This window comes from Mesoplodon densirostris, chromosome X, assembly GCF_025265405.1.
Source record: "Mesoplodon densirostris isolate mMesDen1 chromosome X, mMesDen1 primary haplotype, whole genome shotgun sequence".
In the NCBI taxonomy this organism is placed as follows: Eukaryota; Metazoa; Chordata; class Mammalia; order Artiodactyla; family Ziphiidae; genus Mesoplodon; species Mesoplodon densirostris.
In genome coordinates, this window is record NC_082681.1 from 121,095,501 (window position 1) to 121,601,553 (window position 506,053).

The following is a 506,053-nucleotide window of genomic DNA, read 5'->3' on the forward strand; positions in this document are numbered from 1 at the left end:
AAACCTTCCTGAACTGAAGCAAATTAAAAGGTCTCACACCTTTTAACCAGACAGAAGGGATAATATGTGCAATGGAGTATTCATCTTAAACAGCAAACATTTCAGTATAGCCAGGGCATTGAGTACAAAGAGGAGGGAAGTTAGAGAGGTAAGTATGAACCAGATAACGAAAGGCCTCATATACTATGCTGGGGAATTTCTCTCTGCAAAACAGGAAGCAAAATTCATGTATGAAGAGAGGGAAATGATCACTGGTATGGGGCTTAAAGAGAGTGGTAAGGGTTAGTAACAGCAATTACTGGAAATGAGAGTGGTCACATAAAAGGATTCCTAAGAGGCACCAAGGCTGTCCACTGCGGTGAGTCTCCATAAATTTGTAGTGGTATCATTCTATCATAGTTGTGTGGCTTTTTCCTCCCAAGTAGTGCTTGGAAACATAGACGTGGGGATGGAAAATGCAGATAACTGGAGTGTTTCAAGGTGGTGGTTTGATGTTGGGACGTATCAAAGGGCAATTCAAGGGGCTCTGCTTACAAGAGTCATTGAAGTCAAAGGCCATGGGCTTCAGTCAGGTAGAAGGTTCAGGGGATGTGAGAGCTCTGTGGTTTTTGAAGAACAAGTATATTGGGACTAAGGGAGAGAGAGGACTACAAGGATGAGGATTGAGTCCAAATAAATGGGGTTGGTAAACTTAAGGTTTTAGCCATGAAGCTGTATAAAGTGATGGATGTCTAGATTTTATAGAATGGGTACCTGGGAATGCGTGGATTAAGTAGAATAGAGGTAAAGTCATCTGGACCGAGGAAGTTAAGGAAACATGGTTTGGTCATGGGTGTTGGTTTCATCAGGATGATGGCAGTAATTCAGATGGAGAGGAAAACTAATGCAGTCAGTAGATGACAGTGACAAGGGAGGGTAGAAGGTCCACCAGATGGGGTGGACCCTGAAAGAGAAATCTTGCAAGGGGTAAAAAGAACATCAAAGTGTCAAGTGAGAAAGCTCCAAGAGTGAGGATATGCTACCTTTGGGGTGATGGATGGAGTGTGGGAGGAGAGAAATCAAAAGAGCAGGTAAAAATGAGTCAGTATTTTGAACTGCACGGTGGAGAGATGTTGGTACCATTAACCTATTTGGGAGGTACAGAGGGGAGGTTTTGTTTTCTGGGTACAAGCTTGATTTGAGGCCATGGGGAATAGTTAGAGATTGAGTAGGCAGGAGAGAGGCCACAGCCTTGCAGGGTCAGGTAGGCTGGCTCTGGAAGGGCTTTGAGGGACAAGCCAGGGGCTGAAAGGCTGAGGCTCATCTGCTCCGCTCATCTGCACAACGCTGGCAGATGGCAGGTTGCGCATGCGCCCTGGACAGAGAGGCAGAGGTGGGAACGGCCGGCAGAGGGCGCAGGCGCTCTGGCCGGAGCCTCCCGGGCGGGGCAACCCTAGCTGGGAAAGAGTTGAGAGCAGAGGTCAGTGGGAAAGCGGGCTCCGCGCTGGGCAGCGGGCAGTGGGCGCGGCTAGGACGGGGGGCGGGGCGAGGCGGTTCCGGAAGGAAGTGGTTCCGGGTCCCGCGGCCCAGCTGCGGGAGCTGTGGTGCGGCTCCTGTGGGAGGCGGCGGCCGTGTGAGGGGCGAGGCCTGCGGAGCCGGCGGCGGCGGCGGCGGCGGCGGCGGCGGCGGCGGCGGCGGCGGCGGCGGGGGCGGTGGCTGCGGGAACTTCCCGGTCGGGTGAGCAGCCCTGGGGGGCGGGCGGCGCGAGGAGGTCCCGGCCTGCGGGGAGGGCGTGTCCGTCGCCTGGGAGGGGCGGTTCTTGGGTGGCGGGTGGGGTGGCGGGTGGGGCGGCGGGGAGGATGCGGAGGCCCAGCTCGGGATCCCGGGGGACTGCTCCCCTGCCCCTGCCTCTGGCCACCGGACCGGTGCCTTATTTTAGACGTGGCGACCCGGGCACCTGCTGCCGAGGCCCCCGAACCTCGCCCATTGTTCGCAGGCTTTGGTCCCCGGCGATTTGGACTGTTTGTCATGGAGACGGGGGGAGGGTGGGGCGGTGTCCAGGGACGGTGCCCTTTTCCCAGAGGTGGCTCCGGACGCATCGCCTGCGGGACCCGAGCCGAGGAGCCCCCGCTTTGTCCTTCTCCGGAGGCTCTCCTGCCGCGCAGCGGCATCTTCTCCGGTAACGTCCAGAATGAGTAGTGAAGGCTGCTCTTTATCCTGCATTGTAAAGTAAAACTTGTCTTTTTAGAAACGTATACTGAAAATTGGCGCATCTCCTGTGCTTCTTTAGGGTGTATTAGGAAACTGGGCCGGCCACTGTCAGGATTGTCCTGTCGGTAGGTCGGGAGGAAAAGAAACGTGAGAGAAACTTATCCTCCCAAATATTTTCCTGCCGAGGTGCTTTTCGAGCTGCCTCTTAGGTGACTGCTTTTCTTTTCTGGAACAAAGTAAAAACTACAGGTAGAAATCAAGAAAGTCTCTCAGACTTCTGGCCAGGCAACCTTTTTAACGTTTTTCTGTATGCGAACTGGTACGAATGAAAGACGAATTTGAAAAGAAAAGGTTTTGATGTGGATTCGTGGTGAGAGCTTTATTTTTCAATGGTGTTTTAATGATAACGGTATAGAATGCTTTATTTTTTCATGTGGTATTTTTTAAAATGGCTGCTAAAATGTTCTTTTGAAAGCCCTGCCCTTGCACACCCTCCCCAGAAGCCTTTAAAATGTCTGATTAGAAACATTTAGTCATATTTATATACAAAATTTCTAAGTATGCAAAACCACGGTGAAGAAGGTACACTCTTTCACCATTCAAGTAACCATTGTGAATATGGTTACACTGGGGATGCCCCTCCAGTCTTTTTCTATGCAGAGACGAATGCGTGAATTTTTCTAAAGTGGATTCTTTTTGGTAACCATTTTTTTTTCCTGACTACATAGCATGCCATTATTTGGCTGCAGTAATTTATTTAGTCGGTTTTTTTATTCTCAGTTTTTCACTACTTAAACACATTGTTGGTGAATTGTAAAACCTGCACGTCCATGATTACTTCCTTAGTGTACATTCCTAGATGATAGAATTGTTGGGTTTTTTAATGTGAATTTCCCTCTGGAAAGGATGTGCTATTTTGCACTCCCACCAACAATCTGTGAGTGTCCTTTTCCCCACCCTAGCAAAAGGCAACATTTAAAGAATTTCTATAAGAACACTTCGGGGCCATTTATGTTCTTCTCCAACCAAATACAGGTATCCTTCTCTGGCTATCACCTCTCTTTTTTTTTTTTCCTTCTTATTTGTTGATGGCAATTTGGTTTCTCATCTTCTATTTCACCTTTACCAGTTTAGTAAAGAAGGGTTATCTAAGTGAGGCAAAGGCATTATAAAGTGAACAGATTTGAAGTCAGGGCTTCCTTGAATTCCAGTATATCTGATTACCTTGAACATGTCACTTACCTTTTCTAAGGGACTATTTCCTCAACTCTGAATTAGAGATTATAGTGCCTTTGCCTTACCTTTCTTACAGGGTGATTTTAAGGGTCAAATGAGACATTTATGGAGAGTATATTTAAACATACTTTGTCTCATTGCTAATTATTGCCATCTTGTAAAAATTTCAGAGCACATAAGCATCTTGATTTTTTAATGTAAATTTCTGAATTCAAAAAGCTGTTCTGTGATACCTTTTGCCCCCACTCTTTCACCCCTTAAATTTGAAGTATTATACTGCTGCCCTAGATTATATTGAAAATGATACCAGAGTTATGAAATTAGGTGAATGAATGAATCCACACATGTTGAAGGAGAAAATATTTAAAGGCACTATATATAAAGCTGAGGGGGACAGATAAAAAGCTAAATAAAACACAGACTTGGGATCATGATAAATAAAACATAGTCTTTGTGCCCTACAGGCTACAGAATATCCAGGCAGCTAGGGAGCATAAAAGCTGCTTTCCAAATTTAGATGGCAATTTTAGATGTGATGCAGGACATCAACTATTCTCAAGTGTGCTAAAGTCCAATTCTGCTGACCAAGCATCTACGCAAATGACCAGGCAGTCTCTTCAGAGTCATCCTTATGAAGGTAGGAGTTGCGAGGTGGGGAAGTGTGAGTATTGGAGTCTGAGAACCTGGATGCTGATTTTACGTCTTTCTCTTGGGGCAGGTTGGTTAACTTTTTTGAGGATTGGTTTCTTCACCTGTGAAATGGGGGTAATTCCAGCTTCCTCAAAGGCTTGTGAGGATTAAAGGCACGAGACAGTGTTTGCAAAACACTTAGTGAACTAGGAAGTACTGATACTCATGTGATCCTTCTTAGCTAGTGAAGACTGAGCTTCTCTAGTAAAGAAACTAGGACTCTTCCAACTTTGTATGGCTTGCCTCTAGCAGTCACTGGCACTCAGCAATGTTTGCCAAATTAACATAAAATGTGACCGCTGATAAAAATTCAGTCTGGACCTTTGAAGAAGGTAATATGTAAATGTGGAATATTGGGAGAGGTTGACTACATTATTTGGAGTTGATATTAGGAATCAAAGGAAACATTGAACTAATTGGACCTAGACTCATTCCTACTATGACTGTCATTCTACATTATGTCCCCAATGCCATGCACATAGTCTCTCCTTATCAACATTAAACCTGCTCAAGTTGCTCCCATTTCAAAACCTCTCCCCTAGACCCCTATCACCCTGCTGCAACCCACTTTCTCTCCTCCCATGCCAGACAAACTTGTTAGAAGGCGTTGGTATTAATTGGCTTTCTCAGTTTCCTTACCTTCCACTTAGTCCTCAAGCCATGTATTAACACTTTTCATTTCTTTTATTGGGTCTCTATGCAGCTGTTGCCATAAAAGTCTCCTTTCTTTTTTTTTCTTTTTTTTCTTTTTGCGGTATGCGGGCCTCTCACTGTTGTGGCCTCTCCCCTTGCGGAGGACAGGCTCCGGATGCGCAGGCCCAGCGGCCATGGCTCACGGGCCCAGCCGCTCCGCGGCATATGGGATCCCCCCAGATCGGGGCACGAACCCGTATCCCCTGCATCGGCAGGCGGACTCTCAACCACTGCGCCACCAGGGAAGCCCAAAAGTCTCCTTTCTTGAAACATCCTTCTATGCTCTGGGGTTCCCTCCTTCCTCAGAGGATGTTCTTTCTCAGTCTTCTTGGCTGGTTCATCTCCTTGAAAGGTTGATGTTTCTGTAGGCTTGATCCTTCTCACGATATACCAGCTCTGGAATAATTTATAGAGCATTGAGGCAATCTGATGTTTGAAGGTTTGGTAGAATTCCCCTGTGAAACGATCTGGGCCTGATGCTTTTTTATGGGATATTTCCTTAATAACTTTCTCTGTTTCTTTTATGGAAGTTGGTCTGTTTAAGCTTTTTAATGCAGTCAGTTTTAGTAATCTCTATGTTTCTAACAAACTATCCCTTACATCTGGGCTTTTAAATTTATTGGATATAATCTCTTACGATTCAAAATTTTTCTTCCATTTCAATGGTTATTTCCCCTTTGCTCTTTCTTATTTTGTGTATTTGTGCTTTCTCTCTTTTTTCCTAGGCAAGTTATATAAGTTATTTAGTGGTTTATCCATTTTAATTTTTCCAAAAACTACAGAATTTTGAATTATTACTTAGATCTATTTTTCTATTCTTTCTCTACTTTTGTTTTTATTGTTTCCTTCCTTGTGCTTTGTTATTTTTTAGTTTCTTTTTTTTACCTTGGAAATAAATTTATTTACTTTTATTCTTTCATTTTTATTGATAAATATGTTTAGTGCAATGAATTTTCCTTTGATCACTGCTTTAAATGCATCCTATAGCATCTGATATGTAGTGCTTTTATTGTCATTATTTCTTTAAAAATTTACCTTAGAGTATCCAGGAGTTGTTTAATAAGAGGTTTTAAAATTTCTAGGTGGAATTTCTCTTTTTTGTTTTTATTAGTAAATTCTAGTTTTATTGCATTATGATCAGAGAGTATTGCTTGTAATAGTTCTATTATGTGGAGGTTACTGATGTTTTCTTTGTGACCTAATATATGATTATTTTTGGTGATGTGGTGTGGGCACTTCAGAAAAGTATTCTCTAGTATCAGAGTGTAGAGTTTGATAAATATCCTTAAGATTTACCCTGTTGATTATGCGGTTTAGATCTTCTATCTCATTTTTGGCTTACCGAATCTGTCTAATATACCACCGAAAGTGGTATATGAAAGTCTCCTATTATTAGTGTTTCTATCTGTGTCTCCTTGCATCTGTTGTAGTTTTTGCTTCATAAAGGTGGTTGCAGTGTTATATTCATGTAAATATGTGTATTTTTATTTGTTCTCTCTTCATCGAGGATTGTGGCTTTTAGCATTAAAAAGTGTCTTTCTTTGGCATGATGAATGCTTTGGGGCTTGAATTGTGCTTTGCCTGATTCCAGGTTTGCCACCCCTGCTCTCTCTTTGTTTCCATTTGCCTTGTATAATTTGGCCATCCTTTTATTTTTAACTTTTCACAATCACTTTGTTTTAGATATGTTTTTTATACAACTCCTTGTTTTGTGAGCCAAATTGTACCTGTTTATTTTAGTAGATGAGTTAATAAGCCCACCACATTTATTGTTAGGACTGGTATATTTGGTCTATCGTAATATTTTATAATCATGTGTATTTTGTTATATTTGCTATTTCTTTTTGCTATGAGGTATAGTTTTTGCTCTTTTATTTTAAAAAGAGGAAGGTTTTTATTTTTGTTCTAATGGTTAACCTTTGTACTTACACCTTTTAAAATGCCCTTACTCCCCTGTTTATTTAACCTGTTCTGTGTCTGAGAGAAATACATTTCATCCGTGAAATCAAAGTAGAATAATGGTAGGCAACAGTGGGGTTCTGTATCCACTTCCAGCTCCTCCCTACTGAGGAACTGTGACAGCATCCAGCCGCTGTGGCTGGGAGAATAAGCCATGCCCTGCTCTCCTGAGGTCTGGCTTCCTCTGAACTGCTGATTGCCCTCTTGTTCTGTGGGCTCTAACTTGGTCCTGTTCTGTGCTGCCAGTGTGGCGTCTTGGTTGTAAGGGCTTTCCTGGGCAATTCTTTGCATTTGTAAATGCTGAACTCACATTTAGTATGGGATCTCTGTCAGTTGATTTTTCTTTTTTTTTGGTAACAGCTTTACTGAGATATAATTAACATACCACACAATTCACCCATTTAAAAGTCTACAATTCAGTGTTTTTTTAGTATATTCACAGAGTTGTGTAACCATCATCACAGTCTAGTTTTAGAACATATTCATCCCACCGAAAAGAAACCCTGTGCCCACTCCCCCCAATGCCCCCCTCCCCCCACCGCACCTAGGCAACCACCAATCTACTTTCTGTCTCTATGGATTTGCCTGTTCTGGACCTTTCATATAAAGCAATCATACAATATGTGGTCTTTTGCGACTAGCTTCTTTCCCTTAGCATAATGATTTCAAGGTTCATCCCTGTTTGACTGTGTGTCAGTACTTCATTCCTTTTTATGGCCAGATAATATTCCATTGTACAGGGATACTACATTTTGTTTATTCATTCATCTCTCAATGAACATTTGAGTTGTTTCTACATTTTGGCTCTTGTGAATAATGCTGTTAGGAGCATTTGTGTACAAGTTTTTATGCAGACATATATATTTTTTTCTTTTGGGTGTATACCTAGGATTTGAATTGCTGGGTCATATGGTAACTCTATGTTTAATTTTTTAAGGAACTGCCAGACTGTTTTCCAAAGTGGCTGCATCATTTCTTTTGAGTTTATTTTCCCTTGAGCACCTTGTAATTTATTCTTCACTTCTGAGATAATTTAGTCTTTTTCTCCCATTCTTTCCCCTTAGTTCGGTTAATTTTTTTTCTGTCATATCACTATGTTTTTTGGTATGTTTCTGTTCTTAGTTTTTAAACTTCTGATTCAAGGTGAGGTTTTTAAAATATATATTCCTAAATGCTTTTGGATATATTTAATTCTGTTTGAGTATACAGTTAGAGTTTTCTTCTGATTCATGTTTCTTTGGGGAGGAATTTTCCTCAGTTGAGAAATTCTCTTTTTCCACTTTCTTGTAAACACATGGGGATCATCAGACTAAAATTTTTGCAAATCTAATGAGTATGAAATGGTATCTCCTTGTTTTAATTTTATCTTCCTAGTAGGCAGTGTTGAATATCTTTTTGTATGTTTATTGGACAGTTATGTTTCCTCTTTGTTGAAAACTCTAAGGATAGAGTTGCCATTTATTGAGGTGGAACAGACCTTGGGAGGAGCAGATTTTGGAGGAAGGTCAGGAGTTTGCTCTTGGACATGTTTACAGCATCCAGTAGGCTTTTGGATGTGGAAGACTGCAACACAGAGGATAGGTGAGGACTGGAGATGTCAATTTGGGGGTTCTTAGTATATAGAGAGTATTTAAACCATGAGACTGAAGGAAAGTGCAGACTGGGAAGAGAGTGTAGACAATGAGAAGTCAAAGACTGAAGTCACTATTTAGAGGAAGACTGTGTTCACTATTTAGGGGTCAGGCTGATGAGGGGGGAGGTGAGGAAAAACCAGCAAAGGAGACAGAAAGCATTGTTAGAGGTAGGAGGAAAACCAGGAAAGTGTAGTATTCTGGAATCCAAGCGAAGAAAATGTTTCTGGGAGGAAGGTGTGATTGACCATCAAGTGCTGCTGGTAGATCCAGGAGAAGGAGGGAAAATAGCCATTGGATTTAGTAACATGGATTTCATTAGCGATCTTGACCGGAGCAGTTTGGTGGAGTGGAACGCTAGATTGGTGAGGGGCCAAGTAGAATGGGAGGAGAAGAATGGGAGAGAATGACTGTGGTATACAGCCAGCCCTTTGAGGAATTTGGTTGTAAATGGAGAGAGAGGTAGTAGGGTGACGGGAGGGATCTAATGGAGAGGGGGAAGTGATGTCATGGAAGAGGAGAATTGCTTTCAGCTGGGTGAGAGGATGTGTCCAGTGCTGTCCTGGTTGGGGTGGCCTTTTTTTGACACCAGCATCCCCTTCAGCATCCTCCTGGGAGTGGATGCCCCTGCTGTCCAGTCATCTTTCCATGTTCAAGGGCACACAAATTCACTCACTGCCCCTACACAGTTCACTCCGAAGGAGCAGTATAAATGAATTTCTCTTTTGTAATTGACATCTCCTTCTCCCCAGTCACAAACCCTGCTGGTGTTTCTGCCTTTTTTTTTTTTCCTCGCCCTCTCTGTCTTAAAGCTTCCTTTGATTAACTTTGCTAGTCACAAGTAAGTTAGTTTAAATCAGGGATCAGCAATCTTTTTTGTAAAGGACCAGATAGTAAATATTTTAGACTTTGTGGGCCACATAGTCTCTGTTGCATATTCTTCTTTTTAAACAGCACTTAAAAATGTAAAAACCGGGCCTCCCTGGTGGCGCAAGTGGTTGGGAGTCCGCCTGCCGATGCAGGGGATGCGGGTTCGTGCCCCGGTCTGGGAGGATCCCATATGCCGCGGGGCGGCTGGGCCCGTGAGCCATGGCCGCTGGGCCTGCGCGTCCGGAGCCTGCGCGTCCGGAGCCTGTGCTCCGCGACGGGGGAGGCCACAGCAGTGAGAGGCCCGCATACCGCAAAAAAAAAAAAAAAAAAAAAATGTAAAAACCATCTTAGCTTAGACTCTAGGGTTTAAATTAACTCTCCTCTCTTATGCATTAAGCCCCTGAGCTACTACTGTTCATTACTAGCTGATGCACCTAAAAAAGCAAATGCAAATAAACTTAACTTAAAAAAAAAAGCTTTATTGAGATATATTTTACAGGTTTCAAATATACAATTCAGTGATTTTTTGGTATGTTTGCAGAGTTGTGCAACCATCTCCGTAATATCTGCTCTAATCTTCCAGCACTTGCATCACCCCAAAACTAACTTTTTTACAGCTTTGAGGTGTAATTTATATGCAATAAAATTCACCCATTTTTGAGTGAATAGTTTGAATTTTTTTTCTTGTTAGTCATCCATTTTATGCACATCAGTGTATACATGTCAATCCCAATCTCCCAATTCATCCCACCACAACCCCCACCCTCCGCCGCTTTCCCCCCTTAGTGTCTATACGTTTTTTTCTCTATTTCGGTGTCTCAGTTTCTGCTCTGCAAACCAGTTCATCTGTACCATTTTCTAGGTTCCACATATATGCGTTAATATACGATATTTGTTTTTCTCTTTCTGACTTACTTCACTCTCTATGACAGTCTCTAGATGGATCCACATCTCTACAAATGAACCAATTTCGTTCCTTTTTATGGCTGAGTAATATTCCATTGTATATATGTACCACATCTTCTTTATCCATTCGTCTGTTGATGGGCATCTAGGTTGCTTCCATGACCTGGCTATTGTAAATATTGCTGCAATGAACATTGGGGTGCATGTGTCTTTTTGAATTATGGTTTTCTCTGGGTATATGCCCAGTAGTGGGATTGCTGGGTCATATAGTAATTCTATTTTTACTTCTTTAAGGAACCTCCATACTGTTCTCCATAGTGGCTATATCAATTTACGTTCCCACCAACAGTGCAAGAGGGTTCCCTTTTCTCCACACCCTCTCCAGCATTTGTTGTTTGTAGATTTTCTGATGATGCCCATTCTAACTGGTATGAGGTGATACTTCATTGTAGTTTTGATTTGCATTTCTCTGATAATTAGTGATGTTGAGCAACTTTTCATGTGCTTCTTGGCCATCTGTATGTCTTCTTTGGAGAAATGTCTATTTAGGTCTTCTGTCCATTTTTGGATTGGGTTGTTTGTTTTTTTAATATTGAGCTGCATGAGCTGTTTATATATTTTGGAGATTAATCCTTTGTCCGTTGATTCATTTGCAAATATTTTCTCCCATTCTGAGGGTTGTCTTTTCATCTTGTTTATGGTTTCCTTTGCTGTGCAAAAGCTTGGAAGTTTCATTAGGTCCCATTTGTTTATTTTTGTTTTTATTTCCATTACTCTAGGAGGTGGATCAAAAAAGATCTTGCTGTGATTTATGTCAAAGAGTGTTCTTCCTGTGTTTTCCTCTAAGGGTATTATAGTGTCCGGTCTTACATTTAGGTCTCTAATCCATTTTCAGTTTATTTTTGTGTATGGTGTTAGGGAGTGTTCTAATTTCATTCTTTTACATGTAGCTGTCCAGTTTTCCCAGCACCACTTATTGAAGAGACTGTCTTTTCTCCACTGGGTATCCTTGCCTCCTTTGTCATAGATTAGTTGACCATAGGTGTGTGGGTTTATCTCTGGGCTTTCTATCCTGTTCCATTGATCTATATGTCTGTTTTTGTGCCAGTACCATATTGTCTTGATTACTGTAGCTTTGTAGTATAGTGTGAAGTCAGGGAGTCTGATTCCTCCAGCTCCGTTTTTTTCCCTCAAGACTGCTTTGGCTATTCGGGGTCTTTTGTGTCTCCATACAAATTTTAAGATTTTTTTGTTCTAGTTCTTTAAAAAACGCCACTGGTAATTTGATAGGGATAACATTGAATCTGTAGATTGCTTTGGGTAGTATAGTCATTTTCACAATATTGATTCTTCCAATCCAAGAACACGGTATATCTCTCCATCTGTTGCTATCATCTTTAATTTCTTTCATTGGTGTCTTATAGTTTTCTGCATACAGGTCTTCTGTCTCCCTAGGAAGGTTTATTCCTAGGTATTTTATTCTTTTTGTTGCAATGGTAAATGGGAGTGTTTTCTTAATTTCTCTTTCAGATTTTTCATCATTAGTGTATAGGAATGCAAGAGATTGCTGTGCATTAATTTTGTATCCTGCAACTTTACCAAATTCATTGATTAGCTCTAGTAGTTTTCTTGTGGCATCTATAGGATTCTCTATGTATAGTATCATGTCATCTGCAAACAGTGACAGTTTTACTTCTTCTTTTCCTATTTTTATTCCTTTTATTTCTTTTTCTTCTCTGCCATGGCTAGGACTTCCAAAACTATGTTGAATAATAGTGGTGAGAGTGGACATCCTTGTCTTGTTCCTGATCTTAGAGGAAATGCTTTCAGTTTTTCACCATTGAGAATGATGTTTGCTGTGGGTTTGTCATACATGGCCTTTATTATATTGAAGTAGGTTCCCTCTATGCCCACTCTCTGGAGAGTTTTTATCATAAATGGGTGTTGAATTTTGTCAAACGCTTTTTCTGCATCTGTTGAGATGATCATATGGTTTTTCTCCTTCAGTTTTTTAATATGGTGTATCCCATTGATTTGCATATATTGAAGAATCCTTGCATCCCTGGGATAAATCCCACTTGATCATGGTGTATGATCCTTTTAATGTGTTGTTGGATTCTGTTTGCTAGTATTTTGTTGAGAATTTTTGCATCTATATTCATCAGTGATATTGGTCTGTAATTTTCCTTTTTTGTCGTATCTTTGTCTGGTTTTGGTATCAGGGTGATGGTGGCCTCATAGAATGAGTTTGGGTGTGTTCCTTCCTCTGCAATTTTTTGGAAGAGTTTGAGAAGGATAGGTGTTAGCTCTTCTCTAAATGTTTGATATAATTCACCTGTGAAGCCATCTGGTCCTGGACTTTTGTTTGTTGGAAGATTTTTAATCACAGTTTCCATTTCATTACTGTGATTGGTCTGTTCATATTTTCTGTTAGTTCCTGGTTCAGTCTTGGAAGGTTATACCTTTCTAAGAATTTGTCCATTTCTTCCAGGTTGTCCATTTTATTGGCATAGAGTTGCTTATAGTAGTCTCTTAGGATGCTTTGTATTTCTGCAGTGTCTGTTGTAACGTCTCCATTTTCGTTTCTAATTTTATTGATTTGAGCCCTCTCCCTCTTTTTCTTGATGAGTCTGACTAATGGTTTATCAATTTTGTTTATCTTTTCAAAGAACCAGGTTTTAGTTTTATTGATCTTTGCTATTGTTTTCTTTGTTTCTATTTCATTTATTTCTGCTCTGATCTTTATGATTTCTTTCCTTCTGCTCACTTTGGGTTTTGTTTGTTCTTCTTTCTCTAGTTCCTTTAGGTGTAAGGTTAGATTGTTTATTTGAGATTTTTCTTGTTTCTTGAGGTAGGCTTGTATAGCTATAAACTTCCCTCTTAGAACTGCTTTTGCTGCATCCCATAGGTTTTGGATCGCCGTGTTTTCATTGTCATTTGTCTCTCGGTATTTTTTGCTTTCCTCTTTGATTTCTTCAGTGAGCTCTTGGTTATATAGTAATGTATTGTTTAGCCTCCATGTGTTTTGTGTTTTTTATGTTTTTTTCCCTGTAATTGATTTCTAATCTCATAGCATTGTGGTCGGAAAAGATGCTTGATATGATTTCAATTTTCTTAAATTTACCAAGGCTTGATTTGTGACCCAAGATGTGATCTATCCTGGAGAATGTTCCGTGCACACTTGAGAAGAAAGTGTAATTTGCTGTTTTTGGTTGGAATGTCCTATAAATATCAATTAAATCTATCTAGTCTATTGTGTCATTTAAAGCTGTGTTTCCTTATTGATTTTCTGTTTGGATGATCTGTCCATTGGTGTAAGTGAGGTGTTAAAGACCCCCACTATTATTGTGTTACTGTCGATTTCCTCTCTTACAGCTCTTAGCAGTTACCTTATGTATTGAGGTGTTCCTGTGTTGGGTGCATATATATTTATAATTGTTATATCTTCTTGGATTGATCCCTTGATCATTATGTAGTGTCCTTCCTTGTCTCTTGTAACATTCTCTATTTTAAAGTCTATTTCATCTCATAGGTGTACTGCTACTCCAGCTTTCTTCTGATTTCCATTTGCATGGAATATCTTTTTCCATCCCCTCACTTTCAGTCTGTATATGTCCCTAGGTCTGAAGTGGGTCTCTTGTAGAGAGCAAATATATGGGTCTTGTCTTTGCATCCATTCCGCAAGCCTGTGTCTTTTGGTTGGAGCATTTAATCCATTCACGTTTAAGGTAGTTATTGATATGTATGCTCCTATGACCAATTTCTTAATTGTTCTGGGTTTGTTTTTGTAGCTGTTTTTCTTTTCTTGTGTTTCCGTAGAGAAGTTCCTTTAGCATTTGTTGTAGAACTGGTTTGGTGGTGCTGAATTCTCTTAGCTTTTGCTTGTCTGTAAAGCTTTTGATTTCTCCATCGAATCTGAGTGAGATCCTTGCCAGATAGAGTAATCTTGGTTGTAGGTTCTTCCCTTTCATCACTTTAAGTATATCATGCCACTCCCTTCTGGCTTGTAGAGTTTCTGCTGAGAAATCAGCTGTTAACCTTATGGGAGTTCCCTTGTATGTTATTTGTTGTTTTTCCCTTGCTGCTTTCAATAATTTTTCTTTGTCTTTGATTTTTGCCAGTTTGATTACTATGTGTCTCGGCGTGTTTCTCCTTGGGTTTATACTGTATGGGACTCTGTGCTTCCTGGACTTGGATGGCTATTTCCTTTCCCATGTTAGGGAAGTTTTCGACTGTAATCTCTTCAAGTATTTTCTTGGGTCCTTTCTCTCTCTCTTCTCCTTCTGGGACCCCTATAATGTGAATGTTGTTGTGTTTAATGTTGTCCCAGAGGTCTATTAGGCTGTCTTCATTTCTTTTTGTTCTTTTTTCTTTATTCTGTTCCACGGCAGTGAATTCCACCATTGTGTCTTCCAGGTCACTTATCCGTTCTTCTGCCTCAGTTATTCTGCTATTGATTCCTTCTAGTGTAGTTTTCATTTCAGTTATTGTATTGTTCATCTCTGTTTGTTCTTTAATTCTTCTGGTCTTTGTTAAACATTTCTCACATCTTCTCGACCTTTGCCTCCATTCTTTTTCCGCGGTCCCGGATCATCTTCACTATCATTATTCTGAATTCTTTTTCTGGAAGGTTGCCTATCTCCACTTCATTTAGTTGTTTTTCTGAGGTTTTATCTTGTTCCTTCATCTGGTACATAGCCCTCTGCCTTTTCATCTTGTCTACCTTTCTGTGAATGTGATTTTTGTTCCACAGGGTGCAGGATTGTAGCTCTTCTTGCTTGTGCTGTCTGCCCTCTGGTTGATGAGGCTATCTACTAGTTTGAATTTTAATAAAGATAATTTTAATATTAGCAGATGAAAATATTCTAAGTAATACTTTTTTTCTCACATAACCAGTAAATCTCACTTGTAAATATTTTCTCCCAAGTGACCTACACCTTTCCCTTTAAATCAGTAATTTTATAGTCCTGGTGCCAGCAGAATCCGCATCACCTGGGAACTTGCTAGAAGTGGGGCCCACCCCAAAAGAGAACCCAGCATTCTGTGTTGTAACCAGCCTTTCAGGTAATTCTGCCGTGCACTAAAGTTGGAGAACCACCACTCTAAGGTCTATCCCTGTGTGGAACTGCTGGGTTGTAGGATATGAGCGTGTTCAAGTTTAATGGGTACTGCCAACCCCTTCCAAAGTGGTTATACATGTGTATACTCACCTGCTTAGCAGTGTATGAGAGTCCCCATCTTTCCGCAGCCTCACCAATACTCTGGAATATGTAACTTCAGGGTTTTTTGTTTTTTTGTTTTTTTTCATTCTGACAGGTGTGGCATGGTTATGATCTGAATTGGTATTTACCCAATTACTATTGAGGTTGAACGTCTCAGATGTCCATAGGTCATTTGAGTTTTCTGTTCTGTAATGTGCTGTTTGGAGTCTTTTGCCTGTTGAAATAAATACAACTATATAAACAAATAATCACAATGTATTGAAATAATTGCAGAATAAACTCAGAATTCCCAAGAAGAAAGAAACTCAGGGGGAAAGAAAGAAAGTCAAAGAAAGAATTTCAGGGGAGATTATGGTCAAACAGTCCTGAAAGAATAGGGATTTGTCAGGCAGAGTGAGGGAAAGCCATCTATGTGATGTGAACAGAACAGCCTGATCAGGGAAAAGCAAGTAGTTTGCTGTGGTGGACGAATAGGATATGTGGAGGAAAAGACATTTATGAGGCTAGGAGAGAGGTAGGAAGTGACTAGATGTATGTATTTTAAATTTGTTTAATCTTTTATTGATTGTTGGGCATTTGGGTTATAACTAGTTTGGGTGGATTTTTTTCTTTCCTATTATAAATGAAGCTTATATAAACATCTTAGTATATATAGCTGCTTTTTTCTTATAAATTATTACCTTAGAATAATACATTTAAACTGAAATTGTTAGTTTAAAGGAAAGTAGGCATGATTAGTTTCATAATTTCTTACATATTTCAAGGTTACCTATCATTAGGGAAATGCAAATCAAAACTGTGGTGAGGAACCACTTCACCCCCACTAGGATAGGTATAATCGAAGAGACAGACAATAACAAATGTTAGTGGGGATGTGGAAAAATTGGAACCTTCATACATTGCTGGTGGGAATGTAAAATGATGTAGCTGCTTTGGAAAAGTTTGGCAGTCTCCCAAGAAGTTAAACATAGAGTTATTGTATGACCCAGCATTTCTACTCCTAGGTTTATACCCAAGAGAAATGAAAAACTGTGTCTACACAAAAACTTGTACACAAATGTTCATAGCAGCATTATTCATAATAACCAAAAAAATAGAAACAACCCAAATGTCCATTGAGAGATCAATGAATCTCAAAATGTGATGTACCCATACAATGGAATATTATTCAGCCGTAAAAAGGATAAAATACTGATACGTGGTAAAACCCTTGAAAACGTTATGCTAAGGGAAAGAAGCCAGTCACAAAGGATCACATATTTGTATGATTCCATTTATATGAAAGGTACAGAGTAGTTAAATACATAGGAACCAAAAGTAGATTAGTGGTTCTCAGAGGCTAATCTAAGGAGGAGAGGAATGGGGAGTGACTGCTAATGGCGTTTCTTTTAGAGGGGATGAAAATGTTCCAAAATTAGATTGTGGTAATGGTTATGCATCCCTGTGAATATACTAAAAACATTGAACTGTACACTTAAATAGGTGAGTTGTATGGTATGTGAATTGTATTTCAGTAAGTGTTTTTCAAAAAATAAAATTGATAAAAAAATTACCCTCTGGGAAAGATACACTTTTTCATCATCACTAACAGTATTTGGTGTCTCCCCCACAACCTTTGGGTTTATTATATTTGTTCAATTTAATAGGTGTATACCCAAAGCTTCTTTAATTAAATTATAAATTCCCTCAGTAGAATGTAAGCTCCAGAGGGCGGGAATTTTTGCCTGTTTCTCTTCACTGCTGTCTCCCCAGAACAGTGCCTGGCAAATAATAGGTACTCAGTAACATTTGTTAAATGAATACTTTTTTTTTTTTTTACCGTTTTTATTGGAGTATAATTGCTTTACAATGGTGTGTTAGTTTCTGCTTTATAAGGAAGTGAATCAGTTATACATATACATATATCCCCATATCTCTTCCCTCTTGCGTCTCCCTCCCTCCCACCCTCCCTATCCCACCCTTCTAGCTGGTCATAAAGCACCGAGCTGATCTCCCTGTGCTATGCAGCTGCTTCCCACTAGCTATCTATTTTACATTTTGTACTGTATATATGTCCATGTGTCCTCCCCGTGTCCTCAAGTCCATTTTCTAGTAGGTCTGCGTCTTTATTCCTGTCTTGCCCCTAGGTTCTTCATTACCTTTTTTTTTTTTTAGATTTCATATATATGTGTTAGCATACGGTATTTGTTTTTCTGTTTCTGACTTACTTCACTCTGTATGACAGACTCTGGGTCCATCCACCTCACTACAAATAACTCAATTTCGTTTCTTTTTATGGCTGAGTAATTTTCCATTGTATATATGTGCCACATCTCCTTTATCCATTCATCTGTTGATGGACACTTAGGTTGCTTCCATCTCCTGGCTATTGTAAATAGAGCTGCAATGAACATTTTTATATTTTTAGTTACTAAGAAAACACTTTCCCCTTTAGTGTCTTAATTTCATAGTACATCTGAACTAATTGTTCTTCCTAGCCTCACATTCTTTTGGAAAGAAGCAGTGTGTAACTAAATGAATTGAATTGAATGTACTTCTGGTGAGTGATCTAGTTCAAGTCCTTTGATCTTATATGCTATTACTTCCTTCTGAAATTTATTATAATAGTAGTTTGCAAATGTTTGACTATGAGGACTCCCTTTTCAAACTAATGTCCACATAGTTATAGTTGTACTTTTTGTATCAGTCAGTGGAAAAACTACATAGTGACAAGAAGCCATTTATATTTTAACAGTGGCCATAGTATCTTCAGAAATTTGCAAAATAGAGGTTCTAATATATGAGACATATACTTATTCATTCTATAGTCTGTATATGGTGGCTGTATGTATTATTCATGGGCCCATGGCAGTAATTTTGAAAGCCATCAGGGGTTTGGAGCCTTTAAGTTGGGCACTACTTAATTATAGTATCAAAACTGAGGAAGACTACTGAAATGTAAATAATAGTATGAAAGTTTATACCCAAATCATGTTATTTTTAATTCAGCTCCTAAACCTATCAGTTTCTTTTAAAGCCTGAAAAATATTTTAAAAATCAAGTTTATATGTCTTTTAAAATTTACTTATTTGACATTATTTGTTTTAGCAAAAAATCAGAAGCAAACTAAATGTCTAATCATGCTTAATTAAGTTTTGGTATATATATCTGATAGAAGTTAGGTGGCAATTGAGTATGATTATTAGGCATTGTAATTCTTATTATCCGACAGTTTTAAAAGTAGGATATATCATCAAGTATTCTTAAAGATGTTGACTGTGATTATATGAACGTAACTGCGATTATATGTACATAACCAACAGCGAAAGTTGGGAAGGGGTAGTAGTGGTTGTGCTCAGATAGAGGAATTCTGGGGAAGTTTTTCCTCTTTTTGAAACACTTATTTAGCAGTTGCTGTGTGCCAGGCAATATTCTAAGCTCTTTTCATGACTTAACTCAGGGATCATCAAACTACAACGCATTTGGGGCCCTTTGGGGCCTGTTTTTGTGTGGCCCGAATGGTTTTTATATTTTTTAAGCATTTTTTTAAAAGAAGAAGATAATGTGATAGGGACCTTATATGGCCTGCAAAACCTAAAATAGTTACTCTCTGGCCCTTTACAGAAAAAGCTTGCTGACCCTTGATCTAATTCATTTTATCCTTACAACATTCCAATAAGGTGGGTCCTATGAGGAAACTGAGGCACAGAGGGCTTAAATTACTTTTTGTCATTGGCATTCACTGTTTTTAGAGCGGGTTGCAGGCCCTTTCTACAAACTTGCTAATATTGTGTTTCTTTGCAGTGTAAAAAGTGGATAGTGGCTCACATGTCAAAGGATGGCACGGTCACGCTCTAGATCCCCCAGGTGGAGGCACAGGTGAGCACTCCTTAGTTTAGCAGCGTAAGCATGGGTTTGGGGTGTGCTTCGACTTTCAAATTCACCAGTATTGTTAAGAATCTATTTTAATAAGCTCGTGGACTTGGTTATTCACAGTAGCTACTTTATAGTGATGGACATTGTATTTCTAGATTCTAGGACCTGACAGCTTTCTTTAATTATGGCTGGCAGCTAGAATTAATCCATAATAAAAGAAATGCAATGGCCACAGCAAGGAAGACTGAGAAACACCTTTGAGAGTGTTATATATTTTGCATCAGTAAGTGGTTTAGAACTCTTCAGTGTTTATTCAGTTTAATTATTTTCATAATCAATATGTTTGAAGAAATTGGGAATTTCCTATGTCTTCTTCTTCATGGCAGAATAATAGAATTTTGAACAACTCAATTATAATTCAACTCTCCTCTTTGCTTGTTGGTAATATCAATAGTATATATAATTAGATTGGAACAATTTAACCAGTTTTTACTGTATACCTGCTATAGGCAGGTTCTGGGGCTACAAAGGCAAATTTGTGTACAGGGCCTCAGCAAGCACGCGGCCTGGCTGGGGAGATTGACACCATAGGCAACGATGATACTGTAGGAAAAGTGTTGTGCTACTGACTGGGACAAGGTATTCTGGATCCACAGGGAGGGAATAGTTTTGCTTTTGTGGAGCGGAAGGAGGGATACCAAGAAAGTCTTCAAAGAAGAGATGAGATTTTAGATGGCAATTTAAGGATGGGTAGAATTTCTTTTTTCTTTTTTTTTTTTGGCCTCGTCGTGCAGCTTGTGCACTCTTAGTTCCCCGACTAGGAACTGAACCCGGGCCCTTGGCAGTGGGAGTGCGGAGTCCTAACCACTGGACTGCCAGGGAATTCCCAATGATGGGTAGAATTTTTAAATGCAGAAAGAGAGAAGAAAAGTATTCCAGTTAAGGGGATGACAAGAGCAAAGGTGCAGAGCTGTGAAAGTGACTAGTACATTTTAGAACTTTAAAGAGGACCACAATTACATACACAAAAGACAGATCAGATTTTTCATGTTAATACGGCTTGGTCATGATGCTTGTTCATTATGGTTCTCCAATGACTAATCAATCATTTCTTCAACAGTTTTCATTTTGTAGTTCACAAGACCAAATTGTAATGGGGAGGAACTTCAGAGAGAAAAGGGAATGCAAAGAAGCAAATGGCTTGAACATGGAGGGCCTCACAGAGGTCATTTTGTTTCACCCTTTTGTGGTAGGCTCTGGTGAAGGGGCACAAAAGACCCTGCCAAGCTTAGTGCCTGATTTCTGGATGCCTTCTCAGGACTCTTTGTCACCAACTGTAAAGGGTCTGATATCTTACCCGACTTGCGAGCTAGCACATTAGTGTGTCACAAGGCACTTTTGGATCAGAGACAAAGGCCTTTATTACTCATATGCAGCAGGCGACTTGAGCTTCATGTTCCTGTGCTCCCCTTACCTCTAGTCCCCTGAGAGAGGGCGCTGCTGACATAGCTGAGGAACCCGAGCCCCATTAGGGACAGCAAGCAGCCCTGCCCAGCCTTTGCCTTGGAGGAGACATTGTCTTGTTATCCTGGACAGCAAGCACACTGGCCCTCTACCCCTTAGGGAAGCCCTATCCCCATCTTCCCAGGCAGTTTGCCTTGGAACAAAAGCTTAGGAGGCATGCAGCGCACAAGACATCCAAGGAGAATTGTCTCCCAACAGACTCTTTGGGTCTCTTTTGTCCCTTTAGGAGAACTGAAAATAATAGCCACCATTCCAGCAATCTCCTTCAGAAGAAAGGGGCTCTGTACAATAGAACCCTGAGATGAAATATAATATCATGCCGCTCTTTCACTTTGTCACAGCTTACCCTTCCCCCTCCCCATATCCTCAAGTCCATGCTCTAGTAGGTCTGTGTCTTTATTCCTGTCTTACCCCTAGGTTCTTCATGACATTTTTTTCCTTAAATTCCATATATATGTGTCAGCATACGGTATTTGTCTTTCTCTTTCTGACTTACTTCACTCTGTATGACAGACTCTAGGTCCATCCACCTCATTACAAATAGCTCAGTTTCGTTTCTTTTTATGGCTGAGTAATATTCCATTGTATATATGTGCCACATCTTCTTTATCCATTCATCCGATGATGGACACTTAGGTTGTTTCCATCTCCGGGCTATTGTAAATAGGGCTGCTATGAACATTTTGGTACATGTCTCTTTTTGAAATATGGTTTTCTCAGGGTATATGCCCAGTAGTGGGATTGCTGGGTCATATGGTAGTTCTATTTGTAGTTTTTTAAGGAACCTCCATACCGTTCTCCATAGTGGCTGTACCAATTCACATTCCCACCAGCAGTGCAAGAGTGTTCCCTTTTTTCCACACCCTCTCCAGCATTTATTGTTTCTAGATTTTTTGATGATGGCCATTCTGACTGGTGTGAGATGATATCTCATTGTAGTTTTGATTTGCATTTCTCTAATGAGTAAAGATGTTGAGCATCCTTTCATGTGTTTGTTGGCTGTCTGTATATCTTCTGTGGAGAAATGTCTATTTAGGTCTTCTGCCCATTTTTGGATTGGGTTGTTTGTTTTTTTGCTATTGAGCTGCATGCATGGACATATATACACTACCAAACGTAAGGTAGATAGCTAGTGGGAAGCAGCCGCATAGCACAGGGAGATCAGCTCGGTTCTTTGTGACTGCCTGGAGGGGTGGGATAGGGAGGGTGGGAGGGAGACGCAAAAGGGAGGGGATATGGGAACATATGTATATGTATAACCGATTAAATTTGTAAAATAAAAAAAAAAAAGAAATATAATATCAAAGCAGTATTCCATGTGAGGTAAGGATTAAAGTAAGAGATTAAGTTTTTCATCAGTCTGGAAGACCTCAGCCTCTGGCTGCCAGCTTTCCTCCTTAGCAGTGGAAGAGATGAAGTCTTCCAGGAAGTCCTCAGAGGCTCCAGTTGCTTCTTCCTGTGAAGAGGTGCAGCCAGCTGGATGACGGAGTTTCTACTTCAGCTAAATAATGCACTTGCCAGTACATCTAGCTTGGTGACTCTAAAGGGAGATATTGGCAAGTCCAGTGTATAAATCCCAGTATGTATGTGTGGAAGATAAATCAGCCTCCTTTCTCGTAGGGAGGACCCAGACATGTTACCAAAAGGAAAGGCTTTTACTCCTGGTTACTCCAACTCCGTGGCAGCTGCTGCAGAGGGGGCGATAACAAAAGCTGCAAAGGTAGCTGCCTCATTGGTTAGAAGACATTAAACCCTCAGGGAGGAAATTGGGAGATTGGACAGGTCAGATGGGAGGAAAGGTCCCCAGGTGCCAATTTGAACTTTGTTGTGTTCCAGATAGTGTCACTCCTCTCTCTTAACCTGAAGTCTGGGTAACTCAGGCTGTTTCCCCAGATGCTCCTGGGAGCCTTCCTCCTCAGCTGGAATGAAAGGCTCCATGTTGGCAATGCTGAGGTATTGGAGAAGGTAGTTACAGAAAGGATGTGCTGTCCCTGGAGAGCATTATAGCTGCATTAAAGCACACATTCACCAAAGTTACAAGCGCTGGTTCAACAGTACACCTTTCATTTTATATGTAAGGGGACAGGTCTGGGAAAGAAAACTTACTTATGTCAGTAGTATTTACGGAGGGACTAAGCATGAGGTCCACGTCTTAAGGCCCTCTTCCTCCCACCCCCTCCACTTGCTGTTTAAGGAGGTAGTTTTTGCTCCTTGATATAAACTTAGTAGAGAGAATAGACAATCAATTGGGGAAACTGTGGGGTCAGTTTTGGGTCTGAGTTTGGATTTATTGTGCATCATAAATTCTTGGAATCTAATTTAATTTCAGAGGTTATGTTCAGTTTTCCAGAGCCTCCTACATATTTACTTGTGTGAATCTAGCCCTCCTTCTGCTTATTTCTTACTTGACCATTGAACCTGATGTAAGCTTTTGTTGACTGGCCCTTTTGCCAGAGCTTTGCTGTCAGCAATCTTCCAAAATAGATCCTGCTGCGTACCTAAGCTGGTCCTCCTCCAACAGGATGGGTGTGCTCAGCTCATTTTGATAGGCACATGGGGTACATTAGTTCAGATGAAAAGAGCATGCTTGTTGAATCGGGTGGAAGCATAATCAGACTCCCAAGTGAACAATTTAGAATGCAAATATCGCAAATTGATGAATTTAATTTGAGTGGAAGAAGCAGGGAAAAGCAAATGTTTTTTTTTTTTTTTTTTTTTTTTTGCGGTACGCGGGCCTCTCACTGCTGTGGCCTCTCCCGTTGCGGAGCACACGCTCCGGACGTGCAGGCTCAGCGGCCATGGCTCACGGGGCCAGGCGCTCTGCGGCATGTGGGATCTTCCCGGACCTGGGCACGAATCCGTGTCCCCTGCATCGGCAGGCAGACTCTCAACCACTGTGCCACCAGGGAAGCCCGCAAATGTTTTATTTGGGTAAGTCATGTTAAGACAAACTTAGTCTATTGTCTTAGAATGGACTAAACTTTTCTGTATTTGTTTACTTAGGTCTTTATCACCAGTACCTAGAAATTCTGAACACTACAAGCAAAGACCTGAGCATTATGGCTATGAATATAGGAAGGATCCAAAAAGACCCGTCACTTGGAGAATGGACAATGAGAAACATGGACAGAGTAAACCAAGGGTTCCTTCTCGTGAAACTCTACATTACCGATCTTATGAACACAGATCATCTTCCCCAAACATAAGAAGAAACTCTTTAGAAAATTTTTATACTTATAAGCCTCCCCAAGTATATTTACCAGGAAGAGGGGATGATAGTAACCGAAGATCTCAGTATATGCCCAAATACTCAGAAGATGTACTCTACAAGGAGCACCAGAGGAATTGTTATCCCCAGAAAGTGCAAGGAAGGTATTTTCCTGATGACCACAGAGTTAGAGGAAGTGGAAAAGGAGGGAAACCACCTCTGAGGTCAATAGCAGATTCTTTTAGATTCGAAGGACAGTGGCATGGAGATGAATTGAGGCACCAGAGGATACAAGACGAAAAATATTCTCAGTCACTTAGAAGAGGCTCTGAAGATTTTGAGAAAAGGAGCTCTTTTCAGATGAGGTATAGGAAAACATTAAACCTGGGTAATTTGGTATAAAGACTCAAGTAAAAAAGTCTGTTTACTTTGTGGTTGAAGATAACCACCTTGAAAAGCTTTTGTCTAAAAAGATTAAAAGCATTGTAATGTAGTTTTGGTCTACTGGTAGTAGTGAAGTGTTTATTTTTAGAGTGAATCATGTTGATGGCTAGAATATTAAAAAAAGATGCTATTTTCCTAAGTGCCTTGTGCATCTATGAGTTGGCTTCAGGGATTATAGGTTAACTTGCCACTGTGCTCTGCATTTAAAGCCATGTTGCCCAACATTCCACACACATAAATTCTCACTTCTCTCTAGTGCAAGTGTAAACTGCTTTATGTCAACACAGGTATCCTGAGGATCGTGATTTCAGAAAATATGGACACACATCAAAAAGACCTCAAGACGTGGAGAGGTATGAAAACAGAGAGCCTGCCAGGAGCCCGCAGTGGAAGTCCAGGCATTTTCTCCCTTCTTACCAAGAGAAGAAAGATCAGTGGAACCTCGGACCCCAAACTCTTCGATACGCTCCGAGGGAATTCCCAGAGACCAGTTCAGCAGCCAGGGTATCCTGTGACTATCGCCACAAACATCGTAAGACCTCAGATGGGGACCAGGACTTTTATGATGGAAGAACTCAGAAGTACTCTAAGGAGGAAGATAGAAAATTCGGTTCTCAAAAAGGCCCTGTAAATAGAGAGTCCGATTGCTTTAATGCTGGAAGAGGGAGAGAGACTGAAGGTGGGCAAGTCAAAGAGCCTTTTAAGCCATCTAAGAAAGACTGCACTGCCTGCACTCATTCAAATAAAAGCGATGTTGGTTTGAGACCCTGTAATGACAAACGGAAGGACAAAATAAAGAAAGAAGGGTCTGGCAGAAAAGAGAGCAACTCTTCCCATAACCGACTTGATAAGAGTAAAAAACTTTCTGACTGGAAACCTTCATCTTCCGTTCTTAGGAAGGAATCACTTACAGTTAAAGTAGATGTGAAGAAAACATCCAGGTATTATCTTTGTTTTTTTCTTAATGGTATGCAATAACTGTTTCTGCCACCTTTATTTGAAACTTTGAAAATAGAATTAATGATGTGTTTAGAGTTTGAGCTGGGGGGCGGGGATTGCCTGGATTTTTCAAAAAAGCCCTCTAATGGGGATGAATCCTATGATTAGTAACATGGGGTGACGTCATGTCTGTTTGTTTCCACGTTTGTATCTCAAGATGCTTTTTGGGTGAAGGGCATTCTATCGAGTTGTTCCTCTTCGTGAATTTACATGTTTTTATGCTGCCAGATTTTCTATATCCACAGATAGGCTGGGTGGTGCTCAAGGAGACCTGTTCCTTGCTTAGTTTCTCAGAGCCTGTTGCCTGAAATTCAGAGAATTTTTGACCTGGAAGGGACCTTACTTAGCAGACCCTGATTTTATAGAGATTGAGGCAGTGAGAGATGAAGTGACTCATCTAAGTCCATGCCTGGGGCTCAAATTCACATGTCCCCTTGTGATTCAAGGAGGTGGATGACTTAATGTGGTTCTTGCTGCCGTCTCAAAAGGAGTGGTGCTCAACCGACTAGCTTCTCCTAGGTAGAGGAAATTAGGCTAGAGTCTAGAAAGAGGCCTATTTATAAGACATTTGGTTTAGCTCTTGATTGTTTAACAAAAAAGACTACTTTTGTAATAGGTTATATTCTCCTACAGTGGATTGCATGCTTTTTTCTATTATGAATATTACCTCTTTATGGATTCTGAGAATAAGGCACTGACACTTGGATGTGTCAGCTAAGTCTGTTTGTTACCTTAATACACTACCAGTATGTGAATTAAAAAGTGAAGGACCATGTTGATTTGGTGTATTTATGTTTACCATTGACTCATATCTGTATTTGAATCAAAAACTAGAGGGAACAAAATGTGATGGTGAGGGAGGTAAACCCACAGTCTTTTTTTTTAAACAAAATATATTTTGCTTCTTTCCTTAAAGTTAGATATGGCAGTCCCCCTCCCTGATATTTTTCTTACATTCATTGTACTTTCAAAAAATATTTTAAAATATACATATGTATATTTATATGTATGCAGAAAGAATTTATAAATATGATTATATTACAGAACGTCGGACAAATAGATGGGCAAGGGAAATCACCCATAATCCTACTATCCTAGGACAATTTTATTAATATTTTAGTACAGCTCCTTTTTTTTTTTTTTGCGGTACGTGGGCCTCTCACTGTTGTGGCCTCTCCCGTTGTGGAGCACAGGCTCCGGACGCGCAGGCTCAGCGGCCATGGCTCACGGGCCCAGCTGCTCCGCGGCATGTGGGATCTTCCCGGACCGGGGTGCGAACCCGTGTCCCCTGCATCGGCAGGCGGACTCTCAACCACTGCACCACCAGGGAAGCCCTACAGCTCCTTTTGTTATTTTTCTATGTATACCTGGTTGTCATAATGTTGTATTAATAATTTTGTATTCTATTTCATATAATATGTCTTAAGTCATTTTGTGCTATTATATTTCCTACTAGTTCTTAGTCTTAAGAGCACAAAAGCTGCTGTAAGCATCAAGTTTAAGGATGTTACCTTAAGGTTTTTTTCTTTCCAACATTATATTATGAAAATGTTCAAACATACAGAAAAGTTGAAAGAACTGTAGTCAATACCTATATAACCACGACCTAGAGTCTACAGTTAACATTTTACTCTACTTCTGTAATCACATATCTGTTCATCTATCATTCCATCTTATTCTTTTGCTGCATTTCAAAGTGAAATGCAGACATGAGTACATTCCCCTTTAAATATTTCAGTATTTAATATTTGTTTATAGTTTTTTTCCTTTTGAGGTAAAATTACATACAATCAAATCACAAAAATCCTGAATTTTTAAATGAAAGTAATAAATCTTTCTCTCTGATTATAATCATTAATTGATGAATGAGTTGTGGAAGAGTTTTGTGGGGTTGGATTTAGTTATGTGTAGACTGATGAAGTGTCCATAAAACAAAGGTAGTTAATACCCTCAATAGAGCCATGTTCTCAACTGCTAACATAAATTAGGTTTTCCTCTGCTTAACAAGATTAAAATAATCATAGAGTGCAGAGAGGTTATTTGTTGGTTAAAATCTAGAGAGGTTTTTGCACTTTTTTGGAAAGACTAAGATGGTTCATTTTATGCATTTGTTTACTTTCTTAGCTTTGGTCAAGTATTGATATATGTTCTTCCAGTTATTAATGCAGTTGAAAACATACGGTTATCACCTAGTGATTTTTCTAGATTCTAATTTGTATCTAGAATAGCAGTAGGTAGACACAAAGCCGATATTCTAGTGACCTACTTTGTCAGAAGCTGCGTTATCAGAGGTAGAAGTTACACAAGAGTCATAATTATATATTTCAGAATGAAGTTAGGGAGTCACAATATGAAGATCTGTACTAAGGTTGTTATGAACCCCAAACACTCACTGTTGTATACATCTGGAAGTCTTGGGGCAGGTGAAGGGAGTTTTGGTTTAATGTTGGGTGGAGTAGGTGAGAGACTGAACCTTGGTCAGGCTAGGAAGGAGGTGAGAGGGAGGAGGAGAGCCTGCCAGTCTCCGGAGAAGAGTAAGCTGGGGCAGGTGGACCTGGACCGAGGCTCCTTTGACTTCTCAGGTGCTGGGACTAGGCATCTAGGATGAGAAGGTTGGCTAGTGAAGTTGATGTTAGACTGAGTGCCTCAGCCACATTTGCATTTAATCCTTTATTTCTCACTGAAGAGATATAGAGAGGGCCTCCCTACCCCCCACCCGGTCTTTCCCCATACTGAAAGGGGGATGAGGTGGGTGATGAGCCCCAGAAGACACTGGAGCCCACATGCTCTGAGGAAACAACTGCTGCCTAGGCTGCAGAAGAGTGAAAAACCACAGCGAGCATTGAAGGAAGGTAGCTTAATCACACAAGTTTACCTTTGATGGGCATTTGGCTGGAGGCAAAATAAGCTGTGGGTGGAGATATTTTTGTGATACACATACCTGCTACCTTGCTGTTATGTATCACAAAAAAACTAAGGTTTTCTTCTCCCTAATATTTCTCATATACATTTTCTAAAATCAAAAATTAATTGAGAGAAGGTTCCCTTTCATTCCTATGTTTCACCCTAGCTTCTCTTAGTGTCTCTTAGGGGTCCTAGTATAGGGAGATAAACATTCTGTTTGATGTTGGGATGCATAGGTTTTTGTCTTCCAGTGGGTGACTGAGCAGCTCTGTGACATTGGGCAGGTCACCTGGCCATGACTTTGGGGCCCAAATTAACTGGTAGTTCTTCCTGGCTCTGTCAGTCTGCTTCAATTGGTCATATGTTGATAACTATTGAAGCTGGCTTGACAGGTTCATCATAGGCTCCTCTGAACTTTTGTATATATTTGAGATTTTCTATTATAAAAAATGAAAATTTTTAAATTTAAATTGGTCTAAACTAAGCAAAAAATTTTAAAGTAAGCTAAGAAAGTTAAAAAACAAAATTAAATTGGCCTCAGAATTTTAAGTCTGTCACCTTTTTAGCTGAAACTCACCACTTCATATTGTCCAAGTCCTTTTCCATTTTATCATGTATTCCTTCAGCGGGTATTTTTTGAGGACCTACCCTGTGAGACAATCTGTTAGGGTGCCCTGGGACTATGGATCCACATAGGATTAGGTTTCTTCTCCTCTGGTCTTATAGACCACGGGATGACATTGGTAATACCACGGCACAGTGGAGTGAATGTGTGAGGTGGTGTGCGACTCCACCATCCAAAGAATTGAGATTTACAGCTGCTAGGGTTCTTCATGATGATGTTTCAGGCTCTGAAGATAAATCCAAAAGAGAGCCCTGAGATGTGTCTTAAATAATAGCAGGACCACCAGAAAAAAATAATACCTCTTCATATGACAAAAATCAATCAGATGGATACATTTTGGCGTGTGGGTGTACACGTGTATGTATTTACTTATTTATTTACATCACTAACAGCCATATATCCAAAACTGCTCCAAGGTTATGAGGGGCTTACAGATATTCTTTAAAAAATTAAACTCCTCTAACAAGATGGTCTTAAGTGCCTATTTTTAACTTCTCAGAGGAAAAGCTTTTTTCATGCTCCCTGCTCTCAAACCAGCCCTGTCGAGACGACTCCCTGCCAAGGCAGAAACATGGACGAGTGATTATGCCACAGGTTGATGCCACTGATGTGGTTTCCTTGACTCATCAGAAAGAAGTTCATTAGAAGGCCCATATCCTTTCTCTCCTCCTAATTTGCTCCAAGCTTCTCACTGTGTATCTGATAACTAGTAAGAGACATTTAGTGAAATGTCTAGAAGCTAGAATGCTAGAAGCTAGAATGGCCCTGTAACAACCTCCACTAACAAGAGAATTACAAATGTTCTCTGTTTAAAGGGGTTTAATGGTACAAAAATCCTGTTCCATACCCAAATAACAGCTTTAAAAATTTTTTTACAGGAGAAAAATAAGATGTTTAAATGAAACTATAAAAATGATCTATCTATAAGGGGAAATCAGTTGGTAATGGTTTTTATTGCAGTCTCAGTTTCTCCCAAGATGAAACCAGCTGATAAAGGCTTCTAATTTTTCACCAGGTAATTAGTAAAATTTACTTGTAATTTTTTAATACTGGCATAACTCTCATCCCCACTCCAAGTCCAACTCTCAATTCATAGGAGTGCTGTGGTATACTCTGAAGCTACACTTAATTCCTGAAATTTTAGTGTTTAAACTCGTTATCAGTTAAAAAATGTACTCTAGAGACACCCTACAACAAGATTTTTAATAAAAAATATCAGTGATCATCCTTCGAGAAAATACACATGAAAATAGTATAACCTGAAATTTAGTCTTTTAAAAATAATTATACTTTTGCTATAAGGAAAAGTTTCTAGAAACTTTAGAATGCAAAATGTTCTAGGTATTTCCATTTATAGATTTAATCACCTCTTTGTTCATATTTTCCTTTTTATATTTCCCATGACATTACTGATCAACAAGTTAAGAATTTCACGAAATACCCCCAATACGAGTAGTTAAGCTGAAAAGATCAAATGTTCTCATTTGAGATGCGTTTTAGACAGTTTTAAAAATTAAGATATAGCCAACACCTGTATTCTAATACTACATCTACTTCCGGTCTGATTAAATCTTCCAGGTTCTCTGTTCCCTCCCACCACCCCACCCCGATTTTCCTTCTCTGTTTAAGGATATTTCCCCTGACATTCACTTGAGTGTTGTGCATAATAACTAAGAAAACATTAAAAAGCTAGCTACATTAAACCTTAATTTCCTCTTCTACACATTAAGATCCATCCACAAAACCAACTGCCTGGCAAAACAACAGTAACAAAAACCCAGCCACCAAAACTAATGGATAATCCCCTGCCCTCTGGAAGCTTATAATAGATAACAAAATCTGTATGACACATGTAAAGTTTTCCTTTCTCTGTTTTCTTCCAGCTAATAACTATCACAAAGCACTTTCCGAGTCATTAGTTTGCTCATGTCTTCCTAAGGACACATTTAGAATTTTTGGAGTTGAGGGAAAAGGATTAAGGAGACTGACACTCCCTTAATTCAGCATCTCATTACTTTTTTCACAAAAGTCCCCTAACTGGCTTTGTCAACCGCAACACCCTTCCAAGACACCTGATAGAAGGCAGTCTTCTGGCTGGCCAGAACTGAGCCTCCCACCCTCTCCCATCAGCTAATCCTGTCACATCAGGCTGGCAGTGTGGCGGTCTTACCTTCACACCTCCTCCCCTTCTATTTCCTTTCCCCAGACTGCTCAGATCACACAGCTCAAAGTTCCTGGGTGTGTTTTCTGCCTTTGTTAACCTATAAATGTAAAATGTCTTTCATTGCATCTCCACATGTCTAAAACACACCAATCTTCAAAGCCTAGCTCACACGTCAACTCCTGAAACTTGTTTTTCGGGAAGAGCCAAAAGCTATTCAGAGTTAACTGCAGAGGAGTAAGATGGGTATAAGCCAGTTAGTGCCATTTTGGGTCCAAAATGAGGAATAAATATAAATAATGAGGCATTTTCTTCTGTGACGCATAAACTGCCTCCAGATGAAGAATATGAGTAGTTTTAAGCAGGAGTAGCATTATTGGATTAAAGTAAACTTTCCCACTAAGACATTTGGAAGGATTATGTTCATAGGAATGCTTAACCTCTGGGATGAAAAGCAAAACAACCAAGACATCCATTGTCTCGATATCATGACACCGACCCATAGGGCTATTGCAAAGATTAAATGAGATAATGTTTGTAAGCTCTGAGCCCCTTCGTTTGGCATGAATAATTGTTAGTTATATGTCATAATCATGGCTTTATAATGGTACTTAAAGGTCAGGAAAGCTCTTAATGAAAGTTGTAAAGATTCAAAAAGCATTAAAATGGTAAGATGGTTGGGGTTATATAATAAATGGTAGTATTTCTTTAAGGATATATTTAGGGTAAACACTGTCATTGCTCCTAATGATCATAACTTTGATAACAGCTAAGACTATTTTCTGAGAGTTCAGAGAGACTTTGTAAGTGATTAAATTAATCTCAACAGAATTTGATTTCAAAATACTATTCTCAGCTTCTCATTATTGACATGGAGGTTTAAGGACCTTTATGAAGTCAGAGACGTTATTATGTTTGATATCAGCTTTTAAAGTATGGTAGTATTTCAAGATAGTGTAAGCTTGCTGGCTTTACAATTTTATGGACATTTGGGAGTAGAAAATAATGATTACTTTTTGCATATTGAGTGTCTTTAATGCCTTGCTGTATTTTTTGAAGTAAAAATTGTTTAGCTTAGAACTTTGAGGACTTTATTATTGAAGTGGCAGATATTTAATGATCTCTGATTTGAAAAGGAGAACTCAAAACCGTGTACCTATAGCTATTTTCTCCTACTCATTATTGTACATGTTTTATGGCATACAATTTAGTGCCTTAATTATAAGAAAAGATAAACATCTTTTTAGTTTTATAGCTATCTTGATTAACTTTTAAAGTTATTTTCTCAGTAAAATAGTCTCAAATTTAGTTAAACATTTACAAATTATTCTAGGGTTGCTTCTAGCTATTCCACAGAGAGACAGATGTCACATGATTTGGTTGCTGTTGGCAGGAAAAGTGAAAACTTTCATCCAGTGTTTGAACATCTTGACTCAACTCAGAATACTGAAAACAAACCTACAGGAGAATTTGCTCAGGAAATCATAACTATAATCCATCAAGTTAAAGGTTGGTATATTTCGCACATACATTAGGGATAACAAAAATAATGTACTGACTTTTCACAAGACATAGGTAAATATCTGTGATATTGTAGTAGTAATTAATATTTCATTATAAGTTAGATCATTAATTAGGAAATCTGTTGAAGAGAGTAGCACGTATTAATTCAAGCCTAGTTGTTCTTTATATGTAGTTCCAATAACTTGATACTTCAACTCATAGTAGATTACAAATTGAAAGTTACAAAGGAAGAGGTTGGCTGCTGCAAAAGACAGGTGTACTGAGAGCAGAAAGAAACAATAACTGATAACTGAATAGGAAGGAGGAAATAACAAAAACCAGATATGAAACTCAAGAAACTCAAGAAATCTGGAAGTATAGGTCATTTGGTCGTATTCTTAAAGCCCCTGAGGGCATTACTGGTACTTTGTGCCATAAGGCTGTTGCTAAGCGATCAATAGAAGATTCCAGTTTGATTTGTTACACATGATGACATCAGGACATTGCATAATAAATACTTCAGAGGTTTACATTGAGCTGTTGTGTTTTGCTTTTGCTTCTGGCCAGTTTCCATTAATTGGAAAATTTAGTCATGTAAAATAACTTTCCTTATTGATGCTGCATAAATAAGGCAGTTGTGGGTATTATAAACTGGGGTCTTTCGAGAATTTCAAAATTTATAATTTTATATTTCTTACTAGATAACTGTGTTAATCTTTTTTACCTTCATAAAACATATTTTGCAAATGAATTATTTTCTCTGCAGCCCTCAAACTAAGGCATATATTTACTTTAAAGCATGCAGTTTGAAACAGTTCACCTTCTCAGTTCCAGCCCCTCTTACCCAAAAGAAGTGTGATTCTTGGCAGACAGGGAGCTGGTATTGCAGAAAAATTCAGGAGATCGTCCCAGAACAGGAACAGTAAGCTAGGGAAAAGGATTGCTTTAGCATTCTCATGGGTCAAGTGTATTATCTTTCTCTTTATTCTGTTAAAAGCTTGTAGCATAGCCACTTTCAGAATGTCTTCATGAACTTCAGTTAATGTTAAAGTAAAATGGCATTAGGAGGCCTTCTGTGATATGTAAACATAACATTTAACATTTGTTCAGAATTGTTTTGATGTTTCAGGGTTGTTTTGGGATTTATTTTTTACTCTAGGTGAAGAGTAGAGCTCTATACCAGCTTTACTTCCTAGATGTAGGAAGATCTTACCTTGGAGAAGAAAGGTCCTCTCTTTGAGAAAGCCACTATCTTTTCCCCCCCGGCAAGTAAGCAGACATGTTAAATAGGAACAGAATCTTTGAGTTCATAAATCTGTTTACTGTTGCTTGGGCTTGGGAAAGGGTGTGAGCGCTACAAATTAGTCTGTGGAATAAGCTTAGGTCCCATATGTTTTCAAGAGAAAACAGGTTGGATGTTTTTTAATAGTCCCTTCTTCCTGTGCTTATTATATATAATCTTTTAAGTGGAATCAGTTTTACATTGAGATAAAACTTTTTTTCCCTTTTGCAGCAGATTATTTTCCATCACTTGGAATTACTCTACATGAGCGTTTCTCAAAAATGCAAGTTACACAAGCTGCAGATGTAAATGAATTTAAATTGAACTCAGATCCAGAAATTCACAGGTAATGAGTGATTATTGTATGCCCATTTAACTCATGGGTATGAGCCTCAGAACAGATTGTGGGAAGGTGCTGCCTGCCTCCTGGGCTTGCTGTAGACTCTAGAACTGCATTTCCTGCCTAAAAACAGGACTAACCCAAGCAGGTACTGGGCCAGTGCACTTTGATAGACTAGGTTGTATTGAAGCCATGACTAGCATTGTTTAAATGTGTAGGACTTTGAAAATATTTACCTACCTAACTTTGATTCTGCTGTGTCTATAGTAATTGCCTACTGAAGTTAACACTGGAAGATGAAAGACAGTTGTCGAGCCATTGAAATCATGGGTTGCTTCATGTGGTCAGAAATGGCTGTTCTGAGGGCAGCCGGATGAAAACCTATGTCTTCTGCTGGCACCTGTCCAAACAGGTGGCGCGCCCTGTCTTGTGAGCTGAGTTGAATCAATGTTAGAATGCGGTAGATCACCGGAGCCAGGTTTAAGGTTACACAGACTAGTGATTTGAGAACCACTGAGGCGTCACTGTGATGTTGTTTACAGGATATGTATGTCCTGGGAGACTGCCGTATAGGTGAAAAACCACCTGGTAGCAGATTTCTTTTTCTTCCTCCAAAACACACCAGCTTTATTTCAAAATCCATTCTGTAATAATGGAATCAAGGTATCAGTGTATAACATAATTATTTAATTGTAATATGCCTTTATTATTTTAGGAGAATAGATATGTCTTTGGCCGAACTTCAGAGTAAACAAACTATGGTATATGATTCACAGCAGGTAAGTGAATGTAATTTTTGATGAGAGGTTATCTTATTGTTGGTATACTAATGGGAAAGGGAACTGGTCATTGGGAGTATAAAAGGTAAGTTAAAGTGGGTGAGGAAGAATGATTGAGACCCAGGAATCTGAAATTTACAAAGCTCTCCAAGTGACTCTAGTTATCAAAAGGTTGCAGAGAGAACACTGGCAAAAGACAAAAATATGCCCTAGGAGAGACAATCCCTAAGGGTAACAGCTTTGTAAAATTGACATAGAATTATAGTGTTTAATGTTCATTCCAAAATTTCACACTGTAAAGCTTGCAGAAAGTATGTTTGATACCTGTTTTTTCCAAAGCAGTCATGTGGGATATATTTTTAAGTTGTATGTAGAATGAATGCAAAGGAACTTAGTTTCATTTGACACTGCTCTTCTGTTTACTGAAGATTGTGTGAAAGGTTCTATGGAATATGAACTAGAAAAATAATGGAAATAATACTGAATTTTTTTTATTGTTCCCACCCATACCACCTCCCTCCCCGCCATTTCTTTGCTAATTAGAAAAACTATCTTAACTAGCCCAGGGGGAAGAAAACTGGCTCTTGTTTTAGAAGAAATATATCAAGTTCTAAAAGAACTGCTAATTTATTCATTGTGAGTGAAGAGTTTTTATAGAGGAGAGATTTTAATACATTTGTGATAGAATATATAAATAATATTTTCACTTGTGAATGGTTACAGATTTATTGTTAGTTTATTGAATAAATGATACTTTCAGAAAATTTCTGCTCATCAAAGTACTGTAATAAACTTATAGGAAATTTGAGGATTTTTAAAAAATCACCTCTAATTCAACCACTTAAGACAAAATATTATTTGATCATCTTTCCTTGCAGTCTTATGTCTAGCACTTTAACATACACTATCACAGTACATGTAGTTTTGGATGCTTTATCTTTTTACTTAAACTATAGTAACATTCCTTTTATGTAAAATCTCTGAACTCCCAATGACCTTTTTATAATTGAGGCTTTGTAAGTTTTAATTAACTTTTTTCAGTAAGTGTTTTTCCATGGTTACTTCCACATAGTCTACATTATCATAATTTAAATGCTTGTACATTATTCCTATGACTTAAATTTACCATAAAGTTATTCTTCCCTTCTCCTTTAAATTTTTTTTCACACTTAAGTTACTTTCATTTTATGGTTATTTTTTAAATATCATATTTTGAATATACTTGGGTAGATAGACTTTTCTTTGGTATAGAGTCCCAGAAGTGGGATTCTTGGTTCAGTGTTATGAACTTTTCTGACTTTGTATTGTCAATTGTGTCTCAAAATATTTTTATCAGTTTACACTAGCATGAGCAGAATGAGTACAAGGTAACTTATTTAGGACTTTTACTTAAGGTTCTTGTTCGATGCGGTCTTTATGCAACTAACAGTAATGTGAATGGTTTGTCTTCTGTCAAAATTCCTCAGACTCTGGTCAAAATAATAGATCCAAATGACCTACGACATGACATTGAAAGAAGGAGAAAAGAACGGTTACAGAATGAAGATGAGCACATTTTTCACATAGCTAGTGCTGCAGAGAGGTAATCAGTAGATGAAAAACATCCTGTTATCAGACAGCTTTTGGTTTTAGCATATTTTCCAATTTTCTGTGTGTGATGTTAATTTTCACTTTAGTATAGGAATTTAATTCTTCAAATCCATTTTACATGTTTAAGTGAAATCTGTTAAAATGTTTCAAAGTTATTCAGTGGTCATCATATGCTATTTCATTGAAACAATAAAAATTATGGGGTAGGTGAGTATTTGAGGTCTTTGTAATCTAGAGGGAAGTGTAATAGCTTTTTTTAATATTAGCAGGAGCCAAGACCAGCAAATTTATGGACTGTTTGGCTCGAGCTGATTGAAACTCTGACACATTCTGCCCTTTAGATTCTGGTAGTCTTTGAATGTTGCAAAATTTCCTGAGGTCAGTGCCATCCTCTCTCAGAACTCTTTGTGGATGTCTGTCCGTGAAACAGAGGCAGGTGTTGTAGAAAATGCAGAAGAGACCTGAGTTTGAATCCCACTTCTGCCAGTTTACAAGCTGTTTGCTCTTGGGCAAACTTGCCTAGTTTCTGGAGCCTTTTCCTCTATAAAATGAGAATAACCAATTTATGTTGGACAGGTTAGAAATAGTAAATGGACTGGCACATGTGAAGTACTTATGCCATGAGTGGCAAATTGATTGTCAGTAGATCCTTGTTTTTCTTTCCCAACCCTGTACCTCTTTTTAGGGGCTCTGAGTATTCTAGATTGGTCCCAGTTTATCCCTAGTCCTGAGAAATATGTAGAACTCATGGCAACTCTAGGACCTCATATGATTATGAGACTTAATTTAATGGGAAAAAATTTCCAGTTCACTCAAGGGTCCTTAAACTATTTGGATCTCCCAGAAGGTGAGAATGTATGAATAGGAAGGACCAGTGCTAATTCTCTTTCCATAGTCCTTAGTTTCAAAAATTAAAATATTTGGGGCCTCCCTGGTGGCGCAGTGGTTGAGAGTCCGCCTGCCGATGCAGGGGATACGGGTTCGTGCCCCGGTCTGGGAGGATCCCATATGCCGCGGAGCGGCTGGGCCCATGAGCCATGGCCGCTGGGCCTGCGTGTCCGGAGCCTGTGCTCCGCAACGGGAGAGGCCACAACAGTGAGAGGCCCACATACCGCAAAAAGAAAAAAAAAAAATTAAAATATTTGACTAGACTTATAAGTCATGTCTATGGCTAACTAGGTCAAGATACATGGAGCTTGTTTAAAACTGGACCTGATACTGACAGTAAGTTTGGGACTAATTAAAAGATAGCAAAACCGTGTGCTGAGGCATATGAAACAATTGAAAATAGTTAAAATCTTGTCCCTTGGTGGGTGAGTCTCCAGTTTCCTAATATGACACGGCATGACTGTGCTCTTTAGTGACACAAGCTCTCAGTCATGCTTTTCTTGACTACTCAGCAAGTGTGAGAAACTCAGTGTACCAAGAAAAAGGTTTTTTAAAACAGATTTAAGATAACCAACATATTATAAAGACCATGTACGGCCTCAGAATATATCTTTACCCTTTGAGGTGATGAAGAGCTTGAGCAATGGAGTTAACACCTGAGTTCAACTCCTGGCTCTGTAGATACCTAGCTATGTGACTGACCTTGGGCAAGTTACTTAATCTCTGTTTTCTCAGCGTAAAATAGAGATAAGAAATATACTTACCTCACGGTAGTGGTGAAGATTAAGTAAAGTGATGCATGTAAACTACAGAGAAGTTGGTCAGCATTAAGTATTATTAATGTTAGCTTTGAGGATGACGTTGTAGGGTGCAAAAATGTCTTCCTGCAAGGTGTCTTTTTCTGGATCTGTTGAACTGTTTTATTCATATTGGATGGCTGGTGTGGCATGGTGGAGCCATGAGGTGTTTTTTTTTTAATTCAGATACTACTGACCATAAAATTCACTTTTTGAAAGTGAAGAATTCAGTAGTTTTTAGTATAATCACAAGTTGTGCAACTATCACCACTATCTAATTTCGAAACATTTTCATCATCCCAAAAAGAAACCCTGTGCAATTAGTTGTCACTCCCTATTTCTCCGTCCTCCCAGCCCCTGACAGCCACTAATCTACTTTCTGTCTGTATGGATTTGCCTATTCTTGACATATAATTGCAATCATATAACAGGTGGCCTTTTGTGACAGGCTTCTTTCATGTAGTATAATGTTTTTTATGTTCCTCCATGTTGTAGCATGAATATTCCTTTTATGGCTGAATAACATCCCACTGTGTGGATACACCACATTTTGTTTATCCATTCACCGGTTGATGGATATTTGGGCTGTTTCCACTCTTTGGCTATTGTGAATAATGGTGCTGTGAATATTTGTATGCAAGTTTTTGTGTGGATATATTTTTCACTTCTCTTCTGTATATACCTAGGATTGGAATTGCTGGTTCATGTGATAACTAAGTTTAACTTTTTGTTGAGCTGCCAGGCTATTTCCACAGTGGGTGCACCATTTTACATTCCCACCAGCAGTGTTTGAAGGTTCCATTTTTAACACATCCTCACCAGCAGTTGTTATTGTTCATCCTTTAAAAAAAATAATATGGAAGCTTTAATCTCTCACTTTATCCTAATTCAATTTCCTTGTTAACATAAGAAAAACATTTTATCTTAAAAATTCAATTTATCAAAATTGACCTCATTAATATTTTTGCATAAACCTTTTTAATCAAGTCAGTGTATAGATTTCCATAGATATTCAGAAGAAATGAAATATGAGGAAATTATAAATCATAGGATGTAGCTCTTTCCCTCCTGTGTGATTTTTTTTTTCCCCTTAAAAGTTGTATGCAGACTCTGTGTCTATGTTTGCTCACCATTGTATTCCTACTGCCTTGGGCTCAATTCATCTTTGTTGAATGAATGAAGACTTCCCAAAGGTGTAGACAGGACAGAAGATACTGAAATTGTAATGCATTTAGATCTTGATCACTTTTTATTCCCTGATACCTTAAAACCTTTCCCAAGCAAGCCTCACACCAGGGCATTCTGTCTTTTCTCTAAGACCCTGTTGTTCTCTATTTTTTCCCACTTTCGACCAGCCTCTTACCCTAAAGTCTCCATGTCTCCTCCTGACATACTGTTTCTCCCTCTTATCACCAGCATTACTAAGTTACCTACACCGTCATTGAGGTGCTGTGTTATACGGGCGTGGTATGTGTGTGATAAAGCAGCTTCAAAATAGTATCAGTAGACTTTAAGAGGACATCAAACTGCCTAGATTTTCTTTTTAGCTAGGCAAGTTATAGAAAACATCAGTTTTTATTTTTGCTGTTGTAACAATCTATAATCTACTGAACTAGAGTTAACTTTATAAAGATCATTTATTCATCTATTCAACAAATATGTATATATTAATGTCTATGTTCTAGTCAGTGTTCTAAACACTGACTTAGAACACTGAATTTGCACCATTTTAAGCATACAATTCATTGGCATTAAGTACATTCACAGTGTTGTGCAACCATCACCACTACCCACGTCCAGAATTTTTCATCTTCTCAAACAGAAATTCAGTACCAGTTAAACAGTAACTCCCAACCCCCAGCCCCTGATGCCTCTATTCTTTCCATCTCTATGAATTTGCCTGTTCTGAATACCTCATACATATATAAGTAGAATCATGCAATAATTGTCCTTTTCAGTCTGGCTTATTTCACGTGGCATAGTGTTTTCATCCATGTTGTATCATGTGTCAGTATTTCATTAACATAATTTATTCCTTTATAAGGCGGAATAATATTCCATTGTATGGATACACCACATTTTGTTTATCCATTTTTGTGTTGATGGACATGTGGGTTGTTTCCATATTTTGACTATTATGAATAATGCTGTTACGAACACCAGTGTTGTCATTTTTTTGATTATAGCCATCCTAGTGGGTTTTAAGTAGTTTCTTGTAGTTTTGATTTGCATTTCCCTGATGACTAATGGTATTGAGCATTTCTTCATGTGCTTTTTGTGTGTCTTCTTTGGAGAAATATCTATTCAAATCCTTTGCCATTTTTTAAATTGGATTATCATATTTTTATTATTGAGGTGTAAGAGTTCTTTATATATTCTGGGTACTACCCGTTCGTCAGATATATGCTTTGCAAAGAGAATTTTTTAGAGTCTATTGTTTTGTTTATAGAAGTAGTACATGCCAATGGTGAACATTTGGAAAAATACAGTAAAGTATAAAAACAAAAATATAAGGCATTCTTACTTTCACCAGTCAGGGATGATTACTGTTAATATTTAGTACATTTCATATCATTTATTTTTTCCAGGCATATATGTGTATATTTTAAACAAGTGAAATTATTCTCAGTATATGACTTCGCCCCCTACTCTTTTGACTTACTATCATATCATGAACATTTTGACAGAATGTGGGGTTTTTTAACATTTCAAAAAATCCTGAGTGGCTATTCTATGTCAGGTTCTGGGGTCAGAGCTGGGACCACAGAACGAACCACCCACAGTGCCTCCTGTGAAGGGATCGCACCTTGCTTGGTGAGAAGGTGCACCAGTAGTTACAAACACTTGTGAAGACCTCAAAGTGCCACATGTGCACATAGCAGGGACACCTAGTCCACCTCAGAGGGGTCTGGGAAAGCCTTCTTGGAACAGGTGCAAGTGGGGCTAAATCTTGAGGTTGATCTGAGTTGGAAGGAAATTATAGCAGAAGGCACCCAATGGGCCAGTGCGTAGAGGCAGGCGAGTTTGTGGTGTGTGCCGAGAGCTGCATGGAGCTGATGTTCCCGCAGCTCGGTGTGGGTGTTGCAGAGATTAGGATGGAGCAGCCAGCAAGGCGGCAAGGGCGTGCGCCGGAAGAGTCTTGGGGGTCAGTGAGGAGGAGTGTGGATTTGGTCCCCATGTCACTGGGGGTCCTGTGGGAGGAGTGTAGCAGGGCCGAGGCTGTGAGCCGTTTGTTCGCCACAGAGCAGGAAGGGTCTGAGGACCACTGTGGGAGAGGTGGGATGTGACAGGGAGAGGACCCCCCAAGGGCTGTGGGAATGAGGCCCCGGGGTTAGAGGAGAAAGAAGCCCAGGGAAGGAGCTCCCTCCCAGGTAGGGCTGGCCAGGAATAGCCCTTGGCGGCCTCTGGGCCTCACTACAACAGGAGAGGGGAGCCAGCAGTATCAGAGGCCCCAGCTCTGCCAGTGAGCAGGCCTGAGCCGCTCACCGGCCTCTTCTCTGGAGCTTTCACCACTGAGTCTCTTGGCAAGAGGGGCTGTCCCGTGCTGCCAAAGGCTCAAGAGCCGTGACTATCTTCCTTCAGGAAACATATGTTCTACATATGTATGGTTTCGGGGGTTACAGCCCTAGGAAGCCTGTCCTTGGACTTCAGATTAAGAACCCTGGTCCTAGGAATATGGTTTTCCTCCTATCGCTAACTGCCAACTTGGCTAAATAATGTTTTTTGATAAATGAGAGTTTTAGCCCCGGTAAATATTATTTGTAATTTTAGTAGTGATAGATCATTGAGATTTTTTTTTTTACTGTTGCGCTGCTTTAATTGTTTCCAAAGGATGTAATTTGATTTCTCTTGTTTATTTGTCAGATAAATGTAAACTAATAAAAGATTCTTATTTTTCTCTCTTTCATTTTATTAGGAGCAATCAGCATTCCAGTTTTTCAAGGTTGAAGAATACTCATGTTGATGGATTCCAAAAACCTACATGTTTGGTAAAATCAAATTTTAGAAAATTTATTCAGCAACCTTACTTGGTAAGATTGCAGTTCCAACTTTTTTATTTTTGTATGTTCCATTTTCCTTCTCACATGTATCTATAGGTACAGGGATCACCAATATTTTTCATGTTTGTAACTGTTCATTAAGTAAGTGTTATGATTCTGTTGTTCAGTGTTAAGATTCTGTTGAGGCTTATAGTTATTATGACCAAAGAAATGATCATCTCATTTGATTTATCAGGATTTTATTGCACTTATTATAGTACTAGCTTTCTTGAGTTTTTTTGAAACAACTTTATTAAGGTATATTTTACATACCATAAAATTCAACCATGTAAGGTATACAATTTAATGACTTTTTGTAAATTTACCAAGATGTGTAACCATCACCATAATCCAGTTTTAGGACATTTTCGTGACCCCTATTAGAACCCTCAGGGCTATTTATTTATTCCGTGTTCCCACCCACAGCTAACAACTAATCTACTTTCTGTTTCTAAAGATTTGCCTTTTCATAGGGCAGTTCACCGAGTGGCAGCTGGCTTCCATAAGAGCAAGTGACAGCTAGAAAGATGGAAGTCAGAGTCGATTTGTAACCTAATCTCAGAAGTGACATCCATACTTCCACCATACTCCATTTGTAAGAAGCAAGTCACTAGATACAGACCACACTCAAAGGAAGGGAATAGCATAAGGGCCTGGATACTGGATGATTGGGAGCCTGGTCAGAAGCCGCCTGGTACAGTCTTCCCACTGGCCCCCAGTGATTCACATCCCTTCATGTGCAAAATACACCCCCTCCCTCTCAAGGTCCCCCAAAGTCTCATCTCATTACATGTGTCTTTATGCACTTATTCAAATGTATAGGCTTAGCATAAACTCAAGATGACTACTAGGAAAGGGGTTTTATATGACTTTTCTTAAACTGGGGAGAGAAATAGAGGTGTGAAAGAGGAAGATTTGTGAGAAATACAGACTCCATAGCAAATGGAATAAATAGAAGGTTATAAGACTATTGATTTTGGAGAAAGAAACCATCTTCAAACTGGGCCCCATCGGGCTTCCCTGGTGTCGCAGTGGTTAAGAATCCGCCTGCCGATGCAGGGCACACGGGTTCAAGCTATGGTCTGGCAAGATCCCACATGCCGCAGAGCAACTAAGCCCGTGCGCCACAACTACTGAGCCTGCGCTGTAGAGCCCGTGAGCCACAACTACTGAGCTTGCGTGCCACAACTACTGAAGCCTACGCGCCTAGAGCCCGTGCTCCGCAATGAGAGAAGCCCCTGCAATGAGGAGCCTGCACACCTCAACGAAGAGTAGCCCCCGCTCGCTGCAACTACAGAAAGCCCGCATGCAGCAGTGAACGCCCAACGCAGCCCAAAATAAATAAAAATAAAAATAATCAAAAAACCAAAGGAAGCAACCACCACCTTTAGGGAAGAAAGCGTAGAGCTCTAGAAGCTTAGAGAAAGGCCGCTGTGAGCTGGGTGTGGACCTCCGAGGAGTGGGGGCTGCCCAGCTGGAGCTGGCTGTGTCAAAAAAAAAAAAAACAAAAAAAACTGGAGGGGGCCTCCCTGGTGGCGCAAGTGGTTGAGAGTCCGCCTGCCGATGCAGGGGATGCGGGTTCGTGCCCCGGTCTGGGAGGATCCCATATGCCGCGGAGCGGCTGGGCCCGTGGGCCATGGCCGCTGGGCCTGCGCGTCCGGAGCCTGTGCTCCGCAACGGGGGGGGGCCACAACAGTGAGAGGCCCGCATACCGCAAAAAAAAAAAAAAAAAAAAAAAAACTGGAGGCTGAACCAAAGGACCACTGCCAGGATGAAAAGCAGAAAAACAAACATACAGGAAGGAGCAACCCCGCCTCCTCTCTTCCAGCCTTCCAGTCTCCCTCCAGTGTCCCTGTGGGCGGGATCTAAGTGGGAGCTGGCTTCAAGGACTGACTCCCAGTCCAAACCCCAAGTCGAGTATAGAGTGTGAGTTGGGAGTCTGAGACAAAGCTTAGGTACTAAGCAGCACACATCCCATCGGGGTGCACTGGTAAATGGAATACACAGAGCAGCCCCCAGGAGCCCACCACCAATGATCCCGTCCCCTCACCTGATGATGAAGTGTGGCCCACATTAATGCTGACTGAAAAGATACTTCCTATTTGATCGAATGGCTTCCTGAATGGAGGAAAATCAGCCTGCGTGAATGCCCACAACGTGTAAATATTGTACCAATAATGTTATCATATGCATCCTAACATTTAATCTTTACAGAATAGTCTGTTCTGCTAGAACGCAACATAGGCATTCTTAAAAAAAAATTGGCCCCGTCTTTTCCGCTCCCATCAAAGGTTTCAGGTTCTTTGTAGTTACAGTCTTAATACTCTCCCTTCTGATACTTTCCTAGTCATGGCAGGAGCATCTACTCAAAGCAGGTAACTGATTCAGCAGCACCTGACTCCTATAGCATTGAGAATTTGTGTTCTCAGACAGTGGCAACTCTTTAGCAACTCCTAGTAATAATGGGTTTGTTTCTCTTCTGGATGCCTGAATAAATACTAGATTTACAGTCCATTTTCTAAAAGGCACCCATTGTGTTATACAGGAGTATGTATTTTGTTACACTTCTCACATTCATGAATTAAACCAACCCCTCACAAACTAGCATGGGTTACATGAAGGAAGATGTGTCTATGTTCATACAGCTAAGCTACATGCTACATGTTTTGTGTTCTTAATCCCAGGCATTTAAAACGTGTATTTTTTGGGGACTTCCCTGATGGTCCAGTGGTTAAGACTCTGTGCTTCCAGTGTAGGGGGAGTGGGTTTGATCCCTGGTCGGAGAACTAAGATCCCACGTGCCACACAGTGTGGCCAAAAACAAACAAACAAACAAAACCATGTATTTTTTGAATGGTAAAATGAACTTTTAAGAATAAAATTTAAAGTATATTAACCATACGAATACTTTTTTCATGCAGAATTATACTATGCAGAGAAAAGACGTCATTACTCACAAACCATTTGGAATTGAGGGAAACCATCAAAATACAAGAGGCTTTAGAAGAACTTTTAAGGTAGAGTGTTATTCTCCATCTAATTCTAGCTTTGGGTTTTTGCTTTGAACATAATGTTCTAAGTGTTAGTAAATTAAAAGCTCTTTTTGTTATATTTCAAATAGTAGCTTTAAATTAGTATTTCTGGATTATAGTTAACTGTAATCAGGTTAATGATGGCCCCTTTCCTCAGGACTTGATTTTCAAATAATTTTTTTATCAGTGGAACCCTTTTTCAAATATTACATAGAAACTCAAATACATAAAAGAGATCCAGATGGAGTGGCTCTAGGTGGAGAGGTGGGCAAGGTCCCAGACCTTCCCTTTATTTTTTTTATTTATTATTATTTTTTTACATCTTTATTGGAGTATAATTGCTTTACAATGGTGTGTTAGTTTCTGCTTTATAACCAAGTGAATCAGCCATACACATACATATGTTCCCATATCTCCTCCCTCTTGCGCCTCCCTCCCTCCCACCCTCCCTACCCCACCCATCCAGGTGGTCACAAAGCACCGAGCTGATCTCCCTGTGCTATGCACTGCTTCCCACTAGCTATCTATTTTATTTTATTTTATTTTTACATCTTTATTGGAGTATAATTCCTTTACAATGGTGTTTCTGCTTTATAACAAAGTGAATCAGTTATACATATACATATTTCCCCATATCCGCTCCCTCTTGCGCCTCCCTCCCTCCCACCCTCCCTACCCCACCCATCCAGGTGGTCACAGAGCACCGAGCTGATCTCCCTGTGCTATGCGGTTGCTTCCCACTAGCTATCTATTTTATGTTTGGTAGTGTATATATGTCCATGCCACTCTCTCGCTTTGTCACAGCTTACCCTTCCCCCTCCCCATATCCTCAAGTCCATTCTCTAGTAGGTCTGTGTCTTTATTCCTGTCTTACACCTAGGTTCTTCATGACATTTTTTTCTTAAATTCCATATATATGTGTTAGCATACGCTATTTGTCTTTCTCTTTCTGACTGACTTAACTCTGTATGACAGACTCTAGGTCCATCCACCTCATTACAAATAGCTCAATTTCGTTTCTTTTTATGGCTGAGTAATATTCCATTGTATATATGTGCCACATCTTCTTTATCCATTCATCCGATGATGGACAGTTAGGTTGTTTCCATCTCTGGGCTATTCTGAATAGAGCTGCAATGAACATTTTGGTACATGACTCTTTGAGTTACGGTTTTCTAAGGGTATATGCCCAGTAGTGGGATTGCTGGGTCATATGGTAGTTTTATTTGTAGTTTTTTAAGGAACCTCCATACTGTTCTCCATAGTGGCTGTACCAATTCACATTCCCACCAGCAATGCAAGAGTGTTCCCTTTTCTCCACACCCTCTCCAGCATTTATTGTTTGTAGATTTTTTGATGATGGCCATTCTGACTGGTGTGAGATGATATCTCATTGTAGTTTTGATTTGCATTTCTCTAATGATTAATGACGTTGAGCATTCTTTCATGTGTTTGTTGGCAATCTCTATATCTTCTTTGGAGAAATGTCTATTTAGGTCTTCTGCCCATTTTTGAATTGGGTTGTCTGTTTTTTTGTTATTGAGCTGCATGAGCTGCTTGTAAATGTTGGAGATTAATCCTTTGTCATTTGCTTTGCTTGCAAATATTTTCTCCCATTCTGAGAGTTGTCTTTTCGTCTTGTTTATGGTTTCCTTTGCTGTGCAAAAGCTTTGAAGTTTCATTAGGTCCCATTTGTTTATTTTTGTTTTCATTTCCATTTCTCTAGGAGGTGGGTCAAAAAGGATCTTGCTGTGATTTATGTTATAGAGTGTTCTGCCTATGTTTTCCTGTAAGAGTTTGATAGTTTCTGGCCTTACATTTAGGTCTTTAATCCATTTTGAGTTTATTTTTGTGTATGGTGTTAGGGAGTGTTCTAATCTCATACTTTTACATGTACCTGTCCAGTTTTCCCAGCACCATTTATTGAAGAGGCTGTCCTTTCTCCACTGTACATTCCTGCCTCCTTTATCAAAGATAAGGTGACCATTTGTGCGTGGGTTTATCTCTGGGCTTTCTATCCTGTTCCACTGATCTATATTTCTGTGTTTGTGCCAGTACCATACTGTCTTGATTACTGTAGCTTTGTAGTATAGACTGAAGTCAGGGAGCCTGATTCCTCCAGCTCTGTTTTTCGTTTTCAAGATTGATTTGGCTATTCGGGGTCTTTTGTGTTTCCATACAAATCTGAAATTCTTTGTTCTAGTTCTGTGAAAAATGCCCGTGGTAGTTTGATAGGGATTGCATTGAATCTGTAGATTGCTTCGGGTAGTAGAGTCATTATCACAATGTTGATTCTTCCAATCCAAGAGCATGGTATATCTCTCTATCTATTTGTATCATCTTTAATTTCTCTCATCAGTGTCTTATAATTTTCTGCATACAGGTCTTTTGTCTCCTTAGGTAGGTTTATTCCTAGATATTTTATTCTTTTTGTTGCAATGGTAAATGGGAGTGTTTTCTTGATTTCACTTTCAGATTTTTCATCATTAGTGTATAGGAATGCCAGAGATTTCTGTGCATTAATTTTGTATCCTGCTACTTTACCAAATTCATTGATTAGCTCTAGTAGTTTTCTGGTGGCATCTTTAGGATTCTCTATGTATAGTATCATGTCATCTGCAAACAGTGACAGCTTTACTTCTTCTTTTCCAATTTGGATTCCTTTTATTTCCTTTTCTTCTCTGATTGCTGTGGCTAAAACTTCCAAAACTATGTTGAATAATAGTGGTGAGAGTGGGCAACCTTGTCTTGTCCCTGATCTTAGTGGAAATGGTTTCAGTTTTTCACCATTGAGGACGATGTTGGCTGTGGGTTTGTCATATATGGCTTTTATTATGTTGAGGAAAGTTCCCTCTGTGCCTACTTTCTGCAGGGTTTTTATCATAAATGGCTGTTGAATTTTGTCAAAAGCTTTCTCTCTGTCTATTGAGATGAACATATGGTTTTTCTCCTTCACTTTGTTAATATGGTGTATCACGTTGATTGATTTGTGTATATTGAAGAATCCTTGCATTCCTGGAATAAACCCCACTTGATCATGGTGTATGATCCTTTTAATGTGCTGTTGCATTTTGTTTGCTAGTATTTTGTTGAGGATTTTTGCATCTATGTTCATCAGTGATATTGGCCTGTAGGTTTTTTTCTTTTTGACATCCTTGTCTGGTTTTGGTATCAGGGTGATGGTGGCCTCATAGAATGAGTTTGGGAGTGTTCCTCCCTCTGCTATATTTTGGAAGAGTTTGAGAGGATAGGTGTTAGCTCTTCTCTAAATGTTTGAAAGAATTCTCCTGTGAAGCCATCTGGTCCTGGGCTTTTGTTTGTTGGAAGATTTTGTATCACAGTTTCAATTTCAGTGCTTGTGATTGGTCTGTTCATATTTTCTATTTCTTCCTGATTCAGTCTTGGCAGGTTGTGCATTTCTAAGAATTTGTCCATTTCTTCCAGGTTGTCCATTTTATTGGCATAGAGTTGCTTGTAGTAATCTCTCATGATCTTTTGTATTTCTGTAGTGTCAGTTGTTACTTCTCCTTTTTCATTTCTAATTCTATGGATTTGAGTCTTCTCCCTTTTTTTCTTGATGAGTCTGGTTAATGGTTTATCAATTTTGTTTATCTTCTCAAAGAACCAGCTTTTAGTTTTATTGATCTTTGCTATCGTTTCCTTCATTTCTTTTTCATTTATTTCTGCTCTGATCTTTATGATTTCTTTCCTTCTGCTAACTTTGGGGGTTTTTTGTTCTTCTTTCTCTAATTGCTTTAGGTGCAAGGTTAGGTTGTTTATTCGAGATGTTTCCTGTTTCTTAAGGTAGGATTGTATTGCTATAAACTTCCCTCTTAGAACTGCTTTTGCTGCATCCCATAAGTTTTGGGTCATCATGTCTCCATTGTCATTTGTTTCTAGGTATTTTTTGATTTCCTCTTTGATTTCTTCAGTGATCACTTCGTTATTAAGTAGTGTATTGTTTAGCCTCCATGTGTTTGTATTTTTTACAGATCTTTTCCTGTAATTGATATCTAGTCTCATAGCGTTGTGGTTGGAAAAGATACCTGATACAATTTCAATTTTCTTAAATTTACCAAGGCTTGATTTGTGACCCAAGATATGATCTGTGCTGGAGAATGTTCCATGAGCACTTGAGAAAAATGTGTATTCTGTTGTGTTTGGATGGAATGTCCTATAAATATCAATTAAGTCCATCTTGTTTAATGTATCTTTTTTTTTTTTTTTTGTGGTACGTGGGCCTCTCACTGTTGTGGCCTCTCCGATTGTGGAGCACAGGCTCCGGACACACAGGCTCAGCGGCCATGGCTCACAGGCCCAGCCGCTCCGTGGCATGTGGGATCCTCCCGGACCGGGGCACGAACCCGTGTCCCCTGCATCGGCAGGCGGACTCAACCACCGCGCCACCAGGGAAGCCCCTAATGTATCATTTAAAGCTTGTGTTTCCTTATTTATTTTCATTTTGGATGATCTGTCCATTGGTGAAAGTGGGGCTGTAACGTCCCCTACTATGAATGTGTTACTGTCGATTTCCCCTTTTATGGCTGTTAGTATTTGCCTTATGTATTGAGGTACTCCTATGTTGGGTGCATATTTACAATTGTTATATCTTCTTCTTGGATCGATCCCTTGATCATTATGTAGTATCCTTCTTTGTCTCTTCTAATAGTCTTTATTTTAAAGTCTATTTTGTCTGGTATGAGAATTGCTACTCCAGCTTTCTTTTGGTTTCCATTTGCATGGAATATCTTTTTCCATCCCCTTACTTTCAGTCTGTATGTGTCCCTAGGTCTGAAGTGGTTCTCTGGTAGACAGCATATATATGGGTCTTGTTTTTGTACCCATTCAGCCAGTCTGTGTCTTTTGGTGGGATCATTTAATCCATTTACATTTAAGGTAATTTTCAATATGTGTGTTCCTGTTCCCATTTTCTTAATTGTTTTGCGTTTGTTATTGTAGGTCTTTTCCTTCTGTTGTGTTTCTTGCGTAGAGAAGTTCCTTTAGCATTTGTTGTAAAGCTGCTTTGGTGGTGCTGAACTCTCTCACCTTTTGCTTGTCTGTAAACATTTTAATTTCTCCATCAAATCTGAATGAGATCCTTGCTGAGTAGAGTAATCTTGGTTGTAGGTTTTTCTCCTTCATCACTTTAAATATGTCCTGCCAGTCCCTTCTGGCTTGCAGAGTTTCTGCTGAAAGATCAGCTGTTAACCTGATGGGGATTCCCTTGTGTGTTATTTGTTGTTTTTCCCTTGCTGCTTTTAATATGTTTTCTTTGTATTTAATTTTTGACACTTTGCTTAATATGTGTCTTGGCGTGTTTCTCCTTGGATTTATCTTGTATGGGACTCTCTGTGCTTCTTGGACTTGATTAACTATTTCCTTTCCCATATTAGGGAAGTTTTCAACTATAATCTCTTCAAATATTTTCTCAGTCCCTCTCTTTTTCTCTTCTTCTTCTGGAACCCCTATAATTCGAATGTTGGTGCGTTTAATGTTGTCCCAGAGGTCTCTGAGTCTGTCCTCAGTTCTTTTCATTCTTTTTTCTTTATTCTGCTCTGCAGTAGTTATTTCCACTATTTTATCTTCCACGTCACTTATCCGATCTTCTGCCTCACTTATTCTGCTATTGATCCCTTCTAAAGTATTTTTAATTTCATTTATTGTGTTGTTCATCGTTGCTTGTTTCATCTTTAGTTCTTCTAGGTCCTTGTTAAATGTTTCTTGCATTTTCTCTATTCTTTCCCCAAGATTTTGGATCATCTCTACTATCATTATTCTGAATTCTTTTTCAGGTACACTGCCTATTTCCTCTTCATTTGTTAGGTCTGGTGGGTTTTTACCTTGCTCCTTCATCTGCTGTGTGTTTTTCTGTCTTCTCATTTTGCTTATCTTACTGTGTTTGGGGTCTCCTTTTTGCAGCCTGCAGGTTCGTAGTTCCCGTTGTTTTTGGTGTCTGTCCCAGTGGCTAAGGTTGGTTCAGTGGGTTGTGTAGGCTTCCTGGTGGAGGGGACTATTGCCTGTGTTCTGGTGGATGAGGCTGGATCTTGTCTTTCTGGTGGGCAGGTCCACATCTGGTGGTGTGTTTTGGGGTGTCTGTGGACTTACTATGATTTTAGGCAGCCTCTCTGCTAATGGGTGGGGTTGTGTTCCTGTCTTGCTAGTTGTTTGGCATACGGTGTCCAGCACTGTAGCTTGCTGGTCATTGAGTGAAGCTGGGTGTTGGTGTTGAGATGGAGATCTCTGGGAGATGTTCGCCGTTTGATATTACGTGGAGCTGGGAGGTCTCTTGTGGACCAGTGTCCTGAACTTGGCTCTCCCACCTCAGAGGCACAGCACTGACTCCTGGCTGCAGCACCAAGAGCCTTTCATCCACACGGCTCAGAAGAGAAGGGAGAAAAAGTAGAAAGAAAGAGAGAAAGAGAGAAAGAAGGGAGAGAGGGAGGGAGGGATGGAAGGAAGGGGGAAAGAAAGAAAGGAAGAAGGAAGAGGATAAAATAAAATAAAATAAAGCAAGATAAGATAAAATAAAGTTATTAAAATAAAAATAATTATTAAGAAAAAAGTTTTTTAAAAAAAACAACAAAAAAATGGATGGATAGAACCCTAGGACAAATGGTGAAAACAAAGGTATACAGACAAAATCTCACACAGAAGCATACACATACACACTCACAAAAAGAGGAAAAGGGGAAAAAATCATAAATCTTGCTCTCAAAGTCCACCTCCTCAATTTGGGATGATTCGTTGTCTATTCATGTATTCCACAGATGCAGGGTACATGAAGTTGATTGTGGAGCTTTAATCCGCTGCTCCTGAGGCTGCTGGGAGAGATTTCCCTTTCTCTTCTTTGTTCGCACAGCTCCCGGGGCTCAGCTTTGTATTTGGCCCTGCCTCTGCGTGTAGGTCGCTGGAGGGCGTCTGTTCTTCGCTCACACAGGATGGGGTTAAAGGAGCAGCTGCTTCAGGGACTCTGGCTCACTCAGGCCGGGGGGAGGGAGGGCTGCGGATGCAGGGCGAGCCTGCGGCGGCAGAGGCCAGCGTGACGTTGCACCAGCCTGAGGTGCACCGTGCGTTCTCCTGGGGAAGTTGTCCCTGGATCCCGCGACCCTGTCAGTGGCGCGCTGCACAGGCTCCCTGGAAGGGAAGTGTGGATAGTGACCTGTGCTCGCACACAGGCTTCTTGGTGGCGGCAGCAGCAGCCTTAGCATCTCATGCCCGTCTCTGGGGTCCGCGCTGATAGCCGCGGCTCACACCCGTCTCTGGAGCTCCTTTAAGCAGCGCTCTTAATCCCCTCTCCTCGCGCACCAGGAAACAAAGAGGGAAGAAAAAGTCTCTTGCCTCTTTGGCAGGTCCAGACTTTTCTCCGGACTCCCTCCAGGCTAGCCGTGGCACACTAGCCCCTGCAGGCTGTGTTCATGCCGCCAACCCCAGTCCTCTCCCTGCGATCTGACGTCCGGAGCCCGAGCCTCAGCTCCCAGCCCCGCCTGCCCCGGCGGGTGAGCAGACAAGCCTCTCGGGCTGGTGAGTGCCGGTCGGCACTGATCCTCTGTGCGGGAATCTCTCCGCTTTGCCCTCTGCACCCCTGTTGCTGTGCTCTCCTCCGGGGCTCCGAATCTTTCCCCCTCCGCCACCCGCAGTCTCCACCCGCCCCAGACCTTCCCTTTAAGCCTGCCTCTTTACCTCTGAGATGTAAGCACATAGCTATAGAGCCTTCTCCAGGATTCAGTGATTGAAAAACCCTGCCCATAGACACACAACCCTCAGAGGCCTTCTGGATCATCAGAGAAAGACTCTGGTCCAACAAGCTTTGTTAAAGCATATTTCATCACATTCTAATTATTTGTACAGCTATGTCTGATGTCAGTGATACTTTTAATCAATGAACATGTTTGTTTTTGCAGAACACTTCATCCCCCAAACATATGGAATAAGAATTATAGTGCAAAATATTGTGTTTCTGTCTCCTTGCTGTCATAAATTGAGGTGCTTTTTAAATCCATTTTGACTGAATTTCGTGCTTATGATAGGTCCTTTTTTCATATTTTTCCACTCTACAGTGTCTCTTTCCCCTCCCCCCCAACAGAAAAGAAAAGAACCTGTTTGGGGGTTTTTAAAAAATATTTATTTATTTATTTATTTATTGTTAAACCTTTTTATTTATTATTTATATTTATTTATTTATTTTTGGCTGCCTTGGGTCTTTGTTGCTGCACGCAGGCTTTCTCTAGTTGCGGCAAGCGGGGGCTACTCTTCACTGCAGTGCACAGGGTGCGTGGGCTTCTCACTACGGTGGCTTCTCTTGAGAAGTACGGGCCCTAGGCGTGCAGGCTCAGTAGTTGTGGTTCGCAGGCTTCAGTAGTTGTGGCTTGCGGCCTCTAGAGTGCAGGCTCAGTAGTTGTGGTGCATGGGCTTAGTTGCTCCGCAGCATGTGGGATATTCCCAGACCAGGGCTCAAACGCATGTCCCCTGCTTTGGCAGCTGGATTCTTAACCATTGTGCCACCAGGGAAGCCCAAGAACCTGAGGTGTTTTTTTTGGTGAAAGTAGCAGGCAGTCTAGCTAGAGTAGTTAGCTCATTAGGAGGAAGTTAATATGAGCAGAAAGGTAGTATAAATGATCTCCAAACCGTAGACTTGGAGTGTACTTGAGTGATCTTCTGTTAATACTTTCGCTTCGTGAGTCAAAATTCTTGATGTCAAAAGATTTTTTTCAGGGAATTCCCTGGCCGTCTAGTGGTTAGGACTCTACCCTTTCACTGTGAGGGCCCCAGGTTCAATCCCTGGTCAGGGAACTAAGATCCCACAAGCTGCATGGTGGGGCCAAAAAAAAAAAAGATTTTTTTTTCAGTGGAAGTAACACAATTTGTAACCATTGCACAGGTAACATTTTTAGCCAGTGGTTCATGTACCTAAAAGCATGTGTGACATTAGGTTTTCAAAAATAGCTAGGGCCATAGACTGTATAAACATACTTTGGGACTTCCCTGGTAGTCCAGTGGGTAAGACTTCGCGCTCCCAACGCACAGGGCCTGGGTTCAATCTCTGGTCTGGGAACTAGATCCCACATGTATGCCGCAACTAAGAAGTCTGCATGCTGCAACTAAAACATGCCACAACAAAGATCCCACGTGTTGCAACTAAGACCCAGTGCAGCCAAATAAATAAATATTTTTTAAAAAAAAGTTTTATACCATCTTTTAATCTCTTAAGTAATGAGACATAAAATCAACTAAAAATGTAACGTCTATATAACTTAGAAACGGTGTAGGTGGGCATTCAGATTTAAGTGTTCCCTACATGTTGCACTTCTCATTGGTCAGATATAGTCAATTGTAGTAATTTTTCTAAGACTGTTATAAGATCTATTTCCTGTTACCCATTCTCCTTAAGGGAAAGGTCTTTAACATTAACTTATTTAAAAAATGTTTTTCAAAATATGTGCATTAATCTTTCCTTTTGACCAATCATTTAAAGCTGTGTAATGTTATATGGTTGTTTAGAAATTCACAATTCTTTATAGTAAAGTAGGGGGAAGAAATAATCCTTCCTAAGAAAAGGAGCTCTTTGATTAAAATTTACTTTTTACATAAATTGGACTAATTCAAAGCCAGATAGTAATCACCTTATTAGATATGTAAAAATGGACAATGTAAATCTCAAGATTAGCCCTGATGTATCAAGTTGGTGCAGATAGTTTTAACAAAATTATAGTGTCTCATTATAATTCTGTTTTACCTGAAATTGTTTGTAGCCTTAAGAAAATAATTGGAAAATAGGCCTGGCATAAATACTTTTTAATACACTTTTGTGTATCATTATGTATAGCATACCCATTTGTTAAATCATTGTGGAAAGAAGAATCTACTTAATTTTTATAATAACTCCTTTGTAAGATACCATTTGTACGTGTCCCACATGGGATACTCACAAATATTCATTGTCCTCTATGTCTATTGTAATATTGGGCAGTATGCAGGTCAGGAAATGTCTTGTTAAGTATAGCTCTTATCTTGAAAATATGTGCTGTAGTGGGATTTTTATGGTAAAGAAAGATTGACTCAAAAGTACTGACAAGAGGGACTTCCCTGGTGGTCTAGTGGCTAAGACTCCGTACTCCCAATGCAGGGGGCCGGGTTCGATCCTTGGTCAGGGAACTAGATCCTACATGCCACAGCTAAGATCTGGCACAGCCAAATAAATAAATAAATATATATTTTTAAAAAGGTACTAACAAGAGTAAAGTTAAGAGAGTTTTTGATTCTTCTTTTCAATTTTTTAAATTTATTTGGCTGTGTCGGGTCTTAGTTGCAGCATGTGGGATCTTTCATTGCAGCACACGGGCTCTTCCTTGTGGTGCATGGGCTTCTCTCTAGTTGTGGAGCATGGGCTCTAGAGCGCAGGCTCAGTAGTTGTGGCACGTGGGCTTGGTTGCCCCACGGCATGTGGAATCCTAGTTCCCCAACCAGGGATCGAACCCATGTCCCCTGCATTGGAAGGTGGATTCTTAACCACTGGACCACCAGGGAAGTCCCAAGAGAGTTTGTGATTTTTAAATAAATGTTGATACTTAATGTCTTCCCCCACCCAGTTGGGATTTGATATACTTCACTATGAATCAGAAGGATAATTCTGAGGTTTTTAAAGTTGTCTTTTTCTTAGTATGATAAATTTCAAGAATTTCAAATTTTAATTTAATAGTTTTAAAAATTCATTTATATGAAATATTTTTAAATTATTATTATACAAAATAAACTAGGAAGCTAGTTTGAGGAAAACATGCTTTATTACCATCATTAACCTTTTCCCTTTAAATATCTTTAGTACTTAGAATTAAGGGAAGCTCTAAGTTCCAGACCTTTTCCCCTTTTTTTTTTTTTTTTTTTTTGCGGTACGCGGGCCTCTCACTGTTGTGGCTTCTCCCGTTGTGGAGCACAGGCTCCAGACGCGCAGGCTCAGCGGCCATGGCTCACGGGCCCAGCCGCTCCGCAGCATGTGGGATCTTCCCGAACCGGGGCACGAACCCGTGTCCCCTGCATCGGCAGGCGGACTCTCAACTACTGCACCACCAGGGAAGCCCTCCCCTTTCTTATACTAATAAAATAGACTTGGAAGCTATAGTTTTAACATCTAATTTTTTTTTCCTTTACAGACCAACTTTAGAGGTGGCGCATTTCAGCCCCAGTATAAATCAGGCCTAGTACAGAAGAGCTTGTGCATTCAGGCTAAATATCAGCGTTTACGGTTTGCTGGTCCAAGCGGATTTATCACTAATACATTCAGAGAAAGATTACTGAGGAAAAAAAAGGTTAGTTGGATTATGATCATTTAAAAATATTGACTGACTTTTGAACTCCTAAAGTATCTATGTTTAATAGATAAATTCAGTTTGTAATGTAATTTTGACTTAAGAAACAACCTAGATATCAACGTTCTTACTGCATGATAATTGAAGAATGCCTTAGTATTATACCTCAAATACTTTGAATATGCTAGCTGTTTGAACTTTTTACTTTAGAATTTCTGTTGTATGGTTAATCTTTGAAATGGAAAATCAGGTAAAGACTTTTAGCTGATATATTTTAGCCTGATACAATGTGAATTTTCTAGGTACCAAAAATTATTTGAACTGACTACATAAAAAGGGTACATAATTACAAAATACACTAACTTTTCTTTTTTTCCCATTCATTTATGTTTTTTAATTGTGATAAAATACATATACCATAAAATTTGCCATTTTAACCATCTTTATACAATTCAGTGGCATTAATTACATTCACAGTGCTGTGCAACCGTCACTACTATATGCTAACTCTAACTATTAATAAAAAGTTTCATTACTTGATAGTTTGGATTGCATACTCTTTTAGTTGTGGATTGATTTTATTTAAATTCACCATGTTGGTATTTGAAAATGCAGCATAAATATCATATAAAAATAACGTCTGCAAATTATATATATATATATATATATATATATATATATTTTTTTTTTTTTTTTTTGCGGTATGCGGGCCTCTCACTGTTGTGGCCTCTCCCGTTGCGGAGCACAGGCTCTGGACGCGCAGGCTCAGCGGCCATGGCTCACGGGCCCAGCCGCTCCGCGGCATATGGGATCCTCCCGGACCGGGGCACGAACCCGTATCCCCTGCATCGGCAGGCGGACTCTCAACCACTGCGCCACCAGGGAGGCCCGCAAATTATATTTTAAATGAGAACAATAGCATTACTTCTGTTGAGGCATGTTTGTCAATTTTTGACTCATTTTTGTTAATAACTTGGGGCTAATATTTTCTTCTGAGTAGATGATGTATATCTAGTGTTGCTATCAAATAATCTAATTGTGGTTTTATACATTTTCTAACCTTCAGTGTTCCCATAAGTATTCATGCTTGTGAAGACTTTATGCTGAGCTTACTTAGTGATTTTAGTAAAACTTATTTTTCAAAAGATGGACCAGTAGAATGGAGTTGACAACTGATTTTTTTTGAAGTTTTAGCATTGAATAGAATATCTTCTGTAACTTCTCCCACCCCTTAATTTTAACTGAGTGCCTTAAAAGAGGTTTTTAATTTCACTGTGTATATCACTCTTGGTGTTAGGAAAGCTATCTCTTGTTTAAAAACATGAATGTAACTGGAGTCATTTTCCCCTCTCATACACCTCCCTATGTTGGACCAAGGTGCTGCTTCTCTTCCTGTCTCATGTGGCAAGTTTCTTTGCAGCAGATCTTCTAGGCATTCATCCCCAGTCACAGGTGGCAGCCTGGCTGTTCTCAAGGAAGCTGGTCATTGATCCCCACTCGAGGAGGAAGGGTGAGGCAAGCCTTTTCCTCAATTGCAAGGTTGGGTTTCAGGTACATACTGTGTGTTTTTCTTCTGTTAGCTCTGTGCTGAACTTTGATTGTTAGCTTCATTTAGCTCCATTTTTACCTCTGTTTTTTAGATGATTTGGGGCTCCTGAGTGCTTACTTGACTGTCTGCCTCAGCCTGCCGTTTCTATATTCTCATTGAACCTGCTCCATTTCCTCATCCTTTTCTTTGCCTCAGCTTGCCCCATTCCTGCTGGCCTCCCAGTTCTTCCAGACCACATTGCCTGCCAGCCTCACTTAACAACCAGTAGAAACCAGACATCAAGCCTTCATCTTAGGACATAACCAGTGTGTCCTAGAAAGAGCCACAACCTGCTATGGGTCTCCAGGCTTTAGGGCCTAGGCTTTTTGTATCATCTAGAATGTAGCAGTTCAGTTAGGGTCCTGGGCAGATCACAGCCTCGACTTCCTCTTGCCTTTTGCTGCCAACTGGGAGCTTTAGAAGTCGTCGCCACACACTAGATTTTTAAAGAACCAGTGTCTACTACTCTTTTTCTTGGGCCTACCATTCTGGATGTTGCTTCATAGATGTTCATGTTGTAGCTACTTTGACATGAGCTTTTCCAGCCTGGCTACTTGTCAGTACCTGCAAGCAAGGCATAGCCAGGCTTTGTATAGATTTGTGTTTGAACTAGGCCCACCTCTATGAGCATGGCGTGAAATCAGGCACCCTACTGTTAGCACCCTTCTGAACAGTTGGGCTCCACACTCTCCTAACCTTTAGGGAAAGGAATGAGGCATCACACCTGCTCTGTTTCTGCCAAGGTCTGAACTAAGGTACTTTTTTTTTCTTATTAGTTATCTATTTTATACATATTAGTGTATCCATGTCAATCCCAGTCTCCCAATTCATCCCACCACTCCCCCACCAGCACTTTCCCCCCTTGGTGTCCATACATTTGTTCTCTACATCTCTGTCTCTATTTCTGCCCTGCAAACCGTGAATTAGGTACTTACGGCTTACATGGCCTTAGAGCTGTCCTAGTAGTATTGTGCTACCCTGGAATCCCATTCCATATGTACAGACTGACAATTTAGACCTATTACTCCATTTTACCTTGGATTTCATGCCCTAAAGAAAAGAGGTGAAGGCCTGGAATCTTTGGTTTCTTCCAGTGTTGCTTCATCCCAAGATTTAGCATTGTGGGGGGGAACTTTGAAGGTCCTGCCCTGGAGAGAAGTCTCAGTCCAGGCAGTATCTGTACCCTGCTTTGGCTTTTTGTCCTACTAAGGACAAAAGTTCATTGTTTTCATTATTAGACCACCAACTAGATTAAGGATGCATGGTTAATTAATTAATCTAGGTGTCCTGGAACTTCTTGAACCTGAAATTAGATATGAACCTATGTATTTCCACATGCCTCAAAGTCCACCAGGAAAGTTTAGACTGGTCTTGTCTGGATTCCTCACTCCCCCACCATATTGAAATGTCTGGGCTGATCAGTCATGGCTTGAATTTCTTACAATGTTCATCTATAGTACAGTCTGTTTACTGTGCCATCAGACATGTGCTTCTTGTGTCCAGGGCCAAACAGCTTCCGGCAAGAGTTGGGGAGATCCTAGATGTGCTCCTGATATGTCCTCTTGTCCACTTACCAGAATAATCGTGGCCTCCCTAAAACTGAATTAGCTCCCCAGCTGCCTACAAAGTAGTAAGATTCCCAAGGAGTATTAGTAAAGTACAGAACTAAAATGCTTCCTCCTCATTCATCACGCACTTGTCATATTAACCCCGTTCTGGCACCCAAATTCCATTTTATTATGTTTCCTTTCTCTTGGATTCTGTGCTTGGGGTGGAAGATGAGGAGATGGGAGAAATGTCTATTACCCCCTGGAAAGAAGCTTGTCTTTTATCCACTGTCATTCACAAGCATATAGAAGGTTTTCAGAAACTCTTGAGGGTCTGACTATGGACCAGACTAGGATGGAGAACCTATTCAAAATTCATGAAGCCCCCGCTGGGAACATTGCCTCTGAAAAACTTTTAGCAATTTTGTGTTTGGTCAGGAAAACATGGAGTTCCTCAGCATCCTAGACTCTCCAGTAGTCCCCAGGTACCTGTCAGCTCGGTGCCTACCAGAGCTCTGCCCCTGGATAGAAAGGGGGGAAGGAGAGAGCAGAAGGACACTGTGAGAAGGAAGTTAGAGACCGGGATTCATGGCTTTTGGGGTTGAAAAAAACCATGAAAGTCATGGGGTACAAAGATAGAACAGGAACCAAGATCAGATGAATCAGCAAGAACCTGTTATACTGCTGCTGTGTCCCTCGAGCTGAAGGATGCTGGGGCACAAAAGAAGTGATTATTGTGATGGTTGCACAACTCTGTGAATACACTAAAAACCATTGAGTTGTACACTTTAAATGGGTGAACTGTATGGTATGTGAGTTATATCTCAGTAAAGCTGTTAAAGATAAAATCGCACTTGCTCTCCTCCCCAGACCACTGGGTCTCCTCAGGGTCTGTAGCTCTCACAGCTAGCCAGCCAAGCTAGAAACTTGTCGTACTAACCCTCCCAGTTTTCCTTCTGACTGCGATTGTCCCAGGTGTTCTTATTTGTGTCACTCATCCATTGCTCCATCCAATTCATTCATTTTAATAGCCACATATCATTCCACTCTATGGATGTCTTATTTATTTCAGTGCTTTTCAAACCTCTTTTGCTTACATACCCTAAAATTATGAAAAATTATCTACCTCCTTGTACATTTTTAGGTTGGTATCTAATACTTTTTAATCATAAGTTTAACTTCTTATAAAGGATAGAATTTCTGGCATATTGTAAATAGAGAGTCTTAAATAAAACTGTTACATCATTGTTTTAAATCTCTTCAGTGAACCTGCACACCACAGGAATTTGGTAACTAACATCCATTTTTTAAAGTACACAGATGAGCTCTTTTAACAAGTGGGAAATTTTACATCATTCCTTTTTTTGGCGTTGAATTTGGATTCCATTCTGTTTGCCCCATAGACTTTTATCTTTGAAAGTCTTTTATTGCTCACCAAATCAAATTTGACACATAATATTAATAGATTTCTGTGACTATTAGGTGTTAAATATTTCTCTGGACTGAATGACCATTACAGTTGATCAAAATAACGTAAATGTATTACAGATTTTGTTAAGTATTGATCAGACAAAAGTTTTATTGGAAATGCATTTCTCTTTTCAATTAGTTCAGGTATTCATAGATAAATATTACTTATTAGTAGTAGAATAATAGTGTTCAATTATCAATTCCATTTTTTCTTTTTATAAATGTAAGTCCTGAGAAACCTTGTTTATATGATTGTATAGATGGGAAAGAAAGAACTTTTATTATAGCAATGCCACTCCATTCTTTGGACTCACTCTAAATTATAGGCCAAAAAGTCACTTAGTGATCTATCCTCAAAAAGTATTTTGAATGTTCTTTTACTGACAGCTTGATTTTGTCCTCCTACAATTAAACGAAAGCAAAGAAATGGAAAGCATCCGACTTGCAGAAGTATGCTATTTATTACTAGCTGCTAGGGTTGGTTCACTTTCTTGGCACCGTCACCAGTATTTCCAATTTCCCCCTCTTTTGGTTGGGTCCCCAGGTAATGCAAAGTACTAAGATTCAGGATGAGAAGGTGTATCTTCCTAGTATAAAAGTGGGAGGTAGGGAATCAGCCTTAACCGATTGTACAGGCAGGTTATTTTGGAAAGCAAACATTGAGAATTTGAAGATCTGGAAATTGATTCCCTCCAAACTGTCTACCCACATACTCACTGGAAAGTCTTCATATACCCCTAAGGGTATGTGTAACCCAGTTTGATGATTACTGACTTACTTAACCAAGCGTCTGTTGATGACTTCAGGATAGTTTACAGGTTTTCATTATTTCCGTTAAACCACTGTGCACATTGACATTTTGGTACCTTGCCATAGCTCCCTTTTTACTCATTTTTGTTCTTACCAGAAGTACATGAAAGTTCCTGTTTACGTGCACCCTAGCCAGCACTCCACATTATTAATCTCTATTATCTGTTGTCAGTTTAATAGCAGGAGATAGTTCTCATTTGCCTTTCTTCAGTTATTAATGATGTGAACATATTTTTTATGTTATGTGTCATTTGTATTTCTTCCCTCAATTTCCTTAGTTCTATGTTTTACCAGTGTTTCTGTTGAGGGTTGGTACTTTTTCTTACTGATTTTTAAGAGCTCTTGATTTACTGAGGGTATTAACCTATCATATTTTGCTCCTGTTTATTTCATGTTAGTTGGCTGTTTATGGTGGCTTTTACATTACAGAACTTGTAAATTTTCATGAACCTGTCAAGTTAATCCTATATGGCTTTTAGATTTCATATCATGTTTATGCTTATAAAAATTCCTTACTGTGTTTCCTTTAAGTGGTTTTATGGTTACTTTTTTAACATATAAATACTTGTTCCTTTTAGAATTTCTTTTTACAATACAATATAAGGGCAGGATCTGATTTTTTTCCCAGTAGATTTTTCCCAGTCAATTTTTCTAACACTGCTTATTGAGTAATTTGTCCTTTCCGCACTGATTGAAAATGCCACCTTTACTGTATGCTACCTTCTTAGGTATTCCTGGTTTGTTTGGGGAATCTTCGGAGCCTCTAACCTGCTCCCTTGCCTCCTGTGATTTGCTTATTCTGTTCCTTCACTAGTAACACAGTTATTGTCCCAAAACACAGTCTGAGTCATATCACTCTTGTGCAGACACCTTCCAAGGATTCTGTTGCCTATAAAAAAAGAGACCAGACTTGTTAGCCAGGTCCAGCCCTAAGCTGCCTTTCTAACCATACTTTTCCATGCACCTTCTGTTTTTTGGAGCATAATATATGTTTTCATGTATTTTTTAAAATTTTATTTCTTTTATTTTGGGCTGCATTGGGTCTCCGTTGCTGCGTGCGGGTTTTCTTTAGTTGCGGTGAGCGGGGGCTACGGTTCATTGCGGTGCGTGGGCTTCTCATTGCGGTGGCTTCTCTTGTTGCAGAGCACGGGCTCTAGGTGCACAGGCTTCAGTAGTTGTGGCACACGGTCTCAGTAGCTGTGGCTCGCAGGCTCTAGAGCGCAGGCTCAGTAGTTGTGGCGCACGGGCTTAGTTGCTCCGCGGCATATGGGACCTTCCCAGACCAGGGCTCGAACCTGTGTACCCTGCATTGGCAGGCAGATTCTCAACCACTGCGCCGCCACGGAAGCCCGTTTTCATGTGTTTCTGTCTTTGTTGCTGACGTTCTCTTGGCTAGAAATAGCCTCCTGATCCTCATTCTTTTCTTATTAAACCCTGCTTTCCTTTTATGATCCACTATAAAGCCTTACCAAAGCCCCCTCTTTAGCTCTTGTTTCATTTGGTCTCTAACTGTTGCTGTTTACCTTCCTATTTCCCCAAATAGTTGATCATCTCCTTGAGGACAGAGGGTACCTCCTTAGCGTTATGTCTCCCCCATTACCTTTCATATAGTCTGTCTTTAAAAATGCTGTTGAATGGAATCTAATCTAATCATACACACACACACACACACACACACACACACACACATCCATAGCTCTGAAAAGTTAGTGAACAGCAGCAATGGTGTCAGGGCTCCCCAAGACCACCCCGGGTTCAGTGATTCGCTAGGAGGACTCAGAGGACTCAGCATGTGGTGGTGCTCGTAGCTGAGATGTCCCAGCGGAAGGCTGCACAACACAATCAGCACGGGGATTTGGCACACGGGTGAGTCCAGAGGACACCAGGTGCAGCTTTCCAAGAGTCCCCTCCCAGTGGAGTCACACAGGATGTGCCTGAGTCCCCCAGCAACGAGCTGTGACAACATGCGTGAAATGTTGCCAACCAGGGAGGCTCGTTAGAGACTCAGTGCCCAGTGCTGGTCACGTAGGCACCCCCTGCCAGGCACGTACCACATTCCAGACTCAGAGCAAGAAAGCAGGTGTTCAGCATAGACCATGTTGTTTGCACAATTTATGCACTCATCAGTGGTGGGAACCCTCCTGAAATCTAAGTTCTTAGATGCCAGCCAAGGGCCAACCTTATAATCAGGGCTTTCAAACCATAGCGGTCAGGTATGCTATATTAACTCTTTTCTGCACAGCCATATTTTTGAAGAGCTTATTTTCACAGATGATAAGTGCCTAAAGAGAGGTGGAAAGGATCAGTGTGTTAGAAATGGTCAGGGAATGTACACTAAGTACTGTGATTTCTACTCTCTTCACCAAAGAGGTAGGTTGTAAGCTGAGTCATGGAGAGCAGGACTTAGAATGGGCTACAGCCAAAGATCCATTTTTGGGAGTAGAATATGGAGTTGGGTAGAGACAGGGGTATGCAACTTATAGAGGACCTGGAAATCTGGGTAGAATATAGAGGATGTGATGTGGTGACAGTAGGACATCTTCCTAGACTGAGAAGGAGAAAGTGGTGTTTGAGGCTGATGGCTGGGTGAGCAGGTTCTGGGAGGAGGCGAGGTGCAGGAAGATAAACAAGGAAACATTTGACTCAAGTGTCAAGTTATGAAAACCTATAGGAGGGTGATGCTCGTATGTCTAGTTCAGCATTCTGCTTATAATAGGTTTTCAAATAACTGGGAGAATGCAGGGATCAATCCGAGAGATAGTGTAGAAGAAGCCATGTCAAGGGTGAATGTGATTCAGAATAATTCCACATTTTTATAAACAAGATATTTCAGTTGAAAAAGTTTTTCAGAATTATTATAGTTAGCGTTTCCTTTTACAATTGTTAGTAGGCAACAGATATTTTATTTGAAGATCAATGTAAATGATGTTTATATTATATAATGAGTAAAGAAATAGAATACAATGTATTCTGGCTCTGTTTAAAGGAATGATGTTGACAAAAATATATATGCGTGTATTTTGAACATTTCATTAACCAAAATAGAAAGAAGAATTTTCTATCAGTACTGTTTTTGTTTGGAATTAAACGTTTCCATACTAATATAAGTGCCAAAAAATAAATCAACTTTTAAATTTCTTTCAGTTTTAATAATGTAAGATCCTAGTAAAAGGTAAGGATATATGTATTAATAAGTTTTTTAATGTCCCAGAAAAACATGTCATTCTACCATTTTTGCTCTTTTATTAGTTGCATGGTCCTATGTCCAGTTTGTGGCTGGTAATTTAACAATTTGCATAGCATCACAGTATAGAATTCACATTTGTTATCCTTTAATCATAGTCTTACTGTTATTGTGAATTCCTTTTCCTGTGTTTATTGAAGCCATACATCTTCGTACATTGTAGGTAACCATCCAAAAGCAGGAAAGCTTTCCCCGCTCTAATAGCTTTCTCTGCTGTTACCAGTCATGCTAGAAGAGTCCATATAGTTTTAGAATTAGATACCATATGATGACAAAGATAAAGTACCCATTTGAGGTTGTGCATGTGTCACATCAGGCTCTGTTCTTGAGGGACTAAGGTTTAAGAGTCTTGATTTTTTGTCAGTGATGTCCCCAGTGAAACTCGCCCAAATAGCAGAATGCTGTTTTCATTAGCTTACTAATACCAGCCTATCAAGTGCCATATATATTTTTTGTCCTACTGACTTATCATTTGATATCTGCTTTGATGTGTTTCGTTGTTACTTTGTGTCTTTGGGAATCCATATAGCTTTGTGGGGATCTTGAGTGCAAGTGGTAATACATTAATTAAAATATTTTGAAAATTGCAATGTAAACAAAACTCTAGCTCAGATGTTTTAACCAATGCTTCTTTTGAAGTCTGTATTTCTTTTGTTTTCTCTCAATAGGAATATACAAACATTGCCCCAGCATTCTAATCTTGAATTGTTACAAATGGAAATGACACTACAGGATGGTATTTGGGAGCATCTTTTTGTCAAGAGTTAGAATTGGCAATAAAGCACTAATACTATAACTATCTTGATGAAATGACTTTATTTTTCCGTAGTGGAATGCTGCAACTTTTTTACACTTAACAACTGCTTTTAAATTACAGTATTCAATTTAAAAGTTGTATTAACTACAGCTTCTTTTGCAAAAAGTCTCAAAAGGGCATTATTTGTTGATGCATTTTTCTCTGAGCATGGTTTCATAGAGAACTGAGTTATATCCAGACGTTTCTATGTTGAAAGTTTTGCTTATGTAATAAAAACAAAAACAAAAGTACCTGAATTGTATAGTGTCTGTACATGAAAGAACTTTAAACAGTGGCCTTACATAGCAATTTTTATACCAGATTTTTTTTTCTGATGACATTTTGGCTTACAACTTGAAGTTTTCTTAAGCTTCTGAAGATCAAGGTCTATATAATTCATAATTTCATATTATGACATAAGAAGACGTAAGAAAAGGTGCTTCAAATTTTCCATCAGGTAGTTATGAGTGCACTGAATTTTTAGTAATTGGTTCATTCAGTTTTTTTCCACAACTATTTGCTCTTTTCCAACTTCAAAATGCTATTGTGGAAAATACATAAAGATTTTATAATCTGTATTCCATCTTACTTTCCCTCAGGGTAAGCTCATGCATATCATATTTTTAAAGGCTTTTAAAAAAAACTGACAGACAAAATCTCATATTCAGAAATTGTACTTTACTACTACAGCATTACACATTTTGCAAGCACATATTATAAAGTGTTTATTTTCAGTTCAGTTGTATTGAGTACCTACTATGTGTAAGATAACATTGGTAGGATTTTAAATGATATTTTAGGTCTCAATACCTTATTTCTTTATGTTTTCTGTGTTCTGCTTAATAGTACATATACATTCCCAATTAAACTTCTGTGAAATGTTTAATTATAATTAAATAAAATACTGTTGCTCCTTCTGCTTGAAGCAGTTACTTGCCAGTTTGTGAGAACATTATTTTAATTTCGTGTGAGAATTACAGCCCTTGGTAGGATCTGTTGATATTTAAACCACTGTTTTGCACTTACAAAGACAGAACTTTCTGCATCAAAATCTGGTAAGAACTTAACTTTTTCATGACTGGATCATGAAAAATCTTATTGCAAACGTTTAATTTTGTAAACATGCCTTTAAAAGATAGAGTAGCCATTTCCTTAGTGGGTCAGCAGTAAGGGGGCAAGACTGCTTGATGCATTAAAATCGGGTAATAAATTTAGATGGATGGCCTGTCTTATGCTGTGTACTGTCTCTATAGGTCAGGTTTTTTTTTTTTTTTTTTTTTTTTTTTAGTAGTACGCAGGCCTCTCACTGTTGTGGTCTCTCCCGTTGCGGAGCACAGGCTCCAGACGCGCAGGCTCAGCGGCCATGGCTCATGGGCCTAGCCACTCCGCGGCATGTGGGATCCTCCTGGACCGGGGCACGAACCCGTGTCCCCTGCATCGGCAGGCGGACTCTCAACCACTGCGCCACCAGGGAAGCCCAGTTTGGTTTTTTTTTTTACATTCTACTTATGGCAAGAAAAAAATGCATGCACACAGCAGTATGACAACTTTGTATTGTGTTAAGTACCCATAACATCTGCCTTAAATTTTAAAATAATTTATTTCATTTATTCCCATACTCTGAGGAACAGTTAAAATCCTCGAATAGTTCATCATTAGGTTAATGCATATTTATTGCACAGATTCTGTGCTAAAATTATAGCAATGAACAAGAGAACAAGACACATAGAGCCTGCCTTTTTGGTACGTACAGCCTGATAGGGAAAATGGACATTAAACATAGAAATGTAACTTGGGGACTTCCCTGGCAGTCCAGTGGTTAAGACTCTACACTCCCAATGCAGGGGATGCAGGTTTGATCCCTGGTAAGGGAACTAAGATCCCACATGGTGCTGGGCGCGGCATGGTGCGGCACGGCCAAAAAAAGAGAAAAAAAAGAAATGTAACTGAGTAAACAAAGTTGGTTCTGTAGCTCTATTTTTACTTATTGTAGCACTTAAGGGTAAAATGGTTGATTCAGTATTAATCATTCCACAACCGGTTTCCTATTTAGGCATATTTGAATATACTTTTGGTACTGTCTAAAAATGCAAAAAGCATGTTATTTGCAAAATACCTATTTGTAGCATGGATGTATTTAGAAAATATTGAGTGCATAAGATCTAATGGCTAAAAAGAAGGGCTTGCTTTATAATTTAAAGTATAAAATAAGGAGAGGGACCATGTCTGTCTCGTTCACCATAGCATTCCCAGCTGCCAGCATCCTACTTGACAAATGGTAGGAACTCATTAAACATTAGTTGCACGAATGAGTAACAAATAGACTATGTCTATTAGGAATTAAATATCTAATTTTTGTGTGGAGGTTGAACAAAAGGTTATCCATAGCACTTTTTATTGACTGGAAAGAATTTGAATTCTTGAATGCGTAAGACTTCAGAAGAAAAGTTATTTTGATAAGTCACATATCATTGCCTTCTCACCTTCCTCCTCTGTGTGGTAGGCCCTTCTCTGGCCCTGGAAGACAAAGGTAATAAGACACAGTTCCTGCTCTGAGACACCTAATTGACTGTTGGGGAAGAGGTTCACAAAAACAAAGAACTGCAACCTATAGTGTGAAGTGCTATACCAAGCGTAATATACTAAAGGTTGAGAGAGAAATTGGCATTCCTGGTTGAGCATCCCCTGGTCACATTTCTTTCTTATTGGTTTCACAGACCTCAAAGAGGCACTATTCCATTGGTGGTTTTGCTGGTTTTAAAATTTGATGGGTTGGGGGAAACTGGGTAAAGCATACATGGGATCTCCGGATTATTTCTTATAGCTACATGTAAATCTATAATTATGTCAATGTAAATTTCAGTTTTTAAAAAATCAGCCATAATCTTATCACAGATAAAACTACTATAAATATTTTGGAGGATACATTTTTTTCTATTGGAAAAAACTATTATATTTACATTATAATGATTTATGTAGATGCATCATATGGACCATCTTTTACCCTATAAATCCTACATTTTTCAGTAGTTTTTAGAAAAAGGATGGGGATACTTTCAGGTGGAAGGAAGCAGGAAGAGTAAAGCTGGATCAGAAACTCTCCCTTTCCATTATCTGGCAAACTCAATAAAGGGCAGCCACAGATTCGCCAGCAGCAACCAAACAAGGAAGCACGGAGAAGATGCCAATGCAGCAAGGTGAGGTGTGACTTGCAGCCCCCCTCCACCCCTTAAGTAGCACTGAGCGAAGAAACTGGAGTGATGTGGAGCCCTGGTATGTACAAAGGGACTAGTACGGTGACCAGGTCATACAGAGGAGAGTCAAGGAAAATCCTTGGGAAGGTGAGGGCTTTGCTTCTGTCTCAGGACTTCAGGGAAAGGGGAAAGATTCACCAGAACAAGGCGTTCTCTGGGTCGCAGAGCAGCCTGGGGAAGCCACAGCTCACAGGATAAGATACACCTTTTGGTCCAGTGAGCACCAGTTCTGGACACTTAATGGGAACCCAGACGAGAGAGGATACCAGGTTCCCCAACGAAGTCCCACCAAAAGGAATGGTTATTAGCTCTGAATCCGTTAAAGTACACAACTAAGGTTTTAAAACTGAGGAATCAGAGTTGTAGAATAGAATGTAAATGTTATAAATCATGACAAAAATGGAAGTACGTTAATCAGTCGGGACGTGGTGGGGGTGGGGTGAGGTGGGGTGGGGGAAAATGGGATGAATTCTAAGAACTAACCACCTCATCTTTCATGGGCAGGTGTCATGTCAAGTTATGGTGTCTAAGATTGTATTATATAAAATAGAAAAAAAACCTAGTGTCCAACCTTAAGTTTTTCAGTCTTTTTCTTGACCTTAATGCAGTGGTTCTCAAAGTATGGTTCCCCAACCAACAACATCAGCATCACTCATGAACTTGTTAGAAATGCAGATTCTTGGCCCCACCGCTGACCTACTGAATCAGAAGTTCGGGGGGTGGGGCCCAGCACAGTCTGGTTTTTTTTATACTGGATATTATGTATGTATGTGTGTATGTATGGCTGTGTTGGGTCTTTTGTTGCTGCACGCGGGTTTTTCCTGGTTGCAGTGAGCGGGGGCCACTCTTCGTTGCAGTGCTCAGGCCTCTCATTGCGGTAGCTTCTCTTATTGCTGGGCACAGGCTCCAGGCACGCGGGCCTCAGTAGTTGTGGTGTGTGGGCTCAGTAGTTGTGTCTCACGGGCTCTAGAGCGCAGACTCAGCAGTTGTGGCGCATGGCTTAGCTGTTCTGCGGCATGTGGGATCTTCCCGGACCAGGGCTCGAACCCATGTCCCCTGCATTGGCAGGCGGATTCTTAACCACTGCGCCACCGGGGAAGTCCCCAGAAGTCTGTTTTAACAAGCCCTCCAGGGGATTCAGATGCTCGCTCAAGAGTTTGAGAATCACTGGCTTACTTAGGTCTTTTAGGAACCAGTAGACCTTATGATGAAAAAATATTAATCTGAAGTTGAGCAGCACCTTCAGTTTCATTTCTCTTTTTTTTAATTATTTTTATTTTTTGTGGTATGTGGACCTCTCACTGTTGTGGCCTCTCCCGTTGCAGAGCGCAGGCTCTGGACGCGCAGGCTCAGCGGCCATGGCTCACGGGCCTAGCCGCTCCATGGCATGTGGGATCTTCCCGGACCGGGGCACGGACCCGTGTCCCCTGCATCGGCAGGCAGACTCTCAACCACTGCGCCACCAGGGAAGCCCTCTCATTTTTTTCTGTAGCATTCATATAAAGTTAACTAAAACTTTTAAAGATAAAGAGTATAGCAGTTTTCACCATCAGTAGTGTCTGTACATGAATAGAGAGGTCAGGACATATGCCCACCCACTGTTAACACAGACGGTTTTTTAAGTGGTGGGATTATGAGTGACTCTTTGTGCTTTTCTGTATTCTGGTTGAATATAATGAACATTGTATCATTTTTATAAAATAAAGCCATTTTTTTAAAAAAGTGGTAAGAATATCCTATCCATTGTATATCTGTTACTAAAAATTCGTGTAATCAAGCTTTACCTCCAAGGGCTACCTACTTCTCCTTAGTCCAGAGGGATTTTACTGCCTGTGTCCCTCCCACATCATCAAATGTGGATAAGCTTATTTATGTGTTGTGTTAACTTTTTAATAAAAATTATTGATTTCTAATAATTTATAATTACATATAATTTAAATTCACTAAAAATAGTATGTAAAAGGAAGAAAAATTCATTCATAATAATACTGCTCATATATATTTAGTATCAACTAACTTTTGCTATTTTTTATTAGTCTTTTTTTCTGAGCTTTATCTTTTTTAGTAGCTGAGATAATATTTTATTTATGTATATTCAACCTTTGCAGATAGTCACATACATGTTTAAAATGTGTTTGCAGTTTGTATGACATTCAAGTTTACGTATTTTAGAGGGCATGGGATAGAATCGTATTCTCAGAAAGCTAAAAATGTCTTCTATCTATCTATTTATTTATTTTTGGCTGCACTGGGTCTTTGTTGCTGCATGTGGGCTTTCTCTAGTTGTGGCGAGCAGGGGCTACTCTTCGTTGTAGTGCACAGGCTTCTCATTGCAGTGGCTTCTCTTGTTGCGGAGCATGGGCTCCAGGCGCGTGGGCTTCAGTAGTTGTGGCACACAGGCTCAGCAGTTGTGGCTCGTGGGCTTAGTTGCTCCACTGTATGTGGGATCTTCCCGGACCAGGGCTCGAACCCATGTTCCCTGCATTGGCAGGCGGATTCTTAACCACTATGCCACCAGGGAAGTCCCCGAAAAATGTCTTCTAAAACCCTGACTTATTAACGTTAAGAGAGCTTGTTTTTGCTGTATGTATCATTTAAGCTATTAAAAACTAGATTAAACTTTACAGGTAATTTTGTAAAATAAATTCTTACCTCAAATTTTAATCCCTTCTAATGACACTTAATATTTAGTAAAGAAGAAATTGACTCCAATGTTGTGAAGTTCTTGCTGATGACAATATTCTGCAAGGGATTGCGGAGAACACAGTGCGACTAATTTAATGGTCTCTTAACAACTATGGTGAAAAAATGTTGCCTAGAAGTTCCTCAAAAAGCTAAACATGGAATTACCATATGATGCAGCAATTCCACTCTTAAGCATGTATATACCCACAAGAATTAAAAGCAGGGACTTATAAACTTGTAGTTGCAGCATTATTCACAAAAGCTGAAAGGTGGAAACAACCCAAGTGTCCATCAACAGATGAATAGATAAACAAAATGTGGTCTATCCATACAATGGAATCTTATTCAGCCGTAAAAAGTAATAAAGTGCTGATATATGCTACTTTGTGCATGAGCCTTGGAAACATTATGCTAAGTGAATAAGCCAGTCACAGAAGGACAAATATTATATGATTCTACTTATATGAAATATCTAGAATAGATTGGAAATAATTTTCTTTCTATTTTAAAAGCATTTCTCCATTGCTTTGGCTCTTACTCCCGTATATGTGAAGTGTTTTTTAACCTCTGAGAGATTTAGAATTTTCTCTTTTTCTCTGATATTCTGAAAGTTATCATCGATGGGTCTTTTGAATGGGTCCTTTGTTTAGCTGAGCTCCTGTTGGGCCCCTTCTGCCTGGAGACTTAGATCCTTCCATTCTGTGATAATTTTCCCCATCCACCATCTCTATTTTCTGAAGCTCTGTCCAAACCTCCCAACCCTCAGGGCAGCACCTGGCTATCTGGGCTCTTTTTTCAATTGTTTACTCTTTTCATCACCTTTGCTTTGTTTTCATTCATTTTTGTCTGTCTTCCAGAGCCCCCAGCTGTTTCGGTGTTTGCTGAATTCAATTCTTTTCTCTTCCCTTCCTGGCCTTCTCCCCTGGACCTCTCTTCTCTGTCTCCTCTGAGGCCTCTCACCCTCTGTCTGCCCCCTTGTGCTGGTGATCCTGAGGGCCCATTCCCTGGCTCTCTTCTCTCCCTCCACATTTTTCTTGGATGATTTAATTTATATGCATGTCTTTTGATATCATGTGTTCATTAATGTTTTTTTAAAAAAGTTATCTCTACCCCTGACCTCTCTCCCCAAGCTCTACACACTTACTTCTATTTGTCATGTAGAAATTTCCACCTGAATGTCCTACAGCTATGTCAAACTCATCCTGTCTGAAACTGAAATGAACCCCAGAAGTGTTTTTCCTCTATTCATGATCTCGGTTAATAGCCCCTGGATTCACAGAGAAACTCAGAATCCAGGCAGTCCTCTCAGATGCTGCTTTCTCCAATTTTTGGGGAAAACAAATCTATCCTTGAATGACCAAGCCATTACTTGATCTCACCTTTATCCCATCTGATCTTTGTAAATACCCAGTGTGGTGTGCAAGCCAGGTGGGGGGTAACATTGCCACAACTTTGAGATTACCAGAGGTTAAATGACTTTGCCAAGCTTATGTAGTTACTGAGTGGTGGAACTGGCAGCCAAGCTTTCAGACTCAGACTCGTCTGTTCTGACCCTAAGAATAAGAGCTCACGGGCTTCTCTGGTGGCGCAGTGGTTAAGAATCCGCCTGCCAATGCAGGGGACATGGGTTCTAGCCCTGGTCCGGGAAGATCCCACACGCCGTGGAGCAACTCAGCCTGTGCGCCACAACTACTGAGCCCTCGTGCCACAACTACTGAAGCCCACGCGCCTAGAGCCCGTGTTCCACAACAGGAGCAGTCACTGCAATGAGAAGCTGGCACCGCAACGAAGAGTAGCCCCCGCTCACCGCAACTAGAGAAAGCCCGCGCGCAGCAACGAAGACACAACGCAGCCAAAAATCAAGAGCTCCCAAGTACTAAGCACTTACTCTGTGTCAAGCAATGTCCTAGCACTCTCCATGTATTAACTCATTTCATCTTCACAGAAAGACTGTGAGGTAGGTACTATTATTGTCTCCATTAGGAAACTGAGGCACAGAGGAGGTAAGTAATTTGCCCAACGTCACCAGCTAATAAGTGCCAGAGCTGGGATTCAGACCCAGGCAGAGTTTCTTTCTTAAAGTCAGGTGTACTAAGGTATGACTTATATACAGTAAAATTCACCTTTTTAAAAAAATTTTTTTGGCCATGCTGCACGCCATGTGGGATCCTAGTTCCCCAACCAGGGATCAACCCCCACCACCACCGCCCCCACATTGGAAGCACGGAGTCTTAACCACTGGACAGCCAGGGAAGTCCCTGAAATTCACCCTTTTAAGGCATACAGTTCAATAGTTTTGACAAACCTATACAGTCATTTAATCACCACCACAGTCAAAATATAAAATACTTTTATTGCCACCCGAAGTTCCTTTGTGCCCCTTTGTGGGCATTCTCCTCTCCCACCCCAAGCAAACATGGATGTGTTTTCTATCCCTATAATTCTACCTTTTCCAGAATGCCATATCAATGAAATCATGCAGTACGTGGCCTGTTGTGTCTGACTTATTTCAGTTAACATAATGCTTTTATGATTCATCCTTGTTGTTGTATATATCTCACTAATTCATTCCTTTTTATTGCTAAGTAGTATTACATTGTCTGGATGTACCATAATTTACTTATCCATTCGCTACTTGAGCATTTGTTCCTTCTACCTTTTGGCAATTACAGATTAAGTACAGGTCTTTACGTAAGCATATCTTTTTATTTCAATTGGGTAAATGCCTAGAAGTGAGATTGTCGGGTCAAATGGTAAGTATATGTTTAACTTGATAAGAAATGACCAAACTGTTTTTCTAAGTAGCTGTATCATTTTACACTCTCACCAGCAAAGTATGAGAGTTCCAGTGGCTCCACATCCTTGCCAGCCTGTCATTTTGTTTGTGTTTTTAGCCATTCTAGTAGGTGTGAAGTGGCATTATCACACATTTCAACCAATTGTCTCTCCATCTATCTAAAACTTTTTTATTTGGAAATACACTTACAGAAAAGTTGCAAGGATAATACAAGGAACATCATTTGAAATACAGTTGGGTTTTTTTTTTTCAATTTGCTTTCAGTTTTGACTTTTTCCCTTTTCACCCTTGTTCATTTGATTTGGTTTTTTGAATATATAGAATATTAACATACTCCCACAAATCAAAACCATACAGAAGAATACACTAAGAGAAGTGTCACTCCGTCCCATATTCCTTTAACAACGTTCCCTCCCAGTCCTTGTAGGTGACCAACTTCCAGCGTCTCCTGCCTGTGTTTTTGGGGACGACAAGCAGATACATGTATGTTTTCTTACTTCCCCTTTTTCCTTACGCGGAAGGAAGCATCTTTTATATCTTCTTTTGCACTTGGCTCTTTTCACTTAAGAAATCCTGGAAGTCACTCCCTGTCACTTTGTGAGGTTGTCCTCCTCCTCCTTTACAGCTGCAGTCCTCCACTTGTCTCTATGCCATTATTCAACCACACTCGTGTTCAGACATTTTGGTAGTCTCTGATATTTTGCAATTACAAATAATGCTGTAATCAATAACCTTGTGCATATTTATTTTCATCTTGTTAGAGGTGAATCTTCAGGGTAAATTGCAAGAAATGAGATTGTTGGGCGGAGCGGTAAACTGTATACGGAATATTCTTAGGTACTGCCCGCTCCACTCCACAGGAGTTGGACCAGTTGGAATTTCCCACAGCCTGGCCAGTGGAGTGTGTTGACAAGCTTCGAATTTTTGCCAGTCTGATCCATAAAAGTGCTATCTCAGTGTTGTTTTAATTTGCATTTCAACCAGAGATATTTTAATTAACTAATTAATTAGAAGTACAGTTGATTTACAATAATAGTTTCAGGTGTATAACATGGTGATTCAACATTTTTATAGATTGTACCCCATTTAAAGTTATTACAGAATAATGGCTCTGTTTCCGTGTTGTACAATATATCCTTGCTGCTTATTTATTTTATACATAGTAGTTTGTGTCTCTTAATACTCTACCCCTATCTCCATACTTCCTCTCTCCACTGGTAACCCCACTAGTTTGTTCTCTATGTCTGTGAGTCTGTTTCTGTTTTGTTTTGGTAGCTGGTATGATCTTCAGGTACTGAAACACATTTTACAGACTCCCAATTTGGTATTCTCTAGAAAACTCTCTGGAAATAGTTTTCATCCTTGAAAAATTTTAGCACACATGCCTCCCAAATGGACAGAGATGACTTCTGAGCCCTTGTACCAGTTTGTTTTTTTCAGTTTGGTCTCTTCCTGTTCATGTTTTAGCTGGTAGGGACTCTTCTAAAGCTTTCTTGCCCCACCTAATGGGCAAGGAAGGGACTCAAGCTGTTTTTTTGACTGCTGCCTGGAAACCAGTTGAGACTCAGAGCCCACTAAGATGTTCTAGCCTAGCAGACCTTAGCACAAAACAAGATTTGAAAGAGAACAAGATACGGAGATTTATAGTCATGGCTTCAACATACTCCTAGAGCATGGATAGCTAAACCATGTTTGGAGACTGTTAATAAAGGTTGTTGACATCTTTTCTTAGCTGTGCTAATTGCTACATGTGTAATCTTTGGTCACAGCTGTTGCTATAGTTAGTCTCTAGGGCCTCAGATGCTCATTTTAAAAGTTATTTATTTATGCAAAATGAAAATAACTTTTTTTCTGGTTATAAGAGTAACGCATGCTTGATGGGGGACAATATCCTAGAAAGTAGGAGAAGGCATAAAGAAGAAAATGAAAATTTATTGTATGTATTCCTACCACTCAGTGGTAACCAGAGTTAACAGTTTGGTCTCAGTCCTGTGGGCCTTTGGCACATATATACCCACTGTACATGAACACACACACTCACACACACTCACATTTTCCTACTCTCTGTCTCTGTCTCCCTACATAAACTCACACACATATGTACATACATACGTACATAACAAAAACACATTTTTCTACACATAATACACCCACACTTTTAAAAATAAAAATTAGATAGTAGTGAACTTACTATTTTGTCTTTTTTCACAACATACAGTGAACATCTTTTGCTATTCATCATAAAGCTCTATAGCATGATAGTTAATTGCCTCATAGTAGTCTTTATAGCTGTACCTTAAACCTTTTTATCATGAACATGTATTTGTTTATAGTTTTTCAGCATCATGAACAGTGTCTGTGAACATAAATTTCTGTACATATGACTAATTATTTCACTAGCATTAATTCCTAGAAGGAGAATTGTTGGGTCAAAGAGTGCATGTTTTAAAAAATGTTTTTAGGGAATTCCCAGGTGTCCTGTGGTTAGGACTTGGCGCTTCCATTGCAAGGGGCACGGGTTCCATCCCTGGTTGGAGAACTAAGATCCCGCCAGCCACGTGCCCCCCCAAAATTTTTTTTTAATTAAATAAACAGACGCATTGGGGTAAGCATAATAATGCCACTCCACCAAAGATGTCCACGTCCTCATCCCTGGAAAGTGTGACTATGTTACCTGGCAAAAGGAAATTTGCAGGTGTGATTAAGTTAATGATCTTGCACTGGGGAGATTGTTCTGGATTATCCAGGTGTTCTGGATTATCCTGGTGGGCCAATATAATCACAAGGGGTTTTATTAGCAGAACGGGGAGACAAGGTAGTTAACAGAAGGAGCTGTGATGATGGAAGCAGAGTTCAGAGAGATGTAATTGCTGTGACGGGAAAAGGGCCATGAACTCCGGAACGCCAGCAGCCTCGAGTCTCTAGAATTGGAAAAGTCAAGGAAATGGGTTCTCCCGTAGAGCCTCTGGAGGGAGTTCAGCCAGGCCAACACCTTGATTTCAGCCCAGTGACCCCCATTTTGGACTTCTGACTTCTGGAATGGTAAGATAATAAATTTGTGTTGCTTTAAGCCACTCTGTCCGTAATAATTGGTTACAGCGGGGACGGGAAAGGGCTCTACACACATTGTAAACAATTGTCCTAAATAAGGCTTCTCTTGCTTTGAGTGGACCCCTGCTTTCCTCCCTTGTATTCCTCAGTTCCATTCCCCAGGGGGATCCACTTTCAAATCTTATACCTCTGTCTTCTGGATTTACCTCCTTATATCTAAATAACATACGTGGGCTTCCCTGGTGGGGCAATGGCTAAGAATCCACCTGCCAATGCAGGGGACACGGGTTCGAGCCCTGGTCCGGGAAGAACCCACATGCCGCGGAGCAACTAAGCCCGTGTGCCGCAACTACTGAAGCCCGCCCACCTAGAGCCCATGCTCTGCAACAAGAGAAGCCACCGCAATGAGAAGCCCGCGCACCGCAACGAAGAGTAGCCCCCCTCGCAACTAGAGAAAGCCTGCGCACAGCAATGAAGACCCAATGCAGCCAAAAATAAATTAATAAATAACATGCCTATATTGCTATTTCTTGACATTAATTTTAGGCACTATCTATTGAGCTCCTTTTAGAATCACCTCGATTACTCTTCCCAACTTCCCACCCCAAAGTTGCCCACTATATTATTATCATATTTTTTGGTTAATCAATATATTAATTGCTTTACATTTTATGACCACATATTGTTTGTTAAATGAACCACATAGTTTATACTATAGATTGTTTTCCTTTTTTTTTTTTACAGCTTGTTTCTCCTGATGTTAATAACTGTTTTGACTTTCTTATTTGCTTAGTTCTTAGGCCTCATTCAAATCCTCTATTAGTTTCCTATTGCTGCTATATAATAAGGCCAGAAGTCTAAAATGAGTCTCACTGGGCTAAAATCAAGGTGTTGGCAGTGCTGCATTCCTTCTGGAAGCTCTAGGGGAAAAGCCATTCCCTTGTTTTTCCAGCTTTCAAAGGTTGCCTGCATTCCTCGGCCCCTTCCATCTTCCAAGTTGGTTACAGCTGGTCCCGTCTTTCTCACGCTGCACCACTCTGACTCTTTTTCTGCCTCCCTGTTGCATATTTAAGGACCTTTGTGATTACATTGGGCCCACCTGGATAATCCAGGCTCCGCCCCTTCCCAAGGTTGGCTGATGAGCAACGTTAATTCCATCTGCAACCTTAATTTCTCTTTTCCATCTAACCTAACATATTTACAGGTTCCGGGAATTAGGATGTGGGCATCTTTGGCGGGGGTGGGGGGGCATTATTCTCCCTACCACGTCGTCCACCAGATCTGCCAAAGGTTATGAATAACATGTTCCGCATAGTCAGTGAATTCAGAACTCCCTCCTCGAGTTCTCCATGTTGTTTCAGCTGAACCGATTGCCCTCTGGTCTTGCTACACAGCGTCATCCAGGGATCGTCCTGTCACTGCTCTCTTGGGTGGCACCCTTAGTTTCCTGGGTCTCGTGTCTTCCGTATTCTTAGTGTACTCCTTTCTCTGCTGGGGCACATCCTTCTGATGTTTCTGAAGGAAGAGTACATGGGAGGCATGCATTTGGAGTCCTCGCATGTCTGGAAATGTCATTCTTCCACTTTGATATTTGATTGATGGTTTGGTTGAGTGTAGAATTCTAGGTTGAGAGTCATTAACTCTCAGAATGTGGAAGGTATTGCTCTGTTATCTCCCAACTTCTAGAGACCTGATTGAGACGTCTCATACTATCCTGATCCCCAATCCCTTTGTTAAGCAACTTGCTTGTTCTCTCCGGAAGATTTTAGGATTTATCACTGGTATTCTGAATCTCGAGACTATGTCTTGGTGTGAATCTTTTTTTATTCGTTGTCTTGGACACCTGATGGGCCCCTTCCATGTGGAGACAATTGGCCTTCAGTTTAGGGACTTTTTTTTGTATTATTAATTTGATAATTTCAGTCCTTCCATTTATTTACTTTTTTCCTGGACTACATATAAGTTGGACATTTGACCTTCTGGAATGATCTTCTATATTTCCTATCCCTTCTGTTCTATTTTCTATTTCACTGTCTTTTCTTTTACCTCCTGGGAGATTTGCTTGACTTTATATAACAACTCTTTTATTCAGCTTTTTAAATTTTGGCTATAATATTTTGTATTCCAAGATCTTTCTCATCCTCTTGATTGCAACAACTTTGCCTCTTCTTCCCCCTCCTCCCCCCCACCTTTCTCTTTATCTCCCTCTTTCTCTCTCTCTCTTTCTATTTTTTATTTGTGTCCTATCCTTGTTTCATGGATACAATATCGTCTCTTCACGTTTTGAGAATCTTTTAGTGTTTGGTATTTTTTCCTCCTTATACTTATTTTATTTTATTAAAAACATTTTAATTGAGGTAACATTAGTTTATAATATAAGTTTCATGTGTACAACATTGTATTTCGACTTGTGTATACCCTACCACGTGCTCCATGGATCACCATACAGTTGACCCCCTTTACCCATTTCACTCTCTCCCCCTCCCACTCAGGTAACCACTACTCTGTTTTCTGTATCTAAGTGTTTGTTTTGGTTTAGGTTTAGTTCACTTATTTTGTTTTTCTTTTCTTTTTTTAGATTCCACATATCAGTTAAATCATACTGTATTTGTCTTCTCTGTCTTACTTCACTTAGCATAATACCCTCAAGGTCTCATCCATGTTGTCACAAATGGCAAGATTTCATTCTTTATTCTGGTTGAATAGTATTCCATTTTGTGTGTGTGTGTGTGTGTGTGTGTGTGTGTGTGTGTGTATACAGATACTGCATCTTCTTTATCCATTCATCTGTTGATGGGCACTTAGGTTGTTTCAACCTTTTAGTGTTTGGTTTTTGATGAAGTCTTCTTTTGTTCCCTGTATACTTATTTTTTTTCCCTTAGTTCCTTTTTTTGGTATGTATTTGTCGCTTTCCTTCACATGGAAATGTTTCTCAAATGTCTGGTGACCTTTGACCGTTGGTATTGAACACCAAGACACCTACAAGCCTTTTGGCCATCCTGTGAGCCTGGCAGGGGCTCTGGTGAGGGGTGATGGAGCAGTGTGTCAGTTGCGGCCTGGCAGGAAACAGATGCTGCACTTAAACTGGGCCATGGAGAAAGGTTTAATAAGGGATCATTTATGAAGATGTGGGCAGAGTTCAGGGGAAAGCAAAGATTAGATCAGTATGCTGTGGCCCAAAGGGCAGGAGGAGGGAGTCATGTTTGGAACTCCCTGAGGGTCTCCACACGGGAGGGCAGGGGTCAGGAGCTGTGGTCTTCAGCACAAGAACACAGCCAATCGGTGACACGGAAGGGAGGGTGTGAAGGGACTATATGCCCTGACTTTTCTCTCCTCCTGCCGTTCATCCCTGCCAGTGCCGTCCACTGGATGAACTTGACACAAAGCCATCCATACTTCCAGTGCCCAGAGTGGGCTGGAGGAGGACCGAGGCTGGAAGAGGAAGGCCTCCTGCACAGCCTGTATCAGTCTGGGTCTGTCAGGAGAACAGAAGCCACTCTGCATGTTTCAGGTATAAAAAGTCGAATGTAGAATTAGGGCCTTGCTTGGGGGTTGGAAGAGCTGGAGTGGGTGGTGAGGATAGAGGTTAGAGTTGCTGCCCAAAAGGTCAGAAGAGCTGACACTTGAGCGCCTTGGCCCAAAGCTCCAGAATTGCATGCTGCGGCAATTCTCAAGAATCTCTGAGAAGATTCTCCCACCAATCGCCCCAGTTTACAGTGGCAAAGTGTTCTCAAAAGCTTAACGGGAAGCCTCTGTGAATCCCATCCGCCCACGTGTCTGGTTTCCACAACCTCCAGGGAACTAGTGTTTGCTTTCATTTTCTTGCACGTCTGCATCCGGGGATCTTTCCTCTCGGCCCCCTTGGTTTTCTGGAGAAGGAGCCTCCCATTCCCCACCCGTGGCAGGGAGGAGCGCCAGGCTTGGTCACTAGGGTTCCAGGAACTGGATCCTGTCGGGGTTACTGTCTGGCGGGGCAGGGGCAGGGTCAGGAGAGGACCAAGGGTCCAGCCGCTCAGTGTGCAGACGGCGACACTCTCGCCTGAACTGCGCATCCAAAGTGCTCGCTTCCTGGGGTCCGCTGAAGACCTCTATTTGGCAGCTTCCTGCTAAGCCTGATACCCCTCCCAGGCTGCTGTTTGTTTGTTTGTTTTTTTTGTTTCGTTTTTCTTGCGGTACGCGGGCCTCTCACTGCTGTGGCCTCTCCCGTTGCGGAGCACAGGCTCCAGCCGCGCAGGCCCAGCAGCCATGGCTCACGGGCCCAGCCGCTCCGCGGCATGCGGGATCCTCCCGGACCGGGGCACGAACCCGCGTCCCCTGCATCGGCAGGCGGACGCTCAACCACTGCGCCACCAGGGAAGCCCCCAGGCTGCTGTTTGAACCCCACCAGCGCCTTGCAATGTCTAGTCCTGTGTTGTTTCCTCTCCTGTTCTCCTTGTGGGTGGAGTCCCTCTTTATTCCTTTATCATCATTTTCCTGGGATTTGAGAGGGAAAGATGGTGACACATATAGCCAGTGTGCTTGGACGAAACAGAAGCGTGTATTTCTTAAGACTGCTACAAATTGTCAAATTAGGTGCTCACTTTAAGGTCCTGTAATAATAATTTTGGAATGTTTATTTGTTCAATTATAGTCATTATTTATTCTAAGATATTCAAATAAAGAAAACTATGAAATCGTAAAAGTATAACAACCTTTAAAAGCAACGTTTTTTGTTACTAAAATGATGCTCATTAAAGAAAATCTGGAATAGTGCCAGACACTAGCTAAGCACTTTGCAGGCATTAGTTCATTATAGCCTCAGGCCAATCCATTTTCCAGGTGAGGAACCTGAGGCACAGAAAGGTCTAGAAAGCTCCCAAGACTGTGAGCCAGTTAGTCCCAGGTAAAGCCTGAATCGTTCATTCCCAGGCCAGTGGCTGCGCCCCCATCCTCTGCTGGTTCAGAAAATAGAAGGAAAAATGACCAAATACAGCCACGTGATTCCAAGATGGCCTTTTAACCTTTTGGAGCATTTGCTGCCATAGTTTTTAATGTATTTTCTAAGTTAAAAGGCAATTTTAAGTATAGGGTATGTGAAGATATGTATTCTGTGTTTTACCACTTGGTGTTATGTCATAAACATTTTGTATATATACAAATTTCATACCAAGCAAAACACTCTTAAGGATCCATTTACATTTTATATTAAGGCCACTGAATAGGAATTTTAAACCATGAAAAAAATTGGATTGCTTTGTTCAACTTCAGACAACTCTGTAGTTTCTAATGGGATCAGACAGCTGTCTTTACATTGCCAGACCTCCCTGCTGAGGGACATAGGGCATTTAACTTCTCTAAACTTGAGTCTCCTCACTTGTAGAACGGGGATAGTAACATCTTACACTGTGGTCAGGAGAATGTAAAAGAGGATAGAAGAGTATCAGAGCTCCCTGCTTCTCCATAAATGGTAGTGATTATCTTAAGGTAGATTTTCAAAAGATAGATAACACACTGTTTTTTTTTTTTTTTTTTTTTGTGGTACGCGGGCCTCTCACTGTTGTAGCCTCTCCCGTTGCGGAGCACAGGCTCCGGACACGCAGGCTCAGCGGCCATGGCGCACAGGCCCAGCCGCTCCGCGGCACGTGGGATCTTCCCGGACCGGGGCACGAACCCGTGTCCCCTGAATCGGCAGGCGGACTCTCAACCACTGCGCCACCAGGAAAGCCCGGTAACACACTGTTTTTGTGTAAGGTTGAACCTTTTTACTCCTTTATTTGGCCGCTGAGAAAAGGTCTGGTCTCTACTTGATAGGCTACTGGTGTTGTTTACAGTTAGGAAAGACTGAGGCGTATATAAAACTTCTCCAAAAATTTAATTATGAACACATGGCAATGTTCCTTTAAAGATTCCCTTTTGTTCAGGACATTTTCTGGGAAGCGACTGGTTAGATAGATGATCGTCCTTAGATCATGCGGAGGTGGTGGGGGGGGCGGGGGGGTGGGGAAGAATGTCAGGCTAAAGATCACTACACTTACGACCTGAGGTCAGCTGAGGGGGTGGGAGGCTGGGGAGGTAGCTAGTTTCCCCGAAAAGAGCTTTGCCTCATTAAAGAGCGTCAGAGAATTCCTTAAGCATTTTTATCAGGAATTCTAATTTATTCCCAGAAGGTTATGAAATATGTTCTCAAAAAGTTCTGTTCCAGACAGGTTTAATATTTCACAATCGAATTTATGAGAAAAGGAAAAGGTGTTTTGGGAATCCTCTAAGACAAAAGTCCTTCCTCCCCGAGGTTCTCATTTTCTATCATTAGAGCACCAAAGAGAGTCACAAACTAAAAAGAAAAATACAGTTAGAGTGTGTGGAAATCTTCATATATCTTAGTATCATTACACATTTAGAAAATGCCTGAAGGAATATTCCATCAGAAGTTAATAGTGATTATCAATTATCTCTGTAATAACCAATAATTGTGAACTTACGGAAGATTTTCACCTTCTATACTATATCTTTGTTTTATTAAAAATTTTTTTTTAATGAACAGTTATTACTTTTGTAATGATAATAAACACCAAATCCGTTTTCCCGGCTCAGATGTGTGTGTCGCTGGTAGCTCCCTTGAGACCCTTTTCAAGGATCAACCAGTTTGTCAGATGACCACACAGGTCATCTGGGCTCCAGGGAGCTGAGGTCCAGCGAGGTTCTCATACTTGAGCTGGATCATAATTCCCTGGAGGGTTGGTTCAAACTTGGATCACTGGGGCCCCCCCAGAGTTCCAGATTCAAAAGGCCTGGGGAGGGGTCCACAGTGTGCATTGCTAAGTTCCCATGTGCCGCTGTAGCAGCTGCTGCTCTGGGGACCACACTTTAAGGACCCCTGTAGCCCAGGGAAAAAAACTTCAACAGGGGACTCAAAGCCAAACAAACATGTACATAGACTCATTTGTCTTATTTTTTTAGATTCCACATATAAGTGATATAATATTTGTCTTTGTCTGACTTACTTCACTTATTATGATAATTTCTAGGTCCATTCATCTTGCTGCAAATGGCGTTATTTCATTTTTTATGGCTGAGTAGTATTCCATTCCATTATATATATATATATATATATATATATATATATTTTTTTTTTTTTTTTTTCTTCACATCTTCTTAAACCAGTTGTCTGTTGATGGGCACTTGGGTTGTTTCCATGTCTTGGCTATTGTAACTAGTGCTGCTATGAACATTAGGGTGCATGTATCTTTTTAAAATAAATTTATTTATTTATATTTATATAAATTTATTTATTTATTTATTTATTTTGGCTGCATTGGGTCTTCGTTGCTGCAGTGCGAGGGGGCTTCTCTTGTTGCAGAGCATGGGCTCTAAGTGTGCAGGCTTCAGTAGTTGTGGCACACGGGCTCAGTAGTTGTGGCTCGTGGGCTCTAGAGCGCAGGCTCTGTAGTTGTGGCGCACGGGCTTAGTTGCTCTGCGGCATGTGGGATCTTCCTGGATCAGGGCTCGAACCCATGTCCCCTGCATTGGCAGGCGGATTCTTAACCACTGCGCCACCAGGGAAGTCCCGCATTGTGTCTTTTCAAATTAGAGTTTTCATTTCCGGATATATGCCCAGGAGTGGGATTGCTGAATCATACAGTAGCTCTATCTTTAGTGTTTTGAGGAACCTCCATGCTGTTCTCCATAGTGGCTGCACCAATTTACATTCCAACTAACAGTGCAGTCCCTCCACACCCTCTCCAGCATATATTATTTGTGGACTTTTTGATGATGGCCATTTTGACCCATGTGAGGTGGTTCCTCATTGTGGTTTTGATTTGCATTTCTCTAATAATTAGCGATTATTTTTTTCATGTGCCGTCTGTATGTCTTCTTTGGAGAAATGTCTATTTAGGTCTTCTGCCCAGTTTTTTGTTTGTTTGTTTGTTTGTTTTTGTGGTACACGGGCCTCACACTGTTGTGGCCTCTCCCATTGCGGAGCACAGGCTCCGGACACGCAGGCTCAGCGGCCATGGCTCATGGGCCCAGCCGCTCCGCGGCATGTGGGATCTTCCCGGACCGGGGCACGAACCCATGTCCCCTCCATCGGCAGGCGGACTCTCAACCACTGCGCCACCAGGGAAGCCCTTCTGCCCGTTTTTTGATTGGGTTGTGTTTTTCAATATTGAGTTATGTGAGCTGTTTGTATATTTTGGAAATTTGCATCATTTGCAACTATTTTCACCCATTCCGTGGGTTGGCTTTTTGTTTTCTTGATGGTTTCCTTTGCTGTGCAAAAGCTTTTAAGTTTGATTAGGTCCCATTTGTTTATTTTTGCTTTTATTTCTTTTTGCCTTGGGAGACTGATCTAAGAAAATATTGCTACGATTTACATCAGAGAATGTTTTGCCTATGTTCTCTTCTGGGAGTTTTATGGTGTCATGTCTTAAATTTAGGTTTTTAAACCATTTTGAGTTTATTTTTGTAGATGGTGTGAGGGAGTGTTCTAATATCATTGATTTACATGAGGCTGTCCAGCCTGCCCAACACCACTTACAGAAACAGACTCAAAGATATAGAAAACAAACTTATGGTAACCAAAGGGGAAGGGGAGGGCGGGGAGGGATAAATTAGGAGTACGGGGTTAACAGATACAAACTACTATACATAAAATAGATAAACGACAAGGGTCTACTGTATAGCACAGAGAACTATATTCAGTACCTTGTAATAATCTATAATGGAAAATAATCTGAAAATATATATATATATAACTGAATCACTTTGCTGTATACCTGAAAGTAACCCAACATTGTAAACCAACTATACTTCAATAAAAAAGTAGAAACAAACAAACAGACAAAAAGCCAAACAAAGATGAACTTGATTTACTTCCCACTTTTGCCTCCGGCTGGCCTGTAATTATTTTTGAGGAGAGGAACTTGATTTGACTGGCTCTATATAACAAGAAGTTGTGCCAGAAAAGGGTTTCATGCTACCTTATTACAGGCAGACCTCAGAGATATTGCCGGTTGGGTTCCAGACCACAGCAATAAGGCAAATATCGCAATCAAATGAGTCACAGACATTTTTTGGTTTCCTAGTGCATATAAAACTTACGTTTACACTATACTGCAGTCTATTAAGTGTGCTATTGCATTATTGCTAAAAAATGCTAACCATCAGCCTCCAGCAAGTCCTAGTAACATCAAAGATCACCATAATAAATATAATAATAATGGAAAAGTTTCACATATTCTGAGAATTACACAGACATGACACAGAGACATGAAGTGAGCAAATGCTGTTGGGAATAGGGGGTAAATGGACTTGCTCGAGGCAGGGTTGCCACAGACCTTCAATTTGTAAGAAATGCAGTATCTGTGAAGCGCAATCAAGCAAAGTGCAATAAAACGAGGCACACCTGTAACTGGGCGCCTGGTTCAGAGGCTTTTCAATTAAGTCCTGTGGTGTCTGGGGCTTGAGGACCCATCTCGGTTGGCTGTGTTCACAACCTGGGGTGTGGCCGTGGCTCATCACCCTCAGCTCAGGTCACTGGCTGTGGTTTCTCTTGAATCCTGAAGAGGGGACACTGAGGGTGATGGGGTAGCGGTTTTTGCAATACTGATGTCCTGTTTGGGAAGTAATGTGGGGCTGTTAACGGAGGGGGCAAAACACAGGGAAAACCATCCCCACCAGGCCCCTCAAATGCAGTAACTCTCTCTTTTTTTATTGTGGTAAGATAAACATAAGATTTACCATTGCAACCATCTTTAAGTGCATAGTTCAGATGGAACAGTGTGAATGTAGTGTACATTCACATTGTTCCATCCATCTCTGGAACTTTCTCATCTTCCCAAACTGAAACCCTGCCCCCATTATCACTCTTTTATTTTATTTTATTTTATTTTATTTATTTATTTATTGGCCGCACCAAGTGACATGTGGGGATCTTAGTTCCCAGACCAGGGATCGAACCTGAGCCCCCTGCAGTGGAAGCAGAGTCTTAACCACTGGACCGCCAGGGAAGTCCCACTCTTTTCAAATATATAACAGCCTTTGTTGAGATATAGTTCACATACTATCAATTCACCTATTTTAAGGAATATAATCTAACAGTTTTCTAGTATCTTCCTAGAGTTGTGCAACTATGACCACAATCAATTTTAAAACATTTTTGTTACTCCCAAAGGAAACTCTGTACCCATTAGCAGTCACTCCCCAATTCCCCCAGTCCTCTCCCCCAGCCCCTCATCATCTTTCTGTCTCTTTAGATTTGCCTGTTCTGGACATTTCATGTTAACAGAATCACATGATTATGTGTCCTTTTATGTCTGGCTTCTTTCAATTAGCATCAGGTTTTCAAGGATTATCCATGCTGTAGCGTGGATCACTGCTTCATTCCCTTTTGTATTCACTCTTAAGAAGATTCAAATGTGAACTCAGTATCTCCTCCCCACCCCCAATGGCTTCCTCCTCCACTTGATTGATCTCTCCATCTACTCAGCTTCCAAACCAGCTAACAAAATCTTTCTTTCAAATCCTCCATCTGTGTTCCCTACCCTCTCTCCAAATCCACTGCCTCACCAGATCTGTCAAATGTGGTTCACAAACAACTCTAGACTGTGACCTCTCCTTGCAGTCAGTGTCAACGCCATCACATTTCTTGCCTTTAATATCTCTGGCTTGTCCACGGCCTCCTGTTTTCAGGCTCTCCTTCCTCCAGTCCCGCTTCTGCGGGCTGGTCAGTTACCTTCCTGAAATCGGTCGGCTTGGAAACCTGTGCTCCTCCCATGGCCGGCAGGGTCTTGTTCACACTGGGCCTGGCACAGAGACCTCCTCCAGTCAGACTTTTGGCCACACTCCCGCCCTTTCCACACAAGCTGCCTTGCAAGATCATCTGTTCCCCAGACTCTGAGCATTCTCACGCGTCCTTCCCTCTGTCTGGAGTGCTGGGGCTCCAATAGAACACCAGTCTGTGATGGGGCCTCTGAGCAATCCCTACTTTTAAATCTTCATTACTGGTAAGATCAAAAGCCCCCTATTGGTTTTTTTTTAAGTTTTTATTTTATATTGGAGTATAGTTGATTAACCATGTTGTGTTAGTTTCAGGTGTACAGCAAAGTGATTCAGTTATACATATACATGTATCTATTCTTTTTCAAATTCTTTTCCTATTTAGGTTGTTACATAATATTGAGCAGAGTTCCCTGTGCTATACAGTAGGTCCTTGTTGGTTATCTGTTTTAAATATAGCAGTGTGTACATGTCAATCCCAAACTCCCAGTTCATCCCTCCCTGCCCCCCACCCTTCCCCTCTGGTAACCATAAGGCCGTTTTCTAAATCTGAGAGTCTGTTTCAGTTTTGTAAATAAGTTCATTTATCTTTTTTTTTTTTTTTAGAATCCACATGTATTTGTTTTTCTCTGTCTGACTTACGTCACTCAGTATGACAATATCTAGGTCCATCCATGTTGCTGCAAATGGCATAAAGCCCCCTATTGTTGTTTAGCTCCTATTTTAAAAAATTGGCCTGTCGGGATGGTTTATTCTGATGTTAAACGCCAATTACTCTATTTAAAGTTGTGTATATTTATTACAATGCATATTTCACACACATGATCTTAATGTCCAATGCTTTTGGAAGTTTCTTGGGAATATCACTTGATTCACTTTTTAATTGTGAAAATGCCCTTCTTTGCACAGGACCCCTTGTAATCTTGCGGGGAAGGAGGCCAGGTAGAGTAGGTAGAAAATAGTAGAAACCATATTGCTTGTTAATCTCCTAGGACTGTTCTCCCAATTTCCTATTTTCTTAGACAAAGCAGTGCTGTGAAAAGGATGGAAAATGTTCTTGGCAAGTTAGTCTGTACACTGGGGCTCTTGTTGTGTGTTTTAGATGCAAGTTCCTCTGACTGATCAACTTTGAAGTCAGTTACTCAGGCATTCTTTGGATTTGTTAACAAGAACACCTGTTCCTGTTTTATGGTCTGGTGTGAGAGCACATTTCATCTCCTACTTACTTCCTTTGTGTTTTCCTTTACAAAGCAAGCCTTTCCTACAAACTTTGTAAAAATAATCATAGTTTAGTTTTGTAAACAATCTGCTTCTCTGAGTTGATTAGTAGCTGGTAAAACCAGTTTTCTCAGATGTATTGCGAAGGATTCAATGAAAAAGATAAAACGGGCAATGAGTGGGTCATTCTATGAGTGGTTATCAAGCGGAGTCAACCGGATAGAGCGAGAAGTTATCTCTGTGGCTTGATCTGGGCAGGTGATCTTTAACCCAGTATGCATGATGCAAAGGAAGGCGGGAAAAGCCTGCCTCAAAACTGTGAGCACGGAGCCTTGACCACTTGCTTAACATGCTGTCTGCAGGGTTTCTCCTTAAACTTGCACCCACCCATTTGAGAATTTGAGGGGCGTCGTGTCCACATTAAACATTACTGTGGTGTTCTCAGTGGTGATTTTCTCTTTCCCTCATTTCTTTCCATTTATTAATTGGAATTCCTCAGTAAGGAAGACTTGGCCCCTCTCCCTGACGTATTTACTTATTTAGTCAATTATTTATTTATATCCATAGAGACAGGACTTTTATTCTTTGGGTTATAATCCAATAAAACCGTTATTTATTTTGTTCCTTGGGTTGTTCCAGCTTTGACCTTTGGGAGCTCATTTGATGCCCTTTTGATGCCCTTTTGACTTGCCCCGTCATTTTTATTGATCACTTCCTATTTTCTGGCACCATGAGGTTTCTACATTTCTCCATAAAGCTCGTCAGAAGCACCAGATAATGACTGTGTTTTGTAAAGCACTCTGCATGTAATTTATATTAATGTAAAGATGATATTAAAGGTTATCAAAGCAAATTATCACTCATCACATGCAAATTACAGATGTCAAGTCCAAGAGGTAGAGCGTGACAGGCTGTGAGCGCTACACAGGCAGAGGCTCAATGCCTTCCACTGCACCCAAAATGTTATCCCCACTGAGTGACACAGTGGGGCCTTTTCATGTGATGGCATTTTTAAGTGTGACAGTTCAGCTACTCTCCATTCCCCCAAATGCCTCATCTACTCTGGTAGAAATGGGAGTTCAGTGGGACAAAGATGTGGTATTAAATACGATTGTATTTCTCTAGTCATATTCATGAGATGAATTCACGTAATTTGAAGTAGTGCACTAACTATTCTGCTAAAAAATACTTTTGTAAGAGGGAGGCAGGATGAGGAATTATACATCTACTCTTATCAGCATCTGGATGTGAATCTTGATTTTAACTTTCCTGTGCTAGTCAGCAAAAGTTTCTCAAAGGAGAAATGAAAGGACAATAGTAATAATTCAGAAGAACCAAACAATAAGTGGGGGGTGGTGGAGGGGAAAGAATGTCCATCTTTATAATTTAGAGCAATTCAAAATGAAAAAAGTCTATAGTGTTATGGATAGAACTGATACAACTTAGTTTACTTAAGGCATTAAAATGAGAGCACAGCTCAGGAATTTTCAAAAATATTGTCGCTGTCAGTTTTTCTTCTGTGATAAAATGACAAATTTGTCCCTGTAGGAAGCATATCAAGGAGTAGGGACACAGGACTCTGGGTCAAGAAGGAAAACATATGTTCTGAAATAGACCAGAGCCAAAACAGGACACAAAAGTTCAGGTCGTCTGTCTTTGCCAGTGTGAAGCTGGGAGAACAAGTAAAGAGGATTGTCTTCTCCAAGTAGGACAGAGCTGAATTAGATTAAGACAGGACATAAGACACGCTGCTGATGGTTTTTTTTGTTTGTTTGTTTTTTTGCCCTACAGCGTTCAGCCACCAGTTTGCTGTTTTAGGGTGGGGTTCAAGGAATAAAAGTCCCAGTGACAGTGGGCCTTAGCCAGGCTCTATGAGTTTCAGTGTTTGTCAGCTCTAAGATCATATCACAAGGTCTCATCGCCCTGATATGCAAGGCATGTAATGAGTGAGGTGCCATGGCGCCTGGAGCAAGTCTAGCTGAATATTCATGCGTGCCTTCAACGCTTCAGATTCTTCATTTCCATGTTCTTTAATCCCTTCCATGGGAGTCTGTCAGTGATGTCACTACCACCTTCTCAGGAGCTGTGTTGGATGGGTCTTCTGCCCCTTGATTAGTCTCTTGTTTAGATTGCTCTGACACACACACAGAGTATTTAGAAAGATGATGCGGGCCTCTCTGGTGGCGCAAGTGGTTGAGAGTCCGCCTGCCGATGCAGGGGATACGGGTTCGTGCCCCGGTCTGGGAGGATCCCATATGCCGCGGAGCGGCTGGGCCCGTGAGCCATGGCCGCTGAGCCTGCGCGTCCGGAGCCTGTGCTCCGCGACGGGGGAGGCCACAACAGTGAGAGGCCCGCATACCGCAAAAAAAAAAAAAAAAAAAAGAAAGATGATGCTACTAATCTCTTGTTGGTAAGACCCTGACTTTGAGGGTTTTTTTTTAAGCTAATGAAACAATTATAAGTACATCTTTCTGCAGAAATCCCAAGATGTAACCAATTTACAAGAGTTGCCCCAACATTATAGGTGAGGCATGGAGACAGCGTATATTGGGTAAGGGGTCAGCTTTTATTTGTCACTTGTGGATCCACTAACCTTCAGCCTCCTCCATTTTTCAGGGGCTAATAATTTAATTTCTTTAAAAAATTTAATTTCTTTATTGTCTTTATTTTCTCTCTTCCTGAATGTCTCCCATCTATTTCACTATCTCTTCCTACCACCAGATGGTGGAAAGGGAAAAGGAAATAACGAGACGGTAAATGAATGTGGTGGCTGTCAGAGTATGGTGAAAGGTGTGGTAGTTAATGGACCCCAAAAGGAGCTTGTGAGTTACCCGTGAATCACCACGAATTCCGTTTTCATTTTAGTGCCCACTCAAGGGTAGCCGGCCCAGGTCTGGGGGTCAATATGGCACAATGATGCCTGTTGGGGAGGAACTGCCTCAGTGGATTCCTGGGAACATGAGAGCCTGGGAACACTGCTGAGCAATAAACCCCACCTGACCCAGGCATTCGGGTGTGGGGTTAGGGGTCCCTATGAGGGTCGGTGTGGGGCAATGCAGCCCACCGGCTTCGCTTCTCTTTCTGCATCTCCATCCCACCACCTCCTACAAGCCGAACTCGCACCTGGCCTGCCATTCCCACGCTGCACTGAAGGGAAATAGCGTTTCTCTCCCTCCATGGGATGAACCCCTTCTCCTTCCCAACAGCCCCCTCTGTGAAGCCTTCTTCTGGGTTGCCTCGACACCCCCGGGTTACCTGTTATCACACTCAGCAGGTGTTCGACCCCTCACCTTCCCATGGTCTCTCCTCCCCCAGCCTGTCTTCCACCTCACGTCGCACCTTCGGGGTCGGCTCCTTCCATCTCCTTTCCCACGTGCCACTATACTCGGACGCGCCCTCCCCGCCGACCCTCCCTCCCCTCCCTCCCCTCCCTCCCCTCCTCTGGTCTCGAGGAGTCTCGCGGCATTTCCCGGGGCGTTAGACAAGCCGCCCAGGGTCGGGGGCGGCCTCGCGGAGCTGGGTCCCTCCCCACTGGGCGGCAAGGGGGGCGCCGGAGTGCAGCAGTCGCAGGGACACCCCGAGCGCCAGCCTCGCCCTTGAAGGCCCCGCCTCTCGAAAGTCCCCGCCCCTCAGGCCCCGCCCCCGCCCCGGCGGCCGCGCGTCCCCGGCAGGCGGAGCCGCAGGAGCATCGCGGCGGCGGCGGCGGCGAGGCGACGAGGAGGAGGGGAGAGCGGGCGGCGCGGCCGCGGCTGCCGGGCGCTGGGCTGGGCGGCTCTTTTTTTTTTTTTTTTTTTCGCAATTTCCACTGGCGGGGAGCAGGAAACCCGGCGCAGCCGGGCGCAGCGGGCCGCGATGCAGCAGCAGCAGGAGTCGCTCCGGGCCAGCAGCGGCAGTAGCAGCAGAGGCAGCAGCGGGCGGCGCTGAGCCGCCTCGGCCGCCGCTACTGAGGAAGAAGCCGGCCCAGACGCCGCCGCGTCCCTATCCCCGCGCCCACATCCCGGCTCCCCGATTCCCGCGCCCGGGTCCCGGCGCCCCGACCCCCGCGTCCGCCTCCGCTAACTTTCACGCTGCCTCGGCGGCCAGGCCCGGCTCGACGCCAATGGGTGAGTGGGGGGCTCCCGGGTGCCCACCTCAGCCTGGGGGCTGCGCGCCTGTCCCGGGACCGCGGAGCCGAGGAGGGCGCCCCGGGAGCAGGGCCCCAGCGGGTGACACCGCGGTGGGCACCCTGCCTGCGTCGCGTACCCCCTATTCACTCCCACTCGCGCCCGCGTCCCTGCCGAGCCCGAGCGGCGCCGACGGGAACCCCGCGGTGGCCTGGGCGGAGGATGGCGGGGGCCGGCCCGGGGCGGCTGGGGCTGAGGGATGCGGGGGGTGTGGTTGGCTTTTCGGGTGGGCGGGGAGAGTTTTGGCCATTTTTTCGCCCCCGGCGCGCCTTTCTCTGCGTTGGAGACGCAGGTACCAGGAGCTGGTGGGCTCCGGCCCTGCGCAGGGCTTGATGTGCCCGCCTGGCCTCGCCGCAGGGGAAGCCAGAATCGCGGGGTCTCGGAGGGGCCGGGGGCCTTTGCGGGGGGATGATGTGGGGGGGCGGGAAACGCCCCAGTACCCGGCCTGGCGTGCGGTCCTCGGGTCCGGAGCGCCTGACCCGCCTCCCTTAGCGTCCCTCTTCCTCCCGGCCCTGACCCCCTCTCTGCCAGCCTGCATTCCTCCAGCCTGGCAAGCTCTCCACTCGGTGATGCTCAAAGGCCACTTCCCACATCCTCTAAGTCTGCAGGCTTGGGGAACTGGAAACGGTGATTTAGTCCTTGATTTACTGGTCGAAGATCATTTCCAAGTAGGCAACTAACTGTTAGGCCCCCTGGGTCCCATCTGGTATAGACCCAGGAGTATTGGAGCCACGTTGCCTAGAGGACCTGGCACTTTATTGGGCAATGGACTTGAGAGTGCCAGGGCTAATGTTTGGCTCACCCAGGTAATATTCTTGCTGGCAGCCAGTCTGTTTTCATGCCTCTGGCAGATTACTTTAGGGTGTTTCTAGGCCAAGCATAGGAAGACTGTAGACTATAATAAATCATAATGAAGTGAGACCTTTCTGTGTTCAGGTCATAGGATTTAAGTAGGCGAGTCACAGTGATCAGCCAGCAGTCTTGGGAGGCTTGTGAAGACAGATGCACTGGAAGGGGGGACGTTTAACCCTGTCAGTTGTTGACAGGCAAAGTTCAAATCCCATTTGTGGTCATTTGCTATAAATGGTTTTCCTTTTCCAAAGTGGTGACGATCTGACGGCCTCTCAACTTCAATGTCACTTTTTTCTCAGTGCCCTTCTCTGATCCCTGCACCACTCCCAGTCTAAATCAGTTCCTTTCTGTTACCCTTTCTCCTTAAAAAGAAATTGGCAGTATTACATATTTATTTGAGTTTAACATTTCTGTCTCCTACTGTAAGCTCCATGACCATGGGGACATTACTGTGTTGCACTGTTTTGCTCAGCACTGTTTTCTTTGGTACCTGGCACAGAGCAGGCCCTAAATAAATATTCATTGAATCAGTGAATGAATGAGCGAATGAATGAGGAGGTAGGAAACCCTCCTACTCTGTGGAAGGCAAAACACTTAGCTTGGCACTTTTGTTTTGCTTTGGCACCTCATAAGATGATTTAGTTCATTAACAAAGTATATACTTTAAACATCACCCATTACTTTCACAACAGATTGGTTTCTCCTGAGGTAACCAAAAATGCTGTTTTGAACACCTTTCTTTTTGGGTGGGTCACCTAAAGGGTTGCACAAAAAAAAAAAAAAGATGTTAGATCCAAATGTCTTCTCCGGTGGCTGGACTCTGTTTTCTGTATCTCAGTGGGGAGAGGACGGAGTTCTGTTTAAGAAGAAACAGACCTGTTTATCATTCAAGTCTGAACTGTTTTCATTATCAAGAACCTCCTAGGAAAATTAGAAAGTGCTTCTGCAGTTTATAGTCGTTTCAGGCTTAATCTTTTTTACTGTAACCATTACAAAAGGGGGGGTGGAGGGCCGCCGAAAGTGATTTTCATTTATTTCAGGTGTTAAGAGTAAAATGGATGCTGTCATTTAGCTCATTAAAATGTTTAGAGTGGGATTTGAGATGCTGGTAGTAGTTTGGGGGCTAAAGATCACGTGCTGTTTTCTTAAGCATCTTCAGCTGTGTATTTGTGATGACGTACAGGTATTTAACAATTTATTCTGTATGTCTTCCAGTGGAGACACCTAACAGTGCTGTTTCTGAAGCAGGTGTGTGTGTACACACAGGCACACCCCCCTTCCACAGTCTCCCGTATCTCTTTGGTTTTCAGAAGATTTGTCCAGTTTATCAATTGAATATACTTCCATTCTTACCGGGTCTGATAAGGATTTTTCCCTTGATGGATAACACAGTAAAGCTGTATTACATAGTCTTTGATCTGAAAAACAACTGCAAAGTATCAAATCCCTAACACTGAAATGAAGCCAGTTAGCTGTGAAATGGCCTCTTACAAAAGCCCAGTCAGAATGTGCCATCTGAGTTTGTGGGGAGATGCCTTCAGTGCCAGATGCAGGGAAAGGGTCTTGTAATTACAACTGCACAAATATTATTACCACTGAAATTTGTGAGTCATGGAGGATCTGCAAGCCCAGTGAAGGATTTCCATTTAAAGAATTCCAGAGTAACAACAAAGTTTGGACTGTCGTTAGCACTGTATCGTATTGGTGGTGCTAGACTGCTTTGTGCTAAATCAGCTAAAGCTAAAATGAGTATAACATGTTTGCCTCCACAGACAGGCTCCAGTTAGAAATGGAAGAAAAGACTCCACCTTTATCAATCATGACCTTTACTTTACCCCCTTCCATCCATCATGGCTGGGGCAAAGCCTTGCTACCCTCCTGGTTGCACAGACCTTGCTTATTTCTTCTCGGATGGCTTCAGTTCTTTTTGTGTTACTGACATTGTCTGATTAACCTTCGTATTTGTAATTGTTGTTGGTTTTTTAAAAATATATTTATTTATTTTTGGCTGCGTTGGGTCTTCGTTGCTGCGAGTGGGCTTTCTCTAGTTGCAGCGAGTGGGGGCTACTCTTCGTTTCAGTGCGCAGGCTTCTCATTGTGGTGGCTTCTCTTGTTGCGGAGCGTGGGCTCTTAGGCGCGTGGGCTTCAGTAGTTGTGGCACACGGGCTCAGTAGTTGTGGCTTGCGGGCTCTAGAGCGCAGGCTCAGTAGTTGTGGTGCACGGGCTTAGTTGCTCCGCGGCACGTGGGATCTTCCCGGACCAGGGCTCGAACCCATGTCCCCTGAATTGGCAGGCGGATTCTTAACCACTGCACCACCAGGTAAGTCCCTGTAATTGTTTTTTTGTTTGTTTTTTGTTTTTGTTTTTTTGCGGTACGCGGGCCTCTCACTGCTGTGGCCTCTCCCGTTGCGGAGTCCGGACGCGCAGGCTCAGCAGCCATGGCTCACAGGCCCTGCACTCCGCGGCATGTGGGATCCTCCCGGACTGGGGCACGAACCCACGTCCCCTGCATCGGCAGGCGGACTCTCAACCACTGCGCCACCAGGGAAGCCCTGTAATTGTTTTAAAGTCGGTTGCACACAGTGGTCAGTATTCATCCATTTATCCATCTATCCGTCCAATATTTATTGACCTTCTGCTTTGTGCCCAGTGTTGTGCTAGCGGCAGGCGCACAGCACACACAGACCTGCCGGCTTGGGCTTCTCAGTCTAGTGGGAGAGGTAGGCTTGAGTGCAGTACTTACAACGATGTGTAATTATAAGCCCAGGTAGGTCTCCTGAAAGATTAGAGAGGGGGGATCTGACTTAGGCTGCAGAGGGGGAAGGACAGTGTCTTTGAGGCGACTGTGTTTGAGTTGAAATGTGCAAGTTGGCTAGGAGCCATCACCGCCCTCCATCTGCCCGCCCCCCCCCCTCAGGAGCACCTGCAATGGAGCAGCCGTGTGCCATGGGGACCCGCGGGGCATCACAGCGAGAGGGGGTCAGGAAGGACCACACGTAGCAGTGGGGCCTGTGTCTGGTGCTTTGGGGAGCGTTTAAGGAAGCTGGGTGTCGCTCTGGATTGAATGCTGTCAGGAAGCAGGGGTGAGTCCTGATCAGGCGTCTTAGTGTTCTCACCCGAGAAGCGGGGAAGACCACACAGAGGCTGGGATTGGTGAAGAAGCAGCAGTCACTTCTAGGAGCCAGGACCCAGGGACGATGGGGTGACTTTGGTGGTTTGGACAAGTTCCTGCTTTGTCCGAGTTCTGACCTGATTACGGAGTGGTCTTGTCAAGTACGTGATGAGTTGGGGCAGCGAGTAGGAGATGGTGGGGTGGGGAGAGTGGCTATCTAGGTATATTCGGGGGTGACTTCCTTAACATCGGCCAGCTCCAGTCTGGGGACTGTTGTTCAGCATTCAGAGAACGGACAACTCACACGCTGTACCCGGGATAGATCCAGAGGAACAGAACAAGCTGCTGAGAACCAAGAAGCAGCACGGCCCTTAATGGGAAAGATGCAGGGCAGCAAAGTACTGGAATCCTTTCAGTGTGAGAGAAGGAGGGTCTCTAATGCTGTGATTCTCAGAATGTGGTCCCCTGCTTAGCTGCTTCAGGCTCCCCAGATCCTGTTAGAGATACCAGTTCTCTGGCTCCAGTTCTACCCACTGAGTGGGCAACTCTGAGGGTGGAGCCCAGAAATCTGTGTATTCATGAGCCCTCCACAGGGTTCTGATGCATGGTCAAGGTCAAGTGTAGAACCTCATTGCCTTGCAGATGAGAAAGCTGAAGTCCAGAGGGCGCGGGTACATGGGCACTCTGGTCATAAAATAAGATGCTGTTATAAGTGACATAAGACCTCAGAGAAGGAGAAAAATGTGCTCCTAGTTCAGAACAAGCTTCTCCTGGAGTTACTACAACAGTTCAGTGTTGATTCATCCACGAATCCAGTCCAAGCCAGACCACCTCCAGCACCTGGGCATTAGTGACACTAGGTGGCCCATCTTGGTGTTAATCACTTGGAGTATCACACAGGTCTTTCCCATCATCCCTTTTTTCCCCTCCGTCATCTTTACAAGGGGCATTAAAAATATATTATTAGCATTATGAGGGTTTTTGATATTTGTTTGTGATTTTCTATACCTGGTTGCCTGTATTAGCTTCCAATTGCTGCTGTAACAAATTACCACAAACTTGGTGCCTAAAACACCACAGGTTTATTATCTTGAAGTTCTGGAGTTCAGAGTCCAACAAGGTTTCATCAGGCTAAGATCTAGATGTTGGCAGGACTGCCTTCCTTCTGGAGGCTTAGGGGAGAACCCCTTTTCTGTTTTTTTTTTTCCAGTTTCTAGAGTCTGCCCACATTGCTTGGCTCATGGCTCCCTTCCACCTCCCAAGCCAGCAATGGGCCAGTCAAGTCTCTCTCAGTGTATCACTCAGATACTGATTCTTCTGCCTCTCTCTTCCACATTTAAGGAGGGCATGAGCTGCATTTGTTTGGTCATTGTGTCCCTGTGCCTGGCTCGTGGTAAGCCTAAAATTAAGATTGGTTGAGTACATTACTATTCTTGACTTTCTAGCTAACTTCCCCCAGGTGTGTCCTAGACATCTCAAACAGAGCCTGCTGCAAACTGAGCTCAGCATTTCTCCTCCATAACACCCATCCTGACTCATTTATTCCCCATGTCCTTGTGGGTATTACCACCTTTCCTGTCATTTCCATCAGTATTCTGCTCATTGCCTTGCCTCTTCTTCCTTCCCCCTGCCCCTATATCAGCCCCTTCCAAAGGACAGTCAAGTCCCAAATGTTTCTGTAATTGACCCCATGCCTTTACTGTTCTGCAGATGCTTTCCCTCCTGAATGCCTTAGCAAAGGTTTCATGAAGCTGAGCAGTCACCCTTGCCTTTTTCTGTTCCATGCTTGTTCAGGCCTCTGAGCTTCTCCCATGTCATTCTCTTGATGGGGAATGGATTTCACTCTCTTCTCTGCCTTGTAGTGTCCATGTATTAGTTTCCTCTTCCTGCTTTAACAAATGACTACAAACCCAGTGGCTTAAAACAACATAAATTTATAATCTTACACTTCTGGGAGTCAGAGATCTAAAATGTGTTTTACTGGGATGATATCAAAGTGTTGGCAGGGATGTGTTTCCTTCTGGAGGCTCCAGGGGAGAAATCATTTCCTTGCCTTTTCCAGCTTCTAAAGGCAGCCTGCATTCCTTGGCTTGTGGCCTCATCACTCTAACCTCTGCTTCTGTCCTCACATCTCCTTCTCTCTTACTCTGACCCTCCTGCCTTCATTTTATGAGGACTGTTGTATTATACTGGGCCCACCCGGATAATCCAGGACACCCTCCCCATCTGAAGACCCTTAATCACATCTGCAAAGTCCCTTTTGCCCTGGAAGGTAGCATATTCACAGGTTCTGGGGACTAGTATGTGGACATTTTGCGGGTGAGTATTATTCGGCCTACCACACCCCTTATTCATCTTTTGAGGCCTGCTCCAAAGGTTTCTGTACAGCACTTCATCTTGTATTAAGTCTGTTCATCTCTGACTGGGTGTCCCCAACTACATTGCCCTGGCTCATTGCCTGGCATACGGTAAGTGCCATATGTTAATGAATGAATGAATAAATGAATAACCCTTTCACCCAAGTACAGTTGCTATTTGAAATTCTCTGAGGCTATTGGCTGCCAGGAGTGTGTGTGCACTTCTGTAAACTCCCCCAGGCAGAGCGTGACAACAAGGTCTGTTTGCTGACAGTTCACGGTGGCCTGCACTGCAGTGGGTGAGAAGGGTAGTGCTACATGTGTCACATGGCTTCAACAAAGAGCTACAAGTTTAAGATAGCAAATTCTCTCTGGCAGTGATTCTCAACCAGGGGCAATTCTGCTCCCCCCTCCCAGGGGGACATTTGGCAGTGTCTGGAGGTGGCAGCTGGTGGGGAAGGGGCAGCCTCCTGGCATCTGGTGGGCAGAGGCCAGGGACGCTGCTCCACATCCTGCGAGGCACAGGTAGCCCCACCACGGTTATCCGGCCCCGAGTGCTGGGGAAGCCTGCTCTGGGCGTTACACAGATGGTCAAAGCATCGTTTCCTTCCTTCATCCTCAGCTGCTCTGGAACATAAGGTTTTCCCCTGTGGCCACAGCCTTTGTTTTATGAATGAACCAAGAAGTCGCTGGAGAGCAGGACTCTTTGGCACTTCTTCACCATCACCGTTTTGTCCTTTGAGTAGAAAGTGTCTTAATACGGCTCTTGACCCCCTTCTGTCCATACCTGGGTCATGAAGTTGTTGAACTTGCTTCTTCCATGTGTGGCTCCCCTGATGTTTTGCCTTCCTAGTGGGATGTGTTTATATGCTGGGTGACGGATGATGAGTCCTTTTGCCACCCACGCATGGGTCCCTGGAACCGTAATGCTGGTAGGGCCCTTGGCAGTCATGGCCCACACCATCAGATGATGGAACTGAGACTCAGAGAGGCAAAGTGACACGAGCCCCCAGCTGCAGAACCCAGCTCCCTTTCAGTATGAGAGAACCAGCCACCTGTATAGGTGCTCAATAAATATCAGGCTCCCGCTTCCCCCCAGTGAGGTGCTTTCTACAGCCTGTTTCCCTGGTAAGTTTTTTTAAACAGCTTTACTGAGATATCACTCAGATATCATACAGTTCACCCATCTAAATTGTGCAATTCAGTGTTTTTTTGTATATCACATTTTTATTTTTAAATATTTATTTATTTTTGGCTGTGTTGGGTCTTTGTTGCTGCGCGCGGGCTTTTCTCTAGTTGTGGCGAGCGAGGGCTACTCTTCATGGCAGTGTGTGGGCTTCTCATTGCATTGGCTTCTCTTGTTGCAGAGCACGGGCTCTAGGCGGGCTTCAGTAGTTGCAGCATGTGGGCTCAGTAGTTGTGGCTCACAGGCTCTAGAGCGCAGGCTCAGTAGTTGTGGTGCACAGGCTTAGTTGCTCTGCTGCATGTGGGATCTTCCCCACATTCATTTTTAAAATTATGGTAAAACATACTAACAGAATTTGCCATTCTAACCATTTTTAAGTGCACAGCTTAGTGGCATGACGTACATTCCCAGTGTTGTGCGCCACTATGTATTTCGAAAACTTTTTCATCACCCTTCCCTGTCAGTTTCTAACTGGAAGGTTAGGACCCGTGTTCCCTGGAGGGGTTCCTGGACCACTCAGCCATTTTGGGGAACACATGGTAGAAGCCCAAGGATCCCAGTTAAGATTCCAAAGGAATACAGGAAAAGAGAAAGTATGGTTTTGTTGTTTTTTAATGGTTTTCGCTGATGTTTCCTTTGGGGGGGTACTTCATTTTTGCTCTGTGCCTCCACGCAGCTCCCTTGGTTCCATCCTTTTCATCCTGTGGGGGAATTCTGATTTTCTTTCTACATCCTGAAGCACTTGTGAGTTAGTTGCTTGGGCAACTCCCTTGGCAGTTACTGGGCTCCATTAAGAATATTTCAAATGTGGGAGAAAAGACTGCAGTGCCAAACTGGTCTCTAGAATCCACACGTGGAGACGTGACGGAGTGCCACGTTTCTCTGCTTCTGTTCCTTCAGCTGGCAAAGGTACACCGGCAACTGGTTGATGATGAGCGCTTGGTTTTCAACTTGATTGTTCTTTTATGGGTAAATATCTTACAGGCAGTCCTGTACATTAGGGGACACTTAAACAAAGCCAAATGGAGCTCGTGGACCTTACCTCACTAGTAAACTATGCTTACAGTTAGGCTCAGGAGGAAAAAACACTGATAACAACAACAACAAAAAAATCCTGGGATGTTTGTCCTTCCTGAATGGTATTCAGTTGGCAAGAAAAGCCCAGTAAAGGCCTCAGCTTATTTCCTTCCAGTGGCCCGGGAAGTGGTGGGGCCACTGCAGGAATCTGGTCTGTCCCCAGGCGCAGGGGACAGAGCGGCAAGATGAAGTGCTATCCAATTCATGCCGCTGGTTCTTCCTCAGTGTCTTGGATTAAACACTATAAATATTTTAGTGCTGATTAATTACTCATTTTGCATAACAAATCTAAGTCCTTAAGCACCCAAGTGCAGCATGTATAAACAGTTGAAAATACCAGCTCTTTAAACTTCAACTTCCTACCAGTCAGTGTTCAAACATCAGCCTTTGTGTTTTTGCCGGATTTTTCTGGACTCTTCTAGACTTGGAGGACTTGGGGCCCAGTTCTAGGTCTGGTCCTCTGGGGCTGCACCAGTTTTATCCATCGCACACCCACTCCCTGTGTGAAAAGTCTTTAATTAGTTTAGTGTCCTCTCTAATTATTCCAGCTAGTTCTCATTTTTGTGCCTGGGGCTAGAAGGGGGTGCTTGAACCTTGTTTTGGATGAGAGCTGGGAAAGTCTGCCCTGGCTTCTCTTTCCCTGCCCCACAGCCAGCTTCTCCATGGATCCCCATCTTCTGCGCCAGACCCTTCTGGATGCTACCTTTGGCTACCTTCTGCTTGAGTAGTTTCCGTGCTCACTTGGCGAAATTCACTGGTCATGAATAACTTTGTAAACGGGCTTTGCCTTTCTCCTATTTTGATCATTAAAAACACAAAAAATTAAAAAAAAAAACTCTTGACAACTTGAACAAAAGGGGACAGTTTTCACCATTTAACCAGTGATTTCTCAGTGGCCCTTTGTTCTCAATAAAATATTAGATGGAGCACAGGGGTGCCAACCCAAATACGTCTGTCAATTAGCTCATCAGTGGTACCTAAGGCAGGTTGGGCAACGTGTTTGTTAATTGACAGTGACCTTTTTTTTTTGGCTTAATTGCTGCCTTTGTCGGGAAAGAAATGAAAGTAATTAGCTTTGGGTGGGGGGTCGAGAGGGGAGAAGGCAGGTAGGTGTGTCACCAATTGAACCAATTTGAAAAGGGCTGCAGTTTGCCCTTTTTCATGTTTGTTGGGCAGAGACACTGCAGCTGCTTGCCGGAGAAGTGTTTAAATTGTTTATTAGAGTTAGTTTTTAGAATAGGTTATACATCCACATGACTCAAAATTCACAAGGTGAACAGTGATTACTAAAAAGTCTCCTTCCCATCCCAGTCCTCCGGCTATCCAGTGACCCTCCCCATATACTGTTGATATTTCTCGTGAATTCTTCCAGGGAGACTTGGTGCCTATACCAGCAGATAGGTATTTCTGTTATCCTCCCGCCCCCTCCATTTCACTTCTTGATTAATTGACGATGGGAGGACTTTCTAGCTGGTGATCTTTTCCCCTGGGGATGTGCGTAGGAACCCTGTGCCTGGGTTCTCGCCATCCGACTTTGATGGGGAGACAGGTGGATTGTGGAAGCGATCTCCAGGAAATTCTGATGTGCACTCCTGATCTCAACTGAGCTGGGTTCTGAACCGGTAGAAACTTGATCCTGGATCTTACACGATCTCGACCTGACTTCTGAACTGAGTTAGGAGATGTCTTCCCACTTTGATGTCGTGTGTGTAGTAAGGACTTTCTTCAAATGAGGAAGCCAAGCAGAGCCTGCTAACCTGCAAAAGGGGCTTGTTCTGGGGCCACGGGGCCTCTCATGCAGCCCAAAGACCCCAAGGAGTCCCAGAACCAGGGATGGGCCAGCTGCCCGGTGTGCCCTTCTGCCATCTCTCCTCCCTGCCCCTGTCCCCTTTCTTTTTTATTTTATCTTATTTATTTATTTATTTTTTGCGGTACGCGGGCCTCTCACTGTTGTGGCCTCTCCTGTTGCGGAGCACAGGCTCCGGACGTGCAGGCTCAGCGGCCATGGTTCACGGGCCCAGCCACTCCGCGGCATGTGGGATCTTCCCGGACCGGGGCACGAACCCGTGTCCCTTGCATCGGCAGGTGGATTCTCAACCACTGCGCCACCAGGGAAGCCCACTGTCCCCTTTCTTTGTGCAGTCATTCACGGGGCACGTGCCACAGTTCCAACCTCTTGTTCAGAGTTACTTGATTCGATCCCAGTTCCAGATTCCCATTAGGGTGACTCCGAGCCCCGTGGAGGGTGTCGCCCTCTGGAGACACACAAGTGGCTGCTGTTCTCCCACATCTGTGAGGCAAGGGACTGCCCGGTTCCAGTCCTGTGTCAGTGTTTAAGGAGGGCCTCCTCGGTGCCAGGTGAATGCTAGGTGCTGGGACAGTCCTGACCAGAACGCAGCCCTGCCCCTCGAGGATGGGGATGTCTGGGGGCCACTCTTGGGGCAGGTACTATACATGCGGATGCTTGAAAGCCATAAGCCAGCATACCTGAAGGTGCCCTGTACCCACTTTTCCTGGCTTTCTCTTGACAAAGGGGTGGTTGGTGTGAGGTGGTGCCTTTAAGGGTGATCCTTCAAGGGTGATCCGGCCACCTTTGGAGTTCCCCTCACAAGGCTCCCCTGAGGGGCGGCTCCTGGCCTTGCTGGGCGCCGATATGCTTCCGAGCGGGTCACGGCTGTTTTTACCCTTTGAGACCCTGAGTCGTGTGACTGAACTTGGTTTTTCCTTTTGAGTTGGCAGCACTTAAAAAAGTGTGGATGTGACTTTGGGGGCACTTGGAGGGTCCGATGCATTTGTGACAGGGGGCAGGGTGCATTTGTGACATTGTCTGGCTCTTTTAGGGAACCTGTGGGTTTTTAAATGGAGGAAAAGATGAAGACATTGTGAAAAACAGCCACCGCCTGGCCTGGTGAGTTAACCGCTGGAGCTGGGTGATGTCGGTGAAGGGGCAGGGGACTGTGGCTGCTGTGTCCGCTGTCTGCCTCTCTCCACCCTCCCGCCTTCTCTCTTTTTCTCCTCTTTCCCCCTCACCCTCTCTCTGTCCCCTCCCCCACCCCTCCCCACACCTTCTCTGTACCCCCACTTTCCATCTCTCCCCAATTTTCTCTTCCCTCCAACCTCTCTCCCCTCACTGTCCACCCACCCATGCCTGACCCTCCCTCCTGCTCTTTCTCTCTCCACTTCCCTTCGGCCCCCCTTTTTTGCCCCTCCCCCTTTCCTTCATTCTCTCTTTCTCACACCCTCCCCCCCTCTTCCCCACCCCTCCTCTCCCATCCCCATGTCTGTCCCCCTTCTCCTCCAGGTCCCTCTGTCCACACCTTCTCCCCTCCTCACCCCCTGCTTGCTCCTCCCCCTTCCTAAGTCCCTCCTCTTCCTCCTCTTTCTCCTCCCTCTCTTCCCACCCCTCCACCTCCCCATCCCCCTCTGTCCCCTCTCTCCCCCTCTCTCCCCCTCTTTCTTTCCCTCAAACCCTCTCTCTTCTCTCCCCTCCCCCATCTCTCCCTCCCCCAGCTCTCTCCCTTGAACAACCCCCTTCCCTCTCTGGTCTCTTGCCCCCCTCTGCCTACACTCTCTCCCTCAAGCCCCTTTCTCTCCTGAAATCCCCCCGTCTCACAGCCCTCCCATTTCTCCCTCTAAGCCCTGCCCACATGGTACTGCCCTTGCCTCAGCATCTTCAGCTGATAGCACCGCCTCCTTTGTGCTGCTGGAGCTGGGTGAAGCTCATGTATTCAGTGCAGTCTAAGGTCAAGATGGCCACATGAGGATGTGCGGGAAGGGCTTCTGCCCACCCCTCAGGGACCAGGTGACCAGCTCCCCGCCATTGAGGGCGACTGTCTTAAAGGATAACCTCTTCTCCCACGGTGGTGTAGAGGGCTCCATCCCTGACCGAGGGGAGGGGCAGGTTCTAGGACGGGTGTGTCTTATTCTAGTTCCAATATTCTCGAACCCTGAAAAAAAATTTGTTATAAATATATAGTGACTCTATAATAGAGTTTAGAAAATAGGAAGCAGGAAAATTTATTATTATTATTTTTTGCTGTATGCCTAGTTCTTCCCTTCCTATTACCCTCTAGATTCAATAAAATCCTCTTTAAATAATGTCTTCTGGTCCCAGCCACATGGCAGAGTATTAAGGGGAGGTCATGGTGGTGGCCATGTTGATGCCTAAGAGCCCTACAAAGTCAAAGAAGTCTGGAAGCAGGAGAATTTAAATCGAGCACTCATACAGTACCCCAATACAACCACTTTCATTTTATTTTGGTGTATGTCTTTTTAGATTTTTTACTATATACTTGAAGATAATATACTATATGGATAATATTAATATATGTAGTATATATAATTGTACATCCTGGGTTTTTTTTTTTTTTTACTTCATAGTCATCTCCAAAGCTAGTGTTTGTAGTAGCTGAATATGTGAGTTCCTGAATCTTAACTTATGTAACCATTTCCCTACCATTTGAGTATTTAGGTTGCTTCCATAATCTTGATATTATAAGTAAGGATGGCATGGACGCTATTTTCCTTTTTATCCTTTAAGGAAATCAGGTTGTAACCAGGGTGACATTCCACATCCATTCTTTGTTTCCGTAGCCTCCAAATGACTGGGATGGCCCCTGCTGATGAATATGATGGTAAGTCCATGAGAGTCATTACATGTGCATTGGCAGGGTACTTGCCATTCCTGTGTTTGCTTTCAGTTTTAGTTCAAGAAACTCTGCTCATATGGCTTATCATCCCTTCTATGCTGTGTGTGTGTGTGTGTGTGTGTGTGTGTACGTGTGTGAGTGACAGAGACAGGGAGAGGGGGGAGAGAGGGAGACATCTCTGAAGGAGACTGCTGGTGGGGCTTTCCTGTTCCACACTGCGTTCATATTCATCAGGCCATTCTGAGATGATTAATCCTGGTTCAGTGCTCAGGCATGAGAATAGGGAATACACAGTGAAAGGTAAAACCCTCAAGGACTTGGTTCCTTCTCTTCTCTTTCTTTCCCCCTTCCCTCCCTCCCTCCTTCCACTTCACACCCGGACTGACATTTTAAAGGGATTTTGTTTCCCAGAACCACAGGGAGAATTGTGTCCCAAAGGCGCTGTGTCCTCAATGAGACTTCACGTTTGGCTGGGATATGGGTCCAACTCCCATGCTGACGAGGGAAAGGTCGTGGCTGTAATAACCATCCTGTGATTTCCTAGCTTAGCTTTGTGTCATTGTCATACACTCCCCTGAAAAAATTGGGCTTTTGGCTTCAAAGGGCATCAGATAAGGGTGGCTAGAACCCAGGCTGGGAGAACAATCTCGAAGCCTGCCTTCTTGACGCATCAGTTTTGTTAATGCACAGCACTGTGTAAAGCATTCGTTCCTCAACCACCATGTGCATGTCAGATGCCTGCTTGTGTACCTGGCCAAAAAGGAGCTGAGTATTTATGATGCCCTTTCAAGGCCAAGTGTCTGTGAAAGTTCTAAACTTTATAATAACATGTGTTAGGAAACCTTGGTAGCTAAAGGGTACTGTATCCTTTCTCCCTTTGTTTCAGTTTCAAATTATGAACATAAGTGGCCTGCACTGGCAGGACAAACAAGACACTTGATTCAGTACTGCCGTATATTGGAATTCAGTTAGATTCTACAAGTCTTTATTGAGCGCCTGTTAGGTGTGAGATCTGATAACCAGAGGGACTTTGAGATATCTAAAGTTCCCCTCAATGACACATTTTCGCTAACTTTCATTTCCCTAGTCGGGTGGGAGATTGTGATGTGATCATTTCACGAACCACACGATGAAATAAGCAGTTAAACCAAAGGGTGTTTGTTTGAACAAGTTTTGTTTCTCCCCAAAGAAGGAAAGATATCCATTTGAGGAACACACATCAAGTTAGAAGACAACTCTCTGAGATAACAGTTGTTAGTCAATGTCTCTGTAACTCCCTCCTCACTGCAGGTCTAGAGAAACCAAAGAGGACAGTCTTTCTCAAATGAGTAAGGCTGAAGTTCCCTTCACCAGGGAAGTATTTACCAAGAAGCCCTCTTTTGCCTTGAACTTTAAAAATGTTTATTAGCTTTTATTTATTTATTTACTTAATTGCAGTAAAATATACATAACAGAAAATTTACCACTGAACTCTTTTTTTTTATTGTGGTAACATATATGGAACATAAAATTTACCATCTTAACCATTTTTAAGTGGACAGTTCAGTGGCATAAAGTACATTCACATTGTTGTACAGCCATCACCACCATCCATCCATAGAACTCTTGCCATCTGGCAAAGCAGAGACTCCGTATCCCTTAAACAGCAACTCCCCGTTTGCCTCTCCCCCCAGCCCTTGGCAACCAGCATTCTCCTTTCTGTCTCTATGAGCTTGACTACTCCAGGGACCTCATTTAAGTGGACTCATACAGTGTTTGTGCCTTTGTGTCTGGCTTATTTCACCTAGCGTGGTGTCTTCAAGGTTCATTCATGTTGTAGCGTGTGTCAGAATTTCATTCTTTTTTAATAACCTTAAACTTTTCAGTAATGATGCTTCTTGAAAAATAGGCACTTAACTAGATACAGACTCCTTTTGCTTTTAGGTCATTTGGAAGTATAAACCTGTAACAGATTCACAAATTAAGGATAAATTAACCCAATAAAGCTCAAATCAACACTAATAAGAGACACAATGACATGTTTCAGTGATGCTATTGTTGCTGATGAGGCGGCAAGGCACACATGCTGTGGTGCAGTCTTTTGAGTTCACTTGGTTCTCTCGTCTCTATTCGAACCAATGTGAGAATCCTTCCTTCACACAGTGCTCTCTGAGACCTTTTCACGGGGGTGCTGTGCATTGGAACCTGTTTTGAAAGCTGATAGGATATTTGATACACGCAGACCACATGTCCTGTGGACAGCATGAAGCATCAGTATAAAATACGTACTCATGCACCCATTCCTCAACATGTGCTCTGGCTCCGTCCTCTCCTCCTGCCTTCTCTGGAGGAGACAAGCATCAGGAGCCTTTTAAAAAATCATCTTGCCCTTCTTTTTAAGAAATAGTTTGATCATTTCCATATGTATCTCCTAAAAACATATTGTCTGGTTTTGCTTGGTTTTAGTTTTATATAACCGGCATCCAAACCTCACAGAGACTTGTGACTTGCTGTCTCTCATTTTGTACTTCATTTCTTTTCCCTGTCTGATCTTCCATTGTTTGAATGTGCCATTGTGTCTTTTTTCTTTCTCCTGATGATGGACTTTTGCATTGCTTCCCATTTTTGCTACTATGAATGGACGTCCTATCACCATGCTGGTCAATGTCTCCAGGCGCCCGTGTGAAATACGTTTTTGAAAGGTGTATGACAAGGAGTGATTTTGCTGGGTTGCAAGTTGCTGGATTTCCAAAGTGGTTGTACCAGCATGTTCCCAACAAAGGAGTGGACGAATAAACTAATGAATGAAGGAGAGAACGCTGTATTCATTGAAGGAGAGAGGATGTGAGCTTTAGAAGAGAATGCCTAATTGGTTTTCACAATGTGTGTTCCCAGAGTGTAAACATTTCTGCTGCTCCCATCCTGCCCAGCATTTGGTGTCCTCTGCCTCTGTCATCATGTCTCCTTTTCTGCCTCTTCAGCCTCCCTCTTCCGTCTTTTAAAGACCCTTGTGATTACACTGGGCTCACCCAGGTAATCCAGGATAATCTCCTCATCTCAAGATCCTCAACTTAATCGCATCTGTATAGTCCCTTTTACCAGGTTAGGTCACATACTCATAGGTTCTGGGAATTAAAATGTGGGCATATTGCGGGGGGGCAGTATTATGTCTACCATGGAGGAAGGGAAGCGTTCCATTTCTAAAAGGAGGAAGGCGATACTGGGAGATAATGATTAGTCTCTGCTGTATTATATGACTGCGTTTTTGCCCATCTCATGCCTGTGGATAGATTTTAAAAGTATTAAATTGTCAGAGCTGGCGAACTTGCTGAAGATGGGGCTTTGTTTTCTCATACTTTGTGGTTCTTGGGGTTCACATGTCTAAATAATCACAAAAGCAAACTTTTAAAAAAATATATTTATCTATTTATTTATTTATTTATTTACGGCTATGTTGGGTCGTCACTGCGGTGCGCGGGCTTCTCATTGCGGTGGCTTCTCTTGTTGTGGAGCATGAGCTCTAAGCCTAAGTGCATGGGTTTCAGTAGTTGCGGCATGTGGGCTCAGTAGTTGTGGCTCACGGGCTCTAGAGCGCAGGCTCAGTGGTTGTGGTGCACGGGCTTGGTTGCTCTGCGACACGTGGGATCTTCCCGGACCAGGGCTCAAACCCGTGTCCCCTGCATTGGCAGGCAGATTCTTCTTTTTTTTTTTTTTTTTTTGCGGTATGCGGGCCTCTCACTGTTGTGGCCTCTCCCGTTGCGGAGCACAGGCTCCGAACGCACAGGCTCAGCGGCCATGGCTCACGGGCCCAGCCGCGGAGCGGCATGTGGGATCTTCCCGGACTGGGGCACGAACCCGCGTCCCCTGCATCGGCAGGCGGACTCTCAACCACTGCGCCACCAGGGAAGCCCGCGGCAGGCAGATTCTTAACCACTGTGCCACCAGGGAAGTCCGACGCAAACTGTTTTTGAGGCCTACATCCTTTGTCACGAGTGAGTGTCCTCTGTGCATCTTCCATTGGCCACATTCCTTTCCTGAAGGCCATTTCCAAGTGCTGTTCTGCTTGTAGTTTCCTCGGAGAAGCTAACAGAGCCAGTGGCATCACTAGGATTAAATAAATGGTGAGTGTATTTATTGGCACAGAGTAGGGGCTCAAATGAGTTACAAATATATAACAACAAAAGGCCACGCTGGCACACTGCCAGAACCCCCTCATGTATAAAGACCCCGTCATCGTACATTTTATGCACACAGTAGGTGCACTGATCAAATACCTTCCCGGTACCTTTTGACCCTCCATCTCTCCATCTTGTGTGTTCATCTGCTTTCTGTGTGTGTGTGTGTGTGTGTGTGTGTGTGTGTGAGTGAGTGTGAGAGAGAGAGAGAGAGAGATACAGAGAGAAGCAGACAGAGACAAAAACATACACACACATACACTCAGATTTTTTTGGCATGTGCTATGAACTGAATGTTGAATGTTTTTGTTCCTATAAAATTCATATGTTAAAACCCTAAATCCCAAATGTGATGGTATTTGGAGGCAGGGCTTTTGGAAGGTTATTAGGTCATGGGGCTGAAACCCTCATAATGGGATTAGTGCCCTTGTAAGAAGAGACAGGAGAGAGCTTGCTTCCTCTCTCCCTCTCCCTCTCCCTCCCCCACCCACCTGTCTCCCACCCCTCCTTCCCCCCCACTCATCCCACCATATGAGGGAACCAGGAAGAGGGTTCTCACCAGAATCTGACATGCTGGCACCCTGATCTTGAAGCATAATCCTCCAGAACTGTAAGGAATACATGTTTGTTTAAGTCACCTAGCCTATGGTATTCTTGTTCTAGCACCCCAAACTGACTAAGACAGCATGGAGAGAAGGGGGAACCAGGAGAACTATGGTGGGATCTATTTGCCAGTCCCTGAATTTATTTCTTTGGTGGAAGACTGCGAATTTTTATATCACTGTTAAGAGATACACAGAAGTTTCGGAAAATAACCCAGTTTGAATCATCTGAAATGATAAAAGTCTTCTTCTGTCAGAATGTAGAAATAACATAAAAACAAATCAGTACTTATCTCTCCAGTGAATTCAGAGCATCTTAAAATGGTGTGCTGGACTCAGTTGTGTGGACTGAGAGCGGGGGCTGAGAACACTGGGCTTATGAGTAACAAGGGTGTGGGAAGGGTCTTTGCTGTGGGGGATGTCCTGGAAATTCAGTGTAGAAAATAATCTTAGGATCATTAGGGGCTGTGAGAGCCACACCAGCTGTCTCGAAGTGGCCCGAGGTGTTTTACAGATCTGGAACCACTCATGTTTGAGACTCAGATTGAGCTTTCACATAACATTTTATTTATTTATTTATTTATTTTTGGCTGCATTGGGTCTTCGGTGCTGCGCGCGGGCTTTCTCTAGTTGTGGCGAGTGGGGGCTACTCTTTGTTGCGGTGCGCGGGCTTCTCATTGCGGTGGCTTCTCTTGTTGCAGAGCATGGGCTCTAGGCTCGCGGGTTTCAGTAGTTGTGGTGCGCAGGCTTCAGTAGTTGTGGCTCGTGGGCTGTAGAGCACAGGCTCAGTAGTTGTGGCGCACGGGCTTAGCTGCTCCGCGGCATGTGGGATCTTCCTGGACCAGGGCTCGATCCCGTGTCCCCTGCATTGGCAGGCAGATTCTTAACCACTGCACCACCAGGGAAGTCCTCACATAACATTTTAGATCCCTGGCTGCTCTGAAATGCCAGGTCTTGTGGAAAGCTTGGCTGCAGTGGTGGCAGCTCTGTTCACATGGCGAGCATGTGGGTTCAGTTTGCCATGTTCTCTACCATGCCCTTTTGCCTCCCAGACATGAGCCAGGACTGACAGCCAGTTGGTAGAGATAATCAGGCTCGTGCCATTGTTTCCAGATCTCCTTACCCTCTTGGGTGCCCTCAGGGGACCATTGGGTGGGCCTTCAAACACCCCTAACCTCAAGAGTTTGAATTCTTTCGTGAAATTACAACCAGATTGTCTCTACTTGGTGGGGCTGAATCATTCTTACAGAGGGAGTTGCTGAAAATTTGCAGGTTACCAGGACTGTGTGAGCCTCTAGGTGGAACTGCTCTTTAATGATGGACCCCAGGTCACTCTCCTTTGAATGTCCCATCACACCCAGCAGTGTTGATATGTTGGTTTTCATCTGATACCCTTGGGCCCGCCATGTGTGTGCCTGGCCCACGAGTAAGAAATACCAGTAGTTGCCAATATCCAGGCTCTCCCCACTCACCTGAGATTTAATTTGAGCACCAAACACCACCAGTGTCTGCTGCAGTTTCTTTAGACCATTGTTGACATTGGCTGCTGACCCGTGTGTGTTGGCTCTTGGCTGAATGTGCCTTGGGAGCCGCTGTTTTAAAATAGATTGTCCTGTCAAGAGCACCCAGGTGGTGGACCTTCCGTGGTAGGAAAAGATATTTAAAGGCACAGCATGACTGGAGAGTTCTGAATCAATCCATTTAGGGTGGGATATAGAGAAGTAAAACCAGGGCCAGTTTGGAGAGTGCTGTGGGAAAGCAAGTTCCCATGCTTGTTGAGGAGGTGAGGGGCAGGTCGGGGGGGGGGGGGCAGGGGGGAGGGGTGGAGGGCGGAGCAGGGCCTCATCTGATTTCTCTGTTAGCTCAGCCCCTCTCAGCTGACAGCTTGTTTTAGGAATCTTCTTTGTTTTTTTTTTCTGCCATTGATTGCTTCCTTCTGATAACAGGGGGTGGGGGTGGGGTGTGTGCGCTAAGTCGATAATTTGCCAAATTTCTGTGTGCCGATTTTGGTATGTAAAGTAGGGAAAACGTTCTGTGGTGCTGACTTTGAAGTCTTCAAGTCTCATGGCCCCATGATACTTAGTCTGCTGGCTCCAACAGCGCCATCCTGGGCACCTTCCCATCACTTCCCTGCCCTCCTTGGGCTCTGCTAGGTCTTTGTCTGGTCCCTTCTGTCCATCTTGTCCCAGGCCCTGTCCTGGTAAATCTTGGCTCTCAGCCTGGAGCTGACAAGTTCTTGCTTAGGAGGTGGAAGGGAAGAGCATGCTGGGCTGGAATAATTCATGCACGCTGCCGTCATAAGCTCACTTCCCAGAGTTTGTAGTTATGAACGGGAAGAAACCGCCAATTGGGGATGAGTAATTTATTTTTGAGGAGAGATCATGAGACATCTTATTTATCTTCGCTTTACTTGGTCTGCTGGAAGACACAAGGAAATCCGATTTGTTGTAGCCAGACATCCTCCCCCTTCCCTTTCCTCCCTCCCTCCCCACCCCTAACTCGGATGTGAATGCTTCCGGGTGTGCAGGAGAAGAAGGGTCGCCGCTTGAGGAGAGGGCACAGGGCACGTGCTGGCTCAGGAAGCCCCACCAGGGACCACAAGGACCCCAGAAATCATGCTCTTAGACTGTAGTTCCTTCGGCGCCAAGGTAAAGACCATGGCCGTCTCCTCCACACTGGCACCCCTGCACCTGGCCTGGTGTCTCAGCCAGAATGAGCAGCAAAAGAAAAAATATTTGTTGAATGAGTATAAACAACGGATGATGTGTGACTCTCAAGCCAGAGTCTCATTTCCCCAAACTGGGCCGGAAATTGATCTTTAATGGTATCGCTTATTCACATCTCCTGCACACATTGCACGCCGGCAGGAGCCAGAGAGAGAGTCAGCGCCTCTCAGAGTCTTCCCTGACATTGGCCTGTCGTTTTGTAAGGTGTATTCACATGTTTGAAAGCATAGCTCTTTCGAAAGACCTCAAGAAATGGATCAGAATGATCTGTGACGCGGTCTCCGTAGAATTTTGCCAGCACAGCAGCACTTCTGCCCAGACCCCTTCGACTGCACACACAGGAATCTTCCTGTGGCTCTTGATCAGCCATTAGCGACATTTGTGTCACACTGAACTTGTCAAGAGAAGACCAGTGGTGGCTCCTGGTGTGGGGTGCGCTCTGTCATTAGGGCAGCTGGCAGGCTGGCTTGCTTTACTGCTCCTCCAAGGTTCCTTGCCCTGGGTCCACCACAGAAGAAATCTTCTCCTTGATCTTTCTCAGTTGTGGTCCGCATTCAGGCTTGCCACACTTCCGCCCGGGGACATGTTGAAGCGCATGCCTGTGCCCTGGGCTGTGCAAAGTAGAGCTGCGATAAGGGAGCCTGCAGGCTCATTTCTGCAGGGCTCTCATCCTGCATTTTAGGGAAGTGTCACCGGTCCCCTGTGCACCCTGAGCCGCTGGATGTTTTTCTTTGCTTCTCCTCTTGCTGGACTTTTTCGTTAGCCTGACCCCAGTCCCTGGTGTTTTGCTTCAGGATGCTTTTCTTCCTCTCTACGGAGTAATTGCTTAGAAAATGCCCTCCTGTCAAAAACATAAAGTCTCCAGTATCATAATTTGGTAGTGGAAATGCCTGTCATTTGGCTTAATAGTTTAACTGTGGTTAATGGGGACGAGATGGCAGCATGGTGGCCAGTCCCTGTGGAAGCCGATGGGGTCGAGCATGTGAACACTCATTGGGGGCCCAGCCCACTTTTGGCAGGCACTTTAATCTTTTAATGCTTTCATGCTTTGGAGAATTATAGGAGCCATATGCTGCTGCCCAGGTAACTGAGACTTGCTAAAAACAGAGCTTAAATGGCCTTACTATTCTGGCACTGGAAAGCATGCCTTTTTATTTTTAGGCCAGCCTTTGTTAACCCCAATTATCTTCAAGCCTGGGGAAGAAGAATCACTGAGCAAGACCATAGTCAGTTGGATGCTGTTAGAGTTTGAACCTTCATTCCCAGCCAGTTGGAAAGAGGATCCAAATCTATGGAAAGATAGAGTCTGACCGCCATGTGGCTCCCCTTCTTTACCCCCATCCTCTATTTGGGAGAATTCCGCTTGCGTTTAGGGTACTTGCTGCAGGAAAAATAGGCTGAAAAGAGTGAAATCTGGCTCAGTTTATAGCACTGGTCAAACCAAAAACCGGAACAGATTGGAATGCACCAGTTTCGAGGCCATCGGAGAACCACAGTGAGACTCACGCCCACACACTGTGGTATTGGGGTGGTCTCAAATGGAAATTGTCATCACTATACTTAGTTGCGAATTGATGAATTCAAAGATAGGTAAGAGTAGGCTTAACTTCCATTGCTCATTTCATAAGTAATAATCTCATTCTACTATCCCCATTCTTGCCCACCTTCAGTTACAGAAATAACTCTGAGTGGGTTTTCTTTTTAAAGATCTGTGTCAAGCAGATACCTCATAAAAATGGCACAGGCGAACCGTTCTATTTAGAATTGCCCTGTGACACAAAACCACGTGTGCTTGCCGTCCCCGGGCAGTGGTTTCTTTGGAGGGAAGGCCGAAGAGAATGGAGGCCAATGGCAGCCAGTGGCATGGAGCCAGACCTTCAGGAGAGGCAACTAGAAGTGCCGTGGACTTTGCATAGACAGGTTTACTTAGGTAAGAATCACATATTCATTAGGTCTGAAACAAGCTACTATTATGACATTTGATAACCAGTTGTATTCATTTCCTATTGCTGCCATAATAAATTTCCACAAAATTACTGGCTTAAAACAACCCAAATTTATTGTCTTACTGTTCTGTAGCTCAGAAGTCTGATGTGGCTCTCACTGGACTAAAATCAGTGTGTTTCCAGTTCCTTTCTGGGAACTCTAGGGAAAATTCCATTCCCTTGCCTTTTCCAGCATCTAGAGACTGCTCATCTTCCTTGGCTCATGGCCCCCTTCCTCCGTCTTCAAAGCCTGCAACAGTGGGTCCTGTCCCTCTCACATTGCATCACTCTCACCCTTTCTTTGCCCCCAACTTAGATTTCTAAGGAGCTTCAGGATTACATTAGGTCTACCTGGTTAATCCGGGCTAATGACTCTATTTTAAGGTCAGCTGATTAGCAACCTTAATTCCATCTGCAACTTTAATGTCCCTTTGCCGTGTATTCACAGGTTCTGGGGATAACCATGTGAGCATCTGGGGGAGGGTGGGCACTGCTCTGCCGACCACACTGGGGACATTGTTTTTCTTGATCTCCATGTCAGGTAGGGCCAAAGGGGCAGTCGTTTAGGTGGCAGTCTGTGTGGGAGACAGCTTCCATCTTTGCAGAATTTGAGGAAGTTGATAAGGAGGTTTCCCTCAGCCTGGCAGGCTGTGAAGTTTGTCAGATACCTTGTTTCTTTGTAGGCCCCTCCTGGAGTTTTGATGATCCCAGCTGGGTCTGTCACCGAGGGCTACCCTCCTAGGGCTGCTGGGGTCTGCGGTGGCGTTGAAGGAGAGCGGGGAGTCGGGATGTCTGGGAACAGCTGGGCTGAGCGGCAAGAGAGGAATGAGGAAGCAGGGGGACAGGGACAGGAAATGACAGACGAATTTGCCCCTTGGGAGGAAGAAAATAGAAGATGGGGTTGATTACATCTGGCCCCAAAGAAAACAAAAGCTTGGGCTTTTTTGTCGTGTGCTTTGTGATTGATTTCACTGTTGAGTCAACTTGGAGACCTGGGTCACGTTTTGGGCATCTAGTACACTCCAGCCCCGACAAGCCCGAGGGGTTTGGTGCGGACACTTGGTGGCCCAGGGGAGGCTTGTCACTGCCCAAACAGTGCTCTCTGGAGGGAGCAGCAGCCCAGCTCGAGACCCTGTCCCAGGAGGGCTCCGCTTTGGAGAGTGTAGACCCGGCCTGGCGCATGCTCACAGAATGGCAAATGTGTTCTCAGGAATCCTAAGAAATGATCTGTTGTGAACTGACCTAAACTGGTTTGACGTTTGAAGAATTGTCAGATTATTTTGGGAAACAGTTGATGGGAGCCTTGTGCGTTCTTTCCCACAGTCCCAGGACTGGGAGGTATGTGACAGGGAGAGCAAGTCTCAGACCAGTTTGGGCCACTCACACAGCCACTTGTTAGCAGGCAGGCACGGGGAGAGCCCTCCTTCTGTTCCTTAGGCTCGAGCTCTCTGGCCAAGTGAGAGACAGTCAAGGCAGATGTGATGGTGCTCCAGTGGGAGGATTCCACCAGCCCCCTGGGAGGGGACAGGGCCCTCCTTTCATGGCCGACCATGCGCCCTGACGGAGTCCTGGCTCCCTCCCCCGTGAAGTGGGTGGACTGCTGGTCTTCTTAGATTCTTCTCCGTGGTTCTTGCTAAGGTGGAGGTGCCAGCACAATGTTTCACTCCATCCAGAGAACAGGGAGATAATTGCTCGGTTCCATTATGCTAATAGACCAACTCCCATGCAGATGGACTCTGCTTAATCTTTCAAATGCTGCCCACCCATCCCCCCATCCTTGGAGTGTTCTTTTCTGATTTGGGTTCTTCACATAGGAACTGACCACCTTCAGGGTAAGGATTAATGACTGTACATCTGTATGTTACACTATCTATTTCTTTTAAAGGATAGATTGATTTAAAAAATTGTTTTTTACTTTTAATTTCCCTTTAGACTTAAGGAAAAGATACAAAAATAATATAGAGAGTTTCCATAGATCCCTCACTCAGCTTCCCCTAATGTTAACATCTTACATGATCGTAGTACTGGTATCAGAACCAGGAAATCAACATTGGTGTAATATTACTTACTAAGGATTTTATTTAATTTCACCAGTTTTCCACTAATGTCCTTTTTTGGTTCTAGGATCCTACTCAGGGTCCCATCTTGCACTGAGTTGTTATTTCTCCTTCGTGTCCTGTGATCTGTTGACAGTCCCTCAGTCTTCCCTTGTCTCTCTTGACCTTGACACTTTTGTTGAACGTCCCTCACATTGGATTTTCTCATGATTGGACTGAGGTCATGTATTTTTTTATGGTGGCAAAATATCTATAACATAATGGTTACCATTTCAACCATACACTCCAGTGGCATCAAGTACATCCATGATGTTGTGACACCATCGCCATTCTCTATTTCCAGAACTTTTTCATCATCCCAAACACAAACTAATTAAGCAGTTAGTCTCCATTACCCCTCCCCCCAGCCCCTGATAACCTCCCTTCTACTTTCTGTCTCTGTGATTTTGCCTGTTCTAGGTACCTCATATAAGTGGAATCATATAGTATTTGTCCATTTGTCATTGGCTTCTTTCACTTACCTGATGTCCTCTAGGGTCATCCATGTTGTAGCACGTGTCAGAACTTCATTCCTTTGTGTAGAGAGACTACATTTTGCTCATCCATTCATCCGTTCATGGACACTTGCTTCCACCTTTGGGTGTTGTGAATACTGCTGCTATAAACATGGGTGTATAAGTAATTGGTTCACATTTTCAAAAGGAATGTGGAGAAACTGAGAAAGATGCAGGCTGGAGCTGGCAGGAAAAGTTACTCTTCTGTTTCTCTCATCATGCCCTGTTGGATGAAGCCTTCCACAGAAGAAAGACAGATTGGGGTGGGGCGGGGCAGTGAGAGGGAGGGGTATTCAGAGATGGATGCCAGAAGGCTGAGGGGCCAGCAGGAGAGAGGGAGCCAGACTGTCATACTTGCCCAAAGGTGCCGCCACTGGGGGAAGGTCTAGAAGGTTCCAAGCAGGACCACTGGACAGAGTCAAAGGCCGAAGGGAAGGACCGGTGGAGGATGGGTCAAGACCATGATGTGGTGCAGTCGGGGCGGTTCATTCCTTACCACCCGGAGCCAGGCAGGAGGGAACAGGCGCGGGCCGGGCTGGAAATTAAGTCCACTTACTATCTCCTCTTGCTCTTTTTTGGATTTTTGTGACCATGTCTCCCAGTAAGAAATGTATTTTACATTGCAACCTGGTGCACACACTCATCCTTAGTTACGATTGAAATACTCATCTCACAGAAAACATTTACTTCGCTACGTGAAATGGACTCTGATATTTTTGATTCAGTACTGTTCCATTAAAAAAAAAAAAACCTATTGTGATTGCCCTTGGCTTGAAAACACAGTGCTATATGAAGGCCCACACGTGAAGTTCTTTGTGCCAGTTTGTTTTCCTTTTTCTATGGGTTCTGCCACCCCCACCCCATGAACACTGTAAACTATGTGATTGATCATGTTTCTCTTTTTGATTTGGCTCTTAGGAAACTCAAAGCCAAATTGGCTTGACCAAGCGGTAGGTCTCTATATGTTGTCATATATCATACCTACTGATACCTTAACTTTTCCTGGCTCTTCACATTTTAACTGTATTTATTCCGATCATAATTATTCAACATATTTTTGCTTTACTGCATGAATTCTTGGGACCTGCCACAACCTATGTGGAATGTGTTAGGATGTGATGATGGAATACCTAAGAAATCATTGAGAACTTTTGATCTTGAATGAGAAAAGCTTTGGAGCGAAGTCTGCCTCCTTAGAGACTTTTTTTCTGAAGCGAGGTCTGAACTTTATAATTTTCCTTTAGCTCTGTGACTCTCTGATTTATTTTTCTGGCCTTTGATTCTTTGTTTCAGATTATCTAGAAAGCATCTTCCCTCCCCCACCCCTTTTTTAAAAGGAATTTATTACCGTTGCAAAGGTGGAATTCGGGAAGTTTGGTATTGGTGTGTAGGAAAGATGTCATTTTATCTTTAAATAGGACTGTTTTAACTTTCACTCACATTTCTTAGAATGCCATTTGTTTCTGTAGACTTAAAAATTTTTTTTAATTTATTTATCTTTGGCTGTGTTGGGTCTTCACTGCTGCACACGGGCTTTCTCTAGTTGCGGCGAGCAGGGGCTGCTCTTCGTTGTGGTGCGTGGGCTTCTCATTGCGGTGGCTTCCCTTGTTGCGGAGCATGGGCTCTAGGTGCGTGAGCTTCAGTAGTTGTGGCTCGCGGGCTCAGTAGTCGTGGCTCGCCGGCTCTAGAGCGCAGACTCAGTAGTTGTGGCACACGGGCTTAGTTGCTCCGCAGCATGTGGGATCTTCCTGGACCAGGGCTCGAACCCGTGTCCCCTGCATTGGCAGGCGGATTCTTAACCACTGCGCCACTATGGAAGTCCCTGTAGACTTCTTTTAAAATAGATTTTTAACCTCCTCTTGAATGCAGTAAAGTATTATGAACATTTTCTTTCCCTTTTTAAAAAAAATGAAGTATAGTTGATTTACAACGTTGTGTTAGTTTCAGGTATACAGCACAGTGATTCAGATATATATATATATGTATATATACATATGTGTGTGTGTGTCTATTCATATTCTTTTCCCTTATAGGTTATTATAAAATACTGAGTAATTGAGTATAATTCCTTGTGCTCTACAGTAGGTCCTTGTTTGTATTTTTTTTAATCCCAGGAATGCCTCTTAATCAAGCACCCTGTGTCTGTAGAGATTCCCCAGCCTCAGCTCTGGTCCTCATCCCCCTTCTTGCTTGGCCGTCTAACTGCTTTCTCTGCCACCTGCAGCCTCTGCCCGTGGGTCCCGCTCCTGCCACAGGTATCTTCCGAGAACCCATGTGTATGGTTGTATCTCCCCTCTGCTCCCAAACCTCTGGTCCCTTCCCGGGCTTGCGGATCCTACGGTCTCTTGAGCTTGTATCAAGGCCAGAACCCACCTTGCCCCGTGGGTAGCACCGTCACTTTCACCGTGCTCCACCCCCCACACACCCCCATGCCCCAGGTCAGAAGGCTTTGGAAGGAGGATGAAACGAGCAGCCCATCGATGCACCTGGACTTCTCAAGAGGCAGTGAAGGCTAGGGAGGAAGAGTTTGGAGTTGAGTCAGTTATTGGATGAACTTTTCACTAAGCTGATGAGCATTGCCTGGCCTTCGTTTGAGATGATAAAAGGAAGTGAGGACTGTATGGGTGTGAAGTCACTATCGCCAAGAAGCGAAGTCTCGGGCTTTCTGGGACCAGTTTATCATTTCATTCTGAAAGAGCATAATTATTTTTTAGCTATGGGATCTACCTTAACATATTCAAAAGCAGGATTTTTTTTGGGGGGGGGGGCAATGTAGTTGATTGTGTATTTGAAATTCTTCATAAGATGTCTACTTTCTTTTCTCTTTGTTCTCAGTTATTGATTTAGAAGTAAACTAGAAGCATCTGCCGGGAACTGTCACTAACCCACTGTGAAGTTAATTTTATTTTGGTTACACGTAATTATTTCATGTTTGCTTCTGTGGGGAACAGCAGCAATAGATTTCATCTCCTTTTTTCCCCCTGAAAGCTTCCCTTTTACCTGTGCAAATCTTTCTCTCTCCATGTTCCCGTGGAATGATGGGGGAAACTCTGAATGCCAAAGTGGACATCTGCAGAGAGCCTGCTGAAGTCCTGCCACTGATGTCAAATAACTCATGGAATGTGCCAGTCTGATAAGTCACTGGTAGAATGAGGGTATTAAGCCATCTGTAGAAACGACTAGAAAAAAAAAAATCTGGCATAAGAGCTGACCATTAGAAAAAATACTTTATGGCACACAGTTTGATTAAGTTAGTACTTAGAAATTAATATTTGCACCGTCAGTGTACACACTTAAATGCCAAATGAGGAGTCCAGTTGTGATATGTGGCCCATCATTCAACATATACTCAAAGGCTTTGTCAGAAAATGTGTCTGTTCCTTCTGTGTGTACCACTATTGCCAGGTAGGGGTAAGTGTACATGAAAATATTTAATACCGGCTCCCTTCCTTTATAGGAACTTAAATCTGTTTTGGGGTGGCACGACATACAATTTATGAGATGAATTAAAATAACAGTCTAAGACAGGGGTTGGCAAACTATGACCTACAGGTGAAATCTGGCCTGCTGATTATTTTTGTAAATAGGGTTTTATTGGAACACAGCCGTGCCCATTCATTTCCGTGTTGTTCAAGGCTGCTTTCTTGCTGTAACGACACAGCTGGGTAGTTGGAACACCATATATGGCCCACAAAGCCTAAAATATTTACTATCTCACTCTTTAAGAAAAAGCTTACCAACCCCCAGTCTAAGACAATATTTCAAAAGATGTTCAAGGCAGTGTCTGATAGTTCGAAGTGATTTAGGTAGTTAACGCTGTAGTTAGTAAGTCTGAGAATATAGTGGTGGGTGTCCCAAGATGGGGCTTGAAGTTGACCTCAAGCCATGAAGATGGAGGGCGCTTTGTGATGCAAGGAATAAGAAGCAAGGTTCGTGGGTGAGAATGTACACCATGCCCTCTGGAGAAGAGTGGGTGGGGTGATGGGGAGCAGGACTATCCAGTTGGGGTTGGGCTTGGAGGCGGGGTGTAAATGTAGTTGAGCTTGTCAATGTCACACCTGTACCACGTGGTGGTGGCCTTTGAGTTTCCCCAAACATGTACTTTCTTTCAAAGACAACATTCACTTACACAATAGATACTGATTTCAGACCTGTGATGTGGTTGACCCCAGGGGGATGTTAGCATTCATGGAGGCTTATTTGTTTCATGTAGTGCTAGTTCTAGGTGTGTTGGAGAAATAACTGTCATTTCTAAGAGAGGTTTAACCTTGAGATCCCCTGAAAGCCACTAGGAGACTTGTATGGATAGGCAGTCTCCCATTCCATGGTGACAATGTTGTGGAGAGTCTTTTTTTTTTTTTTTTTTTTTTTTTTTGCGGTACGCAGGCCTCTCACTGTTGCGGCCTCTCCCATTGCGGAGCACAGGCTCCGGACGCTCAGGCTCAGCGGCCATGGCTCACGGGCCCAGCCGCTCTGCGGCATGTGGGATCTTCCCGGACCAGGGCATGAACCCTCGTCCCCTGCATCGGCAGGCGGACTCTCAACCACTGCGCCACCAGGGAAGCCCTGGAGAGTCTTTTGAGACGGGAATTCTGGAAAGGAATGTTGTGTAGAGGAGAGAGGTTGGGAGGGGAGAAGGAAGGAGGAGGATGCGCCCATCCTTGGCTACTTCCTTGTCTCTTGCTTTCCTTTAGAGCTTCAGTAGTGTCTGCCATTTTGTCTGGGTCTGTAAAACTCCCTGCACACGTCCTCACAGGGTGTGTGCTTTCAGCCTCTGGATCCCCAGCCCTATGCAGTTGGTGGGTTATCATAACCTTTCCAGCTGCCACCATCTCCCCTACTCTGTGACCACCCATCCCAGCCTGTATCCTGCCGTCTGGCAGCTGGTCGGCATCGAGCTCCCCCACTCCCCCTAGATCAGTAACTGGAGGCCACTAAGCTCAACTCTGAATCCTTTCTCTGCTCCCTGAGCAAGCCCCAGGGCGCCCATGCCATGCTTATCTCTGGCCCTGTCGTGGGCTCTGGAGAGGTGGCAGGGGTGAGGCAAGGGGCTGTTGCCCATTCTGCTGGGTCCTCACAGCCACCCACCAATGCTTCCATTGACCTCTCATCCACTCCTTTGTTTTCCTCTGTAAATTAACACACACACACACACACGCGCGCTACGCAAAAGAAAATTCCACGTGCATTTTGCACTGAGCTTATTCTATAGACTGTTTTCTCAAGTTCCTCAGATTCTCTTCTCACACCTGACTGTCACCAACAGATGACCTTGATTCCTATGTGAGGGAAGGTGTCAGCTCCCTCACGTACCCTCATCTTTATGTCTTTATATTGCTGTTGGAACACGTATCCCCCTTTATCCTCTTTTATCTAATGTCAGAGAAGGAAATAGCCTTGCTTCTTTTTTCATCCTTTCCTGACTTCTTTCCTGTGTTGGGCCCCTGACTCATACTCATGTTGTCCAGCCCAGTGCCCCCTTTCCCCCAGACTCTCAATAAATACGTACTGGATCAAAGAGCTGTTCTGTCCAAGAAAATGTCAGCTAAGGATTTATGCGGGCAGGCTGGCCTAATCTGGCCTGGTTTCACATTTGGGCATACTACCTGCATTCATGTGTGCCCTTTGGTGTCTTCATGTTATTATCTGTGCAGCCACAGTGTCTGGAGCTTACATCTCAGAAAATCTTCATTGACTGAAGAAATATGAGCAGGAACAGGGGCAAGAAGACAGGCTTTGAATTCAGACTGGCTGTGGCTTGGATATCAGCTCCCAACCATTGAACAGGTTATCTGATCTCTGTGGGAACCAGATTCTTCATAAATTTGGAACCACAATAGACACGTCATAGAGTGTGTGTCAGTTATTACTGCTGTGTGACAAATTATTCCAAACTCAGCACCTTCAAACAGCCATTTTATTATGCTCATGGATTTTGTGGGTCAAGAATTTGGACAGGACTTCCCTGGTGGCACAGTGGTTAAGAATCCTCCTGCCAGTGCAGGGGACATGGGTTCTAGCCCTGGTCCGGGAAGATCCCACATGTCGTGGAGCAACTAAGCCCGTGCGCCACAAGTACCGAGCCTGCAATTCTAGAGCCCGCGAGCCACAACTACTGAAGCCCACGCACCTAGAGCTCGTGTTCCGCAACAAGAGAAGCCACTGCAATGAGAAGCCCGCGCACTGCAGCGAAGAGTAGCCCCCACTCACTGCAACTAGAGAAAAGCCCACGCACGGTAACAAAGACCCAATGCAGCCAAAATTTAAGTAAATAAATTTAAAAAAAAAGAATTTGGACAAGGCATGGTGGGGATGGCTTGTCTTAGCTCCACAGCGTCTGAGGCCTCAGCTGGAAAGACTTGAAGACAGGGGGTGACTTGATAGCGGGAAAGCTGGCATCATCTGAAGCCTCTGACACTTACATGTTGGCCTGGGCTGGGGTGATTCAGCAAGTCAGTGGTGAATGCCTACGTGTAGACCCTCAGTATGAGTGGGCTTTCTTACAACATGGCTGTCTTTGGGGTATTCCAGCAAGTGGGTTGGAAATTGCATATTAGCCTTTTGTCACCCAGCCTCAGAAGTCACCCAGCATCACTTCCCTGCACTCTCCTGGTCAAAGTGCTCACAAGCCTGCCCAAATTCAAAGGCCCAGGGAGCGAGATTAGATTTCCCTTGTTGATGGCTGGAGCCACATCCTAGAAAAGCATGAGGGATGGGAAAGTCTTCTGCAGCCATCTTGGAAAATATAGTCTGCCACAGAGTGGTTGTTATAGTTAGATGATGTGATGAGGATAAAGGCAACTGGCACCACGAAATTAAGAGTATATTTTCATTCAGCAATTATTTATTATATTCCTACTGTATGCCAGGTGTTAGGCCAGCACTGGGTCTGTAGGGGCAAACACAGCAGTTGTGCTCTCTGCCCTCCTGTAGCTTTCACTGAGGGGACACGGGTGGCAATCCAGTGCGATTAGATCTGTGATAAGGACTTGGGATTCCATTTCTTTGAGGGAGAGGGACTGGTTGAGCGTCTGGATTTGTTTGTGTCATTTGAAGTGAGAATGAAGTGAATTTCCCCCGTGAATGCTGAGGATGGGTGCTCTGCCCGGCATTAATTATCCTGCTCGCTGCTGTCTTGTTGGTGGTACTTCTGCGGACCTGTAGTCTCGTAGCCATGAAAGATGCCTCAGAACTCATCAGGCCCAGGGTCTGCCAGCATCCCCTGACCCTGCCATTCAATGTAGACTTATGTTCCTCCTTCCTAAAAAGGGGTTTAGGAGAGTGGTGGAGGTGTGGAGTCACCTGGGGGACCGTCTTCAAAGTAGGTGTGCTCCTCCCCCCAATTCTGATGTGGCCCAGGCTGAGAGGAGAGGCGGGGGAGGCTGCACAGGTGATTCTGACCCCTGGGTAGGGAGTTCATATGGTATAGACCAGCACCTCTCAAATGACACTGTGTGTGTCACTCCCCTGGGGATCTCGTTACACTGCAGCTTCTGATTCAGTAGGGCTGGGTGAGGCCAGGGCCAGCAGGGGCGTGGATAGTACCAGCAAGGGACAGGCAGAGATGCCTACTGAGGACTGCCCCCGCCACACTAGGGCCACCTCGCAGAGAGAGTGAGTCGTCGAGGGCTAGGCAGGTGACCTACCACATTCCTGCCATGTTTCAGCACATTTCTTAAAGATGAGGACTCTGTCAAAAACCATAATCACGATATCACTTTTACACCTAAACAACCAAAACCACAGCCTTCCTTATACAAAACCAACTCAAGAAACCCAAAATCAGAATGTAAATTGGTATAACCACTATGGAAAACAGTATGGGGGGGTTCCTCAAAAGATTAAAGATAGAATTATCATATAATCCAGCAATCCTACTGCTGGGTATGTATCAGAAGGAAATGAAATCATTATCTCAAAGAGATATTTGCACCCCAATGTTCATTGCATCACTATTCACAATAGCCAAGGAAACGACTTACATGTCCATCGATGGATGAATGGGTAAAGAAAATGTGGTACGTATTGGGCTGGCCAAAAGGCTTGTTCAGTTTTTTCCGTAAGACGGCTCTAGTAGCACTTAGTTGTCTTTAACTTCATTCGAAACAGTTTTTTAGGTTGTTTGTGACAGCTGTCATATCAGCGTGCATTTAAAAAAAGACATCAAAATTGGTGAATTTTTATGTAGCCATTTTATTTTTTAAATTTATTTTAATTAATTAATTAATTTTTTAACATCTTTATTAGAGTATAATTGCTTTACAATGGTGTGTTAGTTTCTGCTTTATAACAAAGTGAATCAGTTATACATATGTTCCTATATCTCTTCCCTCTTGCGTCTCCCTCCCTCCCACCCTCCCTATCCCAGCCCTCTAGGTGGTCACAGAGTACCGAGCTGATCTCCCTGTGCTATGCGGCTGCTTCCCACTAGCTAGCTATTTTACGTTTGGTAGTGTATATACGTCCATGCCACTCTCTCACTTTGTCACAGCTTACCATTCCCCCTCCCCATATTCTCAAGTCCATTCTCTAGTAGGTCTGTGTCTTTATTCCCGTGTTGCCCCTAGGTTCTTCATGACCTTTTTTTTCCCCTTAGATTCCATATATATGTGTTAGCATACGGTATTTGTTTTTCTCTTTCTGACTTAACTTCACTCTGTAGGACAGACTCTAGGTCCATCCACCTCACTACAAATAACTCAGTTTTGTTTCTTTTTATGACTGAGTAATATTCCATTGTATATACGTGACACATCTTTATCCATTCATCTGTCGATGGACACTTAGATTGCTTCCATGTCCTATTGTAAATAGTGTTATTTAATATTTACAGCTATTGTAAATAGTGCTGCAATGAACACTGTGGTACATGACTCTTTTTGAATTATGGTTTTCTCAGGGTATATGCCCAATAGTGGGATTGCTGGGTCGTATGGTAGTTCTATTTGTAGTGTTTTAAGGAACCTCCATACTGTTCTCCATAGTGGCTGTATCAATTTACATTCCCAACAACAGTGTAAGAGGGTTCCCTTTTCTCCACACCCTCTCCAGCATTTATTGTTTGTAGATTTTTTGATGATGGCCATTCTGACTGGTGTGAGGTGATACCTCATTGTAGTTTTAATTTGCATTTCTCTGATGATTAGTGATGTTGAGCATTCTTTCACGTGTTTGTTGGCAATCTATATCTTCTTTGGAGAAATGTCTATTTAGATCTTCTGCCCATTTTTGGATTGGGTTGTTTGTTTTTTTGATATTGAGCTGCATGAGCTGCCTGTATATTTTGGAGATTAATCCTTTTTTAGTTGCTTCATTTGCAAATATTTTCTCCCATTCTGAGGGTTGTCTTTTCATCTTGTTTATGTTTTCCTTTGCTGTGCAGAAGCTTTTAAGTTTCATTAGGTCCCATCAGTTTATTTTTGTTTTTATTTCCATTTCTCTAGCAGGTGGGTCAAAAAGGATCTTGCTGTGATGTATGTCATAGAGTGTTCTGCCTATGTTTTCCTGTAAGAGTTTGATAGTGTCTGGCCTTACATTTAGGTCTTTAATCCATTTTGAGTTTATTTTTGTGTATGGCGTTAGGGAGTGTTCTAATTTCATTCTTTTACATGTAGCTGTCCAGTTTTCCCAGCACCACTTATTGAAGAGGCTGTCTTTTCTCCATTGTATATTCTTGCCTCCTTTATCAAAAAATAAGGTGACCAGTACCATACTGTCTTGATTACTGTAGCTTTGTAGTGTAGTCTGAAGTCAGGGAGCCTGATTCCTTCAGCTCCATTTTTCTTTCTCAAGATTGCTTTGGCTATTTGGGGTCTTTTGTGTTTCCATACAAATTGTGAAATTTTTTGTTCTAGTTCTGTGAAAAATGCCATTGGTATTTTGATAGGGATTGCATTGAATCTGTAGATTGCTTTGGGTAGTATAGTCATTTTCACAATATTGATTCTTCCAATCCAAGAACATGGTATATCTCTCCATCTGTTTGTATCATCTTTAATTTCTTTCATCAGTGTCTTATAGTTTTCTGTGAACACACTTTTTAAAATTTTTATTTTATTATTTTTTTATTGAAGTATAGTTGATTTACAGTGTTGTACCAATCTCTGCTGTACAGCAGTGACTCAGTTATACACATATATACATTCTCTTTTTAATATTCTTTTCCATTATGGTTTATCACAAGATATTGAATATAGTTCCCTGTGCTACACCGTAGGACCTTGTTGTTTATCCATTCTAAATGTAATAGTTTGCATCTACCAACCCCAAACTCCCAGTGCATCCCTCTCCCTCACCCCGTCCCCCTTGGCAACCACAAGTCTTAAAACACACTTTTGACGGTGCTTGTTGCTTATTGTATTAAGTAGTTGAAAGTATATCTTAACAAAGGAATTAGGATTAAGCATTGTACACCCTCCAAAGTAAACAGTTTACATCCCAGCTGCCTCAGGATTTCTCTTACAAAAGCATGTCTTGCAGGGAGAGAATCACAGTTTTGGTTACTGGAGGTATATTTTATAATTATTCACAGAGAATAAACTGTAGCACTAAAAAGGAAAAATACTTTTGGGTCAATTGTTTATTTAAAAATATCTGTAGATACTTAGTGCCCTTAATAACAAATTCAGGTACACACACACACACACACACACACACACACATGCACACTTTTAATGTCTTGTTGCCTTTATAAACCCCATCTTCCTTTTCAGGTGCATTGCTGTGTATAACATGGTTAGCTGAATCACTTGTGAAACTACTGATTACACCAGCTCAGGTTACACCAGCATTAAGATTTTTCTCTTCATCTTTTAGGTACAGTGTAGAACATTATTCTTCGCCTTGCACATTTAGAGCATTTTAACAATCTGGAAGTGTTTCAGCATGTATTTCTTAAAGATAAGGACTCTTCAAAACCATTATCACAGTATCATTTTTATACTTACAACAACTAACGATGTTTCCTTATCATCAGGCAGCCAGTTCAAATGTCCAATTATTACACATTGTTAAAATATTTCAAAAGGCATTTATTTGAATCTGGATTTGGAAGGTCTGAACTTTCTAATTGGTTGCTCGTCTCTGAGTCTCTTTTAATCTAGGTTCTCCCGTTCTTTTCTTTTTCCTTTGCAATTTTGCTGTTGTTGTTGTTGTTGAAGAAACTAAGTCGTGTTTGCTTGTGGAGTTTCCTACAGTCTGGATTTGGTTGACTGTACTTTCGGGAGCCAGTGAACATCTTCCTGGACCCCTGTCCTCCCTATAAACTGGCAGTAAATCCAGAGGTTGATCTGACTTAGGTTCCGTTCGTTGGCAAGTGCGCAGTATGGGAATGGTGCGTACTTCCCTCGTGAGGCTCTTGAAGCCTGGTTGTCTCCCTTTTTGTAATGTTAGCAGCCGTTAGTGACCATTGCCCATGTCCTTGATTACATTAGATGTTGCAAAATGTGGATTGTCTAATTCTCTCATTAGTTCTTCACTTAGTGGCCAGAATACTCCTGTAAAGAGAAGTTTCTTCTCATCAACAATTCGGTTATCCTGAATTCATATGGAAAAAGCAGGATAAATGTTTGGTTCTTTCCCTGAATTTACCACTTTTCAGAACAGGGAGTCGATTCCCTAGCCTTGATTTAAAAAAAAATCACTCTGCAACATAGATTCACATTAACATGTATCAATTTGAGACATGGAACCTATTTGATGTGTTTCAATCCACTGCAGTTATTCTTACTGATAGTCATATTGTCCCATTTGTGGCGAGTGGGAACCTTTTCTCATTCAGTTCTGAATTCTTTTGACATGACTCTGTTAGTCTTTGATGGCTTCCTTGCTTTGACAAGATGTTTCTTGTTTTTGACAAGATGTTTGTATGCCAAAACATTTCAGGCTTGTCACCTTTCCTGCCCAGACCTGGAATCAGCCATTTCTCCAAGGCTACCTGGCTTTTTTTAAAAAATGAAAAATAATATTTAGAGACAATGTAATTATTTCTGAAAAAAAATTACACATTGATTTACTCAGATCATCCTAGAAGTCTGTTGATGTGGGGATGTTGATCCTTTTAGTTTTCTTTATTTTTATTAACCTCATGTTTCAGTTTTGGGAAAGGTTTCCAAAGTTTTAAGCCTCAGTCCAGTTTATTTAGGTATTTTTTCTGTTTGTCCAACTTTAAATTATAACCTTCAAAGGAAAGAAAAGTGTTGGGTTTTAACTTTACTTCCATTTTTTTGTTATCTACGATGCATACTTACTAAGTGGTTTTCTGATATCGTGACAAAGTATAATTTAGTTGATTAAGAATGTTCTTGAAGTGTATACTTGACTAGCAACTTTCAATTCAAATTGTTGTCCTACTATTAAACGTGCCAATCAAAAAGACTTGGAAACTGTTGGTGGTTATAGTGTGGAAAGATTCACAATTACTGTATAATATCATGTATGAAACCATGAAATGTGCCAGCCCAAATAACCTACACATTATGGTGTTGCAAATGCTCTAGGTGTTATCTCCCACTTGGCTGTTGGGGAGTTCAAAGTAGTTATGCTTCTGACAGTTTGAAACTCTAGACTGCTTTGAAGAGCTGCTGTTTTGCTGTTATTTTCTGCTCTCAGCCCCGTGCCTTTGTCTTAGATCCCATCTTCTTGGATTCTCAGCTTCTTGTCAAAATACCCGGGTAAATTTCTCCCCACTCAACAACAAACATTTCTTGAGTGACTGATGGGGCCAGTCAGCTCAGCACTTGAGGGAGGAAGATACGTTGGGCAGTGCGACTTTTCTTTTAGGAGACCCACAGCTTCAGCTTTACACTTCCCTTCTGCCTTCCAGGGGCTCACAGTTTAGCAGGATTATTATACCTGGGGTATAAACGAAGCCTGAAGAGGGCCACTAACTCGGCAGCAAAGGTTCGCTGTAGTTTCCTGTCACCTCTCTGTCTACTTTCTCTCTTACCAGACAGTACATTTCTTGTTAACAGAAGGCCAGGCAGTGACTCAGCCCTCGCCCCCAACCCCCCCCCCCCGCCCCCGGGCAGACTGACCATGTTTTTCTCTGGAATCCTCTTCACTTCCCTCCTTTTGACCTTGTTCTCCACTCTTCTAAACATTCTTGCCTCTTAAAGCTGATTCAGCTTAGCTACACTGAAATCAACGGAAAGGCTTTTGCCTTTTTTATTTCACACGTGTCCAACTCTGAAGCCGGTTTCCCATCCGCCCCCATCATGTATTCTTTTACAGTTCTTACAAAGGATTTTGCACTTAGGGCTCTATAAATTAATATAAATTAATTTTTAATAAAGAAGTTCAAGCAGACCTTTTAGATACCTTATCCATAATTGTGTTTCAACAATCCATGTAGTGTCTGTTGAATAAAATTGGCTCCTGAAAAGAGTGGGTGTTGGGGGAAAAGCAGTATTTTCTGTTTTTTTTGGGGGGGTGCTACATTGGGTCTTTGTTGCTGTGCGCGGGCTTTCTCTAGTTGCGGCGCGTGGGTTTCTCATTGTCGTGGCTTCTCTTGTTGTGGAGCACGGGGTCTAGGCGCGCGGGCTTCAGTAGTTGCGGTACAGGGGCCCTAGAGTGCTCCGGCTTCAGTAGTTGTGGCATGTGGTCTCAATAGTTGTGGCACATGGGCTCTAGGGCCCCTGGCTTCAGTAGTTGTAGCACGTGGGCTCAGTAGTTGTGGCTCGCAGGCTCTAGAGCACAGGCTTAGTAGTTGTGGCTCACGGGCTTAGTTGCTCTGCAGCATGTGGGATCTTCCCGGACCAGGGATCGAACCTGTGTCCCCTGCATTGGCAGGTGGATTCTTAACCACTGAGCCACCAGGGAAGTCCCCAAAGCAATATTTTCTGAGTATTTTATTTTACGTAATCTCTAATTAAATTAATACATAGTACAATCAGACATTTGACTGTTTCACCTTCTCTTTTAAAGTTTGGTTGGCCCCAAACCTTTTGGATCTTCTCACTGGGGAAAATAGGGGATCACTCTGGAATCAGGCACCTATCTTTGGATCTCCTTTGAGTCTGAGAACCAGGCTGTCATCATAAAGTCAGGGAAAAAAATAGCATCTCTACTTATCCTCAAGCCATCTTATTACTTAAAACTGTTAAATATTTATAGAAAGCAACACTCATGTGCTTTCTCTCTTTTGCTTAAAAAAAGGTTCTGTTTTCTTTAAGTGGCTAAACCATTTTGATTTAACTGATTTTTTACAAAATTGGTTTTCTAAGGGGCAGTTTATTTTCCCCTCCATGTTATGCAGAGTCCTTCTTTGTACAGGCTTATCTAACTCTAATCAATTGTCTTTAGTCTTCACTTTTGTTTTTTAACCTGCAAAACCGTCTGCACACTTTCTCTGTTTCCTTTTTCATTTGAAGAGTCTTTTTCTGGCTAACTTATCCTCATCCAGTCTGTCTAATGCACGCTCTTAAGAGAGCTGTGCATGAGGTGTGCAAGGGTTAATTTTAGTCGGGAAGTGTTTAATAACTCATTGTTCTTAGCTCCTTGGGTGAGGCCCTGGTGAGTGTAGGCTTCCTAGCACAGGCTGTGAGGGACTTAACCCCCGGCTTTGTGAAACGCTTCCCCATTGAGGGAGCGGAGCGGCCCAGCCCAGCCCTGGCCCTGCATCCCGTTCTCAGCTTTCATCCAGTGCCCTTCTGCTGTCAGGGGCAGTGGTCCGGTGATGGCAGAGGTGGGGATGGAGTTGAGGCTGATGCCAGTAGCACTCAAGAGGCTTGGCCCACTGTGCCATACTTGTTCTGTGGCTGTCTGGTCATCCCGATCTTGGACCTTCTCTAGCCTTCTGGCCAAACAACTAGGCTCCCAGTGGCAACTGCATTTCATTGTGCTGAGTGATAAGCTCTGTTTTGGGGGGTCACACTTTCTCCGGACATGTACTCAGTCACCAACATTTACCGAGCACCTACTTTGTGCCAGGCGAGGGGTGGAGACACTCAGATATGCCCTTTAAGGGCTCCCATTCCAGGGGGCAGACAGGGAGGACGGGCACAGGGAAACCGTCACAGCACAGCATGATAAGGGCTGGTGGGACTAGTGGCTGTCGTTCGTGGAGCAGCTTCTGTGTACAGGAGTTTACAGGCATCGTCCCTTCTCCTTGCAGCTACCCAGTGGATAGATCATCTCCCAATTTTAAGCACAAAATGAGCTCAAGCAAGGTATCCGGGTTCATGTCACACGGCTAGTGAATGTCTCAGCTGGAATTCACTCCCGGGCCTCCCAGGCTCCAAAACCTGTGCTCTTTCTCTTCCACCTCACATCCTCTGTAAAGACACTTAGAGATGACAAGAGTGGGGGAGATGGGCTGGGAGGCCCGGGTTCCTTGGGCTGTTCTAGAAAGCAGTGTGACAGGAGTGGCCTTAGTGCTGGCTGTGGCAGCCGGTGGTGGGCCTTCGTTCATCTCACAGCTGGGTTTCTCCTTTCTCGTCTTGATTTCTCTCTTTCCCACTTCCCTGCTGATGCCCAGTTCTGGGAGCTGCTCCTGGCCCGCTATAGACAACAGTTTGCTGCCTCCTACCCAGGGAGAGAGTTCAGGCACAGTGGCTCTTTGTTCACTGAGGTCTGTGTTCTGAGCCTATCTTCCTTGGGGGAGCTAACACTCAGGGTTTGTTTGTTTGTTTGTTTTTTGCGGTACGCGGGCTTCTCACTGCTGCGGCCTCCCCCGTTGCGGGGCACAGGCTCCGGACACACAGGCCCAGCGGCCATGGCTCACGGGCCCAGCCTTTCCGCGGCATGTGGGATCTTCCTGGACTGGGGCACGAACCCATGTCCCCTGCATCGGCAGGCGGACTCTCAACCACTGCGCCACCAGGGAAGCCCTAACACTCAGTGTTTAAGTTTCAGGCCTTAGGAATGACCCCTTGTTGGCCTGGTGCCCCTTAGTGGTGTGTTTGTGAAGACACCAAAGGAAAACATGGCTGGTGTCAAGGTCAGCTTTGTTGGACTTGAAAGCCCTGCAGCGCCTGTGGTCCTCACCTGGGAAGTTCAGGTCCCCAAACCCTTAGCCCTGACACTACCGAGAAAGCATGAGGTGGTGAGAACTGGGCTTTGTGCAGACTTGTGTTGGGAAGAGCCTGGTTTTTTAAAAAGTCGATGCTTAGACTTCCCTGGTGGTCCAGTGGTTAAGATGCCGTGCTTCCACTGCAGGGGCAATGGGTTCGATCCCTAGTCGGGGAACTAAGGTCCCACATGCTGCCAGCAAGGCAAAAAAAAAAAAAAAAGTTGATGCTTGAGTGTATCCATTAGGGTTCTCTGGCCGTAAGCAACAGAAACCAACTCCCCTTTAACTAAAATAGGGAAGAGGATTTACTGGAAGGCTACGGGCTGGTTTACAGGGTGGAAGGAAAAGCTGGAGGATCAGGTCTGGGAAAGATGGCACCCAGGCAGCCCCGGGGATCACTGCCTCATCTGGGGGCCCTGCTGGGGGATTTGCCGCAACCAGTTCCAGTCTTTGTCACAGCTGCTGCTGTGCGACATAGTTGAGTCCTGTGCTGGTAGAGGGCAGGGCATGTTGATGGACAGTCCCATCAGACTGTATCTCATCAGGGAGGGGAAAGTCCCCCAAACGGCTTCCCCTCCCCCAGTGGAGAATGGTTTCTCCCTGGGACACAGACACAGGCAGCCACCTCGATGCGTGAATCTCTACAATCGTAAATTCCAAAATATACATTACACAAACTCTGTATTTTTAAAAGCTATATTGAGGTATAAAATTCTGCCCATTTTAAGTGTACAGTTCAATGATTTTAATAAATTTATAGCATTATGAAACTCTCACCAGAATTTAATTTTAGAACGTTTCCGTCCCCCCCAAAGACGTCTCGTAGCCATTTGCAGTCAGGCCCTGTTCCCACTCCAGCCCTAGGCAACCACTCATCTGTTTTCTGTTTCGTAGATTTGAACATAGGTTCCTGACCGGTGTAATTTTTTCCGGGTATCCTGCAAACTATGCTATGGGTGAAAGAAAGAAGGAAAAAAGGCCAACGGTGTGGAAGTCTGGACCTCATGGTCTCAGTTTTCCTTCCTTTTTGCTTTAGATTTTCCCTTCTCTCACCTGGACCGTAAGATGGGAGAGCTTAGTCCTAGTCTTGATGCTGCCGTTATTTAGCTCTGTGAGCCTCAGTCATGGAACCTTCCAGGCCTCAGTTCCTCATCTGTATAGATAAGAAAGGGTTTGACAATATGATAACTCATGTGCTTTCTGTCTCTAATGACCAGCAGTTGTGATCTTTTTTGGTGAAATCTTTCTTGGTGAAAAATTACATGTATCCATATAGCTGATTCACTTTTTGCTGTACAGCAGAAAATAACACCACACTGTAAAGCAACTATACTCCAATTTAAAAAAAAATCTACCCTGAAAGAAAAAAAGAAAAATTACTTCTTGATTGTATCTGCTCTCTTCAATCAGAGGGCTGGAATAAAACTTGATGCTGGGCAAGGGAGGTGGAATCCTGAAAGAAGAGAAGGGTTTTTCCCAGCAAGAGCTCATAGTCTGATTGGAATGAGCCGCCAGTGAACGCTCACGCATTGTGGTGAGCTCCCGGGAGAGATCAAGTTCAGTGCACAGAGGTGGGGAGAGGCCACAGAGCGGGGCCTCTGAAACGCCACCGCCACTGTGAGAAGTTTGCCCCCATGAGAAGCTGCTTGGCAGCTGGCTTAGCCAACCGACAGTTAAAACCACCCATTTCATCTTTGCGGGGAGGAGACATCCCAGCAGGTTTGAAGGCGGAGATGGGGAGGTTGAAGCATTCTGCATTTCGAGGCAGATCTCTTATCTCCTCTGGCTCTGCCTCTGTCTCTCTGTGCCCTCGGGTTAACTGTAGCTTTGGCTTTTGCAGCCATGGTAGCTGGAGCCGACTTGTGCAGGCAGGCAGCTGGAGGGTGGTATCTTCTGACAGGGAGACATCCTTAAGTTTTGTAATTTATGGTGTCTTTAAATATGGGATTTTGTTTACTGTTGACCTAATTACACCTCTGTTATATTTTATTTAGCTTAATGTTTTAATTTCGTGCTCATGCCCAGAGGTAGTTTCCCAACAGGTACTGTTAAAAAAAAATTGTAGGTCGGGTTTTATCCTTGCTGCAGCTATCTGCAGCTTCCTGAAGGCAAGGAAATGGGTTTTGGGGCCACACACTTTCTCATGGGCTCTTGTGAATATTTCGACTGTGTTTGTGCTGTGTGAGGTCTAGAGCTCCTGTCTGCCAAGTATTATCCTAAAGCATCTCTGTAAAATAGAAACATAATACGGGCTGCAGAAGTGATTTTAAATGTTCTAGTAGCCACATTCAGAAAGGGAGAAGAAACAAGCGAAATTAATTTGAATAATGCTTGAAATGAAATTGAAGAATTTCACCCAGCATATCTAAAATAGGATCATTTCAACATACAATCAATATAAAAATTAACAAGATATTTTACATTCTTTTTGTTTCCCTCATAAGTCTTTGCAACTTGCTGTGTATTTTACAGCATGTCTCAATTTGGACGAGCCAGGCTTCAAGTATTCAATAGCCACATGTGGCAGGTGACACTTTAGTGGACAGCAAAGTTCTAAACCTTTCAAAGGCTTACAAGGGACACAGGAAGAGCCCTTAGAAGGGGTAGGAGAGACATAGCCTCATGTTTTGTGAGCTCTTAATAAAGCCATACATAGGTTTCCTTCTCTTAGAGAAACCTGATATGTAAAAATTCTGCTTGACAGGAAAGGTAAAGCAGGAAGTGATTATTCATGTTACAAAAGAATTAACTGCAGGATCCTTTAAATAGCAAGCTCCCTTAGTGCACTGAAGATCTGACTCAATTTGCAAAAATGTGATTGACACTTGGCATTTTAGTAGCATCTTTGTTGGGCAGAGAACTGTCTGCCATTATAAAATGCAAATGCAAGCTGAACCGTCAGTTTCTCAAGGCTTTGTTGAGTACCTACTGTATGTCAAGGATGCTCGTAGGGGCCATGACAGAACTAAGGGAGATCTGTGCCCAGAAGCCATTTAGAGGGTCGCTGGGAGGGCGAGACACACATGCAGCCACCACAGTGTGGAATTGCCTCAATACCAGGGCCCACGGAGGCTTGGGGGCTGGATGAGCCAGGAAGGAGCTAGGCTGCAGGTAGGGCCCAGTTGGGCCCAGAAGGCAGGCAGAGTGCATGTGATGAAGTGTCCAGGAGTTTAAAGGAAGGGTACATCAGGAAAGACCAGCTCAATAGGATATTGGGAAGACTCGAAAATTATGCAGTTACGCTTTATATATCCCTGAGTCCCCAGTCCCTAATCCCCAGCCTTACTTCTAGCAGCCATCAGTTAAGCTGTGTTCTTCTTGGACTCCTCATAAGAGGGAGACGGAAGCAAACCCAGGATGTGCTTCTCTCCAGTTTGCAACAACAGGCAGCAGCTGTTTTTTTCTTAGGACCTATCTTCTTGAAGCAGATTCCTTTGCCCTCTTCCAGCTTTACCTTGATAGAGCCCACGTGCAGAATGCAGAAAATGAGACTTGCTGTTGAGGAAAGGAGAGGCAAGGTTGTGTGCTGGAAGTGGATGGGGTTCTGAGTTCCCCAAAGTACACAGGGTTTAAGGTCAGCGTCGAGATGGACCCTTGACCAGATTCCTCCCCCCGCTCCTTCAGGTAGGCCCCATGTGCTGCTTCCCCCCAACTCCACTTAGGGCTATTTTCTGTCCCCATCAGAAAAGCTATGAGCTTTCATCTCTAAGTACTAAAATAGGAGCAGCCTTGGGGAGCCTAGGTCAGTATTCCAAGCCTTTTCTTGTTAAAAAAAAAAACCCTGTTATTTAAAAAAATGACTATCTCCATACATATATTTATTTATAGATCATGTACATATATTGCTGCACTAGTTGATTAAGAAAACCCAAAAGAAGCTTCTAAATAATTATTATTACGTTTAATGAACTTATGAAAAACATAAGATTTACTATTATATGATTTTAGACATTGGTGAAAAATGGACATTTGTCTTCATGGCTCAGGTACATAGTTTTAAATATCTTGCTAAACCCAATAGTTCCATATTATAATTAGGTAACTTAAACCTATATCAAGGGTGGGAGAAAACCCATATTAAAAATTATCTTGATAACTCAGAGTGTTTTGTGCTGATTGGCTTGTCCTCGTGTTCACCCCCCACCATGGCTGACAAAGAGTTCCCACCCAGGGGCTGAAGTGGCAGCTCCACCATATTCTTGTTGACTTGGTCGTGTGTTGAGTATTATCTACAACCCCTACTTTCTTTACCCAGATCTTCTCAAGTCTCTTATCCGTTTAGTGAGGGTGATTTAGGCTCCACCCAGAGGCCTCCCAGCACTGCAGGGTGCCCCATGGAGCTGAAAGCTGGCGCTGGCCGCCGCCCTCGTCTAGGGGCACAGCTGCCCCTCGGAGCACCCCTGACTGCCTGACCTAGAGGCTGGATGAAGGAGCTGGTGTCATTCTGCAAATGGAACGTTAGAGAAGTTGAATTTTTCTCTTTTTAAAATGAAAACAAAATGAATAGATGTTTTCTTTTTTTTTCATCATGTTAACTAATTCCTGAAGTGAGTGCATCCCAGTTTGGAGGGCACTGGCTCAGAAAATAAGCTTAACTGCTTTGCTAAGCTTCAGGTTCTTTAATTGGGAAGATGGGCATCATAATACTGTGAGGATTAAGCGAGATAATGCAGGAAAAGTGTCTGGCACATAAACAGTGGTTACTGTAATCTCCCTTCCGATAGCAAAGCTTCAGTAGATCCATGTCTAGGTAATTTGAAGAAAGCTGCTTTTTAATCGACCTGGTTCTGATTGTTATGATGACTCATTTTAACTGCTGGGGTGAGAATATGATGCAAGAAAATTGGAGTGTTTCTGCCTTTGTACTTGTCAGGAACCAGGAGAAATCTGCAAAGGTTGCCTTGTTTATGCTCTTATGCTTCTCCTTTCTGTTGATAAGTGATGAAAATGGTTCACAACTCAACTTCAGCCTGGGCAGATTTCTGACAGCAGAGTCAGCCAGCTAATTTTGGATGAAAAAATAATCTCGGAAAGGAAATTCTGCTTTGAGTTACTTATGAACTGTCTGGGTTAGCTGACATTATGAGTGGACAATGTGAGCACACCAGTCTGGGTGGACGGGGTCGTTTGATATGGAAACACTTTGGGAGTTTATCCCTAATGGATATGCAAAGTGCATTTGACAAGGAGCCCCTCACCTACCAACCTTCTTCCTGGAAAACCTACCCCAACATATTGAATTTGTAAAAGTCATTTGTGCTTTTTTTGTCTCCTGTTGGAGAAATCTTTTTTTATATATACATTTATTTATTTTTTATTTTTGGCTGCGTTGGGTCTTCATTGCTGCATGCGGGCTTTCTCTAGTTGCGGCGAGTGAGGGCTACTCTTTGTTGTGGTGCACGGGCTTCTCATTGCGGTGGCTTCTCTTGTTGTGGAGCATGGGCTCTAGGCACGCAGGCTTCAGTAGTTGCAGCACGCAGGCTCAGTAGTTGTGGCACGCGGGCTTAGTTGCTCCGTGGCATGTGGGATCTTCCCGGACCAGGGCTCAAACCCGTGTTCCCTGCATTGGCAGGCAGATTCTTAACCACTGCGCCACCAAAGCCCCATTGGAGAAATCTTTGCCAAACCCAAGATCACTAAGATTTTCTCTTATGCTTTCTTATAAAAATGTTGCAGTTTTAGCTCTTACATTCAGGCCTACGATCCATTTTGAGTTCATTTTTGCATATGTGTTCTTTATAGAGCTCACTTAACTTTTCCACTTCCATTCTTTTACTATAATTTCTAAGTTGCTAATTCGCTGCTTGGGGTTACACCTAATTTTCACTACCCTTGTATTTATTCATTCTCCCTTTGTCCATCCGTCCGTCCGTCCATCCATTCATTCATATCAAGCTGCAAATAAAAAAGGAAAAGGACAGGAGATTGACTGAGGTGGGCATGAGGCGAGGCCCAAAGACTGCATGAGTTGTTTAATCCATGTATAGATAAACTAACCAGCCTCTGGATTGGTTGGCTCTGCTAATTTGCATCGGTACCAGAAGACCCGTCTGCCTCATGGGTTGCCTCCACCTATTACCAAGTATACAAAATCACCGTGGATTGGGAGAACAGTTTAAAATGGTATTGCTGCCTAAGAAGCCATCTGTCATGAAGGCAGTTGTGCCCGCAGGTGTGAGCGGTCTGAGTTGTTGGTTGGGCTGGCGGGGCCCTCTGTTATCGGCTGTGTTCACACGAGTTGTCGCTGAGAGGCGGGCGTTATCTCTGTAGGGTGGGAATGATCATCACCCACATTTTGCACAACTGAGGCCCAGAGAGGTTAGCATCACCTAGTCTTGGTGAAGGAGAGAGCATCTGAGAGCCAAACCTGCACCTGTAGTTATCTGCCACCTCTGCACCTGGGGAAATGATGCTGGACTCCGTCCGGGGGCGGGGTGGTGCACAAGTGTTGTTGGCCTTCTGTCATTGTGTGGTTTCCCCTCTGAAGCCCCTGCTGGCCCTGAGACCTGTAGGCCACTCTGCCTGTGCCTGACCGCAGACCAGCACTTTGTGGTTTCTGTGCTACAGGCCTCAGGTTAACCAAAGTCGGGCAACCGTGTGTGGCCCTGTTGTTTTAAGTATTGGTAGAGGGGAAGCCCCTTGAATATGACTTTCCTGGCCTTCCAGGGCTGCTGGGCTTTGGACTTCTCCAACATCTGATCTAAAGTGCTGTTTTGTTTTGTTCTTGTTTTTGTTTGGTCCCTGTTCCTTCCAGTGGAGGCCATAGTGGAGTTTGACTACCAGGCCCAGCACGACGATGAGCTGACGATCACCGTGGGTGAGATCATCACCAACATCAGGAAGGAGGATGGAGGCTGGTGGGAGGGACAGATCAATGGCAGGAGAGGTTTGTTCCCTGACAACTTTGTAAGAGTGAGTACAAAGCGAAACCCTTTTCCTGTCTCCTGTGTGGGTTCTACTGACCAAAGCTGTGGCGGCACTTGAGGAGGAATTTCATGGGACTCTTTAAGAGGATGAGTTGACAGCTTGACCTCTTGTATGCTGTCAAGAGGAGCACGTATAGCTTTGCCCTTGATATCGGGGGATACTTGTTTTGAAATCACTTTCTTAAGGCCCGGAACGTTCTCTTTCCAAACTGTGTATCACTTAGAAAATGCTGGAAAAATGTCAAGCTTGTCAAATTGTTTTATCTGTGGACTTTTTATATGCTTTGATAGTTTCAGAGACTCTTGCCCTTTACCATTCCATTCAAAATGGAGGTGAAACTCAGTTTTTTTTTTTTTTTTTTTTTTTTTTTTGCGGTACGCGGGCCTCTCACTGTTGTGGCCTCTCCCGTCGCGGAGCACAGGCTCCGGACGTGCAGGCCCGGCGGCCATGGCTCACGGGCCCAGCCGCTCCGCGGCATGCGGGATCCTCCCGTACCGGGGCACGAACCCGTGTCCCCTGCATCGGCAGGCGGACGCTCAACCACTGCGCCACCAGGGAAGCCCGAAACTCAGTTTTGACCACTTAAATCAAGTAGCAGTCAAACTAAATGCAGAATTCCAATTATGCCATGTTTCTACCTTTGTATCATATTGCTTTTTTGATAGGAGCAGTATTATTTTCCTTTTCCCCTTTATGGCCATGAAGCATTGAGTAAAATCTATTTTTTCAGTAAGGTTTTGAAAATTATGCTCTTTGCAGAAGGGTTAATTACAAAAATGTAACTCAGTCATGTTAAGAAATTTCATACCACACAGTTGTAAATAATAGTGGGAATTAGGTTAAAAAAAAAGGGGGGGTGGGTGGGAAATCACCTGCAGGCTGATCCCAGAGGGAAATACCAAGTGGGTCTAAAAAGTCCCTGGACTGTACCCTTCCTGCCCAGCGCTGGGCCAGATGGGCCTGTTCTTGGTGGGGAGATCTGCGTGCAGGAATCCCCGGGGCCCCTGCTGTAGTTCCGGTGGCACCAGACCATGCCTGAGACCTGGGGCCGTGGGGGGCAGGTGGTGTAGGGGACGCTGGGCCCAGAGAAGCAGGTGCCCCCCTTAAAGAGCCGTGTGGGCTACATGGGAGGGTTTTTTGGAAGGGGGTTGTTGAGGAAGAACAGTGATATGCTCCAGGCTTCACTCCCTGGGCCCTCTACCGGTACCCCGCCCCCCCACCCCCTGTCTAGAACAAATAGAAAGCCAGTTTCATCTTTCTTCAGGATCTTGCCTCAGAGGATCCTGCTAACTTTTTCCTTGTTCTTTCTTCTTGGTGTGCAGAAAGCTGGGGAGAGTTTTGTGGGTTACATGCTGATAAACCTTGCTTTCTGTGAACAGTCGTGGGAGGATAGACATTTTTTCTTGGACTACAGTTGAACCTGGCAGCCCTCTCTCTCCCATTTTAAGAGGAGGAAAGCCTCACATCTGGGTCCCCTTAGGTTGAGTCTACTGATGTGTAAATGAGGGTGAATTCTTTTGCCCTTCCAAACAAAATCCCCAATTTGGGGATGAGGACCATCCTTGAAGTTGAGTCATTCTGGGTTGGAAGGGGGACTTTTCTGGATAAAAGAGGCAAAGCTTTCAGTGAAGATGAAGGAGGAAGGAGTGAGAGGGGAGGACTGTGGGAAGGAGAAGGGACTCCAACTCCCGTTTAGAAGGTGGGCCCTGCTTTGGAAGCCTTTAATGTGTCCTGTTGGCTTATTCCAAACCACAAATCCACAGACTCTGAAACTTCGAGGTTGGCCTTTGCTCAGGGCCGGGGCACCATAAGTGTTTGTGGAGGCCAGGGCAGGGAGGGCAGCGCGGGAAGAGCCCCAGCAACGCCGGGGAACAGGAGCTCGTCACTGTGACCAGTGGGGTGATGTGCTTCACCGCCAGGACCTCTATCCAGCCTGCTCCATTTGCTCGGCCTTGGACTGGGCCAGCGTGGGCCACGGCAGCGGATCCTGCCCCACGGTGGCCCACGGGCTTTGTCTCAAGGGGAGGCTAGTGGGAGATGGCGGGCGGGAGGCCAGCAAGGTCAGGGGTTATCCCGCCGGCTCCCCGCTCTAGGCTTGCCTGGGTCTGGCTGTGTCCCTCCGCCAGATGGTGGCTGCTCCCATCAAGTCCCTTTCTTCTATACATTCCTTTCCCCTCGTCCCGGCAGGCCTGGGGCTCCCTTGTTTCTAGCCCTCAGCTGCCGCCCCGGAGCATCTCTCTACCTCACCTACTTTGTAAAAGTCTCTTTATTAATCCCACCTCAGATTACCTAACTCGAGTGTGCCATCTGGGTTTCTCCCCCCGCCCGAGCTCGACTACCTCATCAGGCTAGTCTGAGGATTAGAGGAGACAGTGCGTGGAAATCACTTAGCATGTGGCCGGCCACCTTCCGAGTGTGCCGCTGTCCCTGTGGTGAAGGAAGGGACCCTCTCCCCTGGCCTGAAAGCCATTGCCCTTGCCTAACACTTGTCTCACCTTGGCTAGAGCACCTCCAGGGAGGGGAAGTCTCATGCTTGGGAGGTGCTTGTTCCACCTGGGCCAGAGAGGATGTGGCAGGACCGGCTGGGGCTGTACCACTTGTGGCTGTTAGACTTGGCAGAAAAAGAAACTTCTCTTCTTTTGGATGGCTGAGTCTATCTTCAAGTCTTCACCCACTGGGAATGTTTTAGGCCTATTATTGAAAATCCAGTAGGTGGAGGCCGTAGAGTTTAACAATAAAGAACACTGCTGTAGAGACTTCTAGAAGCTGAAAATACATCTTTAGGTAATAATAATCATATTGGCATAAGTTCATAGTTTTGGAAGTGGGTTTACACATGCCTTATTTGGCTTAAGAATCATTTGTCCCCAGACTGAATTGGGTAATCTTGAGGCATCCCGTTGTTTATTTGTGTACCTTTATGCCAGTGTTACCACTGTCAGAGAGCTTACCTTAAGCATTTTCTTGATTCATTTATCGGATCCTTAATCAGTGTCCCAAATGAACGTGATCACCTAAAGTGTGGGGATTCAGTATCCACCCGCAACTCTGTATTGTCTCAATTCCTCAAAGGAAAAATACCAGGCAGTCGGGCCACCCCATTGTTAAGAAGATGCCTGGGCTTCGCCAGCTCTGGGGCTGAGATTTGTTGGCACCCGTAAATGTACCTAAGCAGGCCCCATAGCCTTTTGGGTTTGTTCCTCTTTTTCTTTTATTTAGTTAGTTCTTATTTAATTTATTTACTGTACATGTAGAAGAAGAATCTTTTAAAATCCCTCTTCCCTTTCTTCTCTATACCTCTCTCATCCACTTCTTTTAGAATACATTTTTCTTTATCCCTCCTCCTTAAAAAAATTTATTCATTTTCAGGTGCAATTTATATAGAGTAAAATGTTGAAGTCATAATTATTGGCTTGATAATTTTTTTAATGTAAGTGCGTGCTTCCGTAAGCATCATCCAGATCAATTTTATTTCTATCCCTCTAGGAAGTTCCATCATGCCTTTTCCCAGTCATTCCCCCTCTCATAGGTAATCTGTCATCATAGGTTAGTTTTGCCTGTACTGGAGTTTCATGTAAATGGAATAATACAATATGTGCTCTTTTATATATAGCTACTTTTGCACGACAGAATGTTGTTGTGTATAGCAGTACTTTGTTCTTGCTGTATAGTATCCCATTTTATGAATAAACTGTAATTTGTTTATCCACTCTCCTGTGGATGGACATTTGGGTTGTTTCCAGTTTGGGTATTTTATGGAGACAGGCACTCATTTCTCTTGTGTATATACGTGTAGGAGTGGAATTACTGCCCTCCCCCACTTTCAACTTATATGTTTTTCTCTGTTTAAATATGTGGCCTCTGTGGAGGAGGGGTGTCCCACCTGTGCTGGGGCCTCATTTGTGCCTGAATGTGCTGGTCTTTGCATGGTTGACCTTTGAGTATGACCGCTGAGGGGTCCTTAAGCACAGAACACAATGTCCCAGGGATCATTTGATTGTTGGGCCCATGAACTATCAAAGGCTCATTCTTAGATTGTTAAAAACATGCCAATAGAGAGCATGTGTCAGAGTTTTATTGAACTCATCTAATGAGAGAACTAGCATATGAACAAAACTGATTCAGTGATGATGTGAGGAACTGATTAAAAAGTCCATGGAAAGAGGAATGTTCAAAGAAGATCAAAATGAAAACAACATTGTAAATTCAACTATACTTCAATAAAATTTTTTAAAAAAGGACAAAGAAGATCAAAATGGGTTCATGTCTTAGAGGACAGTAAAGTCTTAACCTCTGGGGTTATCATCTCTACCAGAAAAGAAAAAGGGGCTATGGCGTACCTTGTTGTTTTCCTACATGTTATCCTCAGACTTTTATAGAGTTGTAAAATGTCCTAATAAAGAGTTGGTTAAATCAGGTTATGTTTTCAGAGGGAATCAGATGACCCTTCGTGGTGCGGGGGGCACACTTATTAGAAAATGGATCAGCATGACATTAAAAGTTCACGCGATGATCATTTTTTGCTTCATTTCCAAGTTTGGGGTATTTTTTTCTGCATAAACCACAATAGACCATAATATGGGATATAATAGTAGGAGGCACTAGGGATGAAATCCTCAAAGTCATTCATTTAAAAAAAAAAAAAAAAAGGCTGCTCTCCTGAGACCTGAAACTACCACCTAGAACAGAAGGACAGCCACCAATGAGAGGCAGATGTGGGCTCTTTCACAGGGGTTCATTTTCCCCAGGTTGGATTCACTGACCAGTGTCCCCCTTTCAGAACCTTACCTCAGAGACAGACAACAGTGGCCATGAGTCCAGCAAAGGATTTATTAGCAGACTTTTCCCTGAGTTCTCCTGACATGTATCCACAGACAGACAAAGGAATTTCAAAAGGCAGAGGCCTTGAACCCATGGCTTGGGCCACCATGCTCGGGTCTGCCTTCTTTGGGGGGCGACCTTTGGTGAGGGGCAGCGGGACCCAGGCTCTCGAGTAGAAAGCAGGAAGCTGCAGCAGGGGTTAAAAGAATGTGCTTGTTGATCTTTAAGTCGCTCTGTGCGCATAGCACGCACCGCAGCCACAGGCCCCTTTGTCGAAGGCCGAGGTGTGTTTACTTGTAGTTGCAGGTCTTCTGCTGAGTGTAACAGTTTTCAGCTCGGTTTCCTATTGCCTCAGCTTTCATCTCCTAGGTGTTTTAGATCTCTCTCTGGCATATCCAGAGCCTTTTTTGTATTTGTGTAAAGTGGCTGGTGAAAATGGTCATATTTTTCATCGATGAGGTGGAAGGTGAGGCTTTTGCCTATTTGCACCAGTGTGAGACAAAGCTCACGCTTACTTTGCTTGTCTTGATTTCAGAAGGAATCACAAATTTACTTCAACAAGTGGCATAACAGAGAGATTTCCAAGTTGCTCTCCTATACTCAGAGACCCTGAAGTAGATCTCTTGGATCCAATTTCACTTTGCTTTTTCACTCCAAGGGCCACTGATTTTGTGAAGTGTATGGGATATTGTCTTCAAGGTACTTGTCTCTCTTGGAAAGGTGGCACGAGTTTTCCAGGCGTGTTTCATAGCGTGCACAGCCTCCTCCTGCGCAAGACTCTCGCGGTGATGTGCTCGGGGGTGGGGTCTGCCGAACTCCTCAGGGAGCGTTTACCGGACTGGGCTTCGACGTGCTGGCGCCAGAGGCTGTGAGCACGAATGAGACGCCTGAAAAGGAACAAGGTATCATTACGAATGTAACTTCTTCCACAGGAGGACAGCGTTAGCTCCTGTGACCTGGCCTTTGGTCACACTTTACTCTGGGGCGCACATGTTAGACATTGTTCTGCAAATATGGTCCTGATTAAAATGCCACTTGTGAGGGTTTTGACTGGATTCATCAGGCAGCTCTGTTGGAACACGCTAAATGAACCTACAGTTATCTTTTGGCCCTGATTGCTGTGTTATTTTATGGAATAATAATGATAACATTCTCTTGCAGGCTTGCTGGCTGCCTGGCTTTGTATGCATTATGTGTAATCTGCTCTTGTCTGTCCGTGTATACGGACTAAAATTTGTTGAATACTTACGCCAGGCAGGAATGAGCCTAAGCCCTTCACATGCTTTATCTCATTAAGTCCTTTACACCACTCTATGGCATAGGTACCATTTTTTTTTATCATGCCCATTTTTTAGAAGAGATAACTGAGGCATCTTAAGGTTAAAAGACAAGCTATGAGGAGCAGAGAACTTTGGAACTCGAGCAGACTGGCGCTAGACCCTGAGCTCAAGCAGGCAGCATTAGCTGGGTGTCCAAATTGTCCTGATGGGGTTAAGCCCCTCACCATTATTACCCGCTGCATCCTACCTTCCCCGAGTGTCCTGTCAGTATTTTGCACATTTGTACCACTCGGAGAGAAGCCTCTGAGTTACTCTGCTAGTCTTTTATTTTTTTAATTTTATTTACTTTTACTTTTGGCTGCGTTGGGTCTTCATTGCTGCACACGGGCTTTCTCTAGTTGCGGCGAGTGGGGGCTACTCTTTGTTGCGGTGTGCGGGCTTCTCATTGCGGTGGCGTCTCTTGTGGAGCATGGGCTCAGCAGTTGTGGCACGCCGGCTCTAGAGTGCAGACTCGGTACTTGTGGCACACGGGCTTAGTTGCTCCGTAGCATGTAGGATCTTCCCGGACCAGGGCTCGAACCCGTGTCCCCTGCACTGGCAGGCGGATTCTTAACCACTGTGCCACCAGGGAAGCCCCTGCTAGTCTTGAGTTAATAAAAAATTACAAAGTTACTTTACAAGTGGCATCAAGTAGAGATTTCCAGGTTGCTATTCTATATTCAGAATCATGGTTGTGAACTTGTTTTCTGTATTTTAAAGGACTCTCTTCAGAAATCAGGTATTTCAACTCAAAAGAGCAATCTTTGCCTGGATTTATGGGCTGGTGCTGTTTTTCCTATGAATTCTGAAAGCAAGTCAATTCAGGAAAATATTTCATTTTACTCATTTGTAAGGAGGCTTGTTATTTTGTGGTGTTTAGGATATGCTTTTCAGAAGAATCTTGGTTGTCTTTTCAGTTGTGTGACTATCTAGTTGTTCCCCATCCATGGGACCCTTGCAAACAACCAGTTCCAACTCGAATTATTCTTTAAACTTTCAATATATAGTTTTCTTTTAGGGAACAAAATCTTAAAACTAACAACTGGAGCCTGTTAGATGCTGTTATAAAAAATGGTACTCCAGGAAGGGTCCGGAGTAATTAAAGACAAGTGTGTTGCCATTAAAAGCCACACCAGTTGGCAGATTCCTCAGGCTTTGTCACTTGCAGCGTGGGAAGTGTGTGTGTGTGTGGGGGGAGGGGTGTCTTGTGACTCAGGGAGAGCGGTCCTCTGACCGAGTTGATCTTGCTGATTATGCATAATGGAGTTTTATTTTCTTAATGACCGGATTATTGAATCTGAGCTTAGAAAGGGACTTTGGAATCATGTGTTTCAAACCCCAGCTTTCTAACAGGTCAAAATCTAAACCATGTAAGATGTTGCTGTGATCATTACTGGCCACTTAAACTTGTATAGTGTGGCGGTCCCACAGGGGACCCTAAACCAGTGAGTCTCCAGTCTGGCCCTGCTCCAGGCACACTACATCGTCAGAAGTTTGGAGTAGGGGCAGGAGTTGGTGTAGGGGCCTTGGAATATTTTTTAAAGTTCATGTGACTTGCTGCTTGATGAAGCTTGGGCACTCCTTTTGTACAATGGGACTGATGGGCAGTGTCATCCTCTTTAATATCTTTTCTCAAGCACATGGCTTGGTAGCCTGTGACCTGTAGTTCTACATTTGAAAATATTATGTTATTTCTAAAGTACGTTTATGAATATATAAGGAAACATAATCATGCTAGAAATTGTGAAAACAAAAATGTGTACCACAAATACAAAAACAACGTACCAATATGTAAACAGTGCTCTATGTGAGTCCATTAGAATTAATACATTCTGATTGCAGATACTCTGGATTAACTAAACACTGGACTAAACGCTGCCTTCTACCCAGTGGTAGTGAGGTGGGCAGAATTTCTAGCAATGGTCCCCAAGATTCCCCTATTTGAATCCCCAGAACCTGTGAATGTGATGAGCTATCATTCCAGTAATTGTGTTATGTTATATGGTGCAGTTGACTTTACAAAAGAGAGATATCCAGGTGGGCTTAATCACAGCACGTGAGCCATTAAAAGAAGAGAAATTTCTCTGCCTAGTGGCAGAAGAGGAAGTCAGAGAGATTGAAAGTGTGAGGAGGACTTGTGGCTTTGAAGATGGAGTGGTCATGTGAGAAGGCATACAGGCAACTTTATTGGAGCAGAGAGCAAACCTTGGCTAGCAGCCAGCAAGGAAACGGAAACCTCAGACCTCCTGCTTCAAAAATTGGATTCTGCCAACAACCTGAGTGAGCTTGGAAGTGGATTATCCTCCCAAGCCTCTAGATAAGAGTCCAGCCTGGTTGTGTGTGGCTTAAAATACAGATAGCAAACTGTATCTGGGGCAGTTTGCTCCTTCCCTACTGACATATTGTCAGTGGAGACCAAATGGGAAGTCTGGACTCTCACCCTCTGCCCTGGGCTCAGCAGTAGTAAGTGGCCCCCCTCACCCTCTCCACTAGATAGTGGGGAAGATCTTGCAGAGGAGGGAGCTGGAGAAAGGGATTCATTAAACCCATGTAGGAAATCTTGAGCAAAATCCTGACCAACACATACATGAATCTGACCAGAATTAATGTGCCAAAAAGTCTGAGAAAATAAACTACAGTGTGAAATGCCACCCAGGTTTTCAGAGTGACCTCTAGGTAACACACATGAAGAAGACCAGAATAGCCTTGCAAGGGCTCTGGAAACTAAACTGTCATTGGCATCACAGCCCACAAAAGTAGCCCAGGATCTATATGCTTAATCTAAATAGGGTCAGTGCCTGCTAAATTTAAATAGGATCCAGAGTCTTATAACATAATAGCTCAAATGCCCAGGATACAGTAAAAAAGAAAATCACTGGTCATACCAAGAACCAGGAAAATTGGAACTTAAATGAGAAGGCAATCAACAGATACCAACACTGGGAAGACTCAGATGTTGGAACTGTCTGACAAAAGTAACCATCAGAAAAATGCTTTAATGAGCAATTACAAACACTATTGAAACAAACAAATAATTAGAAAATCTCAGCAAAAATTAGAGATATTAAAAAAATGGAAATTATAGAACTGAAAAATAAATCACCATATTAAGTTCACTGGATGATCTTAATAATAGAGATGACAGAGGAAAGAATCAATGAAGTTGAAGACAGATCAATAAAATTTACCCTATCTGAACAGAGCCTCAGAGACCTTTGGTACAATAATATTAGGTCTAACATTTGTGTCATTGGAGTCCCAGAAGGAGAAGAGAAGACTATAGAAATAAAAAGTATTCGAAGAAATTATGGGTAAAAACTCTCCAAACTGGGCAAAAGGGATAAATCATCAGAATCAAGAAGCTGAGCAAAACCTAAACAGGATAAACCCAAAGAAATCTATGCCAAGACACATAATAATCAAAATTCTCAAAACTGCTGTGTCTTTAGACAAAGAAAAAACAGAGTGAGAAACAATGTATTACCCATAGCAGCAGAATTATTTGAATGACAGTGGATTTCTAATATGAAATCATGGAGTCTAGAAGGAAGTGCACAACATTTTCAAGCGCTGAACAAAAAGAACGTTCCACTCTGAGTTCTACATCTGGTGAAAATATCCTTCAGGAATAAAGAGAAAATAAAAACATTCTCAGATGAAGGAAAACAAAGAAAATTTGTCAACAGCAGACCCACCCTTAAATAATGGCTAAAGAAAGTTCTCTAAACAGAAAAGTAAATGATAACAGGAGGAGGCCTGGAACTCCAGAAAGAAAAAAAACAAAGCAAAACAAAAACAGTGGATGGTTAAAAATAGAAGTATGTTTAATAGGCTGTTTTTATCCTTATTAGCTTTTAAAATTATGTTTAATGGTTGAAGCATAAGTTATAATATCATCTGGTGTGATGTCAATATATGTAGAGATACTATATGAGAAAATTATGTTTAAAAAGTGGGGAGAGGGGACTTCCCTGGTGGTCTAGTAGTTAAGACTCTGCGCTCCCAATGCAGAGGGCCCGGGTTCGATCCCTGGTCAGGGAAGTAGATCCCACATGGCGCAACTGGGAGCCCGCTGCAGCCAAGGCCTGGCGCAGCCAAATAAATAATTAAGACCTGGCACAGCCAAATAAATAAATATTTTTTAAAAAGAATATTAAAAAGTGGGGAGAGGGACTTCCCTGGTCACACAGTGGTTAAGAATCCACCTGCCAATGCAGGGGACACGGGTTCAAGCCCTGGTCTGGGAAGATCCCACATGCTGCGGAGCAACTAAGCCCGTGTACCACAACTACTGAGCCCGCCTGCTGCAACTACTGAAGCCCACGTGCCTAGAGCCCGTGCTCCGCAACAAGAGAAGCCACCGTGGTGAGAAGCTCACGCACTGCAACAAAGAGTAGCCCCCACTCGCCACAGCTAGAGAAAGCCTGCATGCAGCAACGAAGACCCAAATGGAAGTAAGGTTTCTACACTTCACTTGAAATGGGAAAGCATTGATACCAGTAGTCTCTGGTAAGTTCCATATGTATATTGTAATAACTAAAAAAAAAAAACCCAAACCGCTAAAAAACTAAAAAATAAAAAAAGTATATAATGAGATATACTCAAAAAGTCTATAGATAAATGTACAAGTAACTCACAGGAAGGCAAGAAAAAGGGGAAAGAGGAATGATAAACAGGAAATAAAGAGAAAACAAATAATACAATGGCACACCTAAGCCCTAACATCAATAATTACTTTCAGTGTAAATGGTCTAAATATACCAATTGATAGAGATAACAGAATGGATAAAAAATGTGACTTAATCATGTGCTGTCTACAAGAAACTCACTTTGAATATATTGCTATAGGTGCATTAAAAGTAAAAGGGTGGAAAAAGCTATACCATGTAAACATTAATTTTTGAAAAAGCAGGAATGGCTATATATAATATCAGATAAAGTAGACTAGAGAGCAAAGAAAATTACCTGAGACAAAGAGGGACATTACACAATGATGAAAATGTCATTACACTAAGAAAACACAGCAATCCTAAATGTGTATGAACCAAACAACAGAGCTGCAAAGTACATGAAGCAAAAACTGATAGACCTGAAAGACAGACACATCTACAATAATAATAGTTGGGAACTTCAGCATCTCTCTCTCAGCATTTGAAAGAACTACTAAATAAGGTATCAGCAAGGATATAGAAGAACTGAACAACATTATCAACCAAGCAGTTCTAATTAATATTTATAGAACACTCCACTCAAAAAACAGCCTAAAACACATCTTTTTCAAGTACTCATGAAACATTTACCAAGTTAGACCATACCCTGGGTCGTAAAACTGACCTTAATTTATTTAAAGGAGTGGAAATAATACAGAGTATGTTCTCTGACCATAATGTAATCAAACTAGAAGCCGGCAACAGAAAGATAATAGGAAGATCTCCAAACACTTGGAAATCAAATAACACACTTCTGAATAATTCATAAGTCAAAGGGGAAGTCTCAAAGTAAATTTTAAAAAATACATCAAGGTGAATGAAAATGAAAACACAGCATATTAAAGTTTATGGGACACAGGTAAAGTAGTGCTGAGAGGAAATTTTATAGCACTACATGTTTAAGTCAGAACGGAGGAAAGATCTGAAATCAATAATCTAAGTTCCTACCTCAAGACACTAGAAAGGGAAAAGATCCCCTGCCCCCACCAAAGCAAGCAGAAGAAAGGAAATAATGAAGATAAGAGCAGGAATCATTAAAGTTGAACACAGAAAAACAACAGAGAAAATCAGTGAAAAAGCCAGTTCTTTAAAAAGATGAGTAAAATGGTTAAATCTTTGAGATGACTAAAAAAGATAAAAAAGAAGATACAAATTGCAATATTAAGAATAAAATGGGGCTATCACTACAGATCCTGCAGCTATTAAAAAGACAGAGAATACCACAAACAATTCTATACACATACATTTGACAATTTAGATGAAATGGACCAATTTCTTGAATATCACAAACTACCAAAACTCATCCAAGATGAAATAGGTAATCTCAGTAGTCCTATAACTGTTAAAGAAATTGAATTCATAATTTAAAAGCTTCCAAAAAAGAAATCTCCAAGACTAGAAGGTTTCTTTGGAGATGCCCACTAAACACTTAAAGAACAGGCAGCAATTCTACATAATCTTTTCCAGAAAATACAAGAGGAGAGAATGCCTTCTTGTTCATTTTATGAGGCCATTACAACTTGATACCAAAACCAGACAGACAGTACGAAAACCCAACAAACCAATATCCCTCAAGAGCATAGACACAAAAATCCTCAACAAAGTACTAGCAAGACAAATCCAGCAACATATAAAAAGAATTATGTACTATGACCAAGTGAGGTTTATTCTAGGTATGGAAGGCTGCTTCACTGTTTGAAAATCAATGAATGTAATCCACCATATCACCAGACTACAGGAGGAAAAAATAATCACATAATCCTATCAACTGATGCAAAAAAATCACTTGACAAAATTCGAGATTCATGATAAAAACTCTCAGCAAAGTAGGAATATAGGGGAATTTCCCTAGCTCGATAAAGAGCATCTGCAGTTAACATCATGCTAAAAGTGGTGAAAGACTGAATGCTTCCCCCGCCCCAGGAACAGGAACAAGGCAAGGATGTCTGTTCTCACTAGTCTTATTCAGCACAGTACTGGAGGTCCTAGTCAGCACAATGCTGAGAAAAGAAATAAAAGACATACAAATTGGAAAGGAAGAATAAAACTGTCCCTGTTTGCAGATGACATGATTCTCTATGTAGGAAATCCCAAAAATCTACAAAATAACTCCTGGAACTAATAAGTAAATTCAGCAAGTTCACAGGATACAAGGTCCACACACAAAAATTATTTCTCTATCCTAGAAATGAACATATGGAAACACAAATTAAAAGCACAATACCATTTATAATCAATCCTAAAACAATTGAAATACTTAGGTATAAATCTAACAAAACATGGACATGATGTGTGTGCTGAAGCTACAGAATGTTGATGAAGGTATTCAAAGGCGATCGAGATAAATGGAGAGGCAGATACCATATTCGTGAATTGGAAAAGTCAACAAGGTGAAGATGTTAGTTCTCCCCAAATCTATAGGTTTACTGTAGTTCCTGTCAAAGTCCCAGTAAAGTGTTTTTTTGTAGACTAGCTTGTTTTTCGATTTATATGGAAAATCAAAGGAATTAGAATAGGTAAAACAAGTTTGAAAAAGAAGAACAAAGTAGAAGGCGTCTATTCGATTTTATGACTTACTTTAATAGCTAAAGTAATTAAGACAGTGTGGTATTGGTGGAGGGATAGATACCGAGGTCAATGGAACAGAATAGAGAACCCAGAAATAGACCCACACAAATAGGCCCAACTGATCTTTGACAAAGGTACAAGAGCAATTCAATAAAGGAAAGATTCTTTTCATCTAATGGTACTGGGTCGGTTGAACAGCCAGAGGCAAAAAATGAACCTCTACCTAAACCTTACACCTTATAAAAATTATCTCAAAATGGATCATAGATTTAAATGTAAAACATAAAACTATAAAAGTTTGAGAATTAAACACAAGAGAAAATCTTTAGGACCTAGGCCTAGGTGAAGAGTTCTTAGACATCACACCGAAAGAACATTAAAGAAAAAAAAATCAGTCAGATTTCTTCTGTCAGAAGAAATTAAAAACTTCTGTGAAAAACCCTGTGAAGAGGATGAGAAGACAGGTTACAGACTGAGAGAAATATTTGCTAACCACATGTCTGACAAAAGACTTGTATTCAGAATAAATCAAGGACTCTCAAAATGCAATAGTAAGCAGTCAAAAAATCCGATTAAAAATGGTTAAAAGATGTGAACAGACGTTTCACCAAAGAGGATATACAGATGGAAGATATGCACATGGAAAGATGTTCAACATCATTAGCCATTAGAGAAATGAAAATTAAAATCAGAATGAGATAGTACTGTGTATTCTAATATCTATTAGAATGAGCACTAGAATGGTCGAAACAAAAAAATAGTAATGTCAAATGCTGGCAAGGGTATAGAGAAACTGGTTCTCTCAGACGCTGATGGTGGGAATGTAAAAGGGTTCACCCAGTCTGGAAGATAGTCTGGCAGCTTCTTATAAAACTAACTTTGCACTTGCCAAGTGACCCAGCAGTTGTATCCTTGGACACTCATCCCAGAGAAGTAAAAATTTACGTCTGCACAAAAACCTGTACAGGAATGTTCGTGGCAGCTTTATTTATAATAGCCCCGAATTGGAAGCAACTTGAATGTCCTTCAGTGGGTGAATGGTTAAACACACTCCATTGTTATACAGCAGAAACAAACACTACATTGTATAGCAATTATACTCCAATAAAGATGTTAAAAACAAAAAACACACTCCAGTCCATCCATTCAATGGAATACTACTCAGCAATAAAAAGGAATGAATACAGGCACCAACTTGGATGGATCACAAGGGCCTTGTGCTTTGGGAATAAAGCCAATCTCAAATGTTATATACTATATGATTCCATTTATATTACATTTTCCAAATGACAAAATTGCAGAGTTGGAGAACAGATTACTGGTTGCTGTGGGACAGTGACAGGGCGGGGAGAGGACTGGTGGAACTGTAAAAGGGTAGCACAAGGGAGTTACTTTGTGGAGATGGAACAGTTGTGTGTCTTGATTGTGATGGTGGTTATGCAAATCTATACGTTGGATCAAATTGCATAGAGTTGCACACACACACACACAAGTCAGGGCAGAAACTGATGAGAGCTGAGTAACATGCATAGTGTAGTTACCAGTATTGTACCCATGTCAGTTTCTTCGTTGTGATATTGTACTATAGTCATATAAGATACCATCACTGGAGGAAGCTGGGTGAAGGGTTCATGGGACTCTGTGCACTATTTTTGTAAGTTCCTGTGAGTAAATAATTATTTCAAAATAAAAAGTTAAAAAAATAATGCCACTGGGTTTCACCTTTGGTTGTACCTAAGTATCCACTGAGGAGCTTTATAAAATCCCGACATCCAGGCTGTACCCCAGACCCACCTGTATCTCTGCTCGTGAGTCCCAGCATTGGTATGCTTTAGGATTCCTAACTCTTGTTCTTGTTTTCCATTAAATTAAAAACAAACAGGGACTTCCCTGGTGGTCCAGTGGTTAAGACTTTGCCTTCCTATGCAGGGGGTGAGGGTTCCATCCGTGGTTGGGGAGCTAAGATCCCACATGCCTCGCGGCCAAAAAACCAAAAAACATAAAATGGAAGCAATATTGTAACAAATTCAGTAAAGACTTTAAAAATGGTCCACATTAAAAAAAAAAAACTTTAAATAAAAACAAACAGACAACCACTTTCCCATCCTCTTTTCCTTATGGCATAGTTCTCCAGCCTGTCCTGGGTGTTCCAGTCATCTCTTCCATGGTCAGATTCTGTCATCTGCATTGTGTTGTGTTGGGCATGGCTGGGATTTAGGGGAGCCCCGCCCACTGTGCAGGTACAAGGAGGTGTCACCATTTGACCTGTCTGTGGTTGGCCTGGAGAGCGGCAGAGCCAATGAGAGAAGCAGAACGGGAGGAGAGAAGAGTGGAAGAGGAAAGAAGTGGGTGCAGGCGAGAGGAGGTGGAGGGCCTCGGAGACAGTGCTGATGAAAGGGCCTGGGTGTAGGACACCGCCTGGCACGTCTCCTGGGGCAAACTCCTCCCGGGACTGCTCTGACGGCCGTCCTGCTTTTGCCTCACGTTGGGGCTCCAGTGATGATCTTGAAATACAAATCTGATCACATCCCTTTACCCAGGTACTGCACATACTTTAAAGATCCTTCCTTGGCCTTTCCCTTGGTTTAAGCTGGAGACTAAACTCTTGAACGTGGTCAGCCCATGGGCTGCCGACCCCCACCTTTCTTTCTGGCCTTGTCTCCCACCTCCCCTCCCTGCACCCCATTAATGTCTTCTCTGCCTGGGAAACCATCCTCCACCTCCTGACTCTTAAAAACACCCATTTTCTGTGAGTCTTTGTGGTGCGATATTTCACTCCTCAGTAGCACTTGTCACTCTTGGGATTTAAAATCTGTTTTTGTGGCTATTTGACGATGTTCCTCTTCCCTATTGGACTGAGGGTCCATGGCCTCTGTGCAGCATTGTGTCCTCGGTGCCTGGCGCTCAGCAGTGCTTTTCCGTATTTGTTGAATGGGTGACTATCTTTGTTGCTTGTTTCCCCACACTTGTGGTTATTGGGACCGTTGGAAACTTAGCCCTTACTCTTTGCACGGTGGTGGCAGTGGCCACTTAAGTAACCCGTGGTCTTAAGTTGTGACTTCCAGAAGCGATATGGCCTGAGGATTGCCAAAGGAACTGATCCTCCTGGCCCCTGGGAAGTGCAGCTGGGTCAAGTTCAGTGGTGGAGCTAGCAGTCAACGTGAAGATGGCATGCTGAGCAGCGGTCTCAGGCTTCCATGTTGAATTGATGCTTATGTTCTTTGTGTTTTTACCAGCTTAGACTTCATTGCCTGCTGACAAGATACCACATAGCCTTAAATTTGGGGGCTATAAGGATGTACGCAGTAATATAGAAAATATGTATGCTGTGAGTGAAAAAGCAGGGTACATAATTGTATATGTAGCATGTTACACAAACTACCAAACAGTGTGTATAGGGGGAAAAATGCTAAAATGTTAATAGTAGGGGTTTTGGTTTCTTTATTTCTCAGATTTTTAAAAGTTTATTTAAAATGGAAAAGTATGTATTTTGATCTGATTTGTTTACTTCTCCTCAGGGATTGAGGTGCATTCATCCTTCAGCTTCTTGTGATTGGGGTAGCTCCCAGGTGTATGTTACTTTTTCTAAATTGTTGTTTTTTAAATCCCCCTAGTCTTCCAAGAGAATATCAGGTTAATGAAAGCAGCAAATGAGCTGGGTTAATGGACCCCTCGCTATGTAACTTGGTTTGAATTTTTATCAGGTCTGTAGGTTTCTGAGTGTGCAGTGATAAAGCATCTTTATTTTATCACAGATGGTGACTCAGAGCACTGGTTTTGGGGTCAGAGCTGAGCTCTCCCACCTTGGGCAAGTTATTTAAGCTTTCTGAGTTTCTTTCATTCATTTATCAAATGTTTATTGCGTGCTTGCTGTGTTATAGGCACCAGGGAAGACACTGAATGAATCAGACAAAAATCCTTGCTCTTGTGTGACTTACATATAATGAATAAGTTATATAGTATTTGGAGGGGAAAAAAAGCAGGGGAGGGGGAATATGAATGTTGGGAATGGGATTGTAGTTTGTGATAGGGAGACCAGCAAAGGCCTCACTGAAAAGGTAACCTTTAAGTCAAGAGTTGAGGAAGTGAGGAGGGGAGCCCTGTGGGGATCTGTGGGAGAGCCTTTCAGGCAGAGGCAATAAGTAGCACATGCAAAGGCCCTGAGGAGGGAAAGTCCCTGGTGCATTGGAGAAACAAGAGACCACTGTGCTGGAGAGGAGACCACCAGGGGAGAGCAGCAGGGGATGGGCTTAGAGGTCACGGGGCCACTGTAAGCCCTGGGACTCTGAGTGAGATGGGGAGTTTTCACGGCAGCAGTGGAGTGATTTGGCCGGGGATGCTCTCACTGGTTCCTTCTGGCTGCAGTGTTGAGAACAGACTGCAAGGGCCAAGGGTGGAATCAGGGAGGGCAGTTTGGAGGCCAATGCAGGAATCCAGGGAAGATCAGAGGAGAAGTGGTCAGATTCTGGATATTTCTGAAGTTAGAGCCCCCAGGATTTGCTGAGAAGGCTGGATGTGTATTGTGAGAGAGGGAGAGAGGAGAGAAGGGTGACCCTAAGGTTTTTGTACTGAGCCCTGGGAAGCAGATTGAGGAGGTGAGTCTGGATTTCAAGGGGCAGGGCCAGGCTAGAGATAGGAATTTGGGGGTCCTTCAAAGCCCAGACTGGACAAGATCACCAGGGGCGAGAGTGTGGTCAGAGGAGAGAGGAGTCTTGGGTCCTCCAGTGTTGAAAGTGAAACCAGCATTGAGACTGACAGGGAGTGGTCAGAAGGGGAGGAGAAGAGCCAGGCAAGTGAATGTTCTGGAAGGTAGGAGGAGAAGGTGCTTCAGGTCAGGGGGAGAGAGTGGTCACTTGGGCCAGGGCCCTCTCTGCAGGTGGCTCCCAGCGTGGGGCGTGAATGGCAGGGGGGGTTCTCGGTGGGGGGAGGTGGCTGGGCCCAGATCGCTGCCCATGGCGAGCAGCGGAGCAGCCTCGGATGGTTCCTCTGCCTCTGAAGCAACTGCTTCTTCTTCTTCTTCTTCTTCTTCTTTTTATAATTTTTTTTTTGGCCGCGCTGCGCGGCATGCAGGATCTTAGTTTCCCAACCAGGGATCGAACCCACGCCCCCTGCAGCGGAAGCAAGGAGTCTTAACCACTAGACGGCCAGGGAGGTTCCTGAAGCAGCTTCCTCATCTGTGAAAGGAGACAGTACTCAGATCCTGGTAGAGTTTTTGTAAGGGCTGCAGTTATTTTCTCACGTGCCAGGTACTGGGGAGCTCTGGGAACACAAGGATGAATAAATAGTAATGTATGTTAAGTCCAGCTACACATTATTAATATTGTTATTAATAATGATGAGCACGTGGCATAAGGGGAGCTCAGGGTAGAGGCTTTCCTCCGCCACCCTTCCAGAGTGAGTCCAGGTTTGGGCATATAAATGAAAATTGCTACTATGCTTAACCGCAAAATATAACACTCTCCTATTATGTTCATGCATTTAAGTACAGAATGTCTCTAAGGTTTTAAAAAATCTGATCGGTAGTATTGGAGCTCTTAAACCATATTGTAAGAGTTAGAATTGAAAAAAAAATTAGGTTCACATGCCCGCCAAATGTACGAATTCTTCAGGCTGATAAATTTCGAGGTGAAAAAAAAGTTGGCGTCTCCAAAAACAGGGAGCAGAACATTCCAAGTTTATAACACAAAGTAAATTTGATGCATTGTATAAAATCTTTATTTAAGGAGCCCTTAAGGAATGTATGCCATCTTCCAAAGTTTATTGAAGAACATGAAATGGAATCAATGGTAGTCGTTTAAAATAAAAATGGTAATTTTTAGAATAAAAGTTTTCATATGTGAACAAGTTGCATGATAACTAAACTCCGTTTTAGATTTTCAACTCATCCATTCGACTTTTATTTGATGATGACCTTTTAAAAATATATATATATTTATTTATTTATTTTGGCTGCGTTGGGTCTTTTTTGCTGTGCGTGGGCTTTCTCTAGTTTCAGCGAGTGGGGGCTACTCTTTGTTGTGGTGCGCGGGACTCTCATTGTGGTGGCTTCTCTTGTTGCAGAGCATGGGCTATAGGTGTGCGGACTTCAGTAGTTCTGGCAGGCGGGCTCAGTAGTTGTGTCTCGAGGGCTCTAGAGCGCAGGCTCAGTAGTTGTAGCACACAGATTTAGTTGCTCTGCGGCATGTGGGATCTTCCCGGACCAGGGCTCGAACCCGTGTCCCCTGCATTGGCAGGCGGATTTATAACCACTACGTCACCAGGGAAGTCCTGATGATGACCTTTTAAAAATCATATTTTCATTTAAGGTTTCTTTATATATGTAAAAACATCTGTAGCATGGGTAATACTGAAAAGCTGATCTTCCCCCTTCCCCACAATACATTGTGTGCTGGAAGAGAGCCTGTTGTGCCCTTGTCTTTCTACTAAGTCATTTCATTCAGCCTCTTCTGCTGTGATCTGTGAGCCTGGTCACGTCAGCCACATTCAGCACGTCCTTACTGAGGTCTGTGCCCAGGACTCAGCGGGCTTTGACCTGGAGTAGTTTGTGCCCAGTGATCTAGAAGCCGGAGTCTGCATTTATTAGCCCCAAGACCTTGGGGAACCTATTTAATCCCTATGCCCAGGCATCCATTTATTTCCTCCTGTGAAAAATGGGAAGGCCACAATGGTATACCTCTTTGTTAGTGTCCTTGGAAGGATGCATGAGATCACACGTGTAGGGCAGCTCAGAGGAGTGTTTGATACTTATTAATCAGTTAACAAATATTAGCTATTAATAGAAGTATTCAACCACTCTGAGAGACTGGAAAAATACAGAGATGGTGTTTGTCAGTTGGATGCTGTGGGCAGCGGTGCTGAGCTGGAGGTAGGGGTGCAGGTTTTCTTTGTGGTGGGGGAAGTAGCAGCTCTGGAAGATGGAAGGGTGGGGGAGCTGTGCAGGGAGGGCCACAGTCTGCGATGCCCTTTGTCCCAGTCAGCCTGGCAGGGAGCTTCTGAGCCAAGGCTGCCCAACGGAGGAGCAGAAATGGGCAGAAACAGGCAGAAGTGGCCAGGCACTGACACTCCCCGCCTGCCCCCCAGGGCAGTGATTGGCAGGGGCTGCCGAGGGGAGCGCGACCTCAGCTTGAAAGCAACCTAGGATCTGGGGCAGATACTGAAGACACGAGGTCTGTCCTGAAGGGACATGTGGGCAGCACACCTCAAGGGCTGCCCAGGAGATGTTTCATTTCACTTTAGTTTCTTAACTCCCAAGGGGATTTGAAATAATGTGTTTCCCCCTGCTCCCAGGCTCAGGGGTAAATTTCATCATCTTTCTGCCACTGAGGAACATGAGACAAGAAGTTCCCGAGGGAGCTTCAGGGAGAGTAAAGGTGAAAATGTGAATGTCTCTTTAATATGTGGTCACCGCATACGTTAACACGAAAGCCACACACGGATGTATTTAGCTCCTTGTGGAATGAGGTGCATGGTGTTGGCCCCTTTTCGCCCTTCGCTGCCTGTTTTGCTCATCATGAAGGAAGGAGTGTTTTATTTATTGTCATCCTCCCTCTGGGACCACCAGGTTTTTCTCAAGAAAACCGACAGAGATGATATCCTGTGTCTGGGTGTCGGGGTGGAAAACAAAGCGGGCTGGCCTGCGTTTGTGAGCCGGGAGGTTGTCCGAGCCAAACCACATCCTGCCCCGGCTTTCTTGAGGCAGGTGGTCCCAGATGGAGGCCCAGAGCGAGGAGCCGTGGACCTCGCTCCCCCGAGAGACCTGGGATGCCGCTCCGTTCCCAGATGGTGTGGGGACACTCTGACCGCTGTCTCCTCTTACACCCAGCCTTTCTTCGAAGGAGGCAGGACAGCTCGTTGGTGGCCGTGCTGAAGCTCTCAGGGCTGTAATTTTCCTGGCTGTAGAACAAGGCCATGGTCAAGATCTGAGATAACTAGTTTCAGTACAGTGGGGGGCCAGGTTACAATGAAAAAGGACTGGTTTTTGCACATCATGGAAGAAAAAAATAAATTCAAATTGTATTTAAAAGATTTACCATAGATGTGCATTTTAGTCATGACTATAATAAACTATAATTGGCATTGATGTGTTAAAACGTGAATATGTTCTTAGCAAGGCTGTGTGTGTCTGGACAGCATCTCATTGTCTGCAACGTGATGCCAGCTGCTGAAGGCTTCGGTTACTCAGGATTTGTTTTCTGACCACATACGATTCATAGTAAAGAAACGGCATCCAAATCAATAGGTTGGCAGATTATGGGCAAAAGATACATGATGAGTGTTTAACACCATAATTATTATCAAGTTATAACTGCTAGACCTGTAGTCACACTGTAATATTGAGGCCTTCATGGGCACAAATAGAAAAGGGATCAGGTTTATTGCTGTCATTCTGTAACTGCTCACAGCTTGACTTGTATTCAATCTTTAACTATTCCTCTCAGTGGCAAAATCGTGAGTGTGTGCACAACTTTTTTCTCTCCAAATCTTGAAACTGGAATAATTGCCAACCTGACTACAAAAAAAGTACATCTTCCATATGGAAGTAGCTTCGGCTATTCTGTGTTAAATGAATAATTATGACATTAGGCTCTGGTGGCACATAATATGAATTTCGAAGCACATTTGAACCTGGAGCATGTCAGGTTTGTGTGTTTTCAAGTGTTGAGAAATTGCTTCTTTGTGCTTATTGATATTTTTTTCAGGGAACACTCTGTTATTTGGTTCAAAATGTCACATGACAGATGATCTCTTTGGTACATATAATCCGTGCAATTATAGTGTGAGCTTCTCCCGTCAGTGGTGGTTAAAAATCCATATACCTTTCTTTTACCTCTGATATTTTTAATTCAGTTTAACTCATCCTTTTATTAAAGCTTGAATTTGAATGGGTTCCATTAACAGGTTTTTTTTTAATTTATCTTTGTTTTTGGCTGCGTTGGGTCTTTGTTGTTGTGTGCGGGCTTTTCTCTAGCTGCGGCGAGCAGGGGCTTCTCTTGTTGCGGAGCACGGGCCCTAGGCGCACAGGCTTCAGTAGTTGTGGCCCTCGGGCTCAGTAGTTGTGGCTTGCGGGCTCTAGAGCACAGGCTCAGTAGTTGTGGCTTGCGGGCTCTAGAGCACAGGCTCAGTAGTTGTGGCACACGGGCTGAGTTGCTCCAGGACCTGTGGGATCTTCCCGGAGCAGGGCTCGAACCCGTGTCCCCTGCATTGGCAGGCAGATTCTTAACCACTGCGCCACCAGGGAAGCCCCATTAACAGGTATTTTAAGGTGACCGTCAGTCTAGGGTGCTGCCAACTGTCAGCCGAACATCATCCCCAGCCCTCGAGCTGGAGGTGCAATTTAATTTTGAGCCTGTGCAATGCAGGGATGTAGCTGATGTGTAAGCAGCTCTGGTAACGACATAGCACAGTTGACAAGCGATGGTTCTCAGGCAGGGGAAAGTGTGTTATTTAGCTGTCTAACTGGTTACCCTGATTCCAGTTCTACCTGGGGTACATCTAACAGAGCCACACATGGTAATTAAAGCTACAGATGCATCATTGGTGGAGTCATCCCATTTAAGGCTCATTACAGCCAAACTTAGGCCTGTCTTCATTCATTATAATAAAAGCCAAACGCATCCACCTTACTTAAAATATTTCCTTTTTTTCCTTTTAATTGGCATGTACAATTGAATACTAAAGCATAAAAAATAATTAAAAGTCACCCTCTTTGCTAATGCAACGTACCGTAGGGCCCTTCTTGGCCTGTGCCAGGCATTTGCCATTCCCAGACTGCGTGGTCATGCAGGCTCCTCTCAGCCCTGTAACCCATCATGGGGTCTGTTGTGATGGCAGAGATTGGTAGGTTATTCGTGTCTACCCACTTTTTCCCCAGAGTGGCTAGAATGGTTGTAGGTATAGAGAAGAAGTGTGTTAAATATTCATCTAGTTTAATTGAATTTAATATGCAATCCTTAAGATTAATCTGAAGTTTTGGAGTCATTAATGGTTCATTTTTTTCCATAGCATATAATTTACTTGCTATTATCTAAGATAGTGAATTATTTAAGTAAAAGGGAAAGTTCTTTGCATGAGATGGATCTTACCAAGCCATTGCTGCTTTCATTTATATGCGATTAATGGTTATATTAAATCAGGAATGCAGGTAAGGGGAGGTGTGGCAGTCTGAGATTTGCGATGTTAGCTTCCCACGTGTTGCCTGATATACTGCAGCCTGGGATCCAGCACTTGCTGAATGAATGACCTATGCTCCACAGGCACATGCATTAGTAACTTCAAATTTCCATGAATATGAATAATAATGGTTGGCTATCAGTTTAAAGGACAGTGAACCAATTAACATGTAATATTGTCATATACTTTGATTTATAAACATGCACAAATTGTTCTCTTTCAGGACATTAATTTTTCTATTTTAGTTTCTTCTGTTCTTTAACACTAAATTTTAATGATATTGGGGTGATTTATATATTTTCATGACAGTTTCTGAAGTGTTGCCAAAAATGATGGTTGTTTTTTAAAATTCAGGTGATTTCTATATATTGTTGAACAAGAACCAAATGTTGTATACATATCTCAGTCTATTTATACAATAGTGCTGTTTTCCACCGTGGCCACCCACACCTTGATCTTGAAATGTCACTGAACTATTAAAATAATAGAAGGGCACGAGAATATAAACAACATCTACCTACCCACCACCTAGTTTTATCAAATGTTACCATTTTGTCATACTTACTTTTGATTCTTTAAAAACCAGTAAAGAGACTTCTGATTTCAGCTCAGAGATGTAGAGAGCTGCAAAAACGTCCCTCCCATGCTTATTAAGAAAAAATCTGGACAGACTAGAAATTAATAGAGAACTGAGTTCGCAGAGCAGACGGCCATTTCAAAATCTGGAGAGAGAGGGGGGCACTTTCTGAGACACAAGACTTTTGTTTACTAGAGACAGAAGCCACCAGCTACCATAGCAGTAGGTAGAAAGATGAAGCTAAAGTTTTGACAGATTGCCGGAGGCTGAATGTGGGCTAGCTTGAGTGCGAAGCTCCTGGGGGCAGCACTGGGGTAGAAGGGGGTCCCACCCTTTTGCAGGCTTTCCTCCAGGAGCCGCACCTGGCTCTCACAGGGGAGACTGAGGAAAATCCAGAGAAAACTCATGGTGTGGGCTGGGGGTACTGGCTCAGGAGCCACTGAGAAATCCACTCAGACCCTTGTCCCTTAAGGAACAAAAGACTTATTCTGCAGGGGGAAGGACATGGTCTGAGGGCACTGGTGAAATGCCATTGCAGCTGGGGGAAGGAATTCCACTCAGCCCCAGCCCCCCACCTCACCTAAAAAAAGTCTTAATCTGCATGGAGAAGGGCGTCAAGGCTGTGGACTAAGAACGCTGGAGGGCACCCCCTGCAGCTGGGGAAAAGGGGCGGCGGGGCTCTGTCCCCGGAAGAGGGGCAGGAGCGCCTGTGAAGGCGAACCCTCACCTCCCAGACACAGGCCCCGGCCCCATGTGCACTCCAAAGACTGAGGCTTAGGATATTCGAGAACCCATTCTCCCCCCGCAGCATGCTAACACGCCTTCAGGAGTAACCACAGTGGATCATAGCAGGGAGAGCTGCTAGAGACAGGCTCTCTCTGGGGAGCAGTACAAAGGGAATCCCCAAAGCCAAGAGGGAGACCAAAAAAAAGAAGATCACTAGAGGAATTTGAAGTTTCTGATGTCCACAGGAACAACCCACGTCAGCATAGCCCAACTGTTGACTAGATTAACATAAATCCCCACACTAAGGGCTCATTGACCGCAGTAACTACTGCCTTATACAAAATGTCTGGCTTTCAACCAAAAAATTACAAGGCATGCCAGAAGGCAAGAAAATGCAGTCTGAAGAGACAAAGCAATCATCAGAACCAGACGCAGATATGACACAGCTGTTGAAACTATCAAACACATATATTACCCAGCTCTGTCCACTGAGTGCCTTTCGTGTGCCAGGTGCCATTTTAGGAATGTGCTTCACAAGGTCTGTGCCCTTAGAGAGCGTACATTCTAACAGAGGAAAGAGAGCCTAACTGCAGGCAAGCAAAAAAAACAACAAAAACAAACAAACAAACAAAAAAAACAAACCATAAACCATGAAACATGCAACAAAGAAATACAGGAGGGGGAAAGGATAGAGTGACTGACCCGTGGAGTGTGTGAGCTGTTTCAGCCAGAGTCATCAGAGAAGGCCTCTTGGGGGAGGTGACATTGTAGCTCACACCTGAGTGATGAGGAGGTTCCTGCCATTACTCGGCCCATCTAAGTCGAGAACAGCCAGTGCAAAGGCCCTGAGGCATGAACAAGCTTGGATCCCCTCAGCTTTAGAAGGTCACAGCACTAGGGAGATATTGCTGATGAGAGCGACCCTTGCAGCTGAGTCACTGTCAAGGCTAACCCAGGGAGGAAGTAGTGGGTGATTTCCCTCCTGCTCACATTCTTCTTCTCTTTTTTAAACACAGACAGTAATTACTCCTCTCCCCCCCCCCCCATTTTGAAGGACAGGAAGAGCCTATTTTACCTTTTTTATAACCACTTCAGGACCTGGCACAGAGTGAAAAGGAATGTGAATTTGCTGTTGTGAGAAGAGGCCTTATTATTTATCCAGTAAGGGTGTATTACTTACTCCTCTCCTAATTGTAGGGAATGTGCATTAACTCAGCTAATCTTCACCCCAACCCCAGCCCAGGTAGCGATTATTCCTGTATTACAGACAGAAAACTGAAGCCCACAGAAGTTACCTGACTTGATGGAGATTGCAGCTGTATTATAGGTCACCCTTGGTATCTGAACACCAGTAGCTCAACTTCGCCTGATTGCCTCATAAGAACCAACTGGAAGGATGGGTATTCTGAAAATGAGCCTCTGGCGGGGGTGATACTGTTTAATTCTTAGGGTAACTCAGTTTACGTTAAAGTGTTGGCTAGTGAAACTGCCCAAGGAAGTGGATTTAATAAATACACTGAATGATCTATCATTTATTCATTTGTTATGAGTGCTTAAAAACAGATGAAAATGGGTAGCTTAAACAGTTTCAACATCCCAATTCCCTCTGCTCTCTTACTACTACATATATTACTATGTAGTATTAATACTGTGAAGGCAGTTGTCTGGCATTTGCCTACCCAGAACGTTCTGGAAAGCAGGATTTGTGATCTCAATAAGTGTTATGTCATTGGTACCAGTCTGCTGTTTTGTAGAATGCATTTTTCACCTGCTCAAATGCTTTTCCTAATTTTTTCTATAATAATGCTTATCTACTGAGAATAAATGTCATAATATAAATAAACCATATTAAGTACACGATTTGAGGGGGAGAACTTTACATATTCATTGATTTCTTCCTTTCTGGTTTTTTTTTTTTTTTTTGCCATTAGAGGAAAGAAAAAAAAACTTTCCCGCAAGCACCTCTCTTGATACAACCAGAAGGTTGCTTGTGTTGGGTAATGAAACATTCGTTGAAGGAAGTGCAATCTGGGTGGAGTGTTCTCTAACCAGTAGTAATAATTGAGCACCTCCTGTGTACATAGTTCCCTTATCTGTACCATTTATGGTACTACATACTGGGAGGGAAAAACAACAAACTCTTATACAACATTTCTTTTTTTTTAACATCTTTATTGGAGTATAATTGCTTCACAATGGTGTGTTAGTTTCTGCTTTATAACAAAGTGAATCAGTTATATATATACATGTGTTCTCATATCTCTTCCCTCTTGCACCTCCCTCCCTCCCACCCTCCCTATCCCACCCCTCTAGGTGGTCACAAAGCACCAAGCTGATCTCCCTGTGCTATGCGGCTGCTTCCCACTAGCTATCTATTTTATGTTTGGTAGTGTATATATGTCCATGCCACTCTCGCTTCATCCCAGCTTACCCTTCCCCCTCCCCGTATCCTCAAGTCCATTCTCTAGTAGGTCTGCTCTTATACAGCATTTCCCATGGACCAGAGAGGTTAAGTAACTTGCCCAGGGGAGAACAAATAGTCAATGCCAGAGCTGAATTTGAACCTGTTGGTGGTTTAACTCGAGTTCATGCTCTCTCACTCCTGATTGTACTATGGTACAGGGGTACGGGATTGTCTGGGTGGCCTTAGCTACATTAAAACAACAACAACTGGACTTCCCTGGTAGTGCAGTGGTTAAGAATCCGCCTGCCAGTGCAGGGGACACGGGTTCGAGCCCTGGTCTGGGAAGATCCCACATGCCACAGAGCAACTAAGCCCGTGCACCACAACTACTGAGCCTGTGCTCTAGAGCCCGCGAGCCACAACTACTGAGCCCGCGAGCCATAATTACTGAGCCCACGTGCCACAACTCCTGAAGCCCATGCGCCTCGAGCCCGTGCTCCAAAACAAAGAGAAGTCACGGCAATGAGAAGCCCACGCACTGCAACGAAGAGTAGCCTCTGCTCGCCACAACTAGAGGAAGCCCGCGCGCAGCAGTGAAGACCTAACACAGCCAAAAATAAATAAATAAATTTTAAAACAACAACAACAATGTAGAGCTTAATTAGCATGAGGGGTACCGGGTACCATAATCTGTCAGGTTCTAACGACCTGCTAGAAATCTTTGCTGAGCTAGGTGTTAGGCTACTGAGAGATTTTTTTTTTAAATATACAGCTACATTCACTTGGAACCACGACTTCCTGTGAATGCCTTATGATGTTATTTGAACAAGAGAAATAAGCATATGAATTTTTAAAAAGTTTCTTGAAGTATATTGATTTTTAAGAATGGATGCAATTAATAGTTCTCATGAGTCCTAAGAACTATTCACCTTGGCGTGCTTTGGGTCCACTTAGAGCTCTTTAATACTCAAAGACTTTGCAGGTCCTGAGGCTGTGCCCGTGTAGGAGTCGAATGTGGCTGGTAGCTTTAAACATGTGCAGTAATGTAAGTGTTGACGCTGCCAGCACAAATGGAAAAATGTATTGCTTTTATTGAAAAAACAAGCTGTGTCTAGTCTTTTGACTCCCTTTACATTTAATCTAATAGTTTCTGGGAGGGTGGGAGGGAGGGAGCTGGATTTGGCCCTTTTGTCGTTCATCAGTAAGATCCTGACAAACTGTGGGATGTGAATTCTGATGGTGACCTCCCACTGCTGCTTCTCTCACCTGTGAGGGGGAAACAAACAAAACACAGCCTGGGAGATTGTGAAGCCAGGTGATGGTATAGCCCAAGCTTCTCAAACTCTGTCGTGCCTTCCAGCTTTCCGGATCCATCCTTTCCCATCTTGTTAAAATGCAGATTCGGATTCAGGGGGTCTAGGCTGGGTGAATGGGGGAAGGCCGAGATTGATGCTTCTTTTAGTAGCAAGGGTGTAGCTGAGCCTTTTCACCCAGCCCTCTATTTTGGGGCTGTCTTGATCCCCTGAATCACCTGGGGGAGTTTGAACACCATGGATTCCCAGTCCACACACCAAACTGATTGGATTAGAGTCAGAGGGGCTACGGCTAGGCAGGTGTTTAGGGAGGAAAAAAAAAGCTACTGAAGTGATTTCATAATAAATCTGTCACCTTTGTTTTTCTTTTGGCAGGGGAGAAGGGGGATAATGACAGCTTTGAAAACTTCACTGTTGGAATCAGATCGAAATATTTAAAGACAAACTATCTGTCATCCCAAGGGCTTCCTGTTTGATCTAAACTCCCTGAGAAAGCCCGCCCACCCCGGCCCGCCAAGGGAATTGACCAGTTCTTTAAGATTGTGCCCAGACTGGCTTAAATCAGGGAGCATAGAGAAAAAGGAGAGTACTTAATGGTTGGTTTGCTGACCTGCTTAGCATTAGATAATGTCTGTGAAGGCTCCTGGAGTGTGTCCAGGGAAGCTGGGACCCAAATATGGGAAAGAGGAGTCATGATTATGAGGTAGGAGTTGAAATTACCATTGTGAATATTTGAAGCGTTGTTTCAGCTCGTTCCTCGCTCCTGTGCTGGAGTTTCATTTCTGGTGGTGTTCCGAGAGCGAGAGCCAGGACACGCAGGGGGGCTGGGCCATATCTTTGTTGTGATGAAGCACCAACTCCACGGTGGGTTTCTGCAGGTTGTTCCTTTCACAGCGTGACTTTTTCTTTTTTTTTGAACACTGAGACTCTCCAGGAACTGGCTTTTTAACATTTCTTAAATTCTGCTATTAATCTTTTCCCCTGAGATCTGCAGGAAGATCGGACACCAGGTGGAGACCATCTTGCCGACATTCCTGCATCTATTGAGTCCCCTTTAAAATGTGTAGTCTTGCTTTAAAACCAAGTGTTTCCCATTCTTGTTGCGTTTGTGACTTTCGGTACCCCAGCTCCTTACTTTGTCTAAGGGTAAAAAAAAAAAAAAGGGACACTCCATAATCAGAAAACATAGTCGGACATTCCTGCCCTCCCTTTTCTTGAAAGCTTGTACACAGCGAGAGAGATGCTGTGCACTGGCACCATTACCTTCTGCATCAGGGAGCGTTTGAGCCGAGAAGCAGAAGTGCTCAGCATGGTTGGAGACACGGATTTCTTACAGCGTGGCATGTACATGTTGTGGGCACCTGTGTTCCTTGCTGAGCCTGAAGTCGCTCTAGGAAAGTGGGTGTGGGCGGGAGCCAGGACACGCGGGGCCTACCTCTGGCTCTCCCACCCCCAACGTCAGTGACACAAGGGACCTATAGGAGAAGCTGGTGTCCTTCCCCAAAGAGAAAGCTCAGACCAGTTCAGTGAGTGTCCATCAAGTGTCTGTCATGTCTGGAGTGCTGTTCTAGGCCCTGGAGTCTAGCCTGGTGGGAGAGAGAGGCCCAGAAACATACTTTTCCAACCCATTGTGACAAGCAGTCAGTCTGCTCAGGGAACCCAAAAGGAGGGGACCTAAGAGCCGGGGTATGATAGGAAGGATGAGATTGGGTGAAGAGGATAGCCAGAGCGAGCGAGGAAGCAGGTGCAGTGTGAGCAGAGGCAGAGGGGAAACAATTCGATGAGTTTCTGGAAGTGAGCCTCGCCAGCGAGTAAAATGGGAAGTGGGGAAAGTGAGGTCGGGAGGTGACAGGGATCTTGCGTCCCTTTGTAAGGAACTTGGATTCTACAGGGAATCAGGAAGCACTGAAGGAAGGATTTTAAGCATGGGCGTGCTGCCGTCAGGTGTGGATGGAGGAAAAGTCTCCTCAACCTGTGACTTCTCCTGAATGAGCATCTGCTCCCATGTAGCTTTTTTAAAAAATAAATTTATTTATTTATTATATTTATTTTTGGCTGCATTGGGTCTTCGTTGCTGCACGCGGGCTTTCTCTAGTTGCAGCGAGCGGGGGCTACTCTTCGTTGCAGTGCGCGGGCCTCTCATTGTGGTGGCTTCTCTTGTTGCGGAGCACGGGCTCTAGGCGCACGGGCTTCAGTAGTTGTGGCTTGTGGGCTCTAGAGTGCAGTCTCAGTAGTTGTGGCGCACGGGCTGAGTTTCTCCGCGGCATGTGGGATCTTCCCGGACCAAGGCTCGAACCCGTGTCCCCTGCGTTGGCAGGTGAATTCTTAACCACTGCGCCACCAGCGAAGTACCCCCCCTTTTTTTAAACAGCTCTATTGAGATCTAATTTATATATTGTAAAATTTACCCATTAGAACTGTCCCATTTAGTGGTTTTTAGTATATTTACAGAGTTGTGTAACCATCACCACAATCTAATTTTTGAACTTGTCCATCACCCCCAAAGGAAACCTTGTGCCCATTTGCAGTCACTCCCATTTCCACGCCCAGCCCTAGGCAACCACTCATCTTTGTAATTTCTCCCTTTTCTTTAACATTAAGTGGAATGTTTTCTGTGAGTGCTTTATTAACTTTAGAGGAGTCTCTTTTGCCAAATTACAAACTCTTGCTCTTGGCTCCGCAGACCGTTCCTGTCAGCAGTGCTTTAGATCACATGTAACAGAAACCTCTCTGGGACTGGACTAAACATGGATATTTGTTATCTCAGTAATCGGGAGGCTACAGGTAGGGTGGACCCTGAGGGCAGTGTGATCAGCTGCTTAATGTGACATCATAGACCTGTGTTCTTGCTGGCTCTCCACCGTGGTGTCGGTCTGGCAGTAGTTTCACCCAAGGGCTGGTTTCTCTGTGGTTGTCAGGCAGTTGTAGGATGGCATCCTTCGGCAGCGGGGCCCTCTGCTTCCTTGTTCATAGCTGGTATGTAGGAGGAGTCCTTTCCTGCCATCTGATTGGGTGAGCTTAGTTCCTGTTGCCCACCCTGAACCAATAATTGGCTTGCAATTGATTAGGCTGCCACTCTGGAGCTGGGAATGGGCTCTATGGGGGGATAGGTGGGCACCTGTGACCAAGAGTGGACTCTGCTGGGTAGGCTTGTGAGTAATGGTACCTGAGCATTTTTGAAGCTGACCCTAGCCTTACGTCTCTGTGAAAAGTGTCATCAATTCAAATCTAACCAGTTCAAGAGTTCATCACAGGGGCTTCCCTGGTGGCGCAGTGGTTGAGAGTCCGCCTGCCGATGCAGGGGATACGGGTTCGTGCCCCGGTCTGGGAAGATCCCACATGCCGCGGAGCAGCTGGGCCCGTGAGCCATGGCCGCTGAGCCTGCGCATACGGAGCCTGTGCTCTGCAACGGGAGTGGCCACAACAGTGAGAGGCCCGCATACCGCAAAAAAAAAAAAAAAAAAAAAAAAAAAAAGAGTTCATCACAGTCTGGTGGGGGAGTGCTCTGAAGTTTACCTTTGGATGATGTAATAGTATGGGCAATAGTGGGAATGGTGGTAACATTAACTTATCTGGGATATTAATGATTTAAGTCTCTTTAGAAAAACCTGTTTGCTTTAGGAGAGAAATGTTTAAATGTCACTAGTAGTAAATAATAGAACATCATTCTTATCTAGTTATTAAGTTACCCCTTGGAATCTCTCCTGGAGGAAAAAAAATAAAATCCTGTCCTGAATATGTCAGTTTTCGAGTTACTATATGAACTTGGAATTAACAAAAATTGACTTTCTTTCAAGTATAATTCACACTTCACTAAGCCAAATAGACATTCTGCCAGTTATCTGGACTTTATTAAACTTTGTATGTAGTAGAAAAATCAAGGTAGGCCTCTGCTTTGCACAGTCATTTATTTGATTATGAGCTGTGTTTTCAAGTCTATTTTGGAGTGAGGTTTGTCCTCATGTAAGTACTGAGCGTTTGCTGGTGCAGCTCTTAATGGTGAGAACGGATGTTGAAGAAAGCAAACACCATATGCCCTTTGTTTCCCGTGCATGTCCCCTCCTGGAGGCTGGGTGGAGTGTTTCAGCTGTCTCGAATAATCTCCATTTTGCTGTGACTGCAGACTTTGTGGTTCTCCAGCTCTCCTCTCTGATGTTAGTTACAACTTCTTCCTAATTAGGTGGCTCTTTTTTCCTCTTTCTCCCCAGGGTCATAAAGGTTCCACACTCTCAAGTGCCAGAGACTGGATTCATTTTGAAAAAAATGCATTTCACTCGATTTGTGACAGAAATAAGCGCAGAGGGAGGAAAAAAAAAAAACCCACCCAGTGTGAATGTGTAGCGGGAGGGGCGGGTGGGCTGGGTACGGGACAGGATGCTTAGAATAATTCTGCTGCCAAGTGAATCACAGAGACTTGCAGTTCTCTGCGAGCACGGAACACACTCCTGCCCAGAGTTCAGACACAGTCAGCCCGCTCTCACCATTTCATACTCCACGGTATGGAGCTTTCCGCAGCCAAAGCCCCGAGTACTGCCGATGCGTCTGAGATTGTAAGTAGGCCGTACATCTGTTTCGATTGTTATTATGTCTGCATCTTTTGTAGCCTGTTGCCCGACTGCTTCGTAGGCCGGGAGGGAGGCACGATGGGGAATTTGGTCCTGGCTCAGTCCTTCCGAGATGGTGAGCAACACCGTTTTCCATTTGGACCCGGGTGTTTCAGTTTTCTTGTTTGCGGAGGAAGGGAATTTCTTTCCCCAAGCCCTCCTCAGTGACAGAAGTGGCTTTTGGCTGAGGCCCTTTGGTAGCGGCACCTATAAAGATTTGGAACAGGCCTGTCATCTGGTGGGACGGCTCTTTCCTTCTCCTGACCGCTGTCAATGAGTTTTTTCCAGGGGACACGGCACACGAGACAACCCCAGTCAGCCAAGCCCACCCCTGAGTCCCCACGCCTGCAGGGCCCTTTCACGGGTGAAGTGTCCCTGTCAAGGGTTGGGAGTAGGTAACATTTCTGAGGCAGCTGACAGAGTTGGGAGGCTGGGATGAAGCCAGGTGTGGAATCCAGCTTTCCTGTGGTGGGAAGGAATAAGGGGACAGGAGGGGAGAATGACAGGGAGGCAGGACAGAAGGTTAGATCGGGGTCTTTTCGTACCACTGTCCTGTTGCTCGATGCCAGCCCAGGTGGCAGGCAAGGCTCAAATCCTCACTCAGCTAACTGGAGCCTGGGGCCACTAACAAAAATCTCTCCTGGTCTTAACTTTTCTCACTTGAAAATTGTGATCACTGCACTTCATGGGATTGCTGTATTATTTGGAGTGATGAGCGTGAAAGCACCTGGCACTTGGTCAGCACTCCCTAAGCGACGTATTTTGCCCTCCTTTACCCCTTCCCCTTCCTCAGTGGGATATTAGACCATCAGTGCAAGCAGTGTGCTGGGCTCTGAAATGCCACCCATGTTGCTGTCCCCAGCTTGTTTGGGGGCAGTCTTTGTGGCCGTCGAGTTCCCTTGGTTGGTGTCATAGGTTTATCTTGAGGTCGGCCAGTTGGCCTGGTTGCCCTTTTATTCATGGGTACATGACTCCCCAGAACAAGGAGGTCTCGGGGAGAAGGTGTGAGTGGGTCACGCTCATGTCTCACAGATCTGTTTGCCTTAGAGATCATGGGGACTGGGGAGGCTGTGCTATGAGTCCTAGATGGAGAGTGATCATTCAGAAGAGCCATTTCTGGTTCAGCTTTGAATTTCCAAGTTATCAATACCTATGTTCAGCCGGCGCAAGGGAGAAGAAAAAGAAAAGATAAACCTCAAAAAACACTGCTCAGCAATTTATCTGATTTCTGATTCAGAAGTAGGTGTAGAGCTACTTCGTGATGACTTTACATCCAGTTGTTTCAGTCATCCTGTTCATGGACTCAGGCAACCTCCATGCACATGGGTCAATTCCCAATTGCCTTCCCACCATTATGTGTGTTTGCTTGTTTAGGGGGTTTTTCTAGAGCCTGTCTTGTTAATTAGTTTTACCCTGTGCTTTATATTTGCTGACTGTGAGTTAATTGCTAATAATAGTGTTCCCTTGTCAGTTACAAGTTCTCCCACCCCTTTGCCCCCATTGAATTCCATGTATTTCATCTCATATTTAGGCTAAAACAGTTTGTCTCTAGCTGGCAAGACTCCTTAATAACTGTACTCATGAGCTATAACACAGTGGTAATTTTTATCGTTGATTTTGGAGACATTGTATCCTTTGTACATTTTGTTTTGTGTGCAATGATTTAAGAGTGCCTTTTTTTCCTTAACCAACATCAAAGTCATGTATCACAATGTACCAACCTTCAGTAGCTCTCTGTTGCTCTTCATTGGAATCCACCTTCTGGTCCACCGCCGGCTGTGCCTTGTATGTTCTGGCACGTGCCTATCTTTGCAGCCTCATTGCGGTCACCCTCCCACTTGGCCACTTCCTTCTACCATACCACCGCCCTGGCCACCCTAGCACCTGCTGAGCCCCTTCCTGCTGCTGGGCCCAGGCACTTGAGGTGCTTTCTCCTGGGAGCACCCTTTCTTTGGCTCTTGCTTGGCTGGCTCTTGTTCTGCTTTCAGGTGTTACTCAGAGAAGCCCTTCTGAGCCATCTTATCTAAAGAGACTTCCTCCATCTTAAGTTTCCTTCTCCCTTGCCGTCACATCACCACATCTATTTCTTGCAGGGCGCTTACATCACAGCCTGTAAATCCCTTGTTGCCTCATTGATTTACTTGGCACTTGCTGTCTCCTTCACTGGAATTTCAGCCCTGGTGCGGGCAGAGGCCATGTCTGTCTTATTCCACTGTATCCCCGGCGCCTAACTCAGTTCTAGACACATAGTAGATGCTCAACAAATATTGTTGAATGAATAGAGGCTTTGGATGACTGATACAGTGGAGGGCTTTTAAGTAGTGTGTGACTGCAAGTTGATAAAGTTAGTTCCCTCTTTTCTGTGCCAGACCCTCCCCACCCCACCCCATGTGCCTCCGTCACTGCTCTGGCACTTTGGGAGCACTCCAGACCCCAGGGCCCTATTTCCCTCTCCTGGCAAGCCCATGGCTGGTATCAGGAGTCACCCTCTAACTGTTTTAAGCATCACTTTTATTCTCAAAATGAAAACCACCTGTCTTCAAAGTGATTTGCGTAAAACAAATGCGTATTTCTTTAACAAGGCCTTCCTCCCCTTCTGCCTTTCCCCACCTCCTGCCAAGAATAATGGGAAAACACTCTTATCTTGGAAAGTGATTTTTCCCTCTGGTCACAATCCACAGCTGGATGATTTATCAGCCAGTGTGCTGGGCAATAGCTTCCCCACCCTGCCGCTCTCAAACAGTGATGATTTGTTCTCCTGAGAGGCTTGAAGGGGGTCCTGTGATGGGGGCTCGGCGTTGACACTGCCCATCTTTGTATATTTCCTTTAAACGTCCTTCCTACAGGTACGGAACCTAGCCCAGGGCACTATGTAAATGGCGGCAGGGGTGGGGATGGTGTTTAAGTGCTTTCTGGTGGACTGTTTGCCAGCTCATTGATTCCTTAACACCAACTCTGGGGAGTAAATAGTATTACCCCCATTTTAGAGGTGGTGAGATAGAGGCTCACAGAGGTTAGGTAGGTCATAACCAGCCAGGATCAGAGCCCAGGTCTCTCTGGCTTCCATATCCACGTATTATTTGTTGGTGCATTCAGTGTTCCTTAGGCTTTTTTTTTCTTTCCTCACTACGCGGCTTGCGGGATCATAGTTACCCGGCCAGGGATTGAACCCGGGCCCTCGGCAATGAAAGCGTGGAGTCCTAACCACTGGATGGCCAGGGAATTCCCTCTTAGGCTTTTTTTTTTAATATAAATTTATTTATTTATTTTTGGCTGTGTTGGGTCTTCGTTGCTGTGCCGTGGGCTTTTCTCTAGTGGCGGCAAGTGGGGGCCACTCTTCATTGCGGTGCTTGGGCTGCTCGTTGTGGTGGCTTCTCTTGTTGCAGAGCACGGGCTCTAGGCACGTGGGCTTCAGTAGTTACGGCACGCGGGCTCAGCACTTGTGGCTCGTGGGCTCTAGAGCGCAGGCTCAGTAGTTGTGGTGCACGGGCTGAGTTGCTCCGCGGCATGTGGGATCTTCCCGGACCAGGGCTCGAACCCGTGTCTCCTGCGTTGGCAGGCGGATTCTTAACTACTGCGCCACCAGGGAAGCCCCAAGGCTTTTTTTTTTTTTACTATGTCTTGCAGTTAAAAAACAATCTGGCAACTTAGCATACATGTGCACATACAGTACACATGTGCATATATGTACACATACATGTAGCTGCAAAACACTTCCTGAAGCAGTAGTTGCCTTCACTGTGTGTGATGCACTCTTTCATTCTCTGTTCTTTTCAAAGAATGCTGGTCAGCATATAGCAGGATTCCCTTCTTTTTAAAGGCTGAATAATATTTCATTGTATATATATGCCATGGTTTCTTTATCCATTCATCCATCAATGGATGGATGTTGTTTCCATACCTTGGTTGCCAGGGGCTGGGGGGAGAGGGAAATGGGAAGTTTCCATTCAGTGGGTATAAAGTTCCAGTTATGCAAGATGAATATGCTGTAAAGTTCTGCTGTGCAGCAGTACTGTGTTGTGCACTTCAGTTTTAAGAAGGTAGGCTCAAGTGAAGTGTTCTTACCCCCTCCTCACACACACACAAAATGCTGGTGAGGACCTTCTAAATTTTTTTTTTTGAACTCAACAGTTTTTATTTCACTCCTTTTTTTAAAAAAAATTTTTGGAGTATAGTCGCTTTACTGTGTTAGTTTACTGTGTTAGTTTCTACTATACAGCAAAGTGAATCAGCTATACATATACATATATCCCCTCATTTTTGGATTTCCCTCCCATTTAGGTCACCACAGAGCACTGAGTAGAGTTCCCTGTGCTATACAGTAGGTCCTCATTAATTATCTATTTTATACATAGAGTCAATAGTGTATAGATGTCAATCCCAATCTCCCAATTCATCCCACCCCCTCTTTCCCCCTTGGTATCCATACGTTTGTTCTCTACATAATACAAGCCACAGGCTGGGAGAAAATATTTTCAAAAACACATTGATAAAGGACTCGTGTCTAAAATATTAAAAAGAACACTTAAAACTTAGAAATAAGAATACATATATCCCAATTAAAAATAAAATATCTGAACAACACTTCACCTCTGCTTATGAGGTTACAGAGCAACCATAATTTTCATTCATTGCTTATGGGAGTGCAAAATGGTACAGCCACTTTGGAAGACAATTCGGCAGTTTCCTAAAAAGTTAACATACTCTTACAAAGTTAAATATATATGACTTAGCACTTATGCCCCTAGATATTTCCCCAACTGATTTGAAAACTTATGTTGACACAAAAACATGTACATGAATGTATAGTAACTTTATTCATAATAGCCAGAAACTGGAAAAATCCAAGATGCCCCTCAGTAGGTGAATAGATGAACAAACTATATTACATTCATTGGAATATTATTTAGCTATAGAAAGAAATTAGGTACTGAGCTATGAAAAGGCCTGGATGTATCTTTCATACATATTGCTAAGTGGAAAACGCCAGTATGAAAAGGCACAATAATGTATGACCCCACATTATAGGAAATTCTGGAAAAGGCAAAACTATAGAGGCAGTAAAAAGATCAGTGGTTCCTAGGGGTTTAGGGAATAGAAGGAGAGTTGACTAGCTGAAACACAGGTAATTTTTAGCGTGGTCAAAATATTCTGTATAATACTTGGATGCTGGATACATGACATGCATTTGTGAAAGCCCAGAGAAGTAAATAGTAACAAAGAACAAAGAGTAAATATTAATGTATGCAAATTTTAAAAATCATTTAAGTAGTTGGGTGATCCTAAGAAGGAATGCATACTGTGACGAGATAGTCTAGTTGTTTTATAATTGCATAAAACAGTCTTAGTGAAGGGGATGGGGGATAAGGCGTGGCCCTAAATGACTTTGGAAATGAGTAGAATCTGTAAGAGTAAAGGCAAAAGAAATTGCACATAAGTGCTGTACTTTAGTTGATGACGCTGCTTCCCCTGAGGGTACAGGTTAGAAATTCTGATACTGTTATACATGTGTACTGGAATTTAACAGTTAAGTAAATGAATGGCAGATGTGAGAGCCAAGTTTCTCACTGATTGGACGGGAGCTTATAGAAGTGAATAGGCTAGAATGATTCTTGTGGTTATGATTTATAGTTGAAGACATTAATTTGAACTCATGTTTAGCTGAAAATAGATTCAGATGATTTCATATATTAAGTATTTATAGATATATGTATATATACAGGTTAGTACACACATGTACTAACATGCTTCATGTTCTAGCAGCTGACAGGACCTAGAAGAAGTGAATATCCAGTAGCAAAAACACACCTAGCAGTCAGATTGAGGTTTCTAAAAGCATTCTCTAGCAAAGTAACCAAGGCTCCTTGGAAAAATGATTCCAGGACTGAAGCAGGAAATATACAAGATGAGACAGAGCATCTTGTGGTGCCAGAAAGTGATTTTTTAAAAATCTCCATTGCTGGAGGTATGTCAGAGGGACAAATTAGCCACCTGAAGAGGTCCCAGTGGCCAAAGCTGAAATACTTTGAGTAACAAAATAAATTAGTATTGGATTAAAACCTAAAGTATAAAGTAAATTTCCATGAGTCCATATTGATATAAAGAAGATTGAGTAAGTAAATAAATGGGGCAAATAAACAAATACCCCTTGCAAAAGAATTCCAAATAATTTATGTAGATACTTTGACCTCAAGGAGAGAGAGCCTAAATCCCCATTCCTTAAGTCTAGGTTATGCATAATGACTTCCTTTTAAATTATGGAAGAAAGGAGACAAGAATAACTTCATAGTGGAGAAATCTGACAACCACTATCTCAGTCAGGTGATGGAAGTCAATATCAATGTCATGTTGATAATATGTACCCTTGACATGATGTGTTGACTATGGCACTTTACCTCTGCAGCCTTCTGCCCAAAATACATGACTCAATCTAACCACTGGGAAAACATCAGACAAATCCCCAAAGAGGAAGTGATACAAAATACATAACCATTACCCCTTAAAACTTTCAGGGTCATCAAAAACAAGGAAGGTCTGAAAAACGATCACAGAGAGAAGTATCCTAAAGAGATATGACACTAAATATAACGTGGACCTTCTAAATTGATTGCATGACCCACTAATTGATGGCAACCGGAACTCTTTTGGAAACAGCTTGACAAACACGAGTGTAGGTGATATGTAATATATGCTTACTTTACATAGAGCTTTACATGATGTAAGCTACTTTCTAAAATGTCTGTGGAAGTATAACATACATATATAAAATGCACATGAGAGTAAGCTTGTTGAAGTTTTGCAAACTGAACATATCTGTGTAACCATCAAATCAAAACACACACCACTGATTTAAGCTTCTTTGAATCGAGACAGGCAGGCATGGAGTACATCAGAAACAGATATGCCCACGATTTGTTCTGAATTATGCACATCCAGCTTACTTGATAGAATTTTTCTTTTTAGATCGATATTTTGTGTTTCCAGTGATGGGGCCTGACTGGTATTTTAGATCTACCACCCACCCAAGGAATGGAACAAGGCTTCCGTAAGGGCTGTCAGAAGTGGGCAGAAAAGGAGGCTGGCTGAGCATGGGCCTGGCAAAATATGAACAACGAGGAGGAGGGGGAAAGGGCCAGGCCCCGAAGTTGGATATGGAAGCATTCAGGTGTGAGGATTTATGGTGATAGTAATTGAGACCAATTTTACTGAAATTTGGGGGAGGGGTGTGAATGGGAAGGAGGGAAGGGAACTTGTGATTAGAGTCCCAGGCCCCTAGAAGCCAATGAACTTTTGTGTGAAATAAGGAACGTCTACCTCTCATGGTGGGTATTGACTTTTTTTTTTTTTTTTTTGCGGTACGCGGGCCTCTCACTGTTGTGGCCTCTCCCGCTGCGGAGCACAGGCTCCGGACGCGCAGACTCAGCGGCTATGGCTCACGGGCCCAGCCGCTCCGCGGCATGTGGGATCTTCCCAGACCGGGGCACGAACCCACATCCCCTGCATTGGCAGGTGGACTCTCAACCACTGCGCCACCAGGGAAGCCCTGGTACTGACTTTTAGAGAGAATTGTTTTAGCATAGTGAAGCAAACTGCTTATTTCTTGGCGAAAGACATAAATGCATCTCAATACAAACGCAAGCTAGAGTAACTCAGCTTTCATAATATGTGTGTTCTGCAAGGCTGTCTAGGTGGACAAATTGTACATAGTTCGTTGTAATGGGATGTCCGCAGAAATGAAAGAGAGCATTTACTGGGCTTTTAAACATTACATGCTGTTACAAAATTTGAGTAGTCAATGCCCTTGGTGAAATGCAGTGATAGCGGATTTTGTCAAACTGCAGCAGCTTCCTTGAATTAGGGACTTTGGGATAATAATAAAATCCTTTAGTCATTGTGGACTAGATAAGCTCTTGACCTTTGGTGCTCACTGTGGGTTGGTGCTTAATTCTGCATGTGTCATGACTGTGTTTGTGCAAGAAGAGTCCTGGGACTGTAACACACACACACTGTGGCCCAAGAGGAGGCACCCCGCTGGGGATAGGGAGTGGCTGTATTGGGGCTTCCCTGGTGGCACAGTGGTTATGAATCTGCCTGCCAATGCAGGGGACATGGGTTCGAGCCCTGGTCCAGGAAGATCCCACATGCCGCAGAGCAGCTAAGCCCGTGCGCCACAACTACTGAGCTTGCGCTCTAGAGCCTGCAAGCCACAACTACTGAAGCCCGTGTGTCTAGAGCCCGTGCTCCGCAACAAGAGAAGCCACTGCCATGAGAAGTCTGTACACCGCAGTGAAGAGTAGCCCCTGCTCACCGCAACTAGAGAAAGCCCGGGCACAGCAACGGAGACCCAATGCAGTCAAAAATAAATAAATAAATAAATAAATTTTTAAAAAGGAAGGAATTACTGTTCCTTTCTTGGAGCCGAGCGTCATGCCAGGGCACTAAGTACTTGCTGGATGAATGGAGGGAGAAAGGAAAAAAAATCATAGCTAGCATTTACTAGTGTGTACTATGTGCTTTGCCTCTTTGATCTGATCTAGTCATCAGAACAAGCCTTTGAGGTAGACACTGTGAATATGCTTACCTTGAGAGTGAGCTTATGTCCCTGTTTGCCAGGGGACTGTCCTGGTGTTTGCCTGTTGTCCTAGCATTGACATCGATAGCGTCCTTTTCATTCCAAAATGTCCTGGTTCAGATGATAAATTCTTTTTAAAAATTTATGTATTTTATTTATATACATTATTTATCTTTGGCTGCGTTGGGTCTTTGTTGCTGCACGCAGGCTTTCTCTAGTTGCGGCGAGCAGGGGCTACTCTTCGTTGAGGTGCGTGGGATTCTCATTGTGGTGGCTTCTCTCGTTGTGGAGCACGGGCTCTAGGTGTGTGGGCTTCAGTAGTTGTGGCACTCGGGCTCAGTAGTTGTGGCTCGCGGGCTCTAGAGTGCAGGCTCAGTAGTTGTGGCACACGGGCTTAGTTGCTCTGCGGCATGTGGGATCTTCCTGGACCAGGGCTCGAACCTGTGTCCCCTGCGTTGGCAGGTGGATTCTTCACCACTGCGCCACCAGCGAAGTCCTGATAAATTCTTTCACTCTGAAACTTCAGATCTTGTCATTTGATCACTAAGTTCTACTGCTTCACAATTTAGGTCAAGGAACATGTAGTACAAAAACAGCATTCTTGATGTTTTCCAGTCCCTGTCTTTAGTGAAAATCACCGCCGTGATGTGTGACTAAGGGCAGTAGGAGTGTGCTAGGCGAAGACCCATTGAAATCCTCTGTGTGAGCTCATTGCTGAATCTAGATGATGAGTAGCCCGGAGTGATAATACTGGTCACAAATGCCTGGTGCTTTATTATTTACAAAACCCTTTCTCCTACTGTATTGTGTTGAAACTTCTTGTTGGCCCTGTGGCGTGGGTGGTGGTATTTCCATTTTCGGAAGGAGGATGCAAGGTCAGCAGGCCGATGTGGTCACCTGCCTGAGGCTTTACAGCCAGAAACGGAGCTGATCCCAGATTTGATGCAGATATTCTGCCTCCATCAGCATTTTCTACCCTGCCAGCCACGCCTTATGCAGCTATTCGACGGTGCTGTGGGGTTTTTTTAATTTTATTTTTTTTAAATTGAAGTTTAGTTGATTTACAGTGGTGTGCCAATCTCTGCTGTACAGCAAAGTGACTCAGTTATATACATATAGACATTCTTCTTTTCAGATTCTTTTCCATTATGGTTTATCACAGGATATTGAGTATAGTTCCCTGTGCCGTACAGTAGGACCTTGTTGTTTATCCATCCTACATATACTAGTTTACACCTCGAGGGTGCTGCTTATGGAGCATTAGGACGTCACCTGGAGATTCATTAACCCCAACACAGGATTTCACAACCTCGACACTGTTGACATTTTTGGCTATTTAAGCCTGTTGTGGGGCTGTCCTATGCACTGTAGGATGTTTAGTGGTATCTCTGACCTCTACCCACTAGATGCCAATAGCACACACCTCCTTTCCTCCCCCAGTTGTGACAGTGAAAAATGTCTTCAGGCAGTGTCAAATGTACCCTGCGACACAATTGCCCCTGGTTAGACCTGTCATTTCCCTCTCTCTCTAGTTTCTAAAGCATCAGAAAAACTATTGAAAGCCCCACAAAGGGGCAGAAAAGAGGACAAGCAACACATTTCATGTGGAATTCGCTTCTACAAAAGAACATTGCGTTCTTATCCCGAGGAAGGATAAGATAGCCAGCATTTTTTAAAGTCAAAAATCACAGGGCTTCCCTGGTGGTGCAGTGGTTGAGAATCTGCCTGCTAATGCAGGGGACACGGGTTCGAGCCCTGGTCTGGGAAGATCCCACATGCCGCGGAGCAACTAGGCCCGTGAGCCACAACTACTGAGCCTTGCAAGCGTCTGGAGCCTGTGCTCCGCAACAAGAGAGGCCGCAATAGTGAGAGGCCCGCGCACCGTGATGAAGAGTGGCCCCCGCTTGCCACAACTAGAGAAAGCCCTCGCACAGAAACGAAGACCCAACACAGCAAAATAAATAAATTAATTAATAAACTACTACCCCCAACATATAAAAAAATCACACAATTAAAAATGTTTTGTAATAGAAAAGTTAGAATAGAGATCAGCTGAAATATGCACATACAAAATCTCCTGTAATCCAACTGCCCAGAGATAACTATTGATACAGTTCACATTATGCTTTCGCTCCTTCTAACCTTTTCCAACACAAGTGTATAAATATGTGTATCATTTTTCAAATAGGGCTGTGCCACAAATGCTGTTATAATCACTGCAGATATCTTTCTATATCTATGATATAGAGCTGCAGAGCATTTCATTGTATGGCTACAGTATAATTTATTCACTCAGCCTCCTTTTGTGTACATTTGTTTTGTATCTACTTTTGCTTTTGCTGTTACATGCAGAGCTCTGTTGAGGATTCATATGTGTGCATCTAAGCCTTTCACAGCTTTTTTTTTCCTTATAGAAATAAGGAAATTTTAGCATCTACTGAACAAGGTATCCAAGTCATAATGTGCTGGATTGTATTTTGATTATATTACGTACTTTTGCCCCTTAAAATTATGGAAAGTGCATTGATAAAATTTTGATTATGCACTCAGCTTGCAGAATGGAGTGTGGAAAGTTCTTTGGTTTTCTGATTAAATGATGATTAATGAGAAACCATTTAGGTTTCAGGCCTTGCTCAGGAAAACCACTCTTAACTCAGGCTACTTCCTGAGTAGGGATTGCAGCCCATTGACAATCAGTGAGTCTTCCTTTAACACTCTGTTCACTACTGAGAGTAATTTAGGGCTATGTTCTCATGAATTCTCATTGCTCAAGTATTTTTCTTATACGTGTTTAAAATGAAAAAAAAAAACCTCATGGTAAAAACACTGAAGCAGTACAGAAGAGCTTAAATATTCCCTACTTTACTCCCCCCTTGTTTTTTTTAATTCCCTAGATATTTTTAATGCAACTACAAACAATAAAAACATACAAAAATTTTTTTTAAACCCCACAAACTAGACGGTATGCAAGGTCTGATCCAATTGGCTTTTTTCAGTTAAAGTTTCCTTCTATGTCTGCACCTTATTCTGTATAATTAGTGCCCTATTTGGGGTTGTTTCAGGCCTTTCTTTTTCATCTGCAGCAAAGCACCCTATTTATGTGAGTCCACCTGTAGGATAAATGCCTAGCAGTGTAGTTGTTGGGTTAAGAGTCTGTCCTTAGAATTTTCATAGATACTGCTAATTGCCCTTCTACCAATCGTGTATATATATATATATATATATATGCACACACACACACACATACATACATACATACATACATACATACACACATACATACATACATATCCTGGCTTGCTTCCAGCAGGCATTTTTTTTTCTGCCTGGCATAAACTATGGATTAATAAACCCTGTGGTTGAACCTCATCTATGGGAAGGGCCATAATTGGTTAGGAGGAGCCCACAGTCTCCCTAGTGACCATTCTAGGGATTGACTCCTGGCCTTGGGGGAGCCAAGGGGGAGATTTATTTACTGGCTTTCTCCTGGAATTGGTCTGGAACTGGCTTTTACTTTTGTCAACCTTGGAGTAAGAAGTACATGTGTAAAGCTGGGAGGCGATACCCAGGTAGGTGACTTTCTGGTGATGTTTGATGGAGCGTCTCAATTAGAATTGAGGTGGTTAGAAATGGACCTTTGTTACTAAAGAGGTTGCGATATTTACTTCTCAGTGAGTCTCTGAAATAGAAGAGCATGTCATTTAGCATTTGGTATGTACTAAATGTAACATGTCAATATAATAAACGTAGCTGTAATGTGATACAATCATTTCATAACCATTTTCACTCCCCTTACCTTTTCTGTAAAGTCTTCTCTGAGGTTTCTCCCTTCTCCGTCTTTGTCCACTCCATGTTGATAATTTTTTGTACTGTCCTTTTAAGAAACTGATAATTATGGTCAGTGCTGCATTTTGGACCTTTTGTCGTTTTGTTATCTTATTTGTGACCAGCTTTGTCTCCCTAATCAAATGTTCACCAACCTTTGGTTTCTAGTCCTCATCGCCCTAGCACAGTGTTTGGCATATACGTATTTGGGTTGGCTGCTCACTTCAGAATCCTCCTTATTTTATGGGGTCTCTGGGCTTGGTAAAAGAGGGCCATCCCTGGACGGCCCCCCTTTGGGCCCCAGGACGGTGATCATTAAGGTCTCTGTTGCCTCACTCTTAAGGGCCTTGCTTTCCTGCCCAAGGGAGGGCACAGCAAGATGCCATCTTTTATTGATTTTGTATTTGAAGCTGCGGAGGCTGGCCAATGTTTGAAAGTGGTTCCATGACCCCTGGTGGGCGCAGCAGCTGCCACAGCCCTGGGTAACAGTGTGAGGGACCTGTATTTTCTGAGAAGTCGGGGGGCTTTCTGATGGGCACTTCAAATGTTCACTCACTGCAGTCTTGGCCAGGATTTTTTGAGTCAGCCTGTGGTGAGCCACCCCGAGGCTGAGATACAGAGAGGAAAGCAGGGCTGAGGAAACTGACTTCTCCTGTCAGTGAGCCTGAAATTGGGGCAACTCTTGGTGTGTACCCCCTTTTCCAGTGCTGTAGCTAATGCTCGGAGATGACCTAGGAACTTGGGGCATGGGGGCCCTGCCCTGAAGGTGGAAGCTGATGTCTGTTTAGGTTTGGCCTCCAGCGGGGCTCCTTGGGCTCTCCTCTGCCTTCTCCTCATCCCTCCAGGGCTTACACCCGGGGCCCTGCTGATACTGCTCTCCAGGGAGCTTCCAGAGGCATGGCCTAGACCTCAGCAGGGAGTCTTAAGAAAGAAACAAGTGGGAGAATTTTATTTTTCTTACTGTTCAAGTAATAGATTTTCTTTTATAGCAAATAAAGAGAACCTTTTAAAGGCAGACAGTGTGATCCAAGGAAAATGGCCTTTGGAGCCAAATGGTTCTGGGATGGAATGTGGGCTCTGTGACTTTTTCCTTAAGGAGCTGTTATGAGCTGAATTGTACACCCACCCCAAATTCATATGAGGCTAGTCTAACTGGTGTCCTTGTAAGAGAAGGGGCCTAGGATACGGAGAGACACCAGGGATGCGCACACCAAGCAAAGACCATGTGAGGACGCAGAGAGACGGTGGCCGCCTGCAAGCCAAGGAGAGAGGCCTCTGATGAAACCAAACCTGCTGACACCTTGATTTTGGACTTCTAGTCTCCAGAACTGTGAGAAATAAATTTCTGTTGTTTAACCCCCCAGTCTGTGGTATTTGTTACGACAGCCCTAGCAAATGAATATAGGTCCTTTTAGCAAGTCAGCTCCTCCAATTTTGCTTCCCCCATCACTAAGGAGAGGACCACAACACCTGCCTTTCAGAGTCTATGTGAGGGACAGACATAATCCTGGCTTAGAGCAGGTACTCACAAATGGTGCCAGTGATTTAATAGTATAATGATAGAAACCACCGCCCTGTCCCCCACCTAGGTTTTCTGGCTTCAGCCTGATTTGAGAATTTTTTTCCTTTCTTTCTTTCTTTTTTTTTTTTTTTTACTTTCCTTTTAAGTGCTTTTCAAACAGGGTTGCAAAGAACTCCTGGGATCAGAGGAAGTGGGTACTTCATGGGTTTAACAAGCAATGAAATATTTTCTTCTGATTAATCCTTTTCATCCTTTTAATCTCCTAACATACTGGGGTTCCAGGTACAATTTTATTTAGGACAAGGATTCTGCTGCTAAAATTAATTGAAAGCACCTTTGGGTGTGGTATAAATATTTCCTGTACCTAATATCCTCTGTATTAGTTTGCTAAGGCTGCCGTCACAAAGTACCACCAACTAGGGGTACTTAAACAACAGAAATGTATTGTCTCACGGTTCTGGAGCCTGGAAATCCAAGATTGTGGAGTGGGTAGGGTTGATTTCTTCTGAAGTTCTGAGGGAGAATCTGTTCCAGGCCTCTCTCCTAGCTTCTGGGGGGTTTGCTGGTGATCTTTGATGTTCCTTGGCTTGTAGATACATCACCTTGATCTCTGCCTTCATCCTCGCATGGTGTTCTCTCTGCATGTACATCTCCATTTCCAAATTTCTCCTTTTTGTAAAGATGTCAGTCATACGGATCAAGGCCCACTCAGATGACCTCATCTTAACTTGATCGTCTGCAAAGACCCTATTTCCAAATAAGGTCACATTCACAGGTATTGGAGAGTAGGACCTTAAACGTCTTCTGGAGGATATAATTCAAGCCATAACAGCAATGAATCTGGAACCCAATTTGCCATCTGTGTCCCTCTGCCTGCAGCTGGCAGCTTCCCAGGAGAAGTGTCCTCGCCTGGTCTACAGCTTCCATTCGTCTTGCAGGTTTTAGCTCAGAAGTCACCTCCTCAAAGAGCTCTTCTGCAGCTACTCTCAGTATAGATTGATTGAATGAATGAAATAGATTACGGAGTAAAATTGAAATGTGACTGAGACTTATGCCGATATTTTGCCCTAAAAGTGTTAGGGAGCTTCTCTCTACCCCCCATAAATGTTACTTGTAGCTTTCTTGTATATCTTGGCTGTGTCCCCACTACAGATGCTATTTAAGTATCATTTTGTGCCTGTGAATTGAGATGTCGGGCACCTCCCAAATGTCATGATGTTTCCTATTCTGTGTGCAGAACATGCCAGGAGGACTCAGTCTGTTGGATTTTATTTTTTTTTTGCAGTGAATTACAACTTAATTATGATTTTACACTAATTCACAGAGCAAAACTGGCTAGAACCCTTCTCTGAAAGACCTCTCAGGTCTAGAAAACCTACGAATTATGAGTAAGGGAAGCATTTACTGATTCCAGTGAATCGGTTTGTGTTTATTGAGTATGCTCTATTTGCTAAAACCTTGCTAGGTGCTGTGCAGACAGTAGGTAGTATAGATAATAGTTATGGCCTCCAGCACCACACAATTCATTTGCATCAAACCTTCAAAAAATAAACAACAATCCACGCAAAGTTGAATGAGGATGTGTAGTGTAGAAATTAAGAAGAAACGAGTGCTCACCGTGGGCCAGAGGGTAAAGAAAGGCCTTGTGGACAAGCTTAGCTTAAGCGTAGGCTACATCTGGAACAGGTAAAGATCCGAGGAGAAGAGGAAAAGTACTAGTCCAGAATAACAGTAATGCACCGTGGAGGTATATAATAGTCCCAGTGTATATTGAGCGACTTTGTTTTAATAAAATTAATTTTGTTCATAGCATAGGTGTGATCTGGTTTATAATAGGAAAATATTGGGAACAACTAAGCTTCCCATCAACTTGGGAAGAATAAATTGTAGTACATCTCCATACTATATGGGGTACTCCACAGCCAGAAAAAAGAATGAGAACACTTTTTACTGACATGGAAAGACCTCCCAAATATACTGTTAAGTGAGAAAAGCAAGTTTCGGGAGAGGATGAGTCATATACTAACCTATGATACTTGGTTAAAGAAACTGGAAGATATGCAAGAAACTAATTACAATTAGGAGCAGTAGTGGTAACCTGGGGTAGTGGGAGCTAGATTGTGTGTCTGTTCGTGTGTGTGTGTGTTTTATTTTAGAGATTTGAATGATATCAGTGTATCCTATTCAAAAGGGTAAAACGAAAGCTAGGCGTGCCGACGGCAGTGTCAGCTCACACTGTTGCTACTCTGAAATTGATTGCAACGTCTCGGGGGCTTTGCCTTGCTGGGACAGAATGAATGAAGATTACCAGCTACACTAGGCATCTAAGGGATAATAAGCCCTTGCATTTGCTCAGACAAGGAAATTCTCTTAACCAGGTCTTCACTTTTATGGGTTATCACTGGAAATGTTTCACATGTGCACTAGAGTAGAGGGAATAGTATAATGACCCTCTTTGTACCCATCGTCCAGTTCCAGCAATCAGCAGCGGCCGGCCAATCTCATGTCATTGGTTCTCCCTCCTCCTTACTCTCCCCCTCCACCCCGACCGTGATTCTTTTGAAGGCAGCACCTTTCTCGTTGTTTTATTTAGAATTATGACTCAGACCTCACGGATCCCACCATGACCCCAGACATGCAGAGAAAATTGGATGCTTGAGGTGGAAAAAATTGTCTTTAACTGAATTTGGCTCATCTCCTTAGGTGCAGTTTTTAAAAATTATGGTGAAATACACATAACGTAGAAGTTATCATCTTAATCATTTTTAGAGGTACGGTTCCGTGGTGTCAAGCGTATTCACATTGCTGTGCAGCTGATCTCCAGAACTCTTTCATCTGGCAGAACTGAAACTCTAGCCATTAAAGAACAACTCCCCGTTCCTCCTCCCACCAGCCCCTGGCAACCACCATTCTACCTTCTATCTCTCTGAATCTAACTACACTAGGTACCTTATATAAGTGGAATCATACTGTATTTGTACTGTGGTAACTGGCTTATTTCACTTAGCAGAATGTCCTCAGGGTTCATCTGTACTGGAGCATGTGTCAGAATTTCCTTCGTTTTTAAGGGTGAAGAATATTTCATTGTAGGGATAGACCACATTTTTGTGTATTCATTCATCTGTCAGTGGACTCTGGGGTTTACTTTATGCCCCCATTTAGAATATAGTGTTTTGTGGCTCATAATAATTTCATGCCACAGCACCATGATCTTCCAGTTAAGAGAATAATCCTGAGCAGTTTGAGAATTTTTATGCCAAAAACTTGACCTGCAAAGACCAGCAAACTTTCCCTTCTGCTCTTGGGACTGAGGGCACCTTTTTTTCTTAAAGCTCTGGTATTGAATTTTGTCTCTCATTAGACTAGCTTATGAATTTAGAGAGAGCGGGACAGAGGGTGGGGAGGTATCTCCCTTTGCCTGGTACCTGGCGCTGTGCTTGGTGCTGGTTGGGTGCTCATGAAATGTTTGTTACAGAATGAACCATACTTTGGACAAGTCACATAACCATATCTGTGTATTTAGGGAGTTGAACCAGATGAATTCTAAGGCTCCTTTTAGTTCTAGCACTGTTTGAGTCCATTATTAAATCTCATGCTGAAAACTTCAGACTTTGGAAGACTGGAGAGTGGGGATGGGGGAGAGGGATTTTGGGGTAGATACGTTTTCAGTGCCCCTTGAATTTTACCCCAGAGGCAGTCACCTACAAATAGAACCACCCCAGGATAGAGTGTTTCTTAAAATAACGTTTTGGATTTGAGATTTCCTCTTTGTGTGGTGATAACATTCTTCGAATAACAAAAAGCCACCAGCTAAACAGTTATTTTGAGTTTAGCTTAATTGTGTACCACGTTTCTTAGATATACAAGAATAGAAAACAAACCTACTCTTCACATCATCATCTTTTCAAAGAATCTCAGAGTAAGTTGTAGTTATAATTTTACCATGAGAGGAAGTCAAGGGAATAGCAACTAAGGAAAATGAAGCTTCCAGAATCAGAGATCAAAAAGCTGGTAAAGGGTTTCCCTGGTGGCGCAGTGGTTGAGAGTCCACCTGCCGATGCAGGGGACACGGGTTCGTGCCCTGGTCCGGGAAGATCCCACATGCCGTGGAGTGGCTGGGCCCGTGAGCCATGGCCGCTGAGCCTGCACGTCCGGAGCCTGTGCTCCGCAATGGGAGAGGCCACGACAGTGAGAGGCCCGCATACCGCAAAAACAAAAAAGCTGGTAAAAAACTACGGAGGGAGATGTGATTTGAGTATTGAATCTTGTTGATTTTCTGAACTATGTGCTGGTTTCTGCATTTTTGTTTTAAGCCCGGTTTCCAAAAGTCTCTTGCTGGCAACCAGATGGTCGTCAGATAATTGATATATGTTCATTTTAAGCCCATTTGGGGGAACAGTGGCCTGGATTTTCCAGTAGGAAGATTTAGTAATTCTGTTGGTCTTTGAATGCCAGCAGGGTTTTTTTGGAAGTTGAGTTCTCTAATGTCTTGGAAGTAATCCATGGAAAATTGGAACCAATGAATTGATTGCATGATGTACTTGGGATAGAAAGTTAAGGATATGGATACAGTTATCTTAGTTACAAATGTCCAGCTTTAGAAGTGGTAAAATTTGTAAAATTAGATGAGAATTTTTTTTTTAGTGTTTACAGTTTTTGCCCATTTGTTTCCCAAAACTTGAGTTAATGAATATGAATAGACATCTAAAATACATTCATCTGATTTTATTCCCCATTTTCAGAGAGTTGTTCGGAGTTCTGGGGTCTGTTATTCTATCATCCTAATGAATGCTTTTCAAAGAAAAATTCTTTAAAAAATAGTGGGGTTTGCAATGAGAAAAAGGGTCGTGAGTCAAGATGCTTAACTTAATTACATCTTCAGGTCCTGGGAATGAGGATGTAGACATATCTTTTGGGGGGACAGTCACCATTCAACCCAAGCACCAAGCTTGGAGCACCAAGCCAGGATGGGGCCTTTGCAGGAATCATACTGTGGGCCTCAAGAAGCAAGCAGAGAAAGAAACCCTTCTTTGGCAATACTTTAAAGCAGCTCCTGTTCATATTTAGGTATTTAATTATTATTATCATTTTTATTGTGGTAAATAGTACATAATACAGAGTTTACCATTTCAGTCATTTTAGGTGTACAGTTCCGTAGCATTAAATATATTAACATTGTTCTGCAACCATCACCATGATCCATCTCTAAACCTTTTTCATCTTCCCAAACTGAAACTCTGTACCCATTAAACATGAACACCCCACTTACCCTCCCCTCAAATTATTATTATTTTAAAATTCTTTCAGTTTTTTTAGATGTGATCATTTAAAAAAATCTGGTCATTTAAAAAAACTTAAAAATGATTTTATTGAGGCATATTTTACATATCATATAATTCGCTCATTTAAAATATACATTTCAATGATTTTTAGTAAATGTACACAGCTGTACAACCATCACCATAAAATGCTTTAGAATATTTTCACCACCCCAACGAGACCCTTCATGCTCATTTATAGTTCTCTTTCCCACCCCCCAGTCCCACTGCCTACTGTCTGTCTCTATAGATCAGCCTTTTCTGGACGTTTCATGTAGAGTTTCACTGAAAACTTAAAAAAATACATTTTTTTCTGAGTGTAAAATGTGGAGAAATACAATCCCATCACCTGGGAGCTCATTAGAAATGCAGAATCTCAGGCTCCACGCTAGACCTATTGAATCAGAATCTGCATTTTAAGAAGATCTCCAGGGGATCGTTATGCCATTTAGATTTATAGAAGCCCTGAAACATGGTATTTACTATATTGATCCTTTGTTCCCTTAGTGTATTAGGAGAATTTCCCCAAAATCATTAAATCTCTTCTGAGAACATTTTAGTCCCATTGTAAGAATATACCACAGTCTGTTTAACCAGCCACTTCAGGGAAGACATCAGGTTTCCCATCTTTTTTGCCACTGAAAATAAAACTATGGTGGCCATCTTTGTATGTAAATCTTTGTGTATAGTTTCACATCCACTGTGCCAGTAATTCTATTTCTTGGAATTTGTCCTAAGGCAATCATTATAGATATACTGCTAAAATTTAGAAAGTGTGTATAAGTGCTGATTGGTGTAGTTGGTCATTTAATGCACCATTTTCCTGGAAACTGGACCTCAAGCCAAGCAGATAATGGGAAATCTGGACCCCAGTGTCTGATGTTAGAGCACCTTGCTAACTCTCACCTCCATCTTCTTGAATTCAGCTTCACTGTTGAATGAGATGAGTGAATGAAAATGTCACCGAAAGGTGAAGTACAGGTTGTTACTAAGCAGCAGTGAAATAGAAAGTGGCAAAAAACTGGACTTGTGTGTACTAACTTCCTCTTTTGTTAGAATCCTATCCTCCGTAAGCTTACAACCTCCATTGGTCAGTTCTTCCCTTGCAAGGAGCCCAACATGTCACTCCTGGAAGCCCCTGCTGCCTGTATAGTCCGTAGCTCACTACTCCTCCAGGATGGGAGGTCATGGTCACGGGAGTGACGGTCTCTTCCTCAGAATGTACTAGGCTTTCAATTAAGTTTTCCCACTTGTCACAAGGATCGTAGTCTCTTAAATATTTACTGGTCTCCCTCGTTCCTGGGTCCTTGGGAAGTAAGTGAGGAGATCAGGCCTCGCATATCTGCCTCTTATCTGCCCTCTTGCCAGGGTCATTAGACCGAGGAGGAATTGGATGCTTCTAAGAGGGGGAGTCAGAATTTTGCCGTTTCCTCTTCTGTACTGCCATGTGCTTTGAGCTTTCCATGGCTGTAATATTTCCTGGCAAGAACCAGTTTTTTTCCTGGCAGGTAGCGGGTAGAGAGGAGCACGCTATGAAAGTGCTCATTCCTGCAAGTTCAGATCCAGCTCACCACTTCGGAGGCTCTTGGACCTCCTGTAACCTTGCGGTGCGGGCAACCTTCTTATTCTCCTGGACAGTGGTTCTCACACCAGCGTGGGTGTCAGCACCTTTGGGAGGGCTTGGTGGAACATAGACTGCTATAGGCCCCACCCCTGTGACTTCTGATTTAGGAGGTCCTGGGTGAGGCCAGAGAATCTGCATTTCTGACAGGTTCCCGGGGGATGCCGCTGGTTTGGAAGTCCCCTTCTAGAGCCACTGCTCGGGGCCTCCCTTCTTCCCCGGCGATCACTTCCAAGTTGGTGAAACAAGACGCTGGAGGCCCTGTGTTTTTAAGCCTCCTGCAGCCGAGGATCCCATCCAGAGGTCCAGGTGCAGCGCCTTGCTGTGGGAGTGCTTGCTCGCTGGGTTGGTGAAATTTGGCTAATGAGTGAGGCTTTAGATAGGCCCTTCTGAGTATAAGGAACATCAGCTCATTCAAGTTGCTTCACGTAGCTGGACTGGGGTCACTGAGTCGTTTAGGGAAGTAGGGGACTCGGGGGATATGAACAGGAGCCCCAGGTCCTTAGGGCCTTGAGGGAACTTGATCCAGAAAGCCAGCAGGTGCGGGGCCCTTGCATTTCCCTTCACGCGGGGCTGAGCTGAACATTACAACCTTTCAGCCCCAGCTCTTTCTCTTGACTTCCTCTCCCCCAGCGTAGGATTTTTGCCTCAGCTAGGGCAGGGCGGCTTCTCCTGGAAGGGCCCCGGTGGCAGCAGGGTCTTTCCCCACACAGCCCCAGCCCGCTGGTGGTGGAAGCTACGGCCCTTAGCCAAATGGGGAGGGGATGGGCTGTGGGGCCTCGAGGGCTTAGCTTTTCCATTTACCCCGAAAGGCTTGAGGACAATTACTGGCTTAGGGGAGATGGAGGGCATCAGTCATCTCTTGATGGGCCTTTGCAGCCTTGGTGGTGGCCGTGTGCTGTTTCAGTACAGGTTTGGGTGGCAGGTGGTTGGCACTTTGGTATAAGTCAGGGGTACATTAAAATAGTCATGATGGCAAGGGCTCCTGTGACAACTAATAGAGGGGTTGGCTCAAAGGGCCCGGCTGTTAAGCTAGATTTACACCTAACTCTATTGTCCGTCAGCCCAGGGCCCTCACTGCCTCGTGGCCACGTCAGGCCCCCGCCTACCCTTATTCTTTCTGGGAGTGTGTGCTCCACAGAGTTGCGTCTGTGAGGTGGTGTTTTCCCTTCTCCCCCAGCATCTTCTTTTTTTTTTTTTTTCTTTTTGCGGTATGTGGACCTCTCACTGTTGTGGCCTCTCCCGTTGCGGAGCACAGGCTCCGGACGCGCAGGCCCAGCGGCCATGGCTCACGGGCCCAGCCGCCCCGCAGCATATGGGATCCTCCCAGACCGGGGCACGAACCCGCATCCCCTGCATCGGCAGGCGGACTCTCAACCACTGCGCCACCAGGGAGGCCCTGCATCTTCTTTTTTATAAATTTTTTTTTTTAATTTTTGGCTGTGTTAGGTCTTCGTTTCTGTGCGCAGGCTTTTTCTAGTTGCAGTGAGCGGGGGCTACTCTTCGTTGCGGTGTGCGGGCCTCTCATTGCAGTGGCTTCTCTTGTTGCGGAGCATGGGCTCTAGGCACGCAGGCTTCAGTAGTTGTGGCCCGTGGGCTCTAGAGCGCAGGCTCAGTAGTTGTGGTGCACGGGCTTAGTTGCTCCATGGCACGTGGGATCTTCCCGGGCCAGGGATCGAACCTGTGTCCCCTGAATTGGCAGGTGGGTTTTTAACCACTGCGCTACCAGGGAAGCCCCCCAGCATCTTCTTGCTAGGCCACCTGAGCAGGGATCTGCAGGCCCAGGTCAGAAAACATTTCTGTATCAGACTCCCTCCAACAGCAGGGGGATTCCAGCTCCCACCCTGAGGAAGTGTGACCGGTTATAAGTGTGTGGTATTTTGAGAGTTCTGACTTTAGATCATTTTGAAGAAAGTGTCTTCTGAGGTCTTCATTTTCTGTAAACTGAACGGAAACAGCTAAATCAGTCCTTTTCGGGGGGATGAATTCTTGGGCCGCTCTGTCTCATCCTTTGGGCTGATCATGTTGCTGCTAAATATCAGCTGAGCCCCGCGAGGACACTGTGGGGGAAGGACACCGTCTTGTTGCTGCCAGTGTGCAAGGGGTAAATTAGGCTGCGGTGCTTGAGAGTGAAATTATTAAATATCGATGGGGGATAATAAATGTGAGGGAGCTTGCAAATCTTTTGATATTATAGCTGTTTCAGTGAAAACACAGCTGCTAAGATACTTTCCTAGCTATAATTGAGAACGTAATTTTCTTTAAGGCCATTTAAGCCAGGTCTTCAGTGCCTTTGGGTCATTAAGAAGCACAGATCAGGGTGAGTGAGTCTCTGGAAAAGGTGAGTAAATGTGGAGGAGAGGTGCCTAAACCACAGAACGGCACCATCAAGGGCCCAGGTGTTCCGAGCAGACCAAGGACTGATTTGTTGCGTGGTTTATTAATGGACCAGAATCAACACTTGACTAATACAGCTAATTCTTCTGTTTGGAGTTAATTGCACTAAATTTCCCCCAGTAATGAGGATTTCGAGTAAGCACGCATGTCGGTTTAAGATACAGTGCTAATATTTCATGAGCAGCATTGAATGGGGCATGATGTTTAAGTCAGTAGTTGAAAATGTGAGGTGAAACTTTCCCCAAAAGACTTATAGGCTGAATAAGAGCAGTTAATTGGAAGAAAATCAAGCCTAACCAATATTTCAATCGTTGAGAAGCCAAGTGAATGTGAAAGAAAAGAAACCCTTCTCTGGTTCCGTGACGTTGTCCCTTTCCTGGCATATGGCGGAGCTTCTGCCAGTGGCGTGGTGCTTTACCTCAGCCAGGCTGACAGGAACGGAGGGAGCCTGGCTGGGCACTGGCTTCAGGCTTTCGGGGAGGGGAGTGGGGGAAGAGCTGTTCAGCTGTCGGCTTTCCTCACCGCCCCCTCCTTCAGAAGCCCGGGTGGAGCACCGCTCAGACGGCCTCTTGGCAGGTCTGGTGTGTTTTGAGGTCTAGCTTTGCAAAGTAGGATGGCCTCTGCAATTATTACTTTTTTCTAGCCAGGACCTTTCTGGATTTCTCTAGAATTTGAGAAGATAGCTTTTAAAATGTAAAGTTGAAGATTCGTTTTTGGAGGTTTTAAACATTTTCTCAGTTTATTGGGGAAAACAGTATGAACTAGAATTTCCTCAGGTTTAAGAGTTAACAAGTTAGCATCTCTGAAGATTACCAAAAGGGTATACGCTGAAAATTTTTTTCACTTTGCTCAAATGGTTGTTTATAAAAGTTAGGATGTAAAAACCAAACCACACACTACAGAGTAGGAAATCAAGCACTTTTATTTATAGCAGAAAATGGGAAAAAGATAACATCAGGGTCAAACCCCTTAAAAAGACAATAAAAAAAGACCGTACAGTTAGGACTATGGGGATATGTTTTTTGATCCATGAGGACCATTTGACTTTGGCGACAGTGACTGATTTCCCAGGATTCTGCCTCTTCAAGTCATGTAGGCTTTGCGAATGCTGACGAACAGCTGCTAACTCTGTTTTGTACAGAAGAATAGCACTGGGTGACAGGGTGTTCCCAGGACATAAGCCGCTCCCCAAAGCCACATGCCTTTCACATGGCAGTGCCATCAGCTGGGGCCTGGGGAGGAAACGCCGGTCCAGACCCTCCCTGGATGTTCATTTAGCTGTTCTGAAAATGATGGTTCGCATAGATGTGTGTGTGCGCACGCACAGGACTGCGAATTGCTTGGTGAAATTTGCATTTGAGTTCAGAGATAGGAGCTGACATCTGTGAAAGCAGCAGGCAAAAGAAGACGAGTGAATGTGGATGACTCAGATATGCACCTGACCCTGTGGCTTTACAGTTAGAGAAAAGAAAAATACATTTTCTGCTCAATTTGAATAATTGGAAATGAGGTAGAATTCCAAGGAGTGAGTTGTGATCTAGGACAAAGGACCCCCTAGAATGAGTGGCAACTTGGTAAGCTAGAGGTGGAGAGAGGAAGGAAACACAGCTATTAAGGTTACCTTCATGATGGATCGCCTCTGGGGCCTGAAGGATCTCTTCTTCTGGGTGTCTCTGCTCTTTGTGTATCTGTGTGTGTGTGTGTGTGTGTGTGTCTGTCTGTCTGTCTATATTTCTCTTTATACATGTCTGTGTCTGTATGTCTGTGCCTGTTTGTGTCTATCTGTGTGTGTCTGTGTGTGTCCATCTGTACGTGTCTGTGTCCATCTCTATGTGTGTGACTGTCTGTGGGTCTGTGTCTGTCTGTATGTCTCTGCCTCTGTGTGTCTGTGTGTGGGTCTCTCTCTCTCTTCTGGAGTAAATAGGCTGCTCCAGGAACTCTTGTCAGGCAGAGTGAGCTGGGCTGAGTCGAAGCCACATCTGATTTCTGACCAGTGCAAAAAATGCTACAAGCAGACAAAAATAGGTGTGCCACAAAGCCCCACCCGGTGAGCAGGTTTCCTCATGGTCATGTGGCACCTGTCATGGGGGTGGGGGGGAAGGTGAGGAGGAGGAGAGAGCTGGAAGTTTCGGAATTGTGTGTAATTTGGAGCTCACACCCCCCTGCCCCACCCTTTCCCTGACAAACCACCCTGCACTTCTCATTTTGCATTGCTTTCACCCTCACCCATCTCCATGGGTTATTCCCAGAATTCTGAATGCTTTCTTTGACTTTCTCTTCTGCAGAAACTATTCCTCCTGGGAGTCATTATTACAGCTCCCATTAATTTTCATGTTCAGTGTTCAGTGTTGCAAAGGAGAGGAAATGAGGGAGTGTGGGTGGTGACTCAGGAAGCTGAGAAAATATCCCTTATTATGTCTAGAATTTTCCCCTTGAAAATTTAAAAACTGGCCCCGAGCTGTTCTGGCCTGAGTTTTCTGATTGCTATCTTTCCTTTGACCTCTCTCCTTCCATTTTTTCCCCCTTGCTTCTGCCTTGACGGTCCCAAGGCTTCCCAAAGCTGTTAGAGGTGACTGGGAACCCCCTTTATTGAACGATTGCTCTTCAGCTATTTGAGTTCACCACTAGCAATGGATTTCTCCTAACATCGCTCTCGGAAGCAGAAGGGACTCTCTTATTGTCGGTAATAACCTTGAGTGTTAAAAAGGACACTGTCATCAAAAATAATTTGAGTAACTTTCCTGAGCTATTTTCCCTCTTTTTCTCTTCCACTTTAATCAGTGTTTTGAATTTCTTTAATTTTTTTTACCACCAACACAGGTATTTTCTTTCTTAATGTACATATTTAAAATTTATAAAATGAAGAAAGGAACGTGAGATGTAAATAATCTTCATCCCACCTTCTAGAGATAACCATGGTTGAGAGTTCACCTTCTCACTTTCCAGTCATTTGTCTTAAACATGGATAAGTATTATTTTTCTACAAAAATGGGATCATACTGTAGGTGGTATTCTGCAGCCAGTTTTTTAAAAAAGGTTTTAACTGTGGTAAGATACACATAACAAAATTGTGACCAGTTTTTTAAAGTATTCAAAACTATTAATATTTTTATTTTTAGAATAAATAAAACAACTAAAATAAAACAAATGCTTAGCAAAGGAAAAAAATTAAAAGTAGTGCACTAAAAAGATACACTCTTAAAAGAAATAACGTCATTTTACCTGGATACCAAGTCTTCACTGTAACCGATTTCTAAGTTTAACATAGTATCACTTCATTTTCTACAACACTGGTAATGTTTTGCAAGCTTTTTGAAGTTGCAGAACCCTCTCTTCAAAGGCAAGTCAGATGGAAGCAGAGCCGTACCATTGAGGCAGGGGTGGGGAACCCAGGCCGATCCTCTCAAGGTCACGGTCCATGGTTACCCTCCCCATAGCCTTTGAGGGGTCCTAGGCATCCCGACTACTCTCAGTAGTCAACTTTGAAAACACAAAGCCCTACCTCATTGTGTCCCAATTGTTAATATCTTAGATTGCTCTAATTTTTTCATAAAGAGCAAATTGTGATCCTTTAAATCCACCTTTGAGCACATCTGCAAATACTTCCCTTGGATGAGTGTCTGTAAGTCGAGTTACTGGGTTTAGAGCATGAGTGGTTTTTGCTTCGTTTTTTTCCCCAAGACATATGATCCCTGTTGCCAACTGGTCTTCGCCAAAGTGTGCCAACTTGGACTGCCACCAGTAGCATAGGAGAAGGCTCCATTCCCCATTCCCTGGTTAGAATCTCCCTTACAAATTCAGTGTCTCCTGCAGTGTATCTCATTGTTTGATATTTGCATCTCTGGTTACTACTAAGTTGATATTTTCATATGTCTGTTGACCATATGTAGTTCTTCTCTGGTGAACTGTTATTCATAACTTCTGCCCATTTTAACATTTAGATGTTTGTCCATGAATCCCAGGGTCAGAAACTTTGGTCTATACTGTATGTTTACATTTTAAGTGGGTGAGGAGGATTGTGGGCTGAGATTATTTTCATAGTTGGATTTCAACCTAAGAACTTCGAAAGGATAACATTCTGGATTTTGATCTCTGATTATATGATATTGTATGTCTTATCTGCCGTTTAGAAATGCTTCATAATATCGATTAGAGAGAAGATTAAAGCCAATGGCTGCCTTGTTTGGAGACTTTCCTAGGGGTTTTGTTTATCTTTATTACTCCATGCTCACGTTAGAATGTGAGAGTTCAATCTTTTGACTTATTACAAGCACACACTGTATTAAACATCTTCTACTTGAGAAAGACATGAAGTGCCCCATGTGCATTTTGGCATTTATGTCATGAGTAACGTCAGCCTTACAATAGCACCGTGGCTTTGGGTGTTTTTGCCTAGAAAGTAGTTAAGGCTTTTGTTTCCTTCTGTTTGTTTGCCAAGTGATGGTAAATCAATAATAATATTGATTTGAAAGGGAGCAAAAACATGCAGTGATTATTTGCAATGAAAACAAATTATAAATAGAGTGGAGAGCCTCTTTTTACTTAACAAGAGGTTTATCTATTTTCAAGATAGGAAACTTTACATGGATCTTACTAATTAACAAACTCTGTACTGAACTTGGGCCGACAGGAAAACAAGATGTAAAATGCTGAGTTCTCTCTGACATTTCAACCCGAATCCTTCAACAGTCACATCTAGGCTTTTGTGGATGTTGAAAGTGTCTGAAATAATTAATGTTGTACTCCTGCATTGACTCATAAATCAGGCCATGGGATTACTCATCAGAAAATGCAGCACTGGGTATCAGTCTTGGAACACTTTGGCTTCATTTTAATCTTCCTATTGTGAACATCTATTTCATGTTGAAAATTCAGCATATTCTGTTTCTTCCGAACATAGACACCACAAATAAGTATTTTGTATGTTTATGTTTCTTTGCCTTCAAGGAGAACACAGTTCTTTGCTCATATCGTCCGAGCTCTAAGACAGATGCCAGCCAAAATTGTTCCGTGCGTCTGGGAATGCCCATGATACATGCTATTTGGTTATGGGGCTGAGTCAGTTACGTTGGATGGATTTTAGCCTCACTCTGAGCGATTACTGGGGTCATGGATAACATGTATTGAGTTCAGATCTCTCATTTATAAGGTGGGGGTATGAATTATAAAATGATGCTGTTAATTTTGGTTGAACCCTACGTATTACCGTGTGCTTTTTTCCCCTCCAACATATCATGGAGCCTTAAAACAGAGTCACCAGCATGCCCTTTGTGTATTGAACCTTTTGGCGGTGCCTTTTATTATTGAGCTGGCATGGTTATAGCTGATTGGCCCAAATGGACGGAGAACAACAAGATGGCTCAGGAGGATAATAAATCCTGCAGTTCTCTGCATCTGTGTTTGTGGCTGGGTAAAAATCTCATAAATTGCAACCATGTGGCATGTGTGTTTTATGTGTCTATGTGTTTCATGTTTGATTGCAGTCAGTTGGAAAATTGATAAAAGTACGATGCATTGTTATCGACACGTCTCCTACGTGTGACCGAAAACCACACGGCTCATTTGTTGGGCTCCCCAGCGTGCCCTGGGTTCAGAGCAAATTAACCTCCACGGAGGAAATACCGAGCTCTGCTGGAACCGAAGCTAAGTTTCTCTTATCAGTGGTGGGGGCAGAGAGAAGGTTGATCATGAGAGGACAAGGGCAAGTTGAGAAATTGTTCAACATCTCAGGCAGTTAATTATTGCAGCTTCCCAGCATATATGAAAGGAGAAACGAGAATAACTGCAACAGAGATTATTTTCCTTCATTGTTGCATCCACCTGCTATTTACTGTGAACACTCCAGGGAGAAGAGCTGCCAAGCAGAGGCGAGCTTTAAAAACCCAGAGTCTCAAGCATGCTGTGCCTGCCTTTCTGGTGTTGAGGGATGAGGGTGGGGCAGGGCTGTCAACAAATTTTTAGATCAATTTTTAAGCTTTAAGGACAGATTTTATAAATATGAGCTGCTGCCGATCCTTTTAAAAAAATCCCTTTCTACTCTAAAAATAGTTTGCTGGGAGAAAGTTTGTGAGTTGTTTATTAAAGAGAGACTCAGAAATTCAGCTGTTTCCTAATAAATAAGTAAATTAAAAAGTATATATACATATACATATATATGTGTATCAATCACCGTGTAGCTCCTGTCTGAAAGCAGATGTGGCTTCTTGGGAAAGAAACAAGATTTCTGGGATGTTAATGCCAATGTAAGAATGTGGAAGAAAGTTCAGAATTTTCCCTTTTGGCCTCCCTTTTCAGACCCTCTAAATCCTACTCATTTCTTATCACCAAATTGGTATGTTATCCCTTTTGGGAAGGCATTTCATTCTCCCCAGGCAGAATGAATGGCCCCAGCTTCTATTCTTACCCGTACCCTTACTCTCCTGTAGCACTTTGTATTGTTTTATAATAACCTCTAACATTTACCGGGCATTGTTCTAAGCTCAGTTCATGTATTATTTTATTTAGTTGTCGTAACAACCCTTGAGTTATATACTGCCATTATTCTCATTTAAAAGATGAGATAGGCTGAATAATGGCTCCCGGAAGACATTTACATTCTAATCCCCAGAACCTGTGAATATGTTACCTTATGTGGCAAAAGGGACTTTGCAACTATGATTAAGTGAAGGCTCTTAAGATAGGGAGATTAAAATCACCAGGGTTCTTATAGAGGGAGGCATAAAGGTACCAAAAGTAAAAATAGATAAATTGGACTATATAAAAATTAAAAACATCTGTGCATCAAAGAACACAATCAACGGAGTGAAAATAAAATGAAATGGGAGAAAAGATTTGCAAATCATATGTCTGGTAAGGGGTTAATATCCAGAATAATAAAGAACTTTTATAACTCAGCAACCGCAACCCCCTCCCCCCCAAATAGCCTGATTAAAAATGGACAAAGGACCTGAATGGACATTTTTCCAAAGAGGATTTACAGTTGGTCAATAAGCATATGAAAAGATGCTTGACACCACTAATCATTAGGGAAATGCATATCAAAACCACAGTGAAATCACCTCACACCCATTAGAATGACTGCTATACAAAAAAGTAACAAGAACCAGTGAGGATGTGGAAAAATTGGAACCCTTGTGTACTGTCAGTGGAAATGTAAAATGGTGCAGTAAATGTGGAAAACAGTATGGCGGTTCCTCAAAAAATTAAAAATAGAATTACCGTATGATCCAGCAATTCTACTTCTGGGTGTACATCCAAAATTATTGAAAGCAGGGTCTCAAAAACATACTGTATACCCATGTTCATAGTAACATTATTCACAATAGCCAAAAGGTGAAAGCAACTCAAATGTCCATCAGTGGATATGTGAATAAACAAAATGTGGTATATCCATACAATGGAATACTATTCAGAAGAAGACACATGCTACAATGTGGTTGAACCCTGAGGACATTATGCTAAGTGAAGTAAACCAGTCACAAAAAGATAAATACTGTATGATTTCATTTATATGAGGTATCTAAAGTAGTCAAACTCCTAAAGACAGAAAGTAGAACAGTGGTTACCAGGAGCTGGGGGGAGGGAAGAGTGGGGAGTTGTTGTTTAGTGGGTACAGAGTTTCAGTTTTGCAAGATGAAAAAGTTCTGGAGACTGGTTGCACACCATGTGAACTTACTTAACACTACTGAACTGTACACTTAGAAATGGTTAAGGTGGTAAATTTTGTTATGTGTAATTGACCACAACTAAAATTTTAGAAAACAGAGGGAAGTGGGAGGATCAGTGTCTGTGACGATAGAAGCAGAGATCAGAAAGAAAGAGCTTTGACAATTCTACATTGCTGGCCTTGAAGGTGGAGGAAGGGGCTATAAGCCAAGGAATGCAGGCAACCCCTAGAAGCTGGGAAAGGCACGGAAACCATCTCCCCTAGAGCTTCCAGAAGGAACTCGGCCCTGCCGGCACTTCGATTTTAGCCCAGTGAGACAATTTCTGGACTTTTGACCTCCAGAACTTTAAGAGAATAAATCCACTTTGTTGGTAAGAAAATAGTATGAGGACTATTCTGTTCAGGGAGGTTAGTACCTCGTTTGAGGTCACCCGGTGATTAAGAGCTGGTGTGAATGCCCACTCCACTTGGGGTTCCAGCCTTGCTAGGTGGTGAGGCCCTGGAGATCAGGGGCCATCTTGAACCCCACTGCATGATGAAGGGCCTGGCACATAGTTGGGACTTAATAACCTTGGCAAAAGGATTTAAAAGTGATGTTGCATGCCCTTTCTTCTATTCTTCTGTTACTGTGTCCTGAATGCCATAGAGTTAAATCTAGGACACCACAGGAAAAGAAAGTCAAATGGATGGTAAGCATATGAAGAGCTGATCAACCTTATTTTTACTAACTAAAGAAATGTAAATTAAATATCATTTCTCTTAACACACTGGCAAACATTAAGAAGTTTAAAGATACCCAGTATGGAGAAACCAGCACTCTTTCATGCTGTTGGTGGGAGTGTAATTGAGACAAACTGTTTGGAGGCCAATTTTAATTTATCTGTTAAAAGTATGGGCCTCCCTGGTGGCGCAGTGGTTGAGAGTCCGCCTGCCGATGCAGGGGATACGGGTTCGTGCCCCGGTCTGGGAGGATCCCATATGCCGCGGAGCGGCTGGGCCCGTGAGCCATGGCCGCTGGGCCTGCGCGTCCGGAGCCTGTGCTCCGCAACGGGAGAGGCCACAACAGTGAGAGGCCCGCATACCGCAAAAAGAAAAAAAAAAAAAAAAAGAAAAAAAAAAAGTAAGGGTGCACCAAATGTTTGACCCAGAGCTTTCACTTTTTGGGAATTTGTCCCTAATTACACTTGTGTATGTGTGCAAAGTTACAGACACAGTGATGCTTGACGTAGTGTTGTTTGTAATTGCTGAAGACGAGAGACAACTACATGGTTTTATGTGGGTTATATCCTGGAGGAAAGAGGACTGTCTTCAGCCCCAGGTTCAAATAAGTTATCCATTTAACCAGCCAAAGATACAGAAACTTAGCAGAAGGGGGATGTCCTCAGGGCAGGAGCAGGTGAGGTATATATTGACGTGAGGTGTATATTTTATGCTCCAGTCTCTACCTGCTGAGCCCCCATGGCATACGTGGCAGTGGAGATTCTGCCAGACCTTAGAAACAGCCGAAGTTTCATGTGCCACAAGTCTTTTTCTCCATCAGTGTGCCAGAGAGCCAGCGGTGACAGTGGGTGTACTTCCATTTATGGTATGGTGACAAACACGTGGCTCCCCATGCGTCCATCTGGGGGAGTGGAAGGCAGAGGCAGTGTCCGCATGTCCCCAGGGAGGTGTCTGCCCTCTGATTTCCCACCCTCCCATTTCCCCAGGTTCCCCTTGCTCCCAGCTCTGATTTAGCACCCTTTAATCTGGGTGTTTCTGATTGGTCAGACTTCCATGTTCTGTAATCTCCTTTCCCTCACAGCCGGATCATCCACTCTGATACTGGTATACTCCAGAGTTGGATCCCTTGCTGCTTCAGCAAAGGAAACACTGCATATTGTATGAGCCCATTTGTGTTAAAAACAAGTAGGGATGCACCTGGGGACACACACACACACACACACACACACACACACAGACTACTCATTAATGGTTCCTAGGGGAGGAGGAATGAGATTTTTCAAGGGAATGGGTATACCTTTACCTTTTGCTTTATACCCTCTTTTACTGTTTGATTTATTTTGGGGGGACAAGCATGTATGCCTCTAAAATTGTTAACTTTTTAATCAAAGTTATGGTATATATAATGTATATGTATAATATTTGTGTATAATATATACGTGTATGTGTGTGTGTGTATATGCTTTAAAACTCCTATTTGGGTAAACAGCAGCTCCTTGTCCCTTCTCATGTCCTTGTCTTACTTTTAACAGACAATCACTTTTCAGTTCGAGCTGTTGTTTCTAGTATTTGCTGCTCTACTTCTAAATAATGGGCAAGTGCTGCTATCTCTTGCTTTGTCACTTATAGGACATTATCTGTTACCTATGATGGTAGTTGAAGAATTTAGCTCTTTCACCACCACCCCCATATGCCATCCTCCTTGTATGCGCTCATATCGTAGGTTTTGGTTTAATCTCTATTTAATGTTTTCATTACTATAGCGATGTTGACATTTATTGAAGCGTGAATATACTGTAATTAATTTCCTTATATAACTTGTCATTTTCCCTAGAGATAATAATTTTGTTTGTTTGTTGAGTTGTCCTAGGATATCCAACTCTTCTCCTACCTCTCTCCCCCACCGCCTCACTCCATCCCTGTACTCCCCCCTCCTCCCCTCCCCTGCCTGGAAAAGTACCAGTGCCTTCCAGCTGAACTGGTCACTCTTGAAGCTACTGCCTGGTGGTCAGCCAGGAAATCCCCATCACCTCTCCCTCATTACTGCCTACCCTGGGTCCTGGGTCCTTCTCTCTCTCATTTTACTCACTTGATTTGGTAGAACACACTTCCTAATAGCTTTCTGAGAGAGAGCGCATGGAAGTACATTAAAAAAAATTTTTTTTATTTGATTTATTTTTGGCTGTGTTGGGTCTTCGTTGCTGTGCGTGGGCTTTCTCTAATTGCAGCCAGCGGGGGCTACTCTTCGTTGCGGTGTGCGGGCTTCTCATTGCATTGGCTTCTCTTGTTGCGGAGCACAGGCTTAGGCACACGGGCTTCAGTAGTTGTGGCACGTGGGCTCAGTAGTTGCAGCGTGCAGGCTCTAGGGCACAGGCTCAGTAGTTGTGGTGCGTGGGCTCAGTAGCCGTGGCACATGGGCTTAGTTGCTCCGCGGCATGTGGGATCTTCCTGGACCACGAATCGAACCTCTGTCCCCTGCATTGGCAGGCAGATTCTTAACCACTGCACCAGCAGGGAAGTCCTGGAAATACATTTTTGAAACTTCTGCCAGACCAGCCGCACTTAGGAGTTGTTATACTAGGAAGTTTTTCCCTTTTAATACTCATCACCCCTCAGTACCTGGCCCTGTACAGGTTGGTGGGTGGAGTTCCCTCTCCTGCTGATAATCAGAGCCTGACAACCTTGGGACCCAGAGGCTGTGCCTTTATCCACAAGATCTCATTTGGTCTTCAGAATATTTTAATCTCCCATTTGACAGCTAACAAAAGTGAGGCACCAAACATCACGCCCTCAGCAGTGTCAGAGCCAGAACTTGAACTGAAGTGTCAGCTTCCTGAGCCAGTGCCGCTACCTTTCCAAGCCCAGCTGCTCCTTAATGGAAAGAGAAATATCAGTAGTGGGGCCTGAGTGCCAAATGCGTGGTCATGGCTGTACAGTGAGTCTAATTATGAGTGCCCGCCTGTTTCTCATTGCTGATGACTTCGGCCCTAGTTAGCCATCCTTTGCTAGAAGTATCTTCCAGTCTTACTGACTGTGTGTGCCATGTGCACATGTGCGCTTGCATGTGCGTGCGTGCGTCTGTGCGTGTGTGTGGGGGGGTGGGTGGGAGAGAGAGAGACTGATTTATAGTTATGCTTCTAACTCCTTGTGATAATTAAAATGCTCCACCTATCATTCCTGTAAGCTTGGTATGATTATTTTTATTACTACAGTATCTGTTTCCAAGAAATGTAAGAATTTCACCCCCCTCTTCCCACTCCTTTTGTAATATGAAATGCCTCATTACTTAGCAGTTTTCTGCTGATTGTACAGTTTAGCATTTGATCTTTTTGTTAACCAGTCAGGTGACCACACACAGGGTAATTAGATTAACCTGCCCCTCCTCCTCTTTACTGAAACAACATAAAATCTGGTATTCTGTTGGCACATGCTTTCCTTAGATTAATGATCTTGGAGTTACTGCGTGGAAATTTGCATAGCTCCCTACAGCTCTGAGAAATGAGAATGCCCAGCTGTCTAAAAGCTTTAATCAGGAAATGAGCAAGAAATGACATTGTTTTGTCACAGGCTTGGGATAATGTATTCTTGACAATCGAGTGATCCTGGATGGAAATGTGTGTAAACAATCTTTCAACAACCAGTAAACAGGTGCTTTTTTGTTGGTAAAAATTCAAGGATTTCTTTACTCGGGAGTGGCTTTCAAATCGTTGGCTCTCACACTAGTCCCTTCTGGAAGTTTACTCTATGGTCATTTTCCTTGTCTCTCCTCTTTTAAATGGCAGTTTATAGAAGTCGACCTTTTGGAGCAAGGGAAGGGCAGCATTAGGAATGTACACGGTTTGTGGGCGGAGCTGTAACTGTCAGGCTTGGCTACAGGACTGCCCAGTAGTCAGTCCTCACCCAGCACTCCCCCTCTTAAAAATTGAATAAATTTGATGTGTAACATTGTGTAAGTTTAATGTGTACAACGTGTTACTTTGATACATTTGTGTATTGTAATATGGTGGCCAGTGTAGCGATATTTATCACATTATATAATTATAGTACAGTATTATTGTCTGTATTCATTATACTATGGATTAGGTCTCTATGGCTTATTTACTTCTCATTACAAATTTGTACCCTTAAACACTGTCACTCTTATCACCACCCCCTATCCCCTGGCAAGCATCATTTTACTCTCTGTTTTTTATAGGTTTAACTTTTTTAGTTTTATTTTTTAATTTATTTTTTATTGAAGTATAGTTAATTTACAATATAATGTTAATTTCTGCTGCATAGCAAAATGACTCAGTTATACACATATGTACATTCTTTATATGTTCTTTTCCGTTACGGTTTATCCCAGGAGAGTGAATATAGTTCCCTGTGCTTTACAGTAGGACCTTGTTGAATTTTTAGATTCCACATATAAGTGATATCATACAGTATTTGTCTTTGTCTGAATTATCTCTCTTAGCATCATGTGCTCAAGGTCTATCCATCTTGTTGCAACTGGCAGGATATCTTCCTTTCTCATGGCTGAATAATATTCCATTGTGTATATGCACCACATAGTTTTTATCCATTCATCTACTAATGGGCATTTCGGTTGTTTCTGTAATCTTGGCTATTGTGAATAATGCTGTGATAAATATGGGAGTGAATATATCTCTTGAAATCCTGTTTTCATTTCCTTTGGGTATATGTCCAGAAGTAGAATTGCTGAATCATATGGTAGATCTATTTTTAATTTTTTGAGGAACCTCCATATTGTTTTCCATAGTGGTTGGACCAACTTTAGATTCTCACCAACAGTGTATGAGAGTTCCCTCTTTACCACATCCTCGCCAGCACCTGTTGGCCCTTGTCTTCTTGATGTTAGCCATTTTGACAGGTGTGAGGTGGTATCTCATTGTGGTTTTGATTTGTATTTCCCCTATGTTAAGCATCTTTTCATGTGTCTATTGGCCATTTTGTTGTCCTCTTTGGAGATATGTCTATTTAGTTCTTCTGCCCATTTTAAAATCAGATTCTTTTTTTGAGTTGACTGAGTTCTTTATATATTTTGGAGATTAACCCCTTATCTGATATATGATTTGCAGAATTTTTCTCCCATTATGTAGGGTGTCTTTTGATTTTTTTAATTGTTCCTTTTGTGTTGCAGAAACTTTTGAGTGGTAGTCCCATTTTTTTCTTTAGTTGTTTGTACCCAAATTATTGCCAAGACCAGTATTGATGATTTTCTTCCCTACATTTTCTTTTAGGAGTTTTATGGTATCAGGTCTTATGTTTAAGACTTACTTCACTAATATGATAATCTCTAGGTCCTTCCATGTTGCTGCAAATGGCATTATTTCATTCTTTTTTATGAGTGAGTAATATTCCATTGTGTGTGTGTGTGTGTGTGTGTACACACACACACACACACAATGGAATATTGTAGATATGGTAGAGAAGAGACGGTGTATATCTTACACCATATATACCATATCTTCTTTATCCATTCATCTGTTGATGGACATTTAGGTTGCTTCCATGTCTTGGCTATTGTAAACAGTGCTGCTATGAACATTGGGGTGCAGGTATCTTATTGAATTAGAGTTATGCCCAGCAGTGGGATTTCAGGATCATATGGTAACTCTATTTTTAGTTTTTTAAGGAACCTCCATACTGTTCTCCATAGTGGCTGCACCAATTTACATTACCACCAAGAGCATAGGAGGATTCCTTTTTCTCCATACCCTCTCCAGGCATTTGTTATTTGTAGACTTTTTACTGATGGCCATTCTGACTGGTATGAGGTGATACCTCATTGTAGTTTTGACCTGCATTTCTCAAATAATTAGCGATACTGAGAATCTTTTTTAAAATTAATTAATTAATTTTTGGCTGCGTTGGGTCTTTGTTGCTGCACAGGCTTTCTCTAGTTGCGGTGAGGGGGGGCTACTCTTCCTTGTGGTGCGCAGGCTTCTCATTGCGGTGGCTCCTCTTGTTGCAGAGCACAGTCTCTAGGCATACGGGCTTCAGTAGTTGTAGTTCACGGACTCTAGAGTGCAGGCTCAGTAGTTGTGGCACACGGGCTTAGTTGCTCCATGGCATGTGGGATCTTCCTGGACCAGGGCTCGAACCCATGTCCCTTGCATTGGCAGGTGGATTCTTAACCACTGTGCCACCAGGGAAGTCCCTATTGAGAATCTTTTCATGTGCCTGTTGATCATCTGTATGTCTTCTTTGGAGAAATGTCTATTTAGGTCTTCTGCCCAGTTTTAGATTGGGTTGTTTACTTTTTTGATATTAAGGTGTATGATCTGTTTTTTTTTTTTTTTTTTTTTTGTGGTATGCGGGCCTCTCACTGTTGTGGCCTCCCCCGTCGCGGAGCACAGGCTCCGGACGCGCAGGCTCCGGACGCGCAGGCTCAGCGGCCATGGCTCACGGGCCCAGCCGCTCCGCGGCATATGGGATCCTCCCAGACCGGGGCACGAACCCGTATCCCCTGCATCGGCAGGCGGACTCTCAACCACTTGCGCCACCAGGGAGGCCCTATGATCTGTTTTTATATGTTGGAAATTAATCCCTTGTCAGTAACATCGTTTGCAAATATTTTCTCCCAGTCCATAGGTTGTCTTTTCGTTTTGTTTATAGTTTCCTTCGCTGTCCAAAAGATTTTAAGTTTAATTCATTCTCGTTTGTTTATTTTTGTTTTTATTTCCATTACTCTAGGAAACTTTACTGAATTCATTGATGAGCTCTAGTAGTTTTCTGGTAGTGTCTTTAGGATTTTCTATGTACAGCATCATGTTATCTGCAAACAGTGCCAGTTTTACTTCTTTTCCAATTTGGATTCCTTTTATTTCTTTTTCTTCTCTAATTGCTGTGGCTAGGACTTCCAAAACCATGTTGAATAAAAGTGGTGAGAGTGGGCATCTTGTTCCTGATCTTAGAGGAAATGCTTTCAGCTTTTCACCATTGAGTATGATGTTAGCTGTAGGTTTCTCATTTATGGCCTTTATTATGTTGAGGTATGTTCCCTCTATGCCCACTTTCTGAAGAGTTTTCAATCATAAATGGATGTTGAATTTTATCAAGAGCTTTTTCTGCATCTATTGAGATGATATGGTTTTGCTCTTCAGTTTGTTAATGTGGTGTATCACATAGATTGATTTGTGGATACTGAAAAATTCTTGCATCCCTGGGATAAATCCCACTTGATCATGGTGTATGATCCTTTATGTGTATTTTTGGAGTCAGTTTGCTAGTACTTTGTTGAGGATTTTTGCATCTTTGTTCATCAGTGATATTGACCTGTAATTTTCTTTCTTTGTGTGTGTGATATCTTTGTCTGGTTTTGGTATCACTGTGATGGTGGCTTCATAGAATGAGTTCAGAAGTCTTCCTTCCTCTGCAATTGTTTGCAATAGTTTAGGAAGGATAGGTTTTAACTCTTCTCTAAATGTTTGGTAGAATTCACCTGTGAAGCCATCTGGTCCTGGACTTTTGCTTGTTGGGAGTTTTAAAATTACTGATTCAATTTCAGTACTGGTAAGTGGTCTGTTCAGATTTTCTATTTCTTCCTGGTTCAGTCTTGGGAGATCATACCTTTCTAAGAATTTGACCATTTCTTCTAGGTTATCCATTTTATTGGCATATAGTTGCTCGAAGTAGTCTCTTATGATCCTTTTAATTTCTGTGACATTGGTTGTAACTTCTTTTTCATTTCTTATGTTATTGATTTGTGCCCTTTCCCTTTTTTTTTTCTTGATGAGTCTGGCTAAAGGTTATCAATTTTCTTTATCTTTTCAGAGAACCAGCTTTTAGTTTCATTGTTCTTTTCTATTGTTTTTAAACTCTCTATTTCATTTATTTTTGTTCTGATCTTTATGATTTCTTTCCTTCTACTAACTTTGGGTTTTGTTTGTTCTTCTTTCTCCAGTTGCTGTAGGGATAAGTTTAGGCTGTTTATTGGAGATTTTTGTTGTTTATGAGGTAAGCTTGTTTTGCTATAAACTTCCCTCTTAGAACTGCTTTTGCTGTGTCCCATAGAGTTTGGATCATTGTGTTTTCATTTTCATTTGTCTCTACGTATTTTTTTGAATCCCTCTTTGATTTCTTCAGTGATCCATTGGTTGTTTAGTAGCATATTGTTTAGCCTCCACATGTTTGTGTTTTTTGCAGTTTTTTTCTTGTAGTTGATTTCTAGCCTCATAGCATTATGGTCTGAAAAGACGCTTTTTTGCTGATAAAAGCATGCTGTTTTTGCTGATATGATTTCAGTTTTCTTAAATTTACCAAGGCTTGCTTTGTGGCCCAGCATGTGATCTATCCTGGAGAATGTTCCATGTGCACTTGAAAATAATGTGTATTCTGCTGCTTTAGGATGGAATACTCTATAAATATGAATTAAGTCCATATGGTCTAATGTGTCATTGAAGGCCTGTGTTTCCTTATTGATTTTCTCTGGACCATTATCTACCATCCTTCTTTGTCTCTTGTAACAGTCTTTATTTTATTTTATTTTATTTTATTTTATTTTTTTGCTGTACGCGGGCCTCTCACTGCTGTGGCCTCTCCCGTTGCGGAGCACAGGCTCCGGACACACAGGCTCCGCGGCCATGGCTCGCGGGCCCAGCCGCTCCGCGGCATGTGGGATCCTCCGGGATCGGGGCACGAACCCGTGTCCCCTGCATCGGCAGGCGGACTCTCAACCACTGCGCCACCAGGGAAGCCCAACAGTCTTTATTTTAAAGTCTGTTTTGTCTGATACAAATATTGCTACTCCAGCTTTCTTTTGACTTCTATTTGCATGCGATATCTTTTTCCGTCCCCTCACTTCAGCCTGTATGTGTCTCTAGATCTGAAGTGAGCCTCTTGTAGGCAGCAAATATATGGGTCTTGTTTTTGTATCCATTCAGCCAGTCTGTGTCTTTTGGTTGGAGCAATTAGGCCATTTACTTTTTTTTTTTTTTTTTATAAGTCGGGAAAAGTCACTCTATTACTTTCAGTCTTTACTCATCCATCAAATGATGGCACTGAGCTGAATGATGTCTAAGGCCTGCTTTGCTCTAAAATTCTAACATATTACTGGCTTTTAAAAATATTCCTTGCTTATGAGGTCAAATCAACCAGATTTTGGTATTGTGTAGTCTATGCTATTTTCTTTGAAAACAATCTGAATTCTTACAACACCCAATCAAGGAAGGGGAAACATTACTGTTTTCCTTTCCCTGAAAGGTTTGCAGCAATGTAGGCCATTTACTTTTAAGGTAATTATCAATATGTATGTTCCTATTGCCATTTTGTTAATTGTTTTGGATTTGTTTTTGTAGGTCTTTTTCCCCCTCTTTTTTTTTTGTTCTCTTCCCTTGTGACTTGATGACTATCTTTACTGTTATATTTGGATTCCTTTTTCTTTTTTGTGTGCACATCTTTTATAGATTTTTGTTTTGCAGTTACCATGAGGTTTTTGTATAGGAGTCTATATTTTTATGCACTAGTTTTCAGTTGTTGATCTCTTAATTTCTGAGACCTTTTAGATACCCTGCATTTGTACTCTCCTCCCCTCATGATTACTATTTTTGATTTTATATTTTACATATAATTGTTCTGTGTATCCCTTAACTGCTTATTGTGGATACACATGATTTTACTACTTTTGTCTTTTAAACTCCCTACTAGCTTTTTGTGTGGATAATATCCTACCTTTATTGTTTGTTTGCCTTTACCAGTGAACTTTTCCATTTTGTAATTTTCTTGTTTCTAGTTGTGGCCTTTTCTTTTCTGCCTAGAGAAGTTCCTTTAGCATTTGTTGTAAAGCTGGTTTGGTGGTGCTATATTCTTTTAGCTTTTGCTTGTCTGTAAAGCTTTTGATTTCTCCATCAAATCTGAATGAGAGCCTTGCTGGGTAGAGTATTCTTGGTTGTAGGTTTTTCTCTTTCATCACTTTAAGTATATTGTGCCACTTCCTTCTGGTCTGCAGAATTTCTGCTGAAAAATCAGCTGATAGCCTTGTGGGAGTTCCCTTGTATGTTATTTCTTGCTTTCCCTTGTTGCTTTTAATATTCTCTCTTTATCTTTAATGTTTGTTATTTTGATTACAATGTGTCGTGGTGTATTCCTTGGTAGGTTAATCCTGTATGGGACTCTGTGCTTCCTGGCCTTGGGTGACTGTTTCCTTCTCCAGGTTATGGACGTTTTCAGCTATTATCTCTTCAGATATTTTCTCAGGCCCTTTCTCTCTCTCTTATCCTTGTGGGACCCCTATAATGTGAATATTAGTGCGCTTGATATTGTCTCAGAGGTGTCTTAAACTGTCCTCATTCTTTTCATTCGTTTTTTCTATTTCCTGTTCACCAGCTGTGATTTCCACCACTCTTTCTTCTAGCTCACTGATCTGTTCTTCTGCCTCATTTAATCTGCTATTGATTCCTTCTAGTGTATTTTTCATTTTAGTTTTTGTATTCTTTAATTCTGTTTGGTTTTTCTTTATATTTTGTAATTCTTTGTTAAAAACTTCTAATTTCTTGCTCTGTGCATCCATTCTCCTCCCGAGTTCTTTGATCATCTTTACGATCATTACTCTGAAGTCTTTCTCAGGTAGATTGCCTTGTATTTTTCCATTAGATTATTAGTCTTAGAAGTGGTTGTGACTGTAAAAATTAACATTCAGCTAGATGCATGTACTGTTTTCATTTATATCTGACACACAGTAGGTACTCAAATAATGGTTAAAAGAATGATAGAGCTAATGATAGTGGCTAACATTTATTGAGTGCCTGCTGGCCAAGATTTATTGAGTGTCTGGGGATGAAAGATGAGTGAGACCTATTTCTTACCCCTGAAGCACTTACAGAGTAGCTGAGAGAGAGACTTTTGGACTCATACAGTGGTCAGTGCTGTGGCCGGGAATCCAACAAAGGGCCACAGATTCACAGGCTCTTAATCATCATCAAAGCTGTTAAAAAGATGACAGAAAAAAAAGATGGAAGAAATGGCTGTTGGACCTTGGATGTCCCTTCTTTTTTTCTTCAAGAGTGAGCTGTTTACCTAGCAAAACACCCAATAATTTATGTGTTTCAGATAGTACTGCTTCATGGAGTAGGTATGATGCTCTCAGAAACATTTAAAATTTTTTCTTGAAGAGATTGATGGAGAAAGTGCCCACTCCTTGGGGAGCTCAATTTGACATTGTTTAATTAACCTTTTTGAGTATAATTAACCAATCCCAAACTGTTTAACTCTTGTAACTTGAACTCTGGGCACCAAAGCAGAATGTATTCTCCCCATGATAAAACTACAAGAAAGATTTAATATCGCCTCTTTATATGCATTTTATATGTCTTTGTCGGTTGTTGTCATGCCACTAATTATAATTATATTTCTATAATATTGAATTTTGAATGAAATAATTGAAAAAACAATTGATTATTGGGCCTGGCATGATTTCTCCCACATCTTAACTTTCCTGTGTTCCCTTCTTGATGGAATATATGGACTGAAGAGCTTTCTTTAAAGCTTTGTATCTGTTCATATATACTGCTCTCACTGTGACTGGTTATGTTGGGATCTTTCAAATTAGCAGTGGAAATGATATAATCAAATTATATTAGGTGGCAGTGTCAACTTATCCCTTGTTTGCAGAAAAAGTGGCAGTTAATAGTCTAATGATTGGGAAATACTAAACACATTTTAATTATTAATTTTTAAGTCAGTTAAAATTTTGTATAGCTAACACAGGCACATGGTACCAATTAAAAGGGGCAAAATATGTTTTCCCTGTCTCTCAGCCACCCTGTTTCTCCCTCTGAAGGCAGCCTCAGTTATCACTTTGTTGTTGTGTATTACACAATGAGGCATGCATACAAACTCACACAAATGCTTGCATACATTATTAGGCTTTTTATGTAGTAACACGTCTCGGTGTATATTCTTATTGGCACTTATGGACCAGCCTCATTCTTGGAGAGAGTTGCATGGTGTGGATTCATGGAACCAGTTCTCTACTGACACACGTTTACATTCTTTCAGTCTTTTGCTAAGTTAAGCAATGCTGTAACCATTAATTTTGTACATATGCCACTTTGCACATGTGCAAGTGTATTTGCAGTTTAAATTCCTAGAAATGGAAATACTGAGTCAAAAGGTGTAGGCATTTAAAATTTTGATAGATAATTGCCACATTGCTTCCCACAGAGGTTGTACCAATTTATACATCAGTTTATACTCTCAGTGGAAAGTATGAGTGGGTATCTTTCTCTACATCATTGCCAACATTATATTACCAATTTTTTTGATTGTTGCCGATATAACAGATAAAAATTATATCTTGCATATCAGTAGGGCTAAGAAATCCACTGGGTATCAGAGAGGTCCACTGAGAAACTTTATGATATTTAATATCAAGAAAAGAAGGTATCTCATAATTAAGAAGTTATTTACATCCCTCTCTATGTAGACTGTCAGCTTCTGGAGAGTTTTGTGCTTGCTGTTCTCTGTATCTCTCATACTTATTCTCTGTGTGAGTACCAGTTGTATGCCAGGCACTGTGCTACGTGCTGTGTAAACATTCTAACACAGAAGGTGTAAATGCTACAATTTTCATTTAAGAAAATAGCCAAAAGGATTCAGGGTTGTTCTGTGTAGTGAGTACTGCACAGATATGGTCAGATGAATCCCACTGTAATTTGCATTTCTCTTATGAGCGTGGTTAAGCATCTTTTCATGTGTTTGAATCATTTTTTTTCTATGAATTGTCATTTGCTATTTTTTGTTGGGTTATTGATCTCTTTGTTGATACTTTGTGGAAAGAGGCCTGTCTTTATAACAAGCAATATTCTCACACTTTGACTTTTGTCTTTCTTGATAAACTTTTTTTTCTATGTTGTATTTATAGTTTTCTGTAATTCATCAACCCTTTCTTTTGTGGCTTCTGGATTCTGTGTCAGTGTCAAAGAGTCTTTCCCACTCTAAGATTGTAAAATCTTTCTCTCATGTTTTCTTCTAGTGTTTTTAAGGTTTACTTTTTAAATGAGTAAGTTTATTTTGAATATCTAATATTCAGAGTCTAAAAAGAAATGGTATTGCTTGTTTAAAAAAATGAGGCACTGTGTGAATTTTTTTTTTTTTTTTTTTTTTTTTTTTTTGCGGTACACGGGCCTCTCACTGCTGTGGCCTCTCCTGCTGCGGAACACAGGCTCCGGACGTGCAGGCTCAGTGGCCATGGCTCACGGGCCTAGCCGCTCCACGGCATGTGGGATCTTCCCAGACCAGGGCACGAACTCGTGTCTCCTGCATTGGCAGGCGGACTCTCAACCACTGCGCCACCAGGGAAGCCCTGAATTTTCTTACTCTATCTTCTTCCTACCACTCTTAAGCCAGATCTGTATCCTCTTAGGTGAGAAGTTGATTGTGATCCAGTGAGCACCAGTTGTATCATTGTAGAGATGATACAGATTTCCATGTTGTCATAGCTTTGGGCTGAATTGAAAATACTCCCCCTTGCCTGTAGATAGCTATCTTGCCCATAACACTCTGTGAAATTGGCCATTCATTTGACAAATATTTATTAAGTGCTCACTAAAGCATGAACAAACAGTTGGTTAGTATTGATACCCTTTGATCCAATGGTAATAATCTAGCTGTTTAGCCGGGCATGGGCATATATAAAGGCATTGACTGTCATGCAGGTAATTGTGTCTTACATCAGGAGGCTATGTCATCTCTTTGGAACATGAAGGTAGCCGGTCTTATATTTGTCCAGAATCTAGCACTGGCTGAGCTCTTTGCAGCATTCATTCCCATCCTGCAGGTCAAGAGCCTCTTGCCTGGACTTGTGCTATTGGTGATTCTTGGGAGATAATACTACAAATATATGATAGTGTAGATAATGCAGTTGAAGATTTACATAGAGACATAACAATGGGTATCCTGTTACTTTAAAAATTAGTTTTTGAGCTGAAAATATCTTAGGTGTCTTTATGATGATATGTCAGAGCACTTTTCTAAGTGGCAATGAAATTTGGAAATGTAAGAAAGCCATTGTGATATGAGACATCAATGTGGTTTCACTATGTACTTTTTCAGGGGAAGTTATGAAATATTTCAAGCATTGGAGAAAGAAACTGAATAACAAATACCAGTGTGCTCACCACTCTGCTTTATCATATCCTCATATTTTGCCATATTTACTTCAGGTATTTTATTTAAATTTTCTTTACAATTGTTTCCAATGAACTTGGCGCATTTTGTGGTTCAGCAGCATGGGTATTTCAAAAAATATTGTGGGGCTTCCCTGGTGGCGCAGTGGTTGAGAGTCCGCCTGCCGATGCAGGGGACACGGGTTCGTGCCCCGGTCCTGGAAGATCCCACATGCCGTGGAACGACTAGGCCCGTGAGCCATGGCCACTGAGCCTGCGTGTCCGGAGCCTGTGCTCTGCAACGGGAGAGGCCACAACAGTGAGAGGCCCGTGTACCACAAAAAAAAAAAAAATTGTGATAATGAGATGTATTTTTTTAAAGAAATGGAGTCTTACAGATAGAGCTGAAGCTCCCTCGGTGTCTACTATTACTTTCCGGATACTTGCCGTGCCTTCCCAGGTGTTTTGAGACTAACTAGCCTATTGTGAAGCGAGCCAAATGCTGGGAAAGCAGTCTCTGCGAGCAGGGAATGTTCATGGGGTGGCTGCTTCTTAAACTTGCCCTTTGTGTGCAGAGCGGGCAGAAAGATATCATGCATGTGTGTGGCGGGGATGGGCGTGGCGCTGTGCTCTTCCAGGATTCTGTATCTATTCAAAACTCTCTTGATCAGTAGATTTGGGGTAAGGGTTTGTTTTTAGTGACTTCCTTTTATCTCCTGCCAATGGTAATTTTGCAGAAAGATTTTCCATGAACTAGTGTAGGGGTCACTGGTACTAGTGATCCCATACCCACATCTAGCTCTAAAGGAAACCTTACCCTTCAGAAAGAAACAGACCATGCTTGAGGGCAGGCTGACAAACGATGCCTCTTTTCCCTGCCCTGCGTCAGCCCTGAGCTTTAGGGGACCCTGCCCAGCCTCACTCTAATGCTGAGGGAAGCCCGGGACCAGCATTTCTGGCTGGTCAGGGCAGCACCGAGCTCCCCTGGTATTAATGGCACCAGCCTGCTCTGTGTGCCTGTATTCTTGGTGGCAGGAGAGAAGGAATTATTGTGAGATGTGAGGAAAGCAGCTGAGGTGGAGAGGAGGGGCGGCTTGGAGGGAGCCGAGCCACTCAGCTGATTGTGTCAATTAGATGAGATGCCCCTTGGTTCACCTACTTGGTAGGGTGCATCTGGCATGTTCTGACCATTTATCCCCTTAATATTGATCCCAGAAGGCTTTCCACCCACTGAGATGAATATTAAAACACCCAAGCACTAGCTTTTCTGGTTTTTGACCTCCTAGGATGAAGTATTAGCACATTTTGATTGAAAAGAATCTGTATTCTTCTGGTTTACGCATTTATGTTGTTCTTTTTACATTGAAATAGCATACAGTGAAGTGCAGAGATCTTAGAAATACAGCTCAGTGAATTTTTAGGTGTTTGTACACCTGTGCAAACCATCACCCAGACCAAACTGTAGAACATTTCATCCTCCCAGCAGGTTGTCTTGTACCCCTCCCAGTCAGTATCTTCCCAAGGGTAACTGCTATTCTGAGATCGCTCACTATTGATTAGTTCTGCCTGTTGTTAAACTTCACATAAATGGAATTGTACAGTGTGTGATGTCTTGGGTCTGGCTTCTTTCACTCAGCATTCTGACTGTGAACATTCATCTGTGTTATTAGGTGTAGATCTCTTTTTTTTTTGTAGCACTTACTATTTAGTGATGACGTTAATAATGACAATAAGTAATCAACTTGTATACTACTCTCCAATTCACTCTTTAATCCTGAAGACACCTCTATGATGGTGCCAAAGCATTTAGCATTAGACTTCTTTTAGGGATGACAAAAGAGCTGCTTAGAGGCTTTCACTATTGCCCGCAAGGTCACCCACCTGATAAATGATGATGCCGGGACTAGTTCTGGTTTTTTGACTCACAGCAGCGTTCTTTCCATCCACTGTGATACCTCTGTCTTAACTTGTGTCAAGGTTGGTAGAAAACATAAAGGACGAGAGGAGGGAGGGGCCCCCCCAACCAGACCTTCACTGATGTTTTACTGTGTAGTATTTTGGTTAGTTGAAAGAAGTTAAGGTTCAACTGAGCCAACCCTCTAGCACCTGTATAGTATGTAATGGATGGGGGAGGGAGAGGCAAAGAGGTAGCTGACTGGGCTTGGCTACCAGCCACATCCAGGCAATTCCGCTTATCAGAAAACAGACAATGCTAGTTTAGCTCCAGTTGTGTACAAATTATGCCTTTGCCCAGTGAGGCTGCTGTTTGCAGGCTGCTAAATGTGTCACAGAGAATTTTTGCTAGAGTGGCATTATTGGGGCTTCTTGGCCTCCAGATGTGGGTAAGCCATCTCAGACTCTGATCAGCACACTGCTTTGGGAAACAGAAATGGTGTGAATTCCCTTCTCCTTTCACTCGGGGGGTCCTTGCAACAACAGCTTGAGTGTCATTGGAGCATCGATAGTTTATTGATGGCCTCAGTTTTACTGTACAAGCCGAGTTTCCATTGTTAAGGCATTAGATTTGAGATAAACTGGGTTTCCTTTACCTCCTAAAGAGGTTTGCTGATACCCCGACTATTCTGTTGTGTTTTAAAGCAAGTAGAATCATTGCTGATTTATATATGTGGGCAGGTATGAATTTCTGTAAGCCCCTGTGGCCCACAATTCTGGTCCAGGGTGTAGTCTCTACCACTGAGATAGTAGGATCCATGTTCTTAACAAATGGTTAAAAGTCTAGGCCTTGTGGTCAGAAAGCTGAGACTGAGGGCTGGGGGCAAGGAATGCTTATACCCAGGAAGTCTGTAGAGTCCCATGACCTGGATCAGAACCTCGGAGAGCTCCAGGTACAGGGATGCTGGCAGCTGTAGGCAGGCAGGAGTTACTGCACTGCCAAGTCCACCCTCTTTTGCAGCAAAGAGCTTTTTTGTGTGGATGATAGGGTATTCAAGGATTTCAGCCTTTGTACTGGTGGGCTTATGGATAAAGCAATAAATTAGATTCTTTAGATGTGGAGGAAAGTGAAATTTTCCACTGGAGCCACCAGTGGGGTGATTTTGGCTGTCCCTGCTATAGCCATGACACTGGTTCTTCCTGGGAGGTGAGGTGTAAGCAGGAGAGCTCTGCCTAGAAGGCCCGCAGCTGGGTCCCACGGCCTGCCCTGCCCCCTGCAAGCCTTGTAGCCTTTTGATGATCTTGCATCCTCTCTGAGTCTCATGATTCTTGTCTGCAAAAATATATCAGTCTAGAAAAATCAGGATTTCTTTCAGTAACAAAATGATAGTGTTATAGTGAGGAGAAGCGAAAAAAGATCTGTTAAAGCACTTTAATGTATATAAGCCCTTGCCAGTGTAAGGTTGTGTCATTACCGGCCTTGTCACCTATTTTTGGAGCCTACCAATAGGAGTCCATGACATCAGATGTCTGTGGACATCAGGGTGTCCAAACAATGCACTCCTACCTTGCATTTGCATAGTAATTGGTACCCTGGGGTCAGCATGTATGTCAGATAGTTTAAGCCAGAAGTGAGTACACAGGGACATGTGGCTTGCTGTGCAATTTGAAAACTTTGAAGGAAAGAGCTTGCCCTGTGGTCTTTTGGAAGTAACTGGAGGGTTTCAGTAGGAAAGTGACAAGAGCAGACAATTGTTTTAGGAAAGTGTCCCTTGAGATAGTGTGGAGGTTGAGAGGGGAAGGGAGGGACTGGAGGCAGGCAGGACTTGGGGGGAAGAGTGGTTAAGAGATGAGCTCTGAAGCTAGACAGGTTGAGTTCCAATTCTGGCGCCTACTTGTTTGACCTCGGACAGGTTTCCTTAGCTCTCTGTGACTTGGCGTGTGCATCTGTGAATAGGGCTGTTATGCAGGTTAAAAGTTGCAGTCCAGGTGCAGCTCTTAGAGGAAGCTTTGGCACATGGCAAGCTCTCAAATGTAAGCTGGTATTCATGTGTATTTTTTACTGTGGTAAAAATATATCTATAACATAAAATTTGCCATTTTAACCATTTAAAAGTACAATTCAGTGGCATTAATTACATTCACAGTGTTGTGCAACCATCACCACTGTCTGTTTCCAAAACTTTTCATCACCCCAAACAGAAACTCCATAACCATTAAACATTAACTCTCATCCCCCCATCCCCTTACTCCCTGGTAACCTCTAGTCAATTTCTGCCTCTATGATTTTGCCTATTCTAGGTGCCTCATATACGTGGAATAAGACAATATTTGTCCTTTTGTGTCTGGCTTATTTCACTTAGCATGATGTTTTCTAGGTTCATTCGTGTTGTAGCGTTATCAAAATTTTATTCCTTTTTAAGGCTGAACAATATTCTATTGTATGTATATACCACATCTTGTTTATCTGTTCATCTGTTGATGGACACTTGGGTTGTTTCTACTTTTTGGCTATTGTGAATAATGCTGCAGTAAATGTTGGCATACAAGTATCTGTTTAGGTCCTGCTTTCAACACTTTGGGGTATATACCTGGGAGTGGAATTGCTGGGTCATACAGTAATTCTGTGTTTAACTTTTTGAGGAACCATCATGCTGTTTTCCACAGTGACTGCACCATTTTACATTCCCACCAGCAATGTACAGGGGTTCCAATTTCCCCACGTCCTCATCAACACTTGTTTTCCTTTAGAAAACAAAAAACAAAAAAACCTAGCCATCTTAGTGGGAATGAAGTGGTATATCGTTGCAGTTTTGATTTACATTTCCCTAGTGAATAATGATTTGAGCATCTTGGCATGTGCTTATTGGCCATTTGTATATTTTCTTTGGAGAAATGTCTATTCAGGTTCCTTGCCTGGTATTCATGTTTTTAAGGCAGCTTGGGAGGAAGGAGAGAAACAGATTGAGGAAGTAGATAGAGCACAACTGGGTGGCTGGTTAGATATGAAGGTTAACACTGAGTTTTCCAGCCTGGGTAAGTGGGTTGATGATGGGCTGTCAAGCAAGATAGCTCCCGTCTCTCCCAGAGAAGGGGCCGGTTGGAGGGACGATGTTGGGTTTGGGTGGGACTGCGTTGAGCCTGGTGTACCTGGGTGTTGGGCAGATGGAGAGTCTTTAGGATGCACCGCCATGCCTACATGTCTGATTGGTTTCTTTGGAAAAATGCAGGGCATATTTTAAGTTTTCTCCTCCCTGTTTGAATCTAACAAGCAACTTAAGAAATTCGGTCATCATGAGGCTTACGTATCTGGCAAATGGGAACAATCATTGGGGGGACAACAGAATCTGAAACTTATGAACCAACCTCTCTCCTGTTGCTGGTTTCTCAGCCCTTAAGCACCTGCATGATGAGATCAGTCCTTCAAAGCTCACGGGTTGCTGCTCTGAAGCCTTGGGTGTGAACATTCTTGACAACCATAGCTTCTTAGGCCTTCTCCAGTGACCACCCCAGTCTGTCAAACATCTGCACCCCCTCACCCCTGCCTAACTGCATCGTGGTTAGTGCTAAGCAAGTGCTTACCATGTCACCTGCAACCCACTGAATTTCTCTGAATTACTCCTTGGCAAAATTGGATGTTGTATCACTGCGTTATGTTGTGTCTAGGTGGGAAATTTGTGTTTGCACAGTCATACCCACCCTACAGTGGAGAGTGATGTTTGAGCAACTGCTCTACCCCCAAAGAAGCAACCATTGGGGAATGAGGCCCCATGGTGCCTTGTTTACTTCTAGAGCCATAGCAGGCTGGCAGCCATCACTAAGAAAGCATCCTTTCATGCGGCTCAGGCTGGCAATGTTTGCAGATTGTCCCCTGATGCCATCTGCCTGTGAGGCTGCAGAAACCCCCAGCAAGTGCTGTTCTAGCAGGTGCCGGGGCTGCTGCGGTGGGAGTGCGTGTACATACACACGCATGCACACCGCTTTGTGCTGGGTTGGCCTGGGGCGCCAGCTGAAACTCTCAACCCAGCAGAGCACCAACCGCAGTTGCTGGTTTCCGGTGAGGCCCTCATGAGGGAGAGAGGGCGAGGCTGTTGTGAACAGAGCCAGCAATCGGGGAATTGGATACGGTAACTAACGCTCGGGTGTGTAGGAAGCTGCCAGGCGGTGGCTATGTTTTGACAAGCTTTTGTTCTGTTTTTTCCACCTCTGCCCAGGCCAAATTGTGGCCTCCCACCAAATTTTCCATCTCCATGTTCATTCATAGAAGGACCCATGTCCAGTTCTTATCCCAGGCTCTTTCTAGAGAACACATCTCTCGTCTCTGAGCCCTTCCTGCCACCCAGCCGTGCTTTGGCTCCAGCCCCTTAGCTTTCTCTTCTTCCCAAGTCAGTGTGATCATGGATGCAGACAAGCCCAGAACCCCCCCGCCCAGATCTGCACTTTGTGAGTTACTATCATTTCCGGCTATTAATGCTTTTGAAAAAAATTATGTAAATTATTCAAATATCAATAATTTGAAATAATTGTATCAGGCATCAGGTTTTTAAAATCCAGATCTTAATGGAGCTTTGATAAGAGACCACCTAGTGTAAACTTTTTCTGTAAAGGGCCAGGTAGTTTTGGCTTGGATGTCTGTTCCAACTACTCAGCTCTGCCGTTGTAGCATCAAAGCAGCCATAGGAAATACCTAAACGAAATGAAGGGGATTGTGTTATAATGAAACTTTATTTACAAAAACATGTGGTGGGCTTAGTTTGCCGACCCCTGGCTTAGAATGATAGTCTTTATTTTATTTTATTATCTTTTATATTTTTCTCTCTCAGGGATTAAAAAGCCAGAGGAACTTGGTAACTGTTAATGAACTTAAATCATCTTCCTTTGGGTTTAGCATAATTGTGAGCACAATGGTGATTTGGGAATATACTTCTTTAAACCCCTGTTGGGAAGAATAGAAACCAGAAGGCCTTTGAGGGGCGAGTCTGCTTGGCCAAAGATTGTCATTGTTCAAAAAACAGAACAGGCTGTCATTTGGAGCTGTATGGTGGCCTTTTTGATCCCTTGGAAAGACCATAGTCACAAAAGGTTGCATTGTATTGGACATTATTACATTTTATAGGACCAGGTGCTTGTCTAATAAATGTAAGGGAAACAAACTACAACATATAGAAAATGGTGTTTTTAAAACGTTTTGCTGACAGGGAGACCGGCTCAGTGCTTTGTGACCACCTAGAGGGGTGGGATGGGGAGGGTGGGAGGGAGAGGCAAGAGGGAGGGGATATGGGGATATATGTATATGTATAACTGATTCACTTTGTTATACAGCAGAAACTAACACACCATTTTAAAGCAATTATACTCCAATAAAGATGTTAAAAAAATAAAATAAAATGTTATGCTGAGTTGAGGTCACTATAGTTCATTTCCAGAAAGCTGAAGCTTAACATAGTCAGAGACATTCTAAAATGTTAAACTACAATCCTGTTTTCCTTTTCTCTGTCCTCACAGGAAATAAAGAAAGAGATGAAGAAAGACCCTCTCTCCAGCAAAGCTCCAGAAAAGCCCATGCATGAAGTGTCCAGTGGAAATGCGTTGCTGTCTTCTGAGACAATTCTAAGAACCAACAAGAGAGGTATGGCAAAGAAGAAAGAGCCCCTCCCCCCACACAAACCCAAACTGGCAACTTCTGGGTGAACTGTATCAAATTTTGCATTGCTGGAAAATTGAATGGCATTTGCCCTTTTGGTTTTGATTTTAGTATAAATTTTGGGTGCATACACACTCACACACACAGCAAGTAACGATACAATAACTATACTAAAGGAAACTAATAAACAAAATTTTCTTGACAGTGGGAAAGTAGACTAAATTTGTAAACGATGATTTTTCTAGGACTTTAGCTTTCACTTTCATATCTATTTTTTTGGCTGAAATGTGACTTCAGAGAACACTATGGTGCCAGCTGAGCCGGGCACGTCTGGCCATGCTCTCTTTTTAGTGTAAGGGCAGGCTTTAGCAGGGTCTTTCTCTCTCTAACCGCTGGGCTCCGCCTTGTCTCTCTTGGTTTAGGAGGCAGTATTTACAGAGATATAGCTCATCCATCCATCTGTCTAACCAGGAAACCTTTCACCATCTTGTTTCCCCCTTCTGAGGCCTCAAGGCAGATTTTTCAGGTATCAGCTTGTTGGAGTTTTGTTTTCTCCCCTGTCTGCCCTTTGTGACATTGTTGTATGAAATGGTAGGAGAGATTCTATAAGATGGCAGAGACAACCCGACTCAATTCTATACTAAGATGGAAACTGGATTGCCTCAGTTTCTCCTGAGCCCACCCTCCCCATGGACCAGGCCGGGTGCACACTAAGCATGCCCGAGGTAGATTAGCTTTCAGCTGCAGGCTTTTCAGGGGCTTATTACTTCCTTAAAGAGAAACATAGAGCTGTTCAAAAGCAGGAGCCGGAAATGTATTAGCAAAGAGTTCCATTAAAAAGAAAAAAAAAGACAAGTTTACATAACCATGGGGAAGAACAGCTAATCTTTCATCAAATTTAGACTGCGTAAGAATTTGTCCAATAAACTGTCCATTGATCATACTGCTTGAGACTTCAGCTTTGTGTCTCTCTTCCTTCCTGCTTCTTCCTCTACCCCCTCCAGCTGCCCTGGGTTACATTTCCTTTTTTGAATTATTCAGATGAAATATTGGCTGGAGGCCCACACTGTTTAGCAGCTATAGGATTTTCTTTCTTTTCTTGTTTTTTTTTTTTAAACCCCATCCTGCCAGTGGAGGGGATTTCCCATTTTAAGAACTTAGGCCTACCTAGCTCTAAAACTATAGTCATCTCCCAGAGCACCTCCTGCATTCTTGCAAATAGGTTCCAGAACTCCTGAGGCCTGCCCTCATTGGACTTGGAGAGCTAGAGTTCCCTTGCTGATCTGAGCCTCTCCCATTTCTCCTGATGCTCCTTGGGTCAGTGGGCCGAGGAATGGCATACACGTAGACCAGTGGCAAGGCCTCTCTGGCCAGCCTTGTTTTTGTAAAGCAAATAAGAGAATTAAGGTAATTCATTAATTTAACAAGATAAGGGATTAATTAAGTTAAGGAGTTAAGGTGATTATCCAGGTAAGTTCAACAAAATTACCTGAGAGCTTTAAATCAATGAAGGAATCGAACTTTTTAGATAATTGTCTCTTTACAATGAAAAATCTGACCTTTGAGGTCCCCTACAGAATTATTCATTAACCAGAAAATGGCATTAAAGGGACCAGCTTACTGACTTAATGTTTTCTTTCTAAGCCTCCACCTTAGGCCTACAGCCTGATTATGACCAACTTTTTACTCTTAGGTCATAATCTGCCAATGGCTCTGAGACGATAGCACATGGGGGCATCCTGTGAATATGAAACACGTAACAGACCATCTTCATTCTGTCCCAGGCTTCGTACTGACCCCCGGGTCACCTGGGCCACACATAAATTTCCAGTTGAAGGGAAGAATTGTGTACCAGGGCCAGTGCCGTCTTTGGCCCCGCCCCCACCCACCAGAGCTAACAATATCCTACTGCTCCTTATAATAAACAGCAGGCTGGATTGATTGGCCTTGTCAGGCCACATAAATAGTTCATTGTGCTGAGCTCAAAAGCTACATTTTTTTCCCACCCCAAATCAATGAAAAACCACTTTTTTCCCCCTTAAAACAAGGATCAGAGGCTAAATCTGTGGGATGATTCTAGTTACTTGTAAACACGTCTGTCCAACCAATTTTTCAAGTTTTATGAGTTATCATAAATGACCAAAGCCTCCTCCTTCCCTTTGTTTCCATCAGGCTTTGTCCCTAGAAATCTCTTGGATGTTTTTGTCTGTTGCTGTTGTTATGGAGGGAAGTTGCTTTCAGAGTTTAGTAACAGGCTAATTTGATTCACTAACATGGGATTTTCTTATAGTATATGAGTCCACCTTGTGATTCAGCCTTGGACCCTGTGTGAATTTAGTAGAATTAACACAGGTTCTTTTTCTTCATCTTTATCAAAGTTGAGATGACTGTCCACTTTATATGGGCCATATCATTTGATGCAGGCTTAGCAATGGTTTAATAAAGAAAGATTGAAGTCTATTTCTATGAAAAGTCTGAAATTGAACCATTTCATTATGTCCTGAACTTGAGGTACACTGAGCTGAAGAAGGTTGCCCAATTGTGTCCAGTGATTTTTGCGTTGGGGACGTGCCTCACTTTGCAGCAGGGGTGAATGGGTTGTAGTAGCTCACAGTGTGGGATGAGCTCGCCCTCCCCAGGCACCTGCATAAGGTCAAAAGATATTCTACATTTGAAGGAAGCTATTCATAGCCTTGAGAAAAGGCCAGGACCATGGAAACATTAGTTTGGGGACCGATTAGTTTCAGTTTTCAGCTTTAACCTTTGCAAATCTCTACAGAGTTGATTTAGGGAGGTACTGGAATGACTCCACAGGCTTTTTATTTGAGAAAAAAGATGTGACTGAAATTGAGAGAGAGAGAGAGAGAGAGAGCAGATCATCCAGTTGGCTTGGCAGCCATCAGCTATATATTGCAGACATTAGCACTGTTAAGGAGAGTTATGTCTGCTCTCACCCTTGGCCACTTCTCTGGGCTTTACCCAAGTCACAGTGAAGGAGCTTCCTGGTTAAGACAAGCTTTCCCCAAGGCTTAAGAGGTCATTTTAAAATTTAAACTTGCAGCATGGATGTTATATATCCTAAAGTTATCCCAGACTCCAGAATGTTGACAAATTGCAGCCAGAAAATCTAAAATTTTTTCTTAGAGCCAGAAGTCATTCTCATGAACCAGAAAGAAGAAGGTTGTCTGTTTCCTTCTGAGAATGATTTATTCTTTTGTTTCTTCTATCATTGAACCCATATAAGAGAGTGATGGGCCCTTCTAGATTGGAACTTTGCTATATGGAAGATTTTTTTAAGATATTCATACCTTGAGTTTCAAACCAAAATTGAACAGAATAGGTACTTTAGCAGTTAACAGCAAATACAATAAATATATCCTTAAAAATGAGCAAGGAGGATTTTGTTCATTTGAATATGGACTCTTTTCTACTTGAAGTAAAATGGAATAAAAAAATCTTTTGGTTTCATCCTTATAAGGGTTTCCCAATCAACTTTATCTATGTGATAGGTTAAGTGTCCAGGCTGGAATCAATACCCTGCTGGCCTGTGTGAGGATCAGCTTCTATTTCAGGGCTGTAGTTTCCCAGTTTTTGCACTGTTAGCAGACCTCATGGGGAAGCTGCCTCTCTCTGAACCCCTCCTGCTGCCTATAATTTTGGACACTGTTCCTTACTCACTTTGGGGTGGGTACTAACAGACATTCAATTACACATGTTTACTGTGTGCCTACTATGGCCCTGGCCCTGTGCTTGGTGCTGGGGCAGATAGAAAAACTAGAAAACACCAGCTAGTCCTGCCTCTAAGCAGTTCCAATCTATTGTATCACTTGGGAAATGTTGAGAAAGTGCTGCACATTCCTTATATCTTTTTCCTGGCAAGGTGGGGATATGTCTCTTATTTACTTCTGTCATTCTGAATGTGAAGCCACTCCGCGTGTTTCTGGTTGGCTTTATATGTCCTTGTTTCTATTTCCAGTTTATCATGAATTCAGTGTTTGGTAAGTCTCTATTGTATTTTGCACATTTATTATTCTTTGCTACTATTATTATTGTTGTTGTTATGCTCTCCTGATATACAATGTATTTTATAATCATCTTTTTAAGTCGCTCTGCTACTCTGGCATCTGCCTTCTGAAAGACAATCTGCTTTTACCATCTTTATTTAAGGTTTGTTATGCATTTGCATTTTACTGCCCCTTCCAGAGATTAGTGCTGAAAGATCTGATGGCTTAAAGGATATTATTTGTAACAGGTAAAGCACTGACGCTACGAGATAAGATTCAAGTTGAGATGGGGGAGAGTTGCTCTCTAAGTTGGTATGTGGATATGACTGTGATTGTAGAACATGACTCTTTGAGGCTCATTTCTCATGTGTTTAGTCCTTCAGACAGGTTTAATTCAAAAGTTTTCCTTGACAGAGAGGCCAACAGCTGCTCTGCCTCTGGTGACACATTGTTGCTTTAAAAGTTAGTGCAGAAATTCTCCAGAATTCATTTTGTGTGTTGGTGGGTGATACATACATGCCCCTCAACATAATATGGGCCTAGTGTTTGCGCACAGAAGCGCTCTCCATTTTGGTCTGCTGCCTGTAGCTGTCAGAAGAATTTTACCTACTGTTTATCTTTCTTTCTCTCATAGTTTCAGCACTTGTCATTCAATCCCTAAACACATCCGGCCATAGTGACCTCCCTCCCTTGACTGTACTGAAGGGTAAACATTTGTTCGAGCTTTCATATCTTTAGCATTTACTTAGCAACTTGGAATAATATCCTTGAGGTATCCATTGGCCTGTTCATCAGAACGTGGGTGAGTGTGTGCGTGTGTACATAAGTGTGCACATGCTGCCATGGCACTCTTGTGTTGGCTCAGAGACAGTGGCATGGATCGTGATGGCTGTGGGCTCTTTTTTTGAAATGAAACTGTAAACAAAGGATGGAAAAAGTATGTCCCTGATAAAGAGAATGTCAACCACTTTGGTTTTCTAGTGCTTTGTTGTTAAAGGTGGATGTGAGATCTGGGAATTTGTTTCTAGAAACAAGACTTTTTTCCTTTCAAATTTCTTTTTGGAGAAGCAAATGTGAGTTACCTCCAGTTAACTAGGAATCGGAAAATGTGGTGTGTTGGGTCAGATTTTTCTTCAAGTTTCCAAATCATCTGTCATTTTTACCTAGATTGCTGGCTTTTATGGACAGATAGAAGAGTAAGAGTAAAGAGAAGACATTACTATTGTGTGGAAGCTCTTGGCTATCTCCTGAGCTATTCTTTCCCATGGGAAGATAAAAATAAAGCCTGCCATCTGGCAGTGAACGTGGATGAATATCATATATAGTTATTCAATAATATATATGCCTGTGTGAATGTATCTGTATGTGCATTTATGGTTTTTTGGGGGGGGGGGTTTGCACCCGTGGGCCTTCATTCTTGAAAGTTTGAGAGTAAAGGGGCCATAAAGAGGTCTTGTACAGTAAATGATCCTTGTCTGCATTTCTGTTTTATTAGGAGCCTGTGTTAGGACCAGTAATTGATGTTAGAGTATGTTGCCCTTGTCCATTTTCTTATCTGAGTAGTACTGCCTGTTGGGCTTAGGGGTGGTTGTGAAATGGGTGGAAAGAAGCCGTTCTAGAGGGACGTTGCTTTCATATTTTTTCTATAATTTTTAGTGTGTGGGTCATTGACAAAATTGTTTTTAGAATTTTTCTTCTATTATGTTTATCTCATTTTAATCTCTGTGTCTTAGTAGTAAGGTACTAACAGTGGAGTCATGAGTTTCGCATGGAATAATGATTTAGACTTCCACCCAAGTCCACCCAGAGGACCATCCCTGAAGTGGTTTTGTGATGGTGGCTCCACCTGGTGGCTCTCCTAGGAAACTCCTCCTCCTCCCCACCTGTTCTTTCTCCGGGGCAGAATCTTAGGCAGGATGCCTTTGGTTCCTCTGATTTAGTGTTCTCAGTCCATGAAATTCCATCTCAGACCTACGGCCTCTCACATTATACACATGTTCTCTTTAGCTCCTTTCCTTTCTCTTCTAACGTTTGCTCCTTGAACTCATAGAATCTGTTTCTCCATCCTTGTTCCATCTGTTTTACCCCTACTGACCAGGATCATTGTTGATAAGCATAAAAAAAAAAGACTCCTATAGGCACGACTCTAGGTATAGATATTAATTTGGACACAATAAAGAATTACACTAAAATCCATGTTGGTAAGCCATGGTCTCCTCCTTAATAGCTCCAAGTACCCCGAACTACTTCTTCACTTCTTGTTGAACGCAGTTTTCCTCAAAGGAGCAGTATTTTATTACTGATGTTGTTTTCAGTTGTCAGCAGGTGGTGAAATAAAGAGCCAATTGACTTTGCTGGCTTCATTATCGTTTGTCACTTCTCTACAGGATGCCCCTTCCTGCTTAGGCACGGGCTGCCCCCCTGCCCCCCTCTGGGTATACCACCCAGCATAAGTGTTCTTGATAAATAAATTTGTTTCTTCTTTAATTTCATTGTTTAAATTTTTCTTTACTTGATGACATTGCAGATGTGCCTTGTTTTAGCTGCATTATGGGTTAGTCTGGGAACTTAATCACCACTTATGACTTTGTTTCTATGGGAAAAAGATTTGGAGTTCTAAACACTGTGCATAGTGCATAACCCACTTGTAAATCTGACTTGATTTTTTATTTTGTTTTTATATTGCTGGCATAAAGCCTTAGGTACCTTTTAAAAGTCAGAGAGTCCATATAAGTTCGGATAACTGAAGTTTTCTCATGTCGTAGAGGAGTTTACGATTCACATGGTGCAGAATGCTGGAATTGTACAAGCTCTGTGCAATACACCAGGCTCCAAGGATAGCTCTGGGTTCAGCCACATTGCACCATTGTACGCAGTGCTTATTTTCACAAGTCCTGAGTTGGACCTTGGTGTGCCCAAGTTTGTATGTATAAGGCATGTTGTAATAAAAGAGGGTACTGTTGTATATTTCCATCTATTGGAGAGGAGACGATGCAACAAGCTCAGATAGATGTTGGCCAGCATTTCCCAGCACATGTTGTGCAGAATTGTAGCCCTATAAAATATTCCACAAAAGGGGGAGAAAGAGATAAGGACATAAAGAGAGAGAGAAAATTGGCTGTCTGGACAAATAACTTTTGGGTACAGCTGCACGCACTAGCACCCTCTTAGAGACTAACAAATGAATTAGCATCTTGCAGGCTGTTAGATGTCCTATGTAAGGAAACCTGCTTCTCTTTGACCACCGAACCACGTTTTACTGAAGACTAGTTAGGACTCTGCTTTGGGGTATGCTGGGCTTTAAAATGCCGAGCAAGGAGCTGTCTAAGCATGTCCAAGATCATCTTCAGAGTCTACCTTGCACAGGTAATGTTAGAGTGAGTGAGCATAGATGGTGGTGCTGGCACTGCAAGAAATGACTGATGATGCTTCTCAAGCCCATGGCCGTGAAAAAACAAGTTAGATGATGCTACGAGAATATTCCCAAAATCTAAAACTTGAGAGCCAGTCTTTTTGGTAGTTTTTCAAGTGACAAGCTGAAAGAGATTTTTTACCTTGATCGTTTTTTGGGTCCTTGTATCTAGGAGTGTCCCCCTGGGCTGGGCTTTGGCAGGAAAAGTGGGCTGAGTGGGTGGACCCAGTGAACTGCCAGGCCAGGTCCGCCTGGGACTTGAGTCAGGCCAGAACCTGGGAATCCAGGGGCGGATTTTATAATGATGACAGAATGGTGGTCCCCTGTAGTCAAAACATTCCCATTTCCTTCTCTATCTGCTTTGATAGAAATGCAGGGAATCTTAGCTTTTCCTGATACCATTAAAGCCTGATTCGACATGGAGAAGAGCTTTGTTCATTCTCTCCCCTTCCTCATGAAAGAGGCGGCCATTTTGAGTTCAGGTGATGAACCCACCCGTGGGGCTATGAGGACAAGCCATGTAGCCTGATGTTTCAGAGTTCTGGAATCATAGAATTCCTGAGGTGGCTGAGGTCCCTGATAGTGACCCAGCCTTTGGCCTGATACAGGGACCCATGGAGTTTCTGCCCAGGGGACCTGAAAGGACACGCCTGTGGTCTGGGGGACTGACCTTTGCTAAGGCCCACGTGGGCTTCTCCTTTTCAAAGGGGGGAAGTGTTCTCAGAAGAGAGCTGGTAGGTTAATTGAAAATAGTTAATTAGAGGTATTGTACTGGGACAGTAGCTGTCCTCACTTGTGGAGAAAGCCCTGGAAAGGGGGCCTTTTCTTCTGAAGTTTCCTTATTCTCTTTTAATTACACAGATTGGTCCTACTGGTCTGTCATCACAGCCTGGTCCCCCCATGTCACCTGCACGCTCAGCTTAGTCTTTGGACTTGCGGCTTTTGGTGCTTGTGAAGCTCTGGGACTGTTACGCCCTGAGCAATGAGAACGTTTCATGGCCCATCTTCCTAACCCACTGTCAAGCTGACAGCAGGCCCAGTTACAGTGCTAGGTGGGCCACCGTTTTGCCCCCACCTAGAAAGGGAAAGAAAGAACAGCTTAAAGCTTCCCCTGGGTGTGTGTGTGTGTGTGTGCATGTGGCAGGGGAAGCACATTAGAAGAGGACTAAACTGCTTGTTCCATTAGTGTTTCTCTGGAGACCTGAATAAGCTCAGTGGCAGCAGGGCCTTGTTGCAGGAAAAATGGCTGTAGGCAGAGTCCAGACCCCCCTTCCGCTACACCCCCAAAGCTTCTGTGGGACTTAGAGCAACTCTCATACTCTGTTTCTAATCTGTAAAATAAGGAGATTACTCTTGTTAATTTCCTAGGGAAATTGTGAGGATAAAAATTAGGAAAGAGAATAAATTTAGGGGCAGAGGGTGGTAATAGATTGAAGTAGGGTGGGGAGTCACTCCCTGAATATAGTAGTAGTTGTTATTAAAAATGATAAACTGCTAGTAAGGCCCCAGAGTGTTGGGAAGAAATTATTGATATATGGAAACGAATAAAGTGTTGTTTCCATGAAGCAACCAGTGATCAGATAGATGTGCACGGAGCATTCTCCAGGATAGACTATATGCTAGGCTATAAAAGAAGTCTCAGTAATTTTAAAAGGATTAAAATCATGCAAAGTATGTTCTCCGGCCACAGTGGAATGAAATTAGAAATCAACAACAGAAGGACATTTGGGAAATTCACAAATATATGGAAATTAAACAACATACTCGTAAATAACCAGTGGGTCAAAGAAGAGTCCACAAGGGAAATTTTAAAATACTTGGAGGGACTTCCCTGGTGGTCCAGTGGTAAAGAATCTGCCTTACAATGCAGGGGACGTGGGTTCGATCCCTGGTCAGGGAACTAAGATCCCATATGCCATGGGGCAACTAAGCCCACATGCCACAACTACTGAGCTCACGGACTTCAGCTAGAGCCTGCGTACCACAAAACTACAGGGCCCTCGCGCTCTGGAACCCATGCGCCACAACTAGAGAAGAGAAAACCCACACGCCACAACTAGAGAGAAGCCCACGTGCCTCAGTGAAAGATCCTGCATGCCTCAACGAAGATCCCGCGTGCCGCAGCTAAGACCCGATGCAGCCTAAAATAAATAAATAAATAATAAATAAATCTTTTTTAAAAAGGAAAAGAAAAAAATAAAATACTTTGAAATGAGTGAAAATGAAAACACAACATTTGAAAATTTATTGAATGCAGCTAAAGCAATGCTTTGAGTGAAGTTTATAGCTGCAAATGCCTATATTCACAAAGAAAACAGATCTCAGATCAATAGCCTAACTTATTTTCCCAGCTTTATTGAGATATAATTGACATATAACACTGTGTAATTTTAAGGGGTACAACATAATGGTTTGATATACATATATATTGTGAAATGATTATCACAATAAGGTTACTTAACACATCCTTCACCTCACATCATTACCTTTTTTTTTTTTGGTTGTGGTGTTGGTGAGAACATGTAAGATTTGTCTTTCTGTGATTTATTTCACTTAGCCTAATGCCCTCAAGGTTCATTCATGTTGTCCTTATTTTTTATGGCTGAATACTGTTCCTCTGTGTGTGCACGTGTGTGCATGTGCATGTGTGTGCATGTGTTTGTATCACATTTTTAAAATCCATTCTTCCATCAGTGTAAACTTAGGTTGTTTCTGTCGTGAATAATGCTGCAGTGAACATCGGGGTGCAGATATCTCTTTGACACAGTGATTTAATTTCCTTTGGATATATACTAGAAGTGGGATTGTCAATAGCCTAACTTTTTACCTTAAGAAATTAGAAAAAAGAAGGGCAAACTAAACTCAAAGCAAGCAGAAAGAAGGAAATAATAAAGATCAGCGTGGAAATAAAAGAAATAGAGAATAGAAAAACAGTATAAAAAAATCACTGAAACCAGAAGTTTCAGTTGGCTCTTTGAAATGGTCAATGAAACTGATAAAGTTTAGCTACGCTGATCAAGAAAAAAGGAGAGAAGACTTAAACTACTAATACGAGGAACTAAAAAAGGGACATCGCTGTTCATCTTAGAGAAATTAAAAGAATTATAAGGGAATACTATGAATAACTTATACACTGCTGGTGGGAATGTAAAATGGTACCTCTGCTTTGGAAAACAGTGTAGCATTTCCTCAAAGTTTTAAGTATAGTTACCATATGACCCAGCATATCACACCCAAGAAGAATGAAAACATATGTCCACACACAAACTTGTACACAAATGTTCATAGCAACATTATCCCTAATAGCCAAAAAATGGAAACTACCCAGGTGCCCATCAACTGATGAATGGATGAACAAAATGTGGTTTAATCCATACAATGGAATATTATTTGGTGATAAAAAAGAATGAAGTACTGATACATATTACAACATGGACGGGCCTTGAAAACACCATGCTAAATGAAGGAAGATACAAAAGATTTCATAGTACATGATTCCATTTATATGAATGTCCAGAATAGACAAATCCCTAGAGATGGAAAGTAGATTAGTGTTTGCCCAGAGCTGGGTGTGGGGATGGAAAGTGACTGCTAATGGGCGTAAGGTTTCTTTTTGGGGCGACAGAAATGTTCTAAAATTAGATTGTTGTCGTGGTCGCACAATTCTGTAAGTACATAAAAACCATTGAATTGTACACTTAAAATGGGTGAATTTTATGGTATATAAATTATATCTTGGTAAAGCTGTTTAAAACAAAAAAGATTACCACACAAATTAGTGTTAAAATGCAGCATCTGGTTGTGCCTATCTGTCTGTCCATCTCTTTCTCTTTTCCGTCCTCTGCCATTACCCCCTCCCAGCTGAGGGACAAGATGTGTCATTCCATTTATTCAAGTCTCTACAAATTATATATTTCTCAGTGAAGCTTTATTTTTTCCTCATCCAATCAGTTGCCTAGGAGATAGTGAGTCTGAGGGATCAAAAAGACACTGTTTTGCTAGAGATGACCTAAATATTAGGTAATCGATTTGAGAAGGGTAGAGAACTGACAGTGGCATTCTATTGTTCATTTCTCAAGGAAAAAAAAGGAAAAAAGGTTTCCTGTAAATCAAAAGCCAAACTTCTTATATTCTAAGTTCTGTGCTTCATAGACAGAGCCTTTGCTGGAAAGGAAAGAATCCATTTATGGTTCCAGTTTTTCTTGCCGTTGTCAGTAACTCTGCGTTGGCCATTTTTGCTCCTAAATCTTTATCTGCAGCTCTGATGATTTCTTTAGCAAAGATTCTTAGATGTGGAATCACTGGACAAAAGCATGTATATATTTTATGGGACTTTAAGTTGTTATCACATCGATTTCTTGAAGGCTTACCCCACCACCAGAAGTGGAGAGAGTGCTTATTAGTGTTTTTAGCTGGAATTTCTTTGATTAATAGGGTGCTTGAACATATTTTTTCTCTGTTGTTTGTTGGTATTCTTGGCTCTTACATTGAGATCTGTGTATTTTTATTTTTATTACTGATTAGTGTGTTATTCCTTTGTCATTCACGGCAGATTGTGCTTCCCGGTTTGTGGGCTTTTCATTTTATTTACAATTGGTTTTGATGTACAGAAATAGTACATTGTTATGCAGATTCGTATATTGATGTTTCTTTGGAGATTTTCTCTGAATAAATTCTCACCTAATTTTTTGTCTCCTTTTATACTGGCTTCATTTTTTACTTCCAATTTTTAATTGATATGGAATTTTGATATACAGTATGAGGTTAGTGTGCAAATTGACTTTTATTTTGCAGTAGCCACTTTTCCAGGACCATTTATTAAATAATCCAGCCCCCATTACTTTTTGATACATCGTTTATCATATAAATCCTTTTGGACTTTCAATTCTATACCATTAATTTGTCTAACCATTCTTGTATCAATATAGTTAACTGTGGTGGCCTTATAATACGTTTTAATATATGGTATGGGTTTTGTTTTTTAGATAATCAAACTTTATCTATTTATTTGTTCATTAATTCAAAAATATTATTGAGTGCCAGTTTGTGCTAACCATTATGTTAAGTGGTGTGATACAGTGGTGAGTAGAGCAATAGTAGACACCCTCCCTCCCCTCCTTCAATTCTTTTTTTTTTTTTTTTGGAAGACCACAACAGAAGCAACAATGATTGCAGTTACCAAACACGAAACACACTCATACTATGTCATAATATTGACATTCAGTCCAGTAATCCTCCACTGTACAGCTCCTTTACTTTGCGGTGAAAATTGATTTGTATACTTTTTGCCTCTGAGTCCTTGTGGGATTTTTTTTTTATTCAAACAGAAAGTCACAAAAATTATAATCATCCTCATCAGTTCACTCAGTCCCATGTAATTAATTTTTTTTCATCTTGATCTTTTGTTAGCACTTTTATGAATTCATCAGTTTTCCATTAGAGTTCTGAAAATGCTTATTCATTCAGTTCAGCAGTATAGTCAGTTACCAGAAACGAGGACTTGTCAGTCATTTCCATGAATTCCTTGAAGATGAAACCCTTTTATAGGAACATTTTTGCAAAACCATCAGAGTACACCCAGAACTCTCTATAAATGACAAAAGACTTAAAAATGACCACGGTTAAAGATTTGATGAAAGTTCATAATAATGCATTGACAAGGAAATTTAGTTATTTCTGAGATATACATTTTAAAGTAATAACTAGAATTATGACTTATAACATTATACCAGAACATAAAAGATTTTTAGAAATTTCATGTAATGTCTGAAACATTTATATTAACATATTTCCACACAAATAACCCAAAGAAAGTTTAGTATTAGTTGTTTTGTTTGTTTGTTTGTTTTTATACTGCAGGTTCTTATTAGTCATCAGTTTTATACACATCAGTGTATACATGTCAATCCCAATCGCCCAATTCATCACACCACCATCCCCACCCCACTGCGGTTTTCCCCCCTTGGTGTCCATACATTTGTTCTCTACATCTCTATCTCAACTTCTGCCCTGCAAACCGGTTCATCCATACCATTTTTCTAGGTTCCACATACATGCGTTTATGTACAATATTTGTTTTCCTCTTTCTGACTTACTTCACTCTGTATGACAGTCGCTAGATCCATCCACGTCTCAACAAATGACTCAATTTCGTTCCTTTTTATGGCTGAGAAATATTCATTGTATATAGGTACCACAACTTCTTTATCCATTCATCTGTCGATGGGCATTTAGATTGCTTCTGTGACCTGGCTATTGTAAATAGTGCTGCAATGAACACTGGGATGCATGTGTCTTTTTGAACTATGGTTTTCTCTGGGTATATGCCCAGTAGTGGGATTGCTGGGTCATATGGTAATTCTCTTTTTAGTTTTTTAAGGAACCTCCATACTTTTCTCCATAGTGGCTGTATCAGTGTACATTCCCACCAACACTGCAAGAGGGTTCCCTTTTCTCCACACCCTCTCCAGCATTTGCTGTTTGTAGATTTTCTGATGATGCCCATTCTAACTGGTGTGAGGTGATACCTCATTGTAGTTTTGATTTGCATTTCTCTAATAATTAGTGATGTTGAGCAGCTCTTCATGTGCTTCTTGGCCATCTGTATGTCTTCTTTGGAGAAATGTCTATTTAGGTCTTCTGCCCATTTTTGGATTGGGTTGTTTGTTTCTTTAATATTGAGCTACATGAGCTGTTTATATATTTTGGAGGTTAATCCTTTGTCCGTTGATTCATTTGCAAATATTTTCTCCCATTCTGAGGGTTGTCTTTTTGTCTTGTTTATGGTTTCCTTTCCTGTGCAAAAGCTTGGAAGTTTCATTAGGTCCCATTTGTTTATTTTTGTTTTTATTTCCATTACTGTAGGAGGTGGATCAAAAGAGATCTTGCTGTGATTTATGTCAAAGAGTGTTCTTCCTATGTTTTCCTCTAAGAGTTTTATAGTATCCGGTCTTACATTTAGGTCTTTAATCCATTTTGAGTTTATTTTTGTGTATGGTGTTAGGAAGTGTTCTAATTTCATTCTTTTACATGTAGCTGTCCAGTTTTCCCAGCCCACTAATTGAAGAGACTGTCTTTTCTCCATTGTATATCCTTGCCTCCTTTGTCATAGATTAGTTGACCATAGGTGTGTGGGTTTATCTCTGGGCTTTCTATCTTGTTCCATTGATCTATGTTTCTGTTTTTGTGCCAGTAACATATTGTCTTGATTACTGTAGCTTTGTAGTATAGTCTGAAGTCAGGGAGTCTGATTCCTCCAGCTCGGTTTTTTTCCCTCAAAACTGCTTTGGCTATTCGGGGTCTTTTGTGTCTCCATACAAATTTTAAGATGATTTGTTCTAGTTCTGGAAAAAATGCCATTGGTAATTTGATAGGGATAACATTGAATCTGTAGATTGCTTTGGGTAGTATAGTCATTTTCACAATATTGATTCTTCTAATCCAAGAACATGGTATATCTCTCCATCTGTTGGTATCATCTTTAATTTCTTTCAACAGTGTCTTATAGTTTTCTGCATACAGGTCTTTTATCTCCTTAGGTAGGTTTATTCCTAGGTATTTTATTCTGTTTGATGCAATGGCAAATGGGAGTATTTCCATAATTTCTCTTTCAGATTTTTCATCATTAGTGTATAGGAATGCAAGAGATTTCTGTGCATTAATTTTGTATCCTGCAACTTTACCAAATTCATTGTTTAGCTCTAGTAGTTTTCTGGTGGCATCTTTAGGATTCTCTATGTATAGAATCATGTCATCTGCAGACAGTGACCATTTTACTTCTTCTTTTCCAATTTGTATTCCTTTTAGTTCTTTTTCTTCTCTGATTGCCGTGGCTAGGCAATGTTGAATAATACAACTGTTGTTGTATGTTGAATACACAACTATGTTGAATAATAGTGGTGAGAGTAGACATCCTTGTCTTGTTCCTGATCTTAGAGGAAATGCTTTCAGCTTTTCACCATTGAGAATGATGTTTGCTGTGGGTTTGTCGTATATGGCCTTTATTATGTTGAGGTAGGTTTCCTCTATGCCCACTTCCTGGAGAGTTTTTATCATAAATGGGTGTTGAATTTTGTCAAAAGCTTTTTCTGCAGCTACTGAGATGATCATATGTTTTTGTTTTTTTTTTGTGGTACTAGGGCCTCTCACTGTTGTGGCCTCTCCCGTTGCGGAGCACAGGCTCCGGACGCGCAGGCTCAGCGGCCATGGCTCACGGGCCCAGCCGCTCCGTGGCATGTGGGATCTTCCCAGACCGGGGCACGAACCCGTGTCCCCTGCATCGGCAGGCGGACTCTCAACCACTGCGCCACCAGGGAAGCCCGATCATATGGTTTTTATTCTTCAATTTGTTAATATGGTACATCACATTGATTGATTTGCGTATATTGAAGAATCCTTGCATCCCTGGGATAAATCCCACTTGATCATGGTGTATGATCCTTTTAATGTGTTGTTAGATTCTGTTTGCTAGTATTTTGTTGAGGATTTTTACATCTATATTCATCAGTGATATTGGTCTGTAATTTTCTTTTTTTGTAGTATCTTTGTCTGGTTTTGGTATCAGGGTGATGGTGGCCTCATAGAATGAGTTTGGGTGTGTTCCTTCCTCTGCAATTTTTTGGAAGAGTTTGAGAAGGATGGGTGTTAGCTCTTCTCTTAATGTTTGATAGAATTCACCTGTGAAGCCATCTGGTCCTGGACTTTTGTTTGTTGGAAGATTTTTAATCACAGTTTCCATTTCATTCCTTGTGATTGGTCTGTTCATATTTTCTGTTTCTTCCTGATTCAGTCTTGGAAGGTTATACCATTCTAAGAATTTGTCCATTTCTTCCAGGTTGTCCATTTTATTGGCATAGAGTTGCTTGTAGTAGTCTCTTAGGATGCTTTGTATTTCTGCGGTGTCTGTTGTAACTTCTCCTTTTTCATTTCTAATTTTATTGATTTGAGTCCTCTCCCTACTTTTCTTGATGAGTCTGGCTAATGGTTTATCAATTTTGTTTATCTTCTCAAAGAACCAGCTTTTAGTTTGATTGATCTTTGCTATTGTTTTCTTTGTTTCTGTTTCATTTATTTCTGCTCTGATCTTTATGATTTCTTTCCTTCTGCTAACTTTGTGTTTTGTTTGTTCTTTCTCTAGTTCCTTTAGGTGTAAGGTTAGATTGTTTATTTGAGATTTTTCTTGTTTCTTGAGGTAGGCTTGTATAGCTATAAACTTCGCTCTTAGAACTGCTTTTGCTGCATCCCATAGGTTTTGGATCGTCGTGTTTTCATTGTCATTTGTCTCTCGGTATTTTTTGATTTCCTCTTTGATTTCTTCAGTGAGCTCTTGGTTATTTAGTAACGTATTGTTTAGCCTTCATGTGTTTGTGTTTTTTACATTTTTTTCCCTGTAATTGATTTCTAATCTCATAGCGCTGTGGTCAGAAAAGATGCTTGATATGATTTCAATTTTCTTAAATTTACTGAGGCTTGACTTGTGACCCAAGATGTGATCTATCCTGGAGAATGTTCCGTGCGCACTTGAGAAGAAAATGCAATCTGGTGTTTTTAGATGGAATGTCCTATAGATATCAATTAAATCTATCTGGTGTATTGTGTCATTTAAAGCTTCTGTTTCCTTATTTTTTTTTATTGTGGATGGTCTGTCCATTGATGTAAGTGAGGTGTTAAAGTCCCCCACTATCATTGTGTTCCTGTCGATTTCCTCTTTTATAGCTGATAGCAGTTGCCTTATGTATTGGGGTGCTCCTATGTTGGGTGCATATATATTTATAATTTTTATATCTTCTTCTTGGATTGATCCCTTGATCATTATGTAGTGTCCTTCCTTGTCTCTTGCAACATTCTTTATTTTAAAGTCTATTTTATCTGATATGAGTGTTGCTACTCCAGCTTCCTTTTGATTTCCATTTGCATGGGATATCTTTTTCCATCCCCTCACTTTCAGTCTGTATGTGTCCCTAGGTCTGAAGTGGGTCTCTTGTAGGCAGCATATATATGGGTCATGTTTTTGTATCCATTCAGCAAGCTTGTGTCTTTTGGTTGGAGCATTTAATCCATTCACTTTTAAGGTAATTATCAATATGTGTGTTCCTATGACCATTTTCTTAATTGTTTAGGGTTTATTTTTGTAGGTCCTTTTCTTCTCTTGTGTTTCCCACTTAGAGAAGTTCCTTTAGCATTTGTTGTAGAGCTGGTTTGGTGGTGCTGAATTCTCTTAGCTTTTGCTTGTCTGTAAAGCTTTTGATTTCTCCATCGAATCTGAATGAGATCCTTGCCGGGTAGAGTAATCTTGGTTGTAGGTTCTTCCCTTTCATCACTTAAGTATATCATGCCACTCCCTTCTGGCTTGTTAACCTTATGGGGGTTCCCTTGTATGTTATTTGTTGTTTTTCCCTTGCTGCTTTTAATAATTTTTCTTTGTCTTTAATTTTTGCCCATTTTTTTACTATGTGTCTCAGCGTGTTTCTCCTTGGGTTTATCCTGTATGGGACTCTGTGAGCTTCCTGGACTTGGGTGGCTATTTCCTTTCCCATGTTAGGGAAGTTTTCGACTATTATCTCTTCAAATATTTTCTCTGGTCCTTTCTCTCTCCTCCTTCTGGGACGCCTATAATGCGAATGTTGTTGCATTTAATGTTGTCCCAGAGGTCTCTTAGGCTGTCTTCATTTCTTTTTGTTCTTTTTTCTTTATTCTTTTCCGCAGCAGTGAATTCCACCATTGTGTCTTCCAGGTCACTTATCCGTTCTTCTGCCTCAGTTATTCTGCTATTGATTCCTTCTAGTGTAGTTTTCATTTCAGTTATCGTATTGTTCATCTCTGTTTGTTTGTTCTTTAATTCTTCTAGGTCTTTGTTAAACATTTCTTGCATCTTCTCGATCTTTGCCTCCATTCTTTTTCCGAGGTCCTGGGTCATCTTCACTATCATTATTCTGAATTCTTTTTCTGGAATGTTGCCTATCTCCACTTCATTTAGTTTTTTTTCTGGGGTTTTATCTTGTTCCTTCATCTGATACATAGCCCTTTGACTTTTCATCTTGTCTGTCTTTCTGTGAATGTGGTTTTTGTTCCACAGGCTGCAGGATTGTAGTTTTTCTTGCTTCTTCTGTCTGCCCTCTGGTGGATGAGGCTATCTAAGAGGCTTGTGTAAGTTTCCTGATGGGAGGGACTGGTGGTGGGTAGAGCTGACTGTTGCCCTGGTGAGCAGAGCTCAGTAAAACTTTAATCTTCTTCTCTGCTGATGGGTGGGGCTGGGTTCCCTCTCTGTTGTTGTTTGGCCTGAGGCAACCCAACACTGGAGCCTACCTGGGCTCTTTGGTGGGGCTAATGACAGACTCTGGGAGGGCTCACACCAAGGAGTACTTCCCAGAACTTCTGCTGCCAGTGTCCTTGTCCCCGCTGTGAAACAGAGCCACCCCCCGCCTCTGCAGGAGACCCTCCAACACTAGCAGGTAGGTCTGGTTCAGTCTGCCCCAGGGTCACTGCTCCTTCCCCTGGGTCCTGATGTGCACACTACTTTGTGTGTGCCCTCCAAGAGTGGAAGCTCTGTTTCCCCCAGTCCTGTCAAAGTCCTGCAATCAATTCCCACTAGGCTTCAAAGTCTGATTCTCTAGGAATTCCTCCTCCCGTTGCCGGACCCCCAGGTTGGGAAGCCTGACGTGGGGCTCAGAACCTTCACTCCAGTAGGTGGACTTCTGTGGTATAAGTGTTCGCCAGTCTGTGAGTCACCCACCGACCAGTTATGGGATTTGATTTTACTGTGATTGCACCCCTCCTACCGTCTCATTGTGGCTTCTCCTTTGTCTCTGGATGTGGGATATCTTTTTTGGTGAGTTCCAGTGTCTTCCTGTCGATGGTTGTCCAGCAGCTAGTTGTGATTCTGGTGTTCTCGCAAGAGGGAGTGAGAGCACATCCTTCTACTACGCCATCTTGGTTCCTCCTCTGTGGTATGGCTTTTGTCCTTCCTGTTATCACTCTTCATTTTCAAAAATGTTTTAGCTGCTCTCACTTGTTTATTCTGAAATCATGTTATCAAGTTAAAAATTCCATTGGTATTTGGATTTGAATTACATAAAAGTATGTCAGTTTAGAAAGAACTGACATTTTCCTGACTTTTTTGTTTAAAAGTTTTGTATTGTGTCATATAAATTGTCTATATACAGGTGCATAAGTGAAACTCTTTTCTCCTCCTCACCCCTTTACCCCAAATGTCACAGGGGTCCAATTCTTGCAAATATATCACCACATTAAAACATATATCCCCTTCTGAATTCTAAACAGCTGATTCTAGTGATTCACTGACATATGGGATATTACTGTTTAATCAAGTTATGGTTTTATTTGTGCTGCCTTGCTTACTCCTTATAATTCTTTTCCTATATAGATTGTGGTTATTGTTGGCTTTTGTAAATAGGATTGTTTCCCCTTCATATTTTTTTCTTATTGCCAATCCACAGAAGAATTTAACTTTGGAATATTTCTGTCATAATAGCCATTTGTGGAATACTCTTGTTAATTAAAAAAATGTTCCCCTTTGATATAGGAGAATTGCTAGTACTTATTAGAAGGTGGATGAGTAGAAATTACAAAATCCTATATTTGAACAAATGACATTTTTTTCTTTCTTTTTTTTTCTATTGGGGTATAGTTGTTTTACAATGTTGTGTTAGTTTCTACTGTACAGCGAAGTGGAGTTCCCTGTGCTATACAGCAGATTCTTATTAGTTATCCATTTTATACATATTAATATATATATGTCAATCCCAATCTCCCAATTTATCCCACCACCACCCCCGCTTTCCCCCCCTTGGTGTCCATACGTTTGTTCTCTACATCTGTGTCTCTATTTCTGCCTTGCAAACCAGTTCATCTGTACCATTTTTCTAGGTTCCACATATATGCGTTAATATACGATATTTGTTTTTCTCTTTCTGACTTAATTCACTCTGTATGACAGTCTGGGTCCATCCACGTCTCTACGAATGACCTGATTTCGTTCCTTTTTATGGCTGAGTAATATTCCATTGCATATATGTACCACATCCTCTTTATCCATTCGTCTGTCGATGGACAGAACAAATGACATTTTATAAACAAAAATTCCTTGATTTCTTTTTTTCAGTAAGATTAATTTATTTGATTTCCTCTCATTAGTTTTATTTATTTTATTTTTTAAAATTTTATTGGAGTATAGTTGATTTAAAAATTCCTTGGCTTTCATAGAGCTTTACAGTTTACATAGAGAGAGAGACTGAATGACTCATTCACTTCTTAGAATTACCCTGTGAAGGGTGGTGAGAGAAGCATCATTATCAGTCCATTTTAAATATAAAGAAACTGAGGTGGGGAGAGGTGAGAAATGATTTGCTCAAGGCACCAATAGAGGCAGACACCGAAGGTCTCTTGCTGCCTTCATCTCACAGAAATATATGCAGTAATACAAGTAATAGTGTCAGAAAAGCCTTAGTGAGTGGCTGATCTTTAATGATTATTTTTGGGCACTTGTGACTGTTGACTGCATTTCATTCTATAGTACACTTACAGTCTTCTTCTTCCGTGTGTTTGTGTGTTGTGTGTGTGTGTGTGTGTGTGTGTGTGTGTGTTTAGATTTTGATTTTCTTTCCTAGATTGTAAACTCCTTGAAGGACGAAGCCACACTGTATTCATCTTGGAACCAACTTTAATTATTGGATGAAAGTACACTTGACCCTTGAACAATGTGGGTTTGAACTGTGCGGTCCACATAATATACAGATATCTTTCAACAGTAAATACTGCAGTACCACATGGTCCATGGTTGGTTAAATCCGTGGATGTGGAGGCGCCGTGGTTACAGAGGACCGACTATAAATTATACTCAGATTAACCCACACATCGTTCAAAGGTCAACTGTATGTAGTTCTCAAACACCCCGACGTTTCTGGAAAATGAAATACCAGAAGAAAAACTATCAGAGGGAGAACAAGCTTATTAAGTTATATATTTAGGGAGAAACTGTTGAAATTCTGTGATTCAGAGAAATTGTGTTTGGTGACTGAGTACTGAGGAGAGAGGAGACTTACTAAGTATCTGGTTTGGAAAGTGGATTATGAGAATAAGGACTGCATTTAGCTCTAGGCCTGATAATGGGCCATTAGTAGAGAGTGAGACAGCAAAATACATTTCCAGAGGAGGAAATTTGAACCAGATCTTGAGTAACAAGATTGAAAGTAGAATTAAGTTATAAGGGTAAGTGTGTTTGTGTGAAGGCTCCTAAATGTTTCATGTTTCCTAGTATAACATGAGATGAAATATATCCGGGGTATGAGAAGGTTTAGATTTTATGTCATCGTTTTAATCTCTGTTTGATTTTACACCCTTCCCCAAGGTTTTCTAAATGCGACTGTATAGGGTTCAGTTTATTTTATGTTCAACAGTGTATCCACTCTTCCCTCCTTTCTGGACTTCTTCCTCTCTGATATTTGAGTGTTCAGCATCACCGTCGGCAGAGCCAGGGAGAGAAAGTGAAGATACTCATCAAAAGAGATGGTTGGATTATGTGATTATATGTTAATTTTGCTTGTGTGGAACCCCATATCTATTAGGCATTACCAGTGATTAGTATCATGTTTTCAGTTTAAGTAAAATCTGTCTGTGTAACCACCTCTTGTTGGCTCGTTGAAGGTGCTGGAACTTTGGAGCAGGGAGCCCTCTTCCCCACTCCCCCTTGGATGGGTTCTTCAGTATTGTCGTTGCTTGCAAAGGAAAATCGGATTTCCCAAGGTTTTGTTATTGAGTTTTCCCCTGATTTCTTTTAACCCTTTTTTCTAGATCCTGGTATTTGACAGAGTAAAGCGCGCGCGCGCGCGCGCACACACACACACACACACACACACACACACAAAAGAACTATTGTGAATAGTTCTCTTTTTTAAAAAATGTTGTTTAGGAAAAAAATGATACCAGTCGTTTTAAGTTTAACTTTTAAAAAGCTTTAAAGCAACTCTTTGATAATATCATTGGAAGTAGTTTGTTTCTTTTGAAGAAATTAGCTTCCTTTGTAATTTACTTTTGTCTAAATCATTAAGATAAAAAGTAAGACACTTGGGCTTCCCTGGTGGCGCAGTGGTTGAGAGTCCGCCTGCCGATGCAGGGTACACGGGTTCGTGCCCCGGTCCGGGAGGATCCCACGTGCCGTGGAGCGGCTGGGCCCATGAGCCATGGCCACTGAGCCTGCGCGTCCAGAGCCTGTGCTCCGCAACGGGAGAGGCCACAACAGTGAGAGGCCCGCATACCGCAAAAAAAAAAAAAAAAAAAAAAAAAAGTAAGACACTTGAAGTTATATAGGAAGAGAAAAAGTAACTAAGTTGCCAATGTGTCTGACGTTGTGTGGACAGGGACTAGCAAACCCAGATGAGCCAGGAGTGGAAATTCTGATTCTATTTTGTACGTATCTGTACACTTCAAAACATACTTCACACTTGCCTCCTAAGCTTGGGCTCTATAGCCCTGACCTTCTTGCACAGAATTTGTGTGCAATTCACAGTTGTGCTTAAGAGCCTCCTTCCCACCTTCTCTCTTTCCTTTCTTCCTTCCCTGTCGCCCTGGCTCCCTGTCCGTCCTCCCTCTGTGATGTCTTACTCGTTAAGCTCCATCCCATTCTGGAACTAGGCCCTGGGGTGTGCATATATCTGCGTATATTAAGTGTGTGTCACCAGCTCTTATTTATATTTGTGGAGGCTTGACTGGAATAACATGGATCATTGAAATCCACGTTAGACCCGCAGAAACCCTTTTGCAGTTTATTAGAAAGGCTTATGTAGGATGCTATTTCACTTTTCTCATTCCTTGCTGATCATCTCAGGTGGAGGTGTTAATAAATTAAAAAATGACCAATCTAAGCAGCAGGAAGGAAGAGAGGAAGAGAGGCAAGCCTCAGTTGGGTGGTTCCGCAGGGTCAATCTCTCCCTCTGCTTACATCTTCATAAATTATGAACTGTATCGATCTGTTCATATTGACGTATGGACTCATTCTATCAAAAGCCCAAGTTGAAGTGGAAAATGGAAAGTGATCATTTATTAGAGCTGAGGAGTGTCAGCTTTGTATTGAAACCAAACCAAACCAAACCAGACAGATTCTGACAGCCTCCCTTTCAGCCTTTAGATTGCATATTGCCAGAGGCAGATTGGGCCTGGGTAACCAGCAAGACTTGATAACAGTTGACAAATATCCTATCCATTTTCAGTGGCTTAGAACTTGACTGTGAGTTCATTGAGGCTGGAAAACCATTTGTGTGCCTTTTTCTCCCTTATACTTCTGCCCAGGATGCGTCAGAGACCTTCATTTGAGGACTTATGAGACATTCGGATAGTTCACAGCTCTCACAGCCATTAGCAATCTTGGGAAGGTCATTTCACCTTTGAAGCATCAGTTTCTTCCTCTGCAGATTGGAAGGTTGATTGAGAAGTTTTCAGTTTTTTTAAATCTGGGGACCCTTTCTAAAAGTTTTTGAGTCTTTGGATGACAGATTTCCATATCTGTGTTAGCACATAACTAGGTCTTCAGATTAGGGTCATGGTACTGTTTATATATAGCCCTGTGAAACATTTTAACCTGTGTGCCCTCATTTTGGCTGTTAAGCCCTTTGGAATGTTAAAAAGCTAAAGGATCCCACTCTTCTCTTTGCAAACGCTATCCAGGGTCCCCAGGAAGGAATATTGGGATCCATTCTACGTATTCTCCACAGCCCATTCGAGCTCCTATGGCCAACAAATGTTTGTTGGATGAATCAGGTTCCCACATGCCCTATCAGAAATTTCTGGAGAGCTTTAGAGGATTTTGGTTCTTTACTGAGAAAGCCCCATGGTGGTTTTATTGGGTAATGAATTTAAAACAGTGTTTCTGCCTTTGGTAAGTCACTTGTTCTTGCCCACTGTACGGCAGTGCGGGTTCTTTACTCAGCTTGATTGTGCAGGGTTGAATGGGTGGTGAGATGTGTATTCATTTTGCGTTCACATTAGCATGTTTCAGAATCCTACCTCCCGCAAAAGCCTTTTTTGTATTATCTCCACTTTTATTTCAGTAGGTGTGGGATAAAATCATTCATGGCAAATTGGGTTAAATTGCAAACTGTGGGTACCAATTCCATTCCCCCAACTTGGTTAGATGATGCCTGAAGACTGCTAGCTAAGTGATGTAGGTCCTTTAGCCTGTTTCATATATCAAAATAAGGTTTTAATAAAGATATGTAAAATCAGCTCAAGAAGGGACTTGAACAGGTATTTATACACCTATGTTCATAGCAGCATTATTCACTATAGGCAAAAGGTGGGAGCAACCCAAGTGTCTGTCAGTGGATGAATGGATAAACAAAAGTGCTCCATCCATGCAGTGGAATATTATTCAGCCTTAAAAAGGAAGAAATTCTGATATATGCTACAACATGGATGAATCTTGAGAACATTATGCTAACTGAAAGAAGCCAGTCATAAAAGGACAAATACTGTATGATCCCACTTGAATGAGGTCCCTAGAGTACTCAAATTCATAGAGACAGAAAGTAGAGTGGTGGTTACCAGTGGCTGGAGGGAGTGGGGAGATGGGGAGTTTTGTTTAATGGATATGGAATTTTAGTTTGGGAAGATGAAAGAAGCTCTGGAGATGACTAGTGGTGATGGTTGGACAATAATGTGAATGTGCTTAATACCAGTGAACTGTACCCTTAAAAGTGATTAGAGTGGTAAATTTTATGTTATATATGTTTTACCACAATTTTAAAAAAGAATCAAGAATGATATGGCAAATACTCAACACCCTTCTACCTACCGTCAGCTAAGAAGTTTTTAAAATTAATAATTACCATTGACATGTCCTATATGTTACCCGACCTCAACTGAATTGTTTGTTTTTTGAGGAGTGAAGGCTGACTCGGGTGATAGAATTCTGGGACAGGAAAACCTTCCTTCTGCTTTGTTTTCCACTTGCATTTGTTAGCTAAAGACAAACATACTAAACAAGTAGGAAATTAGTAACCTTTTCCTGGCCTTTAAAATTAGTGCTTCTAGAAACTTCTAAAAAGAAATCTTTCTAGAAACTTCTTTTACCCTTTGGGGCTGGATGAATATGGAGAAACAGTCAAGGGAAATAACACTTAACTTACCAGGATAGAAGAATGATAGTGTATTTGCAGCCTTTATCTTTCCTGAGTGTGTGTGTGTGTGTGTGTGTGTGTGTGTGTGTGTGTGTGTGTGGTGTTTTTTTAATTAGAAAATGAATTTATTAAATATAAGGCCAGAGGTTGAAGCCACTGACAGATAATATGCAACATCACTGTGGGGAAAGGGGCTTCTTTAGTGAAAGACCTCTGCCACCACTGACGCTCAGAACTGGATGTCAGAAATTCCATTCCTGCCCCCTCCGAGGAGTGCAGTGATGGTGGCGTGGGAGATGAAGGTGAGGATGCAGTGAGGAAAGAGGCAGGGTGCTGCTGAGGAGGGTAGGTTTGAGAAGGGAAGCAGAGGAGGAGACTCAAATCTTTCAGAAGCAGCCACAGCCCAGCCCTGTGGGGGGCCTCCTAGGACTTCAGCATCTCAGGGGAGCACAGTAGCCCAGCTCTCCTGGGGCCTGGTGCAGCCATCGCAGGTGCTGATGCAGTCCTCCTTATCCAGGAAGTTGTTCTGCTTCCTTCTGCATCTGCCGTAAGCAAAGGTCTTGCAGAGCCTGGAGCTGGCGTTGTAGAAGTACCTGAAGAACAGGGCCCTGCAGGGACCCATGTAGGGAGGCTCCGGGCAGAAGGTAGGCTGCGGTCCTTAGGCAGGGGTGCTGGTTTCATCCCTCTGGGTGCCAGCCGCCAGGATGCCCAGGAGGACAAGCAGGGAAGCAGAGAGGCAGAGCCGGCTCATCTTCATGGCCTTGCAGGAGGGCTTCTGAGTGTGTGTATTTTACACATTTTTTTGAGGACCTATTCTGTGCCGGGCATTGTTGTATCAGTTACCTCTTGCCACAGTAATGCTGCATAACAAATAACCATAAAACCTCAGTGGCAAACAACAGGAAGCGTTTATGGCTTCTGAATCTGGGATCAACTGGGAGCTACCTGGGTAGTCTTTATGGTTTTGACTGGGCTTCCTCACGTGTCTGGAGGGCCGCTAGTGTTTGGTTCGGCTTCAGCTGCAGGCCTTCGGCACCTCGGCCCTGCTCTGTGTGTCTTGCATGCTCCAGCAGGCTAGCTTGAGCACGTGAATATGGCAATGGTGGAGGTGCAACAGAGCAAGTGGGAACATCCGAGTTCCCTTGAGGCCTGGGCTCCCAACTGGCACATTGCTACCTCCACTTCACTTTGTTTTCTAAACCAAGTCACATCGGGTGGGGAAATCCACCCTGTCTTTAAGACTCCCTCCTCCATGCTGCCCTGCCTGACTGCACAGCACTTTAGATTACTGCCGCTTTCTGAAAACACTTGTTTTACCTTCTGTGTCTTTACCCCTCTCACCCCTGCTCTCCCTCTTTCTCTGTTATATTTTGCCAACTCCTCAAGTGTAAGCTAGTTTTATGGTTCTGTCTTTGGCATCTTTGATTCTGTCTACTCATTCCTGGGCTCAGCCACTGCCACAAAGCACACAAGCCCCCAAACCTGACCTCTGGGCCGGACCTCCCTCCTTGCTTCCCTCACGCTCACCTCCACTCTCAGCCACCCTGTGCTGGTTACTGGTCTCGTGGCTGCAAGTCACAGACACCCTGGTTTCACCTGGCATAGGTTGTAAGGAAATGTCCGTCTTGTACAACAGGAAGTCCAGAGGCAGAGCAGACTCCCTGGGGCCCAGGTTCCTTCTCCCTCCACCCTGCTTCTCACTGAGTTGGCTTTGTGTTGTGGCCAGCAAATAGGGCAGTGGGCATCCCTGGTTATACCTAGTTGGGGGAGGACAGGGGCTTCTCTTCTTTGAGATGCCCAGGGCAGACCCATCTCTGTCTCTCACTGTGCCACCCTGGCTTAGGGCTGCCCACCCATCCCTGGCTGGACCTAGCCCGGGGTTCGGTTGTCTGCCATGGAGTCCCCAGCTGTCCCCACGTGGCCGAGCCTCAGATTCTCCTGCCTGTCAGACTCCCACTCCTGCTTGCTTCTGTATTTTCATTGGCAGCATCATCCCAGCCTTCAGTTCTTCCCATCAACACTTCATTTTGTTTTTGAGATTATTACTAAAGGCTTGTTCAGGGCTGGGCTCTGGGCTAACCTCTCATAATCTACAAGGCGGCCAGCTCGGCTGCTGCTCACAGGAGTCTAGGACTTGAGAACCCAGGAGTCCCGGGCAGCAGGGGCAGTGGGGACAGTGGGATCAGGGTGAAGAGAGCATTGTGCTCTGGGTGCCACGCGGTCCCATGGCGGTGGTGCTGGGGGCACTTAGCCCTGCCTCACAGGTCGTCAGGGAAGGCGTCTGACAGGGGCTTGCTTCTAAGCTGACAATGCAAACTGAGCAGTGTTTCTTGCTCTTCCTTAAAAGAAAAATCATCCCTGGTCTCTGATTTGGACCCTGACCTCTCCTTTCTGTAGACCAGAGGTTGGCAAATCCCAGCCCATGGGCCACATCTGGTACTACCTATTTTGGGAAATAAAGTTTTATCGGCACATGGCCATGCCCCTTCATTTACATACGGTCTGTGGCTGCTTTTGTGCTACAGCCACAGAGTTAATTGGTTGCCACAGAGACTGTGTGGCCTGCAAAGCCGAAAATATTTGCTCTGGCCCTTTACAGAACAAGTTTGCAAAGCCCTGCTGTAGACGGATAGGAAAACTCAATTCCTGCCCTCCAGGAAGTTTCATCTTTCAAAAGGAGACCTACTTAGGTATAGTATATAGAAAACTTGATCATGAAGCCTGTTGACGTAAAGGTATTTAAGTGCTGGGCTTCCCTGGTGGCGCAGTGGTTAGGAATCCGCCTGCCAGTGCAGGGGACACGGATTCGAGCCCTGGTCCAGGAAGATCCCACATGCCGCGGAGCAACTAAGCCCATGCGCCACAACTACTGAGCCTGTGCTCAGGAGCCTGCGAGCCACAACTACTGAAGCCTGTGCGCCTAGAGCCCGTGCTCCACAACAAGAGAAGCCACCGCAAGGAGAAGCCTGCACAACGCAATGAAGAGTAGCCCCTGCTCGTCACAACTAGAGAAAGCCCGCGCGCAGCGACGAAGACCCAACACAGCCAAAAATAAGTAAATAATTAAATTTATTTAAAAACAACAGATATTTAAGTGCTGAGGCAAGCGGTGCAGGCAAAAATCAGCATTGTTGCAGGAATCCATGCGCACTTATTTCTCTCTACTTCTCTCCCTCTGCTCTTCCTTTCTCTATTCTACAAATGAATCTACATTCGTTTTCTTGCCTCCAAATTTCTAGATTGACACCTTCTAGATTTACAGTTTCAAAATTTACACTTTTCATGACGCTCAGTTCCCTCCAGGTGGAGAGTAAAGGTGCAGATCGGTGTGGAAAATGAAAAGTCTGAGTGTGAGATACCATTTTTTAAAATGTACCTTTGTGGGGCTTCCCTGGTGGCGCAGTGGTTGAGAGTCCGCCTGCCGATGCAGGGGACACGGGTTCGTGCCCCGGTCCGGGAAGATCCCACATGCCGCGGAGTGGCTGGGCCCATGAGCCATGGCTGCTGAGCCTGCGCGTCCGGAGCCTGTGCTCCGCAATGGGAGAGGCCACAACACTGAGAGGCCCGCGTACCGCCAAAAAAATAAATTAATAAATAAAATAAAATAAAATGTACCTTTGCTACTCTCCCACATTTCCAAGGAAAGTAGGACTTGCTTCAATAAAGGAGAAAAACCTTTATTTGCCTTGAACAAAGAGATAACTATGTGTCTCAGTAAACTGTTTGTTTAGGGGAAGAAAATTATCTTTAAAAACCTTTCCTTACAGGTAGCCCAGTCCCTTTATCTGCACTGCTCATTTGCCTAGAAACCCATCCTTTCTGAATGACACTCCTCCAGAGGGGCATTGGCAACAAAACTAGAACAAAACAAAACTAGTAGCCCCTAGAGGAAGCCCACAGTAACATGTTTTGTTCTGATCACAACAAAATCGCCTGCTCTGACGTAGAGAATGGACTTGAGGACACGGGGAAGAGGGGAAGGGTAAGCTGGGATGAAGTGAGAGAGTGGCATGGACATATATACACTACCAAACGTAAAATAGATAGCTAGTGGGAAGCAGCCGCATAGCACAGAGGGATCAGCTCAGTGCTTTGTGACCACCTAGAGGGGTGGGATAGGGAAGGTGGGATGGAGATGCAAGAGGGAGGGGATATGGGGATATATGTATATGTATAGCTGATTCACTTTGTTATACAGCAGAAACTAACACACCATTGTAAAGCAATTATACTCCAATAAAGATGTTAAAAAAAAATCGCCTGCTCTGTAAGGCAGCTTTTATGCTATAGTGTTGTATAGACCTCACTGCTCTTTTCTTAAAATTTAAGTTGTACATTTTATTTTAGATTCACTCTAAGTTTTCTTTGTTAGACTTATTATAAAAATAATACATGCTCAGTGTGAAAAATTAGTAAAGGAATGTCATGGTAACAAAAGTCAAAAAGTAACTTAAAATCCCTTTCCTCATTCATATTCCCCAGAGGAGACCTGGCTCGTGGTTAACTCCTCAGAAGATCTCACCCATGTCTATTGGGATGAACCATAAGAAATTGCAGAGATTTGACCACAGAAGTGTCAATTTCACATGGTACGACCTAATCTAAGCACATAGTGATACAGGCATATCAGTATTTTAAAAAAATACAGATAGCATCATGCTGTTTATAGTGTATTGCAATTCGTGATGTTAGGTTGAGGAGAATCTTGGAACTCTTGGCGTAGCGGTTCGTTTAGAGCAGTGCCACTGTTTAATAGTCCACCTGTAGATACACCGTGACTTGACTAACTAGTCCCCTAATTGAAGGACGTTTAGGATGATTCTGGCTTTTCACTCTTCTGAACAATGTAGCACTGAGCATTATGCATATATCTTTGTACATTTCATGTAAGTTACCTGGCGCATAGCTTCCTAAAAGTGGAATTGCTCTTTTCTGGATTTTAATTTTTTTTTTTTAAGAACTGGTCAGATGCCTCTGGTCTCAGTCGGACTTGCTGACCTTAGGGTCCTTCATCCTCCAGTGATACCGCAAAGATGGGACCTCGGTGGAAGCCAGGCAACGCATCCAGGCAAATCGTGTGCAGTTATAAACATTGGCACAAACTTCCCTCCCTTCATGAAACATTCGTGCACTGACTGCCCAGCAGGCACTGGGGACATGCACGCAAAGAAGACAGTGCAGCTGACTAGGGCTGGGAGGAAGAGGTGTATCTGGAGCTCTGTGGGTGCACGGAAGCCCAAGTGACCTCTTTATCCTGGGGCGGCAGAGGGACCTTGTGATGCTTTCCATAACTTTACTGGTTTGAAAAAGGAGAGAAACGCAGGGCTTGGTTGGAGGGGGGACATTGAGGCGGTGGCAGGTGGCAGCCTGCAAATTAGCTGCGCTGGCCTTCGTGGAAGGGAGCAATGGGCATTGAGCTCAGCTGAGCCAAGGTGCCAGATGACAGAGCAGGGCTCTCGCCAGCCACTGACCCGGGTAATAAGAGGGCACTTGGCCAGCAGCCTCCTGAACACTGCCACACGGCTGTTCGTGGATCAGGACCTGTCAAGTTGCCCAGTGTGGTTCTTCTTTTTTTTTTAATGTATTTATTTTATTTTTGGTTGCGTTGGGTCTTTGTTGCTGCACGCAGGCTTTCTCTAGTTGCGGTGAGCGGGGGCTACTCTTCGTTGTGGTGCACGGGCTTCTCATTGCGGTGGCTTCTCTTGTTGCGGAGCACGGGCTCTAGGCGTGTAGGCTCCAGCAGTTGTGGCTCGTGGGCTCTAGAGCTCAGGCTCAGTAGTTGTGGCACATGGACTTAGCTGCTCCACGGCATGTGGGATCTTCCTGGACCAGGGCTCGAACCCGTGTCCCCTGCATTGGCAGGAGGATTCGTAACCACTGTGCCACCAGGGAAGCCCACCCAGTGTGGTTCTTCTGTCATGATGTGCTGCTCCAAAGCCTGTGAAACATTATGGCAGACAGAGTCCAAATGTCACGTTTACTGCTTTATTTTATGTGTGTGTGTGTGTGTGTAATTCCCCCTTGCACGTTTGAGTTTCCTTGCAAACCATAATCTTGAGAGCAGGGATTAGAAGTTCTTAACTTTTTTAAAAATTGCTTGAGAACCTGTTTGCCAGTCTGGTGAAGCCTATGGACCCCTTCTCAGAATAATGTTTGTAAATGAATAAAATAAAATACATAGGATTACAAATGAATACAGTTATACTGAAATACAGGTATCAAAATATTGCAAAAACTTAAGCAATACATATTCCTTTATTCATGCATTAAATAGCAAGATCCAGCAGTGAGTCTAGAAGCAATCATAATTTTGAAGTAGGGATGAGGGTAAATGATATTTCAAGGTAGCTGCAATGACCATGATGTGAACTGAAAATCTCTCTCCACATAATAGGGAATAAATAAAATCCACGGGTGCTGCTAACCCCAGTGTGGCCTGTTGTCTATATGCAGAGTGGAAAGCAAGACCAGGTTTCAGATAGAGGGAAGTGACAATAAAGATGTAATTTTCTTCCCATCTGTGTTGAGACCCCCTGAAATCTACCCACAAACCTCAGTTAAGAATCTCTGCTTTTAGATACAGAAGAAGGAATTGGAATGAAAACCCCCACTTGCATCAAGAAAATTTATAAAATCTTACACTTCCCCCCTCTTTATTCTGATAGGGGTGAGAAAGGAAACTATATTAAAAATGAGTCAGAATTTAGCAAACATTTTGATTACCTGCAATAAAGATCTTTCCCCTACTTCTTAAAGAGAAAGATAGTGGAATTTTCTGTCATTCTCTACATCTCCCAGGGCCATTTTTTGGTACTGATTTTGAGACCTGGGATACTCCAGATTTGTTTATGGTGGGTATTTTCCCCTGAGAATTCTCTAGGCAAGAGAGGTGGACCCCAGATGAGGGTTTCTGGAATTTCCTAGACCCTCGTTTCTGTTCTTAATACGCACGTGCACGTGCATGCTCCCCATCACTCACTCTCCCCTCATCTTGTTCCCTCTGCCTCCCCGCTTCACTGTAAAAGTTAGGGGTCTGATAGGTCCATTTGTCAGCAACAAAGTTTGAGGAGGCCTTTAAAAATAGAGACGTTAGAGGGAGTGTGTTGGATAGAAAGGAGAAATCTTGTTTATGCTCAACAAATCACTTATATTTAGAATTTTCCTTCAGTTTTCCCTTTGAAATTCTGTATTATTTCACTTGAATGACTGCATGGAGCATTTAAAAGTAGATCAAACAAAACTCTATAAATAATGTTGAATTCTTTTGGGCATTTTGCCCAAATCAGCCTTGCTAAAGCAGAGAAAAGCAGTGTGCTTTTTGTATCAGATTTTCTCCTCTGAACATCCAGACTCCCTCCCCCAGAGAGATGGCGGCCTGGGCTGGGGCAGTCAAGCCAGGGATGCTTTGGAGAAGTGTCCCCCAGTGTGGTCTGCTGTGGGTCTGGTCATTTGGATTAAGGACTGTGCTGAAAGACCAAACCAAACCCTGGGACCAGCCTAAGGAGAGGGGAAAACCAGGAGGACGTTTAGAGACGCCACTGAGTTTGTTTTCCAGTGTGATTCTTTTATCTCACTCTGTTGGGAAGGGAAGGTTGGCAAAAAGAAAATTGGTTGAACTGGTATAAATAATGCACAAGGCTGCCTTTTAGCATATTTGTTCATGTAAAGACAAGTGGAAAAAAGGGCAGGAGTCAGGTGGCAGCAAGCCCTTCTGTAAAGTAGGTCTGCCCTCATCATTCTAATCTTATACATGAGAAAAACTGAGGCCGAGAGCTCAAGTGGGCTGCACGGTGTGGTCGCAGAGCTGGGGCCACTGGGTTATCTGTCTTTTTGGTGTTGTGAGGCCCAGGATTTTCTTTATGTGCCTTAATGCTATCGTTTTGAACCACATGTCCATGAGCTGGAAAATCAGAGTTCGTGTTTCCTTTAAGACAGCTAATTTACACCAGTTCTATGAGTCAGTTTGAGGTGGAGGCCGTTGTGTTTGGAGGAGTTTTTCATGCCCCTGGCGCCCATATTGTATTATGTGGCTTCTATGGAAATATCAAGTGACAGCGTTAACATTGAAAATATCCATGTGTAGCTCCTCTTAGCAGAAACTCAGCTTGTTAAATGGATGGCCCCTTTCTGTATTTCGCTTGCAGTAGAAACTTGACTTTTTTTTTTTGGTCGTGTGTTAATTGGCTGACTTTAAGACTGCTTTCAGTGGCTTCTTTAAACCAGGCATTAGACTCTGAAGTTTCTAGGACTGAGGGAAGAGCAGGGATTTGCGTCCCTCCCTCTGTTTCTAGATACCTGGCACCTGGGCTCACAGATTGATGGCGAGTGGGCATTCGTGATGGGACAGCATCCTCAGAACCGTCGTGAGGCGCACGTGGGTGTTGGTAGATGAGTTGCATTTGTTGAAAAAGGTGTGCACGAAAGCGCTGAGAGGTGTCAGAGCTGAAGGCGTGGAGAAAAACATACACTGACACTCAGAGATATTTCAAATACAGTGGGATGCAGGCGGTGCTAGAGAAAAGCAATGGTTGTTAGAGGAAACCAGAGAGGGGGCCCCAACGGCAGAGAGTGTATGTGTGTGCGTGCCCTTCCATACCATCTTCTGTGCCTACACAAGTGTGTCCGTGCACACACGCTCTCCTTCTCTCATTCATTTAATTGTATTAGGCCCTAACATATCACTTGAATGTTGAATGAATCCATTTATTCATTAATAAGCATTTGTTGAATGCATACTCTTGATAGGTTCTGGATAATAGGAGTAAATGAAAGAGTCTCCGGTGGGAGTTAAGGAGGGAGGGAGGTGGTGTGTGTGTGTGTGCGCGTGCGCGCGCGCATGCGAGCGTGCATGCGTTTGCAATGTGGGGATCATATACATATTATGTGATTTGGTCTTTTTACTTAATGTACGATGGGCACCTTTTACACATCAGTACACATAGAGCTGCTTGCCCGGTTTAATTGGCTGCTGAGTTTCCCATGGCCTGGATAAACCATGATTAATGGAGCCATGCCTTCGCAGTGGACTTTCAGGATGTTTCCTGTGTGGGTCTCTGTGTGTGTATGCATTTGCTATTAGAAGAAAGGCTGCCCTGAACATGCTTACACATATATTTCTTCCTACTTGAAACAAGTATTTTCTGTCTTAAAGAGGACTAAATTTAAAATCAAATATACGTCATTTCTTGTTGGCGTCTAGCCCTGCTCTACTGTTACGTAAAATTGACAGTGGACCATAAATTTGGAAGAAGAGAGCAGTTAGGAGTATCTCAGGCACTGTTTAGTATCAGAGATGCGTCGGGCTACAGTGTTAGTGGAGAACGAGACACCTTCAGCACAGCAGCAAGACTACAGGGGCCACCATCTTCCCACCCCTGCAATAGGGCAGGGTGGCATTGGCTTTTTTTTTTTTTTTTTTTTTGCGGTACGCGGGCTTCTCACTGTTGTGGCCTCTCCCGTTGCGGAGCACAGGCTCCGGACGCACAGGCTCAGCGGCCATGGCTCACGGGCCCAGCCGCTCCGCGGCATGTGGGATCTTCCCGGACCGGGGCACGAACCTGCGTCCCCTGCATCGGCAGGCGGACTCTCAACCACTGCGCCACCAGGGAAGCCCGGATTTTTTTTTTTTAATTGGTGAAATGCACATAACATAAAATATACCATCTTAACCATTTTGGCATTGGCTTTTAGTGGGCACCCTGCTTAACATCAAGTTGAGGCTTTAACTCTTTTCCTCCACCCTTCTGGTCCTTCTTCAGTGCTCCTTTGGGAATTTGTGTTCACAAAATCAGGGGCTCACAGACAGAATGTGGACTAGGTGCTCATTAGTTCATTCATCCATCCAGTTCTCAAGAATGGATCACATGTCTGCTCTAATAGACACTGAGCTAGCTACTGGGATCAAAGACAAGTAAGAAAGGGTCATTGGCCCCCAGTATCACCTGATGATGATACTGTGTATCTACCTTTCCTTCCCTGCATATCTGATTCCTCCCACCATGTTTTTCAGACTCTCTCTTTCATTGTCCTCTGTTGGGCCCTCTGCCTGCTTCTAGGCTCCCTCCCCCAAGCTGTTCTGCATACCCCTTCGCATCAGGCACTTCTCCCTAGATCACTGTCCTCCTCACATCTTCCTGTCACTTCTCTGCCCAGAAACCTCCTCTGGGCAGGATCTCGTAAAATTAAGTCCTCATCCTTCGCTTGGTATCCAGAGTCGCCCAGAAACACACTCCTGCTCTGTCTTCCTGGTATTATCTTGGGTTGGTGGAAGAAGAGGGCTGCAGACCACAACTTATTTTACTCATGGGCCTCATACAAGTTATCCAGGCTTTCTGGGCCCATCCATCAAGATGGGGCCAGCACCCCTAACCTCATAGTGCTCATGTGAGGACTTGAGGGGACGCACACGACATGCCTAGCACGGTTCTTGGCACATAGCAGACACCTAGTCAATGTTCATTTCCTTCATCTCCAAGATTCAGTTGATTTTCCTCATGTGACTTTTGACTTCACCCACCTCCCTTCCTGTCCCCTGTGACTCAGAGGCCCTACTAAATGGTTCCCTCTTGGGTCTACATTTTCCTCCTGTATTCTGGTGGGACTTGGGAGCACATGAGCACTGGCATAGCTCTAACCTCTTTTCAGATGAACTTTGCCTTTGAAAGAGAAAGCAAATGGATTTACTGTATTCTGTCATGCAAAGATGTTGATGATACACATCCGTTGGAGAATCGAGCAGGCGCATCTCCAGGGACCAAACAGTGCTAGTTAATTAAATACTGTACATTTCCACTGCAACAGTCCAGCCACAGCCAAGAGAGGTCTGTAAGGAAAGACCCATGAGTTCCTTTTTTCCTGGCGTGCCATCAGCTTCTGAAGTGGCCTCCTCTTCGTCTGAGTTACATTACATTGGAAACAGGGTGATGCAAGGGAATTTTTCCAGGAAAGGGTATGATGCTGGGTCCATAAGGTCAGTGATTCAGCTTTCTCTTCCCTTGCACCCAGAATGTACTGGATATCCTGAGTAAAATGGGTGATTCTCCGCTTTTATTTAGTTCGCTTTGTATTGTTTTTCCATCCTGAAATAGGAAACCTGGCCCCTTGCATAAATTGATGTTTCCAACTCAAAAAACAGCTTCTTCAAGAATCCAGAATGCTGCTCAGTAACTTGGGGAGTTGCTGCACCCCTGGCAGTGTTTGCTAATTAATGATAGCAGAGACTACCATCTTTTCCATCCCCCGGCCTCAGGAACACATTGCCAGAGCTAGAGACTGCTTAGTACAACTGTCTCAAAGGCCTGTGAAATAAAAATCCCAGCATAGCAACATTCACCTGGGTTATGTATTAGGATAACATGGCCAAATAAGTATGATTTTTTTCCCTTTGGGGAGAAGCCGAATATAGGGCCTGTATAGCCTGGTCTGGAAGAGTCCCATTTATTTTTTGACAACTGACCTGTCTAGATGTCTCTCAACCCTGGCTCTATGTTAGAATCACCTGGGGAGTTCCTAAAATTCAGATGCCCAGGCTGCACCCCAGATCGGTGACTTCAGAGAATCTAGGGGTGGGGCCCAGGCATCTGTTTTTTTTTCCTTTTCCCCCTAAATATTTTATTTAGAAAAATTTCAAATGTACAGGAAAGTTGTAACAATAGTACAATGGACACCCATCTAGATTCACCCATTGTTAACATTTTGCTTTCTCTCTCTCTCTTTCTCTCACTGTATGTATATGTGTATACATATGTGTCTGTATGTATGTGTACACACACACACACACATTCCTTTTGTTTTTTCCTTAAACAACTTGAAAGTACATTACAGATGTTAAGACACTTCATCCCTAAATACTTCAGAACAAGGACATTCTCCTATGTAACTGCAATAGAATTTTTTTTTGCAATAGAATTAACACACTCAGGAAATGTAACATTAATATAATGCTATTATCTAGTATTAGTCCATATCCAAATTTCCCCATTTCTTCCAATAATGTCCTTTATAACCTTTAAAAGAAACCCTGAATCCAGTTAAGGATTGCATTATATTTAGTTGTTAAATCTCTTTACTGTTTTAAGATCTAGAACAGTCCCCTAACCTTTAAAAAATCTTATGCGATATTGATTTTAAAAATATTTTTTTAAACCAGGTCAGTTTTTGTCAACTGTCCCTCATTTTGGATTTGCATGATCTGGATTTACATGTTTCTTCACGGTCAGATTTCAGTTAAACATTTTGGGCGGGAGCGTTCTGTAGGTGATGTTAAGCCCTTCTCAGTGCGTCACATAAGGAGGCACCTGATGTTAACTTGTCCCATCACTGATGACATGAACTTTGAGGCTGTGTCTGCCAGGTTTCTCCATACTCAGGGGACCATTTCCTTTTGTAATCAATAAATAATCTGTGGGGAGATACTTTGAGACTCTCTAAATATCCTAATCCCCAACAGGATTTCACCCAGTGGTTTTAGCAACCACTGATTCTTGACAGAAACAATTGTTGCCATGATGGTTATAAAATGGTGATTATGTGTTTCTATCATTTCTACATGCATTAGTTGACATTCTTTTGTAAAGAAGAGCTTTCCCCTCTTGGCCCATAAACCTATCTAATCTTATCCATCCATCTAGCTGGCTCTCAACCTAGCTACCTAGTGAATGTATCATTATGGGCTCATGAATTTTTTTTGAAATGAATAAATCCTTTAGTACATGCTGTTGTCCCAGATTTGGCCAGTGGAAGCCCTACCAAGCTGAGCCTTGTGTCCTTTACAAATGACCCCTCAAGCCTTAGAGTACTTCGTTAATTTTGTCATAACCACATATTCCATTCTCACTTTGTATTTTCTTTGCCCCAGCCCTGGAAGAAGCCATTTTTCTATGGAGACCTTGTTCCTTAGGGGCTGCTGTTAGGATGTTATGGGGAGTTTTATGAAAGCTCCCCAGGTGCTTTCAGGGTACAGCCAAGATTGAGAACCACTGGTTAGTGTCCTCCAAAGGGAGACCACTTGTTCCCAACAAGGTATTTTCCTGTTCTCACGTGTAATTAGTGGCTCTGATTCATTGTTGAGGTTTAGATTTTTGTGGGCAGTGTCACTTGCGGAGTCAGGTTTAAATGCAGGCCCCTGACCTCAACCTCAGAGAGTGCAGTTCCGTAGGTCTGCCTTGCAGGTCAACATTCTGACCCAGGTGGACCCCAGGCCATGTCTGGAGAAAGTGCCAGAAGTAACCCTGAGAATTAGGGGCTTCTTCTGATGTTCCTCTTTGATTTTATAAATGTTTTCTCTTTTGTAAAACGACATCAGGATACTGCTGTGTTTCCTAGGCATGTGGTGAGGCTCCATTTGATTAATTTAGTGAGTTTCTTGGAAATATCAACCCTCTTAGTTATACTCTTGTTCTGTCAAGGAGGGTGTGGGATGAAAAAAAAAAAAAAAGACTGTATGAGTGTTGAAACTTTTCAGTTTACCCAAAGGTTTTTCTCAACCACTGCACTATTTGTTGTTATATTTTTGTGGTCATTGAATGAATTGACCTAGTCAAGTTTTCACATGTTGTAAGACCCCGGAAGGCTCTAAAATATAGATGTGTGTGCTGTTTCTGAGGCTGGGTCATGGCATCCTTTGCAGTTTCTGTTATTTCATTTTTAGAGAATGTGAATATACGACATTTCCTCCCCGTCCAACCAGCTTTATTTCATTAAAATACGGGCCCCATTTGCCAGCAGCTGTAAGGAAACGCTCCTGATTTGTGGTTTGTCACTTCCTGGTTTCACAACTTAACCATGTCCTATGTTAGCCCAGCTAGTTAGTCCCTTCTGCAGTCTCAAGACTCATAGCCGAGGATTCTTCTTAAGAACAGTCAGACAGGGGAGGCAGTCTCTGGAGTTGCATCTCCTGACTTGAAATCCCTGACCCTTCTAGCACTTTCTAGCTGTAAGACCTCTGGTAAAATACTCAGTCTCTTTGTGCCTCCTCTGTCTCCTTGTCTGTAAAAGGGAGGGTCCAAGATCTACCCTTGACGTTCAATGTGAGAATTAAATGCACTAATGCATATAAAGTCCTTAGTAGTCTCTGGCACACAGTAGGTGCTCAGTAAATGTTAGCTGTTACTATTTTATTAAACAAAGTTGGTCATGAATGGAAGGTGGTTATGAGACCTAATAAGGGAGTTGAGGGTGCCTGCCTTGTCACCTGTGTTTGCCTGTGTTCCTCTATATGAATGCATGTTCATGCATGTGTATTTTGTGGCCGTCATACAATATGGCAGTAGAGAGACGTGTCAAGTATGCCTTATGAAGTCTGCCTCAGTCATACTTTTTTTGGTCAGCCATGTGCATGTGCCCATATACATTTGCTTGTATGTCCATAAAATTCGTGTCTGTTACTTCTTTCAATTATGTGTAAGGAGTGAAGTGGTCCTGCCTAAAAAACACACACAGTGGCAAAAAGAAAAAAGCCCGATGGAATGTATTAAAACTTGAGGTCATGTGGACAGGGCTCTGGGCATGAGGGTGGTAGCTTAAACCAAAGGATTCTGAACCACAACCTGGGGCAAGTCATGCATTTTTTTCCTCCCGTTTATACCAGCTACTGAAAGGAGATGACATTGTTGTCTACATACCTCTTCAAGGAAGGTCAAGACCAACTAGTAAACATTAGTGAAATACCAAGAAAGGAAAAAATGGCAAATGACATCCTTAAATTCCCTTAAATTTAAGATGGACAGAAGCCACTGAAATGCAGTGTCTCCTAACATCAAATATTCCCCCCGAACTGGGTTTTACATTGGGTGGAACTGGCAAACAAGATTGAAACAGTAATTTGCAGAAGTCGAGGACTGGGAAGCAGCAGTGCGGGAGTTTGGGAGTGATCTGTAATGTGAAAGCCGTGGAGAAGCCCTAAGGCTGTGTTATGCAGTGTTGTGGGAAGCAGCTAAGTACAGATTGCAGAGAACTTGGGGCGAGGTGTGAACTAAATTTGTTCATCCAGCATTGGAGTGAGAGCTCTGAACTCAGGCCAAGGACATGCTGCCACTTACTAGCTTGGCGACGTCGGGTAAGTCACTGAGCCCTACTTGCCTCATTTGTAAAATGTTTGCTCATTCTGGCTCTTTTCTTTTTAACTCACGTGGTTGGCAGGATAAGTTAGGGTGATGGGTATCAGGGGTGCTTTAGAAAAGATCACAGACTATCCCAGTGTCAGAGAGAATAATTGTTTCTGCTTGGGGTCGTGTCAGGTGACCTTTTCCACCAGTGACCTCTGGATACCTCCCTGTCGGGCTCACTTTTCTTGGTCTTGTATGTTGGCAGTGTGCTTTATAGGTCTTTGTGCCACCAGTTGAATAACCTTAGAGGTAGTTAAGAAATACTGACTAGCGTGGCAGAGAGAGACTAGTAAGTGTGCTGTTCTTTCTGATTCCAGACAGGGCGTTATAGAATTCTGATGGAAAGGTTTGGTTCGAGAGAAATATTATTCTGTTCTAGGTCCTGACTCTGCTGGGTTAGTCTTTTCTCGAAGAATATATCACCTCTCCTTCACCCTTTGTGTAGTGTTGGGTTAGATGCTACTTTTTACAGAGGGTTCTATGAAGATACGAACTTACATTTAACTAAGTTTTATGACTTCAGCTAACAGTAGGTCTTTAGATGTTATTTTTAAGTCACTTTGGTCAGGACTTTGGTGACCTCTGTGGTTATGAGTGTCGAGTTTCAGACATTTGTCATGCTTACTTGTTTCGTATTCAGATTGTATCTGCAGAGTTTGTTTTGAATGTAACGTATAACAAGTAAAGCTCTTAAAGATTTATACAACTTCATCTTAAGAGGTGTATATGAGGGCAGGGGAGTCACAGGGGGTAGAGACAGGTGCCGAGATCACCTCGTCATCTAGGCTTTCTTGGCTGGAAGGAGAAATCTGTATCCTTTATGACAGAGGGCTTGATTTGCCTTCCTTTGTGTTGGAAGCCAGGGAATAGCGGTGGAGTTCTTTGCCCTGGAGACCGTTCTTCCTGACTTTCCGCCTGGGAAGAGCCATTTGGGGCGAGCCCTCTGTCCCTGGGAGAGCCTTGGGCTGCCCTACTCTGCGCGCTGACAGTGCAGTTAGCACCTGGGAACTGGCCTGAGAGCTCTGCATTTGCTCTCATCGAGACCAGCCGGCTCGTGATTTCGCACCAAGGGGTAGAGCGTATTCACGTCGTCGCCAAAGATGTGATTAGACGAGATATTGATTCTGAACTTCTGCCCTCTTCCCTCTGTTCAACTCTGTTCTTCCTTAGTGAGGTTCAGGCAGGAAAAAAATGGAACAGAGAGAACTAGGCCACTGGCTTTTGATAAATATTGATCAGTGAGCATGTCAGATGTAGCAAAGGCCTGCCCCTTTGTATGATGTCACCCTGCATGGGGGTCTCAGTGTGGCCTGTGATCACTCCTGCGGGGACTTGCTTTCTCAGGGAAAGGTTAGAAAAGCATCCCTGTAGGCAGTATCCAAAAATAATGTAAGCATTTCTAAATGTGTTTCCTTGAAGTCGTTGATCCCTTTGGTTTTCAAGGCCATGCGGTGACAGGAAGGGATGAGGTGAAGTGGTCAGCCTTGAGTGACCAACTTCTGAGCAACGCTGGTCTGGGTTCCTCTCTTTTATCCACCTCTTCCCAGCTTGGGCCTCCACTGCCGTCTGTCTGTCTCTGCCCCGCGGCTCCCCGAGCCCCATCACACGCCTGCCACATGCGTGTTCTTTCCCCCCACAGTGCATGTCTGTGGCGTGGACAGTTGCATCTGTACTTGAACCCCTCTAAGCTAGGACCTCCCTGTTGGGCCACACTGGGTGAGTGAGATGCTGTGACCTTGAGGGTCCTTCAGTCAAGTGAAGTGTGGCCCTGGTTTTTATCTTGATGTGCCTGGGTTGGTTCTGTGTAAGCAGCCAGCGATCCTGCTAATGGATCCCCTGGGACAGAGGGAAGAGGACAACAGTGGATTTGCTGAACTCCTGTGGGGCATTTGAAATGGTACCAAGAGGAGGCTGAAATGTAAATCAGCCCTTGCTTATCAGCCTGAGTTCCAGCATGTTAAAGGGTGATGATCAGTAAGAAAAAGGCCAGGATACTTTATCTTTTCCTTTGCACATTTGGGAAAAATTTCCTCTGCCCTGCTAGCATTAGAAGCAGACCATTCTTTTTCCTCTACCATATCACATCACTTTCATTAAAAGTCACCAGCAGCAAATACAAAGCCCTATCCACGGAAAACCGTTTAAGGCAACACTGTGCTCCAGCGCTTCAAGGGTGGGGTTTTGCCTTCTGCACAATGGATCGGTTTCTCATATCCATGCCTTTCTGACTCAGCAGCTTTTAAAAGACCAAGAAGCATTGCTCTGCTTTTTCCCGCCTCTCTCTCAGAGACCAGAGCTGCCATGCCTCTAGCCACGTCCCAGAGAGCATATTTGAAACAAGTCAGCTTTATTTGCCTGCATGCCTAGGACGCCTCTCTTTAAAATCTAATTTTGAGACAAGAGCTGTATCTGAATATTTTGCTTTTCCCATGCAGGCGAGCGACGGAGGCGCCGGTGCCAGGTGGCGTTCAGCTACCTGCCCCAGAACGATGATGAGCTTGAGCTGAAAGTTGGCGACATCATAGAGGTGGTAGGAGAGGTACGTGTGCCAGGCGGGTGGGCGCGGTGGCCTCGCACGGGCTGTCAGAACCCACCCCTGGCTGGTTGGCCTTGCTGTGGGGGGCGTTAGAACTCAAGAGACCTTGGACATCACTTGGTTGAGTCTCTTCGAGAGGAAATTCCTCCAGAGAGGCCTGCCACCCAGCAGGGAAGGAAAAAGAAGTGGCATTTATTGAAGACCTAGTATGTGACAGGAGTGACAAGGTTCTTTACCCATGGGCCCGTTGACTCATCGTAACCACTTTATTTTGTAGAAAAAGAAAGAGGCTCAAGAGACCCTAGAAGAGGCAGGGCTGAGGGTTGAAGCCAGGTCCACCTGGCTAGAGACCCTTGCTCTCTCCACTGCACTACATAACCTTGTTCCTGTGTGGTCCTGGCTGCTCGGAGCCAGCCCTGCTGGTGAAGTGTCCCACCAGACACTGGCACGGGCTTTTCAGGCTCCACTCCCTCAGGCCTGGGGGATCCTGGGCTTCGAACTTAGCATCTGATCATTCATTCTGATTCAACACATGTATCTGTATATAGAAATACAGTTTTCCAATTGCTTTGGTTTCTTGAATACCATTCAACCTTACAGAAACCCACGATTTCCACCCCCCCCCCAAAAAAAAGAAAGTCAGAAGTCAAGGAGGAGGTTAAGGGTTAAGTGAACTATGATGTGGGTAGAAGTGGCAGGGCTGATGCTAGCAGCCAGATTTCTTGACTCTCATATAAACATGAAGTGAGCGTGCATCAAAGCTTTATTTAACTCACTAATGAGGGCAACTGCAAGGTGGTAAGGCTGGGCTTCCCTGGTGGTGCAGTGGTTGAGAGTCCGCCTGCCGATGCAGGGGACACGGGTTCGTGCCCCGGTCCGGGAGGATCCCACATGCCGCGGAGCGGCTGGGCCCGTGAGCCATGGCCGCTGGGCCTGCGCGTCCGGAGCCTGTGCTCTGCAACGGGAGAGGCCACAACAGTGAGAGGCCCCCCCGCCAAAAAAAGATGGTAAGGCTGGCTCAAAGAGAACGGTGAAAGAGCAAAGTACTTATAACGACTGAAAGAGAAAAAAACTTGATTAAGATTGCTAAGTTAGATACACAGCTACATAGCGTCCTGCAGGGCAGTGAAACTGTAACCTCTGAGGTTATCTTTTCTAGGGGATGAATCTCTTGCATCTCTGCCGGTCAAAGTTTATTTTCATGGTTATCTGACAAGACTCATTTGTTTTGCTTTTGGTTTTCTACCGGTTAACATCTACACTAACAGGGTTGTAAACTGTCTCATAAATAGTAAATAGTGTGTCAAGCAAAGATACCTGTCCCTAGAGAATCAATTAATGGGGTTCCCAGTGTGATACTGGGAGGACATGCAGTAACCCCTTTTGCCTGTTTCCCAGCTTTGGATAATTTGTATTAGTATGTCATTCATTCATCATTTTTTTATTCCTGGTGCCAAGCAGGGCACATAGGAGACATTTGTTGAAAGCTGAATGAGTTAAAAATGAATGCACAGCAGAGTAGAACATTTGTGCCAATGGTAGAAGGGCACAGTTCATAAGACTGACACCATGGAAGAAATTCCAGAGGAAAAAATAAACAGTTGTGACTAAAAATAAAAGAGAGTTAAAATTTTGGTATGATTTGAAGAAAGTTTAGCTAAACAAAGAGGACAACAAACAGGAAAAAGAATTTGCAATAAATTAAGATGAAAAGTTATTATATATGTAACATATGAAAATATTTTAGAAAGCTACTATAATAATGATAAAGTATAGATAGATCTGCTATAAACACACATCCCACAAGGGGAAATAAAAATCTTAACCATGAGAAAATGTTCTGCCCTGATATTAATCAAATTAAGACAATAATGGGTATCTCCTTTTGAAAATCCTAAAACAGATTTAGTGGTAAGACTTGGCAATGCTTAGAAGAACTGGTGACTTTGTATATCTTTATGATCCTTGTATGAAGCTACTTAACAAGCACATCAATAGCTATAAAAGTCTGAATTAATACCCTTTAACTCAGTAATCTTACTCCTAGGAATTTATCCATGGAAATGGTCAACAGAAAAAAAATATGTGAAACATGTTAATTGTAGCAATGCTTGTGATGATGAAAAGTCATCAAGAAAGGGAACAGTTGTGTGAATTAAGTTATATTATCCAGCTAGAAGATCGTGAAGCCATTAATATGGTAAACGCAGAGGCCTTTAAATCTGTATTTATTACAATACTGTGCGTTGTAATTATGTTACATTCCACTAACCTGAGAGCTTTTCAACAGTAGGGATCTGGTTTTTAATCTATCTTTATATTCATAGTACCTGGAATAGTGCCTGAAACCTAACATATACTTTAATAAATGCTTATTGAATAAGTAAATGAATAAATGGAAGTATGAAAAGTTTTTTTCCAAAATAAATGAATATATCAGCCACAAATTTACATACAGTAGGATACAGTCATCTAAAATCTATCTTTGTGCATGTGATCAAAAATGGAAAGGGACCCAGAATTGAAAATGGTTCTGTCTTAGAAGATGATTTTTCCTTTAATGTTGTAATAATATTTTAAGAAATACAAATTAAGGTAAGGAAAATTATTAATAAATTTCTGGGAAATATTGCCCATTCTCAACTGCCCGTTGTGCACCAGGGAAACCGAATGAGGGTCGCTAAAGGAGAGGAATGATTGCAGGGCTGTTATTCTCCTTGCCTGGAAGAAGAGCTTCACCACCATCTACGGTCCCTGCCTCCTTTCCATCCCTGCCAGCTCTGTGCTAGGCTTCATTCTGGGCTTGCTTCAAGCAGGAAAAAGGAAAATTAACTGTGTAGCCTATGCTATTTGTGTAAAACAAAACATAAAGGTTTACCTTTTAATCCATATTTTAAAAATTATATCATCAAAAATTAATTTCCCTATTGTTGGAATTTACTTGTCATATTGCAGATCCTGGGCCATTGTCACTGTATAATATAAAATCTGTCCTTTTCTCTTATAATGGGTGTTATATAAATGCCATTGAGTAGTTATTGTCTAATTCCACCGAAGACTAAAAACAAAATAAACAAAAATCCCAAATAAACAAAAACCCTTAAATCACAGGAGCAGGTTGAGATAAGACCATAGTAATAGCTTTGCAATACTATAGAATCAATCTATTGGTCAATAAAAATATAACATATTGTATTGTGTAGGTGTGTATATATATTTTTATTGATTGATTAATAGATTAATTCTACAGTATTCCAAAGCTATACACACACAAATGCCCATACTCCCACCCACCCCAAGAGACAATTCCTAGGAAGATTTTGAATGTATGGACTGGTTTTTTAGAACAGTTGAATGAAGTAGAGAATCCTAAAAAAATGATATACATATATCTTAACATGTAATCTTAGCTTAAAATATAAAAATGTATATTTGTCTGCCCTTTGTCAACACAGCGTCGTAGGGCCAGGGCATTTCCCTTAACTATGGGTTTGCTGGTTTGAGTTCTATCCTATCTGCATCCATGATGCATCCTCTGCTATTCCCACTGGTTTCTTTAAAGTGGATTGAGGACAACATAAGTGAAACAATCAGGGTTAATAATTCTTCTAAAATTCTACACTCCCTCACCCCAGTCTCTTTTAGTTGTCTTTTTCTACACCTATTTTGGCACCGTTTTTTTTAAACCTTCAAATTATTATCCTATTCCTTCTCACCACTAGCTTTTTCTCTTCAAACTACATAGTTTATACTCTTTAACCAAATTGTGTGCTAGCAGGAAGAGCAATGGACGGAAACAGGTTTGGGTGGACACGGCCCTGACCCTTGGTAGGGTGAACAGCCCTTCTGGTAGAAGTTAGCAGCTCAGCTTGGATGGGTCTCTGCAGTGTGGCTAGAGGAGAAATGGAGAGTGTGGGGCGCTCCAGGGATGAGTGGGGTGAGCAAAGTGAAGGTCACTCAGGAAGCGCTCACCACACTTCTGCCTCCTGGCGGGTCTGCAGGGAGAAAAAAAAAAAAGTCACTGTGCACTTAATGGGACTGGGCTGCCAATCCAAAAGGAAAGCTAACAGGCTAAATCCCAGGTAGGCATTTTTAAGGAAATCATTGTAAATGCACACTTGTGACATTTTTGTCCAGCGTGGGGAGGATTGATCAATGCAAGCGAAGTTCTAATGATAAGAACAGAGATGGCACATGGACAGGGTTACCAGGAGAAGTGGCATTTGAGGGCCGCTGAAGTTTTGAAATTGGCTTGCTGGCCTATTTTTTGGGTTTGGTTTTCGTTTTAAAGTGCTTTGAAACCTCTTTGTTTTCCTATCTATGTTACCTAGAGCCTGGGAAAGGCGCTGCATTTCCTCTTGTGCTAGATGAGCTTGGTCTCATCCAGTCTCTCCTCGTGGTGGCCCAAGGGGTGTTCAGAGATTCTGGCTGTTATTTGTTCTTTGTGGTTAGTTTTTGAGGTATTTCCCAGTGGTCCCCAGTCAGGCTGGCTAGAGACTGAAGGCTTCAGTTTCTGACTTAGAGCTTAACTTGGCCTTGTCGTTTGCAAAGAAAGGTCACTTGCATTTCCTAGAAACTTAGGCATCTTACTTCTCGTGCCATGGAGAGATTTGGTTCTCTCGGCAGGAGTTAAAGAGACCCTTGAAATTCTTCAAAACTTTTAACTCAATCAGACAACCTCTGTGGGTGTGGATGGGCAATTTATCCTCATTTCATTTTTGGTATAAGAACTCTGAGGACTCGCATGTGCAAAAGGAGGCCTTTTTGTTTTGTGCTTGCCCATGGGGAAGTCAAGTTCCTTTAAAAGCTGATTAATTAATAGGTGATCAAAGCATACCTAAATTCTTACTCATTAAGGCACCCTTTGCTTTAGAAGGGTTTGTATCCCTTTTCAAAAAAAGATAACAGGGCTTCCCTGGTGGCGCAGTAGCTGGGAGTCCGCCTGCCGATGCAGGGGACACGGGTTCGTGCCCCGGTCCGGGAAGATCCCACATGCCGCGGAGTGGCTGGGCCCATGAACCATGGCCGCTGAGCCTGCGCGTCCGGAGCCTGTGCTCCGCAATGGGAGAGGCCACAACAGTGAGAGGCCCGCGTATTGCAAAAAAAAAAAAAAGGTAACATTAATGTAAGATTTTTTTAATTGTAATTTGATAATCTAAAGAGCCCAGGCTGCTCTACAATTATTTTTCCAAATAACTTTGGGGTGTACATCTCTGATTTCCTAATGCACAGAGATGGTAGAACGTTCATATTAAGGAGGGGGAAGCCACGTTTAGAAGCAACGATGATTAGATTAGAATCATTGGCATACAAAAGAGATGACAACTGCATAAAAGTAACATCTTTGCAAGTTTAAATGTATTTGTAATAGATTGGCATAGCTATGGGAATTATCAAATATGTGAGTGCTTACTTGGTGAGAGAAACTGTGTTTACAGAGATCCAAAGATTTATTGAACAGAACTCTGCTTTGAAACATGCTTGGTATAGTCGGGGAGGGTAAGATATAGTCAACTAAGAAGGTGACTAATAACCCGAGATACTGTTAGAGTGGCAAATAATGGTGTTGACAAATGAGAGAGGAATTTGAAAACAAAGGTACTCAGTGAGAGGGAAGAAGATGCTTCCTAGAATAGGTGACATTTCAACTGCACATGTGGAAGGTGAGGAGTGTTTGGATTCATTCAGCAAGCACAGTTGTATTGTGTGAAGCGCTGGGCTAGTCTTGAGGAAGGAGGGCAGGACGTTAGTACAGCTTTGCTCTGAGGTTGGGGATGACCTGTGAAGCTTTGGGAGCAGGTGTGGAGTACAGGAAGCAGGAGCTGGCAGATGCAACCAAATGGGGTGGAGGGAAAAATGACACTGCTGCCCACACTGAACTTTTTTTTTAACATCTTTATTGGAGTATAATTGCTTTACAATGGTGTGTTAGTTTCTGTTGTATAACAGCAGAAGTGAATCAGCTATACATATACGTATATCCCCATATCCCCTCCCTCTTGCATCTCCATCCCACCCTCCCTATCCCAACCCTCTAGGTGGTCACAAAGCACCGAGCTGATCTCCCTGTGCTATGCAGCAGCTTCCCACTAGCTATCTGTTTTACATTTGGTTGTGTATATATGTTAATGTTACTCTCTCACTTCATCCCAGTTTCCCCTTCCCCCTCCCCGTGTCCTCAGGTCCATTCTCTACGTCTGCACACCAAACTTTTAAAGGAACACCCCCTTCAAAGTTTCCTTACGTGTGGCTGTTCTAAGGTGAACGCATCCCCATAGACAATTCACTCACCTGGGAATAGTTACTGGATAAAGCTTCAGGATCTTGATTCATCAGAAAGGTTATCTTTCTGCCTTGACTTATTATTTGCTCATATTTTCAAGCTGGAATGATAGTAAGGATAGCCTAGAGTCCTTTAGGAATCTGGGGACCTGTAGACTAGCCCATAGCTGTATTGAAGGACAGGACTTTCAAGCATTGCTGAAGAATGTGTGTAAGAGCCCTACCAGAAACCCTTGCCACTGTCAGGAAAATCATGGATGTTGCTCTGTCTCATTGGACAGAGTTTGCTTAAGTCTTAAATAGAAATCATTTCCCTCTGGATGACCCTACAGATTTCTCTTTTGAGGGACCCCCTCATGTGGAATAGGCTTATTCTCAAAAGAATAAGGGGAGGGGATAAAAATCAACTTCCTATGTGTATGGAATGTTCTGGCCCTGCCTGGAAGAGGTAATTAGACAATGAAGGACATAGGAATTGGGAGAAAATATTGGCTCAGGCATTTAGAACCAAGATAACACTTGTTTGTAGTTGGCATGACTAGCTTTCCATGTCCCCAGATTAACAGGGATGGTTATTTAAAGCAATAAAAATAGAAAATAATGTAGGTATTTATGACTTCAGGAAGTGGTTTCCTCAAAAATATTTTTTCCCACTAATTCCACAAATAGAAAAGGATGTTTTCTAAAAACAATTTGTATTTTTTTCAGCAATATTCAAAAGGTAAAACTATGTCTTAACACATTTACATGAAGTTCTAAAAAAGGCAAAACCAATCATAGGTGATAGAAATCAGATTAGCAGTTGCTTGGAGGTAGATTGACTGGGGAGGAAGACAAGGAAATTTTCTGGAATGATGGAAATGCTCTGTATGCTGGTAGAACTATGAGTTACACAAGTGTGTGCATTTGTCAAAACTGTTCGACTTGTACCATTAAGATCTGTACCTTTAAATGAATTATATCTCAATTTTAAAAACTTTAAAAAACTATCTTGATATTTTTCTAGTTTAAAACATTTTCCAAAATGCTTTCCCCTACCTCTCACAGGTAGGAAAAAGGACTGGTATTGAAATTCTCATTTAACTATTTCTGAATACATTTTTTTGAAATTGAGAGATAATTAACATATAACATTGTATTCCTTTTAGGTGTACAACAAAATGATTTGATATATGTATACATTGCAAAATGATCACTACAGTGAGTTTAGTTAACATCCATTACCACACATAGTTACAATTTTTTTTCTTGTGATGAAAATGTTTAAGATATACTCTCCTAGCAACTTTCAAATATACAGTATAGTACTGGTAATTATTTACATTACATCCCCTGGATTTATTTATCTTATAACTGGAAATTTGTTTTGACCCCCTTCACCCATTTTGCTCACCTTCCCCACCCACTGCTTCTGCCAACCACCAATCTGTTCTCTATATCTATGAGTCTGTGTCTTATGTGTTCGTTTTTGTTTTTGTTTTTGTTTAAGATTCCACGTGTAAGTGAGATCATACAGTATTTGTCTTTCTCTTCTGACTTATTTCACTTAGCATAATGCCTTCTAGGAACTAGAAGAAGCATAAACTAAGTCCAAAGTTAGTAGGAGGAAGGAAATAACAAAGATCAGCAGAAATAAATGAAATAGAGACTAAAAAGACAATAGAAAAGATCAGTGAAACCAAGAGCTGGTTTTTTGGAAAGATAAATAAAAACAGACAACTCTTTAGGTAGACTCACTCAGAAAAAAAGAGAGAGCGAACTCAAATAAATAAATCAGAAATGAAAGAGGAGAGGTTACAATTGATACCACTGAAATATAGATGACCATAAGGGACTATTATGAACAATTATATGCCAACAAATTGGCCAACCTAGAATAAATGGATACATTCCCAGAAACATATAACCTACCAAGTATGAACAAATTTTGAGGAAAATTTTAGTAATGTTGAGGTGTGGGCCTGTCCTTAGAGCTTGATTTGTCCATTGTTCTTTTTGGAAAGAATGGTAAAACAGCTCTTGAAACAATGAAGCTGACTCCGTTTGCCTGTGTGCCTCTCCCTCCCCCACGTTCCCTCCTCCCTCACACCCACCTCTCCAGTGTGCTTCTGACTGAGGTTTGGGTAACAAAGGGCAATTGGATGTAAAAAGCTATAGCAGCCCTTAAATGGATTTTTCTGTCTTGCTGCTTGTACCCTGAAGTAGACTTTAGACTTGATGAATCTTGTTCCCCTTCTTGGTACAGCTGACAGGTAAAACTTCAACAGTGATAAGTAGGAACTACAGGCATATCTCAGAGATATTGCAGGTTGGGTTCTAGACCACTGAAATAAAGAAAATATTGCAATAAAGTGAGTCACACAAAGTTTTTGGCCTCCTAGTGTGTATAAAAGCTATATTTACACTATCCTGTAGTCTATTAAGTGTGCAATAGCATTATGTCTAAAATAATGTACATATCTTCATTAAAAAGTACTTAATTGCTAAAAAATGCTCACTGTCATCTGAGCTTTCAAGTCATTGTAGTAACATCAAAGATCATTGATCACAGATCAGCGTAGCAAATATAATAATAATGAAAAAGTTTGAAATATTTGAGAATTACCAAAATGTCACACAGAGACACGAAGTGAGCAAATGCTGTTGGGAAAGTGGCGTCGATAGACTTGCTCGATGCAGGGCTGCCGCACACCTTCCATTTGTTTTAAAAAAAAAAGCAACATCTGTGAGGCACTGTGAAGCAAAGTGCAATAAAATAGGTGTGCCTGTGTTCTAGCTAGTTAGGTACCCCAGACAGCAAGGCCATCTTTGTATTCACAGGCATCCTGTTCAGTGCCTTACAGATGTAGATAATGTTTGTAAGATTGGGTGGAGGTGGAGATGTTGAAATTCACCCAGCCTCTTCCCCAACTTGCAACAGGGCTAAGAACTAGAAACTACTTCCTTGGGCCCTGAACCACTTAGAGGCTGGTGATTGTGAAGACTTAAGAATTGCAGGGCACACAGACACAAACTGTTTAAGTGGTTTTACTGCATCTTTCTTTCTCAAACACTACCATGTAAAGCTGCCCTGCTCCCAGCTCTGGACTGAAGGTGGGGTTCTCTCCTGGAACACAGCCATGGGCTCCAGAGCTGGCTGGGTTGCTCTCCGAGGAACACAGGGGTTTGTTCTCAACCTAGAGCCAGGGCCTGCAGAAGCCTGTTGATGAGAGTATGTGTTGGTGGGGAGAAGGTAGGTGTCTGTCCCCTTTTAATGCTTTCCTTGGGAAAGAAATCATAAGCCCTTGGTAACATCCATAATTCTCACTTTATTACAAAGGGATGCATTTCTCTCTTTAAATATAGAAACATAAACATAAGCAACTTGATTTCTAAGCAGGTGGTGTGCAGACTCTGTATGTTCCACTCTTGTTGTAGAAGCTTTTCAAGGATGGGGTCTTCATCTGTTTTGTTCACCAGTGAATCTGTCCCAAAGTCCTAGGGCAGTGCGGAGTAGGTGCTCATTAAATATCGGTGGAATCAGGAGGGTCACACAGACCTGAGTGTGGTGTTACCTAATTAAGAACAGTGTGCAATATAGTCAGGGTCTCCTGGTCCCTTTTGCTCCTCACAGGAAGGAAAATTCCTTTTGTGGGGGAATCAGGGCCTCATAGGCCCCCATGGAGGATTTCCCCCAATTGATTTCCCTGCCATGCATTCATTCATCCATCCATCCATTCATGAGTGAATGTAATCACTATGGGCTTCAGTGTCATCATCTTTATCCAGGAAGTTGAACTAGAATTTCGCTGAAGAGGGATAGTGTGGGGCTGGGGATCATTTGTCTCATATCACCAGCCTGAATCTTGCAACCAGAGCAGCAGTCTTTAGGAAGAAATAGCACCGAACAGCTGTCTCTGCTACTGGGGACAGACGCCCGCCTGCTCCGTGGTGCCTGTAATGGGAAGTGTACCCCCCAGGCAACGAGCAGTGGTTTGATTGTCTGCTACTCTGCGCGCCATGAGGCTAAGGATAGACGTCTGCTGGTTCCCTGTTGGCCATTCCTCTCAGACTGTGCTGTGACAGGGATGCGGGCATGTGGGGATGTGGCTGAGGTGAAGACACCCCTGTTTTTCTAGCAGGCAGCCTGCCGATCCCACACATCAGGAGCACTTCCTTCAGGGATCTCGGGCTGGAGCCACTTATTACTGGGAACAGGAGTGAGTGTTTTAGATACTGTCAAACTGAATCGAATGGAATTGGCCCAGCTGCCCTGTGCTGTCGGGGATTACGCCAGGGACTGCTCATTTGTGGTCCGTGCCCTTGGTCTTTCCCTCCTGCCTTGTGATTTCTGGGAGAAAGAAGGTCATTTTATGGTTCCTTATTCAGGACAAGCACAAAGGACCCCATGCTACAAATCCTGTGACTATTTAAATTCAGGCTTATGGTGAATCTTCCTAACCATTCTAATCCTATAAAAAGCTCCTTGAAAGGATAATACATAACGGTTGAGTTGACGTAGACACATGGAATGATTTCAACGGAAACGTTGTGAAATGCCGTGATTTGGTATTGAATAAGGTTAGTCATGCACAGGTGCCATTGTCTGGATTCTTTCCCGAAGATTCTGTGATCACACAGATATGATGGCCACTCTGTGAGTCTGTACCCCATGAGCTCCCTAAATCGTGCTCTAAAACGCCATTCTGGTTGTCTCCATTCTGAGGCTGTGTCAGCACCTCCTGAATGTCTCTCACACACCCTCCCCTGCTTATACCTGGCATTTCTGCTCTTCAAGGCCAACCTTAACTTTGATTCCTTTTTTTCTCCAAGCCTTCCTTTAGCATCCCAGATCTCGGCGAGCCCAACTTTGTGTAACACATTTGGTTTGTGCTAAGTCATGGTGTTTTCTTTTCTATTTACCTTGCATTGCTAGGTTTTGGTCATGCCCACCTTCCACCATCTTTAAACCATGTGTCCTTTCTACCTTGGTAGATTGTCAACTTCTTGAGGGGAAAAAAAAAGGATATGTCCTGTACAGTCCTGTGTCCCTAGCCCCTAGTGTAGAATCATAATACATCTATTTCTGACACTGATTAGGTGTACTAAGTATCCCACTGTACAGATAGGAAAGCCAGGGTTCAGTTATTAGGGCATTCGATGAGTCACAAGATACGATTTGAACTGGGCTTTTGACTCTAATTTTCTTTTTGTTTTAATTATTTAAGCTTTTAAATTGTGTTTATTGATCTGAAGAAGTAATACATGTACATGGCCAAAAAAAATTCCAAAAAGTTTCTAGGTTTCTTTCTATTATACTACACCATACTGGTAACTAAGTGCTTCCTTGTTCTCAAAATGACCTGTTATTTTCCTCCGAGAAGCCAGTTCACTATTCTGACTTCTGCTGTTCTTTTAGTGGCTCCATCACAAAATTTGGGGATGACTTTTTTTTTTTTACACTTCCCTCGTCTCAGCTAATTGGTTGCTGAAGACCAGCTTCAGAATCCCTCACAGATTCTCAAATCCACACCTGCCTTGTTCATTCTCACCCCTCCCCAGATCCAGCCTTCAACTCCCCCACCCAGATGACTGCAGTCTGGCTGCCCTCCCTACCTCCCTTCATCCCATATCAGTTCATCTCAGGGTAATCTAGAACCTTCAAGAAAGCTGCAGGGAGTCCTTCTACCTTCTGATTGAGTTTTTATTCCACAGATTCTTAACTGTTTTTGTTAGGCTATCAAGTTAGGTTTGGTAGTCTGCGAAAGCCATTCTCAGTTTTTAAATAACGGTTTTATATACATAAAATAAAACACATAAGGTTACAAAAGGAACCATTTATATTAAAGTAGCTATCAAGCTACTTTAAAAGCAAATTTTGGTATACTAATCTATGTGTACTTCTTTATTATAAATAATAAATAATTCCTTATTAATACATTAAATAACAAGGTCTCCCAGCAGGTGTGATAACTACCACCACTTCAAAGTAGCAATGAGTGCAAACAATATCTTGAAATACCCACAGTATCTATGATGTGTTATGAAAATACGACTTGGTTGGTGTCACGTCACAGGTCCTTCTATTACTCTGGTATGTTACGTATATTCCTAATCAAAGGAAATGCCAAATTTCAGTTGGATGTTAGTGGAAATGAAGTGTTAATTCTTTTCCAGTTGCGTTTATGGTCCCTAGGTTAAACCCCCCTTCCTGAGTCTGAATCTCGAGACCCTGTGAAGTCTGCTTTCTCATTCCCTGTTAACCTGTAAGCTTTGTGTCCTGCAGCTCTCCCCGTGTGGGCTTTGCACTCGGCACTGTACAGATGGGAGAGAAAACTGGCAAGTACCACGTCTAACCTGAACCCTGCCTCTGTTCTTCTGTTCACATCTGTGCAGGTAGAAGAAGGATGGTGGGAAGGTGTTCTCAATGGAAAGACTGGAATGTTTCCTTCCAACTTCATCAAGGAGCTGTCAGGGGAGTCGGACGACCTCGGCATTTCCCAGGATGAGCAGCTCTCCAAGTCAAGTAAGGAAGTCCTCCCACCATGCAGGACAGGGGTGGGGGCACCCACGAGTGCCGCTCCAGCCTCCCCTTGGTTCCACTGCCTGTGCTAAGCAATTGTGACAGAAGCTCATGAATATTTTCTTGGTTATGCTGCCTTAACCCACCGTGGTTTAGTAGGTTTATCATTGTAAAGGTGTGACGTGCATACCTTTCCCCCTGCGCAGATGCACACTGAACATCTCTGGATGGGTGACTGTCAGCCTTCATAGTCCCCCATGGATGGCCCATGTTGCTGTGCCTCCGTATACTTCTAAAATGTCACTCACTGCAAGTTGATAATTATTTTTAAAATGAACCAAATGAGATTGTTAATATTTCTCAGCATCTCTTGAGGAACTTGGAGAAAATGGCACACACCCACACCCACACCCACACACAGACACACACCCCACACACAAATCATTGGTGGGGAGAAGGGCAGTGTTCAGGACGCGTGTGTGCCAGCTCCCTTGAAAGTCTGCCAAGCCAGCTGAGGGCCCAGCCCCACCTCGGGTGAGCATGCGTGTCCATCTGTGATGGTGAGAACGAACTCCAGGTCTTTCTCTCTCCAGGGCCTGAAGCTCTCCTCCCTCCAGCTTCTCTGCTGCCTTTTCCAGCTCATGGAGCCAAAGGTCAGGACCGGGAAACTTTGTTCTCCCAGTCGCTAACCCAACTTCCTACGTGGGTGTCTGTGTATCTCTTGTGCCGTCTTGAGCCAAGGTCATGGGTGTGAATGTCGTAGAGGCTCGACTGTGTCTTAGCGGCCTGGCACTCCCTGGGGCTGCAGACTTTCCTTTCTCACAAGAAGAAGACAGCTCAGTCCTGTCAAGATAATTCTTAAACAGCTTTCTTTTCCATTTGGAAAAATCTGACTTGAGTGGTATTTTCAAGTTAGTTGTGTCTCTTTTTATTTAACCAGGAGCATGATTGGGCAAATCCCCAGTTTGGAGGTAAAGCCATTTCTGGAGTCGTGCTCAGGCCACCTCCCTCACTTGGCGTTTCCGTGGCATTGGCCGATTGGCTCAGTGGCTTCCAGAGTCTGGGGCTCCCCATCCCTGAGCCTCATTCCATCCTGGGGTCTATGATAGGAAAGACAGGAGGTGATCTGGGGGCAAAGGAAGCATCTTGAAGCTCCTGCTGCCTTCTCTGGTTTGGGGCAAGGAGGTTTTCTGCTAACATGGGCCAACTGATGAGTATGGCCGGGAGGGCAGAAAGTGTCCTTGACCCCATGATAGTGGGACTTCTATGGCTTCCAAATTGCACATTAGAATTCTAACTGCCATAGTGTCTCCTTTCATACACTGGAATAGTATTGTACCTGGTAATTGGGTCCCATAATAAGAATACTATATCTTAGGGATATTGTGGATTAAATGGGCTTTCTTGGAGGGAGGACCAGATCGGGTCATTTTACCATTATTTCTGTGCAAGTGTGTTATGAGTTCCAATAGCAATAATGTATATAAACCACCTCACCTATAGAAGACCCTCTATTAAGTGGTCACTTTCATTGTTAATCATGATGAATTCTTGGGACACAGCCAGTTAGTAAGTTGAGGCTGCTTGCACACCGGTTAGTACTGTGCTCACTGAAGCATTGTGTCTGCGTTTGGAAATTACTTTGGGATTCCTGTACTCAGGCAGAAAAGGAGATCTGGAGAGGTATTGGACCACATCTTTGGGAGAACCTTGACCTCTTGATATCCTGCCATGTTAGGTATGCTTTCAGAGCTGGAGCTCAGAGAAGTCATGCCTCTTGTATTTTTGGAACTGTTGAAATAAACTGTCTCCTCTTACTCCAAGTCAATAATTTGGACATTTGACCCTGCTTGACCCCTTAGCTCAAAGCACACAGTGCTGGAATTCCCAGGGCAGGAGGTTAGGAGGCGGAGTGGAATGGTCTTCCCAATCACTTAGCCTTCTGTCACACGCTCTGAAGGGGCTGTTTCTCTCATGGAGACTGCTGTCCCCAACGCTCATTCAATTAAAACCTGCCATTTCAGAACTACGAGAGCCTAATAATTCCGGCAGCCATGTTTAGTTACCACAGGAACTGTCCCTTGTCATGGGGGTTTTTGAGGTCTCTGGAGAGGCATGTTCTCCTAACAAGGATGGATGCTTGTGAAATAATTACATGGCTTTTGTAATCGTCCTGTATGTGCAATTAAGGAGAAGAGGGCCCATCTATTGATCTTTCTGTCTGTCTGTCCATATCCATCCATCCTTCCTGCTTTCCTTCTTTTCTTCTATTCTTCATTCATTCAGCTTTTACTTGGCCCCTGTTGTTACTAAGATGCTGTACAAGGCACTGAAGATATACAGAGACAAATCAGATAGGGTCCCTGTCTTCAGTCAGCTCGCACTGTGGAAAGGGGGTGCACAAGTCAGTGACAGTTCAGGAAAGTGCCACACGTGCTCTGCTAGCCGGGTATCTGAGGAAAAGTGGGATACACAGGCAGAGAGAGGCCGGTCCCATGGGGATGTAGGGACAGCAGTGGTCACAAAGGGCTTCACAGGAAAGCAGATGTGATTATAATGCCCCTAGGGCTTGCTAAATTGAAATAATCCCCTGAAAGAGAGAGAAATACCATCTCAGCGTTCTCACAGGCTGTTCAGTAACTGTTTACACTCTGATGGTAAAATATATATAATTAGATCAGATCACATGCAGAAATTATGTATACTGGTAAGATTTGTCTATGTGGAACCTTTGGTTTTAGAGTGAATCTGCTCGTTCCCTATCCCCAGAGAATGGTGTTAGTAGTTTCAGTGTACTTTACTTTACAAAAGAAACACGTTTTTGTTTTGAAATAAGTATAGGGTCACAGAAAGTTGCCAGAAAACAAAACAAAACCCAAAAAAAAAAACACACCACTGTACAGGGCAGTCCCATGAACCCTTCATGCAGTTTCCCCCAGGGATAACATCTAGTGTAACTACAGTAAATGTGTATTTACTTTTATCATAGAACTGAGAAAGACAAATGTAGTTAATGCACAAAAGATATCTAGGTTTTTACTCTGGTATGAGCCGAACCATAGTTAATAAAGGTCTTTGTTAGACCAGCCCACTTAATACCCTTCATAAATTACAGTTTTCACAGAGACTGCTTAATTAATACATGGCTCTGGGGCTTCCCTGGTGGCGCAGTGGTTAAGAATCCGCCTGCCAATGCAGGGGACACGGGTTCGAGCCCTGATCCCACATGCCGTGCGCCACAACTACTGAGCCTGCGCTCTAGAGCCTGTGAGCCACAACTACAGGGCCCACGTGCCACAGCTACTGAAGCCCACGTGCCTAGAGCCCGTGCTCCGCAACAAGAGAAGCCACCACAATGAGAAGCCCACACACCACAGCAAAGAGTAGCCCCTGCTCGCCGCAACTAGAGAATGCCCACGCACAGCAGCGAAGACCCGATGCAGCCAAAAATAAATCAATTAAATAAATAAATTTATATTTTAAAAATACATGAATCTGGGAGTAAGTCATACTCCTAATGTTAGCACCATTTTGGTAATTTTCAGAGATCCTAGTGACATCATATAAAAATCCTCTCAATTTAAATGCTAGTAGACATTGGGGGAGGTTTTTTTTTAAGACAGATAAAATCTGTATCCTGGTACATATGAAGAAAACTTTGTGTACAATGTATCCTTATACATCTCTTTGTTATACACACACACATCTACCCCTGTATGTGCACACACTTCTTTGATATTTGTAGTCTTCACATTGCTACTTCCAGAAGGTTTTTGAGGATAGTTATTCAGTTTAGTTTTGTTAACCAATGGATGAATGCAATTGAAGAAACATTGCATTTTATTTATAAGGAAGTGTGCCATGACAGCTTGACACGTGGTAGGTGTTCAGTAAATGCTTGCTGAATCCTTCTTACTCTGAGGAGGCATTTTTAGCTTTGAATGAAAGGTATAAATTGCTTGAACTTGCTTTTCTTTTACCCTGATGTATTTTTATATATGGTAGTTGGTTATGAAATCTCTAAACTTTAGATCTTTGTTCAGGGTAATCTAATCTATCAAGGAAAGAGTTACAGCAGTTGTGTTGGTTGGTATGTTGATTTAAACATTTTATCTCAAACAAGAAAATTCATTGTCAGGTAGTGGCAGAAACTTTTTGCTGTATATTTAAATTTGAAAGCATCTTTACCTTTCATAGCATTTATGGAACTTTAAAGGTGCTTTTTCAAAAAGATTTTTGTCAACTTTTTATTATAGAAATGTTCTAACATACACAAATTGAGAGAATAGTATGATGAACCCCTGTGTACCTGTTACCCAGCTTCAGCAGTTAGCAACCTGTGGCCAATTCATTGTAATTATACCACTACACAATCCTCCCCTATATTATTTTGAAGCAAACCCCAGATATCATGTAATTTCATCCATAAATATTTCAATATGTGTCAATAAAAGGGTATCTTAAATACTATTATCACTCCGAATTATAATAATAATAATTGCAATTCCTCAAAGTAATTACCTATATGGTCAGTGTTCACTTTCCCCTAATAGTCTTCTATTTTTTAATACAACTTGTTAGTTTGAATCTGCACCCAAAGAAGGTACATACCCTGTGATTGGTTGATATGTCTCAACTCTCTTTGAATCTCTAGATTCTTCTTCCATGTTGCCTTTTTTCGTTGCTACTTTTTGCTGAAGAAACTGAGGTCCTTTGTGCATTTGTTTCCCACAGCCTGCCTTTTGCTGATTTCATCTCTGCTGTGTCGTTTACTCTATATAAATTGATAATTGGATCTAGGGCCTTGATTAAATTCAGGTTTGAGAGAGAGATTTTTTGGGGTGGGGGACAGAACTGCTTCATAGGTGGTGATGGATAGTCTATCTGGAGGCTCATAATGTCTGGCTATCTTTCTTTTTGAATATTAGCAGCCACTGATGATTATCACCCAGATCTATGCACTCATTAGGGCTTGCAAAATGGTACCAAAACAGGGAATTTTTTTTTAAAAAAAGAGTGAAATGGGCTCCCATGTAACAGATCAATAGTGAAAAAAAATGTTGAGTAAATTAGGTTTTTAAAAAACAAAACATCCAAGGGTTTGCAATAATTGTGCAGGCAGGATCTTATGTTAGGGATGGAAAGGAATTGAGAGCTCATCTAGCCTGGTGTCAGATGAGAACACTAAAGCCCAGTGAGATGAAGTCCTGGGTGTGGCCTCGCTTCTGAGTGATGAAGCCACCATTACGTGCAGGCCTTCCTGCATATAATTTGCACATACTTTGGTATTGCTCCCATTACGGCTTGTAGTTTACCCTTTCACGGAGCATCTGACAAATTTCAAATCTGAGTACAGTTTAACTTATTTCTTCTTATGATCACAGATTATGATGAATTAATTACCTTTTTAGTTACAATTTTGCACATGCGAGTATTGACTAAATGATGTGAAATAGAACTAATTACAAATTATATTGATATTATTGCATTAAATTATAATCAGAAAATATCTTGATCTGTAAGATTTATTTGGATGTAGAGGCAAAGAAATCCAGATATGACCACTGTCCAGTTTCAATTTCATACATACTTTGCTTCACGTTTAAGAAATAAATGTGACTTTCCTGTTTCCAACATCTTTTTGATATTATTTAATTTCTTAGATTATAAAATAATTCTTGTAAAACTAAAAAGTATTCCTGTTTTTTTGTTTTAAAGAAAAACATCATTTAGCTACAGAAACATTTTAAGCTATTTCCCATAGTTTTCAGAGGGAGAAAGTTTGCATTTTCTTTCTATAACCATTAATAACCATGATATTTAAGTTTGAATTGACTTTCTTATTTTCCTAATTCCTTACGTTTGAATTTTAGGTTCAGGTACTTTAGTGACTTGTCAAGCGAAGGCAAAGATGGAGATGGCCTTTTAAAACTTAGGGCAAACCACTCCCATGCTATAGAAATATTTTATTTCATTAGCTGTAAGAAATGGATTGCTTGTGCCCCTTGCCTATAAGAGCTAAAGCCAGGTTGGCACCCCCACACACGCGCTTTGGTGTCTCTATACTTTTTAATATTAAATGTTATTTGTTTTGTGTATGAGGTTCTGTTGGCAGTGAAGAGCAATTAGCAAATTGATGAAATAGAGTTTCAGGCAAAATTAGATGCTAGCATAAGCATATGATTTTGTGTTGAAATTTTAAAATGCTTCCCTTTTACAGTGTTTGCTGCCTTCAAGTACTATTATTTAATAGTGACAGTAGAATATTCCTCCCTCCGCAAAATAAACAGCACTCATATTCATGGACTTTGCAGTTGCCCATCTCTTCTGTTCTCTAGATGTGTCCTCACTCACCTCCAGCCCAGGCTCCATTTCCAGTGGACGGGGTGGGGGGTGGGGGGTGGGCGTTTTGCAGAAACGTTTGGCCATTCAGAGACGGCAGGGCCATGTCTACCTCAGTGATTCTCAGACTTGACCCTGGGGAAGAACAAAGGGAGGTTCTCTTGTCCTTGGAGGAACTTTATTGAAATACTGATTTCTTTTTCTTACTTTTTTCTGACATGAAAAGGACTGCTGCCATTCAGTTCTGGGGGGGCCTGGCTCACAAAACAGCTGTATTCCTGGGGAGTAATGTTACCTTAGTGATGGAAGTTAGGCAGAATAAAAATTCACCCACATAAAAACTAGCCACTGTTACTTGCTCCACGTTGCCATCAAAGTCCTCAAGAGCTACAAGTCTAAGGAGAACATGTGAAACACTTGTTTCTTTGGATTATCCTTATGTAGCCAGTGATTTGAATATCTCAGTTTTTGCTTTAACTGGACAGAGTACATCTGTCAAAAAGGGCAGATTTCAAAGCAGTGGTGTACCACTATGTCTGCAGGACACAGAAATTGGCAATACCTGATTCCATTTAATTTGTTGATCTGATCATTTACAATCCCTTTCATGTTATTAGGAGTGACATGGCCCAGAAGTTTACACGATGGTCCCTAATGGAATTTCCCATTTTCCTGAAGAATGTTTCTAAAAAGTGAGACAGGTTGCTCTCTCTCACTCAGCTCCACTCTCTGTCTCTCTGTAAATGTAGCCTACCTTTCCATCCCTCACACTTACTATGAGGGAGCTATGTAACTGGCCTCCAGTTCGATATTCAGCTCACAGCCATAATAGGACCTATTTCTTGCATAACTTAGAGTAATGCATATATTAATTGAGCTTGTCTTTATCAAACCATTTTACTTGCTGATGGTACTCTCTGTAGGGTGTGTGTGTGTGTGTGCGTGTGTGTATGTGTGTGTGTGCACCCTCAAACTGGGGCAGAGTGTGTTTTGTTTAGTCTATGTACTTACTCATGGTTCCAGAGAGATTTGGGCTTTAGCCATGTGTCCAGTCTTATTCTATTGATAACCTCTACTTGTAACAACAAAAAAGAAGATAATTTGCATTTGACACTGGGTGAGTCCTATGTCCTCATGCTTAAGTACAGTCTCATGACTGATATGGCAAAACCTCAATTAAGATGTTTCAGGAAACAGGGTTTTCTGGTGTCTTTGGTGCTAAGCAGAAAACCCCTTACATTGACATGGAAGCCACGATTGGTTTCAAACCTCATTGGTGAAAACCCCCCTCTAGAATACTTGTACATTTTCTTGCTTCAAGATACTAAGAATGAAAAATCTTTTAAAAGGGATTTTGTGCCTTGTTTAGACTCTTGGGGTCATGAATATCAGTTTGTATCATACTGGGCTCTAGGGGTAGAAGCTAAAGGATAATGGACCAAAATCTATATTATGTTCGGGTCACACTCTCCAAAGAGAAGAATGAGTTAACTAAGGAATCCGATTGATTGGATTCCCTCTGGTTGAGGTTTTCCTACTCTTGAGGTATAATGTTGAAGTGGCTTCCAGGTTCAAATTGGGCATAATCCACATGCCAGGCATTTGCAGAGGTGAGCCCTAATTCCGGTGCTCCTTGCCATCATGGTTGCATGGGGACTTTGGGCTCATTCTGTAACATTCTTAAATTCTGCCTAATGGTTTCTAATTAATTTTGTGGGTGAAGCTCTTGCAGTGGATTCATTGAAGACAAGTTCAGTTAAAGACTCTCCCTCTTCCTTCTTTTGCCATCATTTGCTCCCCTTCCCTCTCTCTTGTTTTTCTCTCCCCTTTCTCTTCTCTCATTCACTGTCAGGAAAGACTACCTTTGAAGGGACAATTCTGTACCGAGCTGCACCGGGAAAGACGGAGGGCCACAGACGCTATTACAGTGAGTGACCTTAACAGCAGGAGGCAATTGTAAAGATAAGATCTGGGTTCTTGTGTTTTTTGATGCAGCTGCACTTTCCTGAGCTGCTCATGCTTCTGCCAAGTGTCTGTGTGAATTTCTGATCCAAGGACATGGACTTATTTGCCTGAGATAAGTGCCGTCTCCTTGGTGTGTGCTGCGGGAGCATTCCCATCACCAGCCCCTGGCGCTGTCTTGTTTGCTTTGTGCCTCTGTCATGTGTGTGACATGCGTGCATGAACCATGCGTGCAGAGAAGGGATCAGTAACATTGGTCATGGCATATGTGTTTGTACCAGTATCTCTGCGCCTCTGGGGTGGTGTAAGATGGCTTCCTGTGGAGATGTCAACCTCTCGTGGTTATTGCTTTTACTGAGTGGGTCATTGGAAACCAATAAGTCATTTCCTCATTGCGGGGTTCAAAGAAGTAAGATTTTGGTAAGAAAAGTCCGGGCCAGAAATGGCATTTTGCTTTGCTCATTCAGCCAGTCACCACACGGCAGACTTCTTTTGGCAGGACCAGTGTGTAGCCTTTTGTGCTGTGAAAGAAAGCTGCCAAAAGTTGAGGGGAAGGAGATGAATGAGGTTAATGAATGAATCTCGTGAAGTTTGTAGAACAGTCCTGCCACACAGTAAGCACTACACGTGTGAGTGTAAACTTGAAAATAAACAAAAATGGCTCACGGGCTGGAATATTGAGGAAATTATTGGCAATGACTTTTGTGTAATTTGGCCAGTTATATGAGTGGCCAAAGTAAACTTGAGGAAGCTTTGTTCTTTTTTCACTGCGAAGGAAAAGCATCCACCTTAGTGTGCACGTACACATATGTGTACATAGAGACGTACACACAGTGATGAAGGAGAAGGTTCACGCGTGAACACCGGAGCCACACTTCTCAAACTGTCTGCAGTGAAGTGTCTTTTTATTTCCATTCCCCTGCGGACAGACGTCGGGTACTGCCGGCTTGCCTTCACTGCGCATGCGCTGCACCACCCGCCCCTCCCAGCAGGAGCAGACAGACCGATGTTGGTCTGTGCCCTGTTCACCCAGACGCGTCTGTTGGCCGCACGTCCGGAAGTAGCACCAGCGCACACTGCTATAAGCATTTCCAAACATGGACACTTTCTGTGCTTGTCTCTCTGTGTACCGGGAACGAGCCCTTCATGATCTTGGCTCTAGTCCACAGACCTCACTTTGGGTTGCACTGCCCTCGAGTGTCACCTGGCATTCCGAGCATGACACAGGGATAGTTTACATAATAGTGTGTGTTATGAGCACCAGTGGCTAAAAGATACAGCACCAAAAATGAAAAGCCACCTTTCTTTTCCTCTGAAGGGAAGGAACTAGATTTTGAGTTATTTCATCAACCCAGATATTCAGACATTTAATTTCATAGTACTTAAAAGTGATAGAAGCAAGCTACCAGAATACCCGGAAGAAAAATCTGCCATGTGTTTCCTTCCCAGCCCATGCTTGTGTGGTTGAATGACCGTGCAACCTTTCCCTGTGTAACATAAAGAGTATTTCTCACAGTGATTAATATATTATTAAGATGAGCCCGGAAGGTGGCAAATCCCTAAAACCAGAAGCTCAGTGAAATCAGGATGGCAGTGGTTGAAAATATTTGTGTTTCTAGCTAATGAGGTATGATAAAAGAATCCTTCAAATTCTTCTCTTTGAAGAACTAAAACAGACTTGCCCAAATCCATTTGCCCTGCTGCCTTCTGCTTGTGGTGCTGGTGGTGGTGGCGGTGGGGAAGGGGAGCAGTGATGTCTTCTGTTCGCTAACCATTTCTTTATTCCGTTCTCAAATGCTTCTTTCCAAACCAGAAAAGAATATACAAGCCATTTATCACACAGAAAGAATCCATACGGCAAAATGAGAACATGTTAAAGGGGAAATGACACAATATTTAGACTCCAAAATTATATCTCCAGCAGGGGTATTTCCAAAAACAATGAACAGATAACCACACGAATGGATGGCTAATCCAGGGAGGTTCTCCGTGTTTGCACACTCGCATCCAGTCCTGTAAACTGGAACCGACCCCCTTGTTGCGGGCTGTTCCTCACTGTTCTGCCCTCTGTTCTTGCTCATAAATGCTGTTCTTTAGTTAATTAAAACGTACACCAGGGACCTTCCTCCCCACCCCCTCCTTTTTGGCTTACAAATACCATCTTATTGAAAACAGCAGCAACAGCAAACACAGCCATTGTTTAAAGGATTTGATTTTGAGACTTGTTAGCAATTTATAATGACCTTTCTATATTCTTCTGTTTTCATTTAACAGTTTCTTCCTGCACTGAGACTTCTTTATTTGAATGACTTCAACATTTTGTGACATTTTATGTGAGCAATTATTTGATGCACCATTCTTATGTACAAAGAGGCCACCTTACATGTAGGAAGATAATGCACAGTGTGGCTAACAGAGAACAAAATTTAATGGTATACTTTCATCCCAAGGGCATCATTGTCATCAGGAGACATATAGTAAATGTTCAGGAGCTATTCTACACATCTAGAGGCTTTTAGAGACAGGCTTAATGGCACTTCCCATAAGATATCCTTTTAATCCTGCCCTTTGATGGCATGACTAATGTACTGACCATCAAAGTAAGAATGTACACCCAGAAATTAACTAGAAACAGGCTCTTCCTTTTAGGAACATGATTGTGGGCAGAGCCTGGGGAAAAAAAGAATCTGGGGAGGTAAGTGTCCATGTTGTCTTGCTGATATCTATTTGATGACTTCCAACACATGCCACCAGAGGTCAAAGGAAAGGTGTCATGTCCCCAGTGTTCTTCTTTGGAAAGGAGTTCAGCTCTGGGGAGACGTTGGTGTCAGAGGAGGGAGGAAGAACTGTAGGCTTGGGGGATTCTGGCCTCCCGGAGGGCAGCTTCGTTTCCCTCTTTAACAAATATAATCATCTTGCCAGTGAAAGTGTTTCAATGTCAAGTTTGGTTTAATGCTTTCCTCAAGAAACATGTCTGCGTGCATTTATTCCTCGTGAAGCCATCCAAAGAGATTTAATTCTTTGGCAGTCATAATTTTGTGTGGTTTCTTTAATTGCTAATTTGTTTAAATGGCTTTTAGCTTTACAGTTTCCCTTTAGGAAATGTTACTTTCATTGCTAATTGCTAACTGACATGAGTCATAGAAATGGGAGGTACAGTGTGTGGCACTGACTAGGTGGGGAGGCGAGGAGGGGGCGGGAAGAGTTGTTATTGCACAGACTGCAGCAAAACAAACTTGGCTGAGGACCAGGCTCTGGCTGAAAAGAGGTGAAATGTCACATTTAGGAAGAGATCTGCTTTGAAGTTAGATTTTCTGAAAAGCTTTGATTCACTTCTTAAAATTAAAAGCTGGGCACAGAGGGTGGGAGGGAGACACAGGAGGGAGGAGATATGGGGATATATGTATATGTATAGCTGACTCACTTTGTTATACAGCAGAAACTAACACACCATTGTAAAGCAATTATACTCCAATAAAGATGTTAAAAAAAAAAGCTGGGGGTGGGGAGATGGAACAAAACTCAGAGCCGCCCCCATGCAACATATTCACACGCTAAATGAAAAACTGCAGTGCAAGTTATCCCATACCCAGTGACACTTTTAGCAGTGGTTCCTGGCTGGCTATGAAGTGCTTCACGGCTATGGCTGATTTCTGAGCTCTTTCTTTCCCCGTCCCCGCTCTTGACAGGTTTAAGGGAAACCACAGGCTCCGAGAGTGATGGGGGTGACTCGAGCAGTACCAAATCCGAGGGTGCCAACGGAACAGTCGCAACGGCCGCAATCCAGCCGAAGAAAGTTAAGGGAGTGGGCTTTGGAGATATTTTCAAAGACAAGCCAATAAAGCTAAGACCAAGGTCGATTGAAGTAGAAAATGACTTTCTGCCTGTGGAAAAGGTATGTTGGACAGTTTCTGTTTTACTTCAACGTAATGTGGTGTATCCAAAAGTACCTTTTAGGGCTTGGCGTCTACGACTTCCTATGCCTCTTCTGAGGTTTCATTGTCCTCGTGTGCAGCTCTCCTTCTATATAGGAACAGCTTTCCTCGAAAGGCTCATGCTCTAGTTTGCTGTTGTTTTTCTTACTGATCTCTCTATGGAACGTTTCTCAGGATGACTTTTCAAATAGACCGGCCCTTCTGTATTTCCTCCTCAGAAAAGCCACTCATGCCTGGACCCAGCTAAACACATAACCTTGGTACTTTTCAATCTCTCTTCTATCCTGGTATGTTTCTCTTGTGATTTGTGCTTGGGCGTGTTGACTGGCTCTGTAGTAGAGAGAAGGCTTGTGCATTTTTTTTCTCAAGGTATTTGGTGGAAATGATTTCATACTACTGAAAGGAGGTCTCCTGCGTGTGTGAGTGACAGAGATGGCCCTCGCTGTGAATCCCTGAGTTGTTACCATCAGGAAGCTGGCTGTTTTCTCCTGCCCCTGGTTCTGGGTTGGCGAGAGGCAGACAGCATGTTGTTGCTGAGTACGCGGTTGCCACAGCAACACACCCAGAGCCATTGTGCTTGTGGCTGTCAGTGACGTCTACTCTGGTACGCTTTTAAGCATCATAGCCTTGCTTAGCATTTGATAAATACTGTGGAGTTTTCCAGATTGTAATAAGCTACAGTCGTGCTGTGCTTAAAGAATGTTTGTTAATTTGATTTAGTGCTGAAATTTTTGCTTTGACATTTGTGCCAGCAGGCTTGGGGGATGGGGCATGGGCAACATCTCTACTGCAGGTTTATCGACGGCTTTTAAATGTTTTTCATTTCTCTGTCAGATGAATTTTTAAAAGTTGCATCATCTTCTGCAGCTGTAGAACTTCCACCCACCTCCCTCCCGCCATCCACCAGCAACCTTGCCCAGTGTCATCATGCATTAGAAACAGAATTGGGAAAGGAAACTTTTTGGACACTTAATACCCTTAGAGATGAATAAGGCAGAAAGGGCAGATACTTAAAAAGGAAGGACTGTTACACTTAAACTCTTCTTTTGTGGAAGCTTCTCTAGTGCATTTGCTATTTCTCAAGATCTGAAAACTATCTAGTTAGTGTCCCAGCTTGTGAGTTCATTTCTGCTTCACATGGTCACTTTCAGATTCCCATAAATATTTACAAAAGAGCAAGTTCCCATCTTGGAAAGGAAAGATGAATACAGTTTTTCTTCATTTTATTCAAGTGGTTGAAATGAACATGACCATTGACTCAGTCAGCAAACAGTTAATTCCTTTTGTTCGTTTTATGATTCTCAGTCTTACTCTTCTCTGTGTAAAAGGACATTGTGTGTGCATAGCTTTCATTATTGCTATTAATATTTGTCTTAACCGCTAATAATAAATTGGGTTGTTACTAATAGCAGTATCAGCGACAAATATAATACTCCCAAGTTTGTACCTCAGCACACTTCTCCTCTGAGCTCCACAGCCATGTGTCCAACTGCTGTCTTGAACATCTCCACTCGGAGGTCCTAAATTCTTAGCAGCTTGTCCAGACCTGAACTCATCCTCGTCCCTCTCAAACCACTTTGCCCACAGCCTTCCCCATCTCAGGTGAAGGCAGTGCCACTCCCCCTCCCATTACTCAGAAGAAAAGCCTTGGGGTTGTCCCTGACTCCCCTCTTTCTCTTACATCCCATGGCTGATCCATCAGGCAACCCCATCAGCGCAGCCTCCTAAGTGTGCCCGGCACCTGCCATGACTCATCACCTCTGCGCTCCCCCTGCTCCCGCCATCGCTGCGGTGGCCTCCTAATTGGTCTTCTTGCTTCTCCCCTTCCACCTACGGTCTCGTGTCAGTATCAAAGCCAGGAGGGTGATCCTTTGAAACCCGAAGTCAGGTCGTGCCACTCCTCCGCTCGCACACCTGTAGAGGCTCCCCTGTGAACCAAAGTGAAAAGCCTCCCTGAGGCCCAGGAGCTGGGATGACCTGACTCCCATTGCCGCTTGGACCTCCTCCCTCACTGCTCTCTGCCTGCTTGCTCCATCCTGGCCCCCTCGCTCCTCCTCAAACAGGCCACGCACGCTCCCACTTGGGGGCCCTTGCCACAGTGGTGTCCTCTGCCTGGACACTCTGTTTCCACTTGTCCGCCGTGGCTGCCTGCCTCTCCTCCCTGATGCCTGCTCATTCTGAAACCTGCCCCCTTGGCCCATCCTGCTTACTTGCACTGCATTTTTTGTTTTCCCTAGCATGTGCCCCCTTCTAACATGTTTATTTTTTATTATGTTTATTCTTTGTTTTGTTCACTGAGGTATGCTATGTGCTTAGAACAGTGTGTGGAATATAGTAGGTGCTCAGTAAGTGTTAGTTAAAGGAATAATATTCAAACTATATTAATATAGCACTTTAGAGATTACAGACATCTATAAAATGAGGGAACTGGGTGGGATAACAGTTATATAGTTGGAAATATAGTAGTTGTATGGTTCACTGCACCTCTATGAAACAAGATTTATTGCATTGGTCTTAGAGACAAGAAATGTTAACTTTATCAGAGTAATATATATATGTACGGCGTGTGTATGCATCTCGATTCATGATTTGTTTGCAGAATGAAACCATGTGCTGGCAGCTCCCTTAACCTGCTTCTCATTGTGAAGCCTCTGGGGAAAACTTAAACCTCCCAGCCTGCTTTACTGGCTGCGGACAATTTTTATAGCATCTAAGAGGATTCAAAACTCTCTCCACCCCCTGTTGTTGGCGCCATGGATAGTTACATAGATTTATGGATCCATTATGTTATTGCACAACCTGGCATGGGAGCTGATGAGTGTGATAATGTTTTACTTGTATACGACCTGGTTCTCACCGCTTTTGAGGTGGTTTTGTGTCTAAGATTTCTGTTTAAGGGAGGAAGTTTCCTATGAGAGTTGAGCTCGCTGTTTCGATTTTGCAGAAGCACAGACTGGATCTCATGTGGCAGCATCTATGTTAGGTGAAGCCCAAGCAGGTCTTCCACTCAGGCTGGGGCAGTTGACCTGTTGACATGACTGGTTTGATAACTCGCATGAGGGAAAAAAAGGTCTATGATAATTATTAACAGCTGCAAGCATCCTAGTATACTTTACGTTCAAGTTTGCGAAGTTTTGAGATCCACTTTTCTGAGTCAGTTGAAAATTTTGTGCTTATTTTACCTGTGCTTTAATCCATATCACCCTACCCAGAGTGGTTGAATGCTGATGATTATACACCAGGAAAGATACTGGTGTATCTGTAACACTCCCCCGAGCAACAAGGAAATAATTAGTATTCTTGCTTCTCTTACTGAGCTATAAGGAAGGACCCCATTTATGAGTCTTTTTAATACTACCAACCTGATATGCCTGTGAATGATGTGTTTAATGTACCATTTAACTGAAATATTTATAGGTGAAATGACTTAATGTCTGGGATTTTGCTTCCAGTAATTTGGAAGATGGAAGAGTTGGTGGGGCACAGAGGAAATCAGATTGGTCATGAGTTGATAATTGTTGAAACTAGGTGGTGCATACATGGGGGTTCAGTACACTGTACTCTATTTTTGTATATGTTGGAAATTTCCCTTGATAAAGGTTAAAGAAAAAAGAAAAGAACCTTGGGGGAAAATGTACCATTTAAACTAAGCCCAGAGGTACGTATGTGTTATATCAAAACAGTGGAAAATACGTTGTGGCTAAAGATGAACCAAGTTAAATATCATAAGATTAGAAGGGCATGGTACCATTGTCCTAGGTGATTGACCTTGACAAAGTCACTTAGCCTCAATTGAACCATCTGTAAAATGGGAATACTCTTTATGCCTATCCTACCTCATAGGACTTTTAAAAAATGCTACATAGCTGAAAATACTTGGAAATTGTAAATGTAACTCATTTCAGCTAGTATTTGTTCAGTACTCACTATATGCTCGGCACTGCGGATACACTGGTAAACAAGACCAGGTCACTGCCCCTCAGGGAGCTGCAGAAAAGTAAACAAGCAATAATAATACAGTGTGGGGAATGCCATGACCAGGCTGAGAACACAGTACTGTGCCGTAGGAGCCCTTGGGCACGGCAGGAAGTAGCGAGTTGTTAGGGAGGCTGGAGAGTGTGTATTCATGTGTGTGTACCTACTTCCTACAGGAAATGGTGTTTAGACCTGTAGGAGGTGATGTTTTTAGACCTACAGGAAGTGATGTTTAGGCTGAGAACCACGGGTCCAGTACACATTCATCAAGCAAAGGAGCATAGAGTTGTCAAGGTGGGAAGAGCAACATGTATAAATGCCTCGAAGGGAAAAGGAAATAGCACAGAGCATGTGTCAAGGCTCCAGCAGGAAGTGGGGAAAGATGAGAATGGAGAAGAAAGCAGGGCCCACATCAGGAAGGGCCTGGTGAGACTTGTTAAGGAGTTTGGACTTGACTTTGAGGGCAATGGGGAGCAATTCTCAGCAAGAGAGTGACATGATCACATAGGTGGTTTAGAGAAAGTATTCCAAGCTGCAGTGGGAGGAGTGGATTACAGAAGACAGGATAACTAGAATTCAGGGGAGAAGTTAACAGAAACTTGTATTGGCTCTACCAGTAAACCCCCCTCCTCAATGTAGATTCTAAACCAGTTAATGAGTCAGTGGATGGAGAATCAAAGTATTATTTTTGTTCACTTTTTCAGTATGGATATCCAGTTGACTCAGCACTGTTTATCAAAAGGATCATCCTTTCTGCAGATCACCTGTTTATCAAAAAGGTCACCTTTGGGGCCTCCCTGGTGGCGCAAGTGGTTGAGAGTCCGCCTGCCGATGCAGGGGATACGGGTTCGTGCCCCGGTCTGGGAGGATCCCATATGCCGCGGAGCGGCTGGGCCCGTGAGCCATGGCCGCTGAGCCTGCGCGTCCGGAGCCTGTGCTCCGCAACGGGGGAGGCCACAACAGTGAGAGGCCCGCATACCGCAAAAAAAAAAAAAAAAAAAAAAAAAGGTCACCTTTGTCATAATTTAAGTGGCTGTGTATGTGTGGGTCCATTTCCAGACTCTGTGTTCTGTTGGTTTGTTTGTCCTTGTGGTCATTCTGTACTACCTTAATTACTTGTAGCTTTGTAGTCGGTCTTGACTTCTGGTAGTGTAAGTCCACAATCTTTATTCCTCTTCTTCAAGATTTCCTGCATTGTTGTATTTTCATATAAATTTTAGAATCAGCTTGTCAATCTCCACCTCCCTCCCCTGACCCCTGCAATAAAACCTCCTGGATTTCGAATGGGAGTACATTAACTATAGATACTTTTGGGGGAGAATTGACACCTTTCCGATCTATGAGCATGGTATATCTCTTTATGTAAGTCTTATTTTACTTTGTAAAAATTTCTCAAGTTACATATTTATGATTTCTACATCTTTCTCTACGTATGTTATATTACAGTGTTGTTATTGATGAAGGCAAAGTTGGAAGATATAGATTAGTGTGAGAGCCAAATGGGCTTAGCAGTTGATCTCCAGAATTAGACAGACTCACCCACCCAGTCTCAGCAATGCTGGACTCTGGCAGACCCATGTGAGGTAGAAGGGCCAGCTCCTTGAGGAACAGCAGAGAAGGCCAACTTCCAAGAGGAGGAAAGAGAAGAGCTGAGCTAAGCATGCCCAGTTTATTTTTCCTAAATTCATGTATCAGAGAAGTCATTTCACTCTCCCAGGAGAAAGTGAATAGGGAGATAGAGAGTTCCAAGAGTGTTCAATTCTGCCCAGAGGCCAAGTGTGTCCAGAGAGTATCCATTTGGTCTTCCTTTTACATGGAAGGAAACATCAAGATAAGACAAACAGCTTTTCTAACAGCTTTGAATTATTATCATAAATGTTTGGGGGAAATATTTTGGAGATAGAATCAAGAAGTTTGATAGTATGTGGGAGATAAAGGAGAGGAAAGACTTGAAGAGGATGCCTTGGGCAACTGGCTTCAGCAGCTGGGTGGATGGCAGTATCATTCCCTGATTAGAGAACACTGGAGGAGAAAGGTATCTGGGGAGGAAGGTCATGGGCTCAGTCTTAGACTAGCTGGATTTTCAGGTCCTTGTGGAACCATCAGGTGGAGGCATCCAGCAAGCAGTTGGATAAATAAGTCTGGTGATGGGGAGAGAACTGTAGATGTAGGTTTTGGAGTCATCCACCTAGAGATTGGGTTGGGAGACTGTAAGAAGGCAACCCAGACAGGACCTTATTCTCATGAATATGGCTTATACCTTGTCTCCCAGCTGTGGACCTGAGAGAGAACTTCCTCATCAGGCTGCTTCCCTGCAATCCCAGCCTGGCCTCACCCTTTTTCTGAACTCCTTCCCTTTTCATGAGTCACTCAGATAATCACTCCTGGCCAAATACTCCGGGAAAGGAGTGTCAGGTATTACACATGGGTGGGTAAATTCCAGATGCTCAGGTGAGTCCCAGGACCTACCTAAGCTGATATGTCCTTATGTAGAATAATCCTGGCTTTCGGGTGCCAGCTTATTCCATGCTTAAGTGCCCTAGGCACAGCTAGTCTTGGCCCCCTTAATTATTGAGAAAAGCAGTCTTTTGGGCCTGGGCTCTTCAAACAGCCATATTGGAAAAGATATTTTTCCAGGTTGGTTGTTTACTCTATTGGAGTCCCTACAAAGAAATCCTTCAAGAAGTTCCATGGTCTTCCTGTCGTAGTTGATTTCCATTAGTGACTTCTGATCTCTGTCTCTTGAAATGATTCTGTTTTCTTTCTCTGTTTTCTACTATGTTCCACAACTAGACATTGTGTTTGTGACAGTCGCTTTTTCAGCTCTCATCATCTTGAATCTCGGTTATAGAATCACAGTCATCCAAATTAATGCCTTTATAATATCAACATTGTAGCTTTTACTTGTAACAGAGAATTAGAATTAAAATCATATATAAATGAGCTACTAATCAATTTTTTTAATCAGCCAAATTGCAGCAAGAGGAATTCTAATATCTTCATATGTACCTCAGTCAGTCTTTTTATCCATACTAGTAAAAATTCGTCAAGCTGTATACTGAGGTAAAATTAAAACATGTGAACATTGAAAGTGATGATCTTAGTTCCTTAAAAATGAGAGATTTATGTCTCTAATCCTTTGAAGACTAGAAATAAGCTCTGGGGAATCCCAGAAGCTAATGATACATACTTTGACTAATGAAACACAACTGGGTCGAACCTTGGCATGACTATCTGAGACCTATAGTATTGGATGTCTCTCATAGTGGTTGAAAGGTAAGATTTTGTGACATCTCTTGAGCAGTTGAAAGACCCGTGATTTTTAAAGAGCAGGTGGTGTTGAGATGCCCACTGGTCACCTGGGCTGAATGAAGTGTCTGGGATTTTCAGACTTGGGTTTATGTGTTATCTTTCCTTATCTAGGAAAAGTGAGGAGAGGGCGGGGGGGGGGGGTAGAAAAAGGGAACCAGAAATAGTATACAGGGTTACTGTTTGACATATTAGGTACTGTTTACTGTTTTATGTATGTTTGATATATACCTTCTAAAACATTCAGCATAGTGTATTTTCTTTTTTTTTTTTTTGCGGTACGCAGGCCTCTCACTGCTGTGGCCTCTCCCGTTGCGGGGTACAGGCTCAGCGGCCATGGCTCACGGGCCCAGCCGCTCCGTGGCATGTGGGATCTTCCCGGACCGGGGCACAAACCCGTGTCCCCTGCATCGGCAGGCGGACTCTCAACCACTGCGGCACCAGGGAAGCCCTATTTTCTTTTTTTAAAAATAAATTTATTTATTTATTTATTTATTTTTGGCTGCATTGGGTCTTCGTTGCTGCGCGCGGGCTTTCTCTAGCTGTGGCGAGCGGGGGCTACTCTTTGTTGCGGTGAACAGGCTTCTCACTGCGGTGGCTTCTCTTGTTGCAGAGCACGGTCTCTAGGTGCGTGGGCTTCAGTAGTTGCTGCACACGGGCTCAGTAGTTGTGGCTTGTGGGCTCTAGAGCTCAGGCTCAGTAGTTGTGGCGCACGGGCTTAGTTGCTCCGCGGCATGCGGGATCTTCCCGGGCCAGGGCTCGAGCCCGTGTCCCTTGAATTGGCAGGCAGATTCTTAACCACTGCGCCACCAGGGAAGTCCCAGCAGCGTAGTGTATATTCTATGAAATGTTTAATTGCAGCCAGATGGTCACCAAGAATCACATTCCCAGGAGGCCTTAAAATTGTGTTTTTAGTAATATAGTTATTAAGCATGCAGGATAGACTGCCCAGGTTCACATCCCAGCTCTGCTTCTTCCTGGGACAAATTACTTAAGCACTCAATGCTTTAGATTCCCCATCTGTAGAATCAGAATAACAAGAGAACCTGGCCCATATGGTTGTTAGGAGGATTAAGTAACTCAAAAAATGGGTAAAAGTGCCTCGTGTAGAATAATCACTAGATTAACGTTAGTAGTTATTATTGTTGCCTTTCTGGCTATGAGAACAGAAGGAGTGCCTATAAATAGCGGTGCAGTATCCGGGATCATTTCTTTAACTTTTTATTATGGAAATTTTAAAACTCAGAGAAGGAGAAATGAATTTTGCTCTGTCTGTGGTAGCTGTTTGTTTGACATCACCAAGCCTTCAGTATTGGCCACTGGGGAGTAAGTGCCATGCAGAGGATTTTAGGGCAGTGAAAATACTCTGTATGTATTCTGTATGATACCATAATGATATACATATCATTATACATTTATCCAAACTCATACAATGTACAACGTAAGAGTGAACCCTAAGGTAAACTACTGACCCTGGGTGATAAGGAGTCAATGTAGGTTCATCAGCTGTAACAAACGTACCACTCTTATGTAGACAGCGGGGGAGGCTGAGCATGCAAGGAGGCACAGGGTATCTGGGAAATCTCTGTACCCTCTTTTTCTTTTTCTGTGAACCTAAGACTGCTCTAAAAATAAATAAAGTCTTAAAACAAAAGAAAGTAAGTGCCATGATTTTGGGCCTTGTCTTTGTTACTCACCATTGTATTTGCAGTTCCTTGGAAATCATTAAAAACTATAGTTGGCCTTCAAGAAATATTTTGTGACTGGATGCATGAATATGTTTTGTCCTAATCCAAGCGCAATCATAAAGGAAGACTCATTCTGTTTGGGTTCTGCTTGTAGTCTGGCTATAGATTTCCTCTTCCATTTGTTCATTAATTGGCTCATTCCTTCATTCACTGAAGCTTTATTGAATGTATTTTATGGACCAGCAGTGGCAGCTCTGGAATTTCTAGATAAATGAGCTAAGGAATGGCAATCCATTTGGAAAGGAATTGGCTAGGTAGCATGTCTGGAGGCTGTATTAGCATAATGTGTGCACATTTTTCGCCTGGCAGGTTATTTGTTTGCGGGGGGGGGGGTCTGGTGTAGTTAATTGGAATGGAGTTAACACCTCCACTCCCACATCACACCTTGGATCAGCTGTCACATACAGACCTCTCATTTAGCGCTTCAGATTGTCCCTACATGGGAGAGAACTGGGTATGTATTAAAAGTGATTATGATGCGGGGAAAAGGACCAGCAGAGCTCTGTCCAAAGCATCAAGGAGAATAGGGAGGAAGGAGCTGCTCACTTTCCTGGAGGTCTAGAAGGAGAGGATGGCGTGTCAGGGAGATCTTTTCAAGGAAAGTGTTATTTGAGCAAAGTGTTAAAAGATAACTGGGGATCCATGGTACTGGCAGTGTGCACATGGGCAAGGGGGGAGTGTGGTGATGGACGAGGGCTGGGTTTGGCTGGGCTGCAGGGGACTTGGGGGCAGGGAGTTGGAGGGGAGCCTGACCCTCTTCCCTCAGGTCTCTGCCAGCCCACTCACAAGCTGCACTTCTGGGTGGGCTGGCACGTTGGTGGAGGGGTTCCAACGGGCAGTGTCATGATCAGATTGGCACTTTAGAGAGAGAACTGGGGAGGTGCCAGGCAGTGTGGACTGGAGATGGGAGAGGAAGTAGCTGGGAGAGTTGCCAGTCCTGGGGCTCTGTGGTTGATGACTAATTGGCTTGGAGCTCTTGTAGCTAGTAGCTCTTGGAAAGGGGCAGATGGGCCCACCTCATGCACACTCTTAGAGTTGGGCCGCCGTAGCCTGGGTTGGCAGCAGAACTGACAGAAGAGCCAAGTTTCCTTTCAAAGAAAGCTCTTTTGTGTGTTATGGAAAGCAAAAAGCCAGGAGTCAGCATTCAACTATCTATGTTCATAGCTAGGCTAAGGATAAAGAGATCAAAAAAATTAAGCTGGGAGGGCATTGTTAAATACATACATACATATATATATATATATATACACACATGAACATCATCATGTGTGTCTATAAATCACATAGATATATTTATTTATGTATATATGTACATTCAGCAGGCTCATCTTCCTAATTTGTTTTCTAATAAACTTTTCATTTTAGAATAGTTTTAGATTTATAGAAAAGTTGTGAAAATAATACAGAGTTCCCATATACCCCACAGCCAGTTTCCTCTGTTGTTAATATCTTACATGAATGTGGTACATTTGTCACAATTAGTGAGCCAATATTGCTACATGATTATTAACCAAGATCCATCCTTTACTCAGATTTCCTTAGTTTTTACCTAAAGTCCTTTTTCTTGTCCAGGATCCCATCCAGGAGACCACATGACATTTGCTCGCCCTGTCTCCTTAGGCTCCTCTTGGCTGTGACAGTTTCTCAGACTTGCCATGTTTTTGATAACCTTGGCGATTTTGAGGAGTTTTGTAGGATGTCCTTAAGTTGACATTTGTCTGATGTTTTTCTCATGATAAGACTGAAGTGATGGGTTTGGGGGGGAACCACAGAGGTGAAGTGCCGTTCTCATCCCATCAGATCAAGGGTACATGGTCTGAACATGACTTCTCACTGTTGATGCTGACCTTGGTCACCTGGCTGAGGTCTCTCCACTGTAAAGCTGGTCTGTTTTTTCCCCTTTTCTACATCAACTCTTTGGGAAGAAGTGACTATACACGCCTCACTCTTAAAGAGTGGGGAGTTAAGCTCACCTCCTTTAGGGCAGAGTATCTACATTCATTGTTTGGAATTCTTCTGCACAGATGATTGTCTCATCCCTCCCATCCTAACTAGGTTTTGACAAGGTGATTTCTTATCTGTCCTCTAAATTCAAAATGCTAATTCTCTGGCACTTGGATCACACTTTCCATTTTCAGCCAAGTGACTTTTCCCACATTTGTTTTCTTGCGTGACGCATAAACAGATCTGTGTGTTATTTATCCAAGCAGATTGCAGGTTTCTTGAGGACTGGGACAGCATCTTATTCAAAGCCCCTTACACGCTGCAGGTGGCTAATAAATATTGAATAAATGGTTTTTTAATTAGCTTAATTTAAAAACTAACCATAGTTAATAACTAAAACCGGTTATCAGAGTCTCTGTACATGAGAACTGTGGTAAGGTGAGGATACTGTTGACGTGGCATCCTGCTTTGTGAAGCGGTCCTGAATTTGTAATAGTAGCTCATAGGCTGCTTCCTGTGTGCCAAGCACTTTTATAAACACTTTACATATATTACTTAATCTTCCAGACAACCCTGTATCTTGGTGCTATTATCCCCATTTTATAGATAAGGAAACTGAGGTGAACAGAGTCCAAATAAGTTGCTTAAGATCACTCAACTAGGAAGTGGCCCAGCTGGGATTTTGATCTCAGACACCCTGCGTATAGAGTTTTGAACTCTTAACCACTGGGCCCTGAATTCATTACAGTGGTAATTAAAATGGTATCTCATGTGGGCGAAAAACAAGATTGCTATTCAAACACTTTATTCCGATCTGTTAGGTTACTACCGATGACATGGCTGGCAGCAATCTTGCTATTTTTTTCCTAGGGGAAGTGTTTCTATAAAGGCATGGCTGCTTTTCCTTCTTCAGTTTTTTTCTTTTTTTAATGAGTAATTTTTGTGTGATACAACTAATTTTATTGCTTTAAAATACAGGCACTTTCACGATGGGCTTTTCGTATACAAACCATATTTTAGACATCTCTTGCTCCCCATCACAGTATCTATTGAAAGATAGTGGGCTTTTTATTTTCTCTCTGACGTTTTTAAACCAGAAGTGCTTGCTGGGTTCTGCCAAATAAACGGTCCTTGAGTGTGTTCCTTGTGCGAGCAGTCACACCTGTGGGTCCGAGGAGGCAGCCTAGATTCCTGTGGCGACGTAGGCGAGGAAGGAGGACTTTTCTCGAAGCCACCCAAGCCATGAATCGGCCCTGGCTTCCTGAGCCATAAACAAATGCGAGCTTTGTTCTCCCCGTTGCTCATTTGGTCCCAAGTATGACTCAGGGTTAGGCTGGGTCCTTCAGGCTCCATGCCTTTGGCTGTTGGAAGGAAGTGGGAGGCTTCCAGGGTAGTTCTGGGACCTTTTCAAACTGGAGAGGAGGCTGCCTGCATGATGGGAGAAGAGGTATTTCTCTTTCTTTTTTCTTCTTTTTTTTTCTTTTTTCTTTTAGAGATGGAATAAATTCTCTTAACTTGTATCTTATCTATACTGTTCTGTTAACAAGATTTGTGATAGGTTTGCGTTGGTAGGTTACAATGAAGTGTTTACCAGCGAGGACCCCCCACGGAGGGGGGCTGTGGATAGGCTAAGGAGCAACCTATAATGTGGAGGATTATTTTCTCAAGTCAAATGTTGCACTGGAACTATTTAGCTGTTTTAACCAGCCCCCCACTTTGGTTAATTCGGCCATTAATTTGTACAGATGTTTCCAATTTCTCTGTGTCTTGGGTTTTCATGTGCTCATACTGCAGCGAGTAATTTGGATGGGCAGTTTGCACAAGCAGTAACTGTTACCCCATGTCACCGAGAAGTTTAGCAATTACAGATGTTTGTGCAGTAAACAAATCCAGCTTGCTCTTCAGGTTAGCTTAGGGGAGAAGAACACGTCCACGCAGAGTGAGCCAACTGTGGGGCATTTCACTCTTGGGGGGCATGGACATTCGAGTTTTCCTTGCGAATGGAGAAGCTGTGAGTAGTGACTTCTGGGTGCTGTTGAAGTGCTTTTTATTGAGTTAAAGATACTTGGCTAATTTTGCAGTCCTGGACATTGATATTCGTTTGCTCATATACAGAGTAAACTAGAGACACTAAATTATTTGCTTTTTCTAAAAGCTTGCTAGTGATAGCTGCTCTGCTTTCTCTCTGTGAGTTGTTCATATTTGTCTACCTCAAAGCAGAAGTCTGTCATTTTCCAAACACAAAATAAAATTCCCTAAATAAACCACAGGGTAAGTAAAGCTTACAATGCGTCATATGTCTTCCACATTCCTGTTTCTTGTTGCAAAAAAAAATTTAAGGAGAGAGTTGATGGTATCTGTAAAATATATCTATGTCTTTTTCTGTTGCCTTTAACTTATAATATTTTCAAAATTTCAAAAAAAGGAAAATAGAATGACAGAAAGGAAACACATTGTTTTAACACATTATTTTAAGAGTAGGAGGACTTCTTGAAAGTTTTTTGAATGGTGTCTGTTGCTTGCCTAGAAGGCAACAGTTGGCTAAAATAAAAATATATTCCTCTGCAGTGGCTTGAGAGAATTTTCCTATTGAAAGATATCTGAAAGTTGCTGATTGTTATTATTGCTGGGTATCACTGATCTGAGTTCTGAAAAGTAAAACTCAGAATTAAGTACTTATATGCAAAATTCAGATGGTGACTCTTTATTTGGGAAATGAGTGAAAGCTTGATGGAGTGTAACTTGTGAAACGTGGGAGTCTTGGTAATGGCCTCTCTGGCTCCATCAGACTAGGGCCTGGAAATGGGGCAGGAAGGGTGGCCCCTGCAACCCTTAAAGTTAGTGACCTGTAAACTACACGTTGTACTGCTGAGTGCCCCCCAAACCCTTTGCTTGTTTGTTTCTCAAAGTGGAAATAGCTCTGTTACTTCTGACTACAGGAGCTCTTTGCAAAAATTATTATAATAATAAAAACTCCAACTTAAAGAATATGAAGAAATAAATAGAAATTGCCCTTTTTTTTTTTTTTTTTTTTTTTTTTTTAGCTAATTGGGCCTCTCACTGTTGTGGCCTCTCCCGTTGCGGAGCACAGGCTCCGGACGCGCAGGCTCAGCGGCTATGGCTCACGGGCCCAGCCCCTCCACGGCATGTGGGATCTTCCCTTACCGGGGTACAAACCCGTGTCCCCTGCATCGGCAGGCGGACTCTCAACCACTGCGCCACCAGGGAAGCCCTGCCCTTTTTTTTTTTAAACACCTTTATTGGAGTATAATTGCTTTACAATGGTGTGTTAGTTTCTGCTGTATAACAAAGTGAATCAGCTATACGTATACATATATCCCCATATCCCCTCCCTCTTGCGTCTCCCTCCCTCCCACCCTCCCTATCCCACCCCTCTAGGTGGTCACAAAGCACCGAGCTGATCTCCCTGTGCTATGCGGCTGCTTCCCACTAGCTATCTATTTTACTTTTGGTAGTGTATATATGTCCATGCCACTCTCTCACTTCGTCCCAGCTTACCCTTCCCCCTCCCTGTGTCCTCAACTCCATTCTCTACATCTGCGTCTTTATTCCTGTCCTGATCCAGGAATAATCATAGTCAACATTTTCTATGTATCCTTCCAGACTTTTATCTGAGCCTGAATGTGCATGCAGTATACACCTCACTCTTCATACAATAATGAGGTCATATTAAATGTCACCTGTGTTTAAAACTTAACATATTATGGGTCCCCCTTTTCTGTCAGAGAGCTGTATGATCATTCATTGTCAAGATGCACCACCATTTATTGAACCAATCCCTGTGTGGTAACTATTTATGTTGCTTCCACAATTTTACTATTAAAAAGAACATTCTTATATATATATTATTGTACCTTCCCTGATTATTTCCTCTGGCTGAATTTTCAAAAGAGGAGCTTCCAGGTTATAAGCTGACTTAATTCTGGTTGGCTTTGTTTTTAATGAAAATAACCCAAGTATATGATAAAAAATTCCAGCAGAACAAAACTAAGACTTTCTCAATCCCACACTCAGCTTTACTTCCCAGTGGAAATCCCCATAAAAGCTTTCTGTCTACTCTTGTAGAAATATAGAATCTTTTTATTGTGGTAAAATATATATAATATGATAACCATTTTATTCCTTTTTCAATGTACAGTTCAATGGCATTAAATACATTCTCATCATTATACAGCCATCATCACCATCCATCTCCAAAACTTTTCCGTCTTCCCAAACTGAAACTTTGTACTCATTAAATACTAACTCCCAATTCCCCCTCCCCTTAGCAATTACCATTGTACTTTCTGTCTCTCCAAATGTGACTACTCATGAGAGTGGGGTCATAAAATATTTGTCCTTTTGTGGTTTACTTCCCAATTCCCCCTCCCCTTAGCAATTACCATTGTACATTCTGTCTCTCCAAATGTGACTACTCATGAGAATGGGGTCATAAAATATTTGTCCTTTTGTGGTTTATTTCATTTAGCATAATATCTTCAAGGTTCATCCGTGTTGTAGCATGTGTCACAATTTCCTTCCTTTTTAAGGCTGAATAGCACTCCATTGTGTGGATATATCACAATTTTTAAAATCATCCCTCCATTGATAGACATTTAGGTTGTTTCCACCTTTTGACTACTGTGAATAATGCTACAATGAACACTGGCATACCAACACCTGCTTTCAGTTTTTTGGGGTATATCCCCAGGAGTGGAATCACTGGGTCATTTGGTAATTCTTTTTAATTTGGGGGGGAACCGCCATGCTGTTTTCCACAGTGGCTGCACCATTTTACATTCCCCCCAGCAATGCACAAGAGTTCCAGTTTCTCCACGTGCTTGCCAACACTTGAGATTTTCTGTTTTTTGGTTTTTTAATTATTATTTATTTATTTATTTATTTATTTGCCTGAGCCAGGTCTTAGTTGCGGCACGTGGGATCTTCGTTGCCGTGTGTGGGATCTGTAACTGTGGCATGCGTACTCTTAGTTGTGGCATGTGGGATCTAGTTCCCTGACCAGGGATCAAACCCGGGCCCCCTGCATTGGGAGTGTAGATTCTTAAACCACTGGACCACCAGGGAAGTCCCTTTTTTCTTTTTTTAATAATAGCCATCCTAATGGGTGTGAAGTGGTATCTCATTGTGGTTGGAATTGGTGTTTAACGTGTATTCGTGTTGACTGTCACTAATAGGAAAGGATATTATTCTTCTCATCTTAGAATGAGGAGTTGAGGAAGAGGTCTTCTGTCTGAGAACCCCCATGAACTAGCAGATCAGTTACATGATCCCAAGAGATTGCAAATTGTTTCAAGGAAGGACTAGTTCTCCCTGTTCCTGCAGCTCCTGGAGAAAAGATGAGCGGAGAGCCTTGGTGTTGCTTGGCTTCAGAGGTTTAAGGGTGACAGGACTGCGGTGTCTCACTTAGCCCCTCACAGGTTTATGGAGAGCGGATTCAAAACCATTGTTTTGAGAAAAGGTGAATTTCTCTTTTGAGCTATTTTAATTCTAAATGATAGTACTTGTTTCATCTTACGTTGTGGGGAAAGCCAGTTTTATGATTGATTTGCTCTCCTCACTTCTGCTCTGGAATTCCTTGGGGACAGGAAATGAAAGTCCTTCTTTTTTTTTTTTTTTTTTTTCTTTGCGGTACGCGGGCCTCTCACTGTTGTGGCCTCTCCCGCTGCGGAGCACAGGCTCCGGACACGCAGGCTCAGCGGCCATGGCTCACGGGCCCAGCCGCTCCGCGGCATGTGGCATCTTCCCAGACCGGGGCACGAACCCGTGTCCCCTGCATCGGCAGGCGGGCTCTCAACCACTGCGCCACCAGGGAAGCCCGAAAGTCCTTCTTTTTGTACATTGTTTGCCGACATGTTCATTTGCTTCAATTGACGTTCTTAAGTGGGGTGGGCTGAGGTATCTGTAAGTATTTCATTGTGGCCCTCTTTTGTTCATGTATTAACAATTATTTCATAATATTTATAATCCTAGAGTTTGCAGATGCTTTTGACTCCTGAAATTTAAGGGTTTAAAATTTCCTGTGTGGCCGTTAAAATGATCATGCTTTAGTACCTAGCTTGTCTTTTTCTCTCAGAGATTCTCACTAGTTGTAAAATGATGTTCTATGCAACTAGAACAATGGGATGGATTAAGTTTAATGCTCTATGAAAGCTGGCAACTTTAAAACAAGCTATCCATCTTACTTTGCATGGTGGCCTGTCTTTGCTTCCATTGACAGAATTTTGATCACAGAGATCATTCAGTTAGTCAGCAACCTGTTTTGTATTTTTCTGTGGCATCTGAGGCTATTTAAAAATTATGAGATGACAGCCTTATTCTCAACTCAGGCTCTTGATGTTGGAGGCCAGATCCTAAATAAATGTATACCCATAAATGCTCTAGAAACACATGGAAGCATAAGTACAATAACCCCTACTGACACCTCTAATAGAGATTTCTCTCTCTCTCAACTTGGGCTATAAAATGAACAATTTACAAATTAAGAGTTTTCCAGAATTGCCTTAAAAGCCACTTCTTCATCAAAAGGCTATCGTTAAGCCATTTCACAGATGGCCTGTGACTCAGGAGTGTCACCCCAATTAAACTCATCCTTGAACTTTTAGGAATAAAATAGACAATGTTTGGAAAATTGAAGGCAGATATTTGGAGTCTCTATCATTCAGAAGCTATATTTCTGTTTTGCTCATTTAAGATGAAGAAGTTAGAAGTGGTAAGGATGGATTTACTGCCTCATTTTCTTTTTCTTCTTTCACTTGCTAAGCATTTTCACCTACCAGTGATTTTAATATGTTTTGCTCCATTTGTTTTGGTAGCATCTGCTCAGTCTGTTCTTTTTATTTTTTTTATTTTTTTTTATTTTTTTTATTTTTTTTTCTTTTTGCAGTATGTGGGCCTCTCACTGTTGCGGCCTCTCCCGTTGTGGAGCACAGGCTCCGGATGCGCAGGCCCAGCGGCCATGGCTCACGGGCCCAGCCGCTCCGCGGCATATGGGATCCTCCCAGACCGGGGCACGAACCCGTATCCCCTGCATCGGCAGGCGGACTCTTAACCACTGCGCCACCAGGGAGGCCCTGTTCTTTTTATTTTGATTTCTTAGTTGGGTTTCTCATTTTTTCCTTCACTAGAGCAGCTCACTAGGCCCATGAGCCATGGCCGCTACAGCTTTTCTGAAACTTCTTGGGTACCTTTTCTAGACAATTAACAAAACTGATAATAAGAGAAGTAGTGATGTAAAATGTCAAGACTTTAAGATCCTAGAGTTGTCCAAAGTCGTCCTCTTGGTACAGTGCTTAGCATTTACTGCATTGGGAGAGCTGGACATGTTTTCTGTCTTATATGTCTCAATTTTAGATTTAGTTTCTTTTGCTTCAAAGCCCAGTATCCCCTCTGCATTCAGGTGTTGTTAGAAGTAGAGAAAGTAGACTTGTTCATAATTTAGAATCCTGTTTTTTCAAGTGACGTGAATACAGATACTGCTATTTTTGACTCAGAAGAGGCTGAAACATTACAAAGCTGGTAACTCTATGCCCATGCATGGAAGTAATCTGTCTAAGCGATGCATGTCACATTGTCGCTTTGCAGTATAGCAGTGAGCAGAGTGTAATTGATGGGTGACCTTACTGTGCTTACAGGCAAGGGTTATAGCATCTCTGACATTTTGGTGTAATTTTTGTATTCATTGCCTAAGAGCTCAAACAACTCCAGGTTTTTCTGACTAGAGCCTTCAGTCATAGGTCATTAGGCAGGAGAGGAGAAAAGCAGTCCAAATAAGAGATGACAAGAGGTCTTGAGAAACCAAAAGAGATATAGCCAGGTCAGGGAGGCATCACAGTTTCCAAGTACTAAAAGTGGTTTTATGGGGCCAGAGAGCAGTGTGTTCGTGGGTAGCCCAACCCTGACATTAGTCTAGAAATTCTATGTGAAACGAAGATCTAACATGGGTTGATCGTCTTGTCATGAAACTGAATGACTAGAAAGAGGCAGGGGTACTCTAAGAGGCGATGACAGAGGCAGTGAATGAAGATGGTCAAGAAACTAGAACTCAGGTGGTTGATCAGGAGTGTGGAACAGTGATGGTCACTGTGGCAAAGAGAGAAGGCTAAACAGAGTTGAGGAGGAGATGAAGAATTATGTTGGGGTTGATGGTTGACCGTTCTCTGGTCCCATTGATGGCTGAAAAAAGGGGAGCTCCCTTTAATTTGAGACATGGTGCCAGCCTGGGAATAAGGGAGAAGTAGCCAATAGTGAGCACTGATAAATTCTTCCTTGTCCTGTGATGGGAAGGGTGTGGAAATCTCTCCCTGAAAGCCCCTGTAGATGGCCATCTGAAACCCACCTGTCTGAAATAGATTAAGTATAATAACTCAGGAGTAGGGAATGGGTTATAAACTCCAGAAGTACCATCACTGGTCTCTGTCTTCCTTCGTCACCATCTTCTGTGAATCTGTATTTTCCCTGTGCTGAGTCTATAGTGCATCTTTGTGGAAGGCACAAAGAGGAATTACTGCGCTCGGGAACTCAAACGTGGAGAGCACTGAAATGAACGTTCTCCATTGTAATAGAAAAGGGCAAGGGATTTCTCAAGACCAGAAAATGCATCAATTGGAATATTTTCTGTGCATATTGTCTTCCCCACGCCCCCATAAAAAAACAAAATATGCCTTTAGAAAATAACATATAACCACAAAAAGTGCCATTTAAGGAAACACATGATTAAAATAGGTGATTTCGTGTGTTTTGTTTTTTTGCGGTACGCGGGCCTCTCACTGTTGTGGCCTCACCCGTTGCGGAGCACAGGCTCCGGACGCGCAGGCTCAGCGGCCATGGCTCACGGGCCTAGCCGCTCCGCGGCATGTAGGATCCTCCTGGACCGGGGCACGAACCCACGTCCCCTGCATCGGCAGGCAGACTCTCAACCACTGCTCCACCAGGGAAGCCCGTGTTTTGTTTTTTAAATGAGGGTTTTCTTCCCCTCTATTTTGTGTGGTTTGGAGTCTTTGTATATGTTACAGAGAAAGGCAAAGAGAATGGGGGAATATTTCAGTACAGGAAAGAGAGACCATGCCAAGTGAGTAGTGAAAGACATACCACTTGTTCATATGGTGAAGATGTGCTTTGCCTATAACTCATCAGGCATCCTAAAGATAATTTATAGCCTTAAGAGAACTCTTTTTCCTCCAGACACTTGCTACGGAACTAAAGTTAGAATAAATGAATGAATGAATATAAATGGCAGCCAAGCACAGACTGAATTGAATTTTTGCTCCAACAGACCAGAAGTTATTCTACAAAAAGGTTCCTCTTAAAAGTGTACTTATTCAATCTGTCCACACCCCAAACTTGAATCCCATTAAAAATGTTTATTTATTTATTTATTTATGTCTGTCTGTCTGTGTTGGGTTTTCGTTGCTGTCGCGGGCTTTCTCTTAGTTTCAGCGAGCGAGGGCCACTCCTTGTTGTGGTGCACAGGCTTCTCACTGCGGTGGCTTCTCTTTTTGCAGAGCACAGGCTCTAGGTGTGTGGGCTTCAGTAGTTGTGGCACATGGGCTCAGTAGTTGTGACGAGCGGGCTCTAGAGCGCAGGCTCAGTAGTTGTGGCGAGCAGGCTTAGTTACTCCGCGGTATGTGGGATCTCCCCGGACCTGGGCTCAAACCCGTGTCCCCTGCATTGGCAGGCAATTCTTAACCACTGTGCCACCAGGGAAGCCTTTGAATCCCATTTAAAAAAAAGGAGACGCAAGAGGGAAGAGATATGGGAGCATATGTATATGTATAACTGAGTCACTTTGTTATAAAGCAGAAACTAACACACCATTGTAAAGCAATCATACTCCAATAAAGATGTTAGAAGAAAAAAAGCCCACATCACAAAGGGGATGAGAAAAAAAAATGTCAGGCTTGATTTTTGAAAGGCAGCAAAATCAAAGTATGTTCACATTGTGGACCTCAAAATTTGGGGGGTCTGGTTCTCATCACACTTGGTTTTTCTCCCATTTGCGAAACTGTAATAATTCCTTTGGTTTGTGTTTAAAAGAGTTTTTGCTTGTGAAGAACTAGAGAACTGGTAGAAAACTGAGAACAGTTAACCTGTGGACCCTGCACAGATAGGTCACACCCCTTAAACCAGTACTTCTTCAAATACTGGGAAATGCGGACTCACATAAAACAGTTACAAAGTAAATTTAACTCTTTTTTCAGTCCCCTTCACATGTATGAAGAGGAATTCGTGGGTTTAATTAGAGGAGCAGGAAATATATTTTTTGACTTTGAAAACATTTGGTAAAATGACTCAGTACTTTCTTTGGAACAACATTAATTGAAAATGACTTTATATCATCCACTTAATCACTGAGGATATGAACTGATGAATAACTGTAAGTAAAGTGTGATGATAAATGACCGGGGATGCTCTATATATATGGGTGGTATCTTGTGAGTTACCATCATGACTCATTTTACATCTGATGTTCTTAACATCCTTACTATTGACTTGGAAAAGGAAATATAATGACACGCTAATGGAAGCTGCATGTGATTTCTAGTTAGGAGGTGTTGCAAATCAAGTCAGACCTGAAGAAAGGCATTAATAATGTGAAGAGGTGGGCCATCCTTTCCACCTATGTTAGTGTGTGCTATTTTCTTAAAACTTTGATTGTAAAAGTAATCACTGGTTTGTAGAAACACTGGAAAGTTGAAAAATATAAAAGAAAGTAAAAAGCACTATAATTGAATCACTCCGGGGCCTACACTGTTGACATTTTTTCATATTTACTTTCACTCCTTTTGCCATACATTTTTAACCGGTTGAGATCATACCACACGCATAATTTTTTTCACACACATATTGTGTATTTTTTTCCACTCAGCATTATATATAATTTCCCATGTCATTACAAACTTTCAGTGGATATTTCTTTAGAAGGCTGTGGAATGTTCCGTTTTGAGGCTGTAGATACCTAGAGGATCTGGGAGATCTGGAATCTGGTGGTTGCATTGACTCCTGTCAACACTACGTTTAAATCTCCAATATTATAGCTGAGAACACGGCACTTTCTTGAAAACGTAAAGATAAAAATAATGTGGGAAAGCCGTTTTGCCTTGTGGGCTGTGTAGCAGTAAGCATTCCTCAAGGTTTGTTGAATTTAATGTACTACCTATAGGATCCAAACAGAATTCCACTTGTCCCTTCCTTGCTGGTATTGAAAGAAGCCTTTAAGAGCAGCCTCTGGCAGGAAGTCTTGGCCCCTTCCAGGTAGAGGCCTGTGAATCCAGCTTTTCACGTCTAAGTGTCTGTCAGTAATTTCCACTAGTGGCTTTAGAAATCTGTATCACGTGAGTTTATGGTCTCATTTGGCCCCGATTCCTGAACTGCCTGGGAGGAGTATCTGTTTGGCCAAGCAATTTAGGATTTCTTCATCCATTATTGAATGGATTCCGAGCTTTGTAAGAGATGGCGTGGGGTGATTTTCTGTGGTGGTGCGTTTGCTCCTGAGTATCAAAATGCTCAGTAAAAGGTTTTCTGTTCTCTGACAACAGGCCGTTTTCCCCAGACACACGCCTTGTTGTTTTTCCATCGTTAACAGTAGATAACAGTTTGGACGCGGCCAGAAGCAGTCGGCATGGGCTCATACTTGAGGGGCTTCTGGAACAGTCTTCCGGCCACTCACTGTTGGGCGCCACCTTAACCGAAGCTTTATTGACCTGAAAGTTCTATGGGTTGTCGGCTCTGGGCCTTGTCGTTTCTCCTCTTTTCTTTGTTTGGTCTGCCTTGCCTCCTGAGCAGCGACTATATGGCGATGGCTGTTGCTTTTGTTCCTTGATCTTTTTTCAGGATGATCACTTTCCTCTGAGCCCGTCTCTGCTGTGCGACTGTCTTGTAAAAGTTGCTTCATGCTCTCCAGTCCCCAAGCAAAGGACTGACAGTTAACCTGCTGTTTTTAAAAGATGTTGTAATTGAAGCAGTCATTCTTTGTAACTAGATTCATAAAGAGGCATTATGATGATTGTTTTTATTCGGTAAAATTCAATAACAGTAGTAATGGTTAGGCACTTTGTATACATTTTTTCCATTTAATCTTCCTAGCAAAATCTATGAGGTACCTATTATCTCCATTTCAGGCAAGGAAACTGAGGTCTAGAGAGGTTAAGTAACTTGCCCAGGATCACATAGCTGGTAAGTCTGATCTTAGAGGGGAATTCCTACTCAATACTAATTCCCTCTTACCACCAGATGCTGTCGTGAAAGAGGAAACAGGTTGATTTGTTCCATTGTTATATCACTCGTGCCTAGAAAATGCATTGCACACAGTACGTTCCCCATAAATCTAAATGTTTTGGTTGAATGTTGAATTTATTGTTGACTGCAGTAAATTATGAATATTTAGTACCTCTAGTGTGCAAGGCACATCAAAGAATACAGAGATTACCAAGACACTGCCCTTGCCCTCCTGCAGCATTTAAGGTCCCCGTCAGTGAAACAGACACATACGTAAGTAGCCATAATCACAAGGCAGAGGGTGGTGAGTGCTGTTCTCGAGATTCAAAGCAAGTTCGGAGCGGGGGGAGGTGAGAGAGAATTCCAGCAGTTGGCATCTAGGATATTTTTATGGAAGGCACACAATTTGGGTTCACCCCTCATTGTTAAATGTCTTAGTAACTAGTCATTGAAGCACCCTGAGTTCAATTTGATCTCTTTTTGAGAATCTCCATTCTTGGAGCACCTTGGGGTCGTCTTTCTAAGTATTCCACTGGACGTCTAGAAGATGTAAGTAATGTGTACCTGACCTCTGAGTGTACTTTGGAAGTCCCTGTTTTGCATAAGTACGTGATGTGAGCTTGTTCTTTCTAATAAAAATAAAATATAAAGATAATATCATTGAGTCTTTAACCTTTGATGCTGTTTTCTCTTCCGTTCTTCTGTAAAACTGGGAAGTCCAGATGATTCAAAAAAGGAATAAGTGTTATTCTTTGGGAGTCTGTGGAACAGTTGATGAAAGTAAAGAATGAGTCATACAGGATTAAAGTCAGAGCTATTTAGCATTAGCCAGATTTAGAGATTGTCTTTATGGACTCAGTAGGTTATCTTTCCTAGAAGTGTAAGGAGTGTTTCCCGTAAGACTGAGGTGAGTTTCTGGACAAAGATGGGTTTGTTCTCTAACTCACCTCATTATGTGCTTTCTGCACCCCCTGATTATTTTGTGGTTGAATATGAAATAGCAGGATATCAGAGCCTCGTGAACAGTTTTTTGCCATTTTAGTCAATATTCCTACATAAAGAGAGGCTTGTAGGGAAAGAGGAGTATACCCTAAGCCTTCTTAAAAGTTGTGGTAAGATATACATAACATAAAAATTACCATTTTAACCATTGTTCAGTGTACAATTCAGTGACATTAAATATGCTCATGTTGTTACGCAACCATTACCACCATCTGTCTCTAGAACCCCTCTCATCTTGTAAAACTGGAACTCTGTACCCAACAACTTCCCATTCCTCCTGCCCCAGCCCCCGACAGTCACTATTCTACTTTGTGTCTCTGTGATTTCTACTACTCTGGGTGTCTCATATGGGAGGAATCATATAGTATTGCCCTTTTGTGACTGGCTTATTTCACTTAGTGTAATGTCGTCAGGGTTCATCCATGCTATATACCATGTGTCCGAATTTCCTTCTTTTTTAAGGCTGGATAATATTCCATTGTATGGGGCTTCCCTGGTGGCGCAGTGGTTGAGAGTCCGCCTGCCGATGCAGGGGACATGGGTTCGTGCCCTGGTCTGGGAAGATCCCACATGCCGCGGAGCGGCTGGGCCGGTGAGCCATGGCCGCTGAGCTTGTGCGTCCGGAGCCTGTGCTCCGCAACGGGGGAGGCCACAACAGTGAGAGGCCCGCGTACCACAATGAATGAATGAATGAATGAATGAATGAATGAATGAATGAATGAATGATAATAATAATAATAATAATAATAATAATAATAATAAATGCCTGATCCATATATGGTAGTAAAGAAACTGGCTATCAGAGCTAGAATTCCCTTTAAAAAGAAAAATATTCCATTGTATGCCCTAGCCTTTTAAGTAGCAATTTTACTTGAAAACCAAGCAACAAAGCATTGCTCCAAGTATTACCTCTTTTCTGTTTGAAACTGTTTCATTTCCTTTCCTTACTCTGAAGGAGAGAAAAGCTTCTCTGGAAATTTCTTTTGGGGAAAAGAAATTTCCCATTTTTGTCTCTAGCTTAAGACATTTTTGGAGACATATTTGACTAAACTGTTTACTTGAAATTTGTCAGATTAGAAAGATGCTTTTTCGTATATGTCCAGAGCTTCTTATGTGCCTCTGTTTTAAAAAAAATGTTTTTGTTTTCAAATGGTAGATTGATTGGTGTTTTAACAGTAAGCTAACTGTTCAAAACTATCACAGGCCTACTATTTTTTCACTAATGTCACCACACCAGCATCAGCGACCTCAGAAACACATCCACTGTGATTCTTCTCATTAGCATAGATTTTCCATAATGCTTCCCTGAGCCTGTTTAGCTCTTTTGCCTGTCTGGTCAGGGTCTAAACTTAATGTTCTTTGTACACCATTGGCACTCAATACCTCTGTAGAATACATATATGTTGACTCAAGAACATAACAGAGTTTGAATATTTTTCCATCTATATTCACACCAATTCACAGTCACTGATTTATCCCTGTCGTGATTGTGGAATATGGACAGGTTGGCAGTCTACGTGTTTCTCCAGCCTCTCTTCCGCATCTTTAGTTTCACTGCCTCAGTTGGATCATTGCATCAACCTCCTAATTAATTATCTCCTTGATTTTCACATGCCCTTTCCTTTCTTCTTTATTCCTCCCAATGCCACCAGATCATTGGTCTTAAAGTCACAAATGTGATCATGCCACACCTCTGCTAACTACCAGTTGCCTTTAAGATAAAGCGCAAACGGTAACATTGGCTTCCATTTACCTTGCTGGCCTCCTAGCCCAAGCAGCTCTTCCTCCTTTCACCCCACCTACAGGATCCCCCCTTCCATTGGCCCCGTTCTGTGCTGCGAAGCCCCCATTCCCTGCTTACATTCTCACCTTCGCTCCTGCTTTTCTTTAGTTCAAATACTCTCTCTACCATTTCCTACCTGGCAAATTCCTACTAATTCTTCAGAATTTAACTCAAGCTGCATCATTGCTGTGAGGCTTATTTCCCCACGCAGACTTGTTAATGGCTCCTTTTTTCTTTCCTATGCACACTTTTATTGTAGTGTTTATCCCTTGGACTGTGATGCTTTGTTAATTAATCTGTCTCCACTGCTAAATTTTGAACTCATTTGAGATCCAGGACTCCACCCATCTCATCTTTGTATATGCAGCTTCCAGCATAGATCATGGCTCATGGTAGTTCTAGAAAAGAATGCTGAATAAATGAATGAGTGAGTGAGTGAAAGAAAGGAAGGAAGGAAGGAAGGAAGGAGGGAAGGGAAGAAGGGAGGGAGGGAGGGACAGAGGAAGAGTGGTTGAGGCAAGCCTTCACTTTAAGTGCAGAAAGGAAAACTGAATAAACGTGGCTTTGCCCTCAAGTATCTCATACACAGAAAAATGTCATGATCAAATGTGGGCTGCATGTCAGTAGAAAACATTTAGCTAGCTGGACTTTGGTTGCACCTTAAAGGTGAGATGGGATTCAAATACACTGCAGGAGAAGGTGCCATCCCAGGTAAGGGGAATAGCCTGGACTGTGTTGGGATTGAGTAAGTCAAAATATTGTAGAGCTGGAAAGGATCTTTGTATGTTAATTGAATTCATACAACTACTTTATTAGAAAATTAGGACTTGGTCCGTGTATGTACAGCCAGTTTCATGTTAAAGCACTGGATGAACAGAACTCAAACTGGCCCCATGATATTCCCTGCACCCATACCATCCTTCTCTCTTCCTTACCCATACTCTTAAATTCTCCAAATGCATCTAAAAGGAAAGCATTATTAATCAAAAGATAAAACTAATCCTCTGGTAGAAGAAAGGCTTGAGATTTCCTTTTATCTGTCGTGACAGCAGAAAGTCGTCTTTTGAAAGCGTACTGGCGAACTGTGTTTTGCCGAAGTAGTATATGAAATGGAAATTTACTCTGGCTTGTTTATCCTCTGTGAATAAGATGATCCGACAACAAAATAGCATGCAGGCTCCTCTCTTGGGAACAGTGGGGGGAAAATAGAAACAGCATTTTCATATACTGTCAGATGTTTGGAGAGCTGCCTCCTATGATTTTAATGTTGTCTGAATGTACATCCTCCACCTCATTGAGCACTTCAGTAGGTTTTGACTCCTCCTTCAGCCCTGCATTTCCCCAGCACAAGTGGAAGCCCCCGCTACACCTTCAAAAAGTTATTTTGCTTTGACAAAGAGAAAATCCTATTCCTCCTGTGAATGCATGCGTTGGATGGTTCTTTCCAGCTTTTTAGGACATGGTCTCCTGAGGTATTCAAAAAGCAAACAAATGAACCAAATGATCAGATCCTGGCAGAAGTTAAAGTGCGTGGTAAATTCTAGAAATTAGCTTAAGTTCTTAGGTACATCTTTCTACTGAGGCACATGTGTCAGAGAGAGAGAGTGTCATGTGTGTTTAATACAAATATAAAACAGACTTCATATATACATGTTCATTAAAATGATAGATACTAAAGTATCTATTGGACAGATAGAGAAAACCCTAGAAGATCTAATGGAAGGATCTAAGATGGAAATAGGTGTCTTATAGTCAAAGTTGGCTATTCATCTTAAGAGCACAAGAGAAAGATGCCAGCCATTGAGAGGTCGGCCAAGTTGCAGCAATCGGAAGTAAACCCTCGAATGTCTTCAGGGCTTTGGGAGTTACATGAATAGCCATTGAGAAGCAGGATATATTCTGAGTGTTGTGAAATAGATATGGTAAGGGGTGATGGTGGAGGGTGATTAAAAGTTGAGTCTACAGGAGAGCTAATGAAGTGGCTTGAATTGGAGAATAGGATCCTCGTCTAGAAAACTGTGGAAATAGTTCCTGTGTTAGTAACAAAGTCCACAGGCTGGGGTCAAAGAGGAAGGGATGAAACTGAAAGCAGGGACTGGCTGGTGGGTTTGATATGGGAAGGTGCAGTAAGAGGGTAGTCAAGGGTGGGTTCCACATTGTGAGTCTAGGAGCCAGAGAGGACGAGCCAAGAGAATTTACGAAGCGGAAATGGTGACCTTCACCCACCTCTTCTGTAGACTGCTTGTTCTCGTGATGTGTCAATAGGTGTCATAAGAAGTAGGATTTCTGTGTGCGGATAAGTTTAGAAAACACTGAGAAAATGTTAAGGATAAAATTAATCTGTAACTGCAGGACTTCTCAGAGCCTTTAATATGCTATTATGCAAGGATTAGACCAAGCATCCTGTGTTTCCCAAATTTACCAGATTGTGGCATTAGGTGTTTTGGTATTTAGTTGGTTGGTTGGTGGAACATCTTGGGAGTCTGTGTGTGTGTGTGTGTGTATGTGTACACACATACCTGGATGATAATGAACCCTCCAAGTGAGGGTCCTTTGATCATAATAGGAACCTGAGAAAATGTGAGGGAGCAGGCTACAAAGAGTATTTGGACATCATAGGCAGACAGAGGTCCACCAGAAACATGACTGAGATTGGATTCTTCTTCATGGCAACCAATAATTAATCGGAGGTCGGGGTCATGTGCATGAGAACAGGGGAGTAAGGCAGGGGCCATAGAGGAAGACATCCTGGACAATGTGCTGTCACCAGAGATCAGGCTGGAAGAGCTGATACATGACAGTGACAAACAGTGGGGCTCCAAGAGGAGTCTGGTTTGTCAAGGAGGACAGCTCCCTTCATTTACCTGTTGTGTTGTGGTAGGATGCTCATGGTAGGGCAAAGGGTCAGGGGATGGTGCCCCCACATTCCTGGCTCCACTCAACAAACACTTCCTAACCCTTCACTTTGTGGAGATAAGAGAATAATTAACATCTAGGTCCTGCCCTCAAGGAGTGCACTGTTTCTGAAGAGAAAGGAGGAGAAAAGCCGTTAAACTTCTAAGTGGAATACAGCTAACAAATACTTCTAAAGCAGCTGTGAATCTGGCAAGGTCTTTAACTCTGGTTGGGCAAGGAGGTTTAATGTAACTTGAATTATCACTAACATTTTAAGACAACCAGGGAAATAAACACTATATGAATAACTGTAAGTCTTAAGCCCAACTTCATAATCAGAAGACAACTTTTTACATTTTATCTTTTCTTATAGCCAAGTTTAAAGGAGACTTACTTATATGAAGCATGCCCCTTTGGAGATGTCAGGATTAACACAGTGGTATGTGAGGTATTGCAGAGGTAACCTCTGTCGGTAGAATGGAGCTACAAATATATTTTTTCTTTCACTGGACCATGCATTTGATTTTTAGAATTTGGAGTTGTATTTTACTCTGGCATATCTTCTGTCAATAGCAAGTCGTTTAAGCTGGGCCAACCAAAGGCGGGTGAATTGACAATTGCTAATGTAAATTTCCCAGCGAGTAGAAAAGCCTTCCATTACAAGTGCGCAGGCACTCCATTGTATGGACACTGTTTTGTACTAGTTCTCTTCTGGCTCAGACAGGAGCTGGCTTAGATAAGGGGCTTCTGCCCTGCTCGTACCGCTCCCTGCTGAGCACCAAGCAGACTTTTCCTAATACCATCAGTCCTAGATGTTCATGAAAGGAGCGTGTAAGAATAAATATAAAAAGTTGGCAGTGAGTTTTAATAGCAGTTTGTATAGCTCTCTTATTTGTGGTGGAAAAGGAAAGCTGAAAGGTTGTGGATATGGTCATGTACAGTTACTGTCTTGTTTCTCTTCTCATCGCCCTCTCCCGTAGCCTGTATCTCTCTGTTTCCTGTATATTGACCGGGATTTGGGATAACCATGCTGAGTGCCTGGGCACCCCTCAGAACACCACTCTGGAGAGCCCAGCAAATTGCTGTTTCAGTGTGTGCAGTGATGTTCAGCATCCTCTTGCCTTTCCATCTGCTTCGCTGTCTCACTTCGAACGGGTATTTAACAAATCTGTACTGAACAGAAAGGGAAGGTACTGTCAGATACTAATGTAGTCAAAGTCGTGCCTTCAAAGAGCCATCCTTTATCTTGTATTTTACCAGCTTTTTGAAAGTCATGTCTTGTGTTTGGCTTTGTGTAAGCACTTGAGTGATGTCTCCGTATGGCTTCTCAGAAGATCACCCTCTTCTAGAATAGGCGTCAGAAAGCCTGGTCTACCAACAGGGGGGCTTCACCAACTGTTAGGATGCAAGGAGCTCTCTCACTCCTCCCCCTACCCAGCGAAGCTGGTTGCCTTTGTGATTTCAGAGTTTTCTGTAGTATTTTTGGAGAAGAGACTTTCAGAGATAGGACGTAAACTTTCTTCTCCTTAGCATTGTCCTATAACTGGAAACTTTTTTACACTCAAAGGAGCTTGCATCTGAATTAGAATAAAGTCAGAGGAGTGATTTTGCACTTGGTTTGAGCAGGATCCTGGTCTCACACTCCAACAGTTGCGAAGAGAAACAGATATATGAGTCATTAGGGAACTAGATTCCACTGGAGTCCAATCCAGTGATTGTCTTTCCTACAAGCATTAGTTTCTTCATTTTGGCACAGAAAAGAAAAAAAAATACTAGCTCTACTAACTGAAATCACATGTGGGTTATCTGTCCTGAGGCTGTGTTATCAGATCTCACAGAGCTAGGAGTATATATGATGCCCCTACTGTCCACAAAACCCCCCAAAACTTGACTTAGTACTTTTGTCAAGAGAACTAACAGCAGAGGGACTTCTGGTATTACATATTCAAAGGGAAGAATTTCTTGAATTATTAATTTTTAAAAATCAGGTTTTAAATGGAGATTAGGGTGTGACAGGAGAGACAAAAGTTGACACCAACTTGGTGATTACTGTGTGTTGAAGTGGGTTGATAGTCATAGTCTGTAGAGCTTTCAGCTCCATAGATTTCATACGTACATTTCATCCATTTCAGCTCCATATGTGCATCCACTCCCAGATCAAGCAGCAGCCTCTGAGTTGGGGGCAGTCAGAGCAGAGTATTGTGGATGTGGGTCCTAGGACGTCTTCAGCCACAGCATGGAGCAGAATAGGACATGTTGGGTTGAGCTACGGAGCAGAGCCCAAGAGTCCCTTCATCGAAGGCATGCGGTAAAATGGGCCTGTTTGCAGATCCCTTAGGAGGTGAAAGAGCTGCGTCCTGAGAGCATCAGCACAGCCCCTAAGTGTGTGGCCCATGCTTGTCCTGGATAACACCTTCTTTGTGACACCTAGGAAGGCAGGAACTCTGAGCTCTGCCAAGGAAGCCACAAGTGGACATCCCGAATGCTCTCCCGTAGCCTCTGCAAGCCTAGCATCCTTCTTTACTGCCTGCAAGGTGGATGAGAGATGCATGGATGTGATTCCCCAATTGGTCCGTCCATGTAGGCCTGCACTGTGGCTGACCTTCAGCTACGTAGGACCTGTGTGCGTACTGGAACTTGGCATTGCTCTCGTGATGCATGCCCTTTAAAAGCTGGGGTTTCGGTTCACATTTAGCCCAATGGACCAAACATGTTTTCAGAGGTAGGGGAAGCTGGAAGCCTGGTAAGAACGCAGTAATTCACTACCTTTGTCTTTGTTCTTATATTTAGAGGAAGGGCAAGGGATAGAGCTTCTCAAATGGGGTGTTTGGAAAGGGGTGGGGCGTTCGGGGTGGATGCAGTGAGGAAGGGGCACTACAGGCTATTAGTGGGCAGAAGCAAGTGTTGCTAGCTGTCCTTTAGTGTGTGAGAGTCTTCTCCAGTGAAGAAATGTCCCGCCCCAAATGCCAGTAAAGGGAAGCGCCACAGAGGAGCCTCAGGGCTTGGCTGTCCCTGAAGGTCGACACCGTCATGGGGATCTGCCCCCCCAGCCTTCACGGTAGGCTGAGCCCAGAGAGGCTAGGTACAGTCTTCCATTTTTGGTTCAAAGCGGTCTTACCATCCTTTCCTCCATCTGTCCATCCATCCATGCACGCATTCATCCTTCCAGTACTCCTCCAGTGAAGGGTCTCGTGGCCACCTCTGCCCCCCTCCTTCTCCCTCAGTGATACTGTCACATTGTCTGCTCTACTAAACTTCATTGCCTCTCTGAACCGACTCATTCAGTAGCAATGACAAGTTCTTATGCCAGTGAGAATAGAGAAGGGGGAAGGCATTTAGTGGAAGCAGGTAGAGAAGAGAGGAGGAAGAGTGAAAAAGATGTTTTATAATTTGTCTAGGCATGAGAATAGGCGCCCGAGTTGTTAATCTCAGAGAAGGGATTTGGTTAATGCTAATGGAATCCCTCCTACATCTAGGTTGGTGGTTCTCAAACTTGAACGTACACCAGGATCCCCTGGAGGGTGTGTTCAGACAGAAGCCACTGGGCACCATCCCCAGAGTTTCCGATTGAGACAGGCTGGGGCGGGGCCTGGGAATTTGACTTCCTAGCAAAGTTCCCAGGTGAGGCTAGTGCCGCAGGTCTGGGAACCATACTTCTCTAGGTCTGGGTCCTAGAGAAGAGAGAGACACCTGAACAACTCTCATCTCTGGGACGCCTGGAAGACCAGGCTGAGAAGGGAGGAACTGGCCTTACTCTAGACCTTCCTCAAGGCCCATGAGGAAGAAGAAAGGAGTTAAGGGGCCTCCCTGGTGGCGCAGTGGTTGAGAGTCCGCCTGCCGATGCAGGGGATACGGGTTCGTGCCCCGGTCTGGGAGGATCCCATATGCCGCGGAGCGGCTGGGCCCGTGAGCCATGGCCGCTGGGCCTGCGCATCCGGAGCCTGTGCTCCGCAACGGGAGAGGCCACAACAGTGAGAGGCCCGCATACCGCAAAAAAAAAAAAAAAAAAAAAAAAAAGAAAGGAGTTAAGGTCTAGCATCCCCAGAAGATGAGTGCAATATCAGCTTCCCCCCCGCCCCGATGCTGGGATCCATGCAGAGACCAGTGTACTGTATTTTCTGAAATAGCAAGAAAAAAATAATAGAATAAGCTTTTCTTTCTTATGTCTTTCTGCTCAGAAGTAAGTATATTTAGCTGGTGGCCTTTCTTGATGTCTGTTAGCTTGGACGCACTGGTAAACCAGGACATCAGAGATGGAGGGCAACACTTCCTTTTGTTACCAAGTAAGGGGGTGTCGTAACAATACACAACCTGTGAAAGTTTCTCTAAAGGAAGGCATCTGGCTTAAGGCCCAAACCATTGGATGTTTGATTTTTTTTTTCAGGAATGGAAGCAAAGTCAGGATTGGACACAGTTCTTACTGCTGTATTTTCCTGATTTCCTCTCTCAACTGTCAGCAGTAACTAAAGGATTAATCGTTTTTGTTTTCTTCTTCCTAATGTGTTAACAGCAGCGATGCTTTATTCTGGTCCACAAAACGGAAAAACAGAGAGTGAGGGAGATGCTGTTGGAAGTGTGAGCAGGAATGCGAATGACACTGAGTACATCTGTTTTTACTGTCAATTCCTGATTTTTCAAGATGATTCTAAGAACAGTTTTTCATCAAATGTGACCTTATGGCCAAATAACAACAAGCTTTTTTCCTCCTTGATGATTCCTCGGAATCACACAGGGTAATTAGCTTGAGTATTTAGTGGCGGTTGAGGAGCAGCATAGTATTTTGGGTTTCATTTTTTATCCAATATAGAAAGCCCTGCAGCACTAAATAAAAATGTCACCGTGTAAAATGTAAAGGCTTTCTGTCACAAATGTTTTTAAAAATTCCCTAAGGGCTGAGGATTAGATTTATCTTACACTCTTTCTGTGATTTATTCATATTTAATGTTAGTTTCAACATTTGAAGCATGAAGAACTTTTTCAAATTAAAAACTGTGGTGAATCAGTCGTACTTGAAGAAAAATTCTACCGTGCCAGTATGTCAATTATGCAGTTCATTCCCCTTCATGTGTTCAAGGAGCAGATATGTTTGGTTTTCCCAGTGGCCGAAATTCTCACTGGGGAAACTCCTCATTGTTGGGGAGATTCATGCAGCTGCTTGGTTCTGAGAGCTGTTTCCCTGGTATCAGTCAACGTTTTCCTCGGGCGTTAATCACCATGACACAAACGTGATGGCCAAGGACAGGAGTGGGGACAGACCTCACCTTTGGAACCATCATTTTGCTGCTCGTCTCGTTTTTCATTTTTGTTGCTTTGAGCCGCTGAGTTGCCTGTGTTTGGGGGAATATCTTTAGTTAGAGACAATATCCAGTCTTTTCTGTGGATGGTTCATAAATAATGGATGATAATAGAATTAGTTATGAATGAAAGGAAGAAAATGAACTCAAAACAGACTCTTTTTTTTTTTAACTACTAAATAGATGCCTCGGGTCTGCAGCATTGGCGTTTTTCAAAGCCCTGGAGGGTTAAAAGGCTGGTGGGAAGGAAGGGAGCTGCCGGCCCTGCTTGTTCCATCTTTGGAGCAAGTTGGCTTTTAGATGGCTAGAAGGAGACACGACAAGGCACAGTTGCCCTGGACACTCGGACTTCTGCCTGTCCTTCCACCTGCCCATCATCGGCCTGGCCTTCTGGCCTTCTATCCTTCCATCCCGTCCTTCTTTCTGTCTTTTTGTGCCTTCCCTCTTCCTGCCCTTCCTTCCAAGCTGCAGACACTTTGAACACCTCCTCTGGGCTATAGATTGAGTCAGCTTCTCATAAACTGAGGGGAAATGTCCCTGTTTTCTCTTCTGAAAGTAATCAACCTTCTAATAAGAACCAAGGAAGAGGGCTTTCCTGGTGGCGCAGTGGTTGAGAGTCCGCCTGCCGATGCAGGGGACACGGGTTTGTGCCCCGGTCCGGGAAGGTCCCACATGCCGCGGAGCGGCTGGGCCCGTGAGCCATGGCCGCTGAGCCTGCGCGTCCGGAGCCTGTGCTCCGCAACGGGAGAGGCCACAACAGTGAGAGGCCTGCGTACCGCAAAAAAAAAATAAAGAACCAAGGAAGAATGGGAGTAAGAGATACGGAGTGCCTACAAGGATAAAGACTTTTTAACTTGGTTTTCCTACCTATCTGTCACTGAGGTCCAGGCCTAATGGAAGAATGGCAGCCAATACACAGAGCAATACCAGAACTTAAGTATGAGGTTTTTAGGACCAGTTGGGAGCATTTCGTCATCATGATCTTGATCTTTTTTATTCCTTTGCTTGATGGAGAGAATCATCTTGATGAGTAAAGATCATCTTTTTTCCCCTCAGACTATTGGCAAGAAGTTACCTCCGACTGCAGCAACTCCAGACTCGTCAAAAACAGAAATGGACAGCAGGACAAAGGGTGAGTTTCCTTGTATATCTGTTTTATGTTTGAAAGCAGTGAAGGGTTTTATAATCATTGAAACGCTTTTGAAAAATCCTTACGTAATCTTAATGGCTTTTTTAAAGCACATGGGGAAAAATGCACACAAATATGTTTCATTAGGCTCTACCAGTAGGACGGGCACAAGTTCCTCGATGGAACAAGATGCTTTTTTTAAAAAAAATAAATTTATTTATTTGTTTGTTTATTTATGGCTGCGTTGCTGCGCGTGGGCTTTCTTTAGTTGCAGCGAGCGGGGGCTACTCTTCATTGCGGTGCACGGGCTTCTCGTTGCAGTGGCTTCTCTTGTTGCGGAGCACAGGCTCTACGTGCACAGGCTTCAGTAGTTGTGGCTCACGGGCTCTAGAGCGCAGGCTCAGTAGTTGTGGCACATGGGCTTCGTTGCTCCATGGCATGTGGGATCTTCCTGGTCCAGGGCTCGAACCCGTGTCTCCTGCATTGGCAGGCGGGTTCTTAACCACTGCGCCACCAAGGAAGTCCAAGATGCTTTCTTGCCATTTGTTTCTCACCCACGTGCAGAGCCAGGGCTTATCCATGTATACCCAGAGCAGTTTGCATAGTTCACGAGGCAGGAAGATTCTAGACGATGGCAACTCAAGCAGTTTAGGGATTCATAGGCCTTCAAATCAGAGAGGCTTTATCTTTTAGCCTAACCACTCAACAGACACTCCCAAATCTTGACTTTCCTGCCACTCTCCTCAGCACATCTCTACTTGAATTCCTGTAGTTACAAATGTCTTTCTTCTGTTGAGCTGGATATGCTCTTCCTGTAATTTTTACCCATGGGTTCTAGTCTCTGGGTCTATATTGATATTAGCCCATTTTTCTCCTAACAGTCCTTTAAGTATTTGAGGACAGTTGTCTCCCCCAAAGCTTCCCACAGGTCAGTATTCCCCATTCTAGAGTAGCCAGATAATACAGAATGCCCAGTTACATTTGAATTTCAGATAAACAATGAATAATTTTTTTTGTTTTTAGTATGTCCTATGCAATATTGGCTGTTTATCTGACATTCAGATGTAACTGGGCATCCTGTGTTTGTATTTGCTAAATCTGGCAACTCTCCAATTCCTTTAGTCATTCTTCCAATAACTGGAGCGTTCTGAACGTGCTCTAGTCAGAAATAAGTGCTTCAGTTCCTTCTAGGGATCTTAACTTTTTTTTTCCAGCTTCAGATTTCCTTATGAGGATAATGTGGACAGACTACTAATCTAGTTTGGAAAGCCAAAGGTTGAGAGAAGATATTTCATACATATATAATTAGGACTAATATAAGAGCAAGCATAGATTTATTCTTTTTGTTGCAGAAAAATATACCAGGAACTCCTTTTGCAGTGCAAAACAGGTAGTTTTGAGAGCAAATAAGGGATACTGCCTTAGGCATTAAAAAATGAATTTATTGGACTTGCCAAGCCCAAAATGGTGGTTTAGATAAATCCGTTCATGGATGTTATAGATGCAGCCGCTAGAGCTCTGTCTTAATGTGTAAGGTTCAGATGAGGTTTGCATGCCTTCAGTCTGTTAATGGTACAATTAGACTGTGGCTAATAGGCGGAAAGCACACTAGTTTAAGGCTCTGATCCAGCAGTTCTCAAACTCGAGTGTGTCCCAGAATCACCTGGAGAGCTGGGCCTCACCTCCAGAATTTCTGAGTCAGCAGGTCTGGGGTGGGGCCTGAAATTTTGCTTTGCTAACAAATTCCCAGGTGCTGCTGGTACTCCTGGTCAAGGGCCCACCCTTCAGGAAGGGTTCTGAGCCTCTAGATGTTCCCAAAGCCAAACTGGCCCCGCAGTTATTCACGCGGGTTGTAGGTTTTGCATGCTTAAACCTACCTTTAGACAGTAAAACCTTCAAGATTGTTGAAGCGGCCTGAAATTTTTTTTTCAAGAATTCACAGTTAAACCACTTCTGATAACATTCCCTCTCGTTGGACAGTAGCCTATCCTTCCTTCCATTCAACTACTCATTCTGTAGTTCTGGCTGTTGACAGGTTTATAAATGATCCAGGTTATTAGGCAAGTTTGCTGGGAATGGGTGGAGTGGGGGATGGGCAGGAGAAGGGAAAGACGCATCAAACCTCCGAGGTAATTGGAATGGAGTCCCTGGGACAGGCTGTCCTCGTGACATGTGACAACCAGTGGCCTTCACCAACCTCACTCTTGTTTGTGGAAATAATAACCTGAGAAACAGAGAAAATTTTTTAATGGAAAAGAGTTTCAAGAGAAGTGAAAGAGAAATTCCCTATAGATTGTTCCTCTCTTTTCAGAGTAAATAGTACCATGGGTGACCGGTGAGTTGCTTTTGGGGGAGACTAAGCAGGGGGGACCTGAGTGTCCCTTTAAGGTTGTGGCACAAAACAGGACAATCTGCAGGGCATGCTTAAGTGACTAATCAATCCTCAGGCCTCAAGAACTGACCTTAGGATAAGAGCACATCCGTGATATATATTTTTTACCCTCTGTAATGTCTGCAGGCAGGAGACTCAAGTCTTTTTTTTAAATTTTTTTTGTTTTATTTTCGGCTGTGTTGGGTCTTCGCTGCTGCACGAGGGCTCTCTCTAGTTGTGGAGAGTGGGGGCTTCTCTTGTTGCGGAGCATGGGCTCTAAGCACGGGGGCTCCAGTAGTTGTGGCACTTGGGCTCTAAAGCACAGGCTCAGTAGTTGTGGCGCACAGGCCCAGCTGCTCCGCGGCATGTGGGATCCTCCCGGACCAGGGATCGAACCCGTGTCCCCCTCATTGGCAAGCAGACTCCTATCCACTGTGCCACCAGGGAAGCCCTCAAGTCTTTTTTGGCAGGATTAGGTGGTGTGGATGGAAGGTGTTTTAGAGCAGAGCTGGCCAGTAGAGATACTATGTGAACCACATACAAGATTTTACACTTTCTGGTAGCCACATTAAAAACCAGAAAAGAGGGGGCTTCCCTGGTGGCACAGTGGTTGAGAGTCCGCCTGCCGATGCAGAGGATACGGGTTCGTGCCCCGGTCTGGGAAGATCCCACATGCCCCGGAGCGGCTGGGCCTGTGAGCCATGGCCGCTGAGCCTGCGCGTCCGGAGCCTGTGCTCCGCAACGGGAGAGGCCACGACAGTGAGAGGCCCGCGTACCGCAAAAAAAAAAAAAAAAAAAAAAAAAACAGAAAAGAAACAGGTTTTAAAAAAAAAGAAACAGGTGAACTTAATTTAAATATATTTTATTTAACTCAGTATACCCAAAATATTAGCCCTTCAACATGTAACCCGTATAAAATTATTAAATGAGATATTTTCATTCTCTTTTCATATGAGTCTTCACAACCCAGCGTGTATTTTCCACATATGCCACATCTCAACTTGGCCTAGCCACATTTTGAGTGCCCAATAGCTACATGTGCCTAGGGGACCACCATATTGGACAGCATAGTTTGAAAGTAATTCTGAGATCTAAGATGGGCTTCCTGGGCCTGGATTTTAACACAGTTCATCATGCCCAGCTCCCTTGAGCATGTGGGAGGATCCTGAGTCTAGCTGAAGCCTTTTTCACTCCTACAAGTATCTATTAACTACGTCCATCTCTAGATGCATCACAGAGTGGGGATGAGTTGTTAATAAAGAGTGGTTTTACAGGGCTGGGTGGTGTGTTTTGGCTAAGAGTTAGGAAGCACAGATTCTAGGACTAGCTCTCTTATTAGCTAGCTGTGTGACCTTGGGCAAATAATTTTATTTCTCTGGCCTTGTGCTCTACGTGGTCTGCCTTGTCTGTGAAGTCAGAGGGTTGTACTAGAGTGAAGCCCTCAGGTTTCTCCGAGCATCTTCACTCTCTGATTCAATTCCGAAAGCTTTGCAATTCAGAGTGAAAGCTTTCTGCATTCAAAGAATTGAACAGCCGATGGGAGAGGCAAAAGGAAGATGCGAACAACTGAGTTAGGAATATGAGAAGATGTCATTTGGCAGAGATGCCATGGTTATAAATATGTGTGTAAGCGGGTGGTAGGTCGGGAAGAATTATCACTGTCAGTGAAGACTTGAGAGATATTTATTGACAGACGTGTTTTCATGGACCCAGAGTAAGAATTGCTGCAGTTTAATCTCACCCCTCACACACTCTCTGGCTTTCATCGTAAAGAGCAAATTCTGGGGTAATGGTTCTCCCATGATTTCCACGAGGCACCCTAGTTCACTAGAAAGCCCCCTCCATTTGGAACCCTTCGCTGCTTCTGGATTTTGACGCAACACCCAAGTTCAGGTGGAAGGACAGAGAGTGCTGACCCACTTTTAGAAATGACTCGGAGCTTGGGAACAACACAGCCTCCTTCCTTCTGGATGGAAGTCACACCCGTAACGAAACTTGCCCAGCGGTACAGAGGAGAGAAGCCCCTTCCCACATAGCTGTCTCCTTAGTGCGCTCAAATACAGGCTCACGTCACGAGTGAGTTATGATGATTCAAAAAATGTTCATGTGCATTGATATCTTCTGAGGGAAAGTGAAACTCAGCTGATCAGGATTTATTTAAACAACTAACATCATCTCCCCTCCCCCAATGAAGCTTTTATGATATTGAAATTCATCGGAAATGTGGGCTGGGGAGCAGATTGCCATAATTTTCATAACAAGAGGAAGACTGTTTAAATATTCGTAAATGAAGTGCTCTGAGGTATTTCCAGCTCCCCACATCTGGAGTTCCCCTCTTTCTTACTACAGTTGATGCAGATGATTTGTGGCCTCGGTGGGATAGAGAAATAGCCCAGAGAAATGATTATTTAGCATCTTCTTGAACAAACAGTTCAGTCTTAGAGATGCAGAGGACCAGTTGAGCAGGTGGGTTGGGGAAAAAATAGTCCTTGACAGAATTTGTACAAAGGCAGGTCAGGCTTCTGAATAATGATGGCTGGGGGGCAAAGGCTGAACTTACTGTGTTTAACCTCCCCTCACATTACCACCAGACACTTGTACCACCTTTCTGATCACTTTGTCCCTTGACTTGCTTCTTAGGAGTCGTCCCCTGTGATGGTGACACATAGTGCCTTGTGGCTATCATTGGTCCCTCGCGGAGGGGGCTGTGTCTTCTACCTGACATCCCCGCCATCCAGTCCGGGAAAGTGCCGTGGACTCAGTGGGCACTGGCAACAGTAGTGGTTGGGCAGATGGAGAATTAGAAATGGTTTCAATTTACCAGGCTCTCTATCTAACAGAGTCTTGTAAAAGCAGTGTAGTAGCCACGGGTCTCCTTTTCCAAGTTCACAGTCACCGGGAAGAAAAGAACACATTTGTTGACGCTTGAGCTTATTTCGGATTTCTGGAGGGTCGGCAGTGGTTGCTCTGTGGGGCTTGACAGACCTTTGTTCTTTCTAGCCACTGTCCTGGCCCAGTCAGCCCAAGAGCGCCAGAGACAAACTAGGCTAGTCTGACAAAGTCAAGTTTATGGGCTCATTGCAACGAGGAGACTGCCCAGGAGGACCTGTGGAGCATCGCACCAAACAAAAGAAAACTGAGCAGTTACAGATTTGGAGGAGAAATGGAAGTGAGTGAAATGTAAACGAAGCAGCGGTGTTTTGGTAGGCCCCAAGCAAAACAGGGCTGTGTGAGTCGGGCCACATCAGGTCTGTCTGTGAGCTGGACCACCACCAAGTTAAGATAGATGTGCAGGGCTGTGTCCAGAACCCCTTACATGAGGCCCTGCACTTGTGTGGGGATTCAAGGCTTCTTCTCTGTGTCACAGTGACTTGTTTCTTTCAGCCAAGGCTGAAACATTTCATTCTTACTAATACAGTATAAAAAAGCAAAGTTTCTGATAGTCTGTGGTCTTAGAGGACAGACTTTCTCAGAGAGTAAGAAAGCAGTCGTCGCTCAGAGAAGGGGTTGTTAGGACCCTTTCCAGCTGTAGTGGGTGTGCTTGGGAGAAATGCTATTTCCGGTTCATTTTGCAGCTGGCTCTATCTGCGTTTGTATCCGCATTTGCAGATTTTTACTTTCTCAGTCTGAGCTAATTTTTGCTTTGTCACCACATGTTTGAATAGGAGAAAAAAGGGTCAACTCCCTTATGTTGGGATTTTTCTCAGCCTTACCTGGGAACTCTTTTAATCTATTTTGCCAGGATAGGTGTTTTTTGCTCACTTATCTTCTCCAAAGCTCGCTCACCCTCAGGCCTGGGAATTTGGGCACATCCAATATGAAACATGTTTCCTACCCAGCCCTTTAGCGCCTCCCACACCTGTTATGTACTAAAGCCCCCAGGCTCGGTGTCTCAGGTCCCCGCTGTCCCTAGGATGCACCTTTCATCGAGTGCCCCCAGCACAGACCTTGCTGTCTGGATTCAGAGTGAGGGGTCCTTCTGCGAGGGTGCCCAGCCTACCCATGCTGCAGATGACCTGGATTTCAAATACAGCCCGCTTGCAGGAAAAAAGTGAGCTCCCTTTCTGCTATCCTGGTGGATTTCCTTCCTCCCAAAGACTCAGCGCTTCTCCTCATCTGAGCAGGAAAAGGTGCCTTTGAGACGAGCCATGATCTACTCCATACTAGAGAACAGAAAAGCTTCCCTTGCTTGTCAGATTTTGATTTCTTTAAAAAAAGATTGTTTTCAAGTGAGACAATAGAAAGTGGCATAACTCATAGCTGTGAAATAATTTGAAAGTCATATTCCCAGCAACATCCAAGACCAGAGGGGTCACAGTCAGCTTTTTTGTGGAGGAAGGCGTTTTGTGAAGACCAGAGTTGCCAATGTAGTGACGAATGCATTGCGTTTTGTTTCCCTGTCTGAGTTTAGGTAGAGACCAGGCTTTCTCCACATTGGCCCTATTAACACTTGGACCAGATCATTCTTTGTTGGGGTGCTGTCCTGTGTCCATTGTAGGATGTTTAGCAGCTTCCTGGCCTCTACCCACTAGATGTCAATTATACTTATTACTGCCTCCCCCCCAGGTTGTGACAACCATAAATGTCTCCAGGCATTGCCAGTGTCTCCTGGGAAGCCAAGTCACACCAGTTGCAAACCACTGGTATAGACTGTCGTACACCCCAGGAGGGCACTCCTATATCTCTGCTGCCGGGCGCACACTGGACACTTAGTTAATATTTATTGAACAAATGTATTCATCTCACCCCTCCCCACGAGCCCTGGATCCTCAGACTGACGCAGAACTGCATTTCTCACTTAAATCTCTCATGCAGCACAGACAGCCTCGGCACTGCCGCCACGCTGGCCCACCCTCCAGGTCCCCACGGTTGTTTTGCTCCTTCCTGGCATTGACATTTTGCTAATACCCATGGCTAGATCAGTGTGGTCCCCAGACCAGCGGCGTCAGCATCCCCTGGGGACTTGTTAGAGATGCAAATCCCCAGGCCCTGCTCCAGCCCTATGGAATCGGAAACCCTGGGGTTTCTGTTTTTACACGTCCTCCACCTGATGCCAATGCCCATTCAAGTATGAGGACCACTAACCTAGACTCGTGTTTCTTAAGCATCCCTGCTGATGAGAATCACGCGGGGTTGGGGGACGTGGTGCTGGTTTAGCTGCTGGATTCCTGGTCCCACCTCAGAATCCCTAGGGAAGGGATCTGGGAAGGCATAGAAGAAACAGGTGCCCTACATCATTCTTGTCATCGGGAATGGTTGAGAAACACCCCTCCTCCTCCTCCTCCTCTGGTCAAAGTCCTAGAACGTTGTCCAGGCAGGGGCCAGTGCCATTTTGCTCTTCCCAGAAGGGACCCTGAGTCTCTCCTTTGGGAAGTAGTTTCCCCATTTCGGAATCTCTGAGGCTTTAAGGCAGACACATCACTCTCATTCTCTCCTCACTGCTGCCTTGTCCAGAGCTCTGTGTATACATGCCTTATTTCCTTTCCTTGATTATAAGCTCCCTGAGAACCAGATAACTAGTCTTATTTAACTTATTCTCTTTTCCCCAGAACATGATAGATGTCAACACCCTTACTGCAATTCCAAAATACAAAAAGCTCCCGAAAACCAAAACGTTTTATCACTCCTTGGGTGATAAAACTTGTCCTGGACTGATGCACATCTAGGTATAGTCTTTATTTATCCCACTCGGGGTGACGACTCATCCATTTGCTGCAAAATTTTAATGTATTTGATGGTTGGGTGCAGCCTCAGACTCCAGATGGGGATGTTACACATTATATGACATGTGCAATGTATTTCCTTTCTAAAATCTGAAACATTCTGTCCCCAGGGCTCCTGGATAAGGGCTTATGAACCAGTAGTGTCTCTGATAATATTTGTCAGTTTAATGAAAGAATTTTCAGATTTCGATGTTGGTGAAAGTAGACACCACTGAGCTTGATGTGTTTGTCCTAGTGTCCCAAAGGAAAAGAAAATTTTCAATTCCAGGCATGACCTGGTACTTTCCATCCCTGCTGAAAGGTCTGGAAGGCTTCCTACCAGACTCTGTGGCACATGGGGTTTTGATCTTCATGTCCTAAATTGAGCCCAGAGAATTGTTCTAAATTTAATGTTATTTTCTTGCTGTGTGTTTATATGTTCTCTTTGCTGATATGTTTATTCTGTTTCTTCTGCTTTTTTTTTTTTTAAGGGTGATTTTTTTTTTTTTTTTTTTTTTTTTGCTGTACGCGGGCCTCTCACTGCTGTGGCCTCTCCCGTTGCGGAGCACAGGCTCCGGACACACAGGCCCCGCGGCCATGGCTCGCGGGCCCAGCCGCTCCGTCCAGGATCGGGGCACGAACTCGTGTCCCCTGCATCGGCAGGCGGACTCTCAACCACTGCGCCACCAGGGAGGCCCTGCTTTTTTTTTTTAAGGTGAGGGTATTTTCTTAAGTTTGTTTGTTTTTTATATGAATAGATTATAAAGCCAGCTGAAGGGTGTCATTGGATGTGTTCATGTGATTTCAATTCTGTGAACAATCTGTTTTTAATCTCATGTAAATTTCTAGAAATTTAGAGATTGACATAATGGGTTTTTTGTTTTTTTGTGTTTTTTTTGGAGGTGGTGTGAATTATGACTGGACTTCTTGGCGTATCTTAAAATTGGAATGCCAATCATCACTTAGCAAGGGGCTCTTTACTGGGAACTGGGCAAGAGATTCAGGGTTCTTGACTCTTCTGATATTGTACACCACATTTTCTCTGCACCTTTGAATGTGTCTATGTTTTTGTTTTCCTTTTTCTGGTCATTGCTTTTTCATCAGATTCTTAAGGGACTCTAAGACAAAAAAGCTTAAGAACTGACTTAAGGTTTCAGCCTTATGCTAATTTATTAGTATTTTTAAATCTTTCTAAAGAAAAAATAGAGGCAAAATCATCTTAATTACTGGATAAATTGTGCCTTTATTTCTTGATGTGTCTGTGTGTATTCATTCCTATTTGATCTTGGACTAATTAAATCCATCTAATTGATGAATAGATGGAAAATGCCTGCCTCCAAAAATTAACTTCAGTCCTTTCCTCTCTACCTCTGTCTGCTATTCATTTAAAATTTATAATCTTCCCACGTTCAAAAAGGATTTGGAATTATACTCTTCTTTCAAGACATATCAAATGCCTCCTCTTTTGTGATCTCTCTCCTGCATGCAGTCTTGCCTTTCTCTGAAACACCATGACAGTATTCAGTCATAGTGAGTTGATGCTTATTCGTGTACTTGTGTTTTCTTACTGTCGTTCTTCTCCCCTCGCCTTTCTCCAGGCATTAGGTTGTCACTTCCGTGCAAGGGTGGGAGGGTGTGGTTGGACTGACCTGTATATCACAGGCCCAGGAACTGACAATATCTTTTTCATGGTGGTGACTCAATAAATGTTTGAATTAAAGTAGGGAACATCTTCGTTCCGTATACTATAAAGTTAAGATCGTATTTTCAGAGTTCATCAACTTTTTTGCATTTGAATTTTTTTTGAGTATCTTAAAACCATTGTAACATCCAAACCAACATAATGTTCTTCTTTTCCAATACTGCTGAATTAGGGCCCGAATGCCTCAGAAGTAAAAACAAATTCTTATTTTCAAATATATCATAATAACTTAAAATGTGAAGCGAAGCGTTGCCATATTTGGTCAGGAGTGTTCTGAGTTCCGGTGCTCATGACTAGAGCTGTGAACCGTCAGAGCCGGCGAGGACAAAGGTATAGCCCAGTGTGCTCCTTGCCCGCCTCCAGCATTTCACTGGGATGTTTCTGGGGACCTGGGTGGGAGATGGACCAGCCCCACTCTCTAATTTAACCAGACAGCTCTGTTTTTAGTTGTTTTATACTGGAATTCTGGAATAAGTTGAAATTTGCTCAAAGTGTCCTGCTAAAGTTAACCAAACTCTCCTCTTGGCGCTCCTTGGCCGGCCTCACTTTTACACGTGAGAACATGAGGTCCAGAGCTACGGTGTGATTGCCTCAGGTTGTGTGCTTGGGGAAGACCAGGGGGGACCAAACCCAGTCTCGACTCTCCTGACTTCTAGCCCAGAATCTTCTCTTCCTACTTTGCTATCCCACAGATTTTCCTCTACTTTTTAGGTGTTGCTAGAGGATGATCAAGAAACACTGAGCGGGAGGTGTGTCAGGTTCTGGGGATACAAAGAGGGGCGAGGTATGGTATGGGAACCTGCTTTGCAGAGAGAGGTAGTTGATGGTAGCCACTGGCACCTTTATCTCGTCCTTTTATCTAAAATTGGTGCTTTCTAGATAGTTTTGTGTCTAAGGCCTCACATATAAAACAGCAGAGCTACATGGTGGAAGTGTTCTAAAACTGGGTTATGGTGATGGCCACACAACTATATAAATGTATTAAAACTCTTCAAACTGTACAACTAAAATATGTGAATATTATAGTATATAAATCATACATCATTAAAGCTGTTTTTTTAAAAAGACAGAGGGACACCTACCCTCCTTTAGCTTATAGGAAAACTGTGGGCATAAAACAAGATGGCCCCGTGAAACATTTTAAAGGCCTGTTAGTACTTTCTTGTAAATGTTTTCTATGTTGGTTACAAGTCAATTCCATAGTCATTTACGAACCTCCTACTAGGAGGCCAGGTCTTAAGGTAGCAAAAGGGAAGAGTTGGGGGAAAAGGGAATGACAAAGATACCTGGCAAGAAGGTTTGGTGGGAGAGGCAGATTATAGTGAAGTGTTTCAGAGGAGGTTACTGGAAGTGTCCTCTTTCTTCTACTGAGTTCCTTCATGTCAGGGAACCTTCATGTCAGGGCACCTTCATGTCAGGGCTGGCTTTGAGTGATAAATGCCTACCTGACCACAAAGTAATGATAAGCAATAGAGTTATATTAAGTCAGATAACAGGAGATCCAGAGACAGGTGCCCTGAAGTTGGTTAATTCAACAGACATCTCAACAATGTCAGGGCTTAGGGTCACCTCCTCTTTGATTTTTTTGGCTTTCCTTTCATGGGTGAAATGTGGCTGCAACGGCACCAAACTATGTACTATCTTCCAACAAGGATGAAACAGTGTTAAAAGCAAAAAGGCAGGGGCACCTATTTTCCTCATGTATCTTTTTTTATCTGGGAACAAAATCTAACTGCCCCCCCGCCGGCACATTTCCTCTCACATCTCATTGGCTGGAAGTGGACCACATGCTCACCCCTCAACCAATCACCAACAAAGGGGAGAGAAATTAATATTATTTGCCTAAGAAAACCTAAATTTGCCATTTCTCCAAAGAAGACATACAGATGGCCAACAGGCACATGAAAAGATGCTCAATATCACTAATTATTAGAGAAATGCAAATCAAAACTACAATGAGGTATCACCTCACACCAGTCAGAATGGCCATCATAAAAAAGCCTACAAATAACAAATGCTGGAGAGGGTGTGGAGAAAAGCGAACCCTCCTACACTGTTGGTGGGAATGTAAATTGGTGCAGCCACTATGGAGAACGGTATGGGGGTTCCTTAAAACACTAAAAATAGAGTTACCGTATGATCCTGCAATCTCACTCTTGGGCATATATCAGAAGAAAACTCTTTTTTTTTTTTTTTTTTTTTTTTTTTTTTTTTGCGGTATGCGGGCCTCTCACTGTTGTGGCCTCCCCCGTTGCGGAGCACAGGCTCCGGACGCGCAGGCTCCGGACGCGCAGGCCCAGCGGCCATGGCTCACGGGCCCAGCCGCTCCGCGGCACATGGGATCCTCCCAGACTGGGGCACGAACCCGCATCCCCTGCATCGGCAGGCGGACTCCCAACCACTTGCGCCACCAGGGAGGCCCCAGAATAAAACTCTTAATTTGAAAAGATACATGTGCCCCAGTGTTCATAGCAGCACTATTTACAATAGCCAAGGCACGGAAGCAACCTAAATGTCCATCGACAGAGGAATGGATAAAGAAGATGTGGTACATATATATACATATATACAATGGAATATTACTCAGCCATAAAAGGAATGAAATAATGCCATTTGCAGCAACATGGATGGACCTAGAGATTGTCATATTAAGTGAAGTGAGACAAAGACAAATATCATATGATATCACTTATATGTGGGATCTAAAAAAATGGTACAAATGAACTTACTTACAAAACAGAAATAGATTCACAGACATAGAAAACAAACTTATGGTTGTGAAAGGGGATGGTAGGGGTGGGGGAGATAAATTGGGAGTTTGGGATTAACATATACACCCTACTACATATAACATAGATAACCAACAAGGACCTACTGTATATTCAGGGAACTATGTTCAATATCTTGTAATAACCTATATGGGAAAAGAATCTGAAAAAGAATGTGTGTGTGTGTGTGTGTGTGTGTGTGTGTGTGTGTGTGTGTACCTGAATCACTTTGCTGTCTACCTGAAACTACCACAACATTGTAAATTAACTATACTTCAATTTTTTAAATGATTATAAAAAATATTATTTGCCTAGATGTATTTGACTCATCCCTAGGGCTGTGGGAGTGTTCCCTATTCCTGAGTATAATGCCTGAGCAAATTAGGATTCTGTGAACTGGGAAGGGGATGGGGAATGGTGGCCGGGAAGTTAACCAACAATGTCTACCACACTTAATTGACTTTTCTTTTAAACATCTTTATTGGAGTATAATTGCTTTACAATGGTGTGTTAGTTTCTGCTGTATAACAAAGTGAATCAGTTATACATATACATATGTCCCCATATCTCTTCCCTCTTGCGCCTCCCACCCTCCCTATCCCACCCCTCTAGGTGGACACGAAGCACCTAGCTGATCTCCCTGTGCTATGTGGCTGCTTCCCACTAGCTATCTATTTTACGTTTGGTAGTGTATATATGTCCATGCCACTCTCTCACTTTGTCCCAGCTTACCCTTCCCCCTCCCCGTATCCTCAAGTCCATTCTCTATGTAATTGACTTTTTTTGATGGAAAGGAATAAAAACATGACTTGTTCCTCTTCTTTGTTGGCCACGGATGTCTTATCTTCTGTGTAAAACGTTTCCGTGATTTTGATCCAACAAATTATTCTTAAAGCCAGGACTCTGCAGGGCAGTTCTTCAATAATACTGTGTTTATTTCAGTGTTGCTGTAAGTTTTGAGGTTGGGTAGTCATATTTCACTAGCACAGTCAGTAGGAAAATTGGTAAGGAGCTGTCATTATCCAATTTAAAGATGCTTAACTTTTTCCCTCCCTTTAGAACATTTGGGCCAATTCAGAATTTGGGAGGTTTGCTGTAACGAATTTAAGAGAGATGGAACTATGTGGGCTTAGGAATATATGGGCAGATCGGTATTGATGGGATTTAGAACTAGTGCCTCTTAGCATGAGTTAAGGAGCAAAAGGCATCAGCTTCCCAGAGTACCTAAGACAGAAGGTTTCCAGCACTAGGATAGGGGGTGTAACTGATATCTTCAAGCCATTGGACAGAAAGCAAAAGCATCTGTAAACAAAGTAAGTCCCTCTCCCCTTTCCTCCCTCCTCCCCTCCCTATCCTCTGTCATATCCCAACGCTAGACCACAGTGTGTCTGTATTATAGACTTTTTATTGCGTTGATTTTATATATCACTCTCTTTGATTGATGTGACATTAACCGTAATAAAAAAGAACCCCACACATTTTAGTGATAAAAATTGTACTAGGGATGCTGTAATTGATACTTATGTATATAGCTCTAGGCTGTTATCTGTCTGCAGGAGTGGCCTAATCATTGGGCAATATTTAAGGCCATTCAAAGCCATTAGGGTTGTTGACTTTGATGCAGACTAATAAATACCTGTCCCGGTAGATACTAATTCTCTTGAATTTTTCTTTCCACCTTCTGTCCTGTGTCATTAAACCTGTTTTCTAAGTCTTAGTTTCCCAAATACCTTACAAATGTTTTCAGTGTCCTCTAAACAGGTGCTTTTGTGTAAATAGAGAAGGTTTTAATATCAGGTAGCCTTTCAAAAGCATATAATTCAGGGCATATTTGAATGGATTTTGAGTGGCCTTAGTGTTTTTCTGTCTTTGGTGAAAGCTGGTGCATTTCCTTGCTGATGAACAGTCGTAGGTTCCTGAGTAGGCAGGTTCCCACAGAGAGACCATGGGACATATTTGAAAAGTTCGCCCCCCCGACACGTGTGCGAAGAGCATTTGGTCAGTATTTGTTGGCCATTTGTGGTTGACACATGTTCACATACAACTCCATTGACATCTGTCTCTTAAGACGGACCGTAATGGAGTCTTTCTCATTGTTTTGAGTGCCATGTCAGCTTTGTAACATACAGATACCCTGTTTCTGATTCAGTGATGTGTGGAAGAAGATAGTGAGGGCAAAACTTAAGCTTTATGCTCTTTGTAGATTATGTCTACTTATGCATTCACCTGAAGAATATATAAAATGGTATGTAAATGCCACGGAGCTGCTGGGCCCGTGAGCCACAACTACTGAGCCTACACATCTGGAGCCTGTGCTCCACAACAAGAGAGGCCGCGAGAGTGAGAGGCCCACACACCACGATGAAGAGTGGCCCCCACTTTCCGCAACTAGAGAAAGCCCTCGCACAGAAACAAAGACCCAACACAGCCAAAAAAATATATAAAAATCAATTAGTTAATTTAAAAAAAAGACCTAAAGAAGAAATACATGGCGAATATCTTTAAAAAAAATGGTATGTAAAATAAAGAGTATTCAAAAATACACATTTATTTTCTGAGACCAAGGAAACCTTTTTTGCTTTTCTGCCTGAGAGAAGCAAAGCAGTCAATTGCTTTCATGATGTCACATGATTTTTGAGGGAAAAATGAGAATAAATATGCATGAACCAAAAATGAGCAATCTTGGGTAGTTTTCCGAGGGTGACCCTTCTTTCTTTATGCAGTAGTTGTGTTCTTTCTGTTAAGCGTGCTTTTCTCTGAAGTTAATGTAACATCTCCTTCTGGGCCAGCTCATTAGATAAAGCATTTTAAGGGTTGTGTTTTCTTTTCTTCTTACAGCCAAGGATTACTGCAAAGTAATATTTCCATATGAGGCACAGAACGACGATGAATTGACAATCAAAGAAGGAGATATAGTCACTCTCATCAATAAGGTAAACAAAGGTTCCCTCCTGCCTTCTAAACTATGAACTGCTTTGAGGTGTGGACTGGATAGTACGTGCTTATATTTTAACCCTTGATGCACTTAATTTTCATGATCCTGCATTCCCAAGGGAGAATCTTACATCTTTCCTCTCAATCAGGCTAAGCCAAATGTAGCCAGGTGAATGAATGAACTTGAAACTCCAGTAGATTCCATGTGCTTTGGAGCCAGCTGCAGACTTGCGTGTCCCTGTCCCAAAAGGGCTAACCCGGAAGGCGGAAGGTGGCCTGCTTGGTCAGAGAGCCCGCCCTCCACAGCAGCCCTGGCTGCAAAGCTCTGTGCCATGAGGTATCCAAGGTGGGGCTTCCAAAAGGCAAGGTCGTACATCACAGGCAGAAAAGGCTTAAAGAATGTTTACTGTACAGATCAAAGACAGGTAGCGTGCCTGAGAGAATCTTGCCCGTCTTGCTGGGGCTGAGAAGCGCGGATGATTTTATTATCACTATAGGCAGCGATTTTAGACTACATCTGTGTGCAGTGACACAGCTTAACAGGGCCTGGACCAGGTGCTGTGTATGCTTTCATGCAATGGTACTCACCAAGTGGGTGGTTGAAAGATCCATTATTTAAGTAATTCCTGGAATATATGGCCTTTTCTCTGAAGTATAGAGTTTTTGTGATGGTTGACTATGACGAAAAGCTGAGCAGTCTTTAGGATGTATAAGGTGCTTTTAGTCTTGTATCCAGGTAAGTGGCAAGCAATGTGGAATTCCCTTAGCATGGGCGTGACTGGGGGCTCATGTGGCTGCCTGTGTTCATGCGGGGCTGGACAGCATTGACAGGGTGGAGGGTGCAGGGAAAGGGGAGAGAGAACAGGGGCTTAGGGTGGGAAGCAGGCCCTGGGTCCTGTTGTCTCTGGCCGTTACTGAGAGGCAAGGGACCATGGTGTTACCCGTCCCCCATCCCCCATCCCCGAGTGTGTCCATAAGTGATTGGTAGGATTTCCCTTTATGACCTTATAATCAAGGACAGTTACCTTTAAGAAATGGCTATGGAGGTTGTGTGTTTTCAGAGCCTGAGCCATAGATGCCAGGGAATGCATGACCCCAGAGGTCAAGGAGATTGCCGAAGGTCAGATTATTTTAGGGAGAAAGCTTGGCGCTCTCACCCTCTCCATCGAAAGTGGTGTGCTGGACAATGCTAGGGCGCCTTTCTGGACTAGTACACTCTTCCCTGCTTTGCTGATGGCCCCAGAACTCATCCATCTTTTCACCTGTAAAATATTCTCCCATGAACTTATTTCAGTACATCTCTGTAGGTGTTGAATGTGGCCGGAGGAAATCAGAGCAGGGGAAACGCTGCCCTTCTCGTGCTTTTCAGCCGAGGACGCAAAGTGGTTCTTTCTTTGCCACCCTTCCCCTTGTCCTGCGGGCGGGCCTCCTCCGGGATGCTTTCCTAGGCACGGTGCATTTCCTATTTTAAATCAGACCCTTAACCAAATACATGAAATGGCTGTGAAGCATGATAAAACTACTCTGATAACTGGCATGGAGACTTGGTTCTACTACCACAGGGGAAGGGCTAGAGCTCTTTTCCCCGCGATGATACGGTGACCAGAGGGTTAAACAACTGCCACTCTTTGTAGTGGGGGGGCTCGCTTTCCTGTGTTTGTTTTTGTTTGGGGGGGCACCCTCTTTTCGGTTGAAAACCAGATGTACAATAACATTTACTAAGGTTTGGGGAAAGAAAAGCCCACCGTGGATGGTCTCTTGTCTGTACACATCTATTTCTACCTTAACATCTTATATTCCAGTCCTTGTCATTTGATTATATACGGTGAGAACACGTGCATTCTGATGATTTCATTCCTCCCTCCCAGCCTGGCATCCAGTCCAATAAAAGGAATTGAAGTTTGTTGAAGAGCTTATTTAGTCAGAGAGGGACTCTCTCCCGGTCCTATCTACACGGTAGGGAGAAAGGAACCGGGCGGAGGTGGAAGGCTGCTTTCAGGAGTGGCCTGAGGGTTGCATCTGATTTCCCCGGTTCCACAGCTCAATGTGTTTAGAAGCAGTTTGGACCTGTGAAGCAGCTTACAGATCTCACAATTACACTTGCAAAACGAGTACTTGGCACCCTCCCTGTCCACTTGGTCCCTTGTCCTGGCTCGCACACTAATTGTGCTGCTCAGGCCAGAGCGCCTGGGTGGCTCATCTTGGCACTTGCTCCTCCTGGTCTCACCCTGCCCCCACCCCCAAGCCCAGCAGCGCCAGCCCCCGAGGATCCTGCCTTCCTGCCTCCCTGCCACTTCTGTCCCTGGCAGAGCCAGGCCCTGGTCTGCACCTCCAGGGCCTCCTCCCTCCTCCTTTCTCCAGCACCTTCCACAGAGCATGCTCCACAGGAGAGCCCTGGGCTGACCAATGGAAGGATGCTTTCCCCAGCTCCAGTTTCCACCTGCTGCATCCCTATCACCCTAGCCCCTGCCTTCTGTCATCCCATAACAGCCTCTGCTTGTGTAACCTCTCTGTTCCAGCGAAGGGCTTTGGTAACTTTCTCTCCTTCATTGTAAGATCGGGCTAGATATCCAGCCACGTGGTCTGGCCACAGACCCTAAAGCCCTAAAGCCGACCTCACAGGGCAGCCGTGAGGATGTACTAAGATGCTGTGTATAAGTCCCTCTCGCAGGGAGGGGCCCATCACTGGTACCTGTAATCCTAGGAATTGTCAGTTTATCTCTGCTCTTTCTCTGACCTCAGAAATGGGAATGCAAGGGCTCTTGTGGCTGGGCCCAGTTTATAGCTGGGACTGGAATGCTGTGATATAAAGTGGGTAACAGTGGTAAAAAATATATATATACCTAACTTGCTGACTTGCTGGCCTTGTTCACGTTGCTGTTCTCCATGAACTCTCCCAGGCTGTCCCCTTCTTACCTGTGCCTCCTCCCTAACTTGACCCAGACCATGTTCCCAATACCCAGGATGCCTCTGCTTACCCACGTAGCTGGTTTTCAATAGCTAATAATACAACCAGTCTAATTCATGCTGCGTCATGTGCTTGGGCCCATTTTGAGCTTCTGGCTTAAAAAAAAAAAGTCCCTTAGGCTCTATCATTTTGTTTTTATTATTGTCTTATATGATCTGTGAAATCAGGTCTCTTGTTATTCCTTGTACTTCTGCAGATTTTGACTTCCATTTTCATAAAATATCTGCCAGCCTTGATCTAGCATTCGAGTTTGTTGGAACCATCATGTTAAAACGACAAGTGGGGCTTCCCTGGTGGCGCAGTGGTTGAGAGTCCGCCTGCTGATGCAGGGGACACGGGTTCGTGCCCCGGCCCGGAAGGATCCCACATGCCATGGAGCGGCTGGGCCTGTGAGCCGTGGCCGCTGAGCCTGCGCGTCTGGAGCCTGTGCTCTACAACGGGAGAGGCCACAACAGTGAGAGGCCGGCCTACCACACACAAAAAAAAACAAAAACAAACAAACAAAAAAAAACGACAAGTGCCACATGGGCTGCCACTCAGAGACACCAGGGTTTGAGTCCCAGCTCCACCGTTCCTAGCTGTGTGTCTTTGGGCATGTCACTTAACCCCTCTGAGACTCAGTTTCCTCAGCCCTAAAGCCAACCTCACAGGGCAGCCGTGAGGATGTACTAAGATGCTGTGTATAAGTGCCTCTCGCAGGGAGGGGCCCATCACTGGTACCTGTAATCCTAGGAATTGTCAGTTTATCTCTGCTCTTTCTCTGACCTCAGAAATGGGAATGCAAGGGCTCTTGTGGCTGGGCCCAGTTTATAGCTGGGGCTGGAATGCCGTGATATAAAGTGGGTAACAGTGGTAAAAATATATATATATGCCTAAAATAGGTAAGAATTTGCAGTGGGTAAGAATTCGCAATGGGTGAGATTTCAGCAAGAATTTGGAAAGAAAACATGCCATAAATATTTTGCCTGTTGAAGGTGGGAAGGATGGAATCTGAGTCTGTCAAACCCTGCTTTATAGAAAAGTCTTACTCTTGCTCTGAGTTTAGGTATCGCCCAGAAGTTCATTTAGATGACTGTGTGCTTTTCATATTGCAGAGTGAATAGTTTCACCACAATTTGTTTAATATGCACCTTGATATGCCTCTTTATTGTATTATGAGTTGAGATGAAATAGCTCTTCTCTAAATTTGATGGCTTTTGCTGTAGACGTTCTTGATTTACCCCAAATTCTGATGGTGGTTTCATTTTATAGTCACTTAAGGTGGTTTTTTGCCCTGCTTTTATGAGCTGTGGCAGGAGTCACAGGGCAGACGTTGCCCTCATTTTTAGCCCTAGATTGTCACTTCGTATAGCTTTCTAGAAAATGAGTCATACACCTTTAGTGGGTGCCTATACGCCCTCCTCGATTCCTGAAATAATGCACAAAGGCCCAAACTATTTGTGTGTGTCCCTGGAAACTAGGATGAAATGTGGCAACCCGAATGGTTTCTTTTTTAGTTCATTTATAAAATAGAATTCTTGTGGATTTGGGAACATGTCCACGGGTGCAGAACACACCTGTGTTTAGCTTTTATTTCCAGTCACTCAGAAATAGCTCCTTTAAAAAAAATAGCTCCTTCGTCTGTGTTCCTGCCACCCCCATCCCTGCCTTCCTGATTTGTGTTCAGAGCGTGGTTGAAAGGGTTCAGAAGCCTCTGGGTCTGGTTTCCAACCTGAGAAGCTCCCTGGAGAAGGGGTCAGGCGAGGCTCTACTGTGAAGCATGCGCCTTGCCCTGACCACTGCCGCTTGGCGCAGAGCGAGCCCAGCTGTGCAGAGGGGCGATGTCCCTGCCCTTGGCCAACAGCCTCCTGGCCTCGGAGCAATGGCCCTTTCCTCCCAGCCCCGGGTAACCTAGGAGGAAGGGCTTCTCACGTGACCCCTCCGTAAACAAAGATCTTCGGGTATTTCTTATCAAAAGGCTCCCCTGAGTGGCTGTATCTCTGACCCGTTACAAAGCCAACAGAAACCCCCATTTCTTCATGGTTATAAAGCCTATTTGACAACATGAAGGTAAACACAGAGAAAGGTAATGTTATTGACTAAAGTCACGGCGTGGTGGAGTCGGAAGGAAGGAGAAGGAGACAGCATTGATGTTTGGGGGAGAAAACCAATATATGCGCCTCTCAAGAAAGAGGGAACCCAGTGGAGTAGCTAAAGGTAGACGGTCACCACTACGAAAAAATACCAGCTAGGAATTTCACCTTGTCTTAGGGACAAATCAGGGACCCCAAATGTCTGAGCTAGACCTGCTGCTGTGACAGCAGAGTTAGGACTGATACTAACTCACCAGCTTCCTCCAGCTCTCCCTCATCGTGTTTTCCTCCCTCCTTTCCCAGACAGTGGTTGAGCACTTAACTTAATAGTAATAGCTCCGGGCTTCCCTGGTGGCACAGTGGTTAAGAATCCGCCTGCCAATGGAGGGGACACAGGTTCGAGCCCTGGTCCAGGAAGATCTCACATGCCGCGGAGCAACTAAGCCCATGCGCCACAACTACTGAGCCTGCGCTCTAGAGCCCGCGAGCCACAACTACTGAGCCCGTGCGCCTAGTGCCCGTGCTCTGCAGCAAGAGAAGCTACTACAATGAGAAGCCCGTGCACCACAACAAAGACCCAACGCAGCCAAAAGTAAATAAATAAAATTAAATTAAATTTAAAAAAAATCTGAATCACTAAAAAACAAAATAGTAATAGCTCCTGCAGGACCAGAGCTTCCCAGTGCAGGACCCTTCTGGGCCACTGGCAGCAAGAGTCCGGGACCCCTCAGCACCCCGCCTTCTCCTCACGCATGCTCACAACAGCCCTGGGAGCTAGGCGGGACCATGGTGTTCTGTCCAGATGGCAAAGGAGTAACAGAGGCCCAGAGCGCGGAAGTGACTTTCCCAAGGGCCTCACAGTAATCAGCGGCCGAGCCAGGGCAGGGTCTCCTGACCCTGAACGTGGGGGCTGGCAGGGCGGGACTGCTCTGTTTCCTGTGGGGCTGTGGATGCTTGCGGTAGGTGCGGCTCAGTCACTCCCCGAGGTGACTCTTGTCTACTTATTGAATCACGCTCTGTTGCTGGGTATATCTAGGGCAGGTGCCTGTGCAATTTTCTTTTAAAATTAATGACATTATCATTGTTTTATTAGGAAAACAGTATTACCACGCCATTCCCCCATCCATCTGTTTCCGACATTTTTGTGTCCGTGTCTCTGACCTCATAGGGTCAGGAGCATCCAGGACTTTCTGATTCCATTGTCACATCTACAGAAATGGAATGGTAGTGCAGAGGACATAATGAGCTCAGCTCAGGGCTACCATTGCTTCTTTTTGTGCCTAAAGCCCTCCTCTCCCACTTCTTTCTTCCCATGCCCAGCCTATTTTGCTTTCCTCTGTTCTTCTGGACCCAGGTTAGTTTTCTGCTTGCTGTCACCATGAAAGAGAGAGAGAGGGGGAGAGGGAGAGAGGTGGGGGAGGGGGAGGGGGGAAAGAGAGAGAAAGAAAAGGCATCCCTAGCTCCTTCCTAAGTCATTCTGTGATGATATGTTCTTTTGTTTGTTCTAATGTTTATTTTCCCTTCCTGCCTCCCTCCCATTAATTTATTAATTGAAACATTTATTCATGAGAAAAATGTTTCCAGACTTCCTTGCTTCTCTCCCCACAGGAAAGTGGCTTTAGAAATCTCATGAAGGGTTCTCAGCTTGGTATAAGAAAGCCGATCAGCTATATAGATTGCTGGCCTTGACCCTTTCTCTCTCAACTGCTGAAGCTTTTAGCAGAGCTAAAGTGTAGGATTAAATGTGGTTTCAGGGATGAGGAGTAAATTAGCAGGTGTCACCCTGAAAATGATGACACACTGACAGACCCATTAGAAGGACATGTTTTATGAGTGAATGAAGAAGTTAAGTGTAGGTCTGGGATCATCTGGGTTTACACACATTTGAAAAATGTCAGCGTTCAGCAAATGAGTCATTTATGTCATAGGACGTATTTCTTGCAGTATAGCCTGTCTTGTTAGATGGCATATGTCCCTACTGGGGACAGCAGTCACAATATATCTCCTCCTCAGAGCATTAGAAATCCCAAGGAATACAGTTTGCTGCTGTTTTGTCTTCCTCTTTAAAGTAACCTGGACACCAGGACCGATGGGAAGATTCCTGACACCAGAAACACATTTGATCAAAACTCTTTCTCCTGGGACTTCCCTGGTGGTCCAGTGGTTAAGACTCCGCCTTCCAATGCAGGGGGTGTGGGTTCCATCCCTGGTCAGGGAGCTAAGATCCCACATGCCTTCGGGGCCAACAAACCAAAACATCAAACAGAAGCACTATTGTAACAAATTCAATAAAGACTTTAAAAATGGTCCACATCAAAAAATCTTTTAAAAAAACACAAAAAACCCAAATTCTTCCTCCTGAGCTTGTTTACCATCACAGAGACACAGTTTTAAATTAGATGAGGTTGGTGAAAGTAGGACTTGGCGGTGGGAGAACATTTCGCTTTAGTTTACCAGTAGACAGTCAAAACAGTGCCACCCAGAAATTTTGATGATTGCAGATTTCTCATAGACAGATGAGTTTGCAGTTGATGCAGATTCTCAGCTTTACATGCCTCCTCAAATTATATAAAACTGTCTAAAGGGACCCTGTGTTACTTCAGCCTAAGTGTCATCTCTCTCCCAAGTGCTGTGCTTTAGTGGCAGGACATTAGTAATCCTTGATACAGCATCTTGGGATGTTTTTTTCCTGCAACACACAGAAAACTCTGCAGGTGTCTTAAGGAATGAGAGAAACTCTTTCTGTTTTCTCTCTCCACTCTTTCTATTTCTATTACTCTGAGAGGGCTGTTGTGAGGATTAAGTGAGATGTTGTGGCTGAAAGTGCTTTAGAAATAAAAAATTACAGCTATTGCTGTGTTAAGTTATGATCGGAAGAAGAAAAGACAAATGCCCATTGACTGGGAGTTCTCTCTTGGTATATTGAACTCTCCTGAAATTAAGGTCAGTACTTTCCCTGAAATGCCCCTGTATTATTTATTTTAACTTTTCTTCGGACGAAAGTAATTTATTATATTCAATAGTTGTGTACCCCCTATCTTCTTAAAGTATCTCAAAGGTCTTACATTCACATTTGCATTTTATTAAAATATACTTTTCTGAGATGGCATGGGATGCACTTTTAAGTAATACTTTAAAATTAAATAAGTAAAACTTACTCTTAGAGAATGAGAACAAAACAGATAAATACGAAGGAAAGTCAGAATCACCTGTGACTGCATCACCTTCAGATACCTCTCTTAATACTTGAGCTGTGTTCTCCCAGACTTTATACACACAGAGAGACACACACACACAATTACAGTTAAAAATAAAAATAAGGTCATATCATATACACTCTTTTGTTTACCCCCTTTGCCCCCAATATATCATGCCTATCTTTGGCAGCACAGTTAAATGGTTCCTTAGCATCCCAGTGTATGGAGTACCACGATCCTCTTTTATATTTGGCTTGTTTCTGGTTTTTCCCTGTTTCACACTATGTTGCATGTAGTCATCACCTTGTTTGTAGATCTTCATGAACGTAATTATTTCTACCACTTTCTGCTACTTGTGTAACCTTGGGCGGGCTGCTCAGTCTCTCTGTGCCTTAGTTTGTTTCCACATCTGTGAAATGGGGATGATAACAGTACCTACCTCCTGATGTTGTAAAGATTAAGTGAGTTAAAGGAGGCAAAGCACTTGGAATGCCTGGCTCATAGTAAGTTCTTTATAAATGTTAGCATTTGTTATTATTTCCTGATGATCAATTGCTAAATGTATTGATGCTTCAGTGCCTTTTAAAGGCATTTAAGTGATGTTCTGAAAGATTGTGCCAATTTAGTCTCCCCCCAGGAGCCTATGAGAATGTTTCCCTATCCTTGTCATGCCCGGATATTATCATTCTTTCTAATCTCTGCTAATCTGATAGGCGTTTGCATTTTTAAAAATGATTACTCAAGTTGAAAATGTTATGTGCCATTTTCCAATTGATTTTTATAAAAATACTTTATATTCATGACATTAACCTGTCATCTTTCACATTACAAATGTTTTTTCTCAGTTTATGACTCATAGAGATATTTAAGAAAATATCATTAAAAGTAAATACCTTTTAGACTTAAAATTTCCCCATTTTATAGTTAACTACATGGTGCAGTAAAATTCATCCTTTTAGGAATAGTTTTACTTAAGGCTTTTATATTTTAGTCCTAGTTTGAAAGGGTAGCTGGCTATTAAATGCATTCCTTTTCTGCCTTCCTCAGGGCTTTCAGGGGTTCTATTTAAAGCTTCTGTTCTTACAGTATTTTCTTTATAGCGGCATTCAGAGAACCCCCGAGATTTGGCATGGATAAGGATCCTCATATCCTAGACCAGGGCTTCACAAACTTTCTCTGTAAAGGGTCAGAGAGAAAATATTTTATATTTTATGGGCCATATAGTATCTATCTCAACTATACAAAAGCAGTCATAGGTGTAAATGAATGGGTGTGGCTGAGTTCCAATAAAGCTTTATTTATGGACACTTAAATTTGAATTTCCTGTAATTTTCATATTCTTTGAAATACTATTCTTTTGATTTTTAAAAACCATTTGAAAATGTAAAAACTATTCTTAGCTTGAGGTCTGTACAGAAATAGGTAGCAGGCCAGATTTGGCCCATGGGATGTAGTTTGCTAGCCCTTGAAATAGAATGTCTAGAAACAGACCCATTAAAATATAGGCAATTAATTTTCAACAGAGGTGCAAAGAAAATTTAAGAAAGAAAGGATAATCTTTTCAAGAAATGGTGCTGGTACAATTGAACATACCTAGACCAAAAAAAAAAAAAAGCCCTAATCTAACACATTATACAAAAATTAACTCAAAATGGACCACAGATCTGTACAGAAAACATAAGACATTAAAAAGTTATTTATGAAAACATAGGAGAAGAGAGTTATGAGACATGACACTAAAAGCACAATCCATGGAAGAGAGAACTGCTGCAGTGGACTTTGGCAAAATTAAAAACTTCTGCTCTGCAAAGATACTATTGAGAGAATGTTGTTGGTTGGTCTCTTTTTCTTACAAGGTCATCTGAGCCCCAGTGTTTAGTAAATAATTGCTTGATATGTAATTGCATGAATTTCAAGGACCTTGGTTTTGTTCTGAGTCTTCCTGGGAGTATATTTTGTAAGACAAGACCATGAATCTCCCATAGCAGAGCCGTCCCCTGCACCCCACCTCTGTACCCCTGTGCCACTTTCTCCCCAGGGTGGCGAACAAGTGCAGCCATATTCCACTAGTCAGGCCTGGATTTAGATGAGCTGCCTGAGAACTGAGATTTGACCTGGGAATTATATTTTTTCACTCACTGCACAGGCCTAGAAGCTAAATTTGCTGTGTGTAGAGAAAAAGACTCCAAACAAATTTGCATGCCAAGGAATAAGCTTTCCTAAAAGAAAGACTTAAAAGAAATGTAGATTTGTCTCGTAAAAAAGGGAGATGGAAGGTAAGAATTCACCAATAGCTGCTGCAGCTGGCTTGGATGTTCTTGACCTTCATAATGATCATGGCTATGCCCTTCGCTTCTTATTCCTTCCTGATGCTTACTTGGGAAATGAAGATTCCTCCGCCCTCACCCTAACAGCCTTCTTTGTATCTCTTAGAGGTGGTGCGGGAGCTAAGAACAGCTCTTAAAACATAATGAAAGATGCTTTATCAATGCCACTGTGTTTGTAATGAAGCAAAATGATTTTGTATTATATCTACTATCCTTTTAATGGAAGAAAGGCATGTATTTGGATGCAGAATCAATATATTTCCCTAAACATAAATGAAAATGAAATCTCAGCTGTAGGATGGACAGCCTTGAGAGGTAAATTATGCCATTAGCCATAAGCTTTGGATGAGCTGAAGGCTCCATTAGAAACAGCTTCTAAAATTTAGCATTAAGTGGTCCTCTCAATGTAAATGACATAACAAGTAGAAAATGAGAAGTTTCTATGAAAACATATTGTTACATAATTTCACATTCTTGATTATATTTAAATGGACAAAAAAGTGCAAAAGTGCCACTTTGATGATTTGCATGTGGTGTATGACTTGTTCACCTGCCCTCCTATGTTAATGTCTCTGGTCATTCTTAAAGCCAGATTATAAGTACCCAGGAAGGGCCCTCCCTGCAAACATCTCCTTTTCACATGATTACTGATTTTTGAAGTAGCATTTAAGGGGGCAGAAAGTCTTTCATTCTACTATTAGAAAAAAAAAGCTAAAAGCACAAACATTTCCTAAGACTTAGGACTGTATAAGCTGCCAATGAAATAACGAAATCAGTAAGCAGTTCTTATATATACGTTGTGACAAACCGTACGGCCATGTCCCACAACTCCAGGACATGCCCAATGTGAATGATGACCCTGGAGTTGGGCCAGTATGGCAGCATCTGTTGGGTGCTGTTCTCTGAAGAGGCTCCAGATAGAAACATCTTTTCTAAGAGGGAAACAGTCTATGAGCCCTGAGGCCTTTGGGGCTTCCGCTCTGGGTTGTCTCCTATTAAAGTCCCCTCAGGCCTCCCCAATTCCTGTCTGCCTGCCTCTCAAGATGCCTGTGAAAGCTCTGTTCTCTTTTGGGGGACTGAGATTGGGTTTCAACTTTTTTCTCATTTCTTAGTGACATCTGGACTCAAACGTTACTTCTGTAGCATTTCCTAACCCCTGTGCTCTGAGTGGGTTATAGGAGCATAGGATAGTGATCCCCTCAGCTCTCCTGGGTGGGTGGGAAGGGCCTTGGTTAGGTGGAAGACCCCCCACCCCCTCCCAGTTGATGGTGTCCAACAACGTCAGGCCTCCAGCAGCATGTCATCAAAAGATTATCATTTTATAAGTGTGCCATTATCTGGAAAAGGTTGGGTGGCACTACCTTACTGCATTGTATTTAACTTTTCCATATAAAGATGTTTAACAGTAACTCTACTTTTCCTTAGGGAATATTCCGCCTTCCTTGTTAGAGAAGAGTGTATATGACTAGCAAAGGAAACTCCAGGATAATTAAAAACCCTTGTATGTGTCTTCATTTCAGAAATTCTTTCTCTAGGACCTCTTTTGGGAATTAGACCTTGAAATAGCTCAGACTTTTAAAGATAGAGCTTAAGGTTCTATTCTATCTAGAATAAAATAAATTCACTCTAATTAAAGAAACAATCTTTTAAAGTGAGAATATAACTTCTGGTTGCGGCCATGATGGAGTAAAGAGCATTAGATTTACCCTCCTGCCATAGACAACTTTAAAATTGGACAAAATACATGAACCAGCTGTTTTGAGGCATTGGACAATGCACAGCACAGGGATGTGATCCTTGAGAGAGGGAAGCATAAAGTGAGTTCCATGTCAACCCTGGCTTTTTGCCTGGGGGCACTTTCTAAATTGCAGCACAGGGCACTGGAGCCTAAACAGAGAGCAGAAGACTCATTGGATTGAATCAACGGAGACTGTAACTCACGGCTGCCGAGGTGGATGGAATTTTTCAGGGCAGGGAATTGCAGAGGAGCACGAGCTGTGCAAAGAAAGAGCTCCAAACGTCTATATATAAGGGTCCCTTGAGTCTTTGGCCAAATACTAGGCTGTGCATCAATAGGGCAAGACTCCACAAGACCCGGCCGAAAATAAGTATGGGGGAGGAAGGTGTGTGGGTGGGCTGTGAGCTGAGTGGATATCCCAGAGGTCACCGGTGATAGATGTTGGAGTTCTGGCCAAGCAGAATGGAAAAACTTTGTTGAACACACTTGGCATCCAATTGACAACTCAGAAAAGTTAGCCATAGGAATAGCACTACCCTAGACCCACCCTAAATGAAACGCAAAACCAAGCCTTGACAGGTCAAGCTGACCTGCAAGTAACATGCCCACCGTAAGGAAACTCCACACTCTTTCAAGGAAGACAACAAAATTCAGTCCTTCGACATTGTAGCGTGCAGTGCATGGCTGTTGAGAACATACAGTCACAAGTTACCAGATGTACGAAGAAGCAGGAAAATGTGAGGTATGGTATGGGTAGCTTGTAAAAGGCATGTGGTCATTTCTGAATGCAGTGTTCAGGCATCATGACATGCTTTAATTAATATCGACATAACTAAAAGGAAGCTTGATTACGGTTTTTTGTGTGTTACTCATCCAACTTTTTTGTTACCAGTTATACAATATGTAAAATGAGTAAGTCAGCAGTTAGTATAGCAAAGCCTGTAAGTTGTTGCCCAATAAAGTCAGGATTTTTTTTACAAGTAGACAATCTCTTTGAGGCCATGACTTCCCAGTATCACAAAACAGTGAATGACTGCCTAAACCTCACCTATCCCAAATGTTGATATTTGGAATGTGACATCTTGAGTGGGCTTGTCCCTGGGACGGTCTCCTCGGCTTCCCTCATTAACTGTGGTCTGCCAGGCATTTCTTCTGATGCTGAGATAGACCGTGGTTCTCTTTTTCTCCTGTTACCTCATAAACGGTGATGTTGACGAGCCTGCTAGAGTAACTGCCTTATGGGATGCTGGAAATTCTGAGCAGAAATCCCAGCTCTGCAGAACGATTGCATCTCTTGGGGAGGTGTTAACATGCAGAAGTAGATCTGAGTGCTCATGGGCTTTGGCTTCCATGGAGCTTCCTCTCAACAGCCCCCCTGAAACTCCATGCAGAAGGTGTTCATTAATAAATATTAAACAGCACTTTTCATAACTGCTCGTGGGATGTTGAGGGTGTGAGACCCCCCTCGGGGCACTCAGAGGCTCACTTGACAGCCATACCGAAGTCAAACAACACTCACTTTCTCCTCTAATGATATTTCAGTCATCAGAGAAGGTCTTGAAAAACAGCCATGCTGGATAATTTCTGGGAAATCGGTACTAGGGAGTGTGGGGACAGCTGACCACCAGGGGAAGTGACCAAGCAGAGTGCTTTTCTTTTTCAAGAGGACCAGCTGGTGAACCCATCATTTGGGGGTTTGCTATGGTGAATTCTGAGCTATACGTTCCTGTCCAAACTCAAACAGGGCACTTATGATGTCTTAGAAAATGTGACCTACCTTTTAAAGGTACTTTTTAAGTTGTTACCACAATTATGAACAAATATTCAGTACAGACCAACAGGTAAGCCTGATTGGATAGATGAAGCTTTCTTGTATAGCTAATCTAGACCTGCCTTTTCCTCGTTCAACTTGACGTCACTTCGGATGTTTGGAAATTGCGGGAAGTAGATTAGTATTGTGGGGGCAGATTGGGCCATCCATTGATTCATCCATTCAGCCAACGTGTATTCATAATCAATATTTTCCAGGCACTGTGCTAGGTATTTGGTGGATACAGAGATATAAATAAAAGATCCTTTGTTTTCAAGGAGCTTACCATTTTTGAGAACCTTTCTACTCAAAGTGTGGTCCGGTAGCATTGACATCACCTGGGAACCTGTTAGAAAAGCTGAATCTCTGACCAGCCCCAGACCTAGTGAACCTGAATTGTCATTTTCACATGATCCCCAGGTGGATAGTATACACATTAACATTTGAGAAGCACTGGTCTAAATCATTGATTCTCAACCTGCACGTTGGAAGGACCTAGGGACCTTTCAAAAGCACTGATTTCTCGGTCTCAACCCCCCACACACCCAAGGAATTGTAATTTAATTGGTGTGGGGATAAAGTGGCAGATTCCAAGGTTGGAACTCAGTTTATCCGTGGTGTGTCTGGAGGAGAAAGAAACAGGACTAGTATTGCAATGGAGCTTATTACTGATCCATCCATCTTGTTCCTGGACGAGCCCACAACTGGCTTAGATTCAAGCACAGCAAATGCTGTCCTTTTGCTTCTGAAGAGGATGTCTAAATAAGGAAGGACAATCATTTTCTCCATTCATCAGCCTCGTTATTCCATCTTCAAGTTCTTTGATAGACTTACCTGTTGGCCTCAGAAAGATTAATGTTCCACGGGCCTGCTCGGGAGGCCTTGGGTTACTTTCCATCCACTGGTTACCACTGTGAGCCCTATAATAACCCTGCAGACTTCTTCCTGGATGTCATTAATAGAGACTCCTGTGCTGTGGTGTTAAACAGAGAAGACACAGATGGTGAAGCCAAGGAGACTGAAGAGCCTTCCAAGAAAGATACTCCGCTCATAGGAAAATTAACTGAGTTTTATGCCAAGTCCTCCTTCTTCAAGGAAACAAAAGTTGAGTTAGGTCAACTCTCAGGGGGTCAGAAGAAGAATATCTCAGTCTACAAGGAGATCATCTATGCCACCTCCTTCTGTCATCAGCTCAGGTGGATTTCCAGGCGTTCATTCAAAAACTTACTGGGTAATCCCCAGGCTTCTATAGTTCAGGTAATTGTAACAATCATCCTGAGATTGGTTATAGGTGCCATTTTCTACGATCTAAACAATGATCCTACAGGAATGCAGAACAGAGCCAGGGTGCTCTTCTTCTTGACTTCAGCAGTGTGTCGGCCGTGGAGCTCCTGCTGGTCGAGAAGAAGCTCTTCATACGTGAATACATCAGTGGATACTACAGAGTGTCATCTTACTTCTTTGGAAAACTGTTATCTGATTTACTCCCCATGAGGATGTTACCAAGTATTATATTTACTAGTATAACATACTTCCTGTTAGGATTGAAACCACAGGTGGAGGCCTTCTTCATCATGATGTTTACCGTGATGATGGTAGCTTATTCAGCCAGTTCAATGGCACTGGCCATAGCAGCAGGTCAGAGCATGGTATCCATAGCAACACTTCTCATGACCATCTCTTTTGTGTTTATGATGATATTTTCAGGGCTGTTGGTAAATCTCAGAACCGTTGTGCCTTGGCTCTCGTGGCTTCAGTACTTCAGCATTCCTCGATATGGCTTTGCGGCTTTGCAGCATAATGAATTTCTGGGACACAACTTCTGCCCAGGACTCAGTGTAACAACAAACAGTACCTATAGCTATGCAATATGTACTGGCGAAGAATTTCTGGAAAACCAGGGCATCGATCTCTCACCTTGGGGCCTGTGGAGGAATCACGTAGCCTTGGCATACATGATTGTTATCTTCCTTACAGTTGCCTACCTGAAATTATTATTCCTTAAAAAATTTTCCTAAATGTCTCTTTAATTTACATGATTTACCCCACATTAAAAAGGGAGCATCTGGGCTTCCCTGGTGGCGCAGTGGTTGAGAGTCCGCCTGCCGATACAGGGGACACGGGTTCATGCCCCGGTCCGGAAGGATCGCACATGCCGCGGAGCGGCTGGGCCTGTGAGCCATGGCCGCGGAGCCTGTGCTCCACAATGGGAGAGGCCACAACAGTGAGAGGCCCGCGTACCGCAAAAAAAAAAAAAAAAAGGGAGCATCTTGATTTCAGTAAAAAAAAAAAAATGCCCAAAGTGATTCTAAATGTGCAGCCAGTTTTGAGAAACACTGGTCTAAGATGTTGCTTTGCACTCTTGACAAAATGGAGCCCCAAATGAGGTCGCAGCTGGGTTTTGCAATTTACAAGACAAGTGGCAAGTTTGTCTTTCCTAAAGATTTAAAGTGCCTAGACGGGAGGCAGGCATAGCAGAGCTCACAGGTGACTCCCTGCCGCCAGGTTGGATGTCAGGGAGCGGCTCTCAGCTGACCCCCAGTGCGAGAGCTGTGCACAGTGGTGGGGTGCTTCCGCCACGTTCCCTAGGGCCTCTGTGGCAGGATGGAGCGGACTAAGGCCTGACATTGAGGTCTGGGCCGGGCTTCCCTCCTCAGACACACCCTGGGGGCTTCACATCCCTCCCCTGAGCCCTCCAAGTGTGTGAGCTGCTGCCAGGGGGTTTCACTGGAAGATGGTGCTGAGTCACATGACAGCTGTATGTGTGCTTAATTAAGACACTTTCCTGGCCTCATTACCCCCTAAGGTCTCTGGGACCAGACCCTAGAATCACAGTAATGACGACAAACCAGCAGCAGTTGTGTTGCTCTTTACACCTCAAACATCTTCTCCTGTGTATCAAGAAACTGAGACCCAGAGTTTTGTTTGTTTGTTTGTTTGTTTGTTTTTTGCAGTACGCGGGCCTCTCACTGTTGTGGCCTCTCCCGTTGCGGAGCACAGGCTCCGGACGCGCAGGCTCAGCGGCCATGGCTCACGGGGCCCAGCCGATCCGTGGCATGTGGAATCTTCCCGGACCGGGGCACGAACCCGTGTCGCCCGCATCGGCAGGCGGACTCTCAACCACTGTGCCACCAGGGAAGCCCGAGACCCAGGGTTTTTATCAGTAGTGGACCACTTAAATATCAGATGGCCCAAGTTCGCTCTCCTCCTCCTCTCTCTGAGACATCTTGGCTAACCCAAGATCGTGCAGAACATAGATTTTGGAGTACAGCACACCTAAGGCTCTGTTTATTCATTCCTTAAAAGGAAAAACATTATTTGTATTTTACAAGGAAAAATATATTTTACGCTAATATCTGCCTGGTGATGAGGCATAGAGAAACCATTCTGACCATTTTGAGGGCTTACTCATAGAAGAGTGAACATTCTATGTCAGAAATATAATTCTTTCCATACAGTTTGACTCTTGATAAAGGCCGAGGTCTACTTTCCTCTGCTTACATGTGAATAGATCTTATTTCTAATCATCATTGTTCTGGAAACTTTCATCTACCTGCTGATCTTTTACTCTTTCCCGCTGCAAACTCCTGCCTCATTTAAAGGCCATCCCCTCACCTGCAGACGCTGCCCTTTCCTCATCCTTATTGGAATCTCAAAATCCACTAGGGTAGATCTTGGCATAACCATCGTGGGTTAGGCCTGTGGTATAATTATGAACAGTGCCCCAGGTTTGGAAATAAATCATGTGGTCACCCTAAAAATCTTCCAGTATTTTGCCAACACTGCCTCTCCCCTTAGTGGTCACCTACTGCCTCATCGTCCTGCCTTCACCCACCTCCTGCCATCCTCCTTGGGGACGTTAACTCCATCCTGATGATGTTCTGGCCTCACAAATCATTGACTGTCCATTCTCCCCCCGTCACTCATGGTTGCCATCTCGCCTCACCCCTCACATCACTCTTCAGTAGAGGTTGGTTGGAACCTCCTGGGAGCCAAATATTGCCTTCACTCTAAGTGCCAATTCTTGAATGTTCTCTTCTATGACCCCAGCTTCCCACTCTCCCTCTTCCCTTCCTTCACACTTGGTGGTCCCACCCTTGACCTTTCTCATTACCTTGATTCTTGCCCTCGTTCTCTCCTTTCAGGCTGCCTGGTTTCTCTTGGTCCCAGTTGTTGTTAATCCAGCCTAGCACTCCTGCCAGTGTTTCGGTGCCATGTTGGTTCATTGTGTCTGCCTCTCCCATTAGGCTCTGAGCTTGGGAGCCCCATAAGGACATGATGATTTTCTTTTTCCCCCTGAATTCCTCTCCTATCCTGCATGTTTTAGGTCCTCATTAAACACATTGAATTTGCTGTCCTTTCACACTTCTGGAAGCAGAGCCCTCATACAAATAATTCTCTCTTCATCTCTGCCGCCAAAAGCCTAGTTCTTTTGTCTGGTTTGTTAAAGATGACTTATTTTCATTTCCCATTTTGCTGTCAGAATTCTTCCTGCTTCCCTTAAATTAGCTTCTATTGCTAGGGGAAAAAAAAGTCTCAGTTCTCTAAATCTCTGTCCCACTCCAGGCATCTTGACCCTGTGGCTATTTTCTGTTCTGCAGCAGACTCCCCTTCACTTTTGTTAGCATTCTAAGTCACGCTGTCAGTTTTCTTTTTTCAACATACTTATCTCATCCGTGAGCTTTGTATTTGTTCTTTTACCAGTCAGAACAATTAGACATACTGTGTTCCATCTTCATGCTTTCCCTCTCTTACCTTGAATTACACAATGATTAGCACTGTTAATGTTTTCCTTAAAAAGCAGAACATAGATGAGCCGTTCAAGCTATTCACCACTGATGGGAGGTATAGTAAATGTAATGTCACATGCATTGTTTTCCCCTGTAGGCGTGCATAAGTTCTGAAGTTATTCTGGATATGCTTTTGTTTATTAAAATTTCCTTTGTTGTTTTTCTCGCATATGAAGCAGGAGGCTTCTTGGGTTACTGATTGCGTAAGGCTAATGGGAAGCATAGCCTTGAACCATTTAGAAAGTTTGAAAGAAAGCCTTCAAAAGAAATATAGCACTAAACAATATTTGAGTGCCTTTTATGGACATAATTCTGTATTAGATGATCTGAAATGAATGTGGAGAAAAGTCCACTCCTCACATAAGCAAACCCTTCACACATGAAAAGATTTAAGATTATTTGAAAAGCTGTTAATGATTCTCTCCTCTTTGGTACTAGATCTCATGGTTGATACCTGTTATCAAAAAAGGACCTTGTATGTTATGTGTGTGCATGCGTGCATGTGTGTGTTTCACACGAATCTCTAAGCTCCCTGGAATTAGGGATCATGTTTTTTTGCACGTTTAATGTTTGGTGCCTACAGAATTAATTTAAATATACTTTACATATAATAGTTGTTTGTTGAATGGGATACCATGAAATGCAAATTAACACAGTTCTGAGTGTCAGAGAAAAGGTAAAGCTTCCATTATAGTCACTTTCCTAAAGGTGAGTTTCAAGTTGGGCTTTGAAGATGAGAGGGACTTGTCCAGAAAAAGAAGAGGAAAAAAAATTATGCCAGGCATTTCCTCGGGAACAGAGGCTCTGGATTGAAAGGCTTAATTTCTAAGGATTAGGAGTAAAGAAATTCCACCCCCTCCTCCTTTGTAAGTTTTTCTGATATCGTTGATGCCATAACAGTTTCTCAGGGATGGAAGAATGTCAGAAGTCATCAGATTCTGCCACCACCACCCATGTTCATGAGTCCCTTCTTAGAGACTACTGCTAGATTGTTTAGGGCGTGACGTGACGTGGGCAGGACCAGAATACTTACCTGGGCTCCTCATTGGCACTTTCCGGGAAACATAAGCATTCTTTCATATTGTAAGTCTCCTGAACCTTGATTTGTTCTGAGTAGATCTGAACTTGATGCTTCAGGTGTCTTTGTCTTTTGGTGTTGGTTGGGACTAGAATTTATAGTGTGATTAAGGACTCAGATCAGTCTATCCTTATAACAGATACCACCAGGGTGAAAGATGATGCTGAGCATTTACTTCTCACCTGAGGTGGCCCTGTGTTAACTTATATAGAACCCTCACAGGCTTGGGTAGATGCAGGCTATCTTGTCCTGCAGTAAACCTGGTCTTGGGCTGTGGGAGATCACAGAACTCAGGGTTAGAAAGAGTCTTCTTTTATTCCAGAAACATTTATTATATTGTGCATTGGGCTGGGGGTATAATGGTGAACAATTCAGATGTGTTTCTCTTTTTGCTGGAGTGGATGCTCTAGGAAGGCACATAGTGAGTCACGTAAGCCAGGGCCTTCAGAGGCCTATCACCAGGCCCTAGGCCAGCTGCACATCTGCTGCTTGAGGCCTCCTCACCCCTTCCCCAGCCCCACTGGTATTGTGGAGGGCCACGAGTGCATCTCCGTGGGCCCTGAGCAGGAATTCCTCACTTTCCTGAGCATTTATTTTCAAAGTCCTCTGTGTTACTAGCATTTTTTGGAAAGCCTTTGCTCATTTCAGGCTTTAGCTGGAAATTGTTGACCACAGTCTGAGAATTGGGTTTTTACTCAAGGACCTGTACTTGACAGTGGTGTGTATGTTGTACATACACTGGAAAGGAAGAAATGCCCAAGTGAGGAGGTTTACAGCAGGACAGGTGGGTCTTGGATTGGGGTGGGAGAAGTGGAGTTGGACCCAGAGGACAAATGCGAGATATAGTATCAGACTAGAGCAAATCAAACTTCCAAGCAGTTTGGGATGGGGAAAAATAGAGGTGGCTCTGTGGCATGAGGTTGAATGCCTGGGAGAACCATGAGGCCATTAGGCTCAGGATGGAAGCTTGCAGAGGCTGAGCTCTCACTCTCTCCCTAGCACTTGGCACAGAGTAGGTGCTCAATAAACTTTTGACAAGTGAATGAACAGGATAGGGATTATTCAGAGGGAAGCAGTTTTAATCTGGAGGAATGAAGAGATTTATTCATTCATTTAGTAAGCAAACATTAAGTTCTGTAAGGTGGGGGGAAGGGCTCTTCATGATGACAACTGTACCCCATCAGCACAGAAAGGAGAGGGTACATTAATGAGCTTGCGTAGAGTGTGAGTTTTCTTACGCTTGGCTGCCTGTCGCAAAGCCCTTCTTAATTTCGACAAGCTTTGTGACAGGCTAATCAGAGAGAACATTTGTGTGTGTGATGTTTTCTAACCCACGTTTTCAGTTAATGAAATAATTTTATTTCAGTAAAATTAAAATGAAGAAAATACGTATCCTCCTATCTTTGAGGGAAAAACAAAAGATCTTATTGATCTTAAGGCATCTAAAAGCAACACCGGGTTTTGAGTCCCAGCGGACAGCTCTAGCGTACTTAAGCTTTTGTTCTCCCATCCGACTTTGGGGTTTGTGCTGACTTAGTCTTAGTAACCGTTGATAGCAGCCTCAAGGAAAGCTCCTCCATCTCTCTAGAAAGGGTGTCAGAGCTCCCTGTAGGGTGCTTACCCCATTTCTCACTCTGCTCTCCTGTTTCCTAGGACTGCATCGACGTAGGCTGGTGGGAAGGAGAGCTCAATGGCAGACGCGGAGTGTTCCCTGACAACTTCGTGAAGTTACTTCCGCCGGACTTTGAAAAGGAGGGGAATGTAAGTCTCCGTGCCTTGGATCTCAGTGTGCTGCCTGCTGTCAGAATTGTGGCTTCCATGACGGGACTGGGGATGTGGGGTGGGGAAGTTTATTGTTGAAGAGCCCTGGCGTTTTAGTTTCTTTGGTTTTTTTTTTCTTAATCAATTTATTTTATTTTATTTACTCTTGGCTGCGTTGGGTCTTCGTTGCTGCACGCAGGCTTTCTCTAGTTGTGGCGAGTGGGGGCTTCTCTTGTTGCGGAGCACGGGCTCTAGGCACGTGGACTCAGTAGTTGTGGCTCGCGGGCTCTAGAGCGCAGGCTCAGTAGTTGTGGCACACGGGCTTAGTTGCTCCACGGCATGTGGGATCTTCCCGGACCAGGGCTCGAACCTGTGTCCCCTGCATTGGCAGGTGGAATCTTAACCACTGCGCCACCAGGGAAGCCCCAGCGTTTTAGTTTGATGGACCCGGGTTCTGAGCCCTCGGCTGCCCCATACCTGATATGTGTGAACAAGTCCGTTAACTTCCAGAAGCTCCAGTTTCCTCATCAGTGCGCCTTATTCTAAGGGTTGTTGTGTGACTAAACAAGATAATGTGGGTAAAGCACTTGGTGCAGTACCTGGAACGTCTAAGCACCCGAATAAACAGCAAGAACCATTAGGTGCTCCATTAGTAAGTGGATGGCCTGCATCCTGCATAGCATGTCCTTGGGGGTAAAGTGGCCAATATTGTGGGAGTGGCTGAAAAGCACGTTGTTAAGCTGAGGATACAGGGTGAGGCCTACTAATCTTCCGAACTCTGTGGTGTGTGTGTGTGTGTGTGTGTGTGTGTGTGTGTGTGTGTGTGTGTGGACATGAATACACATGCATGCCCGTGCCCGTGTGTGTGTGTGTTTCTATATATATATATATATATATATATATATATATATATATACACCTCTGATCTGTGCTTTCTTTCTTTGTGGGAACCCATCTTACAATGCTGTGGTTTAAATGAGCCAGTCCATCTTTGTTTGCCTCACTCCAGGCGTATTGTTTCTCTGATAACAATGTAACAAAAAACGTTGAAAAGTTAGAAGCACTTTACATTCTAAGGGGGAGCAGTTTGGTCTTTTCCAACCAGTTCCACGCCTCAGGGCTCTTTGGTCAGGCTTTCATGTGACTTCTGCCCACCTTTCCCAGCCTGCATTCTATTCATGCCCATGGTGGCTCTATTACTGGACCATGAACCTTGACCCATCACCATTCCCATGGAGCTGAGGTTTGGGAAAGGTAACTACAATACTGGTGGATTGGTTGCCAAGGATACTAAACAGCATTGATGGTGTATGCACTGCTTAGATGAATGGATATGATTGTTCAAGGAGCCAGATGGTGTAGGTACCCACCAAGATTATGGCCTGTAGATTGGTTTGAAGCCAAGGGCCACACCTTTTAGGCTTTTTGATAGATTTCTTTCTTGTATTGTTTAGCTGAAGGATGCTCTGTTCCATATCTGTTATTCTCTCTAGGAATTAAGTTTGAGGTTCAGAGAATCTATATTCTGCTTCCCAGTGTTCTCTAGATCATTGAGACTTACTGCTGGTCCATGGACCACACTTTATCAGCATCACCTGGAGCTTGTTAGAAGTGTTCGGACCCCACCCTAGACCTGGTGCCTCAGAACCTGCATTTTATCAAGATCCTCAGATGATCTGTTTACACGTTACAGTTTGGGAAGCTCTAGTGTAGATACAGGTATCTGTCTAAGTGATGACAACCCCACCTTCTAGTTTCCAGCCATATTTTCGGAGGAGAATAAATCCACAGAACAGAGAAGGGCTCACCATTCAGTAAAGACATTTTCCACCAAGCAAAATCATTTGACCCATTTTTGTTGATAATGATTGCCATGGTGGGTTATCAGCTGACAGAATTCATCCTCGAGAAAAACAGACGCTAGCTCTTAGTAATGACTATATAGTAAATGTTTAAAACGGTAAGACACAGGAATGAGGTTTGGCAAACATTTATGGAGTGCGGTGGTTGTGACTCTAGGCTGCGGCATTGAATAGACTTGGACTTGAATCCTGGCCCTGTCACTTAGCTGTTCTGTTCAAGGTCAACTCATTGAATGTTTCCTCAGTACACTCAGCCCTCGGTATCTGCGGGTTCTGCATCTGTGGATTCAATCAACCTTGGGTCAAAAATACTAAAAAAATATATTTCAGGGAGTTCCTAAAAGTAAAACTTGAATTTCTTGAATTTGCTGTGCAATGACAACTATTAACGTAGCATTTACATTGTATTTGCAACCATTTATATAGCACTGACCTTGTATTAGGTATTATAAGTAATCTAGAGATGACTTAAAGTATAGGGGAGGATGTGCATAGGTTATATGCAAATACTTCCCATTTTATATGAGGGACTTGAACATCTGTGGAATTTGTTGTCTGCGGGGGGTACTGGAAGCAAATCTCCCACAAATACTGCATAACGACTGTGTCCTCATCTATAAAATTGCAAGAATAATCATACCTACCTTGTTAAACTGTTGAGAAGATTAACTGAGATGATGCATATGAATTCCTTAGCACAGCGCCTGATCCTTTGCAAACGCCCCATACGTGTTAACTATTCTGGTCTTTGTAATAATGACTATTAGCACAAATTTCAGCTGGAAGGCTCCAGCTAAAACTGTTCAGTAATGATAGAAATCTGACTGTAGTTCATCAGATCAGCATGGAGTTATCTTGGTGTCTTGGTGAGCTTCCCTGGGGATCCAAATGCATCTAAGAACTTTGATAAATAGCCTTTAAAAAGAAATCAAGTGCCTTATAATATATATTTGCAGAGACAAGCAAGTACAGGATGGCATAACCTTCATGTCATTTTGCATATTTGGGAGGGGGGCAGATCTGCTGCCTGACAGTGATGTTTTATGTTTATTCATGCATTCACTTGGTATCTATCGGGTCCCTTCTTTGGGCTGGCTGCCGTGCTGGTTGATGGGAAGTGAAGAGCACACACATGGTCACTGTCCTTGTGGGCTTAGTGTTGGGCAGCAGGGGGCCACCCAGACTACCAGCTTCACCCTTCTCCCTCATCTTTGCGAGCCTGGTAAAAAAGTGTTCACATCCAAAGCATTTGGATACCAAGACCTTCATGGTGATGCCTCTCCCTTTGGCCAAGGCATCTTAGCAAGCACGCCCTCCTACCAGACATTTGCTGCCTTCTTGGCCCTGATGGAAGTAGTATGATTTTGAAGGCTGAGGTAAAATCTGGATAATTCTTTTAACAAATGGGCAAAGCCTGTGGTTGCCTACGTTGTAGCACCCTGCCTTCTAGTCCCCAGCCATATTTCAGGGGGGCAATAAATCCACTCAAGTGAGAGAGACTCCATGGCATACTCTTCTAGAAGCTCTGCTCTGTTACATAAGGTATTGCAGGAGGACTCCCGCTGAGAGAGTGAAGTTGTCAGTGATGAGTGGACTCGTCTTGGTTTGCTCACTGAGGCATGCATGCTCTTTGGGGCCCATGGGCATCTTTCCCACCCCAGACAAGCAACCACCATCTCTTTGGTAGGTCTTTTAACCTTGTTCCTAAGAAGCAGAAAACTTAGTTTTAGGGAAACAGTAGTTATACCTGTCAGACAAAGTAATGCCTACAGCTGAGAAGCGACCGTATAATGTGACGTTCAGCTTTTAGCAGATTCAAAGTACTATATCCTTTTCATCCCCTCTGGCCTATAAAACCCGCCAACCAGCTTTGCATTGGTTGTTACACCAGCCTTTAGAACTGCACCTGGAGCGTTGGTGAGTTCGCGACAGCGTGACTGGAGACAGGGCTGTTGTGTGCTGAGTTGACTGTGTAAAGATGATTAGAGTCATTAACACAAATGCACTATGTGAATGACAGAGTCTGAACCGTGATTCTGCCATCAATGTCAGCAGACGTCATCTTGTCTTGCCAGTAGCTGGGGTTGCAGTCATTCATCCAGAAAGGAGGACGATGTGTGATGATTAGGGTAGACAGGAGCAAGCAGCATTATTCAGTGGCAGACCTCTTGAATCAGTAGGCGTCACCGAAGCATTCTGACACGGCAGGTGTATTCTCTGCTCCGGTGCAGATTCAGGTGGTCACTACAGGGCCTTTTGGAACTCCGCGAGGTCTTTCTTTCAGAGGGTACTCAGCACATTCTCTCTCACCGGGGTAGTAAAGGCTTTGGGGCTTTTCCCCAAGACATTCCCAGAGAGCACCGGTCGATCTCTTGGTGCACATTTTAGAGCGATTATATAAGCTATTTATGTGAGAACCTAGATTCAGTGGCTGCCTGTTTATTTTGAGCCTCGACAGTAAAATTGAATATTAGAATGGAAAGATTAAATATTCTGAGAGCTCTGATGAAGCGACGTGCATGCTTTGTTGTCAGGACTGAAGGAAAGCAGGGAACTTGGACTCTGAACTGCAGAAACAACATCTTCCTGTCATTAAAAAAAAAATAGAAGAGGTATCCTGAAAGATGATGTTTCTGAAAGAGAGTGTTTTAAGAAAGTCTCAGGATCCAGTTCTCTTAAAAGAAAGTGTTCAAATCACCAGAAAATGGTACTGTTCTTGCATGCACTGATTTGAGGGGCTCTTGTGAGCTTGTGCCACGTTGAAAACCAGGGCATTGCTGAGAGTCCCAGAGGCGTTTCCCCAGTGAATGCTCTACAGTGGAGGGTCTGCCTCTTGGCCTCAGGGATACAGAACCCTGCCCTCAAAGACTTCTAAGCATGCCTGTAACTGTGATGCAGGCTCACATTTGCAAACTCACAGAGACTTACCCGGGGAGCAGACTGGCAGCTTACTAATCACAACAGGAACTGAAATGTCAGCCCGTCTGAAGCACATAGGTCTGCCTGCCCTGGGCATTTGCTCCCTCTCAGCCTGATTCCTTAAAAGCCAGATTCTATAGGAAACCACATTTACCTGGTGACTTCCGGGAGAGCAAGGAATGAAAAGAAGAGGAGCTAGTTATTTTCACGAAGGGTCTTGCATGTACAACTTGAGGCCCCCTCAGGCACCAGGGGGAAGAGGGAGTCAAGGGAACTGTATCTTGGGTTCACCTAAGCCCAGAGAATGCTGGCAAGAGCCCCACACCTGTGACCTCAGCAACTCTCCATTTTTCTTGGTTTTCATGGCTGATCAGCCCCTTGCCATCCACTGTCCATCTCCAGACATATCGCGGTTCAATCAAGTAGATTTCCCACATTCTCCATTACAGTGGAGTGCCAACCTTAAGATCGTTCGGCGGGAGTTTTGTACGTTCCAAACTTTTATAGGAAAGGATGTATCTTTTTTTTTGACATTTATCATGGTCTATTTTATTTTTTAATACGTTTGCTTTTTTTAAAATCTTTATTGGAATATAATTTTTTTACAATGGTGTGTTAGTTTCTGCTGTATAACAAAGTGAATCAGCTGTACATATACAGATATCCCCATATCTCCTACCTCTTGCGTCTCCCTTCCACCCTCCCTATCCCACCCCTCTAGGTGGTCACAAAGCACCGAGCTGATCTCCCTGTGCTATGTGGCTGCTTCCCACTAGCTATCTATTCTACATTTGGTAGTGTATATATGTCCATGCCACTCTCTCACTTTGTCCCAGCTTACCATTCCCCCTCCCCATATCCCCAAGTCCATTCTCTAGTAGGTCTGTGTCTTTATTCCCATCTTGCCCCTAGGTTCTTCATGACCTTTTTTTTTTTTTTTAGATTCCATATGTATGTGTTAGTATACGGTATTTGTTTTTCTCTTTCTGACTTACTTCACTCTGTATGACAGACTCTAGGTCCATCCATCTCACTACAAATAACTCAATTTCATTTCTTTTTATGGCTGAGTAATATTCCATTGTATATATGTGCCACATCTTCTTTATCCATTCATCTGTTGATGGACACTTAGGTTGCTTCCATGTCCTGGCTATTGTCAATAGAGCTGCATTGAACATTGTGGTACATGACTCTTTTTGAATTATGGTTTTCTCAGGGTATATGCCCAGTAGTGGGATTGCTAGGTCGTATGGTAGTTCTATTTTTAGTTTCTTAAGGAACCTCCATACTGGTCTCCATAATGGCTGTATCAATGTAAATTCCCACCAACAGTGCAAGAGGGTTCCCTTTTCTCCACACCCTCTCCAGCATTTCTTGTTTGTAGATTTTTTGATGATGGCCATTCTGACTGGTGTGAGGTGATACCTCATTGTACTTTTGATTTGCATTTCTCTAATGATTAGTGATGTTGAGCATCCTTTCATGTGTTTGTTGGCAGTCTGTATATCTTCTTTGGAGAAATGTCTATTTAGGTCTTCTGCCCATTTTTGGATTGGGTTCTTTGTTTTTTTGATATTGAGCTGCATGAGCTGCTTGTAAATTTTGGAGATTAATCCTTTGTGATTTGCTTTGCTTGCAAATATTTTCTCCCATTCTGAGGGTTGTCTTTTGGTCTTGTTTATGGTTTGCTTTGCTGTGCAAAAGCTTTTAAGTTTCATTAGGTCCCATTTGTTTATTTTTGTTTTTATTTGCATTTCTCTAGGAGGTGGGTCAAAAAGGACCTTGCTGTGATTTATGTCATAGAGTGTTCTGCCCATGTTTTCCTCTAAGAGTTTGATAGTGTCTGGCCTTACGTTTAGGTCTTTAATCCACTTTGAGTTTGTTTTTGTGTATGGTGTTAGGGAGTGTTCTACTTTCATTCTTTTACATGTAGCTGTCCAGTTTTCCCAGTACCACTTATTGAAGAGGCTGTCTTTTCTCCATTGTATATTCTTGCCTCCTTTATCAAAGATAAGGTGACCATATATGTGTGGGTTTATCTCCTGGCTTTCTATCCTATTCCACTGATCTATATTTCTGTTTTTGTGCAAGTACCATACTGTCTTGATTACTGTAGCTTTGCAGTATAGTCTGAAGTCTGGGAGCCTGATTCCTCCAGCTCCTTTTTTCTTTCTCAATTTTGCTTTGGCTATTCGGGGTCTTTTGTGTTTCCATAAAAATTGTGAAATTTTTTGTTCTAGTTCTGTGGAAAATGTTATTGGTAGTTTGATAGGGATTGCATTGAATCTGTAGATTGCTTTGGGTAGTAAAGTCATTTTCACAGTGTTGATTCTTCCAATCCAAGAACATGGTATATCTCTCCATCTGTTTGTATCATCTTTAATTTCTTTCATCAGTGTCTTCTAGTTTTCTGCATGCAGGTCTTTTGTCTGCTTAGGTAGGTATTCCTAGGTATTTTATTCTTTTTGTTGCAGTGGTAAATGGGAGTGTTTCCTTAATTTCTCTTTCAGATCTTTCATCATTAATGTATAGGAATGCAAGAGATTTCTGTGTATTAATTTTGTATTTTGCTACATTACCAAATTCCTTGATTAGCTCTAATAGTTTTCTGGTAGCATCTTTAGGATTCTCTATGTATAGTATCATGTCATCTGCAAACAGTGACAGTTTTACCTCTTTTCCAATTTGGATTCCTTTCGTTTCTTTTTCTTCTCTGATTGCTGTGGCTAAGACTTCTAAAACTATGTTGAATAATAAGGGTGAGAGTGGGCAACCCGGTCTTGTTCCTGATCTCAGTGGAAATGGTTTCAGTTTTTCACCATTGAGAATGATGTTGGCTCTGGGTTTGTCATATATGGCCTTTATTATGTTGAGGTAAGTTACCTCTTTGCCTAGGAAAGGATGTCTCTTGCTTGCTTCCCATAATGGCTAATCCACTGTAGGTGAATTTTGCTGGTTTAACTCAGACCACATTCTGTTTACTAAGTTCTAAGGAGGCCCCTTACCTTAGCCCCCATCATCGGACAACCCAGTTATAGCACTGTCCTCGGCCAAAATTTTCTTTATTCCTAGTCACGTCCTTCAGCCTTTTGAGAACCACTCTTCTTTCTCATTTTTGAAGATGCCCAATGAATTATTTCCCTGTTTTTAGTCTTCCAAAAAGGAACAGATTTGTGCTTATAATAAGCAACATTATGAATAAAACTCACCTTTGGCATTATTTGTCTGTACATTTAATTTTCTGGGTAATTTCACCTGCAGAGATGGGGATTGTCAAGGTGTTGATATTGCCCAAGTATGGCCTAATGACAGAGCCCCAGCTGAGTTTCCCTGACATGGCCTGGATGGCACTCCTTCTCCCTTCTCTATTGGTACTTATAGCCTTTACTCTCCCAACTGAGCACCTCATTCAATATACTCTTGCCTGAAGTGATTCTCTCTCATCATGCCATCTGAACTGTAATCTCTTTGAAGGCAGACCTGCGTCCCAAGCTTTTCCTTCATAGGGTCTAACAGTGTGTGTCTTAGTTCAGGCTGGTATAACGGAATACCATAGAGTAGATGGCTTATAAACAACAGAAATTTCTCACACTTCTGGAGGCTAAGAAGTCCAAGATTTGGCATCTAGTGAGGGCTCACTTCCTGGTTCATAGATAGCTGTCTTCTTGCTGTGTCCTGGAGGTGAAGGAACTCTCTGGGGTCTACTTTATAAGGGCACTAATCTCACTCATGAGAGCTCCACCCTCATGACCTAATCTCTTCCTAAAGGCCCCATCTCCAAACACCACCACATTGGGGATTAGGTTTCAACCTAAGAATTTTGTGTTCATTCAGTGGACAAATATTCAGTCCTTAGCAGCATGCTTGGTATATGGTTGGCACTCAGGAATCCCTTGTCCTTTGGTCGTTTGGTGACAAGGTGTACCTTCCTTTCCTTCTCTCCCTCCCCTCTTACTAGCTGCTCACTCCTGTGATAGTGTGAAAGAGGAGCAAGAGTAGAGGGAGGGGCAGAAAGAAGCCAGATCCCTTGTCAGATTTGTCTTCCCAGACAAAGGGGGGCCCAGATCCATCCATCCGGGTGTGAGGTCTGGGCATGGAGTCGAGGCACCACTTTCAGGGTGGGGTAGATGGCGTGAAGAGGTAAGCCAAGGGAGTGAACTGAGAGAGCATCTTAGAGAGAAACTGAACACCAAAGCCTGGGTGACCACCCAACAGGCCGGCAGCCTAGATGGGTCCAGCCAAGAGGGAGACAATGCATGTAGGCCACCAGCCCGGAGGCCAAGGAGAGGAAGAGAGAGAGACCCTGCCAAGAGCAGGTTTTTTGGTAGCCCCCTGTGATCTCCTGTGCTGGGGACTCTGTAGGGTGCAGAGGGGCATAGCCCCAGACGCACTCTTCAAATGTGCTGCCAGTCCACCAGGGACAGGAGAGAAAAGGGCAGAGTGGAGGCCCCTATGTGTTTCTAGAGCCATGAGGGGTACCCTGGTCAGGAACTGTCTGTTTGTGTCCCCTGTCCAGCCTCACACAGAGACACCTCCAGAGAACTTAGCTAGATGCCTGGAGGAGGGCTTCCCAAGACTCAAAATCAAGCTGAAAATTGCTTCCAGAACCTTACCATGTTCCTCTCACAAAGCCCCCTGAAGGGTACCCAGCCATGAGGAGTCTGCTCCTCTGGTTATTTTCAACAAGTCACATGTCTGGGCCCAGAGCTCTGAAGGCAAACTGGCTTGAGAGGTCAAGTGGCAAATCGTAATTCCTGCCAGGGAGGACAGTTGAGCCAGCTGACGTGCTCCTTCACTTGGGGCTGACCAGACTTGCCAGACAAAGGGCAGAATCAATTATGAAATCCTTTAGCAGGAAGCAAAACCTGCCTTCCTGCTGTCTTCACTCCAGAACATTCAGATCTATTTCCTTCCCGGTAATAACGGTAAGAAATGAAATCTAGTTCATATATCCTTTGAAGGATGGTGTTTGCTTCTGTGTCCAAGCCAACAGATCTACGTGCAGGGAAATGCACATGCACGTGCACCCAGGCCTGTGTGCCCCGCACGTGTGAAGACCATGGAAGGCATTCTGCTCTCCCAGAAATCAGAAAACGTTCGCCCATTGACTTTCTTAAGAACATTTTCATGTTGGCTCTTTTTTAATGATTTGCCAGTCTGGACACTGAGAGATGTGAGTTCTGGGCCCATTTTAGCTCCAACCTAGCTGTTAACATGGCCCCTCTAGGCCTCAGTTTTCTCAACTTAAAGGGGACCCTCTGATCACTCAGAGCTCTGACGTCCTCTGTTCCTAGCGCTGACCTGCCAGTTGAGCAGGATGACGCCACCTGGGCCTGGAGCTGGAGTGTTTTATTTTCACTGTGGAGGGAGGAGAATAAATAGAACAAGTGCCTCTAAAAAATTCATGACTTATAAAAAGAAACGAAATTGAGTTATTTGTAGTGAGGTGGATGGACCTAGAGTCTGTCATACAGAGTGACGTAAGTCAGAAAGAGAAAAACAAATACCATATGCTAACGCATATATATGGAATCTAAAAAAAGAAAAAAAGGTCATGAAGAACCTAGGGGCAAGATGGGAATAAAGACACAGACCTACTAGAGAATGGACTTGAGGATACGGGGAGGGGGAAGGGTAAGCTGGGGCGAAGTGAGAGAGTGGTATGGACATATATACACTACCAAACGTAAGGTAGATAGCTAGTGGGAAGCAGCCGCATAGCACAGGGAGATCAGCTCGGTGCTTTGTGACCACCTAGAGTGGTGGGATATGGAGGGTGGGAGGGAGACGCAAGAGGGAGGAGATATGGGGATATACGTATATGTATAGCTGATTCACTTTGTTATACAGCAGAAACTAACACACCATTGTAAAACAATTATACTGCAATAAAGATGTTAAAAAAATTTTGTGACTTAAAATACTTGACTGAGTTGAAAGGATGTTTCTGTCTGCGCACCTGCAGGAGCTAGTTAATGCTGGTAAATTCAACAGAGAAAGCGTTGACCTACTACTTAACCTGGAAAATCAGTTACGTGATGTGCTTATGTCTTTTGTTTGAGAATCATGAACTCCCGTGATGAATCTTCTACTGCCACATTTTTGCTACCGGTTTACCCGCTCTGCCTTCTCAGTTTTCACTGCCCTGTCTTCCTGTGGCATTAAAAGAAAAAACAAATCAGGGGAATTCCCTGGTCCAATGGTTAGAACTCGGTGCTCTCACTGCCGGGGCCCAGGTTCGATACCTGGTTGGGGAACTAAGATCCCGTGAGCTGCAAGGCACGGCCAAAAAAATGAAAAAGAAAAAGAAAAGAAAAAAGATCATTGTCAGCTCATGTGAATACTTTATTAATCGTTTGTGGAGTGGTCTAGAGCTACAGGGAACCCTGACCCTGGTGTTTGTTCCGAATTATCTTAAAAGACATGTCCTTTGAAAAATGTGGCATCATTTCTCATCTAAGGAGGCAGGAAGGCTAAGTTTGATGAAATCAGGGCCAAAGTCAGTCAAGGGAAAAAAAAAAGCAGGACAACTTGTAAACCTCCTCTGCTACTAAGCAAAGCAGGCACCTGGCCAGCATTGGTCAGGCCTGGTGAATGCGAGACAGACAGCTCACAAACTGCTGCTTCCTTTCCAAGCTGCCCCACCTGCCTCCGCAGCTGCTAGGGCTCCCGACACAGCCTCACACCCCTGCCTGCTTCCTCCGCCCTCCGAGCAGGCACTTGGCATGACCACGCTCTCCACACGCTGTTGGGGAGCACAGTACTTCCCGTCCCCTCTCTCGGTGCCCCTCCGCCCTGCCCTGTTGCATTTCGTGTATTACATGCCAAATCTGACACAACACTAAGGGTTTTTTTTTCTTTGCACAGTAATCTTGGAAAATATGATGACTTGTAATTGTCTTTTTTTATTTGAGGCCCTGTGGTTTGAGGCAAGGTCGCTGGGGGAACGGCCTCAGTAAGAGGAGGCTCATGTGAAATTGGTTAGAAAAATGTTCCAACAACTGAGAGTGAGGAAGCCGTCCAGGGGGTGGGCATTGCTGGGGCTGAGCTGGGAAGAATTAGGCCACGTGGTGTTGGCAGTTTCCTGTGTAAGAAATTACTCTGATCCAGAGGTAAAGGAAGGTTAATTGGCAGAGTTTCAACTTCATTAGGTAAACACACATCTGTCCCCAGTCTAATTTCTACAAAGACAGAGAAGAGAGGAAGGAAAAAGGAGTCAGGGTAGAGGGCTGGAAGGGGCTGGCAACAGGGGAAGAGTCGTAAGCTCTGGGTGGAGGGCCTGTACCCATGCGGAGGTGGCCCTTGGAGCATCCTTCTTTCTTTTTTTTTTTTTATAATGAAGTTTGGATGCATATAGACAGTACAGAAAAATATTAAGAAGGAAACACATATGCACTCATAATCCTACAAGAGATCAGCACTATAAATTTCTTTCTTTCCAGTCTTTTCCCCTCTCTGAATATATTGTAACATGGCTGAGCTCATACTGTAGCTGCAATTCAATACCCTTTTTTCTTCCCCTTAATGTTGACATACTACAGTTTCTTGTGCTTTTGTAAACTCTGTGTGGTTTACGGCCGTGAGATGGTTTGTCTTGTGGATGCCCTCTGGCAGGATGGCCCCTTCACAGTGGTTAAGAGCATTCCTGTGGGGCAGATAGCCCTGGACTGGACTCTTGGCCCCCTGCCCCGTTTACTAGCCTGGTGACTTGGGGAAATGACTTCATCTCTTGAAGCCCCAATTATTTCATCTGCAAAATGGGCATAATAATATCACTCCTTATAGAGTTGTCACGAGGATTGGGCAAGGCAGTGCTTACTGACTCCCTCTGTGAAACCGCCTCCTCCTAAGAGGGAAGTAATATTATCGTTTTACAGGTGAGAAATTTCATCTAGGTGAGGTCACTTGCCCAGGGTCCACTGCTAAAAACGGAAAGAGCCGGGATGTGTAACGGCAGCCACATTCTGAAGCCCCGCCTCTTGCCCACCATATTATACCCTTACTTGGGGTCACTTGGCCAAATCACCCAGCTAGTAAAGAGAAGAGTTGAAATGTCAAGTCCAGAGCCTACGTGCTGTGATGCTCCCTGAGACAGTTCTTTGTGGGTCTCGTATTCTGTGGGTTTTACTTAAAACCGTTTCTTCCTGTGTCCTGGTGCTGCATCAGGCACCGGGAGACACTGGTGGGTCGGGCTGAGGATGGTCGGGTGCTTTGGCTGGTCACATCAGTACTTCTTCAGCATGCAGAAGAGAGTCCATGGAGCTTTTTTAAAGTCACAAGTATCTGATACCCAGAGAGGGTCAGGACAGGTGTCAGCAGCAACATGGATCATATGCTCAAACCCTCCCCATTTCCATCTTTCCTTAATGATGTTGATGATGAGATGTTTCTCTCCTTGCCTTTGGTCCCCTTTTCCCCTGTGCAAGAATGGTGCCCAAGAACTGTGCCCTGGCTGGATTCTCGGCCCTAGGACATTTGCCAAGTCCAGCCTGTCTCCCACCTACAGCGAATCCTGGGTGAGCAAGGAGATGCCATTGATTGCATTGCTGACTCATCCCCTCCAGAATGACAGGGTGTGAGAGAAAAACAAATAGTGGCTGATATGCAAAGAAACTCCATTCCAGTTTCCAGGGTATGACTGGTCTGTGGGGGAACCTCACAAATGGCCTACCAGCCTTGGGGTGAAAAGGGGCAGAAAGCTTAGAACCCTACCCAGCCACAGGGGCCCCTCAGCCTGCATTTTGTTGCAGGTCCCACATCCAGAGCGGATCTAATTTAGAGCCATCCCAGTGACTCTTTCTGAATCGCTTGGTTATTCAGCAGATTAAATCTTAATTGCAAATGCGGTTTCAGCGTAGGAGTACCATTGTGCTTGCTGGTTTCAGGCCATTTTTGCTGAGCCGCGCTTTTCCAGAAGGCTGTTACAAATTTAGAAAGGGGGAAATGGTATTTCATTTGTCCATCAGAGCTTTGTTTTGCAGACTGAATTTATTTTAGTACTTGTTTAAAGGTGCCAAAACCTGACATCCCTGGAGAGAGAATTGCTCAATTTTTTTGGAGAGCTTCTCTGGACTGTCCAAACTACATCTAGAAAACACTGTCTATGGTCCTTATGTGAGAGGCCAGACCTGCCAACAATCTCATGTGGTATCATTTTGATTAATTTTTCAGAGACCCAAGAAGCCACCTCCTCCATCGGCTCCCGTCATCAAGCAAGGGGCAGGTAATATACCTTTCACTTCCGTCAACACACTGTCTTTCTCTTACTGTTTTCCCTAACAAAGAAACATATCATTAAAATGTATCCCTGATACAGCCTCCCAAAGAGAATGACCAGAAAGACTTTGTTTCAGAATAAACCAGTTTTGTTTGCTTTGTTTTTGTTTTTATTTTTTTAATAAACCCCTTTTGTGGAGAAAGGAACTGGTTGTCTGCTTTGCCTGTGCCTGCCCGTCGAGGGTCAGCCTGGGGAGAGCTGCTTCCCGTGGGTCACAGCTTCACTGGGCATGTATAGCAGTGCTGAATTTTCTATTTCCGTCCCGGGTGGTTAACCAAAATTTGTACTTACTTCACTTGCCCCCAGCAACAAAAGATGTTTTTCTAGCAATACTTTCCCTCCCTCATGATGCTTCTCTCATCTGGAAAAGAATCCAATTAATTCACTTTTTCTGTGTGGCTCAGATGTTAAGGTTGAATACTATAGGAAGACTTGATGCCGTTGGACACTTGGTAACTCATTGTACACTGGCGTCTCATACATAAAGATGAGCATTCCTAGTTCCCTATAGAACTCCTCTTTATCATTGTTAAAACAAATTTTAGGGAGAAACTCCTCCGTGAATAACTAGTTAAGTGGCATTTAAAAAAATTAACAACTAAAACTGAAGAAGAGTAGGGGTATTTTTAATTCTACACATGCATAGTTATGTTATTTCTGTAGCATTTAAAGTATGAATACATTTCCAGATTGGTTTATTCAACAGATTTATTAGGAGTGATTTTTTTCCCGTTCTTTTGGCCCACCAAGTTGGGGGGAAAAATCAGTTTGACCTCACATTCCTTTCCCATTCCCTTCAGCATAGTTGAGAATTACAGAGATTAAGCCCCCAAACGGGATGTTAATTACATCTCCTGCTCAGCCCCCATCCTTGTTTGTGTTGAGCAGTTTAACTTTGCCACCTAGTGGTTCTGACTGGATAAATATTTTATTTTGCTGAAATTAAAACAGACTATTGATTTGCTTTTTTTCTGAAGATCCTTTTCCATAGAAGCCTTGGTGACAGGTTAGAGACCAAGGAGGTGAGTTGAGTGGTGCCAGGCTCAGGTGGCCTAGAATGTAGCTAGGGTTGGATTCTTCATGGTAGTAGGACTGTCCGTTCCTCCTGTGTCTCTAGGAATGGTACTGAAATTCTTCATTAGCATTAGGAGACCGGATCGTAGCATGGTAGGCAAATTGTTATCCTTTTAAGACAATTTGAAAAGGTTGTGCTGGATCTCTAGGGGCAAAGCATGATGGCATTTAATCTTCCTAGATTACTACTACTGCTCGTTTATCCTGCTGTATCATCTTGGGAACTGCTTTGTAATGGGGAGGTAGATATTCCTGTTTTCCTTGTGTTTGGTTATTTGACGAAAAAAAATCAGATACAGAATTGATAGCAATCAGATACAGTGTTTAACTTGTAGTGAGTCATTAAAGAGTTAAGGTAAAGTGTGTGTTCAGTGGATTTTATTTTAAGTTCTTTTGCCTTCTGATGCTGTGTAATTGAGATTTTAGTACCAAGCACACATCCATAAGGTTGGTCATATAAGGAGTTTGTCAAGCACTCAACCAAGTCCATAAATCAGAGGAGTACTTGTGATGCGTTTGATGCTTTAGCTATTTTCCAAGTACTCTTACGGACCTGAGGCCGCTGACAGTGATGAAGTTCCCTGGTATGGGAAGCAGCTGTGGTCCAGGCGTGTGAAGAGGAAGGGTGAATTGGCACATTTGGGAAAATGTAATACGTGAGGGATTCAGATGCAAAGGACCTAGGGAGAACCACCGTATCTTCTCTGTACACTCCTCCACTTAAAAATGTGTCCAAGAGGTAACAAACTACCAGTTATAAAATAAATAAGTCACAGGGATGTAATGTACAGCATGGGGAATATAGTCAATAATATTTTAATAACTTCGTGTGGTGTGTAATGTATAAAAATATTGAATCACTGTGTTGTACACGTGAAACTAATATAATATTGTAAGTCAACTAAACTTCAATTTAAAAAAATACACGTTCTAGTTACTATTGCTGCGTAACAAACCACTCCAAATTTGGTGGCATAAAACAGCAATCTTCTTATGCCTGTGGATTTGTTTATTTATTTATATACATTCCCCACCCACACCAAGTGGTCTCCTGTGGTCTTCCTTACTTTGATGCGTAAGGAAGTCAGATTTAAATATCAATAAATATTAGTGGTGTTCTTGTAAATGAAGGATGCACAGGCAGGCAAACTTAATGACATGTGCCAGAAATGGCTTCTGCTCCGTTTCTAAGCAGCTTGTGTTTGCCAGATAACACCAGCACTCAGCTTAGGAAAGAAAAAAACCTATTGACTTTGCTGTACCTGATAAATATTTAAAATGCTAGTGCATCTAATAAATGGATGGGGGAAACATTTCCTAATCGTTGCCATCCTTTCCCCGCCAGGTACCACTGAAAGAAAACATGAAATTAAAAAGATACCTCCTGAAAGGCCAGAAACGCTTCCAAATAGAACAGAAGAAAAAGGTATGAGATCAGGTCTTCGTTGGCACTTCTAGAACGGCCAGAGACAGAGCTGTGTGTCACAGGGCTAGTCCCTGTTACCCACAGAATTTGCTTTTTCTTTGGAATATGGTGATTATGGTTTTGTTTTGATTGCTTTTAAATTTCCTGTTTCTAAAGAAATAGGAGAGAGGGTTATGTGGTGCTTCTTTGGGCCGGCATTTCTCATCCAGTGAAAAACAACCAGCCTAGTCACTTAACACACTGGGGCTCTTCCATCCCAGTCTTCCTGCCATCACCGCCCTCCCCACACCATTAGCATCCTGAAGTCCGCATGCTGACTGTAAGTTCCTAGAGGGCCCCGCTGTACTGGCCACGGTTCCCAGCCAGCCTCGTGCCCCAGGTGCTCATTAACTGCTGATGGGTGGGTGTGGCTTAGAGAAATTCCCATCCAGACAAATGAAAGCTGTCAGTCACTGCTGGGCCTTTGACTCTGGCAGACACATGTCCTCGGTCAGGAATGTTGAGGGAGGGGGTGGCATGGCAAAACTGGGAGAAGCAGCCCAGTGCCCACAGTCCCCTTAATGGGGTCAAAAATGTCATTTTCAGGGAAGTACCGTAACCTGTATCACACAGTCAGTTTTATGAATGTGTTTGACTCCTATGGTCTGCGTGTCCCTCCCAGAGAAATCTGCATGCTGTGGAAGGACTCATTTTATTAGGTGTCTAAGGTTTGATGGATCACACATTTTACGGGGAAAGCGTTACGTTATTATTATGAACAGGAGGCAGAGAAAATTCCATTTCCAAAAGCAGTTATTTGTGAGTCACGAGGGAAATGCTGAATTAATGGATGTAATTATTCGGAGATGCTCCTGGGTGGCCTCATGAGACTTTGTGAAATTTAATATTTTGTATCAGCCTGCCAGAAGTTTTACCAACACTGCGAGTTCTTAGGAAGTTATACCTCTTTCTTTCACAGCGAACAGTTAAAACTTGAGCTGTGGAAGCTCCTTGTGAAGGCCAGGTCTGCGTCACAGATCGATGAAAAAATAGCTATTGAGTGTGTACCATACAAATAGTTCTTTGATAAAAGTGTGCGTGTTGTGACATAACCAAACACCGCCTCTGTCCTCACGGAAGACACATGGCTGGTTTGGGGCTCATAGCCAGGCTCTGTGATGAGGACACTGCCTGCTCTGTTCCATGCTGACTAGCATATGTACTCGGCTTACGTGTGAACAACCGCCCTAGTTGGTTGGCCAAGTGGCCACACACTTCTGCTTCCTTCCCCTCCCGTGATGCCTTGTTCTGTGCCGCAGTGGGTCAGGAGACAGAAGCAGCAGGGAAGACAGCAAACCAGCCCCACCTTGAGACTTGGCCTCCCTAGTAGGTGGGCACGAACCCTCTCTCCCATTCGTTCTGCAGGCTGCTGGAGCTCCCGTCCCTCCCAGGAGGCAGGAGGAATCCCCCCTCCTTTGTATTTTAGCGGAGCCCTTCCTCCTCTGGTGCCCCCTCTGGTCCCTGCGGACCAGTAAAAGAGTTCCCAGCATTCCTGGATGGAGCACATTCCCTTATTGAAATCTTGTGGGGATAAGCACAGTGATGTCTGTACAATACCTGATGGGCTTTTTAAAGCTTTGCCAATCTGCCTGGTCACCCAAACGATGTGAGTTTGTGTTTGCAAGTAAAACGTGTTCACAGTTCCAGCTTCCAAGTGAGCACAGGGATGCTGCCTGTCCTCCAGTGGGCAGCTCCCTGAAGCTCTATCTTTACAGAGAAACATGGGGACATAAAACATGAAGCTGCCACTAAGCACTGCCCAGTATGGCACCAGATCTGGCTTTAACTTCTTTCTAATAGCTCCGACACCCAAAACCCTCAGAGACCAAATATCTGTGAAGTCCCAGTTTACCTTCCGAGGTGAAACTGTGCACAGAAAGCGTCCAGAACTAATTGTTGGGTCCTGGTGCTTTACGCAGGCTGACCTGGGAGACGTCAGGCCTCTTTCCTCCGCACACCCAACAGGTCCCGCTGGTCATTGACCAAAACCATCAGCCATTTACCGAGCACCTGCTCAGTGCCAGGCACCATGCGGGTTCTAGAGAGATGGCCAGACGTGGGCCCTGCCCATGGGGGCTGACTGCCTGCAGGCCGTGCCAAGCATGCAGACACCCAGAAAGTACTCAAGTGGAGCCTGTTTATAAAGGGCTGTCCTTCGCAGCTCAGGAGAGGGAGTAGGAAAGTCTGCCTCTGAGGGTGGGTCCAGCTGTTGAGAAGGGAACGTGACCGTGTCGCATTTCAGCCAGGCAGAATGTGAGTAGGCCCAGTGAAGTATGAGTAGGAGTTTTCCAAGGGTGGGCAATGGCCGGAAGGGCCCTCAGACAGAGGGACCAGCATGAGCAAAGGTGAACAGTGGGCTGTGATTGTTTAGGGCTTTTTCTAACTTGACCAAGAAGAGATGATGCTCTTCGCCTTCCATCCTGACCTTGGCAAACAGCGTCAGTGATTTTTTTTTAAGCAGAAAACAAGCAGTCTTCAGTACTGTCACTTACACTAGTTCTATCTGTCTTCTTTATGCTTCTTTAAACAATGACTTAAAGAAAGACCAGAGAGAGAGCCAAAACTGGATTTACAGAAGCCTTCTGTTCCTGCCATACCGCCCAAAAAGCCACGGCCACCCAAGACCAATTCTCTCAGCAGACCAGGTGCGCTGCCCCCGAGGAGGCCGGAGCGACCAGCGGGTCCCCTGACCCATACCAGGTACTGCTCCGCTCTTGACGCTGGGGCGGGGGCGGGGGCAGGGCAGCCGCAGGACGCTGGACTCCAGCCACTTGGGACCTTGCTCCCATGCTCAGGCAGAAGCGGGTGTGAGGCTGGGGGGCGCAGCCTGGGTTTCAGGATTGGAGATGAGAATCCAGGTCCTGGCATCTAGGCCCTGCTCACGCGTGGGCATTTCCCCCTGTGCTTCCTTAGAGCAAGGCCAGCTGCCCTTACAACCGGAAGTGCAGGTGGCATGCCCGCCTTCACCCCTGGATGTCCTGCTGGCTTGGGTGCGTGCATCTCACTGGCAGCTCCATCCCCTGGCCCTCTCCCTGCTCTGGGGTGGCCCCCTCCACGCTCCCAGGCTCCCTCTGCTCTTGCCTGTGCAGCCCTATTGTAGGACCCAGGACCCAGTCTGGCAAATGTTGTCTTAGTGTCCATGTCCATGTCCATGTCCATGAACTATGAGACCCTCAAAAGCAAGGGGCATGCTTCGTTCAGGCACGAGTTCCGAGACGGGCCTGGCAAAACTCAAATTTGTTCACTGGCTGGCTGGACACCTGTGTTAGTGATATGGAATCAGAGTTGGACATTGTGCCTTCCAGACCTGAGATGCCCACCACAAGGGACAAGGAAGTGTCACGTTCTCTCCACAAGTTCATTGCTGGAACTTTCTACCGTTACATGCATATTATACGTGTTGATGTAACATACTGGAGCAAGTCGGTGGCCTAGAGGTCTTTACATGGACCTGTCAACACACAGTCACTCACTGAATTTTTGTTCTTCTGAGCTAAGTTTGCATGGTGAGAATCTCATGGGGCTTCAGTGTCCTCGTGCTAGAGTCAGGCAGGCTTCCAGGCTCACGTCATAGTAGGAGTGGGAGCCCCAGCAGGTCACTGCCCCTCTCTCCTCACCTTCCCTGTCTGTACATTGTGTATGATCATGGAATGCATCTAAAAGGATGGAAGGGTATAATATCCGAGTATGTAGCCTCGGGCCTGTAAATCAACTTTACTTTCACTGTCTTATTTATGATTGTGTATCAAACTGGGTATACTGGAGTGAAACAAAAATAGCTCATTTACATTTTAGAAAAAAATTTAAAATCGTGGTAAAATACAGATAACACAAAATTTTCTCAGGTATGTGAGCCCATTGGAGGAGCGGCTGGCTCACTTGTGTCATTCGGCAGGTGTCCCCCAAGATCCAATCAAACAACTGCTCCCCTATGATGGCCCCAGGGGAAACTAACGGGACCAGGGCCACTGTTGAGTGGGTCAGGCCCCTACGTGTTGTGTCCTCTTCTGCTGACGGACATGCGCACGATGAGGCCGCTTGCCAGCCCCAATGACCTTAGCAAGGGCCACTTCAGTAACATTGGTCGGCCCAGAGCTTGCACTTCAGAAGGAAAAGGTTATGTAAACCTAAGTGCTTCCAAAGAGAACATGAGCTCCACAAACAGGGAGGAGGGAGCAGCAGGGGTCGTGCATCGCTTTGTGGTGGGTGAAAGGAGAGCAGAAGCCACGCTCTGCCAAATTCTTATAGTCTTCCAGGGACCACAGGCATTTCGATGAAGTCAGTAACGATTTCCAGAATATTCCTGCTGCTCTAATGATCCGATCCGAAGCGAAGTGCGGTTCCAATGGCTTCTGCGCCTTCAAAGGCTGCTCTCAGCCGTCTCGTTAGGAGATAGGTGCAGGCCTTGCGAGCCATCGATTAGACCTGCACGGGAGCAGGGAATGAATGATAACCTCTGACCCTCTGGGCTCACAGAAGCCCCATTTTCCTCCCGCCTCTGCTGAGCTCTTCCCCACCTCCAGCTCTGCCAAGATCCAGCTGTGGGTCAGAAGGATGAGCCACCGAGGAAGATGCGTGAGAGGCGTTTGTACAGAAGCCAGTGGGAAGCGTAACTGTTCTTTACATTGTGTGTGGCATCTGAGCAGCCTGGGAGAGGGTGGGCAGTCCCCGACCTCCCAAGCTCCCAGGGCACTGGTTTGCAGAAAGGAGGGAGTGAGAGGCAAGCCCCAGGCTTCCTTCCTGCCAATCCCTGGAAGTGGCAGACCCGGGCAAGGCTGGGAGCATTTGAGGAGCCGGTACCTGCTCTGACCGCTTGCACAGCCAGTTGAAGGGAGGACGGTGCCTGCTCTAACTTGGTGGTTCTCAAGTTTGAGCATGCATCGGCGTCACCTGGACATCATATTCAGACACATTGCTGGGTCCCACCCCCACGGTCGTTGATCCGGTAGGTCTGGGATAGGTCTGGGAATTGATGCTGCCGGTCCACATCCACGCTGTGAGAATCTCAGGTTTTTGACAGTGCCACCCTCCTTCCCTGGCTGCCTCTCATGCATCCGTTAGTGCTGCCCGACTTAAGTGCCCAGTTAGCACGCCCCTCTCCTGGAAGCCTTCCCTTATCTCTCACGATTGCTCTCTCCTCCAAACGCCTGACACCCCGTGTTTAGCCTGGTGCGGGGCCCCATGCTGTGCCACTTGGGATGCTCACACCCCCGGACTCCTTTACCAGATTTAAAGCAGATCAAGAGTGTGTTTTGTCATCTCCACATGGTTTACGGGGTTGAGCATATGGTAGTGGCTCATTTAATACACTTGTTGAATGCCATGGTTCCTAAAAAGGGGGGGAGGTGCCAGTGCTTACATTTTGTTCACTTTTGCTCTCCTGTCATCCTTCCCAGCCCCTGTACAAGCTCTGTAGCCTGTGCGTCTTATGTTCTAAGTCACCTAGTGTGCCATGGATTTCAACATAAAAAAATGTAAGAAGATCGAAGAAAGGCTTGCTGTTTCTCAGTATCTCACGCATTTCATATTTTTTGCTAAGCAGTTACATCGGACAACCAACCCGTGTACTGGTTTATGAACTTGTTTTGTTCCGCCAAGGTAGTTGAGGTAGGAATGTTCACGTCAAACAGTTTTGTGTCGGTAGTCCTCCAAGAAGGGGTATTGTCTGCTGTGCAAACCCGAATCCTCGCCAGGATTTACCTGACTGGATGGGTAGATGGGCGGATGGATAGACGGATGGTCCGAACACATGGACGCTCGGTCACCATTTGCTGTTCTTACTGGGAATGAGGCATGAGGCATTGCCACTCCAGCTGCAGTGTCTGGGCTCAAGCTTCCTCTCACCAGCCAGAAAGCTCGCTGCCAAATGTGGCTTCCAGAAGAGATCGATTTCTTTCTATTTAAACAGGGACTAGCATCTTTTAGAAAAAGGAATACCTAAGTTTAGGAAGAGGGGAGTCATTTTTAGATGCGTTTACTTAACAGAAATGGATTGAGGGACTACTGTATACCAGGCACTGTTCTGGATCTTAGTAACGGTGGGGCTTGGCCATGATAGATCCTGGTCTTCATGCGGAACTAGGACACCCGCGCGATTTTGTGTCCATCTGAGCAAGTAGCAGCATGCCATTGACATACTTACCTCCAGACAGTAAATGTAGGTAGAAACTTAACAGAAAGAAAGAGACTTTTTCCAAAAAAATGTAGTACCAGAGTTGATTGAAAAATTGAATGATGATAGGAGATTCCCCTAGGTCATAAGTGCCTTTGTTTGAAAGTCTGTGCTTTGGGGCTGCATCAATTATTATCTCACAGCATAAAGACAGCGTCTGCTGGTGTCGCCCAGCCCACCATATAACTAAGGTGGTTGTGGTACAAAGAGCATTCTGTCTACCTCTATCTTCACACTTGAGAAAGTGGAGTCTCAAAAGTATAGCGCCTACTCACTTGTTTTGATATTTGATCATAAAGATATTTCAAATGACAGAATATACCTTGTGTGTGTGTGTGTTGTATACACACACACGGACATGTGACATTATATGTCTCATAATGTGTATTATCGATTTAATAAAGATGGGGTCATGAGAAGAGGCCCTGAAACTTGGGAGAAGGGTCCAAAAGAAAAAAACATCCAAGGAAAAGCTGGAAAGAAGCAGGCTGTCCTAAGCCCTAGCAGTTCGCATGCAGCGGGAGGCAGCGAGCCAGAAACCTGAGGGGCAGAGCAGGTGTGTGCCTTCAAAAGAACAGAAACCCAGTGGGGAAAGAGGTGAAGCAGGCTGAAGAGACCAGAACAGGTTTGTTAATCTTCCCAAACATGGACACCCCAAGTTGTAAATAATCTCATTTTCTTCCCAAAGAACGGGCAAGTGGGAACAGGACCTTTGGCCCAAGTTGCCAGGGAGTCGTGCCTGTTGTCTGCTGCAGCACAGAGCAGCCAGCGCTCTGAGTGGAGGGGCAGGCAACTGGCAGGGCGGGGACGGGCGGGGCTTGTGGAGGCGGGGCTTGAGTGATAGTCAGGGGTGGGGCTGGTGGAGGCGGGGCTTGAGTGATAGTCAGGGGCGGGGCTGGTGGGGGCGGGGCTTGAGTGATGGTCAGGGGCGGGGCTGGCGGAGGCGGGGCTTGAGTGATGGTCAGGGGCGGGCCTGGTGGAGGCAGGGCTTGAGTGATAGTCAGGGGCTCTGGGACTGAGAGGAAGGAAGTGAAGCTAAAAGAAGTAAGAGGAGGTGAGCTGAGCAGGGATGTAGTGGAAGCAGGAAGTGGGGAAACTCGATGGCCAGAAGTACCAGAGATGCTGGTCAGGAAGGGGAGGTTGGTGCCCACAATTTCAGAGGCAGAGTGGATCTGAAGATGGACATATCCACAGAGGGAGGGGCCCTGAATGTGGGTGGCTGAGGATGAATGAAGGTCATAAGGGCTGAAGGGACCAGGGGAGGGAGGGGATGGATTGCCCACATGGCTCTCATAGGCTCAGGAAGATGGCAAGAGCTGAAATGAGGTGAGGCTGATGTTCTCATAGCCAGTGTCCTCCCAGGTGGATGTCGGGGTGTTCTGGGAGTTGATGACAGTCAGTGATAAGAAAGTTTCAATAGTCAGGGCGGTAGCAGGTCATTAAGTCAAGAGATTCCAGATTGATGGAGTTGCTTACTGTGGCTCAAGCATCGCAGAGGGCGCTGTCCACTGACTTCAGATGTGGAAGCCTGTGTCAGAGGAGGAATATCAGTGAGAAGGTGGGCAATTGGGTCTTGGACACCAGGCTGTGGGCAGGAGGCCTAGTGGCTTCCCAGACCTGTGCCACTTGCAGATGACCTATTGCTTTAAATCTTAAACACACCAGGTACATTTCCCATGAAAGGCTGAAGGCTGTATGGAGAGAACTGGAACACGGATCCAGGGAGAGCAACAGTGGAATTGCACGTTTTTTCCTTGTAATGAAGAGGGAGCCCTGGATACCAGAGAAACCCTGGGAGATTAGTGACTGTTGAGCCCTGGGACATTTTAGCTTGAGGCAAAGATTAAGTAAACATTTATATGCCAAACATCAACTAAGTGCTTAGGGAAGGGCAGATGTCTCTCTGGAGACCAACTTACCCACAGGGAAGTTAATTTTTCTTTAGATTTACACAGGCATCCCAGCTGCTTCAAGCCCCTCAGGATACAAATTAGCAGAAAGTAAACTTCTAGGTCCTGGTGGTTCTGTGAGGTGTGTGGTCCCCATGCCCACCAAAAGAACGCACTAAAAAAGACCTTTGCTCTTATTAGCTCTAAGCTAATCAATCATTTAATTTAAAAAAAAAAAACAGGGAAAGAAAGATAGCTAGAGTGCACACAGATGTTCCCTAAGCAGGCAGATAGAATGTGTACCTGGGTGGTCAGGCCATCATTTTGAGTTTGGATTGCTCAAGTATTCTAAATGTCTTTTCAGAGATTCCTAGGGATGTGGCATGTGGTGTTTGAGTGTTTCCCTTCTTTTCTACAAGTCAGGACCAAGACATGTCTTTGGAGAGTTCAGGAGAGAGACCTCGGCTAGAAATTACAGAGGTGGGTGTCATTGGCTCACAGATGGTAGTTACTGGCATGGAATGGCTATAATCACTCCAGGAGATTACAGAGAAGAAGAGGAGAGAGTACAGGCAACAGTGGGGAAAACCACTACTTACAGGGCGGAGGAAGGACGAGGAGCTGTGGAAAAGGGTGAGTGGACTGCAAGGCCGTGGAAGCCACGAGAAGGGAGGGTGGAGCGGCTACCGGCCAGTGGATCTCGCGCTCGAGTGTACGTTGGCATCACCTGCGGTCTTGTTAAAAACACAGATCGCTGCTCTCCAAGTTTCTGATTCAGGAGGTCTGGGTTCAGGCCTGAGAATTTGCGTTTCTGGCAAGCTCCTGGGGCTGCTGCCGCCGCTGGTTAGCCAAGCCCACTATGAGAACCTCCACCAAAGTGAGAGCCAGGGAGACTTGAAGGGGCTTTGGTCACTAGCTAGCCCTTGGTGATCCCAGTCAAGTGGTTTCTATACAATAGTTGGGAGCAAGAGACAGACTCAGGGTTGAGTTGAAGAAAGAACAGGCGGGCGACCAAGCACGTGTAGACTTGTCTTGTGAGAAACTCGGCTATGGGGGAAAGGTGGAAATTGGATGCTACATACGGATCCAGTGATAAGAGAGGAGTGTGTACGTGTGTGCTCTGTGTGTGTGTGTGCGTGTGTGTTTGTGTGTGTGCTGTGTGTGGTGTCATTCCTTATTTCAGAAATTCATCAAGTGCCTCCATTTGGCTAGGCCCTCTTCTGGGTGGTAGTTAACTACGGTAACCAGGCGAGACATGCCTCCTACCCACCCACTGCTTACTGGGCTTTGGAGCCAGGCCCACCAGTGTGGAAAGCCCACCCCTCTGCTTCCTTACCCTGTAGCTTCAGGCAAGGTACACACCTCTCTGTGTCTCAGTTTCCGTCGCCACTCCTAGGGCACCTAGTTCTTCTCGGGGCACTTGTGAGGCCCTCAACCAATTTTTTTTCCTCCCTTGAGAGAGCTCAGTGGGTGACCTTGTTGGGAGAGGAGTTGTCACATGGTGACAAACAGGTCATGCTCAGCAGCCCCGAGGGAGCGAGGAAACACGGACGCCCTCAGACCTCACATCGAGAGGTCTCTAGGGAGAGGAAGCAGAGCCGCAAGAGTGTCGGGGAAGGCTGGGCACTGAGGGAGGGTGGGTGGTTTATGGAGCAGAGGAATCCCACAGGGGAAAATACCTTGTCACATTGTAGAAATGTCTACCTTAGCTGCTGGCCTCATTTCATTCGTATGTATAACTTTCTCTCCATACGTCTTTCCATCCTCACCCAGAATAAATTTCATTCCCTGCAAGATCCAACAACAGTAGTGATGGGCTTAGCCTCAGCTCAGACTGAGCCACATTGATTTTCCTGCCAGTGATGGCCAGGAGCAGGCAAGGAATCAGTAGGGGATATTAACGCCCTGCACGGGCACAGGTACTAATTGGTTCGTATAACACTTTTCCCATGGGCTATTTTTTTGAACACTCTTCCTCCAAGTGACACCCCACAAACTTTTCTCAGAGTTGTGTGCTGATGAGATCCCCTCCTCCAGGCATCAAAAGCCCCTTGCCCCTCTGAGAGGCCCAGCTGTGGGTTTGCCGATGGGAGCTGCGGGTGTCATCATCCTTCGGCCTTAGGGGCTTGGGGCTTGTGCCCTGGATGGGCTCTAGACGGAGGCCTGTTTCCACCCACACTTGCAGAGTCTGCACGGAGAACAGAAATTTGGAGGGGAACTGAGTGGGCAATGTCCCATCACCTTCCAACGTGTCTTCACCAACTATAAATAGCCAAGCCTGTTTGTGCTCATCCAAACAAGGACACAGTGCAAGGGGAGAGCTGCCAGGAAAACCACTCTGGTTCCCACTTCCTGCACCCCTGGCCTCGCTCAGGCTGCCCCACATTTAGACGGGAAGTTCGTAGTCAAAAAGTGCCTGTGATTCCTGGGAGATTTTAGGCCGTGGGGTGAGTGTGTAGGGGCTCCACGAGATCAGCAGAGCCTCCAGATCCGCATTTCTGGGAAAGGGGAGCGAGGCTCCTCCTGCCCTCCTGCTGATGAGCAAAGGAAACTGGGCTCACTGCTGCTGCAATTTTGTCCTTTCCTGAAGGAAGCGTTCAACCTCCCCGGGCAGTAATGGCCCCTCACAGAGCGCTTCTGAAGGACTGGCTTCATCTCTGCTCCCTCCACAGATGGGCAGAGCCCTCTTATTGTTGCTTATTTGCAAGAGAAAAATCTCTACAAGCATCAAACATGTGCATTTTGATTATTACCGCCCCAAGTGTGGTGGGCAAAGATAGGGCTGGGTGTCAAGAAGCTTCCATCCAGGGCTTCCCTGGTGGCGCAGTGGTTGAGAGTCCGCCTGCCGATGCAGGGGACACAGGTTCGTGCCCCGGTCCAGGAAGATCCCACATGCCGCGGAGCGGCTGGGCCCGTGAGCCATGGCCGCTGAGCCTGTGCGTCCGGAGCCTGTGCTCTGCAACAGGAGAGGCCACAACAGTGAGAGGCCCGCGTACCGCAAAAAAAAAAAAAGAAAAAAAAAGAAGCTTCCATCCAGTTTTAGCTTTGCTACCAATTAGCTGTGTGGCCTTGGGCTCATAACTCCCACCCTTAGAGCCCAGGACCCTCGTCCGTAATAAAATGGGGGCCTGAGCCGGGTAATCTTTACCCAATTGTTTTTTTTTTAACATCTTTATTGGAGTATAATTGCTTTACAGTGGTGTGTTAGTTTCTGCTTTATAACAAAGTGAATCAGCTATACGTATACATATATCCCCATATCCCCTCCCTCTGGCATCTCCCTCCCAACCTCCGTATCCCACCCCTCTAGGTGGTCACCCAGCACCGAGCTGATCTCCCTGTGCTAAGCGGCTGCTTCCCACTAGCTATCTATTTTACATTTGGTAGTGTATATATGTCCATGCCACTCTCTCACTTCGTCCCAGCTTACCCTTCCCCCTCCCCATGTCCTCAAGCCCATTCTCTACGTCTGAGTCTTTATTCCTGTCCTGCCCCTAGGTTCTTCAGAACCTTTTTTTTTAGATTCTATATATGTGTTACATATGGTATCCATCAACAGATGAATGGATAAAGAAGATGTGGCACATATATACAATGGAATATTACTCAGCCATAAAAAGAAATGAAATTGAGTTATTTGTAGTGAGGTGGGTGGACCTAGAGTGTGTCATACAGAATGAAGTAAGTCAGAAAGAGAAAAACAAATACCCAGTTTTAATAGTCAGAGCCGAAGTCTGAGATGTTGTGAGCGGGCAGCCAGGAAAGCAGGGAGGGAGCTTTCATCTCCATTGACCTCGCATCCTCAGCGCATGATTGGACCAGGATGAGTGGGGTGAGCAATAGGACGGGGCTGATAAAACAAGGTTGTGGGGTTGGAGCAAGAGAGAAGAGAGGGTATCTCTAGCCATTTCTCTAGAAACTTCACATCTGCCATCTGTCATCGTCCCTATGAGTAGACAACTTCCAGGTGGGATGAAAGCTGGGGAAAAATGGAGGATTCAAAGGGTGCACCTCAGTGGTTTTCTGAGTACAGGGGATGGGGCTTTTGTATTTCTTTTTCCTTTCCTTTCTTTTCCAACCTTTTTTTTTTTGCCCCCATAACAATTTTTATGCACTTAAAACCCAGACATTTACATTATGGTAATAGATCCTTCTGAGGGCAGGGAGCGGAGACTGCGGAAAAGATACATCATCTGGACTTGGGATCTTTTGCTTACTAGGAATCAGTCCACTCTTTTTCCCTTCACCCCCCACTCACCTCCAGAAGCATGTGGGGTCATTTTGGTGGTTTTTAGTTGCTGCTGTTACTGCTGCTGTTCATTTATTTATTTACTTGTTTGCTTGCCTCGGCTTCCTGTGCACTTCAGCATCTTTTCCTGGCCACATGTCTTGCCTTAACTGTCCCAACTTGGGCTAAATTGGGGCATGCCACTGGCTGAGCTCATGTTCTCAAGGGATGCACATGGCGCATCTTCCACATTTCCAACTGTTCACGTGCCCCATCTCACGTCTCAGGTCTGAGTGGAAAGAGCAGGCCCCTCTGGGTGGGTCGGGTATGGGATTTTTGTTTATTAGTAGTACTTTTTTTTTTTTCTTTCTTTTTTTCTTTTTTTGCGGTATGTGGGCCTCTCACTGTTGTGGCCTCTCCCGTTGCGGAGCACAGGCTCCGGATGCGCAGGCCCAGCGGCCATGGCTCACGGGCCCAGCCGCTCCGCGGCATATGGGATCCTCCCAGACCGGGGCACGAACCCGTATCCCCTGCATCGGCAGGCGGACTCTTAACCACTGCGCCACCAGGGAGGCCCTATTAGTAGTACTTTTTAACTCGGGGAGCAAAGGCGATTTACCCAGCTGGCAGTGAGCTGCGGTGACACAGGCTGCCTGGCATCCTCGGTGACTCACCATCTCCAGCACCAGGAGGCTGAGTGAAGCAGCTTTGAGAAGCGGTCAAGAGCTTGGGCTCCAGAGGCAGAGTTAGTAGGTTCAAATCCAGACCCCGCCATTCGACTAGTTTTATGACCTTTTGTCAGCAAGTGACTTCAGCTCACTGAGCCTGAGTTTCCTGATCTATATAATGAAGAGAAGGGCCGCACAGGTGGGCTTCTCCAGGAAGCAAGTTTTGGTATGAGATCTGTGTAGGATTCAGTGCCTGTGGGGAGGGAGAAGGAAGCCGCCTGGGGCAGAGGGAGAGAAGTTGTAATGCTGGCTCCCCAGAGCCTCGGCCAAGTCCATGGGGGCTTTAGGGCTAAAACGGCCCCTCCGAGTTGTCTTATGTTGGGCTGAGATGGCTGAGACTTTTATACCGTGAAATGTGGGCCACGCTGGAAAGGCCAAGGAGGCTCTCTGCAGCTGAGGTAGTCCCTGGAGGGGCCAACAGCATTTCCACCGGCGGGGGCGACCAGCCCTTCACAGAAGGGGGCTCTGGGTGGTGCAGCTCCGTGTCTGCCATGCAGAGTAGATACTTCAGGGGGCAGTTGGGGCGATTGAATCATACACGGAAGGAGCTTATCCTAGTGCCTGGCTTGTGGCAGGCAGTCAGTAAAGCGTAGGTGCTGCTGTTACTTCTCTGGGATCGTCGGTTCCACTTATTCCTGCTGGGTGTCCTTGGGCTGGTCAACCTGTTCCCTGCGATTTAGGGTCCCTGGCCAGCGAAGCAAGGAAACTCTTAGTTGCTAGTTGCCTATCCAAGCCACGTGTTTTAAATATCCATAACCAAACCTGCTGAAGAAATAACAAGAAAATAACATTATTTTGATTTAACAATCAGAGATGAGTAAGGGCAACCATGTTCCGATATCTTTGGCTATATGGGGATGTGCCTGCTTTCTTCTATTTTCTCCCTTTATTTAACAGCTGTGGGCATAGAAACTCACCATAAAAAAAAAAAAAGCCCTCGCAGGAGCTAGTAAACTACAAAAGTATGAGCTTTTCCCTCTTTTGTTGAATTTAGTAACATCCTTTTTGCCGAAATGGTGCCCATGTGTTGGGCAGACTGGAGGAGAACAGGGACCGTCGAGGGCTTCAGCCTCATTGGGTGTCACCCGCTCCAAACGTGTGCTCTGAAGAATTTCAGAAATTCTGCTCTTTTTCGGAACTGACATTCATTAGCTTTGTTGTAAACGTCTATAAGTACAGTGAAAGGCATTTACAAATAGACATTGTAAAATGCTTCCACACCCACAGTCTGAACACTGTCAAAACACCAGCTGCAGCTTCCCTACTTGGAAGGATCAGAACCTTTTTAAACTACACCTACTGTGTTTTCAAAATAGGCTTGTTTCTGGCCCTGTGTAGAAGATGATTTCAGCCGAAAGCCTGTGTCTGCTCTTGGCATGAGGGATCAGGACTTATTTAGAGAGATGGGGGGATCCCAACCTCCTTCCTTTCAGAATATGGCTGGCGCTTTAGAATCTGGGGAGTGGTCACTCACAGCTGCTATTTCCTATTTCTTCGGGTGGGGGGATCCCTCATGACCTGGACCTCTCAGTGTAGGATTTGTAACTCCACCCCCCGCAAATGGTTTCCAGGTGAGTTCCAGGTGTGGTCACAGGGGATCACAGAGGCACCTGTGGTCGGGGAGATCCTTAAAGGAGAGTTTGTAGGTAGGGGCCAGGCAATCTCATCTTTTACCTGGATGATACTGGTGGGGAGAAAGGAGAGCGAACATAAGCTGCCTGAATTGTACAAATCTCTGTTATTAAAAGTGAAGTTTTTTTAAAAAAGAGTGAACTTGAAAAGGAATGAAAAATGTACCTATAGGTTTATCCCGGAGACAACTGCTATTAACATTTTGGGCTGTTTCTTGCCCATCTTTTTCCTATGTATATTTTGGTTTGTTTTTCATCGGTTTTACACAGGTGTGATCATACTGAATGTCATACAACTTTATGTCTTTAGGGAATAATGCAGTTATTATAAATACATAATGCATTCCCATTTCAGAAAAAAAGGCAAATGTTCATTAATTCTACAAGTATTTTTGAGCTCCTGACATGTACCAGGTGCTGGGCTGGTGCTAGAAATCACCCATCAGACTCTCCAGGAATAACCACTATAAATACATGTTCTTCTAGCCTTAAAAAAAAATATCCCTCTTCCTAATATATCAGAAGGGCATGTGGGTGCACGTGCAGTGAGGTGTATGTCATTTTTAACTCGTATTTGTCGCCTTGACATTGTAACATAAGCATCTGTCCCTGTTGTCATGAACTGTTTATATGTATCATTTTAGTGGCTGTATAAAAGTACATCACATATCATAGGTTTTTCAACTGTTCCCCTATTTATGAAAGACTCCAGTTCTTTTCAATTTTTCTTTATTACAAATAATGCTATGATAAACATCTTGATCCGCAAAACCCATTTGGGTATTTCAGACTATCTCTTTAGCATAGACCCGATGAACGTTTTAAATGCTATTGATATACACCCTGTTCTTAAAAATTACTTCTTTTTACCCTGCCCTGTTCCCCAAAGGCTTGGAGGTAACTTTCAAAAATGCATATAAAAAATAAAATAGTTAAGAGTGACAGTAAAGGGAAAATAAGGGCAGAAAAGTAATACGGCCCAAGATCAGATGAGCACCGCAATGGGCATAGAGTTCTCTACGGCCCTCCTCGAGAGAGAGGCTCACATTGGACTAGAAGTTTCCAGGTATCAAACCAAAGAGGGAAATGGTAGCTCCGAGATCCACGGTTACCAAAATGCACGAGTAAGCCACATGTTCAGAAGCAGCCGAGTTGTTCTGAGATACACATGGTTCACTGATGTGCAAAGCTCCTTCCCCCATCCACACCTCCAACCCCCCGCATGACGTTCTCCCCAGCTGTCCACCAGGGTGTCACCTCCAACCATCCTCACCTTTGGCCAAAAAAAAGGTCAGTGGAATTAACTGGACTTTCCTTGCCTGAGTGACCTCTCTCCCTGGACAGAACATGTGTTTTCGTAAGTTTTAATCCTTGGTGTGTTCCCAAAAGGACAGAGCTATCTGGCTGTGAGTCTAACTTGAGTTCAGTCTGTGAGCTGGGAAGATGACAGCAGCAAATCTTTCAGGCTCTGTAGATGCCAAGTAATAAGATTAAGAGCCCTCCAGGACTTTTAAAGATGAAAATGCTGGGCTCCCGTGGTGGCGCAGTGGTTAAGAATCCGCCTGCCAGTGCAGGGGACACGGGCTCGAGCCCTGGTCCGGGAAGATCCCACATGCCGCGGAGCAACTAAGCCCGTGCGGCACAACTACTGAGCCTGCGCTCTAGAGCCCGTGAGCCTCAACTACTGAGCCCACACGCCTAGAGCCCGTGCTCCACAACAAGAGAAGCCACCACAATGAGAAGCCCTCACACCGCAATGAAGAGTAGCCCCCGCTCGCCGTAACTAGAGAAAGCCCGCGTGCAGCAACGCAGACCCAGTGCAGCCAAAAATTTAAAGAATTAAAAAAAAAGGAAAATGCTTTCTTACTAATAGTACCACATTTCTAAAACATTTCATTCAGAAGTTTACATTCAAATTAGCAGATGCCCGGGCCCTGCCAATAAAGTGTTTTGAAATAAACATCCTTAATTCTGGCACTCCTGTTGGTTCTTTTAAAGTTGGCTCGGTGTCTGTCCAAGGGAGTGTGCCCCGTGGGGCCTGAGCTTCGGTAGCCGGGGTGGGGGTGGAGAGGGGGTCTGCTACGGAAATTTGGAATTTGGCCCGGGGGTCCCACAGCCTTGGGAGGTTGAGGTGAGGCAGTCTCCTAAGGCACATACACAGTCTTAGAGCTGTACTTTCTCTTGGTGGAGACTAAGCCATTTGGCCCAGCCCTGGTTCTCTGGAGTTCTCACCTCTGCTTGTCTTCTGGCTGAGGGTGCTTGACGTTAAGAGCCAGTCTTGTTCACTTGGGAGCTGAGGGAAGCTGACCTCTGTCTACTGGGCCTTCTCCACTGTCACAAAGATACACATGTCTTGCTGAATGCCACCCCCATCACCCCTTCTTGGGTGGGTAACCCAGAAGTCTGCCCCTTACCTCCAGGTTTACAGGTCACCAGCTTCAGCTTTCCTCTGTCCCCATTGCCTCCAGGACACACTGAACCCCGAGGGACTCAGCCCAGCACCGTCTGACCTTTGCCAACCTTCCTCCTCTCACTGTTCTCTGAGGATCTCAGACTTGAGCCCCGCCACAATGGGCGCTCCCACCTACCCTTGGGTCCGTGCCCCGTCATGCCTCCTACTGATACGTCCTCTGTCCCTTTTCCTCCAAGGCCCAACTGTGACGCCGCCTCCTCTGTGGGCTCCCAGCCCGCCCCGCAGATCTCTGTCTTGACCCAGTTCTTGATTCCCTTAAGACCTGGATGTACCTGTATCTTACCCAGCCTGTGCCATGTGGGCTCGGGGCTGTCTGTCTGTCTCTTTCTCCCATTTAGACCATGAGACCCTCCAGAGTAGGTACGACCTGGCTTGGCCCACTCATCACCCCCCACGTGGTGGGTATTTGACAAGTGCTCCTGGAATAAATCTGTTACTCGTTGTGTAGTTCGGCTGCCTGGTGAGCACAGGGGGGCTATGAGATGGACTATTTCTGTTGCTTTCCCGGGAACAACTACTTGGCTTCTTCCTCTCATTTTCTGGACAAGAATCTCTCATTTTAAGGGCAAGGATCTTTTCCTATTTCACTTGCCATCCCAGACCTTGGATAATCTTGTTCAGGGCTTATCCGCCTGAAAGGGTCCACAGAGCTGCCCATTTGCAGGGATTTGGAGGAAGCTTCTGCCCACGCATGAGTGGCTGCTTCTCTCATCGTCTTGGAGGCCTGTCCCCACCATCCCAAAGGGCTGCTCCTAGCCCAGATAGAGAGGGAAGTCTCTCGTGTCCTGATGGGCACAGGGCCACCCACCCAACAGCTGTCTAATTTTACAGGCCCATGCCCCAGCGCCAGCTTTCAGGCTGCCAGATCTCAACTTGACACCTTGTGCCTGTCAACAGCCTGCCTGGTGCCTCCGCTCCAGGCCAGAAACCCTTTTTCTCAAGGTTAAAAGTAGCCGACCTTTGACAAGCAACATTGGCTAAATTCCTGGCTCCTTAAAAGGGAAGCTCCTGGTTATCGTTTGCTGGTGCTTATTTGGCCATGGGGCAGGAATGGGCCCTACGTCACACCCTGTGGACCAACAGGAGGGTTTGTGGTTGAAGGTGCATTGCTAAACAGTCGTTATTAAAATAGCCGTCTCTGAAAATGTGTGTGGGAGAGGAGGGCCTCCAGTCTGTCAGCCGGTTTGCACCAAGGCCCATGTGGCTGGATAGCTTGTCAGCCCCCACTGGTCAGCCCCAGAGGCGACAGTGTGACCCATCCCCCATGCAGCGTACTCCTTAACTTGTGTGCAGTGAGAAAGCTGATGAAATGACAAGGGCACACGCCAATTATTAAATGCCCGGACTTGTGTCTTTAATGTAGGGGTGACGGTCCAAAGATCGACTTGGCGGGCAGTTCGATATCCGGCATCCTGGACAAGGACCTCTCGGACCGCAGCAATGACATCGGTGAGTAAGGAGAGCATTCTCGCTTCTCTTTGCCAAACTTTAAAACAGAGCTTGGTTTGCCCCTTCCACCAGCCTGATGAGAACTAACACAACCATTTAAATGCAAGGCTAACAACCCTCAGTTGGTTTTAGATATTGCAGTCTTGTAAAGATGGGAGGTGATGGTGGTTTCCACGTTAAAATAGAACGCCTGGGATTTTTACTCTCCCCGGCCTTAGGAAAAATTTCTTGCAAGGTCTAATGAAAAGAAATGATGAACAGACCTTTTGGAGAAGTGGGCATTAGCACTTATATTCATATTTTCCAGCAATTTATGTATTTAGTCTAAAAAGGTGAATGGGTGGACACGCAGCATGGCAGAATTCACTGTAGACACAGCACTAAGTGTTTAGACTTTGAGTTAAAAATGAGCTTTGGTGCGGTAATGGCCACTTAGTTCAGAACGTGAGTGAGTTTTCCCGAGGTCAAGATACCACCATGTGACAGATGGGAAGGTAGCTCGAGTCCGTGGGTAAACAAGGCAGAGGGCTTTTGGGGGATGTGCGTGGGTGGAGTGCGGTCAAGTACGTGCTGGTTGAGGCCTCTGTTGGTCTGACGGGGTGACAGCCCTTTTAAGAAATCCAGATTCAGGGACCACATTTCTTTCAGCTTTACATCTTTTGTTTGTACCTGTCATGGTCAGAAGTTAGCACTCTCTCATATTCTACATGACAGAGAGAGGGATACATTTTGGACTTTGCCTTTCATAAGTTAAATTTTTTTATTTTGAAATAATCAGAGATTCACATGCAGTTGTAAGAAACAGTGCAGAGAGAACCACATACCCCTTGCCCGGTTTCTTGCAGCAGTAGCATCTTATGAACTCTAGTGCAACGTCACAAGCAGGATATTGACATTGATACACCCCACCAGACTCCTCAGTTGTAGTGGTACTTATGTGTATTTAGTTCTCTGCAGTTTGGTCACATGTGTAGGTTTGTGTATCCACCACCACAGTCAAGATACAGAACATGTCCCTCACTGCTAGGATCCATCCTGTTGCCTTTTTATAACCACTAACCACACGTCCCTCCCCACTCCTCTTCCCTAACCTCTGGCAGCCACTATCAAGGATTGATTTGACATGGAAGGTTCTAGCATGATTTGCATTGGCCGCTCAATTTAGAAACAAATGTCTGACAGTTGGCAGGCCTTGTAAGAGAATCCTCACTAGGACGCGCAGCATGAGCATTCTCATCACCTGGGGTTACTCTTTTTTGGGTGCAGTTTTCTTCTGAACCTGCTAATAGAGTTGCATCTTTGCAACTGCTGACCTGCAGTCTCTGGTCTGATCTTATGACAGCTTGGGAGTAGGATATGTCATGACCGTAAATACCAGAAGTATTTGCCCTGGTTCCAGAAACTGTCTTACATCCTCACTTAGCCTTTGAGAAGCACAGTCAGGAAGGTGACCAGGAGCTTCTGACAGCTTGGGCTGATGCAATAATAGAAACACCAGCCTGCTGTAGCTTTGGACTCGGTTAAAGGGCAGAGAACAGCAGAGCAGCGACTGGCCGTGACTGAGAAGGAATCATCAGAATGAGCCGGGTTAAGTTCTGCTTTTACTGCTGTGGTTCAACATTTGGGCCCCATGTTAAGGCAGGCTGGCCCGTTGGCGAAGTGACAGTGAGGGTCACACGGGGCCCCCCACAGGAAGGGAGGTGTCACCCGCCTCCAGGATGCACAGGGCTGTGCCTTGCTTGTGAAGAGCATTGGCCTCTGAGCCTTGTTTACTTTGGGTCTGGAGATGGCTGAGGTGGCTGTCACGAAAACACTGACAAGCTGGCTGGGAAACGCTGGGGACACTGATGGGGGAGGGTTAGCCTATGGAAGCTTTTCAGACTGTGTATGTATCTGGGCGCCCAGAAAGAGATGCTGAGGTTTGGGTCACTCTCGTTTTGCCAAGAAGACATTAATCCCAGAAGACTATAATTCCTGAAGCTAATAACGTAATGTATATATTATTTGCATTGCCAGAAATGATGATTGGCAGCCTTGTAAGCAACCACTAAATCCTTGAGTACCTACTGCTCAAGTGCAAGGTTATACTACTCATACACAGGCCCTGCTTTCCAGGGGCTTTGGGTCTGTTGCGGCCCCTAAGACGGCAAATGGAAAGTGTAACACTGACGGTCTGTCTAAATGCTGACGGAGTGGTAGAAAGTAAGACTGATCAGAGTTGGGGCTGCTCCTTGGTGCCCAGGATGTCAGGGCAGGCTCCATGAAGGGGGACGGACTTACCTGGATCTGGAAGTTAGATTCGCTTCGGTAGAGGCAGACGCAGAGGCAGAGGCAGGCAGGGAAATCACAGGGGGAGGGCCGATACCTGAGCATAGGTCGGCCTGGCTGCGGCAGAGAGCTTGCGCTGACGTGGAGGGGTGGTGCTGACCCGGAAATGTAAGTCGGGGCTGGATTGAGTTTGAGAGGGATGGATTTGTAATTTTTTCTGCAGGCAGTGGGAGCTCTTGATGGTTGACGCTGAAATGACATGATCGGGTCTAAAAATTCAGATAATAAGTGATGGAGGGCTTCCCTGGTGGCGCAGTGGTTGAGAGTCCGCCTGCCGATGCAGGGGACACGGCTTCGTGCCCCAGTCCGGGAAGATTCCACATGCCGCGGAGCGGCTGGGCCCGTGAGCCATGGCCGCTGAGCCTGCGCGTCCGGAGCCTGTGCTCCACAACGGGAGAGGCCACAACAGTGAGAGGCCCGTGTACCGCAAAAAAAAAAAAATGATGGAGCTTTGTGGGACCAATCAGATGAAGGGAAGGTGGGTGTCAAGGAGTCAGGTTATTTGATAGTTCGCCTGAGAGGCAGTGAGAGGGAGCCAGAGGGGAGCTGCTCAGAAGAGGCTTGTGAAACAAGGGGTAGCTGCGCAAGCAGCAATGCGAGAGAATGATCGCTGGGCCTCGGGAACAGATGGGATTTGGGAGTGGGGAGGAGGAGAGAATGATTTGTTAGCTCTGAGGTTTTAGGGTTGGGTGACTGATTGGTGGGGGGAAATGACTTGGGTAGAAATAAGCATGTCTGGAGGAGGAACTGGTTTGGGGGGAAACGTGATGAATTTAAGCATGCTGACATTGAGATTTGGTTGGACATCCCACGTCAGTGCTGGCTGAGGACTTGAAGGTGGAGGCTGAGGCCGGAGAGGCGGGCAGAGCTTGACGTCTGCAGACCTGGGTTTGAGTGCTGTTGATTCTGCTGCTTCCTGGCTGGGTGACCTTCTGTAACTTAGACCAACTCTCTGAGCTTCAGCTTCTCTCTCTATAAAGAGTTCTAACGTCTCTCTAAGCATCCTCACCTTGTCTTCCAGAATTAGGTAAAATCAGTTGATGAGCTGCCAAAAGACAGAGGTGATTATTATTAATGTTGTTGTTTGCTTAAAAGTGATAAAGTCAAGAAGATAAATAAAATCCTTACCATGAGAAAAGAGAAAGAAGGACCTAGAACTGAAGACTAAACCTTGTACAAAGCCCTCATCTAAGAGAAAAGTGGGCTCTTGCAACATCACAGGGGCCAACGGAGGAGAGGATTTTAAGCAAAGTGTCTTAGGTCCAGATGCAGAAATGTTCTTTGCAGATGGGTCGGTCAAGATTAGGACATTGCCAAGGGGCTGGCTCTCTTCAGGGCTGCTTTTGTATATCTGCTTTTGTAGCATTTGTTCATTGTTTTGAATCAAGAAGGAAGTTATTTGTACCAGAATGTTTTGTTAGTGTTTCAGACAATTGAAGCTGTCCAAATGCGGGCCGCCGCGAATAACAGAATACAGCCTTGAAAGCCATTGGAAATCATCGTTGTTAGCTATAAATAAATCTGTTTCCTCTTAATAAAGCTATAATTTTAAATTATTATCATATTAAATTAGAGAACATGGCTTTTTCAGATCTCTTTTGGGCAGCTACCCGCATCTGTCAGCCCGAGATAATTTAGAATGAAATCAGTTGGTCCAAAGCTAACTTGTTGATGTCAGTTTGAGATACTGTTTGTATCAAACTATGCGGCCATATTTCAAGTAACATAATAGGAAACATGGATGAGCTCCAACACAGGCCTGCACATGAATAGAAATGAAAATTAAATTGTCTGGTTTTCTCTTGCTGACGGAAGAATCTCTGTTCCCATTGAATGGGAGATTAGAGGCCGCGAAGTCAAGTGCCATAACATTTACTTTTATTATGTAGTATATCGTAGTTCCCAGGGCATGGTGGGATTTATTGTTACACTTCAATGCTACGGAGATTTTCTGTTCCTTTCACACTAAAGCACATAGCAACAGGCCTCCAGGTGCGAAGCAGCCTGGGAACTGAGCCGTCTAGTTTCAACTAATTGACTTAAAAAAAAAAAGCCCTTCTCATTCTTCCTAAGTTGCTTGCCTTCTTTGTTTTGACTCTTGTTTTCCATTCTATTCAAATCTCATCATACCTTTCCCACTTCCGTCTCTTTACATGGACACCACCCCTGTTACTTGAGGAAGCTGATTTCCCCTCTATCTTTTCAACTGACCCCACAGACCCACACTTCACATGCCGGTCAGTTTGGGGCCAAGTATTACCAGCTTTACAGTCTATGGTCTTAGGATGTGGAACTGGTTTGGAAGCTTTGAAGGCAAACTTCAGCTTGTCCTCGGATCTCTCACCAATGCCTCTTGGCCTGTGGTTCATTCAGACCAGGAAATGTAAAAACACTTCCCTACCTATGCCCTGGGAATGCTATTAAGAGCTAATTGATTTTGGGTGGGGTGCTAGAAAGCTTCTAAAGCTGGATTGTGCTGATGGTTGCACGACTCTGTAAATACTAAAAATTATTAAGTTGTACTCTTAAAATGGATGAACTTTATGGTATCTAAATTATACTTCAGTAAAGCTATTGAAAAGAAAAGAGAGCTAATTGAAATTTTCTGAGCATTTACTTTGAGGTCTCAGTGTCAAAAAAAGATATACACACCTTTGCCTCACTTTATAAAACAGCTTTGTATATTTATTTAATAGCCACTATGTTAGTGTTTCTGAGTTGTCTATAAACCAATCTTTTATAAATAGGATTATGTTTTATTTATTTATTTATTTATTTATTTATTTTGCTGTACGCGGGCCTCTCACTGCTGTGGCCTCTCCCGTTGCGGAGCACAGGCTCCGGACACACAGGCTCCGCGGCCATGGCTCGCGGGCCCAGCCGCTCCGCGGCATGTGGGATCTTCCGGGATCGGGGCACGAACCCGTGTCCCCTGCATCGGCAGGCGGACTCTCAACCACTGCGCCACCAGGGAAGCCCAGGATTATGTTTTAGATGTGTTAAGAAAGCTCTCTAAAAGCTTGTAGTGGAATCATTTTGTAACACAAGTAAGGTCCTTCAAGGTGTTAAACAAGTGTATTGTTTTACACAGTTTTGTTAAATTGGGGCCCACCTGGGCATTGATACGTATCATCACAGCTATGGTGATAGAATAATCCCAAAGCGTTTGGAAGACTTAGGAGTGCTTTTCTAAGAATATTTGGGGGCATAACAGGCCTTTATAATCTTTGACTCCTCTTTGAGGTACAATTTGTGATAGTTTCTTCTGAGTAACATCACTGTGGGTATAACATCCTAGCATTAGAGTCATTCCTCCAGTGCAATGAAGAGCATACGCTCCCTCTCTTCATCTTCCTCTACTGTTGTCCTGAGGTTATAGTGGAGAAATCATAGCAGTGGGAGCGAGCAAGCAAAAGGAAAGAAGGAACTAATAGTCACTGGGTGCCTACTAGACGTTTGGTATATTTTATATATTCCTCATCATCATCAGCCCTGTGAGGGAGGTGTAATGTCTCTTGTTTTACAGGGACTGGACAGGGAATGAAGAAAGTCAGGTAACTGGGGCAAGGTTAACCAACTGGTAAATCACAGAGTTGGATTTGAACCTAGTTCCTCCTGACCCATGGAGCCCAAATTTTCCAGTATATGAGGTTTGTCTGTATCAGTGGTTCTCAACCATTCTCCCCAGGGGACATTTGGCAACGTCTGAAGACATTTTTGATTGTCCCAAATTGGGGGTGGAGGTGGGAGTGGGGATGCTACTTGCACCTGGTGGGTGGAGACCAGAAATGCTGTTAAACATTTTACAGTACACAGGGCAGCCCCTGCAGCAAAGACTGATCCGATGCCACTGTCAATAGCACCGAAGTTGAGAAAGCCCAGTCAGTGCCAAGAATCCAGTGGTGAGTTAGGGACAGTGTCCCCTCAATTGAGTGCAGCCTTATGGTCCTGGGATGGCCCATCTAATTTCCTGAGAATCTCTATAAAACGTAGTGTGAAAATGGTTTCAGAGCTTTTGGAAACTGGTGAGTTTACATACAAAAAAGTAAATATATTTAAGTTATTCACCTAAGCACGGACCAAGGAAGTTGCCACGACCTTTGAGAGGGCGCTCATCCTCTTTCTCCTTGCCCTAGAAAAAAATGATATAATTTGCATCTGATTTTCATACAGAAAGGGTGTTATGTTTGGGATTAGATACTCTGCCAAGATTTAATACCCAGTGTTTAAATGGATGTTAAATGAAAGGACAACAACAAACATGAAATTTAATCAATGCTAAATTAGAAATCTGTGTGGTAAAGCTTAAGACTATATATAGTATAAAGCAGTTTAATAGTGACCAGTAACACAAAATTTTTGTCAATATGACACCAAACCTCTATAAACAAGTGATTAAATTTTTAACTTATTTGAAATTTCTGCCTTTTACCATAAGAAACCATTTCTTGGGATTTCTTAGACAGATTTCGGGGAAGAGTTAGATCCCGGGCTTTGGGCTGTTGGTTTTTCTGTCCCCGTTTTTATATTTTAAATTTCCCCTTTTGGAACTAGAGAGTGAGTTATTGGGCCTTGTAGCATTTCAGGTCATTGAGCAATTTCTCAGGTTTAATAGGACAACATCTACTGTGTCCTGCCTGTCTTAAAGAACACCATGGGTGACATTTGGAGTGTTCCAGAAGGACTGCTGGCTGAGCATGTGTGTGAACAAGCCGCACCTCTCGGCTCTCTTGGGGTTAGTTGTTCTGACGTGACAGCTTTCATTTGAGAGCCACAGCTCACTCTTATAGACAGTGTCCCTTCACCAGTAACCTTCAGACATGGTCTTTGGGATCAGGAAGGTGGCTGGCATTACCCGTGCAGAGGAGAGGAAGATGTGGTCCCTGCTATGTCACCATCGAGTCTGCACATGAGGCCGTGGGGTGTGCATGTGTGGGGCTCTGGCTCCTATTCAGGGACACCAGTCACGACCAAACTTCAGTTTGTATCAGGATGATTTGAGAAGCACTATGCATTTCTCAAACGCTTTATACCAAGGAAGTGAAACAGGCTGAGCTTGCGATTGCTGGGTCTTGAACCCAGTCAGTCCCTCCGACTGGTTTTGGTTTTGGTTTCCTCCCCGCCCTTCAGGACTTAGCCTTGGCTCAGAGGAGGTTCTCTGCCGGAGCCTCCCCGTCCAGTGCCCCTTCCCCTGGTTCCCGACCTCTCACCTAAGATTCTTAGGGCTCACAGCCTAGGTTTGTGCTGAGTAAACGGGGTCCATCTGGCCACCAGCACTCGTTTCCAAATCACCTCACCGTCTTAGAGAAGATGGGTGGATGGCAAGCCCTTGCCCTTCTCAGCACTTCCGAGAGTCTGCTCTGTCAGGGTTCCATGGACAGATCTTCACAGTTAGAAACATCGGTCCAGACCAAAACTGAGGTGCTCACCTCTGCCTGCTTGGCCCCCAACAGGGCAATCCTGGCCTTGGCAGTCTGTCGCATTGATTATGTTCGTGCTTAGTTTTGATGGGTTCCACAAACTACGTTTACCCCATCACATCCAATAAGCACAAAAGCAATAAACATTCAAAGTACCAGTAAGAAAAGGTTCATGACAACTGTAGAAACACAGGTGGAGGTTAAACAGATCCAAGTGGGGGTGACGATCATAAGTGTTGCATAACCTCCTGGAAGTGATGTATCTGGGGGCGTGAATTATTCTAAAACACAGAGAGCGAACAGTGCTATCCTGCCCAAGCCACTCACAGCCATCAGCCTGCCCTGAGCAAGAGTGAGTGACTGGTGAGATTGGGTGGGGGGCATTTGGGTGTGCAGCAAGCATCCTTCAGATGGGTCTTGGCTTGGAGAGGGTCACAGTGCCCACTAGCTGTGTGGACTTGTGGCCAGCCCCAGAAGCTCACCTGTGTGCAGGGGTGGTGTGCCCTCCCCTGGTATTTTGGTCACCTCCCTCTCTGTGGTCAGGGCCATGGCATTCTTCATTCAGCCCAGCTGCTTAAACACCTCTGCTTTTGCTACACTCCGAGACCATTTTCAGCTTTAAGAATACAAATGCAGAGGGACACCTAGTGGGTTCAAAGTAGTCTATACACAGCAAAGAGACGTATGTAGTAACCTGTGTTACATCCGCAGTGGGCCCCACTGAGGCCTCTGAGCTGCGAATGAATGTGGAAGCAAGAAGGGAACAGGTGACACTCAGCTCTCAGGTTGCACGTGGCATTTACTTGGCCTGTGATGCCCCCTCCACCCACTGGCTGTGGATTCAGGGATTGGCAGAGCCCTGGTATGGCTTCTCTTTGACGTGTAAATATCCAGAGGGATACACAACCTGCCAGAAAACCATGCTCAAGTACCCCTTTGTCATACTAAAAGCACTGCAGACAAACTACCCTTTATTAAGGAGGAAAGTTGAGTTATCAGACTCCTTCTAGCCATGGACTCTTGCTAGGGCATGGTCTGGGAACCTCAGCCCACTCTGCTTCCCACTGCCTTTGGTTCATTAAATGAGAAAAGTGATGAGCACTTGCGGAGTGAGGTTGGGGGCCCCATTAGAAGGAAGCTGGATCTGGTGGTGACAAGCTAAAGATGAGGTGTCAGTGAACAGGGAGGCCTGATTTCAAGCCAGAGAATCTTTCTTTAGCTTCCCGATGCCCTGTAGTGGCACTCTCCACCTCCCCAGGCGTGAGTCCTTTCTCCTGGGGTGGTGCATGATCTTTGGAATTTCCCAGGCTCACTTACCCCCAATCTCCGCCCCCCCAAAAAAGCCTTTTAATTTGAGGGACTGCTGGTTTTTATTTTACTAATGAAGCACATTTTAAAAAAGAAATGCCATCGCCTGGTAGAAAGGATACAATCTCCAATTTAAAAATTGGACACATTTGGCTTACTGGGAGACTCGCAATGTTGACCTTCTTTTTCTTGGCACTTTGTGTATGCATTGGGGATAACTTTGTTGTGAATGCATACCAGTTCTTCGGGTGGCTTCAGATTTGAGTTCCTAGCTCTGCAGTCCAGGTTGAGTGAGTCTCAGCTCCATTTTCCTCTCCTTTATGACAGGTTTAGTTACTAATGCCCACCTACCTCAGAAGATTGTTGTAAAATATAGACATGGTGTGACGTGGCTGAGACAAAACAGGCGCTTTCTGAGTTGTAGTTGGTACAGCTGCAGTTCAGATAGAGAGAAGAACCAAGTACCAACCTACATTCATGCCGTGACTACTGTTCTTGGAAAATAGGAAAGTTCTTGAACACGTAACATAAATCAGCTGAGATTTTGACAGCTGTATAGGATATCGTTTCATATGATTTGCTCAGTTGGCTTTTTATATTAAAGAGCTGCTCCCCACCCCCCAATTACAAAGGGAAAAGGCGCTCACTTTCAAAAGATGAAAGAACTCAGGAAGTTAGAATGTGAAAGTCCCCTGGTACCTCAGCCTCTCCCTGAGGTAATCACTGTTAATTTGTTGTACACACCTTTAGAAGTGTTTCTGTGACTGGATGGATGGATGGATGGATGGATGTTTTAAAAATGTGATCATGTTAATACAATACAGTTCTAGTCCACACTTGTTCTTTTGTACTAAATAATGTATGTTAGACATCTTTCCACATAAGTCACGTAGGTCAACCTTATACTTTTAAAGGCTACATGATATTCCATTGCATGACTCTACTGTAACCAATTCACTAGGAGCAATGCTGCAAAGATCACCCTAGGACAGTGATCTGCAAATAGGACGACATGAACCTTGGGGGACCAGGGAGACTTCTCAGGCCATGGACAGTGCCTCATCTTCTTATGTGCTCTTTCTTCCAACTCATCTCCTGAGAGCCCTGGTGCCATGCTGCTTTTCCTTTCTCACTCCCCTTTCCCATTCACCCTCTCCCACCTCACACGGCACAGTCAATCTCTTGCCCGCTCCAGGGGTATAAAAACCCCTGGTGCAAACTCAGAGACAATTCTGAGATTGGTGTTAGACTTGAGAAACTGAAAGACTCTATATTGACTGGACAAAAACTCCTTTTACAAGTCGGTTGGTTTCTAATTCTTTGCTTCCATCAAAATTGAAGGAGGCACCCACTGAGTTGTTCATCAATAGATAGTTAAAAATAGTTCTCGATGATGCTAGACCACTGTCTGATTTTTGGTATGTAACTTGGAAGGATTTCACGGAATTAAGTGACATTGTGATAACAAAATTCTTTCCATTCCTATCTACTTATTTTTGTGTTAACAAAGTTTCTTGGCACTTACATCTATAAAATGAAAAATAGGAATAGAATCGATACCAAACCGTGTCATTCTGGTGATAAGAGTCATACAAATACAAATGAAGTGATTTGGGGAGAAGCCCAATAAAATTCTACTTTGTTATGCTATTAAATTCCTTATCAAAATGAGTAGTGTGTATATACATATGTTTTGATCATTTGCATAGTAATAATAATTGTAAGGATAACTGAATCCAGAAAAAAGTAATTTTTACACCTAGAGCCTTATGATTTCAGGAAATGAAAATGTTATAATTTTCAATTTATATACATGCTCTTACAGCAGAAAAAGATGAAAAAATTAACAATGGACAAAATTAACAAAAGCATAAAACATTATGTTAGAATAAAATTCAGTGGTGGAAGTATGATGGAAATATGAATTCAAAGAGGGAAAGGAATGATTCAGAATTTCCAACTGTTAGAGAAAAGCTTATTAATGATTTTTTTAAAGTGGATGGTGGCGGTCATTAAATTGCTGTGGTATTCAAATTTATATTGAATATATTCAAGACAGCAATAGTTATATTTTAAAATATCAATATTTAGAATATAGCAGAAATTATATCCTTTGTGACTAAAACCTGTGTAAAATTTTAGATGTCAACTTAACCTGTGCGGGGGAGTACATAGTTTTTTAAATTTATTTTAGGAGGTACACTGGTAAACAGTTTGAACACCACTGGCCTCATAAATATGTCATTCTATACGTACACAAGCATTGCTGTGGGTTAACTTCTAGAAGCGGAATATCTGAAGGTGTGCACATTCACATTTTGTAATAGATATTGCCAAACGGCATTACAAAAAGGCTGTGCCTATTTACATTCCTGTGAATGATAGCGTAAGTCTGATTTCTAATAAATACATTATTTATTTACTAAATCATTTTCAATAGCAAATTTGGGCCTGTAGTGAGCAATGTTTATGAAAGGATGCTCAACACCACTAATCATTAGAGAAATGCAAATCAAAACTACAATGAGGTATCACCTCACACCAGTCAGAGTGGCCATCATCAAAAAATCTACAAACAATACATGCTGGAGAGGGTGTGGAGAAAAGGGAACCCTCTTGCACTGTTGGAGGGAATGTAAATTGATACAGCCACTATGGAGAACAGTATGGAGGTTCCTTAAAAAACTACAAATAGAACTACCATACGACCCAGCAATCCCACTACTGGGCATATACCCCGAGAAAACCATAATTCCAAAAGAGTCATGTACCACAATGTTCATTGCAGCACTATTTACAATAGCCAGGACATGGAAGCAATCTAAGTGTCCATTGACAGATGAATGGATAAAGAAGATGTGGCACATATATACAATGGACTATTACTCAGCCATAAAAAGAAAAGAAATTGAGTTAATTGTAGTGAGGTGGATGGACCTAGAGTCTGTCATACAGAGTGAAGTAAGTCACAAAGAGAAAAACAAATACCGTATGCTAACACATATATATGGAATCTGAAAAAAAAAGGTTCTGAAGAACCTTTATACTCCAATAAAGATGTTATAAAAAAATGAGTAGCCAATATCAGAAGAAAAAAAAAGAATGCAAAAGTGAAATGTTACTTTTACCCCTTAACAAGGCTTGCTATGGATGCACGTGAAACTCTTCACTTCTCAGCACTAGACTTCAGTAAGATGCGCACCAACTCCTTCCCAGACCCCTTCTGCTGATCTAAATTAGGTCACCATGCTATCATTGCTAATTTCATCTTTTACCTATCTCTCATAGTAGCTAGCAGAATTTGTAATTATGTCTGTAAAATTTTGTCCCTCTCAGGGAGCTCTGAGCTCCATGGGGCAGGGACCATGGCTGTTTTGTTCATCCCTGCATTCCGCCCCACCCCATGCCTAGCCCAGAGCCTGGCTCATAGGACTCACTTAGGAAATATGGACTGAATGAAGCAACTGAGCATATATGAGAAGAAATAGTGTGATGTAGGATCACGTTAGAGATCTTCATTGCCACTAGCCCCATGTGGCTATTTAAATTTAATTTAATTTAAATCATCACACTTAGCTGTATTCCGTGTGCTCAGTAGCCACATGGGGCCAGTGGTACTATATTGGATAATACAGATATAGCTGGTTCCGTCATCACAGCAAGTTTTTTTTTTAACATCTTTATTGGAGTATAATTGCTTTATAAGGTTGTGTTAATTTTCGCTGTATAACAAAGTGAATCAGCTATGCATACACATATATCCCCATATCTCCTCCCTTTTGCGTCTCCCTCTCACCCTCCCTATCCCACCCCTTTAGGTAGTCACAAAGCACCAAGCTGATCTCCCTGTACTATGCGGCTGCTTCCCACTAGCTATCTATTTTACATTTGGTGGTGTATATATGTCCATGCCACTCTCTCACCTCATCCCAGCTTACCCTTCCCCATCCTGTGTCCTCAAGTCCATTCTCTACATCTGCGTCTTTATTCCTGTCCTGCCCCTAGGTTCTTCAGAACCTTTTTTTTTTTTTAGATTCCATATATATGTGTTAGCATACGGTATTTGTTTTTCTCTTTGTGACTTACTTCACTCTGTATGACAGACTCTAGGTCCATCCATCTCACTGCAAATAACTCAATTCCATCTCTTTTTATGGCTGAGTAATATTCCATTGTGTATATGTGCCATATCTTCTTTATCCATTCATCTGTTGATGGACACTTAGGTTTCTTCCGTGTCCTGGCTATTGTAAATAGTGCTGCAATGAACATTGTGGTACTTGACTCTTTTTGAATTACGGTTTTCTCAGGGTATATGCCCAGTAGTGGGATTGCTGGGTCATATGGTAGTTCTATTTGTAGTTTTTTAAGGAACCTCCATACTGTTCTCCATAGTGGCTGTATCAATTTACATTCCCTCCAACAGTGCAAGAGGGATCCCTTTTCTCCACACCCTCTCCAGCATGTATTGTTTGTAGATTTTTTGATGATGGCCATTCTGACTGGTGTGAGGTGATACCTCATTGTAGTTTTGATTTGCATTTCTCTAATGATTAGTGATGTTGAGCATCCTTTCATGTGTTTGTTGGCAATCTGTGTATCTTCTTTGGAGAAATGTCTGTTTAGGTCTTCTGCCCATTTTTGGATTGGGTTGTTTGGTTTTTTTGATATTGAGCTGCTTGTAAACTTTGGAGGTTAATCCTTTGTCAGTTGCTTCATTTGCAAATATTTTCTCCCATTCTGAGGGTTGTCTTTTCATCTTGTTTATGACTTCCTTTGCTATGCAAAAGCTTTTAAGTTTCATTAGGTCCCATTTGTTGGGGTTTTTTTTTCCATTTCTCTAGGAAGTGGGTCAAAAAGGATCTTTCACAGCAAGTTTTAATGGATAGTGCTGATATAAAGCGATTGTACTTTTATTCTCAGAACTTTCACTATGCCCGGCACACAGTAGATATTTAATAAATGTTTGATTAAGTGAATGAGTAAATAAACTCTATCTCCCTCTCTTATTCTTGAGCTACAAGTTTCCATGTAAAAATTGCTTTGTACTGAATCGCCAAGCATTCCTCCTTTACTTGCCTAACACCTTACACTTCTTGCCAGAGATTTCTTTAAAGAAGCCAGCCTGCTTTTTGGTCCTTTTAAAAACACATTTTAATAAAATAGGTCAAAGGCAGCTTGTTATCAGAACATAGAGTGGTTTCTTCACACACACACACACACACACACACACACACACACACACACACACACACACACACTACATTTCCTGGCATCTTTTCTTGTTCTTGATGTAGAAACAATTCTCAGAATTCAGTATCAGTTGGCTAAGAAGGAAGGTCAAAGGTTCCTGCTGTCTGTCCAGTGCTCTGTAGTGGAAAGAATTCCACCAGCATGAATCTGAGTGTGAGCCCTGCCATTTTCTGATTGTGACCTTGTTCAAGTTGTCTAACCTCTGACCTTCCATCTCTCCCTCTATGGAATAGAGTAGCCTGCGCGGCATGGGTTTTTGTGAGGATTGAATGAGCACACGCGTGTGAAGGGTGGAGGAGTCGGGTGGCTGACCGGTAGCCCAAACTTGTTTACTCCCAGCAGCTTGTGTCTTGAAAACTTCACACCTGGTTGATAAATGAAAACATAGCAGCAAATCTGCTATATCCATACATATTTTGGAGGGCTTATTTTCCTGCAGAATCTAATCATTGCTCAAATGAGAATTTTTCGGTTGGTGACTCAGCTAACACAGGTGTTCACTGACCCCTAATTATGGGCCCATCTTTGTAGCCTGCACAGATTTTCCACACTAGTCAAAGGATTTACATGCAGGGTGAGATTTCCTCCTTTCCAGACTACCTTGAGATGCTTCTTCATTGTAGAGAAGGTACCTGTGGCCCTGTGGGTTTAGGGTTTTCTCATCTTAAATCTTAAAAAGAAAATTTTGTTCACGGGTTTTTTTTTTTTTTAAGAGTTAGAGTTGCTCTTAAATCTCTGCTCCCAAATCCCACAACTCCATCAATGGTGTCTGAAAACAAAATTCTACCTTCGTGATTTGAAAGGGTTTTCACATAATCTCTCATTTACAAAAGAATAACCCTGCAAAGCTGATAGCTCAGATAACTCTCTCCTTTTTTTCTGGTGGGAAAACTGAAGCCCAGAAAGGTTGTTTGTTCATTTATTCAATAATCATTTCTTGAACGCTCACTGCAAGCCATGTATGATGCTAGGCCTGGGAAAAACAGAGATAAGAGCCACGGCTTCTTCCCTGGCGGGTAAGGGAGACAGATAGGTCAGCAAGGACTGTTAGTTCAGGGTGCTAAATGCAGCGATTGGTGTGATGAGTGTCTAGGGAGTGCTCAGGTCAGTTTTAGGGTGCAGTCTGCATTCTTGGAAGAGGTCTTAGTTGCCAAGCCAAGCCTTGATGTCTCCAGGGGAAGGGAGGAAAGGAGGGGGAGGGGAGAGGAGGAAGTCAACCAAGGGACAGAGGCGTGCTGGCCATGCTAAGGCACTGGGATTTCGTTGGCACTCAGGAAGGACTTGAAACAGTGAAGGGACGTACTCAGATCTGCACTTTACACATCTCTCTCTGGTGGTAGCCAGCCTGTGGAGTGGTACAGGACTTGGAGTGAGAAATCCATTACAGTGGTTCCAAGCAAGAAGTTCCAGCAGACTTAAGGACCCTTGACAGAGACATGCAGGAGATGAGGTGGTTTTCAGAGATACTGGGAAGGAGCGACAATGCCAGGCTTCAAATGTAGGAAACTTCCATTTTAGGACTCGTTCTCAAGCCCAGAGCAGCGAGCTACAATAAATAAACAGAGCCATTTAGGAGCTCACAAGCAGTTCCTTTGGTGACAGCTGGCCCATCTCAGACTTTTGACTGTTTCTCCTCCAGGTTTTCAGTGGATGTGTTTTAGGTCACCTGTGGTCACTGGTACCATCCCTCCCATTGATGGAAAATGAGCCCACATTTTCTAATTGAACTAAATAGGCTGTGACTGAAATTCATGGAAAATGGGCAACTCTGTGTGCCATGAAGAGTCAAAGGCCTTTCCAAGCCGACTCTGTGTCCAACATGAATTATCCCTGTATGTCTGCAGAGGGTTCGTCTTCCAAGTATCAGAAGAGCCAAGCGCCTCTCATCCTTATGAAACTAACTTTTAAAAAATACCCAGTATTTGCCAGTTCAGAGTTTTGGATTGGCTTATGGGCATTAAAACCATTTTTTATTAAGGGGAAAAATTCCTAGCCAGGCGAGAAAGCTCATATCAAGTTTCAGCCTGACTCATTTCAAAACTACCGTGAAAATTGGGACATTTTCTTTGCACCACAACAGGTTAGTCATGGAAATTCTGCCTTAATCTCAGCTACTGCGACCACAGTCATGAGAGCATGCTCTGTGCCATTGAAAATTTACATTACAGTGCTGAAGAGTTTCCCCCTTCGCTGTCAGAAAGCAGAAGTGAGTCGAAGTTCAAGGTCTGAGGTTCCCGTTTCATCAAGTGACCTCATCCTTGGTGCGTCTTTTTCTTTCCGGCACTTTGGTTTTGTTTGTTGTTTCCCCACAGTGTTTTTTATGAGCTCAAGTGTAGAAAGTTCAATGTAGCTGAGCCTGCATGAGGAGGTTAAGAGTGCGGCTCCCCTGCAGGACTCGGCCCCCTTCTTACTCTTTTATTTATTTATTTACTTACTTACTTACTTACTTATTCATTCATTCATTCATTCATTCATTCGTTTATGGCTGTGTTGGGTCTTTGTTGCTGCGCGCGGGCTTTCTCTAGTTGCGGCGAGCCGGGGGGACACTCCTCGCTGCCTTGCGCAGGCCTCCCACTGCAGTGGCCTCTCCCGCCACAGAGCATGGGCTCTAGGCACGAGGGCTTCAGTAGTTGTGACACGCGGGCTCAGTAGTTGTGGCTCACGGGCTCTAGAGCGCAGGCTCAGCAGTCACAGAGCACAGGCTTCGTTGCTCTGCGGCATGTGGGATCCTCCCGGACCAGGGCTCGAACCCGTGTCCCCTGCACTGGCAAGCGGATTCCCAACCACTGGGCCACCAGGGAAGTCCCTCTCCTCTTACTTTTGAGTGACAGAGATGAGGCAGTCCTCTGGGCCATCTGTCGTGGAGACTCTGGCTGAGTGTGCTCGCTGAGTGTGGCCAGGCTTCAGCATGTGCAGGGCTTTTTAGTGCAGACCTCAGCCAGTGAAACGAACTGGGCCGGCCAGGCTTTCTCTGCAGCCCTGGCATAGAAGGCTGCCCTCCACCCCGAAGCTTCTGCCTCATTGCCCGCTAGCAGCCACCTCTGTAAGCTGCACGCCTGCAATCACAGTTCTTTCTCGAGAGAGTTGGTTCATTCGTGGGCGTGTTCATTTGTTCCTTCATTCACAGAATGTCAAGCATGTTTGCCCCAGGAAGGCGCTAGTCTATGAGAGTGCAGGGATGGGTCCCTGCCCTCCTGGGGCTCACAGCCTGAGTGCGTCACACAGGCACCAGGCCACCTCTGAGTCATTTGGAACGTGTGATTTAGGAGGGACCCCTGTCTCACACGTTGTCAAACCCTCAGCTCCCCCTGGGACTTCACTATTTCAGGGGGCCCAGGAGGGTGGGGAGGGAGCCCAGATGGAGTCCAGCAGAAGTCTCCGGGGTGTGACCTTGTCTGTCGCTGCACACCAGGGGATGTGCTGAGTCCATCTTAAGGGGGGCCTGCGGCCATCCCATCTGCTCCCCTCCCCTGCCCCGCTCTGCATGCTCGGCCCCCTCGAGTGCCTCCTTCTCTCTCCAGCCGCCGTGTTTCTGACTTGTCACCGGTGGTCACCCAAGCCTTTGGTTGCCACTTGATCGCCTCTGTTGCTCACACACCAGGTCGGCAGGGGGCCTTGCTGCTGATGCCTCCCCGGGCCCGGCCCTGGGACATCTGCCGCTCACCCGATGGCCCTCAGCCCCGGCGCCCTCTCCTCTCCTCCGCGTGGTCAAGTCCTGGCTTGTCCCTCCCCACCCCTAGCCTCTTCTGGAGCAGCGCTTCTGCACGTGGCTGCTACTAACAAACTAATAAACCTGGGGAGACGGAGAGCCTGCCCTGCCCTAGACGGCGCCCCAGACTAATCCAGTCGGTCCCAGGGTGGGATCCAGGCAGGAGCCTTTTTTTTTTTTTAATTGTCCAGATGGCTCCACTCTGCAGCCAAGGTGGAGAACCGGAGCCAGCAGGCCTTTAATTGTTCTTTCATCACTTCAGCCTGCTCCGGTTTTGCCTCCTGAGCTGGCTTCTGTTTCCAGGATGGAGCCATGACCTAGGTGGTCGGTCTCAGCCCCTGGCAGTGCCCAGCCAAGGCCCTCAGCACCAGCACACCCCCTCCCCAGCCCCGTGTGCTTCATGTCCTCCACCCCCGTCGTACCAACCTTCCCACCAGCAGACCTCCCTGCCCTGGGTCTTATTCCTTACTTCCAGGGCCCAGCTGGGGAACCTGCTAAACTCACCGGATGTAGAGTGCATGCAAGTATATTTGTGAAGCACTTTTCCTTAATTAAAAAAAAAAAGAACAGAGAGAGGGGGAATGATTTGAAAACAATTACCCAACGATAGGGGATTGATTCACTAAATCATGAATTGCAATGCAATAGAAGATTCTACAACAATCAAAATATTTATGAAGGATTTTTAGCGTCATGGCATATAATGTTTAGTGAAATAAGCAGAATGAAATACTACATATCATGTGAACTAGGCTATCTATTTATAGAAAAAAGCCTGAAGGGAAATATACCAAAATAGTAATAGTACTCGTCTTGGTGTGGCAAGATTATAGTTGACTTTGTTTTGTTGTTACCATTTTATGGCTTTTAAAAATTATACATTGTGCACGTATTACTTTTGTAATTAGAGAAAAGTCGATTTTAAAAAATTAACTGGGGGGCCATTAATGTCAGATAATGCCTTTTGGCATCAATCCAAGTGTGTAATTGGGAATTTCAATTTCAAACAACATGGAATTGGTAGAGGCGAGTCCTCGGGTGGGGTCTCAAGGGGAATCTTTTAGGAAAATAAGATTCTCTTAAGGGGAAGGCTCCTGAGAGGGTCAGGCCAGTGAACGGGCTCTAGAGAGGCCTGTCCCGAGCCTCTCTGAACTGGCTGGCCAGATGGGGCCCTTTTCAGGAGCCTCGCTCTGGTGCTGGATGCTGATTGGCTCCTTGGCCTCAGAGCACCACTGATACCTTTCTTGTGCTGTCTCTTCAGAGAGTTAACCTTCGGTTACAGTTGCTTTGCCCTGATAAAATGAGTTCATATTGAGTAGTTATTCATTCACCAGGTGCTGAAATAAAGTCGTGTAATATAATCCCAGGTGTAATGTAATGGTTTGTCCTGACCAGTGACTTGTGCTTGGTTTTGCATATTTCCACTAAAGGAAGTAGTTTGCAGACAACACCTGACTGTTCATTAATAGAATAAAGCTGTCACACGGCCAGACCGTGTATGATAACCCTCAACAAAAGAGCTCTCCCCAAAATAAGGAGGGAAGAAAAACACACATCATTTTTATCTTTTCTGTCCTGAGCCAGCATATTTGCAATTATGGCAGTTTAAGATGTTTGCAGTTGCAAATAAAGAATATCTGACTAAAATTAGCTGAAATAACAGGGAGCTATTCATTTCACACGGTGAGAAGCCTGGACACTTGGTCATTCAGGGTGGGTGAGTGGCTCACTGGGGCGGTCAGTCACCCAAGCTCTTCCCATTTGTTTTGCTCTGCTATCCTCAAGATCTCCAAGAGCATCCATCTCATGTGTTAGTCATTTGCACAATGGCAGGAAAAAGGCTGAAAACTACTGCCGCAAGAAGTAACAGGAAGAGGCTAGAAACATGCCAGATACACAGGTGGCGGCTATTGGTGGAGCTGGGAGTTGAACCCAGACAACCTAGCTCAGAATTCATGCCTGTCTTAGTCTGCCAGTTCTGTCATAACAGAACTTAAACAGCAGACATGTATTTCCTACAGTCCTGGAGGCTGTGAAGGCCAAGTTCAAGGCACCAGCAGATGCTGTGTCTGTTGAGGGCCCTCTCCCGGGTTCACAGGCACTGTCTTCTTACTGTGGCCTCAAATGATGGGGGAGCTGAGGGGGCACTAGTCTCTTTCTCTTCTTATAAGGACACTAAACCTATCCACAGCTCCAGGCATCCTATTCTTACACAACAGCTTCCCAAGCAGGAGGGAAGAGGAAGCAGCAACACAAATGACCTTCGCCTCCCTTGCCTCTCTCTAGACAGAGAGGAAACCTCTTTCCCAGTGGCTCTCAGTAGACTTCCTTTTATTTCTCAGTGATCCAAATCGGGCTACATGGCTACCTCTAAACCAATCACAGGCAAAGAGGAACAGGATTGCCATCACTGGCTTAGACCAGACGTGCCTCTGCTGGGCACATTGTCCTGAAACAAAACCGGGGCTCTGTTAGGAGGGAGAATGGGAGTGGTTTGGGAAGGCCGCGCCTGGCATGGCGAATGAAGCAGTCTCCCTGGCAGGAAGAGATGGCATGTCCCCATTCACCACCCGTAATGAGTCTCAGGGTCTGCCCCTATCTGCCAGCCATCCCTCTGTGCATGATACACAGATCTACACTTGGTTTGTAAATCCCCAGAACTCTGTAGGGCCAGGTGACTCCCTTGGCCTGATCGTTTGTTGAAGGAGGTGGCAAAGTGAAGACAAAGGCCTTCCTCCTGGACACATGCCAGGTGCAGTGACGATCTGGCTGAAAGATGCTCCATTCATCTGAGATGTCAGTCACAGAGACGGGAGCCCTCTGAGGACAGGCTCGTTTCTGCCATGCTCACTGGGGTAGCCTTAGTATCTAGCTCTGTGTGTGGCACAGAGTAGTTGCTCAGTCATAATGGAGTGAGTGAGTGAGTGAGCAGACTGATGACTGAAGAAGATATTGTCTCCATTGAGCAATGCTTCTGGACACAGAATGGTACGGGGCTCTGTGAGTCATCTGGAGAAACAGAAGCTTGCTCTCCATCTCCAGGGGGTTAAGAATCTAATGGTAGGGTGGTGGTCAGAGTATTGCGGTACAGCCAGAGAAGGAGGCTGCCCTCTCTTGTCTTCTGGAATCAACGACCAGCATTCACTTGCGCAAGGATATTGTACCTTGAGATAACTGCTTATTGTACTGTGACTGAAAGAATGTTTCATCTACCAAAATGGACTTGGATTTGTGGAAGAGAGAGGATTCCTCCTTTACTCATCTTTCTGTAGCTTTTAAAGATTTATGAATACAGCTGTTGAAGGGGGAGAGAAGAATCACGTTTCTCTTTCCTCCATAATAGCTTGTTAGACCGAGGAGGAGGTGATTTCTTTCACTCAGTTTGAATCACGTCGATGGGATAACCAAAGGGTGTAAACAGCCTTCATAAATGATGAAGCGTAATCCAGACCTAAAGGATGATGATTAAGGAAAAGAGGTGCTTATGGCATGGTATAAGAACCTTCCCTTACTCCTGTTGATGCTCTTTAAAAAATCTGTTTTACTTTTCTTTTAGACCTAGAAGGGTTTGATTCCGTGGTGTCATCTACTGAGAAACTCAGTCACCCAACCACAAGCAGACCGAAAGCCACGGGGAGGAGGCCTCCATCCCAGTCCCTGACGTCTGTAAGTGCCTCCTCGCTTCCCGACAGCTGGAAGGCAGGGAAGATCGGGGACTCTAGCTAAGGACTGTTCTGCAAGCAGCTGATTCGAGGACACGCTGGGAGAGGGAGCTCATGAGATACGCTGCTGACCAGAAGTGATTTGAGAGTCTTCTGGAATCAAGCAGTGTTTCTTCCTTTTTGTTCTCTGTGTATCTGCCAGTGAGGTGGGGAACCCCTAGTCCCACTTTCCTTCTCTCTCCTTCCAGACGGATTCTTGTTTGAACCCGAAATGAAATTGGTAAGAACAAAATGGCATGTCTTCTGGTGGGAAAGGAGAGCAAGGCTGGTTTGGTCTGTGAACAAAAGAGAACTTTACTTTAAAAAAAAAAAAAAGAAAGAAAGAAAGGGATCTGCCGCTATACAGCACTTGGCAGTGGCCCAGCCTTTTTCTCTCAAAGCCCCGTCCTTGGCATCCCTCCACGGAGCCCCGCACAGACCTTTAGGAGATGGGTTTTAAACATACGAGGCACCTGGTCGTGCAGGAGACAACAGTCAGAACGCTCCGGATAACCCATAGAAGTTTTTGTTTGGGTCATTTTGAATAACTTTGTTTCTTATTAGAAACCTGTAACACATTTATTGTACCAAATTTGAAGCACGAAATGCATAAAGAAGAAAGTAATAGAAGTAAGTAATCCTGCTCCCCCAAGCTAAGAACTGTTAACCTCTTGCTGTATATCCTTTATTTCTTCAAAAATGGGATCACACAGAACACGTGGCTTTAGAAGTTGCATTTCCCCCTTACATTGTACACCTTTCCCCTGTCATTACACATCCTTCCGTCACGTCACAGTGAATGGCTGCCTAGAGTTCTAGCCTGGGAATATATGAGCATTTATCTAGCCAGTGCGCTGTCACTGGACATTTATGTTGTTTCCATTCATCATAAACACTGAAGTGAATGTCATTGTAGAAAAATCTTGGTGCTTCTGCAAGCAGTGTATGTGTGTGTGTATATCTCTGTCTGTCTATCTATTTATCTCTATATATCAAATTGCCTTGTCATTGCTGGGAATGCAGGACTAAGGCCTTAGGACCTTCACCCAGATACCAGGGAATTAACCTTTTTCAGGTTTCCCAGGACACTTTCTACTAACTCTACCTAAGGGGTCATCATTTAGAAGAAAAAGAATGCCACTTCCTTTGAACGTCTTCCCTCATATCCACTGGGTCTGGAAGTGTGGTTTGAGTCATCCTATTTTTCCTCTTTGTAGGAAACATATCTGTGTATTGCCATCTTTGGGGGAGAAAGACTTGAAACAGTGGCTTACTTTTTCACTCTTATATAGAGTACTGTGTCAATACCACCTTCTTTCCCCTTTCCCTCTCACCTCTCCGCACCTTCCCAAACACCTCATAAACACACAGCCTATTTAATTGCTTCTTAGTATCTCTGTATTTAAATTTTTAATCCTACCTCCCATATCTTCTCTATAAATCCTTCATCATTTTTGTTTCCCCTCCAAATCCTTCCTAACTTTTCAAGATCTAGAGGGCCTTGAGGCATCAGAATTAAACACAGAGAAATTTGAATTACCACCCCCATCCCACCCTTGGTCCCTACATCCCATGTCTGGGAGTTTGTATATATTTGGGGGAGATCTGGTAAAGGCATGTCATCTTCTCTGCACTTTTAGATCACCCATTGATTCATTCACTCATTCAACAAATACTGATGGGCATCTCCTATAGGCTAAGCTCTGTGCCAGGTACCAAGGCTGCAACTGGGAATAAGAGGTACATGGTCCCTGACCACAGGAAGCTTACGGCAATGGTGGCTCAAAGTTTGACGTTTGATATGGAACAGTTGTACTCGTGGACTTAGAACAGCAAGGAACATTTGTGCTTTAAAGAAGTATAGTTACTGTACTCGCTTCCCTTCATTCCTATCCATCCCCATGTGGATATGTACATTGAATTCATGTTTACTCTTCTTCCTGTTAGCACCTGTAGGTTTTTCATAGCAAAATGGGATTGGTGGATATGGACATATTCCTAAAAGGCCATTGGAGGGAATGATCGAGGAAATAGATTAGTCATGACTCCCCATCCTGGGGCCTCTCAACCTAATTTGAGCTGTTTATGTTTATCAAATTCAAAGAGCAAGCTTTGATTGGCAGCTCATGAATCATAGGTTGTGTAGGAGGAAACTGCCTTTGGAATAAAATCTCAAAATGAAAGGATACAGGCATTGTAAGGTAGTTATGCTTAGATTAAAAGAAAGCTTGGTTGGAGGTGGGTGTTATTCTAGGTAATTGGATTTTCAGATTAAGTGAAGATTAACAAACAAGACCTTTTCATTTTAAAACATTGCTTTAAAATTCCCTACATGTATTGCTTAGTAAGTAAACAGAAGAAAACAAACAGTATTTGTAAGTGTGATTTTTTTTCTATAATGGTGCCAAGCGGTGATTCTAAATATGACTGTTTTCCCACCACAGGGATAGAAGGCATAGAGGTAAGGCTGAATATGAGCTCGCCTAAAGATATCTCTGGAAGATTCTTCGTTTAAAAAGATTCCTTGCCACGGGAACTCTTATTTTCCTCTGCTTTGTCCTAAAATAGGGAAATTCTAGTACAGTAATCATTTTTGACCAAGTGATTCCAGTGAATTGGTTTACATTCATCCAGCTTTTGATCTTCACAGCGAGGCAGAAAGAGTAGGAGTGTTATCCCCATATTTTACCAAGAGATGCTGCCATTCTGTAAGTACACCTTAGCAAAGATGGAATCCAAAATGGATAATGATTGTCCACAGCAATGAGGGCAGCGTTTTAGCAGCAGGCACCAAATTAGACGTGAGCTTGCTGTGCTGGCAGGCAGGGCTGTTCTCTGGGGCTGCAGAAACGCTGGTCACTGATCCACAAGCGTAGTGATCCTTTGCCCCCGGAAATGGTTTCCTCTCAGACAAGTCCTTTTAGACACTTCACTATGCCATAGACCTGGTGGTTCTGGAAAAGGATCAGGAGGGAATGGAGGAGAGGCAGGTTAGAGGCAGCTTCCTCTCTACCTGTGTGTCCTTCCCCACTGGACTGTCAACCCTGTGAGAGCAGGGACCATGTCTGGCATGTCACTGTTAAGTTCAGTACCAAGCTGAGTGCTTGGCACACGGCAGCAAATGTTTACAAAAAAGAGAGAGGCTCTGAGCAGGAAAAGATGGGTGACAGATGCTCACATGGATGAAATGGCCAACGGGCATCAGTGGAAAGATCGCATAGAAAGAAAGATCCCTGGTCTAGGAAATCTTAGTCCCAGTTCTGCCACTCTCTCTAGCACACAGATAATAGCACACTTTCTGCCTCATGGTTATAATGAGGAGACAAACAAAATAGAAGTGTCAAGTGCTTTGAAAGGCCCACTGCATTATGTTAACAAAAGCTATGTCAGCTAGGGTGTAATTCTGACAAGAGCATTTTCTTTTGGCTTTATCCAGTCTTCCCTTTCAAGCCCTGATATCTTTGACTCCCCAAGTCCTGAAGAAGATAAAGAAGAACACGTTTCGCTTGCACACAGAGGAGTGGACGCGTCAAAGAAAACTTCAAAGACTGTTACCATATCCCAAGTGAGTGGCCAGCCATGGCGAGGGTGTCCTGACAGCACGGGATCCCTGCCTTTACGTGTCTGCTCTGATGATGAGTTATAAACCAAACAAGGATAAACAGATGTCTTAGTCATGTGGGGCTGCTAAAACAAAGCGCCATGGATTGGGTGACTTATAAACAATAGAAATTTATTTCTCACATTTCTGGTGGCTGGATGCCCGAGATCAGGGTGCCAGCATGGTCAGGTTCTGATGAGGGATCTCTTCGGGGTTGTAGACTGCCAACTTCTCATTGTGTCCTCACATGGAGGAAATAGGGTGAGAGAGCTCTCTGGGGTCCCTTTTAGAAGGACACTAACCCCGTTCATGAGAGCTCCACCCTCATGACCTAATCACCTTCCAAAGGTCCTATCTCCCAGTACCGTCACAGCGGGGGTTAGGATTTTCACATATGAATCTTGGAAGGACACAAACATTCAGTCCATTGCAACAGGCAACACAAGTTTTTGTCATTCTTTGGTGACAGTGATTACTTTGGTAATCAAAATCCCTAAGGAATGTGACAGTCTCCAAAACTGGGCAGAATCCCATGTTTTCTCTTGTGGTTTGATCTCCTCTTCATACCGTCAACCACACACACACACACACACACACACACACACACACACAATGCCCTCGCACACCACCACCACCACCACCATCACAAGAACCAAAACAACTTTAAAAACCTAGAGGTGTCTAGAAAGACTACATTAAATATATTAAATGCTGTGCCCTCTGCCCACAGATTGTGACTTTTATGTTCAAAACTGGTGGTGTCACAAATTATGGTTGGCAGTTCATGAATTTGAATAACTAATGGGATTTCTTAAAGAAAAGCTCATTTGGATTCATTTATTAGGATAAATTTATAGTCATTTTAATGTTTAAAATGTTTAAAAACATTAATTTCATTGCACACCCAGGGGATGGTATAGCTCTTTTATTATTGACTTGTGAGGAACAAAGAACACATTGTTTAGCAACTGCATGTGGCTTCTGAAGGGTACCCTGTACAAATTCTGTTCGTCCTATGATTGTGAAGTAAGATTTTAAAATTCCATTTTCTCGTGCTAAGAGAACCCAATCAACTGGAGTTATTTTCTGTAAACATTAGCAGCTGCCTTCTGTCTAAAAGCAGAAAATGGAAGTCATTTTTAAAGCACTCGAAGCACGAAGTAACACAAAGAAATCAAAGGTGATGTGGAATTTTCTTCTGATAGATTTAAGAATTTATATGTATAGCTTTTCTTAAAAATCTGATATAGTCAGCAAAAATATGATCCTATAAAACAGATCGATTGTAATTATTCACAAAACTGAAGCAGTCTTCCTTTATAAAAGCCTTCCATTTACAGAAATTGGATTTAGATCCGTTTTTTCTGGTGACCATAGGAATGCCTATAGTTGCAGCCTCTCCGACGTCCCTAGGGTGTCTCTATAGTGACATCTACTGGTGGGCGTGGCTCATCACGTTTCTGAGTTGCACTGTTCTATCCCATTAGCCTATTTCACTTGCCTGGAGTTGTCATGTCTTGTTGTTTATTGCTTCTAGAAATTCCACCTGAACTAATTTGGTCAGGACATTTGGTGGCCTGTACTCTGTGAGGGCTTATAACAAGTGTTTGTTAGCTGAAATGGGACGGGAGAGCGAGTCACGTAGGAAATGCAAAGAGAAGCGTTGATTGGAAAAGTGCCTGGAAGTCAGTCAGTGTGAGGACGTCGGTGGGCTGAGGGAGGTGCGTGAGAATGCAAGGTGGGAAATGGGGAAAAGTATGAACCCAGGAATAGAAAAGAAGCGAAGGAAATCAGGTCAGGAGAGCACGAATCTTCAGACTCAGGCAGCCACGGTCACGGTACCAGGCTTGAGGGTCCAGCTGATGGGGAGGGAATTGAATCTCAGTTCTGCGGCTTATGAGCTGTGAGACTTGGGGAATTTCTCACCCACATCCCTAAGCCTCAGTTTCCTGCTCCGTCAAGACTGTGTGCCAACTAATCCTCATTTCAGTTGTCCAGCCAGCGTCCGGCATAGAACCAGCGCTCCGTAAATGTCAGTCCCTCGCCCCTCTGACTATGACTCCTGCTAACAATAAGCACAGGATGGTGGATCGCTCTCCCTGGCAGCAGAAAGTGATTTTCCTCAATGATAAGTTGGCAGAGAAAAGGCGAGCAGAAAGGCTGGGAATGATGGCCCATCTGCTTCTGGCTGACTCTGCCCAGTTTCTCCCTGTAGCACAGCCTGAATCCAGACTCTGCCTTCTCACTGTGCCAGCCCAGCCCCGTCTTGGCTCCCGCCCTGGGCGCCGGCAGCCTCAGCTCCCTCCCCTCCCCTCCCCCACTTCACCCCCCAGGGTCCCGTCTACTACCTGCCCCCATCCACCGCACCCCACCTGTGATCTCACCTTCCCTTGCAGCTGCCGCCTCCCCTAGGCCTGCTGTGTGCCCCTGTTCCCCCGACTCGTGACCCTCGTGTTCCCTGTGCCCTCCAGGCCCCCTCAGGGCACTTCTCCATCCGGCCTCCCCTGCCTGCCTCCTCCATCTTCAGCCTTGGCTCTTACCCTCAAGATACCTCCCAGCTCAGGGTCTCCCCCATCTTTGAAAGCAAACAAAACCCTTCCTTGATCCTGTCTCCTCCTGAGGCTTCTCCACGAACACTCGCTCCCTTTCTCCCATCTTCTTTCCTCAGCCAAGTGTTTGGAAAGAGAGTTCTAAACTTGCAGGCCACGCCCCTCATGTCCCACGCAGGCGCTCACCTGCCTTGATCAGATTTCAGTCTCCCTTGGCTCCACCAAATGGGCTCCCCCCTAATTCTCCTCTCAGCACCCTCTGGAAACTCCTCCAGGGGACTTCCATGACCCAGGCCCTCTCCTGGTCTGGCTCCATCCCCTCTCAGCACCCTGTCCCAGTCCCCAAGGGCTCTCCCCTCTCCCTCCACCTCTTCAACTTGGGGCGTCCACAGGTTCTACCATTGCGCCTCTTCTCATTCTTTGTCATCCACCCCCATGGCTTGCACTTCCTCCTCTGGCCCAACTCACTTTTTCAGTCATTGGCTCTGCCCATTGGCCTTCCCCATTGGCCATCCCTCAGGCTCCTAAAATTCCATGTGTCCAAAACTGAGATCATTGTTTGGGCCTTCAGTCTTCTTCCTCCCATGAAAGGGTCAACCTTAATGCCTCCTTCCTCCATCCCCACCCATGGCCCTTGATCTGTACTTCCTCCTTACCCACTATGGCCTGTCCAGGACCACATCCTCCTGGCCTTGGGGTGTCTGCACTGGGAGGGCAGGGACTGCGTCTCTTGGTTGGATGAGCCGGCCATTGCCGCATCTCTCAAAGCTGTCTTGTCTCTATCCTCTTGGCTGCTGCCTGAGTCAAACCCTCACCATTTTTAGCTTTCACTGTATGAGAGTCTCCTAGCAATTGTCTAGACCTCCAGACCCACCAGCCCTTCTGCAGCCACAGTGATCTTGAGCTCAGCAGGCAATCTTTTTAACCCTTTCCGCAAGCCCCCTGTGTGCGCCCTACCTCTCTCTTGCCCCCCTGACATTCTGGCTTCCCGTGAATGCAGTTCGCTCTCAGGTCTCCAGGCCTCTCCTAGCGCGTTCCCTCCTCTAGAACTTCCCCCACGCCCCGCCGCCCGCTTACTCTTTTCTGACCACCTCCTGGTCCTCCTCCTCCAGGATGAGGCTGTTGGCTCCTTCCTGATGCCCTCCCTCTGGGATGCTTGGTCCCTTCTGTATATTCTGTATATATCTTCTGTATACACTTCTGCGGCGCTCTGTGCTTCCCTCCCTGCATGCACGCTCCCCCCTCATCTACAGTGTGTTGGTTGGTCTGTCTGTCTGCACCTCACTGGGTTCTAAGCTCCTTGAGGGCCAAGAAAATGTTTTGCTCACTTCAGGGTTTGCAGAGCCTAGCGGGTACATGGGCCTCTGGATGTGTACATTAAACCAGTCAGGAACTACCTGTTCAGAAGGGCGGTCAAGTTTAAAATTCATAAGGGGATGCCTGCACCAAGTAGGCCCTTGGGGGCTTGTGGATGAAGGAATGAGTGGAGTATACGGAGGGCTGCGGGCACGGTGATGTCGATGGCGGGTTTCAGTAAACAGGACGGGGAGGGGCAGCACACGAGTCCCTGTAGCCTGAATCCTCTCTGTCCTCACTCATCACAGGTGTCCGACAACAAAGCCTCGCTGCCGCCCAAGCCGGGGACCATGGCTGCGGGCAGTGGCGGGCCGGCCCCTCTGTCCTCAGCAGCATCCTCTCCCCTGTCGTCCTCTTTGGGAACAGTTGGACACAGAGCCAACTCCCCGTCTCTGTTCGGCGCGGAAGGAAAACCAAAGATGGAGCTTCCAGCCAGCAGCCAGGCGGCCGTGGAGGAGCTGAGGACACAGGTCCGGGAGCTGAGGGGCATCGTGGAGACCATGAAGGACCAGCAGAAGTGAGTGTCTGCGGCCCGTTCTGTAACTGCCTCCGGGGCTTGCTTTCCACCGGCTCAGGGCCTGCTTCTGCCACCTAGGGGCCCAGCCTGTCCCCGAGGGTGGACCGCCTCCCTGGGGATGGTGGCAGCAGGGGTGGGAGTGGGGGTGTGAACCCGAGGAGCTTCACTGAGCTCAGCTCCACGTGTAAACTGGGTCAGCTGCACATGGGCTGGCGCCGGGGCATAGGGGGAGGAGTCAGCTACAAGGGACGTGCTCAGCAGGCCGCGAAAAAGAAAGATCTTCAAATCCCCAGAAGACACAGTATGTGCATGCACCACTTCTTAATAATCCCAACAGCCAGCTTTTCTTCTAGCACCAGAAAAATTGCAATTCCTTCGGTTAGCTGCCCCATGAAGGAATTGGCTAGCATTTAGGGGTACAATGTATGCAAAAGATGCAGGGACTCTTTAAACCTGAGGCTTGACACTCATCAAGATGTTCTCACCAGGAGACTCGAGCGGCCTCTGTGCATGCCTGCACACACGCACTCCGCATCTCTGATCCTCAAGGGGCGCTTAGATGGGGAGAGGGACCTGCAAGCCAAAATAAATGTCACACGCATATCACCCAGGATGCTGTGTGCAGTTAAAAAATAATGGTAAAAGTATTAGAAGTCAGGAGGCACTTATCTGAATAAATGGAGGCGCAGAGAGTTTAGGCATCCGTTGGCTCTTTCTGGAGGGAACGGGGGGAGGTGTTTCCTGAGTAGGATTTTGAAAGCCAGCCTAGCATTGCCCAGAGCAGAGAACCCCAGCAGAGGGCACAGCACGGGCAGGGTCACAGGTACATGGAGCAGCCCGGCAGGTCAGTGCATTCCTGCTGCCTGGCCGCCCGGATCGGGAGGTGCCCGGGGCAGTGGCGGGCAGTGGGGCCACAGACCCGCAGTCACACCTTCGGGAGGACGCCTGCAGCTGGAGGGCCCTGAAGTGTTTTGTGTACTTTGGGGAATAATTGGGTTAAACAAAGTTACTTTCTTCTCCGAAGGACTGCTCAGAGCCTTCGCTGTGCATGGGAAGATGGAGGATAACGCACTTAATCACGGAGCCCATTTTTCCCCTAGAACATTCTAGGACAAGGCTTCCATGGAACTCATCTTGAGTACTGCGGCTCTATTCGCTTCTGTTCCACTCAGGCTGGAGGTGTCGTATGAATTGGGGGCCTCTTGGACTCACCCCCTGCCTGGAAGAGGCTCATCAGATAAATACGCAGAACTGCAGGATGGGAATAGAGTGGGTCTTGAGGGGCCAGCCAGGCTGCCCCTAACTCTTCCAAGTCCCCAGCTCGTATCTGACCCAGCACAGTATAGTTTTGGGTACCCAAAGGCCCCATCCGTGTCCAGGCGACAGGTGTCCTCCGCCTGAACAGTGACCCGACAGCACCAGTACATCCCAGAGCACTGGTTCTCAGCCTTCTGAACAAGAAGGGTCAGACACTCCTGGATCCAGGGCTTCGTCCCTTGGGGCCCTCGCTCTGAAAAGTGCCCAGAACTTTTGTGAAATGGCCTGTGCCTGAGCCTTGAGTGCAGAATCGCCAGCGCCTTGGGGCCACTCCACCCCTTTGTTCCTCTCTCCACTGTGAACCCGGGCATGGATGGCTGCAGTTGTCCTTCCCCAGCCAACATCTTCTTGAATCAGGCATCACAGTGGCCCCTCTCCAAGGCCTGCCCTTCACAGCCTTCCTCAGCTCGGCCTTCACGCCCAGGAGCACTGGGTCCCCCCGAGTCTCCCAGCTTAGCTCTTGACGTCACTTTCCTTTCAGCCTTTGGCTCAAGTCTGTGCTGATTCCCCTCATCCCCAAACATGCAGTTCTCACCTCCCTGCTTCTGTCCTGGCTCTTCTCCATCAACTCCCCCATCTTCCTCCCTCCTCGCAGACGTACCCTTTTCTACTAGTTCAAGACTTAGTGACTTTCTTCGCACCTCCCTCCCCAGCTAACTCCCCAACCTGGACTGCTGGAGCATAGCGTGTGCTTGAATAAATGCAGGAACGCATCACAGGTGGTTAATATCAGAGAACCCAACATGTTGACAACAGTGCTGGGACACTGACCCAAGTGCAGGGACCATCATGGTGCTCATCTGAAGTGAGCAAATGCTACATAACGTCTACCTTGTTTATTGTGCTGGTTCTGCGGTGTTTGTTTTTTGATTTTTCCAGTCCAGTTTATAAAAATGTATGCGTACAATGGAGTGTCTGATACCCTAAAATGGAGTACAGCTCTCTGACCAGAGTTAGGATGGTTGCAGTGTCCTAAGTGTAGAGCCTGAGTTTGCAAGATGATTAGTTTTGTTCTACTTCATTGTTTACTGTTGGGAAGGGCACTGGACTGTGTGTTCTGACTCGTGTCTACTTTCTCTATGACATGATTGCCGTATGGTTAGTTCAGTTCTTTTACCTCCAAGTTTTTGGGTGTTAGTATTTGCACGATTTTGTGAGAATCTCTGAAAACATACCACTAACCTTTCAGTAATGTAAAACTCTGTGAAAATAAAAGAAGTATATATGGAGTGGTAAAAATGTCTGCAATGAATATTATTATGTAAGTCCATATGTAAAGACCAGTGATTCTGTAATAAAGGACTCGTTAGAGGGAAGATGACCGAATATGAGCCTGGATACCTGGAGTGTCATCATTGGGCAAGTCAGGCCACCTCTCTGGGCCTCAGTTTCCCCATCTTCTTTTAAGAGAAACTAGCACTAAGGGATTTCAAAGGTCATTTCAGACCTACTATTTGATGGCTACATACTAGGGGAGCCCAGAAATAATGTCCTTTCCATTTGCAACAGGCTTTAAGCAATAGCCGTGCAAAGAAAATATAACGTAATGTTCCGTCCACACTTTCTTTGTAAAAGGATCAGATGGATTTTGTAATGATAAGAGACTTCATATCTCTTGTTGGGGAAGTCTGGGCTTTTGTTTAACTTTGTCATTTGCTTTCCAGACGAGAGATTAAGCAGTTACTGTCAGAGTTGGATGAAGAGAAGAAAATTCGGCTTCGGTTGCAGGTGGGTCCCTTGGGGTCCTGTTGCCCCGTGAGAGGCTCAGTTGGGGGTGGGAGCAGAGTCCAGGCTTTATTTTGAAAATAAATGAGGGAGGAGATATGGGGATATTTGCGTATGTATAGCTGATTCACTTTGTTATAAAGCAGAAACTAACACACCACTGTAAAGCAATTATACTCCAATAAAGATGTTAAAAAAAAAGAAAAGAAATGATAGTTACTTCTCTACCAATTTTGATGCGCTTCCTGTGAGAATTTTCTTAGAACTATATAGCCTCCCTTCACATCCTCTCCTGGGATCCAGGAAGTCTTGGGGAAGGGAGGCATTAGCAAACTTGCCCCAAGTTGGGTTTCTCATTTGGAATTTATCTGAAACATCTCCTCTGTGAAAAGTTCCCCTCGGTTTTCAGAGGCCTCATTGTCGTAACTGCCAGAGGGCATATGGCACCAGGGAGACCCCATTGGCGCTTCTGTCATGCCGCCATTGGGACCCCAAGGACCACAGCCGGCCACACTTGGCACTTGTTCTTTATCTCTTTACTTCTCCCTGACAGCCGTGTCAGTCCTGCAGGGCATCAGAGCTCTGTCACCCTCTCTCTAGCCTCTCTCTGATGTAACTCAGCCTTTACCAAAGGGTGGAGAGTGTATAGGAGTTGGCAATGGTAGGCTTTCAGCTCTCATGCAGTAGGTGCCCTTGGTGGTGACTGGGATCCATGGTGCTTAAAGGATAGGTAACTGCTTGTCATCACTTTGCGGGTGCTGATAGACACCACCTTGGGCCCAACCACAGCTGCCTTCCAAACCTGCCAAGTGGTCCAGTGTGTCAGGACACCCTGTTCCACCCTCTGGCCAAGAAACTGGAATTACTGTTGTATCATTGCTTTTGACAAATTTTGGATACTGGTAGCCTGAGAATTCAAACATCCACCCTTTCCTAGCACTTCGAGTTGGTGTGCCTATTCTTTAGGTTTATGTCCATTTCTGGCATCATGATCAACTCTTCATTCAGATGTCATTTCACCCATTTCCCCTTTCAAATTGTCAGGTTGATTATTTGCTTTCAATCAACCAGGTTGCTTATCTTTCAGCTTTTATCCAACCAGCCAATTCATTGTGATTTTGTTCGGCTCTTGTTTTTCCTTTATAGATGGAAGTTAATGACATAAAGAAAGCTCTTCAATCAAAATGAATACTTGATAAATGAAATGTCGCATTATTCATCCCAAGTCCAAGACTCAATTTTTCCGCCCCAGCCAAAATAACCTTGTGCCAAAAGATGAAAAATTGCCTCAACATGTCCCTGTTTGAAAGATTAGCACAAAAGTCTTGATAGCACAACACAAATTCCATCCAAGAGGAGACTCTTCCCCATGGTATAGACCTGGGTCTGGCACTGGTTGTGACTTAAACAGAGAAAATTGTGCTAAAGGCTTTTTTACTATGAGATCTCACGCGAAACGAAAACTCAGGCAGTTTAGTCCATAGTGGTACTATTTTGATGATATTTTCCATTAATAAAATGTAATTTTAGAGTCTTCGTTTACAAGCTTTATAATTTTATGATTTTTTTAATCGTGTTTTGCCACAGATTCCCCCAGTGTTTGTATTACACATAGTCCGGAGCGAGCATCCCATTCTTTTGCTTTAGGCGGAAAGCTGCCTCGCTCTGTGTCCCCCTCAAGGAGTCTATTACATATGCAATTTTAGGTCCAACCTGTCCTTCCTCCTGCCAGCAAACCCCACCACCCTAAGATAAATTTTAGCTTATATATGATGGTATATTTACAAAAAGAGAAAGAGAAAATCTGGTATTTGCAATGATCTGTGCCTTCTTTTTACCACCCTCTTGATTGGAGCTTTTGTGATGCAGCTACCATGATTTAAAAAACACACACACGCATTTATTTTTTTTAGTCACTTATCAAAGTCTACTAGAGGCCACTGTCTTCAAAGCTTCTCTCGCCTAACCAAAGGTCCTAAGAGGAGACAGCTGTGAAGTTGGGCGTGCTCTTTGGTACCAGCTGTGACTTTTAAGTTCTCCTAGTTTTAGGTTGTTCATGAACTAGAAATGTCACCCCTGCTTGATTTTTCATCAGCCAAGTTAAACCCCTGCTTCCTGTCCTTTGCACCTTTTGAGTGAACGGAATATGCATTATTAAAGCAAAAATAAATAAAAGTAAAATGCAAATGAAAACAAAGGCGGGGGGGGAGTTGTATTATTTCCTGCACTAGGTTATCCATGTGTGCTGTTGTTGAAACTGTACTCACATGATCTCATTTGCCTTGCTCTCTTGTAACCCCTTCCTCAGGTCCAAGAGAAAGGGGGGAGGCGCTTGTTGAAGCATAGCCATTGGATCTCTCTTGCATTTATGGAATTGCTTTTTCCGACCCGAGGAAACTGGTGTTTGCTTGTCCGCTTTATCTTTGTAGCCAGTGAAGAGTTCAGCTTTAGACTAATGTGACTGTTTTCTCATCCTTAGCAGAAAATAAGGGGAGCATACTGTACTGCGAGATAGTTTGGGGATTGGGAGGTGGGGGGGTGGTCCCTTCATGGCCCCTGAAGGTGTTTTATGTGTTTCTAAAAAGCTGCTTTGTCCATTTCCTGAGTTTTAGAGCGAAACTACTAAATATGAGTAGATTTGTACAACCACAAAGAATGAGAATTGATAACACTGAAGGAGTGATGCAAAAAAAAAAAATCATCACACGTTCTTGATCACTGAAAGTATTACAAATGAATGTCTCTGCCGCTCTCCCTTCCCTCGCCTTCCTCTTACCTACTTATTCAACCTTGTTGCCGGAGGCCGCTATTTCCTCCAGAGTATTTACAGAGCCCTGGACATCCTGGTCTTCCAGGTGTGGTTCCAGGGTGATGGCACAGTTAAGGGAAGGGAGTGTGTAAAGAAAGAAGCCTCACACCCTTCACTCTCATATCTGGACATACTGCCTTTCCAGCACCCTTGCCCTCAGTTTGCTTGGGGCCAGGAGCGCCAAGTTTCCAAGGGCAACATAAAACATTCCTATACCCCTTGACTGTTCTAGGCATTTCTACGTAAAACTTGAAGACTTTAGAGATTTCCCACCACCGAATATAAGAATGAGGATTGGATTCTTTGACATTTGGATTTCTCATTCACTCATCATGAAAATCCCGAATGGTATAGTTTTATATAATGTGTATACAGAGAAAGATTGTGAATAAATTAAATTGAGAGGTTGGAGTGCCCTCGTGGGGCACTGGTGACCTGAAAAATAGAGCCATTGGCTTTCTTTGTATCAGGAGAGGGAGAAGCAATTCTAGAAGGAGAAGTTGGCGTATCCAGCTTCATTACTGCCCTATGGGCTAACCAGCAAGAGGATTCTACACTCATGGAACTGGATGAGCCACTGCCCGAACAGCCACCATCTTTACTCTTTACAAAATGGGCCTGTGAAGAATATTGAACAGCTTGCAAGTATCACTTTTGAAAAGATTCTTTTGCATTCAGCATGGACTCGACCAGCATCTGTGGAGATTATTTTTTTGCTTCATTTTCTAAAGTTGTATTTAGAAAAGTCTTAAGTATTGTGCTTTGTAAAGAAGATGATTAAAATGAAGTTTTGTGGAAATATTTTTGTTCAAAGTTGTCATGGTCCAAGAGGAATGATATCTTGGAATTAAAGTCATTTTCCTCCATTTTCCACAATTCGGTTACTCTCAGAGAAATGTCTTAATGTCTTCAGAAGACATGGAATATAGTGCCCCCCTTCTCATCTTTCCCAAGTGAAGAGAAAGAATCCAGTAAAATCTGTAGCTGTGAATTCCATTTTTAAGTTGTTCACTTTTACATTCATATTTAAGCAGAAAATTCTAGTTAGGTCTAAATTCTTTTTTAGTGTAAAGATCATTAAATTATTATTCAAATAATTGTGTAAAGCCATTTTTATTCATCCACAGCCCTCTAGACAGCATACTCAAGCACATGATTTGTTTCTCCCATAAAGACAGCCTGTATCTATCATCACATGTGTGTCTTTGGTTACTAATAGCAGGCTTTTTTTTTTTTTTTTTTTTTTTTTGCAGTACACGGGCCTCTCACCATTGTGGCCTTTCCCGTTGCGGAGCACAGGCTCTGGACGCGCAGGCTCAGCGTCATGGCTCATGGGCCCAGCCGCTCCACAGCCTGTGGGATCTTCCCGGGCCGGGGCATGAACCCGTGTCCCCTGCATTGGCAGGTGGACTCTCAACCACTGCGCCACCAGGGAAGCCCTAATAGCAGGCTTTTATTTCCTTTCGTAACCAGCTCCTTGATGGGAAAACCACAGGGTGTATAATTTATTGCTTACAGTTGCCATGGTCTGTATAAAAATAATCCCCAGGTCCCACAAAGGTCTTTGTATTGTAACCTGAGGTCATCATGGTCTCTTTTTTTGTATTAGATTAGGTTTTAGTCCTCTAGTTATTTTAGCACAAATTAATGTCAAGATGTTTTACCACCAAGAGGGTTTGGCAAAAAGCTTTTCTCTTTGGTTTTGTACAAATGCAAACTGTAACAAAGCAACGCGTGTGTGGGTGATTGGTGCTCAGCATGGCTGATTGCAGTGTCCAACAGAGGGAAGGCTTGGCGCTTTTGACCCAAGCCAGGGGAAGAAGATGCCGTTCCCAAAACTGGCTGTAATGAGGAAATACAATGACCTGGGCAGAGAAAACTCTTTCCCGGCCAGAAATAAATGTTTGTCACTGGTGTAAGGACAGAGAGGGGTCATGTCTCTTAAGGCAATGAACCTTTGCTGTCATTCCTAGTTCTGTCCCTAGGGTTTCCCAACACGTGGAGCAGAAGGCAGCCCATGAAGCCAAGGAGAATCCACGAAGCAGATGAAGATTCCTAAGAGGTAGTTTTATTTCATGCCTTTTTAAGTGACCCCAAATTGGAGTGGCTGTGAGGGCAGCCTCTTTCCATAAATGAAAGTGTGTGCTAATCGTATTTGTGAATCCAGGTTTCACAGTAAAATGGGCTATTCTTTTTTTCTTGTTGGAGCAATAGGTGATAAAAATATTTGAACCAAACAATAGAACAAGGTAACCTAGTAGGTTGTAGCTAGAATTTTCTAAGGAAAAAATAGAGGGGAAAAAACTGACTAAAAAAGAAGAGTTGAGTTCCTGGAGAGCCAGCTTCATGGGGCAGCTCTCTTTAAATGGCAACATGTTTAATTAAATTATACAGATAAACAATGTCATTTAAGTCATGAATGCTTCCCTTCTCTCTCACCCCTATAGAATATGACTAGTTCTCCAAGAAACCAAGATTTGTTGGCAAACTTTGAGCACTTTGATGAGAAAGTGCCCTGGAAATGCAAAACTTCATTATTTGTTAATTTTTTTAAAGTTTTAAAGGGTTTTCAAACCAATTTTTAAATCTAAAAAGAAAAACCACAAAGAAGTCAATAGCATTTCCAAGGTTATTCCCCAGGAGAAAAACAGAGATGTCTTAGGAGAAATGGAGAGGATTCTCTTCAAGCTTCATGAGGGTTTCTTAGTTTGGGGCCTAATCTGAGAGGACCAGGAACTTGCCTGGGGCTGAAGCTCTGCTGTTGAATGCTGACAGGAGGTAGATGAACTGGGACCCTTGTATGAAATACCCACCTGCCCCTCTGCCTTGGCCTCAGGAGGCTCTCGTGAAACGTTCTTATTTATTCTCAATCAGGGCCGTCTCCTTGGAGGAAGTGAATCTGGAATGAAGAGAGAGAGAAGTCTCAGAGGGAACTTCAGGCCTGGAAGGATAAATGCCCCAGTTTTAAAGGGACACATCTAGTGCTGAGAATCTGGCAGGGGGTGATGAGGAAGACAAAACGGGGAGGCCAAGCGGAGCATGAGAAGCTTCAAGGTAATGGAGGACAACACATGCTAAGGAGGGGCCTGTTGACAAGAATCCTACCAACGAATCCTCTAAGGTTTAAAGGACCAGAGTTATGACTGTAGGTTCAAATGTAGAACCCAGTCAGTCACCTTGAGTATTTTTAACTAACTTCCTTTTTTTCTGATTATGAAGCTATTATTATACCCAAAGTGGAAAATAAAAATGATAAAGAGAAAGGCAAATTAATATTTCCACATCTCCACCACAGGGACCTGGTAGGATTGTACCCTCTGGCCTTCTTGTGGTTGGGCGGGGGCAGTTCCTGGCCAATATGTTTGCATGGTCTGGGCAGTGAGATTATTAGAGAATAAAAAGAGATGTGAAATGCTTTGAATTTACAAAAATAGAAAGGCAGGAATTGTCCGAATGTCATTCAGATGCAGCCTTTAATAATTTTGGAGTCTTGTAATGGAGGTCATTCTGTGTCTATAGTTTTATAGTCTGGTTTTTATACTTAGTATTATCATTTCTTTGTCATTGCTTTTTCTTCAAAAACATGAGTTGTAATGGCTGCATAATACTCTGTCTCTAGATATGCCAGAGAGCATTTAACCAGTCTTTTCTGGAACATGTATTGAGTGCTTAACGATGTGCCGGACCCCGTGATGGGTGCTGAATGCAGCATAGACCCTGTCCTCAGGGAGCTCAAATGGGAGAAAACAGACAGGTAAGCAGGCAAGTCTTCCACAGGAAGAGAGCATGACCACAGAGGGAAGTCCAGGGGCTTTGGAACTGCAGAGCAGAAGTGCCCAAGGGAGCCTTGAGTGTGGGGAGGTCAGGGAAAGAAGGGCATTTTTGGTTAATTCCAATTTTTTTTATGTTATAAAGCTATGACGAGCATCTTTGGGCATAAATCTATGTCCACATTTCCAATTTATCTTTAAGACAATTCCTAGAAGTGGAGTGTGAGTTACCTGAGATTTTTAGCAAGAATAGTTTTTGCCTGATGATAAACATAATTGAACTACGTTAGTATACAAAAGTGACTAACCACCCATCCACCATTAAAGTTGTAGTCGCCTAAACCTCCGTGGGTATCAAGTCTGGATCTCTTCCTTCTGGCTAGTCACTGCTCAAATGTCACCTCATCACAGAGGCCATCCCTAACCCGCTAAACACAAGAGCAACTTTAGCCTCCATCTTCCCTCAGACTGTCCCATAGGAGAGTCTGTTTCATTCACTTACACACACACACACACACACACACACACACACACACACACACACACACACACACACACACACACACACACACACACACACACACACACACACACACACACACACACACACACACACACACACCCCACCTACTTACTTGTCTGTTTTCTGTCTCCTCTCCCTAGAATGAAGCAGCCATGAGATAGTGACTTTATTTTCTTCACTGCTATGTCCCCAGCACCTAAAACATTGCCAGGTGCATACTAAGCACTTGATACATGTTTGTTGACTGAATAGATGAATTGGTAATTGTGACTGATGCCAAATGGAATTTATTCTATAAATTTGAGCAGTGTAGTTTTACCTTTACTAAAACTCTAAGCGCAAAACTGTAGCATTCGGGGGGGATTCATGACATAAGAAAATAGTTACGAAGAAAGCCTTGAGGCGCTTTACTTGTACCTGAGTCTTAGCCAACACCTGAACCCAAAGGAGTGTGCTTACATCACCATGGATCTTAGAACAAATTCACATGGTCTGTACACCATTAACTCTAAGCCTTTCATCGACTATTAGAAAACCATGGCTACCTCTGTTTTAAGACGTAAAACATTATTTTTTACTTAGCTTCACTCTGGAGAAAGAATGAATTCAAGGGTGAGCATATTCCTGATCCTTTACTCCTGACACTTCTCTGAAGTCAGCTGAGAACCTAATCGCTGCCCCTCAGAGCTGACCATTTGCCCTCAAAGTGATGAATAAGCAGGACATGTAGATGAGCCCTGAGCCTCTGAGACATGCCATAGGGTTCTTGGGGTGTGATCCCCAAAAGACCAGTAGTAGCATCAGCAAGTGGTAGAAATGGAAATTCTTGGGCCCTGACCTAGACCTTCTGATTTAGAAACTCTGGAGAAGGACCCAGCGATCTGTGTTTCAAGAAGTCCTCCTGATGATTCTTATGCATGCTCAAGTTTGAGGACCACTGTCATGGGGGGGATCATCTCACTCTCAATGAATTGTGTGTAGAGTAACCCATAGCAATCTTTTCCGGAAATCTCTAGTTAGACTTTGGCTGCAGCAAAACAAGGTGCACTATCCAGAAACTATGCCATGGTCTGTTAGGTTAAACCATATGGAATTGACATTTATAGGTCAAATATGGTTGAATAGGGCTTCCCGTTTCAGCTCAGAGACACAGAGAGCTGCAGGATGTCCTTCCCGTGCTTGCAACAAGAAAAAAGCTGGACAGACTGGAAAGTAAAAGAGAACTGAGTTTTCAGAGCAAACAGCCATTTCAAACTCTGGAGAGAGACAGGCACTTTCTTTGAGACACAGGACCTGAGCATTTGCTTACCAGGGACAGAAGCCATCAGATACTATAGAAATGGAAAAGAATATAAACCTAGAAGAATTAGCAAATTGCTTGAGGCTTAATGTGGACTAGCTTGGGAGTATGATGCTCCTGGGGAGAGGGGTTAAGCCTTTTTGCAGACATTTCCTCTAAGAACCCCTCCTGGCTCTTACAGGGAGGATCAGGGAAAATCCAGAGAAAATTCATGGTGCAGGCTGGAAGTGCTGGCTCAGGAATCACTGAGAATTCCAGTCAGATCCTTATCCCTTAAGGAGAAAAAGGCTTTATTCTACAGGGGGCGGACATGGTCTACGGACACCGGTGAAATGCCGTTGCAGCTGGAGGAATCAATTCCACTCAGCCTCAATTCCCATCTCACCTAAAAAGATTTAATCTTCAGGGAAAAGGGCCTCAAGGCTGTTGGTTGAGAATGCCGTTGGATACCCACTGCATCTGGGGAAAGAGAAGGAAAGCTTTATCCCTGGAGGAGGAACAGAAGCACTTTTGATGAAACTGAGGCTTAGCATATTAGAGACACCTCTCCACCATGCCCCACTAGCACACTAACAAATCTCCAGAAATAACAACAGTGGGTTACAGCAGGGAGAGCTGCAACAGATAGACTGTCTTGGGAACAGCACAAAGGGAAGCCCCAAAATCGAGAGGGGACCAAAAAAGATCACTAGAGGAATTCTGTGTCTCTGATGTCCATAGAGACAACAAACCTCAACACTATCACAGTATCTACTGCCTTATACAAAATGTCTAGCTTTCAACAAAAAATTACAAGGCATGCCAAAAGGCAAGAAAATTCGGTCTGAAGAGACAAAGCAATCATCGGAACCAGACACAGATATGACACAGCTATTGGAAGTATCAGAGAATGAATTTAGAATAATTATGATCACTATGTTAAAGGCTCTGATGAAAAAAGTAGACAACATGCAATATCAGATAGGTAACTTCAGAGACACAAACTATAAGAAAGATTCAAATGGCTGGAAGTCAGAAACACAATAACAGAAATGAACAATGTCTTTGTTTAATCAGCAGACTTAAATATTTATATTAAATAAATAGCAGGACTGACAGATAAAAAGAGGAGGCACAAATCACCAAATCAAGAATGCAACAGGGAACATCATTACAGATCCTGTAGCCATTCAAAGGATAATAAGGGAATACTATGAACAAGTTTATGATCATAAATTCAACATATTAGAAGAAATGGACCAATTTCTCAAAAACCACAAACTATCAAAACTCAACCAAAATAAAATAGACAATCGTAACAATCCTATAACCTTTGGAAAAAATGAACTTGTAATTCTGAAGCTCTGAAAAAGAAATCTCCAGTTCAACATGGTTTCACTGTAGACTTCTATCAAATATTTAAAGTTTTTTTTTCTCTGTGGATCTTTTTTTTTTTTAACATCTTTATTGGAGTATAATTGCTTTACAATGGTGTGTTCGTTTCTGCTTTATAACAAAGTGAATCAGCTATACATATACATATATCCCCATATCTCCTCCCTCTTGCGTCTCCCTCCCACCCTCCCTATCCCACCCCTCTAGGTGGTCACAAAGCACCGAGCTGATCTCCCTGTGCTATGCTGCTGCTTCCCACTAGCTATCTATTTTACATTTGATAGTGTATATATGCCCATGCCACTCTCTCACTTTGCCCCAGCTTACCCTTCCCCCTCCCCGTGTCCTCAAGTCCACTCTCTACGTCTGAGTCTTTATTCCTGTCCTGCCCCTAGGTTCTTCAGAACCAATTTTTTTTTTAGATTCCATATATATGTGTTAGCATACGGTATTTGTTTTTCCCTTTCTGACTTATTTCACTCTGTATGACAGACTGTAGGTCCATCCACCTCACTACAAAGAACTCAATTTCGTTTCTTTTTATGGCTGAGTAATATTCCATTGTATATATGTGCCACATCTTCTTTATCCATTCATCCGATGATGGACACTTAGGTTGCTTCCATGTCCTGGCTATTGTAAATAGTGCTGCAGTGAACATTGTGGTACTTGACTCTTTTTGAGTTATGTTTTTCTCAGGGTATATGCCCAGTAGTGGGATTGCTGGGTCGTTTGGTAGTTCTATTTTTAGTTTTTTAAGGAACCTCCATACTGGTCTCCATAATGGCTGTATCAATTTACATTCCCACCAACAGTGCAAGAGGGTTCCCTTTTCTCCACACCCTCTCCAGCATTTGTTGTTTGTAGATTTTCTGATGATGCCCAATCTGACTGGTGTGAGGTGATACCTCATTGTAGTTTTGATTTGCATTTCTCTAATAATTAGTGATGTTGAGCAGCTTTTCATGTGCTTCTTGGCCATCTATATGTCTTTTTTGGAGAAATGTCTGTTTAGGTCTTCTGCCCATTTTTGGATTGGGTTGTTTGTTTTTTTGATATTGAGCTGCGTGAGCTGCTTGTAAATTTTGGAGATTAATCCTTTGTCATTTGCTTTGTTTGCGAATATTTTCTCCCATTCTGAGGGTTCTCTTTTCGTCTTGTTTATGGTTTCCTTTGCTATGCAAAAGCTTTTAAGTTTCATTAGGTCCCTTTTGTTTATTTTTATTTTTATTTCCATTCCTCTAGGAGGTGGGTCAAAAAGGATCTTGCTGTGATGTATGTCATAGAGTGTTCTGCCCATGTTTTCCTCTAAGAGTTTGATAGTGTCTGGCCTTACATTTAGGTCTTTAATCCACTTTGAGTTTGTTTTTGTGTATGGTGTTAGGGAGTGTTCTAGTTTCATTCTTTTACATGTAGCTGTCCAGTTTTCCCAGAGCCACTTATTGAAGAGGCTGTCTTTTCTCCATTGTATATTCTTGCCTCCTTTATCAAAGATAAGATGACCATATGTGCATGGGTTTATCTCTGGGCTTTCTATCCCATTCCATTGATCTATACTTCTGTCTTTGTGCCAGTACCATACTGTCTTGATTACCGTAGTTTTGTAGTATAGCCTGAAATCAGGGAGCCTGATTCCTCCAGCTCCTTTTTTCTTTCTCAAGATTGCTTTGACTATTCGGGGTCTTTTGTGTTTCCATACAAATTGTGATATTTTTTGTTCTAGTCCTGTGAAAAATACAGTTGGTAGTTTGATAGGGATTGCATTGAATCTGTAGATTGCTTTGGGTAGTAGAGTCATTTTCACAATGTGGATTCTTCCAATCCAAGAACATGGTATATCTCTCCATCTGTTTGTATCATCTTTAATTTCTTTCATCAGTGTCTTATAGTTTTCTGCATACAGGTCTTTTGTCTCCTTAGGTAGGTTTATTCCTAGATATTTTATTCTTTTTGTTGCAGTGATAAATGGGAGTGTTTCCTTAATTTCTTTTTCAGATTTTTCATCATTAGTGTATAGGAATGCCAGAGGTTTCTGTGCATTAATTTTGTATCCTGCTACATTACCAAATTCATTGATTAGCTCTAGTAGTTTTCTGGTAGCATCTTTAGGATTCTCTATGTATAGTATCATGTCATCGGCAAACAGTGACAGTTTTAATTCTTTTCCGATTTGGATTCCTTTTATTTCTTCTTCTTCTCTGATTGCTGTGACCAAAACTTCCAAAACTATGTTGAATAATAGTGGTGAGAGTGGGCAACCTTGTCTTGTTCCTGATCTTAGTGGAAATGGTTTCAGTTTTTCACCATTGAGGACGATGTTGGCTCTGGGTTTGTCATATATGGCCTTTATTATATTGAGGTAAGTTCCCTCTATGCCTACTTTCTGGAGGATTTTTATCATAAATGGGCGTTGAATTTCATCAAAAGCTTTCTCTGCACCTATTGAGATGATCATATGGTTTTTCTCCTTCAGTTTGTTAATATGGTGTATCACATTGATTGATTTGCGTATATTGAAGAATCCTTGCATTCCTGGGATAAACCCCACTTGGTCATGGTGTATGATTCTTTTAATGTGCCGTTGGATTCTGTTTGCTAATATTTTGTTGAGGATTTTTGCATCTATGTTCATCAGTGATATTGGCCTGTAGTTTTCTTTCTTTGTGACATCTTTGTCTGGTTTTGGTATCAAGGTGATGGTGGCCTCATAGAATGAGTTTGGGAGTGTTCCTCCCTCTGCTATATTTTGAAAGAGTTTGAGAAGGATAGGTGTTAGCTTTTCTCTAAATGGTTCATAGAATTCGCCTGTGAAACCATCGGGTCCTGGGCTCTTGTATGTTGGAAGATTTTTAATCACAGTTTCAATTTCAGTGCTTATGATTGGTCTGTTTATATTTTCTATTTCTTCCTGGTTCAGTCTCGGAAGGTTGTGCTTTTCTAAGAATTTGTCCATTTCTTCCAGGTTATCCATTTTATTGGCATATAGTTGTTTATAGTAACCTCTCATGATCCTTTGTATTTCTGCAGTGTCAGTTGTTACTTCTCCTTTTTCATTTCTAATTCTGTTGATTTGGGTTTTCACCCTTTTTTTCTTCATGAGTCTGGCTAATGGTTTATCACTTTGTTTATCTTCTCAAAGAACCAGCTTTTAGTTTTATTGATCTTTGCTATCGTTTCCGTCATTTCTTTTTCATTTATTTCTGTTCTGATTTTTATGATTTCTTTCCTTCTGCTAACTTTCGGGTTATTTTGTTCTTCTTTCTCTATTTGCTTTAGGTGTAAGGTTAGGTTGTTTATTTGAGATGTTTCTAGTATCTTGAGGTAGGATTGTATTGCTATAAACTTCGCTCTTAGAACTGCTTTTGCTGCCTCCCATAGGTTTTGGGTCGTCGTGCTTTCATTGTCATTTGTCTCTAGGCATTTTTTTATTTCCTCTTTGACTCCTTCAGTGATCTCTTGGTTATTTAGTAGCGTATTGTTTAGCCTCCATGTGTTTCTATCTTTTACAGTTTTTTCCCCCGTAACTGATATCTAGTCTCATAGCACTGTGGTTGGAAAAGATATTTCATATGATTTCAATTTTCTTAAATTTACCAAGGCTTGATTTGTGACCCAAGATATGGTCTATCCTGGAGAATGTTCCATGAGCACTTGAGAAGAAAGTGTATTCTGTTGTTTTTGGATGGAATGTCCTATAAATATCACTTAAAGTCCATCTTGTTTAATGTGTGATTTAAAGCTTGTGTTTCCTTATTTATTTTCATTTTGGGTGATCTGTCCATTGGTGAAAGTGGGGTTTTAGAGTCCCCTACTATTATTGTGTTACTGTTGATTTCCCCTTTTATGGCTGTTAGCATTTGCCTTATGTACTGAGGTGCTCCTATGTTGGGTGCATCAATATTTACAATTGTTATATCTTCTTCTTGGATTGATCCCTTGATCATTATGTAGTGTCCTTCTTTGTCTCTTATAATAGTCTTTATTTTTAAAGTCTGTTTTTTCTGATATGATAATTGCTACTCCAGCTTTCTTTTGATTTCCATTTGCATGGAATACCTTTTTCCATCCCCTCACTTTCAGTCTGTATGTGTCCCTAGGTCTGAAGTGGGTCTCGTGTAGACAGCATATATACGGGTCTTGTTTTTGTATCCATTCAGCCAGTCTGTGTCTTTTGGTGGGAGCATTTAATCCATTTACATTTAAGGTAATTGTCGATATGTATGTTCCTATGACCATTTTCTTAATTGTTTTGGGTTTGTTTTTGTGGGTCTTTTCCTTCTCTTGTGTTTACTGCCTAGAGAAGTTCCTTTAGCATTTGTTGTAAAGCTGGTTTGGTGGTGCTGAATTCTCTTAACTTTCCTTGTCTGTAAAGGTGTTAATTTCTCCATCGAATCTGAATGTCATCCTTGCTGGGTAGAGTAATCTTGGTTGTAGGTTTTTCCTTTTCATCACTTTAAATGTCCTGCCACTCCCTTCTGGCTTGCACAGTTTCCACTGAAAGATCAGCTTTTAACCTTATGGAGATTCCCTTGTATGTTATTTGTTGCTTTTCCCTTGCTGCTTTTAATATTTTTTCTTGTATTTAATTATTGATAGTTTGATTTATATATGTTTTGGCGTGTTTCTCCTTGGATTTATCCTGTATGGGACTCTCTCTGCTTCCTGGACTTGATTGACTATTTCCTTTCCCATGTTAGGGAAATTTTCAACTATAATCTCTTCAGATATTTTCTCAGACCCTTTCTTTTTCTCTTCTTCTTCTGGGACCCCTATAATTCGAATGTTGGTGAATTTAATGTTGTCCCAGAGGTCTCTGAGACTGTCCTCAGTTCTTTTAATTCTTTTTTCTTTATTCTGCTCTGCAGTAGTTATTTCCACTATTTTATCTTCCAGGTCACTTATCCATCCTTCTGCCTCAGTTGTTCTGCTATTGATTCCTTCTAGAGAATTTTTAATTTCATTTATTGTGTTGTTCATCATTGTTTGCTTAGTCTTTAGTTCTTCTTGTTCCTTGTTAAACGTTTCTTGTATTTTCTCCATTCTATTTCCAAGATTTTCAGTCATCTTTACTATCATTGCTCTGAATTCTTTCTCAGGTAGACTGCCTATTTCCTCTTCATTTGTTTGTCCTGGTGGGTTTTTACCTTGCTCCTTCATCTGCTGTGTATTTCTGTGTCTTCTCATTTTGTTTAACTTACTGTGTTTGGGGTCTCCTTTTCGCAGGCTGCAGGTTCGTAGTTCCCGTTGTTTTTGGTTTCTGCCCCCAGTGGGTGACGTTGGTTCAGTGGCTTGTGTAGGTTTCCTGGTGGAGGGGACTGGTGCCTGTGTTCTGATGGGGGGGGGGCTGGATCTTGTCTTTCTGGTGGGCAGGACCATGTCTGGTGGTGTATTTTGGGGTGTCTGTGAACTTAGTATGATTTTAGGCAGCTTCTCTGCTAATGGGTGGGGTTGTGTTCCTGTCTTGCTAGTTGTTTGGCATGGGGCGTCTAGCACTGGAGCTTGCTGGCCGTTGAGTGGAGCTGGGTCTTAGGGTTGAGACAGAGATCTCTGGGAGAGCTCTTGCCGATTGATATTACGTGAGGCCGGGAGGTCTCTGGTGGTCCAATGTCCTGAACTCAGCTCTCCCAACTCAGCGGCTCAGGCCTGACAGCAGGCCGGAGCACCAAGACCCTGTCAGCTACACGGCTGATTATGGATACTGAGAAGTCCAACAATCTGTGGTCTGGGAGCTGGAGACTCAGGAAGCCAGTGGCATAGTTCCAGTCTGAGTCCAGAGGCCTCAGGAGTGCCAATGGTATAAGTCCCAGTCTCTAATATTTTCTGCTGATTCAAGTGGGAATGCCAAGGCATTCTTGCTTCCAGTCTGATTCAACCTGCAGATACGGATCAAGTTTGGGGCAACCTACTTAACAGGGCTGTGATAAATCATTCTTGATACATGCCGAGTTGGATATTGTGCATAAGTAATTTGAAGCCAAGTCATACAGAGAGTGCTTGAGGGCTCTAGGGAGTCTGGTTTGGAGAGGCGTAAACACAGGAGGGATGAGCACCTTTTAGAAGAACGCAGGGTGAGGGAGTCAAAATGGATTTTAAATGTAAAATGTAAAACTGTGCAACTTTTAGAAAAAAAGAGGAGATAATCTTTGAGCCCTAGGTCTAGGGAAAGAGTTCTTTAACTTGAAATCAAAAGCACCATCCATAAATGGAAAAACTGAAAAATTGGGCCTCATCAAGATTAAAAGCTTTTATCTATGAAACAGAAACAGACTCACAGACATAGAGAACAGGCTTGTGGTTGCCAAGGGGGAGGTGGGGAGAGAGAGGATTGGATTGGGAGTTTGGGACTAGCACATCCAAACTATTATATATAGTATGGATAAACAACAAGGTCCTATTGTATAGCATGGGGAATTATACTCAATATCCTGTAATAAACCATAATGGAAAAGAATTTTTAAAAAAGATTAAAAGCTTTTGCTCTGTTAAAGAGGATAAAAAGACAGGCTACAGGCTGGGAGAGAAATATTTGCAACCCCCATATCTGACAAAGAATTGCTATCTAGAATATATAGAGAACACTCAAAACTCAACAATAAAAAACCAAACATTCCAGTTAGAAAATGGGCACAAGATATGAACAGACATTCACCAAAGAAGATAAACAAGTGGCAGAAAAGCATATGAAAAGATGTTAAACATCATTATCCATTGGAAAAATGCAAATTAAAACCACAGTGAGATATTACTACGCACTTATCAAAATGGCTAAAATTTTTTAAAGTGACAACACCAAATACTAGTAAGGATGTGGAGAAACTGGATCACTTGTACATTGCTGGTGGGAATGTAAAACGGTATAGCCACTCTGGAAAACAATTTGGCAGTTTCTTAAAAAATTAAACAGGCAACTACCATATGACGTAGAATTTGCACTCCTGGGCATTTATCCCAGAGAAATGAAAACTTAGGTTCACGCAGAAACCTGTACATGAATGTTCATCGCAGCTTTATTCATAATAACCCAGGACTGGAAACAACCCAGGTGTCCTTCAATGGGTGCATGATTAAAGAAACTGCTGTGCATCTATACCATGGAATAGTGCTCAGCAATAATTGGAAAGGATTACTGATGCAACAGCTTGGATGAATCCCAGGGGAATTGTGCTGGGTGAAAAAAGACAATCCTTAAAGGTTACATATTCTATGGTTCCATTTATATAACATTCTTGAAATGACAAAATTATAGAAATGGAGATCAGATTAGTGGTTGCCAGCAGTTAGGGATGAAGGGTGAGAAGGGAGATGGGTGTGGCAGTCAAAGGGCAGCAGGAGGGATCCTTGTGGTGATGAAACTGTTCTGTATGTTGACTGTCTTAATGTCAACATCCTGATATCTTGATATCAGTATCCTTGATAGCGTACTACAGTTTGGCAAGATGTTACCATTGGGGCAAACTGGTTAAAGGGTACACCAGATCTCTGTATGATTTCTACAATCATCTCAAAATAAAGTTTAATTTTAAAAAAGTCTTTTGTACACACAGAACAGCAATAGAGACAAATAGGGACTCTTCCTGAGGAGAATCATCAAGGTGGTGAGTAGCCTGGATATTGTGTCATGGAGAAATGATCGAAGGGTGTGGGAGGTGGGAGAAACCTGAGGGCAGTACTTGGAAAGCTGCCATGTGGAAGAAGAATTAAATTAGAATAAATGGGTGGGGGCTTCCCTGGTGGTGCAGTGGTTAAGAATCCGCCTGCCAATGCAGGGGACACAGGTTTGAGCCCTGGTCCGGGAAGATCCCACATGCCACCGAGCGGCTGGGCCCATGCACCACAACTACTGAGCCTGCGCTCTAGAGCCTGCGAGCCACCTCTCCTGAGCCCACGTGCCACAACTACTGAAGCCCGCGCACCTAGAGCCTGTGCTCCGCAACAAGAGAAGCCACCGCAATGAGAAGCCTGCACACCGAAACGAAGAGTGGCCCCTGCTCGCCACAACTAGAGAAAGCCCAGTGCAGCAACGAAGACACAAATCAGCCAAAATTAAAATAAATTAATTAAATAAATAAAAAATTTTAAAAAGAATAAATGGGTAGTAGTTATAAGAGAAGATTTCATTTAAATATATGGAAGAACTTTCTAGAAACTAGTGTTTAAAAAATGAGATGATGGGATTCTAAATATCTAGAGATTCTGGGCTTGCTGTTGCTTGAGCGTGCTAGGATGCCTTAGGGCCTTTGCACTGGCCCTTGCCTCTGCCTGCAATGCTCTTCCTGTACATATCTGCATGGTTAACACCCTTATCTCTTTCAAGTTCTTCTTCAATGTCCATTTTAAGTCAAGTGGGGGCTTTGGTTCATGTTATCGTCATCTTCACTCCAGGCCCTAGGCTGATGAAGCAGGTATCATCTGGAATGTTACTGGCAGCAGAAAGTTGATGGCAGAGAGAAAAGAGCGCTCTGGAAGGTCTCGTACCAGAAACAAAATACTCATTTTCACAGTGAGGCTGGGCATTCCCAGAAAAGAGAGTTGGAAATTAGAAGAGTGGTTTGGAGAGAGATTGGTGTGCTGGTGAGTTCCTCTCTGCCAATGGGGGTGTTGGAGGGTTGCCTACTGCTCACCATGAGCCTAGGGAAAGGACTCAAAGATGGCTTGCTACATATGTTCCCAAGAAGTTGTCAGGACATGGAAGACAAGTGTGGGGTGAAGGGTATGCATTTCCCCTGGACCGGGTATGGTCCCAGCACGAGCGACCCATAAGTGGGGTTGCCTTAGCTCCTCTCCCTACACACCCGCATCTTGGAGAGGTGGCCGGCATGGCGGAAGAGGGCAGAAGCCAACACCGCTCCTCCTTTTCCTGATGCAAGTGGGCAGCCTGGAGCGGACCTAGAGTGGAGAAGGGAGAAATGCTTTTCTTCTTAATGTTGAAACTTTTAAGTCTTCTCATCTTAAAAGAATTTTAGACTTTTCCAGAAAAAGTTGCAAAAATCATATAAGGAGCGCAACACAGGACAGAGATCTCAGAGAAAGGGGAAACAAATAGAGCCCTGCAATTTCCCAGCTTACGGGCCTGAGAGAAGCCGAGGGGAGCCCAGTTATCGTTCGAAGCTGAGCTTATGGAGCTGGAATGCCAACAAGGCCACGGTTTGAGTACAGGGGAGGAGAAGGCTGCACAGAGTTCCAGAGGTGTGTAGATCGGGAATCTTCAGTAGAGTACGGACCAGCACCTCTGTGTAAAGAAAATACTCAAGGCTGGGGAAAGAACTACCTGAACGGATTAGAGGGAACAATCCTTGGAGGTCCCACAGGGCCCAGATAGTTTCTGTTTCCACTGGCCAGAATGGAAGAACTTAATAAATCCCAAGACATTGGGTAGAATATTCAGAAAGGCATTGCCTCAGTAGTAGGGATTAATTACCCCTAGCCTAAAGGCTGCTCTGATCCCATTTAAAACAAAGCTTAAAAGGAAGCCTCAGAAGGATCAAACTACTTCCAAGTAACTTAACTGTGTCCCAGAACAAAGCTCAAGAATATTTATAGGAATACAAAAATACACAGTACTCATTAAGGTAAAATTCACAATGTGTGGCATCTAATAAAAAATTACCAGGCATGCGAAGAAGCAGGAAAAAAATGACCCACAATGAGGAGAAAAATCAACCAATAGGAAAAGATCCAGTAATAAAACAGATAATAGTATTCATAAACAAGGATATTAAAACAGTTATTATAACTCTATTCTATACCTTCAAGAAGGTAGAGGGCACATGTGAGACCAGAATGGGTGGTTGATTTAGGGGTGACATAACTATGAGTTCAGAGATTCCATGCTCATACCTAATGACTTGGTCTTTCCATCCCTATCTATCTGTAAGTGATAGTCTTCTTTGTTCCATCATATATTCCATCTGCAAGATGTCGTAGAGGGAAATAACTTATTGTTTTAACTAAATCTTATGAAGTCCACCTTTTTCTCACAATCTACTTGCACACTCATGGTGTATAATTAAAACATGCTATGGGGACTTCCCTGGTGGCGCAGTGGCTAAGAATCCGCCTGCCAATGCAGGGGACACCGGTTCAAGCTCTGGTCCGGGAAGACCCACATGCCGTGGAGCAACTAAGCCCGTGCACCACAACTACTGAGCCTGCGCTCTAGAGCCCGCGAGCCACAACTACTGAACCCGTGCACCACAACTACTGAAGCCCACGCACCTAGAGCCCGTGCTCTGCAACAAGAGAAGCCATCGCATTGGGAAGCCCACGCACCACAACAAAGAGTAGCCCCCGCTCAACACAACTAGAGAAAGCCCGCATGCGGCAACAGAGACCCAATGCAACCAAAAATAAATAAATTTTTTTAAAAACATGCTATGAGTTTCACCTATATTTCATAAACTAGTATTTTACATATAATCTATGCTTAATGCTTCTTATGAGTTTCATCCACCCTGTTTGTTTTTCTTGTACTTTATGGCAGATTACAATAATCTATGTCCATACAATATTTATAGCATCTATACACAGGTATATCTGTCTATAGACATATCTGTCTATCTACTTATAACATAATGGCAGGGACCTTGGCTGTCTTGTTCACTATGATAACCTCTGCAACAAGGACAGTGCCTGACACACAATAGATGCTCAAGAAATCCTTGTTGAATTACTACATATGTTAAGAGTTTTTCCAAATACATATACTATTGTGCAACCTGGTTGTTTCCCTTTTGTCACTATTTGCTTGGCCCTTGGGTACACTGTATTTTCTTAGGAAAAAGTAATGAAATTGCCACTCAAGTGGTAACTAAAATATTTACAGTGTTTACAGTGTGAGTCAAAGAACTAACTGGTGGGACCACAACTGGTATGAATAACCAACCTAAAATAAAATGGAGGGAATGAGAAGAACACCTAGATTTAATCTTACTCTTTAGCTACAGTGCCTCTACTCTATTCTTCAATTCCCTGTGCCAGTCCAAATGACATCTCTGCACTGGGGCAAAGTGTTTTCCAGGATGTGCACTTAGTAAGGGGCAAGGCAGAGGTAAGAACAAACAATTGTTCAACTAAACGGAAAAGACTAATCCAGCATTTTGCAATTTTCTCATCAGTGGGGTTGGGTCAGGGGAGGTAGGAAGGACATTGGGAGAAGGGGCTGGGACATGTTTCAGGTGTGCGGATTACTAGAAACAATGAGAAGGTGGGCTGTGCATGCCAACTGCGAGGAAGGCGCCTGCTAGCCAGGTTCTTTACTCAGCAGGGGTTGTGTTTAAAGAAAGATATTATTTAAGCCAGAATTCACAACTCCTATGAGTCTCACTTAGTCAGCAGGGCCTAGTGAGAGCTGGAAGAAACATAGGAAGTTTGAAGTGTGGGCAACAGCAAGACATTGGGAAGCAATTGTGAAGTGGGCATCTCTGCCCTTCTGAAGGCTGTGCCAGTCATTGAAATAATCTCAGATGAACAGGCACATTAGGAAAATTATTATTATGCATTACAAGGTTACAAAGAAAATGTGTCCTTTTATAGCATCGTACTTTAAAAAACAATCTTAGAAGTGTTGGAAGTTTTCTCTAGATTTCCTCTTCCTAATTCTGGCCTGTGTGTTTTATCAGATTTCCTCAGAGCCCATTTTCCATTCATTGGCTACAAAAGAGGTTGCAGGTTGATATCACTTGTGAAATTGCTAATTTCTACCAGGACAGGAATTAGGATTTCTCCAAAGATTTATGCTGGCGGTTTCTGCTTTCTTTTGGGGGTGAGGTAGAGAGATGGACTATATTATTGCTGAAACATGAAGAGAAGGCAAAGTGTTGTTTTGTAAGGTAAGTCCTATCCTGCTTCTGTCAAAATGGCTTGTGATATGCTGCAAAGGACACCATCAAGAAAGTAAAAAGACAGCCCACAGAAGAGGAGAAAGTATTTGCAAATCACATATCTGATAAGGGCCTTGTATCTATAATATATAAAGAGCTTTTGCAGTTCAATAATAAAAAGACCAATACCCTGTTTTTAAAAGGGTAAAGGGTCTGAGTGGACTTTTCTCCAAAGAAATTATGCAAATAGAGGATGAGCGCATGACAAAATGCTCAACATCATTAGTCTTTAAGAGAAACGCAAATCAGAATCCCAGTGAACTATCACTTCACTCCCACTAGGATGGCTATAATCAAAAAGACAATAACAAGTGTTGGTGAGAGTGTGGAGAAGTTGGCATGCTTGTACACTGCTGGTGGAAGTATAAAACGGTGGAGCCACATTGGAAAGCAGTGGTAGCTTCTCCAAAGCTTAAACATAAAGTTGCCATATGACCCCGAAATCCCATTCCTAGGTATACTCCCAGAACAAATGAAAACCTCTATCCACACATTGTATGATTCCATTTATAGGAAATGTCCAGAACAGCCAAATCTATAGAGACAGAAAGTAGATTGGTGGTTGCCTGGGGCAGAGGGGTGTTGTGGGAGGTGGAGAGAGACTGTTGTTGATGGGTACTGGGGTTTTCTGGGGAGTGATGAAAATGTTCTAAAACAGTATGATGATGGCTGCTCAACTCTGCGGATAAACTAAAAACTATTTAAATGGGTTAATTGGATGGTTTGTGAATTATATCTCAATAAAACTATTATTAAAAATGAAAATGGGGGCCTCCCTGGTGGCGCAGTGGTTGAGAGTCCGCCTGCCGATGCAGGGGATACGGGTTCGTGCCCCGGTCTGGGAGGATCCCATATGCCGCGGAGCGGCCGGGCCCGTGAGCCATGGCCGCTGGGCCTGCGCATCCGGAGCCTGTGCTCCGCAACGGGAGAGGCCACAGCAGTGAGAGGCCCGCATACCGCAAAAAGAAAAAAAAAAAAAAAAAAATGGGCTTCCCTGGTGGCGCAGTGGTTGAGAGTCCGCCTGCCGATGCAGGGGACGCGGGTTCGTGCCCCCGGTCCGGGAAGATCCCACATGCTGCGGAGCCGCTGGGCCCGTGAGCCATGGCCGCTGAGCCTGCGCGTCCGGAGCCTGTGCTCCGCAGCGGGAGAGGCCCCAACAGTGAGAGGCCCGCGTACCGCAAAAAAAAAAGAAAAAGAAAAACCCCAAAACCTTGTGACAACGTCCAGTGCATTCTATCTTTTAAATAAATACAAGTACTACCTGCAGTGGTAATACTACTTTTTAATACTTGGGCCTTAAATCGTGAGGTGGGTAAGATCCAGAGTAAAGAGCCCTTTGGGTTCACAGCATTTCTTAGATCCGGCAGGCAGGCTACTTGGAGTCTATTTTCCAGGCCAACAAAATTTGATGCTGGTGCATCACGGTGCTTTTGTCAAGGTCACAGTGAAAGTAAGGACAAGCGGGTCTCCAGGGCATGAGCTCAGGAGGGCCATGCTCTTGGCAACTGGGGACAAGGAGTACAAACTCAGAGGTATTTTAAATAAGCATCTTATCTCGATTCTGGGTTAACAGTATATCTGTATTTAGTTTGGAATTGAAGATTTACATCCAACCGGCGCTTTGAAAGAGCTTTTACTCTGCTTGAAAAGCCTTAAATTGTTTTGAGGAAAAAAATGGGACTCCTAAGGCTGGAGGGACGGCAACAACAGCAAAACCCTGAAATTCGTGAATCCGCCCTTCTTAAGGCGCTGCCCGGGGGAGGCGGCAGGGGGCGCCCTGCGGGCTCCTGCCCCGCCGCCCTTCCCAGACCTCTCCCCGCCCTCCGCTCGCCGTGACGTCCGCAGCCCCCGCCCCTTCCTCCCGAGCCTTCAAAGGGCGCTCGGGGGCTGCGGGGCTGAAGCTTCTGCGTGCCCCCGAGGGGCCTCGCCGTTCCCTGCCCGTCGCGGGGCCACCGGCGGGCGCTGGGTGCCCCAGCTCCCTTCCCGCGTCACAGGAGCAGGTGCCACAGCCGCCGGCCACTCGCGCGGAGGTAGGACAAGGAAGGGCGCGCAGGGCCGCCACATGGAGAGCGGCGGCGGGGCTTCCCCGGCTGGGGCGCTCGGGGCGGCGGCCGAGTCCGCACAGTGCCCGCTGCCGCCGGGGAACGAGGGCGCGGCGGGGCCGGCGTGGCCGCTGGAGCCCGAGGGGGCGGCCGAGGGCGAGGGGGCTGGAGGCGAGGGCGGGGGCGGGCCGCGGCGGGCTCTGCGGGCAGTGCACGTGCGCAGCGAGAGCCCCCAGGGCGGCGCGGCCGGCGGCCCCGAGGCGGGGGCGCGGCGGTGCTTGCTGCGGGCCTGCGAGGCTGAGGGCGCCCACCTCACCTCCGTGCCCTTCGGGGAGCTCGACTTTGGGGAGACAGCCGTGCTCGACGCCTTCTACGACGCAGGTGAGGCGGGTGCCCCCTTTCACCCCCACCCCACTCCTCCCAGTTTTCCTTATCTTCGCACACGCCTCCGAACCACCAGCTCTTCCTCCCCGTCCTAGCACCAGCTGACTCTTTCGACAGGACCGCCCCACCTTTTGGGGAGGGCAGAGTAGGTAGCCTTGTACCCTTTTACAGATAAGAAAACAGAGGCCTCTGGCATTTATAGTTATTTATTCTTCAGTTTTTTTAAACATCAGATGATCCAAGAAACAGCCTGTAACCCAGTCGAGGCTGAGTTCCCCGACCTCCACTAGTTATTCACCTGTTAGTTTCTCACTCCTGCGGGTCCCAACCCTGGCTACACATTAGAATCACCTGTGGGAGCTTTTCAAACTCCTAATGCCCAGACTGTATCCCAGACCAGTAGCGTCAGAATCTAAGGCCTCAGGATTGTCGAATGCTTCCCACATGATTCCATTTTGCAATCAAGGGTGGGTAATGGTCTATTACAATGGGGAAGGGGGAAGGGGGCGTCTCTTAGAACTGCCCTGGTGTTCTTTTGCACACTTAACACAGATTGACAGTGGGGCTGTGCTCTACTACCAGTGTGACAGATATATTTTATCCTGTAGTGCACAAACATTCCCGGCTTCGGGATCTCCTCCGTTGCCGGAACGGGACACTCAGCTCACTGTAATAAGTGTGCCAGACGAACCCAGCCTTAAATCAGTACTTTTGGTTGTCATGAGTTCCTCAAGGTGTGGAACGGATTGTTGCTTGGCTGTTTTCCTTACCGAACCTTTGGAAGCTATGTGACAAGCCTCTGGCACTTGGGTGATATTCACAAGCATTGTGGGACAGTAGTTCACCTGGGAGACCTTGTGCCTTCGTTTCTCCACTGGTCAGACAGGAGTAACATGCCTGGCCTAACCCCAAAAGCTTGCGAGAAGGTAAATGGCGGCGGCCACACCGTGCTAATGAGATGGTAAGCTAGCTTTATTACCATCACTTCTTTGCCGGGATCTGTTTTCTGCAGAGCAAATCCTCCCCAGCTGGAAGGGGGGTGGGGTAGCGGGCTTGTTCAAACAAGCGGCTGCTGGGCCTTTGAAAACACTCCCTGGATGTTTCTGACCACTCAGAGTAGACTCTTCAACGCAACAACTTTTTTTTTTTTTTTTTTTTTTTTTTTTTTTTTTTTTTTTTTTTTTCTTTTTGCGGTATGCGGGCCTCTCACTGTTGTGGCCTCTCCCGCTGCGGAGCACAGGCTCCGGACGCGCAGGCCCAGCGGCCATGGCTCACGGGCCCAGCCGCTCCGCGGCATATAGGATCCTCCCAGACCGGGGCACGAACCCGTATCCCCTGCATCGGCAGGCGGACTCTTAACCACTGCGCCACCAGGGAGGCCCACGCAACAACTTTTTTTAGAAAAGTTGTTCAGGAGCCCATTTCACCTGGAACCACTCGGTTTTCTCGACTTGTGTTCATTCTCTGCTGAAAATGGAGTTTGAACAGACTCTTCTCTGAATAGTTAAATGTCCATTTGGCCAGTAGGCACAGCTGTAGCCTCCTGCCTGCTGGTGCCGACTCTGAAAATCGGCGTGCAGTGGCTTTGCTTCTCTGGGGTGTATGTGTGTGTGTGTAAAACAAGCCTTCATCTACTGCCAGGACCCCTTCCTTCTGGTTGGGTGTGAAGATTCATTCAGGCAGAAATCTTGGGCTTTCAATTCCAGAGCTACACAAAGAGCACATGACCTTTTCTTGTTCTGGGTCCTGATTGCCTAGAAGTTTCAGCTGGTTGATCTTGGCCTGGTCTTGAATAAATCATTTTTCAGTACATCATCATAACCAATAAGTTCTTTTCATAGGTTTGACAAACAATATACGAAACTCCAAGAAGTCGGTTCATGGATTTAAACAGACACCACGCCCCCACCCCTGCTTCCTGATCTCTGCCATTCACAGCTTTTTGGTGTCTCCGCCAAAAAGATATAAATCTGTCACTTTGGCTTTTTTGTAAAAGTTCTACAACCTTGCTCTCCAAGAACTATTGAACTGTCCCAGGTGTGTTTCGGGGGGGGGGCGGCGGGGATCGTAGATGTGAAATTTAAGCACTTCCTATCTCCTGTTGTCATAATAAGTCAAGGCCGTGTTGGATCGTGTTTTCCATCTCCTTGTGCAGTTTTATGTGGTCCTTTGTGGGTCTGAATAGGAGGTTATGTGTCACCAGTGCCTGGGTGATTTGATGGGCTGCAGGAGACCCACGCAAGGGGGCACGTGGGCACTGTTGTGAAAGAAAACCACCATAAGCCATGAGGCCTGAGGAGCATCTCATTGGCTTTTTTTTTTAATTATGGTAAAGTGTACATAATATAAAATTTGCCGTTGAAACCATTTTTAAGTGTGGATTTCAGAGTCATTAAGTACAGTCGCACTGCTGTGCAGTCATCCCCACTGTCCATTTCCAGAACTTTTTCATCATCCCAAACAGAATCTCTGTACCCCTTAATAACTTGCCACTCCTCACTCACCCAGCCCCTGGTACCCACTGTCCTATCTGTCTCTATGAATTTGACTACTCTAGATGCCTCATATAAGTGGAATCATACAGTATTTGTCTTTCTGTGACTGGCTTATTTCACTTAGCGTGATGTCTTAGGCTATGGTGAATGATGCTGTAATGACCATGGGTGGATAAATTTCTGTTCAAGTCTCTGCTTTCACATTTTCGGGTGTATACCTGGACGTGGAATTACTGGGTCAAACGGTAATTCTATGTTTAATTTTTTGAGGGACGTTCTTTTTACTTTTAGCAGAGGTGGTGCTCATCTCTGTGTGCCTTTGGCCCATAGAAGGACCTGTTTTTTTGTTTGTTTCTTTTGGGTTGTTTTTTTTTTAAACATCCAGCATCCATCCTCAAAGACGAGGGTCTCGAATTCAGTAAAGCTATCAAATTCAACAAGTGAGGGTCAATCACTCTGTTACTTCTAGGATTTGGAGAACAAAACATGTCTCTTTTTTTTGGTTTTTTTTTAGAAGAAACCGCCTCTTCTGGATATGCCTTGGCGCCTTTTGTTGAGGTGCCCATTTCTCTACTTGAACAGAATTCATAGTCACGACTTTAGCTAATGTACTGTGTGTGTTGGGTGTGTTTGCACAGAGCAGCCTCCTCTGCTTCCTCAGGTGCATGCTGTGTCTCCCTCCTCGAGGTTCTCAGTGCTTGTGAATGCAGGGAAAACTCGGGACATCCTACAGGAAGGAAACCTGGGTAACTGTCTCATGCTTTCCCAAACATTTTGACCACAGAAACTATTCTCCCAGGATGCTGTAGTTGAATACACTTATTGTGGTTATTGAGTTAGCTATTAACTGCTCCAATGTCAAGAACAGCCCCTTTGATCACGACCTGGGGCTCAGGTGAGCTTCCCATACCTGATGTGCCTGACTCTGCCTGCCCTCCCTCCTCTCTGAACCGCACGTACATGCTACTTTCCTGACTCGGGGGCCCTGCTTCTGATTTTTTTCTTCAGCCATGTTCACAGTGATTTTAAACGTTGGGAGGTATTGCCACCTGCAACAGGAAATCGTTGCATTTCCTGAGCGTTGATTAAAAGACCAAGACATCAGTCTCCAGGTTAGTTACTTGACTTTGCTCTGTCCTGATGATTCCCCTTTTCTGACAAGCGTCATTTGGAGGATACAAAGTGTGGCAGAGGTAGCTAGGTGGTCAGGAGATTGATGCTCCTACTTGTTGCTGGGAATCGGGGACTACGTTTCCCAGCACCCTTTGAGTCTCTGTGGGCCATATAACTAGTTCTGGCCGATGAAATGTGAGTATTAGTCATGTCTGTCACTTTGGGCCAAGGCGTTGGCATATCTGTAGATCTTCTCGTACTCTCTCATCCCTTTCTGTGGTCTCCGTGGGGCCCTTGGAGGCTGGCTGTAGAAGATGGCAGTAGCACATGATGGAAGGTTCCTGGGTCCCTGAACCACTCTTTTGGGGACAGCTGTTGGACCAGGATCATCCACTTTGAATTTTGCATAAGCAAGAGAGAAGCTTTTATTTAGTCAGGCTCCTAAGACTTGGGGGTGGTTTTTATAGTGGTAAGAGAGTGCAACTTGGGTTATGAAAATATAGCCCAACTGCTAGAAAGTTGTCTCCTAGGGCATGCCTTTCCAAGAGAAAGTCAGGTCATGTATCATCTCATGTAATGGACTGTCACTGGTAATAATATATGCCAATCGTGGGGACCCTCACTATGCTGCTGTGGGCCAAGAAGATGGAATGGAAACGCTTGGGCCATCAGTTTCATCCCAGCCATGGGAGGAGACATTCTAGCTTCCTCCCTGGTTTCACTGGTTTTGGAGGCTAGGTAATTTTTTCCTTTTGTATTAAATGATACTGGAGTGATTCTGTCAGTTTTTATCCAACAGTAATATTGGGATTTTTGCAACAAAAAAGGATATATAATGGTTTAAAATAAGGCCAGCTCTAGTTCCATTCTCTGCCCTTCATGTGGGTTGTGTCTCGCTTCACCTTCTGTGATGTTATTCATGGATTCTTCGTTCGCTTGATGCGCTGTGTGGCACAGAACGTGCCCACCAGGCTTCCGTAGAGTCTTCCACATTGCCTCATCTCCTTTGCAGTTAGCTGGGGTTCTTTTGACGAGTGCTGGCCAATGAAATGTGAGCAGCATCAACAAGTGTCACTTTGAAAGCGACTGAGAGTTAGATGATACGCCGCCTCCATCTCTCTTTGCCTCTGTCGTGGCAGACTTGAAGGTTATATGTTCAAGATGGCAGTTAGGCCCCTGACATTCGGGGGATTTGTCTGACGTGGCAGCACAGCCTAGCTCATCCTGACTAATATAGCTTTGCTGTGCGTTCTGCTAGAAATGCCTGCCACCATCTTGGTCCAAGCATTGGCTTCTCTCATCCAGCTTACTGTCAGCAGCTTTGTAACTGGTCTTTCAAGGTTGGGCCAGTCTCGGTGCATTCCCGCCCATGTCATCTGCTTAGAAGCCACCGTATCCTGGCACCCTCCACCACCTGGCAGTCCTCCTCTGCCCAAAGCTCCTTCAGCCTTCACATCTCAGGTCTTCAAGGAAGCCTTCACGAACTTCTCCGCCCCCCATCAGTTGTACACACACTGTGGTTTTCTTTCGTAGCAAGTAACACAATTGTGATTAAATAATTATTGATTTAATGGTTGATCTTCTGCCAGACAGTGAACTCCTCAATGGCAGGGAACCAGATGCAGTTTTCTTTGCTACACTTCGAGTGCTTCCTAGGAATATGTATCCAGCTCCTTTTTAGGATAACTCTCAGGGGACACAGATGACACTTGGTTTCTCCTGTCGAGATGAAACAAAATTTGTTGGGGACCCTCAAAAGGAAATCAGACTGTGGTTTCCTATAGAAAAACCAAGATGAAAATGGTGGCCAGGCATAGTGCGATTGTGACTTTATTAAAAAATAAGATACATCCTAACGACACATTTCTGGGTGGTACATATCTGATAGAAGAGAAGAACTCACATCGGCCACACTGGAATGGAAACAGTGGTTTCGATTGTGTGCTGGGCAGACTGGTTCTTGTTGTTTGTCCACATGTTCTGTAATGTTTATTTTCTATAATATAAATGTGATTTTATTTCAAGCAAGTGCAGTAGGAGATTAAAGATGGGGCTGTAAGTCAGAAGCCTTCTCCCACTTTTTGTGTCTCCCTGCCGGCCGGCTCAGGCCCAGGCAACAATGACTGTACATCCACGGACCCGTGCACACGAGCCCCAGACCGGACCTCAGCTGTCCTCTGCTGCACGTGGCTGCTGGCTTGCCCAGAGGGGCCCTTCCCTGAGCCTCCTTCCTTTTGAACCGCTTTTACTGCTACTGACTCAGCATTGAGCCTGGAACTTTCCTCAACTCTTAGTCACATGAACTGGCTGATGAGAGAAGCATTGCACCTGTAGCATTGAATTGAGGCATTGCTGTTGGAGCCTTGAGTGCATACAGTGGGTAGATAGATATTTGTGGACTGGACTGCTGCATTACTGGCTGTATAATATTTGTTATGCGGGAAAATGTATGTTCAGTTCCCAGTCGTCAACTTACAGACATATTTTTGGAATACAAGCCATAAACTATCTTTTAAAGCCATCGAAGTATCAGGCTTTTGAGATAGGTACTGTTTAAATCCCGGTCAGACAGTGTAGGCGGGAGAGGACTGAACTCTTGAAAAGCAAGCTGGAAAACTTCTTGTTTCCCAGTCCCTTGAACAGGTTTTGAGCTATTGGGTGCGACAGGGCTTGGCAAAAATGCCTGGCGGTTATACGGGCTTGGTTGGTGGTGGGGAGTTGTAGAGCAGAAAGGAGTCAAGCGGCAGACCTTGGCAGGAAGCAGAGTTCACTCAGGAGTTGGGGCTGCGGGAGGGCAGCCCAGGGGCCAGGCAGAACTGGACACGGAGGGGCAGGGCGAGAGCGGGAGCATTCGATGTAGATGATTTTTTTTCTTCTCTTCAATTTTTTTATTATGGAAAATTTCAAGCACGTGCGTTACGCAGCTTCAGCAGTTATTAACATTCTGCCATCTTTATTTCTTCTTCACCTCTACTCACTCCGCACCCCGTACTTGATTATACTTTTCACCATTGTTAGTGTAAAAATGTACTTACATTGAAATTCACAAATCTTAGTTGTACACGTTTGAGAAACGACTAAACCTAGGTAAGCAAATCCTATCACAATATAGTTTCCATCTGCCCAGAAAGTTCCCTTATGTCCCCTCCCACTCATTCCCCTTTCCACTCCCATTCCTGGCCCCGGGCGATGACTCTTATGCTGTCACTTTAGATTAGATTTGCCTTTTCTAGAGTTCTGTGTAAATGGACTCAGTGTGTACTCTTCACTGTCTGGCTTCCTTCACTCAGCATTCATCCGTGCTGTTGCTGTTATCAGTAGCTTGTCCCTTTTTAATGCCAAGTACTATTCCATTGCATGAATATATCACAGTTGGTTTAACCATTCTCCTGTTGAAGGACATTTGGGTTGTTCCCAGTTTGGGGCTATTATAAATAAAGCTACTGTGAACATTTGTATGTGGGTCTTTTTTTTTTTTTTTTGAGGGGTACGCGGGCCTCTCACTGTTGTGGCCTCTCCTGTTGCGGAGCACAGGCTCCGGACGCGCAGGCTCAGCGGCCATGGCTCACGGGCCCAGCCGCTCCGCGGCATGTGGGATCTTCCCGGACCGGGGCACGAACCCGTGTCCCCTGCATCGGCAGGCGGACTCTCAACCAGGGAGGCCCTGTTGGTCTTTTTGATGGCAAATGTTTTTTATTCCTCTCGGGTAAATACCTAGGAGTGGAATGGCTGGATCAAAGGGTAGGTGTATGTTAAACTATTTAAGAAACTTCCAAACTTTTTTTCAAAGTGGTACCATTTTATATTCCTAGCACCGACGCACAAGAGTTCCCGTGGCTTCTTGTCCTCACCAGCACTTTGTATTGCTGAGCTTTTCTATTTTGGCCCTGCTAGTTGGGGGGTGTGGTGGTTTCTCATTATGGTTTTAAGTCACCTTTCCCTGATGATCGGTGATGTCGAGCACCTTTTCACGTGCTGTTTAGCCATGCAGACATCTTCCTTTGTGAGATGTCTGTTCAAGCCATTTACCCGTTTAGTTGGGTTGTCATCTTATTATTGAATTAGAAGAGTTCTTTATGTATTCCGGATTCAAGTGCTTTGTCGGAAGTATATTTTGTGAACATTTGCTCCCAGACTGTGGCTTGCTTATTCATCTACTTGTGACATTTGATGAGCAGAAAATTTTAACTTTGATTAAATCTAATTTAGGTTCTTTTCCTGTTAAGTTTGCCTTCTGTGTCCCAAGAAATCTTTGCCTATGTCCAGGTTGTGGTTTTGCAGCTCCTCTTCTACGTGTTCTTCTGAAAGCTTTATAGTTTTAGCTTTTACATTGAGGGCTGTGATTCATCTCAAATTCAGTTTGACACAGGTGACTTTGGATAAACCAAACCTGACACCTTGCTTCAGACATCTGGGAGATGGGTCTTGCCCCAGGATGAGTACTCCAGGGACCTGGAGTCTAGCTGGCAGGACTATGGTTGCCTCTCTTTCATCTCACCATCCAGGAACGTATAAGAAATGCACGTTGTCCTTTAGGCAAATTGCCTTTCTGCCTTCTGGAGTAAAAACTGACAAAACAGATCCGTGATGAAACTTTACCAACATGTGTTCCATCATTGTATCCCACTGCGCCCAGCAATACGAGTGGCAGAGGGGAAAGGGCATTGGCTTTACGGATCAGGTTTTAATTTCTGCCCTGTCATTTATAGGCTGTGTGACCCTGGATGACTTACTTAACATCTCTGACCCCCATTTAAAAAACCTGTAGGTAGAGATTCAAGCAAGTGCCCTGAACTTAGTAAGTGCTCAGTAAATGTCAGTCCCCCATGTCTTTGCCTTCCTCTTGCTCCCAGCAATAAACACACCAGAACCTCAGTATGGAAGGAAATGTGCTCTGTGTAATAGTAAAGACTGGGGGCTCAGATCCTTTGGATGATCATCATGTTGTAGGGTCGTGTTATAGTTCTACAGTTGGTTAAAAAAAATTTTTTCCCTAAGTTTTGAGGTTGGAGATCCATGCTAACTCCATTCCTGGTCCTGTGCTGCAGAAAGGAGGTGAGAAGGCACAAAACCCCGCTTTGTGATGAGCTCTTGATTTTTCCTTTTTATTGAGGTATAGCATATATACAGGAAGGGGTACAGTCTTGTGTGCTGCTCTATGACTTTTCACAAACTGTACACACCATGTAACCCAGCACGTGGATCAAAAAAGACTAGTGAATGCCGACAGCACCTCAGAGTATGATCGCTTCTGTTTGCCAGCCTGGCCAGGAGTAACAACTATCTGTCTCTAGAGATTTGTTTATTCTTATAAATGGAATCATGTAATGCTGGTTCGTTGTGACTGTCTTCTTTCACTTAATGTGTTTTCAAGATTCATCCATGTTGTGGTATATATCAGTACTTCATTACTTTTTTATTGCTGAACAGTATTTTGTTGTATGGATACACCACATTATATTTTTCCATCCTTCCGTTGATGGGGTTATTTCCAGTTTGGGCTGTTGTGAATAATGCTACAAGTTTTGGCATGGACTTGTGTTTGCATTTCTCTTGGGTATACACCTAGCAGTGGGATTTCTGGGTCATATGGTAACTCTAATGTTCTTTTAAAAGTTTTTTATTGTGATAAACACATCATAAAATTTACCATCTTAACTGTTTCTAAGTGTGCCGTTCAGTAGTGTGGTACATTCATACCGTTGTGTAACCAGTCTCCAGCACTTTTTCATCTTACAAAACGAGAACTCTGTACCTATTAAACCATGATTCCTCACTCTGCCCTTCCCCCAGCTACCAGTAACCACCATTCTACTTTCTGTCTCTGAGTTTGACTACTCCAGGTACATTTTGTAAGTGGAATCGTACAGTGTTCTGGGTGTGTGTGTGGCTGGCTTTTTTCATTTAGCATAATGTCCTCAGTTCATCCATGCTGTAGCATGTGTCAGAATTTCCTTCCTTTTTAAGGCTGAATAATATTCTGCTGTATGGATAGACCACATTTTGTTTATCCATTCATCCATTGATGGACACTGGGGTTGCTTCCACCTTATATTTAACCTTTTGAGGAACTCCTTTCCAGAAAAATTTTCCAAAACAGTTGCACCATTTTACATTCCCATCAGCAGTGTGTGAGCATTCCAATTTCACCACATCCTCACCAACACTGGTTATTTTCTGTCTTTCTTTTTTAAATTATAGCCATCCTAGTAGGTTTGAAGTGTTATCTCATTTTGGTTTTGATTTTGAAGTGTTATCTCATTTTGGTTTTGATTTGAATTTCCTTGATGACTAAGGATGTTGAATGTCTTTTCATGTGTTTATTGACCATTCGTATATCTTTGCAGAAATGTCTATTCAAATCCTTTGTCCTTTTATTCAGTTGGGCTATTTGACATCTTGCTGAGCTGTAAGAATCCTTTATGTAATCTGGAGACATAATCCCTTGTCAGATATACGATTTGCAAATATTTTCTCCTGTTCGGTGATTTATCTTTTAACTTTCTTGATGCTGTTCTTTAACGCATGAGTTTTTAATTTTGAAGTCCAATTTATCTGTTTTTATCCCATCTGTGCTGTTTCCTCTAAGTTTTTTTTTTTTTTTTTTCCGGTATGCGGGCCTCTCACTGTTGTGGCCTCCCCCGTTGCGGAGCACAGGCTCCGGACGCGCAGGCTCCGGACTCGCAGGCTCAGCGGCCATGGCTCACGGGCCCAGCCGCTCCGCGGCATATGGGATCCTCCCAGACCGGGGCACGAACCCGTATCCCCTGCATCAGCAGGCGGACTCTCAACCACTTGCGCCACCAGGGAGGCCCCCCTCTAAGTTTTTTTAGTTTCTTATTTATCCTTTCAGTGCTTCTTTATGTCCGTTGTCAGCAAGCTACAACCTGCAAGCTGGCTGCCTTTATTTTGTAACTAAAGTTTTATTGGAATGCATCCATTCTCCTGTGGCCACTTTGGGGCTACAATGGTGGAGACTGTGTGGCCCACAGAGCCGAAAATATGTACTATCTGGCATTCTTATTCTCTCTTTCTTACTCAGAAGGTACCAGACCAAATACAGTTTAACCAGGACACCTTTCCAAATCAGAATATGGGAATCTTCCTTATTCTTCTTTATAGCTGAATAGTACTTCATTGGGTGGATGTATCATTGTTTATTCTACCAATACCTTTTTTATGGGACACTTGGATGTATAGTTTTTTGCTACTAAGCTGTGATGAATAACTTCATACATGGGCCATTTAATACATGTATGGGTGTATTTGTGATTAGGTAGCCCAAAGTGGTATTTGTGAATTAAAGAATAAATGCACCTGTAATTTTGGTAAATAGTGTCAGATTCCTATCTGTGGGTTATACTGTTATCTTTCTTTACAGCCTCACTAACAAAATAGGTTGCCAATATTTTAGACTTTTGTTAACCTGATGGTTGAGGGATGATATCTCAGTTAGTTTTAGTTTGTATTTCTCTGACTCTGAGCGAAATTGAGCATATTTCCCTTTTTTTTTTTTTGAGCACTATCTATCCATAACCCTCTCCCCTTTTTTCCTATTGGTTTATGGGTCTTTGGGAGAGGGTCTTGATTTCTAGGAGATCTTTCTCTTTTTTTAAATAAATTTATTTATTTATTTATTTTTGGCTGCATTGGGTCTTCATTGCTGCGTGCAGGCTTTCTCTAGTTGCGGCGAGCAGGGGCTACCCTTCATTGCAGTGCATGGGCCTCTCATTGCGGTGGTTTCTCATTGCGGAGCACAGGCTCTAGAGCGCAGGCTCAGTAGTTGTGGTGCACGGGCCCAGCCGCTCCACGGCATGTGGGATCTTCCCGGACCTGGGCTCAAACCCATGTCCCCTGCATTGGCAGGCGGATTCCTAACCACTGTGCCACCAAGGAAGTCCCTAGGAGATCTTTCTGCATTTGAGCCTAAACCCTTTGTCTTTTTTCTGTTGTTCAGACTGGATCATTTCCATTGAACTGTCTTTAAGTTCACTGACCCTCTATCATCTCCATTCTTCTTGTGAGCCCCTCTAGTCAGTATTTTCTTTTGCTTATTAAAATTTTTGTTCCTAAAATTTTCATTTGGCTCTTTAGTTGTTAAGACTTTCTATTTTTTCCATTCTTTTCAAGAGTGTTTACCCTCACTTCTTGGAGAATTTTTATAATAACTGCTTTAAAGTCATTGTCAGATAATTCTCATGTCTGTGTCATCTTGTCATTGGAGTCTGTCGATTGTCTTTTCTCATGTGAGTTGAAATTTTCCTGCGTCTTTGAATGCCAAGTAATTTAGGAGCCTGTCCTGAGCATTTTGAATATTATTTTATGAGATTCTGGCCCTTGTTTGTATCCTATGGACTCTGTTGATATTTTTGCTTTAGCAGGCAGTCGGCCTAGTTGTTTCAAGTTGCCAAGGTCCGTTTCAGTTGTGGTGTCAGTTCTGATTTCAAAGTCCTTATAGTGCTGTTCAGCTTTGTGCTTTCTGGTTTACTGGGGCTCCCTTTTCAGTCCTGTGGCCAGTTATTCCATTCGGCCTCACGCTTCCGACAACTGGGCCCATGTCTGAGTCCAGGCATTCAGAAGGAGAAAAAAAAGCAATGGAGATTCACCGCCACCACCTTTGGGACCACAGCTCCTTCAATTAGAGCAAAAGATTCCCCTCTCTGGAGTTCCAGGCACCTGTGGGCCCGCTCTGCCACTGACTGTCTCTGCTGTCACCACTGCGGGATTGCAGGGGGCCTGGGGGTGCAAGAGGACAAGGAAGAGGAAGACAGTAGAGAATTCCCTCACTCTCTCTGAGCATTAGGAGGCCCCTTTCCTGCCTTTTTTTTTTTTTAGAGGGTTTCTCCTGATGCTCTCTATGTCCGCACCTAACACCCAGTTCTGGGTTTCCGGCTGCCTTTAGGCCAGGCTGGGGGACACTGGGGGAAAATGTGAAACTGGCTGTTGATTTGGTGGTTCTCTGAAATCTAGTCGTCTTCTCCAGGCTGCTTGCTACCACTTACTTTTCACACTCCTAAAATAGCTATTCCATCCACTCTGTCTAGTTTTTATAGCTGCATTCATGGAGAGACAGGGTGGGATGTATTTATTCCATCTTAACTTGGAACCAGAACTCAAACTTGTACCATTAAGTTTTGAGGTGATTTTTCCACGCAGCAGTAGTAACCAGAATATAATAAAATATCTCTGCCTCTTATCAAGCTTACCAGTAAGCAAAAATAGCCTCAATGCCAGCTGCATTGTATCAGCCCAGTTGTGACCATACCTGACACTCTGACTGTTAAGGTTGGGGGGACAAAAGAAATAGAATAGATGGAACAAAAGGAGATGGTTGACATGATAAAGGTGCTTGATTGGCCTCCAGTGTATGCCTCTGGATATGTTGGTTGTGAGCTGGGAGCAAAGAGCATTTTGATGTTTAGAATGACCATTGGATTGTCATTGGATCTCACAAGGCTAAAGTTTCAAGACTTGTGGGGTGGGTTCATTAAAAAACGTGTTCTCTGTCCTGAGAATGAAAACCTTGCATCCAAAATACTTGTCCTTGCTAAGTAATTTTTGTAAAGCCTGTGGCTAGCGAGGCATGCTTGATGCAGATCATAAGGTCTGAATATTCATTTTCAAAGAACCACCTAAGAAAAAGGAAATGGGTACATGGGGTGGGGGGAAGGAAATTAGAAGGGTTAAAGAGAAAGAAAAATGGCCCCATATCTAGCAACGAGTCACCACCATCACCACCACCACATGAACTCAGTTGCCCTCCACAGGCTGTGGGGATGGACACCACTTGGGAAGCTTAGAGCGCAGAATGGGTGAAAACTCAGCAAAAGGCCCGGCGCCTAGTGATGACCTTGAAGGAGCAGCTGATTTTGTTAAAAAGAAAGGGTATTGTTGAAGCAGATGTAAAAGCCAAAGGTCCTCTTGTGTTGACTGGTGGTCATTTTCATGAGACGATTAAGAGAACGAATTAAGAAATTTCCTACAATTTTGCCACTATATACAGGAAAGCTCAGCAGTACCCTTGTCACAGTTTGCAGTGTTCAGTAGCACTACATCAAGTTCTCTTCTCTAAAGCTGCCTACATCTTGAAGGTGATGTATGACACAGAACTTTTGGAAGAGGAGGTCATTAGCTGCTGGTTAGAAAAGCCTTTAAGAAATATGTCGCAAAAAGTTTGCCAAAGAGAGTCATGTCAAAGCGGATCCCTTTATAAAAGAGTTGAAGGAAGCTGCCGAAGATGAAAGTATGAGGTAGTGTAGTCAAAGGCTCCCAAGGAACCCGGAGGCGAAACTGTGAAGTGTGACATCACGGATGATGATGACGATATTGTTACCATTTGAAGTGATGAATGCACCCTAATCTGCAGTATAATGCTGCACATTTTTGTTTTTGTCTTGTTAGTTGGAAGAGCAACATATACGTGACTTAAATTATGCTATACTTCATATCACAAATATTTCACTGTGTTTGGTCTGAAATTAAGCCCAGTGAATCCATTCACCTCTGTGAGTAAACATAGTTTGCTTATATATGGCATTTTTCTTTTGGAAAAAACTGGTAAATGGACATATCTCAGTCGTACTTATAAAGTATAAAAATGATGTATTTTTAGGTCATTCTTACCAAAAAAGATACTAGAAAGCAAAATATGGGGGACAGGATATAGTTTACTGATGTCCCCACTCTCTCCCAACCCCACTCCCGGTTGAAACTTAATACTCCAAGCAACTAGTACCCATCCCACGTGGCACTTGGTAAGGATTTGTTGACTTCCTGACACTGAATTCGTAGGCTGTCTCCTCCACTTCACAGGTTCTTTCCGTTGACCTGCCCTCAAGTATGTTGGAATTGAGCAGCAGTGGATGAAGTAAGCTCTAAATTCTGGTAGGAGTTAGCAGAGGGGCCTCCTGTCCAGTAAATCTGGGCTCTGTTGTTTTTAGGTAGCTTTTAGATGGCCAGTGTTTTCATAAATCCAATCAGGTTTTTTTTTACAATGTCTTTAGCAGGAAAACGGTTCTAAGATCTAGTTCTTTTCATTTAGGCACAGCCAACCTTACTTATATTCATTATTTCTTATTTTCCGCTGGGAGCGAGATAGTCTTACAGATAAGCTGGAATATATTTAAGGACCGGCATGAGCCAGTACAATCTCAGGATTACTATATGGTAAATCATTTGCCATCATATCATTTCACTGACTAATGCTTTGCTCTGGAAATCAGATACTTTTAAACCACAGTAGAGAGTTATAATTTTACTTCTTTTAAGACATTTCAATAAAATAATGTCCAAAAGTTTTTAATGAACTAAAATCCTATACATCATCCGTCTTTCTTGTTTTATATAAACATGTAGTGAGATCATTATAATTGATTCTTAAATTGTTTGTTTCAAGGGCACTTTGCTTTTAAATTCAGATACTTTCCTGCTAAGAATAGATTTTTTTTTTTTTTTTTGCGCCGTACGCGGGCCTCTCCCGTTGCGGAGCACAGGCTCCGGACACGCAGGCTCAGCGGCCACGGCTCACGGGCCCAGCCGCTCCGCGGCATGTGGGATCTTCCCGGACTGGGGCGCGAACCCGTGTCCCCTGCATCGGCAGGCAGACTGTAACCACTGCGCCACCAGGGAAGCCCAAGAATAGATTTTAACCTTGGCTTTTTGCAGTCCCTGATGCCATATCACTTCTTAAGGTTTGTTCAGCCAAGATAGGTAGAGGGTGTATGTGGGGTCCACAGTCAAGGAGGATGGTCTAGTTTATGCAGGCTTTTCCCGAGACTGGCCTGCATCAGAGGGAACTAGAAGGTAATTAGAGCACAGGGTGCATTTGTCAATGAAAATCTGAATTTGACCTCTTCCTTTTTTCCTGTGATCTGTTTGCCTAAGATTGATAAATAAACTGTTTTGCCCCTCCCTCCCCCTGGTGGCTCAATTTCAGAAAGTGAGTCCAATAAGTAGTAAGCCTCATCTGGGCCCTGGGGAGCACAGGACTCTGCCATGTCCTAGCTATGTGAGCTTGGGCAAATCTGTTACTCTCTCTCTGCTTCATTTCCCCACCTGCAAAGTAGAGCCAGTTACCAATGCTGCCTGCCTCACAGGGTGGTTCTAAAATTCAACCAAGATGTCTATGGAAGTGTTTTGTAAATGGCAAAGGAAGTGACTGCTGTGATGATTAAAGCTTTTAGGAAATTTATAGTCCCTTTAGGGAAAAAAAACTCAATTCTGCATATAGAATAAAAATTCCAATCTGGCGTTTTATCATATTTATCATTTATAATCTACTAACTTAGTGTCTTAAAAGCTCTAAAAGTAACCTGGTCAAATATTGTGGTAGAAATTCTGCAAGCAGGCTCAGTCAATTGGCCCAAGTGACAAATGTCAGGCAAAAATGTCAACTTTGGGTTTGAGGTGTTTTTACAATTGAACATGTGTTACTTGGAATTTTTTTTTGAGTGGCAATATCAATCTGTCCTGTTTTTTTAAATTTTATTGAAGTATAGTTGATTTACAATGTTGTGTTAATTTTAGGTGTACAGCAAAGTGATTCAGTTATACATATACATATACATATATCAATTCTTTTTCAGATTATTTTCTCACATCAGTTATCACAGAATATTGAGTAGAGTTTCCAGTGCTATACAGTAGGTCCTTGTTGGTTATTTTATAGATATAGTAGTGTGTATATGTTAATCCCAATCTCTTAATTTATCATTTCCCCCGTGTTTCCCCTTCTGTAACCGTAAGTTTGATTTCAAGATCTGTGAGTCTGTTTCTGTTTTGTGAAAAAGTTTATTTGTATCATTTTTAAAAATTAGATTCAACATATGAGTGATACCATATGCTATTTGCCTTTCTCTTTCTTCACTTAGTATGATGATCTCTAGGTCCATCCATGTTGCTGCAAATGGCATTATTTCATTATTTTTCATGGCTCGGTAATATTCCATTGTATATACGTACCACATCTTCTAAATTTTTGGCTGCATTGGGTCTTCATTGCTGTGCAAGGGCTTTCTCTAGTTTCGACGAGCAGGGGCTACTCTTTGTTGAGGTACGTGGGCTTCTCATTGTGGTGGCTTCTCTTGGTGTGGAGTTATCAATATGTATGTTCCTATTACCATTTTCTTAATTGTTTTGAGTTTGTTATTGTAGGTGTTTTCCTTCTCTTGTGTTCCCTGCCTAGAGAAGTTCCTTTAGCATTTGTCGTAAAGCTGGTTTGGTGGTGCTGAATTCTCTTAGCTTTTGCTTGTCTGTAAAGGTTTTAATTTCTCTGTCGAATCCGAGTGAGATCCTTGCTGGGTAGAGTAATCTGGGTTGTAGGTTTTTCCCTTTCATCACTTTAAATATGTCCTGCCACCACTCCCTTCTGGTTTGCAGAGCTTCTGCTGAGAAATCAGCTGTTAACCTTGTGGGAGTTCCCTTGTGTATTATTTGTTGTTTTTCCCTTGTTGCTTTTAGTATTTTTTCTTTGTATTTAATTTTTGATAGTTTGATTAATATGTGTCATCATGTTTCTCCTTGGATTTATCCTTTATGGGACTCTCTGTGCTTCCTGGACTTCATTAACTATTTCCTTTCCCATATTAGGGAAGTTTTCAACTATAATCTCTTCAAATATTTTCTCAGTCCCTTTGTTTTTCTCTTCTTCTGGGGCCCGTATAATTCGAATGTTACTGTGTTTAATATTGTCCCAGAGGTCTCTGAGACTGTCCTCAGTTCTTTTCATTCTTTTTTCTTTATTCTGCTCTGCAGTAGTTATTTCCACTATTTTATCTTCCAGGTCACTTATCTGTTCTTCTGCCTCAGTTATTCTGCTATTGATCCCTTCTAGAGAATTTTTAATTTCATCATTGTTTGTTTGCTCTTTAGTTCTTCTAGCTCCTTGTTAAACGTTTCTTCTATTTTCTCCATTCTATTTCCAAGATTTTGGATCATCTTTACTCTCATTATTCTGAATTCTTCTTCAGGTAGACTGCATATTTCCTCTTCATTTGTTAGGTCTGGTGGGTTTCTGCCTTGCTCCTTCATCTCCTGTTGTTTCTCTGTCTTCTCATTTTGCTTAACTTACTGTGTTTGGGGTCTCCTTTTTGCAGCCTGCAGGTTCGTAGTTCCCGTTGTTTTTGGTGTCTGCCCCCAGTGGCTAAGGTTGGTTCAGTCTGTTGTGTACGCTTCCTGGTGGAGGGGACTAGTGCCTGTGTTGTGGTGGATGAGGCTAGATCTTGTCTTTCTGGTGAGCAGGTCCACGTCTGGTGTTGTGTTTTGGGGTGTCTGTGGCCTTATTATGATTTTAGGCAGCCTCTCTGCTAATGGATGGGGCTGTCTTCCTGTCTTGCTAGTTGTTTGGCATAGGGTGTCCAGCACTGTAGCTTGCTGGTCGTTGAGTGAAGCTGGGTGTTGGTGTTGAGATGGAGATCTCTGGGAGATTTGATATTACGCAGAGCTGGGAGGTCTCTTGTGGGCCAGTGTCCTGAACTTGGCTCTCCTACCTCAGAGGCACAGCCCTTGACGCCTTGCTGGAGCACCAAGAGCCTGTCCTCCACACAGCTCAGAATAAAAGGGAGGAAAAAAAGAAAGAATGAAAGAAGAAGATAAAGTAAAATTTTAAAAAGTAAAATAAAATAAAGTTATTAAAATAAAAAATAATTAGTAAAATAAAATTTTTTTAAGTAATAAAAAAAGAAAGAAGAGAGCAATCAAACCAAAAAACAAATCCACCAATGATAACAAGTGCTAAAAACTATACTAAAAAACAAACAAAAATGGACAGACAGAACCCTAGGACAGATGGTAAAAGCAAAGCTACACAGACAAAATCTCACACAGAAGCATACATATACACACTCACAAAAAGAGAAAAAGGGAAAAAAATATATGTATTGTTGCTCCCAACGTCCACCTCCTCAATTTTGGTTGATTCATTGTCTATTCAGGTATTCCACAGATGCAGGGTACATCAAGTTGATTGTGGAGATTTAATCCGCTGCTCCTGAGGCTGCTGGGAGAGATTTCCCTTTCTCTTCTTTGTTCGCAGATCTCCTGGGGTTCAGCTTTGGGTTTGGCCCCGCCTGTGCGTGTAGGTCACCTGAGGGCGTCTGTTCTTTGCTCAGACAGGACGGAGTTAAAGGAGCAGCTGCTTCGGGGACTCTGGCTCTCTCAGGCTGCGGGGAGGGAGGGGTGTGGATGCGGGGTGAGCCTGCGGAGGCAGAGGCCGGCGGGACGTTGCACCAGCCTGAGGCGTGCCGTGCGTTCTCCCGGGGAAGTTGTCCCTGGATTACGGGACCCTGGCAGTGGCGGGTGGCAAAGGCTCCCGGGAGGGGAGGTGTGGATAGTGACCTGTGCTCGCACACAGGCTTCTTGGTGGCGGCAGCAGCAGCCCCAGCGTCCCACGCCCATCTCTGGGGTCGGCGCTGATAGCCGCTGCTCGCGCCCGTCTCGAGCTCCTTTAAGCAGCGCTCTGAATCCCCTCTCCTCGGGCACCAGGAAACAAAGAGGGAAGAAAAAGTCTCTTGCCTCTTCGGCAGCTCCAGACTTTTCCCCGGACTCCCTCCCGGCCAGCCGTGGTGCACTAGCCCCCTGCAGGCTGTGTTCACGCCGCCAACCCCAGTCCTCTCCCTGCGCTCCGACCGAAGCCTGAGCCTCAGCTCCCAGCCCCGCCCGCCCTGGTGGGTGAGCAGACAAGCCTCTCGGGCTGGTGAGTGCCGGTCGGCACCTATCCTCTGTGCGGGAATCTCTCTGCTTTGCCCTCCGCACCCCTGTTGCTGTGCTCTCCTCCGCGGCTCCGAAGCTTCCCCCCTCCGCCACCCGCAGTCTCCGCCAGTGAAGGAGCTTCTAGTGTGTGGAAACCTTTCCTTCTTCACAGCTCCTTCCCACTGGTGCAGGTCCCGTCCCTATCCTTTTGTCTCTGTTTTTTCTTCTGCCCTACCCAGGTACGTGGGGAGTTTCTTGCCTTTTGGGAGGTCTGAGGTCTTCTGCCAGCGTTCAGTAGGTGTTGTATAGGAGTTGTTCCACATGTAGATGTATTTCTGATGTATCTGTGGGGAGGAAGGTGATCTCCACGTCTTACTCTTCTGCCATCTTGAAGCCGTATATTCTTCAGTTTGTTGATGTGGTGTATCACACTGATTGATTTGAGGATATTGAGGAATCCTTGCATCCCTGGGATTAATCCCACTTGGTCATAGTGTATGATCCTTTTAATGTATTGTTGGATTCGGTTTGGTAGTATTTTGTTGAGTATTTCTGCATCTCTGTTCATCAGTGATATTGGCCTGTAATTTTTTGTTTCTTGTGGTATCCTTGTCTGGTTTTGGTATCCAGGTGATGGTTGCCTCATAGAATGAGCAGAGTTCCTTTCTCTGCAATTTTTGGAAGAGTTTCGGAAAGATAGCTGTTAACTCTTCTCTAAGTGTTTGGTAGAATTCACGTGTGATGCCATCTGGTCTTGGACTTCTGTTTGTTGGAAGCTTTTATTTTTTTGTTTGTTTTATTTTCTTTATTATTATTATTATTATTATTTTTGGCTGCATCGGGTCGCAGTTGAGGCATATGGGATCTTTCGTTGTGGCGTGTGCTCTTCATTGTGGCATGCGGGTTTCTCTCTAGTCGTGGAGTGCAGGTTTTCTCTCTCGTTGTGGCACGCGGGCTGCAGGGCGCGTGGCCTCTTGTAGTTTGCAGCACGTGGGCTGTCTTGTTGAGGCACGCAAGCTCAGTAGTTGTGGTGCCCAGGCTTAGTAGCCCTGTGGCATGTGGGATCTTAGTTCCCCGACCAGGGATCAAATCCCTGTGCCCTGCATTGGAAGGAGGATTCTTTACCACTGGACCACCAGGGAAGTCCCTTTTGGAAGCTTTTAAATCACTGTTTAAATTTCAGTACTTGTGATTGGTCTGTTCATATTTTCTATTTCTTCCTGGTTCAGTCTTGGAAGGTTATACCTTTCTAAGAATTTGTCCATTTCTTCCAGGTTGTCCATTTTATTGGCATAGAGTTGCTGGTAGTAGTCTCTTAGGGCGCTTTGTGTTTCTTTGGTGTCTGTCCTAACTTCTCCTTTTTCATTTCTAATTTTATTGATTTGAGTTCTCTTTTTTTCTTGATGAGTCTGGCTAAAGGTTTGTCAATTTTGTTTATCTTCTCAAAGAACCAGATTTTAGTTTCATTGATCTTTTCTATTATTTTCTTCATCTCTATTTCATTTATTTCTGCTCTGATCTTTATGATTTCTTTCCTTCTACTAACTTTGGGTTTTGTTCTTCTTTCTTTAGTTGCTTTATGTGCAAGATTAGGTCGTTTATTTGAGATTTTTCTTGTTTTCTAAGGTAGGCTTGTATCGCTGTAAACTTCCCTCTTAGAACTGCTTTTGCTGCATCCCATAGGTTTTGGACTGTTGTGTTCTCGTTGTCATTTGTCTCTTGGTATTTTTCACATTCCTCTGATTTGTTCAATGATCCACTGGTTGTTTAGTGGCATATTGTTTAACCTCCATGTGTTGTATTTTTGCAGTTTTTGTCCTGTAATTGATTTCTAATTTCAAAGCATTGTGCTCGGAAAAGATACTTAATATGATTTCTATTTCCTTAAATTTACTGAGGCTTGATTTGTGGCCCAGCATGTGATCTATCCTGGAGAATATTCCATGTGTACTTGAGAAGAAAGTGTATTCTCCTGCTTTTGGATGGAATGCTCTATAAATATCAATTAAATCCATCTGGTCTAACATATCATTTAAGGCCTGTGTTTCCTTATTGATTTTTTGTCTGGATGATCTGTCCATTGATGAAAGTGAGGTGTTAAAGTCCCCCACTATTGTGTTGCTGTTGATTTCTCCTTTATGGATGTTAGCATTTGTCTTACATATTGAGGTACTCCTGTGTTGGGTGCATATATATTTACAATTGTTATCTTCTTGGATTGATCCCTTGATCATTGTTTAGTGTCCTTCTTTGTCTGTTGGAGCATTCTTTATTTTAAAGTCTATTTTGTCATATGAGTATTGCTACTCCAGCTTTCTTTTGATTTCCATTTGCATGGAATACCTTTTTCCGTCCCCTCAGTTTCAGTCTGTATGTGTCCCTAGATCTGAAGTGGATCTCTTGTAGACAGCATATATACGGGTCTTGTTTTTGTATCCATTCAGCCAGTTTATGTCTTTTGGTTGGAGCGTTTAATCCATTTACGGTTAAGGTAATTATCAATAGGAATGTTCTTAACTGCCATTTTGTTCATTGTTTTGGATGTGTTTTTCAAGGTCTTTTTTTCTTCCCTTCGTCTTTTGTTCTCTTGTGATTTGATGTCTGTCTTTAGTGTTGTGTTTAGATTGCTTTTTCTTTTTTGTATGTGTATCTATTGTAGATTTTTGGTTTGTGGTTCCCATGAGGTTTATTTTTAAATATTTATTTATTAATTTAGGCTGCACCAGGTCTTATTTGTGGCATGCAGGGTCTTTAGTTGCGGCATGTGGACTCTTCGTTGCATCATGCCTGTGGGATATAGTTCCCCGACCAGGGATAGAGGCCTGGCCCCCTGCATTGGGAGTGCGGAGTCTTACCAACTGGACCACCAGGGAATCCCCTCCCATGAGGTTTTGATATAGCATTCTGTATATGTACAAGATCATTTTAAGTTGCTGTTCTCTTAATTTCAAGTGCATTTCCAATATCCTTCATTTGTACTCTCCTCTTCTCATGATTGCTGTTTTTGATATATTTGTGTGTGGATGATTTCCTACCTTTATGTTTGCCTTTATTGGTGAGCTTTCCCATTTGTAATTTTCTTGATTCTCGTTTTGGCCTTTTCTTTTCCACCTAGAGAAGTTCCTTTAGGATTTGTTGTGAAGCTGGTTTGGTGGTGCTGAATTCTCTTAGCTTTTGCTTGTCTGTAAAACTTCTGATTTCTCCGTTGAATGTGAATGAGAGCCTTGCTGGGTAGAATATTCTTGGTTGTAGGTTTTTGCCTTTCATCACTTTAAATATATCGTGCCACTCCCTTCTGGCCTGCAGAGTTTCTGCTGAAAAATCAGCTGATACCCTTATGGGGATTCCTTTGTATGTTACTTGTCACTTTTCCCTTCTTGCTTTTAATATTTTTTCTTTGTCTTTAATTTTTGTCAGTTTGATTAATATGTGTGTTGGTGTGTTCCTCCTTGGTTTATCTTGTATGGGACTCTGCACTTCCTGGACTTAAGTTGAATGTTTTCTTTCTCATGTTAGGGAAGTTTTCAGCTATAATCTCTTCAAATATTTTCTCAGGCCCTTTCTCTCTCTCTGTTCCTTCTGGGACACCTATGATGCAAATGTTGGTCCATTTAATGTTGTCCCAGAGGTCTCTGAGACCTCACTCAGAGGCTCAGGACTCTCTTACAGGAGGACCTCTGTGATATAATTATTTTCCAGTTTGTGGGTTGTCCATCTGGTGGGTGTGGGATTTGATTATGTTCCGAAAGTGCCCTTCCTACCATCTCATTGTGGCTTCTTTTTTGTCTTTGAATGTAAAAAATCTTTTTTGGTAACTTCCAGTCTTTTTTGTCAATGGTTGTTCAGCAGTTACTTGTGGTTTTGGTGTTTTTGTGAGAGAAGATGAGCTCAAGTCTGTCTCCTCCACCCTCTTTTCCGGAATTGAGTGGCTGTTAAGTTTGGATGCTTGCTGCCTCTTTCCTCAGCGTGTGCTGGCCATTATCCCACTGATACGGATGTGCAGGCACAGCGGCCCTTGCGCACTCCCAGGATTGGGGAGTACTCAGCGTTGTTGCAAAGACTAACTAAGATGACGTGAAACTATCTTGCCCATTTTCCAGCAAACATGTCTTTGTTTCTGCCCTTTTTTCCTTAGCAGTTCACTGTGCAAAAGCTTTGCCCAACCCTGCCTTTTTTTTTTTTTTTTTTTTTTTTTTTTTTTGCTGTACGCGGGCCTCTCACTGCTGTGGCCTCTCCCGTTGTGGAGCACAGGCTCCGGACACACAGGCTCCGCGGCCATGGCTTGCGGGCCCAGCCGCTCCGCGGCATGTGGGATCTTCCGGGATCGGGGCACGAACCCGTGTCCCCTGCATCAGCAGGCGGACTCTCAACCACTGCGCCACCAGGGAAGCCCCAACCCTGCCTTTTGAATAGGATTTCCTTTCTGAGGTAGCGTGATGAAGTCCCGTGCTATTCTGCTCAGGGCTGGAATCCAGCACGTGTCCAGCATTTCCCCCCTGAGTCACTCAGTAGCCATCTTGCTTCAGTCTGTCCTGTTTTAATGAGGCACCAAGAAAAATCTCCATCCCAACCCTTGGTGGAGCCATGGAGGGGCTCCTTAGTGGACGTGGTGAGGCCAGTGTACAGGTCTCAGCACAGAGCATTGAGAGGGCAGAGGAAAGCAGGAACTCATGTCACCGGATTAAACTTTAATCTACTTGGCTACAGGCTACTCCACCAAGTTGCAGGTTTCCTGTGAAAATGGTCTGCAGGATGGGGGGCTGCCGGCCTTCATCCCTGCTCTCCCCCTTCCCAGCACTCTCCTTTGTCTTCCTCCATTTGCTTCCTGTCCTTTGTTAACTAATTATAGAAGTCCCCACGCCTTGGAATTAGCATATGTGTTGCCACTTCCTAGTAACATTAGTAGGAAACACATTCTTTTTCATTTGAGAAGGTAATAGAGTCCAGGGAAAACTCCTGCGGGCAGAATGTCTCATTTATTCAGCTGCAGTGTGGTTTGGACGCTGAGCAGATGTCTCTGGGGACCAGGTATCCATTTGAGATAAATTAACCAGGCTGGTTCGTAAAAAGCATTTCCTCAGCATATACATTTGTCCTTTCTTGAGCAGTAACCTCTAAAGGGTGAATTTGGATATGATAGTCTCCTGTTTAAGCCCTTCGTGATTTTTTTTTTAAATAACGATGAGACATTGATGCTATGGTTATTTGTTGGTTTTTTTTCCTTTGAGTTCTTTTAACGAAACATACTGAAGTATTTGGAGATGAAATTATGATACCGGGGATTTGTTTCAAAATTATATGGAAGGGGGTGGGGTGGACGGCAGTAGAGATGAAACAAGGCTGGCCAAGTTGATAATTGTTGAGGGAAGTGGGGGCTACAGGGGTTCCATTATACTCTTCTGTTTACTTTTACATATATGTTTATAATTTTCCATAATGAAAAAAAAAAAAACCCACACCCTTCCATAGGTTTTCCATTGTCTCAAGCTAGTGTCCAGCCCTCTTAACATGGCCTTCACCAGCCCTCTTAACATGGCCTTCACACCCCTTCACCTGTCTGGCACCTACTAACCCTTCCAGGTTCATCTCCTTAGGTGTTCTGGTCCTGTGAAATGATTTGCAGTGGCCCCAACATGTACACCCCCCTGACCTCTGGCTTGCACTTGCTGCCTTCTCTTCCTGCAATGCTTTTTCCCTCCCTTTCCGTCCGCCCATCCTCTCCCCAGTTTTCCTGCTTCATATGGACCCTCAGGCTCCAGACAGCTCACATGCTTTGAGCCTTCCCTGACTGCCCTCCACCTGAGTGTGGGTTCGGTGCCCCCCAGGGGTGCCTCTGTCACTGTTCCCCTCATCTTAGCCTTCCCTACCCTGATTGTAACCACTGCTTCCTTCCCATCGTCTCCGTTGTATAAAACATGGTTTCGAGGAAAGGGATTATGCCTTGTTCACACTTCTGTCCCTGGCACCAAGCACAGTGCCTGGCATAGAGCAGGCAACCCATAAATTAGGGAGTAAAAAGGCCCACCCAGGACTTACCAAGGCTCGGTCTCAGGTCTCCCAGTGGTGCCTGGTGCTGATACAGCATCTCTCTGCCTTTTTGTTTCCTCACGTCCCTATTCACCTCGCCTCTGTTCTGTTTCATTGAGATTTTCAGTGACTTCCTGTGAGGTCACAGCAGCACAAGCATAAGTTTGGGCCCTATTTCCCCAAATTTCTGCTGTACATTGTGGAGAAAGTCCAGTCAAACTTGGAGCTCTGATACTCTCTTGAAAATGACTAGACTTGAAATGGTGTCCAATGCTACTAGGCAAATTTAAGTTTGTTCTTTATTGATGGTCTGTGTTGCCCCTCTGTTTTTTTTTTTTTACATCTTTATTGGAGTATAATTGCTTTACAATGGTGTGTTAGTTTCTGCTGTATAACAGTGAATCAGCTATATGTATACATATATCCCCATATCTCCTCCCTCTTGCGTCTCCCTCCCTCCCACCCTCCCTATCCCACCCCTCTTTGATTAAAGTCTCTCTAGGACACAACTCCAGGGGCATGTGATCTGTGCCATCCATTTGATGGTGACATATGAACCAGGAGCATGGTGCGGGAATGTTCATTACAACAGTTTGAAATAGGAAAAGAAGAAATCATGTGAAGTGAAAATGCATGAACTTAGAGCTAGACATACAAGTTGGTTGTTTCACACCAAAAACCAGCAAGTCAAAGAATATATACAGTATGATACTATTTATATAAAGTTCAAAGGCATACAAAACTAAACAATATACTGTTTAGGAATTCATAATTATAATAATATATAATATGCATATACAGATATATGCAGGGAACTGATAAATGCAGAGATCAGGATGGAGGCGTTCTCTGGGCAGGAGGGAGAGATGTGATTACGAGGAGGCATGTGGAGCTCTGACGGTACAGATAGCGCTTTGTGTCTTGGGCTGCATGGTGGGTGCATGGTTTTTCATTTCATTATACTTAATACTTTATATATAAGCTAAATATATTCTTTGGATATGATAAATTTCCTAATAAAAATAACATTTAAAATAAATCCACCAGCAATTTTTGAGTGAGACTATGTTCTCAGCACTTTGAAGAAGGAAGAGTTTTTTGGTTTTTAGTTTTTATTCATGTTGCTTTTCTTCCGCAGTTCATGGGGGTAATTTTAATCAAATCATTCCTTACTTCTGCTTTACCTAAAAGGCTGATGGTAGAAATACAAATTGTAGCAGCTCCCCGTTGGCGATCATCACAAAGTAGATTAAGTAGATCACCTCTCTCTCCCCCGACCTTGTCCCCTCGTTGTTCATCTCAGATGTTGCCGTGGTGGACATGAGCAATGTCTCCAGACAGCCTTCCCTCTTCTACCATCTTGGAGTCCGTGAAAGCTTTGACATGGCCAGTAATGTGATCCTGTACCACGACACGGATGCTGACACTGCCCTTTCATTGAAGGTAAAGAGTATTGTCCACCTTCTCCTGAATACTTTGTTTTGGGAAAGCAGTATTGTGTGTTCAGTTGAAATGTACATGTAGCAGAGGAGGTTGGAGAAAAACAAGAAAGATTTGCTTGTGCAGTTCCTTCCTTCCCACCCCAGGTTCTGGCTCACACAGGTGACTTCCTGGCTTCTGTGTGAGCGTATGTGCTAGAGATGTGCGTTTGCAGGCAACTTGAATATTTCTAAGCTCATTGGGGAGGTGAAGGCAAAAACTTCTGTTAGTTTCTGTTGAAGCAAACACAGCACTTTGAATCCTCTATTGGGCAATTTGATCCAAACCTGCACATTAAAAAAAAAAATCTTGGGCTTCCCTGGTGGCGCAGTGGTTGGGAGTCCGCCTGCCGATGCAGGGGACACGGGTTCGTGCCCCGGTCTGGGAAGATCTCACATGCCGCGGAGCAGCTGGGCCCGTGAGCCATGGCCGCTGAGCCTGCGCGTCCGGAGCCTGTGCTCCGCAACGGGAGAGGCCACAACAGTGAGAGGCCTGCGTACTGCAAAAAAAAAAAAAAAAACTCGGATAATAATAGGAAGATGTTTAACAGTTACCAAAATGGGTAGAAACGTTTAGCACAGATGTAATCAGTATTTAATCTGTCATTTTTTTCTCCCCAGTTTAAAGCCAAGCAAAACTGAAAACTTGTGTGTTCATACACAGCTCAGTAATTATTGAGAATTTTTAAATGTATTTTTGCGAATTTGATACAAGCTTTTTTGGATAACAGTACTTTTAAAAATGCTCCTGTTTGTAAAATGTGAAGGTCAGATGTGAGTTATTACAAAATTTAGCTAATATTAATATTGCTTAATATCTTAACATTAGCCAGGAAATCCTGGTCTATGTTAAATCATTTCAGGAATAAAAGATTAGTTTGTTTACAACAGTGTTACTCAACCTTGACTGCACTTTAGAATCATTTGGGGGGTTTGTAAGTATCCCAGTGCTCAGGCCACACCAAGATCAATTATGTCACAATCTCTAGGGGATTTTTTTTAACCTCCCAAATATGCAACCAGAGGTGAGAACTAGTGGTTCAGAGTTAGCTTTCCTGGACGTCATTTCTAAATGTTCAGCTACCTTAGCATTAAAAGTCGCTAGTATATGAATGACACAATTTTGTGATGGCAAATTGGACGTTTTTGTTTGTGTTTCTTAAGGTTTAATATTAACCAGATGTTTCTGGGTTCTGTAACAATTTGGGATTATTTCCTGGTAGAAATACTACCTATCTCTAATACTAATACTACCTATGTGTAACCTTTATGTGTTAATATATCATGTACACCTTATATAGGTGTGTCCTCTCTCATCCTAGCACAGTACTGTATTTTAAGAGTCATTCATGTGACAGTGGAAGAAGAAACTGTTTTGCTATTATACTTTATGTTGTAAAATAGTTTCCCAACAGGCTATAAACCAATCTAAATTACTTTAGATATTTAGATTTTTTTTTCTTTTACTGATATTCACTAAAGTGGTTATGCTTAGAAATATTTAGAATTAGAAAATGTGAAAGGGTAGATTATTAAGCTGTATTTTGATGAGAAACATGAAACTAGAATGTATTTTTTCCCAATTCAATAAATTTTTTTTCTCATTTGTGCATTAGTGAACTCCTCTGGAAAGTCCCATGACCTAGATAAGTTTTAATTTTTAATGATATGGAAAAATACTTCCTAAAACAAATGGGTACTCAGTTATATCTGACGCCAGAAGAAGCGATCTGCACTTGTCAGAAAATAGAAATCTCAGAACACGTAAAACACATTTTACGGGGACAGCTGTTTAATTATGTTTTCTTATTTCAGCAAATGGCTTGCAGCGCATAAATGATACAGTCAAGGGCTGCATAACCATTATGCTAAGTTAACCGACTAAAACTGTTGTCACTGAGTTTGAGTTTGAAAATTCCTATAGTGAATATGTATAAATATAATACCTCTAGTGAGGTGTCAGGAATCGTGTCAGCAACACCCCTTCTGTAGGAAGACTGACTTGGGCGGGGCGTGGCCCGCAGCCTTCACGCTGATGACTCAAGGAATGGTTCCAGGCCTGAGGTTACCATGGGCTGCGCATGCGCTTCACTGCTGTCACTGAGAAGGCGAGGTGCAGGGCATTCAGAGCCCTGAACTTGAATCTCAAAATATCTTTGGACAGAAGCATTGCCATTGCTATGGGAAAATCCTTATAACCATATATGTCCCCCGGGAATTCCAAAGCTAACCAATCATGATAAATTTTCCTTAGAACATGAATTTTACATTTCTTCGAGGCCCATTCTTTTTGAAACTTTTTACAGGGGGAGGTTTCAGATGATTAACTCTTGCTCTAAAATGGGTGCCAGATGATGGCACGGGGACAAAGTGCTTACTAGTGCTTATGGAAATTAACTGTTTTGGAAAAAAGCTATATTGATCCTATCTTTTCAGGATATAGTAACTCAAAAAAACACAGTAAGTATTGTATTTTCAGATTTTTAACTTTGTGAATGTAAACATATAAAATGCTTGCCTGAAAATCCCACAGATAGCCAAGTGATGTCTAATTGTACCTGTTGGGTGTGTTTCTAGGGGGGACACCTCGAAACCCCTACCCGCCAAGCTGCCAGCTGGATCAGCCCCACTCAGCTGCCCAGGGTGCAGGGCAGAGGGCAAGGTCAGGCAGGTGTACTTGGTCTTCGTTACGCGCTAGGACTTTGAGCCTGCCACCACCCGGCTGTCTTTGCGCTGGGTCGGCGCTCCTGTGGACCGCCAGCATTCTTGCTGCTGGAGCCAGTGCCTCCATACTTCCCACCACAGTTTCCCTCACAACAAAGAGACATGAACTTACACCGCAGTTAAGGTGGGAGCCTAGCCCCGAGTTCCCTGCCACGAGCTGAAAGGAAGCGGGATGGGGTTCCACTTCCTCCCTTTAAGTGCTAGTGTCCCCTGGTTTGACTTAGAAGTTCCCGCAGTGACATAGTGATGACACCGTTTCGGTTTGACTTGTATCATGAAACCCTCCCCCACCCTAAAATCATTCAAATAAGATCATGTCCTTGGAAATAGTGCCACGGTTATCCTGTACCTTTGAATGCCCCCCACCCAAAAAACTGCCCATCCTCCGAGAAATTGTGACCTAGCCTAAGGACAGTTTTTTCTTCCCTTTGGCCCTCAGCCACTGACCCTTCTAGAAGGGCAGGGCCTCTTGCCTCTTTTCCTAGTCCAGTTGGAGTTCCCAGAGGGAGAGGGTGAAAAGGGCCCAGGAGGTAGAGGTCTCCTGAAGGCGCCCTCCGCAGGGGAGCCGGAGCGTGGCGTGACGCCCCCCCTCCACAGAAGGTCCCACCCTGCAGCCGAGGGGCCCAGGCTTCCCCAGGACCCAGGCAGGGCTCCCTGCCGGAGGTGGAAGCCTTGACTCTCCTCCTCCTCCAAGGCCGAGGATGAAATTCTAGAAACAAAACAAGTACAGTTTATGTCATTACCACTGGAGTGTGGGTTTAATAAGCTGACCTGAAAATAAGGCATCAGGGTGGTTTTCTTGGGAAAAGAAATGGGAAGATTTGTCACTTCATTTGGTCCCATTTACATGATAATACTGCCCACTTATGGGCTCTTTCCTGTTCTTTCTAGATCTTGATTTCTTAAATTACCTCCTTCTTGGAGACAGGAAGCCAGTCAAAGGAGATTGGGCCTGAGGCTGGGAGGCACAGGGCGTAGTCCCAGCTCTGTGTCTTAGTAACTTTGGGCAGTCATTCCATCCCCCACCCCAATCCTCAGCACCCTCGTCAGTAAAATGAAAAGGCTGAACTCTGTCGTTTCGTTCATAGATATCTTCCGGCACTCATTGTCCGTGTTCCATATTTGTTGTACAAGTGAAAAGACGTAACTTGGGTTTAATACAAGGAATGTCTAGGAAGCAGTTAATCCTTAAAACAAGAATTACGTTCAGGCAAGGTGCAAGGAAGAAAACTCTTTATTTTTACATCCTGACTGTTAGTTGTGTCGGAGTCTAGAAATCCTGTTCTCGGGGAGACTTGGTGTCATTCTGTTACCATTCTACTACATACCCTCCCTTCTGGTATGTTCTCCCTTGTCTAAACACCCAGGAATTCCTTCACATTCTTGGTAATTCTACCGCAGCATCATTCTCCCTAGGCTTTTGTTTGTTTTTTAGGAATAAACTTATTCTAAACGATTTGGCAATGAATCTCTCTGCTGTATTTGGCATCACTTTAGAACTCTGTGCCCAGGACTGGTTGTCATGCTTGATGGGGTATGAAAATTTAGAGCATTCAGGAGAACAAAATAAAGGACCAGAGGTGACTGGAAGGGTTGAAAATAGCACCTAAGAGGAAAAGTCGAAGGGAAGCAAATCTCAGGAGGTATTGTTCATGGTCATTTTCAAATGTTGTCCCTTTTCAGGAAGCAGGGGAGCGGTTACTTCTACTCCAGATGTCATGGAAGTAGGGCAAACTGAAAAAAGGCTGGGGTCAGCAGAATGGACATCTCACAAGTAATGGTGACTAAACATTGAAATAGAATGTCAGAGTAAATCAGCTGACATTTAAGAAGAGTTTGTTCTCTTGGCCCCTCCACATGGATGGAGGTAATGCTGCTTGGGAGCAGGGGTATGGATCGTGTAACACCAGAGGTTTTGAGAGAGAATCTGATGAAATTGTGGGTCTGTGATAATTGGATAGCTTTAAGAAAGAGAGATACAACATAGTTGTAGTTGGTGAATTATAAAGTCCTGTGAGTCAGGTACAGATTAAATGCCACACACTGAACATGCAGCTGGGTGCTTGAAGTGATTTATGAATATATGGAAACCAAGATGCTTTGAGATCTCTGTCTTCAGGGAGTATTTTATGTTTCTAAAATTGTGCCTGATAATGTATGGAACTCGGCTTCATTTGGTAGAGGGGTAGTGTATTAGCCAGGGTTCTACAGAGTAGCAGTCCCCAACCTTTTGGGCACCAGGGACCGGTTTCGTGGAAGACAGTTTTTCCACAGGCGGGGGCGGGGGGGCGGGAATGGTTCAGGCGGTAATGCGGGCGATGGGGAGCGGTGGGGAGTGGCAGACGGAGCTTCACTCGCTTGCCTGCCGCTCACCTGCCTGGCTGCCTGGTTCCTAACAGGCCATGGACTGGTACCGGTCCGCGGCCCAGGGGTTGGGGCCCCCTGCTCTAGAAAAACAGAACCAATTGGAGATATAGAAAGAGGGAGATAGAGATATTTATTATGAGGAATTACCTCACGTAATTATGGAGGCTGAGAAGCCCAACAGTCTACCATCTGCAGGCTGCAGACCCAGGAAAGCCAGTGGTGTAATTCGGTTTAAGTCCAAAGGCCTGAGAACCAGGGGAGCCGATGGTGTAGATCAGAGAAGATGAGATGAGGTGTCCCAGATCAAGCAGTTAGGCAGGAAAAAGAGGGCGAATTCCTCCTTCCTCTGCCTTTTGTCCTGGTCAGGCCTCAGTGGATTGGATGATGCCCACCCACAGTGGGGAGGGCAGTCTACTTGACTGAGTCCACTGACCCAGATGCTCATCTCATTCAGAGACACTCTCACAGACACACCCAGAAATAATGTTTAATCTGGGCACCCTGTGGCCGGTCAAGTTGATACACAAAATTAGCCATCACAGATGGCTACATTTGCTGCCATTTTTAGGAGGAGTTGCTTTGCAGGGATGTAAAGGATGGGAAGCCAATCTCTAGGCTTCGGGCTGGACCAGACCTGCAGCCCTTCTGGGCCCTTCTGTTCTTTGGCAACATAGTATCACTTTTTGTGCTCACCTCTTTTTCAGCTGATGCTCATAATCTCGTGTTCCAGGGGGTATTTTTTAGACTCTTTATTTAGGTATAATTGACATACCGTAAAATGCACCTGTGTACACACAATTCAGTGATTTTTAAGAGTTGTGCAGCCATCACTACAACCCAGTTTTAGAGCATTTCCATCACCCCAAAATATACTTGTTTCCAGACAATGCCTGTTCCCATCCCAGCCCCAAGCAACCACTAATTTGCTTTATGTGTTACAGATTTACCTTTTCAGGACTCTTCATAGAAATGGAAGGATACAGTAATGTGGTCTTTTGCATCTAGTTTCTTTCACTTAGCATGATGTTTGTGAGGTTCACGCATGATGTAGCAAGTATCAGTAGTTCTTTTTTATTGCTGAAAAGTATTCAAGTGTATGGATATTCCACGTTGTATTTATATATTCCCCAGTTGATGGACATTTGGATTGTCTCCACTTTTTGGTTATTATTCATAATGTTGCTACAAACATTCAAGTACAAGTCTTTGTGTTGCAAATATGTCTTCATTCCTCTTGGGTAGATACCTAGGAATGGAATTGCTGGATCATATAGTAAATATATGTTTGACTTTGTAAGAAACTATCAAAATAATGTTCAAGGGGGCTGTACCATTTTACATTTCCATCAGCAATGAGAGGTCTGGCTTCTTCACATCCTCATCAATACTTGGTATTGTCTGTCTTTTTATTATATCCATTTTAGTGAGTATGGAGCGGTATCCTATTGTCGTTTTGTATTTCCCTAGTGGGTAATGATGTTGAGCATCTTCTCATGTGCTTATTAGCCATTCATAGTCTTTTTTTGGTGAAATGTCTATTCAAGTCTTTTGCTTATTTTTAGTTGGATTTTTTAGTCTTACTGTGGAGCTGTAGAGTTCTTTGTGTATTCTGGAAGCAAGGCTCTTATCAGAGACTTTATCAATTACTTCTTGTATGGCTCGTGCTTTTGGTGTTGTACCTAAGAACTCTTAGCCTAATCCAAGGTCACGAAGAATTTACTCCTATGTTTCCTTTTAAAGTTTTATAGTTTTGGCTCTTACGTTTATTTCTCTGACCCATTTTGAGGTAATTTTTGTGTCTGGTGTGAGGTAGGGGTCCAGCTTCTTTCTTTTGCATGTGGCTATCCAGATGTCCCAGCACCATTTCTTAAAAAGACTATTCCTTCCCCATTGAATTTTCTTGGCACCTTTGTCAGAACCAACTGATCATAAATGTAAGGGTTTGTTTCTGGACTTGAAATTCTATTCCGTTGACTTGTATGTTTACCTTTATGCCAGTACCACGCTGTTTTGACTGCTGTACCTTTATAGTACATTTTGAAATTAGGAAATCTGATTCCCCCAACTTTGTTCTTCTTTTTCAACACAGTTTTGGCCATCTGGGGCCACTTGCAGTTCCATATGAATTTGAGAATCAACTTTTCCATTTCTACAAAACAGGCCATTGGAATTTTGATAGGGATTGCATTGTATCTGTTTATCACTTTAAGACTTAACAATATTAAGTCTTCCAATCCAAAAACACAGGGTGTCTTTCCATTTATTTAGGTCCCCTTTAATTTCTTTCAGCAATGTTTTATAGCTTTCTGTGTACAAGTCTTTTACCTTCTCAGTTAAATTTATTCCTGGATATTTTATTCCTTTGGATATTCTTGTAAATGAAATTGTTTTCTTAATTTCCTTTTCAAGATTTGTTTTTAAAAAATACCTTTCGGGACTTCCCTTGTGGCACAGTGGTTAAGATTCCACGCTCCCAATTCAGGGGGCCCAGGTTCGATCCCTGGTCAGGGAACTAGATCCCACATGCATGCTGCAACTAAGAGTTCACATGCCGCAACTAAGGAGTCCATGTGTTGCAACTAAGGAGCCCACCTGCCGCAACTAAGACCCAGCACAACCAAAATAAATAAATTAATAAGTAAATTTAAAAAAAAAACTTTAAAAAGAAATACCTTTCACAGAAATCTTTAACACATCATATTTTGCTTCGTAATTCAGTATTTGAGTTAAAATGTAATTCAGCTTTTGATCAGAGATCCATAAAAATGACTTTTTTTCATACATTATTTTCATCCATTTTCATTCTTAGGCTATCTTCTACTGCTTTAGAGATAACAAAGATAGACGCTTTCAGCATTTTATCACTTCAGAAGACATATTTATATGATGAACAATCAAAAACAAGAGTGAAAATATAGCCTTTATGAAAACAAGAGTGAAAATGTAGCCAACCCCAAGAGACTACTTTATCTATGAAACCTTGGAACTTCCTGGTAGTTTGTTATTATTGTACATAGTCCACAGGTATTCTCTGTTTGTTTTAATTTTCCTTGGTAAATATAACCATACTTTCAAAGTTATGTTATATTTTGCAGGCTGATTCCCCCCAGGAAGTAGACTCCTGAGACTGAGTTTAGTGAACAGATTTATTGAGGAGTGCCCTTGGGATCACCTCTGAGGGAGAGGCGGGCAGGAAGCAGGACTGGGAAGGGAGAGAAATCCAACTGGGATGCAGGCTCAGTGGCAGCCTTGGCCGATCCCCCCTGGGGAGCTCTGAGCTGTAATGACCTTTTGGAGTAGTTCTGAGTTGGGATGGGATGGCCAGGCCTTTATTCTCCTGTATCCATCCCTCACTGGAAGGAGAGTGACATTGAGTGAAGTGCTCTCTGCAGCTGAGGCAGTTCCAGAAGGGGCTGACAGCAGGGGTGAGAGCTACAATGCTCCTGGTAGCTGGGGCAGCACGTCCTTCCTTGAAGGGGGGATGTGGGTGTACGCCTGAGTGTCCACCACCTTATAATCATTTTACTTGAGAAATATGTAAATCATATATACCCCAAGACTAAGCATGTACCTCGAAAGCTGAGATGCACAGAAATAATTTTTTCCTTTGAATTGGTGGGAAATTATTTGGAAGCTGTGTGTAGCCTCACCAGAGAGGAAGCATGGGGACATAAACCTTCCTTGTCCCCCAGGAAAATTACTAGCAGAAGATGAGGTTTTCCACCCAATACTTGTAGAAGAAATTGTTCAAAGTAAACTAGATTTTGCTTTCATTTGTCATGTCCTAAGGCCAGAGATCAGAGATGGTTTTTTAAAAGCAGAGTTAAATTTCCAAGCTAGGATCATGTTACTAAAAAACACCTTATTAAAAAACTAATCTGGTTCTTGACCTCTGGACTAGGTAATTATTTTTTTCCTCTGGAAAGCCAATGAGATTTAAAAGAAACTCATTGTTTCCATCAAAATAGTTATCTCTATGATCCCAGTGAAGTGAAACTTCTTTGAGAAACAGACATTGACAGTATTGGGGGTATTGCCTACAATACTGGAAGTCTTTTACCTGGCTTACAAGCACACTGAGGCCTCAAGTTTAGAATAACAGAATTTCCCCTGGTCCTGCCCTCTTGCCTTCCTCAGTTCTTCATTTTGCTTTGGCTTGGGATCCAAAATTACCAAGGATGATGTAGATTGCTTAGGGACACTTTGGTAAAAAGGCAATTAAATTTCTTTTCTACTTTCCATATCCTTTGGGTTTTCTGAATTCAGAATCAGAATTTCTACCACTTTTATTAGTGAAGACTCAATTTCAAACAAGAAGGCTAGCTCTCATAGTAGATGGAGAGGGAGAATTTTATTTTATGCATTGAATGTGATTTATGTAAAAATTTCTGCCCTTTGAATATTTATTTCATTTGTATAGCTATTTTTTATTTCTGCCTCATCTTAAGTTCTCCGTTCAAGTCTTTTTTTCCCCTTCATGCCTGTGGTCTGTGTTCTCTTTTAAATTGGAGTACTCTGAATAAATAAATAAGTTGGAATACTCTGGAGGTGTGAACCATAAAACTTTTCTCTGTATCTCTTGAATATCACAGGAGTAATGTCACATTTCACAGGACCAATGTCAGAACTGAGATAGAAATATTTAATTCTGCCTACCAACTGAATAAGTCTTTAGTGTCCTATGATACCCATTTATTTTCTTTAGGATGTAATTCACATACCATAAACTTCACCATTCACTCATCTGTTGGTGTTGGGCATTTTGTTTTGTATGTCATGTCCGTGTCTATTTAAGGATATTTCAGAATTAAGGTGGATTGACAGTTAGTGACAAGAAGTCTAGGAAGGGATGGGGAGGACATGAGATTTGCCTGGCTCTGTGGTCATCTGTGGGTCAGTTGGTTAACCTTGCTGGGAATCGGTTTCCTCCCTTATAAAATGAGATGATTATTAATAAGGTGATTACTGTGATTTGTGCCAGCTCTGAAATAATTCTCTGACTTTATGATAGCCATTCTGTTATTTGAACAAAGCAGATGGACTCTTGGAATAGCTCAGTTGGTGCTACATGACATGTTTCCAGCAGGGATATCTTCATTCACCTTTCAGTGGCACAGTAGTCTGATTATCCAATTGAAATTGTTACTCAGCTTCTGTATATGCATTTGTTCCTCTTATGACCAGGCCAATACAGAAAGATAGCAATGTAGAATGCTATTTGCATTGATCTTAAAAAGGTGCATTTCCCTGATGTGCATGCATGCTGATTTTTAAAAATTCTCCTTTAACTGACTAGACAAAGAATTGTACCTTGTAATCATTTTTTTTAGAGTGGTACCTGACCTAGATTTTCTTCCTTAATAAACTGACTTTGTCAGACGTGGTTATGTTAAATAATTTTTTAATTGTCTTAGGTTTGTGCATTTGCTCCCTAAATTTTCTTGGGAACAATTTTCTGTGCTGTTTAAACTCTAGTTTTCACTAAGGATTTGCAGTACATTTGTATTACAAGATTTAAGCTCCAAAGCTTGAATCTGCCAGCAATCAAGATATGCATTCTTCCATAAGTGCTCAGAAATCAGCTTACCTCATGGGTAGTATTAAACCACCTTCCATCTGCCTTAGATTTTTCCCCTATCTTTTGAGTAGGCCATTTGTTGACTGATTAAATGTTTGTATCATTACTTTTAAAATGTTCCCTGGAAAGTCAAGCTGAAAGTCTCATCATGAGTTGGTTGGGGTAAATTCTTACACATTTTATTTGCTCCAAAGAATCAATTTATAAAACTTGTGCTGTTTTTGACCAACTATGTGAGCTGCTGCTAGCCACAAACAAAACTAAGCGCTGGTGTAATGAGGCCCCTTCACTTGTGTTTCTGTGCTGGCCTTCCTGGGCCGCTGGCCTTCCTGCACAGGGTGCCTGCAGAGGAGCCTGCTGGGGGTTGTGTCCCACGTGTTCTTGGTTAGTGGCCATGGTTGAACCTGATGGGCAATTAGGTTGAGACCCCAACATGCTCTGCTCTCCTGGGCCGTCCTGGAGAATCCAGACAGTTGTTTATGGATGGGACTCACACTATTATCATGGAAATGTTCATATATGAAGCCCACTGAAGAATCTCTGATGTTTTAGGGCTACAGGTAGGCTGTTCTATGTGAAACATCTGCTTGGAGTCCAGAGCAGGGTTTCTTACATTTTGGGGGCCTGGGACTCCTTTGTCAGTCTGGAGGAGCCTATGGACCCCTTCTCAGAATGTATCTTAAAGTGCTTAAATAAATACAAAGGATTACAAAGGAGACCAACTATATTTCAGTATGACTAAATTTATACTAAAATATAGTTATCAAAAATATTTTTAAAGTTGTATATTGTAATCTATGTCCTCCTTTACTAATGTCTCAAATAATAAAATGAAGCAGCAAGTCTAAAAACTGTCATAATTTTGGAGTAGTGATAAGTATAAAAGTTATTTTGAGATCTCTGCAGGAACTGTAATATGACATGAAAAATTCAGTGATTTCTATTAGTGACAAAGTCCCATGTCCTGCTAAAACAAGAATGGGTTACCTACATTCCTGATCGAAGGCTCTGTTGCATTTCAGTTAAAGGCAAATGATGACAGAGGTGGAATTTTTTTTTCTCATTCAAGTTCACAGACCCCCAAGAATTAATGAGCTCCAGGTTCAGAATTCCCAGTCTGGTCTGATCTAACACAGCTAATACTTTTATTGGATGTCCACTATGTGCCATGACCATCTTTAAACCTCTATCACTTAAAGAAATTGACAGTATTATTGTCTTCATTGTAAACATGAGAAAACTGAGGTTTAGGTGGATAAGTACATTTTCCAAGGTCGTCATCTAGTATGGAACAGAGTTGGGATTCAATCTTTGGCTATACAAATTGTCCACTATCTTGCTATGCTTGAGCTGATATGATACTGACTTCCTATTTCAATAATGATAAGTTATTTCTCTTTTACCTAACTTAGCAAATGTGAAAAAAAAAAACCCACTACCCAGCTCTCCTGAGACAGTGATGAAATTGAAGTGCCTTCGTACACTACCAGTGGGAGTATAAATTGTTCCATCCTTTTTGACAGCAACTTGGCCACACATATCAAGAACCTTAAACTTGCTCTAGTAATTTCACTCCTGGGAAGCTATTCTTAGGAAAAGACCACAGTGTAAAGATGCCATATGCAAAGGTGTTCATCTCAGTGTATAGTAAGAAAAATTTCAAAACAAAGTTAAATAATAGAATGATGAAGTACATTATATATACTCACGAGTTGGTATATTAGGCAGGCATTAAAAATTATGGCATTTATTTATTTATTTATTTGTTTGTTTATTTATTTATTTATTTATTTTTGCGGTACACGGGCCTCTCACTGCTGTGGCCTCTCCCGTTGCGGAGCACAGGCTCCGGACGCGCAGGCTCAGTGGCCATGGCTCATGGGCCCAGCCGCTCCGCGGCATGTGGGATCTTCCCGGACCGGGGCACGAACCCGTGTCCCGTGCATCGGCAGGTGGACTCTCAACCACTGCGCCACCAGGGAAGCCCTTTGGCATTTTTATAACCACACTTTTGTAATGAGAGCTTTTTTAAAGATACCTATTATTTAACCTAGTGATGGTATGGGATGAACTGTTCATTGTGGTGATATTTGTAGATGGTAGTAGTTTGGGAAATCTCAGTTGCTAAGTTTAGAACTAAAAGCTTCAGAGGACAGATTCCTCTACTCCCTACCCTCATAGTGTTAGAGACCAGTGGCTTGTACTCTGCTCTCTGACTTCATTTACTGTATGAGAATCATCCTTTTGGAAATACTTGAAGAGTGTTTGGAATAAGAGTTCACATAGTTATGTGCCTAGCATACTGGTTCTAATGCCCCTTTATGTAGGAAACTAAGCTGCCTTTGTTAAGTTTGTTTTAATGGGCTGGATTCTTGAGATGTTTCCATTTATAAATGTAACAATTACAAATATCCAAACCTGGTTTGCTATTGAACATGTGTTATGCTAATCAATGTTTTTCTTTTTAATTTTGGGTCTCCCCGACCAACAAAAGCCTGAATGTGTTCCATCATTTGAAGATGTTTGGGCCTATTCTTTGTAAGAACAAAAGTACTGCACTCAAGAGCCTGTGCTTTCATTTGGAAGTTTATGAATTGCTTTTTAATATGTAGTCATGAGCCCCAATTTCCTTCTGTAAAATTTCTTAAACTTCTATATACACTTTATGAAAGATTTTCTCAAAGGAAGTATTTTTACTTTCCCAAGGCTCCAGATGCCTGCTGTCTCCTCAGTCCTGTTCATTAAACTTGTTCAGTTGTTTTCAGAGTTCATGCGTTCCCTTTCTTTCTCCTTATTTTCTCAAACTGAGGCTCAATGTTTGCTCAGAGAATCAGATCCACTCCAGCTGTGGGCAGGCTTTCACCAGCCTCCACCACTGCTGCTCTGCCCACTTGAGCCATAACCTGTGACAGCAAAGAGCATATATTTGTCAAAATCTTATTTTTTCACACCTCATTATTGAGGATTAGAGCAGGACTGGGGCAAAGTTAACTTTTGTGCTATTTGGGTAGAATAGGTTTGCTAAAGGAAGACTGTCAAGATTTCAGCAGAAATATTTGTTTTGGAAATAGTTTTAAAACCTGTAACAATTCTATCCAAATAGGTTGGATTCCTGCACCTTCACCTTACCTACCTCTTATGGATACTCAGGTTTATTTAGTTGTAATCTTTGTATGTATTTTTGTTAGAATTATTACTCTGTATAATATTATCTTTTAACAAAGCTGAGAGAAGAAAGGAAAATAAGTACTTATAGAGTTACACTAACCTGTTTGTTTACCATTTCTGATTCTTTTCATTTGTTTCTGTGGATTCAAGTTACCAAATGGTGCTATTTCCTTATTCCAATACAGCTTTGTTTCCACCTGCATCTTTTGTACTTCTAGTGTCAAATATATTACATATCTATATGTTACAGGCCCCAACATATGATTATATACATCATCTTATGCAATTGTCTTTTAAACCAGTTAAGAAAGAAGAAATTAGCAACTATATTGTCTCTTACAATTACCTGTATAACTGACTATATTGCATACTTTGTTTTTATCATGTGAATTAAAATTAGTCTGGTGTCACTTGCTTTTAGCCTGAAGAGCTTCCTTTAATATTTTTTGTAAGACAGATCTGCTAGGAACAAATTATCTCAGTTTTTGTTTACCTGAAAATGTCTTTATTTCCCCTCAGATTTTCTTTCAGATCCTTTATTAGGGTGTTGAAATTTTCTCTAGAGACTTTGTATACTTTCAGTGATGTTAGATTCACCTTTATTTTTAGATTGATTTTTTTTTAAGGGTGCACCACACAACGTGCAGGATCTTACTTCCCCAACCAGGGATCAAACCCGTCCCCCTTGCATTGGGAGTGCGGAGTCTTAACCACTGGACCGCCAGGGAAGTCCCTCGTCTCCATTTTTAAAAGATAGTTTTGCTAGATATAAGATTTTTGGTTCACTTTTTTTTCTCTCATCACTTTGAATATGTTGTCCTGCTGCCTTCTAGCATTCACTGTTTCTGATGAAAAGTCAGATGTTTTTTATTGGGTTGCCCTTGTACACAATAAGACCCTTGTCTCTCTTGCTGTTTTCAAGACTTTGTCTTTCACAGTTTTGACTACAGTGTATCTGGGTGTGGATCTCTTTGAGTTTATCCTACTTGGAATTTATTTAACTTCTTGGATATGTAGATTCATTTAATCAAATTTGTGAAGTTTTCAGCAATGATTTCTTCCAGTATTTTTCTGCTGCTTTCCTCTCCTTTCAGGACTCCCATTATGAGTTGTGTTTGTTGGTGCACTTGATGGTGTCCCACATTTCTTTGAGGCTCTGTTCATTTTTCTTCATTCTTTTTTCTCTCTGTTCTTCAGTTTGCATAATCCCTATTGATCTGTCTACAAGTTTACTGATTCCTTCTTCCACTTAAATTTCCTGTTGGGGGCCCCTTCAGTGAATTTTTAATTTTGGTTATTATGCTTTTTAAGTCCAGAATTTCCATTTGCTTCTTCTTTGGTAATTCCTGACTTTTCATTGATATTCTGTATTTGATGATGCACTGTAGTTATACCTTTAATTTGTTAAGTATGGTTTCCCTTAGTTCTTTGAACATATGTATAATAGCAGTTTTCAAGTCTTTGTCTCCAAAGTCCAATATCTGGGTCCTTTCAAAGGCAGTTACTTGGTGCCTGCTGTTTCTCCTGTATACAGATCACACTGTCCTGTTTCTTTGCATGTTTTGTATTTTTTGTTGCTGAAAACTAGACATTTTAGATAACGTAGCAACTCTGGATACTGACTTTTCTCCCTCCTGCCTCTGAAACTTGTTCCTGTTTGCTGGTTTATTTGTTTAGTGACTTTGCTGGACTAGTTCAGTGAAGCCTGTTTCCTCCAGTGTGCAGCCTCTGATGTCACTCCTCAGAAGGTGCAGCCTTGAACATGCACACAGCTACCCTAACCCTCCCATCCCCACCTGGGGATGACAGTGGTTATAGCTGGGCTCTCTTTGACTGTATCTTTCCCCAGTTTCCCTGTTAAGTTTCTGACTGATCTTCCTCTATTGATATTACATCCAGTTGTTAGTCTCCCCTAATTGTTAGCTGATTGCTTTATTGTTTTTGCCAATCACCGGAGACATAAATGTTGCACAGTGTAATATCATTAACATTGGGCTTCTTTGCAGGGGTAGTTTTTAAAGCTGGTCTTTAAGGTTCACTCTGACCACAGGAAGCCTTTCATAACTCTCTCTTCCCCTGTTTCTCTTTGTTAAACTTCTAGCTTGTCTACCTTTCACCCATTGCTATCATGGAGCTACCAGCCTCCTCTTAATTTCTTGCCATAAAAATCTCCATTGTCTTTTGACAGTGCCTGTAGGTTTGAACTTCTCCATGCTATGTTTCACATAAAGTCAGTCCCCTTAGGGAGAGCTGCAAAGCTCTGTTCTTACAGCATGCCTCTACCCTAGGCAGAGCCTCTGCACCACTGCTCCAGAGCTGGGGAGTCGGGGGTAGCAGCCTGCCTCTCTCAGAGTGATACTCTGCTATGAGCGGGGTGCTGGGCAAGGGTAGCAGTCCCTGATCTTCTCAGCTTGCCTCTCTCGGCATGGAACCTTTGCCCTATGTGAGCTGGGACATAGATGATCAGGGCCCAGTATTCTTGGCCTATTTCATCTAAGATAGAGCTTCTGCCATACAAGTGGGAACGCGGTGGAGAAATGGAGCCCTGGTCCTCTTGACCATGCTTGCCTGGAATAGAGCTTCTACAGGACAGGGCTGTGGGGAATGAGGATGCTGGTGGCCTAGCCTGCTCAGGGAGAAACTGACACCCTAGACTTGAAGCTGAGGGTGGGAGGGGGTCCCATCTTCTTGGCTATGCCCATCCAGAGTAGAATTGTCACTCTGGGCTCGAGGGTAGGGGAAGAGCAGGTTATAGCTCAAATACTAGAGCCTCAGTCTTTTTATCAAGATTTAATCAATTTTCTCGAGTAAAGGTTTCTCCATTTGCTGTATGTTCTTAAGACAACTTATAGAGACTTTAAATGGTTTTTTAAAAATATTTGTTACGAGTTATGTTTTTCTGGGGAGGGGATCTGAGGAGCTCCACACACCTCCAGCCTAGCTCTAACTTTTTGAAAATAGCAAATTCTATTTCTTCAAGGATTTTTTTTAACCTTCTGCACTTCACTGATTCACACAGCTCTTTTCTCCCTCTGAGTCTGAACTGGGAAATTTTTTACCATAAACTCGACCAATTTCAGGTAGAAAAACAAGCAGTTTAACTTCTGAGTGTATAAATGGCATTTAATTTAATTAACTCTAGCAACATGGCTTTCTTGTTATAGATGATGGAGAAATTCATCTCTAACCTACCAAAACCTTACTTTGCTGGGCGATTTGAACCTGTCTTTGAGAATTTGAAGATATTACTAAAGGGGGAAGGGTCTTTGTTCCTCCTATTCCCCAGTTGTCACCAGCACACCAAAAATTTTGCTACTTCTCTTTGTAACAGACTGACATTTGTAGTTTGAGGTGTTTAACCCCAATATCTAGTGTCCAAAGGGACAGTATCCAGCTGCTGTTTTGCAGCAGGGTAAGTACTCTCATCAAACCTATTATCAGGAATCATGAAACATCAGGAAGCTTGGTGTTAGACAAGGGTTGGCCCACCACCTGTTTTGGTATGACCTGTGAGCTCCCATTGGGTTTTACAGTTTTAAATGCTTGGAAAAAAATCAGAAGATGAAGAATACTTCAGGACATGTGAAAATATGAAATTCAAATTTGTGCCCATAAATAAAGTTTTATTGGGACACAGCCATGCTTGTGTGTTTACATGTTGTCTGCAGCTGCTTTCATGCTGTAACAGCAGAGTCGAGTAGTTGCAGTAGAAATTATATGGCCCACAAAACCAGAAATATTTACCATCTGGCCTTTGACAGAAAAAGTTTGCTGACAGTCTCACATATGGTTGAGTGGGGCATCACTAGTCATTTTTGCTTAACGAATTATTTTAGGGCCTAAAGAC

General features: G+C 43.4%; 2 protein-coding genes and 2 pseudogenes across 11 annotated transcripts; 3 read left to right on the forward strand and 1 right to left on the reverse strand.

Moving 5' to 3' along the window:
- Window positions 1-1,674: 1,674 nt before the first annotated feature.
- BCLAF3 (BCLAF1 and THRAP3 family member 3) lies at window positions 1,675-66,900 on the forward strand. Of its 7 annotated transcripts, none has more exons than XM_060087886.1 (14): window positions 1,675-1,716; window positions 3,891-4,063; window positions 19,181-19,255; window positions 23,780-24,349; window positions 24,716-25,369; window positions 32,451-32,626; window positions 34,134-34,248; window positions 34,958-35,021; window positions 36,488-36,603; window positions 42,213-42,327; window positions 45,258-45,353; window positions 56,516-56,671; window positions 58,049-58,222; window positions 65,999-66,900. In XM_060087886.1, exons 3-14 carry the CDS (start codon window positions 19,215-19,217, stop codon window positions 66,026-66,028), a joined length of 2,307 nt encoding a protein of 768 aa, XP_059943869.1. In that variant the 5' UTR covers window positions 1,675-1,716; window positions 3,891-4,063; window positions 19,181-19,214; the 3' UTR covers window positions 66,029-66,900. The 7 variants fall into 7 exon arrangements, with proteins under 7 accessions (XP_059943869.1, XP_059943868.1, XP_059943871.1 ...); XM_060087885.1 differs by lacking the exon at window positions 1,675-1,716 and adding an exon at window positions 1,858-2,158; XM_060087888.1 differs by lacking the exon at window positions 1,675-1,716 and adding an exon at window positions 1,858-2,158 and having other exon boundaries at window positions 58,049-58,181.
- Window positions 66,901-93,613: 26,713 nt separating this feature from the next.
- On the forward strand, window positions 93,614-439,687 carry SH3KBP1 (SH3 domain containing kinase binding protein 1). 4 transcript variants are annotated; one of them, XM_060086462.1, is made up of 18 exons: window positions 93,615-93,989; window positions 142,124-142,281; window positions 228,658-228,781; window positions 271,880-271,983; window positions 284,638-284,767; window positions 296,758-296,963; window positions 332,244-332,319; window positions 347,698-347,792; window positions 369,427-369,534; window positions 383,490-383,541; window positions 386,015-386,095; window positions 388,675-388,834; window positions 404,619-404,704; window positions 426,279-426,388; window positions 429,860-429,988; window positions 434,178-434,446; window positions 437,428-437,491; window positions 438,635-439,687. In XM_060086462.1, the coding sequence occupies exons 1-18, from the start codon at window positions 93,986-93,988 to the stop codon at window positions 438,674-438,676; spliced, it is 1,998 nt and encodes a 665-aa protein (XP_059942445.1). In that variant the 5' UTR covers window positions 93,615-93,985; the 3' UTR covers window positions 438,677-439,687. The 4 variants fall into 4 exon arrangements, with proteins under 4 accessions (XP_059942447.1, XP_059942445.1, XP_059942446.1 ...); XM_060086464.1 differs by lacking the exon at window positions 142,124-142,281 and having other exon boundaries at window positions 93,614-93,989; XM_060086463.1 differs by lacking the exon at window positions 93,615-93,989 and having other exon boundaries at window positions 142,177-142,255.
- LOC132481612 (serum basic protease inhibitor-like) lies at window positions 254,780-255,097 on the reverse strand (annotated as a pseudogene).
- LOC132481611 (broad substrate specificity ATP-binding cassette transporter ABCG2-like) lies at window positions 362,486-363,923 on the forward strand (annotated as a pseudogene).
- Window positions 439,688-506,053: the final 66,366 nt, after the last annotated feature.

Coding starts and splice junctions, on each gene's coding strand:
- BCLAF3 (XM_060087886.1), top strand. CDS start 19,215: ATGGCACGGTCACGCTCTAGATCCCCCAGGTGGAGGCACAG. Junction 42,328..45,257: donor TTATTCAGCAACCTTACTTG/GTAAGATTGCAG, acceptor TTTTTCATGCAG/AATTATACTATGCAGAGAAA. Junction 58,223..65,998: donor ATTGCAAGGTTGGGTTTCAG/GTACATACTGTG, acceptor TTCTCTCAATAG/GAATATACAAACATTGCCCC.
- SH3KBP1 (XM_060086462.1), top strand. Junction 332,320..347,697: donor AATGGACAGCAGGACAAAGG/GTGAGTTTCCTT, acceptor TTCTTCTTACAG/CCAAGGATTACTGCAAAGTA. Junction 383,542..386,014: donor CGTCATCAAGCAAGGGGCAG/GTAATATACCTT, acceptor TTTCCCCGCCAG/GTACCACTGAAAGAAAACAT.